This window comes from Podarcis tiliguerta, assembly GCF_965153285.1.
Source record: "Podarcis tiliguerta genome assembly, chromosome: 11".
NCBI lineage: Eukaryota > Metazoa > Chordata > Lepidosauria > Squamata > Lacertidae > Podarcis > Podarcis tiliguerta.
Window position 1 is genome coordinate 9,685,214 of NC_139544.1, and position 576,716 is coordinate 10,261,929.

Genomic DNA, 576,716 nt, shown 5'->3' on the forward strand with positions numbered 1-576,716 from the left:
ATTACTTTTCCAACAATTTAAACACTACAAAAAAAACAACAATACAATACAACACAAAAACACTACATATCACTAACACATTAAACTAACAAAACCAAACAAGAACAGTTTAAAACACCTCAAACAATTTCAATATCTTATCTTTCATTCACTTATTTCACCGACCTCCTCACACCTCCCTTTTTGTATTCCACTTCTATCAATTGTTTCAGCAATTCCTTTCCATCTTCCTCTGTTTTCTATCCTATAATTATCTTAACACATTCTAACCTTATTTTTTCCTTTAATATTCTATTAATCTATTTATATTTAAATCCTTATAACATTTCTACTAAAGCCATATAACTTCATTCCAACATTCTTCTAACATTCATTAATTTTACAGTATTTCTGTAAATAGTCTTTAAACTTTTTCCAGTCTACTTCCACCGACTCTTCTCCCTGGTCTCGGATTCTGCCAGTCATTTCCGCCAGTTCCATATAGTCCATCAACTTCATCTGTCATTCTTCCCGGGTGGGTAGATCTTGTGTCTTCCAATACTTCGCGATAAGTATTCTTGCTGCTGTTGTCGCATACATAAAAAAAGTTCTATCCTTCTTTAACACCAATTGGCCGACCCATTAGAAGCCATTGTCCAAATATCTTTGATGTGAACTGCACTCAGAACACAACTGCCAGTGCTGTATGAAGCAAAACTTTCATGGCATAATGCATTAATATCCTCCTCTTCTAAGAAAATTGAAAAAGTAAGGCACTGCAACGCTTTGAGGTACAGAAAACTGTTCATCAAGCTAGCCAATACAGTGGTACCTCTGGATGCGAACGGGATCCGTTCCGGAGCCCCGTTCGCATCGTGAGTAGAACGTAACGTGCAACTGTGCATCTGCGGGTCGCGTTTCACTGCTTCCGCGCATGCGCATGACGTCATTTTGAACGTCTGCACATGCGCGAGCGGCAAAACCCGGAAGTAATGCGTTCCGTTACTTCCGGGTCGCTGCGGAGTGTAGCCTGAAAATGCTCATGATGGACTACATGGAATTGGCGGAAATGACTGGCAGAATCCGAGACCAGGGAGAAGAGTCGGTGGAAGAAGATTGGGAAAAAATTAAAATATATTTACAGAAATATTGCAAAATTAATGAATGTTAGAAGAATGCTGGAATGAAGTTATATGGTTTTAGCAGAAATGTTATAAAGAATTAAGCAAAACCTGATTGTTAATGGGCCAAAGCGGAAAATTTAAGGTTAGATTGTGTTAAGATAAATTATAGAACAAAAAATTGAGAAAGATGGAAAGGATTTGCTGAAATAGCTAATTGAACTAGAATACAAAAAAGGGAGGTGTGAGGAGGTAGATGAAACAAGTAAATGAAAGGTAAAGATGTGCAAATATTGGACGTGTTTTTAAATGCTTTTGTTTTTGTTGATTTGTTGTATTGTTTTTTCGTTTTTCTTTTTCTTTTTGATGTATTGTAAGGTATTGTTTTGTTCTGTTAAATTTTTTCATTGTTTTTCATTGTTTTTCTTTTTTCTGCAACTATTAAACCTCTAATAAATATTATTTAAAAAAAGAAAAAGAAAATGCTCAGCCTGAAGCATATTTAACCTGATGTATGACTGTATTTCCTATCTTCTATTATCTGGGTTGACATGACACCTATGCCATGTTTTGTGCAACATATACCAACAAAGGGAGCATCTATTCTAGGCCAAGCCTTATCACATTTCATTTAATTTCACCCCACGCCAGCCCCTTATTAGTTTTGGTTGTGAACATGTTTATCCTGGCTCCTGTGCACTGCCCACCTAGCAGTTCGAAATTCTACCCCAGTCTACAGTCTACAACACCTGGGGAGGTAGTGATTTGCCACACACAGTTACTAAGTACTGCCCTTTGTAAATACAGTTGGAAATTATTCCAAAGTGCCTCTTATTTTACATGGATGTCACTTTGACAACATTTTATAATCTACATTTAGCTCGAGGAAGCCAGAGAATCTGCTCTGTTCAAAAAAATGTAATGGACGTTTTTTACACTAAGGTAAACAGAATCTACTATAAAAACATATGCTGTAATAATGCATAGCTGTATTAACAACCCTTTGCCCAACCTACCCCACAGACTTCTCGTGAAGATGAAATAAAGCGTTCCTAGAATTGCACAGCCTCCTGGCAGCAAAAAGTCATATACATATGTTAACAAATTATTAATGTTTTGTGATTGTGGAATCAAAAACTCCCCTCGGTAGCCAGCAGTAGCAGAACACCCCCAAGTCTGGTTAAGAGTATTATATAAAATCACAATAGACATTTTTTTTAGATATGTGCTTTTATTTCATCTCAGACCGAACATCTGGGGTTGCTCACAACATTATGAAAGATGGGATAGAGTTATAAAGTACCACAGGCACCACTGTATCTCAAGAATATTGTTTCATCAGGCACTGATACGTTTTCCTAATTAGCATCCATGAGTAGGAATTTGTGAAGATCTCAACTTACATCTGCTGCATAATGGATTTTATGCAGGTTGGACCCTGATCGTATTATTGGAATTATCTCTTCTTCCACCAAGCTATTCAAATGTATTTTGTGCTAATTCTGAAACAAAGTTCATAAAGTTGTTTCCAATGACTTTTTTTTTTAGCTATTTGCATGTTATTTCTTTGAGGGCTTCTGATTGTTAAGTTCCCGGAAATCAGTCAGAAAATTCAAATTTTAAAAAGGTGAGAGTAAGCCAATTTCATTCCTTTTGGATTTTACTTCTCGTTTAGGTATCTGAAGAGATGCTCAGAAATCATCTCTCAGGCTTATATTTTGCTGTATTGCTGGATTTTAGATGTTGTAAGCTGCCTTGAAATGGTATTACTGGAAGGACAGTCTGCAATTATTTAAAAGTAAGTAAGTCAGAGGTGGGGAACCTCAGGGTTTGGAGGCTAATTGTGGCCCTCCAATCCCACCTATCTGGCCCTCAAGACTAATTCCCTCTTCCCCAGTCACATTCCTACCTCCAAGCTTTTGACTGGCTAAAATGTCTCCTTGAACTGCCTCCTGCTTGCTTGGCTAGATGGAGGATAGAGATGGGTGGAAACTTGTCCTACAAAGGTAAAATTTACATTCATTCCTTCATCCTTTAGCTTCTGGCCTCACTTGACACGGCTTTGTGGTCCCTGGCAGTCTACCCAGAAAGAAATGCATATAATATGAGCTACTGGGTAGCTCTTTTCTTACATTAAAAAAACACCAAACCCTCAAATCTTTCAGATCTTTATGTTTCATCTATCCTATTCTCTAGCTCCAGTTTCTGATGGCTTCCTTCTGTTCCTTGCTTTTCATATCCAAGTCTGAACCAAATCAAATTATTTTAAAAAGGTCACTGCGCGACACTTTTTGCTGTGTGTTTTCATTAGCTGTCTAAACTGTATCAAGATATCAAGGGACCCATTACAAGTGCAAAGCAGAGTTGGGTTTCAATAAATATTTTTCGCAACTGCGGGTGTGAGGTGTGAAAGTTGCACACAACCTTGAAAATGAATTAAATTCTTGTATTCCTAGCCGACTGTCTCATGTCCTTTTTTAAATTTTATGCCATAGACTTTGTAATGTGCATTCCAAAAATGGTTCCTGAAGCGTTCTAAACAAAGGAAATCACAGTAGAGGAGATCTGTCAGAAAGATGAACAGATTGCATAAAAACTGAGCTGCAACTATATAATTACAAGAACAGTCTATGGACAAAGATGCTCCTGAACTAAGGAGATTTTATTTATTTAATAGATCTTTACCCCACCTTTCAGGGTATACACCTAGCAAGTTAGCTTATATGCGGGAAAGCAAAATACAGTAACAATGCAACAAAACCCCTAGTTATTAAAGCTGTAGAAATCTTGTTTGTGAACAGCCTTGAGACCTCCGGGTATAGGGCGGTGTATAAATTCAATTAACAACCACAACAACAACAACAATAATAGAAAACTTCAACATTAAACAAAACATTATAAATAAGAGCAGCGATAAATATTTTAAAACATTTGCTAAAACAAAGTTGCATTTTGTGTTCCATTTTCAGCTGCCCAGGGCTTATCTTCTACCTTGTAAAGTGAGAAAGAATGTACCTTCACAGCAAAATCCATCATTCTGAGCAACTTCCAGGCTGCCTTTTCCTCAAAAAAATTATCTTTGCTCATTGCAACCTTTTGAGGCTAAAAATGGCAAGCATGTTCTGAGATGTTTAAATCTTGCACTGTGTCTATGACCTTAAAGGTAAAGGGACCCCTGACCGTTAAGTTCAGTCATGAACAACTCTGGGGTTGCAGCGCTTATCTCGCTTTATTGGCCGAGGGAGCCGGCGTACAGCTTCCGGGTCATGTGGCCAGCATGACTAAGCCGCTTCTGGCGAACCAGAGAAGTGCACGGAAATGCCGTTTACCTTCCCGCCGGAGCGTTACCTATTTATCTACTTGCACCTTGACGTGCTTTCAAACTGCTAGGTGGGCAGGAGCAGGGACCGAGCAACGGGAGCTCACTCCGTCGTGGGAATTTGAACCACTGACCTTCTGATTGGCAAGCCCAAGGCTCTGTGGTTTGGACCACAGCGCCAACCCGCGTCCTGGCTTTGACCTTGCATAGGCATAAATTCAGTTGGTATGCAGCTTTATGGTGCATCTAGGTGCCATCTGGTTCTAATATATCTCGCTCCCACTGCGGTCCACCATACTGATACTAGTAGGGTGTTGGGGGGGGGGGTAGAAATCGTGGGTGGGAACGGTGTTAGCGGCAATTGTCTTCTTCCACCTTCCCTTGAAAAACATGTTAGCAAACTACTAATTTCTATATTTATTTATTTTTATTTAAAGTTTTTTATTTATACAACAAGGAAGACAAACAAACAAAAAACACAAATACCAAATTATACACAAATTACAAAAATAACCATAGACACATAATATTCTTAGCAAACAATAAAACATCTATTGGTCTTAACACTAAAGACCCAACCTCCCGTCTATTCCATACTTCAAATTCATATTACTTATTGCCAATACACATTTTTTTTTATAATTAAACTTATTCTCATTAAATCTAATTAAATCTAATTTCTTATATCTACCTTACAACTATTACTGAAGTTCCTCGAATGCTGCAACAGAATTTAAACTACTATATTTATTTTTCAGATATTCTTTTCAGATATTCTTTGAAAACCTCCCATTTAGAAACAAATTCCTGTTTTGATTTATTCTTTATTTTTTCTGATAAACCATCTAATTCAGCATATTCTGTCAGCTTTTGGATCCAATTTCTAATTGAAGATATTATTCATCAATACAACTGGAAATGAGCTACTTATTACTATATTTAAACGTGAATCTCAAGTCCAGCAAAAGCCCATAGTTCAGCGTAGAGTATCTGCTTTGCATGCAGAATGTCTCAGGTTCAATCCAAGAGCTGGCAGGGCTGCGAAAAGCTCCTTGGTTTGAAACCCTGGAGAGCTGCTGTGAATCAGTGTAGACCAGTGGATCCCAAAGCAGGCGATACTGCCCCCTGTGGGTCACTGGGGTTACCTAGGGGAGAGGTAAGAGGCAAGGTGGAGGCAGCCGGGCACTGGGAGTGTAAATGACTATCAGGCTTTGAAAAGCTGGTATCACAGGAACAACTTCATCAATTTTGTTGCATTAATTAAATAGTTTTAATTGGATTTTGAATAAGTGTGCAATTAACGGTTACTGTTTTGAGTTTTATTGTGCTATTATATTCCTTAGTGGGTCGTGCAAACCTCTATTCTGAATAATGCTGTTTATGTTGCAGCAAGGAAAATATATATTCCCTGCAAGAATATCTAGGAGAACTTTGTCAAAAGCCTTACTGACATCTAGATACAGTTGTACCTCGGGCTAAAGACGCTTCAGGTTACAGACGCCTCAGGTTACAGACTCTGCTAACCCAGAAATAGTACCTCGGGTTAAGAACTTTACCTCAGGATGAGAACAGAAATCACACGGCGGCAGTAGGAGGCCCCATTAGCTAAAGTGGTACCTCAGGTTAGGAACAGTTTCAGGTTAAGAACGGACCTCCAGAGTGAATTAAGTTCTTAACCCAAGGTACCACTGTACATTACATCCACAACATCCCCTTATCCTCTCTGAAGCATGGCATGTGACCTCCACAGGAAACGAGGATTATTAGAATTGTTTAGTGAATCAGATAAAGTGCATACAATAAAACAGCACCCCCATATGCTGTGTCCATCATGTATGAATGACTTACAAATGGCTGTGAGGGTTGTTGCAGGATTGTACCAGAGCGAAAGTCACGTGATGCACCATTTGTTTTAGCTCTGCAGTAAATCACAAGGAGGCCTAATAGTTCAGGGAGCTGTGAAGTGCTTGGTAAAATATTTCTCTTTCGGTCTCCCTTCCTCCTAAGCCTGCCTACCTAGCAAGACAGACCACGCTTAATAAATTTGTGGCTCCAGCTACTGAGCTTCCTGTGACACATCTCATTTAACTGATCGGCTATAAAAGAGGCTGGGAGGGAGCTGAAGAGCAAACTTTCATGTTTGCTCTAAACACTCCTCACTGTTTTGTTAGAAGGAGCTGGCTTGGTCCACATGGCAGTGGGACATTCTCTTTTATCTGACTCCTGAGCAGCTGGAGACAGATAAGAGTGGAGACATTCTGACCTAGCCAAAGAGTCTGCCTGAATTCCTTTGACTCTTGATGCTTTCCCTTGGGATGATGCAGAGAGACATGCATTTTTTTAAGGGTGGGTGTGGTTTTACTCACCTTGGTGTGACCTCTGTGCAGCACAAATACCTGCTCCCTGTGAAGCTGAGATCCACCATGCTGAGGAACATAGGTGGAGCACGGCTGGAGGAACATGCCTCTTGCACCCCAAAGAGCTGCTTTTTTAGATTCTCAGAGGCTTTCCTGTTCTTATCCACCATTTGTCTGTATGTCCATATATTCTTTCTTTGGCTGTGCACACAGTATGCCTTTAAAGCACATTTAAGGCATGCGCGCGCACACACACCAGAATTCTAGGCACTGTAGTTTGCTAGGAAATGTAATTCTGTGAAGGGTTCCTTCATTGCTGGAAGTGAGGTTACAAGAAACCAGGCAGAGGGTCTTCTCAGAAGTGGTGCCCGCCCTGTGGAACACCCTCCCATCAGGTGTTAAGGAAATAAACAACTATCTGACTTTTAGAAGACATCTGAAGGCAGCCCTTGTATAGGGAAGTTTGTAACGGTTTGGTGTTTTACTGTGTTTGATTGTTTGCATTTGCTGGAAGCCGCCCAGGGTGGCTGGGGCAACCCAGTCAGATGGGAGGCATACATTATAGTGTCCAGAATGCTTTGAGGGAAAGGTTGTATTTTGAATGTGCTTTAAAGGTTTAATGTGTACACAGCCTTAGTCATAAACCCAGGGAGTTGACATATACTCAGTGAGAGCATTGATTCATCTTGCTCTGTATTGTGTACATTGAGTCGCAGTGGCTCTCCAAGGTTTCAGGCAGGAATATTTCCCAATCTGAACCTGGGTGCGCTGAGGATTGAACCTGACACTTTTTGCATGCAGAACCCACCCACTGAATCACAGCCTTTCCCTTGAAAATTAAAGTTAACTACCCTCCTCTCCTTTCTGGGGCACATTAGGTAAAGGTAAAGGGACCCCTGACCATTAGGTCAGTCGAGACTGACTCTGGAGTTGCGGCGCTCATCTCGCTTTATTGGCCGAGGGAGCCGGCCTACAGCTTCTGGGTCATATGGCCAGCATGACTAAGCCGCTTCTGGCGAACCAGAGCAGCGCACGGAGACGCCGTTTACCTTCCCACTGGAGTGGTACCTATTTATCTACTTGCACTTTGACGTGCTTTCGAACTTCTAGGTGGGCAGGAGCTGGGACCGAGCAACAGAAGCTCACCCTGTCATGGGGATTCGAACTGCCGATCGTCTGATCGGTAAGTCCTAGGCTCTGTGGTTTAACCTACAGTGCCACCCGCATCCCTTCTGGGGCACATTAGAAGATGGTAAAAAAAAGAGGGGGGGAAAGGTAAAGGACCACTGGACAGTTAAGTCTAGTCAAAGGTGACTACGGAGTTGCGGCACTCATTTTCAGGCTGAGGGAACAGGTGTTTGTCCACAGACAGCTTTCCAGGTCATGTGGCCAGCAGGACTAAACCACTACTGGTGCACAGAGGACCACAGAGGACGAGTGTCAGAGCGCACGGAAACGCCGTTTACCTTCCCGCTGCAGCGGTACCTATTTATCTACTTGCACTGGCGTGCTTTTGAACTGCTAGGTTGGCAGGAGCTGGGACAGAGCAATGGGAGCTCACCCCGTTGTGGGGATTCGAACCGCCAACCTTCCGATCAGCAAGCCCAAGAGGCTCAGTGGTTTAGACCACAGCGCCAACCACCTGCATCCCATATTAGAAGAAGCAACAAGATTTATCATGCTTTCTCATTACTTCACACATAAATACCAATGGGAATGTAGAGAAATGAAGGGGATACCAGCTGAAAAGAAATGGGGTGCAAGTACATTTGAATGTTTATTATTGTGATTTAAAAATAAATGCTGAGTCGAAAATGCAAGCCTCTGGACCCTGGCATAAGCTCCCCAAAGAAAAATTCAAAACACAGACTCTGTAAAAGGGCAGGAGTGCAGACAAGTGGACAGAGCTGGCAAATACACCTGAGTGGAAGTGCAAGGGGGCGAAAGACATGGAAGTGTGGTAAACTGTGCAAACCTGCTGCAATTTGTTTAAGTGAAATAAAGAGAGGCAGCCTCTATGGAGGTTTCCATTGCTATGGAGAAGGTATGCCCGTTGCTAGAACAGCAACACACGTACTGACCACAACAGGAGCTCTGTCCCAGCTCCTGCCAACCTAGCAGTTCGAAAGCATGCCAGTACAAGTAGATAAATAGGTATCACTGCAGTGGGAAGGTAAATGGCGTTTCCATGTGCTCTGGTTTCCGTCACAGTGTTCTGTTGTGCGAGAAGAGGTTTAGTCCTGCTGGCCACATGACCTGGAAAGCTGTCTGTGGACAAACGCCGGCTCCCTTGGCCTGAAAGCGAGATGAGCGCCGCAACCCCATAGTCTCCTTGAACTGGACTTAACCGTCCAGGGGTCCTTTACCTTTTTACCTTTTTTACTAACGACACCCTTGCTTAAGCCTGATTGTTTTCAAATCAACAACACTATCTTGTGTAGAATACTAACTACATACTTTTGCCGGCAGAACGTTACCCAAGAGGTATTGAAGGAAAATGTTTTAAAATTGACCAATGATTATTATAAATAGATAAAAGAGGATTTTGATAAGAGACTATTTTGAGAACAGGTTATAATAATGTATAAAAGTCATAGCAGAAACTGCTACCTGTACAGGTGATGTGCACGGAGAAGGGATGAATGAATTTTGAAATGATAGTTGGAAAAGTTATCGTACTGGGAGCAGCAATGGAGGGAGTAAAAAAGAAGGAACATCTGGTGGGTGGGAAATCAGCTTTTAAATTTGCATTAAATTTGCATTAATTTGTATCAATCTGGAGACGATTTGTTAAAAATTATGGAAAATCAAGAAAAATAACTGGTAAGAAATATAGTAATCTCCAGTCCCTTTGATATAGACACAAGCTTCTCACATGAACTGAGCCTACAAATTAAACAATATGCTACAAGTATGGGTACCTTTGTCCCAATCCAGAGGCATACAGTGCCTGATCTTGTGAGTTTCCATTCAGGAACTGTGCACTTTTCAACTGGTAGTGATCCCCTTGTAGAGTAACTTGTAGCACTTAGCACTGGCAATTTCCAGTTTTTCTAGTGTTCAGGAATTTGTTTGGGTACACATGTGTGTTTGTGGACAAGAGATCCACTCGAGCTCCTAAAAGCCAGGTTTGAGAGGTTCCTGGGCAAGGATCCTCCGGGTATCAACCTGGTGGACCCCTTCAGCAGGTGGTGGGTGGGTGGGCAGGTCACTAGTTCAGATAGTATTAAATGAGGCTGCAATACTTTCCTGGGAAAGCAGTGACAAACCTAGACAGCATCTTAAAAAGCAGAGACATCACCTTGCCAACAAAGGTCCATATAGCAAAAGCTATGGTTTTCCCAGCAGTGATGTATGGAAGTGAGAGCTGGACCATAAAGAAGGCTGATCACCAAAGAATTGATGCTTTTGAATTATAGTGCTGGAGGAGACTCTTGAGAGTCCCATGGACTGCAAGAAGATCAAACCTATCCATTCTTAAGGAAATCAGTCCTGACTGCTCACTGGAAGGACAGATCCTGAAGCTGAGGCTCCAATACTTTGGCTCCCTGGAAAAGACCCTGATGTTGGGAAAGATGGAGGGCACAAGGAGAAGGGGACGACAGAGGACGAGATGGTTGGATGGTGTTCTCGAAGCTACCAGCATGAGTTTGACCAAACTGTGGGAGGCAGTGGAAGACAGGAGTGCCTGGCGTGCTCTGGTCCATGGGGTCACGAAGAGTCGGACACGACTAAACAACAACAATTTTCCTGGGAGTAAGTCCCACTGAAAATGGTAGGACCAATTTCCACATTAGGGATACTCTTGAGGCACAGTATCTCTTTATGAGGTAACAATGTTTTTTCTTCTTCTTCTAAATAAGTGAGCCTATTCTTTCCTCATGAGGCTGTTACAGTGAGCATCCCTTGCAGTCTCTTCCTCCCTCCCCCGGGGACGAAATATATTGTTTTGAGTGCTCATAAAAGGATATCCTCACACCAGAAATGCAGCCTTGAGGGAAGCTGTGCACAGACTGCAAGCAATAAATAAATCAACAAAAGCATGTTAATTGTGTTATAAACTGATCGTGGGGTGGGGAAGAAGAGAACTAAATCAATGTACTCTAAATATTTCATTTATTCCCTCTATTGCTGCTGCTCCTCCTGCATTCATGCCTAACCAGGCGCCTAGTAGTGACACGGGTGCCAAGATGTCTGCTTCCGTATAAACAATGGTTGCAGGGCAAACCAATAGCTTTTCCCTCAACAAAGGGCAACAGTAGTGTAACTTGGCTAATTTCTAGAGGGAAGGAAAGATTATATCAATGTGCCTGGCTGTGGTCAGAGGGAAAATGACAGCTATCTTGAGGTAAATCTCAAAACAAGAAATTCCTTGACAGATCAACTACAGATGCAAAACACGCTGTGCAGATTACAGGCTCAAGTCTGCCTTTTAGAAATACATCTACCAGGAGTTTAAAAACAAATTTCAAGTAAAGTCCAAGTGAGAGTATCTAATATAATTCAAGTGTTTCACTGTACATAGCCCAAAAATCATATAAGAGTATTTTCTCCAGATTATGGCAAGGACTGTTGGGAAAAAAACAAGAGAATTTCACAGCTTGATAACAATGTGTTCTATAGGCTACTCAAGGATAGCAAATTTCAGCAAATTAAGCCCTCTGCCACCAAAAGTCTGTGCTTGTGCCCACCCTGGCTGATGTTTAAATTGAAAGGAAAAATCAAATGGATGTTCAAGCTTCTATAGTTCCAATAATATAAGCCACCCAGAAAGTTTGTTGAAGTGTGGCATATAAAATGGGCAACATTAAAACACGACAAAACTGCTCATTTATTGGAAATTGCCTGCAAGGAATGGATGATGTGGATTTTCTCATGCATCCCATGCGAAGCATATTTATTTTTTTATTTATTACAAATAAATATGCTTAGCATGGAATTTTGAGTTTATAGTTAGCCGGTGCATTGGACTGATATACTGCCTGCTTGCGTGATCTGTGTGGAAAAGGAATGGCAGTTTGGAATGGATTGAAGGAAGCCTTCAAAAGCAGCGATGCAAATTTGTCCTAACTCAGGATGCTTGAAGAGTCTGTGGATGCTGATAGGAACTGGCCTCACTAGCCTGTAGATTTCAGCTACCCGCTGGCTTTTGCGCTTCCCAAATGTTCCGACGCAATTCGCAGCTCAAAACGATGTCTCAAAATGCAATTAGAATTCAAGTTTTCATGCAGAGTTTCAAGTTTCATTTAATGGGGAAATGGGACAGAACTGACATATGATTGAACGCATGCAAACGCGATGAGTACTGAAAATAGATTGGTTCATTAATGTTCCATAAGTTTTATTTTATTCTTTCAAGGAAAAGCAAGTCCCAGAATATACACAACATTTACTGTTTCCAGCACCTAAGCCATAGAAAATACATTTTTCTTCCACTGGAAGAGTCAACACTTCAGAATAAAAAACTGCTTAAATCAGATTTAAACAGAAGTTAAGAAAAATCGGCATTAATGCATTATAGTGTTTTTTCATTAACAAACACTAGTTTAATACTGGGGCTAATCTTTGAAGCAGTTGTTAGCCACTGTAGGGCTTCCACTTCACAAGGGATAACTTTATGACTAGCTATTCCAGCATCTCACTGGTTCTTCTGAGATGCTCAGAACAGGACTTTTGAGACCAATTTTAGACCTAGTGCAACAACCAGTCCCAATCTTTCTGAGTCAAAGCAGCATGTTAAGTTTCAGCCCCTCTTTACTTCTTGAGCAATTTTCTGTGGACATTGCAGAAGTGAGGTTTGTTGAGTTTACTGTGAAAGTTGAACCGGGAGTTTAAAACAACAGCTGGCACTATAAATTTTATATATAGCACTGTCCTTTGTTTTAGCGTTTAGTCTTCCTTCTTTTGAAGGGCAAGCATCATCATAAGGCCAATCATGGTTATGAAGACCAGTCTTAAAAGAGTTTTCACAACAGGTAGAGCAGTCCACAGAGTGCAAAGAAACAGCCTAGAAAGAAGCAGCCCATTGTTTCCTTTAATCTTTGGCCATTTGAAAGTAAATGGATCCATTCCTCTTCCTCGCTTACAGCTGAGAAACAAAACAGAAATGGTTAGTTTGTGAACAGGGGGACCTCTCCGCAAAGAATTTCAACAGATTGTGCAATTTCCTCCGCTTCTTTGCAAGTACTTAAGCTAAAGCTAACATCTGTTGGAAGCCAATCACAGATCCCATTCTCAGCTGAGAGGTGCAAATGCGGACCTCTTTGTGAGCCAACTTATCAACTCTTGCAGGCATTAATCACAGCATAATCAAATGTAAATACAAACCACAAGGAAGTTAATAGAATGCCTTTTATTTTTAACCCTTTTCTCACAAGTAAAGGAAATAAACAGATTAATACCCCAAACCTGCAAGGATCACATATATTACACTGGAACTTCTAAGTTTAAAGCCATACTCTTTCCTAAACCATTTATAGGGAGGGAAAAATACTGAACACTCTGGTTAGTGGGGCTGCCTTTCAAAATAAAGGCATTAAGAATGGAGGTACTGGACTAAAGTTCTCAAGCTAGATAATGCTGGAGACAGTCCTTCTGTACTTTTAACAGCCTCAGGACAGACAGAAATTCAACTGGGGAAGTTCTTCCCTGAAATAACCTCTTCTGTTGAGCTCCTGCTCCTTACAATGCACTTAATTGAACTGGGAGAATCATTATTTAGTGGGGGATGTATTAAGGATCACAGTTTTAGCATATATTTTACATATAACTAGCAGTCAAGCAAGTGTGGAGTTAGTTCCTGATATAGCCTAATTGCTCAATGAACTTTGTTAAGATAAGACATTTAAATAACAGATATACATAACTGACTGGCTTTCATAGATTTGTGAGGCCAGAAGGGATCATTATGATAAAATTTAATCTGAACTACTCCGACACGACCCATTCCTTAAATTGCTCTACATGTCTATATTTTGTTGGCAAGAAACCTTTTGAGCCTTATTTTCTGCTTCCATCAAATATTCAGCTAGAGGGATAGAAAAATTTAAAACTAGGAATAGGGGAAAGTTCCCCAGTGTTATGGTATGTTGTGACATTTTATTTGGAAGTCTTTCAAATAGCTTGGAGAAAGGAAGCTACATTGAAATAACCTTTGTTGCTAAGCTCTCAGAAACGAGGAACCTTCTGGAAAGGTAAATAAAATGGAAGCTCACTGGTGACAAGTCAGAATGATGAAGGACCATCAATATATAGCAAATTAGCAAAACAATAGATTGAAGTTTCATCTTACCACAGTTTCGCGGAGATAGACAGTGCAGTTCACCAAAAGCACACCGACAAAGATGGCAACTCTTTCGTATCCACTGTCCATGTTTGAACACGCCACAGTTGCTGCCAAGGACAGATCAGAAGGTTCAGAACTTAAATTAATATCAATATTTTATCATCATCAACATCATCATTATATTTTAAAAATCCTGCTCTGTCTTCCATCCTAATCATGCCAAAGAGCACCAGCCTCCAGTGAGCAGTACAAAGGTAAGGTAAAGGGACCCTTGACCGTTAGGTCCACTTGTGGCCGACTCTGGGGTTGCGGCGCTCATCTCGCTTTATTGGCCGAGGGAGCCGGTGTACAGCTTCCGGGTCATGTGGCCAGCATGACTAAGCCACTTCTGGCGAACCAGAGCAGCGCACGGAAACGTCGTTTACCTTCCCGCTGGAGCGGTACCTATTTCTCTACTTGCACTTTGACGTGCTTTCGAACTGCTAGGTTGGCAGGAGCAGGGACCGAGCAATGGGAGCTCACCCCGTTGGGGGATTCGAACCGCCAACCTTCTGATCGGCAAGTCCTAGGCTCTGTGGTTTAACCCACAGCGCCACCCGTGTCCCATAGTACAAAGGTAAATAGGCAAAAATTGCCTCCCCTCCTCTGTGTCTGCTGCATCAAAGGCTTTTCCATTGAATTCATTGGTCTTTTCCCCACCAATTGACCTCAATTATAAGCAAACTACATCTCTCCAGGAACTCATGTCTCCCAGTCAGTTTCCTTACCTCTTTCTTTGATCATATTCACAGTATCTGCCAGTGAAGTGTTGGGGGCATGCACAGAAGCTGCCCAGGATGCAAGTTCCTCCATTTTGACAGCAATCCCGCTTCAGCGTTTTACCTGGAAGTGAATAATTCCACGGTTTACTAAGAAGCAGAGCCACTTTGAACCTACTTTCTCACTTGCCCCACCAAGTCTCCCTGGCTGCCAAAGGTCTGATTTTTATTGGCCTTGAGGGGACAATAAAATTAGCTGCCTGTTAAGAGTGTTTGCTCAGTTAAGCCCAGTTTGTTTAGATAAGGATTAAAAGCACACTACTAGGGATTACTCAGTGGCCAGGCAGCAACCCCCTGGCATGTCTCTGCTGAAGAAGCTTGTGGACCTCATATAAGTCCACTTTCCCAGAAGCAGACCTCACTCATCACTTAAATAAATGGGTTTTCTTTGAAAGTAGCATGACAGACATTTGCCAATGAAAGTCAGATTTTTCTTATGGCCCTCTAACAAATGTTTGTGAAACAACGACTGGTCCTGGATTTGCAGATTTCTGATGGGTTATAGTTTAGCTAAGGGGTCAGCAAACCTTTTCAGCAGGGGGCTGGTCCACTGTCCCTCAGACCTTGTGGGGGGCCGGACTATATTTTTTTGGGGGAAATGAATGAATTCCTATGCCCCACAAATAACCCAGAGATGCATTTTAAATAAAAAGGACACATTCTACTCATGTAAAAACACACTAATTTATGGACCTTCCGCAGGCCGGATTTAGAAGGCGATTGGGCCAGATCTGGCCCCCAGGCCTTAGTTTGCCTACCCATGGTTTAGCTGAACACAATTAACTGAAATAAAATTAACAAGCCCATGGCCTTGTTTTTATGTGACATTAATAGCAGAATAACATCTCATGCTCTTCTATTATCCATGGCTAGAAAGAGTATTTCTGATATAGCTCAATGATTGACCTAAGCCATAGACATATTACATGGGAACTGCAGCACTTTCCCGTAGGAACACTGCAGTCCAGTGCTGAGGGCCTTCTGGCGGTTCCCTCACTGCGATAAGCAGATAAACAAAGTAACAGGGAACCAGGCAGAGGGCCTTCTCAGTAGTGGCACCCGCCTTGTGGAACGCTCTCCCATCAGATGTCAAGGAGATAAAGAAGTACACAACTTTTACAAGACATCCGAAGGCAGCCTTGTTTAGGGAAGTTTTAAATGCTTGATATTTTATTATATTTTTAATATTTTGTTGGAAGCCACCCAGAGTGGCTGGGGAAACCCAGCCAGATGGGCAGGGTATAAATAATAAACTATTATTATTATGAGCCTGTTCAGATATGCAGCAGCATAAAAACTGCTTGAACCACCATAAAATATTTCCACAGAATTGGCACCCATGAACATTTGAGTATTAAATTAGATGTGGCACAAGGGTTGGGGTTAATTGACAGCAGATTCCCAATGGATACATGTGCATTTATTACATTTTTATCCCACCCTTCCTGCAAGGAGCTTTAGAGTTGTCCCTCAGTTTAGTCTCACAACAACCCTGTGAGTTAGGATAGGTTAAAATTTAGGCTGCAATCCTGAAAACACTTAGGTAGAAAGAAGCCCCATTGAACACAATGGGTTTTACCTCCAGGTAAACATATCTGGGATTGCATTCCCAGGAAGTTTGGTGGCAGAGCAACGATTTGAGTTTGGGCCTCCTTTGCTCAAGACTATATACATTTCAAAACTCTATACCAGGCTTTTTGTCTCTGCTATTTCTGCAAATACAGATGGCTGGGACCAGTTGGAATCCAATGCCATCGTGAGGGCCACAGGCCATCTCTGCAGTATATAATGATTGTTTTGGCAGCATATAGAGATGGCAAATGACATTGCTACCTACTTTCAGTAAGACCAATGAAAGGCACTATTGGCTTATTGAGGTGTTTCCTGCTCTCATAACTCTGGTTCATTTCATTGAAGATATTTAATGTGGTGAGTTGGTCTTTGATGTTCTCCTTTGGGACTGTGGCACCAGAAATTTCTCCAGCATCCTGTATTTGCTCGTGTCTGGACCCTTATAGGAGACAAGGTAATAAAAAAATAAGATGATATAGGTTTGTGTGTTTTATTAAAAAAGTGCACACATTTAACAGTGTTGAGACAAAAAAAATAGACAGAAGAAGAGGGAGCTTCTCACCTTTTCCAAAGTGAATACTTTGCAAGGCCAGAGTCACTGCTAAAATAAACCTAGAAATGCAAAATCAGAAGAAATAGTTTATATAGAAAAGGGCTTGAGAGAAAGGTACATGCCAAGGCATGTCTACTCAAAAGTAAATCCCACTTACTTCAGTGGGACATGACTTCCAGGTACTTTATTTAGTAAAAAGGTTTTCATGCTATTTTTTTCATTTGCAAACAAGAAACACCAAAGTGGTTCATGTCATAAAAAACTCAACGATATCCCATAAAATGTCTCATGGTGTAAGTTAGTACATAGGAATGTCATCTTAATCCTAAGGTAAAGAATGCAATACTAAACACACTGCGTGACAATCAGCATAAGTCATACTCAAGAGTAGACCCACTAAAAACACTTAAGTGCATTGATTGCAATGGCTCTGCTCTAATAATGGCTTAGTTGGCTATCACCCACTAAGGAGTGAGGCTGCAATCCTCTTGCTGCTTACCTGGGAGTAAGCCCCATTGAACTCAGCGGGACTTACTTCTGAGTAGACATGCTTTTGTACTGTGCTGCAAGTCAAAACTAAATTCAATGAGACTTCAAGCTGAGAATCTTACTCTTAAAAACTAGAGTAAAGCAGCTGAATGGCTCAGCCACCACAGTTGCCAAATGAAGGGTGCTATCCTGCACATCCATAGAATCCTAGTTTAACAGCTGCATTCTCTTTCATAATATCACCAGGGCATCTGCTTCCTAAATACATTTGTAGTCTAATTAGTAAAGCCTTCTACAGTTCTGTCAATTACCATTTACTCTCGCTGGAGCCAAAATAGCAAGCTTTTGAGTGTCTAAAATTTGCTTAGAATTTGCCTCTGTGCATGCAAAGATTAAGAAGGTGTCAAGGCAGTTATAGGAGAGGGAAAAAAGCAGACTTACCTGGTGTTTTGTTTCCAATACATTTTCCTGCCTTTTTTTTTTTAAAGGACCTTTAGTTCCAATGCAGTTTCCAAGGGAGGGCTCTTTAGGCTGTTCTGTGTAGTTGTCTGTACTCCAAACATACAAAGAGTAACTATAGCAACAGAAAAAAGGGCATATGTATGTATCTCTAGCCTAGAGCATCACAGGACAAATCTACAGCTCCTAGTAGCTCCTCTGCTGGTAAATGCTTTGCAGAGGTACAACCCATCAGTTCTAATCTCTCTGAGCTGACTGGTTCCTACCCCTCCCCGAAGATACATAAACACTTCTGGCTGGAGGGGGAGAAGTCACTCACAAGCACAGCAGGCGGTAAGGTTGATTCTTCACTAGGAATCTGCTTTAGCATTGGTCTTCACCTAGTGGGTGCAATGCTTTGCAACATCATCAATGTGAACATGGTATCTCATCACTTGGAAATTAGATTGAGTCTAGCATATGGATTGCACAATGTCTATAAGAAGACTTTAACGTATTTTTAATCTTTGTTGGAAGCCGCCCAGAGGGGCTGGGGAAACCCAGCCAGATGGGCAGGGTACAAATAATAAATTACTATCACTACTTTATGGCTGTAACAGCCAGCTTCAATCTTTCTTCTTCTTCTTCTTCTTCTTCTTCTTCTTCTTCTTCTTCTTCTTCTTCTTCTTCTTCTTCTTCTCCTCCTCCTCCTGCTACCACTCCTTAACTTGTATAGCATCTCGCCTGATGTAGAGTTGTGGAGAACTTTAAAGTACACCACATTTCCATGCCTTTTAGCTTGGTCCTGCTGAAGGCATTGCCCAACTCTGTGTTTTTTTTCTGTTTGCTTAAATATTATTTTTAGGGGACAGGTCAAAAGGCGGGAATACGGTGACCGGACACAAAACTGGAAAAACTGGAAAGGGGGACTCCAAATCTTTAATAGTGGTATTGAAGGCAGGATTTTGGCAAGCTATAACTTGCCCCTCTTCTACACAAGTGCTAAAGGTACAGAGGTCATATTTTGTCCTTTGCATCTTACCAACATAGAGATGGAGAAAGATGGCCACATATAGGATAGCTTGGCAAGAGGACAGGTCGCTTGTAAGTTGTTACTTAAAGGTAAAGGGACCCCTGGCCATTAGGTCCAGTCGTGGACGACTCTGGGGTTGCGGTGCTCATCTTGCTTTACTGGCCTAGGGAGCCGGTGTACAGCTTCTGGGTCATGTGGCCAGCATGACTAAGCCGCTTCTGGCAAACCAGAGCAGCACACGGAAACACCGTTTACCTTCCCGCCGGAGCGGTACCTATTTATCTACTTGCACTTGATGTGCTTTTGAACTCTAGGTTGGCAGGAGCAGGGACCGAGCAATGGGAGCTCACCACGTTGCGGGGATTCGAACCGCCAACCTTCTGATCAGCCAGCCCTAGGCTCTGTGGTTTAACCCACAGTGCCACCCACATCCAAAGTTGTTACTTAGCTTTTCGCTTTTACCTGCATTTTAAAAATTGACTTATTTACTTCACATTTTCTTTAGATTCTGCTTTTCCTCCCCTCCCTTTCCCCCTCACAACAGCCACCTGACGTGGTTAGGCTGAAAAACAAACAACTGGCTCAAAGTTCCTCAGGGAGCTTCATGGCTGAGTGGAGATTTGGGAGTCCCACATCCCAGCCTGACATCCTAACCACTATACAGCACTGCCTGTCATAAAAAGGAGAGCGATTAAGAAGACTCTAGACAGGGAGCTGTTTCTGAAACCCACCCAGTCATGAATCAGCTTGTCAACTCCACGAAATGAATGGAACCATTATGCAGGGAGTGCTGGATTTATATATAAGCTAAACAAGCTATATCTCCCCAAAAAATTAAAGGGAAAAAACTGGATGCACATTTCCAAAATATAAGATAAAAAACAAACAAAATAAAACCTACCTACAGCAACAGTGTTTTCTGTTGTGTAGGCTCCTATGATGTAAGTAATGGGCCCCGCCTGCTAGCCTGCTCCCTAAAATATCACTGGTTTGCTCATTTCTTTATACAGTCATACCTCATGTTACGTTTGCTTCATGATATGTTTTTTCAGGTTGCGTCCCACAGTGACCTGGAAGTACCGGAAAGGGTTACTTCCGGGTTTCGCCACTCACACATGCACGATGCGCAAAATGACGTCACGGGCATGCGCAGAAGCTGTGAATCATGACCCATGCGTGCGCAGACACGGGTTATGTTCCTTTCAGGTTGCGAAAGGGACTCTGGAATGGATCCCGTTCACAGCCAGAGGTACCACTGTATAGGGTGCCTACATTCTGCATGGACTGGTTGCATGGCAATATGTGCAAATGGCTTTAGATACCTATTAGGTCCATAAATTATCATATAGCATATATTCAACACAAAAAACAGTGACAATTTGTTGTTGACAAAGGACAGCTGGACATATAAAGGGCCCCATTAACTTCAGTAGCTGAGGGCCTCATCAAACCTAAATCCGGCCCTGGGGTGAGGCACTGCCTTCTTGCCCCACCCTTGATGTTGGCATGGTGGCTTCTGTTGGCATGACTCCAGCGTTGGAGAAATGGCATTCAAAGCCCGCCCCCCACTGTGTTGAAATAACGTGGGTGGGTAGGATCCCTGCTTGATCCAGGAGATAAAATTAGTACAGAGTGCTGCAGTATAGTTTCTGACAGGATTAAGACCCTGTCAGCAAAATAGCACCTCTGCTCAAGAGATCTGCACTCCTTGCTGATTTGCTCCTGGGCCAAGTTCATGGTGTTGAAACAAGCCTATCCAGGCAGGCAGAATGCTGGCACGTGATTTAATCTTTTTGCTTCCTCTTGATTACCGTTATCTTTTGAATGTTTTGAAACACCTGCTTTAAACTTGCTTCTTGATAATTTTACTTTTTTTTTGGTAAACCACTTTCATAGAATCATAGAATCGTAGAGTTGGAAGAGACCACAAGGGCCATCGAGTCCAACCCCCTGCCAAGCAGGAAACACCATCAGAGCACTCCTGACATATGGTTGTCAAGCCTCTGCTTAAAGACCTCCAAAGAAGGAGACTCCACCACACTCCTTGGCAGCAAATTCCACTGTCGAACAGCTCTTACTGTCAGGAAGTTCTTCCTAATGTTTAGGTGGAATCTTCTTTCTTGTAGTTTGGATCCATTGCTCCGTGTCCGCTTCTCTGGAGCAGCAGAAAACAACCTTTCTCCCTCCTCTATGTGACATCCTTTTATATATTTGAACATGGCTATCATATCACCCCTTAACCTCCTCTTCTCCAGGCTAAACATGCCCAGCTCCCTTAGCCGTTCCTCATAAGGCATCGTTTCCAGGCCTTTGACCATTTTGGTTGCCCTCCTCTGGACACGTTCCAGTTTGTCAGTGTCCTTCTTGAACTTCAGTGTTATTGGAATAAAGTGGCATATACATTTTGAGTTTTTGACACATGACTAAACACAAGTCGTACCTCGGAAGTTGAACGCCTTGCGAGTCAAACGTTTGGCTCCCTAACGCTGCAAACCCAGAAGTGAGTGTTCCACTTTGCAGACGTGCTTTGGAACCCAAAAGTCTTACGCGGTTTCCATGGCTTCTGATTGACTGCAGGAACTTCCCTGCCCCCTTTGCATCAATTACTGCCTCTATCAGTAATTACTGCTATCAGCCTGTGGCACTGCTGAGGTGCTAGGGAAGACCAGGAAGCTTCAATAGCAGCCTTCAGCTCTTCTGCATTGCTTGGTCTCATGTCTCTCATCTTTCTCTTGGCAATGCCCCATAGATTCTCTATGGGGTTCAGGTCAGGCGGGTTTGCTGGCCAATCAAGCGCAGTAATCCCATGGGCATTGAACCTGCTGTTGAAGCATCCTGGTCTTCCATAACACCTCAGCATTGCCACAGGCTGATAGCATCCATGCCATGCCACATTGAGGCAGTAATTGATGCAAAAGGGGCCCAAACCAAGCACTGAGTACATATGCATGCTTCTACTTCTCAGAGGTCCAATATTGGTCTATTTGCAATCCTTGTTTTGCTGATTTCATTTAATATTTTAATTTTCTGAGACTGTTAATTTGGGGTTTTCCTCAGCTGTACGCCATGATCATCACAATTATAACAAATAAAGGCTTGATGTATCTCGCTTTGCATGTCATGAGTCTATCTCATATATTAGTTTCTTTTTTTAAAAAAATATCATTTTTTATTAAGTTTTACAACAAATATAAAGCGACAAAAATAAGAAAAAATAAGCCACAGCACAACAAAAATGAAAAAATACAATGACACACAAACACAAAACAGCAAAAAATATGGAAGAACAAAAACAAAAAATAAAAACAATTTTTATCCTCATTATATTCTTGGCATTAACTTATTTCTGCGACCTCCCCAGACCTCCCTTCCCTGTATTCCAGATCATATATTCTATCAGCAAATTCCTTCCCTCTGTCTTAATATGATTTTGTCATAATTTTAATATCTTAATATAACTGAATTTCCTTATATCTTAAGATATTGGGTCTTTTTTAATCTTTAAACTTTTTGCTAATAACCTTTTACATTCAATCTGGTGTCATCAAACATTCATTATCTTATAGTGTTTCTGTAGATAGTCTTTAAACTTCCTCCAATCTTCCTTCACCGTCTCTTCTCCCTGGTCTCTGATTCTGCCAGTCATCTCTGCCAATTCCATATAGTCCATGACTTTCATCTGCCATTCTTCTTAGTTTCACCTTTTAAGTTGAATTACTGAAATAAACGAACTTTTCCACGATATTCTAATTTTCCGAGTTTCACCTATATATACTACAGTATTACTGTACTAATGAATGCATTTATTCTGTTGGCTTCTGCACGCTTCCCTGTGTTTTTAAAGCACTGGCAACTTTCTATGGACAAGCATTACAGACCTATTTGGTCTGGTAAGTTTTGCTTTTGTACTCAGAGGACAGTTTGCCTATTCCTTCAAATACATCTCGGTCTTGTTTTTCAACAGATGTTTTGCCCGATTTTCTCGTAGCCCAGAAGTGGTTATCAACTTAGCTTGCTTCTTCAGTTTCACTTCCACCTCACGTTCACCTCCACTGGGATCTATATTTGTAGCCTTCCACATTTTAAAACCTCCAATACATTGTGGTTATCATTTCAGCCTGTTCAAGTCAGTGAACATGAGAAATAGCATTTACCCGTACTCCTATGCTCGTTTCATAACGGAGGGGCTCTGTCAATATTTATTTATTTATCATATTTTATGCTGTCATTTGATATACACATTGAAAGTGTTGTACAATATAAAACTGCTTGTAATGGTTCTAGGGATTGCTTGTGCGTAAGTTGCCTTTACTCATGGCTAGCTTGCATGGTTGAACCCTTTCTGAAAGGACATCCTCTGTTCCGTGGCTGCCTCAGTCGCTGGCAGAATCCGTCAGTGGGCGTTTCTTAAACCGCTTCCAACATAAAAGCTGTTTGAAACCCAGTCTCCTCCCCCGTTGCCTGCGCGAAAGCTTTCTGCGCAAGGTGGGTGTGGGCAAAGGAGCACTTGTGCCCTCTCCGCAGGTCTCCTGCGAAGAGTCCTGGAGCCACCTCTCCGATTCCTCTATCTCCTCCCCTTCTCCACTGGTGTTACGCTGATTACCTTCCCCAGCAGATGGGCTATCCCTCCTCCTACTAGGACCCTCTCCACCATCGTCCGGGAGTCCCCTCACCGCCTCCCGCTCCGATGGCAGTTCCCTGACACTGCTAAAACCAATTGCCTTTTACTGCGCAAGGGAGAAAATGCAGGTATGCAGATGTTTTCCCTTGCTGGAACAAAAACCAGCCACTTTAGTATTTTACTCTACAGCAAGGATAGGGAACTTGTGGCTCTCCAGATATTGATGAACATCACCCCAGACAATTGGCCATAAGAGCTGAAGAGTATGGCTGAAAGCCAAAACCATCTGGAAGCAGCTTTCTACAGCTCTGTAAAAGGTAAAGGTACCCCTGCCCGTACAGGCCAGTTGTGACCGACTCTAGGGTTGCGCGCTCATCTCGCTCAAGAGGCCGGGAGCCGGCGCCGTCCGAAGACACTTCTGGGTCACGTGGCCAACGTGACGAAGCTGCAACTGGCGAGCCAGCACCAGTGCCGCACACGGAAACTCCGTTTACCTTCCCATTATAAAGTGGTACCTATTTATCTACTTGCACTTAGGGGTGCTTTCGAACTGCTAGGTGGGCAGGAGCTGGGACTGAACGACGGGAGCTCAACCTGTTGCGGGGATTCGAACCGCCGACCTTACCATCAGCAAGTCCTAGGCACTGAGGCTTTACCCACAGCGCCACCCGCGTCCTGCGTCTACAGCTCTGTACAGTACTATAAATTTTTAAAAGTATGGACAAGCTATCCATGACTGAAGACCGGAATATGCAGCACCTTGCACTACAAGATGCCTCTGCGGCGGTTTTCTCCATTAGAATTATTTCCATCTAAATTTGATTTTAAAAAATAAAAATAAAAATGACTGGCTCTTCTTTTACATTTTTGTCCAATGTATATCACACAGCTGTGTGTGACTGCCACATTTTCCACCCTCCATTCCCTACAGGTGGGCGGGGTTTGCGGCACCAAGCGGGGGCTTACCTGGACGGGTGCCTCCCACCTGCTTGGGTTGGCCTTTGACCAGCCCTTGGCCAGGGAGGACAATGGATGGTCAGCTAGGGGTGGGGCTAAGGCCAAAGAAAAGAGGCTGACTCCTTCCACCAAGCCTCACTTGGTTTTCTTCGCTCCAACAGAGCGAAGAAATACTCTGTGGTTGGTATTCAGCTAAGCTTTACTCAGAGTAAAACATGAACATGACTAAGTTAGGTTCATTAATTTCAACAGATCTACTCTAACTAAAACTTAGTTGAATAAAGGTAAAGGTAAAGGGACCCCTGACCATTAGGTCCAGTCGTGGCTGACTCTGGGGTTGCAGCGCTCATCTCGCTTTATTGGCCGAGGGAGCTGGTGTACAGCTTCTGGGTCATGTGGCCAGCATGACTAAGCCGCTTCTGGCGAACCAGAGCAGCGCACAGAAACACCGTTTACCTTCCTGCCAGAGCGGGAAGACCTATTTATCTACTTGCACTTTGACGTGCTTTCGAACTGCTAGGTTGGCAGGAGCAGGGACCGAGCAACGGGAGCTCACCCCGCCGTGGGGATTCGAACCACCGACCTTCTGATCGGCAAGTCCTAGGCTCTGTTGTTTAATCCACAGTGCCACCATGCAATACCACCCAGTAAATCCATCTCTTTTGTTGGGGGAAATGTAAGAGCCAAGAGCACAGATGAAATAAATGAGTTAGGGAATGATTGATCTCAGGTTATTTTCCTCTCAGGACTGTAGTATTATTTAGCCCTAGTTAATGACTGATGGTGTGATTGTGTATTAGACATCAACATTGCACTTATAACTAATACATTTATAAGTTGTATAGTATTATATTGCATGAAATATGTTTATATTTCTATGTTACATTTGTGATGAACTTTCTTAAAAACGCACTCTTTAATAAAGGAAGAAACCCTGAAGAAAAACATATAAAAGAACCAGAACTCTCTCTCAGCATCCAAGGCTTATATTTGCCCTTACAATACTGTAATTGAAGGTAGAACAAACAGGGAAACAGCACAGTTATTAGTTTTCAGGAGAGATAATCTTTATTTAAATGCTATTTCTGGGTATATTCCTAATACAAAGACTCCTATTCCTACAGGTATATTAAAAATAGTGTTTGTGTGTGTGTGTGTGTGTGTGTGAGAGAGAGAGAGAGAGAGAGAGAGAGAGAGAGAGAGAGAGAGTAATAGATGAAATTTCACACTTGATGCCATTTGCTAAGATCAGAAGGCTGACTTAACTGAAAGGCAACAGTAAAACAACTGGGAAATGTTTCTCACCACGTTGCCCTGTTCTGTCCCTTTCCTCTCATGGCATGCACCCAAAAATGGTATAGGCATTAAACCAAGAGATGTAGAACGCTGAGCTGCTGTTTTCCCTTGACTGGCCTGCAAAAAGTTTGGCACTAAACTGCTGAATGGCTTCCAATATTTGGTGTCAAGAAAGTCCATTGGAAAGCGATTGCTCGGGCTCTCTCCTCCACCTTTATCAGAAGCAAGATAAGACTGGAGACATTAAGGAACTGGCCCTGGAAATTTTAATCAAGCTTTATTTACAGTGCTGCAAGATTAAACACTGCAAACTGGAAATGACCCTTCCTCTTTGTTTTTGCAGTGCTTTAGCATAATAGGATTGTCAAGCTGGACCTGGCATGCATGGCCGATTAACCCTGGAACCCACTGGTGTTGCAATGGTCAGCTTATCACAACTACCTGCAATTATTACTCAAAGGAAACTGACGGTACCTTAAGGAATGGCATCCATCTCCCATGTGTCCTTTCTGTAATTGCCACCCTGGCTAGATGTGAAGGGGCTGGCAACAACAAGAAGAGCGTGTTGCTCTGAATATGGACAGCCTTTCCAAGGAGGCTTGTCTGACACCCACATCTTAGACAGTAAGCAAAACATGTTTGGTTCAACTCAGATCTTTTTCTTAACTTGATGAAGTCTGTCTTCCTTAGGTAAAGGTAAAGGGACCCCTGACCTGACCATTAGGTCCAGTCGTGGCCAACTCTGGGGTTGCGGCGCTCATCTCACTTTATTGGCCGAGGGAGCCGGCGTACAGCTTCCAGGTCATGTGGCCAGCATGACTAAGCCGCTCCTGGAGAACCAGAGCAGCACAGGGAAATGCTGTTTACCTTCCCGCCAGTGCGGTACCTATTTATCTACTTGTACTTTGACGTGCTTTCGAACTGCTAGGTTGGCAGGAGCAGGGACCGAGCAATGGGAGCTCACCCCATCACGGGGATTCGAACCGCCGACCTTCTGATCGGCAAGTCCTAGGCTCTGTGATTTAACCCACAGCGCCACCCGTGTCTTCCTTGCCAGTATTTAAATGTGAGATCTCTCTTTTGGGATGGAGCGTGGTACAAACTTGTTTTAAAAACACAAAAAGGAAAGAAGGAATCATTATTCACAACCATGAGAACTGTTCAGACATGTCTGCTGCAGCCTCCCTACCTCTATGCAAGTAGACAGCCAGTGCAGTGTAGTGGTTAGAGCAGGGGTCGGCAATGTGCGGCCCTTGGGCCAGATGCGGCCCACAAAGACAATTTTACCAGCCCATGAGCCGCCCCCCCAACCAAGCCACATGCTCAGCAAGTCCCCCGCGCGCTGTGCTAAACCAGTGCAGCGCAGGGACTCATGAGCAGCGCCGGAAATTGCGTCTGCACACGCGCAGATACCAGAAATTGCGTCTACGTATGTCCAGACGCCGAAAATCGCTTCTACGCAGGCGTGATTTTCAGCAACTGGACATGCACAGAAGCAGTTTCCGGCGCCGCAGACATGTGCAGATGCGATTTCTGGCATCACGCTGTGCCAGTCTCGCCCATGGACAATTTCTGTGGGAGTGATCCAGCCCATGGCCGGTAAACCTTGCTGACCCCTGGGTTAGAGTGTTGGACTAGGACCTAGGACATGAGGGTTCACTTGGCCGTGAAGCTCACTGTGTGACCTTGGGCCTGTCACTTCCTCCAAACCTACCTCACGAGGTTGTGATGGGGATTAAATGAGGAGGGGAACAACCATGTATGCCACCTTGAACTCCTTGGAGAAAAAATGCAAACAGCAAATAAAGAAATCAAAGTCTGAAAGCGCTTCTTCTTCTTCTTCTTCTTCTTCTTCTTCATTTATTGAATTTATATATCACCCTATACCCGGAGGTCTCAGGGCGGTTCGCAGAATAAAATCAAAAGATAAAGCCCCAAAATACATAATCAAAATAAAAACAATGACCCGATACCCCACCCACAAACCCCACATTTTAAAAGAGCAGAGGATGTAAATCAGATCAACCAAAGGCCTCGTTAAAAACGAAGGTTTTTGCCTGGAGCCTAAAGGTGTATAATGAAGGGTCCAGGCGAACTTCCCACAGATGGGGAGCCACTGCAGAGAAGGCCCTGTTCTCTTGTTGCCACCCTCTGGACCTCTTGAAGAGGAGACACACCAATCCTCTGAAGATGATCTCAGGGTCCAGGTAGGTTCATATGGAAAGAGGGAGTCCTAGAAGTATTGTGGTCTTGAGCCATTTAAGGTTTCATAGGTCAAAACCAGCACAGCTGTATGCATGTAGGGACTCTCAGTTAGGAAGAGTTTCTACTGCTATCACCGCCACTACTGCTGCTACTCTGTCATCATCGATTATGCCCAGAGAATGACCTTATGTGTGCTACTTTACAGGGCTCTCTCACTTGAAGGGCTCTCTGAAAAGTTGAAGGGCTGTCTGGTCCAACAGCTGATATATAGAAAGCCATGAGAAGGAAAAGGAGGAGCAGTGAAGTTGCCCAAGAACAACTCCATAGCAGAGAGCAGATTGATCCGGCAAACAGGTCACCTGATCACAGGCTTCCCCACTATAGTAAAATGCATTTGATTTCTATTTAAGTTATAGCCATTCTTTCTAAATTTGCATCTAACAGGATGTGCAGATTTTCATGCAAAGCTGTGTCAGCTTTTGTCCTCTTTTGTGGTGAGGTATTTGCTGAAGAATTTCCTGTCTCCCTTGTTGAAGGCATCAGAAAAAAACAACAAACCTTAACCATCCAAGTCCTTAAGTGAGATTTCTAGTTATTTTGGTGCCAAAATATTTGTGATTATGCTGGCTGCTTTTGTTCACCCACAGGAATTTATTTATTGTAATATCAGAAGGAAGGCAATATTCCTGGAAGCATTTTGTTTCCATAGCTTTGGCTTGCACACTTGAAAGGTGTGAAACACTGAGGTTGCTCCACTTCAGCTATTGTCACCAATTTTATTTCATTTTAGGACAAGTGTCCTTTTTCTTCTAACTCCTTAAATTTTATGCTTTCTGAATAGCTTCACGCTGCTTTTCTTCCCTCGTATTTAACCGAAAAATAAAAGTATTGATAAAAACAGTTAAATAGGTCAATTTAAAACATTTTAAAAATAGACATGTTGATTACAACACATGCCAACTTTCTGCATAGCTGGATAGGCTTGTCTAAACCAAAATGTTTTGTACTGCTATAACTGTGTTGACTTTGTGTAGCCAATTTTTGAATGCCTTTTCCTTGCACCATTCATCATCAGAACCACACAAATACCTTGTCTTCTTCTTCCCACCCTGCTGTGACACTGTAATGTCCTTCAGCACCAAGGTCACTTATTTTGTTTAAAGAAGGTGTCGCTGAATGAATGCCCAGCAATTTTTCTCTGTTCCCATACTCTCCCGCATTTCTCTGAAGCAAATAAGGACGTCCCATTCCATAATAATAATTTTACTATTTATACCCCACCCATCTGACTGGGCTGTCCCAGCCACTCTGGGAGGTTTCCAACTATATAAAAATGTAACAAAACATTAAAAAAGGGCTTCAGATGGCTCAGGGGTCGGACAACTCCATATCCTCCAACGTTTCTCCAATGAATGGCGGAATCCGAGACCAGAGAGAAGAGTCGATGGAAGAAGATTGGGAAAAATTTAAAGTATATTTACAGAAATACTGCAAAATTAATGAATGTTAGAAGAATGCTGGAATGAAGCTATATGGTTTTAGCAGAAATGAGTAAAAACTGATTGTTAATGGGCTAAAGTGGAAAATTTAAAGTTAGATTGAGTTAAAATAAATTATAGAACAAAAATTGAGAAAGAGGGAAAGGATTTGCTGAATTAGCATTTGAACTAGAATACAAAAAAGGGAGGTGTGAGGAAGTCGAGGAAACAAGTAAATGAAAGATAATGATATGGAATTTGGATGTGTTTTTTTCTTTTTATTATGCTGTTTTGATGTACTGTTTTTTCTTCTTCTTATTTTTGATGCATTGTTTGTTAAATTTTTCATTGTTTTTTTTCCTTACACTTTTTTCTGTAACTATAAAAATCTTAATAAATATCTTTTTTTAAAAAAATGTTTCTCCAATGAAAATAGGGACATCCTAAGGAAAAGTGGGACATTCTGGTATCAAATCAGAAACTGGGACAACTTCTCTAAAACAGGGACTGTCCTTGGAAAATAGGGACATTTGGAGGGTCTGTGTTCCTCCTTGAACAATCTCAGCATCTCTTCTAACTCCTTTTTGCAACATTTATCCTGGACTGCTTTCCATGGTTCCTTGTTGCCTTTACTGACTAAGCCCCCACCTTGTATCTCCTGCACCTTCCAGGCTTGATTTTGCAACATCAGCTGCTTTTTGTGGTGTGCTTCTCCAGGCCACAGCCCAGTCCCGGATGCGGGTGGCACTGTGGTCTAAACCACTGAGCCTCTTGGGTTTGCCGATCAGAAGGCTGGCGGTTCGAATCCCCACGACGGGGTGAGCTCCCATTTCTCTGTCTCAGCTCCTGCCAACCTAGCAGTTTGAAAGCACACCAGCACAAGTAGATAAATAGGTACTGCTGCGGCGGGAAGGTAAATGGTATTTCTGTGCGCTCTGGTTTCCGTCACAGTGTTCCATTGCACCAGAAGCAGTTTAGTCCTGCTGGCCACATGACCCGGAAAGCTGCCTGTAGACAAACGCTGGCTCCCTTGGCCTGAAAGCGAGATGAGCGCTGCAACCCCATAGTTGCCTTTGACTGGACTTAACCGTCCAGGGGTCCTTACCTTTACCATAGCTACTGTTTTTAGAAGACCACAAAGGGTTCATGCTTTGGTCTCATTTGAGCACTGGATCAGATCTTTATATTAAGCAATGGGTTAGCTGCCGTCCGATCTGTTTATGTTCTCCAGTTCCTGCTACAGTGGTACCTCTGGATGTGAATGGGATCCATTCTGGAGCCCCAGTCACATCCAGAAGCGAACCCAACCTGCATCTGTGAGTGCGTGGGTTGCGATTCGCCACTTCTGTGCATGCATGTGACGTCATTTTGACTGTCTGCGCATGCACTAGCAGCGAAACCTGGAAGTAACATGCTCCATTACGTCGCCACAGTGCAGAACCCGAAAATACTTATCTCGAAGCTACTTCAACCCTAGCTTCAACCCGAGGTAATGACTGTATTTAGCATTAGGATGAGAAGCTCCTGAGCAAAGCTACAGTTACAGTTGCTCCTGTAATAGCTTCTAAAACCTCCCTAGGCATTTTCCTAAAATGTTTCAAGTTGAGATCTTCAAAATCTGCTTCCTTAGTGTTTTGGATTTGATCTTGTGCAAATGAAAGCAGCCAACTTTGTATATCAATTGAATGAAGGGTTTCACAAGTGTTTCAATTGCTGAAACTGAGCCAGAGAACGCCAAGTTTCCCCAGTTGTGTCTTGGGGGCAAGCAAGGTAACACAAAGCCAGGATGGCAGAATTTAGCTCTTGTTTATATAGCAACTGCAGTTAAATCAGGCCCAAGGCTGCAGATGAAGAGAGTTGTCTCTCTGTCAGCTTTAAGTCTCTTCAGTATGCCTGAATGTTGTAAACTTGAAAACAAGATTAGCACTGATGTACACAAGAGCAACAAAAGGACTTTACAAGGATCTATACAGATAGAATCAAGTTCTTAGGGAAAGCTATTGAATAACATGTTAAGCTTAACTTGGGAATTATCTCTTGAAATTGCTTTTCCTTTTTCAGGTTGCAGGCTCTGGGAGAAGCTAACACACATTTAAGAGAAAGTGATCAGTATTGTCTTAGGTATTTGTTTGGGGGTATTTGGCTAAAGTAGCAAGCTTTTAATTGTGTTTACACTTAAATGATGGCAGGGAATGTTTCAAACCCATCAGGGTTAAGATGATATCCCATCTAGCTTTGAAGAGTTTAGCGTGCTGGAACACAAAGGGCTTTTGTAGCTCGCAAATTAAGAAACATGTTTTCAAACATTTGATTAAGCATCCAGGTTTGCATTTTCGATTTAATGGAAATATACCGTCTTTTCTAAAATGATACCAGCACCACTACCATCAATGAGTTATTTCGCCTAAAGTCCATACGAGCAAAGCTAGCCTAAACAGACAGGTTTTGTTTAATTCCTTGGTAGGTTCTTATATATTTTAACAGAACATATGTGTGTTATTCTGTATGTGTGTTATTCTAAAAACCAAAAACTAGGTGTGGAAGAGTCCCAGAGTTTGACTTAGTGCTGCATGCAAATCAGTTCACCGTTCAGGATATGTTCTTGGTACTCAGCCCCCGAGCTGATTTGCTGCTATATTTACATCTTCTTCTTTCTCAGAGTATGTTTTAAGCCTAACAACAAACTTTTGAGATAGTGTTGGTCCCTGTAAGATCATTTAGAACATCTAGGGAAATTCTGTTCCTAGGTCTGTACCCTACAGAACGTCCGATGGCAGTGACCCCAAAAAGGGTATATTCTGCTGTTACTTCTGTGCTATGGGATTCCCTTCCTTTTAAACAAATCTCTGTTTGCCCAGTCTTTTCTTGACCAATAAGATCAGGCCCTGTCTTTATCTGTATGAATTCCCTAAAAAAAATTTTTTTTAAAATGCTTTTATATTTCTGTTTTGGTGGGTTTATGTTATATTTTGGTTTTAATGATGTTGTTTGCTGTTTTATGTTGTATACTGCCTAGTTTTTTAAAAAAATAAAGATGTATTCTTCTTATTCTTTTCTTTCGTAAAACCACACACAGACTTTCCTAAAAGAAAACTCCGCAAGAGAGAAAAACTCCAATACTTACACAGATTAAAATGGCGCAGAAGGTAAGAAAACAACAAACACTAACTTATCTAGCTAATTAACATAAACACTTGCACTCAAGCATTAAAATCAAGATGTGGAAAATATGGAAACAATGAGGAGAGGCAGGATTGAGATTTGGAGATATTATTCAAGGTCCAGATTATGGGAAGTCCGAAAAAATTAATAATTACAATTTGGATGATAATTTGGTCTTTTTTATTTTAATTGGATTATGATTTGATATGTTAATTGGATGTTTTTATTGGAAAATTAATAAAAACCGATTTAACAAACAACAACAACATAAACACTTACACTTAAATCTCAGTAGGCTGAGTAATGGAACAAAATGCTGTCAAAAGCCCAAACAGATGCTGACCTCTTATTCTTATTAATTAATTAAATTTATATACCACCCTTCATCAAAAGAGCACAAGGCCGTTCACAGAATAAAATACAAAATAAAACACAAGTAAATAATTAAACCAGAACAACAAAACAATAACCCACATGCACATTTAAAAGACTGCAATCAGCCAAAGTGTGTTCTCCTTCATGGAGAGCACGTGTTGCGGTGGGGGCCGCCAGGACACTCCAAAGTTGGGGGCGGGCTAATTGTTCGTTGGCCACTGATGCGATTGGGGCTTCCCTTGTTGTTGGGAAGAAGTTAATGTTGCCATTTGTTGATTGACAGCCAGAAATGCTAAAACTCCTTGCACGAGGCTAGGGCTTCCTCTTTTCGACTGTGCATCGGATTGCCCGTCCCCCCTCCCTAGAATTAGGGTTAATCGCTTTGACCTTGCTATGCCTGTCATGGGGTCGTCTGCTCTTGGGGCAGGGGCCGGGTAGGAATTTTGTCCATCTGGCTGATTGGCTGGGGCCATTTGGTTTTTGCCTACTGCGTAACAAATCGTCACAACCTGTAAGGTTGCGGTTAGGCATTGGTTTATGGTTTGGTTGGTTGAGGGGAAGTGGTTGAGTGCCTGCCCTTGGTAGGTTGAGTGCCTGCCCCTCTAATGCTGCTGCAAGGGATTCCGTTAAAGGAATTGGGTGCTAACTATTGCTTGTCCACTCTGTCAAGGGGGCTCGGGCCATAGCAATGAGCTCCTGGTTGCATTTGGGGTGAGGGCAGGTTCCCTGCTCCGTTGCTACCCCCAAGTGTATTCCCCCATTCTGACTTTCGCATCGTGCGGAATGTCAGTCTGTCCCCCATGGTGGGGGCAGATAGTCGCAACCAATGCCTAAGCAACCATTCACAAATTTGTATTTCAATAAAGTTGTGGCCAAAATTATGCCACAAAATTTAAACAAAAATTCTGTGTGATGTGTGAGTTATTGGGGTGGCCCTGGGGACCTCGACACGCAAAGGTCCAGCAGTTGAAGAGGAATGTTTTTGCCTGGCGCCTAAAAATATAAAATGGGGGAGAATGCTTGTGAGATGCAGCCTTGTGGAATGGGAATCAAGGGTAACTGTTGGCTTCTTGTGGTCCTCACCACTAGGATCAGATCAAATCAATGTGTTCTACATGTACACATGTTGGCTCTTTCAGCATGTACAGGTACATATGCACTCTGAACTGAGACCACATAAGTTTGATCAGTCCTTTTTTCCTTAAAAAATGTTTAGGGGTACAGTGGTACCTCGGGTTAAGTACTTAATTCGGTCCGAAGGTCTGTTCTTAACCTGAAACTTAACCTGGAATGTCTCACTTTTCCTCAGGATCTCCCTATTTTCATCGGAGAAATCTTGGAGGGTATGGAGTTAGCCGACCCCTGAGCCAAGGAGATAAGTAACTATGCAACCTTTAGAAGACATATGAAGTCAGCCCTATACAGTGGTACCTTGGGTTAAGAACTTAATTCGTTCTGGAGGTCTGTTCTTAACCTGAAACTGTTCTTAACCTGAAGCACCACTTTAGCTAATGGGGCCTCCTTTTGCCGCCGCGCCACCATCGGGCGATTTCTGTTCTCAACCTGAAGCAAAGTTCTTAACCCGAGGTACTATTTCTGGGTTAGCGGAGTCTGTAACCTGAAGCGTCTGTAACCCGAGGTGCCACTGTACTCTCATTTTCCTACTCATATTGAAATAATGCCCCTAAATGAGGCCAAACTTAGATTCACAAAATGTTTAGGCGTATGCGTACCCCTCCACCGTCCCCCCAAAAAACCCCACTGTGTTTGATCTGCCATCAGGTTGTCGATGTAGCTGTTCCAGCCGCTCGTGGCTGTGGAGGGCGATGTGGGGGATGTAGGCGCACGGATGATGATGATGAGGAGGCGAGGCCGCTCAGTCGCTGCTGCTGCTGCTGCTGGGCCCGGATGCAAAAGCCTGGAGGGGGCAGGCAGCAGCTGCTTCTGTTTGCAGGGGACCCCAGGGGAGAAGGGATGCGCGATCCAGATGTGGTGCGGGCGGCGGCGCAGTTGGATCTCGCCAGACTATATTTTGGAAAAAAAATGAACGAATTCCTATGCCCCACAAATAACCCAGAGATGCATTTTAAATAAAAGCACACCTTCTACTCATGTAAAACATAGCTGTCAACTTTCAGATTTGAAAATAAGGGATCAGCAGCCTCAAAAATAAGGGATCAGCAGCCTCACCTGTCTACGGGATATCTAACAATCCGGGATAGCAGCGGGAAGCAGCGCTGGAATAAGGGAATTTCCCGCAAAAAAAAGGGGAAGGTTGACAGCTATGATGTCAAAACACCAGGGAGGCCCCACAAATAACCCAGAGATGATTTTAAATAAAAGGACACATTCTACTCATGTAAAAACACACTGATTCCCGGACTGTCCGCGGGCCAGATTTAGAAGGTGATGGGGCCGGATCCAGCCCACAGGGCTTAGTTTGCCTACCCATGAACTCGAACATTAAACTCTACATCTGTTAAACTTAGTCTGTGTATAGATTCTTATTCTTAATGGCCCAGGTTCCTCTGAACTACTAATCCAGATTATATTTCTATATATTTACAGACCACTTAATGCCAAAATAGATGTTGGCAGTGGTGCCAAAACAAAAAGGAATTTGTGAGCTTTATCAAATGCTTGTCTTAAAGTAGACCTGTTGAAATTAATGGACATGAGTAACTTAGGTTCATTAATTCCAACAGGTCTACTCTGGGTAGGTCACGGGATACAACCCAAAATTTCAAACCTGCGGAAAGGATTCTCTTTCTCCCTCCCTTCCACAAGTCCATATGTATATACGTCCAATAAATATACTGAACGTAGGAAATTGCTTTCACCAAGAAGGTGCAACTGTTTAAATTTGGTGTCCGTAATAATTTGGCCCATGCTCTGCCGAGAAAATGATGTTGCACTAAAAAGCGTTTCGGATCTTGCACCTGTCTGCTTTTCCTGCTGAGGTCGTAACACACATGTCTTCCCCCCTTTCTCTCGGTTTTTGTAAATGCTATTAACTTTTAACAAGCCCAATACTCTACTGGTGCATATAGAGAGACTACTTAACCCTATATAGCTGCGTGTAAACCTTTTCCCTCTCCCCCTCCACGATACCAGCTTGAAACACCTGATGATGACCCCTAAGCTTTTAGAACAACACACCGTCCACACCGTCCAATTACCTCCGTAAAGCGAGGAGTTATGTTTCCAGTGTAAATGCTACGATGGAAGAGGAGCAGAAACAGAAAACAAATAATTTCGACTTGGTGAACTGTTCAGCTTCCTTGGGATCTCTTGGCTGAAATGCCATTCTGAAAAAGAAAACTGCTTTGAACATGCTTCTGAAGTTAAAAAAAAGACGCAATAAGGACAAAGAGCAGAGGTGGAAAGTTGTCATGGGAGACAAGGAAGGGGACGGTAATTTTTTTTAGACCTTAAGCTATGAAATGGGAATCTAATCTGTTTCTCAGCAGGCTTCTGGGTCTGAAATGTAATTTCTGTTGTTACAGTAAAATTGCTTTTCTTACATGGTTTTTTTTTTTTTTAAAAAAAAACTTCATTACCTATAATTAATTTTTCTAGTCACTCCCCCTCCCCCACATAAAAATGAAAATGCACTTATTTTTTTCTGTGCAGGATAGGAGACAGGACGACCAATATAAGAGAATCCACCATGAGTGGTTTCTATGAACTTATGACCATTGCTATGAACTTACGACACCCTTCTCTACAAAATCCCTCTTGATTTATATTCTCACAGGCCACTTCACAATAAATTCCCTGCCCTGGAGCTCAAGACCATGCCTCCATACATCATACATACATCACAGAAGGGGTGTAACCCAGTGGTGTAGCGTGGGTTGTCAGCACCCGGGGCAAGGCAAGTAATTTGCACCCCTAACCCGTGGATTTGCGCCCCCTAACCCGTGGATTTGCGCCCCCTAACCCTAACCCCCAGATGTTGCGCCCGGTGTGGCCGGCCCCCCCTGCACCCCCCACGCTACGCCACTGGTGTAACCCAAGACCACCCCCCACAAACATCATATCTACATCACAGAAAAGGTGGTCTCTCGAGGGGAAGGCACATAAAGGAGAGCCTCAGAAGATGATCTGAGGGTCTGGGTAGGTTCAAGTTGAGTCTAATAACATCTGGAGGGCCACAGGTTCTACATCAAAGAGGACCTGATGCTAACTGCTCTCTGCCTACCTGGGATTCTCAGCAATTGGCATTCAGAGACATTTTGCCTCTGATAATGAAGTAACAACATAGCCATAATGACTAATAGCCATTGACAGGCTTATGCCCCATGAATTTGCTTAATCCTTTTGTAGAGCCATCTCTGAAGTACAGCAGAACCTCGGTTTGCGTGTTCAGACCCAGAAACCTCCTCCCTAAATAAATTCACACATGACTCAAATTTTGCTTTTGGTTTTTGGCAGAATTTAGGCCACAACTTTATTGATTACAGAAAGTGACTGGTTGCATAGGCTCTGGTTTGACTAGCTCCCTGCACCCTTGCAGGTAGCGCTGACCCAGGGCCCCAGCATAGGTCAGCCAAGGGTGAACAACTGGATAAGCGGAAAGCCGGGAACGGGCTAACTCCACCACCCAAATATCCCCCTGGACTCAGGCATGGGCACAACCCCCTCTCAGGGTTGACCAAATCATCGAGTCCCTGGATTCCTTTAACGGAATACCCTTCACATAGGGATGGCGAGAGCGTTCTCCCATCCTATCACCTGAACCAGAGCCTATCCACAACCTTACAAGTTGTGACGATTTGCTATGCAGCAGGCAAAACCCAAATGGCAACAGCCAATCAGCCAAGTGGGGAAAATTCCTGCCGTGCCCCTGTCCCAACGACAGACGACACATGATGGCATAGCAAGGTCAAGCGCAAACCCCCTTAAAAGTAGGGAGAAGTGGGCAGGTGTTCCGAATGCACACACCGAAAGAGGAAGATCTGGGTCACATGCATGGGCATAAATAGGTTCCTCAAACTGTTTGGACTGCGTCCCATTGGCCAGATTGCACCCAGCTTCAAAGGACCTGCCAATCAGGTATTGTGGTTGACCAATTGTACCCACCCACAATATAGGGTGTCGGTTTTCCAGGTCTCACCACAATATGTGCCCTCTTTAAGGGAGGACCCAATTTTTGAATGTCTCCGTTGACGAACTCCGCTATAAACCCAGTAGTAAATGATTTGGTTTTCGAACAAGCCTTGGAAGTCAAACATGCCATGTGGCTTCTCCTGAGTGCAGGATCCTGGGGCCAAGCTGTCGGCTATTGAGTTTTCAGTTTTCGAACGTTTCAGAACTCAAACAGTCTTCCGGAACAGATTACGTTCGAAAACTGAGGTACCACTGTACTTTATTTTGTCCTGAATCTTCCAACATTCAGTTTCCTTGGATTTCCATGAGTTCCAGCATTATAAAAGGGAGAAAAGCCCTGTGCATAATTTTATACACCTCTGTCACGTCCCCTCTTATTCATCTTTTCTCTGATTTAAGAAGCCCCAAATGTCTTTTTGTTGTTGTCGTGGCTTCTTAACAAAAAGAGAATGGTTGGGGAAACTTTGCGAGTACCTGGAATTAGCAAAATTGATGGATATACTAAGGAGAAAATCCAAACCTATGGTTATGAAAAAATGGGAGTTTTTAAATGATTATTTACAAAACCAGGGCTCGAGTACAAAAATCTGGTTGTGTTTAGAATAATCTTGTGCGTAATATAAAAAATACAAAGTGAGACATTAAGGAAATCCAAAGGGAAAATAAGAAGAACAGAGGTTCTGACGATCGGATTATTAAAAACGCGTGAGGTAAATGGTGGAAGTCTTCCCCCCCAAAAAAAACCCCCAGTTTATTTAAGGTAGATAAGGACAAGATGAAATTATACAATTATACAATACAAATATAGATGGGAAACGGCTATGTACTGTGAGTATTTATCTACTTTTAAAAATTTTCACGTATGATCTTTTTCTTTTACTTTTTTATTCTTTCTTTGTTCTTTTCTTCTTTTTTCTGATATCTTATCTTTCATTTCACTGCTTTATTGTGAATAGTATTTTTTTTAAAAAAAAGCAGCCCCAAATGTCATAACCTTTCCTCACGAGAGAGCTGCCCATCCCCCCTTTTTTTGCCCTTTAAATTCTTTTTATTGAGTTTCTCTTAAGAAAGAAAAAAAAGAAAAAGATCAAAAAGAAAAAGAAAAAACAAATCAACAGATTAATAAGCAATATCCGTACATAACACAGGAATGACATTCATTACCGTTTTTGTCCTTTTCCTTAAAACATTATATTTTTTAATATTTAAACCTTTTCCCTACACCTCCCTTGACCTCCTACCCTCCCGTTTTCGGGTTTCTTAATAAGAAGTTCTTTCTTTTTTCTGCAGCTATTAATTGTTACTGGTTTGCGCATCGTAAGATCAGACCTGCTATAGTTTTTAAGTCTCTGTAGTTACCTTCAATGTTTACCATAAATTTGTTCCAATCATTAATAAACTTTGTATTTTTTTGGTTTCTAATTTTTTGTGTCATTTTTGCTGACTCAACATACTCATATATACTCATACTTGTATATGAGAGCTGCCCATCCCCTTGATCATTCTGCCCTGGGTGCCCAACAGTCTCCCTCAGCCTCAGAACATTCATGATCTGATGTACTCGTCTTGAGTTTCAGACTTGTGATTTGCCCTCTATCTGGACGGAGCCACGAGCCCCACTCCCTCATGTTCCCAGTTAGTAATAGAAATGTTTCATGCAAAAGCTCCCGTTGAGAAGATCCTGGGCCTGACAGATAATCAATGGCTTCCAAGAGTAGGTCAAATCATTTCACGCCGGCACACAAAAGGCAGTTTAAGGCAGTGAGCGTGGGAGTTCTAAGGAGACAATTTTAACATGCTATTTTCTCAAGGCAGAGCAGGGTATATAGACAGAGAGGATGATGAGGGGATGTATGTCTGCTCGGCAGTCAAATTCAAAGGATCAGATGCAGCCATCTAGAAAAGAAATTCTCTCCGTTTGCAGGCTTCGACAGCTGTCTTCCCCGACCCCAATATTGGCACTTCGTCTGTTTGGCACGGTGGACTATGTGTTGGACTAGGTGCCCAGGGTTCAAATCAGCCACAAAACTAGTGCCACTGTATTCTGCTCTGGTCAGACCTCACCTGGAGTACTGTGTCCAGTTCTGGGCACCACAGTTCAAGAAGGACACTGACAAACTGGAACGTGTCCAGAGGAGGGCAACCAAAATGGTCAAAGGCCTGGAAACGATGCCTTATGAGGAACGGCTAAGGGAGCTGGGCATGTTTAGCCTGGAGAAGAGGAGGTTAAGGGGTGATATGATAGCCATGTTCAAATATATAAAAGGATGTCACATAGAGGAGGGAGAAAGGTTGTTTTCTGATGCTCCAGAGAAGCGGACACGGAGCAATGGATCCAAACTACAAGAAAGAAGATTCCACCTCAACATTAGGAAGAACTTCCTGACAGTAAGAGCTGTTCGACAGTGGAATTTGCTGCCAAGGAGTGTGGTGGAGTCTCCTTCTTTGGAGGTCTTTAAGCAGAGGCTTGACAACCATATGTCAGGAGTGCTCTGATGGTGTTTCCTGCTTGGCAGGGGGTTGGACTCGATGGCCCTTGTGGTCTATTCCAACTCTATGATTCTATGATTCTAACTCACTAGGGTGACCTTGGGTCAGTCGCAGTCTCTCAGCCTAACCTACCTCAAAGGGTTGTTGTCAGGATAAACTTGAGCTCCTTGGAGGAGATATACATGCAATAAAAACAACTTAGAATTTTAGTTTTTTTCACCATTGGCTATACCAGCCTTCCACCACTGAACTGCCCTTAGATCTACAGGTGAATGGTGGTATATAAATTAAATCAAGCATAGGCAAACTTGGCCCTCCAGATGTTTTGGGACTACAAGTCCCATCATCCCCGACCACTGGTGTTGTTAGCTAGGGATGATGGGAGTGGTCGTCCCAATACATCTGGAGGGCCGAGTTTGCCTATGCCTGAATTAAATGTATATATAACTGGTTCTCTGTAGAAGTTTTGGACTATAACAACATCAATCCCACAAGCCAAATGCTGGCCCTCTAGGTCACTTGACACTTTTCCCAGAGCATGTCCCTGAGCAGCCTCCTTGGGTGTTTTTGCCTTGCTGGAATGTGTCACTGAACTGTGATAATGGTCTGTTCCACACAATAGATTTTAAACAGTCTCATACCACTTTAAACAGTCACAGTTTCTTCCTCAAAGAATCCTGGGAAATGTAGATCTCCTTATGCAGATCTGAAATCTATTTTTTACATCAGGCATAGGCAAATTTGGCCCTACAGATGTTTTGGGACAAGAAGTCCCATCATCCCTAGCTAACAGGACCGGTGGTCAGGGATGATGGGAATTGTAGTCCCAAAACATCTGGAGGGCCGAGTTTGCCAAGTCCTGCTTTATATCTTCACACTGAGGGGGAAAATACTCTTAAAAGAGGAGTGGGCTTCTTATATTACAGTAGATAAATCAGAGACATCTCACAATAAATATCAATAAAAGGAAATTTTATTAGTAAAATGATATTGATTTTGAATTTGTTTTAAATTTGTTTTTAATGTATTTTAAGTTGTTGCAGCCTACCCTGGGATCTTAGGATGAAGGACCAGTAATATTGAGAGAGAAAAGTTGTTAGGCATTTATCAATTAAAAATTGAGTTGCCAATTAAACCTTTGAGCCTATGGCTGAATAAGATCTCACCAGGATGTCGTTCGCTTACAACAGAAACATGGCGTCCCCCAGGGCAATGGATTTTGTAAAAACACACATACACACACCACAAAGCCTAACTTAAACAGATGGAAGAAACTTACACAGCTTGTCAAACACACTTTTCTTCTTGCAGAGCCTGTAAGTTTGGCACCGGTTCCAGCTGTGCCCAGCAGGCTCTTCCACTTAGAACTATAGCTGAGGACACAAGAGGATCAGCCCATCTTCTGAGCCATGGAGGGAAAAGTTCAATGACTATTGGAGGAGCTTTGTCAGGAGGCTCTGCTATGATCCGAAAATCACAACATGGGATTTTAGAAAGAATGAAACACAACCCCTTAGAATGGGAGCAAGTGTTTCACTTGGGGGGGTTTGACAATTTGCTGACTCACTAACAAAACAGAAGGATGGAGAAGTAAGATTAGCTAGGTAATCTCCCAAAGCTCTGGGCCAATTGTATCTTTACCTCTCTTTCAAAACCACACACTGTTCTTTTATTCCATTGGCTGCCTGTATTCCTCAACTGCACATCATAGTTTAAGGGCTTAACAATCTTTGGGGCCTCCTGCTGCTGTCCCCCATCATCCTGATGAGTGGTCCTCACTTTGATGAACCAAAGCGGATGATCTCTCTTCTTTCCGTTATCTGTAACTGCTTTCCTTTTTTCATGCCTGCAATAAAAAAAGTCACTGATGTATCTCCAACAACAGCCTGCCCCTGGTGGGAAGGAGAGCAGCATGTGGGATTTCTGATGATGAGAAATATATTTACTGTGGGCTGTGTCCAATGCTGAGAAGGAACACACAAAACTTAATGGACTTTAGGTTTGTTAATGTCAGTGAGTCTACTCTGAGTATAACTAAAACTGGCTGCAATCCTATTTATTAAAGGTAAAGGTACCCCTGCCCGTACGGGCCAGTCTTGACAGACTCTAGGGTTGTGCGCCCATCTCACTCAAGAGGCCGGGGGCCAGCGCTGTCCGGAGACACTTCCGGGTCACGTGGCCAGCGTGACATCACTGCTCTGGCGAGCCAGAGCCGCACACGGAAACGCCGTTTACCTTCCCGCTAGTAAGCGGTCCCTATTTATCTACTTGCACCCGAGAGTGCTTTCGAACTGCTAGGTTGGTAGGCGCTGGGACCGAACAACGGGAGCGCACCCCGCCGCGGGGATTCGAACCGCCGACCTTTTGATCGGCAAGCCCTAGGCGCTGAGGCTTTAACCCACAGCGCCACCCGCGTCCCCTAATCCTATTTATTAGGACTGCTTATATACACCTTATCCCTAGGCTTGCCGGAAAATTGACAATTATAAATAAAGTGGCATTTGATCTGCTGTAAACAATTACACAGACACTCAAGAATCAGATCCAGACAGACAATAGGAAGTGTTGCAGCTGCTTCTGCATTTCTTCCATCAAAACATTGCAATGAGTCCTATTCTTGATGGTGCTTCTGCCATTTCATGTCCATTGTACAATATCCTCTAGGGGACACGGGTGGTGCTGTGGTCTAAACCACTGAGCCTCTTAGGCTTGCTGATCAGAAGGTCAGCAGTTCAAATCCCTGAAACAGACTAATAAAAAATAAAATAAAATAAATATTATTTATACCCCAGCCACTCTGGGCGGCTTTCAACAAAGATTAAAATACAATAGTCTATTAAACCTTAAAAACTTCCCTAAACAGGGCTGCCTTCTAAAAGTCAGATAGTTGTTTATTTCTTTGACATCTGATGTTCCACAGGGCGGGCGCCACTACCAAGAAGGCCCTCTGCCTGGTTCCCTGTAACTTTGCTTCTCGCAATGAGGGAACCGCCAGAAGGCCCTCGGTGCTGGACTTCAGTGTCCGTGCAGAACGATGGGGGTGGAGGTGCTCCTTCAGGTATACAGGACCAAGGCCGTTTAGGACTTTAAAGGTCAGCACCAGCACTCTGAATTGTGTTCAGAAAACTTCTGGGAGCCAATGTAGGTTTTTAAGGACCGGTGTTATGTGGTCTTGGTGGCCACTCCCAGTCACCAGTCCAGCTGCCGCATTCTGGATTAGTTGTAGTTTCCAGGTCACCTTCAAAGGTAGCCCCAGTCCAAGCGGGAGATAACCAGAGCATCCCAGAGATTACCAGAGTGAGCTCCCATTGCTCTGTCCCAGCTTCTGCCAACCTAGCAGTTTGAAAGCACGCCAGTGGAAGTGGATAAATAGGTACTGCTGTGGCGGGAAGGTAAATGGCGTTTTGTGCACTCTGGTTCCTGTCACAGTGTTCCGTTACACCAGAACCGGTTTAGTCATGCTGGCCACATGACCTGGAAAGCTGTCTGCAGACAAACGCCGGCTCCCTCACCCTGAAAGTGAGATGAGCGCCGCAACCCCATAGTTGCCTTTGACCGGACTTAACTGTCCATGGGTCCTTTACCTTTTTTTTAAAACCACAGTATCCTCTAACCTTTCAGAAGGAGCATAATTGAATTTTGAACTAATTTCCCAGCAATGACAAAGATCTGAAGTCATTACTATGGCTGTCTGTGGATGGGAATCTTCCCAGTATTATTTTGTTTTGTGCTTGGATGTGAGGATTATGCAAAATTGCTTGCAAGCTAACTCGGTAGAGAGTTTAAAGGAAATGGTAAAGGGACCCCTGACCATTAGGTCCAGTCGTGACCGACTCTGGGGTTGCGGCGCTCATCTCGCTTTATTGGCCGAGGGAGCCGGCGTACAGCTTCTGGGTCATGTGGCCAGCATGACTTAGCTGCTTCTGGCAAACCAGAGCAGCGCACGGAAACTCCATTTACCTTCCCGCTGGAGCCGTACCTATTTATCTACTTGCACTTTGACGTGCTTTTGAACTGCTAGGTTGGCAGGAGCAGGGACCAAGTAATGGGCGCTCACCCCGTCGCGGGGATTCGAACCTCCGATTTTCTGATCAGCAAGTCCTAGGCTCTGTGGTTTAACCCACAGCGCCACCCGCGTCCCAGTAGAGAGTTTAGAGAGATACAAACAGTTGCTTGTGCAAACTTTGCTTTGAGCAGAAACATGGATTCTGGGGTGCCTTTTTGTTTCCTTGCCTGTTTCTTTTTGGCCTTATTTCTTTCAGAAAGCAACAAAATCCTCCCCCCCCACCCCAAGATGTAAGCTTCTGTGTGCTGGTTTCCCTTACATCTGCCTCTCTTCTTGGTGTTAACTTGAGCTGGCAGCATAACAGACCATTTGAAAGCAATGCTAAGTGTGAAGCTGTCAGTGAGAAGTCACTGAGGGAAGTGGCAATAGCTCCTTTGCAGAAATATCCTGAGTCCTGGAGCTTTGTTAACCCTTCCAAAGTCAATTACAAAGGGATGAAACTCAACTGTGGTGCAGCCTAACCTTAAGGTTCAAAGAGATTTTGCATCTGAAAAGCTTCAGTTTCCCCAGGGCCGAAACTTTAATACAAATCCTTCTGTCTTCTACATTCTTTCAAGCCCAAGATATTTGGCAGGAATAACCCAGGGATATATTTGCAGGGATACCACCATTTCCTGAGTTCCTTGCAGCCTTAGCTGTGACATGACTGGTAGGAATTCAAAAAATGTCCTTTTCACAGCACCTGCATTCTCTTGTTAATATTTTTTTTTGCCTGCCATTCAAGTGTTAAAGGCACTAGTCCTCTGGAACCAATAGCTAAAAAATTGAAAACGTAGCCCTGCTTAGTCCCGTGTTAAGTTTTCTCTTACCCCCACTTTGTATTTCTCTCTTCTACAGTCTTACTGTGCTGTGTTTGAGCTGAGTTGACCTGAAATCAGGATTTGACCTGATAAGTGAACAGTAATATTCATGGCACGCTCTGTAGAAGCCACTCCAGCAAAGTCAAATTGAAGAGACTCTCTCCATGTGATTAATTTTTTCCATTGCATATAATATAACGAACACTGCAAAAAAAATACATTTTTTAAAAGGAAAATAATGTACCAATAGTGAACTCCGTTCTCGGAGTGCCATTCTTATGTTGCCAAAATGCCACCAGCCAATGCGCGAGAGCAGGGTCTCCATAGTTCCAGGGGAACCTTGAAATTTGCAGAAATACAAAACATTTTTTTAAAAAAAGCAATTCCAAGGTTTGTGTCTGATGTGCTGCTACATGAATGTTCCATTAGTGCAAGGATTTATGTTAAAAAGCAATGGAACATTCCTCTCTTTTCTTCCCTTGCCCTGTGTAACCCCTAAGTCTGTTTTAGGGGTTCCCCCAACTGCCTGCATATTGAGAGCCTCTTTTCCTCAACTGAGCTAGAGGGGAAAATGAAATGGAGTCTTCTGTGAGAGGTTAGGACCGAGGCAAGGAAAAGATAGACAAATACATTTTAGATTATACTTTCGACGAAGGTGCACTCTTGGGTTGAGGAGAACTGTTATGATAATATGTTAACACTCTGAACGCACAAGCCCAGGTAAGAATGATCGGCTTCTGAAGTTCCCCGGGAGCGTATTAATTTTGCAGGGCACCTGTGAATGCCTTCAACTTTTTCCAGTTGTGGTTGGAAGTATTAAAACCTCATTTACAGATCACAGTGATTGATGCCGGCCCTAATGGGACAACTCACTGCAACAAATTAGGCACTTAGTGCCATGTAAACTGGCCTCTCTTTTTTTGCCATCATTACCTTCTCTCTTGTTAATTATTTTAAAGTTATTGTTTCATCTCTGTGTAAGCCACGGACAGAAGTCATTAGTTCTTTGTGGAGGGTTTCTCTGTTCTTTCCTGTAATTTGTCATCGCATATGATGGAGTGCAATGCCTCCACCTGTAATTACCTTTTGTAATTACCATGCAAATCTCCCTCCCTCCCTCCCTTTCTTTATTGTAATATTTGTGTGACAGACCAAAAAGCAATATATTTAATGGAGGGCTCTCATTTAGATCTTGTTACTGATATGGCAAGCTCTCTAGTGATATGACAACACATACAGCCTTTAGCAAATTGATTCACTTCCTTTTTATTATTATTATTATTATTATTATTATTATTATTATTATTATTCCGCCCTATACTTGGAGGTCTCAGGGCAGTTTACAGAATAAAATCAAAATATAAAACCACAAAATACAAAATAAAAATAAAAACAGCCCAATAACCCCCCCCCAAACCCACATTTTAAAACTTCTCCTCTTTCACCTCCTATTTTTTTGGTGGGGGGGGGGCTGACACCCATATACACATACATTACCAAAGAGATCAGTGCTTCATAACTTTGCTTCCCGTCTGACCCACCTCTGTTAAAAAGGCATTTTATTGGAGGTTATGCCAGGTGATACAAACACCTCCATGGTGTCTGATTTGTGGTAGCTGTTTAACACATGTGAGGAAGCATGTGATTTTGAAATGAGGTGGTGAATATGCTTGTGTGAACTCATCCATAGTTGCACTGCAGGGATTGGCTTGCTTATTGCGAAAGCAGTCTTGATTTCAGTGAGTATAAACCCGTAGCCGAAATACCTTCTTCAGATATATTACCTAAGAACAGGGATCGGCAAGGCTTACCAGGCATGGGCCGGATCACTCCCGTGGAGATCTTCTGTGGGACGGACCAGCACAGCGAGACGCCGGAAATCACATCTGCACATGTCTGTAGCGCTGAAAATGGTTTCTGTGCATGCCCAGATGCCAAAAACCACGCCTGCACAGAAGCGATTTCCAGTGTCTGGGCATGCGCAGAAGTGATTTCCGGAGCCGTGTAAGAGAGTCCCCATGTGCGCTAGTTTAGCACAGCGCGTGGAGACTCGCCGAGCGGGCAGCTTGGTTCAGGGGTGGCTCATTGGCCGGTTAAATAGCCTCCGTGGGCCACAGGTTGGGGACCCCTGCCTAAGAAGAGCCTGCCAAATCAGGCTAAGGACTCATCCAGTCCTGTTCTCACAGGGGCAACCAGATGTACCATGGGAAACTCTCAAGCAGAACCCAAGCACAAGAACACTCATGTGACTTCCAGAAAGTGGTATTCAGCAGCATTAAAGGTAAAGGGACCCCTGACCATTAGGTCCAGTCGTGGCTGACTCTGGGGTTGTGGTGCTCATTTTGCTTTATTGGCTGAGGGAGCCAGAGTACAGCTTCAGGGTCATGTGGCCAGCATGACCAAGCCGCTTCTGGCGAACCAGAACAGCGCACGGAAACACCCTTTACCTTCCCGCCAGAGCGGTACCTATTTATCTACGTGCACTTTGACGTGCTTTCAAACTGCTAGGTGGGCAGGAGCTGGGACCAAACAACGGGAGCTCACTCTGTCGCGGGGATTCGAACCTCCGACCTTCTGATCAGCAAGTCCTAGGCTCTGTGGTTTAACCCACAGCACCACCCGCGTATAATAACCTTTATTGCGGTCCAACGACCCATAAGATAGATACAGAATAAAATACAGACTCATCTAGACAACCCCCCAGGAAGGAAGATTGAAGCATTATTTGTTTAGTCATGGGTATGTTGATCTTTGATTTGTATGACTACGGAAATAAACTTTGCCACGGCCACTGTGGTATCGCTGGACTTGTTGTCCAGAAGATATTTGATATAGTAGGATTCAGATTGACCCGGCCGATTTGCCAATAGTGGTTTAATCAATAGTTCCCTCGCTTGATTATATTGTCCACAATGCAATTAAATATGCCTCATGCAGTCGACATCCTGAGAGCACACACTGATCCTATTATGATACGGGATACCTCTCAGTCTGCCATTTAACACTTCTGATGGAAATACATTTAATCTGGCTTTGGTGAAAAGATGCTGCCTGTATGTTGGTACCGACAAATTTCTGAGATATGCAGGTGTCTGAAACTTGAACCCATAGTGGATTCCTACTGCTAACGGGCCACAGATAACATGAGATTGAGATCGGAGATCACTATGCGATATGTCTCAGAGCCTTTGCCTCAGAGATTCAAGGGTGGTATCATAGCCCAGATGGTACAGGAGGGAAGGTGGCAACCAATCGAAGTGGTTTTTCTAACCATAATTTTCATCCATGAGTGGTACCTTGGTTCTCAAACTTAATCCATTCCAGAAGTCCGTTTGACTTCCAAAATGTTTGAAAACCAAGGCGCGGCTTCTGATTAGTGCAGGTGCCCCAGAAACAATAGCCAATAGCTGCATCAGATGTTCAGCTTCTGAAAGACGTTTGAAAACTGGAACACTCACTTCCGAGTTTTCGGAGTTTGAGAACCAAAGCGTCTGAGAACCAAGGCATTTGAGAACCAAGGTACCACTGTGCTCTTTGAAAGCCACCTACCATGAACTGGTAAACTCCTCGTTGTTTAGGTATGGAAGTAACCCCTTCCCTAGGCCAAAGACTGAGATCTTGAGCCAGTATCTCAGGGCAGCCCACCACGCTTTAGTTGATAAAGGACATTCACCTGTTTCTAAAAATAGTATTGCATTTGGAGCACAATTTGGAACTTGTAGGAGGGACCGGGGAGACTTTGCCTAGAAGCCATCGAACCTGGGGAATGAGCCATTGAACCAGACTTTTGAGGCATAGAGGAGTTGAGAGACAGTTTTTACATTAAATACCTTAATGGCTGATGGAACATGTTAAGTTGTGGGTGAACATATCAGACGACACAGCGATTCTTCAAACAGCTCTTTATTCACAGGCCAGAACAGAACTGAACTGAAGGGTTCATCCAGCCTGCTTATATAGAGCTCCAGTACAACACAACTGTAACCACTTTCTGTAACTATCCAATTACTGAACGTCACTTTCGATCCCTTATTTGCATATGTGGACCTGAGTGAAAACTATCTACAGTATTCGCCCTGCTGGCCCAGGGTGAGAACTTCAGTACATAACAGAACATAATGGCTTCTCCATGTATAAAAGAATCGAAGTATATCCAGTTTGCTTACCTCCGCCTTTTGATAGCTGGTCCGTCAATGATGTTTCCAGGAGTTGGAATGATGGAATAGAAGCCCTAGGTACCGGAAGAATATGGTCCAACAGCATTACTGTCTCCAGCCATGGAGATAGATCACAGCCGTCATGGTTAGTAGCCGTTGATAGACCTCTCCTCTATGAATTTATCCAGTACAGTGGTACCTTGGTTGTCAAACTTAATCTGTTCCGGACGTCAGTTCCAAAACCAAAGCGTTCCAAAACCAAGGCACGCTTCCCCATAGAAAGTAATGCAGAACGGGTTAGTCCATTCCAGACTTTTAAAAAACAACCCCTCAAACAGCAATTTAACATGAATTTTACTATCTAACGAGACCATTGATCCATAAAATGAAAGCAATAATCAATGTATTGTACTATAAAATAAACAAGACAGTATTGTAGATGATAAAAATCAAAATTATTATTTTTTCCTTACCTGCACTGATAGTCATTATTTGGATGGGGGGGGGGGCTTTTATCCATTTCCGCAGTCACACCATCAATCAATCAGTAGCTGAACTGGGTTCCACACAGTCACAAAAACAAATTAATCGAAAAAGCCTAAAAAAACAAAAATGCAAAATAAATAGCAAAAACAAAAGCGCCAGATACAGTGGTACCTTGGTTCTCAAACTTAATCCATTCCAGAAGTTCGTTTGACTTCCGAAATGTTCGAAAACCAAGGCGCGGCTTCTGATTGGTGCAGGTGCCCCAGAAACAATAGCCAATAGCTGCATCAGATGTTCAGCTTCTGAAAAACGTTTGAAAACTGGAACACTCACTTCCGAGTTTTCGGAGTTTGAGAACCAAAGCGTCTGAGAACCAAGGCATTTGAGAACCAAGGTACTCAATAGCTGCATCAGATGTTCAGCTTCTGAAAAACGTTTGAAAACTGGAACACTCACTTCCGAGTTTTCGGAGTTTGAGAACCAAAGCATCTGAGAACCAAGGCATTTGAGAAACAAGGTACCACTGTGCTCTTTGAAAGCCACCCAAATTGGTGGCCATCACTGCTTCCTTTGGAGCCAGTTCCATAGTTCCTGTGTGAAGAAGCATGTTCTTTAATCCATCATGAAGCTTCACCAGATGTTCACGAATTCCATGTTTTGGGTGAGGGAGAAAAACTTTGATACCTCCAATTTCTCCACGCCACAGATAATTTTTTTAAACTTCTCTGATATCACCTCTATCTTCAAAGGCACTTGAAAGCCTGTCAGAATGTGTGAAGGCACTCAAGCTAGCAAAATTTATTTATTTATTTATTATAAATTTATCTATTTGTTTTTTCAAATTAGTATTTTACAATCACATATCCAACATACAAAATGCAACATAAAAACAAGATTCCAGAGAATCTCTTAGACTTTTCTCCTCCCCTTTGTGGGCCCTATTATTACCAGTAATCATTTCTTTTATAATAATCCAAATCTTTTACATCTCCATTATATCCAAAATTCACCATTAGACTACAGGTGTTATTCCAATCCTACTAACGATTTTAACTGTTTTTAACAATGGTTTTTCAGGTGAATTATAAATGTTCCCCATTCCTTATTAAAGCTTTGGTCTTCCTGATTTCTGATTCTGCTGATCATTTTTGCCAAACTAGCAAAACTTAGTTCCCAGAGTGTTCCAGAGTGTTCCGTGGGAATTTAGGCTACAATCCTCTGCACACTTACCTGGGAATAAACCCCATTTTACACACTGGGAATTGTGAGTACATGTGCTGAAAATGCAAAGCCTGTGAGACGCAGAATTCCAATATACAGAGGAAACCCTTACTTATTTGGAAGACATACGTCCTGTCATTTCTGTAAGTTGTGACTATGATCTATAGCAGGTGTGGTGCTGAACTACAGCTGCCATTTTAACCTGTCCATTGGCTATAGTGTTCCAGTGTCATATTTTATGTATGTGAGCCATCAAAGCATTAACCATCTTCAGTCAGCAGATGGCACTGTGAGTTTCATTGCTAATCCATCACCTCCTTTTGCAATGCATGCTTCCCCGCCATGGATCAAAATACCCACAACATGGGTGTAATTATGAATTTTTACCTTTACATTTAATTATAACAGTCTGGTATCTGAAGAAGTGTGCATGCACACGAAAGCTCATACCAATAACAAACTCAGCTGGTCTCTAAGGTGCTACTGGAAGAATTTTTTTTATTTTGTAATAACAAAGGGATCTGTGTTGGTCCATAAGGGAAAAAAAAAAAGTCTGCAATTGGCTAATATCTATATTAAAAGGTAAAGGGACCCCTGACCGTTAGGTCCAGTCACGGATGACTCTGGGGTTGCGGTGCTCATCTCGCTTTATTGGCCGAGGGAGCCGGCGTACAGCTTCCAGGTCATTAAGATACAACAGCCTCATAGTTATACCTTCACAATTATTTGAGAGGGCAAGATTTTCTCTGGGTTATCCAAACAAGCAAAAAGGGTATGTTACGGGGGACAATAACCTCTCAACTCAGGGATCAGGGGCTACCATGTTACTCATCTTTTCCTGTTTAATAGACAAAGGTTGCATATCATTAATACCTGCAAACAGGCAGAAAACAAGAAATGAATATAGTAGTAGTAGTAATAATAAATTATTATTATTATTATTATTATTATTATTATTATACCCCGCCCATCTGGCTGAGTTTCCCCAGCCACTCTGGGCGGCTCCCAATCAAGTGTTAGAAACAATACAGCATTAAATATTAAAAACTTCCCTAAATAAGGGGTTGGACTCGATGACCCTTGTGGTCTCTTCCAACTCTATGATTCTATGATTCTAAGGCTGCCTTCAAATGTCTTTTAAAGATAGGACAGCTGCTTATTTCCTTCACATCTGAAGGGAGGGTGTTCCAAAGGGCGGGTGCCACTACCAAGAAGGCCCTCTGTCTGGTTTCCTGTAACCTCACTTCTCGCAATGAGGGAACCGCCAGAAGGCCCTCGGTGCTGGATCTCAGTGTCTGGGCTGAACGATGGGGGTGGAGATGCTCCTTCAAGCATACAGTATGGGTGTAGCCAAGGAGGGGGGCAGGGAGGGGCAGCTGTCCCCCTAAATCAATAAAAATCAATAAAAAATACATAGCAAACTGAGGTTCTGCCCCCCCCAACAAAAGGCCTGTCCCCCTAACAAAAATCCTGGCTACGCCCATGCTGAAGCCTCTCATTGTTGGAAAAAGCTTCACCTGTTGATATTCTGACTATTTTCATGGGCTTGCCAATCAGAAGGTCAATGGTTCAAATTCCCGTGACTAGGTGAGCTCCTGTTGCTCTGTCCCAGCTCCTGCCAACCTAGCAGTTTGGAAGCATGTCAGTGCAAGTAGATAAATAGGTACCGCTCTAGCGGGAAGGTAAACGGCGTTTCCATGCGCTGCTCTGGTTCGCCAGAAGCGGCTTAGTCATGCTGGCCACACGACCCGGAAGCTGTACACTGGCTTCCTCGGCCAGTGAAGCGAGATGAGCACCGCAACCCCAGAGTCGTCCATGACTGGATCTAATGGTCAGGGGTCTCTTTACCTTTACCTCAGACATTAGAGATGGAGGTCCAAAAGGTGCCAGAAGCTACTGTTAGGTCCATCATGAGAGGTCCACCAGCTTCTAATTACAGATACCAGCAGCCTTCAAGCAAGCAAACGTGCCTTATTATCACTCCCTAGCATCCCACTGCCAGAGGATTGCCTCCTTCCATTCACCAGTTTGCCTCTTCCAAGTGGGAGAAACCTGGGCAGTGCTGAATGCCACATCCATTGCCAGGTGTGTCCTGCTGGAAACAGAAAAGAGCTTTCCCCTTGGCCTGCCTTTATATCCACTCAGTTGCCAAGTGCTTTTGTGACATCACAAGAAACCCACAGCCAATGGCAACAGCTGGGGAGGCATCACCTTCATTGCTTTGAGCCTCACAATGGTGGGTGGACCTATCAGTGATTGTGTGCTTGTTTATTAGGGGTGTGGGTGGAGCTGTGGTCTAAACCACTAAGCCTCTTGGGCTTCCCAATCAAAAGATTGGCTGTTCGAATCCCCTCGACGGAGTGAGCTCCCGTTGCTTTGTCCCAGCTCCTGCCAACCTAGCAGTTCAAAAGCACACCAGTGCAACTAGATAAAGAGGTACCGCTGCGGCGGGAAGGTAAACGGCATTTCTGTGCGCTTTGGTTTCCGTCACGGTGTCCCGTTGCACCAGTAGCGGTTTAATCCTGCTGGCCACATGACTTGGAAAGCTGTCTGTGGACAAACGGTGGCTCCCTCGGCCTGAGAGCAGGATGAGCGCTGCACCCCATAATCACCTTTGACTGGACTTAACCGTCCAGGGGTCCTTTACCTTTACCTTTATTTTCGCAGCAATTAGTGAGGTAATCATAATGATCAGGGACATTCTTTGGAAGGTTAGTCTGTGGATTGCTGACTTTTCAATCAGCTGCAACAGTGATTTTCAATGTAGTTTGGCAGTCAGGTGATGATATTTCTCTTTCTGCTGAGAAAGGCTTTCCCTGAGAACTCCTACTTATAGAGCCATTGTGAAAGGCACAGCTAAAAAAGCTGACTGAAACATTGACCATCCTATTATCTGCGATCTCCCTCCCCTGCCTTTTGACTCAAATTCAAAATTCATTGCTTAAAATGCTGGACTTGGATTTATAGTTAATCATAGTGAAAGCAGAACATAAAACTAGTTTGCCGTGTTATGTTGACAAAAATCAATCTATCAATCCTGTAATCATGGAAGTTTATCAGTAGCATAATATAGTTGACAGTGCGATGCTCTCTGTGCAATTTCTGAAGTGGTGCATTATCATTAGTCTCCGTTTACATTCAGTCGCCAGAGGAAAGTGCTCACTCTCAAATATACATGAGAAAAGCTCATTTGAGGCAATATGACCTTTGTACATTTCGAGTAATTTGAAAGCTCAGCTTTGAAACCATAATCATAGTTCCTCGGCTGACCCAGACTGTCTGAATGTTCAAAATAATAAATCAACCCTTAGAAATCAAGAAATAAACAAAAATAACGAGATCTGCAAATGAGCTTCTCCCCCCCCCCTCGCCACCCCTTGCCTCCTGGGTTACTGAATCCTTCAGACGCACAACCATCAAACTTACCTCTGCAAACATAAAGGCTAGAAACTTGCATCTGAGCCTTCTAAAAAATAAAAACCAGAATGACCTTTTAGCCTTGTGTAGTAAGTGGCTCATATTGATTCATGTTGCTGTAGAAGAGGGGAATGCACAGAAGCCATGATCCAGTGGAAGACATTTCGGCTGATTTACTGAGTTGATTGGGATGAAAGGCTAGAATTTGATGTGACACCAATGGCCTCCTCGTATGTTCGGCTCCTTGTCTAATGAAAGAGGCCAAAGGTTAGCTGGTGGTTGGTGACATTCTCACTACTCTGCTCAGAGTAACTGATTCTATTGCCAATAGCAGACATGGGAGATGGGGAACACAGTGGGGATCGGAGGGTTAAAGCTCCCTGTACCCTTCAGGCTGGGTTCCCAATCCATATTGTGGGGCCTCAAGTTTCCTAATGACTATAAAAACAGCAATTCATACAAGTGCTAATTGCATGCGTGGCACTGTGCCTATTTTTGGCTCTTTTACAGCTGAATAAGGAGCTGAAAGGGACACGGGTGGCACTGTGGGTTAAACCACAGAGCCTAGGGCTTGCCAATCAGAAGGTTGGCAGTTCAAATCCCCACGACAGGGTGAGCTCCCGTTGCTCGGTCCCACCTCCTGCCAACCTAGCAGTTCGAAAGCACGCCAAAGTGCTAGTAGATAAATAGGTACCACTCTGGTGGGAAGGTAAGCGGTGTTTCTGTGCGCTGCTCTGGTTTGCCAGAAGCGGCTTAGTCATGCTGGCCACATGACCCGGAAGCTGTACGCCGGCTCCCTCGGCCAATAAAGTGAGATGAGCGCCGCAACCCCAGAGTCGTACGCGACTGGACCTAACAGTCAGGGGTCGCTTTACCTTTAAGAAGCTGAAATCAGCAGCCACAATTCCTCTGCAAAGAAATGCAGTGACAGAAGAGGCAAAACCCCTTTCTTTTTTGCCTGTTGTGCAGTGGGCAAAAGCACGGCGCTTCAGCACACAGCCAACGGTGGCAGCCTTCTGCAACAGCCTTCTGTTACAGCCCCGGCAACCTGTTTACTGAGAGTCCTTGCGTGCTTCCTGGCACAGCTACTTCACATACATTTCAAAGTGGCTGTCTCACAGATGAAGGCCTGCCAGGAAATAAAAGTTGGACCTGTTCCTGAGAGCCCTCTTTGCGACTATATCAGGAAGCACAGAACTTGCCAAGTTCAGAAGGGCAGTGGCACCTTTTCCTCTAAACAGGGAGCGTGTCTGGCCAGACTGTTTTGTGACTAGATCCCTCCCCCCAACTCCTGTTCTGCAACACCATTCAGGTCACCCTGTAGCCATGACAGCTGCAGGTGCTTTCAGCTCTCTTTCTCATTTCCGTATTTTATTAAGAGGTCTCCAGACTGAAGGAAATTAGTCTAATTCTAACAGCGTATCAAAAAACTAGAAAAAAAACCAACTTGGCTTCTTTCTTCCTGGAATAACACTCTGGCACCTCTGTGTGATTTTAAATAACGCTGGGACTACAGGTCAAAGGAATGTTGTTTTTATCACCCTCGCCGAAGTGCTGTTAAGATGCTTAGCCTATTATAAGTTCATTTCTTTTATCTGAACGGAGCTTTGCAGAGCTGATATTCTATCATGCCCATGGCTGCTTTCGAACCACAGATCATGTTAGCACATTACAAATATAGAACATTAGCAAATCTGGAAGGCCAGTCACGCTGGCAGGTTTAAACAAATAGAGATACTGGGCTGACCAAGGGCTATGTTGTCCCTGTAAACAACCTCAGAGTTTCCAGTTTTCTTGTCATACAGGTACACCGAGGAGCTCAGAACAATAGTGCTCTTAGGTGTAGGTAAGTAGCCGACTGTTTTGCTGGCTCTTGGGATTAAAGTGCTTCTGATCTGCTGGGGATCAAACATGCAAAGTCATCAGTGATGATTGATGGTGCCAGTACTGTTTTAGTGCCTGCCAAAATGTGTGTGTTTGCGTGAGACAGAAAGAGAAATTAAGAAAGAAAGAAATATATATTATATATATAAAGTTTAAGCCTGAAACATGGTTTTCGGGTACACTTGGTGTTTCATATACAATGGTAAGCTAACTAAACGCATTCATTACACTGACCTGAACTTGCAATGTATATAATGAGAGGTTTTTTGGTTTTAATTAAAGCATACCTGACTGCAGTTACTAGTACTCGCTATGTCTCCACCGTGGAAAACAAAACAACCCCTGCCTTCTAAAAACTGTACTATTCTATCTCAAGGGCATAGGTTGGAGTGAAAATGATTTACTATATTAAAAAAAAGAGTTTTGGGAGATTGGCTATTTATCTTCGTTGCGTGTCAGGATCTTGAGTGACGTTTAAAAGAGTTATAGAACGTCTGCTTCTGAAGGCCACGTGCCAGGTATCTAATGGACGTAGAGCAGATCTGGTAAGCTGAGAGACATTTGTGTGTGAGAAAGTGTTGCTGTAGATCAAAAGGTTACGTTGCAGATGAACAAGTTATCACCTGGTGCCCATCGCTGTAAGAAGAGTATGCATGTTAGTTGAAAGGCGAAATACCTCCAGGGAGTAGATATTAAGGCTGGAGGCAGATGTGGAAGATAGGGTTATCAGGGGCTCCAGGTTCGGAGGCAACATGCCTCAGTTTCTGGAGAACAGCCGGAGGAGAGGACCATTGCTTTCATGTCCTGCTTATGTGGGTTTCCCATAGGCATCTAGCTCAATATTGTCTATGCTGACTGGTCATGGCTGTCCAGGGTTTAGGCTGGGAATGTTCCCACACCTACTTGGAGATGGTGGAGATGGAAGCTGGGACCTTTTGCATGCAAAACAGATGCTCTACTACTGAGCTATGGCCATAGCTGTCAAGCGTCCCTTATTCGGCGGGACAGTCCCTTATTCCAGCGCCACGTTCCGCTGCTGTCCCTTATTGATGAGGTTTCGTTTGGCTGCTGGCTGGGCTTTCTGCCTTTGGCTCGAAGGGGCTCAGAAGTTGAACACACCTGTGCCCGGAAAATCCCTTATTTTGGCTGCTGATCCCTTATTTTCGAGGCTGCTGGTCCCTTATTTTCAAATCTGTATGTTGACAGCTATGGCTATGGCCCTTTCAGGGCTCGAATACAGTGTGGGTCGTGAGAGATGAGGCACAGGATCCAGTTTTGGATCTGAAAAAGGTTTTTTTTTTGAGTTTTCCTTTTTTTAAAATTAAATTTTTATTCAGTTTTCCTTTTCATTCATTACATACATCTCATATCCATAACATTTTCTATTCATTCCTTCTTCCCTCCTCTCCTAGGCTTCCCCCAACTTCCACTTTTGGTTTGTTTCCCCTTTCACCCACCTTGCTACTTCCTAAAAGAAAAAATAATAATAGTATACTTTATACAATAACATCTAACCTAAAAACATAAAAATGAAAATAATTACACCATATTATTTCCCTATCTTCTACACACTTTCTAATACTAATGATGTGAATGTTTATTTAAATCCTGTCATCAATACAGTTTTTTTTTGTTTCTGCAGATATAATATAAATGGTTCCCATTCTTTTTCAAAGTCACTGTTGTCTTTTTCTCGCAGTCTGACTGTCATTTTTGCCAGCTCTGCATAGTTCATCGACTTCTCTTGCCATTGTTCTTTAGTTGGTATTTCTCCAGTCTTCCAGTTTTGTGCCATCAGCATTCTCGCAGCTGTAGTGGCAAACATAAATAGAGTGCTCTTTTCTTTCGGTATATCTTGACCTAAAATGCCTAGGAGAAAGGCTTCTGGTTTTTTTGCAAAAGTTATTTTCAACATTTTCTTCAACTCATTATATATCACTTCCCAATAGACTTGTACCTTTTTTCAATCCCACCACATATGATAAAATGTACCTTCCACTTCACACCTCCAACACTCTTTCTTTTCATTTTTATTTTTCATTTATTTATTTCATTATTTCATTTTTATACATTTTTGCCAATTTAACCAGTGATATATACCATCTATACATCATTTTCATATAATTCTCTCTCAATAATATGCAACCTGTAAATTTCAAATTTACTTTCCACAGTTTCGGATCCGAAAAAGTTGAAAGATATGGACTCTGGCCTGGCTCCTCACTCCTGTTATTTGAGTGAAGGCCAGGCCTAGTGGGGAAGGACTGGAGCTCAGTGGCAGAATATATGTTGCCTGCAGACACCCTCTGGTTCTGGTATGGCTGGGTGAGAACCTTGTCTGAAACCTTGGAGAGCTATTGGATTTTATTCTAATCCTGATCTGATTGGGGTGATATGATAGCCATGTTCAAGTATATAAAAGGATGTCACATAGAGGAGGGAGAAAGGTTGTTTTCTGCTGCTCCAGAGAAGCGGACACGGAGCAATGGATCCAAACTACAAGAAAGAAGATTCCACCTAAACATTAGGAAGAACTTCCTGACAGTAAGAGCTGTTCGACAGTGGAATTTGCTGCCAAGGAGTGTGGTGGAGTCTTCTTCTTTGGAGGTCTTTAAGCAGAGGCTTGACAACCATATGTCAGGAGTGCTCTGATGGTGTTTCCTGCTTGGCAGGGGGTTGGACTCGATGGCCCTTGTGGTCTCTTCCAACTCTAAGATTCTATGATTCTATGATTTGAGGATGTATTTTAATTGATTATCTGATTTTATGTTACTGTGTTATACATTTGATGTTAGCCGCTCCGAGCCCGGCTTTGGCTGGGGAGGGCGGGATATAAATAAAATTTATTATTATTATTATTATTATTATTATTATTATTATTATTATTATTGCCAGTCGTTGGAGACTCAGTGAATGAGAGAGGCCAATGGGCTGACTCAGCATATGTCAGCCTTAGATGCTCCTAAGCTGCTATCAAACCATTCATTGTAATTATGATAATTATTCATGAAGCACTGATATCGTGGCAATAAAATAAAGATGAGTAAGATGAAGTAAAGTCAGCAAGGAAGGAAGGAGCTTCAGCCACATGACAGAAGGAGGAATCTGTCTGCGGAATGGTTTGGGCATCTCACTGAAGAGAAAGGGAAATACATCTGCAATAAGTCCCTCTCCGCGTGTAGCTACAGTAGCATCCATCAAGTTCGATGGGAAACACATTAGTGCTATGAGAGCAGGGGAAGTACAAAAAGTACTTTCAATTGACTACTAATTAATCCATAATTAAAGACGTAATTAATGAACATCCCAAGAGGAGCTTAGACTTTGTGGGAAAAGAATACAGCAATAAAAGAGAACCTTCTCGATAAGATAATTTCCTTTAATGAGTTATAGAATACAAACCCTGCTGGATTTAGGGTGCTGCAGGCGATTCCCTTAAGGGACGCAGGTGGTGCTGTGGGTAAAACCACAGAGCCTAGGACTTGCGGATCAGAAGGTCGGCGGTTCGAATCCCTGCGGCGGGGTGAGCTCCTGTCGTTCGGTCCCAGCTCCTGCCCACCTAGCAGTCCGAAAGCACTCTTAAGTGCAAGTAGATAAATAGGTACCGCTTTATAGCGGGAAGGTAAACGGCGTTTCTGTGTGCTGCGCTGTTGCCAGCTCGCCAGCTGCAGCTTCGTCACGCTGGCCACGTGACCTGGAAGTGTCTTCGGACGGCGCCGGCTCACGGCCTCTAGAGCGAGATGAGCACGCAACCCTAGAGTCGGACACGACTGGCCCGTACGGTCAGGGGTATCTTTACTTTACTAGGCGATTCCCTTCAACAGGGTGCCGAGCTGAGAGGGTGCAAAACAGAAACTGTCCGTAATTGAGAAGATTAATTTGTGGGAACCAAATTATAGTCTTGCATACGGCGCCGTATTATGAAGGTCTAGCCCGGCCTACTGTGTGTTTGAGGAAAATGACAAGCATCCACAGGTGATGTGTTGCTCACCTTTGGGGGTCAGTGGGCACATCTGGAATTTTGTGAAAGTGCCCTGGGTGCAAATGAAATATTGGCTGCTTTGGGGGCCTGGCATAACACAAAATGGCTGCTACAGCTAAAAGAGCGGGAAAAGAGACAAGCTCACACAATGGCGAGGGGCCTCCCTCCATTAGAACCCTGTCAAGTTGCAACCATGACATACAGTGGTACCTCGGGTTAAGTACTTAATTTGTTCCAGAGGTCCGTACTTAACCTGAAACTGTTCTTAACCTGAAGCACCACTTTAGCTAATGGGGCCTCCTGCTGCTGCTGCGCCGCCAGAGCACGATTTCTGTTCTCATCCTGAAGCAAAGTTCTTAACCTGAAGCACTATTTCTGGGTTAGCGGAGTCTGTAACCTGAAGCGTATGTAACTTGAAGCGTCTGTAACCCGAGGTACCACTGTATATCCCAGAGGATGTCACTACTGTCCTTTCCAGAACTGGTGGTCCCAAATGTAGGGTTGCCACCTGTCCTATATAATACAGGATTGTCCTGTATTTCAATGCAAAATGCTATGTCCTGTATTTCAGGTCTTCTCTCTCTGTCTCTCTCTCTGCCAAGTTAGGGATCCTGTCCAAATGCATGTGTTTTAAAGAGTGTGTGAAAGGTAATCCATTTAAACTCTGGGTAGCCAAGCATAGATAGATTTACAAATTCATGTGTATATGCGCGCAGTGGTGTAGCGTGGGGGGTGCAGGGGGGGCCGGCCGAACCGGGCGCAACATCTGGGGTGCGCGCGCTCGCACTCGCAGCTCTCTGCCCCTACCTGGCTCACTCACTCTCTCTCACTGCAGTGCTGGCTGTGCGAATCCGATCCGAGCCGCCGGGTCGCCGCCCACTGTGGAGGGGAGGGTGCCAGGCGTGCGGTGCGGTGCGGAGAGAGAGAGAGGGACTATCTGGGGGAGGGACAGTGTGTGTGGGGGGGCGCAAATTACTTGCCTTGCCCCAGGTGCTGACAACCCACGCTATGCCACTGTATGCGCGCGCATGTGTGTGTGTAACACATTCCCGAGGGGCCATCCTGTTAGGCCGTAATAGATTGTAATGGATTGCTTTGAAGTCACTTCAGCACCAGATGAAGAAGAAAAAAATCGCCCCCAACTGCCCCACCCTGTATTTTGCCAGAACAAATGTGGCAATCCTACCCAATGGAGATTTGGTGCAAGTTTGTACAGTGGTACCTTGGTTCTCAAACGCTTTGCTTCCCAAACACTGAAAACGTTTCAATCATTTTTCAGAAGCCGAACGTCTGATGCGATTGTCAGCTATTGTTTCTGGCACTTCTACACCACTCAGAAGCTGCGCCTTGGTTTTCAAACATTTCGGAAGTCAAACGGACTTCTGGAATGGATTAAGTTTGAGAACCAAGGTACCACTGTATCTGGCGCTTTTGTTTTTGCTATTTATTTTGCGTTTTTGTTTTTGAGACTTTTTCGGTTAATTTGTTTTTGTGACTGTGTGGAACCCAGTTCAGCTACTGATTGATTGATTGTGTGATTGTGGAAATGGATAAAAGCCCCCCATCCAAACAATGACTATCATCAGTGCACGTAAGAAAAAAAAAAAGTTAATTTTGATTTTTATCATCTACAATACTGTCTTATTTATTTTATAGTACAGTACATTGATTATTGCTTTCATTTTATGGACCAATAGTCTCGTTAGATAGTAAAATTCATGTTAAATTGCTATTTGAGGGGTTGTTTTTAAAAGTCTGGAACGGATTAATCCATTTTGCATTACTTTGTATGGGAAAGTGCGCCTTGGTTTTGGAACAGACTTCCGGAACAGATTAAGTTTGAGAACCAAGGTACCACTGTAAAGTGTATAAGTGACACAACCCATGTGCCTACTGCTTGCATACATTGCCACTATGACAGGGAGCCATGATCACATCGCAGCCGCAAGCAACAAATCAGATATATTCACATGAGTCACAGGTCTGTGACTGTTATGCACCTCATGTCAAACCATGTTGGTGGCATTTGTTGCTGTGCTTCAGGCTGGCGCTGAGAGCAGACTCAAACTTTTCTGGGAAGCCAGGTGCAGGTAGGGTTGCCATATTTCAAAAAGACTTCTATATTGTTCAGCTTTTTTAAGAAGAAGAAGAAGAAGAAGAGTTTGGATTTGATATCCCGCCTTTCACTCCCTTTAAGGAGTCTCAAAGCGGCTAACATTCTCCTTTCCCTTCCTCCCCCACAACAAACACTCTGTGAGGTGAGTGGGGCTGAGAGACTTCAGAGAAGTGTGACTGGCCCAAGGTCACCCAGCAGCTGCATGTGGAGGAGCGGAGACGCGAACCCGGTTACCCAGATTACATGACTACCGCTCTTAACCACTACACCACACTGGCTCTCAGTTAAGGAACCCCCCCCCCCCCCAATTTTACAAAAAGGCTATTTTTCAATTGACTTGCCTAAGCGCCACCTTTCAGAAATCCCCCTTTGGACGTCAATTCCGCCTTTGAAATCTGAGTAGTGTTCAGGAAAATCTGGACGTATGGCAGCTCTAGGTGGAGGAAGAAAGGAACACTTCAGATGAATGTTGTGGAAAAGGCTGAACCATGATGCTTAGAGACCTATCAAATCTATGTTTTCTAAGGCACAGAGTGAGTTTTCATGGGAAAAGTGCTGGGATAGGAGGGAAGAGCTCAGACACAGAGCTTTAAAGTGTGGACCTGTGCCTTGAAACACCACACAAAAGGAAGCCTAGATGAGCTTTTAGTTAATGAGTGCTGCGATGATGTACAGTTTGCGAAAACTACATTTCAACAGAAGATTCATCTTGAGAATGTGTTAACTGTGCACATTAGTTTCAGTTGAACCTCAGCACACCTAACATTTCTGGCAGAACTGGGCCTACAGGCTTCCTTGTAAAAGTAAAATAAATGGAGGGGAAATACGTAAATTGTATTGGTTTCCGCAAAACAAATACATAAACCAAACCAGGAAACCAGGACCGATGAGACGTGCAAATAATACAAATTCCATTTCTGAAGCCTGAAACTGTGAATAATGTTGGAAATATAAGTAACACTAATGTGGCACGCAGTGACTGTTGAATAATAAAAAAGCAGCTTCAGATCTAGCTGTTGTGCAAATGGTAGCAGCTGCTTTGAAAATGCTCTGGAAAACAGAAAGGGATTTTGCAGCAGCCCTGAGTTATGGCTGATGCATTGACTCATTCTTTCTGTAAATCTGAGGTAGCCATCGGAGAGGCACCGGCATGATTCTAGCTCAATCTGTTAAACACAAGCATATTGATTCAGGCCCAGTAAATTCTCCATGTGTAAATTGTTGTTTAGTCGTTCAGTTGTGTCCGACTCTTCGTGATCCCCTGGACCAGAGCACGCCAGGCACCTCTGTCTTCCACTGCCACCCGCAGTTTGGTCAGATTCATGTTTGTAGCTTCGAGGACACTGTCTAACCATCTCGTCCTCTGTCGTCCCCTTCTCCTTGTGCCCTCCATCTTTCCCAACATCAGGGTCTTTTCCAGTGAGTCTTCTCTTCTCATGAGGTGGCCAAAGTATTGGAGCCTCAGCTTCACGATCTGTCCTTCCAGTGAGCACTCAGGGCTGATTTCCTTCAGAATGGATGCGTTTGATCTTCTTGCAGTCCATGGGACTCTCAAGAGTCTCCTCCAGCACCATAATTCAAAAGCGTCAATCCTTCGGCGATCAGCCTTCTTTATGGTCCAGCTCTCACTTCCATACATCACTACTGGGAAAACCATAGCTTTTACTATACGGACCTTTGTTGGCAAGGTGATGTCTCTACTTTTTAAAATGCTGTCTAGGTTTGCCATTGCTTTCCTCCCAAGAAGCAGGTGTAAATAGGTATTTACCATGTGTAAATAGGTATTGCTAAAGCTAGGATTACCTGCTACTATAGACTCCAACATGCGGAGCTTGTCACAGGAGATACTATTGTAAATTACTCATCAGCTCCCCTTTCCCCAGTATTGGACTCTTCCCTGGTCGAGACACTCTGCTTTTTATAGTGTATTGCCAAAGAGACCAACTTTCATGATCTCTCTGAGTAATAGATCATAAAGCTGAGTGAAACAACAACGATGTATCATCTACGAAAGGTGGCCTGTGACCTCAAAAATAATTCAAAACAGGCGGCCTTCAGGAAAGATGGGCTTCGCCAGCAACAGATATAGTATAGAGTCGTGTAGAAACTGCAGCTAAATGCCCTTCCACCCGAATCCTGTGAGCTGTGTGTGGCAAAAGCTCATCCCAGAGAGGAGGCGTCATAAATCAGCAAGGTGCTTTCTGACAGTTTCCCCCATAGCGTGAGCAGCTAAGCAAGGAGGATTTATCCAAATGTGCCTTATTCACATATACGTAATGCGAGCGCTTCCTTTGCCAGCACGGAGCTGGGTATTTATGGGAGATGATGCAGGTGATAAATTGTACATGAGTCAGAAGGTGGAAGCACGGGTGGTAGAAAACAAAATGAAAGGCTTGTAACTGGAGGAGGTCGGTGTACACATTGGTGATTTATACCTGCCCTTTCCCATGCAGTAGGAGCGTATCATACAGAAGTGACACGAGAATTAGTCTTCATTATGGGAGTGCCCTTGAGTTTCTCATGAGGATGCCCACTAGCTTCCCCCAATCTCGTGCCCTCTATACTTTTGGACTACAACTCCCATCATCCTTGACCACTGGCCATGCTGCTTGGTGCTGATGGGAGTTGCGATTCTAAACACCTGGAGAGACCAGGTTGGGGAAAACTGCTCTATGTCCCTTGCAGGATGGAGTATGGTAGTCATAGCCCTTCCTGTGCTAGCTTGCCTTCTATTTATGTGTGGGCATGCATGTGGTTAGGGACATGGGTGGCGCTGTGGGTTAAACCACAGAGCCTAGGACTTGCCAATCAGAAGGTCGGTGGTTCGAATCCCCACGACGGGGTAAGCGCCTGTTGCTTGGTCCCTGCTCCTGCCAACCTAGCAGTTCGAAAGCACGTCAAAGTGCAAGTAAATAAATAGGTACCGCTCTGGCAGGAAGGTAAACGGCGTTTCTGTGCGCTGCTCTGGTTCGCCAGAAGCAGCTTAGTCATGCTGGCCACATGACCCGGAAGATGTGCGCCGGCTTCCTCGGCCAGTAAAGCGAGATGAGCACCGCAACCCTAGAGTCGGTCATGACTGGACCTAATGGTCAGGGGTCCCCTTTACCTTTATGCATGTGGTTTCCAGAAGGCCGCCTGCCCAGGCATTGACCATACCCATAAGAATATAGGAAGCTACCTTATATTGAGGCAGATCATTCGTCTATCCAGCTCAGGACAGTCTACATGGAGTGGCATGAGCTCTTCAGAATTTCAGGCAGTGTTCTCTCCTGGCCCTACCTGAGGATGCTGGGAATCGAACCTGGAATCATCTGGATGCAAATCAGATGCTCTACCACTGAGCTACAGCCCCTCCTATTTTCAATATACAGTGGTACCTTGGTTCTCAAACTTAATCCATTCTGGAGGTCCATTCCAAAACCAAAGCGTTCCAAAACCAAGGCACGCTTTCCCATAGAAAGTAATGCAAAACAGATGAATCCGTTCCAGACTTTTAAAAACAACCCCTGAAACAGCAGTTTAACATGAATTTTACTATCCAACGAGACCGCTGATCCATAAAATGAAAGAAATAAACAGTCACACAATCAATCAGTAGCTGAACTGGGTTCCACGCAGTCACAAAAACAAAACAAAAAAGCCGCAAAAAATTAAAATAAATAGCAAAAACAGACAGACCTCAGTGTAACACTCTAAACGAAAGTGTGGCAGTCAAATCAGAAGCGTAACACTCAAAACGGAACATGTTCAGCTTCCAAAAAAAGTTCGCAAACCGGAACACTTACTTTCGGGTTTGCAGTGATTGGGTTCCAAGTTGTTTGAGTCCCAAGGTGTTTTAAAAACAAGGTACCACTGTATACGGTATATATATATGGGGGGGGGGGGAGACTAATATTTAAAATTGTAGCCAGAAAAGTGCTTTACTGCTCTCAGTTACAAAAATTAACAGAGTTATAAAATGGTGCTCAGTGCAAAGAGTGTTAAGCTATGAAAGGTCACTCTCCATGTCCCTTCAAAGAGATGCAAAAAAAGTTCTAAAGACATAGCTGGACGTGTTTGATGGATTTTAAGAAAGTCGGCTTCAAAAACCCCAGATGAAAGCTGAGTAGAATTCCATAGGGAGAGATTCTGTGGCACAAAGGAGTTCAAAAGGGATTTCCTTTACATTGAAATGAATGTAGGTTATGTAAAAAGATTCATAAATTACGTAACCCATGTTAAATAGTGGACAGAGAGATGAATAACATATTATTTGGTGGAAACCACACTGCGGCAGGATGGAAACAGTACTGAAGGCAGTGCCGTCTTTACTTGGGGGTGCAAGGGGTGCAGTACTCATGGATTGAGGTTGAATCCTGACAAGACAGAAGTACTGTTCTTGGGGGACAGGGGGCGGGCTGGTGTGGAGGACTCCCTGGTCCTGAATGGGGTAACTGTGCCCCTGAAGGACCAGGTGCGCAGCCTGGGAGTCATTTTGGACTCACAGCTGTCCATGGAGGCGCAGGTCAAGTCTGTGGCCAGGGCAGCTGTTTACCAGCTCCATCTGGTACGCAGGCTGAGACTGTCTTGCCAGAGTGGTGCATGCTCTAGTTATCTCTCGCTTGGACTACTGCAATGCGCTCTATGTGGGGGCTACCTTTGAAGGTGACCCGGAAACTACAACTAATCCAGAATGCGGCAGCTAGACTGGTGACTGGGAGCGGCCGCCGAGACCACATAACACCGGTCTTGAATAGCCTACATTGGCTCCCAGTACATTTCCAAGCACAATTCAAAGTGTTGGTGTTGACCTTTAAAGCCCTAAACGGCCTCAGTCCAGTATACCTGAAGGAGTGTCTCCACCTCCCTCGTTCTGCCCGGACACTGAGGTCTAGCGGCGAGGGCCTTCTAGCGGTTCCCTCACTGCGAGAAGCAAAGCTACAGGGAACCAGTCAGAGGTCCTTCTCGGTAGTGGCGCCCACCCTGTGGAATGCCCTCCCATCAGATGTCAATGAGATAACTACCTGGCATTTAGAAGACATCTGAAGGCAGCCCTGTTCAGGGAAGTTTTTAATGTGTGACATTTTAATACATTTTTAATCTTTGTTGGAAGCCAACCAGAGTGGCTGGGGAAACCCATCCAGATGGGAGGGGTACAAATATTATTATTATTATTATTATTATTATTATTATTATTATTATTACTATTATTGGCAAATGTATACCTACTGTATACTTGTCCCTCTTGATCAGTGGAGGTGAAAAGCAATGGAGCAAAAGTCCCTGTCGCTCTCCTCCGTCGCTCTATTACTCCATAGTGTCAAATATTTCTGACGAGTCAGGAAATAAAAGCAGTTATTTCCACTGCGTCGTTGTTACAGGTGAGCGATTTTCCTCCCCCCAAAAAGGTCAACAACTTTGGTTCCCCCCTCCCAAAGAAGCTCAACAACCTTGAGTTCTCCCCCCCCCCCCAAATCTGGGGACGGCTAAACTAAATTTGGGGGCACTGGGCGGATCTTTGCACCCCGGCAGCGCATATGCGAAAGACGGCCCTGACTGAAGGTGATGAATACAGAGAGGAATATGGATTTTTAAAACTATTGCAAATACTAACTCTAATAATTTTCTGTTTCGGTTTGATTGTCATGTCCTCATCTGAAATGAGGACTGAAAGGATTGTATGCCTATGCCTAACTATATTATCTTCTTTTCTTTGAGTCATCGGCTTCTTTTTCCTTATAATGGCGCCATGTTAATAAAATTGTTATTGCAGGAGAATCTTAATGCCAGCAACATGGGGCATCAGGTGATCGTATTAGACTTTGCGGCCATCAGAGGAATGTGGGAGATTCGGGTTAAGAAGCACAAAGAACGGGAAAAAAAGGAGAAGCAACGAATAGCCCAAAGCGCATTAGAAAAGTAAGGAAATGTATCATTCTTTTTAATATTAATCTGATAAATTGCCTGAAAACTGAATTATAAATCAAGCTGTCGATGAATCATTGTCAACAATAGCCTGTCTGCATTATTTTATTAGATAATTTCCCTTTTCCTAGGGGGATGCACGCTAACATCCTGCATTCTTAAACACATTGCAGAAGTTAAATATCTCTTTGCGTTTATGATACCGGAGCCAAGCTATTTCAGACTCTACCCTAAAATTACTTCCTGATTTCAGCACATCGCACTACATTTATTGGGATGGCTATAGCTGCATTAGGACATGAGCAAAACCGTGCAAACTTAGTATAGCACTGAAAATAAAATAAAACAAACTCCATGCCTGCAGTTATGGAAATCTGGAAAGAGACTTGATGAAACAGGCCAAGGATTCACCTGGTTGAGCATCTTGTTTCCAACAGCGGTGAGCCAGAGAGTTCCCCAAAGACCTTGACTTTTATTTGAACTGTTAACCACCTTGGACTTTTAAATGCAAAGCAGGGTGTATCTGAAACCAACCAACCAACCAACCTCACCAGCCCTCCCCAATTGTTTTCCCTCAACAGCTGCTATTGCGAGGCATGAGTTCTGTGGGTGCATTTAGGGGAATTTTTGACTCTGGTCTTAATGGTCTTTGGGGGAAATCTGCCTCTTTATGTGAGTTATTTCATTCCCTTTAAAAAAGCTAGTGAGCAATCCGGCTGCATTTGTGGGCCCAGCTGTTCGTTTGACTGAGGTGGGGCCAGAGGTGGAGCAAGGTGGGAGTGGTGGGTGCGGTCTGCTCCAGGTACAATCCCAGAGGTTTTTTTTTGGCATCGCCCCCCCTGGGACGTGCGCGGCGGCCCAGTGGCGTAGCGTGGGGGGTGCAGGGGGGCCCGGCCGCACCGGGTGAAACATCTGGGGGGGGCGCGCTCGCACTCGCAGCTCTCTGCCCTTACCTGGCTCACTCACTCTCTCTCACTGCAGTGCTGGCTGTGCGAATCCGATCCGAGCCGCCGGGTCGCCGCCCACTGTGGACGGGGGGTGTGCCAGGCGTGCGGTGCGTTGCGGAGAGAGAGCAAGGGACTATCTGGGGGAGGGACAGTGCAGCGGGGGGGGGGCGCAAATTACTTGCCTTGCCCCGGGTGCTGACAACCCACGCTACGCCACTGCGGCGGCCCTCTGGGATGCTAGAGCACCTAGCTCCACCTCTGGGTGGGGTAGAGGTGGAGCTTTGTCCTAAAGTTGAAGCTTGACAGCATTGGCAACAGCCATTTCTAGACATTTCCTCCATGGCATCACATGGCAAGCAACTGTGGCATTACCAAGCTTGTGGCAAATATGTCGACGGTGTGAAAAAGTACTCCCTTCTGTCTGTCCTAGCTACTGCCAACAAATTTCATCCAGTGGCCTCAGGCTCTGGTATCAAGGGTGAATGGTATTACTTTCCCTAAAACGTGCACAATTCTATAAACCTTGAGCATGCCCTCCCTTAGTTGTCCTTTAAAAGAAAAATTAAAAGGTACTTACCTTTTTCTCGCTGAGGTGTTCCAGACCTCATGCAAGTTGTCCTTGTATCTCTGTGTTGTCATTCTTCTAAGATAGGAAGATAAACAGGAAAATGCCCTCTTAAAATGTGCTGGGAGGGGGGATTATTGGGTTGTTTTTCTTTTTCTTTTTATTGTGTATTTTGTGTTTTTATATTGTGATTTTACGTTGTGAACTGCCCTGAGACCTGACCTGCAGTTATAGGGCGGTATACAAATTTAATAAATAATAATATTAAATAGTAATATATCAGGTTGGACTGATTGCCCATCTACCACATCATCATCATCATCATCATCATCATCATTATACCAAATTGCCTAAGTTTTAATGTTTTACCTCAGAGTATGCTAAGAGGCCTTGGCTGTCATAACAAGCAAACATTTTCACATTTGACAGGAAATATATTTAATACCAGAAGTCTACAGAAACACTTTGTTAGCTGCCACAAATCTTCTACAGAACATAGATGTATTCTGATGGCCACTCTAGTTGCATTCACTTTCCTATTACAGCTGCAGAGCTTCATGTTTACTCAAACTAAACAGACTCAGGTTTTCATCAGCTATGTATGAGGAGGACACAGGCTTATATTAACATTTATTTCAATTTGCTGAAGAGTTTATGAGCCACCCAATGGTCTCTAGCATGCAAGAAGTCAAAGAGTTCCTCTGTACAATTCTCCTCTTTACGGGACTTGGATGACACTTGAGCAGTTCACTCCTCTAAACCAGGGGTCAGCAAACCTTTTCAGCAGGGGGCCGGTCCACTGTCCCTCAGACCTTGTGGGGGGCCGGACTATATTTTGAAAAAAATAAGAACGAATTCCTATGCCCCACCAATAACCCAGAGATGCATTTTAAATACAGTGGTACCTGGGGTTACATACACTTCAGGTTACATACGCTTCAGGTTACAGACTCTGCTAACCCAGAATTAGTGCTTCAGGTTAAGAACTTTCCTTCAGGATGAGAACAGAAATCGTGCTCCGGCAGCGTGGCAGCAGCAGGAGGCCCCATTAGCTAAAGTGGTGCTTCAGGTTAAGAACAGTTTCAGGTTAAGAACAGACCTCCAGAACGAATTAAGTACTTAACCTGAGGTACCACTGTAAAAGCACACATTCTACTCATATAAAAGCACCAGGCAGGCCCCACAAATAACCCAGAGATGCATTTTAAATAAAAGGACACATTCTACTCATGTAAAAACACGCTGATTCCCAGACCGTCCATGGGCTGGATCCGGCCCCCGGGCCTTAGTTTGCCTACCCATGGTTTAAACTTTCCCGCGCTTTCACACATTTCTCAGTCTGTTCACAATGCTCCTGGACAGTAGTTAAAGGCTCCACAAGCTCTTCTTCCTCACTTTGGCCTTCTAGAACCTTCTCATCCTGCCACCGCCATCACTGCAAATTTCCCTCAAGCCTCATGCAACTTCCCCCATCTAGCACAGTATGGTCTGCTCTGACTGGCCTGGCAGCAGCTCTCCAGGTTCTTTCTCATTATTTGAACCTTTTTAAATTGGAGATGCTGGGACCCTTATCAAAGCAAAGCACATGCTCTTCCACTGATCTGTGGCCCATCGCCTGAATTACGGTATGTCCAGAACTGTGCACAGTATTTCCCAGACATATCATAGGCTATGCGCATATTACCATTTACTCTGGCTCCAGCGTGCTCATGCCACTAGCATTTGAAGCTGTGTATACATGGTGTACATAATTTTTTTGAATTATGGTGCTGGAGGAGACTCTTGAGAGTCCCATGGACTGCAAGAAGATCAAACCTATCCATTCTGAAGGAAATCAGCCCTGAGTGCTCACTGGAAGGACAGATACTGAAGCTGAGGCTCCAATACTTTGGCCACCTCATGAGAAGAGAAGACTCCCTGGAAAAGACCCTGATGTTGGGAAAGATTGAGGGCACAAGGAGAAGGGGACGACAGAGGACGAGATGGTTGGGCAGTGTTCTCGAAGCTACCAGCATGAGTTTGACCAAACTGTGGGAGGCAGTTGAAGACAGGAGTGCCTGGCGTGCTCTGGTCCATGGGGCCACGAAGAGTCGGGCATGACTAAACGACTAAACAACAACAATAACAACAACACATGGTGTTAGTCACAATCTATATCTACTCCGTCATTTGCGAGAAACACTGCTGATGCATTTTCCCTCAAACCAGCTTCCGTCCAATTTGGAAAAAAATAAGCCACATTCACTTTGCAGCGAAGCTGAGGTGTTGCTCATGCCCAGATGGCACCTTCAGGAGTCTGCAGGCACAGGGAAACCAAACTGTTAATGTGCACTGGGGGAAGACAGCTCTGTCCCCTCTTTGATATGTACAGCAACATGCAAATACAATGTGAGACACAAGGGAGATGAAACAACCTTGCTGCCTTTTGAACCAGTAATGTGTATGTATCCATTGATTGGGAAGCCTGCACTTAAGCAGTGTAGTATGGTAAAAATCATTTGACAACGCTGCAGTGATGATATGCTTTTAGGCTTGACAAAGGCTGCAATTATGTTTAAAAATGCTCCATTTGAATTGCATGTGGCATATTTCATATCAACCCAAGAGAAAGAAAGAAAATCTTTGATAAATTGAGGGTTTGATGTGTCAGAGGTAACAGTGTATTTTGTCAAGTGAGTTAAATGATTGCTTTTCATTTGATTATATTGGCTAAAAGTGGCATGTAAAATCTTGTTATTGTGAGCTTTAAATAGAAGTTGTTGAAGTTACTTTGAGAGAGGCTAAAAGAGTCCAGCAGGTATTGTCAATGGAGCAGGGATTTGTTATGTTACAAAGGCTTTCATCAATGTGTTCTCCAATCACAAAACTGTTTTGAAGACACGCTGAAGAGGACTCTTGTGCTGGTCCCAGGGGGAGGTCACCGTGGGGCGAGCTTCAGGACCTGAGTCGAGGGTCGGCAGACAGTCCTCCACGGGCGAAGCAGGGTCCAGGGCGAGGAGCAGGGCAAGGACAGGAACTCTCGAGGAACAGGACAGGGTGCTGGCCGATACAGCTCTTCAATGATGTTGCTCCCGCAACCTGGGACCGGGCTGACTCGCCCTTATCTTCTCTGAGGCCAGGGGCTGTCCCAGCCCCCAGGAGACCCGCCTCTCCTGGCCTTAAGGCGAGCACTCCTCCTGGGAGAAACCAGTTCCCTCCGCCTCTCTGCCCTGAGCCTCTGCAGCTCAGGAGAGGCTGGAGGGTTAATGGACCCAGGGGGAGACTCACCTCCCCCTGACAGGGCTGGGAGAGGCGCACCTGTAGGCACTGTGTCTTCAATCACCTCCAGAGCCAGAGAGGATTCACCTGGTGCCTGCTCCTGAGGATCTGGCACAGGTGCAGGTGCTTCAGATCCAAGGCCCTGCCCCAGTTCAGCCGGCCCTGGAGGCGGGGACTCCTGTGCAGGCTGGAGTTCCTCCGGTTCAGCCTCTGAATCGGATTCCCAGGCCATCACACCTCTTCTGTTGACAATTGGATTTTCTCTTCCCCAAGGCAGTGCTATTTGGTGTTGAGTTCCCCTCACTCTGTAAGAAAGATCTTATGATATTTCAGCGAGATTTCATCTTGCTGGAAATCAGTGCCCTCCAATGGGGGCCTCCACCACCCCACCTCATGGCTGAGCCAGGCCTGGTGAGCATAACCATAACGCCTCCTTGCCTTACTTTGCTACCATCCATCACACCTCTGTGGCCAGACCCTCCATGCACTGGGGGATGAGTATTTGCAGGGGGAAAGCTGCTGTACTCATGGGAGCTCCCTGTGCAATTTAAAGGTAAAGGTAAAGGTACCCCTGCCCATACGGGCCAGTCTTGACAGACTCTAGGGTTGTGCGCCCATCTCACTCAAAGAGGCCAAGGGCCAGCGCTGTCCGAAGACACTTCCGGGTCACGTGGCCAGCGTGACATCGCTGCTCTGGTGAGCCAGTGCAGCACACGGAAACGCCGTTTACCTTCCCGCTAGTAAATGGTCCCTATTTATCTACTTGCACCCGGGGGTGCTTTCGAACTGCTAGGTTGGCAGGCGCTGGGACCAAACAGCGGGAGCGCACCTCGCCGCGGGGATTCGAACCGCCGATCTTTCGATCGGCAAGCCCTAGGCACTGAGGCTTTAACCCACAGCGCCACCCGCGTCCCTCCCTGTGCAATTTAGAACCCTGGTTATGCTGAGTTCAGGCCTTTGTCTTCCAATGCATGGAGGAAGCAGGGCTAGTGGCAGTAATGTGCCCCCCCCCCCCCACTGGGAGAGTCAGCCTTGAAAATTGAGCTGAGTGAGGAAGAGGCTGACTCTGGAGATGAGAGCTGTCCGTCTGATTTTAGAGAGAACAGCCCAGGGCCCCTTTTTTTCCAGGGAAGAAGCGGTTAGTTCCCAAGGGGAGAAAGAGTTGGATGTCGGCCAAGGCGTTGCCAGGCAACCAGCAGATAAGATGGTTTCGGAGGCTGAGTCTTCTGAGGAAGAGGTAGCTCAGCCCTGCAGTCCTAAAACTAGGAGATTATAGAGGCTCCGAGAGCAACGGAAGGGAAGGAGACAAAAGGCATTCTTCCTGCTGGGGGAGGAACAATGAGTCAGACTGAGCAACTAGATTAATGAGAGCAGGCAGATTGTCATCTGAATGTGTTTTTCTTTTAAATAAACTTGTATAAAACTGATGGATGGTCTTTGCTGCTTTATCAGGCTGCTCGCCTGCTAGAGATCATTATAGCCAGCCACACAATCCCACTCTTCATCATACAATGGGGGAATCGCCAGAATAAAGAGGGGAATTGGGTGTACTGTAGAACTGATGGGCTTGAAGGGAAGATACACCTGCCATTGTTGTTAGCATCCATCAGTCTTGAAAGACAATGGAGTGCGCCTCTGGGGGCTAAGTCAAACAACTGGAGAATCACAGCACCTATTGTGGCTGCAGAGATCAGTAACTCATACCTGCTGCCTCCCGCATTGTTTTTGCTGCATTAGCAGCACCAAAGTAACCTCCCTGAAGGTCCTGGGCTGCCCAGATGACAAGACCTTTTGTTGCTTTCAGACTGCAAGTGATATGTAACTGACTGCATCCCTAGCAATTCCACTGTGTTTCCTTTACACTGAAATGAATAGGGTGGAATGATATAAAGGGAACACAATTTACAAATGACATTAACTTATGTAATTTTGCCACAGTGGTCACTGAAGACCAACTGCAGTGGAATGGAAACAGTGCAGGTGGAATAGATTTTTTTTTTTTTTTTTTTTTGCCTCTAATATCCTCAACTGTGATAGCAAATTTTGCATTTTGATTTTTTCAGAGAACAGATTTGTCTGTGAAGTGGTGGCTGTTAAGCTTTATTTCTCTGTCACAGTTTATTGCTGGTTAGGGGCTATTTTCTCGTGGTGGGCAGGTAATGTTGCTTCCCTCTGAGTCCTGCCATTTCAGTCGTGATCTGGATTGAACTGTGGTAGTAAAGCATTCAATGCACAAAATGCCAAAGATTGGAGATGACATTTAAAGCTTTTATGGCCAATTACAACACACTATTAGACAACTCCTAATAATTATGAAATTATGAAAAGCAAGATTACTAAGATATCATTAGCACATGGCCATAAGGTGAAATGTACATTTAGGTTTCTAAGAGGAAAATGGCAATTGACCCAAACTTGCACTTTTCCCTAGGCCCATATGGCATCAGGAATGGGCAGGATACAAAGTGGTTGCCTTATGGATGTAGGCTGTTACAGAGATTGAGCCATAGAAGGATATGGGACTTGCCCCATACTCACCACTATCTGCAGTTGCCATGGTGCACACCCACCATCCCAAGTTCATAATAAAAAGGTAAAGGGACCCCTGACCATTAGGTCCAGTCGGGGCCGACTCTGGGGTTGCGGCGCTCATCTCGCTTTATTGGCCGAGGGAGCCGGCGTACAGCTTCCGGGTCATGTGGCCACCATGACTAAGCCACTTCTGGCGAACCAGAGCACTGCACAGAAATGCCATTTACCTTCCCGCCGGAGCGGTACCTATTGATCTACTTGCACTTTGATGTGCTTTCGAACTGCTAGGTTGGCAGGAGCAGGGACCGAGCAACGGGAGCTCACCGCATCGTGGGGATTCGAACCTCCGACCTTCTGATCAGCAAGTCCTAGGCTCTGTGGTTTAACCCACAGCGCCACCCGCGTCCCATAAGTTCATAATAGTTGGTTACATAAAGGCAGCGGAGGAATGTTTTGCACATCAACCAAAGTTAGCAGTTGTGGTTTCACATAAGGAGCCCCCTTTAAAAAGTTATAATCCTACCAATCAGCTATTGTCCATACACCCACAGAGAAGACACACTGGGTAAAAAGTTGTATTTATTAATATAATAAGGAGAGGAACTACAAGCCAATTTAACCAAATTCATAAAGTCTGAGCAGGTGATGATTTTAGTAACTGGCGCTCCTGGATGTGTGAGGAAAAACGAGACCCGTAACACATGTGTGCGTAATTGGCAAAAGAATCAACTGAACATTTGGATTCAAAAAATGGGGCTTAAGACACTCTCTAGCGGGAGACAGCCCCCAACAGAGTTTACAACAGCCACAGTTAAGCAGTAGTACAGCGTGGGAATATAGGTTGAGACATCACCTTGCCAACAAAGGTCCGTATAGTAAAAGCTATGGTTTTCCCAGTAGTGATGTATGGAAGTGAGAGCTGGACCACAAAGAAGGCTGATTGCCGAAGAATTGACGCTTTTGAATTATGGTGCTGGAGGAAACTCTTGAGAGTCCCATGGACTGCAAGAAGATCAAATGCATCCATTCTTAAGGAAATCAGCCCTGAGTGCTCACTGGAAGGACAGATCGTGAAGCTGAGGCTCCAATACTTTGGCCACCTCATGAGAAGAGAAGACTCACTGGAAAAGACCCTGATGTTGGGAAAGATGGAGGGCACAAGGAGAAGGGGACGACAGAGGACGAGATGGTTAGACAGTGTTCTTGAAGCTACAAACATGAATCTGACCAAACTGCGGGTGGCAGTGGAAGACAGGAGTGCCTGGCGTGCTCTGGTCCATGGGGTCACGAAGAGTCGGACACGACTGAACGACTAAACAACAACAACAACAAGACTCCTTTTCATATGCTGTTTAGTCCCGCTTAAAGTGCTTAAAGAAATTCCTGAGTCATCTTTGCAGAGGAGGGGTGGGGAGAAACACCCCTCTACTGTCCCAGCAGGAGGATATTGACTGGGAAGAGACAGAGAAAAAAACCCTTTTCCATCAGCCAAGTAGATGCCTCATGAGGTTTTTTGTTTTTAAAAATAGGTTATTGTTTTTAATATCCAAAGCCCTGGCTGTTGGATTAGGGAGGCGACCTGACTGCACACTCTTTCATTTCAAATAGCGAGGGTTAATATATGCAGCAGCCTGATTCCAGCATCCTCCTGGGGTTAGAACAGCCGCATGGTTTCTCTTACCTCCCCGGTAAACCCAGCACTTTCTGTGTTAGCACAGCATTCACGAAGAGACAGCAGCACTTCCATTTTACAGGCTGACTTAGAGTAGAGCAATGAACTCCGGCTTAGACATAATGAGCTTCTACAGATTCGTTTGGTCATACCTATGGCATACAAATTTCCGATCCATCTCTAGAGTTAATCAAACAACATCAAAATTCGTATCACAGTTTTTGGCTTTCCCCGCTTGTCCAAGGTTTAGAAGTACATGTTGAACGAAACGGCCGGCAATTGATTTGGTTGCTTCTTTTCCGGGCCAGGAAGGCTACATAGATTCATTGAATCAGTAATGATGCTCAAGTGATTAGAGTTATCTGATCTTGAAGTGCAAAACACATTTATTCAGAACAAATTAGCTATCTGCCTTTTGGAACAATCAGAAGCCTCCATATTTTGTCTCTCTTGGCACTGCCTACAGTTCCACTACCAGTAATGCCCAGCCTGTTCCCCATATCGTGCATAAGAAGATAGTCTTGTCGCAGAGGGACAACTACAGTGGTACCTCGGGTTACATACGCTTCAGGTTACATACACTTCAGGTTACAGACTCTGCTAACCCAGAAATAGTGCTTCAGGTTAAGAACTTTGCTTCAGGATGAGAACAGAAATTGTGCTCTGGCGGCGTGGCGGCAGCAGGAGGCCCCATTAGCTAAAGTGGTGCTTCAGGTTAAGAACAGTTTCAGGTTAAGTACGGACCTCCAGAACGAATTAAGTACTTAACCTGAGGTACCACTGTGTGCTACTGTTTGCACCCCCTTTTAAATGCAGTGGTACCTTGGGTTACAGACGCTTCAGCTTACAGACGCTTCAGGTTACAGACTCCGCTAACCCAGAAACAGTACCTTGGGTTAAGAACTTTGCTTCAGGATGAGAACAGAAATCACGCGGCGGCAGCGGGAGGCACCATTAACTAAAGTGTTACCTCAAGTTAACAACGGTTTCAGGTTAAGAACGGACCTCCAGAACGAATTAAGTTCTTAACCCGAGGTACCACTATGGAGCTAGATGAGTGCTCAAGCCTCACTGCTCTTTGAACTTAGGAGCAAAACTAGATGGGCACCTCCCCTTTTTTTGGTGGCACAGCATGTCAACGCAAAGGCACAAATACTGTTTTTGGAATCAGGGCCGTCTTAAGCATATCCGGCGCCATGGTGCAAAGATCCCTCTGGCGCCCTGTTACCGGAAAAATCCGAGGGCTCCCTTGGACAAAAAGTAAAGACACCAACCAGAGTAAATTGGAGCAAATCAGCAGCCTGTAGGCTTGGCCTTTATTGAACTGTTGCAGCAGGGTGTTCCCCTCACTCGCAGGAGAGAGGAAAAGACACAGAAAATGGTGTGCAAGGCCTTATAAAAACTTTTGAAATTGCCACCCTGCAGATCAAGCCCACCCCCAGAAACATCATGCATACATCACAGAAAGGAGGGGTTGAGGGAGGGGTGGTGGTGGTAACCTGAGTGTCCTGTCACCTGGCTGGTTCCCTTCTCCCCCTCCCCATGAGTCATTTTCAGAAGACAAAAGGTAGTTGCAGTTTCCTGCCCCCTGAGGGGGAATCCAATCACTGTTCTTTTGTTATAGTCCGTGTTGAATCCACTCGTGTATGCAGTCCGTTGTGTTGTTGATGGTCTTCTGTCTGAGACCATCAGGGTTAGTATAGCAACTGGGCAGGGCTCCTGTGGATGTGCTGCTATGCTCAAGGGATTATGGTGGCCTGTATCAAACCTTCCCCATTTTGTAGTCCTTCCTTCATGGAGTAAAATAAAAGTGGAACAGTGCAAATCCGATGTATGGTTGATTTTCTATGAATTTATAAAAGAAGTGTAGCGTATGTAGTGTGTGAGTGTGAGTGTGTGTGAAGTTTGTACAAACTGAATGATGGGGGGGGGGTTTCCTGCTACAGCCCCACGCCCCGTTTCCCAGAGTTGTTGACCTTTCCCCAAGCCTCTGTGGGGATCTCTCTCCTCCAGCGGAGGCTTGGGGAGGACGCTGCCCGTCCACCAGCCATATGGTTGACAGGACGCAGCTGGTGGGTGTGCAGGGAAAGGGGAGGCTGCCGGCACCGGAAAAGCCGCGCAGCTCCCCCACTCACTGGGGTGCCCCTGGAGGCCGGCACCCTGGCGCAACGCGCCAGTAAGCCCAATGGCAAAGACGGCTCTGTTTAGAATTCATAAAATGGTGTGTGTGTGTGTGTGAAAGAGAGAGAGAGAGTTAGTAGCTGTGTCTCTTACTGCTAGTGATGCCATCTATATTATTTAACAGATGCTCATGACAGAAATGGTCAAGAAAGGGAATACAGTGGTGCCTCGCAAGACGAAATTAATTCGTTCCGCGAGTTTTTTCGTTGTGCGAGTTTTTTCGTCTTGCGAAGCACCACTGCATTTTAACACTAGCAATGGCGGGGAGGGGCGGGGAGAAGCAGGACAGCTGCCGCAGCCGGTACCTCAGACTCACCCGCACCTTGCGGCCACCGTGCGATGCGGCTGCTGGAGGGCGGCGGGGCTCAGGAGCGCGACTCTGGCTGCAACGCTGGCTGCTGGCGGCAGCGGCTCTCTGAGGGGAGCGCGCGAGGGGGGTGGGCAGCGGCGCGAGGCAGCCGGAAGGTCGTCCATCAGCCGGAAGGTCGGAGGGTGCACCGCGTGACGCGGCTGCTGGAGGGCGGCTGAGCTCAGGAGCACGACTCTGGCTGCAACGCTAGCTGCTGGCGGCAGCGGCTCTCTGAGGGGAGCGCGCGAGGGGGGTGGGCAGCGGCGCGAGGCAGCCGGAAGGTTGTCCGTCAGCCGGAAGGTTGGAGGGAGCCAGAGGAGCGGGGAAGCAAGCGTGCGTGCGTGCAGTGACCGTCGCCATGACACGAGAGGCAGGGCCGTTTCGTCTAGCGAAGCAAGCCCTTAGGAAAATCCGTCTTGCGAAGCACCTCAGAAAACGAAAAACCCTTTCATCTAGCGAGTTTTTCTTCTTCCGAGGCATTCGTCTTGCGGGGTACCACTGTATTTCTTTCCCAGCGGCAAAATATTCTGGTCTGAATTCTGGGAAGTTGCTTGACCCGGGGCTTCTATGTAAGAAATCAATACAAGCTCTCCTTTCTTACTCATTTTCTTACATTTATTTTGATATTTCTTTTACTATAAATAAATAATCTGGAATTTTGCTTAGCTCACTTCAGTGAGTCATAGTAACTACCAGTGGTGGGCGGTGAATACAAGGTTCACCTGGTAAATGTAGCTTTTGGAAGCAGTCGTATCTGTTCCAGGTTAGCTCTGTGTCTTTCCAGTTAGATTAGTTATTCAGAGGAAGTGGTCGTGCATTTAACGTATGGAAAAACGGAGGCAATTCTTCCTACTGCATGACTGTTTTAAGTACAGACAGGGCAAACGTACAGAATCAATGGTCAGCTGCAATCAGCCCTTGGGAACTTTCTTTTCTATTAGAGCAGCTAACTTTAAAGGAAAGTGCTGTGATTTTTTTTTGTAACCTTCTATATGTGATCTTTCATATGTAATTAAAAAAGAAAGAAAGGAGGCAACAGAGCTGCTTGGGAAATTGCAGACTGCCTAATCCCTCCGAAACCCCTTTTTAACAGAACAATTCAATTTGGCAATGTGAAAGACTTCTCAATCACCATGATTATTCAGAGTAGAAGCAAAGCCGATGCTCAGCCGTACCGTTTGACGTCAGCGTAGCTATGCTTATTTAGAGACACTGAATATCAAGTTTTGACAAAAACGTTGCTAAGACTGCAAAGAAGAATAGACTGTTTCCGACTCTCTCTCTTCTTTGATCATAGAGACAGTTTTCACCTGTGTACATTCAAATAGTGGTGTGATAATGTGATCCTACATGGTGGTATAAGAGGACTGAGAACCTTGATATTCATAGAATTAATTTGAAAGGCATCCCAATGTCTATCTAGTTCAGTCACAGCTAAAGAAATCACAGCTAAAGAATCGCCTGACAGATGGCCACCCAACCTTTGTGTAGATGTTGGGGGTCACTGGGGCAGACCTAGGATCCTTCAGCAATTTGCCCCATGTGGTTATATGTTACGGCTGCATTACAGAATTGCTTGGGCCCTAAAGTGTTCTCAGGGTCTGAGCTGGCCTCACTGACCGATGCTGGCAAATGGACCTTTCTAGGTAGGACGAGCTATAAAAAAGCTTCCTCTTTGAACAGTGCTCTTCCAGGCGTGGTTTGTTCCTAATCTCTAGCCGTTTCCAAGTGCTGTAAAAACCTCTGCAAAATCAGAGCCACATTGTGTGGAGCACCTATTGCATGACAAGGCCCCGTGCCCCGTAGTTCCCTTATATAATGAACACACAAGGACACAGATAGTTTAGGTCATGGGTAGGCAAACTAAGGCCCGGGGGCCGGATCTGGCCCAATCACCTTCTAAATCCGGCCTGTGGACAGTCCAGGAATCAGCATGTTTTTACATGAGTAGAATGTGTGCTTTTATTTAAAATGCATCTCTGGGTTATTTGTGGGGCATAGGAATTCATTCATTATTTCCCCCCCAAAATATAGCCCCACAAGGTCTGAGGGACAGTGGACCGGCCCCCTGCTGAAAAAGTTTTCTGACTCCTAGTTTAGGTTAATGGGCAAAAATAGGCCACAACCTTATTGGTTACAGATGTGAGCGGTTTGGCTTAGGTACTGGGTGAAACCAGACTATACTGACTCCTGCCTGTCTGCAGAGAGTCTCTTAAGGGTGAACCACCAGTAGGGGGAGCCCTATGATATACATCAGGCTTCCTCAACCTTGGCCCTCCAGATGTTTTGGGACTCCCATCATCCCTGACCACTGGTCCTGCTAGCTGGGGGTCATGGGAGTTGTAGGCCAAAAACATCTGGAGGGCCAAAGTTGAGGAAGCCTGATATACATCAAATCAGGGCACCCCCAGGGACCCCAGTGGGGTTGTGGCATGGCCCTAGCCCATGCCCAGGCTTCGGACAGAACACACACACACACACACACACACACACACACACACACGGATCCCTTTAATGGGATACCCTTATTGAGGAGGGGCAGGCAGAGGCAACAACCTCCCCTCCCATCACAAAGGCTTAAAGGTAAAGGTAAAGGGACCCCTGACCATTAGGTCCAGTCGTGGACGACTCTGGGGTTGCGACGCTCATCTCGCTTTACTGGCCGAGGGAGCTGGCGTACAGGGTCATGTGGCCACCATGACTAAGCCCCTTCTGGCGAACCAGAGCAGCGCACGGAAATGCCGTTTACCTTCCCGCTGGAGCGGTACCTATTTATGTACTTGCACTTTGACATGCTTTCGGACTGCTATAGGTTGGCAGGAGCAGGGACTGAGCAACGGGAGTTCACCCTGTTGCGGGGATTCAAACCGCCAACCTTCTGATCGGCAAGCCCTAGGCTCTGTGGTTTAACCCACTGCGCCACCCTTGTCCCATGTCACAAAGGCTTACCCAATGCCTACCCTTACAAGTCCAGACATTATAACACTTGTGTGAGATTTGCAGTGTTCTACATTCTCAGCCAGCTGTAGACAGTAAAGGCCTGCACTGAAGACTTCAGCCAACTTTTGAACTGGACGAATGTGCCAGAAAGCACTGCAGCATAAAATTTGCTTACTTTGGTCTTTTCCTTGGATGTTGAGGATGGCAGAGTGAAAATGGTCTGCGATTAAAGACGGTGCTATTGATGAAGGCCATTTGCAACTTGCTGAATTCTTGCAATAAATGAAATACATAGCAGCACCCACCAAACAAGCTGCCAAAAACAAAAGTAAAGAGAACTGCGGAAAAACAGGCATGAGTAATAGGGAATATAGCTTAGGAAAAGCCAGCTACATTATGATAGTGTAGCAGCGTTTGCGATTGACAATTGTGCGGACAAATGCCAGCAAAAATGGCATTCAGCAATAGTTATCTGGACCTACTACCCTCCAATGTGGGCAACTTGCAATTCTACTGATCTGGTAACACGAAGTTCTTTAAAACACTGCGGTCAAATGTCTATACCTATCCACAATTCCAGTGAATAATGCTTTCTGCTGTTGTCCCGCAGCCCAAGGCTCCAGAACCAGTATGTGTGTTGCTGTTGTAAGGCTTTCTAAGACAGTTATAAAGATGCAGTGTTTTTCCCCCTCTCACTTTCCTACTCATATTGAAATACTGCCCCTCAATGAGGCCAAACTTAGATTCACAAAATGTTTAGGGGTATGCATACCCCTGTGTCCCCCCAGAAAAAAAAGCACTGTATAAATGGATAGAAAAGCTGCAGAGGAACAGGAAAATAGCCTAGCCCTGTGTTTCCATTTCTCAATATAATAACATACAACAGGCACTGGCGGAGGAAGAGGGGGGCAGGGGGAGCACATTGCTGCTCTGCCACTGACAACAGGATGTCTTCTGAGCTTTAGGGTACAGTGATACCTCAGGTTACAAACACTTCAGGTTATAGACTCCGCTAACCCAAAAATAGTACCTCAGGTTAAGAACTTTGCTTCAGGATGAGAACAGAAATCATGCGGCGGCAGCAGGAGGCCCCATTAGCTAAACCTCAGGTTTAGAACAGTTTCAGGTTAAGAACGGACCTCCGGAACGAATTAAGTTCTTAACCCAAGGTACCACTGTTTGCATACTGCATATGATTTAGTTCAGTGGTTTCCTATCTGGACAGAATTCTGAGAAGGCTAAGTGCCCTCAGGTCCTATGGAAATTAATAGGAACAGTTAAGCATGCAGATAAAAATGTATTCGTCTAGCGCAGGCTTCCATTGAGCATGTATTGTTGCCTGCCAAGTGCTTCACCCTCTCGTTTCTGCAGTCTGAGACAGAAATTCGACATCTTGGGGTTAGGGTTAGGGCTTAAATGCAGTGCACTCCACATGGTAATTGCAATTTGAGTGGGCTTGGTCTAGAAAACTGAGCCTTGAATGGCCAACATCAGAAATAAACCAGAACATCTAACTTGCCCACATTCTGTAAACCCTTGACTGAATGATTTGCATGCCTTTGGCGACCTTGGGGGATAATCTGGTAACTATTACAAGAGTTGAGTGCTGCCCTTGGATTTCATGTCCTTCAACATTTCACACATGGAAATAAGAGCATTTCTGAGTACTGGCAAGACCCTTATTCCATAACATGAGGCTCTCCCTCCCGCCATACACTTTGCTGAAAGCTTTTCTCTCCCTGCAGTACATTATATTCATTAGGGGTGAGCACTGGCCGTACAATTCACCTTATATCTGTAGCATTGCAGCCCAATTTGTCTCGAATCCACTCTGCGTATTTCTGATTTGTCTTGTTATGTGAGTCTCAGTTTGACTTGTTAAATCTGAAGTTCTGTTTTGCCTCCGCTGCTTAACTATTACAGGGAATTTGGGGCAAATGCATGTGGCCCACTGCTTTTAAAATGCCCTGCTCATGGCCAGAAACACAGGTGAGACTTAGCTATATACAGGATCCCACTGAACTCACTGACTCCAACACCCCCCCCCAAATAATCATATTGTATCTTGGGAAAATAAGGACCCCTGCCCATTAGTCCAGTCGTGGCCGACTCTGGGGTTGCGGTGCTCATCTCGCTTTATTGGCTGAGGGAGCCAGCGTACAGCTTCCGGGTCATGTGGCCAGCATGACTAAGCCCCTTCTGGTGAACCAGAGCAGCACACAGAAATGCTGTTTACCTTCCCACCGGAGTGGTACCTATTTTTCTACTTGCACTAGACATGCTTTTGAACTGCTAGGTTGGCAGGAGCAGGGACTGAGCAACGGGAGCTCACCCCGTCGTGGGGATTCAAACTGCCGACCTTCTGATCAGCAAGTCCTAGGCTCAGTGGTTTAACCCACAATGCCACTCGTGTCCCTATCTTGGGAAGATATTTCCCTGCAATTAAAACCTAGATCTTTCCAGCAAAATGCGCCACCTCTCCAGCCCTTTCCTCGCTTGTGCTCCACCACCAACAGAGACGTGATGGGCAGAAATGCAGGACAGGGCTTTATAGGGACAGCACCTTGACTGTGTAATTTCTTCCCAAGGTTAGCATGACCCATTCTTAGATATCTTTTAGGTGGGCAATCAAGACATTTTTATTCTGCCAGACTACTTGCGCTGCATTTTAACCTTGTGAGCTATAGATTTGTTTTGCTTGATTTTAATTGTACTGAAATTTTAGGCCCCTCTAAATGTCATTTTTATTGTACATTCATGATGATTTGTGCTAATGATGTTATTGGGATGCTCATATACAATCCTGCTTTCAATTCTGTTTGAAAAGGTTTTGGGTGGCTGCACTGCTTCATTTCCAGTCAGTGCATATCCTATAACTTTCAGTTCTTTGTGACTCTTTCAGGGCTGTGTTTCAGTTTCAACTTCTCTTTCAACTTTTTCTAGATTTCCTATAGAGTTCCTCCCTAATATATATATACAGTATATATATATATATATATATATATATATATATATATATATATACACTATATATATATATATATATATATATATATACTATATATATATATATATATATATATATATATATATATAGTAATGGTTCTAGGGGTTGCTCGTGCGTAAGCCGGTGCAAACACCTGGCTGGGTTGCCTGAGTGAACCTTTCCTGTCCGGACAGCCACTCACCCGTGGCTGTCTCAATTGCTGGCAGAATCCGTCAGTGGGCGTTTCTTAAACTTCTTCCAGCAAAGAAGCTCTTTGACGCCTAGTCTTCGCCTACTCTCTCTGCGCGAAAGCCTTCTGCGCAAGGAGGGCGTAGGCAGCGGAGGACCTCTACTCTCCCCGCTGTTCCCCGGCAAGGAGTCATGGGACCGCCTCGCCGCATCCCCCATCTGCCCCCCTTCTCCACTGGTGCTACGCTGATTCTCTTCCCCTGAAGATGGGCTGCCTCTCCCAATCCCGGGACGCTCTCCGGAATCCCTCTGGATTTTGCTCTCTCCCTCCAGCACTGATGGCAGTTCCCTGACATATATATGAACTTCACCTCCCACTCACCTTCTCTCCTCAGTCACATCTCAAAAACCTTTGCAGCTCATTAGCAGCACCGGCTTATTGAAGGCTTGCCAACAACATCCTTGCATGACTCTCCGGGGCCTATTTTTATTCTGTAGCTTTTTCCAGTAATGCTGCATGACCTCTTCAAATAGCCATTGTCTTGCTTGTGTGAATTCCCAGTTGCACTGGTGATCTGTACTGTTTACATTAGTAACACCGCTTTCAAAGTCACTCTTAGCAACCTATTGGATTGGTGACCTTTGGCTCTTGACTGTTTAAAACTTCTACCATTCTGTAGTATTTCTTTGGTGCCAAACACTGTGTTAGGAATGGAAAAGGTGTCCGGGTGTTGTGGCACCAACCCAGCCTGATCTTCTACTCTTAACTGCTATGGTAGAAGAAGGATTACATTTCACCTACTAAAGTGACATCTTACACAAGGCAAATAGGAAATAAAACAATAAGTGCTGGCTATAAAATGTTCCCAGTCTACTTATAGGTTGCTGGCCTCATCAAACACTGCAGACCTTCCAAGTGTCCTAGATTTACAGAAGCCATCCCAATTTGGAATGTCTCACTTTTCCTCAGGATCTCCCTATTTTCATCGGAGAAATGTTGGAGGGTATGGAGTTAGCCGACCCCTGAGCCAAGGAGATAAGTAACTATGCAACCATTAGAAGACATATGAAGTCAGCCCTATACAGTGGTACCTTGGGTTAAGAACTTAATTCGTTCTGGAGGTCTGTTCTTAACCTGAAACTGTTCTTAACCTGAAGCCCCACTTTAGCTAATGGGGCCTCCCGCTGCCACTGTGCCGCCTCTGTGCAATTTCTGTTTTCATCCTGAAGTAAAGTTCTTAACCCGAGGTAATATTTCTGGGTTAGCGGAGTCTGTAACCTGAAGCATCTGTAACCTGAAACGTCTGTAACCCGAGGTACCACTGTATAGGGAAGCTTTTAAATGTTTATTATGTTTTTATATATGTTGGAAGCCACCCAGAGTGGCTGAGGTATTATTATTATTATTATTATTATTATTATTATTATTATTATTATTATTAAATAAGGTAAAGGTAAAGGACCCCTGACAGTTAAGTCCAGTAGCAGACGACTCTTGGGTTGCGGCGCTCATCTCACTTTACAGGCCGAGGGAGCTGGCGTTTGTCTGCAGACAGTTTTTCCCGGTCATGTGGCCAGCATGACTAAGCTGCTTCTGGCGAACCAGAGCAGCGCACGGAAACGCTGTTTACCTTCCCGCAGGAGTGGTATCTATTTATCTACTTGCACTTTGACGTGCTTTTGAACTGCTAGGTTGGCAGGAGCTGGGACCGAGCAACGGGAGCTCACTCCGTTGCGGGGATTCGAACCGCTGACCTTCCGATCGGCAAGCCCTAGGCTCAGTGGTTTAGACCACAGCGCCACCTGCGTCCCTATTATTATTAAATAGGATGTCCCTATTTTCATCAGATAAATGTTGGAGGGTGTGACACTGTAGCTTCACATGATACACTGAAGCTCACTCACAGCTATTATTTATCTCTTTGTATGCTGCTCAATACACAGCAGTAGAAAAGTATTGTAGGAAGGGAAGGACCAGAATGAATAACCTGATGGTGCAGCCCAGGTTAATGGTGAGCAGAATTCCAGAGAGGGATGTGCCCCCACTGACCTCAGTGGTAAATATGCAAAGAACTGCAGCACAAAGAGTCCAGGGAAGGGCTTTAGTGCAGTAGTAGAGTATTTGTTTTGCATACAGAAGGTCACAGGATCAGTCCCTGGCATCTCCAAAGTTGGTTTGTGATATTAGAATGACATTTTGCAGCTTTTCAGCATAATGCCTGTGTGAATTCTTCAGAGAGCCATTGCCCTGCTCATGTTAATTCCCAGTTGCCCTGGTGAAAGACACCTGGTGAAACTCTGGAGCAGGGGTCAGCAGACTTTTTCAGCAGGGGGCCGGTCCACTGTCCCTCAGACCTTGTGGGGGGCTGGACTATATTTTGGAAAAAAATAATGAACGAATTCCTATGCCCACACATAACCCAGAGATGCATTTTAAATAAAAGCACACATTCTACTCATGTAAAAACACCAGGCAGGCCCCACAAATAACCCAGAGATGCATTCTAAATAAAAGCACACATTCTTCTCATGTAAAAGCACGCTGATTCCCTGACTCTCTGCGGGCTGGATTTAGAAGGCGATTGGGCTGGATCCGGCCTACCCATGCTGTGGAGAGCTGCTTTCAGTCAGGGCTATGTGGTCTGACTTGGTATATGGCAGATTACAGACTCTCCAAATGTCCCTATTTTCCTTTGCTTTCTTTAGTCATCTTAGTCATGTTCGACTGCCCGTGACCCCATGAACCAGCGCATGCCTTGGAAACTCTCACTTTCTTCCCAAAGCTTCTCCTTTTTTATGTCCATGGAGTTTTCTTGGCAAAATACTGGAGTGGTTTGCCAGTTCTTTCTCCAGGTGGGTAACATTTAGTCTAAACTCTCGGCTATGACCTGTCCGTCTTGGGTGGCCCTGCACGGCATAGCTCATAGCTTCCTGGAGTTATTCAAGCCCCTTCACCACGACAAGGCACTGATCCACGAAGGGGCCTATTTTCCTTAGGATGTCCCTATTGTCATTGGAGAAATGTTGGAGGGTATGGAGTTATCCCAAGCTGTCTGAAGGCAATCCTGTATAGGACAGGTTTTTTTTTAATGTTTAATGTTTTATTATGTTTTTATATATGTTGGAAGCTGCCCAGAGTGGCTGGGACAATCCAGTAAGATGTGTGGGGTATAAACAGTAAAATTATCATTATGGAATGGGGAGTCCCTATTTTCATCAGAGAAATGTTGGAGGGTATAAGCTTACTTTGATACAGAGCATCTCAGAAATGAATGTGAGTTCATCAAGAGTGAGTTTGGCTTCCTTGTGGTGCCTATTAATGTACAACAGAAGACCCAATGAATAGCCTTTTCCTTATGTTGGAAATGTAAAGAAAAAGAGGGAACATTTTATCACATGTGGTGGGAATGTAAAAAGGTGAAATGCTTCTGGGAGATGATATATAATGAGTTGAAAAAAATGTTGAAATATACATTTATAAAGAAACCAGAAGCATTTCTATTGGGCATTGTGAGGAGTGATATAAATAGAAAGGAATGTAAGCTCTTTTTATGTGCAATAACAGCAGCAAGAATATTATTGGCCCCAAAATGGAAGCAAGAAGAGTTACCGTCAATTGAAAAATGGAGGATGAAGTTAATGGACTATGCAGAATTAGATAAACTAACAGGAAGGATTCAAACCCGGCGGGACCAGAAATTCACGGAAGACTGGAGTAAATTTACGGACTATTTGAAAAGTAATTGTGAAGAACAGATGACGTTTGTAGAGTTACAAGAAGTTTTGTGAGAAGTATTGTTAGAAGTATTGTAAAAATGGATAAGGGGGAGGATGATTTGTTAAGAGATGTGAAGACAATATAAAGTTAAGAAATGCATAAGAAGTGGTTAAAACGGTGGATCATCAGAGCTGCTGATGGAAGTCCAAATAGATTGTATAAGTGATAAGTTTTGTGGTACATTTTTTAATTTATATGTTAAAATTAATAAAAAAATATTATTAAAAAAAGAATAATCTTTTCCTTAGCCAAAGAACATTAGTTTCACATGTAGTCACAAGGTTCGTATTTCTCCCTGTGTTGTGTGCACAATCACACCCACTTCCTGTGCTTTTAAACTGTTGATGCTGTTTTTTCACAGTGGCAGAAATTATACAATCTCATTTGGATGCTGAATGATCTTGTCTTTTTTGAAACACGATGTTATTACAGGGTTTTTTATGGGGTGGAGAGGGAATAAGAAAGAAAAGAGAAATGCTTTAATTTGTCCTGTTTCAGGATAAGGCAAGAATGGGACATTATCCTAGAGTGCAGAAGAAACGGCATTCCACAAGCTGCGTATCTGAATAATGGTGCCGTAGATACTAACAAAATTTTGGACAAGGTTGAAAACAACTCGCCACTCATTAAGAAGATTGCCTTGTTGAATGAAACACAGAAAGAAAGAAACAAATTTATTTTTCAACTTTCAGGAGAACACTGGACAGTAAGTGGATAAAATATTTGGGTGGTGCAACACTTTGCCTCAAATGATATTGATATTAGAGGATTAAATAATTCCCCCCCCCCTTTTATATAATCACATTGGTCACAATCTATCAGAATTAGGTGTGCCAACATCTGTTGACTTCATTAGACTTAAGCATGCCTAAACTTTGTTGAATTAGAGCATTTGCTTGTAGGCTTGCAACATTTTCTTCTCTAGCCTTAAAAAAAATAATGAATTGCAGTGCCTTGTGTAAAGCAAAAGTCAGCATGATATCACAACAACATTCATACTTGAAAAATAAATAAGAAAAGGGATCAAAAGAAAAGCAGAAAAAAATGAATGTGAAAATATCTTTAAAGGACACTTGAAAACTTATTATGACTGGCTTTTCAGAATTGTGCTTCCCGCCATGCATATGGCTATAGACAGGCTTATATGGCATTTTAGTGCTTGGTTTACAAACCAGCTTATGATAGGAAGTGAAATTTACACAGGCTTCCTTTTGGCTCTGCTCTTCAATTCCCTCATGTTCTTCAGTAATCTTCAGAAGCCAGCAAGAAGCTGATAAATTGTTCCACAAAGACAGCCACTAGAAAAGTCTAGTCTTCATCTTTAATAGGAAAAAATATGGAAGCCCCTTGCATTTCCAACATAATTTAAAGGCAAGGTAGGCTTGGAAAGATCTCCAGGGTAGCTTTCTACTACTTTCTACTACTGAAGATTGCCCAGGAGAGAATGTAGCTCTCAGGCTGAAAAAGTCACAGGGGGAAACCATTCGTGGACGTAAGCACTACTCAAACGTAATTCATCTCCAAAAGATGGCCCTGTCTTACAGCCAGTTCCAGGGCTGAGAATGTCCAACTCGAAGTGGCCTCTGGTGAGGTTGGGCAGGCCTACTGGCTGTGTTGACAGCACTTACAAACAAGGACAGTGTCGGGTGGCCTGGGGAGAACTGTGCAGTCTGAATTCTGAGGCCCGGTGGTCTGAATTTGGGCTGAGATCTGGAAGTTTCCCTTTCCTGTTCTAGAAGATTGTCACTTCATCCCTCTGAGCTTAATTTCTTCCTTAACGCTTGACTTGTTAAAGGCGGACATGAAACTCAGAGGGATGACAATCTTCTAAAACAGGTGAGAAACCACTGGAACATGGTTCAAATCTTTGCCAGTTTTGGTTTCTTATGGACAACCTTTTGCCCTGTGCTTTTTGCCTCATGTAAATCACACCCATCTCACCTGCCTCATCAAGGAAAACATACATGGTTTTCTGCATTGAGGGGTGAGGGTCAGCCTGAATGATGCCATGAGCACCTTCCAATTCTTGGTCTCCTATATCCAGTGAGAGTTAGAATCTAGGAGAGGAGGTTGCTGAACCAGTCAGACAAGCTTCTTTTTCGTAAGACAATGACCTTAGCTGGCCACTTAAGTGTCCTCATCAGCATCCAAAAGATTGAGGCAGAGAGAGATCCCCCGCGGCTCTGTGCTGGACCGCGGGGCTCCCCTAGCAACCGTTTGTGGGAGCAAGATGTGTTAATGCTGTGTACACCTCCATCTTATGCTCAAGTTATATAAGTATGTCAACAAAACCATCTATCCTGTAGACATCACAGTCTCTGCTGAACTTTGTTCCAAGGAAACCAAACCCTGGAAAAGTTCTGAAACCCCTGGAGACTCTCACTGCCCGGAGACTGGGATGGCTTGTATGTTTTCTTTAACGGGAGAAAAAGCTGCTGGGGAATGATTTATATTGGGGAAATGGCTGGAGGCGAATTGACTAAGACACCCTCCCTCAGTCACTGCAGTACCTGGGACTGTTTTTAACATAAATTTAAAGAGATGTGAGATCTGATCGCATAGTTCCAGCGTCTCCTCTAGTTCAGCACTGTGCATTAAAAATACATGTATTATTGGCATTATGAATGGGGTCAATGTGTGTAAGCTGCTGCTCTTCCTTTTAAAATACATGAGAGGAGACCAGGAGAGCGCCGCCCCTCCCTTTTGCATGCATCTTAAATTTAGTAGGGGGCACGTGGGATTGTGATTTGACAGAACCATTTGGAGGTGCATAGTATAATGAAACATATGCTCGTAGCACGTTTAGTAACATCAGCTTGCCTCTGAAAATACTGACAAAATTCTGTTTGTGAATATTCCTCAATAAAGACCTTATGTGCATCTCCTTTTCTTAGGAATTTCCAGATTCTCTGAAAGAACAGACACATCTAAAAGAATGGCATATAAGCAATACTATGATCACAACCATTCCATCCTACATTGCCTTATTTCAGGAGCTGCGAATACTAGAATTACCAAGCAACCTGATCACAGAGCTTCCGACTGAAATTGGTAGGTCTCCCGTTCCCCAGACATCACCTTTGTTGTTTATCATCACATTCAGTGCTGAACTGAAAGGGAGCATGCATTTCCGTTCACATTTTTCGCCTCCTGTCCAATGTGCTCTCTCACTTTTAGGTGACTTTTTCCATTTCTTGCTGGGGGGAAAAGATGCAGTTCATCACAGTTCTGTCCTCTGTTATTTGGGAAGGAGGCAGGAGGACTCTCAGACCCTGTCAGAGCCCTCATGCCTTCTTCCCAAAGCCCAGCACTTACTAGGCTTTAGGAAGGAGGCAGGAAGGTACAGTACTGCCTTGGCCCTGTGTGGAAGAACCAGTCATGATGCCTTAATCCCACCTCTGATGATTGATTGACTGCCTAAACAACACTCAAGTGAAAGCAACACTGCTGGATGGGGTGATGGCTGTATCCAGATGCACACCAGGTTTTGCAATGGCAGTACTTTTGGGTGGTTTCAAATTTGGTGATTTGGGGCTTATTTTGCAAACAAGTTGTTGAAATAGTGCAACTGGGCTGTTGGCCAGTGGCGTAGCGTGGGTTGTCAGCACCCGGGGCAAGGCAAGTAATTTGTGCCCCCTAACCCGGGGCAAGGCAAGTAATTTGTGCCCCCCCCCCCCGCTGCACTGTCCCTCCCCCAGATAGTCCCTCGCTCTCTCTCCGCACCGCATGCCTGGCACCCTCCCCTCCACAGTGGGCGGCGACCCGGCGGCTCAAATCGGATTCGCACAGCCAGCACTGCAGTGAGAGAGAGTGAGTGAGCCAGGTAGGGGCAGAGAGCTGCGAGTGCGAGCTCGCCCCCCCCCCCCGATATTGCGCCTGGTGCGGTCGGCCCCCCCTGCACCCCCCACGCTATGCCACTGCTGTTGGCAACAAGCCGCACTTCCCTTCCCATCCCAGAAATGGCAATTCTGGATTGTTATTTTCTTGAGTTTGAATCAAGCAAGTTATGTTTTGCTGTTGCCAACTTTTTAAACCCAAGAATCTTAGTTCATTACAGAAGGGGGAAACAGTTGATCCACTTAAAACTAGAGGTAATAAAATTAAAATTGTCTCTTCTTTTTTCCCACTTATTTTGGGGCTGGGGTTAAATAGCAGATCATAGCGATATTAACTAGTTAACTAAATAGTATCTAGTGCCAGGTTAGGTTTTTCCAACTGTTAAATTAACACTAATGGATATAATTTATTTATTTATGTACATTATACTTTATGACTATAATTGCCAGCTGATATCAGGATATATTTTATGGGCAATCTGAAAGCTAAGTGCATTAGAAAACCACCCACAAGGCACAAACATGAAATTTATGGGTATGAAACAAAAAGTCAAAGTCTGACTGTTTTATTAGTGTTTTGATGTTCAGGATGAAACAAACCAGCAAGCTTAATTGCTTTAAGTATTCCACAAGGTGGCAGTGGAGAATAGAATAAAAATGGAATCCTCCTCCAAATTAGATTCTATCTCAAGGTCTCTTCTTCTTCTTCTTTTAAAAAAGGATTCTTGTACTTTGAGCTGATAGACGCAACAGGCGTTCTTGGAAATATGATTTGCCATATAAAAATGAAGAGCGGGGGGTAGTTAGTTGCATAAAATGCTCTTTGCTCGTGTGTTCTTCCCTGTCCTGAAGAAAGTCCTCTTGAAAAATCGTTGGCCTACACACACTGGCTAACAGAAATTACTATGATGAAGTGCTTGTTCCAAATCAAATGAGTGCAGTTGCTGGAGATGTATGAATTGCATACTTGCAAGTCACCAGCATGGTAGCAGAGGTGTCCTTTTCAAAATTTCCTCATGTCCTGTTAGAATAGTTGATGCTCATATTCCATGCTTTGAGTTGTAGCCGATTAAGTTCAACAGGGATGTGGTTGAATCACAGAATCACAGAACTGTAGAGTTGGAAGGGACCCTGAGGATCATCTAGTCCAACCCCCTGCAATGCAGGAATATGCAGCTGGTCCATACAGGGATCGAACCAGCAACCTTGGTGTTATCAGCACCATGGTCTAACCAACTGAGCTATCGTTGGCGCTGTGGTCTAAACCACTGGGCCTCTTGGGCTTGCCGATCGGAAGGTTGGCGGTTCGAATTCCTGCAACTGGGTGAGCTCCCGTTGCTTGGTTCCAGCTCCTGCCAACCTAGCAGTTCGAAGCACGTCAAAATGCAAGTAGATAAATAGGTACCGCTCCAGCGGGGAAGGTAAACGGTGTTTCTGCACACTGCTCTGGTTTCGCCAGAAGTGACTTAGTCATTCTGGGCACATGACCCTGAAAAACTGTCTGCGGACAAACGTTGGCTCCCTCGGCCTGTAAAGTGAGATAAGTGCCGCAACCCCAGAGTCGTTCATGATTGGACTGAACTGTCAGAGATCCTTTACCTTTAAGTTCTACACAAAGTAGACCCATTGAAACAAATGGCCCGTGGTCATGCCCATTAATTTTAATGGGTCCGCTCTGAGTAGGATTTGTGTAGTATCAATAATTGCAGCATTACAGAATATGTGAAAACCTTAACAGGGACGTGCTTTGTATTCATGTTGGTGGCAGTCCTAGACTGTCATTGTGTAGGCAGAGGAGATGTTTATGGACAGCCAAGGGCTGGGAAGGAGAGCTCTAAAGTTAATGAAATTTGCAAAGGGAAGGGTTAAAGTAATAGAGTTGATTCCTTGTGAGGAAGCACAGACAATAAGGAAGGAATGAACTAGTTCAATCTTCTTCTTTGGCGATCACTCATAGCCAAGTAAGATTGTCTTCCATAAACACGGTTTTAACAGTGAGTCCTCAAGTGACTGTGGAGGCCAATTCTAGATCCACACATCCTTCCATACTGGGGACATAACGTTTCCAGGTGAGAGCTGATCATGATGAGGGTTTGCCAAACATGACTTCCTCTTAGCACATTTCTCCCTTTTGTCCTGAGTTTGAGTGCCTTCAAAGCCCATGACACCTTTGGTAAGGGCTGTTCTCCAATTGTCGGTGTTTATACTACATTTTTTAAAGATTTGCCTTGTGAGAGTTTTTGAACCTCTTTTGTTGACCACCAGCATTATGCTTTCCATTTTAAAGTTCAGAATAGAGTAGTTGCTTTGGAAGACGATAATCAGGCATCCACACAACATAACCAGTCCAACAAAACTGATGTTGAAGAATCATTGCTTCGACACCAGTGATCTTTGCTTCTTCCAGTACACTGGCATTAGTTCGCCTGTCTACACAGGTTGTAACCAGTCAAAAAAGGTTATTGAAAAGCTGAGCAACAGGTCCTCTACTCACCTCTAGAGAAATTGCTCAAATATTCTGTTGTGTGTGTGTTTTAAAAAGTAGGATATTCTTAACTTGGAAAAAAAGAAAAGGAAGGTGAAGAAGGAAAACATGGAAGGAGGATGTTTTGCTCACAAGATCATGCAAATGCTTTATAGAAAGTGATGAACAAAATGTGGCTATGTCTCACACCTGGTGTAAAAGCAGGTTAGGAGATCCACACTCTTTAGGATGTTCAATTTTGGTTTGCGATTCCAGATAATGCTACACACATTCAGTTGCAGTCCTGTAGGCTTCTTTTCTGGAGATACCATGCTTAATGTTGGGAACCAAGGACAGCAGCCATGACACTACTTTGTCCCCACAGTGTTCCTCTATCCACCGACTCTTAATGGTCCTTTGTTCATCAACTCATTTGCTGCTAGGAGCGTAATTTTTTTCCTGTCCCTAGAGTAGGTGAAAACGTCCCCCCTTTGCATATTCCAGCCAGCCTTTCTTGAAATCTCTTGACTAAACTTTATGCCCTCCCTGTTTCTCTTTCTCTCTTAGGCGTCCACACACATCTTTCATCTTTACCCCAGCTGCATGAAAGTTGAGACGTGTGTCTTTCAGCTGCGCTGCTCCATGAGTTAGCTGGTTCATACAAGAATACAGCACAACAGAACCATATGCCAGCTCATACTACTCTCTGAGCTCAGTGGTAGCACTGGAGGGGGAAAACTGGGACATTCCAGGATCAAATCAGAAGCTGGGTTGGATTCTGTAATTCAGGGAATGTCCTGGGCAAATTGGGACACTTGAAGGTCTATTGTATATTTCTTTCTGGAGCCATTTTTTAAAAAATCACTCAGGGTTTCTTAGTGCTTATTCCTCCAGTCTTCCCACCAGGCTCTCCCTGTGTCTAGGACTAAGAGGCCTGGGCCTAGCCCTAGACACTGGCCATTTTTCTTTCACAGACAATGCACCATTACCACCACCATCAACATTTATACCTTTGCATAAGATTCTTCTTATATAATGACTAGGTGGTGTTGAACCTTCCGTGACATCATAGCAGCTCAGTAAATGGATTGGCTGGGTGAGCTGCTCATGGGCAATAAGCAGCAAGAGTCAGTTATTAGCATTCATGGGGCGATCCGTTACCTTTCCAAAGGACTTTATGCACAAAAATGGCTTTATAATGGTCTCTACTTACAGTTTTCTTAACAGCCACTTAGGAACTCTAATGCAGCTTTGCATTTCCACAATAATAACACCCACTGCCTATTAAAAATTAAAAGTTGTACTTTAATTACTGGTTTTAACGTGTTTAATAATGATTTTTTAAAAAGGAAGAAATAAAAATAAGAATAAATCATGACTCAGGAGTGACTGGGATGGTGCTGCAGCTACTAATTAAAAGTAAAATATTCTCAGGCATGAAATTACCAGGGAAACTGGATTTCATTACTGCTTTAACTGCTTCCACTCAGAAGGCACAAAAATACATTGGTTGTTTAATTATTTAATTTAGATCTTCTTCTTTTGTACAACGACACAAACCAATCGTGGCCCAGCTGCACTGGCTGCCAATTAACTTCTGGGCCCAATTCAAAGTGCTGAGATTGACCTATAAAGCCTTTAACAACAACAACAACAACAACAACAACAACAACAACAACAACAACAACTTTTATTTGGTTTTTACAATGCAAAATTACAAAAAAATCAATTGCATATCCATATAAAGAGATTCCTTCGAATCTCAGGACTTCCCCCCACCACTTCCCTGGAGTCCCTTTTTAATCATTTAAAACTGCATCTTCACTAAACTCTAACTGTTATATTGTAGCCTTTTTAGACTTTACTGATTGGTTGGGTGAGCGTTGCTCCCAGACGGGAGGAAGGAAGTCAAATGACACCGAGGTTTGGTTCAGAGAAAGAGTTTATTCTGTTCTCCGGATAGCAGAAGGCACTTGCGTGGTCAGTCCACAGCAAGTCCAAAGAAATGAGAAATTTCATGCAGTATATATATCCTCCAGGCACCCTCTCCCCCCTTCCCCAGGAATCCAGCCTCGTACGTTCATACACGTAAGTTGACATCCATGAACATAAACAGATATTCCTGTACGTAAGTTGACATCCATGACCATAAATGGATGTTCCTGTTCCTGTACTCTTATCTTGGGGTTAGGAGGGACACTCAGCTGTAGGAGTTTCCCTTGACGCCATCTCTAGACCCTGTCTTGCAGAGTCTGTGCGTCAGTGTGTTAGGATATTTACAACCTTCAAGATAAGATAAGCACCAGCTCTGCCGTCCCGTCTCCACTTTGGAACTGACAAGGCCATCCATTATGCATCACGGACTGATAAAGGAGAGGGCTTTGTTTATACAGCTGAGTTCCTGTTATACATTGGCTCAAGTGCTCATATTAATGCTTTTTTAGCTAATGGACCCTTGGAGAAGGAAAAATGGGGATTTGGGGGCCCGTTTCAGACTGACTGCACAGTCAGGCTTTAGATTTGGGAAACCCATTCCTTCAATATCAATCCAAATTTTCCATGATAATTGTTACACTACAAGTGAAATCAATGCCAATGTTTCCATCTGCTTACAGTGGTATCTTAGATCAGTGTTCCCCAACCTTGGGCCTCCAGCTGTTTTTGGACTACAATTCCCATCATCCTTGACCACTGGTCTTGCTAGCGAGGGATGATGGGAGTTGTAGTCCAAAAACAGCTGGAGGCCCAAGGTTGGGGAACACTGTCTTAGATAACTTACGAATTTTCCCCATTGTTTTATAAAGTTTTTGTCCTCTTGTTTCCTGAATTTCCCTGTCAGCTTTGCCATTTCAGCATAGTCCATTCTTTGCCATTCTTCTCTGGTAGGGACTGTATCCTCTTTGGGCTAGTAGCATCTGGGCAGCTACCTGTCCAAATTCCTGGATTCTCTCCAACACTTTCGGTAAAGTATTCATATATAATTTTTTATTAGTTTTTTTTAAAACATATCATTTTCAACAATAATTAAACATACTTTTCATCTTATACAGTTTTTTTTGACTTCCAGCAATCACATCTGGAAATTTTCCAATCTATTCACTTAATATACATTTCTTACTTTCATTATTACATTTAAATCTCATAACTAATATCTCTATTCTTTCTCTACTTTTCAATGTTTCATATATTTCTCCTTACAAAACTTCTTGTAGTCTTACTAGCGTAATTTGTTGATTACAGTTGCTCTTCAAATAGTTCGTATATGTCAGGGGTTCAGGAGCAGAGGCACAGGAGAGGGAGGAAATGGAGAGCGAAGGGGAGGAGTCCGAAGGAAATGTCAGCGATGACAGCGATCCGAGGTCTCTGAGTCTGTCCAGTGAATCAGAGGATTCACAAAAAGGGGCTCCCATGGTCAGGGCAAGGGGAGTACCCAGGGGGGCACTTCAGGGAGAAGGGGCCAGAGGGGACTCAGAGAGCAGCAGCTGGAAATCTGGACCAGCGTCCACACCAGAGGGAAGTAGGGGGGAGGAGTCCCAGGCATCGGGATCAGGCGGCGCGCTACCAGCGGGAGAACATGAGGCAGGATTGACCACGCCTCCGTCAGGGAGCGAGGAAACGGTTAAGAGGAAGGTTAAACGCGCGCGCGCGCCAAGTTCAAATGTACAGGAAGGCGGCACAGTTGGCAGCCCGGGTAGGGAGCCAAGTCCTAAAGCCCGCCGAAGAGAGCGGGAGGAGTCAGGAGGGTCAACGTCTGCGTCAGAGGAGTCCAGGAGGGAGGAGACCCCGGGGGGCAGCAGGACCCAGAGGAGAAAGGAGAGAAGGGAGAGGTGGAGTAAGATTAGAGTCTTAAACTGGTGTACAGGGGGCGGAGATTCAGACGGAGCTTCGCCGGTCTAGACTCTAGACGTAGAGCTGGGGCGCTGAGGCTTGGAAATGGAAACTATTCTTCAATAAAGACTTTGATACTTTACTACCGGCTAGCGTTGGTCCTTTGTGAGCTGGGACCAGGAGCCAGCTCTGACAGTATATTTCTTCCAATCTTCTGTGAATCTCTGGTCCACAGGTTTCGAATCCTTCCTGTCATTTAATCTAATTCTGCGTAGTCCATTAATTTTGTCTGCCATTCTTCTTTCATCAGAATTTCTTCTTGCTTCCATTTCTGGGCTAACAATACTCTTGCTGCTGTTGTTGCTCCGGCCCTCCAGATGTTTGGGACTACAATTCCCATCATCCCTGATCACTGGTCCTGTTAGCTAGGGATGATGGGAATTGTAGTCCCAAACATCTGGAGGGCTGGAGTTTGCCTATGCCTGCCTTAATGGATCTCAACTCAAGAAGCATGGCTGCAGAAGTTTATTGTTCTATACTGCAAACTTCCAGGGCTTGAGGAAGACATTTTGATATCTGAGACAACTGATAACAGTTTCTGTCTCCCTTTTGTGGGATGTGATACACAAGTAGCAGTCAAGTACAACATTCCTTGTTTGCCTAGAGTGGACACGCAAAGGGGATGTTTGTTCCAGCCAGTCAAAAACTTCCTGTTTCCTCCTGGCTTGGAGCATCCTTCCTCTTGCATGTGACTAGAGGTGGGCGTGACCTTACCTGTCCAGGTGACAAAAGCACTAGGCATGCAGCCATCTCTCCCTCTTATTTGACTTCCTTTTTTTGATGGAGCAGCTTTTTTAGCCAGAGATGCTTTCAGCCAACAGAGGAAAAAGAGACTATCTCCATATGGGATAGACTCACATGTATCTGTAAGTAAGTCTGCCTTTGGGGATCCATCTGTGAACTGATGATGCTGTGAGTAAACTACTTTTACAGATCTTAAATAAGATAGTGGCGTGTTTATTCTTTTAAGAGGGAAATAAGAGATCTTGCCAGGAATCTATATTGAGAAGCTTAAACAAGCTTGCAACCAGCTACCCGCTGTGCGTTAAAAGGGGAATGTTTAAAACTCTGCTAAGTTATAGAATTTGCTAGCGCAAGTTAGGATGTTAATAAATAATATATTCTCTCCTACCTCCCTGAACATTCCCACACCTTTGCACTGCCAGCCTCCTCCTTGCTGGGTGATAAAATAAGAATAAGAATAATTCCTGCCAACCTAGCAGTTCGAAAGCACGTCAAAGTGCAAGTAGATAAATAGGTACCGCTCTGGCGGGAAGGTAAACGGCGTTTCTGTGCGCTGCTCTGGTTCGCCAGAAGCGGCTTAGTCATGCTGGCCACATGACCCGGAAGCTGTACGCCGGCTCCCTCGGCCAATAAAGCGAGATGAGCGCCGCAACCCCAGAGTCGGTCACAACTGGACCTAATGGTCAGGGGTCCCTTTACCTACCCCGCTCATCTGGCTCCAGTCCTCTGTCAGAGCCAGAGAAGTTTAGCGCTTGCACAGCCTTGTGAAATATGCTTTCTTTTATAGCTGTAGTGACGCGAATTTGCTTCTTCTTCTTCTTCTTCTTCTTCTTCTTCTTCTTCTTCTTCTTCTTCTTCTTCTTCTTCTTCTTCCTCCTCCTCCTCCTCCTCCTCCTCCTCCTCCGATACAACTTTACAATTTCCCATAGCCCCAGAGTATGGTGTGCTTCATCACATGGCAGAAAAGAGAGAACACCAGGCTTTTATATTTTCTTTCTTGTGCTAGTCTCTTCTTCTGTAGTTTTGGTAGATGGCTACAGCAGGCTGCAGATGTGAGCTTGGTGGAGCATCAAATGTTGTCTTTGTGAATTAGTATATGCCAGGTAATTAGTATATGCCAGGTAATATGGAGTATAACAGTCAAGAGATGCATGGCTTGTTGGACTATGGCTGGTGAGATCTGAGCAATCCGGATTCAAATCCCCACTCATACCTGAAACTCAGGAGGTGTCCTTGGGCCTGTCACTTTCCCTCTTCTGACCTAATTTAGCTCACCCCTGGATACCGTATTTTCTTGCTCTATAAGATGCACCAGACCACAAGACTGGTTTTTTGAGTAGGAAAACAAGAAAAAAATATTCTGAATCTCAGAAGCCAGAACAGCAAGAGGGATCACTGTGCAGTGAAAGCAGCAATCCCTCTTGCTGTTCTGGCTTCTGGGATAGCTGCACAGCCTGCATTCGCTCCATAAGACGCACACACATTTCCCCTTACTTTTTAGGAGGGAAAAAAATGAGTCTTATAGAGCAAAAAATACAGTATTTGTTTGTATCATCTTGAGCTCCTCAGTGAAAAGGCATTGTGGATGGGCAGACAGACAGACAGGCAGATTCAACCCACTAAGAAGGCGCTTCAGGTTAACTGGGCCAGCCAATTTAATTTGGTCAGTTATGGTGATGATGATTATATATATATATATATATATATATATATGTCTGATGTCAAGCACCATTTTATAATTAACATATTCATTATCTTAAAAGAGGTATTCCCTTCCATTAGAGAATGGTGAATCCTACATTTAAGATAATGTTTGTGTTGTGTTTAATCTAAAAGTGTAATATAAACACGTGTGTCACCCTTTTCTTTAGAACTATTCCCTCACATGGAAATGTGTACATTTAAACTGTTAATTAATTAATGCAACTTATCAGCAATTGCATTAGGCTGCCCTAATTCCTCCCTCTCCTCCTCCATGAAATCATATCAGGTCTGTTTTCCCTGTCTGTATTAAACTGGCTCATCCAGATTTCTAGTTGATCTGTTGCTTTTGTCTTGGAAAACTTGCTCCGTACCACTGAATCGGAAAACCGCTTGGCTCAGTGTTTTCCAGGGGCTTCTTGTTGTTACAGTAGTCTCTCTTGTTGTTTCTGTAGTCATTGGAATTACTGCACAGCTGATCTAAGCTCACTTTATTTTGACAGGTTGCTTAAAAAACCTGCAAGAGCTCAATGTGAGTTTTAATCGCTTGAAGGCTGTCCCTCCAGAACTGGGAGACTGTGAGAACCTGCAAAGACTTGATTTGTCTGGAAATCTAGAACTAGCGGAGCTCCCGTTTGAAGTAAGATTTTTGACCTCAATTTGGTAATCAATTTGGGTGGTGAGATGATGATGATGATGATGATGATTATATTTTAAAAACCCATGTGACAAAATTGACTTTCGCAAGTGTAGTTCACGGCACAAAAGTGTTTCAATGGCAGTTTTAGAATCCATAAAACTGAAAATCCTTGTTGCTGGAAAAGTAGGCCAGAGCAGATGAGTGTCTGTTTTATATATGACTATGTTACGGCTCTCATTGCGCTAGTGAAAAGGAGAGCAAAATCATGCCAGGAGGTACTTTGTACTGAGCTAATAATAGTGTACTGGGTGTCTGCCAAGAAAAACAAAATTATGCAGACAGCTGGATGCATGCAATCTACTACTACTTAGGCGTGGCCCATTAAAAGCACATGGCCAGCTTCCAAGGCTGCCATCCACAGCAAAACCAAAAATATTTGGCAGAGGTTCAGTTACATACATTTATATCTGTGGTCCAGCGAAGATCGTTCTACAAATTACGGAGACATCTCACCATGGAACATTCAGCTCTGTGACAAGATTAGGTGTGCAGGCTTAATAGAAGGCGAAGGGATTCATCCTTGTCTGGTCACATCCATGGGGGAGTGTAGAATACTCAGGAATAGAAAGGATTTGCATGTAGAGAGGCCTTCAGCACCAATCAGGAGAGGCAGGACTGAACCATATGGACCGAACAGTTTGATTTTCTGCAAGGAAGATACATGCATCAGAAAGAAGTTAAAGTCCTGAACAGAGAAGAGTGGCAGATTAAATTGATGAATTATGCCGAAATGGCAAAAATGACCGGAAGAAACAGAAATCAATAAGGAATGAGGAAAATTTATAATCTATTTTAAAAATAATTGTGAACACTTAAAAGCGTTAGCAGGATTGGAATAAAACTTGTAGTTTAATAGCGAATTTTTGGATATAATGGAGATTTAGTAATAAATAAATAATAAATTTTTATTTATACCCCACCCTTCCCGGTTCAGAAAACCGGTCTCAGGGCGGCTAACAACAAATTTAAAACACTTAATTGATGCAACAAAAAACAGCATGTAAAAGATTTGGATTATTATAAAAGATGCAGGAGGCAATGATTAAGAATAGGACCCACAAAGAGGAGGAGGGAAGTCCTGGAGATTCTTTGGAATCTTGTTTTTATGATATATGTTGGATATGTGATTGTAAAATCTTAAAATTGAAAAACCAAATAAATAAATTTGTAGATAGATGCATCCATCTATACATGTAGAGTAAAAGTAGATGCGAAATCAGAGATATCAGATTTGCCAATCTCCAACATCTCACTTGGTATATGCTTTATTTGTGTACAATATATGTAATACATTGGAAATTTGTTTAAAGACTGACACCTTAAATAGCCTTCTTAATACAGTATATTACGAAAATTTGCTGCGGAATAACTGGTATTTTAGACTTACTTTGACACATAGCTATTTGCCGGTTGGGGAATTCATTTTGTCAAAAGCTCCTTGATTTAATGCGAACAGTTTTTAGTTGCCAAGCATGTGGCTGCAAGCAAGTAAGATTTTAAGGAATGTGTTTGCAGTCACTGCAATTACCCTTGGAACAGTGCCAGGTGAGTCTAACAAACGTAGAAGGCAGCAGCAGCAGCAGCAGCAACAAAATTGCCATGCTGCTTCCTATTTCCACAGGGAACGCAACACACATTTTCCAAGGGTGCTGAAGCAATGGTCTGTCTAAAACAGAGCCAACATTGCAGAATGCCTTCTTATGAATCAAGACTGCGGGAATCAGTGCATTAATTCCTAGAAAAACAGCATTTGCCCTATAAGGGCAGTTCAAAAATTCACCCTAGCATACAATTCTAAGCACACATCAACTAGGTGTAACAAGAGGTATATCTTGGCTCCCTTGAACCCTTGGTAAGGAGTTGTATTGGTGCCTCTTGCATTGCAGAGGGTTGGACTAGTTGAACCTTGGTTTCCCTGCCAACTCCACAATTCTATGATGCTAGGAGGTATGAGAGAAAGTCAATCCTGGCATTATGTGTACTTAATTTATCTGGGTTTGCATTTCTGTATGACATTTCCTTTGGAGAGAATGTAGTTCCATCTTTGTTGAACTCGTCTTCCCATTGCTCCCACAAAGAGGGAAGGCAGGGTCACATAAACCATCTGCCAAATATTTTCACTTGGCCCTGCAATGTTTGCCAAACGTCTGTCAATCTAAGGAAAGGAGCAGCTGTGTTCTTTTTCTGGGGGAAGGGCGTGGTTTTGGGGTGGGGGAGGGGCCGATATTGGCATAGCATATAATTCCCAATATTAGCAGGAGGGTGTGGAAATGGAAAGGGCAGGTGGTGAGGTGTCAGTTGTCAGAGGAGATTTGTGGAAGCATTAGCACTGTGTGAGCTTCTATAAATGTTTGGGAGAGGCTAGGGCAGGCAACCTAAGGCCTGAGGGCCGGATGTGGCCCAATCGCCTTTTCAATCCGGCCCACGGACAGTCTGGGAATCAGCGTGTTTTGACATGAGTAGAATGTGTCCTTTTATTTGAAATGCATCTCTGGGTTATTTGTGGGGCCTGCCTACATGTATGGCTCTGCTTTCCCTTGGACCACATTAGTGAGGCTTAGAGAGGCGTCTTGGTTTCTGGGCAACCCAGGACTGCCCAGGCTTGCGCCCCAGAGAGGTCACTTCGGTGCTGCTAACACAGCAGTTTGACTTCAGCCCCATAATAATAACAAGATTGAGGTTGAATCCTGACAAGACAGAAGTACTGTTTTGGGAGGACAGGAGGCGGGCAGGTGTGGAGGATTCCCTGGTCCTGAACAGGGTAACTGTGCCCCTGAAGGACCAGGTGCGCAGCCTGGGAGTCATTTTGGACTCACAGCTGTCCATGGAGGCACAGGTCAAAATCTGTGTCAATATCAACAAAGGCAAATGGAAACGAAAAATATATTTAGAAAAAGTCTGCTCAGTGCTTGTGAAGATTTATTGGACGGATTGTCTCCCTGGCCCCATTCTTTGGGGGCTGTCAAGGAGCAGCTCTAGTTACGCATATCTGTGGGGGAAACTGTGCCACCCGCATAAAAGAATTCTATTCCAGCCAGGAATCTGCTTACTTAACAATGAGATTATTTCTTCTTCTTGCCAATAAATGTCAGACTTTGGCTAGTATCTTTCAGAGGGTTTCTTTCAGTCCCAACAACCATACAAGTTATAAAAGTTGGATTGAAAGTTCATCATCACGTGTTATATTCAAAAGACACAATGCTGCTTTATGGCAAACCGGATCTGCTATTAGCTGAAGAATAAAAAAAAGGTAGCTTTCCCAGTTGTGAATATATGATTCAGTAATGCTACATGTAAGCAATTGCCATTCTGCTACACCAGCATCCATCAAATAGGCAGATAACATCTCCAACGTATCAGTCATTGAAATGTTGCTGCTATAATAGCACATTGCCAAAGATCAGTGTCTTTTAGCTATGCCTTAGCATTTACCTCCCATCGTTTCGCTTGACATTTATTTAGCATCTGCCATTGCTATCCTATTCCAGGGTTCCATTTTACTGATATTATCTTTGAAAATGTTCTCAATATTTTCCACCCTGAAGTGAACAATCACTGATTTTTCCCCCTCTGAGGGGAGAAAGCAGCTAACTAGTGTTTTATAGTTTGCAACATAACTGTATCTTTTTGGGGTAAAGTGTGTGTGGGGGGGGGGGTTATATTTCTCAAATATGAATGTTTGCAAATAAAATTACCTCTGTAAGAACTTCTTGCTTTATGTTTCAGAAGGGTTTTCTTTTTTTTAATGGCAGTTTATGTCAAACGAACCAACAGCTTACATTGCAGTAGTTCCTACTTACATCAAAATATTGTTCTTCTTCTAGTTGTTGTTTAGCAGTCTGGTTCACTGGGAAAACAATTCTGTATTAGCTGGTTCTGCAGCCTGCAGAAAGGACACTGGGAAAAAGCAGCAAATTAAGGGCAGACAAACAAAATTATTGGCAGGCCCTGACATCTAATGCTTCATGGGTGGGCGAAAATCATTCTTGCTTACTTTGTCTGCTACATTTATTTGCATGTTTAGACCTTTAACCTTCCCCTTAAATAAATTCAGACAAGACTCAAATTTTGGTTTGGTTTTTGGCAGAATCTAGGCCACAACTTTATTGATTACAGCAAGTGAGCGGATGCATAGGCTCTGGTTTGACTAGCTCCCTGCACCCTTGCAGGTAGCGCTGACCCAGGGCACCAGCATAGGTCAGCCAAGGGTGAACACCTGGATAGGCGGAAAGCCAGGGTCAGGCTAGTCCACCACCCAGAAGTCCCCCTGGACTCAGGCACAGGCACAACCCCCTCTCGGGGTTGACCAAACCATTGAATCCCTGGATTCCTTTAATGGAATACCCTTCACATAGGGATGGCAAGAGTGTTCCCCCATTCCTATCACCTGAACCAGAGCCTATCCGCAACCTTACAAGTTTTGATGATTTGCTACGTGACAGGTGAAACCCAAATGACACCAGCCAATCAGCCAACTGGGGGAAATTCCTGCCGTGCCCCTGTCCCAACAACCGACAACACACGACGGCATAGCAAGGTCAGGTGCAAGCCCTAAATACAGGAAGAGGTGGGTGGGTTTTCCGATGCACTGGCCCAAAGAGGAAGCTCAGGGTCACATGCATGGGCATATATAGGTCCCTCAATCCGTTTGGCTAGCGCCCCATTGGCCTAATTAAACCCAGCATCAAGGGACCTACCAATAGGGTGTTGTGGCTTACCAATTGTACCCACCTACAACACAGGGTTTGGTTGTCAGGTCGCACCGCAACACATGCCCTCTTTGAGGGAGGACACAATTTATGTATTACTAGGGTATCCATGGTTGATCTGTGTCCTTTAAATTTGCAGAGCAAATATGCATACCCAGGAAGGAGCACTTAATAGTTAAGGCACAACAAATCTATGTTGAGTGGTTCTTAGTACACACTTTTACTTAAGAGCATAAGGCGTGCTTTGTTGAATTAGACCAGTGTTCCTTTAATCCAGCATTCTTTGCAAGAAACAGCCTTTGCTACATGATCCACAGCTGCCTATCGCCTGCTAATCCCTGATTTAAACCTTGTGTCGGCTGTTTATCAGTGGCTTTCCTCGCAGGCTCTGTCTAAGAGTGCTGGACGCAAGGATAATTCACTCATATAAAAATGTGTCTGTGCCCTACTTGGGGCCAGCTCGGTCATTACAGGCCCAGATGGAATTGTCCAAAAATTGTTACCCTGAGCCAGCACTCCACGTAATGGCTTTAAACAGTTCAAAGCCACTTTCCACCTTTTTCTACCTAATTGGGAAGATTCACTTTAAGCCAGCACTGCAAAGTCTTGCCAGCTTTTGGTACCGGCATGGAGAATCTCTGTGCAATCATGTCAAACAATGAGGGAAATGGCTTTCAAATATTTCAGCCTCTGTGTGGAGAGAAGCTTGTTGTTTGCTTGGATTCTAGCTATCATTTAGCCTGAATTGGCTTTTTTGGTTGTTATTTCTGTTATAATTCTAGTTTTATCAAAATATCATTGCCAACCCATTGAAAACATTATTGTCAATCTATTGCAATTTCAATATTTTCTGTGTTATCCTCCTACTTCCCCCTGCCAGCACCAGTCTTTCTAGTTTTGACTGACAAAAGGCATTTGTGGGGAACTGAGATTTTACTTAGAAGTTCCTCCATGCTATCTCTGCCCTGAAATGCTTCCTGCTCTGTGCAGCGTGGCCTAAGCAATGACTTGCCCCCTAATTAGTCAATTCCTGCTCTGCACAATCAGGGATTCTACTGCCGCTTTATTCAACTCCCCCCACATTTTTTTTTTTAAAAAAATATGAAATAGCAATATTGCACACACACAAAAAAATGAGAGAAAATTAGCAGTTAACCTTCTCTACTCAGAAAACAGGAACAGAGCTGATTCATCATTAGCACCATGCCATACCATGCTGATCAGGAAGCAATTGGAACCAGAAACTGCAAGGAAACTGCTTTTACAGTAGACCCGCAATGTACTCTGGGGCACAGGTGAATTTAGGGGAACATGACTGGTTTGGTTACAGTAGGTGCAGCGCCTCAGGGACATCACAACTATTATTTAGAATGGAACATGAGAGGCAGGGGCAAATTCTGGCATTGCACAGGGCGCTGCTGAAATTTGAGACCTTTGCACCCGCCACTGGTGGGGGTTACATTCCGGAGATCATGCCTAAAGCCAAAATCATGTCTCGTTAAAACCCGTTGGGTTTAAGGGCAGGTGGGACTGCAGAAGTCATAGAATCATAGAATCATAGAGTTGGAAGAGACCACAAGGGCCATCAAGTCCAACCCCCTGCCAAGCAGGAAACACCATCAGAGCACTCCTGACATATGGTTGTCAAGCCTCTGCTTAAAGACCTCCAAAGAAGGAGACTCCACCACACTCCTTGGCAGCAAATTCCACCGTCGAACAGCTCTTACTGTCAGGAAGTTCTTCCTAATGTTTAGGTGGAATCTTCTTTCTTGTAGTTTGGATCCATTTCTCCGTGTCCGCTTCTCTGGAGCTGCAGAAAACAACCTTTCTCCCTCCTCTATGTGACATCCTTTTATATATTTTCCCCGGAACTCCATCCCCTTTCTGCCCCTTAATTTTTTATATTTTTGCCACATACATAAATCTGAATGTGCACAAGCTAAATGCACGTAAGTTGTGGTCTTACTGTAATTTATATTGCTGGGGAACTTTTGTGGAGCTTTAGCATCAGTTGTGACAGGGTGGGCATGTCTAGGATCTGGGGAGCCATCTAATCCCACAAAATCTTGCTAAGAGGAAGGACCATACTGTTACATGGCTCCAATGAAAATCCTCCCCCGAGTTCTATGATTTAAATACAAACAATAACAGGGTCACTTATGTACTAAGCTTGGATCCTAGAGCAATAGGCATAGCTGTCAACTTTTCCCTTTTCTTGCAAGGAATCCTATTCAGAATAAGGGAATTTCCCTTAAAAAAAGGGAAAAGTTGACAGCTATGACAATAGGCAAGTAGGATCCTAGAATGCAGCAACTGATTGGCCTGCAGGAAAAGACCAATCAGGCTCCAGGAGGGAAGCAGAATCAACCAATCAGATGGGACTCATTGTGTAAATAATGCATATAAAAGCCTGAGGTTTGGGGGGAAATTCAATCATTGTTTTACAGGCTGCAATAAAGAGCATGAAATCACTACAGGACTCCGAGTATATTTCACTTATATTTCAAAATTAACAATTCCAGTTCAACATTACGTTAGCGCAACTGAACGTTTCCTGCTCAGCTTTTGTCAAGGGCAGATATTTAAACATCCCCAGAAACATTGCACATGAATGTGCCGGACACAGTAGAGCATATTCTTTTCTACTGCGCATTGTACAACCAGCTACGCAAATGTGCGCTATCCCCTTTTTTGGATAGTGCATGGCACAATGAAAATATCAGATTCTATCTGTCTGACATTAACCTGGAAGTAACCTCAAGGGTGGCTGAGTTTTTGTCAATAGTTTCTCTTAGAGTGGTGATTGGCACCATTTAGCGAGAAGAAGCTCCAGTGAAAATCCACATTATTACATATTTTAACATGGCTGTTTATTTGGATATATATATTAAAATTTTATATCTGGATGTTTTATGATGGTCTGTACTTGCAATGCCTAATAAAGGTTTGGCGAAGTAAGTATTATTACATAGTGCCTTTCTTCAGATTGACATTACATTACATACGGTATATTACATACAAAACATACATCACATATCTCACCTTCACCACCCCTTCCACATACCTACCAACAAAGACCACAACATACTGTGGTTTTTGACTTCCAACCAGTCTCATTGTGTAATTTTTGTCAATCTTTAATCTATGCACATTTCATATTGCTTATTATGTTTATCCTTTATGATCATTACTTCCTTGCTCTTGTCTAACTTTTCTCTTCCTCTCAACAACAAAGTTGTTGCTGTTTTTTTGTGTTGAACATATGCTATATGATAATTTATGGACCTAATACTGTAGATCTCTAAAGCCATTTGCACATAACAAAATATGTATTTTATCAAAGTAATTGTTGAACTAAACACAATTAAGAAGAAGTATATTAATAGTGAAATACAATTCAGAAGTATATTAATAGTGAAATAATTATTAAGTTCTAACTTAAAATGATTGGGAGCCCATTACTTACATCATAGGAGCCTATACAACACAAAACACTGTTGCTGTATGTAGGTTTTATTTCATTTGTTTTTTTATCTTATATTTTGGAAATGTACATCCAGTTTTTTCCCTTTAAATTTTTTTGGGCCCCCAAGAGAGTGGGGCCCTAAGCTATAGCTTGTTTAGCTTATACGTAAATTTGGCACTGGGCTGGAGGAGGACTGGCCTGGTGGTGGCAGCCTTGAGGATGGTGGATGGGTGGGCGGGCGATCTGCTGCCTCTCCTGATCTACTGATCTTGGATCATGGTTTGGCTAGCCCCGTGCAGGTTTCAGCTTGTTGGAATATGGCACACGAGTTGAATTTAATTGACTATATAGCTTTGTTTCGGAGAGGTAGCCAAGAACTAAAATGATCACAGACCTCTGCATTCTGACATGCCACGAAATGGGCAGTTCACACTAAAACTACAAGCAGATGACCTTATCAGCGGATCCTTTTCAATGACAAAAAATAAATAAAGCAGAACTGAAAACACACCCATTAATCAAACAACTCTTTCCGTTCAGGGACGTGGCGTCCTTTTCTCTCAGCCAAAACTTTCACTGCCAGAGAGTTGGGAAGCAAAGCAACGGGGGTCTTCTGGAATGTTGCACAGGCTATATTTTAAAGCAGAATGATTAAGATAAGCAGAAATATAGGTCGTTTGTCAAATAAAGATGACAATTTTGATTAAAAATGAGGACAGCAGTAATGGTGGCTGGGTAGTTTGACTGTCAAATGTGGTATAAAATGAAGCTTCCACAAAGCTTGCATTATAACTGATTCAGAGCTGGATAACAAAGTGCTTAAAAGGGGGGAAATATAGAGGTGGCAAAATAAACTGCTGAGGTAAAACTGATAAGCTTGGTGCACTTGTTTAAAAATAAAATGTTACCGAAGGTGCAAAAACCCATCATTCTTCTAAGGGAAATAAAATGTACATGACTTCCTTTATTAAATATACTATTCAGCTGCCATAATTTCCTCTGTGTCCCATACCTCAGGGAATTGTTGTTAGCATTTCAGGGAGGGGAAAAAAATGAAATAAAAACTTTGCTTGGCTTCCATGCCGTATAGAAGCCAGACACAGTTTGTTAAATATAGCCCTACATGAAAGAGCCCAAAGGAGCTGTTCTTTACACAGTATAATCAGAACCCCATATAAATTCTGAGGCACAACTAACCCAAGTTTCTCCTCTTCTGTGTTAGTCCATTTCTTCATATTTCTTTGTCACATTCCATTTCCAAGGGATTATGAAGTAGAAGGGAGGCACTCTTTGTGATATACAACTAAGAAAATTGGGAAAACCAAGCAGCCCACAGTAGGTGTGTATATATGCATCCCCCCCCAAGTCAGACCATTGGTTGTTGTTGTTGTTGTTTAGTCGTTTAGTCGTGTCCGACTCTTCGTGACCCCATGGACCAGAGCACACCAGGCACTCCTGTCTTTCACTGCCTCCCGCAGTTTGGTCAAACTCATGCTGGTAGCTTCAATAACACTGTCCAACCATCTCGTCCTCTGTCATCCCCTTCTCCTTGTGTCCTCCATCTTTCCCAGCATCAGGGTCTTTTCCAGGGAGTCCTCTCTTCTCATGAGGTGGCCAAAGTATTGGAGCCTCAGCTTCAGGATCTGTCCTTCCAGTGAGCACTCAGGGCTGATTACCTTCAGAATGGATAGGTTTGATCTTCTTGCAGTCCATGGGACTCTCAAGAGTCTCCTCCAGCACCATAATTATCAATTATTATCAATAGTATTATCAATAGTATTATCAATACAGAGTGTCAAATACTCCAGGATTTCAGATGGGGGGCACATTGCCTGCCTTCCCTGAAGATGCCAGGTATTGAACCATGAGCCTTCTGTACATCACTCAAGAGTTATAAAACTAAAAACTTAAGACTAAAGACTTATATTCAAGTTAGTCTTCTGTGTGTTCAGTTGGATACATTAACATATGGGAACTGGATAAAGATGGTACCAGAAAGAAGCAAATAGCTTTCTCCCCGCAGTGCAGAACTTATCATACAAACTGGATGACCTATGTTGGTCCCCAAAATCTCATTTGCAATGTTGTTTCTAGGTTTGGCAGTCCCTTGGGCAACGTGCCCTAAGTGCACCTCTCCCTTTGGGTCCAATCCACACAACTGTTGAGAATTCTGTTCCACCTTAAGGAACAGATGTGTGGATTTGTTGCATGTCACATGTCTGTTTACACTGTTTACACTCCAGGCACAGTATGCTAGGAACTTCTGTTTGTGTATGGCTTTTGCTTTTGCGGTTTTCTCCGAGACGACATGAGAGAGAGACGACATGTTTCTTTGTTCTGATTTATGTTTAATAAATCTGTAGCTGTAGCATGACTTACGCCTCAGGCCTACTTCTGTGTGTGCAGTACACTCTGCTAATTGTGTGCCCTGGCTTTTGAAGTTCGGGTCGCTGATTTACGTCGGAGCACGGGCCGATGGATGGAGACGTCCAAGCTGGGCTCGCCAGCTGGCCTGCATGTCGACAACAACCACTTGGAGATGCCAAGGAAGGATTCTAGTTTGTCACTGCTGATATGCTGGAGGGGACAGGTGATCTTGCAACAGCAAAGATGTTGAGGAGCAGGGGAGGAGGCTCTGGAGACTGGCTTGGACCCACAGAAGGCGTACCCAAGGAATCCTGGCCTTGCTCATGTGCCCTATGAGTAAAAAGTTAGGGGGTGACATCTGACTTCAAGTAAGTTAGCAAAAATGTATAAGACAGGTACAAATATCTATTGGAGATGTAAAGAGAAGGAAGTCATCTTTTATCATATGTGGTGGTCTTGTAAGGTAATAAAAGCATTCTGGGAAATGATATATCATGAGATGAAAAAAATGTTTAAATTAACATTTGCAAAAAAACAACAAAAAAACCCAGAGGCTTTTTTATTAGGAATTATAGGTGCAGATATTCCAAGGGAGCAAAAAAGACTTTTTATGTATGTGATGACAGCCGCCTGGATGTTACTAGCCCAGAGATGGAAAGAAGATAAAGTCCCTACCGAGGAGAATGGCAAATTAAATTGTTGGACTATGCTGAAATGGCGAAACTGACCAGAAAGCTCAGGGACCAAGAAGACTGAAACTTTAACAAAGAATGGGGGGAAATTTACCTTAGAGACCACTATAAGCGGGATTGCAATAGCACTTGTAATGTACCAAGTATTATGGAGATAATGGAATTATATAAAGTATGAATAACTGAAAAAAGATGCAATAGAAAACGTTAATAATAGGACCCATGGAGGGGAAGGTGAGAAGTCCAGAGATGCAGAGGAATCTTCAAATGTGGATGTATATGGTTGTTTTGTTATAATGCTATACTTGTAAAATCAAATAAAAATTATTATTATATATATATATATATATATATATATATATATATATATATATTTAAAAGGGTGTAGCAAAAGTCCAGCATCATCTAAAGCCATTGAACTGCTCAGAGGAAGCTCAGAGGGAGGGGAATATGGACCTTAAGGCCACCCGTCCTTCAGAACGACAAAGGAAAAATGCAATATAAGAATGCTACTGGTTTTGGAACAAAGTATGCCCCACTTTGGGCAAAAGATTCCTGCAATGCAAAAGGTTGAACTAGAAGATCCTTGTGGTCCATTCTAACTCTCCAATTCTATGCCATTCCAACAATCTTCCCCTTCTTCTCATACCTATTTGTATTTCATTTCCCAGCACTAACTGACAAGCTGTTGTAGTGCATTCCATGTTGCTAATCAAGAAAACCTCAGACTTGAGGTGAAGTTGCTTATAGAAATGCTGTCTTTGGCACCCAAATAACTGCATGCTCTGCAACAGAGATCACTTAAAAGGGGTAGAAGAACAGCATAGAAATACATTGGGAAGCAAGAAAAGATTTTGAATACCAGAGAGAAAGAAACAGGAACAAGCACCCATACAGTGGTTGTGAACGTGATCGGTGCGGGATACACGTTTGCAACCCACAGCATTCGCAACCCGCAGTGCCGTGTCTGCGCACACACGGGTCGCAATTTGGCACTTATGCGCAAAGCGCGATTTAGTGCTTCTGCGCATGCGCAAAGCACCGAAACTCGGAAGTAACCCATTCCGGTACTTCCGGGTACGGCGTGGTGCACAACCCGAAAATGTGCAACCTGAAGCGTCTGTAACCTGAGGTATGACTGTACTTACAGATCCCCTTTTGATGGGAGGTTTTGCTTCTGCACATGAGTCTGGAAAACCGCTCTGAGCTGAAGCATTCCTTCCTCACCCACCCTAGAATGTTCAGTTCACATTGAGTTCATGAAACATCGTACCCTGACCTGTTCTTAATGCATGGTTGACCACATCTATGAATGCGATAGTTGTGCCCGTTTAAGTTTTGCTATATCAATCACTAGTAATAGTGTAATAAGGAGGTTTTCATACCTGTCCAATTCTGTGTTCCCTTTCCCAACCTTTAATATTTTGATGATTAATGCCTATATGCAACCCTTGCATATGATTTGTGTTAACCAATCAGCAACAAGCACATATGTGGCAATGCTGTAATATTCAATAAAAGGGACTCTCTGAGGCATGCTCGAGAGATGCCTCCCATATGACACTTGTCACTCGTCTGTCGTTTATTTCAACCCAACACCCTTTATTGTGGTGGCACTGTGTTCCAGTGATTCTGCTCCCACCTCTGGGACTATTCCAGAAAACAGCTATTGTGGGAGAGGGACACTAGCATCAGACTAGCACCACCAGAATTTCAATTTCCAATCCATAAATCTCAGCCATAAAGCTTACAGGGTGACAAAGCTTATTTCTCTCTTCCAGGCTAACCTGCCTCATGGGGTTGTGATGACAAAAAAGGGGGAGGAGAACCCTGAGTAATCATTCAGACCAATCAGTCAATTATCCATTATATTTCCCATGTACACCCTGTCTATTTAGTGAGTGCCTTATTAGTCATGAAATATTATTCACATCGTTACACCTTCATATTCACATTACATAATTTTTTTGCAGTCTAGCAGTTGGCCTAGGATGCTGAAATACTTGGCAGCTTCTGAAGGACATCATGACTGACCAGGTCTTTTTGAGATAGGAAAACAGGGATCTTCTTACAGGGGAGGAGGTGACAACTTGTCCACTGACATCTGCTTGACCTTTATATACCCTTGCTGCTGATAAAGTCCTTTTTCTGTTTGGCATTCAACTTGAATTATCTCTGTGGCCATCTTGCTACCAGAAGTCTCTTACTGCTTACTTGCTTTTCCAGTTCGATATTCAGAGTTCATGACATGGCTTCAAGCACCCAGCAATTATGGGTGATTTTATTTCGTTTCTTGTTAAAATCAATGCCGTACCTATGGTTGGTAATTTGGGCCTGTTGCTCACAAAGACAATCAAAATGGCATAAGCAAGCTCTTCATTCTCAGTCTTACCCCAGTATTTTCAAGGGTTGATTTATATACCATCATCTTTGGTTTTTTTCTTTCTGTGTAAGAACTGCTCCCAGTAATCTGAATGCATGGAGCGAGTAGCATGTGATCCACTGGCACACAGCTACACTTTGAAATATTGCTGTGGTTCCAAAAATGGTTGCAAATGTTACTTGTGTGCTATTGGTCCATAGAGCACTTTCTGTATGTGTCAGGGAACTGCCATCAGTGCCGGAGGGAGAGAGCAAGATCCAGAGGGATTCCAGAGAGCGTCCTGGGATTGGGAGAGGCAGCCCATCTTCTGGGGAAGAGAATCAGCGTAGCACCAGTGGAGAAGGGGGGCAGATGGGGGAAGCGGCGAGGCGGTCCCATGACTCCTTGCCGGGGACCAGCGGGGAGAGTAGGGGTCCTCCGCTGCCTACGCCCTCCTTGTGCAGAAGGCTTTCGCGCAGAGAGAGTAGGAGAAGACTAGGCGTCAAAGAGCTTCTTTGCTGGAAGAAGTTTAAGAAACGCCCACTGACGGATTCTGCCAGCGATTGAGACAGCCATGGGTGAGTGGCTGTCCGGACAGAAAAGGTTCACTCAGGCAACCCAGCCAGGTGTTTGCACCGGCTTACGCACGAGCAAACCCTAGAACCAATACAGTATGGAACCTGTGGTCTCCATTTCCCATCACCTTCAACCAGTATGGCCAATGGCCAGAGATAATGGGAACTGCTAAACTCCAACAACACTTGAAAGAAGAGTTTGGATTTGATATCCCACTTTATCACTACCCTAAGGAGTCTCAAAGCGGCTAACAATCTCCTTTCCCTTCTTCCCCCACAACAAACACTCTGGGAGGTGAGTGGGGCTGAGAGACTTCAGAGAAGTGTGACTAGCCCAAGGTCACCCAGCACCCTGCATGTGGAGGAGCGGAGACGCGAACCCGGTTCCCCAGATTACGAATCTACCGCTCTTAACCACTACACCACACTGGCCATAGGTTCCCATCCATGTACTGTAATGGTTGGGTCTCTCCCACAGAAGCGAGACAACAATTAACTCTGGTTTATTGCTCAAAACACACAAATCACTCTGAAGCTCAGTCACTCAGCATCTGCTTCCAATTTAGCTGTTGCCGAGTCTGAGTTCCGCCTTTCCTCTTCCCACTTTTAAAGCCCCACTTACACTTCCTTTCCTGTTCACGCCTCTCATTAATTATTGCGAGCCTATGCGACTTGGGATAGGCTATTTCCAGTGGCCCTCCCTCTGAGTCCAAGCTTAAACTGTCAGTCTGTGTCTTCTCCCCGGAACTCCCCCTTCCTTCTCCTTGTTCTCGGAGCTCAGGCTTCTACTGCAACTTGGCTGCTCCTCCCTCGTTCCGCATTCCTGCCTAATTAGCTCCCCCTGTCTCTCCATCTCTCCCCCTCTGTCAGCAATGGGACGTAGCTGACATGTACCATGTGATACAAGTTTGAACACCAGCTTTGAGGACAGGGGTCACCAATTAACTTGGTTCACAAGGTGGTAAAGTCCAGAAGTTCCTGAGGCCCCGAAACCAACAGCTCTGAGGAAGTTGAACAATCTTCAAATAGCAATAGCACATATCTTAGCCTTAAATTAGGCTTGTTTTTTTTTTCTTAGTTAAGGAAACATATGTCAGGGGGGGGAAAAAGCAATAGACATCGAGAATAACACTATGTTGGCATGCAACTTGGTTTGCTTGCCTGAGGTGCCTGGGAAGAGGAAAGAGGGCCTTCTTGGTAGTGGCACCCACCCTGTGGAACGCCCTCCCACCAGATGTCTATAGAGAAAAACAACTACCAGACTTTTAGAAGACATCTGAAGGCAGCCCTGTTTAGAGAAGCTATTAATGTTTGACTGACTATTGTATTTTAATATTTTGTTGGAAGCCGCCCAGAGTGGCTGGGGAAACCCAGCCAGATGGGCAGGGTAAAAATAATAAATTATTATTATTATTATTATTATTACTCAGTTTGTACATCCCACACTTTCCATTCAGGTTGAAATAATACCTTGCTGGTCTCTCACCCACAGCCCTTCAAAATCATTTCAGTGCTCATGAGAGTTAGTGACTGAGAGAAAAAATTATACAGTCATACCTTGGTTTTCAAACGGCTTCGTTATTGAACGTTTTGGCTCCTGAACGCCACAAACCTAGAAGTGAGTGTTCCGGTTTGTGAACTATTTTTGGAAGCCAGACGTCTGACTTCTGTGGCTTCTGATTGGCTGTAGGAGCTTCCTGCAGCCAATCAGAAGCCGCACTTTGGTTTCCTAACATTTTGGAAGTCAAGTGGAGTTCCGGAATGGATTACGTTCGATCCCCCTGCCCCTCCCTGGCTATGCCCATGGTGGGAAGGATCACCCTACTGCCAATCACCTGATCTTGTGAACCACCCCAAGATCTTTTGATGAAGGACGGTATATAAATATAATAAATAAAATAATAATGACATGAAGTCACCCGTTTTCCTTTGCCCACATGGTTTGAAATCAAACTGGTGATCAACTGATAGGTGGCTTGCAAAGCCCAGTGCCCTTTCAAGAGCTGCCATGATTATCTGTGCTTACAAGGGCACAGTGCAAATCTATATGCACACATTAAAATTTAGAAACAATTACTGTAATTTAAAAAGAAATGCAGTGCTCTCAAACTCCAGCAAATCTGTTTTTAAATAGTACCCTGATTCCTGTAGGTGAGCAAGGCTGACCTGTGCAATCTAATTATTTAGCAGTATTATCTGGTGACCCGGGAGGGTAAGAAGACATCCCAGGGTGCACAACTTGGGCTGGAAGAAGCACATCACTGAATAAAGGAAGCTCTGATTTCAGCACCACCTATGCTTGGAAAGGACGCAGGTGGCGCTGTGGTCTAAAGCACAGAGCCTAGGGCTTGCCGATCAGAAGGTCGGCGGTTCGAATCCCCGCGATGGGGTGAACTCCTGTTGCTCGGTCCCTGCTCCTGCCAACCTAGCAGTTCGAAAGCACTTCAAAGTGCAAGTAGATAAATAGGTACCACTCCGGGGGGAAGGTAAACAATGTTTCCATGGGCTGCTCTGGCTCACCAGAAGTGGCTTAGTCATGCTGGCCACATGACCCGGAAGCTGTCTGTGGACAAATGCCGGCTCCCTTGGCCTATAGAGAGAGATGAGTGCGCAACCCCAGAGTCGTCCACAACTGGACCCAACGGTCAGGGGTACCTTTACCTTTATCTTTGCTTGGAAAACAGGCTAAAATTTAGCAAGAATTGCTACTGGCAACTTCTGTTTATCTCAAAGGTCTTCTCTGGATTAAATATATTGGAATCATACAGGTATTATGCAAGGCCGAATAAAGCAATGTCACACAACATTGCTATAATGTTTCTTCCACAAGGGCTCGTGGATTGTACCCCATAAGCAAAAGAAGATGTTGCTTAAATTCTTTCCCATATTTCCCCTGCTTGTTTACTTTTATTGTGCCTTTTCTAGGAAACAGGATTAATTTGATTTCTTGGCTTTCAGGTGTCTTTTGCTCTCCAGGAAAACTGTTAGATTAAAGCAAAGCATCATCCTTTGCCAGTCTCCTAAAGAACTGGGGACATTAAAATTCTGATCCTTAATCCATTTCTTGAAAGCAAGCCTAACTGATTTTAATATAATGTGTGTGATCTAGGCAAAGTTAGGCTCTTTTATGTCCCACTGATTTCCATGAAAGAGAAAGCGAAGCACATTTAATTAATATATGCAAGTGAGCAATTATCATTTTTTACCCTCTGAGGCATGTGGAGCTTAAATGTGCGTGCCTGTATCTGAGTCTTCCTAATTGTACTTTCAAATATTTGCAGTGGAAGCCCAACCCAGATCACTAGCTGTGGTGGCAGCCTTGTATGTCTCTCCTCTAGCTGCTGCCATTGATTGGAGAAAATTGGAGAATCCCAGAAAAAAGGAAGGAGGTTTCTCATCTTCTTCAATGTTCCCCGAGTGGTCAACATCTAGTGAATGTGTAAAGAACTGTAGACCGAGGCTACAATCTTTCCCCACCAACTGGGGAGTGAATTCCATTGAAAATGGGTCTTACTAATGAGTATTAATTATAGGATTGCAGCCTTAGAGCAGTAGCCTGAGCAATATTTTAAGTTTCTAGCATTGCTTGAAAGTCAGGAAGAATGCATAGGGTGGTATTAAGTTTTACCCACAGCACACCTATTGGAATTAGTGGATCTAACTTTGTCACGTTCATTCATTTCAGTGGGTCTGAGTAAAGCTTAGTTTTATAAAACCAAGACAATTTTAATTCTTAGATACCTCTCTGTGCTTATTGGGGGAGATGAAAACCCCAAGCTCTGTAATTAACTGCATTCTTTCCTCGCTGAATTCTTCATAATTGTTGGTTTGTTTTACAGCTAAGTAACTTGAAAAAAGTGACCTTTGTCGATGTGTCAGCAAACAGTTTCCACTCAATTCCAATATGTGTGCTGCGGATGTCGAGTTTGCAGTGGTTGGATATGAGCAGCAACAACCTCAAAGATCTCCCACAAGACATAGACAGGTAGTCCTTTATATTGCCTTTGTAATTAAGTTTGGTTGTAACAAACGAAGCATTGACCGACTATACTGTCTAAATTTGGAGGTGGCATGGATTGGGAAGTTGTCTAATTCAGTATTGGCTGGTACCCATTATCAAAAGGGAGGTAGACCACCAGTAAGAAGAGAAGAAGAGTTTGGACATGATATTCTGCCTTTCACTCCCCTTAAGGAGTCTCAAAGCGGCTCACAATCTCCTCTCCCTTCCTCCCCCATAACAAACACAAGTGAGGCTGAGAGACTTCAGAGAAGTGTGGCTAGCCGAAGGTCACCCAGCAGCTGCATGTGGAGGAGCGGGGAAGCGAACCCGGTTCACCAGATTATGAGTCCACCGCTCTTAACCACTACACCATGCTGGCTCTCTAAGTGGAGCCACAGCCAATGAGAGACAACAGATTCTAGTTCTTTCCCCATTCTTCCCACTGCTGAATTCTGCAAGTGGAACACTGAGACTAAGGACTTATCCACACCTTCATTTGCTCCACTGCTTTCCACTATGGAAACCTGATCTTTAGCGCTGAATTGGCTTTTCTGTGGATTGCCATTTGTTCTGATTTAGCACTAAAGAGCGAGTTTTCCAGGGGAAAGTGGCAGGGCAAAGGGAAAACTGCTCAGACCCGTGCCTGAAAAGTGTCGGACAAGAAGGAAGCCTCTCAGATCCATGTTTTCTATGCATGGGATATAGTGTGGATGAGCCCTAAGAAGGAGGAAGCTGCCAGGAAGTGCCACTCCATAAACTGGTAGCAAGTAAGAAGGCAGGTGCCTTGGGGCTGGCTGAGGGTGGATAGAGGTTGGTGTAGCAGTGCTTCATTTGCCCTTGTAGACCAGCCCCCACTGATCTAACTATCATTTGCAATGGAAGCTATGAAACCTTGGATGTGCACAAATATTCTGGTCTATGAGCTGGAAGGATGGTGGCAGCTAAGCCACATGTCTGCTGTCCTGCTTTGAAAGTAAATTATGGTTAAGACTCTATAGCCATCTTCAGGTGGTAAAAAGAATGTGTGAAGGCTCAGGTCAAGGGCACGGCTTCACCAGCCCTGCCCACAATTTCCCCTCCTCACCCAACATTTACATCTTCAGCATGAAGTTCAACAGAGAGGTTCTAAGGGCATTCAGAATCTCCCCAGTTTCAGTCCTTGTGTTCTTTTGCCTGCCTGAAGGAGGTTTATATCAGGGATGGGGAACCTGTGACCCTCCAAAGGTGGGTTGACTCCAGCTTTCATCAGGCCCAGCTAGCATACATGATGGTTCGCAATGGTTGGAGTTGAGTCTACCAACATCCTTGGTTTATAGTGTATTTAGCTTAAGGCTGTGCCTGACATTTCTACACACTCTCACACAAACACCATTCTCCATCAGTTAACGAGAAAAGAAATTGCATTCCAAAATTATCAAATGGGAAAGAAAATTTCAGTGACGTTCTCATGAGGGGCGGGAATTTTGCTACAACTGCCTTGCTCTTTGGCAGCTGTTTTCTGAGTGCCTTTCCTTTCATTCTGCAAATCATCTTCACAGTGGTCTGCTTCCTTCAGCTCTCCTGAGTGCATGTATTTCCTGAAAATCTTCTCATTTCCTCATGGCCTGGCAAATACAGATTATCGTATAAATAGGAAGTTTGCTAGTATATAAGCAAACATATCAGCTATGGTATTAATGCATTTAACTATGCAACTCTTGTTGATCTCCCAAGGCTGGAAGAATTACAAACTCTTCTGCTGCAGAAAAACGAGCTTACTTATCTTCCACAAGCTTTGGTCAACATGTCGAAGCTCACTTTACTGGCAGTGAGTGGCGATAAGTTGGTTAAGATGCCCACAGCTATATGTGAGTCAACCACAGGTTTAAAGTAAGTAATCAATAACAACTTCAACAAATGTTCTTCCTTTTCTCTTTCCTGGGTCTATTCCCCTAGATTCTACAATAAATGGAATCTAATCCTGCATTTTCTTCACATAATCTAACTCCCAAGACACACAATATTACGTCCAGGTTACAAGGTGTCACAAACAGATAGCAGAAGAAGCATCTTGACAGATATGCTTGTAAAATAAGGGGTGAGGGGATAAGGAAAACTTTTTTTAGGTACCCAAGAAACTATGTTCATGGCTTGCTGTTGGGGAATAGGAACAATGAAGGTCACACCCACACTAAGCAATTTCCCCAACAATCCTGGCAACTGTAGTTTGCTAAAGGTGCTGGGAATGGTAGCATGGTAAGGATGGGAAATATGGTGAGTACCGGCACCTATTTTTCTAGGAAAAAAGCACTGATCATAACCATATTTACAGATAAGATAAAGCTTCCTTTAGCCCAATTAATTCCGTAATAATCCTGCCATGTTGAACAAATTCAGGACAACCAACACAATCAGTGTGTGGGTGCAACCAGTATTGTGTGATCTCCACAATTAGAACATATCTAACTTCCTATGGTAAGCATAAGATTGTCAGGGTTGGTCACGTGCTATGCCATGCTGTCTGTGGCAGCCATTTTGCATTATGCCACCCCCAGCAGCTATTTTCTGATGGGTACCCTCAGTACTCTCTCAAAATTCAAAATCTGCTCACTGCTTCTAAAAGGTTGCTGACCCCTGGTTTAAGGCCTTGACTCTCAAAACCAGTAATTCTGATCAAGGTCTCATGGGGGCTAGAAGGGATCTGAATATTGAGCCATGGAAGTGTGCCAGGAGGAGCAGAGCTCACATATTGTGGGAATGTTAAGGATAGTAAAGGTAAAGGTAAAGATAAAGGTAAAGGGACCCCTGACCATTAGGTCCAGTCGTGACCGACTCTGGGGTTGCGGCGCTCATCTCGCTTTATTGACCGAGGGAGCTGGCGTACAGCTTCCGGGTCATGTGGTCAACATGACTAAGCCGCTTCTGGCAAACCAGAGCAGCGCACGGAAACGCCGTTTACCTTCCCGCCAGAGTGGTACCTATTTATCTACTTGCACTTTGATGTGCTTTCGAACTGCTAGGTTGGCAGGAGCAGGGACCGAGCAACGGGAGCTCACCCCGTCATGGGGATTCGAATCGCCGACCTTCTGATTGGCAAGTCCTAGGCTCTGTGGTTTAACCCATAGTGCCACCCGCGTCCCATTAAGGATAGTAGGAAAGGATATATTGAATAAATATCCTTCCTTCACTCACACTAGTGAGTGATGTAGCAGAGCAGATCCCCCTCAATATAGCAGGAAGCTAATTTGCAGATTCATTTGAATCTCCTTACTTAAGTGATCCAATTTGTCTTGGCCAGATGGATTATTCCTGGTGTCCCCTTTTATCCCTCTTTAAAGAATAAAGAGACAAGAGTCTTTCCTTAAAAGTAACAAGAAATTTACTCACATTCAGTTCACACTTAGATCCCCCAAAGGCAGGCTTTCCTGAGTAGTTACATAACAGTCTGTCAGTTTATCTCACATGGGGAGTGAGCTCACAGGCTGCTGGCTGAGAGCAAAGAGGCAGCAAAATTATATTAAGAGAACAAAATGGCTGCAGGAGAGCAGCATGGCAGCAAGAGAGCAGCAAGCAAGAGAGGAGAGCAAGAGAGGGAAAATGGTTGCGTGACTCGACTTTTATGGAGACGATGCCTAAGGCCTGGAAACGATGCCTTATGAGGAACGGCTAAGGGAGCTGGGCATGTTTAGCCTGGAGAAGAGGAGGTTAAGGGGTGATATGATAGGCATGTTCAAATATATAAAAGGATGTCACATAGAGGAGGGAGAAAGGTTGTTTTCTGCTGCTCCAGAGAAGCGGACACAGAGCAATGGATCCAAACTACAAGAAAGAAGATTCCACCTAAACATTAGGAAGAACTTCCTGACAGTAAGAGCTGTTCGACAGTGGAATTTGCTGCCAAGGAGTGTGGTGGAGTCTCCTTCTTTGGAGGTCTTTAAGCAGAGGCTTGACAACCATATGTCAGGAGTGCTCTGATGGTGTTTCCTGCTTGGCAGGGGGTTGGACTCGATGGCCCTTGTGGTCTCTTCCAACTCTATGATTCTATGATTCTATGATTCTGTGCGTCAGCCAGGGCCACGCCCATCTCCCAGGTCACATACAGGGGAAGGATGCTCCAGACCAATGGAACAGGAAGTTACACTGATTGGATGTCCCCCTTGCCTGTGCCCATTCTAGGGAAATAAGGAATGTTGCGTTTGACTGTTCCAATGGATTACATCCCACACATATAAATCTGGTGTTTCACCCCTTCATAACTCTAGCTAATTCCCTTGAGTTAAAATATTTTTTATGGTTTTCCCTGCTTCAGATTGCTGTACAAAATTGAACCGAGAGGGTGGAGTCAAAACTATTTTTATGCTCCTCAGGAGGTAGAAAAGATGCCTTTCAATTCAATAATTAAGCATGTGCTCTCAGTCGTGTGCATGTCTGCCTCCACAAGGCTACTTCTGAATTAACGTTTATTCTAGCTAATTAGCATGAAAAGTGTGCGGCTTCTATGCCCACGAAAAGAGTAGCAAACTTTTGCCCATAGATAAATTGACTTTGCTCAGTAACCAAGTAGGAAGAACGGAAAATTTATAGGGCAATAAATCATTTGGCATATAGCAAGTTACAGTCTGCTCATGATAAGGAACATTATATAACCCTCTTCATGCTAATATTTCATTTTTTTGCAGATTTATAAGCCTCAAGGATAACCCTCTTGAAACAACCTCATTTCAAGAGATTGACGAAATAACAGAAAGTGACCGTGATCGTGAGCTGTTTGAAAAAGAATTTATGAAAGCCTACATTACAGACCTCAGAGAAAGAGGTACAGACATATATCAGTGAGATTGCAGCCTAATTTCCTTTTCATCCCAGTGTATTGAGATGCTAATTTCAAACTGATTTCTTCATCACATTAGGGAGGAAAGTTAGTCAATTATACCCTGCGATCCATGTGAGGTGTTTCATAGAGGATCTGGAATCTGGCACAGAGTCAAAAGCTTTGAGAATAGCCATTTAAAACAGAAAGCGAGTTTCTCGATCATCTTATGGAGGTGTGCTTGAAATCTGCAAGGAGTGCATATAAAAAAGGAGAAGGCTGGGAATTAAAGATTTTCTTTTTCACCCTGTAAGGCTGCTTTCCTCTCACTTTTCCTTTGTCACTGTCATGTCATTTGGTACATAGCTGCGTACATCAGCTCAAGAGGTGTGTGGAAGAAGAGAAGTCAATGAATAAGAACAGTCCCTAAAGCAGCTCTGCCCCATTATTTAAAAACTCTTAAGGTAAAGGTAAAGGGACCCCTCACCATTGGGCCCAGTCGTGGCCGACTCTGGGGTTGCGGCGCTCATCTCGCTTTATTGGCCGAGGCAGCTGGTGTACAGCTTCTGGGTCATGTGGCCAGCATGACTAAGCCGCTTTTGGCGAACCAGAGCAGCGCACGGAAACACTGTTTACCTTCCCGCTGGACTGATACCTATTTATCTACTTGCACTTTGACATGCTTTTGAACTGCTAGGTTGGCAGGAGTAGAGACTGAGTAATGGGAGCTCACCCCGTCGCAGGGATTCGAACCGCCGACCTTCTGATCGGCAAATCCTAGGCTCTGTGGTTTAACCCACAGCACCACTCTTAGCCAACCATATAACCATTCTTATCTGAACTTAAGAAAATCCTGCTGGCCCACATCCTGTTCTTACCCAGATGTCTTCTGGGAAACCGGAAAGCAAGACCTGAGCACAGGACCTGAGTATGGTTTCCAGAAACTGGCATTTAGAAATCTGGTTACCAGATTTTTTTCAATGAACCTGGGGACACTTTTTTTTTTGGAAGCTGAGTAGCAACAGGGAGTCAGTAGTGGGGATGGTGAGGCAAAAGACCCTGGGCCCAAGCACACATGCATATTGTATAAAGGTGCTAAGCCCTTCTTTCGCACACTGTAAAACATAAATGCGCAGATTTTTTTAAAAACTGGGCAATGGTGCACTGTACGCACATGACTCCCGAGTCTTCCCCAATCTCCTGCCCCCTTCCCCCTTTGTTTTGACTGATCAGGGGAGGCTCGGGTGTCGTGGGCGGCTGGCCGTTGCCCAGTATTTAAAAAACCCTGCGCATTTATGTTTCATACGGTGCGAAAGAAGGGCTTTGCACCTTGCCTGGCAGAGAAACCGTGCGCCTTGCACCCCTCCTGGCCAATGCCCGCCTGCCCACAACTCTCGAGCCTCCCCTGATCTGTCAAAACAAAGGGGGAAGAGGGCAGGAAATCTGTACCGCTGGACATCCCTGGTTCCCCCTCGGCAGTGGCGGTGGCAGCGAGCAGCTCCTGAAGCCAGCCAGAGCCAACTGCGCTACCAGGCTGGCTCTGGGCTGCTGAGGCTGCCGCTGCCACGTTTCCTGGGGACAGATTTGCAAATCTGGGGGCATTCCAGAGATGGAATTTGTCTGGGGACAGATTTGCAAATCCAGGGACTGTCCCCGGGAACCGGGGAAGTCTTGTAACCCTAATTAGAAGCATCTCTGCCTCCAACCATAGAGGAAGAGAATAGTCATCATGGCTAGTACCCACTGATATCCTTGCCTTCCACGAATTTGTCCAATCCTCTTTTAAAGCGATCCAAGTTTAAGAATGTGCCAACAACTACAAAATTATAGATCATTAAACTCATCTGCCCCTGGCTCCACAAGGCCCCACTTATTTCCAAGAAAGCCAATTTTGTGCTAAACCATGTATAGAGCCTTGGCACATATTTGTCTTGCCAATAGAATAATTATTTCTCATATTATGTCCTGGAGCCAAAGAGTTTCTACTCAAGCAGTGGTACTTCTGAAGTTGCTTTCCCTAGGCCAGCACCAAGCCACATGAAAAATGATTTTATTGATACAGTGGTACCTTGGCTCCCGAACAACTCGGCTCCTGAATGCTCCGGTTTGCGAACATTTTTCAGAAGCCCAACGTGTCTTCCATGGCCTCCGATTGAGTGCAGGAAGCTCCTGCAGCCAATTGGAAGCCACTCCTTGGTTTTGGAATGTTTTCGGGAATCAAACGGCCTCCCAGAACGGATTAAGTTCGAGAACCAATGTACCACTGTGCTGCCATAATGGGCCAGCCCTCAGGTTTACTTATATTCAGGAATGCTGCATGTCAGAGTGACCTTGGGCCTGCTGGATCTGTCCCTCACTTTCTGAAGAGTCCTCTGGATTAGTCTCCTTAGCTACGCCATCCTGGAACCTTATGGTTTCAATGGGAAGGGGGAATTTAAAAACTACCAATGAGAAAACAAATGGTGAAAAATGATCCCATCTCCTACTTTGGCCAGTTGTCAGAGCTTTGGATGTGATGGAATGTGAACTCTCTCTCTCTCATTTAGGCTTCCTCCAACAAAGCCCACTGAATATTTGACCAAAACTAGCCCTCTTTTTTTAAGGGATGCGGGTGGTGCTGTGGGTTAAACCGCAGAACCTAGAACTTGCTGATCAGAAGGTCAGCGGTTCGAATCCTCACAATGGGGTGAGCTCCTGTTGCTCAGTCCCTGCTCCTGTCAACCTAGCAGTTTGAAAGCACGTCAAAGTGCAAGTAGATAAATACCTCCAGCAGGAAGGTAAACGGCGTTTCCGTGCACTGCTCTGGTTCACCAGAAGCAGCTTAGTCATGCTGGCCACATGACCCGGAAGCTGTCTGCGGACAAACACCAGCTCCCTCAGCCAGTAAAGCGAGATGAGTGCCACAACCCCAGAGTTGGTCACAACTGGACCTAATGGTCAGGGGTCCCTTTACCTTTACCTAGCTCTCTTTTACTTCCATTACGTATAAAAAAATTCACAAGCCACACATTTCAAACTAAGACTGTGAATAGATGGTAACTTTTCATCCCAAGTGCTGTTCTTAGTATCATTTGTGAAAACACCCTAAGCTGGATCCGATTGCAAGAATCCAGTTGGTAGACATCCCTGTAATTCACAGAAGGTTCAGTAATGATCATGTTGGAGGCATCACACTTATCAAACTTAGTGGATTTATAGACAGATAACTCTGTGCTTGCTTATCAGTTTTGGAAGCTCTGTGTGGACTCAAACTGCTGGATATTGGTTTTTATTGTCAAGTGGCCAAACCCTGCCATAATCTTTGCCATTTTTTAGGGCAAGCAGCCCATTCATGCTTCTTGAAAGTAAATAATTACTCCAACTGGGAGCCATTGAGGGATTGGGTTAACAGCTGGATTGCAGGAAGACAGTCTGAGGCAGACGCTTTAGGGGGAAAGATTAGGAAGGTTGTGTGTATAATTGTGTTAGGTCAGGAGTACATGGCGCTCTAACAGACTTTATGACTGGTCCAAGCACATAAAAACAGAGGCCTACGAGAGTCTGACTTGAGATAAGACATGAAGTTTGTAAGAGTGGCATGTACAGTTACTGCCTTAAACAGTCGGTTAATAATGAAATATTAGGAGAACAAGCAAGACCTTGACTTTTTTTTGGAATTAGACTATGTGGAAACTGAAGCCTCATATATGCAAGTTCCTGACCCACAGACAACATCAGTTGCTTTAACACAGGAAATGGGCACCTGTGGCCTTCCAGATGTTGATGGACAACAAAAAGCCACATGGGTTAGATCAGGCTTCCTCAACCTCGGCCCTCCAGATGCTTTTGGCCTACAACTCCCATGATCCCTAGCTAGCAGGACCAGTGGTCAGGGATGATGGGAATTGTAGTCTCAAAACATCTAGAGGGCCGAGGTTGAGGATGTCTGGGTTAGAGTGTTGGACTAGGACCTGGGACATGAGGGTTCAAATCCCCACTTGACCATCATGAAGCTCATGGGGTGACTTTGGGCCAGTCACTGCCTCTCAGCCTAACCCACCTCACAGGGTTGTTGTGGGTATTAAATGAGGAGGAGAGAACTATGGACGCCACCTTGATAAAAAGGTGGGATATAAATGAAGAAGAAGAAGAAGAGTTTGGATTTGATATCCCACTTTATCATTACCTGAAGGAGTCTCAAAACGGCTAACATCCTCCTTTCCCTTCCTCCCCCACAACAAACACTCTGTGAGGTGAGTGGGGCTGAGAGACTTCAGAGAAGTGTGACTAGCCCAAGGTCACCCAGCAGCTGCATGTGGAGGAGCGGAGACGTGAACCCTGTTCCCCAGATTACGAGTCTACCACACTTAACCACTACACCACACTGGCTCTCAGTGCAATGAATTAGAATAATAATATATGGTAACTGCCGTCGTCTCTGACCATTGGCCATGCTGACCGGGGCTGATGGAAGTAGAAGCCCAACAACATCTGGAGAACCACCATCTCTGTTCAGCTCCTGGATGGTGAGGCATTGTTCAAAATAGTGTTTCCCCTGATGCTATCATGGTCCAGCCTCCTCCTCTGTCAGCAGAACATAGAATCATAGAATCATAGAGTTGGAAGAGACCACAAGGGCCATTGAGTCCAACCCCCTGCCAAGCAGGAAACACCATCAGAGCACTCCTGACATATAGTTGTCAAGCCTCTGCTTAAAGACCTCCAAAGAAGGAGACTCCACCACACTCCTTGGCAGCAAATTCCACTGTCGAACAGCTCTGTCAGGAAGTTCTTCCTAATGTTTAGGTGGAATCTTCTTTCTTGTAATTTGGATCCATTGCTCCGTGTCCGCTTCTCTGGAGCAGCAGAAAACAACCTTTCTCCCTCCTCTATGTGACATCCTTTTATATATTTTAACATGGCTATCATATCACCCCTTAACCTCCTCTTCTCCAGGCTAAACATGCCCAGCTCCCTTAGCCATTCCTCATAAGGCATCGTTTCCAGGCCTTTGACCATTTTGGTTGCCCTCCTCTGGACACGTTCCAGTTTGTCAGTGTCCTTCTTGAACTGTGGTGCCCAGAACTGGACACAGTACTCCAGGTGAGGTCTGACCAGAGCAGAATACAGTGGCACTATTACTTCCCTTGATCTAGATGCTATACTCCTATTGATGCAGCCCAGAATTGCATTGGCTCTTTTAGCTGCCGCGTCACACTGTTGGCTCATGTCAAATTTGTGGTCAACCAAGACTCCTAGATCCTTCTCACATGTACTGCTCACAAGCCAGGTGTCACCCATCTTGAGACATGATTCTTGGTTGCTGTAGCTTAGGGAATGGGGGTGGGGAGGGTAAGAGAATGGCCTCTGCTTCACCATGGAAAGAGTCACTGTTCCTGAATTATGCCTTATTGCCTTGGAACTATTCAAGCAACAAGCTTTGTCTCTAGTTCAAGGACAAACAAACCAAGGAGATCACAATAATCATATGGCTGACTTAGAAGCATTGATTAGGCCACCAGAATGTTACAAGGGGCCCAATGAGTTGGGAAAGCCACTTCCTTCAGGCGAGTAGAGCTTTGGTGTAAAGCAAGGATGGGAAACCTGCAATCCAGAAGAAGCCACTGGCTCCTGGCTCTCACCAGCCCCTGTCAGCACGGCCAGCATGAGGGGTTGGCAAGATTTACCTCGCCAGTGGAGATCTCTCTGTGGGCCGCATTGCGCGTGTGGCCACGATTTCTGGCATCTGCACAGACATGATTTTACATGATTTCTGGCACCTGCATCTGTGCAGACACAATTTTCGGCATCTGAGCATGCACAGACGCGCACTGGTTTAGAGCAGCACGCAGGGACTCGCTGAGTGGGCGGCTCGGTTTGGGGGCGGCTTGTGGGGTGGTTAAACGACCCCCGTGGGCTGCTTGTGGCCCATGGGCCTTAGGTTGCCTACCCCTGGCCAACATTATGGGCTGATTGGAGTTGGAATCCAACAAACTTTGGGGAGTGTTAGGGAACTGCCATCGGAGCTGGAGGCGGAGAGAAGGCTCCAGAGGGATGCCGGAGAGGGTCCCAGTAGGGAGAGAGGCAGCCCATCCGCTGGGGAAGGAAATCAGCGTAACACCAGTGGAGAAGGGGGGCAGATGGGGGAATCGGAGAGGAGGCTCCAGGATTCCTCGCCAGAGACCAGCGGAGAGAGTACAGGTACTCCGCTGCCCACACCCTCCCTGCGCAGAAGACTTCCGCACAGGGAGAGTAGGAGAAGACTGGGCGTCAAACAGCTTTTATGCTGGAAAAGGTTCAAGCAACACCCACTGACGGATTCTGCCAGCGACTGAGGCAGCCACGAAACTTGAGGCTGTCCAGACAGAAAGGGTTCAACCTGGTAACCTAGCCAGGAGTGGCGGCAACTTACGCACGAGCAACCCCTAGAACCATTACAGGGAGCTACAGGTTCCCCACTCCTGGTTTTAAGCTTTTTTCATTATCTTTCCTCCCCTAACTTCTTGTAACTTAAGATCATTGTTTCTTTTTCTCTCTGAATAGCATGATCAGTTGTTTTCTTTCAGAATTTTTTTAAAAATATGGATACTATTCCCATATGCTTAAACATATTCTTTCCTATATGCTTAAACATATTCTTTTCTCATATGGGATGTCTTCTAGGACCATTATAACCCTCCCCAATTTTATTATTATACTTACTATATGTCTGAAATGGCAGTCCTCAGACTGAACCTAGTGATCAGATAGATTGTAGAAAACTGTGTAGAGCACCTTGATTACTTCCCTTTGTGTGTCTGACATCTTGTGTGGAGCTTATCATGTGTATTTATTCATTTCATAAAATTTATATACCATTTGATTGTAGTGATTTACAACACCTCAAAGTGGAGACAGTATATCCTTGCAACAAAAGTTATTAATTTAAAACGTTTGGAGGATTTGGGTGGAGGGTGTAATTGTTTCAATACCTGCCTAACCAAGTAAGCTACGAGCCTTCAGAGATTGACAACTAACGTAATATACTTCTATTTTTATCTTTGCAGAGACTGTTCCTTGCTACACTACAAAAGTATCACTTAGTGTCCAGATATGATGTCTAGGATTCGTACATCATCAGAGAACCCAAAGGTTTAATTTTGCCATAACAAATGGGAAAAAACATCTTTAGTGTCAAGTGCCAATATAAGCTCTTAAGAAGAAGAAGAAAAAGCTATCAGGGTTTGTGGGGATTTTGTTGCATTAGCTTCAAATGACCAGGCTATGATGTGATAGTTGTAATCACCATGTGACTCTGTCTACCATTACAAAATGTTTCTTATGTGAAAATAGTCGATTCTTTAAAATGCGTGAGACACAGTAATTTCTTTAGACCAAAAACAGGCATCTGAATTAAGATCTTCCCTTCTGTACTGACCATTTCTGTGTATGTGTCCGGTCTACTGCAGCACTGTAAGAATCAATGCCTAATGAAAGCTGTTTTCCAGGCAAAGGGTTTTCTGCAAATGCCAGGTGTCCAGGACTAGTGTATCTGACACTTACAGCTCACAAGAGGACTATACCAATCCCCCAGCTGGGTGGAATCAGCACACCATCACTATCAAATCAGTGACTGTGGTGCTCAGTTGGTACCATTTCCTAGAAGTACCTTCTCCTACTTCCTATTTAGTGGGACAGTCACCAGGGAAAGCTTCTGTCTGAGCAGAGCCTTGGCTAATGGCAATTTCCCTGTAATTGTATCCTCGGAGAAAAGGTGATTGCTTGCAGTTAACGTGTTTACTCTGCTGTTCAGAACTGTCTTTTCCCCATGCTGCTCTACAGCTGAAATTACTGTCAGAAATATAGAGACTGCAGTGCAGAATTCTGCACGGAGATGCCAGATGTGTGCACAGTTCTGGGGTGTTGTCGTTCCCCCGGGTCTTCTCACAGCAGCTTCAAACCTTTCTGAATGCAGGAGGGTTTAAGAAAGCAATTTGCAGTTGAGCATGGTTCTGGCAAAAGTAAATTAGAACAGAGTAAACAAAGAAACAGGGCCTTTTTGCTGTGATGGTTGGAGCAAGAGTTTGCCTCATCCAGTGCTGCTTCCTTAACGTCCCTGGGTGGCTTGGGATATAGACACAAATGGGAACTGCCATTTGGGAATGCGTTTGATTGTATTTTCAAAATCTTCATTAAGAGAAATAGCTAGGTATGCCAACTGAGTAGGAAAAACTCGCCTGGCCTGTTCTTGTGTGTTTCACAGCAACTTGATATGCAAAATTCAGCTGGCAATGATTTTTTTCTTGCTGCAAACAGCTTCAGCACTTGCTAGTAACAGGTGTATATGAAGCTACTGCTGAAGACATAGTTATAGCTGCCAGTTGAAAAGTTGGCAACCCAAATTATGACACAGCGGCAGTTTTTCTGACAAGTAGCTTATAACAATTTGAGAGATTTGTTAGAACTATAAGAGAAAAAAGAGCTCAGGAAACACGTTTCAGCTTTTAAAAAGCTAGAGTAATGTTTGAAAACGAGGCACTTTTCATTAGTATTGTTAATTCTGAAATGGCAGTATTTTTCTGTTATAAAAATATTGTTATTTTGTTTCAGTGTCACAGCCGTAAGTTCACTTTCTCTTATGACGGTTTAGTTGTTTTGTAGTCTGTCGTAACTTTTTTTGTATGTGTACAGTAGTCTTTCAGAATGATTTTGTTTTGCATAGTTATTTTTTTCATTCGTTCAATAAACCATACTGATAACCTGCGCAGCTGTGAAGTTGTTTCATTTGTATGACACCCAGCAGATGTAGGCAGGTAAAAGGTTGAGCAGACAGCTTATACTACCACATAAACATAGCAAATACCCATGTCATGTACAATGAAGGCTGCAATGCTATAAACACAGGCCTGGTGTTGCCTCATCATCCTCAAGCAGCAATATCCCCATATGGGATTCTGATGCCTCACCTCGGAACATCGCACTGAGCTATAGGTAAATATCATTTTAAAGGTAAAGGTAAAGGTACCCCTGCCCGTATGGGCCAGTCTTGACAGACTCTAGGGTTGTGCGCCCATCTCACTCAAGAGGCCGGGGGCCAGCGCTGTCCGGAGACACTTCCGGGTCACGTGGCCAGCGTGACAAGCTGCATCTGGCGAGCCAGAGCCGCACACGGAAACACCGTTTACCTTCCCGCTAGTAAGTGGTCCCTATTTATCTACTTGCACCCGGGAGTGCTTTCGAACTGCTAGGTTGGCAGACGCTGGGACCGAACAATGGGAGCGCACCCCGCCACGGGGATTCGAACCACCGACCTTTCGATCGGCAAGCCCTAGGCGCTGAGGCTTTTACCCACAGCGCCACCCGGGTCCCAAAATATCATTTTAAATTCCTACAATTTCCAGAGTCAAGCTATTCAGGACAACCCAGAGCACTGTGGGGAATTTTAAATGGTGGCTCATCATACCAACCATCCATGGCCAATAGGAAAGTCCAGAACATGGAGGGTTTTCTTGGCAAGGACCCCTTCAACTCTGGAGCCAGCTGGTAAAGTTGGTGTTATAGATTTGGAAGGCAGACCCCATCCCACTAAATGCTAGAACATGGGTAGGCAAACTAAGGCCTGGGGGCCGGATCCAGCCCAATTGACTTCTAAATCCAGACGGTCTGGGAATCAGCGTGTTTTTACATGAGTAGAATGTGTCCTTTTATTTAAAATGCATCTCTGGGTTATTTGTGGGGCATAGAAATTCATTCTCCCCCCCAAAAAATATAGTCTGGCCCCCCACAAGGTCTGAGGGACAGTGGACTGGCCCCCTGCTGAAAAGGTTTGCTGACCCCTGCCCTAGAACTTAATAAATGGTAGGATGTTGATCATTTGGGATGTGAAGGGAGAGAAATACAAGCTGCAGTTGAATTCCTGAGCTAGTCTATCCCAAAAAACTGACCTGGCCAAGCTAGGGCCATTAAGAAACAATAGAGGGCCATTGAGAGCCATTGGCAATGCAAGAGAACTGTCCTCCCCCCTTGCCCTGAGGTGTGAACAGGGACAGGTGATTTGGAAGGTTGCCAGGGCAACTGAGGGTGAGGTGACAGGAAAAGAGTGTCTTGAGCAAGGTGTTCTGGGAAGGAGGAGAAGGAAGGAAAACTGGGATCCATCTTGGGCAGACTGGCTGGAGACTGGCCAGGAAAGATGCCTTGGACTCCATGGTTGCACTGCTGTGGGAGACAACTGAAATTGAAATACTCTATTGTCACTTGTACAACTTGTATACAGTGAGATTACACGAGCACCCCCCACTCAGCTCTCTTAGCCTTAATTCCCCTCGTTTACTGATGCACACCCACCAAACCCGAAAGTCAGTTGCCCTGTTGTTATCTTTTCATTCAGCAGTCTAAAAGCCCACAGATAGAAGCTATTCTTTTCCCCTGTTGTTGCGACTAATCACGCTTCTATATCTTCTGCCTGAGGGCAGGAGATCAAGAAAGTGCCGGTCAGGGTGTGAATCATCCCTGAGAATTTTCCTCACTCTCCTGAGGCAACGTACTTCCGCTATTTCATCCAGCGGATTCACAGGGCAGCCCATAATGTGCTGTATTCACCACCCTCTGTAGGCACTTCCTATCAGATGATGTCAAACCAGTGTATCACACCGTGATGCAGTATGAAAGGACACTTTCTATTGTGGACCGGTAGAAGGAGATCATCAAATGTTGATTGACATTGTTCTTCCACAATACTCTGAGGAGATGGAGTCTCTGTTGGGCTTTCTTAACCACCCGGGTTGTATTTATTTTCCAGGTAAGGTCTTCACTGAGATAAACTCCTAGGAATTTAAAGGAAGAGACTCTCTCCACACAGCTCTCCCTGATGTACAGTGGGGCTACTTCTCTCTTCCTCCGAAAGTCCAACACCATCTCCTTTGTCTTGAAATTTCAAGCCCCTCTTGAAATGGTGGTGACTAAAATTAGTGGTACTTAAAAGAGCTTAATTTTGCCTGGATTGTGTGTTCAGGATTTGCAAGCAAGCAAGAATGTAGTCACCAATAAATCAGCCTTTTTGAGGGGTAAATAACAAAGTTAGCAAGTCTTGGTTAGTCACATACCACGAATGCTGAAAAAGAAAATACAATTATCTTTCCTTTCCTCTTGACCAGTGACATTTAAACGCCATCTGGAAGTTGAGAACTTTTCACTTCAGGAAAAAAGAAAAGCGTCCATTTATCATATGTGCTGACAGCATTTCATATAATGTGATTTGCTATGAACAGCCCTCTGGTACAGGTTGCATGCACAAGAGGCCACGAAAAGATGAAATCAGTTTCAGTTGCAAGAATTTAATTGTTAATACAAAGCACCCAACAGGAATTAGAGTACGGCGAGGGAATCATTTTACTTCCAGCACCTGAAACAGGAGAACTTTGACTGGCATATGTTCCATAAACTCCAGCTGTTTTTTTCTTCCGCCTTTATTTATATATTTATACTTATTGAATTTATACCCCAACTTTCAAGTTGCCTGGGGGCCACTGGGTTGTTCACACACACGAGCAATCACCCTTAATTAAAACCTTTCCACAACTTAATCATATTAAACAGAGGTAGGCGATGCAGTGCGTTCCAGATGTGGACTGCAACTTGATCAGTGCCAGTGGTGCAAGGAGAAAGATTGTATTGGAGCTGAGAGGCAGAAGTGATTCGTGCGGGACATAGAGGAAATGGGTGGATCGAAGAGGTGCAGAGAGTTGTACTGCTGGGATGAGCAAAAGATCTAAGCCCCGTTCAGGCCTTCTGCTTGCACCTAAAACCTCCACACAGTCAGGGGGTATGTTGTCCAAGTCACCATCCCATATCTGGTGAAGCAATATAGGCATGGAAATTGCTTTGGAAATTAAGGGCAGTTTTGTGTTATGGCAAAAGGGTAGTCACCAGGCATTCAACGAAGAAGAAGAAAAAAGAGTTATTGGACTGGTAGTGACCATGGTGCCTTCCATATGATTTAGGACAGGGGTGCCCAAACTTTTTTCAAAGAGGGCCAGATTTGATGAAGTGAACATGCGTGGGGGCCGACCAAAGTTGTTGAGCTTCTTTTAGGATTGAAGTTGCAAGCTTTTCAAAGGGTTTTGCCCCAGGACATATACTGCCATGGGGGCCGGATTAAATTGACTCCCCAAAATGGACTTTGGACATGCCTGATTTAGGACTGCAACTCTCATCCCTGGTCAAGGGACATTCTGCCTGGGGCTGAAGGGAATTGTGGTCCACCAGCATTTTGTACACGGATAGGCAACCTAAGGCCCGTGGGCCGGGTGCGGCCCAATCGCCTTCTTAATCCGGCCCACGGACGGTCCAGGAATCAGCATGTTTTTACATGAGGTGAATGTGTCCTTTTATTTAAAATGCATCTCTGGGTTATTTGTGAAGCCTGCCTGGTGTTTTTACATGAGTAGAATGTGTGCTTTTATTTAAAATGCACCTCTGGGTTATTTGTGGGGCATAGGAGTTCGTTCATTTTCCCCTTTCAAAATATAGTCTGGCCTACCACAAGGTCTGAGGGACGGTGGACCGGCCCACGGCTGAAAAAGGTTGCTGGCCCCTGATCTTGTGTGTACTACCTTGGCTACCCCTGTCCAAGCTGTTAACTCCATTCATTATCCCTTTAGAAAACAGAGCTCATTACCTTAGTAAGTGAAGTTCATTATCTATTGCTCTCCTCTTGCCTTGGGTTTTACATTGAGCTTGTTTTGCTGGGTAAGATTAAGTGCTCATTGAAACTTTTTTTTTTGGCTGACCTGGCCACTCAGAGGTCACATTACATCTAGACTGTGCTGCGCCTGGATGTATAAAAGCCTTCCTATTATTTAGTGCTGGCTTTATTTCTTACATTTTATGGATTATCCTGAGACATTTAAAAATGGGTACATGGGTCAGACAGATCATTTATAATTTAATTGCTGTAGTTACAGCTGACTACGCTTGGAGGAAGTAACAATCTTTATCATGCTTTGTTTAGAAAGAAAATCTGTATAATTGAGTTCTGGAACTACCTTTTGGCTTCCTTGTTTTTGGTGTCTGTAGTAATTAATTTCTCTCTTGAAGCACTAATTGCCTTGGGGCAATTATCATACATCTATGTTCCTTACACTCCTTGGCGTACTGTTATTGTCGAAGAATGTTAATACATTTCTGCTCCTATTCTGACAGGACCTTGTTGTGCGAGTTACAGATGATGCAGACCCATTATTCTTGCATTCTCTTGCAGTTTCCAGTCAGATGAAAGTCATGTCAGCCTCTTTCCTTTGTGTTCCGATAAATAAATAAATAAGCCACTTGGCAATTCTAACCTGGGTCCCCCCTAGATGACCTATTTCTCAAGCATTCCTTCTGATTTGCTGGCACAAACCTTATGTGGCAGTAAGATGGAATCCGGCCTTTATTTAGCATTCATTCTGATTTGCGGGTGGCGCTGTGGTCTAAACCACTGAGCCTCTTGGGCTTGCCGATCAGTAGGTTGGCGGTTCGTATCCCCACAACAGGGTGAGCTCCCATTGCTCAGTCCCTGCTCCTGCCAAGCTAGCAGTTTGAAAGCACGTCAAAGTGCAAGTAGATAAATGGGTACCGCTCCGGTGGGAAGGTAAACTGTGTTTCCATGCTCTGCTCTGGTTCGCCAGAAGCGGCTTAGTCATGCTGGCCACATGACTCGGAAGCCGGCTCCTCGGCCTATAAAGCAAGATGAGCGCCGCAACCCCATAGTAGTCTGCAACTGGACCTAATGGTCAGGGGTACCTTTACTTTTACCTGATTTGCTTATGGGGTGGTTACATTGACAATGAGCATTCTCCCTGCATCAGTTCTGCTTTGCTTGTGGGGTGCTTGCCTGTCTTCCCATTAATAACTTGTGCCTCCCACACTTTCGAGAGCGTTTTCCCAACACTTTCTGAACTGCAAAAAGTCTGTTTGTTGTGCTAGGGCAACAGAGCCCTTTATAGGTAAACAGAGCCCTTTAATCCACTTTAAATGCTCGAGCCTCAAGTTCTGGTATGTACAGTCTAACAATCTAGAGGTGCCCCTAGAAGCATTCTTTCAAAGTAGATTAACGCTGTAATCCAGGCACATCTACCCAAAGGTAAGTCCCAGTGAATTTCCACTAAGCAGGCAAAGATAACCAACATGGTACTCTCAAGATGTTGTGGACTATGAACCCCATTCATATTCGCAGTTGCCTGACCCCCAGAGGAGTTGCTTGCTTGCAAGTGTGAACCAGGAACTGTGGCAGATCCTGCAACATTAAACAGTTCAGAACCCCCAAAGATATTGGAAGTTCCTTGCCAAGGAAGGATAGAACCTTTTTTATGTATGCCACAACAGCAGCAAGAATACTCATCGGAAAGTATTGGAAGACACAAGATCTACCCACCCGGGAAGAATGGCAGATGAAGCTGATGGACTACATGGAAATGGCGGAAATGACTGGCAGAATCCGAGACCAGGGAGAAGAGCTGGTGGAGGAAGATTGGAAAAAATTTACAGAAATATTGCAAAATTAATGAATGTTAGAAGAATACTGGAATGAAATTATATAGTTTTAGCAGAAATGTTATAAAGAATTAAGCAAAAACTGATTGTTAATGGGCTAAAGTGGAAAATTTAAAGTTGGACTGTGTTAAGATAAATTATAGAACAAAAAATTGAGAAAGAGGGAAAGGATTTGCTGAATTAGCTTATTTGAACTAGAATACAAAAAAGGGAGGTGTGAGGAAGTCGAGGAAACAAGTTAACGAAAGATAAAGATATGGAAATTGGATGTGTTTTTAAATGTTTTTTGTTTTTTCTTGTTGTTTTGATGTATTGTTTCTTTGATGTATTGTTTGTTAATTTTTTATTGTTTTTTTTCTCTCATACTTTTTTTCTGTAACTATAAAACTTCTAATAAATATTATCATAAAAAAAAAGATATTGGAAGTTCCTGTAGCTGAGACCATTAACTTCCTTGCTTACAATCTTGGCTGCTCCCATGCTGGAATGACTTCCAGAAGTGAAAACAACACCATTGATATTCTGCATGAATCCACTCCGGGGATGCAATCCATCAAGCATTTCTATTGTACAGCTTCCTTTCATCTTTGGGCTATTCACAAGGGTCACATTCAAAAAGTTATGTCCTGCCACAGCAATGTTCCTGCACGATACTTTTCTTTTGATGTCTGAAGAGTCAGCAAGGATCACTTGCAGAATTTTTAGCTTGAAAATGTAGATTAATAATTTTTAAAAAATAATTTTTAGCTTCCCCCCTTGAAATCTGTTCACTTTTGTTTTAACCTTTTCATCTGAAATCCACTGACTATTTAGAGAAGCATTTCTTAGGGAAAAAAAGAAAACAAGTCACTGTCTTTTTAAATCATTTCGGCAGAGATAAGATCGGGAAGTGCCGATAAAATTTTAAACAAGTCATTTATTGAGTTTCAAGCTCATTTATTTAATAATAAATAAAAAAAATGTATTCATACCCCGCCCTTCCTGGTTTAAAAACAGGGCGGCTAACAGCAAATATAAAACAGATTAAAATGCAACTTTAAAACAGCATAAAATACAACATTAAATGCAGCATCAATATCAATAAAATTCAAAAATTCAGGGGTCATTTTTTTGGGGGGGGGGGCGAGGGGAACCCCAGTTGGTAGACATCAAATGATCACCAGGACTAATTGGCCAAGTTGGTCCTACTAGGGCCAGCAAGGAAACCAGAGAAGAATTTAAATGTGGGGTCCCAGAAAGGGTTTCTTCATATAAGAGGAAAGGGAAAAGGGAATAGAGGATCAGGCTAATTCAAATTGAAGGCCAGGCAGAGTAGCTCTGTGTTACAGGCCTTGTGGAAGGAGATCAAGTCCTGCAGGGCCCTAGTCTCAGGGGACAGAGCATTCCATCAGGTCGGAGCTGTCACTGAAATAGCCCTGGCCCTAGTGGAGGATAGTCTGGCTTCCTTAGGGTCCGGAACCTTTAAACTATTATTATTCATGGACCTTGGGACGCGGGTGGCGCTGTGGGTAAAAGCCTCAGCGCCTAGGACTTGCCGATCGAAAGGTCGGCGGTTCGAATCCCCGCGGCGGGGTGCGCGCCCGTCGCTCGGTCCCAGCGCCTGCCAACCTAGCAGTTCGAAAGCACTCCCGGGTGCAAGTAGATAAATAGGGACCGCTTACTAGCGGGAAGGTAAACGGCGTTCCGTGTGCTGCGCTGGCTCGCCAGATGCAGCTTGTCACGCTGGCCACGTGACCCGGAAGTGTCTGCGGACAGCGCTGGCTCCCGGCCTATAGAGTGAGATGAGCGCACAACCCTAGAGTCTGGAAAGACTGGCCCGTCCGGGCAGGGGTACATTTACCTTTACCTTTATTCATGGACCTTAGGGTCATCTGCGGGACATACCAGGAGAGGCGGTCCAGTATGTACGAGGGTCCTAGGCTGCATAGGGCTTTAAAGGTCAAAACCAGCACCTTAAACCTGACCCTATACTCCACCGGGAGCCAGTGCAGCTTGAAAAGCACTGGGTGAATATGTTCCCATGGCAGAGACCCCGTGAGGAGCCTCGCTGCAGCATTCTGCACCTGCTGGAGTTTCTGGGACGGTTTCAAGGGTAGCCCTGAGTAGAGCAAATTACAGTAGTCAAGCCTGGAGATGACCGTCTCATGGATCACTGTGGCCAGGTCGGGGCGGGAAAGGTAAGGGACCAACTGCTTGATACGGTGAAGATGGAAAAATGTCGCCATACTCATAAATGGCCAGCCAGATGTTCCAGTTTTGGACCAGCCTGATGCAATTTTGACACCTATGGCTTGATTTGGATATAAAGGAAGGCTGTACAGTGGTACCTCGGGTTACATACGCTTCAGGTTACATACGCTTCAGGTTACAGACTCTGCTAACCCAGAAATAGTGCTTCAGGTTAAGAACGTTGCTTCAGGATGAGAACAGAAATCGTGCTCCGGCAGTGCAGCAGCAGCAGGAGGCCCCATTAGCTAAAGTGGTGCTGCAGGTTAAGAACAGTTTCAGGTTCAGAACAGACCCCCAGAACAAATTAAGTTCTTAACCTGAGGTACCACTGTACGTTTCAAAGATAAAGACACTTGATTGGAAAGACCTTGCCCCTCTACAGTAGCTGCAGTTTCAAGCAAAGTGCCGAATGCCATAGAAGAAGAAGAAGAAGAGTTTGGATTTGATATCCCGTCTTTCACTCCCTTTAAGGAGTCTCAAAGTGGCTAACATTCTCCTTTCCCTTCCTCCCCCACAACAAACACTCTGTGAGGTGAGTGGGGCTGAGAGACTTCAAAGAAGTGTGACTAGCCCAAGGTCACCCAGCAGCTGCATGTGGAGGAGCGGAGACGCGAACCCGGTTCCCCAGATTACGAGACTACCGCTCTTAACCACTATAACACACTTGTCATGTGTTGTGCAATCGCCTGCCATTCATGCAGTCTGATGATGTGGACAGGTGCTTTCTATTATGTGAGCTTAAGACTGTAACCATAGTAATTGGGGGGATGGGACCCAGTCTTTTGTTATTACTTTGTGAAAGGAACAGGAATATGTCTTTGCAAATATAAATTGGAAGCTGAAAAGGCTTTGGTCTCCTGTGAAATCAGCTTCTTTCTCCCTAAAAGTATTGTTTGCCTTTCTCTACAAAAAAATCTCTCTGTAACCTGAGACTTAGAAAATTATGATTTTTTAAAAAAGCCATTTACAGAGGGCGGGGAAAAGGATAAGGGAGAGCAAGGTGAGAAGATATGCCCGAAAGAGAGAAAGGAAGAAATCAATTGGGGTCAATCTGGCAGAAGAAATGTATTCTCAGTAATTTCAAGATGGAATACAAATTCTTCCTGTTTTGGGGATTAGAGGTGTCAAAGAAAGCTTTCTAAGCTTCCTTTGGCATTTGTAAATCTGAAAATTTACCATAATTGAAACCTGTTTGATTGCTGACTTCGTTTTTATTGTAGCCGGACAGGAGTCTGTTGAAGGTGAAGCTGCGTGGATCAGAGAAGATGCTTTCAAAGAGGCTAATTGTATCAAAGGGAGGTAAGAATCGGAGTTATCTTTGATATGGAACCTCAAAGATTGCTTAGACATGCTTTGCTTTGACCAAGAGATGGAGGACAGATATATTATGGATGGATTGTAGTTTGTGAAATGCTCTCCCCAGAGAGGCCTACCAAGTTTCTGTGGCAAACAAAGACAGCTTTGTTCTCCTATGCAGTTTGGCAGCACCAAAGGTTTTAATCTGCTTTTGTATTTTTGTATTTTTCTATTTTTGACTTGATGTTAAATCACTTTGGGACCTTTTGCTGGGAAGTGGTGAACACATTTAATAAGCCTACTTCCTGGTTTCAGCTGCTGTCCCTGGACTCAGCTATACAGCTGCAAATAAAAGGTGTGTTGCAAAATGCAATATACAAATGCCACACTAGATGGCGATGGTAAGCTATGGAAAATTCAATATATTTTTCAAAACGTTTAAGGTTTAAGCGCTCCTCCCCGGGTTGCCTCACTGCATTTCCTGCAGGGCGCATGGCTGAGTCTGGCCTGCAGCAGGTACTACACCTTCTCTGCCGAGGCACACTTTGAAGCATGATGTGGCGCTCTCAGTGGCCCCACAGGGAGGTTCAGTGGGTCACTATGGCTGCCTGCTGGGGCAAGGCTGCCCTGGGCTAGTGAAGCAGTGGGCAAGAACGGCCCATCCACCCCAGCTCAGTGGGCTGTTATAAGTAAAAAAAAAACTGCTCCTTTTCCCTTATGGGGTACCCAAGAGCCCATATAGAGTCCTTTTGTAGGTTCTCTATCAGTAGGAGAAAATAACAGAGACCAATCAGAGAATACTGAGAAGCAAAGCAGCAAGTAAGCCTGATCTTTATTAAAGCTGTTGCAACATGGTGCTCCCCTCACACGCAGGAGGATGGAGGAGGACGCAGAACAAAGGTGTGCCCGCCCTTACATAGACATTTTTAATTTCCTGCCCTGAAGTCCAAGACCACCCCCAGTAACATCATACATACATTATAGAAGGGGTTTAGCCCAAGACCACCCCCTAGATACATCATACTTACATCACAGAAAAGGCGGTCTACAACAGAAATCTGAGTGCGTTGTTTATCTCCCGTCTGGCAAGTTATCTGATTGCATTATCTGGGTTTTGGCCACTCTTTTGTTATTATAACTACTTAATTCCTGAATCTAGGTCACAGGTCATAGGCTCACACCCTGTTCATATCTTGAATGTGCCCTTAAGACAGGATTTGTGAGGGAAAGAGACAATGGGGTGGTTTCCCACTTTGACCTTGCAGAGAAATATTTGAGGTTAATTTGTTCAGGACCTAATCTGTGAGGTTTCAGACATGTGGTTTATATATATAACCTTAAAATTCTTATAACAGGGCAAAGTGGAGCATGGCGCTGCAGCCCTATCCACCTCCAGTGCTCGGCAATGGCGAGAGAAGGGCTGGGTAGGAGCTGTGGGTCCTCTCAATGAGTTGCTCCACCTGCCCCGATGGAAGTGGAGGGTGCCTGCCCAGCCAAGCTCTAGTTATATAATAATAATAATAATAATATTTCCTTGACATCCCCACATCCTGTTTCAATCCACATTTTGAAAATTTGAAGGTGTGTTAAGTTTCCATTTGAACATTGGAGGTGGAACCATTCACAAAACTGGAGGCAGTTCTGCGGTTCTAATGAGGAGAAATATTGATGTGTAAAATATACCCATAAAAGCATACGGTTTAAACATTAAAGTGAGCCTATTAGAAGAAGGAAGGTGAGTAATCAAGGCAGGTGGGAGTGAGGGAAAAGACCAAACTTTATTCTTCCACTGTCAGAATGATTCATTTTTATCACTCTATGTTATCCGAGCCAATAAAGGCATCTGATTTCTTTTATCTGGTTTTTCATCTCCTTCCTAAAATGCCATTAAGGAGTCCCTATAGTGGACTGCAATATGGCCTGCATAGTAATGAGATAAAATCTTCTTCAGCTCTTCCAATTAGTTTAATTTTTAATTGACCTAAGAGAGTGTCTTGTTTGCAATTAGTAAGAGGAGTTTATTCGTGGTAACATAAGCCGTTTCTTCTTCCAAGAGGTATTTCAACCCAAAGCACATAAGAAAAGTAAATGTGAGAAATCTACTGTTGTTGTTTGTTCTTGCTTGTGCTTTTTAAATGTTTGTGTAGCAGAATGTACTTTGAAATGAACTCATTAACACCATAGGTGGCCCTTTTAGAAAAAGAAAAATGGCATATTTTCTAATATTGTAAAGACAAGAACAATAGAAGACTTGCTGGGATAGAGTAAATCATGCTTGGTGCAATTTTGTGGTGTTAGTTTTCCCCTACTGCTTTACAAACTGCTGTGGGTAATTTTCTCTAACCTCCAGCCTGCTCTTCATGTCTCCATTAACATTGGGGCTCTAACGGCATGTTTCCAGGGCTGTGCGTTGTCCCTCAGTTTCAACTTCTCTTCTAACAACTTGCACAAAAGACACAGTAGGAATTATTACTACCGAGGCGAGTCCAAGTGGCTTTGAAATGGCAATTTGCCTCTTGCGTTCTGCTCTTCTATTAACAGAGAGATCAGCATAAAATGGTCATTAGCTACAACTGACTTGTGAATTCGTTTGCTCCGTGTGGCCTTCTGGATGTTACTGGACCACAGTTCCCATCATCTCATGTGGTCCAGAAACAGGTTCCTCATCCCTGCTCTTAGTGACAGCCTAGCTTCTTTGCTTAGTGAGATGACTAACCAATTTTGCCTGGCCATATTAATTTCTAAAATTTGGAAGCAGTTATCATGATAAGCAGTTATCATGGGGGAATACCTTACCTGTGTATGGATGGGCAAATCTATTAATTTCAGTTTCTCTCATTTTTCCAATTTGAAATTCCATTCTCCACATTTCCATACCAGTCTTTTAAAAAGTCGTTCTGAAAATTCATCAGCAAATTTATCCCAATGTGCACGTTGGCATGGAATTTTGCCAAATATGCACATTTATGCAATGCAATTCCCATTTTGTATTCTTGCTTGCTACGTTCAATAATAAATTTATTTGCACGCACACTTTACCCTAGTGTGCAAATTTGTGTGCACATTACCTGTCTGGAGAATTGCTTTGCAAAATTTGGAGAAATATGAAGGATGGCTGTGTTTTGTGGAAACTGGGAAGGTTTGCCTTTCAAAGCAGATCAAATTCTCTCTTATCCCTGTTCCTACCTTCATTTCCCTCCTTCTGTTGTCCCTTTGTTATTTTTCTTTTATATTGCAACCCCTTTACAATCATTTTCTGTACGCTCTCATTCATTGTAAAGCACCACGTGCATAAATGCTACTATGCAAGTAATAATTTGGTTCTTTTTTTTCTTGCAGAGGCCCAAGATTCACATTTAGTTATTTGTTTTCAGAACGTCATTACTGTTCCTCGACTTTCCAGTTGCAAAAGCAGCTGGACTCCCCCTTGCAGAAGTTGGAAGAAGGCTAGCAACCGCTGAAAACTAATGAGATTGGTGAGCAGAAGAGAGAAGACACCTTTCTCCGACTTGTGATGTGTGTGGCCTAATGAGGCAAGGTTTTCAACTGGAAAACACTTTGTGTTCCACAGGGGATTTTTTTTAGTTTTGCTGCTAGTTCACTGCATTAAGAAATTTAAATGAGTGTCATGGATCATAAAATGGGTATTGAATTTCAGCGTGTGCAAGACTAGGAGACTCAAATCTACATTAGGTGACTGTAAAGATGGAGCACTGAATGCAGTGGTCGATTAATAGGTATGTCCAGTATACACAGAATTCGGCCAACCCTCCCGTTAACTGAGGGGGATACCTTTGAAAAAAATGACAACAAACAATGCATTGTCAAATTCTAGTATTTTAGTGTGTTGCATTGTTTTCAATAGTCATTTGGTCCTGGCAAGTATTAATTTTAACCTGAGGATTGTTGTTTGTTCAGTTTTAACTTCAATTTTAATTTATTTGAATTAATTTTGGGATGCATTTTAATCGATTGATTGCTTGGTTTTATGCATATTGTATTATTTATATGATGTTAGCTGCTCTGAGTCCGGCTCCGGCCAAGGAGGGCAGGGTACAAATTATTATTATTATTATTATTATTATTATTATTATTATTATTATTATTATTATTTTCTCCTACTCCCCAATTAAAGTCAGTGGAGGATGGTTCAATTTGCCTGTGAAGGCCTTCATTGATACCCATTAACAGGGCCAGTCTCTGAACTTGCATTTTACAAGTGAGTCTCTAGACCTTCGAGAAAGAAAGCTATGAAACATCATGTGAAAGTGCCATCCTCAAGCAATTTCTGTTAAATGAGTCAGTCTGGCTACTCCCACTTGTAAGTGCTTATAGTCAATGAGTGAAGTACAGCTGTGATTGATAAATTTGGATGCCAGGCTATAGGAACCCCCAAGGATTCTAGCAGGGAGGGATTTATGATGGTGCAATTGGCTGAAGAAGTTTCCACAATCGTGGACAGGAGAATCTGATGCTAAACCTTTCTCTCTCCACCCTAGGAGAGGGTGATCCAATGCCTGGAGATGCCCTCTGAGATACCATAGGATTTCAGGGTAAGCCTATAATCCCATCCTCACTTCTAAGTAGACATAGATAGCTCAGCTGGAAAAGCGTGAGAATCTCAGGGTTGTTCATTCGAGCCCCACGGTGGACAAAAAGTTCCTGCACTGAATCCAAAAATCACATTGGTTTTGCTCAATCAGGTCAAGTTTTTGAGCTATGGCCACATGTCTTTTTTTACGTTTTTGTTCACATGTACGCTTGTGTGGAGCATTTTAGAAGAAGTTGGTGGGGGTAAAATGCCATGTCAAATAATTGTTTTGATTGGAAATGATTATTTTAATGACAAGAAGTATTCAGGTCCGATAGTTCTGGGTGATTATGTTGAAAAGGGATCAGTTTGAAGTCATAAAACCTCGAAATCTTCCATAAATTGGTGCGGCAAAGCATAAAGTTGGGGAATCAAAACTAAGTTAATGGGGCAGCCACCCCATGAAGTATCCTGATCTTCAATCAGCACGTCGTCCTGTAGCTCATTGTGATGAAATTCCAGTGCCTATCTTCGGAGAACTTCCTGACATTAGTGACGAAGATGCCTCCAGTGTTGAAGGACATGAAGAAGAAGAAGTGGTTCTTGAAGATGATGCTCCACATCCATTTTTCCAAAAGGAGTTGAATGATCTAGTTCACGACCTCAGCTTGTCAAAGGACTCTGCCGAACTGCTGGCATCCAGATTGAAGGAAAAAACCTCCTCTCTGACAGTGCTCGCATCAGCTTCTTCCGCAACAGGCATCAAGAGTACCTCCGTTTTTTCTCGGAAGAGAAGGACTTGGTGTACTGTGCAGATATTGCGCAGGTTCTGCTCAAGCTTGGAGTGCCACAGTACGAACCCAAAGATTGGAGACTGTTCATTGACAGCAGCAAGCGATCACTGAAATGTGTTCTGCTACACAACGGCAACCAGTTTGCCTCTATACCCCTGGCTCACTCGAGTACACTGAAGGAGAACTATGAAGCGGTGAAGTATGTGCTGGAGAAAATTGGTTATGATCAGCATAAGTGGTTTATTTATGTTGACCTGAAGATGGTGAACTTTTTGTTGGGAAAACAGTCTGGCTTCACCAAGTACCCATGTTTTCTGTGCATGTGGGATAGTAGGGACTGTGCTCAGCATTACACGAAGAAGGACTGGCCTGTGTGGGAGGAATTGGTGCCTTGCAAAGAAAGGAACATCATCAACGACCCTCTGGTGGACAGAGACAGAATACTCTTCCCATCGCTGCACATCAAGCTCGGCTTAATCAAGCAGTTCACCAAGGCTCTGGACAAGGATGTTGACTGCTTCACTTACTTGTGCCAGGCTTTTCCAGGATTGACTATGGAGAAGTTGAAAGCTGGCATCTTTGACGGTCCTCAGATCCGTCAGCTCATCAGAGATCCAGAGTTTGGAAACTCAATGAACGAAGTGGAACTGGAAGCGTGGAAGGCATTTGTTCTGGTAGTGAAGAACTTTCTTGGCAACAATAAGGCCAGAAACTACGCAGAACTTGTCAACAACATGCTGACTGCTTTCAGAAACCTGGGGTGCAACATGAGCGTCAAGATGCACTACCTATTTTCACATATGGACCGGTTTCCTGAGAACCTGGGTTCAATGAGTGACGAGCAGGGGGAGAGATTCCATCAGGACATGAAAGAGATGGAGACCAGGCATCAGGGCCGCTGGGACGCAGTCATGATGGCTGACTACTGTGGGACTCTGAAGAGAGACCTCCCTGCCGCTGAGCATTCCTGGAGTTCCAAGAAACGGAAGTTCAAGCCCTGAAGTTTGAAAAATGGTGAAGCAACATGCAATTTACCTGTACTTACCTTTCTCAATGCCCACCATTCAGTTTACAGTAAACCTGACCTGATGGAGAGAAACGGATGCCATTTCCTGATTCAGCAGTGCAAAAATACCCTAAATCAGTTGTAGAAATCTAGACAACATTCAAAAAGTAAAAAATTGTTGCCCAGTGTAATTCATTGATTCTATGATTATAGAATTGCACTGTAAATCCCATAGTACAGAAAATAATGAATTAAATGTCATCTCCCTGTGCCTCTGCCCCTGGTGATACTTTGGGTTCGTTGCTGTTAATTGAAAGTTTTGAAAATGAATGATGCCCATAAGAGGACAACTTCCTCCTCTCATAAGATACCAAATGTAGACATGCTAGCAGAATGCAGCACATCCACTTAATTACATTGTCTCATCTCATTGTTTTATGGTGCGAGCATCACAAGTCAGCAGGAAAAGATGTGTTGTCTTTATCCAGTTGGCTCTGTCTTTACAACGCAAACAAGATAGGATTAAGAAATGTAAGTAAAACAGCAGAGGAAACCTTTTAATGAGCTTTCTGATTGTGTTGTGCTTTCCAAATTATGCACACGCAGTAGGGGATTTATATATATCTAAATTATCTTGCTGCAGATAATGGAGGTGGTGTTCAGGAGTCCTGAGGTTTGTAACAGATGGCACTAAACTGAAACTGTGGATGGCACTCAAAACAAGGGGGGGAAACCCTTAAGATGGTATTGACAGGTGGTGCAGAGGTGAAAATGCATCCCTGTGGCTCAGTAAGAAAGACAGCGGAGCAGTAATAGGCAGCTGCAGTATGGAAAAAGAGACCGAGAGGACAAGTTTAAAAGGAGCTATAACTAGCTTCTGAAGTGGGTGTCTGCTAGCTGATGTAAAAAAGGGCAAATCAATATGCTTGTTATCTCCTAGACTTCAGTATTCCTTTCCAGTTTTCTGCATTCTCCTGTGAAATCATTAACGAACAGCGTATTCTTGAAATTTTGTAGGGGCTGTATGTTTTGTTAACCTAACTGATCTTTCCTATGTAGCTTGAAATCGCTTAAGAACTAAGGTTTACACTGAGAACCTGGTTGTCACGGGAGCTCAACTTAAACCGGAGCAGAGGCATTTGAAATTCTGTTTTAAGTAAATATTAGCCCGTGTACATAAAGTAGGTTGCAGAAAGAACCACAGGACCACTAACAGTTTCTCATCACCTTTCGATGCCATTCTGTAAACAGTGCCTTCACCTCTGAGCTAACAACTAGTTAGTTTTCGTTTTTTTGCACTCACAGCTCAGTGTGAAATCTGGAACGTGACACACATTTGAGGTTCATGAGCTTATGTCTTTGAGAGTGAAAGAGGGTCATTGTGGTGTAACGCAAAGAGTTGTGTTTGGTTGGTGACATCCAGGGGCAGATCTACGCTCATGGTTTATAACGTTAAGGTAGCGTTAAGGAATGGTTTTCATAATGTAGATGGACACATTACGTTTCGCTTGTGATGTTAAAAATGCAGAGCCACCAGGAACCGGCAGCAGGGAAACTGCATCATTACAGACAAAACAAGGTAAGGAATGTTTTAAATTTACCCGTATGCCCTGCGACATTTTAGAATGATATCCAATATCATAATGTTTAGAAGGTCAGTGTAGATCCAGCCTAGGTTCAAATCCCTACTTAGCCGAGAAGCTCACTGAGACAATCACAATGAAGTTATGCACAACATACATTTAAAGCACTCATATACCACTTTAACAGTCATGGCTTCCCCAAAGAATCATGGGGGGTGTAGTTTGTTAAGGGTAGTAGGAGCTATAGCTCTGCGAGGGGGTCTCCTAACAACTCTCAGCACCCTTAGAAAACTAGTTCCAAGGATTCTTTGAGGAAAGCTGTGCTATTAAGTGGTATAACAGCACTTTAAATGTTTGGTAAAGAGAGCCAGTGTGGTGTAGTGGTTAAGAGCGGTAGATTCGTAATCTGGTGAACCGGGTTCGCATCTCCACTCCTCCACATGCAGCTGCTGGGTGACCTTGGGCCAGTCACACTTCTTTGAAGTCTCTCAGCCCCACTCACATCACAGAGTGTTTGTTGTGGGGGAGGAAGGGAAAGGAGAATGTTAGCTGCTTTGAGACTCCTTAAAGGGAGTGAAAGGTGGGATATCAAATCCAAACTCCTCCTCCTCCTCCTCCTCCTCCTCCTCTTCTTCTTCTTCTTCTTCTTCTTCTTCTTCTTGGTGCGGATGTCAACTATCACACAGCCTGACCAACCTGCCCGTGCTGCTGTGGAATAATATGGATGTGGGGTACCATGTACATCTCTTATAATCATCTATTAAAAGGATCAAGATTATATTTACAGTGCATAAGTGCTTCTGCAAAATTGGTGTGCGGTCATAGAATATGTACAAAAGGAAATGTTTCAGTACCAGGAGAACAAAAACAAAAAGCAAGTTAACAGTACAAGTGGTGAGCCAGGAAGTAGCTACATGCTTGAATTGAGTATTCTGGATATCTAACTATAAGGTCTAATTCAGGGGTCAGCAAACATTTTCAGCAGGGGGCCAGTCCACTGTCCCTCAGACCTTGGGGGGGGGGCGGACTATATATTTTGGGAGGGGGGGTGAACGAATTCCTATGCCCCACAAATAACCCAGAGATGCATTTTAAATAAAAGCACACATTCTACTCATGTAAAAACACGCTGATTCCCGGACCATCCATGGGCCGGATTTAGAAGGTGATTGGGCTGGATCCAGCCCCGGGCCTTAGTTTGCCTACCCATGGTCTAGTTGCTTCCCCAAGTTTCAGTGGTTTCCAACTTTCAGCTTCATTTATTTCTGTGTATTATCAAAATATCTGGAAAGAATAACAGTAAAATTGCCTACTTATGGCAAGAAATAAGAAGGGGACTCAAGCAATGGAAGCCTACACTATTTCCCTCATGCAGTTGGACCCTACGTTATTTCCCTCATGCATTGCCTCTTTCCTCTGTGCTCATGTCACTGTAGGACAGCCTGGGCATTGAGCTCAAGGCAACTGCTTGGAGATAAAAGAAAGGAACAGCACCCTTGAGGTCTTCCCCTCAACGACAAAGCCTCTGAGCCTCACCCCATCACTGCCCATTGGGTTATGAGGTGCTGAACAGGGTTTCTTCTTTGAAAAGAAGAAGAAGAAGAGTTTGGATTTGATATCCCGCCTTTCACTCCCTTTAAGGAGTCTCAAAGCGGCTAACATTCTCCTTTCCCTTCCTCCCCCACAACAAAGACTCTGTGAGGTGAGTGGGGCTGAGAGACTTCAAAGAAGTGTGACCAGCCCAAGGTCACCCAGCAGCTCATGTGGAGGAGCAGAGATGCGAACCCGGTTACCCAGATTACATGACTACCGCTCTTAACCACTACACCACACTGGCTGAAGAAGAGCTGAAGAAGGAAGTTGGAAAAATGGCTTCCCACTTCCCCTTTCAGCTCTGTGATATTTTCAAAGCTCGGATGAATTCTACTGGATATGACTTTTACCCAGATCCCTTAGTAAAGCCTTTGCATATGCAGTTTTTTTTCTCTTTCTGGCAACTCCTGGCCTCCACTATAATAATAGTTTTGCTTTCTCTTCTGTGGCCTCTACTTGCTGATTGCTCTGTTTCTCTGAGGACAAATATGCCATCTGTACCTTCTAGCATTGCTGAAGGCAGCTCCTTTTCCACTCCTCTTTGCCTGAATGCAGAAGTAGAAAAAGGAGAATGCATCACCAAATTTTAAGCAAACAGTATATAGTGCCGCCCCTTAAAAAAACATGGCTATTGGTATCTCCCAGGCTGACTGCGCTGTCCTGATTGTTGCTGCTGGTATTGCTGAATTTGAAGCAAGTACGTTGAAGAATGGACAGACCAGCGAGCCTGCCTTCCTGATAAACACAGAGCCTTTCTCCCTTCTCCAGGTAGCACCATCTGGTTCTCATGATGTGTGGTAGAGAAGCACAGCCTCAGAATAATTGCACGAAATTGGCAGTAGTAAAATACCAAATGTGAAAATGAGTAAACAAGTGGTTTATACAATTTATATAATTTCTCTGCTGCTGCTCATCCGAGGATCACAGGGCAGTTTAAAAACACAAAAATACATAAAATAGTAACAAACAAAAACAATGTCCCCCTCCCCACAGTTTAAAAGGCCGTAGATTGTTTAATTAGCCAAAGGCCTGAGAGAAGAGTAATGTTTTTTCCTGGCACTTAAAGATCTCAAACCCTCCAACATTTCTCCAATGAAAATAGGGACATAATGGTAATTTTACTGTTTATACGCCACACATCTTACTGGGTTGTCCCAGCCACTCTGAGCAGCTTCCAACATATATAAAAACATAATAAAACATTAAAACCCTTCCCTATACAGGATTGCCTTCAGATGGTTCAGGGGTGGGATAACTTCATACCCTCCAACATTTTCCCAATGAAAATAGGGACATCCTAAGGAAAAGTGGGACATTCCGGGATCAAATCAGAAACTGGGATGGCTTCTCTAAATCAGGGATGTCCCTGGAAAATAGGGAGACTTGGAGGGTCTGAGATATGTAATGAATGTGCTAGGCAAGTCTCCCTGGGGAGAGCATTGCACAAGTGGGGGGCTACCACAGGAAAGGTCCTTTCTCGTGTTGCCACCCTCCAGACCACTCACGGAAGAGGCATATGAGGAATGGCCACAGATGGTGAGCATCTGGGTTGGTTCATGTGATCAGAGGTGGTCCTAAATGTGGAGTGTGGAAGAGCGAACACAGACCTAACAACTGAGCAAGAGCCATTGCTGAAAAGTGGCAATATCCCATCTAGCACCCACAGCAAATTTAACAACCTCTTTTTATTATTTATACCCCGCCCATCTGGCTGGGTTTCCCCAGCCACTCTGGGCGGCTTCCAACAAAGATTAAAAATACATTAAAACAGTCATTAAAAACTTCCCTAAACAGGGCTGCCTTCAGATGTCTTCTAAACATCAGATAGTTGTTTATTTCTTTGACATCTGAGGAGAGGGCGTTCTACAGGGCAGGTGCCACTACCGAGAAGGCCTGCTGCCTGGTTCCCTGGTTTTAGCTACTGGAGTTAAGAACAAAGTAATAGCCTTTGGGAAAGCAGTGCATTCAGTTATTGAGAGGCGCTGCTGTCTGACTGCGATTTGTCAAATGTTTTATTTATGGCAGGACTGTGCTTTTTGTTAAATGATTTATGTTTTTGTTAAATGTGTCTGTTTTCTGGAACACCCTAGCTGTGAGGTAAACTTACATCCACTTTCAGGCACACACAGCGCTGCTTTTTTTATTTCATAAAATCCACTAGACACAATAAATGTCATTTTTCACCCAACCTTCTCTGAACTCTGCCCTGCTAATCTATCTCTGCTGGGATTACTTTTTACAACCCAGTTTCTAAAGGAAGACTGATGCTGAGCTGCACTTTTGGCCTTCACCTCCTCCTGTCCTCCAGGAATATTCTTGCTACTAGAATTTATATCTTTCCAACAGTAACACTGTAAAAAAACAAACCCAAAGAACAAACAATTTATTTATTTTTGGTAACAGTTGTGGGTCCCATGCAACAAAAGCCACAACTTGCCACTTTGAAACATTGGATAAAAACTTGCCAGCTTCCTAGAAACAGTGACCTGGAATCTTGGGAATGTTCATGTTTCAGAAATAATCAGTATTGGCAAAAGAAGCACCCGGGTGATATTGCTCTTCTAGGGACTTGCACTCCCCGCTTTTGCCGAAATCTCTACAACTTACTTCATGATGAAGGTTATAAGAAAGGAATATACCAGTTTTGGTTCTCTGTGTTTCTCATTTATCCAATCAGTTATCCAGGTTTCTGTGGAAATTTGTAGGTTTTTTTTTTAAGTCTTTTAAAATCCTCATGAAAACTCTTCAGCAGAATCTCCGCACGGAGATTGTATTAGCAGCTGCTACAGATTGATTCTGATGCAAAACCAACCTACATATTTGGGGGGATGGGAAGGAAATTTTCGTACATAAGATCTCACCAGTTTGCCCAAGTAAAATGTATATTATAAGTATTTAACCCACTAGACTGATCATACTTAGGCATGTCTCCTATGACCAACTTCCAGTGATCAATTTTTTTTTGCCAGTATGGGCTAAGCTTACAATGGAGGGAGTCTATTAAAAAGCCCCACTTTTACCCCTCTGTGATAACTGTAAATATGAAATAGAAGCTCAAGCAGTCATTAGAAAGATTCTCTAAAGAATCACAAAGAACTATCTATTTCTCATAGACTGCTTTCACAATTGGGCTATACAGTGGTACCTCAGGTTACATATGCTTCAGGTTACATACGCTTCAGGTTACAGACTCCGCTAACCCAGAAATAATGCTTCAGGTTAAGAACTTTGCTTCAGGATGAGAACAGAAATCGTGCTCTGGCGGTGCAGTGGCAGCAGGAGGCCCCATTGGCTAAAGTGGTGCTTCAGGTCAAGAACAGCTTCAGGTACCACTGTATTTTCTTATGTCACTGCAAGATCAAGCTGTGTTTTTGCCTCAGCCTTAAGGAGAGGCTGGGAGGGAGTTTGCTGCAACTTAGAGCAGGGGTCAGCAAATTTTTTCAGCAGGGGCCCGGTCCACTGTCCCTCAGACTTTGTGGGGACTATATTTTGAAGAAGAAAAAAAGAATGAATTCCTATGCCCCACAAATAACCCAGAGATGCATTTTTTTAAAAAGCACACATTCTACTCATGTAAAAACACGCTGATTCCCAGACCGCCTGTGGGCCGGATTTAGAAGGCGATTGGGCCAGATCTGGCCCTCAGGCTTTAGTTTGCATACCCATGACTTAGAGGAATGTTTTTAAATTGTCTGTCACAAGCATCAGGAATAAAAAAGTGTTTATTTTTCATATTCATTATGAATGGGAGTTGATATTGCTAAATGAGTGTTGTTTTTCAGGTGTCGGTTTGCTTCCTTACTGTTGTGACAGGAGCCGACTAGGTTCAGATGTGAAATTTCTGATGATAAATGACAATAAAACCCTTAAAGGACTGAAATACTCACCTGAACAAAACCCAGGGCAAAATGTTTGGTTTGAGTTCCATGCTTGAAAGATGACATTGATGTATTTTCGCCAACTATTCATGTGCAGCTGGAAGGTTAACATAATATAAATGCTGAATATATATATATATATATATATATATATAGGGGGGGGTTGTACAGGTTTTAAAAATTAATGTATTGAAACCACTTCTTAAATGTCACAAGATGTTTGTCATCGGTCAGTAGGCCTGGAAAAACCACACATGCTAAAAAAATAATAAAAAGTACTCCTCCAATATTGCTGGAGTTTGATAAATTATTTGTTGATCTCATGTTTGTTCTCAAATAATTGAAATTACTGTTTCAGGTGTTTTTTGTTTTTTACAGTGATAAAGGAAGAGAATTGAACTGTTGTGTTCGGGTGACTTGTCTATAGTTCTTGGACATATTTACCTTCGTATGATTCATTTACTAAGAAGGGTTTTTCTTATCTAACTATAGGATAATTGGAGCATTTCCTGTTTGCTCTGAGAAAATGCTGTGGCAAGCGATGATTCACCACACCACCACAGATAACTAGCTTTTCTGTTGTGGTATATTCACATTATCTAGCGATAATTAGGCTGCTCAAGTGAGTAACCCAACTTGTGAATTCATCCTAAATGTGATGGCCAGCAGTTTCTATTGTCTGTAAATCTATGCAGCTAGAGAGATTAGCCACCTACTTAAAAGCATCTGCACATCAGATGAAAAAGGATGGTGAATTTGACACTAAGCTTATCTTCTGATTCCCATTTTGGCATTTATTTGAGCCAGGCTGCAATCCTGTGCATTCTTACCTGGGAGTAAGCACCACTGAATGCAATGGGATTTACTTCTCAGTAAACATGAATAGGAGGGCACTTGGTGATTTGCTTTTTGTATGTATTGGTATCTTAAAAAATGTATCTTAAAAAGCAGAGACATCACTTTGCCAACAAAGGTCTGTATAGTTAAAGCTATGGTTTTCCCAGTAGTGATGTATGGAAGTGAGAGCTGGACCCTAAAGAAGGCTGATCACCGAAGAATTGATGCTTTTGAATTATGGTGCTGGAGGAGACTCTTGAGAGTCCCATGGACTGCAAGAAGATCAAACCTCTCCATTCTGAAGGAAATCAGCCCTGAGTGCTCACTGGAAGGACAGATCCTGAAGCTGAGGCTCCCATACTTTGGCCACCTCATGAGAAGAGAAGACTCCCTGGAAAAGACCCTGATGTTGGGAAAGATGGAGGGCACAAGAGAAGGGGACGACAGAGGACGAGATGGTTGGACAGTGTTCTCGAAGCTACCAGCATGAGTTTGAGCAAACTGCGGGATGCAGTGGAAGATAGGAGTGCTCTGGTCCATGGGGTGACGCAGAGTCAGACATGACTAAACGACTAAACAACAACAACAACAAACATGAATAGGATGGCACTTGGTGATTTTCATTTTGTATGTATTGGTAGGGAAAAGGGAGATCATCACCCTGAGGATCAACAATAATATTTCATATGTTGTCTTGAATAAGGTATGAAAGGGAGTATGTCTATCTTTTAATTCCTTCTGCGTTTTCAAAGCCTGTGACACTCAGTCAAGGGAATCCTACTGTGATATTTCTCAGAGTAGCAGCAGCCTAGATGCCTTGCATCAGACCTCCAGATTTTGCAATTCCTCATCCCGTTTTTCAGGCAGCTTTATGGAAAGGCAGCAATTATTCATGAGACTTAACAGAGATGCTGTTCTTGCACAAAGTATTCACACCTTTTGATGTTACGGTTTCCAAATTTCCCGAATACAATCTAAGGGAAGAAGACACCACTGAAAATGAATTCTAAGTCAACCTGTAGTTTTGTAACCTCTTGATCAAGCAAGACTTTTGAATTGCAGCACAGGTTCAGGGCCTCACAGCCCCATGGGATCTCTAAATGACGACACCACAGTGGAAATCCCTGTTTAAAGGTTTTTGTTTTATATAAATAAAAGTTCTTACAGAGTGTGTGTACTGCTGTAGTTGGAGGAAAGTTCCTGTGATTTCCCAGAGAGGCTTTGGGTCCCGTGTGTGCCCAAAGGCACTCTGGGAAATGAAGATTGCCATCAGGATTGTTCCAACTTCAGCAGCATACTGTAGAAACACTTTGTAAAAGCTTTTTGAAAAAAGAAAGGTTGTGGTGACTTGTATTTTACTGTATTGTATTGTATTTTAATGTTTTGTTGGAAGCCGCCCAGAGTGGCTGGGGAAACCCCGCCAGATGGGCGGGGTATAATAAAATAAAATAAAATAATAACAGCAACAATAATAATAATGACTGCTGCCAGCTGATTATGGTGTGTGCATTACTGATCTACCAGACAGGCAGTGGAAAAGGCAACAAACAGTTCCTTCCTTCCTTCCTTCCTTCCTTCCTTCCTTCCTTCCTTCCTTCCTTCCTTCCCAACCCCCAAACCCACTTTGATAACCAACAGCTAATCCATTTTGTATTATTCTGGGTTAAGTTCAGTGTGCTTAGGAAGAGTGCTGGCGATACTATGAGTTGCTATGACTTGACTGAATTGTATTAATTGTTTTGATGAATTTGTTGTTTGTTCTATATGCCATAGTGTTTGATATTATAGTGATTGCAGTGTTTGTTGCTGTTTTTAATGCTGTCGTGGTTATTGTGAGCTGCTCTGAGCTGAACAATTGTTCTTGGAAAAGTGGAACACCGATATTAAATCAACGCAATGCAACCTCCTGTTTGTTCTCTTCCTGTTGCCTGTTAAGGGCAACATTTAGAGCATGGGTAGGAAACTAAGGCTCAGGGGCCCAATCGCCTTCTAAATTCGGCCCATAGACGGTCCGGGAATAAGAGTGTTTTTACATGAGTGGAATGTGTGCTTTTATTTAAAATCCATCTCTGGGTTATTTGTGGGGCCTGCCTGGTGTTTTACATGAGTAGAATGTGTCCTTTTATTTAAAATGCATCTCTGGGTTATTTGTGGGGCATAGAAATTCATTCTTTTATTCTCCCCCCCCCCCAAAAAAAAATATAGTCCGCCCCCCCCAGGTCTTAGGGACGGTGGACCGGCCCCCTGTTGAAAAAGTTTGCTGACTCCTGATTTAGAGGAACAGAAAGGGGTACAGCAGCCATCCCATTCCCAAGGGCATCTGATTCAGGGCACCTCAAGCTTGCCAGCCCAATGCTGAATCAATTGCTTCTTGTCCTACATGGATATTTTTCATTTGCAAATTGTTGTCGAAAGCTCTGTGTTTGGGGAATGATTCAACAATGTTCTAGGCGTACACATGGAACTCAGATTATGCTAGACGTTATTATGCTACAAGGGACGCGGGTGGCGCTGTGTTCTAAACCAGTGAGCCTAGGACTTGCTGATCAGAAGGTCGGCGGCTCGAATCCCTGCGATGGGGTGAGCTCCCATTGCTCGGTCCCTGCTCCTGCCAACCTAGCAGTTCAAAAACACGTCAAAGTGCAAGTAGATAAATCGGTACTGCTCCGGTGGGAAGGTAAATGGTGTTTTTGTGCGCTGCTCTGGTTCGCCAGAAGCGGCTTAGTCATGCTGGCCACATGACCCGGAAGCTGTATGCCGGCTCCCTTCGGCCTATAGAGTGAGATGAGTGCCGCAACCCCAGAGTCGGCCACGACTGGACCTAATGGTCAGGGGTCCCTTTACCTTTATCTATTATGCTACAAATAATTTTGCTGGGTGTAGTCTTAACAGCAGCGCAAATATTTCAGGGTGGCTTGGTTCTGATTGATGCTAAGTCATTGTATAGCATGATGTGCCTGAACTGCAATGAGCTTTGGGCTTGCATGTTCCCAATTTAGGATGGTTTAATGTTGCATCTGAACTGTTCCCTTGTGCATGAGTATCACTGTATTTAGGCATCTTTTTTACACAGCATATTAAAGTATCTTTTATTGTTCTATCTTCAAGCCAAACTATGCATCCAACTCAGACAAGTGCTTGCATTTCCATCTCTTTAATTTTACTTTGCAAATAGCATCTGTGCAGGAAGCCAGTAAAGACCAAGGAACAGGATTTATTTTTAACCCTTTCTTTTGTATCATTTCCCCAATTATAAAAATTGTTCTCTACATGGAAGCTGCCATTTACCCAAGTAGGAAAACCATACATGTCTACATTTATTAGTTTTAGAGTTTTCATCGTGAATTAAACATGTACCGACTCTCATTTTGCATTCTCCTTTCTACTTAAAAGGAAGTACAGCAAAACTATTTAACCAATGGTGGTTGCAGTCTGGTAGCACACATTTTTTTATGTGGTGTCTGTCTCTGGAGAGCAGAACTGGAAAGCCATGAGATGAACAGTAAATTAGGAGAGGATTTGACCTCCACAGTGTTTTATAATTGGTGACAATTTGGAAGAATCACAGCAATGCAAGCATGGGGTGAGAGTTCCATAGACTCATTAAATGTGAAAGCCTTGTTGAACTTAAAGTTACACTCCAGTGATGTACTGTGTGCATAAATAATCAGTTTTCGCCACAGAGAGATGTGTGGTGTCTGAGAACTTTCCTAGGGACCCATCATTTTTCATTAATGACTTTGACAAGGATGTGAAGGGGGAAAACATGCAGTTAACATCACATTTTATTCATTCAATTAAGGTTGCTGTCCTATGTGCTCTAACTTGCGTGCAAAAGCTCCATTCAACTCAGCTTTCAGATTCTCAAGAACAATTATATGGACATGAAATTACAGAATACGTCTGTTAATGAATTGTTATGGATGACAATGAAAAAGGAGAGTCAGTGCATCCTATAGGTGTAAAATAATTTGTCACCAATAAATGAAAGCTGTTGATATAGTTTTATAGATTTATAGCTACTGTTTGATGTTGGAAAAAGAGAAAGCAGGGGAAGGGTTGTAGCACAGTGGTGGAATTTTGTGTGCAGGTTCCCAGGTTCTTGTCCTCAATTCTGTATGTCCAGAATCTAAAAGTAGCAGACACCGCTGCTATTGTGTTACCTTTTGTAGATGTTATAAGTACAGTTCCTTTTAAAGTTACACAGTATACGTGGGCAAGATAATCTGTCACAGTTGTTAAGCAAGGTAATTGTGAGTAATTGTGAGTGGAAAAAGGATGCTCCAGTTTGGAGTCATGGTGGAGATATGAAGGAGGGAGAAAGAGAGACTTGAGTACTTGAAAAATAGAAGAGTATCTGTGATTGTCAACTAACAGCACAATCCTAAGCATGTCTTCTTAAAAATAAGTCCTATTGAGTTCAGTGGAGCTTATTCCCAAGTGAGTGAGGTTGGGATTGTAGCCTTACTCAGAGTAAGTCATTTTAGTACATTGATTTGAATAGCTCTACTCTAAGTTAAGGTTACCAGACGTCCCCGTTTCCCGGGGACAGTCCCCAGATTTACAAATCAGTCCCCATACAAAATCCATTGAAGTTGAAAAGTGTCCCCAGATTCATTGAAGACAATCTGGTAACTTCCTCTAAGTATGACTACCAATGAATACTGCCTTACACAATAAACCTGTATAAAACAGGCTTATTAAATGGTGTCTTATATCGCATCATAGAAACCTTTCAAGGTTACTGCAATTAGGCTATTCATAATATGGCATTTAACAAGTACGTCATTTTCCTTGTTTGGATGTTTAATAGATAACATTGCCCTTTAAAGTGTTTAAACTGTTGGCATTATAGTGTAACACTTTCAATTTTCTGTGCTCAAACTTGGATAGTGAAATCTAAGTTTAGTTAAAATAGATTGTCCTGGCTGATGCAAAGTTCATTGCCTGTGAATATCAGGGCACAAGTTTGTACGTTAATTTATTTTTAAAATAGAAATTCTTGACGAAAGCCAAGCTTGGCACCACACAATATTGGAAGATGAATGCCTCCTTATTTTTATTTATTGTCAGAGACTGGCAGGGCTCTGATGAGTGTGTGCAGAGAACGGTGCAGGAGAGGGGACGCGTGATTTATGGGGTTTGGTGCCACCTGTGAGGCAGGACTCCGGGGGAGAGGAAGGGTCGGAGCAATCAGAAATGTGCAGTGGTGGTGCAGGAGGTGTTGGTAGCAGAGAAAGAGGACAAGCAGGTCAAATCCCAGCCATTTCCTGCCCCACAGTCTCCTGGAACCAGGAGCGGCTTGAAGATGGAAGAGAAGCGATTACCGTACTTCCATTCAGGAGATGTCTCAGGTAGTGAGTGCACACTCCGTCAGTTGATGGCACATAAGCCCGGGAGAGAGGTGTGGTCCCACTGTTGCTTCAAATGCTCCACAAGGCACAAACCTGGAAAAGTTCAGGCCAGCTAAATGGTGATGCTTTAAGTGTGTGGGTTTGCCAATTGAGAATTAACCATCAGCTAGTTGGCTTCCTGGGCTGGGTAGCCACAGGACATTTATTTTATGGACTTGTTTATTGTGCTGGGCCCGGGGGTAACCAGAGAACCATGGTCCAGGTCCGGTCCAGAATCCGTAGGTTCTACTAGGAGTCAGTCTGACAGGGTCAAGGCAGGACACAAGGCAGGAAACCAGGCAAGGACAGGTACAGGATCTCAGGCAGGGTCTGGCATACAGCAATGTTGCTCCTGCAACCTGGGGCGGGGTCCGACAGCCGTTTATCTTTGTTGGGGTAACTGCGGGTCCTGATCCCCCAGCGACTCACCTCCCAGTTTCACCCGAAGGTGAGCACTTCTCCTGCGAGTACTCGGGTCTCTCCCTCTCTCAGACCTTAGTCTCTGCAGCTCGGGAGACGTCGGTGAGTTACTAGACCCAGGGGCCACCTCAGCCTCCCCTGACCCAACCGGTAGTGGAGCAGCTGTAAGTGATGGCCCAGCTGAAGGCAATGAGGTCATCCCCGCATCTGGGGCCAGGGCAGGCTCAGGCCCCTGACTCGGCCCAGCTGGTGCTTGTTGCAGGGGAACCTGTGCAGACTGGGGCTCTTCAGGATCAGGCTCCAGACTTGGTTCAGATGATGCCTGAGGCAAAGGATCCAGTGCAGACTGAGACTCCTCTGGTTCTGAGTCTGAGTCTGAGTCCCAGGCCATCACATTTATCATGCTTCAACAGATATTTCCAGGGCACTTTTCAAGGAGACGATAAAAATCATTAATGAACATCGAAAACCATCTCAGAAAATGTGTGGAAAGGTCTTCATCTGGGGCTTCATCTAGGTGTCAGGTGAAGTTTTGATGGGAAGCAGAGGCACCACAGCCTCACGAAGTATCAGATGCTTATATGATGCTATGGGGAAAGGCAGCTGGAAGAAAGCAATTGTAGAAGCTAGCCTTAAAAAAAAAAGTCCAGCCAATGATCTGGTAATCTATAGACCTATTAGCTTACTGTCCATTATGGGGAAGTTATATGCTAGGTTTGTAAGGAGTAAACTGAACCCCCTTTTTTAGAGTTGGAGGATTTACTTACTCTCAGGAAGCATTTAGAGAGAATCATTCCACTCTAGATCATGGTTTGGTGCTTTCCCATCTTGTTGGGAAATATACAGGGCCTCCGAAAGGGAAACCTTTTATGGCCTTCATGAATTTAAAGGCAGCCTTTGACTCTGCCCCAGGATTAAATTACGGCAGAAATTGAACAACATTCTTGTTGACAAAAGACTTCTAAGTGAAATCTTATTAAGGCTCTTTGGGCGTAATAGATGTGGTAATCAGGGAAAGCTCACTAAGGATATCCCTAAATCAAAGGGAGTCAGGCAAGGTTGTATACTTGCACCTGCTTTGTTCTTAAATTATCTTGAAAATGTCTTAAATGGGCCTGTTGGGCATTTGTATTTTACTTCACATTGATGATACAGCCATTTCCTCCTGTCCTAGACCAGGAATTAGGTGCTCGCTTGCTAAATTCTCTTCTTACTGTAAGCTTAACTGTGTCAAGATTAACTATAGGAAATCAAAGATCGTAGTACTTGAGAAGAAGTTAATTCAGTGTGTTTTCTAGATGCTCAAATTAGGAACAAGTTATACGTTTTCAATATATGGGAGTGATAATCCATTCTATCTGCCCAAACATAGATATTTTGTTTCTCAGAAGGCTTCAGCTAGCCACTCTACTATGCTTCTACTGGAGGAAGTATATTCCTATAGTTTTCAGTGCTAAAATAACTTCTCAGCTCTTTTATGGAGCTGCTGTTTGGATCAAGGGAATGCCTTGGGGTCTAAATGGTGTTCAAGCTAGTTTCTCACAGTCCCTTTCACATATGCTAAGACGTGTTTCTAATGCAGCTATGCTGCTGGAGACAGTGTTCCTTTGAGGTAGGAGCCAGTTGCAACCCTGAAGCTTTGATTCAAGATTTATATTTTTAGGATGGTTATTATTGTATCTTCCTGGTGATCCTTGCAGTATCCTCCTCATTATAGTTATTGCAGCTTTTGAACAAAATCTGTTTGTTGCATTGAACTGTCACCCTTCTTCAGTTGAGATTAATTCTGTGTTTGTTTTGGTAAAGCAAAGACATTTTGGTTTATTCATGCACAACTTGCTCAGTTGTTCTTTACAGTTAGGTGCTTATTTTAGAAATGTGGACATATTTAAACACTGTATCACTTTTACTCTGGCCAGATTAAATGTATTGTCTTCCCAATTGCTTCAAGGTTAGATATGTTGGGTGGTTCTCTTACCTTAAGGAGCTGTTCATGTAATTTTTTATTCTGCAGTTCACCATCAAATGATTGTCTGCTTACTGAACAAAATTCAGGGAAGGTCAACCCAATTTCCTGTTAAATGAGATAAAATCCCATGGGTGTAATTGACCACGCCTTTTTTTAAATCATTAGCAGTGAAAATAAGTTTATCCATCCAAGGAATCATTTTTGGGGACAACTTAGGTAATTTGGTATCATGTATACAAATATACATGAGCCAATGACAGTTACATTATTATTTATATTTCACTCTGTACTTAAGGTGTTGCAAGATTAATTTTTGCTCTTATTTTTATCTGTTGGCCATAATAAATTGATGATGAGAAACGAAGGTGGGGGAGTTGAGAGTTTTATGTCTGAGAAAACAGAGGGCACAGAGCAAATTGGAAACTTAAGGGCCCCCAGAATTGGCTGGAGACACCTTGTTAATGGTGGAATCCTTTCCAGGAACATGAGACCATGATCCAAACCACCCCAGTTGACCTTATTATTCAGGGTTAGCACAGAGCCAATGTGCACTCCATCTTATGATATGAAAAAAGTGTTGGGCTGTGGATGAATTTAAGTGTGAAAGTCTTTAAAACAATAACAGCAAACACTGCCAGATGTGTACACATTTATTGTGGTGGTATAACTCAACTGCTAAATGAGTAGGGTGAAAAAGTTTAAAAAGCAACCTCATGGTAGATACAAAAGTTATCCATAAACTAGTAGTGGAAACAATAATCTTGGATTTTTGCAAGCGTCTGATGTATTATTCTGTGTTTGATGTTTCCATAGCAACCACCTGTAGGAAAAAAAGAGAGGGAGAAGCGTTGACTGAAATGAGCATCCTTAGTAACTGTGCCTGGGAGAAGAAGGCAGTGGCTGTTTTATAAATCATGTAAACTGGTATGATAGAATGAGCCAGCTTGTTCACAGTAGTGCTGTGCTGAAGATTTCTTCTCTGTTTTCCCCACAACCATTCCCCACAAGTTAATGAGGGGAAAATTGCAGCTGAAAATTAACAAAGGGAAGAAAAATCTTGATGAAATTCTCTTGTGTTTTTGTTGTTGCTGTGTAGACTTTACTTCCAATGTGGTTTAGGGTTTTTGAGAGACATTTCTTCCATTCTACTGACTATCTGCATTATGCAGCCTTCCTCTGATCACGCTACCAGAAAACCCCATTGCACCGTCATCTAAGCTTTCATGTAAATACAGGAAGCCAAAGAGGCTGCGTATGATGTTCCTGGGCAGATGATCCTTGTTTCTTTAAAGTGAAATCTTTTAACTTTCAAAGAAATCACTGCATACCAATTTTTTTGTTAAGATAAAAGGCATCGTTTCCAGGCCTTTGACCATTTTGGTTGCCCTCCTCTGGACGCGTTCCAGTTTGTCAGTGTCCTTCTTGAACTGTGGTGCCCAGAACTGGACACAGTACTCCAGGTGAGGCCTGACCAGAGCAGAATACAGTGGCACTATTACTTCCCTTGATCTAGATGCTATACTCCTATTGATGCAGCCCAGAATTGCATTGGCTTTTTTAGCTGCCACGTCACACTGTTGGCTCATGTCAAGTTTGTGGTGAGTTTGTGACGGAGGCAAGCTTTGAATGAGGGATATTCTAGCCTCTTCATCCTATTTGACGCATCTCTCAGATTTGAATTGATTCGATGTACATGCCGCCAGCATCTTAAAAAGCAGAGACATCACCTTGCCAACAAAGGTCCCTCTAGTTAAAGCTATGGTTTTCCCAGTAGTGTTGTATGGAAGCGAGAGCTGGACCATAAAGAAGGCTGATCGCCAAAGAATTGATGCTTTCGAATTCTGCATAAAAATACAACAACAGTAACAACAACAATAATATATCCCGCACTCCCCAGCCGAAGCCGGGCTCAGGGCGGCTAACAACAATAAAATAATACAACATTCTAAAATCATTTCATTATAAAATTAATTCAAATCAAATTGATGGCAACCATTGGGCTAGAGGTCTGTGAAGATTGCCAAAGGAGGGAGTCAGGCTGTGCCCTGGCCAAAGGCTTGGTAGAACAGCTCTGTCTTGCAGGCCCTGCAGAAAGATGTCAAGTCCTGCAGGCCCCTAGTCTCTTGTGGCAGAGCATTCCACCAGATCGGAGCCACAGCCGAAAAAGCCCTGGCTCTGGTTGAGGCCAGCCTAACCGCCCTGTGGCCTGGGACCTCCAAGATGTTTTTGTTTGAAGATCGTAAGTTCCTCTGTGGGACATACCAGGAGAAGCGGTCCCGTAGGTACGAGGGTCCTAGGTTGTATAGGGCTTTAAAGATTAAAACCAGCACCTTAAACCTGATCCTGTATGCCACCGGGAGCCAGTGCAGCTGGTATGGCACTGGGTGAATGTGATCTCGCAGCGAGAACCCCGTAAGGAGTCTCGCTGCAGCATTCTGCACCCGCTGGAGTTTCTGGGTCAGTCTCAAGGGCAGCACCACATAGAGCGAGTTACAATAATCCAGTCTGGAGGTGACCGTTGTGTGGATCACAGTGCTAGGTCAGGGCGAGAGAGGTAAGGAGCCAACTGCTTAGCTTGGCAGAGATGAAAAAATGCCGCCTTTGTTATAGCTGCAATCTGCGCCTCCATGGAAAGGGAGCTGTCGAAGATTCCTGATGTTGGGAAAGATTGCAAGCACAAGGAGAAGGGGACGACAGAGGACAGTGTTCTTGAAGCTACCAGCATGAGTTTGACCAAACTGTGGGAGGCAGTGGAAGACAGGAGTGCCTGGCGTGCTCTGGTCCAGGGGGTCACGAAGTTTCGGACACGACTAAATGACTAAACAACAACAACAACAACAATCTCGGGCCCTTCATGGCCAGCCTTCCTTGTTTCATGAGGTGACTCCTCCCATAAGGATTTTTTTCCAGGTCAGGAAGTGTGAGCAGCCAGGGAGGCTGCAGAGCAATGGTGAAATATTTAGGAGAAATGAGGAGCACAGCAGACCCCACCCTCAGCTGCCTCACAGTTGCAAAGTAAACTCAATTCGGAACTCACTGAATTTATGAAGAAACATAGCACCCTCTGGATGAGGGAGGAAAATAGAAGCTTCTTTCCAGGGGAAATAAATACTTTAAGAAAATTGAGGAATGTTTTCGGCACAACACTGGTTTATAGAGCTAAGATGTGGAAGGAAGATTGTTTTAAAGGAGACACAGGCCTGAGATTTTCTTTTCTAATGTTTAAAGAATCAGGGCTTGCACTGTCCTAACTGGAGTGAGGGTTGGAGCATGGGTTTTAAAATGAGTTTGTTTTTGTTAATGTCTCCTTACCCACTGAGCATCTGAGTTCACTGCTGTGAACAATTATGCATTTTAAAAACAGGGGGAAATGGACTATTGTGATTTGCATCAGCACATTTCACCTTTTGTACCCACTGCTTATGCAGAATATATAGCCTTTTCTGCTTGGAAAAATAATTGCTAAGACCTACAGTTATGAACAATTATGAATTCTGTGCCATAAGATGGAGAAATGGCAGGGGATGATTTTACCATTACCTGAAGTAAAAGAAGAACTTGAGAGCTGCTTTTGAAGGTGACTTGGAAACTGCAATTAATCCAGAATGCAGCAGCTAGACTGGTGATTGGGAGTGGCTGCTACGACCATATAACACCAGTCCTGAGAGACCTGCCTTGGCTCCCAGTACGTTTCTGAGCACAATTCAAGGTTTTGGTGCTGACCTTTAAAGCCCTAAACGGCCTCGGTCCTGCAAACCTGAAAGAGCATCTCCACCCCCATCGTTCAGCCTGGACACTGAGATCCAGCGCCGAGGGCCTTCTGGTGGTTCCCTCACTGCGAGAAGTGAGGTTACAGGAAACCAGGCAGAGGGCCTTCTTGGTAGTGGTGCCTGCCCTGTGGAACGCCCTCCTATCAGATGTCAAGAAAATAAGCAACTATCCTACTTTTAAAAGACATCTGAAGGCAGCCCTGTTTAGGGAAGTTTTTAATGTTTAATGCTGTATTGTTTTTTAATATTCAGTTGGAAGAGTGGCTGGGGAAGATGGGTGGGGTATAAATAATAAATTATTCTTCTTCCTCTTCTCTTCTTCTTCTTCTTCTTCTTCTTCTTCTTCTTCTTCTTCTTCTTCTTCCTCTTCTTCTTCTTCTATAGTAGGGTTTTAATTCAAGTCAGAATCAGGGGCATAATTTGGGATGCTGATTGAGAAGATTGGCTATAAGTTTTCAGTGGAGACAGGTATTATCAGGGGTGGGGAAGTGTTTTCCAATCATGTTGCTTTCTGGGTAACCTTATCTGGGAGGCATATGCCAGTGTTGGGTGAGACTAAAGGCAATAGTGCACAGAGCAACAAATTTACAAACTCACAAACCCCTCTATAGCCTCCATTCAGGTGTCAGAGCTCAAGGATGCATTTCAGTCAGATAAAAACAGAAGGTGCAATGTAAGACTAGTGAGATTTGTGGCCTGAGGAGGAGCACCTGGGACTTAGCTGTCAACATTCCCCCTTTTTAAAGGGAAATTCCCTTATTCTGAATAGGATTCCTCGCAAGAAAAGGGAAAAGTTGACAGCTATGACCTGGGAAGAGTCCTGAAAGTCAGAAAGAGAGACCAGAAGGGGCAAATTTTGCTGTGAGGCATGACGTTCTCCACCACTGCAGTCTAAGGATATAAGGTGATGACTGGGCATCTTTGTATAAACACAGAACCAAGCCGAAAGGTAGCTGCTGAGATGTGATGAAGTTTGTTGCATTAATGGAGTTGCATGACACCTGAGAAAGAAATGCAAGTACAATGTAATCCCAACTATATTGCAGGAAACCTTTGGGGATATTCAGACCTTCTTTGTATCTGGAAAATACTAGTCTGCTAGTTTTTTTTAACGACTGAAGTGAATACCACTAGATGGCACAAGAGTTGTTTTAAAAAATATTACTGAGCCAGAGCCATTTAAAGTCATGCGTTACAGAGCTTTGAGAAGGCAAAACAATACACAAGTCATTCAAAGCATTGGCATGTTTTGTTATTAAGAGTTCATGTCTTAAACTGCAGAAGCATAATACATTTATGTTTAATATATTTCTTCGTTTAGTTTTTTTTTTTTTAAAGTGATGTTCGAAAACAGTGGAGTGGAAGGGATTGTGGGACAATGGTAAAAAATGGTCTAAAATTTCTTGCAGATGTGGTTTCATATCTAAAATAATTGGGACAACCTCATTAATAGTAAGAAGCAGAATGGGCTTGCTAGGATGTTTTTCATTTGTATTTTAATTCAATGTTTTATCAATTGCATGGAAATGAAGATTGGCCTTGAAACCTGAGACATACCTTGAGGATATAGAAACATTGCAGCATCAGTTGTAATAGGATTTGTTATTGTCTTGTTAACCCACTCAAAGGAGCAAACTCTTGAAGGTGTGTTTCTGCCAGTGCTCAGCAGAGACCAAGGTTTACGATATTTTTGCAAGGTGGAAGAGAGATTAATTTTGTCACTGTCTGCATGTCTGGGAAGTCTGCGTAGCCTCCGGCTGACATATTTCAGTAAAACTAGTTCATATATATATATATATATATATATATATATATGTGTGTGTATATGATTCTAATTTAAATATCGATAGATCCAACAATAAATAGAATAAATAATCAATCAATAAAAGGTCAGCATAGCACCTAGACACTTACTGCCTGTTGATAATACTTAATTTCTTAATAACATTTAAAATAAGTAAAAAGGTAAATTGAAGAGGATGTCAATGTCTTTTATATTTCAGTTATTGAAATAATTGCAAAAACAAATATAGAAGTCCTTACAACTGAGACCTGCCACATAATGCCTGCCACTGCTTAAGGAGTGCTCTTTTTAAAGGATCCAGACAGCTTGGAACAACAGCCTTGAAATGCTTTTTTGTGAGTGACCTGCTGCTGCTCTGTCAAGCAAGTTCCTACAACTAAACTTATGTACTGAAGTTCTCACCCTGGGCCAGCAGGGGGATACTGTAGATAGTTATGCAAATGAAGGATCGAAAGTGATTTTCAGTGATTGGATAGTTTGTATGCAAATGAAGGATCGAAAGTGACATTCAGTGATTGGATAGTTTTAGAAAGTTGCTACAGTTACGTTGTTCTGGAGCTCTATATAAGCAGGCTGACTGAGCTCTTCAGTTCTGTTCTGTTCTGGCCTGTGAATAAAGAAGAGCTGTTTGAAGAATCGCTGTGTCATCTGATATGTTCACCTACAACTTAACATAAACAGCTCAACTAGATCTGATACTCCGGCTTTGTCCAGGACACCCTGGTCAGATTGTGATTATTTCATAGAGTGTTAAGATATTGGAGAGGATGAGAGATCTCAGGCACTGCAATGGGTCTGGCTCTTAACCAGAAGGCTGGTGGTTCAAGCCCACAAAGGGAAAGCTGTGTGCCGGATTCCTGCATTGTAGGATCACATGAACTCTACAATTCTATGAGTTGGTGCAGACAGAGATGCTTTATATTCAAAGCACTGATTTGATTTTTTTTAGTACAGCCCATTTGTTATTTCTACACTGTTCCTTATTATTCTTGCACTTCGCTCTGATTGCCATTTGCACAGTTGGCCTTCTCATTAGGCAGTGACGCAACTGCCTCAGGCAGTCATTTTGGGTGCCAGGAAAGGGCAGCTAATTGTTATATGGTTTGGTATTGTTGTATTACTACTCCCAGGGAGAGATGCTTATGGGATATTCTGCCTCAGGGGTCAAAAGAACTTGGATAGCCTTGGGTATTATTCAGATTGAACTTTACTTAACGCTGTGTCCCAGTTTGGGGAACACTATTTGCTGCTCTGCCTTAGGCAGCAAAATGTACCGTATTTTTCGCTCTATAAGACGCCAGACCACAGGACGCACCTAGTTTTTGGAAGAGGAAAACAAGAAAAAAAATATTCTGAATCTCGGAAGCCAGAACAACAAGAGGGATCACTGCGCAGTGAAAACAGCAATCCCTCTTGCTGTTCTGGCTTCTGGGATAGCTGCGCAGCCTGCATTCGCTCCATAAGATGCACACACATTTTCCCTTACTTTTTAGGAGGGAAAAAGTGAATCTTATAGAGCAAAAAATACGGTATTTGGCCAACCCTATTATTGTGCATTCCTTTCATTCAGGATTTTCTGCATCCTTGCCTACTGCTCTTGGTTGAGGAAAGAGGAGAACTATTGACTACTTTTTCCAGAACTAAACAATGGCAGCTTGTTGATAAAGGCAAGAGAACAGAGGATATCTTTTGCATCAAAAAGAAGATGAATCTATGAATGATTTCATGACGTAGTAGTGAACGCATCTATTATTTTGATTTGCTTGCTTGAACATTTAGATATTGCCTTTCCATAATTATAAATACTAGCGTATTAATGGAGGCTCTATGTGAAGACACAGACTTTTGCTCTTCTTACAATATAGTTAATATTTAAATCCTTGAGGTTGAAAATCTAGCTGATTATTTTTTAAAAAAACTAGTTGATGCCTTTCTGCTTTGTACAGATAAAATTTGTACTTCTTTTCCATCTTTCTTGAAAGGTTTTTACCCCCCCCCCCTACACAGCTAAGTGGAAGAAGGCACACTTTAATTTTTTTGTCAGCTAGCCGCAAAGACAGGCTGTTTAACTATCATCAACAAAATGGGGCAGCAGGAGAGACAGACAGAGGAGAACACAGCTAGTAGCAGTTCATACTCTTTGTGCTGCTCAATCGATATGTCTCAACCCTGACCTGGGAAAACTCTCCCTAGGGACAAAAATTAGTGTCGGTGATCATCTTTAAACCTTGGTCTTTCTGTTCATCATGCCAGCAAGGGCGCCAATTAGTGTCAGTGGTGGTGATGATATTTTTTTATGATGCGAGCCATTAGAAAGATTCAGTACTGTCTCTCTGAGCAATGAGCATATGGGACCTTGCATCCAGCCAACTCTTCTCTTTCAATAATATTGTTAGGCGGTTTCAATAGTGTCCGAGGCAGCCAGAGTGCAAGCTTAGTTGCAAGTTCAGTCAGACGTCCAAACAGGGTGTGTGTTCCTGCGTCTGAATATTGGTGCCCGCAATACTAAGCCGTGCCTTATCAGAGCAAAAACTGAGCGCTGGAGGCCAAACTCTAGTTAGCCTTTCCAAACTTGTGAAATGGGCCTAGATCTTGAAAATAATAATTAAGCCAGGCAACTTTTTTAATTGCTTTGAGTCTTTATCACATATTACCCTCAGAATTCTGAGCTTATCTTTTAAATGGTTGCTAGCAGTTTCATTTTAGAAAATGAATACTGGCAATCTGATCGTTCTCATAGGAACCTGCAGGTCTTTATAGGTCAGGACGTTGGTGGTCTTGGCAATTGGAGGGAAATTTGAGAGAGATCAGATCTGGGAGACGTACCCACACTGCTGCACCATGGATGAGGAGGGCCGGATTAGCCATACTCTGGAGTCTAGTGAATACAAAAAAAAATTATATTTATTAAAAGCAAGTTGTTAAGTTGTGGGTGGACATATCAGACGACACAGCGATTCTTCAAACAGCTCTTGTTTATTCACAGGCCAGGACAGAACTGAACTGAAGGGTTCAGCCAGCCTGCTTATATATAGCTCCACTACAACGTAATTGTAACAACTTTCTGTAACTATCCAATCACTGAACGTCACTTTCGATCCCTTATTTGCATATGGGGACCTGAACTATCTACAGTATCACCCTGCTGGCCCAGGGTGATAACTTCAGTACATAACACAAGTAACACTTCCAATTAATTACAACAACAACAAAACACAAACTACCCAACCACAAACTACTGCTAGTTATTTGGCACGGTGTGTTAACTGTTGGTACTCGGATATAGCAGCTTGTCACAGTTTTGAGTCTGTCAGTTCCTGTTGCTTAATTTCCCCTTCTACTCACAGGCATTTGCTTGCTTCCATGAATGGAAGGCGGGTACCATGATATCTGCCATAGTCAAATGATGGATCTCACTCCTGCAAGTTGGTAGTGATGACTACCAACTTGAATAGATTTAAAAGAGGATTAGACAATTTCATGGAGTATTAGACAGAACGTCATGGAAATTTGTCAGACTTGTGTGATTTTCTCCTAAGAATATTTTTTAATGCAGTTTTGACTAGGGCACACATTTTTGCAAGCAATTTCTCCTAATATAATGCATTCATGATCTATTCGTTTTTATGCACAATGACCACATTTTTGAAAGCCTTGTTTGCTGAGAGAAGCACAAATTTTGAAAGATGGCTCATTTCAGTTTTCTTTTATTTTGGAAAATGAGAATTTGATAGATTTGCCTTTGGACGTGAACTGAATCAGATTTCTCCCCATCCCTATGAAAAGTTTGTTTAGGCTGAAAATGCTTGGATGCTATTCTGTATACCACGAATGGGGAATGAAATCAGAGGTGTCTGGAAAGCGTTTGTAACTCTAGAATAATGTTTATACCCAAGAGCAGAGGTTATAGAGGGGTCTCTATTTCACTTCACAACAAGAAAGGAGTGATGAACTTGGCCCTGGAAGTTAAGTTTAGACTCCTGAATAACTGCACCAGGTAGAATAAGACATTGCAATGGAAGGAAGTGATAAATGGATAGGAAACCTCTTGGGGGAAAAAAGCTGTTTCAAGCTGAATTACTCTGGGAACAACTAGTAAACCACAGGGCCCAAGTTGCTAATAGTTCCATTATTTCTCTTCCTGAGGTTTCCACTAAAGGATAAATATACCCTCTGCAAAATACTACTTTGAAATCCCATATTTTGGCTTCTGCCAGATGCTGTGAAAGAAGACTAATATCTTCCTCTTTACACCACTGTTGTTTTATTGTTGTGTACCATGGTAAGACATGGGCACTGTAGAATCGCCAAATTCTCATAGCACCATTTTGTCTTATGGAAAGGGAGTGTGTGTTTTGTTTGCTTGCTTTAGAAATACATATATATTCCTTACGTATAATTGAATTATGACTTAAAAGTTTGCTGTAACATAGGTAATACCTAGAAAACCCTGTTATGGCTTCAGAAGAGGCCCGAAGCCTCAGTAATTTTGGGCTTTCCTCATCATTACCCTCCATGCCATGTCTACTGTCCCATGTCCTCAGTGCCGGATTTACATATAAGCTAAACAACCTATAGCTTAGGGCCCCACTCTCTTGCTCCCCCCCCCCATTTCACTATTAATATACTTCTTAATTGTATTTCAGTTCAACATTTACTTTGATAAAATACATATTTTGTTATGTGCCAAAGGTTTTAGATAACTGTTAGGTCCATTAATTACCATATAGCATATATTCAACACAAAAAACAGCAACAATTTGTTGTTGACAAAGGACAGCTGGACATATAAAGGGCCCCATTACCTTCAGTAGCTTAGGACCTCATCAAACCTAAATCCAGCCCTGCATGTCTTGCCATCATGTATCATGCTTCAACGATTCTCCAATGAAAATAGGGAAGTCTTATTCCATAATAATACTAATTTCATTATTTATACCCCACCTATCTGACTGGATTGTCCCAGCCACTCTGGGTGGCTCCCAGTATAAATAAAAACACAATAAAACTATACAAGGCTGCCTTCAGGTGTCTTCTAAAGGTGGTATGGTTATTTCTTTGGCTAGCAGGGTCGCATAACTCCATACCCTCCACCATTTATCAGATGAAAATAGGGATGTCCTAAGGAAAAGCAGAACATTCTGGGATGGCTTCTGTAAATCCAGGGCTATCCTGGAAAATAGGGACATTTGGAGGGTCTTGCTGGCATTCCCCCCTGTGGTCCAAGCAATGGGAAAGCCTAGATAATATGGGAACTCCTCCACAATTGAGGTTCTAAAACATGGGGAGGGCCTATGTGCAGATTGTAGGGTTCATCCTTTTAGAAAATCCCCAAAAGGCCAGAGCAGTAGGCTCTACTCTTTTCTTCCAGCTAGACTGGTGACTGGGAGTGGCCACTGAAACCATATAAACACAGGTAGTGAAAGACCTGCATTGGCTCCCAGTACATTTCTGAGCACAATTGAAAGTGTTGGTGCTGACCTTTAAAGCCCTAAACCAGGGGTTGGCAACCTAAGGCCCATGGGCCATAAGTGGCCCACGGGGGTCATTTAACTGGCCCATGAGCTGCCCCCAAACCAAGCTGACCACCCGGCAAGTCCCCATGCGTTTCGCTAAACCGACACACCATGGCGCGGGGAATCGCTTTCGTGGCGCTGAAAATTGTGTCTGCATGGATGCAGATGCCGGAAATTACGTCTGCACAGATGCAGATGCCAGAAATTGTGTGCGTGTGTGTGATCTGGCCCCCGGTGGGATCTCCACTGGAGTGAACCGGCCCCTGCCCTAAACGACCTCAGCCCTGTATACCTGAAGGAGCGTCTCCACCCCCATCATTCAGCCTGGACACTGAGGTCCAGTGCCGAGGGCCTTCTGGTGGTTCCCTCCTTGCAAGAAGTGAGGTTACAGGCAGAGGACCTTCTCGGTAGTGGTGCCCGCCCTGTGGAACGCCCTCCCATCAGATGTCAAAGAAATAAACAACTATCTGACTTTTAGAAGACATCTGAAGGCAACCCTATTTAGGGAAGTTTTTAATGTTTGATGTTTTATTGTGTTTTAATATTCTGTTGGGAGCCGCCCAGAGTGGCTGGGGAAACCCAGGCAGATGGGGCAGGTGTAAATAACAATCTCACAGAAGTAATGAATGAAGAGGATCCTTGCCCTAAATAAAATTTTGATGCTCTGCCGACCTGGATTCATTTCTGCCCTGATATGTATATGCCTCTCCAGTTTCCATTTCAGAAACTACAGGTTATATAGGCATGCTTGGCCCCAGACTGAATCCCAATAAACACCACTTGCTTTTGTTTCTTCAACCCACCCTTGCTTTTACACTGGGTTAACTTGTCGGTTGTGATACTTAACTGCTGATTATTTCCATTTAGCTGCTTGACTGTCTAACTCAGGCCTTGATTGGCTCATGATCTGCTAGATTCTACATGTTTTGACAAACTCACTCTAAAATGCTCTGACTTTCCAGCCTCTGGTGTCAATCAAGACTTTTATTGTCCCTGCTCCTGGGTCTGGACCAATTCCTGGCTAAATTGCTACTTTTGTATTTGCCACACTGCTTCAAGTAGCAATTGGACTCCTCTAGTGCTGTTATGGATTAATCAACTCAAGAAATTATAGCGAAAAGAAATGTGATTTTAAGAATTTTTTTTTTAATGGAACCTTGGAAAAGCAGAGTGCAGCACTTTAACTAGTCATCCTTGCCAACATTTCCAAATTATTAGGAGAGGCGATATTTCTAGCCGGCAGGGACGTTCTGATTTAAAACCAGCTATCTACTGATAAAAACACTGAAAGAGAGTCTGCAAGAATTTTAATAAATAATTATGGTAATCCATCTCAGAGTCCCACTGCAATTTTAGCATGGAGCTCCAGCTGTAATGTAATATCAGTTTTCAAAATACAAGTTTTAATCAACAGCAAAAGGGGTAGCATCTTACAGAGTAGATTGATTCAATTTCAAATATTGTGAATTACAAATCTCATTGTGGCATGTCAGAGTCCACGTAAAGAGGAAAGAACTACAAGAAAGAATCGTGAAGCATAATCAATGTTTGCAATTCTAATGCATCTGGGGGGAAAAAAATACAAATTCTCAAATCCTGTTGCTACTCCAACCCCAGGATTGGACTAGGACCATTCATGGTTCCATTCAGCCATGAAGCTCACTGGGTGACTGGAATGAAAATCTCAATGTAAAATGCTTGTTGAAAGAGGAAGGTGTTCAGTTGTCATCACAAAGACAATAGAAACAGTGTCCATGTAATACCTGATGTGAGGGAATGCCAGAGGGTAGGTGCCAACACATTAAAGAATCAATTCCTATCTTATATTGAATCGGTCTCTTGATAAGAAGAGATCTACAGACCGCCCTCTCCTGCAGAGTGCAGCGATGAATTGGGTATATACAGTGGAACCTCGATTCTTGAACATAATCTGTTTTGGAAGACCGTTCAACTTCTGAAATGTCCGAAAACCGAGGCACAAAGGACTGGCTGCAAGTTCAATTGGAAAAATTGAAAAACACACAACAAAAGCTGCTGGACTTCTGAGGCGCGTTTGAAGACGGAAGCAATGACTTCCGGGTTTTCGGCATTCGACAACCAAAACATTCGGCTTCTGAGATGCTCAAAAACTGAGGTACCCCTGTAATTGGGTATTTATATCTCACCTTTTTCTCCAAGGAGCTCAAGCTAGCATACATGGTTCTTTCCCTCCTCAATTAATCCCTACAACAATCCTGACTGTGTGTGTGTGTGTGTGTGTGAGAGAGAGAGAGAGAGAGAGAGGAATTTGGAACTTTATTGCAGAAAACAGAATCTTACAAATAAAAGAACAAGAGCAGATTTACCAGATTTCAATATACTTGCATTACCCAGGGTGTTTTTGAGCAAGTGCTTTGTCCCCTGACACTATATGAATGGTTAGCAAGAACCGCAAGGAAAAGCTCTTAGTAGTAATGCAAGTTTTTACACACCTGGATTTGGCAGATGAAAAAGCAAAACAAGACCCTGCCTGTTCCCGATTACCAACAGCAGCAACAACAAAGGTCTCATTGCATTCTCAAAGAGCAGCTCCAATTACAGCCTGATTTTAAAACCATACATTTTTAATCTGCCATCATTATTCCATGTGATTGATCAATTCTTCCACACACTTAAGCAAGAGAGTTTGTCCCTTGTTAGCTGGTTTCTGTAGCCACATCTCACGGTACTTTCAGACATAACATTAAGGAGCTCATATGAGCCTCTCTTGTGCTTTTTTCTATCAAGGAATTAATTCCGGAAAGAAACAGGAAGAAAAATGGAATATACAGCACAGTCAGTGCAGGTTTTACATTTTGTGTTAGGAACCAATTTAAAAAGCAGCCTATTGAAGTCTCTTGTGTGAAAATGACCTCATTCTTTCCCCTCTTTCTTCCCTTTTTTCCTTTATTAAAATTTTTCCTTGGTTTCAATATCAAAAAGTTAGTAGCTCCCTTACAGTCTCTTGTTACCACTGAGGTACAGGGGCTGCCGGAGCCACGTTTAATTACAAAAACGTGTTACTGTCTTTTCAAGTTAATAATGATGAAGACAGGAGATCAAACTAAGAGCAGCCTATTGTTGTGTCTGACAAAACTGGCTTTCTGTCTCACATGGTTTTTGTCAGCACAAAAGTCTGACATCCCAGAAAGCCTGTTTTGACAAGTGCCAAAACTAATTTAGGGAAAGCAGCCTATTAGCTAGACAGTTAAAATCCTAGCATTGGAAGAAAGACTTCCTTGGTACATAAGGTCAATATGGTGTCAGCCCATTCAGTTCCATGCTGTTGTCAGCATTTAAGGCCCCTTGCCCTACTATTAGCATTTTATTAATTTCATCAATTTTTACATACATCTCAAAGTGACTTGCAAAATATGGAAATACAGAATAATGTATCAAACATTTAAAATGCAGCAGAAAGCATAAGGGTCCAGCAATGAGAATTAAAATGGCAAATCTTACCCTACCTCTTTAAAAGATGAACACCGAAACCAGGCCAGATGAGCAAATGAAGACCCAAAAGTCTAAGTAAACAGGAAAACTGTTGCCTGGTGCCTAAAGGCTCTAATGTTATAGGAGGGCAGGGTGTTAGTCTGGATATTGCCTGTGGAACCCAACCAAGCCTATGGCTTTCTATTGCTAAGATGGGATTCTATCAGAGGCAGATTTAGGGCAGCATGGCCAGTTCTGCTGCACTGGGTGCCGACCAATAATGTTGCAACTAGCATGTAGTTAATGGAGTAGAATGGAAGGCAAGAGGCAGGGCTGGGCATCACATTTTGGCCTCGCTGCTGAAATTTGAAAGTCTGCCCCTGATTCTACAGTGGAAAGAACTGATGGGTTGTGCCAAACTGGTGTCTTTGTTAAGTTAATGGTCCTACAAGACTAAAGAGTTGGCCAAGTATAGGTGTGTAGCCATAGAAACAACTAGCTGGTACTATTTCCAAAAGAAGGAGGTAGGCTTTCACCCCTCACATGGCAGGAGGCCACAACAGCTCATGGGCTAGTTCAGGCATAGGCAAACTCGGCCCTCCAGATGTTTTGGGACTACAAATCCCATCATTCCTAGTTAACAGGACCAGTGGTCAGGGATGATGGGAATTGTAGTCCCAAAACACCTGGAGGGCCGAGTTTGCCTGTGCTTGGGCTAGTTTTGCCTCGTTTGGAGCTAGGAAGGCACAAAGACTTGACTTGATCTCTGTGCTGAAACCAAGGTTATTTTGTGTGCACCCCCTCCATCAGAAACCCAAGAGGCGAGTGTTAAAGCTGTGAGCCCTCCCATCTTAATCTGAACCTCTCTCTCTATGCACCAATTAAACCATATATAACAAAGTCTCCATGGTGTCTGAAAACCTTCATTCCAAGGAAATCAAGACTAGGGTAGATGTTGGGGAGTGGCACCCCAGAAATCTGTCACCACTTTGAGATTGGGGTGCACGCTATTAACGCTATATTAACGCTATTATGTGGAGGTGTGGCGGCAGCAGAGTTGGGGCGCTACCCTGGTAGTAAGCTATGTAGCTAGGAACATTAGGGAGATACGAGCTGCCATGCTAAAGCTATTCTGCACAGAGTGGTTCCCAGATACTATAGAGGCAGAAAGAGAAGGCTGTGCTTTGCTGATTGCTCCATTCTCCAGGCACTATGCAACTACAGGCTGGAGACCAGTGCTCCCATGTCGCCTTGATTAATCATTCACGAGTGCAAATTCACACTCAGAATGCCACAAAGATTTCCCCAGGTTATGGTAATTTATCATTCAACAATAGATGAGGGAAAGTGCAGGTGATGAACCAGTTAGAGAACTGCAGAGTTAGCTTAAAAACAACAGCAGCAATGTTCTCTGGCGTCTTTTGGAACTGTGTAGTGTTTTGCACATCTTTTGCATTTAATTGCCGTTGGACTCCTGTTTCGCCGTCACCTCTGCTACATGCCACTATTATTGACTCCTTAAAAACACCGTTGCTAATGTATCATTCACTCCGTAAGCAAGCTGTGAAACGGGCCTTTCTGAGCAAACTGAAACACAAAGAATATGACCCCGCGGAGTAGGGAGTGTACGTTTGCCCTCATGGATATGAGAATAATTGCAGTTTTCAATGAATATTTGAGTTGGGTAGAACTTTGAAACAGCACGACAGAGGTTGGGTTGTGGAGGATGAAACAAATGCCCTCGTTTCATGTCCTGCATTGCTAGAAGTGAATTATTATTTTTTGTTCTCAGTTCCTACTTAAGCATACTTCAGGAATTTTAATTCAATGCTTGGCTGCTGTAATTCATTCTATGTGCAGCTGCGTTCAGAATGAAGCTACTGCTATTGCAGAAAGTAGCGTCAAACCCAGAAGCAGCTCCAGTGGAACTGCAATGCTTGCTTCCCAGCAGGGATGTGCAGAACATCATGTTCCTGCCATGTACTGGGATGGGGAGGCATGAGGCAGCAGGGAGGTTGACGCAGTGTGTGCGCACCAGTGCAGTCAATCTATGGTTTAGCCATTGGGTAAACCTTAGTTTTATATTTTTTTGTATTTTGTATGTTAGTTTTCTTCTCATCAAGAAGAGGTGGCCAGAATACACAGAGGAATTATACCAGAAAGATATGGATGCCTCGTACACCCCAGGTAGTGTGGTTGCTGACCTTGAGCCAGACATCCTGGAGAGTGAAGTCAAATGGGCCTTAGAAAGCTCTGCTAATAACAAGGCCAGTGGAAGTGATGAAATTCCAGGTGAACTATTAAAAATTTTAAAAGATGATGCTGTTAAGGTTCTACACTCAATATGCCAGCAAATTTGGAAAACTCAGCAGTGACCGGAGGATTGGAGAAGATCAGTCTACATCCCAATTCCAAAGAAGGGCAGTGCCAAAGAATGCTCCAACTACTGCACAATTGCACTCATTTCACACGCTAGCAAGGTTATGCTTAAAATTCTACAAGGCAGGCTTAAGCAATATGTAGACCGAGAACTCCCAGAAGTGCAAGCTGGATTATGAAGGGGCAGAGGAACCAGAGACCAAATTGCAAACATGCGCTGGATTATGGAGAAAGCTAGAGAGTTCCAGAAAGACATCTACTTCTGCTTCATTGACTATGCAAAAGCCTTTGACAGTGTCAACCACAGCAAACTATGGCAAGTTCTTAAAGAAATGGGAGTGCCTGATCACCTCATCTGTCTCCTGAGAAATCTCTATGTGGGACAAGAAGCTACAGTTAGAACTGGATATGGAACAACTGATTGGTTCAAAATTGGGAAAGGAGTACGACAAGGCTGTATATTGTCTCCCTGCTTATTTAACTTATATGCAGAATTCATCATGCGAAAGGCTGGACTGGATGAATCCCAAGCTGGAATTAAGATTGCCGGAAGAAATATCAACAACCTCAGATATGCAGATGACACAACCTTGGTGGCAGAAAGTGAGGAGGAATTAAAGAACCTTTTAATGAGGGTGAAAGAGGAGAGTGCAAAATATGGTCTGAAGCTCAACATCAAAAAAACGAAGATCATGGCCACTGGGCCCATCACCTCCTGGCAAATAGAAGGGGAAGAAATGAAGGCAGTGAGAGATTTTACTTTCTTGGGCTCCATGATCACTGCAGATGATGACAGCAGCCATGAAATTAAAAGACGCCTGCTTCTTGGGAGAAAAGCTATGACAAACCTAGACAGCATCTTAAAAAGCAGAGACATTACCTTGCCAACAAAGGTCCACATAGTAAAAGTTTTCCCAGTAGTGATGTATGGAAGTGAGAGCTGGACCATAAAGAAGGCTGATCGCTGAAGAATTGATGCTTTTGAATTATGGTGCTGGAGGAGACTCATGGACTGCAAGAAGATCAAACCCATCCATTCTTAAGGAAATCAGCCCTGAGTGCTCACTGGAAGGACAGATCGTGAATCTGAGGCTCCAATACTTTGGCCACCTCATGAGAAGAGAAGACTCCCTGGGAAAGACCCTGATGTTGGGAAAGATTGAGGGCACAAGGAGAAGGGGACGACAGAGGACGAGATGGTTGGATAGTGTTCTTGAAGCTACCAATATGAGTTTGACCAAATTGCGGGAGGCAGTGGAAGACAGGAGTGCCTGGCGTGCTCTGATCCATGGGGTCACGAAGAGTCGGACACGACTAAACAACAACAGTTTTGTATGTGGGGGGAGGTTGTAATTTCTGCCTGCCCTTCCCATATGTAGGGTATTCAGTTAAAGGGAGTTGCCCATGTCTGTATAGCCAGGTGAGGGCTTGGGCCATAGCACTCTTCAACGTGGTGATCCCTGCAGGGGATATTTGATGTAAGTCTTAGGAATCCCCCACTTCCGGTAGGCAGGCCCAAAGTAAATGGTTGCCAATGCCTTTGCCAAATTCCTTACATCTGTTGTCAATAAAGTTGTGGCCTGATACAAGATTGGATCCAAAAGCTGGCAGAATATGCCGAATTAGATGGTCTATCAGAAAAAATAAGGAATAAATCAAAACAGGAATTTGTTTCAAAATGGGAGGTTTTCAAAGAATATTTGAAATATAAATATAGTAGTTTAAACTCTGTTGCAGCATTCGAGGAACTTCAGTAATAGTTGCAAGGCAGATATAAGAATTAAGATATATTAAGAAAAAGTTTAATTATGATAAAAGTGTGTACTGGCAATAAGTAATATGAAATCGAAATATGGATTAGACAGGAGGTTGGGTCTTTAGTGTTTAGACCAATTTATGTTTTATTGTTTGTTAAGAAAATTCTGTGTCTATGGTTATTCCTGTGTGTAATTTGGTATTTGTGTTTTCTCTTTTTTCTTTTCTTTTGCTGTATAAAAAAGAAAAGAAAAGTTGTGGCCTGATTTGATCCCATTCAAGCTGTGTTGCGTCCTTCATTACTACTCCGCTGGAGAGGTGGGGGAGTACAGAGGGCGGGCATGAAACTAACAGTGACACTACTCCCAGGAAGCTAGCATTATGGATTCAAACCACTGGACCAGCTGCTTTTACTTTTCACTTTTAACAACCCCTTTGCCACCATCATAATAAACTTTATTGCACTAGCCAAAGGGCATGGCATCATTCACAAGGGGAACAAAAAGAAAAACAACAATAACCATAAAAACCATAAAAACATCAGGCACTGCAAATACAATAAACCACGGTCGCGTCTCCTAGAAATTATTTGTTGCATACGATAGAATAGCAGGGGGTTCTCAGGTAGAATTTTGCCAGCTTAAATGTCTGAATCTCCTTTGCAATTGACCGCTATTTTATCTAGTTCTTTTCTCCTGATCGTCTTAGCTGCCAACGCATACAGTGCTACTTTACAAGTTACAAAGTCATCTGTATCACTCAGCAGCCATTTCACCCTTTCCACCTTGTTTGAGTGTATTCCATTCATAAGCAGGGGTTTTATAAATCGACCTAACCCCTTTGCCAATACATTTAACTGGGATGACTTGTGCAAGGAAGAGAAAGATCCCAAATGAATGAATAAATACATTTATGCAATATTTTTCAGCCATGGTGTGGAAAGAATCTAACAATATTATGATAAATCGCTTAATGCTTCTTGCTGCCAGTTCAGATTGGTGTCGATCCCCGTAATGGTGCCCCCTCCAGCAGGCCGTGGCCACAGGAGAGAGGGCATCCCACTCTCCAACTATGGAGGTCTACGGAGGTTTTCCTGGTGCACAAAACATGATCTACTAGTTCAGCAGTAGATAAAGACTCCCATTCATGGATCACTGCCTTGCCGTGACGAAGGGGCTTGAATAATTCAGAGAAGCTATGAGCTATGCCGAGCAGGGCACCCAAGATGGATAGGTCATAGTGGAGAGTTTTGACCAAATGTGATACACCTGGAGCAGGAACCGGTAAGCCACTCCAGTATCCCTGCCAAGAAAACTCCATGGACAAAAGAGGACGAGATGGTTGGACAGTGTTCTCGAAGCTACCAGCATGAGTTTGACCAAACTGCGGGAGGCAGTGGAAGACAGGAGTGCCTGGCGTGCTCTGGTCCATGGGGTTACGGAGAATCAGACACGACTAAACAACTAAACAACAACAAAGACAAAGACTTGCCTTTTTTCCTAAGCTTTTGATTGGATGTAGGCACTTCAGTTTGCTTATTGTTTCAGAAAGTTTGAATTTGGAAGGTTTTCCTTTCCATGAAAACTGAATCAAAATTCTTCCCCGTCACTAAGTGTAGCTAATTCTTTTTGCTGCTGGGTGTTCTTTACTGTTTGGTCATTTTACAATAAGGTAAAAAGGGAAAGGACCCCTGGATGGTTAAGTCCAGTCAACGGTGACTATGGGGTGCGGTGCTCATCTTGCTTTCAGGCCGAGGAAGCCGGCGTTTGTCCACAGACAGCTTTCCGGGTCATGTGGGCAACAGGACTAAACCACTTCTGGCGCAACGGAACACCAGAAACCAGAGCACACAGAAACACCATTTACTTTCCTGCCGCAGCGGTACCTATTTATCTACTTGCACTGGTATGCCTTCGAACTGCTAGGTTGGCAGAAACTGGGATAGAGCAATGGGACCTCATCCCACCATGTGGATTCAAACTGCCAACCTTACAATCTGCAAGCCCAAGAAGCTCAGTGGGTTTAGACCCCAGCGCCACCCACGTCCCCCAGTCATTTTATGATTATCTTACCAGTGTTGTGGGATTCCAGAACAAATTTTATTGGGGAGCTAGTATGGTGTTGCGTCTAGCATTTTTAAAAAAAGTGTTTTAAAATGTAAATTTTTGTTTGCATTTTTGCTGCACTTTGCTGTAAGTCACCACGAGACCATTACAGGTATAAAGTGATGACTGGAGGTGTTATCACCATCACCATCCTATTATTGCAATGCTGCGCTGCTAAGAGAAACATTCACTGAGATAGCAATTGAATAAAGAGAGAAATTCTCCCAGGACGATTATCTTAAAGCTAAGAAAAGTGTTGTGTAGAAGCTATTGTGGGCTCTCTCTCCTTGCCAGTGCTTTGCTTTGCCTAGATAGCTGGAGACAGATCTCTGAGTCCCAGCAACAATTCCCATAATTAACTAACTAAGGCTTCCTGAGGTTCAATAACATGGTATGTGGTGTAGATTACAGACTTCCAAAGGACATAAGTATAGGGAACTAGACGGATCACTAGGGAAAGGGAAATATTTTGATGAACTGAGCCAACAAGTGACAATCTTCTCCTGAGCTCAGGGGTTAGTGAAATCTTTCCTTCATGGATTTTCTCTTTCTTTTAGGTGAACCTTCTCTTGCTCACTTGTTTTTTAAGGGTATGAACAGAGACAGATAAGCTGTCAGGAGACAAGGAGCGCAGCCTCTTCCAATCTCTTTTGCACAACAGTCAAAAGAAAATGTTTATCGGAGTTTCCAAACATGCAGAAAAGGGAACATAAAAAAATCAAACAGTCTCAGGCTTTGATGAATTATTTAGCCTATTTCCCCTCCCTCCAGTAAACGCTGTAGGATTTTCTTTGTGTGTGAGATCGCTTATCTAGTAGTTTTTTAAATGCATATGCAGCAGGCAGGGCTTTATTATCTGGTATGAATGATTATGTTCCATATATTTTTCTTTGTTATTTTGTGCTTGTATTCGCTGTTAGGATGCTAAATATGTGTTTGATTGAAATTCCTCATTAGAATCTGCTGGCAGCTCTTGCCTTCCTTGACACCCATTATTAGCCTGGCATCGGAAGATTTGGCACAATGGAGTTGTTTTCATCGGGTGTCAAATCAGTGGAAGACCAAATTGCTCCATGCCTGTGGCCTAGCTAGTGGAATTTCCCCTGTGACCCTCCTCATCAGGCAGACCATTATTATCTGCATAAAAATAGGCCGAATTTATTCATGTGATTGTTAGCAAAGAATCCATTCTCAGCATTGTATAATAGTTCCCCATCCCCTCATCCCTCCTTGAGCAAGTAAATGAATGACTAGCCATGCCAATTGTGGACGGCAGGAAAATAAACAAATTTCCAATTGCGATTGTCAGAGCACTTTATGTGGAACATGCTCTTACCTCTAGGAAAACGACTGGAAATATAACCCCACATGGTATCCAGTTGTTGCAAGGAAAGCAAAGACTTTGTCAAAGGAAAACTTTCATTCTCTTGGCTTTCTTTTGCAGGAGCTGTGCCACTGCTGCAATCAGATCAAGTAAGAACAAGTAAGAACAAGTGATGCCTTGAGTTCTGTGTGTTGCATTCAGCTCTTTTTAAGAACTGAGAAGTCGGGCAGACATTTCTCTCCATACCAGAAGAAGATATTTTGAACTCATGCTCAGCTGTTCTTGAGCAGTTGGCCAATAGGGAGAGTGGATCTGAAGGGTGGATGAACTACTATCAGGAGTTGGGCATTCGCCTCAGATTGCAAATGCTGGGAGTAGCGGTGTCGCTAACCGCTTCGGTGCCAGGTGCGGCGCGCATGTCCTGCAGCCGGGGGTGGGGCAAACCTCCCATGGGGTGGGGCAAGCTGTTGGAATTCCTGCTCCATGATTGTAGTCATGGGATTGTTGTCTATCACATGACGGTATATGTTTTGACTCCACAGAGTGGGAAGTGACAGAAACAGGATGTTTGTGTCACAGTGTCCGTGAAGTGGGACTATTGTCCTTTGTTCTTTTTCTCTTTGCTGTCTGATGCTAGAGAGAGAGTGGGAGCCATGTTGCAGTGCTCCGTGTGTGTTTATATGTAAATAAAGTAGATTAGCCAAAATGCTGAGTTGCTGAGGTCTGTTATGCGAACTGCGCAGACTCTGCGGATCCCTAAGTGTGCCGGTGTCAGTTGGCATCGGTCGCTGTGATGTTCAGGCAGAAGAAAGCTTTTGAAGCTCCCGAACGATCGACCAGGAGGGAGAGAACACTCTGGGTGGCTTCCAAAGCATAATAAAACATTAAACATTAAAATCTCCCCTTACAGGGCTGCCTGCAGATGTAGTGGTTAAGAGCGGTGGACTCGTAATCTGGTGAACCGGGTTCGCTTCCCCGCTCCTTCACATGCAGCTGCTGGGTGACCTTGGGCCAGTCACACTTCTCTGAAGTCTCTCAGCTTCACTCACCTCACAGAGTGTTTGCTCTGCTTTGAGACTACTTAAGGGGAATAAAATGCGGGATATCAAGTCCAAACTCCTCCTCCTCCTCCTCCTCCTCCTCCTCCTCCCAAAGGTTGCATAGTTACTTATCTCCTTGGCTTGGGGGGTGGGGCTTAACTCCATACTCTCCAACATTTCTCCAATGAAAATAGGGACATCCTAAGGAAAAGTGGGACATTCCAGGATCAAATCAGAGACTGGGACGGCTTCTGTAAATCTGAACGTGGAGTCAGATCATGCAGTACAATTTCTTGATCTAGCATCCTGATTTCAATAGTGACCAACCAGATGCCTCAGAGAAGCCCACAAGAAGAGCACAAAGCTCTCTTCCCCATTGTTTGTCCCCAGGTAAAAGCTTGTGTCCATCACCACATCATCGTGAGACAGGTCAATAAGTGTTAGACTTATTGTCACAAATCGACACCATACATCTGAAGTGCAGAGCTCAATTTTCAAACTACACTCCTCCCAGAAGCAGTTAACATGGAAATGAGGACTAAAATTCCTCTAGAATTTCAGAAGTGGATTTTACATCATGCAAGTTCACAAGAAACACAAATGGTATCAAATAAGGAAATATCAGGAGAACAGCCTGATTGTGACACACATGTAGACACGCACAGAAATGCTTTTTCAACGAAGTATTTATATTGCAGTTCAACTTGTTGAAAGTGCTTCGATTACATTATCACAGCAGGGTTTTATTTTTTGCTTTTTAACAACAACATTGTTAGAGGAGTTACTACTATCGCCCTGATATTACTCAGAGCACTGAAAGAATAAATACATTCAATTAGTGTTTCTGTCTAGTGCTTTGTTCGTGGTATTCTCTTTGTTCTTGGTAGGATTCAGATTAGTTTGTACACTTTAAAAAATATCAGGAAATAGTGTGCTTCGGTACCTGTCCCTAAAAAAGTTGGTTGATTAATAATAATAAAAATTCATATATCCAGGCAAAGGAGGCACTTACTGTTAGATAGCTTTCAAATGAAATTACTGAAAATCTTTTTTGTTTGTTATGCTGTAACTAATTGAATGCCTCATGGTTTAGTGGGATTACACATAGCTGCACAAGCTATTTAATTAACCAGCACAACTTTTTAAAAATACATGATGCTTGTCTATAGCATGGTGCAATTTGCTCTGAACCTTTCTCCTGTATGAGTGAAGATCTGTGCTGAATACAAAATGGAAGAGAACCATTAAAAAAAAAAAATCAAATGTGCACTCTGGCCAATGTCAATTAGCTAGAATGTGGATCCCATAGCTATATTTGAACAGTAGACGCAGGAAATTCAAAAATCAATTTGAGCCTCACTTGCAGAAAAACTGCTTTAGACACCAAGTTGACTACACTCCTAAGACTAAAATGCTGCTACGCTTTTCCATGTCTCTGTCGACAGTGACTAGAATAAAAAGGGACATTTTGGTGGATATGCTATGCATTGCTTATAAGTAATTCACTTGTAACTATACATTCTGCTTCAGCCATGTTCTGTAAAACCACTGAAAAATGAAGACCTGTCATGTCAGCCCTTAGCTGTTTATTATTCAAGTCACTATAACCTCTTACAGCACAGTCTAATGCATGTTTACACGTACGTAAGTCCCACTGTCTTCAGTGGTGCCTACTATCAGGCAAGGGTAAATAGGATTGCAGCCTTGCTGGTATTAAATTCAAAATGAGAAGAAATGCTTTGGGTGGGGAGAAAAAATTGTGCACATGTTTCAAAATGTTGGCATTCGTGTGCTGTTTAGACTATTGCTTGGATCAGGGTTCCCCACACATTAATTAAGGGATTCTGTGGTTTAGATGCGGGTGGCGCTGTGGGTTAAACCACAGAGCCTAGGGCTTGCTGATCAGAAGGTCGGCCGTTCGAATCCTTGCAACGGGGTGAGCTTGGTCCCTGCTCCTGCCAACCTAGCAGTTTGAAAGCACACCAAAAAAGTGCAAGTAGATAAATAGGTACCGCTCCGGTGGGAAGGTAAACGGTGTTTCTGTGCGCTGCTCTGGTTCGCCAGAAGTGGCTTTGTCATGCTGGCCACATGACCCGGAAAGCTGTCTGCAGACAAACGCGCCAGTAAAGCGAGATAAGCGCTGCAACCCCAAAGTCATCCGCGGCTGGACCTAACGGTCAGGAGTCCCTTTATCTTTTTAGGCTTGGTGAATGTGAACTGTGGAATAGCCCTCTATTTTAATATTCCTTGGAAGAAATTGAGAAAGCCAATAGATGGAAATGAAGTAAAATCTAACACAGGCAGTTTTCAGATGAAGATTATGAAGCACATACACAGGGCTGGCTTTAGGTTTGATGAGTCCCTAAGCTACTGAAGGTAATGGGGCCCTTTATATGTCCAGCTGTCCTTTGTCAACAACAAATTGTCACTGTTTTTGTGTTGAATATATGCTGTATGGTAATTTATGGACCTAATAGGTATCTAAAGCCATTTGCACATAACAAAATATGTATTTTATCAGAGTAATTGTTGAACTGAAATACAATTAAGAAGAAGTATATTAATAGTGAAATTTTTTGGGGGGCCCCAAGAGAGTGTGGCCCTAAGCTATAGCAGTGTGGTGTAGTGTTAAGAACAGTGGACTCGTAATCTGGTGAACCGGGTTCGCTTCTCCGCTCCTCCACATGCAGCTGCTGGGTGACCTTGGGCTAGTCACACTTCTCTGAAGTCTCTCAGCCTCACTCACCTCACAGAGTGTTTGTTGTGGGGGAGGAAGGGAAAGAGATTGTTAGCCGCTTTGAGACTCCTTAGGGTAGTGATAAAGTGGGATATCAAATCCAAACTCTTCTTCTTCCTCTTCCTCTTCCTCTTCTTCTACGTAAATCTGGCACTGCACATACACTGGAAGGTCCATAATGCATGCCGGGAAAGTCCTGTTTCTTCATTTTATTGAACAGGATTTAAATAAATATATACATAAATTCCTTTCTAACTTGAGGTAGCTGTTCTAGTGCCAAACCAGTGCTGCCTAGGGAATGCTGTTTTAGTTTTCCTTATATTGGCTGCATTCACATGGCAGGTCATTCCTTTCCACCCATGATTTCCCCCTGCTGTTATATTTGTGCTTTCACATGTAATAAAAGCTGCTTATGGAATTATAGTGGAATGTAGTGCAAGTTAAGTGCTCATTTCCAATCCCTGTCTTCCGTTATCTGGTGTTCCCCCTCCCCGTTTTGTGGTTGCCACCTGAAGCAGAATCTTCTCACCCTCCTTCATGGCAAGGTTGACAGTATTTTCCCCATTGACTACAACCTTGAGCAGATTGCGGGCTTTAGCTTAAAATAGTGCTATGCCTCTAAGGATGGCTCTATCTATCACTTTATCCACTTTTTGTCATAGTTACTTATAGCCTGACATTGCAAAGATCACCACATCGGCAAGTTCACTATAGCTTTATTGATGTTCAGTTTGTTATATGTCGGACCGAGAATACTGTTTTTAAAAAACAAACACCCTGTACACTTTCTGAATGCCTTGCTAAAATCTTGCAATTCCTGCTAGGCTGTGAGGTCTGACAGCACCTGCCACAGTTGGCCTTACGGAGCTGACATATTTTGTAGCAAAAGAAGTGCTTCTCTGCTGTCCACAACGTGGGCGCTTAATCAACATGTATGGTAGAGGTCACCTTGAGTTTTAGCATACTAAACCTTGGTGCATCAACCCCTGCTTGTATGTCAAACTGCTGAGCTGACCGAACCTTTGACAAATGCCAGTGTTGTGATAAGTTAAAATAAAGGTTTGTGAGCAAACATGTCCCAGAACACTTTTGCTTAGTTCATGGCTTTGTGAAAATAAAAATTAAAAAAAGGGAATCTCCGGAAGTGTATTTCACAAATATCTTTCCCTTCTGAAGTTGTCTCTGTCCACTCTAGGAAGCAAAGCATGTTGTAATTGACTGTACTGATGTAACACATCCGACAGAAGTTGCCTGGCTGCAGGGATTGTGAAAAAAAATCTAGGGTTGCCATATTTCAAAAAGCAAAAACCAGGACCCTCCCAAATTCACGGAGCTTTTTCTTACAAAAATGCCAAAAACAAAAAACCCTGTGATTTTTTGATTGACTTGCCTAAGATCCAGGACAAAGCACCACCTTTTGAAAATTCCCCCAGATGTCAATTCTGCCTTTGAAATCCTGGTAATGTCCAGGAAAATCTGGACGTATGGCAGCCCTATGAATACAGGGCCCCAATCCTGCTTATTTCATAATAACAACTAATCCAGAATGCGGCAGCTAGACTGGTGACTGGGAGCAACCACCAGGACCATGTAACACATGTCATGAAAGACCTGCATTAGCTTCCAGTACATTTTTGTTGGTGACTTTTTTTTAGTTTTGCCCAAAGTTGTTGGACTTTTGCAAAGTTGTTGCAAAGAAATTGGAAGTTTTTGAGCTATTTCTGTGGAAAACCGGCAGAAACGACACTGCCGACAGGGGCTGCCATACTTTCGGATTGTGCCAGACATTTCAATGATTTCTGCCCTGTATGCCTCAAGGAGCATCTCCACCCCCGTCGTTCAGCCCAGACAATGCGATCCAGCCCCAAGGGCCTTCTGGTGGTTCCCTCGCCGTGAGAAGTGAAGTTACAGGGAACCAGGCAGAGGGCCTTCTCGGTAGTGGCACCCACCCTGTGGAACACCATCGCAACAGATGTCAAGGAGATGAGTAACTATGTAACCTTTAGAAGACATCTGAATGCAGCCCTGTATAGGGAACCTTTATAATGTTTAATGTTTTGTTATGTTTCTCTATATGTTGGAAGCTGCCCAGAGTGGCTGGGGCAACCCAGTCAGATGGACCGGGTACTACTACTAGTAGTAGTAATTCCCCTTCTGAGCCAAATCAGTCAGTCAGTCAGTTTTATTCCACATAGCCAAAGGCTGCCGCAATGTACACAGAATTATTTGACAATTAAAAGAAAATATACTGAATTGGTAAAAAAAGACTTAAAACATTTATATTATTAAAACATTACGTACTCTAAACAAAGCTATAAAAGTACCCCAATGTACAAATAAAAACATTAAACAATAAAATTCATAAGCTAAAATCTTCACATGGTCACTAATGTTAAAAACAATATCAATTAATACAGTGTGCAATTTATACTCAGAGTTTGGTGACAAAGATAGAGCATAGCCTGAGGTAGATAGACAGGATCAAATAAATTCATCTCCTTTACAGTTAATGGCTACCTTGGCTATATAATTTGCTCTAATTTTCCTAGCCGCAGTTGCAAAAAGTGCTACCCGCCAGGTCACATACTGATCTGTGTCTGCAAGGAGATATAACATCATATCAAGGGGGTTCTGGCCAGGGGACCCTGTCATTATAGGTACCAAAAATCTTTTTCTTGCATCACTATATAACGGACAGTGCAAGATATAATGCATAAGGTCCTCTACTTCAGAAGATCCCCTAATGCAAACACGTTCGTTTTTTGGTATGCCTCCCATCGCTTCTCGGCCTTTTGGCTAAGATCAAGTGTAGTATAGGGATGCGGGTGGCGCTGTGGGTTAAAGCCTCAGTGCCTAGGGCTTGCCGATCAAGAGGTCGGCGGTTCGAATCCCCGCGGCGGGGTGCGCTCCCGTTGTTCGGTCCCAGCGCCTGCCAACCTAGCAGTTCGAAAGCACTCTCGGGTGCAAGTAGATAAATAGGGACCGCTTACTAGCGGGAAGGTAAACGGCGTTTCCGTGTGCGGCTCTGGCTCGCCAGAGCAGCGATGTCACGCTGGCCACGTGACCCGGAAGTGTCTTCGGACAGCGCTGGCCCCTGGCCTCTTGAGTGAGATGGGCGCACAACCCTAGAGTCTGTCAAGACTGGCCCGTACGGGCAGGGGTACCTTTACCTTTACCTTTTATGTCTCCCATCTCTATAAGCAGAGCTTATTGTATTTAGTCGTAGCTCTGTAAAAGCTTTTCGAAGCTGTGCAAAAGTCTGAGCCAAATAGCAACTTGTTGCTGGGGTAATTTTTACCAGGGCTGTGACTTGGGAGGAAAGTGGTCAAGCCACCCACCCCTCCCCTCCATAGCTGTCAATTTTCAGATTTGAAAACAAGGGATCAGCAGCCTCACCTGTCCCGGGGACAATCTATGGGATATCTAACAATCTGGGATAGCAGCAGGAAGCAGCAGGAAAAGGCACTGGAATAAGGGAATTTCCTGCAAAAAAAGGGAAGGTTAACAGCTATGCTCCCCTCCTCTGCTTCCATTTGTGCAGTGCCTGTGTAGGGTAGATGCAGCTTTCAGCGATACATTTAGTCTCTTGAAAAATTGGCCGTAAGAATAGTTTCAATTAGGCTTTCAGTGAAGCAAAAAGCTGCTGGATCCATGTGGTCTGGTCAGTCAAGGAGTTCATGCAATCAACAGTTTCCTTCCCACAGGCTTCAGTTGGCCAATTTGAGAACATTATGCAGAGCCAGATGAGCCTTTGGTGTTTTCAACAGGGTTCTTCTCATATTTGTTTTGCCACAACCTTGTGATTATTGGCTCTCCCTGTTGAAATGCAAGAGGCCTCATCCATAGACATTTTGCCAGCTCTTCATGCTACAGTGGTACCTCAGGTTACAGACGCTTCAGGTTACAGACGCTTCCGGTTACAAACTCTGCTAACTCAGAAATATTACCTCAGGTTAAGAACTTTGCTTCAGGATGAGAACAGAAATCACACGGCGGCAGCGGGAGGCCCCTTTAGCTAAAGTGGTACCTCAGGTTAAGAACGGACCTCCAGAATGAATTAAGTTCTTAACCCGAGGTACCACTGCACACCTGTTGAGAGAGGAAACCTCCTGACCTGACTTGAACCTCCTGTTTTAATTGCTGTTTTAAAACAGTTTTATATTGTTTTGATGGGGTTCTTTATTATAAAGTTTAATATTTTGATGGATTTTTTTCATTTCGCATATTAATTATGTGGGAAGCAAGTGGTTAACAACAAAAACAGCAACATCAGTAACAGCAGCAGCAACAACATCACCAACAACAGTATTCTTCTGCTCCAGAAATAAATAATCTTGTGAACCACCCTGAGATCTTCGGATGAGGAGCAGTATATACCTCTAATTAATTAATTAATTAATTAACAATGCCAGCTTGTAGTGAGAATCCAAAAGCAGCTCTTTTGCAACCACCTTGAGGAGTTGTGGAGCCAGCAGTGAGTAGCAGTGGCGTAGCGTGGGTTGTCAGCACCCGGGGCAAGGCAAGTAATTTGCGCCCCCTAACCCGTGGATTTGCGCCCCCTAACCCTAACCCCCAGATGTTGCGCCCAGTGCGGCCGGCCCCCCCTGCACCCCCCACGCTACGCCACTGGTGAGTAGGGAGGGGAAATTAATACTAAAAATAAAACGATTTGCCTGCAAAACATTTTGGTATTGTTGTACACCCCCTGTTTGTGTGTGCATTTGTCAAAAACAACAGACCCCTGATGTTTCTGTATTTTCCTAACTTTCAGCCTGTGGGCTATGTAGGTTCTAGTATCTTTTGAAGTCAGGATAGAATCATTTCTATTCCCTGCTCCCCATCCTCTTGCAGGGTGAAGATTTGCAGCAGATCGCCAGGGAGATCTTTGATGTTGCTAAACTAACAAAAGGTAAGCAGATTTTAATTGATTTGTGAACATTCAAAGAATCATTGCAGAGCATGCTAATTAAATAGTTAATCCAGACTCCTTAAAAACTGGAAGCCGTTAATAATTAAGCCACATCTTTCCACAAACAAGTATCTATTACCAGCTGTGAGCCTTCTTTGGTCCAGTGGCTCAGAAAACAAATAATGCAGAGACGCGAAACCTCCATCCCTACCTACATATCCGCAGGGGGGCAAAAATAAATGATAATCGAAAAGGATCCAACAAATTAATGCAATTTTTTAAGGTTAATTTAATGAGACAATTCTGCTTCTCGTGATGAGTGGCTAATTACAGAAGAACAGATTTGCGCAGATAAAACATGCGAGGGCTGCAAGGACAATCGATAGAAAGGAAACAATTGCAGCGATGGCCCTGGATTCCAAGATATGCTTAAATAATAACAGCCATGGTGGGAGGACATAAATCATAGCCACTAAATTCAAATTTATATTCACTTAAGGCCATACACTGCTCTGCAAGCAAAACCCAATTTGATGTAGGCATCTCCAGATATGTGGGCTTACTGGTCAGCTTTTGACTTGCAATGTTTCTTCTGGATGTAATCAATATTTCAGCAATGACAGATCACTCTTCAGAAGGGCAAAAGCGGCACCGTTCTGCCGAGAGAGGAAGCCTGACTTCTGCGCATCAGGAAGGTGCGAGAGATAGGAGATAGCGTGCTACTGGTTTTACAAGGCTGATACATATTGATAGCCCCTCTGGTATCGGAAGTGGGCAAACAAACACAAAATAAAGATACAATTTGATATGATGAATAGCATCTGCCGGGGGAACAGTGTTACAATGGCATAGCGGGCAGGGTTGCAGTGCTTCTTTCTGCTCTCTGTGTATGGAGACATATTGTGCCTGCTAGGGGTCATTATTAGTGGACAAACACATGGCCATTCGTTTTCAGGAGTCAAGCAAACCCAGAGCATTGGTTTGCTTCACATTTGCATTTTTCAAAAGCAGGTTGTGAAATTGGTGACCTGGCAGCTTCCATTAAAAAACCAACCAACCAACCCAAGACTTTTCTTTTTGGAGTAGGAAAAACGCTGACTGTGGTTTTCTCCCGATTGAAGTGCAGAGTGTTTGAGGACCGGGACATTCACAGGGAAACCAAAATGCTTGTGACAAAGCTATTGTACTACCAACCTTACTATATGCTTGTGAAACATGGACCACTTATAAACGCCATCTCCAACTCCTCAAAAGATTCCATCAACGGTGTCTCCGAAAATTTTTACACATCACTTGGGAAGACAGGCGAACTAATATCAGTGTATTGGAAGAAGCAAAGTTCACCAGTGTTGAAGCAATGATTCTTCAACATCAACTTCGTTGGACTGGTCATGCTGTGCGGATGCCTGATTATCGTCTTCCAAAGCAATAACTCTATTCCGAACTTAAAAATGGAAAGCGTAATGCTGGTGGTCAACAAAAGAGGTTTAAAGACTGTCTCAAGGTAAATCTTAAGAAATGTAGTATAAACACTGACAACTGGGAAACACTGGCCTGCGGGTGCTCCAGTTGGAGAACACCCTTTACCAAAGATGTCATGGGCTTTGAAGACACTCGAACTCAGGACGCAAGGGAGAAAAGTGCTAAGAGGAAGGCACTCTTGGCAAATCCACACCGTGATCAACTCCCACCCGGAAACTAATGTCCCCACTGTGGAAGGACGTGTGGATCCAGAATTGGCCTTCACAGTCAGTGGCGTTGCGTGGGTTGTCAGCACCCGGGGCAAGGCAAGTAATTTGCGCCCCCTAACCCGGGGCAAGGCAAGTAATTTGAGCCCCCCGCTGCACTGTCCCTCCCCCAGATAGTCCCTCGCTCTCTCTCCGCACCGCATGCCTGGCACCCTCCCCTCCACAGTGGGCGGCGACCCAGCGGCTCGGATTGGATTTGCACAGCCAGCACTGCAGTGAGAGAGAGTGAGTGAGCCTCTCTCACTCTCACTCACTCTCTCACTAGGGACAGAGAGCTGCGAGTGCGAGCGCGCCCCCCCAGATGTTGCGCCCGGTGCGGCCGGCCCCCCCTGCACCCCCCACGCTACGCCACTGTTCACAGTCACTTACGGACTCATTGTTAAAACCATGTTTATGGAAGGCAATCTTACTTGGCTACAAGTGATCAACAAAGAAGAAGAAGAAGAAGAAGAAGAAGAAGAAGAAGAAGAAGAAGAAGAATCTCCCAATGGTGTCTACTTAAGAGACTCATCATCACTTTTATCACACTTAGTAAAATAATGATGATGGTGATGATTCTCCTTCTTTAACATTACAGACAGTGAGCGCAGCAGGAGGTTGAAAGGAATTAAAGGGTAATGTCAAGCTGGTGTGGTCAATGTCTTAGCCTGGGGACCAAATTCTGCCCAGCCAAGATGCTAAAGAGTTTGTTTGAGGGAGACACCTTTTCAAGGCTGTTTCCCACCCCAAAGTTTCAGTAGCACATGCAAGTCGAAAGAGTTTGCAGTCAGAGCTGTAGTTAAAAACACTGCAGCCTGGAAAGAGAAAGTTCAGAGAGGTAAAAATCAGCCCATTTAATTGCACAGTAACCCTCTGCTACTAATTTGCATTTATCAGTAAGGAATTTGGGGGAGCTATTAGGTCTCCATGTAAGCTTTAAAAACGACCAAGAAACTAGAAGATGGGGGGTGAGTGGGATTTGACAGCACATAAAAAGCTTCTGTATGGCTTCTATGCTTTTTGAGTTGAGTTGGCCATCTTCCTGACACTTGTTTAGACAAACTGTGATTTGCCGAAGGAGAGAGCTTTGCATCCCTGATGCTGTCCTGCTGTCCTCGGGTGCAGGAGATATTGTGGTCCTCTCGTTAGTATTGAAGTAAGATTCAAGTGCCAGTTTAAAAATCTTCTTCTTTTTTTAAACAAAAAATATTTATTTATTTTAAAATATGTATTTAAATCTAGATTTTCAACATAGCTTACATAGAGTCATCCCTCACTTCACACCAGCAAAATCTCTTTGGCCAACCCCCTTTCTTGGAGTGTTAACATCTTTTTGATTACACCTGCGATTAAGTGTCTAGTTCTTTGACAAAAAACAGGATATGAACATTTTGTTCGTAGCCAGATTCTTATTTTACACTTTGAGCTGGAGAATAACTTCCCAGGACAACAATACTTGATTCATAATACATTTGGAATATTATGAGATGCACACATTCATATTCAGACCAGGCATTTGTGAGTTTTTTCGATGACACTCCTACTGGAAATTAATCTGTTCTCAGGACAATGAATGCATTTCCAAATCACTTCTACCTACACTTAAGTATTATGTCTCCCCCCCCCCCAATAATTTCCCTTGTTGCTTCTTCGCCAAACCTTTATTAGGCATTACAAATAAAGGCCATCATAAAACATCCATATAGAAAATGTTATTTTTTTACAAATAAACAGCCATGTAAAAATGAGGGTTTTCACTGGAGTTTATTCCCCCTAAATAGTGCCAATCACCACTCTAAGAGATACTATTGACAAAAACTCAGCCACCCTTGAGGTTACTTCCGGGTTAATGTCAGACAGATAGCATCTGATATTTTCATTGTGCCGCGATGTTGGGCTACCCAAAAAAGGGGATAGCGCACATTTGCCTAGCTGGTTGTACAGTGCACAGTAGAAAAGAATATGTTCTACTGTGTCCGGCACATTCATGTGCAATGTTTCTGGGGATGTTTAAATATCTGCCCTTGACAAACGCTGAGGGGAAAACGTTCAGTCAGGCTAACATAAAGGCCCTGCATTGGACTGGAATTGTTAATTTTGAAATATAAGTGAGCCTGTTATCTGTTTAAACCAGGGGTCAGCAAACTTTTTCTTCAGGGGCCCAGTCCACTGTCCCTCAGACCTTGTGGGGGGCCGGACTATATTTTGAAAAAAGAAGAACAAATTCCTATGCCCCAGAAATAACCCAGAGATGCATTTTAAATAAAAGGACACATTCTACTCATGTAAAAACATGCTGATTCCTAGACCGTCCATGGGCTGGATTTAGAAGGCAATTGGGCCGGATCTGGCCCCCAAGGCCTTAGTTTGTCTACCCATGGTTTAAACCATAGTACTTGGAGCAATTTTCTAGAAGAAGAAGAAGAAGAAGAAGAAGAAGAGGAGGAAGAAGAAGAAGAGTTTGGATTTGATATCCCGCCTTTCACTCCCTCCAAGGAGTCTCAAAGCAGCTAACATTCTCCTTTCCCTTCCTCCCCCACAACAAACACTCTGTGAGGTGAGTGGGGCTGAGAGACTTCAAAGAAGTGTGACTGGCCCAAGGTCACCCAGCAGCTGCATGTGGAGGAGTGGAGACGCGAACTCGGATCCCCAGATTACGAGACTACCACTCTTAACCACTACACCACACTGGCTCCCTTGTTGCACATCTCTTGCCATGCCAAGTTAGCTTGGGGATGACCAACCTTTTTCAGCCCTTTGCAAAGAGGGCCAACTGTCACGGGCAACCTCTCACCCAACACATCACAACCAAGCACATATTGCAATCTATAATGTTGCTTGTGCCACCAGGGAAGATACATTGTACAATGCATAATTTCAGGCATAAGCTAGCAACCTGAAATTTCAATGAATGCATTGGCACCAAAATGTCATGTCTGCTCTTATCAAAACTTAGCCTACATCAGGATGGCCAACTCCCAAGAGACTGCAATCTACACAGGGCATAGCTGTCAACTTTTCCCTTTTCTTGCGAGGAATCCTATTTGGAATAAGGGAATTTCCCTTTAAAAAAGGGAAATGTTGACAGCTATGATGGAGGGTGGGGTGAGGGGGCAGGGCCCAATTCTATTTTTAGCTGAGGAAAGGGAACCATCGATCGACAACGGTCTACCAGAACCTCCGGGGATCTACCAGTAGATCGCGATCAATCTGTTGGACACCCCTGGCCTACATCATTTCCCATTTAGGAATGTAGAGGGCTACCTTATACAGAGTCAGACTGTTGGACAATCCAGTCTGTCTACACAGACTGGCAACATCTCTTTAGGGTTTCAGATGGGACATTTCTAAGCCCTACCTGGAGACTGAACCCAGGACCTTCTGCATGTTAAAGCATGTTAAACACATTCTACCCTTTCCCATTTTTGGGGGGACCAGTCATGCAGTTAACTGGTGACTTACAGGTTCTATGACAATGTTGTTGTTGTTTAGTCATTTAGTCGTGTCCGACTCTTCGTGACCCCATGGACCAGAGCACGCCAGGCACTCCTGTCTTCCACTGCCTCCCTCAGTTTGGTCAAACTCATGTTTGTAGCTTTGAGAACACTGTCCAACCATCTCATCCTCTGCCGTCCCCTTCTCCTTGTGCCCTCCATCTTTCCCAGCATCAGGGTCTTTTCCAGGGAGTCTTCTCTTCTCATGAGGTGGCCAAAGTATTGGAGCCTCAGCTTCAGGATCTGTCCTTCCAGTGAGCACTCAGGGCTGATTTCCTTCAGAATGGATAGGTTTGATCTTCTTGCAGTTCATGGGACTCTCAAGAGTCTCCCCCAGCACCACAATTCAAAATTATTGTCTATGACAATAATTGTTGTTAAAGAAATTATATAAACCAATGGGTTCATCATCATTATTTTTCCAGTTCAAAGGGAGGAAAAACATGCAAACAGGAAAGAGAAAAATGCTGCAAAAGTATTTGATTCGCGTGACAAAAGTGCTTGGATTAAATACTCTTGCAGAAATGAAGTGAATTTAAGTTACTATAATGCGTTGTATGATCACCTGTGCCTATCAAATGTTTATAACCCTGATGCTTGGCTCCAGAAGTGCTAATTAAGAGGCAGCGCACTAATTGGAGTTTAAATAAGGGCCATAACTTTATTGATCAGGATCAACAGCCAATTAACCAGTCATTCAAATCAATCAAATCAGGCATCCCTGCCAACAGTTCCGCTAGCCTGCTGGCTCACAGGGGGGCCAGGCAAGGTATCCAATTTAACTTGGAATCAAACAGAGGCTGTTAGTCAACTCCATATGTGACAAAGCCCAACTGCATTACAGCAAATAATGGTGTATTCCTAGTGTTATGTGTTTGTGGGTGCCAGATCTCACTGATCCTTGGGTCTGGCAAGTATTAAAATACAGATCAGGCTAGCTTCCTGATGAGGTGATTGCCTGGGTGACGAGGCATTAAGGGGGTTGGTGCAAGAAGGCAAATGTGTGAGGTGTGGCCCTCCTTCAACTTGCAGATAGTGAGGACGACAAATGCCAGAGTTGAGAGCAGCCATTGTGTGATCTAGAAGCTGGAGGAAAAAGCTGCAGGCTGGAGAGAGAGAGAGAGCTAATTTCTGCTGGAATCCAAGGCTGCAGCTATAGGAGAAACAAGACCCTCTTGGGGTGTTGATGCTGTGAACCCCTCCATTACAGGCTCAGGTTGCATATATGTGTAAATAAACCATATATTGTAGAGACAACACAGTCTTCAGTGTGAAACCCCTGGAATCTTGCACTGCCTGGAGATTGGGGTGGCGTGCAACTCTATGAATGATTCAATAGACCAAAGTGTGTACAGGAATAATAATAATAATAATAATAATAATAATAATAATAATAATAATAATTTATTTATACCCTGCCCATCTGGTTGGGTTTCCCCAGCCACTCTGGGTGGCTTCCAACTGAATATTAAAAACAATACAGCATCAGACATTAAAAACTTCCCCAAACAGGGCCACCGTCTTTTAAAAGTAAAATAGTTGTTTATTGCCTTGTCATCTGCTGGGAGGGCGTTCCACAGGGCAGGCGCCACTACCGAGAAGGCCCTCTGCCTGCTTCCCCGTAACCTCACTTCTTGCAGTGAGGGAACGACCAGAAGGTGCTCAGCACTGGACCTCAGCACTGGATGATGGGGGTGAAGATGCTCCTTCAGGTATACAGGACTGAGGCTGTTTAGGGCTTTAAAGGTCAGCACCAACACTTTGATTTGTGTTCAGAAACGTACTGGGAGCCAATGTAGGTCTTTCAGGACCGGTGTTATATGGTCTCGGCGGCCACTCCTAGTCACTAGTCTAGCTGCCAAAAGTCAAAAGAACCTAAAAATGACCTTGCTGAGTCAGGCCAAAGTCTATTCAGACTTTCATTCTGTCTCCAACAGCAAACAGTCAGATACCTCTGAGCATTTTCCAAGCAAGATAGTTTATAGAGTTCTTGGCTAGGAAGGTCATGTGTACTAGTCTTCAAGTTAGCATATTACCAGGTTGTATTAAACATCTCTGTCCCTAGCCCGGCGTGGTACACAAATCAAATGGAAAACCAAAGTACCTACATTGGTTCTTTGCCCATCAAAGTAGCTATTCAAGGACACATGTGACTAGTTCTTTTGGAATTTAAATCAGCTGCCTTATTGATTGGTTCTAGCTACTAATGGAAAAGAACATAATCACCTCTTACTGTAAAGACCCTTTCTAATCAGATGTATGTGGAGGTCTATTTTTAGTGCGCCGCTCATTGTGTCTGATTTTAATGCATCCTATTCTTTGTAGGGCTTGCATTTCACATGAATTCTTTCTTTGCCAAACATGGAATGTTTTCATGTATGGATCCTCATGAACAGTGTTGCAGAAATGCCCTTGATGCCCTACGACAAAAGAATGTGGGCTCAAGGCAGCCAACACCAATAAAATTACAATAAAACATAATAGGGGAAACAAACAAACAAACAAAACCAGTTTATTAAAATACAGGTTAAAATACAGTTTAAAATGCAGCCTTATTTTAATAGTAGCCCATAAATCAAAACCATAAGGGGAGGGAAACATAAGGGTCAGACTGAGTCGAAACCAAAGGCCAGGCGGAACAGCTCTGTCTTACAGGCCCTGTGGAAAGATGTCAAGTCCCACAGGGCCCTAGTCTCTTGTGACAGAGCGTTCCACCAGATCAGGGCCACGGCCGAAAAAGCCCTGGCCCTAGTTGAGACCAATCTAACCACCTTGTGGCTTGGGACCTCCAAAGTGTTGTTATTTGTGGACCTTTGCAGCAAGTGTTTTCCCTTCCCTTTATTATCTATGTGCCCACATGTGTGGGATGTCTTTATCATCTCTATCTCTAGATGTAAATGTATTTTTGCCTGTGGAATGCTGTAATTGGCAGCAGATTTCATCACTGAGTCTCAAGTTTTTCCTCCAGCCTATCTGTCATGGCAGCAGTAGTGTATCTTGCATTCTGCTGATGGAGCATGGATTCTGCCATAACCTATGGTCCCTCAGCCAGCATGTCTTGAGGACAGGATTGTTTGGTGAGAAGTCTTAAATGATAAATATAATTTGGTTATATAGACCCTCTTAGCCTAATTACTTTGTTAGTTTGCTCCCTGCAATGGCTAATTAAAATGTTTGGTTTATTAAGCAATTTTTTTAAAAAAATACAAAATGCTCCTTCACTTCATCAATTCAAGGATAATTCATGCAAGGAAATTACAAAGACTTAAAAAGCTTTAAATTCCATAATAATCACAACATATTTCCATCACGCACTGGTAGTAATATATTTTATACTAAAAAAAAAAAGTTTTCTGATCTTTTAGAATGTAGAGAACATAGACAATCTACAGTGTGTCTCGATGTATTGTTTGTTAATTTTTTAATGCTTTTTCCTTATTCTTTTTTCCTGTAACTATAAAACTTCTAATAAATATTATTTTTTTTAAAAAAATAATAAAGCGGTCTCTACACTAGTCTGTATCAGTCATGAGGATGCAGCCTAAGATTTACTAAAAGGAACATAGGTATAATCAGATGCCATAGAAGGAAAATCGTACAGGACTGTCTTATGTATGTGTGTGTGTGCAGGGCCGTCTTTACCCGGGGTGCAAGGGATGGGGGGCGTCAGGCTGCCGCTGACTGCGCCCTGGTGGCTGTGCGGCTGGACTCTGGTGTTGCTTCGAATTTGCATTGGCCTGATCTGATGGAGAAGGCGGTACAGGGCCACCCTGGGCTGCTCAGCTGCGGGGCCCAGTGGTGATTCGCCTCACTCCACCTTTGCAATGCCCCACCCATCTGGCACAGCCAATCAGGTACTGGAGCGTCGACGTCACTGTCCATGTGCACTGGGTGCACCGGAGGAGAAGGCCCCATGCTGCCAGAGAGGAAGGAGAAATGTAAGGAGTCCCACCACATGGCCCTGGGCTGGGCTGGGCTGGGCTACAGAGCCCGGCGCACAGAGCTGCGCTCCATGTGGATTTTCTGTGGCTCCATCCCGCGTGCAACGTGGTTTTCACCTGGTGCTTGCTTTTCTCTGGGCAGGAAGGCGGGAAGTAGTTAGTCACGAAATCAGTCATGTCAAAATTTGGGGGGGGGGGGTGGGCGGATCTTTGTTTGATGCATTACTGTATTTTAATATTTTGTTGGAAGCCTTCCAGAGTGGCTGGGGAATCCCAGCCAGATGGGTGGGGTATAATTAAACAAACAAACAAACAAACAAACAAACAAACACATAAATAAATGTACTGTATTTTTCGCTCTATAACACGCACCCGACCATAACACACACGTAGTTTTTAGAGGAGGAAAATCCGTAGGCATGCCACCCGTAGGCATTCCCTCCATAACACACACAGACATTTCCCCTTACTTTTTAGGAGGAAAAAAGTGAGTGTTATGGTGCAAAAAATACGGTAATTTGCACCCCAGCGGTGCATATGCTAAAGATGGTCCTGTGTTTGTGTGTGTTAACAAACCAATTGCTTTCTCCACATGCTTGCAAAGCTTGTCTTTATTTCAATACAGGAGAATTTCCTTTATGATATACAAACTGATATACAAAACGTGACTTGAACTTTCTGCGCAACAGCAACTGAAAACTGTTATGTGTCCATCTCTCCTGCATGTGTTTCCCTCCCTCTTTATCCCCTTGAATTGCAAATCACTGATGCGTGGTCTTCAGCCTTGAAGTTCAAATCAGATTATCTTCAAATATTTCAGCCCACAGAGGCAATGTGGCCTTTACATGCCTTGAGATCAAAGAAATGCTGTGCAACCTTTCAGATAATATAATGGTGTCTGTCGCAAAACAGGGACAATAAAACATACAGAGAAAGCAGGTCACAAAGAAACAAAGAGGTCACAGAGTCACATGGAACCCTTTTCAGTATTCTGAGATAGGAGCAGGCAGGTGAAACTAAACTAACATTCTTTAGAGGGCAAAATAAAAATGTGTATGAATGCATACCCTCCGACATTCTCCGATGAAAATAGGGACGCCCTATTCACTAATAACAATTTTACTATTTCGACCACGCCCATCTGACTGGGTTGCCCCAGCCACTCTGGGTGGCTTAAACATTAAAAAAGCCTTCCCTATACAGGGCTGCCTTCAGATGTCTCAGGGGTCAGGTTGTAGCACCCTGCTTGTGGTTAACGCTTAGCTGGAATGAAATATTCAACGCAGCAATAGAGAAATTAAAATAATAATTTATTTGTCAGACAAATAAATGATAGGCACAGTGGTATATGGTTACCAAAGCTCTGCCCACTCCAGCCCTGATGGCCAGCACTTATATTTCCTCAGCCCAGCCCCCTTGCTCCTCCTTTGGCTGCCTCTGTCCAATCAGCCTGGTTGAAATTCCTATTGGCTGTTTGCTAGAACCAATCATAAAAGATACACCATTTCCTATTACCTTTTATGGGAGACAAAGAGCTATATTTCCTTCTATTCATAAATGGCAGACAAGTAGCCATATATCTTACATTTGCCTCGACAAGGCACCTTAATTACCAGATCACCTTTTGCCCTATTGCCCTATTGCCATTTTGGCAACAGGGGCAAATGGCTAAAACAGATGGCTCATGGTTTTAAATTCTATCTTAAACAGAGATCATGAGTTCACCTTCTCACACACCATCAATGAAATAAGAATCTAACATAAGAAGGTAACTCCATACCTTCCAACATTTCTCCAGTGAAAATAGGGACATCCTAAGGAAAAGCGGGACATTCCAGGATGAAATCAGAAACTGGAACGGCTTCTGTAAATCCAGGACTGTCCCTGGAAAACAGGGATACTTGGATGATCTGTAAATACTGCCCTGTTAGTGTGCTTGTGCCCATATCCTACTTTGGGATACAAAGGATTGAATCTGAGACTCATGGGATTTTAGTTTTTATTTATTTATATATCACTTGATTGTAGTCAAACCTCTAAGCAGTTTCCAAGAATGATTTTAAGTAAGCAACACATGCATTTTGTAGGAATCCATTTTAAACATATTTATGCATGGAATAAGGGACGTGGGTGGCGCTGTGGGTTAAACCACAAAGCCTAGGACTTGCCGATCAGAAGGTCAGCAGCTTGAATCCCCACGACGGGGTGAGCTCCCGTTGCTCGGACCCTGCTCCTGCCAACCTAGCAGTTCGAAAGCACGAAATGCAAGTAGATAAATAGGTACCACTCTGGCGGGAAGGTAAACGCTGTTTCCGTGCACTGCTCTGGTTCGCCAGAAGCGGCTTAGTCATGCGGGCCACATGACCTAGAAGCTGTACGCCGGCTCCCTCGGCCAATAAAGCGAGATGAGCACCACAACCCCAGAGTCGGTCATGACTGGACCCAATGGTCAGGGGTCCCTTTAACCTTACCTTTATGCATGGAATGCATGGAATCCAGACTGAGCTTTGCCCACACTGAAGCACTTATTGTCCATTTATTGTTTTACATAGTGTACATGCAATGTTTTTGTGACTTCTGTCCCCTCGCCCTTTCTTTCTCCTCTCCTCTCTTCTCCCCTAACTTTATACTGTTTACAACATCAGGTCTTACATCAAATATAACTGATCTGTTAAAAAGACTTTATGATCTGAAAATAGAGATGATGTATGTGCTTTTGTAACCCAAACAAATCTTTAATAATTTTAAAGTCAAATTATGCCCAAGCTACATCACTGTAACAAAATATATATACCAGCAACTGATTATATACATAGACTACACACACACAAACACACACACACACGTATATGTATATGAGGTACAATATTTTTGAAGGATAATTATATAAGTATTAGCCAGGAGTGCCCAGCCCTGTCTGGAAATTAATAGAAACCAAAAAGTATTGTGTCTTTTAAGTGGATAGTGTAATTTGTGAGTTTGGACCCATCATGCAAACAACCAACCAACAAATTGCCCAGTCAGTCTGACATCAATACCAGGGAAGATTCTGGAGCAGATCATTAAGCGAACAGTCTGTGAGCACCTAGAAAGGAATGCTGTGATCACCAATAGTCAGCATGGATTTCTGAAAAATAAGTCATGTCAGACGAACCTGATCTCATTTTTTGACAGAATTACAAGCCTGGTAGATGAAGGGAACGCAGTGGATGTAGTCTACCTTGATTTCAGCAAGGCATTTGACAAGGTGCCCCATGATATTCTTGTAAAGAAGCTGGTAAAATGCGGTCTTGACTCTGCTACCACTCAATGGATTTGTAACTGGCTGACTGACCGGACCCAAAGGGTGCTCATCAATGGTTCCTCTTCATCCTGGAGAAGAGTGACTAGTGGGGTGCCACAGGGTTCTGTCTTGGGCCCAGTCTTATTCAACATCTTTATCAACGACTTGGATGATGGACTCAAGGGCATCCTGATCAAATTTGCAGATGACACCAAACTGGGAGGGGTGGCTAACACCCCAGAGGACAGGATCACACTTCAAAACGACCTTGACAGATTAGAGAACTGGGCCAAAACAAACAAGATGAATTTTAACAGGGAGAAATGTAAAGTATTGCACTTGGGCAAAAAAAATGAGAGGCACAAATACAAGATGGGTGACACCTGGCTTGAGAGCAGTACATGTGAAAAGGATCTAGGAGTCTTGGTTGACCACAAACTTGACATGAGCCAACAGTGTGACGCGGCAGCTAAAAAAGCCAATGCAATTCTGGGCTGCATCAATAGGAGTATAGCATCTAGATCAAGGGAAGTTATAGTGCCACTGTATTCTGCTCTGGTCAGACCTCACCTGGAGTACTGTGTCCAGTTCTGGGCACCACAGTTCAAGAAGGACACTGACAAACTGGAACGTGTCCAGAGGAGGGCAACCAAAATGGTCAAAGGCCTGGAAACGATGCCTTATGAGGAACGGCTAAGGGAGCTGGGCATGTTTAGCCTGGAGAAGAGGAGGTTAAGGGATGATATGATAGCCATGTTCAAATATATAAAAGGATGTCACATAGAGGAGGGAGAAAGGTTGTTTTCTGCTGCTCCAGAGAAGCGGACACGGAGCAATGGATCCAAACTACAAGAAAGAAGATTCCACCTAAACATTAGGAAGAACTTCCTGACAGTAAGAGCTGTTCGACAGTGGAATTTGCTGCCAAGGAGTGTGGTGGAGTCTCCTTCTTTGGAGGTCTTTAAGCAGAGGCTTGACAACCATATGTCAGGAGTGCTCTGATGGTGTTTCCTGCTTGGCAGGGGGTTGGACTCGATGGCCCTTGTGGTCTCTTCCAACTCTATGATTCTATGATTCTATTCTATGATTCTAAATTAATTCGGCATTATAGTCTGCTATCTCCAGTTCAATAGGGACGCGGGTGGCACTGTGGGTAAAACCTCAGCACCTAGGACTTGTTGCTCGCATGGTTGGCGGTTCGAATCCCCGCGGCGGGGTGCGCTCCCGCTGCTCGGTCCCAGCGCCTGCCAACCTAGCAGTTCGAAAGCACCCCCGGGTGCAAGTAGATAAATAGGGACCGCTTACTAGCGGGAAGGTAAACGGCGTTTCCGTGTGCTGCGCTGGCTCACCAGATGTAGCTTGTCACGATGGCCACGTGACCCGGAAGTGTCTTCGGACAGCGCTGGCCCTCGGCCTCTTAAGTGAGATGGGCGCACAACCCCAGAGTCGGACACGACTGGCCCGTACAGGCAGGGGTACCTTTACCTTTACCTTTATCTCCAGTTCAAAGTGGCACTTTTAAATGAGAAGACTTGCTTATTTTACAGGGGTGGGCAATGTGGTCCTGAGTTGTGGACTACAAACACCATCAGCCCTAGCCAGCATTAACAGCAGCAAAGGATGATGGGAATTGTAGTGCACAGCATCTGGAGCAGGGGTCAGCAAGGTCCCTCAGACCTTGTGGGGGGCCAGACTATATTTTTTTAAAAAAATATGAACAAATTCCTATGCCCCACAAATAACCCAGAGATGCATTTTAAATAAAAGGACATGTTCTATTCATGTAAAAACACTCTGATTACCAGGCCGGATTTAGAAGGCGATTGGGCCGGATCCGGCCCCCGGGTCTTAGTTTCCCTACCCATGATCTGGATGGTTCTCCATTGCATTCACTTGCTCTAGAACAGTGATGGCCAAACTTGGCCCTCCAGCTGTTTTGGGACTACAACTCCCATCATCCCTAGCTAACAGGACCAGTGGTCAGGGATGATGGGAATTGTAGTCCTGAAACAGGTGGAGGGTCAAGTTTGGCCATCACTGCTCTAGAACAATCCCTTAATTTGAAGATGACTTCTCATGCTAAAATGGATGGTAGATCCATGTCCTACTGTCCCACGTCTGATACATTTGTTCACTGAGTTCTGTGGGATTCCTTTCTTCCTAAAAATATTTAGGACTGCACCCATAAGCATCATGTTTTAAAGATTCTGCTGAATTCATTTCAAGAGTTAGCAGCTCTCTGATTGAGATCCCTATAACAACTTTTTAATTAGAAGATATTTCCAAATATATTTCTGGTAATAATCATTATCAGAGAGACTTATTAGCCTCATTATCCTCTTCCATTGGTCTCTACATCTTCTCACAATAGTTTTGGGAATGTAAAATTAAAAATTCACTTGCTATGCTGATGCCTGTATAGCCCCTTCTAGATGAACCTTCCTTCCCATTGTACGAAGCTGCAGTAAAACAAATGGTAGCCTCTTCAAAGTTCAATGATCATTCCTCATCCTGAACTTCAGATTAAACCTTTATATATGTGGCATTCTATGGAATAATTTATATTGTTGATTCTGCACTTTGGTTAATCAGATGAACATATAAATCTTCTTTGCCACTGAATCAAGCAAAAGAGAGAGAAGAATCAGCAGCATGTTCTGCACTGCAGGAGGAAGTTGGAGTGTTATTTTTAATAAAAATATTTGCTGGAGTGCAGGCATGAGCTTGACTAATTGGAGTTTACATTCCCTAGTTCCGAATGTCGAGTTACATGGAAATGAAGTTGAGACCCGGTTCAGTTTCCTCTTTGTTTTGCTGGAAAACCTGCACAGATTATTTCAGGTTTGTATGATCCTTTTGGAATGGGACCCACTGATATTTGTCTGGGTTCTTGATTGTGATTGCTTGTGTTCAGTCCAAGGCTCCCATCTAGCTCAGACTAATGTACTGCTCCAAACTGCAGATCTAAAGTTTTCACCAGATCAAGATAGGTCTGCCCTTTCTCTGATGGAAGATTCTGCAAGACTACCAGTGTTGGCCCACTAAGGTTTGCTGCTAAGCACCCACCTCTTTGTCTTTCAGCCCAGGAGCTGTAGGAGTGGATAAGAAGAGGTCCTTCACTGAGAATCTGAGGCGCCTATACTGGGATATAAGTGAGGAAATTCACGAAACGCTGGCAAGGAACCGGTTCCCTGATGGCCAGAGTGATGTAGACTTCCACAATGGGGTGGTGCCCAAAGAACTTGTGAGAAGAAGTGGAAGTCACCACAGAGGTAGAAGTCAGCACCCAGCAGAAGTGGAAGTGGGCACCTCATGAGGAACACCACTGTGGGTAAGCACACATTTTTTTCTACTATGAATGGGGATATGGGACAACCTGACCTGCTGGCTGATGTTTTAAGCCAGCGGGAGGAGTTCCTAAATCTGGTAAAAAAATCCCAGGGCAATTGGCAAACTTCCAAGGTAAAGTGCCACTCAGATGCTGGTTCTATGACAAAATCAGCCACAAAATTAGGGTTGCTGTTATGTACTGAGTTGAATAGGATCCAAAATGCAGCAGTCTGATGGTCCTTGAACAATAGGATTCAGAATGCAGCAGTCTGGTCCTAGAACAATAGGATCCAGAATGGAGCAGTCTGATTGGTTCACAGGAGCCAACCAATCCAACTCCAGGTGGAAGTGAATCCGCAACCTGATTGGCCTACAGCAGAATCCCGGAATTAGACAATCACGTGCAGCCCATTGTGTAAATAATGTATATAAAGCAGACATTCTGGGGGAACTTCCATTCCTCCTCACCACTATGAGCTGAATAAAAAGCATGAAATCCACTCTCGACTCCGAGTATATTTCCGTTGCCATATTTTGAAAAGCAAAAAAGAGGACACATTTGCCAGGGGAGTGCGGTGTGGGAGTGGGCGCATTATAAAATGTCCCTTCAAAACAGTATGTATACGTTTTGCACTTGGCTGTCTAGTACTGCATATGCAACATCAAAAGTAGCCCCCTTCTGCACCCCCAGACATTTTGGCAAATTCAAAAAAATCAAGCTGGGCAGAAATTGTTACTCCTGAAAAGGAGGACATGTCCTAGAAAAAGGGCATATGGCAACCCAACCCAAAATCAAAGAGAATATGGCTGCCTTGCTCAGGGAAGCCAGAACATTACAGGAAGGAATTCCTTGCAGTTGTAAAAGTCTGTAGGACATTGTCACCGTTATCTGTATGGCAGGAGGACTGATTGTTCTTCCTTACAATGGCCATTTCAGTTCAGAAACCCTGAGGGCCAAATAGCAAGGTGGCTACAAAAACTCCAGGAATATAATTTCACTACCACCTACCAGCCGGAGTGAAAGCATTCTAATGCTGATGGATTATCCAGGAAGACTTGTTGCAGCTACTGAATGAGGCAAGAGAGCAGGCAGATGGCTGCAGAGGAGGGAGAACGAAGACAGCCAGAAAGCCCAGGCCCGTTGCTCTGCAGAAGTGAAACTAGCCCTGGCTCAAGACTGTGACCTTGCAGAACCAGACCCAACGACAACTGAGGACTTTGTGAAGGAATGATTCAGATATCAATGTTGCGGGTGGGTGGAACATTAACTCATAAGCTCGTTCTCCCTGGAGAGTCATGTCTTCACTCAATGTGGAGGCCTTTTGGTCCCAGTGGAATAGTCTAGAGTTCAGGGATGATGTAATGTACAGGAAATGGGTAGAACCCACTGGAGCTGGGCACTGCTGACAGCTGGTTGTGCCAACAAAGCTAAAGAAGGAAGAGCTGATGCCATGCCATGATGCCAAGAGAGCAGGACTCTTTGGTGTAGCCAAGACCCTGGGTAGAGTAAGAGAGAATTTCTACAGGGTAAAGTGCAGACAGGATGTGGGCAATCAATTAAGTGTTTTAAATTTGTTGTTAGCCACCCTGAACCCGGTTTTCTGAACCAGGAAGGGCGGGGTATAAATAAAAATTATTATTATTATTATTATTATTATTATTATTATTATTATTATTATTATTAATGTTGGAAGCCACCCAGAACAGCTGCTGTAACCTTGTTAGATGGGTGGGGTATAAATAATAAAATTATTGTTGTTATTGAATAAGACATCCTTATTTTGATTGAAGAAAGGTTGGAGGGTATGGACCAATGGTGCCAAAGGTGTCATGGCTAAATAGCAAGGAAGGGCCCACTAAAATAGGAAGGGCTCCAGGGCAGTAATACTTGTTGGGTTACCCCAATGGAGCATGTTGAAATGGATGTGCTGGGGCCCCTGCCAGAAATGAGAGCTGGCAACGGCTACTTCTTGTTTGCCATGAATTACAGTGGTACCTCGGATTCCATATGCTTCAGGTTACATATGCTTCAGGTTACAGGCTCCGCTAACCCAGAAATATTGCTTCAGGTTAAGAACTTTGCTTCAGGATGAGAACAGAAATTGTGCTCCGGGGGCACGATGGCAGCAGGAGGCCCCATTAGCTAAAGTGGTGCTTCAGGTTAAGAACGGACCTCCGGAATGAATTAAGTACTTAACCCGAGGTACCACTGTATTTCACACGGTGGTCAAGAGGCTTGCACTATAAGAAACCAGGAAGCCACGACAGTGGTACATGCCTTAGTTGACAACATTTCCCCCAAATTTGGGATATGGGGAGAAATAAACCCAGGAACTTTGAGTCAAGGGTGTTCCAGAAAGTGTGTGAAATTCTGGGCATAGCGTGTTCTCCAATAAATGAGAGCACGTGTTGCGGTGTGGGCCACCGGGCCAGGCCTCTTGTTGCCAGGCTGGTTAATAGTTATTGCCTGGCATTTGTGATTGGATAACCGGGTTGCTGGGGCAAATTATATGTTGCAAATTGGGTGGGTGGGACGATAGTCTTTAAATATTGGTGCACTCTGGTTTCTCTTTCTCTTTGCAGAGTGCATCGGATCACCCGCCCGCCCTCTTTAACGGTTGACCTTGCTTTGCCTGTCATGGGGTCGTCTGCCTTGGCGCAGGGGCCTAGTAGGAATTTTGCCATTTGGTGATTGGCTGTGCCATATGGTTTTTGCCTACTACTCAGCAATTCGTCACAACTTGTAAGGTTGCGGTTAGGCATTGGTTATAATATGCTGGTGGTGGAGGGGTCTGAACAGGCGGTGCCTGCCCCTCCTATTGCGCTGAAGGGAATTCCGTTAAAGGAATCCTGGGGCTTGCCATGATTTCGTCCAATCCCTGTTATGGGACCAGGGCCGCCCAATCCCTGTTATGGGAATCCTTGTTATAGGACTGGGCAGGCAAGCTTTCGGGGAGCTGCTGGGGAGAGCGGCATGGGTCCGACGCTTAGCTCAGGTGACCCCCCAGTTTGACTTTCTCTTCTACTGGCTACCGATCGGACCTCGGGATGCCAGTTCTGTCCCAGGCGGGGGGACAGATAGTCATAACCAATGTCTAAACAACCACTCAATGATTTTGTATTTTAATAAAGTTGTGGCCAAAATAGTGCCCAAAAACCAAAACTAAATTACGTGTTTTGTGTGAAGTTATTTGAGGGGTGGCCTGGGGACCTACACGCGCAACCACAAAACACGAGCTTTAAAATAAAAACATGGTAACTCATTTTCAGTTCTTTCGATGAATCATGCACAGCAGACAAACTCTGGTGAAGCTTAATGTGTCAATATTCGAGAGAGAAATATTGAGAGAGAGAAAAAGTGTTACTTTCAGAATCTGAAATGCACTGGCTCTATTATAGAAGAGTCAATTGACAATCCACCACTCAGTGATTTTAGTTCTTGCTGCCTATTTATTTCTATTTTATTTAGCAACACACAGCATTAGAGTGTAATGTGTCAAACTCCCCACCTTTTGCTCGCTCGACTTCTGACAGCAGCAGCAAAAATAACCTTGATCTTATGCTCATGTCACTTTCGAACTTTCTGCAAAATGTTAAAGGAGCAATTTGGGCGGTTTGTGAAACACATGTAAATGTTAACCAAGGAAGGCAATGACATATTTCTAGGCAGTAAATTACCTATAATGGATGAGGGCCCCAAATAATCACTTTCCCTGCTTTTATCAAGCACAAAAGAAACCTTGGTGTGCAATATATATGTCATGAAACATTCCCTGAAAACGTACCAACCCAAGAGATAAAAGTCTGTTCACTGGGCCTTTACTACACTGATTCCCAGTAATGAAAATTTTATTATTATACTTATGTCTCTATAAACTATGCACTGAAGGGAGAAGTGAAACGTCACAAGCTATTTCATGCCTTCTGATTAAGGGCCTGGTGAATTCTACTGAATTAGTACAAGAACATATCCAAAAAGTCAAACTTTTTTTGCAGATCAGAAAATCATTTTTTAAAAAATAAATAAATAGAAAAAGCAGCTTTGTTGGTCATATATTCTGGTTTAGAGATCTGTTCATACCAGTAGTTTGATTCAGGTTCTCTGCCCCCACCTCCCACAGGATTAACATTCAGGGCCTGACAATCCATGAATATAAAATCATAATAAAACAATAAACATTTTAAAAAACCTTCCCTATACAGGATTGCCTTCAGACAGCTCGGTGGTCGGATAATTCCATAACCTCCAACATTTCTCCAATGAAAATAGGAACGTCCTAAGGAAAAGCAGGACATTCTGGGATCAAATCAGAAACCGGGACAGCTGATTAAATGGGCACAAGATGTAGGTCACAATATTATGATGGAAGATTGGGAAAAATTTACAGATTGTTCCCTATTGAAGGATAATTACATGAAGATGATGTACAGATGGTACACAACACCAGTGCAGTTAGGGAAAATGTACAAAACTAGTTCAAATATATGTTGGAAGTGTAAGGAAAAGGAGGGGACATTTTATCATATGTGGTGGGATTGTAAGGTACAGTGGTGCCTCGCAAGACGAAAAGAATCCGTTCCGCGAGTCTCTTCGTCTTGCGGTTTTTTTCGTCTTCCCAAGCCCATTAGCGGATTAGCGCTATTAGCGGTTTAGCGGCTATTAGCGGCTATTAAAGACTTAAGGGATTAGCGGATTAGCTGCTAAAAGGCTATTAGCGGCTATTAAAGGCTTAAGGGATTAGCGGATTAGCTGCTAAAAGGCTATTAGCGGCTTAGATCAGCTGATAAGCGGCTTAGATCAGCTGTTAAGCGGCTTAGCGAACAGCTGTTAAGCGGCTTAGGGGCTTGGGAGGGGGAAAAAACCCCAGGAATCGCAAGACATTTTCGTCTTGCGAAGCAAGCCCATAGCAAATTCGTTTTGCGAAGCACCTCCAAAACAGAAAACCCTTTCGTCTAGCGGGTTTTCCGTCTTGCGAGGCATTCGTCTTGCGGGGCACCACTGTAATTAAAAAAAATTGGGAAATGATATACAACGAATTGAAGAAAATGTTCCATTTAACATTTGTTTAAAAACCTGAAGCATTTTTATTAAGGATGATATATTTCTGGATAATATGTTTTGTTTTAATTTTGAATAAAAAGTTTTTTTTTTTAAAAAAAAGAAACTGGGACAGCTTCTCTAAATTGGGGACATCCCTGGAAAATAGGGACACTTGGAGGGTTTGTTAGTGCCATGGAAAGCAGGTACGGGAGGCTTCGGTGGCAGCAGGGGAGCAGGGCAGGGTGGGGCGGGGGTGGGGCAGCATATTCCCATTTCACCTCAAGTGGCGGAACAGGATGCATCACGCCTGCCGCCATTGCATGAGAGGGTTGAATCCATTGCCCCACCCCAACCTGCACACCTCCACTTTTTAATCTTCCATGACCTTTGGGGACTGAGGTTCTGCAGTGGAACGGTTTAGTGCTCTGGTAAAAGTACAGTGGTACCTCGGGTTACAAACACCTTGGGTTACAGACACTTTCGGTTACAGACTCTGCTAACCTGGAAGTAGTACCTCGGGTTAAGAACTTTGCTTCAGGATGAGAACAGAAATCATGCTCCGGCGGCACAACAGCAGGAGGCCCCATTAGCTAAAGTGGTGCTTCAGGTTAAGAACAGTTTCAGGTTAAGAACGGACCTCCGGAACGAATTAAGTTCTTAACCCGAGGCACCACTGTCTAGAGTAAACGAACATCGGATTTAATCCTCAGCTTTCAGGTTGATGAATATTGCAGTGCAAAATCAATAGAACTCGTTTACAGGCAAATGAAGCGATTGCTTACACACGACGTTTAAACGCATCACTGCCAAGCACATCAGTTTTTGTTTCTTTTTTAGTAAAGAATGGGACTTTTTTTTATCTGGACCACAGTGTGTGCGAAGGTGAGGTTTTTTGCTCTTCTTTCCCCAGCTGATGTCTTTAAGAAAACTGTTGGTCTTCATGTGATGCTCTTCAATTGTTATTGAGATTTCTTGTGCATCTCTTGGTACCTGCTTGCATTTCTCTTGCCAAGGTTTTCCTTTTTTTGCTCTTTGTTGGACAAGACCTCCGTTTTCTGAAATAAGCTCCCTTTTCTCTACTACCTTTCTTGACTCTGCCTTTAAACCACACTGACACCCCATTGGCCTTAGCTGTACCTATCCTGATTACCTTACACATTCTAGCTTAGCTTCTGTTATTGGGGGTTTGAATAAAACCCGATAATTCTGGAGAGATTTGACTTTCAAATTCCTTTTTTTTTGGTTAATTCCCTAATTTGTGAGAAATTTCATCTTTTGAAGTCAAATGTTACTGTGCTGGGTTTCCATGGCAAATGTCCACTTACCTATATGCTCAGTTTGATAACTCTATAGTCACTGTTTCCAATTATTTCAACCACATTTATAGCTCAAACAACTTGATCTTAAGTCCTCTGGTTGGTTCTATGGTCACCTGTACTAGGGCACAATCATTTAGAGTATCTAGAAAATTTGCCCTGAATTACAACTTATTACTGAACTGAAAACTATGGAGAGACCTGGTCTGAATAGAGATACTGGATTCTTCTCTCATTACATATGCTAAAGCTATTTTTGGTTATCTGCATACAATCCCTTGCTTTTCCTGTAGGACTAATTTCAGTCGTTAACAGTCATCAACAGGTTTACCATACCCATTAAGTCAATCATCCACTCCTACTACCCTTCTGAGAAAAACCCCACCCCACCCTCCCACTATATATAAGGGTCTGGTGACTTCTGTTTCAGTGTATCTGAAGAAGTGTGCATGCACACAAAAGCTTATACCCAGAACAAACTTAGTTGGTCTCTAAGGTGCTACTGGACAATTTTTCTATTTATTTCAATATATTAGAGAATTCCCTGCTTTGGCATGGAGTTGTACTGTATGATTTTGTAGCTCTCGTACAGCTTTGTGGTTCAGTGGTTCTATACGGTCTGATTCAGTTTCCTTTGGACGAGAGAACACGAGACATACAGTGTCTTTGTAATATTTGCTTTATTTGCAAATATGCAAGCAGATACAGAAAGTAAATATTCACACCTACAGCGACCAGCAAATCCATTGACTTCTTCCACTGTTACCGTGCCTCTAAGGTTTTAGTCCAGTTTAGGCAACTATAGCTAAGCTCTCATCTTTGTCTTCTTTCTCTCTCTAAATTCTAACTACAAATTGACTTCTTTTGCAATGACCGTGGCTATGCATCAGATAACACTCTAGGCAAATCATGAGACTAAGCCATTCATGGCAATCAAGACTGTCAACTGAACAGAGAACAGCCAATCCCAACTTCAGTCAATAGGACTTGAGAAACCTTATCAACACTTGTAATGGGGCAGTGCACTGAAGCACCCAATTTTCAGCTCCGCCACTGAAAGTGAGACTGGTCAGGGACTTTCTCACTGTCTGTGGCTCTTGCAAGAGGTGAGAACACCAGCCAGAGGCACTGAATTATAGCAACACTCTTGATTGCCTTCTGATGTCGCCTTGCTAATTCACCACTAGCTTTTGCGCAGAAGAAAACCCGTGAAGCAGTTTTCAGACCAAAGAGTGACAAGGAGTATAATGGGGGCAGATAAACTATTCCTTCTTCCCAACAACACTCAGAAGGAATAACTGCAGTTATATTGTATTTGGATAACTGGCAGGAAAGAAAGTAATTGCAGTGTTATGGGCTGTGTGTGTGAGAGAGAGGTAAATGACTTCCTCAGGTATCTTCTAGTTGTAAGTTTGTGGTCTGAAGAAGAGAAGTGCAAAAATGGTCAAACCAGCGTCTTCTGTTGAGCAGGTAGCCCAAACCAGCCTGATAAGTATCTCCTTTGTTATGTAAGCCAGAGCCAATATGCTGCCATTGAAACTGAAGAGCTGGAGATACTTCTGGAAGGTAAAAGCTAGTATGGCAAAAGAGATTGTGTCATCCAGGTGTCTTTGGGTGAGGAACAGAAGAATGGACATGGAAGTTTGGAGTCACATGGAGAGTCTCAGTTTTAGGGCCCATGCAAATTTACCTTTTGCCCCACTCTTTCTAGGCAAAGGTCTGCACTTTCCTGGTCCTGGTCCAAGCCCTTTTTTTCTTTCTTGCTCCACTGCTTTGCCCAGGAAAACCCAATCTTTACCACTGAATTGGAGGAAATAGCAATTCAGGTTTTCTGGGGGGTTGTTTCTTGTGGTAGCCAAAAAGAAAAAAAAAGGGAGGGGACAGTAGGACACAGACCTTGAAAACCCAGACCTGTGCCTAGAAATGTGGAACAAAGTAAGTGTAGGTGAGCCCTGTGACAGCATTTTGGGAGTGTGGGAATGTTGTGGATAGTAGGAATGTTGTGGATATGTTGTTTATATCTTATCCTTCCTCACTCACACTAGTGAGCTAGTAGCAGAGCAGATTCCCTTGCACATTGCTGACAGCAAGTTGTTGGATTCATTAGAGTCATATAAGTTGAGCAATCCAGTCTGGCTTGTCCATAATGGATTGTTCCTGATAAATTCCCCTTTATTCACCTCTTAAAAATAATAACAACAACACGACTGTCTTCTTTTAAAAGTAATGGTAAAGTTTACTAACATTCAGTTCACGGTATTGTCCGGAAGGCAGGCTTTATCTGGTAGTTACAGTTACATTTGTAGAGAAAATAAGTTCTAACTAGGCCTCAGACTTTCTACCTTATGGCTTTCATACTTTGCATGTTGAGACCCAGAAACCTCCCCCCTAAATAAATTCACTCTTGACTCAAATTTTGGTTTGGTTTTTGGCAGAATTTAGGCCACAACTTTATTGATTACAGCAAGTGACTGGTTGCATAGGCTCTGGTTCAACTAGCTCCCTGCCATGCAGGGAGCGCTGACCCAGGGTTCCAGCATAGGTCAGCCAAGGGTGAACACCTGGATAAGCGGAAAGCCGGGAACAGGCTAACTCTGCCACCCAGATGTCCCCCTGGACTCAGGCACGGGCACAACCCCCTCACAGGGGTTGACCAAACCATCGAGTCCCTGGATTCCTTTAATGGAATACCCTTCACTTATGGATGGCAAGAGTGTTCCCCCATCCCTATCACCTGAACCAGAGCCTATCCGCAACCTTACAAGTTGTGACGATTTGCTAAGCGGCAGGTGAAACCCAAATGGCAACAGTCAATCAGGCAAGTGGGGAAAATTCCTGCCATGCCCCTGTCCCAATGAAAGACGAAACATGACAGCATAGAAAGGTCAAGCGCAACAAGCCCTAAAAGTTGGGAGAAGTGGGCAGGTATTCTAAATGCACGCACTGAAAGAGGAAGCTCTGGGTCACGTGCTTGGCCATAAATAGGTCCCTCAAACCATTTAGACTGCGTTTCATTGACCAGATTGTACCCAGCTTAGAGGGACCTACCAATCAGGTGTTGTGGCTAACCAACTGTACCCACCCACAGCAAAGGGTGTCGGTTGTCCAGGTCTCACCACAATACGTGCCCTCTTTAAGGGAGGACCCAATCTGTAAGGATGAGCCATGTGCTGCTGGCTAAGAACCAGCAGAGCAATCCAAAAGGAAAAATGGGAAAAGGTGAAAAGAGGAAGATGGCTGCGTGACTAGCCTTTTTATAGGGTTTGCTAGGGTCATCCCCAGGACGCGGGTGGCGCTGTGGGTTAAAGCCTCAGTGCCTAGGGCTTGCCGATCAAAAGGTCGGCGGTTCGATGCGCTCCCGTTGTTCGGTCCCAGCGCCTGCCAACCTAGCAGTTCGAAAGCACCCCTGGGTGCAAGTAGATAAATAGGGACCGCTTACTAGCGGGAAGGTAAACGGCGTTTCGGTGTGTGGCTCTGGCTCGCCAGAGCAGCGATGTCACGCTGGCCACGTGACCCGGAAGTGTCTTCGGACAGCGCTGGCCCTTGGCCTCTTTGAGTGAGATGGGCGCACAACCCTAGAGTCTGGCAAGACTGGCCCATACGGGCAGGGGTACATTTACATGTACATTTTTTAGGGTCATCCCCATCTACCTGATCACACACAGGGGGAGGATGCTCCAGGGCAGGTATGACAGGAAGTCCTCTCTGTCTGGAGCAACATTCCCCTGTGTGTCCACTCTGGGGAACAGGAAATGCTGTATTTGACTGCTTCAATGATGATACATCCCACAGGGAGCTGGACATATTCCCATAGAAATATGATCGGGAGGAAGTGAAGTTTGGGACACCAGCTGGAGTTAAGGCTATGTCTTCACCTATTCCTAGCCAGTGTGTGTATATATATATGTTTCCAGTGACCTCGTTCCAAAGGAAGCATGACCTAGGCATAGTCTGCATGCCTTTTCTCATTGCTCCAAGAATTTGGGTGCACATATCAATTTATAGAGTTCCTTTGTAGATACCATAAAAACGCTCCAACTCACATTCCTCTTTTCCCCAAGAAGGTCAAATCTTAAAGCGTGGGTAGGCAAACTAAGGCCTGGGGGCCAGATCTGGCCCAATCCCCTTCTAAACCCGGCCCATGGACTGTCCAGAAAACAGCGTGTTTTTACATGAGTAGAATGTATCCTTTTATTTAAATTCCATCTCTGGGTTATTTGTGGGGCATTGAAATTCGTTCTTCTTCTCCCCCCCCCAAATATAGTCCAGCCCCCCACAAGATCTGAGGGACAGTAGACCGGCCCCCTGCTGAAAAAGTTTGCTGACCCCTGGCTTAAAGCAACTGTAAGCCTCTATAACCTTGCAAGCAGTGCTTGTCTTGAGGTTGTTCCTGTTCTGACATCCGTGCCAGAGAAACGTACAATTATAAACGTCAGGCAATGTTTCCGTTTGCCCTTCAGGTGACCTGCTTCTGTAGGACGCATGGGGTTGTTAATTTTCACACACAAGCAGTTAAAACAATCCAGCATGTTAAACTGGCACCACAACAAATGCATGAATGCTGGACGTTTTGTTCTGCCGCTACAGCAGGCTAATTAAGATGTGTCACACAAAATGTACTTTGACAGTCAGAATCGCACCAGTAACAGAGCAGGGATCTACTTTCCTGCTGCCTTGCATGACTTATTGCTTAGAGTGAAGTTCTCTGTTGAAAACCCAGTGCAGGCAGCAGAGATAAAATTAGACCTTCATGATTTGGACTTAATATATTTAGTGATTTCCACTTATCGGCTATTGTATCTTGATGGCTACAGGCAGGAAGCCTGTGCCTTCTTAAATTAGAAGTATAGCACGACAGAAATATACTGCGCTGCTATGAGCCACCAAACAGCAACTCTAACAAAAATGTCTCCCTTTCTTTCCAACAAATGCTTGATCACAGGCATTCCATAACTGTGGAACAGTCACTGAGAGCAACCCTTCTTCGGTTGCCATATTTTGAAGAGCAAAAAAGAGGACACATTTGCCAACTTCTACTTTTAACTATGGATCGCTATGATGACTCTACCCATGAAAAAGTAGACATGTCCTGAAAGAAGAGGACATATGGCAACGCTACTTCTGGAACTGATATTGGGTTGGATCTAAAGGCTTCCTTCTACTGATGGAAGGAGCTTTCCTCTGGTGGATGAGATCTCGTAAGCCAAGCATGTCCAACAAGTAGATCATGATCTACTGGTAGATCACGAGGTGTTCCTGGTAGATCTCTGGTCCCTCAGGGATCTCCTTCCCCCAAAAATAAAACAAATAAAAGAAGAATAAAAAAGGGTCAATCACTCTGGTTTCCGAAGAAAAGCTGAACAACTTTGCCTTTCCCAAAAAAGCTCAGCAACTTTTGCTTCCTAGCAAAAAAGTGGACCATCAGATTAAGGTCCACTATTTGACTGCGGATTCAGAACCCTAAACTGTGTGTTTTATATAATCAACTTTTTATTATGTTCTGTGTATATTGCAATGCTGATTCAGTTCCATTCATTCATTTGCTTCCTAACGAAACAAAAGTACTCAACAACTTTGATCCATCAAACAACATTGGGTAGATCAGTGCCAGTTTTTTATACTATGAGTAGATCGCAATCTATTGGGAGTTGGACGTCCCTGTAAGCAGACTGGTTTGATATTTGCCATTGAAAGCAAAGGCAATAATCACATATATGTTACATACTCGGGGCCCAAATCTGAACGTAAAATGATTTCTCACAATTGTTCAAGGCATGGCTGGTCCATTAGGCAGAGTGAAGCAGCTGCCTCAAGGAGCTAATTTTGGGTGAAATGAAAGGGCAGCAAATAGAATAATTGTAGAATTGGAAGGGGTCCCAAGGGTCATCTAGTCCAACCCCCTAAAGTATCCATGACAGATGGCCATCCAACCTCTGCTTAAAAATCTCCAAGGAAGGAGAGTCCACAACCTCCCAAGGGAGACCATCCCACTGTTGAATAGTGCTTACTGTTAGTTCTTCCATTTATTTTTCCTGGTTTTTTCACCTCCAGGGAAAGTCATTTGTGTAATATCTTTTGCCTCTGGTGCCTTGATTTGGGGTAAAGTTTGTTCCTTTACCTCAGGCAGCAAAATACATTGATTCAAAAGAGACTTCTACTCTAAAAGAGTGTTAAGATGAGCAGCATTAAACTTGTTCACCTGTTACGCTGAACACAGCTACAATCTGTCTCCATGCATGTAAAAGTGTATGTGTGGAGGACTCTACACTTGTCAGGCTCAGCTGCTGTGTAAACTGGTACACAAACTGTACACTTGCTGAACATTTCATGTGAATAACTGTGCAGGGGTAAAGCTCTGCTGTCTGTGTACACAGGTACATATATTATTCCTTCTATTGAATAGAACAAGATTGATCTGAATGAGCACAAGTTGATCCTGCAAAAGCCAACATAAGGCACAAACGAAGAAAAAATTAAGCTTTCTCTTTAGGAATTCCGCAGCATGCAAAGTGGCCCTCTTGGACTAATACTTTATCTTTTTAAGAAGCAATTCCTAAGTAAGCCATTAAGCAAAATAAATAAATAAATCCTGACAATAACAACAGCCTGGCGGTGGCATAAATTAACTCGGGAGAGTATTGAATCTGTTGGAAGCTTTCAATAAAAGGTTTGGGAGACATATTGAGGATGCTCTCTGTCTGGGACATTCTTTTCAAGTGAAAGAGTTGGACTGAATCATCTATTGTTTGTGCTCACCTCTATGCTTTCATGGTGTCTCTCCTAAGCCAAAAATTGCTTCACATAATTAGAATAATAGTCAGATTTCCATTGGTGAGAATAGGTTCTTTGTGTGCTGGAAGACTCCCCAAGAGAGAATGGGTGAATGTTCATGGGCTCCCATTTCTTCTGATCCTTGTACTGTTCTAAAAAGGAAATCGTGTCCTCCCTAAAAGACGACACGTGTTGCGGTGAGATCTGGAGACTGACTTCTTGGTTGTGGGTGGGTCCGTTGGATAGCCACAACACCCGATTGGTAGGTCCCTCAATGCTGGGTTTCAATCTGGCCAATGGGGTTGCAGTCTAAACGGATGGAGGGACCTATATAAACCCATGCACGTGTCCCAGAGCTTCCTCTTTCAGCTTGCACATCGGAACACCTGTCCACCTCTCCCTAATTTTAGGGCCTTTTGCGATTGACCTTGCTATGCCATCGTGTGCCGTCTGTCTTTGGGACAGGGGCACGGCAGGAATTTTCCCCACTTGGCTGATTGGCTGTTGCCATTTGGGTTTCACCTGCCGCATAGCAAATCATCACAACTTGTAAGGTTGCAGATAGGCACTGGTTCAGGTGATAGGGATGGGAGAATGGTCTCGCCATCCCTATGTGAGGGGAATTCCGTTAAAGGAATCCAGGGACTCAACTTGGTTTGGCCAACCCCAAAAAAGGTCCCGTGCCTGAGCCCAGGGGAGCAGCTGGGGAGTGAACAGAGTCTGCTCCCAGGCTTTCCACCAGCTCAGGTGTAGACCCTTGGCTGACCAAGGAGCTCTGGGTCAGTGCTACCTGCAAGGATGCAGGGAGCTAGTCAAACCAGAGCCTATGGTTACTCACTTTTCTGTAATCAATAAAGTTGCGGCCTAAATTCTGCCAAAAACCAAAACTAAAAATTGTGTCAAATGTGTCTTCATTTAGGAGGGAGGTCTCTGGGTCTGAACACACAACTACTGCCTTTCTGCAGACAGAGACGTGTGAGATCTACCCTTATACAGTACATTGCAAGAGGCATCAGTCAGCAATGAACCTGAAACAGTAGGCAATGAAACAGGAACTTTGTGGCATGAATCCATGTCCTGGTCTAGTGAGGTAATGGAGGCTGTGTGTGGTTGGGTTTCAAAGCCCCTTAAGGGTATGGTGAAGAATGAAGGAACACAACACCAGCCCCTGAAACTGGCTGGCGATATGAAGCATCTGAATTGGCCAGGCCTGTTAAATATAGTAGGAATCGAGCCTTTTGCCCTGGCTTGGCTGACAAAGCAGTAGCTTCTGCCAGTTCCTAGGGCCAGCAATTTGCTTTGGGGGATTCTGGATTGCAGCATGCAAGCTGTGGATTCAAATACAGCTCCCCACGGCCCTGACCTGGATCTAATAGGTGACCAGCTGAAAAACAAGTCAATTTGAACATCCTTTTTTATACAACTACTAGATGATGCACTAGGGTAACCATGCCTGCATTGCCAAAAAGTAGGGAACCCCAGAAAGAGAGAGAGAGAGAAACAAAATAAAAAAATTCCTTCCAGTAGCTCCTTAGAGACCAACTAAGTTTGTTATTGGTATGAGCTTTCATGTGCATGCACACTTCTTCAGATAAGAGAGAGAGAGAGAGAATAAGAGGATACTGATTTACTGCATTTCGCATACTGTAATTTTTTTCTATAAATGAGAATTCAGAAACAATGACTATAATTTAAATAGCAGTGCAATGAAGACTAACCAGGTAACCTATAGGGCTGCTCAGTCTCTGTCCAGGCTACAGCTGCTAATGGGCAATGTGAAGTCTCCTGCATGGTGTAGTGGTTAAGAACGGTGGATTTTTAATCTGGTGAACCGGGTTCGCGTCTCCGCTCCTCCACATGCAGCTGCTGGGTGACCTTGGGCCAGCCACACTTCTCTTAGGTCTCCCAGCCTCACTCACCTCACAGAGTGTTTGTAGTGGGGGAGGAAGGGAGAGGAGATTGTGAGCCACTTTGAGACTCCTTAACGGGAGTGAAAGGCAGGATATCAAATCCAAACTCCTCCTCCTCCTCCTCCTCCTCCTCTTCTTCTTCTTCTTCTTCTTCTTCTTCTTCTTCTTCTTCTTCGCTTCTTATGGCTTTTTCTCTTGGACCAGACAGCCCTTCAAACTGAGGACTATCTTCTGCAATTTAGATGGAAACACAATATATCTCCCACTAGCATGCATGACTATGACCAAGCCTCATATGGGGCTGGTCAGTCTGCTACCCAGGTACCAAGTGGCTGAGGGGCAATTTCAAGGCACCTGCTCCCCCTTCTTAAGGTGAATCTACACCATACATGGCTTTCCCCAAACAAAGCTGTCCTGGGGGCAGCACTGTTTACTTTTCACAGAGCTACAGTTCCCAACACCCTTAACAAAAGGATTCCTTTAGGGGAAGCCATGCAGTGTGTGGATGTGACCATTCTTTATCTTTTTACCACACTTGGATTGGAAAGCTCTCCAAATAAAGGTCTCCTTGAAACAGAGATGGTGCATTCTCCTCTTCCCTCCCCTACCAAACGACTGTGCAAGATCTCCAGATCACTTTAGGATCCCTATCTGGTTGGCGCTAGATTCATAGAATAGAATCATAGAATCATAGAGTTGGAAGAGACCACAAGGGCCATCAATTGTCCCAGGTCAAATCTGAAGCACTGGATCCGGCTCAGAATTAGATTGTTGGACCCATACACATCTCTGGTCATAATATCCTCAGATATGTAGAGTGGTGCCCCGCAAGACGAATGCCTCGCAAGACGGAAAACCCGCTAGACGAAAGGGTTTTCCGTTTTGGAGGTGCTTCGCAAAACGAATTTGCTATGGGCTTGCTTCGCAAGACGAAAATGTCTCGCGATTCCTGGGTTTCCCCCCCCTCCCCCCCTTTTCCCCAAGCCCCTAAGCCGCTTAACAGCTGATCTAAGCTGCTTATCAGCTGATCTAAGCCGCTAATAGTCTTTTAGCAGCTAATCCGCTAATCCCTTAAGCCTTTAATAGCCGCTAATAGCCGCTAAACCGCTAATCCGCTAACGGGCTTGCTTCGCAAGACGAAAAAAACCGCAAGACGAAGAGACTCGCGGAACGGATTCTTTTCGTCTTGCGAGGCACCACTGTATAACTCAGAGGGTGGTAGAGTTCATGAGGGGGCAATATTTACTCTTTCAGCAACAGAAGGAAAAATCTCTCCCTCTTAGGAAGTGATGGATATGCTTAAGCAGTTCAAAGACATTAGCCAAAACAGTTAATGCCAATCCATTCAACTTTATTTGTTTCCCTCCTCCCTTTATTTTTTCCTTAGACAAGACCACCCATACTTGACTACAGGCCCACATTACTTCAGAATCATTTATGGAAACATGACTGTTTATGTTGGCAAATGCAATTGTTTGTAGCCGTGTCCAAATTTTCATAAATCAGAGGTGATGAAATTAAAACTGAAGGACACCCAAATTACTCTGTGTTCAGCGAATGTTCAGCTTTACTTGGTTTGCATTGCAGGTGACATTTATGCTAATGGAAATGTTTGCTCAGCTATATTATAGCCACACAATTCAACCTGCTATAATCAAGGTTGTGTCAGTGGTTTGAGTCTGGACCATGTGTATGGAGTTATAATTTAGCAACGCCGGGGTGCGGGTGGGGAAGAGAGATTGCTCCATTTAAATATATTTAAATATATTGGCAGACTGCCGAGGCATTTTTTTAAAAAAAAACTAATTTCATTACAATATCATGACTGCTAAAGTTGTTGGAATAAAATTGTACTGGTGTCTGACTTGGTGTCTGGGCATATTTCCAAGTCTTGTGGTGCTGGGTTCAGGTGCTGGTATGGTGTCATTACTTGGGATACACAGAGAACTAATGCAAATATTTAGGTATATAAATGAATCTGTGGGGTGGTGCATTGGAGCACCAAAGCATACAGCTGTGCACATATAAGCACATCTTTCATACATTGCAGGGAGCATGTAGATGTCAAGGGGTGGGGCCAATAAGCATGATCCTGCTTACTCTTTCACACATCTAACATAAATGATGGTGAGGAACATATGCAAGTTAATAGAGCTTGTGTTGGAAAGTGGGACACAACACTCATTTCTAAAACAGGATATGCAACAATTGGCTGTGTCAGTGGGAGAGGGAGATATGGTACTTTGGGTTGGAGATACTGTATACCGTATTTATCCGTCTATAAGACGTCCCTATGTATAAGACGCCCCCTATTTTGGGGGACTCAGATTTAAGAAAATGGGGGAGAGATGTATCCGTGTATAAGACGCCCCCTAATTTTTGACATTATTTTAAAATAAATAAACCTAGTCTTATACAAGGAAAAATACGGTAAGTTAAGCTATTGGAGCTACTCTGTGTTGCTAGGAAGCTTCTAAAATCTCCTGTTCAGGAACCTGTGGAATCATCAGGAACACCATGTGACTTTTTGTGTGCGAAGCTTCATGCTTCTATATGTTTTTAGATTCTCTGCTGGAAGCTCCATTAACTCCTGTTGGTTTCATTTGTCTGGATAAGCTTCCATTTATTTTGCTTAAGCATGAAGACAGGGGTTGTCAGGAGATGCCCATTTCCATTCTGACCCTTGTTTGGAATATTCATTGCTGTTTCCATTCCACCACGGTTCAGCTTCTGACAAAAAGATGCAGTATTCATCTTGTTATCTGTCTTCCACATTTAGCCATCAATGTGAGCTATGTAATGGGGTGGAAAATATAGTAGACCATATGTCAATCATAAAAAGGGATAGTAGTGTTTTCAAGACTGGTGAGTTGTCATATGGTCTTCTGTAAGGATCTTTGTTTTATGCTACAGCAAATTGAGCGCCTGCATGAGTAGTTAAAAGGACATGTGAGGGACAACTGCAGGCATATGAACTGAGTCCTTTGTGTCCTAGTTTCTCATGTTGGCCTCTGCACTTACGAGTAGAGCCACTATGGAAAATTTGTCAGCTCTCCCCAGGTAACTGAACAAGCAGTTATTAGAGTTCTCAGGCTACCAAATGATCTGGCCTTTGGCTACCTGTCAGCTGTATGAATCAGTGAGCGAAAAGGAAGAGAGAAAAATCTGAGGAAGAGAGAGAAAATTAGTTTGGCTAGTAATTTTTTTTAGCTTTCTGTCCTTCTTTAAAAACAATAGCCTGTGATTTGGGCGTGGGAGAGGGCAGGGGAAAAAAATGAAAGCCTCACCACATTGAAGACATTTTAGGAAAAAGTTAGAATAATTTTTATACAGAGATTTAGCATCCCCGATGAGAAAGAAGTTGCACATGTCACGCTGACATAAAGTTAAAATATGCCTATAATCCAATTATGCTCACCAGATGAAAATGACTGTCTTTTTCTATTCCTGCTTATTATTTTTTATTATAAGAGAAAGGCAGCAGAGTGCTGAATTAAATGTGTCATGATGCATTGACCTGTACGAAAGTAATGTGCTTAGTTAGCAGATGTTGTTGTGCCTTCCCACTCCATCCCTTACCTGTTTAGAACATCACCCACTTGTCAGGTGGGAGCAAAATGGCCAGCCAATCAAAGTGCGGAGAATAGAAAAGGTCGGAATCATACAGTGTTCTATTATGCTTGACATGATATTCTTATGCATTTAATGCCTCCTGTACTGGACAAAGACACTGAAGAGAACAGGAAATGACACTTGATTAATCTATTGTCCAGGCAGAATGTGTTAGAAGGATGGGATACAGTACAGCCAACCTTCTTACAATTTCAAGACTAATCTCCTGATCGTCTTTGCTTGTCACATCTGATTTATTCAGCGTATGTGTAACGTAAAACCACATTTCTATTCCATAGTGGAATCCTGGAGTTGATAAGGTTCATAGCTAAATTCCCTCCTCTAATGAGTCTCTGGATTGCAGAGGTCAGATACTCTATGATTACCTTAGCAGAGGGAAGGGAATTAATTAATTGATTGAGTTAGATAATTGATAGAAAGTCAGGCAGTCTCTTTGGTTACATTTTCAATTTCTAGTTTTTAGAAGGGCAATCGAACTATTGAATTAAAGATGGGTGTGAGTAAGAAGATGAGTCATGCAATGCCAATTAAAGTTTCTTCCATGTAACACCACCCCTGTGATGCCCCAACAGTAGCAAAAATAGAAAACTCAAGTTTCAAATATATAGCCTTTATTTAAAAAGGCCATGTATATGAAATGGTAATATTGCTTTTTTCAGAGGATTCCTGTGAAGTGGGTTATAAATTGCAACTCCTTGCTTCCTTGATAGTTCTTAAGGAATAAGAAAAGGGCGTGATGCAAGAATATCTTAAGCCTGCCTTGGGTAAGTTTTTTAGGCTGCAATCCTAGCCCCACTTACGGGGAGTAAGCCTCATTGAATTCAGTAGGACTTAGACTAGGTATCCTCAACCTTCGGCCCTCCAGATGGTTTGGACTAGAATTCCCATCATCCCTGACCACTGGTCCTGTTAGCTAGGGATCATGGGAGTTGTAGACCAAAACATCTGGAGGGCCACAGGTTGGGGGTACCTGATTTAGACACATAGTTAAGATTGTATTGACTGGAAAAGACCCTGATGTTAGGAAAGATGGAGGGCACAAGGAGAAGGAGACGAAAGAGGACGAGATGCTTGGGCAGTGTTCTCGAAGCTACCAGCATGAGTTTGACCAAACTGCTGGAGGCAGTGGAAGACAGGAGAGTGCCTGGCGTGCTCTGGTCCAGGGGGTCACGAAGAGTCGGACACGACTAAACAACAACAAAGATTGTATTCTCATTTATCATCTATGCTAATGACACTCAGCTCAAAGGACTGCTACGATCCACAAGGACATTCATTTTGAAATGCAAGCCTATACAGTGGTACCTCAGGTTAAGTACTTAATTCGTTCCGGAGGTCCGTACTTAACCTGAAACTGTACTTAACCTGAAGCACCACTTTAGCTAATGGGGCCTCCCGCTGCTGGCGCACCGCTGGAGCCTGATTTCTGTTCTCATCCTGAAGCAAAGTACTTAACCTGAAGCATTATTTCTGGGTTAGCAGAGTCTGTAACCTGAAGCGTATGTAACCTGAAGCATATGTAACCTGAGGTACCGTTGTATGTGGAAATGATAGTTTTGCCACATAGAACACATTTGGAAGCTGAAATCTGTTTCTGCTTTCATGTACATGTACAGTATTGAGTTGCCCCCCCCCCCCCACATATGCACTTATCCACGTACTGATGTCTGGATTCCTTGGTTTCCACTGAACATCTTACACAGAGTAGCTAGATTCAGAAGATACTTTGCTCAGGTTGATTGGGACAACAATACAATTCCTGCACTCCAGCAGGAGAGAATTTGCTACACCTATGGAGAAGATCTGTGTTGGGGCACAGTCGGCCAATTGGTGCCAAAGAAGGATAGAACTTTCTTTATGTATGCCACAACAGCAGCAAGAATACTCATTGCAAAGTATTGGAAGACACAAGAACTACCCACTCTGGAAGAATGGCAGATGAAGGTGATGGACTATATGGAACTGGCGGAAATGACCAGCAGAATCCGAGACCAGGGAGAAGAGTTGGTGGAAGAAGATTGGAAGAAATTTAAAGACTATCTACAGAAATATTATAAAATCAATGAATGCTAAAAGAATGTTGGATTGCGGTTAAGGGTTTTTTTTTAGTAATAATGGTATGAAGGAATATGTAAAAATGGAATGTTAACAGGTGAAAATTCAAAGGTATAATATATTAAGATCAAGATAAGGACAAAGTAAAGAGGGAAAGGATTTGCTGAACGAATAAATTGAATTGGAATACAAAGAGGGGAGGTGTGGGGAGGTCCTGGAAACAAGCAAATGCAAGATATGTTATGAAAAATTGAATTGTTTTTAATTGTTTTTCTTTTATTATTATTGTTTTGTGATGTTATGGAAAACCTTAATAAAATATTATTAAAAAAAGAAGAAGAGAAGATCTGTGTTGGTCTTTCCCAAGGGGTTAGTGTCTGGGGATCACAAGGGCTTTGCACAAGATGGAAAGAGCATCTGTCTGGCTATTTCAACACTTTGTGTTTCCAACACCTCATTCGTGGCATCACCCTCCTCCTCCCCTGCGCAGGATGGGCTTTGCCAATTGCCTTGTTGGGAGCCGAGTATGATTTTTGAGGAGATTTCCTGATCAGCCCTTCAAACTCATCTTTCCACCTTTTCCACACTGTTGGGTTATTCTCTTTGGTCTTTTGATGTGTATCAGCTATTCTGTATGTTTGGCATGTATTGTGGGGAGGGTAAAGGAATTTAAACTTTGTGGACAGGCACCCTGAGCCATTACTGGGGCAAGGACATTTTGAGTTGCCTTCCATAGTTGTTGGCTTTGGTAGTGGAGTTATTGAGGGTTGCATTTAGAAATGAGGTGCACAGTTTGGTGAATGCCTGACAGCAGGGCCTGGGTGTATATGTTGGGTTCATATACAAAAGGTTCCTTCTGCACAGAGGGAGAACGCTCTCCCAATGCTTGGCTGAGGAGCAATGAACTGTGGTTGTTCCATAGCTGTCAACTTATAGATTTGAAAATAAGGGACCAGCAGCCTCGAAAATAAGGGATCAGCAGCCAAAATAAGGGATTTTCCAAGCACAGGTATGTTCAACTTCTGAGCCCCTCCAAGTCAGAGGCAGAAAGCCCAGCCAGCAGCCAAACAAAGCCTCAAGCGGTGGTTCCCACAGCGCAGCAACCCGGCAAAGGGGATGCAGCAAGGAAAACCACTGTCACCTCTCCTCTGGGAAGCGCTGAGCAAAAGTGAGTCCCCAGGCAATGCGGCCGATTTGATCGGCACAAGGCATGCAAGCACAACCCCCCCAGTCATTCTTAGACTCCTTATTGGATGAGCAACGCAGCCAAGCAACACAGTTGGAGCCTCCCTCCTCCCTGGCTGGCAGGAGAGGAGCTGCTTCCTTTGAAACCCGGGAAATTTAAGGGACATCATCAATAAGGGACAGCAGCGGGACATGGCGCTGGAATAAGGGACTTTCCTTCCAAATAAGGGACAGTTGACAGCTATGGGCTATTAGCATGCCCAGCGGACTAGAGTTTGCTTCCCTTCTAGACATTAACTGAAGCCCACCTGCCCGTACTATCATAATTTGGTTAACTGATTTCCCAAACCTTCTATACTTAACCATTTTACCATCCTTTTGCCTTTTGAATCTTCTTCATGGGTCCATTGGCAATCTGTTCGAGACATGCACGGAAACACGCTTTGTCCAAAATGTGCAAAGCAATAGATTTAATAATTGCTATTGTGCTTTGGGACAGAGCATCCCTAATCTTCCTCCCCCACCTCACTCCCCACCCCATGTCACCCGGGTAATTTACATCTCACTTCATCTCTCCTCTGCTCTGATTTCTAGTGCAGTGATCTGTTTGCATTAGAACTGAGCACACAGCTGCATAAGGCAGATACCTGATGTGCAGCAGAGGTGCGCATGATTAGCATTTCATACAAAGAACTGCTTCTGATGCTGGTCCTAAGCCTGCTTTTAACACATTTTGCACACACTGCCTCAGTTGGAGACACTTCTACACTCCAACCCGAACAAATCTCCTTTTCTTTGCATAAGGCCCTAAATGATAAATCTATAATTGAAGTATGAATCTGCAAACCTGTGATCCCCCTTTCCAGAGCAAAATGACAAAGGAAGCACTTTATCTGCAGCGCTAATGGAAGCGGAGGCATTTGTCATGCATAGGGTTCAATTTGGGCAGAAATCTTTGTCCTTTGTATAGTCAAAGTTTTGAGCCATTGTTCCATCGGAATGATTTTTGGAGTACATTCATAATGGAGAAAGTCAGCACTGGATGCTAACTATGGATTCGGGTAACCATTCTTGCCCAATTGAGTTACAGTATATTTGCTGCCAGTAAAGTATGAGAATCCAGTTAAACCCAATACAATTAACTGATGTTTTGTACACCCCCCCTCCCCAGTCTATAATGTTCAAATGTTAGTCTCAAGGGGACAGAGATGGAATCAGCCTTCTGTGTGTTTGTGTGTATATCATAATGTTAAGTGGTCACCGGGACAATATAACAGCGGTCCTAAAATATCTACATTGGCTCCCAGTGCATCTCCACTCCACATCATTCAGCCTGGACACTAAGGTCCAGCTCCAAGGGCCTTCTGTTGGTTCTGGAGGTTACAGGGAACCAGCCAGAGAGTCTTCTCAGTAGCGGTGCCCGCCCTGTGGAACACCTTCTCATCAGATGCCCAACAGATAAACAACTACACAACTTTCAGAAGACATCTAAAGTTGTTTGTCATTTGCTGTGTTTTTGTTATGCTGGAAGCCTCTCACACGCACAGCAAGTTCAAAAATGCTGAAAATTGATCCTTTCCCCCCTCAGTTAAAGCAAAGCATATACTTATTTCCAACTCTGGTGAAAGCTACTAATGCAGGGGTAGGCAACCTAAGGCCCCTGGGCTGGATGCAGCCCAATCGCCTTCTCAATCCGGACTGTGGACAGTCCAGGAATCAGCGTGTTTTTACATGAGTAGAATGTGCGCTTTTATTTAAAATGCATCTCTGGGTTATTTGTGGGGCATAGGAATTCGTTCATCCCCCCCCCCCCAAAAATAATATATAGTCCAGCCCACCACATGGTCTGATGGACAGTAGACCGGCCCACAGCTGAAAAAGGTTGCTGACCCCTGTACTAATGCATTGTATCCAGGCTTATTATAGAGCACACACTTTCCTTGGTTTTGGGAAGATCTGGTCAAGTGGTTCAAAAGTCATAAAGATTTTCCTGCCCCATTAAAGTCTATGAAAAACAAGTTCGAGCAAAGTAGTATTGAGCACGACTGAAAACCAAAATGAAGCTAAAATTCTACCAGGACTGCAGGGTTTGGAGAGGGAACCACAATGCAGTGCCTAGTCCTTTGTTTGTGAAATATCCATGTGGTGCAATGGTTAGAGGAGGATACATAATTGCTGGTCTTGGGATGTTCTCAATTACCATATTTTTCGTCCCATAGGACGCTCCGTCCCATAGGACGCACCTAGTTTTTTGGGGGGGAAATAAAGGAAAAAACATTTCCCTCTATTTCCCCCCCAAAACCAGGTCAGGGAAACCGAACCAGGTCGAGGAACAGTGGGATGGCGGCACTGCGTGTCCTTGCTGTCCCCCGAGCTTGTGGGGCTGGCTGATGTCTGTCCGGCGTGCAGGGCGCTCTGCTTCAGGGCCAGAGCTGGGTTCAGGGCGGCTAATACCAATAATATTACAATAAAACATAATGGGGGAAACAATTAAACCATTATACTTAACATGTCTGTGTATATTTTGTTCCACAGAGAGGCCTTAGACATACTAGTGACCCAGATGCAGCAAGAAATGCTGGTGTCTCACAGTTCCTGTTGTCTGGAATAGATAGAGCTAAATAATAATAATAATAATAATAATAATAATAATAATAATAATAATAATTTTATTTAAACCCCGCCCTCCCCGGCCACAGCTGGGTTCAGGGCGGCTAACACCAATAAAATTACAATAAAACATAATGGGGGAAACAAACAAACAAACAAAAACCAAAAAAACCCAAACCAGTTTATTAAAATACGGGTTAAAATACAATTTAAAATGCAGCCTCATTTTAACAGTAGCTCATGAATCAAAACCATAAGGGGAGGGAAACATAAGGGTCAGACTGAGTCTAAACCAAAGGCCAGGCGGAACAGCTCTGTCTTGCAAGCTCTGCGGAAAGATGTCAAGTCCTGCAGGGCCCTAGTCTCTTGAGACAGAGCGTGCCACCAAGTCGGGGCCAGTACTGAAAAGGCCCTGGCCCTAGTTGAGACCAATCTAACCACCTTGTGGTTTGGGACCTCCAAAGTGTTGTTATCTGTGGACCTTAAGGTCCTCTGCAGGGCAAACCAGGAGAGGTGGTCCTGTAGATACGAGGGTCCTAGGCCTGACTTGGCTGGCATGCAGTAATTCTTGTTCATGAAACAGAGCTGTGGGTGAACAGGAAGCATGAGGCACCTTCCCTTCCACATCAGTGTTGCCCCAGAAACTGCAAGAAACCAGCTAGGTCTGCATGAGAACATCAGGATGTCAGGATCAGATGGTGCCTGGACTTGGACCAGTTGAACTAATCTGCAGCTTTGAATGGCCCACAGTATTGTACTCTCAGCATCCAGTATGACTCCCTCAACACTCCCAGAGCCCCAATGGATTTGTTTATTTATTGTTGCGTGTCGAGGTCCCCAATCCACCCCCCAAATAGCTCACCACAAACACGTAATTTTTGTTTAAGATTTTTGGCATGATTTTGGCCACAACTTTATTCAAATACAAACCGTGAGTGGTTGTTTAGGCATTGGTTAAGACTATCTGTCCCCCCGCCTGGGGACAGAACTGACTTCCGGGCACCACCGAAAGACAGTGCGGGGGAAAGCAAGTCGGGGAGGCATTGGAGCTGAGTCACAGACCCTCAATTCTCACCCGCCTGCTCCCCGAAGGCTTGCCGGCCCTAGTCCCATTCCAGGGATTGGACGAAAAGATGGCAAGCCCCAGGATTCCTTTAACGGAATTCCCTTTCCGCAGCAACCATGGAGGGGCAGGCCCAGCCTATCCTAACCCCTCCTCCACCAATTTATAACCAATGCCTAACTGCAACCTTACAAGTTGTGACGATTTGCTACGCAGTAGGCAAAAACCAAATGGCCCAGCCAATCAGCCAGATGGACAAAATTCCTACCAGGCCCCTGCTCAAAGGCAGACGACCCCATGACAGGCATAGCAAGGTCAACGCAACAACCCCTTACTCAAGGGCGGGTGGGCGGGTGATCCGTTGCACGCAGCAAAAGAGAAAGTACAAGGCTGCGTGCAGAGTATTTAAACCTTTTACCCCTCCCACCAAAATTGCAACATAACTTTTACCCCAGCAACCCAGTGAACCAATCACTGCCCCAGGCCATCTTTAGAGACCCTGCCTGGTAACAGAGGGGTGGCTCAGTAGACCCCACCGCAACACGTGCTCTCCCTGAAGGAGAACACGCTTTGTTGCAAAAATGGCTGCTTCCCCCGCCCCCCACTTATATAAGCAGATATGCCCTGCTATATGGTTATGGACAATATTTTTCTCGTTTAAATGGATTGCATTGCCTTTCCTCCCCTAAAGCAAACAGAAGCATTGCAACAGCAAGTCAAAGCAGACAAATGGGATATGTATCGGCAGGTGGAAAAAAAAGGAGCTAAACCGTAACATTGCAAACAAGCAAAGGGGAAAAGGGTCAGTTGCAGAGAAGTAGGAAATGAGAAAAGATTAGTTTTGAGGAGAAACTTTAATAGCAAAGGTTATTATATGCAAGGCATTTAAATGGCTCTATAAAACCATTAATAGCTTTAATGCTTAAGTGTGCAGGAACTTTTAAAATAAATTAGAGAGATAACAATTGCCTATTTTGTGAAACACAGGTCTGCATTAAATGCCTAGCTGATTTCTTGCTTCCTTTTAGTTTTCTGTGGCTAATACAGTGGTACATCTGGTTAAGAACTTAATTTGTTCTGGAGGTCCGTTCTTAACCTGAAACTGTTCTTAACCTGAAGCACCACTTTAGCTAATGGGGCCTCCTGCTGCCACCGCACCACCGCCGTGCGATGTCTGTTCTCATCCCGAAGCAAAGTTCTTAACCTGAAGCACTATTTCTGGGTTAGTGGAGTCTGTAACCTGAAGTGTATGTAACCTGAAGCATATCTAACCCGAGGTACCACTGTACATATTTAAAGAAGATGAGTAAATGAACAAATTAAGTTAATTAGGATATGCAGAAGATATTAAAAATTTAAGGAACCACAAAAATAGGGGGAAGGAGGTCAAGTTTTGAAATGTCAAAATGATTGTAAAATCAATGAAATATATAAATCTGAAAAGTGTGTTTGTGTGTGTGCATAGATAGATAGACAGACAGATAGAGAGATAGATAGATAGATAGTTGGGGCTTCCTACTGAAAAACAAAAAACCAAAAAAACCAAAATTGCAAAGTACAAAATGGTAAGGAGAAGATCTCAGGAGTAGTCTGGAAAGCATGAAAAGAAAGCGGGAGGGTTTGATCTTTAGGAGGTTTTTTGTCAGTGAGTTGCTGGAGGATTACCGTATTTACTCAAAATTAATGCCTACCTTTTTTGGCCAAATTACGTTGTGAAAATTAAGGTGCGCATTAGATTCGATGGCATATTTACATTTGCCAGCAAAGACTTTTTTTGTTTTCAAGGTTCTGAAAACTGAGGTGCGCGTTAGATTCGATGGTGCATTAGTCTCGAGTAAATACGGTATTTCATCCAATGACAGATCCTTTCATATCAGAACACCTCCCAAGCATGGCTCGATATTTACCCTTCACTCTGAAGTGATTGTGGTTTGCATGTAAGGACTCTGTGACTAAAACAAAGCCTTGTCAGAAAGAGAAAAATACACCACCTCTCTGTTTTGGCGACATTCACACTATACATTTAAAGCACCATGATACCACTTTAATCAGTCAAGGCTTCTTCCCCCAAAGAATTCTGGGAGTTGTAGTTTGTCAAGGGTGCTGAGAACAGTTAAGAAACATCTATTTCCTTCTGAGAGGCACAGTCCCTAAAATGGTTTAAAAATCAACCCCTCTTTGCTGGGGACTCTGGGAATTGTAGCTCAAGAATAGGGGGTCTTCTAACAACTCTCAGCTCCCAGAATTCTTTGGGGGAAGGCATGACTCTTTAAAGTGGTATCATATTGCTTTAAATGTATCGTGTGAATGTGGCCCTTTGAAGAACTCTATGTAGAATTAAATGGATACAGTTTTCCATTTTTCAGCTGCTTCATTCTTCCAGGGGCAACGATGGTTGTTTGACACTGTTTTGTATCCACAGCAAGCTGGAAAAAGACAGGAGATGGAAAGCAAAACAATTGATTAGATTCTGTAGCCCAGTAACTGTCTTGGTTGTGTGTGTGTGTGTGTGTGTGTGTGTGTGTACACGTTTTAAGGCTACACACATAACATGAATATGAATGAAGTGCTGGCTTCTTTTCCGAGTTCATCCAGGTGGCTGTTGAAAATAAAATAAGGGAAATGTACATGCCTACACCAGTCACTTCTTAATAAAGACTGATTGAAATTGCTGTCATAAGAGGAAGCCACATTAACAGTTATTACTGTGTTGTCTCATTTCTCTTTTCACCGCTCAAAAGGAAGATTTCTTACTTGAATGGGCCCTGCTGCTTTGATAAGGCATCAAAATCTGTCAGATGGTGAGATGAGAATCCTAACAAGTTGCAGATGACATTCAGCCATAGCAAGCCCTCCTCTTTGTTGACAGCTTTTCTGGTAATTGTCTACAAGGCTGACATTTAGACAAAAAAGACACCCGCAAAACGTGCACACTTAAGAGAATGTAGCCGAAGCTAATCCTTCATTTATCTGAGGTTTTGTGTTTAAAGTTGAAGATCATCTGCAAACTTTTGAGGAAGGAAGACATATTCAACCCTCAATGCAAATATCCTGGATCAAGGCAGATTGAATTTTTGTTTGTTTGTTTTCTGGATAGTAAAGTGCCATGAACAATCAATAACAAACTACAATGCCATTTCTTTTCCTGCTTGGGGACCATGGAAAAAGGCAATTATAGTTTGCCATGTTTTCATTATACAGTGGTTGTTGTTGCTGGCTTCTTTCTTTCTTTCTTTCTTTCTTTCTTTTGACAATAACTGCAGATATTGTGAATAATGCAGTGACATGGGATGGAGCAAAGCTCTGTTCATTATTATTTTTTAAATTATACACAGTCGCACCTCGGCTCCCGAACGCCTTGGGAGTCAAATGTTCTAGCTCCCGAACGATCAAAAACCAAAAGTGAGTGTTCTGGTTTCTGAACTTCTTTTGGAAGCCGAACATCCGGCGCGGCTTCCGCTATTGTTTCTGGGATGCCTGCAGAATCTGGAAGCAGTCGGAAGCCGCACCTTGGTTTCTGAACTTTCTGGAAGTTGAACGGACTTCTGGGATGGATTCCATTCGACTTCCGAGGTGTAATGATCTCTGGCAGGCAAGCACGCCCCTATAAGAAGTAATGACTCTCCAGCAGTTTTATTAACTTTTATTTACAAAAAGACACATCTAGAGCACGATTTCTCACCTGCTCACATTTATGATAGTTGGTCAGTCCGAATCTTCACCCCTCCCACAGCAGGAAGGATGCCAAACTCCGGCCTTTCCCCTCTTGTCCCTCCGTTGCCCTCTGATCATATCCAGTCACCTAGAACGGGGACTGAGAGGCTGGCCTGCCCCCTCTCCACTTCCACTCAACACAGACTCAGAGCTCTGCTAATCTGCTGATTGCCTAGCAACACTCTGGCAGCCTTCCAACTCTTCCTCTTCTTAAGAGCTAACAGAGTCTTCCCCAGAAAGGGGTGTGTGTGTGTGTGTCAAACTGCCCTTTTTCGACTCATCTGCAGAGTCGGTCCCTCGTTCACTTAGTTCAATTTCCGAGTCTAACTTTTCTTCTGCGCTCTGGGGGTCCACGTTCCCGACACGAGGTACATCTGTACCACCTTATACCTGCAGGTCTCAGGACGGTCACAGTGTATCATTGATGCTTCTGGAGTGTTGTTTTTTTCAGATGGGATTCAATCCCATATCACCAAATTCAGGTTGTACAATTGGAGTTGATTGAGGAGTCTTGCTCAACAAATCCACTCCCCCGAAAGATCCGGCCTCCTCACAAACAAATCAGGATGAATGCTCAGCAAACAGGACACCTGGAAGCACCCCAAGATCTTATGTTTCTGTATCTTTGAACGGCTGATACACTTGTGCTTCCAGCATTCAACCTGAGCACACAAAGGCAAAAAGGGTAGAGGGACAGGGACCTGAATGCCAAAGTGTGTTCTCCTTCATGGAGAGCACGTGTTGCGGTGGGGGCCGCCAGGACACTCCAAAGTTATGGGGCGGGCTAATTGACGGTTGGCCACTGATGCGATTGGGGCTTCCCTTGTTGTTGGGAAGAAGTTAATGTTGCCATTTGTCGATTGACAACCAGAAATGCTAAAACTCCTTGCACGAGGCTAGGGCTTCCTCTTTTCACCCGTGCATCGGACTGCCCATCACCCCCTCCCTAGAATAGGGTTGTTTGCTTTGACCTTGCTATGCCTGTCATGGGGTCATCTGCTCTTGGGGCAGGGGCCCAGTAGGAATTTTGTCCATCTGGCTGATTGGCTGGGGCCATTTGGTTTTTGCCTACTGCGTAGCAAATCGTCACAACTTGTAAGGTTCACGGTTAGGCATTGGTTTATGGTTTGGTTGGTTGAGGGGCATGGATTGGCTGTGCCTGCCCCTCTAATGCTGCAGCTGCAAGGGATTCCGTTAAAGGAATCGGGGGCTAACTATTGCTTGTCCACTCTGTCAAGGGGGCTCGGGCCATAGCAATGAGCTCCTGGTTGCATTTGGGGAGGGCTGAGGGCCGGTTCCCTGCTCCGACGCTACCCCCAAGTGTATTCCCCTTTTCTGACTATCGCATCGTGCGGAATGTCAGTCTGTCCCCCATGGTGGGGGCAGATAGTCACAACCAATGCCTAAGCAACCACTCACAAATTTGTATTTTAATAAAGTTGTGGCCAAAATTATGCCAAAACTCTTAAACAAAAATTCTGTGTGATGTGTGAGTTATTGGGGTGGCCCTGGGGACCTCGACACACAACACTGTCCCCAATATGTGTCCTGTCCCAGCTCCCCCACTCCCAAATTTTAGGCAAAGATCAGGAGTGGAGGGATCAGGGCAGTACACTTGGGGGAAAATGGGGTGAGGTAGGTTTGTACCTCCCAGTCTGCTACACATTTCCCACCCCATATGTCGTCGGGCTAAATGGCTGAAGAGGGATTTAAGTGTCTGAGGGCGTACCATGCCCCTGCAATGATTCAAGGTCAAGGTTAGTGTCCATGTCGACATCAACCATCTAGTCCCATGGTATAGCTATGAATAGAAAGAATAGGGACCCACTGACTTGTAGGGTTAGAAACCTCCCTTTTAAGGGTGAACAGTATACAAGTGAGCTTTCCTAAGTCAAGAAAATTAGGTTCGATTTGCCGAATAGAAAACAGAAGCAGCTTGGCTATTAGTTGGTGCTCACACTTGTTTTGAGCCTTCTCTCTCCCCCTCTATCTGTGTATGCAACTGGACAAAATGTCACAAAATGGGAAGAAGGACCAAGTGAGCCCCTTAGAGAGACCAAAGAGTTGCAGGGGACCCCCCCCCAATTATCCCTTGTTACCCCCCCCCCAAAGCACTGACAATAAATGAAGGGTTGCGGAAGAATTAGTAACTTGGAGTGAAATTAGCAAATAGTTCAGTTGGTAGAGGATGAGACTCTTAATCTTAGAATTGTGAGTTCAAGCCCCACTTGGGGGACAAAGATTCCTGCATTGGACTAGATGATCCCTGTGGTCCCTTCTGTGACTTCTGTTATTAGGCTTGCACACTGTTTCCTAGCTAATGTTCGATTTCCAATGGGCTTAGTTCAAAGAGAAGTGTGGACTTCTCCTGGTAACTTTCAGGTCAGGACTTGTTTCTCTTGCGCTGATACACATTTGCACTGAAATTCAAAATTGAATGGAATGTACAAAAGGAGAAATGTTATGCTATTGATCTTATTAAATAGCTCATGGCCAATTTAACCAATCTCTCCTTCTGTCTCTCTTGGTTGGGATGTGTGTGTATGTGTGTACTTAAAGGCTTGAAACCCAGTAGTTGAATCAAAATACAGTGGTACCTCAGGTTACAAACGCTTCAGGTTACATACACTTCAGGTTACAGACTCCGCTAACCCTGAAATAGTGCTTCAGTTTAAGAACTTTGCTTCAGGTTGAGAACAGGAATCGGGCTCCGGCGGCGCGGCAGCAGCAGGAAGCACCATTAGCTAAAGTGGTGCTGCAGGTTAAGAACAGTTTCAGGTTAAGTACGGACCTCCGGAACGAATTAAGTACTTAACCTGAGGTACCACTGTAGTAGTTGTATGGTTCATTTAGAATGGTTCAGGTCACAGGTCATTCCTGTCTCTCTCTCTCTCTCTCTCTCTCATTCTGTGTATGTGTGTTTGTAGAGAAAAAGAAAGAGAAAGAGAAAGAGAAAGAGAAAGAGAAAGAGAAAGAGAAAGAGCTGTATGTATTGAAGAGGCATAGATGGTCATTAAAGGTTCCCTTTGTGCTCAATCCTGTTCAATCTTCCTGAATGGCTTGTGCAGAGATTAAATACGAATTCTCAGGGCGCTACTACTGCTTTCTAATCTACTTCTCTTTTTAATCTGACCTTTCACTAGTTGCCTCTGTGTTTAGACAGCGTGTGTCTTTTGTGGGGACTGATTTGGCATTTATCTCAGAAAAGAACGAGGTACTGAAGCTTGGCAGGTTGTCTGACCAAGATGGAGTCGTGGTGACATCTTTTGTCAGTGGGGTCATGGATATCCTGGTCTGCAGTTTTGAGTTACTCTTTGATCCAACACTGAGGCCGGCCTTCATGTCAGAAGTACTGGCTTAAAAGACCTTTTATTAAACCTGACTGGTGAGAAAGCTTTAGCAGGGAGCCGTCATTAGGAGTTTTAGGAAATAGGTGTCACCAGTATGCTGAAGATGCACAGCTCTACTTCTCCATAACATCTGAATCCCGAAAGGCTGCGAAAACTCTAGATCGGTGTCTGAATGCAGTGGTGGACTAGATGAGGACCAAGAAACAGTGCCGGAATCCTGATAATGACTTGTTAAGTGGGATGATTCACATAGTGCAGATGGATCTCCAGGGCCACAGGAGGTCCCAAAGAAAGACACAGCCTTGTGGATCCACATTCCACACTCAGGCTCTAGCCCTGAAGATTTGGAACTTTCAGCTCACCACTCTGCAAGAATGAGACAATTAAATCTCAGGTTTTGCCTTTGCTGTATAAAAATGCAAGTTTGCTTTGGCAAGAATATTGTCCTGTAGACAGGTAAGTCCTGGCTGAGCAGAACTGCTGAAAACCATATTTTGGAAACTTTGGAAACATTCGAGTAAGACTTTATTGTTGAAGTCCCGGTGTGACAAGAAGAAATTACATTCAGAAGATTAATTGGACTACAAGCAAGTGAAAAATATAATGAGTATTTGGCAAGGCATTTCTGAAAGCAGAAGGTCATTGTTTCATGCTACAGGAGCATATTAGCACAGCTCTACTCCCCCCCCCCCAACAAGGTACCATTTAGATCAATATGGAATTGGGCCTAAAGTATTTAAATGGATTACAACATTAACAAAGATTAGCACATCTGTAGCCCTTGATGTTCTCATTGCATAGAAACAGGAAAGGGCCTTGAAAAAAACTTCTTTCTTGGACTAAAGTAATTTATAAAGTGGGAAGCTATCTATTAAGCTACTGAGAACTACAATGTACAGGAACCTGGGACTCATGATATTTGGTCAAAAGGGTTCAAATGACTTTCACCAGAAATGTCATAATTTGACGTCCTGTTGTGACAATAAGGAGAAGTGCTTCTTTATTTGCTTAGTTTTAAATTGCAAGTCTGTCTGTGCAGGGAAGTCCTAAAATCAATTTTCAATTTATAGTACACAAATTGCAAGATACTTCACATTTGCTTTGACACCATCTGTTCTTTTCAAGGATAATTTTAAGTGATCTCAGTTGCATCTGCTTTTGTTTTATAAAAGGACTATAAACACTATTCCCACTAGGTATGTGTTGGAATAAAAGAGAGTAAATAGACATTTACAATGTAATTGCACCATGTTCATTGTGAAATATTTCATTTATTGACTTACCAATCTAATGCCTGTGCTACATACTGTGTTGCAAGGCAGGACATATATAGTCTGAGTCCCAGATAATTAGAATAGAAACGATCTTCATGGGATAATGAACATCTTTCTAGAGTCCTGATTTTGAATTATCTGCTTTATAATTGACATACAGATCATGTTTACTGTTCCATCATATGTTGAACCCCCCAAAAGAAATGGGTTTGGGTTTATTAATTTATTATTGGCTCTATTAATATCCAACTTTAATCTTGGAGTCCTAGATTTCAGATCCGCTATGTTATAAGGTACTTACACTACAAAGGAGCTCTACTGCCTGCAAGAGCCTGCAAGAGGAAAGGGAATTGTCCTGGAGATATGGGAGGCAAACTGTAAAAATGATGGATATTCTGTAAGGCTGAAATTTGACCTTTATTTACCCTGGCACAGCAACATCCCAACCACCCTTCCTTTCAATGTAATGTTGGCTGAACTTTCTTTCACCCTTCCTCAATATCCTGAAGCAGCTCGTGCCATTGCATCTACCTTGGTTTACGAACTTAATCTGTTCCAGAAGTTTGTTCTTAAACTGAAACCATTCTTAAACTGAGGCATGCTTTCCCTAATGAGACCTCCCGCCGCTGGTGCCCTTCCACCATTCGGATTCCATTCTTAGACCGAGGTAAAGTTCGCAAACTGGGACACTATTTCTAGTTTTGTGGAGTTCGTAAACTGAATCGTTCTTAAACAGGACTGTTCTTAAACCGAGGTACCACTCAATTTCATTGGCAGAGTCCTTTAAAAACACAAATGAAGCCCATTCAGACATTCAGGCTCCTTCCATGTCATCACCCACAAGGGACAATGGGGACGTTCGTCTGGTGTAACTTGAGCTATGTACACATCATACATTTAGAGCACATTTGAAGCACATTTTTCTCTTCCAAAGATTCCTTGTAAAAGTTGTAAAGGTGTTGTAAAAGTGTTCCAAAAGTGTTTCAAAAGTTGTTGTGTGTGCACACTCAGAGGATGACGTCCAAACCATCTTAAATATCTTTGCAGAAGCTTACAAAAAGTTTGGCCTATCGCTCTACATCCAAAAAACCAAAGTGCTGCACCAACAAGCACAAAACAACCCCTCTGCAGCACCACAAATCCAACTCAATGGTGTAATGTTGGAAAGTGTTGATCACTTTTCCTACGTGGGCAGTTATCTTTCCACAAGGGTCGAAACTGATGCCAAAATCCAGCATCGCCTGAGCTCTGTGAACACAGCTTTCTCCTTATTGAAGTGTAGAGTGTTTGAGGACATTTGCAGGGAAACCAAAATGCTAGTTTACAATGCTATTGTACTACCAACCTTACTGTACGTTTGCGAAACATGGATCACTTATAAATGCCATCTCCAACTCCTCGAAAGATTCCATCAACGGTGTCTCCGAAAATTTTCACATATCACTTGGTAAGACAGGCAAACTAATGTTAGTGTACTGGAAGAAGCAAAGATCACCAGAGTCGAAGCAATGATTCTTCAACATCAACTTTGTTGGACTGGTCATGTTGTTCAGATGCCCGATTATCGTCTTCCAAAGCAGCTACTCTATTTCCAGCTTAAAAATGGAAAGCGTAATGCTGGTGGTCAGCAAAACAGGTTTAAAGACTCTCTCAAGGCAAATCTAAAAAAAGTAGCATAAACACCGACAGTTGGGAAACACTGGCCTGCGAGCGCTCCCATTTGAGAACAGCCTTCACCAAAAGTGTCATGGACTTTGAAAATGCTCAAACTCAGGACGAAAAGGAGAAACGAGCTAAGAGGAAGATCTTTGATTCCTGCCTCAACTATTGCCTTTCATTTTGTGACATGTAAGATATGACCACTTTCATATTTTACCAGTTAGGATAACATCATGTGCTAGATCCATCATTTTTGTTTGTTTGTTGAACTGAGTGCATTTCTACATTCTGGGTGAGTTTCTAATAAATCAAATGGTTCCGTTCAGGACAGCTAGTGTGTTTTTATCTCACTTCATGTTATTGCTTTGGGCCTTTAGCCAAGGTACTATCGAAACGTGTGCAGATTCTGTCAGGGAACTGCCATCGGCAGGACAGGAGGTGCCAAGGCTCTCTGAGGTAGAGAGAGACTTGACACCTGAAGAGGGAACCAGTAGGGGGCGAACAGGAACGTCAAGGGAAGGAGAGTCGGAGGAATGGCTCAGAGATGCTTCCAGTGAAAACAGTGGGGAGGTCTCAGGACCTCCTATAGGAACACCCGTTCCTCGGCGGAAACTGTCACGCAGAGAGTCCAGAAGACGTGTTTCCGTTAAGGAGCTTTTATGTTGGAAACGTTTCCGAAAGCAGCCACTTTCGGATTCTGCTAGCGACTGACGCAGCCATGCTGGAGGGGCTCCGTCACAGGCAGAGGTTTGAGAAGCTGTTCAAACTCTGAGGGATTGCAATTTACACACAAGCAGCTCTTCATCCCATCACAGCAATCCGAAAGTCACCGACAGCTAGCTTGTGCCAGGGAGAGGCATCATGAGCGAACCAGCAGGAACCGGAGGGGCAGCTGGAGGAGGTCCAAGCCTGGAGGAAAGGTATAGGACGTTGGAAATCCAGCTTGCCTTGCAGACGGCGAGGCTGGAAGAAAGGAGGGCTCAGGATGCAGAGAGGGGGAGGGAGAAAGCCACCCCACTCAACAGAAAGATGCCAGGATTGGTGCAGAAATTTGGGGGGGACCCCAGGAACTACCATGCCTTTAGGACAGAGATGCAATATGCTCTCAATCTGCAATTCGATGACTTCCCTGATGAGGAATCGCGAGTGGCTTTTGTAATTAGCCATCTCGAATCAGGGGCGAAGGACTGGGTTAGACCCTTGATGGCAGCAAATAATGAGATCCTAAAGGACGCGATGAAGTTTTTTCGTGCCATGGACCTGATGTTTTCCAGTGACATTGAGCAGGGAGGGGTGCGAAGGCAGTTAATGGCTTGCAAGCAGGGAAACAGGACTGTCCGTGAGTACTGGACTGAGTTCACTATGTTGATTCATCGATTGGGGTGGGACTTGTCTTCTGAGCCCATTCAAATGCTTTTCGAAGAAGGTCTGTCTTCGTCCTTGAAAGATGAACTTTCCCGGAACCCCAGAGCAGAGTCTATGGACCAGCTGACTAAAGCCGCGCTAGCCATAGGAGCGCGCCAGGAAGCGAGGGCTTTGGAGAAGCGGGAGGGGAAAGGAGAACGTTGGAGGGAGCTCCGCATTCCAGACATTCCAGAGCAGCCTTTCCTGCCGGCAGAGCCGATGGAAGTGGGAACAGCGCGTGCGCGCACAGTTTCAAACATCGGTGAAGGGCGGAAGAAAGAGGGAAAGGGCGGGAAGAAATGCTATCTCTGCCAACAGCCAGGACACTTTGCCAGAGTCTGTCCACGGAGAAAGGAATGGCAAGGCATGGCAGGAGCTGTTGGGGGAGAGGAGGAGGAAAGCACAGAGCAAGTAAAAGCCAACGCCTGGCTGCCGTCGGGGCACAGCAGCCAGGCTCAAAAGCAGTGAGAGTGCCCGCACCAGAACCTCCCAGACCTGCTCTAGTGATAGAGGTGTTGCTAGAGCTGCCAAACGGACACCCCCTACAGATCAAGGCCCTGCTGGATTCAGGGAGCTCCTGTAATTTCATGAGTAAGGAGTTCGCAGCTGAGCACCAGATACAAACCCTCCCCTTAAGTAAACCCCTGCAGGTAACCACGATTGACGGCAGAGAGCTGTTGGGAGGAGAAGTGAACCAACAGACAGTTCCCATGATAATGAGGGTGGCAAGACACACCGAGAGGATAGCGTTTAATGTGGCCACATTGGGAGGAGCTCCCATCATTTTGGGGATGAGCTGGCTGGCACTACATGATCCTCTAGTGGGCTGGCACCAGAGGGTGGTCTCCTTTGGGTCGGCGCATTGCCTGGAACACTGCAAGCAGGGGAAGGATCCAGGGGGAGCCAAGCTCACCTTAGCTGGGATGGAGGTAATGAAGCAAGGGGAGGTGCCTCCGCAATATGCAGATCTGAGCAACGTATTTAGCGAAAGAGAAGCGGACAAACTGCCGCCGCATAGACCCTTTGACTGTCAAATTAACCTACTCCCGGGGGCTCAACTCCCAGTGGGCAAGCTGTACGCCATGTCAGACAGGGAGATGCAGGAGCTGAGGGAGTTCATTGACAAAAACCTGAAGAGGGGTTTCATCAGAGAGTCCCGAGCGGTGGGGGGCAGCCCAGTGTTTTTTGTGGACAAAAAAAACACAGATAAGCCGAGACTTGTAGTGGATTTCAGGGCCCTAAACGCCGTGTCGGAACCCCTGGCCTTTCCTATGCCCCGAATTGATGACATTCTGACCAGGGTGAGGAAGGGGAAGATTTTTACAAAACTGGACCTGCGGGGGGCGTATAATCTGATACGAATAAGGAAGGGGGATGAATGGAAGACCACCATGTTCACCCCTTTGGGAGCATTTGAATACCTCGTAATGCCCTTCGGTCTCCAAGCCGGCTCCGCATGTTTTCAAAGTTTTATCAACCACGTCCTGGGGCCGTTGCTCTACAAGAATTGTGTGGCCTTTTTGGATGACGTGTTGGTGTATTCGGAAAATGAAGAGCAGCATGTGAGGGACGTGAGAGAAGTGTTGGGCCGGCTGCAAGCCAATCAGCTGTGGGTGAAACTGGAGAAGTGCCAGTTTCATGCCAAGGAGGTGGAATTCCTGGGGTACCGCCTGTCAGACCAAGGATTGGCCATGGATCCAGGCAAGGTCCAGGCGGTGCTGGAATGGAAGACACCGAAAACCAAGAAGGATGTGCAAAGATTCCTGGGGTTTGGGAACTTTTATCGGAAGTTCATCAAGAATTTTGCACACTTGACGGCGCCCATCACCGACTGCCTCAGTAGCAAGAAGAAATTTGTTTGGACGGCGGAGGCGGAGAGAGCTTTTGAAGAACTGAAAAGGGCTTTCGCTTCGGAAGAACAACTTCTGCATGTGGACCTACAGAAGCCCATGAGGGTGGAGACAGACGCGTCAGACAGAGCGGTGGGGGCTGTGCTTCTTCAGCCGGGAAGAAATACGTCGGAGTGGAGACCGTGTGCCTTTTTCTCGAGGAAGCTGAATAAGTCCGAGCGGAACTACACGGTGTATGACAGGGAACTACTTGCCATTCACGAAGCGTTCCGGAGGTGGAGACATTTATTGATTGGGGCACAACACAAGGTGCAAGTGTGCACCGACCACAAGAATTTGGAGTATTGGAGAACAGCTCGAGTACTCAACCAACGACAAGTGAGATGGGCACAGGAATTTTCCAAATTCCACTTCGAGATTTGTTATGTACCAGGCCCAGAGAACGTCAGGGCGGACGCTCTCTCACGCAAACCAGAGTACTTGGAAGGGGAGGGGGCAAGCGAAGAAAGACATGTCATTCCTGAGGACCGCTGGGTGTGTGGGGCGGCGCTGGTGGGGAGACGAGAGCTGGTAGAAGAAACGGAAACTGACGAATATGCCCAAAATAAGCTCAGAGGCCTCAGGGGAGAGGGTGAGAGCCCAGAGGGTTTTGAAGAAAGAAATGGGGCATTGTATTACAAAGGGGCACTGTATATACCAGAAGGTGAATTGAGAGGGAGGGTACTCAAGCAGTTGCATGATAGTCCCACGGCGGGACATTTTGGACAACACAAGACCATGTGGATGGTCACCAGGGAGTTTTGGTGGCCCAAGGTGAGGGAAGATGTAAAGGAGTACGTAAGAGGGTGTGACCAATGCCAGAGGGCCAAGGGGGAAAGAAGGGCGCCGGCAGGGTTATTGGAACCACTACCCACGCCAGAACGGCCTTGGGAGGCGGTATCAATAGATTTTATGACGGATCTGCCCAAATCCAAAGGGAAGACGGCCATCATGGTAGTAGTGGACCTGTTAACTAAGATGTGCCACTTTGTAGCATGTTCACATGCAGTCACAGCGGAAGAAACAGCGAAGTTGTTTGTAGAACACATCTTCCGGCTGCATGGCGCCCCCTTGAGGGTTGTCTCGGACCGCGGGAAACAATTTACTTCCAGGTTCTGGAGGAAGCTCATGAGCTTGCTGCACGTGGAAGTCAATTTTTCGACGGCCCGGCATCCTGAAACCAACGGGCAGGCGGAAAGAGCAAATGGCATCCTCCAACAATATCTGAGGTGTTATGTCAATGACAGAGGGAATGATTGGGTCGAAAAGCTGGCGCTGGCAGAATTTGCCTACAACAATGCGGAGCATGTGTCCACAGGGATGAGCCCCTTTTTGGCCAATTACGGGTGTCACCCCAGGGCATTCCCGGGGGAGGGAGGCGAGAGATGGAGCGTCTCAGCGGCCGAACATTTTGTGGAAGAGATGGAAGCGATCCATCGTCAGCTTCAGCTCAACTTAGAAAGGGCCAAGGCTCAATATAAGAAGCAGGCAGACAAGAACAGGAGGGAAGGTGAAACCATAAGGGTGGGGGATCAGGTGTGGTTGTCCACCCAAGGGTTGCCGTTCAAAGGGGGTTGTAAGAAATTAAGACCCAAGAGATTGGGACCCTTTGAGGTCATTCAGCAGGTCAACCCAGTGGCTTTCAAACTCCGGTTACCCAACCACATGAAATTGCATCCAGTGTTCCACAGGTCATTACTGTCACCGTACAAGGGGGGAGGTGAAGGGGAGCACATCAGGGGACCGGTCTTGGAAGAGAGGGAAAGCAGTAACCATATAGCGGAAATCCTCGATTCCAGGTGGAAGGGCAATCAGGTGGAGTATTTAGTGGCGTGGGAAGGGGAACCGGAGTCAGAAAACACCTGGGTGACTGCAGAGGAGGTCAATGATGAGGTTTTAACAGAAACGTTCCACCAAAGATTCCCGCGGAAACCACAGCCGGTAGCAAGGTTTAGAAGGGAGTATTTCGGCACCACAGACGAGGAAGAGGAACTGGAAGGATTCGCGGAGTCGGAGTTGGAAGAAGGAACGGACTCAGATGACGAGGAGTACCGAGAGACTAGGAACCACAACAAGTGGAGAAAGGTGTTCGAAACTTCAGACGATGAGGAAGGTTCTTTCCGGGGTTTTACCTCCTCCCAACCCGTAGGGGAGGAGACGGGAGGGGGTGAAGGGGGCCCTGGAGGGGAGGTGGATGTCAGGGAACTGCCATCGGCAGGACAGGAGGTGCCAAGGCTCTCTGAGGTAGAGAGAGACTTGACACCTGAAGAGGGAACCAGTAGGGGGCGAACAGGAACGTCAAGGGAAGGAGAGTCGGAGGAATGGCTCAGAGATGCTTCCAGTGAAAACAGTGGGGAGGTCTCAGGACCTCCTATAGGAACACCCGTTCCTCGGCGGAAACTGTCACGCAGAGAGTCCAGAAGACGTGTTTCCGTTAAGGAGCTTTTATGTTGGAAACGTTTCCGAAAGCAGCCACTTTCGGATTCTGCTAGCGACTGAAGCAGCCATGCTGGAGGGGCTCCGTCACAGGCAGAGGTTTGAGAAGCTGTTCAAACTCTGAGGGATTGCAATTTACACACAAGCAGCTCTTCATCCCATCACAGATTCTTTTGGTGAATTGGATGGGCAAAGACAGAGCGGCGATTGAGTAGCACAGTTAGGTTTCAAATGCTTTGTTCATTGCATTTCATTTTTAAAATTTCTGCACCATCCACTATTTGAAAATATTGTCACAGTGGATAAAAAAAGAAATAAAAGCAAAGCACAGAGTTGAAACAATAAGAATTAAATCCAGTGCTTTTTTCTGGGGGGGATTGCAGGTATACGCATACCCCTAAACATTTTGTGAATCTTTGTACTTTTGTCCATTTATTGTATTTATTTTTCCCAATGTGAACTATAAAATGGTGATTTTCCTTAGTCAAAATGAGAGTACCCCTAAACTCTCTCTCTCTCTCTGTCTCTCTCTCTCTCTCTCTCTCTCTCTCTCGCACTGATTAAATCCATCTGTAAAAACAACAACACAACAATGCTACCTTGATAAAGGCTGGGGAATTAAAAAATAAATCAATCTTAAGGTGGGATCTAAAAGGACAAATGGTTGGCTTCATCCTAATCTCCAGGTTGGGGGTGGTAATCCCTTGGAGTGTGGGTGCTAACACCCCAAAAACTCTCCCTTTGGGGCACCTACTTGAACACACACCTGCTTCCAATGTAACCAGAGAAGTATGCAAATCAGGTTTTTATCTTTCTTTAACTTATTATTTTAGTTGTGGCTCCACAAATACAGAGGCAGCAGCAAAAATCTTGAGTATGAAATTCACCTGGCCTAGGCAATGCTTACATAGCAGGGAAATGTAGAACATTGCCTATGAATATCATTCTTAAAAGACGCGGGTGGCGCTGTGGGTAAAACCTCAGTGCCTAGGACTTGCTGATCGCATGGTCGGCGGTTCGAATCCCCGCGGCGGGGTGAGCTCCCGTCGTTCGGTCCCAGCTCCTGCCCACCTAGCAGTTCGAAAGCACTCTTAAGTGCAAGTAGATAAATAGGGACCGCTTTCTAGCGGGAAGGTAAACGGTGTTTCCGTGTGCTACGCTGGTGCTGGCTCGCCAGCTGCAGCTTCGTCACGCTGGCCACGTGACCCGGAAGTGTCTTCGGATGGCGCCGGCTCACGGCCTCTAGAGCGAGATGAGCACGCAACCCTAGAGTCGGACACGACTGGCCCGTACGGGCAGGGGTACCTTTACCTTTACCTTTTTATCATTCTTAAAACCTATCCTTGTGAACTTCAACTTCCACACATTTCACATTGCATGATACACACAGACACACGCACACACACACTTTTCAGACATTCTAAATGCCTGAAATTTAAGTAAACCTGTGAGGAGTATCAGTGCAGGTATAAGCATGCTAGCTGTACTATCGCTGATTGTCCTCCATGATCTGGAAACTGAAAGTATGAATCTTATGTTGGTGGAAGAATCCTGTGCATCTTAGAACCCTGGAAACTCAGGTTTCTAAAATGTGTGGGGTCTGTCCCCAGTACAGGAGGCTCCCTGAGTCATATGTTCACCCTCCAACTCATGGAGGTCAACTGGAACAGAGACTTGATTCATGTGCACCTCCATATTTTTTCTTAAATCACATTGAGAATGTCTGAAGAGGGTGCAATATTCTGGAGAGAGCATGTTAGCTTAGAAGCCTTGGGCTCTGCAACCTAAATTTATCAATTACCAGCATGTGTATTTGGAAACAAATCTAAGTTCTCCCCCCTTCTACTTGTGAAATCTATCCATCATTTGCAGCAAAACCACAATTTACTATCCCCATCTTAGGCAAATATGGTCAATTCCTTTACTATATATCTCATAAGCCTTCCAGGCAGTAGAGAAGGATATATTTGAGCCGGCATGTCCAAGATGTAAAATGGCACTCAAGAGCCCCATTAGTAATGATCTGAAGACACATTCAGCTTAGGAGCACTTGTCCAAAATGTACCTTTTATACCTATTGCTTTACCCATATAGAGGGGGGGGGTCCTTTCTTAGGAGGGCATTATTATTTCTACATCCGAAGCAATCTGCATGCCTTTTAAAAGTAGCCACTGTTCTTCAGCTGAAACCTCTAGATTTCTTAAAGATCAATTCTCACATAGTTCCTTCACATTGGATGCTGATTTTAGTTATTCATTGTTAAGAAAATGAGGTGCCATATAATAGCCGAACAATCAGATAGAACTCCTTGAAGCAGACAGCGCTGCATAATAATGCAGGATAAATCTCTAATAATGGATCTAAATGCTTCAATCAGTCCCTGTTCCTGACCTGTGATATATTCAATGCTCGACCTGGAAACTGTATTTTTAAAAGAACTTGGTGGTTATCGTCTTTGTAAAATAAAATAAAAAAGCTCTTCCCCGCTGTTGCCATAAAATACACACACACACACACACACACACACACACACAATCAGTGGCAGGGATGTACCAATACAGATGTTTTTACAGTCTATTGTACTTACCCAAATTCATGAACCCATTATCACAGAAATATGCAGGCTGGTTTTGCAAGGCCTCCTTAATCAGCACTCAAACACTATTGTTATGACACTAGATTTTAAATGTGTCACCATTCCAGTTTCAGATGTGCTTGTAATGCTGATAGAAAGGGACTATTCTCATCTTCTCTGATCCATTTACATGAGGAAAGCAGATTGCAAAAATACTCCTCTCATTTCTTTCAACAACAGCCGTTATGTAACATATACAGTCCAATCCACAATCCTCCACCAAGAATCAGGTAAATGCTGCCTAACAGGCATTAATGAGGAAGAGTAAAGATGGTGTATCTTTTGAGGCTTCTATACCATACATAGTATACAAGAACCAGGGCCATCTTTACCATATGAGCCGCTGGGGTGCAAAGATCGGCCCAGCACCCCCAAATTTATTTTAGCCCCCAAATTAACTTTTATTATGCTTAGGTCAGACACCACGCTTACGCCTTATCTCTTGTTTACAAAAGAAGGGAGGGGAAAGAAACATACTTTTTAATTTGCTCATTTATTTACAATACACTTATACAGTGGTGCCTAGCAAGACTAAAAGAATCCGTTCCGTGAGTCTCTTCGTCTAGCGGTTTTTTCGTCTTGCGAAGCAAGCCCATTAGCGGATTAACGGATTAGCGCTATTAGCGGTTTAGCGGCTATTAGCGGCTATTAAAGGCTTAAGGGATTAGCGGATTAGCTGCTAAAAGGCTATTAGCAGCTTAGTGCCTTAGAAAAAGGGGGTGGGGAGTGAAAAAACAACAACCCCAGGAATCGCAAGACATTTTCGTCTTGCGAAGCAAGCCCATAGAGAAATTCGTCCTGCGAAGCACCTCCAAAATGGAAAACCCTTTCGTCTAGCGGGTTTTCCGTCTTGCGAGGCATTCGTCTTGCGGGGCACCACTGTACTTAAGTATACAACACCACCACACTTAAACTTATAAGTAGTGTTTAGGCATCTACTTAGGAGAAACATCAGTCAGTGCCGCTGACCCCGCAGCCGCATAGCAGCTCAATACAATATGTAACATAATATTTTGATGTAAGAGTTAATTTCTTGTGCACTGTGCTGTTGTGAATGACACGCACCGTCGTTGAGTCTGACACGTGCCGCCATTGTGAATGACATCACAAGCACCAGCGCCAGCACGGCACGTCTTTGGTAAATGAGCGAGCAGTGTCGAAAGTCCTTTAGTGAAACAGTAGGTATACATTTCGGTAATACCTAGGTATATATGTATTTTGTTTTTCTAGTGTGATCAAAATTATTTATTATTTCATAACAGGTAGATAGTAGTTAAGAGCCTAGGCAGCTTCAGCGGTGGGCACCTAGTGCCCCCCAGAATTCAGCGCCCGGGTGCGCCACTCTGGGCGACTTCCAATATAGTGTTAAAAACAATACAGCATTAAATATTAAAAACATCCCTAAACAGGGCTGCCTTCAGATGTCTTTTAAAGATAAGATAGCTACTTATTTCCTTCACATCTGAAGGGTGGGTACCACTACTGAGAAGGCCCACTGTCTGGTTCCCTATAACCTCACTTCTCGCAATGAGGGAACTGCCGGAAAGCCCTCGGCGCTGTATGTATTCAACACACTCCATCACATCCTGATTATCAGAACTCCAAACATTCTCCCACCAGCTGCAGTAAACACTGGGCAGTGGCAGTGAAGAAACACTCTGTGGCAGGGATGGGGAAACATATCCATCCGAGGGCCACATTTCCTTGTGGAGAGCCTTCCAAGGGCCACATCCCAGTGGTGGGCATGGCCAGAGAGGAAAGTGAGTGGAGCAATGGATGTGGCTCTTACCTTTCAATATTAAGGGAAATCAGTTCTGCCTTCTACACACAAACCTCTTCATCTTTCACCCAAACAAGGATTATTATAATCCAGTGGGTTGCAGTCAACTAATTTTTAGTCAGGGCATGTTTCCACTTGTCCCATGCCTAGAAGGTATGGGTCTGAGCAGCTTAGCCCTGGAAAACTCACTCTTTACTGCTCAATTGGAACAAATGGCAATCTGCGGCAAACCTAGTTGCCGATTCAGTGGTAAACCACGGGTTTTTCCGGGGGAAAGTGGCAGGGCAAACAGAGGCGTGGCTGCCCACAGAGTCAACTCATTGAAATTGATGGGCCTAGGATAGTCACAGCAGTTTATTTCAATGGGTAAAATTAGTTGAATGCAACCCCAGGACACATTCCGCCCTGGCAAAAGCACACACAAAAATATAGTTTCTTTTGTGATATAAAGACATGTGCAGACTGTGAATTAAAAATAGCTATAGTGTGAGCTTGTTCTTCTTGAATAGTATAGCCCAAGAAGACTCAGCATCATATTCTTACAGCCACATGACCCGGAAGCTGTATGCTGGCTCCCTCGGCCAATAAAGCGAGAAGAGCGCCGCAACCCCAGAGTCGGCCACGACTGGACCTAATGGTCAGGGGTCCCTTTACCTTTACACTTCTCTTTGCTTTAGAAACCACAGGTAGTGAAGCAGAGCGGAATGGGGCATGCAGAGCAATGCTGTTCATCCTTTTTCTGAAGTAGGTCCCATGTGTTACACAGTGGACTTACTCCTTAGTAAGTAGCTTTGAAATTGCAGCCATAAAAGCCAGTTCATCTGTTGCCTGAATGTTGCCTGAATGGGATGGGAGCTGATAGGATGGCCATTAAATGCATCTCCCAAAAAGTGGGCACAGTTTTGCACAAAGTTAGCAAATAGATACACATGTAGAAATAATTGCTATAATTAACGCTCCGCTATGCCTGGATATAGCACTAGGCAGTGCTTTTTTTCCTTAAAAAATGTTTAGGGGTACTCTCATTTTCCGACTCATATTGAAATACTGTCCCTCAATGAGGCCAAAGTTAGATTCACAAAATGTTTAGGGCTCAGAGCTGTATACAATGTTTGGCAGTGGTTTTTGAGATTTCCAGGCAGGCAGATTTTTCAGTCCTATCTGTAGTTGCCAAGGATCAAAGACGAAATCTTCTGCATGCAAATCGGGTGCTCTAACCCTGAGAATTATGGCTCTTCCTCTGCACCTGAGGATGGTACTGTTCCAAAGTATTATTTTGCCATTGCACTGCAAGTGTATTATTATAATTATTCCCATTCTAAAACAAAACCAAAAACATTCAGAGGCTGCCTGCCAACTAAACAAGCACCACTCCATGCTCTGCGGATTTATACCCGATGAACAGCTACCTGTATAAGCTTTTCATTCTGGAAGCTGCAATGTGCTTAGTAAAGCCTGACTGAACTCTTTGAGAATTTAAAAGCCTCAGCCCTTTTGGTATTCATAGAAGTCAGATCAGATGCCAAGACAAACTCTCTGCCGCTGTTAATGGGGAGGCAGGAAGGCAAGGAATGGCGTTTGATGACATGCAGTGGTATGTACAGAATCCGGATGCGGTTTTATGAGGATTTGGAGTTTGAAAGGGAAAGATTTGATGCGAGGAAATGACTCCTATTGTACTCAACACTTAAAAGAGGCAGGTCTTTTTTTAAATACGTCTGAATGCCAACTGCTGGGAAGACAAAGTGGAAGACGGCTATTGCCCTCTATTCCTGCTTGTGGCATATCATTGGGGAAGCAGACCTTTGTTGTTTTTCTTTAAAAAATATAGAACATTTTATTAATTTTCCAAATAACCCAAAAAGCAAAACCAAAATAAAACAATATCAAATCAAATCATCAAATCAAATCAAAACATAACAAATTGACTTCCCCCTAGTCCATGGGTAGGCAAACTAAGGCCCAGGGGCCGGATCTGGCCCAATCGCCTTCTAAATCCGGCCCGTAGATGGTCTGGGAATCAGCGTGTTTTTACATGAGTAGAATGTGTGTCCTTTAATTTAAAATGCATCTCTGGGTTATTTGTGGGGCCTGCCTGGTGTTTTTACATGAGTGGAATGTGTGCTTTTATTTAAAATACTGAGGAGCTTGCCAGAGATCAGGTATTGATTTAAGTTCTGTCTGTTGCTGCAACACTTCATAACAAATTTCCAATTGCTCTGAATGGCTCAGCCAGCATTGGCTGTGCATGGCCAGGTTTGTTAGTTTCTCATATGCTCGCTGAGCAATCTTCAGTCAAAGATTAACTCTGCTTATGAAAAACACTGCACACTCTCTGTCTCTTTCTCTTTTGCTAGTGATATAGATTTCCAGTCAAATGCTTTTAGTCCATGTCGCATGCCCAGATGACATTCTGGTCCAGTTTTGTCAATTTTTATGCTCTCAGACAACATTTACAATGCCAAAACCATTCAGCGGCAAAAGCCAAGCAGTGATAGACTGACATCCTGTGACTGCATTTGCATGCTTATAGCTATTTTCCAGCTTCATGAATAAGAGCAGCCTTTTGTTCTGAGCTCACTTTGGAACATAAAGAGAGGTTCATCTGTGGTGTTCAAATGAGATCTAAGAGATGAATTTGAAGTAACAGCATTTGTTTAGCATTAGGAATAATAATTGGGACACATGCCGTGATGGCAGTCATTACCCCGGAGAACACTTACTCATCTTCACAAGTTGTACAAATTCTGGATTCAGTCTCTGCATTTCACGGCATTTTCACGATAGTGAAACAGACACTCTGATACTTTTTCACCTTGAAGCCTGCAGGAGAAACAGCTGAAGCCCATTCAACAATATAGAATCATAGAATCATAGAATCATAGAGTTGGAAGAGACCACAAGGGCCATCGAGTCCAACTCCCTGCTAAGCAGGAAACACCATCAGAGCACTCCTGACATATGGTTGTCAAGCCTCTGCTTAAAGACCTCCAGAGAAGGAGGCTCCACCACACTCCTTGGCAGCAAATTCCACTGTCGAACAGCTCTTACTGTCAGGAAGTTCTTCCTAATGTTTAGGTGGAATCTTCTTTCTTGTAGTTTGGATCCATTGCTCCATGTCCACTTCTCTGGAGCAGCAGAAAACAACCTTTCTCCCTCCTCTATGTGACATCCTTTTATATATTTGAACATGGCTATCATATCATATGCTTTTATTGACAACCATCAAATCACCAGCTGAACACGCAACTTCACGACGGCTGAACAGCTAGTCTTCCATGCAGTCACACAGCAAAAGTCAAGTTCCAACATGGCTTCCGCTGATGACAGAATGTCTCTTGGGTTCAGCAACCCTCAGTCCAAACTGCTGAAAAACCTGTCACAGGAAACTTTGGGGAGCAATGAAGTTGTCTTGTTTATTATTTGAGTATGGTTAATGTTGTTTGTTATTATTTATATGGTGGGTGTGTTGTCTATGTGCTTTGCACATATATTGTTATGTTAGATTATATATTAATCTATTATATGATCCCCCTTCCCTTAAGGTATTTTCTATACATACAGTGGTACCTCAGGTTAAGTACTTAATTCGTTCCGGAGGTCCGTTCTTAACCTGAAACTGTTCTTAACCTGAAGCACCACTTTAGCTGATGGGGCCTCCCGCTGTCGCTGTGCCGCCAAAGCACGATTTCTGTTCTCATCCTGAAGCAAAGTTCTTAACCCGAGGTACTATTTCTGGGTTAGCAGAGTCTTTAACCTGAAGCTTATGTAACCTGACGCATGTGTAACCCGAGGTACCAATGTATATACATATACTTAAAGTCACTTGGAGACCTGCCAGTCAGACTGTATTGGGGGGCAGTAATCTGTAGCAGGGTGGATGGTCTTTTAGGTCCTCTTTACTACAACTATTTTGCACCATGCAGGAGCCAACATAATTAAATTGTTGTCGTTGTTGTAGTTGTTGTTACTATATTATTATTATTATTAATAATAATGATAATAATATTACAGTTGTACCTTGGAAGTCAAACGGAATCTGTTCTGGAAGTCCGTTCAACTGCCAAAACGTTCAAAAACCAAAGTGTGGCTCCTGCAGCCAATCGGAAGCTGCAGAAGCCCCGTTGGACATTCAGCTTCCAAAAATAGTTTGCAAACCGGAATTCACTTCTGGGTTTGCGGCATTCGGGAGCCAAAACATTCGAGAACTAAGCTGTTCGAAAACCAAGGTACAACTGTATTATTACTATTATTATTACAGTGGTGCCCCGCAAGACGAATGCCTCGCAAGACGAAAAACTCGCTAGACGAAAGGGTTTTCTGTTTTTTGAGTTGTTCCGCAAGACGAATTTCCCTATGGGCTTGCTTCGCAAGACGAAACGTCTTGCGAGTTCTTGTGAGTTTGTTTCCTTTTTCTTAAAGCCGCTAAGCCGTTAATAGCCGCTAAGCCGCTAATAGTCGCTAAGCCGCTAATAGCCGCTAAGCCGCTAATAGCCGTGCTTCGCAAGACGAAAAAACCGCTAGACGAAGAGATTCGCAGAACGAATTAATTTCGTCTTGCGAGGCACCACTGTACTGCTAATCATGAAAATATCTCAGGGTAGTTCACAAAAAAAAAAAAAAAATAAATACAAATAAGTAGTTGAAACAAAAACAGCAAAACCATAGCCCCCTCCGACATTTAAAAGGCTGTAGGATATTAATCAGCCAAAGGCTTGAAGAGAGGAATGTTTTCACCTGGCACCTGGCAATTCCACAAACAGGGGGCCACTGCAGAAAAGGCTTGTTCTCATGTTTCCACCCTCTAGACCTCTCATGGAGGGGTCTCTGATGATGAAGTTACATAAAGTTACAAATGTCAGATTTGGGGGTGTTCCCATCATGCTCCGAAATAGCTTTTCGCCTCCCTCCCTCCTCTTGTAGCTGTGCTAAACATATAGCATGAAGAAGAAAAATTCTGAAGCACTGAAAAGCTTGCTCACTGCTTTGTGATGTCTTAGCTTAGGGGTCAGCAAACTTTTTCAGCAAGGGGCCGGTCCACTGTATCTCTGACCTTGTTGGGGGCCAGACTGTATTTTGGGAAAAAAATAAAATGACAAATTCCTATGCCCCACAAATAACCCAGAGATGCATTTTAAATAAAAGCACACATTCTGCTCATGTAAAAACACCAGGCAGGCCCCACAAATAACCCAGAGATGCGTTTTAAATAAAGGCACACATTCTACTCATGTAAAAACACCAGGCGGGCCCCACAAATAACCCAGAGATGCATTTTAAATAAAAGCACACATTCTGCTCATGTAAAAACACCAGGCGGGCCCCACAAATAACCCAGAGATACATTTTAAATAAAAGTGTGTAAAAACACACTGATTCCCGGACCGGCCGCGGGCCAGATTTATAAGGCGATTGGGCCGGATCCAGTCCCTGGGCCTTAAGTTTGCCTACCCATGTCTTAGCTGATCCTCCTGAAAGCTGTTGTGCTGCTGTTGCTTTCTGATCTGGCCCCTTTGGACTAAACGGTTCTGCAACCATGATAACCTGCAGGTTTCCCATCTAAAGGCAGCATTCGTCAATCTGTTTTCTGCTCTGCCGACAGCTGTCATTGTTTTCGCAGTCTTTGAGGACGGCTGGGTGACCCATCAGCCGGTGTCCTTTTAGCTGCCAGCTCATCAAAGCCAATTTGAATGTTTGGACTCCTTTCTAAATATTAGTATTGCAAGAGGCAAGGAAGTATGGGGGCGGTCGGGTGGGAAACAGTTTGCAAGCCATCCTAATTCTTAAACTAAAATTAAAGGGGGATAAAAGGAAATAATCGACTGAATTCCCAGGGAAGGCAGCGAGCAAATTAGAGGGAGCAATAAAAGAACCATTTTCTTTTTCTCTGCCACCTGTTCCCAGACCCATCTCCCCCTTTCCTCTCTCTGTTTTAGTTAACTTAAAGGCATTGCAGTCATTTCCCAACTGCTGTGCATTTTGTTTAAAATGAGATATTTGAATACCCACCATGCTGCTGCCTCTGAATGAGCTGCTGAATCTGTACTGCTTCCACAGCTACCTCTTAACAGAGTAAATGTTTGGTGTTGCAGTCAAGGTCTTTCGACTTGGGAGGAAGAAACTTGAACAACATAAACCACTCATTCTACTTAGTCCCCAAAGCTGCTTTCCTAAGCATTTGGCCTATGGAAGAGAAGGGCTCACAGCCACCTGGTATATACTGCACTGTCAGAAGTATTTTCTACCTCAATGAGAGAGAGAGATAAGACTATCAGGAGGATATGAGGATCTCAGGCAGACATTTTTCACAGTTCTGTACATACACAGTCCTGCATATGCAAAGTATCTCCTCTAGGACTGAAATATACTCAGAGTTGAGAGTGGATTTCATGCTCTTTTTTCAGCTCATAGTGGTGAGGAGAAATGGAAGTTCCCCCAGAATGTCTGCTTTAAATACATTGTTTACACAATGGGCCCCACATGATTGGCTAATTCCGGGATTCACCTGTATGCCAATCAGGTTGCGGAATCACTTCCACTTGGAGCTGGATTGGGTGGCTCCTGTGGACCAATCAGACTGCTGCATTCTGGATCCTATTGTTCTAGGACCATTCAGAATTCTGCATTCTGAATCCTATTGTTCTAGGGCCAATCAGACTGCTGCATTCTGAATCCTATTGTTCTAGGACCAATCAGACTGTTGCATTTTGGATCCTATTCAACTCAGTACATAACAAGGACCAAACTAGATGGAATGCTGGCAAGCCGATCTCTTTTTAAAGAGGGACTATAGGTCCATCTTTAAAAGCAGAAAAGAGGCTTTATAGGCAGGGGATACTTAACAAGTCATGGCATTCCAGGAGTTGTAGTCAACTCTGTGAGCAGAAGGCAGTATGTACAACTGATATTTCCAGTGCTTTTTTTCTGAGGGGACTCAGGGGTACACACACCCCTAAACAATTTGTGAATCTAACGGGAGAAGAGTTTTTTTTTTGTTGTTTCTTCTCTAGCACAGTGAATCACCAGTTTCTTTGCTACCCCCTCAATGGCGGCCTCATTTCCTGTCACAGTGTTTCCTGAGTCTCAGACGGAAGTGAGCGTTTAATGTGTGAAGTAGGAAATGGACTCTAGCATGGTGATTGGTCTAGTGGGACGCGGGTGGCGCTGTGGGTAAAACCTCAGTGCCTAGGACTTGCCGATCGTATGGTCGGCGGTTCTAATCCCCGCGGTGGGGTGAGCTCCCGTCGTTCGGTCCCAGCTCCTGCCCACCTAGCAGTTTGAAAGCACTCTTAAGTGCAAGTAGATAAATAGGTGCCGCTTTATAGCGGGAAGGTAAACGGCGTTTCCGTGTGCTGCGCTGGTGCTGGCTCACCAGCTGCAGCTTCGTCACGCTGGCCACATGACCCGGAAGTGTCTTCGGACAGCGCCGGCTCATGGCCTCTAGAGCGAGATGAGCAGGCAACCCTAGAGTCGGACACGACTGGCCCGTACAGGCAGGGGTACCTTTTTATGGTGATTGGTCAGTTTCATTGTTACCACCTCTGATGGCGGCTTCCTTTCCTTTCCTGGTGTTTCCTGAGTCTCAGACGGAAGTGAGCATTTAATATGTGAAGCAGGGTGGAATGTGGATGTGTGGTGTTTTATGAGGTAACACATGTTCTTTGTACTTTTGTCCATTTACTGTATTTATTTCCCCCGATATGAACTATAAAATGGCGATTTTCTTGAGTCAAAATGAGAGTACCCCTAAACATTTTTTTTAAAGAAAAAAAACACACTGGCTCTTTCCCTTACCTTGCTTTCTCTTTCTCCCCCTTCCTTCCTTTCATGCATATTGCCATTGTACAGATTCTGAAAAAGTCTGCTTTGACGTCTTCCAGGAAACTGACAACTGCAGTAAAAGTGCTGTGTTCTGTCCACCTGCCATTAAGTTACCAATTCATAATTTTATTGCCCTATTAGCATTGTTATGACAATAATTGTAGGAGACACGGATCCTAATAGGAGGTCAAATTAGACACTGGCCTGAAATCATTTTCATTACTTCCACTGCAAGGAAGAATTCCAAGCATTATGAAGCACCATTTATTTCTGGACTGAGCTGAAGTGCCATTTGTGTTCCTAATGCAAAGTCTGAAGTACAACTGTGCATAAATTACTCTGCTGTAACTTGGACTATTAAATCAGCATGAAATAATGTCTTCCTGTTCTGTTCCTTCCCAGAACTGGTTCACCTGCTGCAGAGAAGCAGGGAAGCAGGCTACAAGCACCCTTCGCTTGGACTTCTTATTTCCCTGCTTCGAGGTAAAATATATCTCAGGTCCAAGAGCATCCTTCTTGACAAAGGGTAAAGCTTTATCTGCAGGTTGCTGGGCGATCATTTTTACTGCACTTCTTACAATTTTCCTGTGACTGAAAAACTTAATCTTCTCATACATATTTATCATTTGAAAGAGCAACTGATGAAAATTGCCTCTCACCTTGATTAAACAGACCTTTCTGGATCTAAATTTGTGTTAATAAATATTAATTTGCATTTCAACAGGAAATCAAATTTCACCTCGTGTTTAATTATGCATCTTTACTCTGTTTAATTGTTATTTTGTAGACATTATCTTCTTCTGTTTTTTTGCTTTGTTTTTATTACTGCACAGACAACGTAGCTTTCAAGCAGATAACAGGAGTTCTATTCTGGCACCTTGCTGCTTCTTCATTTAGTAAACAACTCCGTCTCAGTAGTAACTGTTTAATTGGTATCATTTGTGGACTGTAAATGTCTGCAAGCAAGTTCAAGTAGAAATTGAATTTTTGATTTGCAGCTTTGGACTTCAGAACCTTTTGAGTCCTTTGGCACTATTTCATTTATTTCTTCACATCTAAGCTCCCATCCTATACACACTTACCTATATGTCTTGTACTTTAGTTTGAGTGAAGACATCCCTTTGCTTAACTTTCTCATCTCCGGCCAAGCATGTGGGTGGGAGGCCTGCTGGTGATATCGCCACCGATGGAGCTCAGTGGAAATGGAAAATTCCGAGGGTGGGGACAGGATGAAACTTAGCTGGATCTCATTCCAGTCTCACAGACATCTCACAGACGTCACTTGCTAACACTGGGCCAGGTCCAGGCCTGATCCCCAGGCCTCAGTCCTGCCGCCCCTTTCGCTGTGGCCAATGTGGGGCACTACAACCTCATTGAACTCAAAAAGGCTTGCTTATGATTAAACACACGCAGGATTGCAGCAAACGATCTTGCATCAGTACTAATGTTCCTGTCCTAACCGCTCAACAAATGGCTGAGGGGGTTGGCACAGACGTAGCAGAAGTAACACAGGTACAGGGTTTCCGCTGTGGCATGTTCACTCGAGCAAAAGAAGGGTGAGTTCTTTCCTGCTGTGGTTCCACTGCTGGCAATAGAAACTTGAGGAATCTTGAATGTTAGATGTGAAGCATCTAGGTGTTGCTCAGTTGGAGGAACTGGAGACTTTGGTTGGAGACTTTGTGATGGAACTGTTTCCCTTTCAGAGGACATTTCCCCTGTTATCAGATGAGATTTTTGCTCTCTCCATCTAGTTGGCCACTGCAATTAGTTTTCTGTGGAGGCAGCTCCAAGATAATGTCCATGACTAGATGCAAACTGCCTTGTTGTGGCCTTCCTTGCCTGCGTGTTGGAGAATCACAAGTGGCAGAGGGTGCTGTTGTACTCAGTTCCTGCTTGTAGGCATCAGGCAGGCCACTGTGAGAGCAGAACACTAGACTAGATGGGCCTTTGGTCAGATCCAGCAGGGCTCTTTTATGTTCTTATGGGCATGGAACAATAGTACCTACTTTTTCTGATTTCATAGAAGCTGCATAACTTTGTCCTGAGTAGTAGTAGTAGTAGTAGTAGTAGTAGTTGTTATTTGTTGTTGTTGTTGCTGTTGTTGTTGTTTAGTCATGTTCGACTGTTCGTGACCCCATGGACCAGAGCACACCAGGCACTCCTGTCTTCCACTGCCTCCCACAGTTTGGTCAAACTCATGTTAGAAGCTTCGAGAACACTGTCCAACTATCTCATCCTCTGTTGACCCCTTCTTCTTGTGCCCTCAATCTTTCCCAACATCAGGGTATTATTATTATTATTATTATTTGCAGTATGGTTGTCTGCATTTGCAACTATGATTTACTTATTTCTTTTGTTTGTTTGTTTCCATTCTCCACACAGAAAGGTTAGAGAATCCTGTTTTATTAGAGAATCCTATTTTGTGTCTTGCTACATTGCTTTCGTACAGTTGAGCATTGCTGCAGCTGTGCCTTAATTCTGCATTTGTTGCTGATGAAATGGGTTTGCAACATGTTTATGCTTTTGTTTTGATGACCTTCTAACATAAATCTTTTAAACGCATTGTCTGCTACATCACAACATCTGACATATTCACATCTTTGTATGATGCTCATGCAATCAAGTAAACACCCTGAACCTTCTGGAATAATTTTAGCAGATTGCACTAGTTTCTCAAGCTCAACGACTAAGGTAGATTTCATTGTTTCTCGGAGTGAACCGACACACATTGTTAATGGCCAAGAAATTGGTCCAAGTGGATGATTCAGACATCTGTCATTGACAAATTATGACTCTGTGCAGTCAAAACCATCTGTCCCAAAAGAACTCTGTCAGCTTTCACATAAGTTCCCTTCCCTTAGCTACAACTTGTACAGTTCTATTGAGGGTTGATAATGCTTTTAGTTGTAACTCTGTTTATGTACCAGTTTCTTTCTACCTGAAAGTTGCTGTAAGCTTCTTCTTTACTATTGTTGTCATTTAAAAGGTCACTCACAACATCTGGTGGAGCAAGCTAACCAGCAGACAAACTACTCAGTTCTTGCTTCTTGGAATGGAATGGATTTTGCCAAATGATTTGGAACATGTCTATCATACACATCATGCTCAGTTCTGGACCTTATGAGGCCTGGATGGACAAACCAGTTATCTATAACATCCATCATATTCTGAAAGTGATGAATGTACGCACTTCTGCAGCCTGCTCTAATGTAATACCTGGCAACTGCTCCTTTACAAGCACTGAAGTGTTTTATACCACCTGTGTCTGTTTGTAATTAACTTTTTCTTCAATAGCGTGGTCCATTGCTATGCTTCCAAAGCTATTCTGTTGTTCAGTCTTGGCAGAGAAACTACCATTTCAGTTTACTGGCAGTACTAATATATTTTTAGGTGATTTGGTGATAATAATAAGTTCAGTATGTTTTTCAACTGGCGTGGAAGGTTGTGAGAGTAATTGGTTCTGTCATGTGCAAAACAATTGTAATGTCTTCTGTCTTCAAGGCGAGGTTTTGAGTTTGCTCACAGAGCCAGTGTGGTGTAGTGGTTAAGAGCAGTGGACTTGTAATCTGGTGAACCGGGTTCGTGTCCCCGCTCCTCCACATGCAGCTGCTGGGTGACCTTGGGCTAGTCACACTTCTCTGAAGCCCCTCAGCCCCACTCACCTCACAGAGTGTTTGTTGTGGGGGAGGAAGGGAAAGGAGAATGTTAGCCGCTTTGAGACTCCTTAAGGGGAGTGAAAGGTAGGATATCAAATCCAAACTCCTCTTCCTCTTCTTCTTCTTCTTCTTCTTCTTCTTCTTCTTCTTCTTCTTCACAGGACTTCCAAAGTTGCAGGGCTCTGACCCTCTCCTGTAAACTCTGCTCATTTCAAGATGTTTCTCAGTTCATACACAGATGCCATATGTATAACTTCACAGATACATAAAGAAAGAAGTATTCTATTGTAGACCATCATCACTTCCTTTGTGTGGAAGTGGCAAACATTTGGGTGACGGACCCATTTAAGTTTCGCATTGCCTCATGCACCACTGCTAGGTTGCATCTGCCAAGTTATTTTGTCACCATGAACTCACATTTGAGTTTTCAAACAATTGAGGTGGTTCCCCCCTTTTTTTTAAAATGAAAGATGCTCATTCCGGATGGCTGTCACGGCCAATAATTTCATTGGGTTCATAAGCTACCACAACAAAGTATCTTATGGTTTTTTAGATGATTCTTTCCTGCTTTGGTTATTTATTATTCACCTTTTCCATTCTACTATGGTTAACTCTTCTTTACTACTTTCCTATTTCTGTTGCTGTGCCTTCTTCTTTCACTAGTTTGCCTTGGCCCAGTATACCTGAAGGAGTGTCTCCACCCCCATCGTTCTGCCCGGATACTGAGGTCCAGCGCCGAGGGCCTTCGAGCAGTTACCTCGCTGCGAGAAGCCAAGTTACAAGGAACCAGGCAGAAGGCCTTCTCAGTAGTGGCACCCGCCCTGTGGAACGCACTCCCACCAGATGTCAAAGAGATAAACAACTACCTGACATTTAGAAGACATCTGAAGGCAGCCCTGTTCAGGGAAGTTTTTAATGTGTGACATTTTAATGTATTTTTAATCTTTGTTGGAAGCCGCTCAGAGTGGCTGGGAAAACCCAGCCAGATGGGCAGGGTACAAATAATAAATTATTATTATTATTATTATTATTATTATTATTATTATTATTATTTTCTTCAATGCATTTGGTGTGACCTACTTTGAATTATATAAAATAAATAAGGATATCTCTCTTCAAAATAAATATTGAGGAGTGAGAGTACACACACACACAGACACACACGTACTGAAGACATAAGCAAGGTTCATACATTTCTTATTTCTTTAATGGTTTGGATGGTTTGGATTTGATATCCCGCTTTATCACTACCCGAAGGAGTCTCAAAGCGGCTAACATTCTCCTTTCCCTTCCTCCCCCACAACAAACACTCTGTGAGGTGAGTGGGGCTGAGAGACTTCAAAGAAGTGTGACTAGCCCAAGGTCACCCAGCAGCTGCATGTGGAGGAGCGGGGAATCAAACCTGGTTCACCAGATTACAAGTCCACCGCTCTTAACCACTACACCACACTGGCTCTTAATGTAATGAAAAGTTTAGTTCAGGGGAAGTAGAGCTTCCCATAGACCTTATATTCCTCAGATAAATTCTATAAGTAGGTGATGCAATAACTGAATCACATTTCAAGATAATAGATAGATACTCTGTGTTGTACCTAATGATTTCATTTGTTAAGTAAGAATTTCATTGAGTAAAAGGAGAGAAAAGGTCTGTAGTTTATTCTAAATGCGAGAAATCAATGTACCCCCTTTAGCCAATCAATTCTAATTTGTATCATTGAACACTCAGCATGCTTTGCTTGTTTACAAGCTGCTCATTATGTGAAGCTTTCTTGTCAAATGGGTGGAGCTGGAGCAACAAATTCATGGTGTATTGAAAGTCTGAGATAGACTTCTCAACTTTAAAAAACCAAGTCACTTTAAATTCTGGCACTTGTCCTATAAATGAATGAACTACCAAAATTCAGTTTCTTTAGTGAAGTATCTCTCTGTTTCAACTGGTAACATTTTGCATTTCCTTTCCTGCATAGAAATTCCATGTATTAGCATATATCTGCATTTATACCAATCAACCATGATTGGCTGAGTTGGTTCAATGACTCAGAGCAGTCAGTTGCTCAGGGAATAATGCAGCTGTCATTTACTCACTCACTCAGGTTCTGTGAGGGAAGGGAAAGTTGTTAGTTTGGCTGGGATTAAAACCTTTCAAAAAAGCATACCAAAAGCTGGGAGGAACTTCAATGGTTGTAAATTTACTACCGGGCCTATCAGCATATAAAGCCCTTAATAACTTGGGACCAGGTTACCTATGAGATGCTAGGGAACAGGAAGTGGTGGTGAGGTGCTAATCTCAGGTAGGGTGGAGAACACTATCTTTTCACCAAGGTATGAAGTTGCACTCAGATCCTGCTTGCAGGTTTCCCCACAGGTTGGCCACTGTTGAGAACAGGATCCTGAGCTAGATAGGCCATTATGTTCTTATGAGGATTTTCATCACAGAAATGGGGTACAGCGTCCATTCCTGTGAGTACTTTAGGTTTTCAAGCGAAGCAAGCCATGCCCAGTCACAAATCTTAGTTAGGTGGGAGGGGTGGCTAACACCCCAGAGGACAGGATCACACTTCAAAACGACCTTGACAGATTAGAGAACTGGGCCAAGCTAACAAGATGAACTTTAACAGGGAGAAATGTAAAGTATTGCACTTGGACAAAAATAAATAAATAAAAAATGAGAGGCACAAATACAAGATGGGTGACACCTGGCTTGAGAGCAGTACATGTGAAAAGGATCTAGGAGTCTTGGTTGACCACAAATTTGACATGAGCCAACAGTGTGACGCGGCAGCTAAAAAAGCCAATGCAATTCTGGGCTGCATCAATAGGAGTATAGCATCTAGATCAAGGGAAGTAATAGTGCCACTGTATTCTGCTCTGGTCAGACCTCACCTAGGGTACTGTGTCCAGTTCTGGGCACCACAGTTAAAGAAGGACACTGACAAACTGGAACGTGTCCAGAGGAGGGCAACCAAAATGGTCAAAGGCCTGGAAACGATGCCTTATGAGGAACGGCTAAGGGAGCTGGGCATGTTTAGCCTGGAGAAGAGGAGGTTAAGGGGGGATATGATAGCCATGTTCAAATATATAAAAGGATGTCACATAGAGGAGGGAGAAAGGTTGTTTTCTGCTGCTCCAGAGAAGCGGACACGGAGCAATGGATCCAAACTACAAGAAAGAAGATTCCACCTAAACATTAGGAAGAACTTCCTGACAGTAAGAGCTGTTCGACAGTGGAATTTGCTGCCAAGGAGTGTGGTGGAGTCTCCTTCTTTGGAGGTCTTTAAGCAGAGGCTTGACAACCATATGTCATGAGTGCTCTGATGGTGTTTCCTGCTTGGCAGGGGGTTGGACTCGATGGCCCTTGTGGTCTCTTCCAACTCTATGCTTCTATGATTCTAAGTAGAGTATACAGGACCTTGGACAGCTCCAAAAGGCACAGGGTGGTATTCGAAATTTAAAGGTAGGTCCAGTTGCGGACGACTCTGGGGTTGCAGCACTCATCTTCCTCTATAGGCTGAGGGAGCCGGCGTTTGTCCGCAGACAGCTTCCGGGTCATGCGGCCAGCATGACTAAGCTGCTTCTGGTGAACCAGAGCATCACACGGAACTTACTCAGAGAAATTAATGGGCCTAACTTAAAATTTCAGTGGAACTACTCTGGGTAAAATTTTAGTTGAACAGCCCCCATTATGTCTGCAAGTAAAACCTTATGTTGTTTGACCAGGCCTAAAGTGTGTTAGGCTCCATCTCCCTGGAGAAGCTGGCTAGCTTGTTAAGGAGCTCTTGGCCTTTGCAACCTTTGGATTCTTCATAAGTTGGAAAATAGAGGACTTATTCTCTGAGTCAGATGATGCTAGCTGGGCTCTGCTATCTAGCTTGGATGGCTCTCAATAAATGAAATAGTCCTCCTGCGGAAGTAGCCAGAATCCTGTCCTCATCTGAGTACTCTGCCATACACTGCAAGGTTCCTGGAAATGTTAAAGGCTACTTTCACTAACCTTAGCTCTGAGCTGGATCCCTATTCCCCCCACGACTGCTATTTGCAAAAGTTCTAACTGGCCAGACAACTACAGTATTTGTAGATCTCCATTGTCTGTCTTGACCTTTAGATTTTGGAATACAACCACCTTCCATCTGTCAGTATGTTTAATTTCAAACTCATTTAGAGAGAGAGACAGAGAAAGACAGATACACACACAGAACCAAGCCTTCCACAGTGCTTTTTGTCCTTTCAATTATCCATCATGCTCAGGATTTTGCCTCTTATTGTTGGCACTTGACTCAGCTTTCATTATAGATGCCATTCTAGAAATGGCCTTGAGAATAAAATCTTAAGAGAAGAGCAATGTAATTTGATGCTGCCCAGGGAGAAGAGAAAACATCCATAAATTTGATATAAAAATCATTCTCTCAAAAAACAAATTTCTACTTAAAGCTTGCCACACAGCTGCTAGCTTCTTACTTACAATTATGTGTGTATATTATGCATAATATGTTTGAGTTGTTGACAGGGCTTTTTAAACAGTTTGCTTTTTCCTTTTGCTTTTTTCTTTTCGAAAACAGCAGCTAACCCCAGACGAAGAAAACAATATGTTAAAAGCATATATTTTGTTCATTCGACTTTGGTGAGATTTGCAAGCTGGCTTAATGGATTTTTGTGCTTATACAATAATTGTAAATCATAATCAGGATATTATGCAAGACTGTGCAAATAATGGTTCCATTTGAAGAATTATAGAATTATCCCATCTTGTCAGCATTAAGTGAAAATTAAATTCAGAATGCTACAGTGAATGGTCTCCCAGATGTGCAGGATTAATGTTGTCAATCAAATATCATCTGGGACTATTTATCATAGCAAAACTGTATCATTGAATGTAATTCTGATCTGTTCTTAATTCTTTCCATTCTTTTGATTTTCTGCCTTAGTTAATTACCAGCCATGAAAAGGAAGTCAGGAAAAAAACCTGATGACCAGACGTACAATGCCAGACAGAAAGAAAGAGTGCATTTATTCAGATGTAGCAATTTTTCCAAATGGCAAAATATACACATAGCATATTTACCAGCTACTTTTGAAGAAGTCTTTGCATACAATTTAATAACAAGCATTTTGAATTATTATATTTTAAATGGAGAAGTACGAGGCTGAGTTCATAATGCCGTCTGGATTAAAATATTTCTAGAGTGTCTCCTGTCTCATCTTGCATTTGAAAGCGCCCTTAAGAAGCTTGATATTGTGCTGTGATGTATCAGAAGGTGTATTCCACAGTCATGAGATACTTTTCTATTTATTCTATTTATTTACTTTTCTATTTATGTCCCTTGTTGCAACAGAATATCCCTCTGGAAATTATAAAAGGTATTTGCTGCTTTCCCTGCTATAAAAGTGCGGTGAGCAACATATAATAGAGGAATAAACCGCCACAACTTAATACGAAGCTTTAAAAAAACACAGTTCAGTCGCCTGATCCACAGCTGCATAAAACAACCAATAAAATAAAATATAGGAAGGTCAGCAGTCTTTAGCAATTATCTTAAAGTTTTCAGCAAAAACTGCACACAGAAGAAACCCATTTCTTCTACCAAGGGAGGAGCTACCAGGGGGCGCTACTATGGGTGCCAAAGAGTCTCATTTTTAAGAATGGCATTTTGGAACCCTTTCCCCACTTATGCGAACACTCAAAGCAATGCACAAATAAAGGGTATACGATAAAGCTAGCAGTTTTCAGTTTCAGCTCCAGTTTGTCATTTTGAGGCATGCTACTTTCATAAGACTGGGACGCGGGTGGCGCTGTGGTCTAAACCACTGAGCCTCTTGGGCTTGCTGATCAGAAGGTTGGTGGTTCGAATCCCTGCAACGGGGTGAGCTCCCGTTGCTCGGTTCCTGCTCCTGCCAACCAAGCAGTTCGAAAGCACGTCAAAGTGCAAGTATATAAATAGATACTGCTCTGGTGGGAAGGTAAACGGTGTTTCTGTGTGCTGCTCTGGTTCGCCAGAAGTGACTTTGTCATGCTGGCCACATGACCCAGAAGCTGTACGCTGGCTCCCTCAGCCAGTAAAGTGAGATGAGTGCCACAACCCCAGAGTCCTTTTACTTTCATAAGAACATAAGAGAAGTCCGTCTGTATCAGGGCAAAGGCCCATCTAGTCCAACATCCTATTGTCACAGTGGGCAACCAGATATGCCTCTAGGAAGCCCACAAGCCTGGACAGAACTCTCCTTGCTGCCTCTGACTATGGAAGTGGTACATAGACATCATGTATAGTAGTCATTGAAAACCTTATCCATGGGTAGGCAAACAAAGGCCCGGGGGCCGTATGCGGCCCAATTGCCTTCTCAATCTGGCCCACGGATGGTCTGGGAAACAGCATGTTTTTACATGAGTAGAATGTGTCCTTTTATTGAAAATGCATCTCTGGGTTATTTGTGGAGCCTGCCTGGTGTTTTTACATGAGTAGACTGTGTGCTTTTATTTAAAATGCATCTCTGGGTTATTTGTGGGGCATGGGAATTTGTTCTTCTTCTTTTTCTTCAAAATATAGTCCGGACCCCCACAAGGTCTGAGGGACAGTGGACAGGCCCCCTGCTGGAAAAGTTTGCTGACCCCTGGCCTTATCCTTTCCATCGACCTTCATCTCTAACTCAACCTTCCTGCGAAATCGTGGCAAAATGCACATGACAGATGCGTCTGACACCTGCCAATCTAGACCGGCTTGGAAAACTTCCTTCTCAGCTCCAGTAAAGTGACCAGATATGCTCGGAGCAAAAAGATACAACAAACAAAGGCAGGGTGGGTGTGCTAATTGAAAAGAAAAACCCAACCGACAGTCTCCCAAGGTGCCGCCACTTTGAATTGCCTGGCTTCCAGCCAATTTCCTGCCAATCGAATGAGGGCATGTTGGTCTAGCAGCATGGCTGCTGCCCAGGCGATGCCTGCAGCTCTACTGCTGCAAATTGCCTTCTCTCAGCAGGGCTGCACAGCTCCTGTGTGGGCCCTTGGTGCCCAAGCAGACCAATTAATGGCAACTTGCGGCTAACAGTTTATTATTTGCAGCTTCCTTTCTACCTGCACCGCAAGAAATTCAGTACCTTTTGTGGAAAGTTGAAATATAATTTTGAACACGAAGGTAAAGACATCAGCCACTTGCGGACAGATTTGTTAATCTTTTGCTGTTGTTGTTTTAGAAAGTTCAAATGAGAAAATTAAGATCCTCTGCCACACAGCCCTCTTCAAGTTTAGTAAATCATTGCAGACTCACGTAGCAGTCTAATCATTTTCTCATTGGAAAAGCACTGTTCATCAGCTGAACATATACCGCAGTAATGATCCAATAAGACAACAATGTAGGCTTTTACCAAGAGGGTCTTGTCTTTTCTTCTTTTCTGTCTTCTGTTTTTCTTTTTTTGTTCATTATAATGAGGCATTGGAAAGCTCCTTCGCACTTCTTGTAATGATTTCCCTCGCAATCATAAGCCAAGTAATTAAAAAAATAACAAAGGCGGACATTTCCAGAAAGTTTCTGCATACCAAACGTAAATCTCCGACACCAGCCTTCAAATCAAAACACAAGCCTTTGGAAATTGTGCACCAAAAATAGAAGCTCAATGTTCATCTAAAAAATTGATTTGGATAACTCACAAGCTTGGGAAGGTGTCATCTGACTGAGGCACACAGTCCCCTTTAGCTTATTGAGTTTGGCATTGTTACTATTTACTACTCCTTATTAAGTTTTTTTTCCTTTGCAAACCATGCAAAAAATGGTGCAAAGCGTCAGCAAAAAATGCAGCCGACTATGCTTTAAAAGGTAGATTCACAAATGAACCAGAGGGAAGCTTCTATAAGCAACCTTTACTTTGCCCTTGTTCCACTGGCCATGCTGCCTTCCCAATTGTCCCTCTCTGTGCTACAGCAAACATGAAACCAGTAGAGGCTGATGTGTCGTGGGGGACAGACGTCCCTCACAACACTGGTACCGGTGCCAGATTTATGCATTAGCGAAACAAGCTATAGCTTAGGGCCCCACTCTCTTGGGGGGCCCCCAGAAAATTAAAGGGAAAAAACCCTGGATGTACATTTCCAAAATATAAGGTAAAAAACAAATAGAATAAAAGTGTTTTGTGTTGTGTAGGCGTCTATGATGTAAGTAATGGGCCCCGCCTGCTAGCCTGCTCCCTAAAATATCACTGGTTTGCTCATTTCTATATATAGGGTGCCTACATTCTGCATGTGGACATGGGTGACGTTGTGGGTTAAACCACAGAGCCTAGGGCTTGCCAATCAGAAGGTAGGCGGTTCGAATCCCCGCAACGGGGTGAGCGCCCGTTGCTCGGTCCCTCTCTTTCCAACCTAGCAGTTCGAAAGCAGGTCAAAGTGCAAGTAGATAAATAAGTACTGCTCTGGCAGGAAGGTAAACGGCATTTCTGTGCGCTGCTCTGGTTCACCAGAAGTGGCTTAGTCATGCTGGCCACATGACGTGGAAGCTGTACGCCGGCTCCCTCGGCCAGTAAAGCGAGATGAGTGCCGCAACCCCAGTGTCAGCCACGACTGGACCTAATGCTCAGGGGTCCCTTTACCTTTATATATAGGGTGCCTACATTCTGCATGGACTGGTTGCATGGAAACATGTGCAAATAAATGGCTTTCGATACCTATTAGGTCCATAAATTACCATATATTCAACACAAAAACAGTGATAATTTGTTGTTGACAAAGGACAGCTGGACAGATAAAGGGCCCCATTACCTTCAGTAGCTTGGGGCCTCATCAAATGTAAATCCGGCCCTGACTGGCGCCATTGCAGCTTGCATGGATGGAGATGAAGCAGAGTGGTGACAAGGTTAGGATTGAGCTGATGCTCTGGGTAACCCAGCGCCACATTCTCACTGGTGCATTCATGAGGCCCCAGCTTCATTGCTGCCCCGCCGCAACAATGCCAGTGTTGTCTGGAGGGTAGCTTCAGCTGCCGCAATGGCTGCTACGACACAAAACAGATGATTTTAACTCAGCTGTGTTTCACATATCTGGCCCCATGGCAATGCATAAATCCCAGAAAGCGATGTGCCCCCATCATTCAAATTATGTTGCTTTATGAGCTCAGCATTCGTGCTAGGGGCCCTTTTGGAAAGTGGAAGAATTGTGAGTGTGCCTTGTACCTCCTTCGCTTTGGCTCAGCCGCAGGGATAGTTAACCTTCAGCCCTTCAGGTGTTGCTAGACTCCAAATCCCATCAGCCTCTGCCAGTGTGACCAAGGGTTGAGGGTAATGGGATTTGTAGTCCAACAAAATCTGGAAGTTAGTCACCCTACAGTGTTCGTTTCATAATTGAGAAGAGCCAGTGTGGTGTAGCATTTATAGGACTGAACTAGGAATAAAGCTCAGGGGGTGATTTTGAGAAGAGGGACACGAAACATTACCTATGTTTCCAAGCACAATTCAAAGTGTTGGTGCTGACCTTTAAAGCCCTAAACGGCCTTGGCCCAGTATACCTGAAGGAGCGTCTCCACCCTCATCGTTCAGCACGGACACTGAGGTCCGGCTTCGAGGGCTTTCTGGCGGTTTCCTCCCTGTGAGGAGTGAGGTTACAGGGAACCAGGCAGAGGGCCTTCTTGGTAGTGGCACCTGTCCTGTGGAACACCCTCCCATCAGATGTCAAGGAAATAAACTACTATCTGACTTTTAGAAGACATCTGAAAGCAGCCCTGTATAGGGAAGTTTTTAACGTTCAATATTTTATTGTGCTTTTAATTCTGTTGGGAGCCGAATGGGTGGGGTATTATTATTATTATTATTATTATTATTATTATTATTATTATTATTAACATGGGTGGAAAGCAAGAGTCGGTTTGCGAAACTTAACACACTCCTTTTCAAAATGTACATGAAACTTATTGTTTCCCCCAAAAGTGTTTCCTGAATAAACATCCTCTCATCTCGGATGTCTACAAGTAACTTTTTTATATAAAATAAAGTTCAACATCTGCTTTAATAGCTTCTAATGAAATTAAAGCCTTGTTCCAATACCCCAAGGCTACACTTTGTTTCCAATTAATGTTTGAACTCTTGGAATTCTGTATAGTTTTTATGTTGTTCATGCAATGCAAATGTGCCCTAATGATTTTTAGCCATGTTCGAGTCTAGATAAATAGCGCTTAATTGTTATAACATCATTAACTTTACAAGGCGTCTATCATTTGTGACTCGCTGCAATATTTTTCTTAAGTCTGGCTTTTATACAAAGGGGAGAGGGAGAGTTAAGTACTTCAGCTGTAGCCCATACTTTAACGTATGCTTTACTTTCAACCTGTTGATTAGATTTTTAAAATAGTTCATCTTGAGGCCTGTTTGGACCACAATGAAGCAATCAGCTACCTTGCCATGTAAGCTTGAACTGCCATTTATTTTCACTACAACTACTACTACACCATATTGAAAATCCAATTTTGATTATTGGAAGCTGGAGCATTGCTCTTTGTCTCAACATAATGACTTACTAGCAGTTCCTCTTCTTTCCTAAGCACCCTCTATGTTCACTTTTTCAGTCACCTCATGAGAAAAGAGGGTTTGAATGGCTTGACCAGCTTTTAGCATTGCTGTGACCTCTGAATTATCCATGGAAAGACTGCTGATAAAGTCAGAAATGTAAAAAGAGAACCAACTTTCTTCTTCACTTGTTTAGTATTACACTAGCAAACACCGTTGGTATACTTGCACATTTCTGAAAACAGCGTTTCCCACCCTTACCCCAGTACTTTGGAATTATTTTTCCTCTGCTATACATGAAAAATGATCATTTCTTCACTCTCTGTGTCTTGTAAATATATCTCATTTTGCACAGGCTCTCCCTAATAATCCATAAGAATGGACCCTGTAACCATTGGTGTTTTGACATGGTATTCTTATCGCTGGTTTTGGTATATTGTTCTACAGTTTTTATGTTTTGTGCTTGTTGCATACTGCTTAGAATGGGAAAGCCCTCTCCGGCAGGGGGTGGTGCAAAATAGGAGGTCAGGCAAATATTTTTCCAGGTTTTCTAGCATGTCTCTGAAGCTGGGTTTAAACTGATGTTTTTATTGCTTTCTCATACTTTTGGTGATACAGTGGTACCTCGGGTTAAGAACTTAATTCGTCCTGGAGGTCTGTTCTTAACCTGAAACTGTTCTTAACCTGAAGCACCACTTTAGCTAACGGGGCCTCCTGCTGCCGCTGCGCCGCTGCTGCACAATTTCTGTTCTCATCCTGAAGCAAAGTTCTTAACCTGAGGTAATATTTCTGGGTTAGTGGAGTCTGTAACCTGAAGCGTATGTAACCTGAAGCGTATGTAACCCGAGGTACCACTGTATTAAGATTGCATTTCATTGAACTTTTTTTTTAAATGATCTTACGAGCTGCCCCAGGAGTTGTGTGTAACAGAAACCAGCAGACAAGCATTTTAAATAACTAACTAAACTACTTCTATTTGGAGGAAGATGAATAGTGCTGAATATTTCTGCATCTGCACAACCTACTAGAAATGTGCCTTGCAGTACTCAGCCTTTATAAAAGGTGGTCATTGCATATGAACTGGAGAATGTAGCCATTTTTCATGCATTATATATGTGTAGGACACTCGCCTATTGAAGAAGAAGGTTCACCCCCAGCTTTGTATACTTAGGCTAGCCTTAGCCCCAATCTCAATGACTTGAGCCAAAGCCTCTACAAAGGAACTGCTATTCATGAGCAGTGGCTGATTCATAAGGGTTCTGTTGCAGGCGCTCATGGAAATTGTGGCAGGGCTTGGCCAGATGTACAATGTCAGGGTTGCAACTGTGCTCCTCCATCAGATCAGTGTGTGAGTGCCCAACATGCCTGTAACACGTGAATAGAGCTTGCACTTATTGCCATGAGTGTTAGTGCAAGGCACTGATTCCATGCCTGCTGGTTAGAAGCCATACCCTTATGTGTCTGTGAGAATGTGTCCATGCATATGTAGGCTAAATCCCCAGTCAATCTAGGCTCTGCCCCATAGCACTTTCCAAGCGGCAGAATGTTTGAAATGAAATAATAGCGACATTATGGAAAGATATATGATGTCGACTAGTATCAGGTACTGGTCTTGGGGGGAAGAAGGATATCAACAGCAACAGCAACAGCTGATGTGTGTCATAGGGTGATCTTTAACCCAGAATTGACCCTGAAGGAATAATAGCCCAGTACCTGGGCTTGCGGGTGGTGCTGTGGTCTAAACCACTGATCCTCTTGGGCTTGCCGATCGGAAGGTCAGTGGTTCGAATCCCTGCAATGGGGTGAGCTTCCATCACTCGGTCCCTGCTCCTGCTAACCTAGCATTTCAAAAGCACGTCCAAGTGCAAGTAGATAAATAGGTACTGCTCTGGCGGGAAGGTAAACGGTGTTTCCGTGCGCTGCTCTAGTTCGCCAGAAGCAGCTTAGCCATGCTGGCCACATGACCCGGAAGCTCTATGCCGGCTCCCTTGGCTAATAAAGCGAGATGAGCGCTGCAACCCCAGAGTCATTTGCGACTGGACTTAACTGTCAGGGGTCCTTTACCTTTACCTTTTTACCTGGGCTCACTGATTCAGGATACATACCCAGTGTCCATGCCAAAGCCTACTTGCACCTGTAATAAATAAAATTATAACCAACTCATATTCTGCACAAGTGTTCTTTATGTATTGTATTAAACTGCTGTGTGTGGGTTATGTCTCCATTATATGACAACTATCACCATTATCACAGGAGAAAAGGAGCATCTGAGTTAGCTGTCAACTTCATGTTGAGCAGTCAAATAGAAAATATACTGTGACACCTGCATGATTGTTGGTTCATCCTGGTGCATGCCAAACTTCTGTTCTTATTTCCTACTTTAAGAATTAAGTAGGTCATAGATATACTCATTGTGGATTTCAAAGAAAGAAACCCAAACAGATGCTAGAGTTTTAAGGATATGCGAAGACCAGGGAGGAAACTCTTATGTAAAAGACTTAAAGTGGATCAGTATAAAGAGTACAGATGAGGCCTGCAAAATTCTTAAAGTAGGAACAGAAGTTTGGCATGCACAACAATCAAGCAGAAATTACAGTATATTTTCTATTCGACTGCTCAGCTTGAGTGTGCCACGAGTTCTTGGAGTCAACTTCATGTTGGGCAAAGAATGATGGCAACTCTTTGCATTTAGGCTGAGAATATGTGGTTGATGTGTGAAACCTACAGATAAGGCTGAATATGTTTAATTTGCCTTGCTAGCTGGTGGTACGTGCTCTTCCTTTTCTAAATATTGTAACAGGCAGCCTACAAGATGTCTGGGAACTTGCTTAAGAAAGCGCAGTTCTTCATACATATTTACTTGTGTAAGCATTCTCATTGATTTTGATGTGTGGTCTTTACTCTCCTAAGGGTAGAAATAACAATGCAAGAAGCACAATAAAATACCTCTAGTAAAATTAACTGAGAAGTCTTCCACACATGCCAACCTGGTCATTAAAATCCAGCCCAAACAATATGTATATTGTATGGGTAAGGGGAGAATTTCAGCACTGATGTAAGCAGATTTAAGAGATTAGTTTGAAGCTCATGGAACTTAATTTCCATGCAGCTGTCAGCATGCAAAATTTAGTCTTCCCCAAAGAGGAACTGATTTATGCAAAGTTGTGTTTGGGAGATTTATGAATGCCTAGTTCTTCTTGTTGGCTTGGTTCTTCTTTCAGAGTTAACATTAGCTTTTTGATGGACAGTTTTGAATTTATTTTTTGAAATGAAACGTTGTCAAGACAGATCTGCTTGTTTCATTTTTCAGTTCAATGTGCATTTTTACTGCAGAGGCATAAAGCTCTGAATATAGGATGTTAATGGGAAGTCTCGCTGCCCCTTGACGGCAATAATATGAATGGCAGAGCCATAACTTAATACATAAGACTTTCATGCATTTTGCAATAGTTTGTTTAAAAGTGTTCTAAAGTATTTAAAATTCATTTCCTTTCAAACTGGATTTAAACAGGGCAATATCTGATTTCTCCCAGGTGAGTGCCACAAAATATTTATTTTATGTATTGTGCCGATAATCATAAACCAGAGATATGCATGCAAGTACAGTATTCGATTTGATTTGTATTCAACCTTTGCAGGCTTGCTCTACCCTCTAGGCTAATGCCATATCATGATTTCAGAAGTTAGTCATGAAGAAAATAGAGGAAAAGGAAGGGGGGACGTGGAGAGAGAGGACAAAGTCATTCTGCAGAAGATTGTGCAAGCACCAGAGCCAAAGAGTTACATTATTTTAGGGTACAAATCCCTGAGATCTTGCATGAAACATCTTGGCACTACCATTATTATTATTTACCATTCCATTATTCAGCATGTGCCCCGAATCATGATGCATCATTCAGAATTAAGTGTCAGAGGAAAAGACAATTTGCTTTTGATAGGCCTGACTTAGTACAGGGTGGATAAATGTAGCAATTCTGCCTGGGTGGGAAAAGACTTTCCAGCACAAAAACTCCCCCCCCCCCTGAAAAGCAAGGTCATTCATAAATGTTGGCCATCCAAATTTTTGCACATTTTGGTAAGTCTTTAATAGTTTTTATTTTAGATAAAGCTGACGGTGACAAGATATAATATGCTCCGCTTTTATCACACCGAGGCTGACGGCAGGCCCACTGGGCCCTTTATGTGTGTTTGTAAATTGTCCTCTGTGCACATCATGAAAGTCTCGTGCTCAACCAACTTGGGCAAACTAGGGCCAAGCTGCAATTGCACTCCATTTCGTCAACTGTTCATGAGCTGCAAAATGGGAGGATTGAAGCAAAGCGTGTTCTCCTTCATGGAGAGCACGTGTTGCGGTGGGGGCCGCCAGGACACTCCAAAGTTGGGGGCGGGCTAATTGATCGTTGGCCACTGATGCGATTGGGGCTTCCCTTGTTGTTGGGAAGAAGTTAATGTTGCCATTTGTTGACTGACAGCCAGAAATGCTAAAACTCCTTGCACGAGGCTAGGGCTTCCTCTTTTTGACCATGCATCGGATTGCCCGCCCCCCCTCCCTATATTTAGGGTTGTTCGCTTTGAGCTTGCTATGCCTTCACGGGGTCATCTGCTCTTGGGGCAGGGGCCTGGTAGGAATTTTGTCCATCTGGCTGATTGGTTGGGGCCATTTGGTTTTTGCCTACTGCGTAGCAAATCGTCACAACTTGTAAGGTTGTGGTTAGGCATTGGTTTATGGTTTGGTTGGTTGAGGGGCAGTGGTTGAGTGCCTGCCCTTGGTAGGTTGAGTGCCTGCCCCTCTAATGCTGCTGCTGCTGCAAGGGATTCCGTTAAAGGAATTGGGGGCTAACTATTGCTTGTCCACTCTGTCAAGGGGGCTCAGGCCATAGCAATGAGCTCCTGGTTGCATTTGGGGTGAGGGCAGGTTCCCTGCTCCGACGCTACCCCCAAGTGTATTCCCCTATTCTGACTTTCGCATCGTGCGGAATGTCAGTCTGTCCCCCATGGTGGGGGCAGATAGTCGCAACCAATGCCTAAGCAACCACTCACAAATTTGTATTTTAATAAAGTTGTGGCCAAAATTATGCCAAAAATCTTAAACAAAAATTCTGTGTGATGTGTGAGTTATTGGGGTGGCCCTGGGGACCTCGACACACAAATGAAGGGATTCCACTGCACTTTCTCCCAGTGGCTGCCAATCTCCCTTGTGGTATATGGCATGCAGAGGGTTAAAAGGAACTGCAACCATTGCTCCTGCTATTCAGGGGGATTTATGTTGGGTGCGTTCCAGCCCTCTGCCAGTTCAGTAAGCTGGTCTCAGAGCTAGGACTTCTCATCCCCTGTTAATAAGGCAACTGTTGTGCTCTTCTCATAGGAGTCTGCAGCAATGTATGACTAACAGGAAGGTTTTGCAACTATGTGGGTAGATGCCCACTTAATAATATTTACATCTCTCACTCAAAGCCCCTGGGATTGATGCCATGTGGCAATATTGTGTCACTCTATTTGGGGTTTGTGGGAAAATAAAATGGAATCTTCCAAAGACGTGGCGATGTAATGTCGTCACATAATGTTGCTCCCAGGAACATTTAAAAGAAGGAAAAAATTGTGGCAGTTTTGTCGGTAAGCTGCTCTTAATAAATGCCCCTGCACCAAAATTTGCTGCCAGTCTTTTGCTCCTCCAATACTAAGCTGCAAGCTATCTAAGGAATTTCAGTTAAACAGCACCTCACATTTGTCAGATAGGAAGATACAACTCCCTCCCTTGCCAATGAATTCTCCTTCCCTCCCAACTACTTAAAAAAAAATTCCAGGCCTAGAGTTTCACTAGTGCATATACATTCTATGAAACCAGCAGTGTTCAGCATAGCCTTTAGATCCTATGGCTCTCAGATGTCCCAGGATCTGCTCGGATCTGCAGATAGGTGTACCATGTGGTGAGTCACTGAGATACAGGTGACAGCTCTTCAATTAAGTACCCTCACCTTGGATTGGTCCTACCCAAACAAGCTTCCTGTGTTGAGCCTTTTTTTGAGAAGCCAGATTCTGAGCTCTGCCTCTTCACGGATCCGAAATGGGTCCTGATTTCCGGCTTGCTCAATGGTTTTGTCCTCTAGCTCCTACTTTGTCCTTTGGCTGTGACTTACACCTACTGATTTGCCTCATGCCTTCTGGTTCCTGCTTGCCCTCAGACAATAGGTCCATACTAACAAATTGCCAGTGCAAACTCCTTCCCCATCACTTTTCTTGAAAGTCAAATAAAAGACACATACATGACTAATGCAGAACTAGTGTGATAGTAAAAGCTATGGTTTTCCCAGTAGTTATGTATGGAAGTGAGAGCTGGACCATAAAGAAGGCTGATCACCAAATAATTGATGCTTTTGAATTCTGGTGCTGGAGGAGACTCTTGAGAGTCCCATGGACTGCAAGAAGATCAAACCTATCCATTCTTAAGGAAATCAGCCCTGAGTGCTCACTGGAAGGACAGATCCTGAAGCTGAGGCTCCAAGACTTTGGCCACCTCATGAGAAGAGAAGACTCCCTGGAAAAGACCCTGATGTTGGGAAAGATGGAGGGCACAAGGAGAAGGGGGTGACAGAGGACGAGATGGTTGGATGGTGTTCTCGAAGCTACCAGAATGAGTTTGACCAAACTGCGGGAGGCAGTGGAAGACAGAAGTGCCTGGCGTGCTCTGGTCCATGGGGTCACAAAGAGTCGGACACGACTAAACGACTAAACAACAACAACAGTGTGATAGAGCCGGACGGAAGCTCTAACAGATTCTTAAAACGAGCTTTTGCTGTTATAAAATTGGATACCAAGGAACCATCAATAAAAAGGCCATGAGAAGATCAACATGCAGTCCTTTATATCCCTATTTTAAAGATTTTGTTGGCTGCCAGAAGCTTCTACAGTAAGATTTTCTGTATAAGTTTCATAACTGCACTGTTTTCCTTGATGCAACAGTTTAGCTTGTTGTACATTTCCCACTACGAAGAACATTTTAAAAAAATATTTTCAATGTAGATAAGCAATATAGCAGATTAGTGAGATAGCTCTTTTACTTTATCAAAGATAAGGCAAGTAATTAGAGTTTAAAGGCCTATGCGTTATCTAATTAATAAAGACATTTAATAACTGAAGGCAATCTGATTGTAACTCTACTTTTTCTCTTCCCAAAGTTGTGCTCTTAATTTATTAGTGGAAAGATGCTCTTGCAGCGGACCTTGCAGTTTGCTCAAGTTCAACAGTAATTAATTTAGTGCAGTCACAATAGGTGATGCCTGGCTTTCATCTCCGGTGTGCTTCACAGAAATATGTACTTCTTCAGTTAACTAAATCCACCTGACGAACTGGTAATACTTGAGCTGCTTGAACCAAGGGAGGAACTGATAGTGCCACCTGGAAACAGAAGACTGGGCAGGACTTCTGAACACCTTCAAGTATTCATAAGGCTTTCTGAGAGACTCTGATGAACCTTAGAAAGTGCGGTGCGAACTTCAGAAGAAATCAGGCCTCTCTAGATTCTGAAACTATGGTGACTTATTAAACACTAATTATGCATCTGCTCGCCTACTGCTTTGAAATCTGTGGCAACCTTGATTCATTCACAGACAAAAAGGGGGAGTGGAAGGATCTGCACAAAGCTTTGATCCACAGAAACATTTCATGACTAGTTATCAAAAACAGTGGAAATGGGACATTCTGCAACCTGTGGCTCTCAGCTTCAGTCATGATGGCTTTAGCACCATAAGGGAATTGCCTGTGTATATAATAATAATAATAATAATAATAATAATAATAATATATTATTATTATTATTATTTGTACCCCGCCCATCTGGCTGGGTTTCTCCAGCCACTCTGGGCAGCTTCCAACAAAGACCAAAAATACACTAAGATGTCACACATTAAAAACTTCCCTGAACAGGGCTGCCTTTAGATGTCTTCTGTATGTCAGGTAGTTGTTTATCTCTTTGACATCTGATGGGAGGGCATTCCACAGGGCCAGCACCAATACCGAGAAGGCCCTCTGCCTGGTTCCCTGTAACCTGGCCTCTCGCAATGAGGGAACCGCCAGAAGGCCCTCGGTACTGGACCTCAGTGTCTGGGCAGAACGATGGGGGTGGTATACCTTCAGGTATCCTGGGCTGAGGCCGTTTAGGGGTTTAAACGTCAACACCAACACTGAATTGTGCTCGGAAACGTACTGGGAGCCAATGTAGGTCTTTCAAGACTGGTGTTATGTGGTCTCAGCGGCCGCCCCCAGTCACCAGTCTAGCTGCCACATTTTGGATTAGTTGTAGTTTCCAGGTATATGGGTCATTAAGGATCTAACCATTACAGATAAAGCTTTCATATATCTCCAAACGGTGCTTCTCAGTGAAGCTTTTGGGACTAGTTCAAATACCTGTTCAATCAGTTGCCTTCTTTTAACTTGGGGCTTTTCCAGATGGCTTGTTTATTCAGCATTCATCTTGATTTGTTTTCACTAAGTCTGTGCAGAGCACAGGCACTGACTCTAACTCAGTTGGGATAGGACTAAGCCTCTACAATCTTGAGAGGCTAGGTCTCACTGGGCCTCCCCGCAGCAGTGGCGGGCCTCCCTAGACTTCCCCACGATGGTGGCGAGCCTTGTAGAACCTTGCTGCAGTGGCTTTTATTCATTTCTCATATTGTTTTGGCTGTGATTCAGTTCCCACATTGTTTTGGAAACAATATGGTGGGTTCGCCTTTAATGGTGAACTGAATCATGTATATTTTTTTTGCCATTCTACAGCCCATGACATCTTTCCGTCTCACACACCCACACCCCAGGCTGAGATCAGCTAGACCAGGCTACATTCTTCTATAGGCAACTAGCATTTGCAAGAAATGCATGCCAGTGCATTTTCTAGCAAGAAATGCAAAGCTGAAACAGAAGAGCTATGAGGACATTTTGTCTTGTGGCTACGTTAAAATTATTGCTGTATTTTAATTATTCAGAAAACATGTTTATAGTTGCACTGCATTTTCCTGCATGAATGAGAGAGGCATGAATAGATGGTGACAAATGGATAGATGAGCTGTGAGAGCTGTTAGGCTTCTGAATGGCCTTTAAACTTCATGAAATCTATTATTCATGTAAGTAAGCAAATATGCCAAGGTTCAAAGTTCTTTTCATCTTCCTTGGCAGTGAATGTGAGTGCTAAGACTTCATTACTCATTTTGGGTCTGTGTTAGACCAAGGATTTTAAGGTTCCGTTGTTTACTTTTGAGATAGATCAGGATTTCCCACAATAAACTTTGAAATGTGCTAGATGAAAAGCTGCTGTAATTGTTAGAAATGAACCAGTAAGTTATTTCAAAAATCTATTTAAACTGAGCAATGCCCATCTGCTTGATGTGACTTCTGAATCAGATGTTCTCATGACAAAGGTAATTACAAGTAAAGAAGATAATTCCTTTGATAGAAATGGCTACCAACCTGTTAGCCTCCAGATGTTCTGGACTACAATTCCCTTCACCTCAGCCACAATGGTCAGTACACCTTACTGGCTACCCCTGGAGTACAGGATAGGTCACTTCCCTCAGCCATTTCAAATAAAGCATGGCAGCATAAGGTAATGACATGGTTCTTTTGACTGAAACTCAGTTGCTACTGCACTTCACCTTTTGCTTCTGGGTCCTCAAATCTGGAACCGAGGAAGAGGCAGGGGAAACAAGATTTTGCTTTAAATGAATCTCAGCCAATGAAGAACTATCTAGAATTCCTTCCCTTTAATTGACTCTCAGGCCATTCTGTGTCCATGGCCAAACACTGCTGCAATTTATCTATCACTAATTCTGTTAATTATAGGACATGGGTGGCACTGTGGATTAAACCACAGAGCCTAGGGCTTGCCAATCAGAAGGTTGGCGGTTCGAATCCCTGGAATGAGGTGAGCTCCCGTTGCTCGGTCCCTGCTCCTGCCCACCTAGCAGTTCAAAAGCACGTCAAAGTGCAAATAGATAAATAGGTACCGCTCCGGTGGGAAGGTAAACAGCATTTCCATGTGCTGCTCTGGTTCACCAGAAGGGGCTTAGTCATGCTGGCCACATGACCCGGAAGCTGTACGCTGGCTCCCTCGGCCAGTAAAGCGAGATGAGTGCCGCAACCCCAGAGTCGTCTGCGACTGGACCTAATGGTCAGGGGTCCCTTTACTTTACTTCTGTTAATATGATGGAAAACCACTTTCCCAACCCCTGTTGTTGTTTTCTGTGGGAAATAGGTTCCTTGTACATGAATAACACGACAGGGTTTTGGTCCGAGACACTCAAGCACCTGGCTGTTGTACTCAAGTCCTACTTGCAGGGTTCCCATGGGCAAGTAGTTGACCACTGAGTAAAAAGGATGCTGGACTAGACAGGCCAGATCTAGTAGAGATATTCTTATGTTTTCCAGTTCCAAAATTCAATTACCCAATATGATTTCATTCTCAGCAGTTAGTTTCATTGTTGCTTGAAATAATTCCCCCCATTAATTTGAGTGGTGTGACCCATGCTCAAAAACCAATTTGCATTTGCATCTTGTTATTTCACGTTTGAGGATGCTCAGTTGTTTGTCTGCTTTCAAACTTGGAGTTGAAGATTACTCGTGAAATTCATAGCATGTTGTAGTGAGAAGGACCCGAATTGCTGATTTTTGGAGGGTTTCATCTGGTCTAAACTATTGGCAGCACTTTACTGGTATTTATTTTCAAACTAACAGCTCTGCACTAAAACACTTTCATAATCTAAAACTTGTCAATCCCTTTGTGAAGAAAAAAGGGGAAGAGTTAGACTCTGAACATTTACGGGGCTTGAACAGCAACCAATTGGGAGTATTCATTGCCTAGTGAGGGAAAAGATATACTACTCAAAGTCAGAACTGTTTGATGCAGAATAGTAATTTTGTAAGTAAACAGAGAACAGAAGTATACTTCAGAGTAAGGCATCTCAGGCTGATTTGCCCTAAAGCAATAGATTTTTTAACAATGTAAGAACATTATCACTTTATGATAGAGCTTTGTATTTTCCCAGCTTCTTTGTTCCATAAATCTTTTGAATGATGATTCTTTTGAACTGGGACAAAATCTGCTTCAAACATATATGATTCTGTACATCAGTAGATGCATAATTTATTTTAAGTAGTTCAGAAAAAAAAAGATTTTTTTAACATTTTGATTGACTTGAATCTGCACAGAAAGAATTAACTCCAGTCATCATGTCTGATTCAACTTTGGTTCATCAAGGTTTTCACACAAACAGAAAAGTAAAAAGTTTATGTAAGAACCTTAAAAACACACACACAAAAACCCAATGTGGTAATTCTGCTTCTCATGTAAGTGGAAAACATATTTTGATTCTTGCCTCTCTTAAAAAAAGAAAAAAAATTCAAATCCTGAGTTGCCTTTGCACTGATGGCTGATTAATCCTTGTTGCAGACATGTGTAATGCTGGTAAAATAGAGTTGGCTGTCCTTGGCTATTCACTTGATTTTGTTTTTTTTTTAATATAATTTTTATTCAGTTTACAAATAAAACAAATTAGTACAATTCATACAATTTTTAAAACCATTCTCACTTTTTGACTTCCCTCAACTTGGCTGGTACTCCTTCCCTTCTTACTTTCCCACACATTTCTGAAATCTTATCTAATTTATAAATTAAATCTTGTTTCACCCCAATTTTAATTTTTCTTTTTTACAAAGCTTCATTAAAGGTTACAAGCGTTATTTGTTTTTCACTTAAATTATGCATATATTCTGAAAATTTTTCCCATTCTTCAGTATATCTCTGATTTTGTCGATTTCAAATTCTTCCTGTCATTCTATCAAGTTCTGCAAAGTCCATCATCTTCATTCTCCATTCTTCCAGTGTTGGTAACTCTTCTTGCTACCGGCTATTCACTTGATTTTGAATGGTAGTTGTCTCAAGTGACCATAAGTACCAGAAAGGAAAGCAACATCATTGTCCATTGTGTGAGATGTTTCTTCATTTGAAACTCACATGGTGCGCTGCTGAATCAGGGGTGGGGACTTATTTCAGTCCATGAGTCACCTTCTGCAAAAGTGGGCAGAGCTTTTGTCTTTGTACAGAGAGTTACATTCCAGCCATGCAAAAGTCAGAGGTTTCTCCCCACACTTCATATCTCTCTCGCCATCTTCCTTCCAGGCATGCAAGTGGCCTTATCAAGGACACATCCCAGCCATACAAAAGTATGGGTGTGACTTTCTGGCATGGAGAGAGTCCCAAAGGCTGAACAGAACATAGGAGCAGTGCTGGATTTAGGTATAAGCTAAACAAACTATAGCTTAGGGCCCCACTCTCTTTGGGCCCCTCAAAAAAATTAAAGGGGAAAAATCTGGATGTACATTTCCAAAATAAAACCAATGTGATAAAATACATATTATGTTATGTGCAAATGGCTTTAGATACATATTAGGTCCATAAATTACCATATATTAAAGACAAAAAACAGTGGCAATTTGTTGTTGACAAAGCCACTTCCGGCTTGCCCCAGGAGGTGGGGTTGCGGGCGTCACGCCCACCCCACACGAGCGGGGGCTGGTTTAGCCCCCGCGAGAATAGGAATGGGAATCCCAGGGGCTTCCCTCCCCAGCCAGCCAACTGGCTGGCTAAGGGGGCGGGGCTTGCCCCTATTTAGTGCCGGCGAGAGGAGGCTCGCCCTCCTTTCGCCGGCTGGGACCCCACGTTTGCCCGCCCTCCCTCCCTTTAGGTAGGTGTTAGGTAGGTCTCTGACTTTGCTATGGACCTCGGTCTGTCGCCGCAAGGGGCATGGTAGGAATTTTTCCCAATTGGCGATTTCCAGCCTTTTGGTTTTTCGCCTACCTCATAGCAACTCGTCACAACTTCTCGGCATTGGCGGTAGGCATTGGTAAGAAGGGGTTCAGAGGATGCGTGTGGGGGGGGGAGGAACGCCATCACCTCCCCCCAGTGAACGAAGGGTGGTCCGTTAAAGGATTCCGGGGGGCGTGGCCCTGTCCGAAGCCTATGGAGGTGTGGGCCGAAGGCACGCCCCAGAGCGGTGACCGGGGGAGCTCCTAGCTGACGTGCCTTGGCGGGTGACTCCCCCACTAAGGTGTTAACCCTTCACCGTGTCTCCAGCAAATGGGCTGGAGCCGGATAGTCGGTAGGACCAATGCCTAAGCCAATGCCTCTCATTCCTGAATTCAATAAAGTTGTGGCCTAATTCGCCCATTTAACCTTATATCATGGCGTCTCGTGTCTTTATTTATCCTGGTGGGGGGTGGGAACTCGCCACGCAAAGGACAGCTGGACCTATAAAGGGCCCCATTACCTTCAGTAGCTTAGGGCCTCATCAGACCTAAATCCGGCCCTGCATAGGAGCATAGAAAGGTGCCTTAATCCAGCATGCTTTGATTTCCCTGAGATTTTCCCCGTTTCTGCCCCTTAAAAAAACAACCACACAGTCTTGTAAAAGGTAAAATAACAGATACAGCAGCTTTGTTCAGGCAGGCTTAAAATAGTAATTCAGTTACAAAGATATGCTTAATTCTACCCTTAGATGGAATTGTTCTCGCATTTCTGGCTTGGTGATGAGATGAAGATCCACACATATGGTGCAGCTCTTTGTGAGAGTGTTGCAATTGCATGGAGCCACTATTTGTGGAGGCACTTGTGGACGCGGGTGGCACTGTGGTCGAAATCACTGAGCCTCTTGGGTTTGCTGATCGGAAGGTTGGCAGTTCGAATCCCCGCGACATGGTGAGCTCCCGTTGCTTTGTCCCAGCTCCTGCCAACCTAGCAGTTCAAAAGCACGGCAGTGTGAGTAGATAAATAGGTACTGCTGTGGCGGGAAGGTAAACGGCATTTCTGTGCTCTCTGGTTTCCGTCATGGTGTCCCATTGTGCCAGAAGTGGTTCAGTCATGCTGGCCACATGACCTGGAAAGCTGTCTGTGGACAAACACTGGCTCCCTCGGCCTGAAAGCGAGATGAGCGCTGCAACCCCATAGTCACCTTTGACTGGACCTAACTGTACAAGGTCCTTTACCTTTTACCTTTACCTGTTCATTAGCCTTCCTATATGATGTTCAGTGTGTAGTTGTTGCTTTTCAAAATGGACCAATGTTGGGACAATGATAAAAGCAAGGCCTCAGTCTGCTCTATATTTGAGTATCCCCTGCATGTGTGTAATACATGCATAGAGCCAGTGTTGTTGCTCTGCCCCACCCCCCGGTGCCTCTCTCTCTCTATATATATATAATTAAAGATTTTCTTGGTGTACAAAAGTACAGTCATACCTCATGTTACGTTTGCTTCAGGTTGCGTAGATTGTGTCCTGTGGTGACCTGGAAGTACTGGAGAGGATTACAGTGGTACCTCAGGTTACATACGCTTCAGGTTACATATGCTGCAGGTTACAGACTCCGCTAACCCAGAAATAGTGCTTCAGGTTAAGAACTTTGCTTCAGGATGAGAACAGAAATCGTGCTCCGGCGGTGCAGCGGCAGCAGGAGGCCCCATTAGCTGAAGTGGTCTTCAGGTTAAGAACACTTTCAGGTTAAGTGCGGACCTCCGGAACTAATTAAGTACTTAACCTGAGGTACCACTGTACTTCCGGGTTTCGCTGCTTGGGCATGCGCAAAATGACGTCATGCACATGTGCAGAAGCGGCGAATCATGACCCGCACGTGTGCAGACGTGTGTGTTCTTTTCAGGTTGCGAACAGGCCTCCGGAATGGATCGTGTTCGCAACCAGAGGTACCACTGTACATGCCTTATCTCTTTTTTCAGGTTGTACAGTCTTTCTTACAAATCAGTTACATTTTTTGTGATACAGTCTCTCTTTTTGTTGTGAAAAAGTGTGACACTTAACTGTAACAACTTCATGGTGAGTACTGGCACCTATTTTTTTCTAGAAAAATAGCACTTCTCTCTTTTTGTTGTGAAAAAGTGTGACACTTAACTGTAACAACTTCATGGTGAGTACTGGCACCTATTTTCTTCTAGAAAAAGAGCACTGCATAGAGCTTTTGTGTTGGTTTTCTGAAACTACTTCCCAAATGAGGCAATGACTAAATACCAGGCAGGGGCCCTGTTAAATGGACTGATGATAAATTGCAAAGCCTAGGTATTTTGGTAAATCTGAGGCTAAACTAAAATCTTACAGCGTTTATTGCTTACAAGAAGAAAAGCGAACACTGAGAATACTCAAAATTCAGTGGCTCTGATCTACCTTGGTGTAACCCACCAGCTTTCTCTACCATGCAAAGTCAAGTGCAATTGAAGTAATGTCATTCTAAGTTGCTTTTCATGTTTAAGTTTCTCTTTGAGAGATGGCGATGGTCGTGGCTGAAAACCCACTTGACTCCTTTATGACTGCTTTGGTGACAGTTTGATTGCGAGATAATGGCTTTGATGATTCGGGTGGATTCTGCTGGGCTTTCTTGACATGCTTTTTATCATGGGAAGAAGCTGACAAATTTTTGGAACTTATCACAAGTCTTGACAATCTGAAGCAGAAAAGTAATTGATGAAACACATTTGGGCCAAGCTCTTTTCTGACTGTTGTACAACTGGCAAGGAACAAAAAAGCCTGCATGGGGGCCAAACTTCAAGGTCCCTTTAATATTTATATACTTTTCCTAAAAAAGGGACATTTTTCCTATTTATGGTAGTTATTCTCAAATCTTTATGCACTTGGTGTGAGAAGAAACTTGCAACAAATGGCGCTTGGACAGTGGCCAAAATGGAGCTCCTAGTTTGCATGTCAGCCGGCTTACATTTTTAATGAAAGACTCCTTGATGATGCAAAGCTTGTACACAAATGTTCAGTGGGAGATGGGTTTCTCAGTTAGTAAATATGTGGTAGAACAGAAATTATTGCCATGAGAACAGAAATGAAGAGGAGCCCATTAGTACCAGTGTATTTACATATAGGAGTCTTTCCAGTGGTGCTGTTGGCATTGTAGATATAGATCTGCGTAGAAACTTCACAAAGATACCCGTAGATATTCCATTGTAATGGATAATGATTGTGGATGGGCAAATGTGTTCATTTCAAAAAATAATAATTCTGTGTTTCTAATTTTTCTAATCTTAAAGTCAGTTGAACACCTTTATTTATATACTGCCTAATCATTTCTAAGCAGTTTTCAAAACCTCCAAAATGGTTTTTAGACCTTCAAAATTTTGTCAGTGTTTTAGTGCACACTACTCCTAATAACAGGACGTGAGTGGCGCTGTGGGTTAAACCACAGAGCCTAGGACTTGCCGATCAGAAGGTCGGTGGTTCGAATCCCTGCGACGGGGTGAGCTCCCATTGCTTGATCCCTGCTCCTGCCAACCTAGCAGTTCGAAAGCACCTCAAAGTGCAAGTAGATAAATAGGTACCGCTCCGGCGGGAAGGTAAACGGCGTTTCCGTGTGCTGCTCTGGTTCGCCAGAAGCGGCTTAGTCATGCTGGCCACATGACCTGGAAGCTGTACGCCGGCTTCCTCGGCCAATAAAGCGAGATGAGCGCTGCAACCCCAGAGTCGGTCACGACTGGACTTAATGGTCAGGGGTCCCTTTACCTTTACTTTACTCCTAATAAACACACTTTGCACATAGTTTTCATTAATATAACACACTTCCCTATGTCATTTTGATGAATATATACATTTTATGCACACTTTCCCCTATTATGTGATTTTTAATTTTTGACATTACGTCACAACATTATAACATCGTGCACACATAAAACAGCTTATCCTACCCTAAGGCTGAAGATGAACTTTAAACAACACACCCAAAATACTATTCAAATAACATAATGAGTTCCTATTCCCGACAACCCTTTTTATAGAAGGCAATATATAGTTTATGTTAACCAATAAGTTTTATATTGTGGAGTCCCCCGTTTTCATTTTTAGCCATGTACCAATAAAGCTATACCAATCAGTTTGCATAAGAGTCTTTATGCTTCAATTCTGGGACCAATTTTATTTGTTAGTCAGTTTTTCTACAAGTGCCAGTTGCTATACTTGATTGTACCAATTTGTCAAAGAAGCACCCTCCAGATTCTGCCAGTATCTCATTATTACAAGCTTGGCCACTAATAAAAGATAACGGTTTGAACTGTAAGTTAGTGTTTTCTCTCTTGAAAAGATTGAACAGTGCCAACTCTGGGCATTTAAAAGTGTTTTCCCCTCCAGTAATTGCTTTTATTTCAACAAATGCTAGCTCCTAATATATGACTTAGGGATGCGGGTGGCGTTGTGGGTAAAAGCCTCAGCGCCTAGGGCTTGCCGATCGAAAGGTTGGCGATTCGAATCCCCGCGGCGGGGTGCGCTCCTGTTGTTTGGTCCCAGTGCCTGCCAACCTAGCAGTTCGAAAGCACTCCCGGGTGCAAGTAGATAAATAGGGACCGCTTACTAGCGGGAAGGTAAACGGCGTTTCCGTGTGCGGCTCTGGCTCGCCAGAGCAGCGATGTCATGCTGGCCACGTGACCCGGAAGTGTCTCTGGACAGCGCTGGCCCCCGGCCTCTTGAGTGAGATGGGCGCACAACCCTAGAGTCTGTCAAGACTGGCCCGTACGGGCAGGGGTACCTTTACCTTTAATATATGACTTGGTGCACACATTTTTTGGTTGGAGAACTAAAATTCAGAGAGGTGCAACTTTTAAAGGTAGCTGTTTTCAGGAAGTGTGATTTGGGTATGCTCACATAAAATGCAAACCAAGCTAATTTTTTTCCTCATCCCTAAACAGGACACTTTAAAAAAATCAAGAACTGGTGTAAAATGTACAAGTATTGTGATCTGGAACTAATAAAATACAGTATGTTCCATTATCTGGCCATTTTAATTTCTGATCTCATACAACCATGGCTCATATCTTTCTACAGATATTTGTTTCCTTGCTTCTTACATATCCTGAGCTGCTAACCATAAAACCATGTAGACTTTATTCATTGGCTACTGAAGCAAAGCTCATTCTTGGAAAGGCATGTTCATTTGACTTTCCAGTACGCACCAGTGTGTTGGAATGGCTGATATCAGAGATAATTAAAGTACTATACTTTGATTTTCATCGGTGAGCACATACTTGCAATCTGACTGTTTAATTCAATTTGTCACCCTCATTTAGTATATAAATATTGGATGTGTGTGTTTGGGAGGAAAGGTAGCAGCTTCTGATCATGCTGCTTTTTTTTTTTAAAAAAAACCAAGTTTTCTTGTTTCATTAGTTAGTAAATGCTTATTTTGTTTTAAGCCTTTAGTATAATTTTAAGACGCAGGTGGGATGCAGGTGGCGCTGTGGGTTAAACCACAGAGCCTAGGACTTGCCGATCAGAAGGTCGGCAGTTTGAATCCCCTGCAACAGGGTGAGCAGGTCCCGTTGCTCGGTCCCTGCTCCTGCCAACCTAGCAGTTCGAAAGCATGTCAAAGTGCAAGTAGATAAATAGGTACCGCTCCAGTGGGAAGGTAAACAGCATTTCCGTGTGCTGCTCTGGTTTGCCAGAAGTAGCTTAGTCATGCTGGCCACATGACCCGGAAGCATGACACCAAAAAGGTCGACAACTCTGGGAAAGGGGGGAGCGCCAGAGGGATCATTGCACCACGGCGCCAGATATGCTTAAGATGGCCTGTGCTAGGTGTGGCGTTTGCCCTCCTAGGTGGGTCATAAGGAAAGGGTTAAATGAGTGTGAAGTGATTGGCCAGTGGGAACCCAAGGCAAGGAGTCAGAGTTAGAGTTGGAGTTGTTGGGAAGTCAGTTGGGAGTTGAAGGAAGAGGGAGGATAAGTCTGTGGGTTGGTCTAGTTTTGATGTGAGAGAATGAGAGAAACTGTTAGGAGGAGTCAGATAGACAGTTGGGATAATCAGATAATCAGATATATTAGGAAGGTATAGGCCAGTAAAGAAATTAAGATTAAGAAACTGACAAGAAAAATTATCTGAAACCATAAACTTGTTAATGCTTATAAAATAAAGTTGCTTATTTGATTTAATGTTAACAACTGTCTGGACTCTGTGTGTACCCGAGAGAAACGGGTTGGTGGCAGTGGGGAAGCAATCACAGTGGTGGCACAGGGATCAATAGACCGTCAAATGTCCGGGAACCCTGTGTGATCGCCACACTAGGCTATACAGGCCCTTAGGATCCACATCTACATGGGGTTGGATCCAAGTGCCCTTTTGCTCACAGAATGAAGTCTTCCACTCACCTTATGGTACAGGGCCATGCAAGCGAAACTTAATTCAAAAATGTTGTTTTGTTCCTGCTTGAGAGCTTGCGTGTCGAGGTCCCCAAGCCACCCCCCAAATAACTCACAACGCACACTTAATTTTTGTTTAAGGTTTTTGGCATAATTTTGGCCACAACTTTATTTAAATACAAAACCGTGAGTGGTTGTTTAGGCATCCCCTGCCTGGGGACAGAACTGACTTCCGGGCACCACCGAAAGACGGTGCGGGGGAAAGCAAGTCGGGGAGAAATGGAGCTGAGTCACAGACCCTCAACTCTCACCCGCCTGCTCCCCGAAGGCTTGCCGGCCCTAGTCCCATTCCAGGGATTGGACGAAAAGATGGCAAGCCCCAGGATTCCTTTAACGGAATTCCCTTTCCGCAGCAACCATGGAGGGGCAGGCACAGCCTATCCTAACCCCTCCTCCACCAATTTATAACCAGTGCCTAACCGCAACCTTACAAGTTGTGACGATTTGCTACGCAGTAGGCAAAAACCAAATGGCCCAGCCAATCAGCCAGATGGACAAAATTCCTACCAGGCCCCCGCCCCAACGGCAGACGACCCCATGACAGGCATAGCTAGGTCAATGCAACAACCCCTTACTCAAGGGCGGGTGGGCGGGTGATCCGTTGCACGCAGCAAAGAGAAAGCTCCAGGCTGCGTGCAGAGTATTTAAACATTTTACCCCTCCCACCAAAATGGCAACATAACTTTTACCCCAGCAACCCAGTGAACCAATCGCTGCCCCAGGCCATCTTTAGAGACCCTGCCTGGTAACAGAGGGGTGGCTCAGCAGACCCCACCGCAACACGTGCTCTCCCTGAAGGAGAATACACTTTATGTAACCTCTTGCATTAATGCAAATATAAGAATTGTTCAACAGTTGTAACATTTCATGGACAGTTGCTTTTCTTCTGTTCGTAGGTTTCTTTTCTACGCAATCCATCTCTCTGCCCATTCTTTCCTCATCCTTTCTTAAATAAGAACCTGACATAGTAGCGTCAGTTGTAACTTCTTGGAATTGGAGACAGACAGACTCTAATACCAGTGCAAAGGGTTGGTTCATCCTTCTATTTTGCTAGCATTAGACTCTATGACATGGGTAGGCAAACTAAGGCCTGGGGGCCGGCTCCAGCCCAATTGCCTTCTAAATCCAGCCCACAGACGGTCCAGGAATCAGCGTGTTTTAACATGAGTAGAATGTGTCCTTTTATTTAAAATGCATCTCTGGATTATTTGTGGGCCATAGGAATTCATTCATTTATTTATTTTTCCAAATATAGTCCGGCCCCCCACAAGGTCTGAGGGACAGTGTACCGGCCTCCTGCTGAAAAAATTGCTGACCCCTGCTCTATGCCACTATTTACATTTTAACTGCATGGTAGCTTATAGCGGCTAAATAAAGCAGACCAGACTTCAATATTTCTTGCAGCATTTCACCCAAACCTGCCCTCAAATGTTATGCCCACATTTTTCTAATTGAGAAATATGTAAACAATTGATCATTTTCAGTAAATGCCACAATAACTGCAAAATAAATCTGAGACAACCTTGTATTGCAAAACGGTTGTGTATTGGTAAGCTAAGCATGTTCTTGATTGATTCAAAATATGTAATGTCTAATTAGTTATTCAGGGAAAGCGCAAAGCATGTAGAAATCACATCAATTCCAAGTGCTAATGAAATGCACAGAGGAGTAGCTGACATAACAAGCCTTCTTGGTCTGGGAAAGAAGTGCAAAATAATTTGAATAATTTATTAGAAAATATATTTTTTTAAAAAAATCTGGAATAAATTATCGTTTGGTCATTTTTCAGTCGGGTTCCAGTACTGAAACGAGGTCATCATAATCTGACTGAGAAAATGACTGTCTCAGTGAAAATACATCTTTATTTAAATGTCAGCTTGGAAGAGCTTTTTGCTTTGTAAGGAAGTCACAAGTCAGGATAATCCATGGGAAAAAAGACAGAGCTCAAAGACCAGCTGGTAGCAAAAAATTGCCTGGGCACAGCCTGCTCAATATGGCTGAAACAGCATGGTAAGGAATGAAATAACAATCATCATTGCTACTATTAATTGTGTACTAAATGGAAATATATAAAGAAGCTGCGACCCATTTATTTCTAATATGGTGTCCTCGCTTTCTTGGTGTCCCCAAATTGCAGCTTGAACCTATGCATGCTTACTCTGAAGCAAGCCTCACTGTTATTAAATGGAGCTTTCTCCATTTAATAGGATTGCAACCTTAAAGTATAGGGAGAGAGAGAGTAGCTATCCGGGCATGATTTATGTAATCTGATTAATTTGTTTTCTACGTGTGATTTGTGTCACTTTAAAATATATTGGTTAAGGTTTCTCTTCTGTTGTGTAATCTCTGGCTTCTAGAGAGATTTCCAACAAAGTGAAACCTTAATGCTAAATCTCTTAGTTCTGTGTGATTCTAGATTGAAGTGACACATTAATCTCACAAGCGTCATCCGAAAGTAACTCACATTTCATTACTGCATTATTGTAGATAGATCTCAGAGACATCAGAGAGTCTTCCTTTGAATCAACAGACATATCGAGACAAGGGAGCCTCAGTTTTAATATTCGGAATGTGTTTGCTAGCTGATGTGGTGACTATGAAGGAATTAACATCTGAAAACCTGTCAGGAAAGTACATTTTCTTTATATGGAGAGAATGTTGACTGTGATTCATTCTTTGAAACATTGGAGACAATGGAGAATATTAAACTTAAGATGGGGAGGAAGTGACAAAACAAGAATTGTGCCCAGTTCTGCTGAATTTGTAGCTGGTGTTAGTTAATGCGATGGGAGTAAGAAAAGTAGGGAATGAATGTACACAAAGGTCCAGCTTGAAGCTCCCATTCTTGATCCACTAAGTCCTATAACTATTCCAGTACACATGATTAGATGACTGAAGAATTACAGAGCTGTAGCTGGGATAGAGAATTTGGTAGAGCCCTAAAGCTTTGAGTTTTGAAGACCCTTCGCTTTATCACCATAATTTAAGGACCTAGCTCCTCAAATCATTGAAGAAACCCATCAGCAGACTCCGAAGATTTCAAACCTAGTTCAAGATTCTGGGATCACGTGATGAAACATGGTACAACCTGATGAGTAGCATGTTTGTTTCCCCCTATAATTACCAGAAAGTCATGCTTTTGAGTTTATAAAGTGCTTCAATGGATTGGCGATTACATCATTAAATGGAACAGATTGCTCCTTGTTAGAAACATTTAACATACAGGCAGCTCCCCAATTGTGCACCATCAGTATGTGCACGACCGCTGACGCACGCCATTTTGGGTGCTGAAAGGGGGCGGGGACAGAATGGGGCAGGGACAGAACAGGATAGAACAGACTGTGTGCTGTTTGCTGATTTTAGGGTGTATTTTAATTGATTGGCTGGTTTTATATTAATGTGTTATACATTTGATTTTAGCCACACTGAGCCCGGTTTTGGCCAGGGAGGACAGGGTATAAATAAATGTTGTTGCTGCTGCTGTTGTTGTTGTCAAAGTGGCAGAGAACAGAACCCCTACATAAGCAGGAATTCCCCTGTATTTTGCTCAACAGCATTGTCAACAGCATCCTTCTTTTCCATATAAGTGTAGCAAGTGTCTGAATAGTGTCTGAATGGGGAGGGGGGAATAGCATGGAATGTAGGGATACTGTACCTTAAGCATTGCTTTGAAACAACAACACTGTACATGACCATCAATATTCCAAATGAATATGCAACTGCAATCTGGTCCTTGTTATTGACCAATTTATCATCTATTCCCAATTAATAATGCAATTAGAGCAACAATCCCTGAAAATGATGAGATGGTTAAACAATGTAGAGTTTGTCTTTTCTGCTATCTAAAATTAGCATGTAAGCAATTATGCTTGGGGAGCAATTACCGAAGTTGAAGTGTGAAGTACCGAGGCAGACAGCAGAAGTTTGCTTTTGAATTAACTTAACTGTGGCCAACAACTCGACGTATCAGGAAAATATATTCCTTTATGAGGTATAAAATAGAGTTAGCCTGGGTTTATAGATCTTGAGATAAAATTAATTAAAGCTTGTTATTATAGGTGGGAAACCCAAAGAAATTTTCAGAGTATGTCAGGGCATCCTTTAAAGTAAGATTTCAACATGCACATGTGTAGTTGTTATGACATTGAGCAAAAAGCATAGAGTTCCTCTGTCCAAAATGTCTAAAGTGTTTTCTTTTTCAAAATGGCCCAATGGAAAATCTGTATGGGGATTTCATTGTTGATACCCGTGATCCTAGTAAGCCACACATCTGTTGTAATAATCCTTGCTCGTGAAACACAATCTGATGTTTCCATTGGGGATACCATTAGTCACGTTTCTAGTTTAGCATTTAAATTTGAGCAGGGATGGGAGAGAAATTCTATTCAGTTTGCATTTAAAGGCAAATCGATCATGTTACACTTTCACTTTCTGATTCGCATTGTGAATCGAAACACAGCCACCCTTTACACTTGTGTGTTCAGACCCAAAAACCTCCCCTCTAAATAAATTCACATGACTCAAAATTTGGTTTTGGAAGAATTTAGGCCACAACTTTATGGCTTACAGAAAGTGACTGGTTGCATAGGCTCTGGTTCGACTAGCTCACTGCCATGCAGGTAGCGCTGACTCAGGGTTCCAACATAGGTCAGCCAAGGGTGAACACCTGGATAAGCAGAAAGCTGGGAACGGGCTAACTCCGCCACCCAAATATCCCCCTGGACTCAGGCATGGCCACAACCACCTCTCAGGGGTTGACCAAACTAAGTTGAGTCCCTGGATTCCTTTAACGGAATACCCGTCACATAGGGATGGCGAGAGCATTCTCCCATCCCTATCACCTGAACCAGAGCCTATCTGCAACCTTACAAGTTGTGACGATTTGCTACACGGCAGGCGAAACCCAAATGGCAAAGCCAATCAGCTAAGTGGAGGAAATTCCTGCCATGCCCCCTGTCCCAACGACAGACGACACACGTCGGCATATCAAGGTCAAGCGCACAGCCCTAAAAATAGGGAGAGGTGGGCAGGTGTCCCAAATGCATGCGCCGAAAGAGAAAGCTCTGGGTCATGTGCATAAATAGGTCCCTTGAACCGTTTGGACTGTGTCCCATTGGCCAGATTGCACCCAGCTTCAGGGAACCTACCAATCGGGTGTTGTGGCTGATCAATCGTACCCACCCACAACATAGGGTGCCGGCTTTCCAGGTCTCATCACAATACATGCCTTCTTTAAGGGAGGACCCAATTTATCCAAATTTTGTGATGCAGTTCTTCAACCAACCAATGCTTACAACAGCCAAAAACATAAATAAAGGGAAATTGGGCATAAAGATGAAGTTCTTTGTGAAATAACATACAAAATGCATTATATTGATGCACCAATGATCTGACTTGGTACAAGGCAACTTCCTATGTTCCTAAAACCTTCTCCAAAGGTATTTGGCACTTGTAAAGTTAACATCATTTTATTTGTCTAAGGTTTTAATGAAGAGTGAAGTTATTGTTTTAAAGATTTCGTAGTAATTTTTTTTACTCAGCTGTTACTGAATAAATATTTAATTCCTTTATTGCATTTTAATAATGCTTTTGTGTCTGCTTTGATTTTTTAAAAAACATTAAATGGTGGAATACACACACACATAAAATATGAATCTGGGTATATGAGAAGAATATAATCAGAAAATGATGCTCAGTGCAGGTGATTTAAATTGAACTTTTTTCCAAATAAATGTGAAGTGTCTCAGTCTCTCTCATGCACAAATCTATGATGAATTTGAAAAAAAAACGTATATTAGAAATGGAAGTATTGACTTCCCCCACTTTAAAAGGAAACTAAACCGACAAGCTATCTTTGCAGGTTCAGAAAAATGTTTTTCTCTTTCATCCTTTCTCTATCATGTTTTGGCCTTTAATGTTATCTTTAATACCTTCAGGCCAAGTGGTATCGTTTCATGTGTGTCTAGATTGCTGAATGTCACTGAGGAAGCAGTGCCTGAGGATGTTGACCTGGGAATACTTGTGACAGTGGGAAAGAAGCAAGATAATAAAGACATGAGCAGAACACATAAGGGGGAACAACAAGGTATGGAAATGCCTTCACTGCTGAACCTTCTAAACTTTCCTATTTTGATCACAAAGAAAAGGTAGCTTATATGTCTCGGTATATTTTGAGGGAGGGAAACAGAGAGAAGGCGAGTGCACATCAAAAGGTGGTGGAGCTGGCCATTACGTTTATTGAAAAGGATTTCAGAACAGTGGGGTCAACCAATTCAATGTGCCATAATAATGGGTCATGTAAATGGATGCACAATATGAGCAGGAATATAAGGCATCTATAGCTGAGGGTAAAATTTAGCTGCTCCCCAAATTGAAAGCCTGTGGAATTTTGCCCAATTTAAAATTTAAACACAGTTCGATATACAGTACAACGAGGAAAATGTGTGCCATAAAAACTGCCTGAGCATTTGCGTGTCGAGGTCCCCAGGGCCACCCCAATAACTCACACATCACACAGAATTTTTTGTTTAAGGTTTTTGGCATAATTTTGGCCACAACTTTATTAAAATGCAAAAATGTGAGTGGTTGCTTAGGCATTGGTTGTGACTATCTGCCCCCACCATGGGGGACAGACTCACATTCCGCACGATGCAGAAGTCAGAATGGGGGAATACACTTGGGGGTTACGCGGAGCAGGGAACCTGCCCTCACCCCAAATGCAACCAGGAGCTCATTGCTATGGCCCGAGCCCCCTTGACAGAGTGGACAAGCAAGAGTTAGCTCCCAATTCCTTTAACGGAATCCCTTGCAGCAGCAGCATTAGAGGGGCAGGCACAGCCAATCCATGCCCCTCAACCAACCAAACCATAAACCAATGCCTAACCACAACCTTACAAGTTGGGACGATTTGCTACACAGTAGGCAAAAACCAAATGGCCCCAGCCAATCAGCCAGATGTACAAAATTCCTACCAGGCCCCTGCCCCAAGAGCAGACGACCCCATGACAAGCATAGCAAGGTCAAAGCGAACAACCCTATTCTAGGGAGGGGGGAACGGGCAATCCGATGCACAGGTGAAAAGAGGAAGCCCTAGCCTCGTGCAAGGAGTTTTAGCATTTCTGGCTGTCAATCAACAAATGGCAACATTAACTTCTTCCCAACAACAAGGGAAGCCCCAATCGCATCAGTGGCCAACGATCAATTAGCCTGCCCCCAACTTTGGAGTGTCCTGGCGGCCCCCACCGCAACACGTGCTCTCCACGAAGGAGAACACACATTGTCACTTTTTTCCCCAGGATAATGAAGAACTGCTAGTGAGCACTCTTTGGGTTGGGTCAGTCAACCAGCTACAAATCAAGTGAATATTTATCTTGTCCAGCTCACATTTCTCTGCAAGACTATCATGGGGGACTTTGTCACAAGCCTTAATGAAATCAAGATAAGCTACATCCACATAAGCTGATCCACCAAGCTTGCAACTTTATGAAAAAGAAAAGAAATGAGATTCGTCTGGCATAACTTGTCTTCTGAGAAACCTATGCTGGGTCTTAGTAATCACAGCTTCCTTTTCTAAGTGCTCATCTTGGTATCATTGTCAAGCTCACTGATCAGTAGTTACCTGGGTCTTCCCTTTTGACCTTTTTGAAGATGGATACAGCGTACTTGCAAATATACTCATGCTCTATCCATACTCCCAGAATATGGAAATTGTAAGGTAAAGGTAAAGGGACCCCTGACCATTAGGTCCAGTCGTGACTGACTCTGGGGTTGCGGCGCTCATCTCGCTTTATTGGCCAAGGGAGCCGGCATACAGCTTACGGGTCATGTGGCCAGCATGATTAAGCCGCTTCTGGCAAACCAGAGCAGTGCATGGAAACGCCGTTTACCTTCCCGCCGTAGCGGTACCTATTTATCTGCTTGCACTTTGACGTGCTTTCGAACTGCTAGGTTGGCAAGAGCTGGGACTGAGCAACAGGAGCTCACCCCGTTGCAGGGATTCGAACCGCTCACCTTCTGATCGGCAAGTCCTAGGCTCTGTGGTTTAACCCTCTGCACCACCCGCGTCCCACCATGGAAATTGTAGTCACCTGATATTAGCTTCTGTGTCACATAAGCAGTAAGCATTGTGGAACTTGCTTACATCCTAGCCAATTTCCCTTGGCCTTTTAGCCCTAATCTTCAGTTGAGGACCTCCAGGGGTATCACTGATGGAAATGCTATTCATCAGGTTCCTTCAGATTTCCTCTTCCCACTGGAGCTACCCACTGCCATGTCTAAGCCTTTTCCAAGGGTCCATTGACCTCCAAGAGAGGCGTTATGGGAGGGGGGGGGGACAGGGGCTGCCGTGGGGAAGAGGCAGTGGGAAGAGGCAGTCCCATTGTGCAAGCAATCTTCTGCTTGTGCGACTGTTGTATACCATCTAATGAACTGGCTATTCTCATTTCCACATTGATCTTTAGTTTTGCTGCCTATCTGGTCTGGATAAGTGAGTCCTAAGGGAAGAATAACACAGGGATCATATCTTATTTGGAGCTAGGGGAGAGTGAGACCTTGAGAAATTCTTGTTAGTATCTGAAAAACAAATCTCTGGTTTTCAGGCTGCATTTGTTTTTGCATACCTCTGTGCTACTATCATTTATGATCATGCTTTGAGCCATATTAAGTAATTATTCCCTCTTCTTGTTTACACATTTTAAATGCATGTAGCCTGTTATAGTTATGCACCCTCTAGCTATTGCTTAGCAAAGCTCTGCATGCTCTGTTATTTTTAAAATCCTCCCTAGAAATGAATAATTTTAGTTTTTTAAGCCCTTTTGTTTCTTCTGCTTTATGTTCTTCCATGATTTCCAGATGCTTCAGGAAATGTCCAACAGTCAAGGGCACCCCTGCAAAATCCATCCATCCATTCATTTTCTTTCCATGCTACTTTCCCATAAAATAATAATCCCCAAAGCAGCTTACAATAAAGAAAGAGGGATGCATTTTGAACGCTACAAAAACAATTTCATAATAACGTAGCAAAACAAAAATATAGTAATGCAACCCCCCCCCCCCACATTTCAATGCTATAAATATAACAAGATTACTTAAATGTCATTCAGCACCCAATAGCAAAAATAACAAGGAGCTTCATAGTTTCACCTTAATCCTAGAAACACACCTCCCATGATGTTCCTCACAGCCCCTCCGCTGCAACAGCTTCCTATAAGGCAGGCATGGCCAAACCTGGCCCTCCAGCTGTTTTGGGACTACAACTCTCATCATCCCTAGCTAACAGGACCGGTGGACAGGGATGATGTAGTCCCAAAACAGCTGGAGGGTCAAGTTTGGCCATGCCTGCTTTAAGGCTTCCAAGGGCAAAGGGTTACTCAATGCATTGCCATCTATTTCCAGTCTCTCTCATATGAACCTATAACAAAGGATGAAAATGTCCTGAACATCCTTCCCAAAAGCATTGAACAGGCCTCTTTTCCTTCCCTTGAGCCCAGAAACATCTGGCACAAGGGAGCTGCCTTCCCAAAGCTATTATTACTGCTTTCTGGGCTGGTGCTATTGAACTGGGGCTGTGTGGGCATACTGGAACACAGTCTTGGCTCTGCAAATACACAAACAGAGCCCTGAATTCGCTGCCATCTTGCCGTCCTCTAGCTGTAGTGATGCTAATGTCAGCAGGGCAGCTGTTGATATTTAAACAGTATCACAACAGGTGGCACTGTGGTCTAAACCACTGAGCCTCTTGGGCTTGCCGATCAGAAGGTCAATGGTTCAAATCCCCACGACAGAGTGAGCTCCCGTTGCTCTGTCCCAGCTCCTGCCAACCTAGCAGTTTGAAAGCACGCCAGTGCAAGTAGATAAATAGGTACCACTTCAGTGGGAAAGTAAATGGCGTTTCAGTGCGCTCTGGCTTCTGTCACAGTGTCCTGTTGTGCCAGAAGCGGTTTAGTCCTGCTGGCCACCTGACCCGGAAAGCTGTCTGTGGACAAACGCCGGCTCCCTTGACCCAAAAGTGAGATGAGTGCCGCAACCCCATAGTTGCCTTTGACTGGACTTAAGCATCCAGGGTTCCTTTACCTTTTTACCTTTACTTAAACAGTTGATCGTATAAGTAATTCTTTTGCAGGTCAACTGAGCATTATGTGAAACAAAATGGTTCTTTTTGAATAGGTTTTTAGCGGGTTCGTTTTAAGAAATGATTTCCCATTGGCGTCTTCTTCACTCTCATTTTTTAGACTTTCTGCACTACTCACAAGTGCTGTAGATGTACCATCATAAGAGCTATATCAGAGCCGCTGAGGAATTTATTATGATTTCTACACCTTTTTCGGTTCTGCAGAACAGGACCAAGTGGAACAGAGTGAGGGTGATGTCTTGCCAAAATATGTAATGAACATTTAATTAATTAATGTACCATTGTGCCCACATGTCCCGGTCTAATTACCAAAGCATCTGCCCTCTATTTGCCATGCAGAATGTGGAACATTGGGCTCCTACACATGCCTAGTAAGTATCATAGAGTTCCATAGGTCTTGCTTCCAAATCTTAGATTGCGGCCTAAACCACATAGTGGTGGGGCTGCAAACCTATGGACACTTAACTGGGAATTGGGCCCATTGACCTACTTGTCAGTAAACATCCATAGGCTTGTGGTGTGGATCTTATGCAAAATGAAATCAAGTTAAGGTGCAAAGTAGTGAACTTTGTGTATAGAAAAAGAGCTTTGAAAGGGGGTGATTTTGAGCAAAGAAGCTTCAGAGGAGGAGAAAGGGTGCGTAACTTTTGACTCTGCTGGCCATTTTCCTGCCCCAAATTGCCCCTTCCTGACTGCTTTTCCCTTGAAGGGCTCCAGGCATATTTGTTGAAATATGTTTGGAGTTGAGTGTTGATTTCATGCTCTTTATTTCAGCTCATGATAAACAGTGAGTGAGTGCTTTCCTCAAAAACCTCTGGCTATATATACATTATTTACACAATGGGTCCCGTGTTATTGGCTGATTCAGCTCCCCTCCTGGAGCCAGACTGGACTGCTCCTGCAGGCCAATCAGGTTGCTGAGTCACTTCCTCCTGGAGCCTGATTGGGCTGCTCCTGCAGGCCAATCAGGTTGCTGAGTCACTTCCTCCTGGAGCCTGATTGGGCTGCTCCTGCAGGCCAATCAGATCGCTGATTCACTCCCTCCTGGAGCCGGATTGGGCGGCTACTGCAGACCATTCAGGTAGGTTGCTGCCTTCTAGGACCCTACATGTCTATTGTTAGAGGATCCAAGCTCAGTACATAACATTCGTGAGAGTAAGTATGAACCTGGAAACCCATGGGGGGGGGGGGAGGTGGACAGCCGGGGCAATTTGGATCAGAAATGTATGTTTAATGGAAAGGGTGCATATGTTTTAGTCCTGTTCCTCCTTTGCTCAAAGTTGGCCTTTCCACTCAAAGGGAAAACCCACCCATTGGTGGGCTTGGCTAGCATGCATTTATGTGTAACATGTAGTTAGGTCCTGTGTAAAAACCATTGCTCACTGCTTTGCATGCATTAAAATATTTTCTTTAGGAGAAGAGATGCCAACAAAGGTCCGTATAGTAAAAGCTCTGGTTTTCCCAGTAGTGATGTATGGAAGTGAGAGCTGGACCATAAAGAAGGCTGATCGCCAAAGAATTGATGCTTTTGAATTATGGTGCTGGAGGAGACTCTTGAGAGCCCCATGGACTGCAAGAAGATCAAACCTATCCATTCTTAAGGAAATCAGCCCTGAGTGCTCACTGGAAGGACAGATCCTGAAGCTGAGGCTCCAAGACTTTGGCCACCTCATGAGAAGAGAAGACTCCCTGGAAATGACCCTGAGAAGGAGAAGGGGACGACAGAGGATGAGATGGTTGGATGGTGTTCTTGAAGCTACCAGCATGAGTTTGATCAAACTGCGGGAGGCAGTGGAGGACAGAAGTGCCTGGCGTGCTCTGGTCCATGGAGTCACGAAGAGTCGGCCACAACTAAACGACTAAACAACAACAAAATAGGGGAAGAGAAAATGATTTCCAGTAGAAGCCTATAATTACTTAGTATAAGTAAATAAGAAGCAAGTCCCATTCAATTATATTTATTCCCAGGTAAGTGGGTATAGGATTTCAGTTTAGAGTTGTAAAATTCTTAGTTCTGGACAGTTGTTACTAAGTTTATCATGGAAAAATGAGGGAGTGTATAGATGGCTTCTTATTCCTCTCCTTAATTGTTTTTTTAATGCTATGGTTTCATAATGTGCAAATTGAATTCATCATTAGTGTGTTAAGAAATGTCCATTATACCTGTACTTTCCCCAGAAAGCACATTCATGACTGGTTTCCCCAGTCTTACAATGTTTTTAAAAACCCACATCTTCAAGAAGGAAATCCGAAGTAGTGGGTGTCAAGAGGAAAAGTCTCGGCAGCTGAAATTTGCATGTGTGCAAATTGTTGAAATCTCCCAAGTGAGAGAAAATGATTAGTCTCTTGCTTGCTTGATGTGCTCCACATGGCTGGAGCAATATGGGAACAAACTGTGTGTTTCTCTTTTCCTTCTGTGATCCATGCACTCATCCACATCCAGTTTGACCATTTCCAATTTCAAAGCAGCATTGCTTTCAGAACCTTTATTCTGCCTATTAACCCACTTTTGGGATGCAGTCTTCACCATTCTCAAAGGCTGGTCTGATCAATTGTCCAACAAATGGCAGATTGACATTGATTTGGTCTCCTTTGTAAGTACGTTTAAATGCTAAATTATAGCATGTGAATACAGACCTTAATGTATGCCTGCTTCCTCTTTCTTCTCTCTCTCTCTCTCTCTCTCTCTCTCTCTCTCTGTGTGTGTGTGTGTGTTTTGAAATCTCTCCTCCTATGTTCATTATTCCGTAGAAAGGTCATTGTATCTACAGCTGGAAAAAAAGCAAACAAGTCGTAAAATCCTAGGAAGGGGTTCAAAAACTGATTACTATTTCATTTGCACAATTCTTCTCTGCAGGGGAAAAAAAGGGTCACTCCTACTGTATTAATTTGTACTGAACAAATGTTTCAAATACAGGAAGTAGGAGATGAGGAAAGCATAAACCAGAAAGGGGGGGGGGAGTTGTATATTTTCGATAAAGAAGCCAGTGAATCAATCAAGTCTGCCTTATTTTATATCAGATCCATTTATCAGTGGGATGCTTTGGAAATAATGTGGACATTTCTCTATCCTGTTTCCTCCTCCTTAATTCACTTTTAATGTTACAGTATTACCTAGGAGTAATGGACTCACTCCTCATCCATGACTGGGTCTCCATCAGTACTGACCTTTCTTGTGGTAGCTTAGCTGAGATATCGGATATTAGTGTGAGCAAGTGATGGCACATTTTCCTTGAATTCATTCTAATCAAGCTAGAAATAATTTACATTGATAGTGTAGGCTATCTCTGTTCGCAAATGACAAACACATTAGTCAAGCTATTGATCCTTCTCTGCTCTTTTTATGTTGCTTATACAGTCTGGCTCTTCCCTGCCTCTGGGCAGCAGGATAAATTTGCAGGATTTTAGGATTTCCTCCGGTTCAGGCAACAGGCTGCAAATCAATAACATAACTTTGATATGACTTTTCTTACTTCTCATCCTAGAAGACAGAATGCAGCTATGAAAGGCCTTTCACATATCTGGCCTGGAGCAGAATTTGGTGAAAATCCATATGGATAAGACTGTTAGGACGTGTGTAATAATAAAGGCAGTAATAAAAGACAAACCCCTCCCCTCCTTATTGTCAGCTTCTCCAAAGATTCCATCAACGGTGTCTCCGAAAAATCTTACACATCACTTGGGAAGACAGGCGAACTAATATCAGTGTACTGGAAGAAGCAAAGATCACCAGTGTTGAAGCAATGATTCTCCAACATCAACTTCGTTGGACTGGTCATGTTGTGCGGATGCCTGATGATCGTCTTCCAAAGCAACTACCGTACTCTATTCCTAACTTGAAAATGGAAAGCTTAATGCTGGTGGTCAACAAAAGAGGTTTAAAGACTGTCTCAAGGCAAATCTAAAAAAATGTAGTATAAACACCGACAACTGGGAAACACTGGCCCGCGAGCGCTCCAGTTGGAGAGCAGCCTTTACTAAAGGTGTCATGGACTTTGAAGACGCTCGAACTCAGGACACAAGGGAGAAATGTGCTAAGAGGAAGGCACGCTTGGCAAATCCACACCGTGATTGACTCCCATCCGGGAACCAATGTCTTCACTGTGGAAGGATGTGTGGGTCCAGAATTGGCCTCCACAATCACTTACAGACTCATTGTTAAAACCGTGTTTATGGAAGACAATCTTACTTGGCTACGAGTGATCACCGAAGAAGAAGAGGTTTTTCTTTACAACAATCAAGCACTGTATACATTGTATGAAATAAATAAATAAAAATTATTGGTAAAAAAAAGGCATTAGAAACATTTTAAAGGTGATTGAAATCAACAGTGACTGAAAAGAGTTAAAGCGCATGTAACTTCTATATCTCTGAATAGCCTTGGCTAAACAAACATGTTTGAAGCAGGTGCCAAAATGAATACAGTGACATCAATAGGCTGTGGTGGAACAGATGGTTGATGGACCCAGAGGAAAGATGGTGTGAATTTAAAGGAGCATGCTGAAAAGTTTTAAGAAACACTGACCTGAATGCATCTTAGAAAGAAATAAATTTTTGTTTCCTTTATATATCTTGTTTGTGTTCTGGGTTATTTTTAAAGTGGCCTGGCTTGAAGTTTATATTTCTATATCTATGCAGATATTCATGTTCATATAATAAAATGGTCCACCTCTGGATGATATTTTAGAGGCAATGCGAGTTCAGCTAAGATTCAAGAGTGTACCATGTGATAAAAACTTAGTGGGCACTCTTTGAAATATAAGCTTTTTAGAAGTATTTTATTAGCTTGCAAACTATTTTGTGCTATTGTAGTTACCCCATTGAACACTGTGCCCCTGTTGTTATCCAAAAATCAAGCTGTATTGTGTTATTATGAAGGAATGTGTTATCATTTACAATTTTCACACCCCTGTTAAATCAAAGTTATAGCTTTTCAGGGTTCACAGTAGCAGAACAAAGGAGAAATTGTTCTCTTTATCTTCATCATGGCTTTTAACTATAAATTGAAACATCTTCATTTCTTGCTAGACTTCCTCAGGAGAATTTGTCAACTGTGTTGTGCACTGCGGGAAAAATGTTTTGGGGGTTGATGGTAGAGGACAATTGTACTAGGTGATGGGAAAGGGAAGTTAATTCTGTTCAAGCGTCTGGGAGAAAGTGAACATACACAATTAGAATGTATTAGCATATAACAAAATATGTTCATTACATAAAGGGTGCCAGCATTGCTCATGGTGGGGTGTTTTGAAATACATTATCGACTTTTAAAATATATCAACAGCGAGGGCTAAACTGGTGTTCAATCAATTTCCTCCCTCTTTATATAATTAAGCAGAGGTGGTTTTAGAAAGAATCCAAATGGCCTATGAAATATTGATTTAAGTCCCACATGCCATAATTAAACTTTAGTCAGACATTGTGTGGTTTGTATCTGAATGAAGCATGGGGGGTGGGGGGCATGGAAGGATAAGCAGCCATTAACATCAAGCACATCTCCTTCCAGTTAACTCACAGGCAAGGATAACATGAAATAATTGTCCTAGAAAATTGGGAAATGTTGCAATGGCAATGCTTTTAGGCTGCCCTCATTTGTTATGGTTATCGATTATTACAAGCAATGCTACATGAAGCAGAACTGCATTAACTGGGCCAAGTCTCAGGTAAGCGAAATTGACTAGTCTTGTACCCAGTCAAGGACCAGGCACATTTTTTTGTTTATTTGCATAATTTGTTTTTCCGTTTAATTCATACTACTTTGACTGAACACTTCACTTACTTAGCATCATGTTGAAGCTGAAATTATTTCTCTGCTTCGTGTTGCACAATATAAATGGGAAGCTCTCCTACATGCAAAATCAAATATATTATTAAAATACAAAAAAATGGCAGCATACATTACAAAAAGAAATATCCCATGCATTGCAACTTTTCTACAGTGGTGCAGCGATCTGAAGGATCACTTACTCAGATGTGAGTCTGCCTGTTGGGTTGAAATAACCGGCAGACGAGTTGTGGGTGTTCATGTGGGAGGCATCTCCTCGACCAAGTGTCGGAGAGTCCCTTTTATTGTATTTTACCCCAATTGCCTCAGATATGCTTAGTGCTGATTGGTTACACGTGGGTTGCGTATAAGCGTTACATTATTACATACACATACGAGGGGTTTACATGCAGGCATTACACATCACTAGGTAGAAAGAGTACAGGAACATCGTAATCTATGATTGATAGGGTGGTACGCAGAGATTATATAGAGTGCACTTAACATTCCTCTAGTCTGTGGTAATAAACAGGGGGTGTGTATAGTTAGATAGCAAGGTCATGACATCACTTAGAGACTTGGAGCAATCCATGCCAGGGTTTGGAAGGCAATGTGCAAGAACACCCCCTACGCAGGACTCCAAGAATTCAACAGGAAAGCAACACAGGAAGAGGATACAGGAAGGCCACATTCTAGTCACACAGGACAGGGAATACTCTACATCTGCCAGTACATTCAGACTATCTTGAGGGGTCCTTGGCTGGGTCCTGCTGCTTTTTGAGGTGAGGCAGGTAGTGTGATACTCCATATTTGAAATATTCTCACTGGGGAGAATCATATGGCATTGGACAGTACCCAACTAAACAAATATATTTGGGTAAGGTAAGGTAAAGGACCCTAGGATGGTTAAGTCCAGTCAAAGGCGACTCTGGGTTGCGGCGCTCATCTCGCTTTCAGGCCGAGGGAGCCGGCATTTATCCACAGACAGCTTTCCGGGTCATGTGACGTAAACCAGAGCGCAGGGAAACACCGTTTACCTTCCTGCCACAGTGGTACCTATTTGTCTACTTGCACCGGTGTGCTTTCAAACTGCTAGGTTGGCAGGAGCTGGGACAGAGCAACGGGAGCTCACCCTGTCGCAGGGGATTTGAGCCATCGCCCTTCTGATTGGCAAGCCCAAGAGGCTCAGTGGTTTACAGCTCCACCCACATCCCTTGTGTAACATCTTTTAGCTGTACAATGGAACATTCCCACTCTCCCCTCTGCCTGTGTCCTCCTGTACACCCCCTAAATCTGCTCTGGGTTCTGCCACAACCCTCTGTATCAGAACTTTTTTTTGATGGGGGGGAGCACACAGAGTCCACAGGGAGGAGGGAGTTGCACTAGTTTAGTTGATCCCACCCACTGATTCTAATGTCCTTTTCATGCCAGGTAAAGAAAAGCTTTTCCATTTTCAATGGCAATTGCTATTAACATTTTAACCTATTTTCAAAAGCACGGGAGACCTGCTTGAACAGTCTAGCAGTGCAATCTTCTAGATGTCAGCTCATAAGTACCGTATTTTTCACTCTATAAGATGCACCAGACCACAAGACGCACCTAGTTTTTGGAGGAGGAAAACAAGGAAAAAAAATATTCTGAATCTCAGAAGCCAGAACAGCAAGAGGGATTGCTGCACAGCGAAAGCAGCAGTCCCTCTTGCTGTTCTGGCTTCTGGTATAGCTGTGCAGGCTGCATTCGCTCCATAAGATGCACACACATTTCCCCTTACTTTTTAGGAGGGAAAAAGTGAGTCTTATAGAGCAAAAAATACGGTAACTATGTCCTATTGAGTTCAGTGGGACACAATTCCAGTGGGATTGTGTATTGGATTGCACACTGGGTCTCCATCTGAATGTTTTTCAGAGGACAAAAGCAAGAAATTAAAGAACATGTCTATATATATATATATATATATATATATATATATATATATATATACACACATATTCCAAAAATATGTTTCCAGCCACACGTATACCTATAAGAGTCAGTTAAGTGAGAGAGAGTATATTAGGTCAGTTTTGTGTAACATTAGATCTATCAATCCTATTTCCCTCCCAGAGGCAATTTTTCTTTTATTGATTACATTTCTGTGTTTAAATCTTTTTATTTGATTTTCAAAAAGGAAAAAGAAAAAGAGACAAAAAAATCATACAAAAAACCAAACCACAAACCAGTGTACAGAATCCAAATAGCGAGAATACTCTGAATCTCTTGACTTCGCCCCATTCCATCCATAGGTTCTTTTGATTCTATTTTCAACTGTATATTAATACTTCTCCAAATTTTCATCTTCCTAAGCTATCCATAAATTCTGTTACATTACAAGTGTATTTAAAGGTAAAGGGACCCCTGGCCATTAGGTCCAGTTGTGACCGACTCTGGGGTTGTGGCGCTCATCTCGCCTTATTGGCCGAGGGAGCCGGTGTACAGCTTCTGGGTCATGTGGCCACCATGACTAAGCCACTTCTGGTGAACCAGAGCAATGCATGGAAACGCCGTTTACCTTCCTGCCGGAGCGGTACCTATTTATCTACTTGCACTTTGACGTGCTTTCGAATTTCTAGGTTGGCAGGAGCAGGGACCGAGCAACGGGAGCTCACCCCATCGCGGGGATTCGAACCGCCGACCTTCTGATTGGCAAGTCCTAGGCTCTGTGGTTTAACCCACAGCGCCACCCGCATCCCTCCAAGTGTATTTAAAATCCTGCTAATGTTTTAACTTGTTTACAATGATTTTGTATATACATTATAAATATTTCCCATTCTTTTTTAAAAAAATATTGTCCTCTAGATTCCTGAGCTTTCCAGTTAATTTCGCCATTTGGGCGTAGTCCATCAGCTTGGTTTGCCATTCTTCTCTGGTCGGGGCTGTCTCTTCCTTCCATCTCTGGGCTAATAACATCCAAACGGCCATTGTAGCATACATAATCAGTTTCCTCTGGTCTTTTGGAATCTTGGTACTTATATTTCTATATCTATCAATCCTAATGCAGTTCAGCACTGTTTGTAATGCCAGTTTCCTTGAGCACCTTGTAGGAAGGTATCAGAAGCATTGCCCCCTGTGCTGGTATTTGTTGATGCATATATTAAAAAAAATAATAAATTCCAGTACAGTTGTAGCTTAACTAATCCAGTTAATTCTGACTCTTCCTTCCTTCTATGGTAAACAGATTTCCTGACTCCCTTTCTAGCCACTGTATATAGCTTGGGGACTGTTACCTGACTGATAGAGGTTGTGCAGGTCTGCTATAGTTTCTTGGAATCCCAAACTATGGAGATTTATTAAGACATAGCACTTTCCATGAATAAATAACAAAATAAATGGAAGTAGCGGTGTAGAAGAGACCATTCACCAAAACACCACACATGTGATCAACTGCTTCTTCACTCAAATACTCTAATGAGTTTTCATGTCAGCACTATTTGCAATTGTATAAGAGGTTATTACTAGTTACTGGATTTTCTGAAGTAAAGGGAAATCTGGATTAAATGTAAGGAAAGGAAAGGCTGGCAATCTGATGACAACGACATCGTGTCGACACTGCAAAAAACTACATGCATGAGCAGTGCTGATTCCACAATAAACTCCCATCTGGAAGCGCCCTCAAGCTATGCAATTTGTCTGTGATGGAGTTGGGAATTGAAGCCAGATCTCCCAGGTCCAATATGTTGTCCATTGAATAATGCAAGATTTTAATGAGACTGACAGATGAATGACATAGTGTTAATATGAAGGGGTTGCAAACAAGAAGGACAATGCTAGGGTTTTGAAAACTGAGCAGACCAGGAAATGGGAGGGCAGAATTATGAATGCACATTAGAGGGGGAAATGCACATATGACAAAACTCCAGAAATGGCTGTGGGGTTCACAAGTTTCCTCTGCCAAAGAGATGCATACATTATACTTTGACAGCGCACACAACCACTAACACCAACAAGCGCCTATACCAGATGGAATTTGTTAAGCCATTGTGACTACCATCTGGTAGGCCATATTATTAAACTCGCAGGTATGCAGATGGAGATGGAAAAGAAAACATAGCAGATCAACAAAACACAGGGTGGGGAAAATAGACCATGTGTCCTGGGAGGTACAAGAAAGCTGTCCATAAAGTTGCATAAATGTTGCTGGCTCAGAGTTCTAGAAGGATTAGAGAGCATGATCAGGTCATTACTAGAAGGCTATCCCTGAGCAATGTCCTTATAGTCTTCTCCTTCTGCGCTCTATCAATTCAGGAGCAAGGCACATGCCTGATCATCTGTAGTAGCTTATCCTCTAGAAGGTTGGCCATATGTTTTGAACAGGATGCATGGCTTCACTTCGAGCCCCTGTGTGATTTGGAAATAAATATTTGTGTGAAAAAGGATAAATTAACTTACAACATAGAAGGCCAAAATTAGCACAAATCTCAAGAGTGTGCACAGAAAGCTTTGTACTCAAATTAAACACATGGTGAGGGCAGGGGGTGGGGGCAGGTGGGGAGAGATACACACTGCTGTAAAGTCTTGCTTTAAATATATTCTAGTTTTTAAATGCTTTTAATTATCTTATGTAGAAGTCACCTTGCACCAGAGGTTTAGAGGGTGATCCATAAATTAATTGTAGTAATAACCACTGCAATAAATGCGCACCACTGGAAATATACAAACATAATGGGAAAATGGCAGAAATTCCCACACTGTATTCAGAGAAACATGACCTGCCCCACGATCAGGGAAGAGCCAGCCGCAATGCTCACATACCATGCAGACACAGAGGGAACCAATCAGTGTAGGCCAAGCCAGAGGCGTGTTCATGACATCACCATGCCCCCAAACAAAAGGAACATATACAATCAGGCACTGGCCAAAAGCTCAGCCAAGGAAGCCCTGTGACAAGGGACTCAGCTACACTTGTCAATTATATCATTATAACTGTGTTATAAACGTGTGACACCAGATAGCATTGTAGAGCAGCGAACCATCACCAATTGGATTTTTTCATTGAGGGCTTTGATAGCATTTTTTTTCTATAGCATTTTTTAAAAAATCAGTGTAGATCCAGCCAAAGTCTGCTCCAGTGCCTACACACTCATCAGGATACTGATTCAAATTCATGCAGGAAAAAGTTTTCACGGCCAACAGATATTGTTCACAGAAATGCCTATGTAAGGTTTCTATAGTTTTGTTTTCATTTTGTTTTTATCTTAAACAGGAGACTTGTGGTTGTCTCCCTGTCTTTGGCCACATTCACACCATACTTTAAAATCACTATACCACTTTTAAAAATAATGGCTTTCCCCCAAAGAATTCTGGGAGCTGTAGAATGGTAAGGATGCTGAAAGTTATAAGACACCCCTATTCCTCCCCATGGAGCTACAGTTCACAGAGCTCCCTGGATTGATTGTTAAAACCACTCTTAGAATGTTGGTTCAACAGGAAAACCCCCTGTCTGATCACAACTGTATGGTAGTTCCATAAAACTGGGACCACAGCACTGAACGCATGGCTCCAGGTGGATACAAGTCATGCTTCTGAGCTCTGGAGGCAACTAACAGTGACTCCCCCAAAGTCGTCAGTGACTGAGCAGGAATATAAGGGAATCACATGGTCCCTGAGTCATCCTGGACCCTGAGTTGCTAAAGACCTTATCCCCTGCAAGCTTTTGAGCACTGGAGCTATGTGCTGGCAATAGTCTGTACTCATCAATAGTCTAGCAACAGTGTTTTGCAAGTCTCTGGACCAGAACCAGAGGTAGCCCACATACAGCATGTTGCAATAATTGAGTCTTGAGGTCACTAATGCATGAATCACCATGGCCAGACTATTCCTGCCCAAGAATGGCAGAAGCCTGCATAACAGCCATAGCTTCTATCTTTTTACTATAACTCTTACCATCCAATGGCTGTTGGGAGTTGTGTCGGAAGGGCACCGTGTTGTCAAAGGCTAATCTAAAGGATCTCTGAGTCGATCTCCCTTGGAAGACAGAAGAAGAAGAAGAAGAATATTACAATCTCATGATCGTTTTGGCCCTGCCACCTTTAGTGGACTTTTCTGGTCATCAGTGAGTCTTCCTGCTAGTTGTGGTTCTTGCCATTTCAATAGCTGACACCAGACCTGAATTCTAACATGTTGAGAAGTTTTCTTTCTATAGCTTAGAACTATTAACGTTTTGAAAGAAGTTTCAATATAATTTTGGTAAATGATGCCATCTGGAGTGCTCGTAATTAGCTTGCCAATGAAATTCATTACATATACTTTTTAAAAAGCCTATTGCCCTGGTGATATAAATAAGAGACCTTTGAATAAGAAGGGATGTGATGTGCAGAAATATGCACTTTTCCCATCTGAAGTTCATATAATTAGGAGGTGAAATTTTATTTTTTATGTCAATCACAGAGCCACAGTCTTTTTAAATCTGTTAAGATTGTGCCAGTCTTCACAGCTGCAGGCCAGGAAACTAATTTTGGAGATATGCCTAGGCAACCATGTCCAATGTGTATTGCTGGACATATTTTAATACTATTTATGACAGAAGGTAATTTATATGTTACAAAATGATGCAGTGTATTTGCACTAAACTTTTCTGTGTCATTATGGTCCAATGCCTAGGAAAAGCAAATGATCAGAGTATTTTTTTTAAATAAAACTTGAAGCTCATAGCCCACAGATGCTTTCTCATCAATTTTATCAGTACAAACCTGAGAAAATGTAATGACAGAGCACCTAGTACCTGCCTTTTCACAAAACCCAGTTTTAATCCGTTTAAGGTTGCATTCTTTGTGTGGCAGTACACTAGGTATCAAAAATTGGCTGAAGCAGCAGTTTGCAGAGTCTGGCCCTGAAATGATATGGGCTTTAAAAGTCCTATGTCTTGGGCCAGGCTACTTGAAATAAGTCATTCTTTCTATTCTTGTTCGGGCTTTTATATCTTCATTGGAGGCTGTTCTCCAGACTCCCTAGCGTGGTACAAAATTTTGGTTGTGATGCCTTTTAGGTGCACGTTGTATACCTTTTAATAGCCATTTAACAGTATTTGGGGATCTTGTACTAAAGTTGCTCCTGTGGGGTTGTGTTTCTGCATAATTTTTTGGCTTGTATTCCATATTACTGGACTGCCTGAGTCGAACACAAGCCAAAAAAATATGCAGCAACACAAACACGACAGGAGCAACTTAAGTACAAAATGCCAAAATACCGTTAAATCTTGAGTTGTATCTGGAACTCCCTAAACTCACTTAGTGGACTTGGGTGTCTCCTACCCACAAGTAAATATTAAATGTCCCTCACATGAGGAGTAGGAGTAGGAGTTTGGATTTGATATCCCGCTTTATCACTACCCTAAGGAGTCTCAAAGCGGCTAACAATCTCCTTTTCCCTTCCTCCCCCACAACAAATACTCTGTGAGGTGAGTGAGGCTGAGAGACTTCAGAGAAGTGTGACTAGCCCAAGGTCACCCAGCGGCTGCATGTGGAGGAGCGGGTAATCGAACCTGGTTCATCAGATTACGAGTCTACTGCTCTTAACCACTACACCACACTGGCTAACACTACACCACATGATAATTCCTAGATGTACTTGCCACTTGACAGTCTTAATTCACTGTGTAGGGACTTCTTTGCCTGCAAATTTCATCAACTTCTGTGAAAAGGGAAAAAGAGTTACAACTATTTTTCATTTCCCCATTATAACCAATTGAGTGGGTGAGGGACAGAGCTCTGCATTCAACTCATCTGATTCAGATCTAAATAACAAGTTGAAACAGAATGATACAGAACAGAACCAAAACAGATTGGGTTGCTTCCTAATACTGCAAATAAAGATATAGCTTCAAGACAAATCTTGCCACTGATGAACACCCCTATTAAATGCCATGAATTATCTTGCAAAACTGTATTCAGCTGGTGGTTGAAACTGCATGCCTAAGAGCTTGGATGGTTCGCTACAAGATCTCAGTGGAGGGTAGCATAATGCATAAGTGAATAATCAAAACAGAGTGCAACGTTTTCAAAGTGAGCTCAGACCACACAGATGAATGAGAACGGTTCATATACATCAGTACTAAAATCTGGACCATGATGTTAATGTTTCAAATGGAACTCTTTAAACGTAATACAGTAGATCTTCTTGCTAATATTTTAGCAGCAGATTTAAGAGGAACATGCTTGAGCACCTGCTCCTTAGATCAATCTGATATCCAACAAGAAAATTAACAATGTGGTAGAAGGCCAGTTATACTATCTATGTGGCATATGGGTCATTTCCTGGGTGATATATATTGGAAAGATCAGATTGGTGCAGGTGATGCTTGTTAATGAGTGGGATACTTCTTTTAAAAAATATTTTTATTAACCAATTAACCAATTTCAACATAACAATTTGTCAATCCTCGTAATCAATTTCATTATCCCCCCCCTTATTTCCCCCAACCCTCCCTCTCCCACCCACCCACCAAGGACTTCCCACAGCTCCCCTCCCTGGTTTTTTTTACATATCTTGTTTTCTGAATGTTATAAAATTGTACATATCCTTGCTTCGTCTATCATACGTTCAACTAATAAACTTGTGAATGTTTATTCAAAACCTGCCAAAGAGTCCACTTCATTTTGTTGTCTTTTTAGATAGTTTGTAAAAAGTTCCCATTCTTCCTTGAAGTCACAGTTGTCCTTTTCATGCAGTTTATATTTCAATTTGGCCAGTTCTGCATAACTCATCAATTTTTCTTGCCACTGTTCTTTCGTTGGGATTTCCTCATTCTTCCATCCTTGTGCTAACAAGACTCTTGCCGCAGTTGTAGCATACACAAATAAGTTCTTTATTTTTCTTAGCAGATCTTGTCCTATAATCCCTAACAAAAATGCTTCTGTTTTTTTAAATGAGTGGGATACTTCTAAATACATAAAAAAAATTTAAAATACCCATTGTAAACTGCATTTTTCTTTTTATCAAGTGGAAACTTCAGTCAGTTGAGCACGAGACTCTTAATCTCAGGGCTGTGGGTTCAAGCCCCACATTGGGCAAAAAATCCCTGTGTTGCAGCAGGAGGTTAGGCTAGATGATCCTTGTGGCCCCTTGCAACTTTGCAACTCTATGTGACATGTTATTATGGTGTTACAAGAATGAGGTATGACATTCCTTTTCACCCTGATGACTGGATGAAAGTTTCTTTTCTCCTTCCCCTCCCTTTTTAAATGTTACAGTTAAAACAAAAAATAAAAAGAAACTTATGCACTTAGGGCTTATATTACCATCTGTTTGTAGAATTATTGCTATTTTTAAAACAGAGCCATCTTTGGTGTGAAACCATCTATTGCAGGATATATCTTTGTAAGAACTAGATATTTAGCATTTGCTCGTGCTTAAGGGCACATTTAACATCTCAAGAGTTTCTGACAAACAAAAAAGTAGGTCATTAATATCAACGCGTAAGTGGAATACTTAAGAACATCAGAATTAGGCTAATGGCCCATCTAAGTCCAGCAACTTGTTCTTACAGTGGGCAACCATATGCCTTTGGGAAATTCACAAGCACAAGATCAACGCTCCCCTCCTACAGCTTCCAACAATTGGTATTTATTGTTGCAGAATATAAGGCTCAGTGAAACGGTTCTGGACATAGATATATACAGCTTGTAGGCTTGGGCAGATACAGATACAGACAAGAACAAAGTATCACCTTTGTTCTAAATAAGTTCACCAACAGATTGACGACTCACAGACTAACTAACTGAACTGATGTAGATTAATCACAGATATAGTCAGGGCAGTGGGCCGCTACTATAGCAACGGGCTTGCCTAACCTTGCACCTGCAAGTAGCTTATCCATGGGGTGATTTATGCTCAAAAAGGAAATTAACCCATTCTCATGTCCAGATAAAAAAGGTAAAGGACCCCTGACAGTTAAGTCCAATCACAGACGACTCTGGGGTTGCGGCACTCATCTTGCTTTACAGGCCAAGGGAGCCGGTGTTTGTTTGCAGACAGTTTTCCAAGTCATGTGGCCAGCATGACTAAGCCGCTTCTGGTGCAATGGAACACCGAAACCAGAGCAGCTCACAGAAACGCTGTTTACCTTCCCGCTGTAGTGGTTCCTATTTATCTACTTGCACTTTTTGGTGTGCTTTTGAACTGCTAGGTTGGCAGGAGCTGGGACCGAGCAATGGGAGCTCACCCCGTCACGGGGATTCGAACCGCCGACCTTCTGATCGGCAAGCCCAAGAGGCTCAGTGGTTTAGACCACAGCGCCACCCGCATCCCACCATATTAATACATGGTCTGCCACATACCTCATTTACTGATCAGCCAAATAGCAAGAAGAAGGGAGAAGGGCTAAGCAGCACAAGGGATTGTAGAGAGATGGAAGTTTAGAAATTTCCCTCCCACTCCCATGTTTCTGATTGAACCACCCACCCAGTTATTAAGGAAAAAGCTCGACAGCAGCATGGGGAAAGAAGGCTGGGAGAGAAAAACTGTGAAGCACTCAGTACAATTTTTTTAGAACAAGAGGTATGGGAACTCACCATGAGCGCCTCTCTTGTTCTCTCTATAATGGCAATGGCATCCAGGTGAAAGGTGCCAGAACCATATCTGTCAACTTACAGATTTGAAAATAAGGGACCAGCAGCCTCGAAAATAAGGGATCAGCAGCCAAAATAAGGGATCAACAATTACTTTGATAAAATACATATTTTGTTGCATGCAAATGGCTTTAGATACCTAGTAGGTCCATAAATTACCATATAGCATATATTCAGCACAAAAAAACCAGCAACAATTTCTTGTTGACAAAAGACAGCTGGACATAGAAAGGGCCCCATTACCTTCAGTATCTTATTTAAGGGACATCATCAATAAGGGACAGCAGCGGGACATGGCGCTGGGATAAGGGACTGTCCCGCCAAATAAGGGACGCTTGACAGCTATGGCCAGAACTGAGTTCCTGTGAGTTCCAGATGAAAAAAGCCCTAGAAGTACCTCTGATACAGGTCAGAAACACAGCATATATGCATAGTTCAAAGCATGGTTGAAGAACATGGATTAACAGAACAGCAGGGCTACAACGTCATCTGCAGCCAATGGTCTGACTTGGTATAAATTAGCTTCTTGTGTATCTTAATATAACTCCTCTTTATTTTCTAAAATAATAAGCAGCAATCCGGTTCAAACTATTAATTCTTCTGGAGTTTAATCAGAATATATAGGAATGAAATAACCCTTGATCTTTTCCCCGCGAGGATAATTTACATACACTTTCGTTTCAGAACAATACATGATTAGACAATTCTGCTTCATAGCATTAAATTGACTGTCTTCCTGTCTTTTCTCATGTGTGAAAGGTCTTTTGGCTCTTTCCATAGCTAAATCCTGGGTTTACTCAGGAAGTAATCTAAGATCTTGATGTTTGGGAAGGCATGGTAGCCTGGATTTAGAAAGTAGCATGTGAATGTGGTGTTTGTGTGTGCATGTATTACATTATTTCATAATTTCTTATGCACTATGAACCTCTAGTAGTGTTGAGGATGAAAACTCTAACAGATGCTTCCTAAAAAGCAAATGTATAAATAGGGATGATATACCGTACTTTATAAGGAAAAAAAATCCAAGTCCTCATCTGTTTCAGACATGTCCAATGCGGAGGGTGGGGATGTATTCAAGGTAAAACGTTTTCTGATGTGGTTTTGCAGTTACCCCACAGTCAAAAATTGAAAGTAGGGTTGTAATGTAACAAAACAAATTAGGCCTTTAATACTGAAAACTAATTGAGTATTAACAATTTAGTTGTTGGATTTTTACCTTCTCTGTTCCTTTTCTTTCCCTTTTACTTGTATCTGCAGCAATAGCAGCAGCTGATCTGATTTTGACAACTATCTTCAGACAGTAACAATAATCATAATTAATAATAAATTTATACCATGACCATCTGGCTGGGTTTCCACAGCTGCTCTGTGGAATATTAAAAACACGATAAAACGTCAAACATTAAAAACTTCACTAAACAGAGTTGCCTTCAGTTGTCTTCTAAAAGTCAGATCGTTGTTTATTTCCTTGACATCTGATGGTAGGGCATACCACAGGGTAGGCGCCACCACTGAGAAGGCCCTCTGCCTGGTTCCATGTAACCTCACTTCTTGCAGTGAGAAAACTACCAGAAGGCCCTTGGAGCTGGACCTCAGTGTCCTGGCTGGATGATGGGGATGAAGATGCACCTTCAGGTATACTGGGCTGAAGCCATTTAGTGTGAGAAACTACTGACTACTTTGCCATGTGGTGAGTTCCATAACCGCAGCCTTTCAGAGAAGAACTTTCCAAATCTAGCTTGGCTCCATGCACCCAGACTGGCCATTGGTTCCTCCAGGGCAAGAAGGAGTATAAAAGATTTCTTTTTTCCAGCTGAGACTTGCTTGAAGAACAGAATCTATCTGAATTCCAGTGTGCCTTGCATTTCTTAACAAAATTACCAGAACAATACAACTTCCTATACTAATGAGTACCACTTGCACATTTGTAATCTTACAATTATGACTTCTGTGACTGGCTAGCTCACCACATTATTTGAACATACCAACACAGTGGATGAATTCTCTGTTGTTAACAATGTACTCCAAAACTCTGGATGACCCTACTCAGCTGTTTCATGGAGCTGTTAAACAGCATTGGGTATAAAACTGAATCCTGAGGAACCCATATCCAAATAGGACTGGAGCCACCTCGGAGCCTTACCTCCCACTCCCAACTCATACAGCTGCTCCAGAAGAATATCATGGGTAATGGTATCAAAAGCCACTGAAAGGTCAAGAAGAATCAAGAGGGACACAATTCCCCTGTCTGTCTTCTGACAGAGGCCATCATACAAGGTGACCAAGGCAGTTTCTCTGCCAAAAACAGGCCTAAATCCTGATTGAAATGGATCTAGAAAATCTGTTTCCTCCAAGTGAACCTGACTCTGGTCCATGACCACCTGCTCAACATTGCCCAAGAAGAGAAGATTGGCAACTGGCCAGTAATTACTTAGATTTTCCAAATCCAGGGTGGGTTTCTTGAGAAGGGATTTTGCCACTGGCTTATTAAAGCAGGCTGGGATCACCCACTCTCACAAGGAAGCATTAATCACATCCCTGATCCAGTCAGCTGTTCTAACTCTACTTTTTATCAGCCAAGAGGGGCAAGGCTCCAGAGTGCAAGTGGTTGCCCTGACCAATCCAAGAACCTGGTCCACATCTTCAAGCCTTCTAACGGAAACTCATCCAACACAACAAGACTAGACAGTGCTCCAGGCACCCCCTGAGATTCATACTTCCTGAACATAGGATACTACTTGAGTTGTCACAGCAGCTAAAGTGGACTTATTTCTGTCCTCATCACTCCAAATGTATCAACTGGCACCCGGGAAGAATGGCAGATGAAGCTGATGGACTACATGGAAATGGCAGAAATGACTGGCAGAATCCGAGACCAGGGAGAAGAGTCGATGGAAGAAGATTGGAAAAAATTTAAAGTATATTTACAGAAATACTGTAAAATTAAGGAATGTGAGAAGAATATTGGAATGAAATTATATGGTTTTAGCAGAAATGTTATAAAGAATTAAGCAAAAAGCTTGGACTCGATGGCCCTTGTGGTCTCTTCCAACTCTATGGTTCTATGAAAAACTGATTGTTAATGGGCTAAAGTGGAAAATTTAAAGTTAGACTGTGTTAAGATAAATTATAGAACAAAAATTGAGAAAGAGGGAAAGGATTTGCTGAATTAGCTAATTTGAACTAGAATACAAAAAAGGGAGGTGTGAGGAAGTCGAGGAAATAAGTAAATGGAAGATAAAGATACGGAAATTGGATGTGTTTTTAAATGTTTTTGTTTTTTCTTGTTGATTTGATGTATTGTTTTTTTCTTTCTATTCTCGATGTATTGTTTGTTAATTTTTTATTGTTTTTTTTCTTATACTCCCCCCCCCCTGTAACTATAAAACTTTTAATAAATATTATTTAAAACAAAACAAGACAAATGTATCAACTGGTCTGCCGGTGATCTCTTAACTGGCCAGATATTTGCATTTGCGAACCAATGCTCTCATTGGGAAAGCACCAAGACAAAGAAAGATATCAACATCAGAGAAAGGTCAAATAACAACATTGTAACTTCATGGGTATTTGCCTGTTAATCAGCCCATTTTTCCCCGGCGGGTGGGTGGGAATCAAGTGACCGAGGTTCTCTGCGCTCCTCTACTATGGGCTTAGAATTGAACACCATCACAGTCAAATGTGGTTGTATCAATAAGCTCTTGACTTTTTAAAAAAAATATAGAGCAATCAACTTTGCCTTTTTCATCTGAAAGCTCTTCTTTTCTGATTAGCGTATTCATTTCTAGCTTTTCCATTAAAATTAATTAATTTTGCACTAATTAGTTTGAATTTTAAGAAGGTGCATATTTGTTTTTCTGTGGTTTCCCTTCTACATTCTTTTTAGAAAAGCCTTTATCACACCTGTTAGTCTTGATAAGTAATCCTTAAAGCTCCATGAACTATTATGCAGGCTACCACCATTCTAGTACTTAAATATCTAGATGGCAGCTTCAAGTAATTCATCATGTTTTCTTAGCAATCACATTGATCTCACACGTCATTTAGGGCTTAATGATGATTAAGAATATTTAATGAAGTCTAACTCACTTTGATAAATTGACCTTACATTTGCTGTAACTAGCATTTTAAACTACCAAAAGTTCAACAAAGACATTACAGGGTTCTTGAAGTATTTGGCATATTTGTTTTATTTTTTTTAACTAAAGGAAATCTGAGCAAACATTGTAGTAGAAACAAGTCACATGTCACAGGGCATAGTCTTATAAAGGTTGGTTTCGGGGATGGGATAAAATTAGGTCCCTTGCATTTTGAAGCAAAACTACCAATTCCACACTTCCTGAACCAATATGCCAGGCTGGGAAACCTCCTCAGGTGCCAAATCTTGCCCACTAGGTCTCCTTGTTTGGCCCATGAAGCCTTTTCCCCAAAACCATGTCCACTCACCCTACACTTGCTATCATATGTAGTGTCAATTTGGGGCAGGTAGAGGCAAGGTAGAAAGTATTACAGTAGTCTACTCGGGATGTGGGATGCGGGTGGCGCTGTCGTCTAAACCACTAAGCCTTGGGCGTGCCAATTGGAAGGTCGGCAGTTCGAATCCCCATGATGGGATGCGCTCCCATTGCTCGGTCCCTGCTCCTGCCAACCTAGCAGTTCGACAGCACGTCAGAGTGCAAGTAGATAAATAGGTACCGCTCTGGCAGGAATGTAAACGGCATTTCCGTGCGCTGCTCTGGTTCGCCAGAAGTGGCTTAGTCATGCTGGTCACATGACCCAGAAAGCTGTCTGTGGACAAATGCCAGCTCCCTCGGCCAGTAAAGCAAGATGAGTGCCGCAACCCCAAAGTCATTCACGGCTGGACCTTACAGTCAGGGGTCCCTTTACATATTACCAGAAATGATAGAGTGAGCCAAGATGAGCTGTGATAAACTAGGGCACCTTTGTTTTTTACAATACAGATCTCTCGAATGAAAAACGGTGTTGGAATCTTTTCCATGTGTTAACAGGCTACTAATGTTACAGATTCTTGGGTGAGTCTACCTTGCCTGTTGGATAAATGATGGAGACGCCACATATTCCTACATTCTTCAGGTAAGAAGGAAGGCCTCAATTCCACTGGTGCCATGCAACTTCATTCCCTTTCCTGCACATCTCTGCCAAACTCACCAAAGTCAATGACTAGCAATTCCTCTAATTCTACCCCCCCCAACCAACTACTTGGACCTGTCAACAAGCCCTAAGTCAAATAAGAAAAACCACTTTCTTGATATCATAAAGCTGAACATTCTTATGGGGTGGAAGAGTTAGCATGTGTGTCATGCTTTGTTTTTTTCTTTCCCCAATGCAGGTTGTAACCGTAGTAACCAAGTATCCATAGTAACACTGATATTCTTGAACAATATTTTAATCAAAATCATTTGATTGCATTCTGATTTCAGAGTCAAAGGGGAGTTTCATATTGTAATATTTCTGCACACTGTTATTCACACCTCCACATTTCTTTGTATTGTAACCTCTGGCTTGGAAGGCTTTTTAATCTTGTTTTGAATAAATATTAATGTCTCTCTTTTTAATATATGGCTTTAGGAAAAAAATTTCTGAACATTCAAATTGATGGAATGATTGCTAAAACTGCTGTAACCGTACTGCATGTACTTTTGGTGTGTGTTTAATATGTGAATTTCATCTAAAGCCTATAGTTCTCAATCCAGCAGAACAGCTAGAAGAAAAATACTTGGGGGTATTTTGTAAAACAGAAAATAGATTTTCTTGATCCTTCTCCAAAATCTCCCCCCGCCATGTGCTCTGAAGGGTTGGGGGGCTTCATCAGAATAATGTGGGAAGTGGAACAAAGGGTTTCATGGAGAAGGAGCAACGGTCAAGAACAATACCTTTTTCACCTATTTGTAGAAGCCTCTGTTGCCTGGAGATGCCCTCTGTGAACCTATTCTATTTATGGAAGAACACCTATGGATCTAATCCAGTGTAAACTTACCGTATTTTTTGCTCTATAAGACTCACTTTTTCCCTCCTAAAAAGTAAGGGGAAATGTGTGTGCGTCTTATGGAGCGAATGCAGGCTGCGCAGCTATCACAGAAGCCAGAATAGCAAGAGGGATTGCTGCTTTCACTGCGCAGTGATCCCTCTTAATGTTCTGGCTTCTGAGATTCAGAATATTTTTTTTCTTGTTTTCCTCCTCCAAAAACTAGGTGCATCTTGTGGTCTGGTGCGTCTTATAGAGCGAAAAATACGGTAATCTGATTGTAATGCACAGCAATTAAATGTAAGGAAAGTAATGAAATATGTTTCTTAACCTCCCACATGAATGTTTAATTTTAAGTTTGCATGCAAAAATAAGTTTTGCAATCTGCTTTTAGTCAAGCATTAGCAACAAGTGCAATTAACGTTAAAAAAAGAAGCAGCAAAACACATGACACAATATTAGGATGAGGAATACAGCCAGTTCTGTATTATTCCAAACTTCCAAGCTCAGAAGCTTCTCCCATTGGGCAAGCCGTTTGGAAGCTTCCGACCGCAAGGAGGTTGAGAAAGGGCGAAATTGTTTGCAACTGCTTTTGTCATTGAAAATAAAACTCCACCAACTTCAAATTCACGCAGCAAATGCAAATCGAAGTGGATATTTATGACAAACCAAGATGTGATGGGGTGGGGTGGTATGGTGATTTTGGCAATGCATGTGCTTGTGTTGAAATATGATCAATATTGGCAAGTGAGACATGCATGTTTTATGAATAACTTTAATAAACATGTATCTAATGCAATACAAAAATGTGATAATAAAACAGCTTTAAAATAAGCAATCTACATCAAATAAAGTAATTCAACAATCATTAGAATAGTATAGAATAATAATGCCACCATACAAATATTAATCAGAAACCCACTCTTAACAATTACAATAAATAATTTCAAAACGACAAACAATAAAACAAAGCCACTTCCAACCTCGGGAGGAGTGGTGTTGTGGGCTTCATACCCCCAACACGCACGCGGAGGCTGGCTTCCAGCCCCTGCGCGATCTGGGGAATCCTCGGGCCACGTCATTTCCTGGCCAGCCAATCGGCTGGCTCAGGGGGTGTGGCTTGCCTCATTTAAGGCAAGCGCGGCCAGGGATGTCCCTCTTTGGCTGCTCAGCTGCTATGGTTTCCCACCCGCCCACCCTTCAAGGTTCCCCTTTTGACCTTGCTATGGACCTCAGTTGGTCGCCGTTAAGGGGCCTGGTAGGAATTTTTTCCACTTGGCAAATTGGCACCGGCCATTGGGTTTTTCGCCTACCTCGTAGCAAAACGTCACAACTTGGTTTTGGCGGTTAGGCATTGGTATGGGTATTGTTATGTAGATGTGTGTGGGGGAGGAACGCCATCACCTCCCCCGGATATTGAAGGGTAGTCCGGTAAAGGATTCCGGGGGGGCGTGGCCTTGTCCAAAGCCTATGGGGGTCAGGGCCTAAAGCACGCCCCTGAGTGGTGACCCCGGGGGAGTTCCTAGTTGACGTGCATCAGCAGGGCTCCCCCTGCTGGTGTTAACCCTTCCCAGTCTTCAAGCAAACAGGCTGAAGCCGGATAGTCGGAAAGGATCAATGCCTAAGCCAATACCGCTCTTACCTGTAAAGACTCTCCTCCTGCAAGAGAGGGGAGTGGTTGTGGCCGGACTCCGCCTCAAGCAGGGGGCGTTAGCCCCCTGCCTCCCACTCACCTGGCTGGCGCCCACGCCCACGGGCAGGCACCCAACCAGGTGCCTGCGAGGGGGCGTGTTTAGCAGCCTAAATTGCTGCGGCACCAGCCTTCCGGCCTCACTTTTTGTCGTCTCGTCGCGAGTCACACACCCTCCACTCCCTTAGAGCTCAGGGTCTCAGTTTTCTTTTGGCCTTGCTATGGACCTTAGGTTGGTCGCCCTGGTTGTCCGGGGGGCCTGGTAGAAATTTTTCCATTTGGCATTAGGCTTTTTGGTTTTTTCGCCTACCTCGTAGCAATCGTCATAACTTTCATGGTATTGGTGGGTAGGTTAGGCATTGGAATAATGTGTTGTGGTGTGTCGAAGGGCTAGGTGTGGCCATCGCCTGCGCCTTCAATTTTGGGTATTCCGTTAAAGGAATCTGGCGGTCGTGTATTCTGTCCGATGCCTGCGTGGCGGGAGGCCATGGCACGACCCTCGGGGGAGAGCCTATAGTTGGAGTAGCATCAACAGGCTCCACCTACTGGTGAATAAACCCCCCTTGTTTTAGACTCACCCCTCTCTGAGGGGGTGGAGTCAGCTGACGTGATCCAATGCCTTTTCACTTGCTGTAATCAATAAAGTTGTGGCCTTTTCTTGCCCATTAACCTTATATCACGTGTCCTTGTGTTTTCATTCCACTACGCGGGGATTGGGTCCTCGAACCACAACCAATAAAGTTGTGGCCAATTTTAGCCCATTAAGCTAAAATAACGGTGTCATGTGTCTTTATTCCTACTGGTGGGAGGCGGGAACTCGCCACGCAATGGCAAGCCACAGTGCATAAAATAATACAATACAAATTAAGAAGCAGAGACTGGAGGGTGGGGCAAGTCAGGTGGAAGAAGGCCTTGCCTGATGGAATCTTTCCCCTCACAGTTCTTCCTCCAGGACCAGCTTCCTTATGAGGACTCCGAGGGTCAGGGCTCAACCCTCCCTTTGTTTAATCATGTCCTCCAAATCATGGACAGCCACGTGTTGCGGTGAGATCAACAAACTGCCTTCTTGTTGCTTGGGCAGGCCTGTTTGGATGACCTCCTCACCTCATTGGTTGCCCCTTTGTTGCTCAGGGAAATTTTCTGTCGGTTGGGGTTTGATTGGCACCTAAGGGGCTATTTAAGGGGCTTCACGCGGCAAAGTACTTTCTCTTTCGCATCATGCAGCGGATCTCCCTCCCTCCCTCCCTATAATTTAAGGTTGTGTTTTTGACCTTGCTATGCCTGTCTAGGGGTCGTCTGTTTTTGGAGCAGGGGCCAGGAATTTTCTCACTTGGCTGATTAGCTGGTGCCATTTTGTTTTCGCCTACCGTGTAGCAAATCATCACAACTTTGTAAGGTTGGCGGTTAGGCATTGGTTCCTTCTTTGGTGGAGGGGATTATGGATTGGCTGTGCCTACCCCTCATTTTTGCTGCTAGGGAATTCTGTTAAAGTAATCCAGGGGCTCGATTTGCTCTGTCCGATCCCCTCTCAGGGGTAGGGCCATGTCAGAGTTCCTGGGAGCATCTGGGGGTGAACTAAGAGGCGGAAATCCGCCTCTGTGGTCCCCCAGGATGTTTTCCCTTACTGACCTCTGGAGGTTCCAGTTGTCAGTCCTGTTCCTGCCATTGCAGGTTCAGGTAGCCCGAACCAATGCCTAAGCAACCACTCACATGCTGTAATTAATAAAGTTGTGGCCAAAATTAATGCCAAAAATCTTAAACAGATATTCTGTGTCCTGTGTGATTTATTTTGGAGGGGGTTTGGGGGTCTTCACACACAAAAGTTAATTGTTTGCAGGTTAACCTTTCTTCTTCCTGTTTAGCAGGCGCTGCTACGGTCTTTTGACTGTTTGCTGTTGAAGAACCGGGAAGAAATTTTCTTGCATTCGCAGGTTTTGTCTTCCCTGTAGCAATTCATCACAACTTTGGCGGTTTAAGGCCTTGGGCGGAATCCTTTAGTCTTTTCTTCCCTATAATGGGGGGGGGGGCATGAAGGGATGTGTCTGTGTGTGTGTGTGTGTGTGTGTGTGGTGTGGTGTGTGTGTGTGTGTGAAAGTTGCCCCTACAGGGAGAAGCACTGCTGGTCACACCACACACACAATACAAGTTACACTTCTTTACTAGGGTGAAGGCAGTTGGCTTACAAACTTGTTTTTATAGTGACACAGTTTACAGCTTTCAAAACTTCCAACATTCATTTCAATTTCACTCAGTGAGAACATAAAATGTTTGCTATAATAATGCAGAACACCGTCTGCCAGCTCTGTCTTCTGCCTACCGCCACCAAAACACACATCAATTGTTGAAAGAATCTGGAGCCAAGATTGACATCAAAATAATTTTCTGGGAAGCACTGCTGGTGTCCTTTCATAGGAGATTTTTCTGAACAGAATAAGAAATGTGAATTAAAGAAAGATAATGTCAGGATCGAAACCAAGAAAGACTTGTTCATAGTCTCTAATTCACCCGGGCGTGCGCGCGCGCGCACACACACACAAAATAGAGGTAGCATACACCACTGAATACTGCAAATGGTATTATATATTTACATGATATCACTGTGGAAGAAAGGTCCCTTCAGACAGAAAATAAACTTGTTGCTTCGGGCAGGGGATTTGTTTGTTTGCTTGCCTGCAGGAGCACGGAACCATGTGACTACTGGAAATGGTATCCTTGAGACAGAGGTCTACAATGACAACCTCATCTGGCATTTAGGAAAATTGGGCTCTACCTTTGAAGAGTTCTGCCTAACTCAGGGATGTAGAACTTACTGGATTCCAACTCCTATCAGCCCTGAGCAGCTAAGTGAGGATGAAGTTGCAGTTCAGCAACATCTGAAGGGTCACAGATTGCCCATCCCTTGTCTAACCTATAGATGGAACCTACAACACAAGCTCAAAAGTAGTCTCTGTTAGGAATGTTTATTCCACATCCCTCTTAGAGAGAGGCAAATTTCTTTGCGTGACCAGGTGGTGACAGTCCCAGACCCCAGGGATCATAAGGAAGGAATAAAGACCCTGACAACATATTATGGAATTAAAATTAGGCCACAACTTTATTAAACTTCCGAATGTTGGAAGACCTTGGCTTAGGCCTTGGGCGTATATCCATCCCAGCCCCCCAGCCAGGGGGAACTGGGGCTCATCAGGGTAAATGGGATATGGGGGTGGTCTGTGAGACGTAAGTGTAGCAGGCAGCCCACCCCATATCCCCGCACACGGGGTAGTTCACTGAAGACCTTTCAGTGTATGGCCAGTGACACCCATATATATAACCCCTTTAAGAGGGGGACCCTGGAATCGCCGCCACAGTGGGGTGAGTCACCACGTCACGCCCCCCCCCCCAATTATAGGGAAGAAAGGACTAAAGGATTCCATCAAAGGCCATAACCACCAAAGTTATGATGAATTGCTAGGGGGAAGACAAAACCTGCCAATGTAGGAAATTTCTTCCCAGTCCTTCAACAGCAACCAGTCAAAAACCGTAGCAGCGCCCACTAAACTGAAGAAAAAGTTAACCTGAAAACTAGAAACATTAAACAAAGGGAGGTTAGGGAGGGTGAATCTCCAGAGCTGACTGCCTGGCTATTGTTGGTTCCACCCCCTATTTATAAATGGGGCTGGCCCCACCTCCCAGCAAGAAACTTAAGTACTGAGGCTGGGCGTGAACCTCCAAAAATTAACACTGAGAGGCAAGCCAGCCTCTGTTTGCCACTAAACTCCCTGGGAACTGTAGCACCATGCGCAATTCCGCAAAGGGCACCCACCATGTAAAGACTGAGTGCTCATTAACTCTCTTGAATTCTATTTCTCACAAAGGTTAAATTTGTTAGTTCAAAACTAAGACCCATATTAATGTTTCAGTATTCCTTATCAACGATGCTGTAATGCAAAGATTAGAAAACTGTGGACCTTCAGATGTTGCCAGCCCGACTTCCAGCAACTCCAGCCAGCAGGACCAATGGTCAGAAACAATATCTGGAAGGCCATAGGCTGCCCATCTCTATTACAGTTTATCAGTGCATTCCACTGCCCAAAATATCCCTTTCTAATACCACAGGTACTTATGCAAAACTTCAGTGAAGTTGGTTTAGTACTCACCATTCATTCTCAGTGTAATGCTTCATTCTAGTTATATTCATAACATTGCCTTCATTCTCTGCAGCATCCAATGGATGTGGTTCACAGAAGGTACAAAAAGTTGTGTGTGTTTTTTAAGCACAAGTAATAGCAGGAAAGGATAAACATTAAAGATAGAATTTCTGCAATGATCGGAGCCTCTGATGTATTTTGGTGACATTTCATATGGCCTTTACCTGCTGTATATTTTCTACCCCAAATATAATATTCTTGGACTGGTTTTATCTGGCAGGTAATACAGAATATATGAAAGCATGGCCCCTCTATCGGCTAATCTTCCACTTGTAATTTAACTGCTATTACTTTCTTACAGCTAATACTTTGCATTGCCAATTTGCCATGGGTAACCTCTAACCTCCTCATGATTGCAAAGCTTCGTCGCTCCACACATTATGTCACCATATCTGAACTGCCTGAAGCTACTCTTCATGGGCCGATTATAGGCAATAATATTAGGTGCGGAGGAGTGCTTGAAGTCCTAACTATATGAAAAAGGTCCAGATGCATAAATTGACTGGGCTTGGGTGCAGTCTAATGGTGCATCTACAACATTATTTAAAAATAGAATGTATAGCATTATGCAGTTCACCTTACAGGCATGGCACAAATGGTCAAAAATATAGAAGCCTTAAAGCTGCCCACAGAATACAGTGGAACAGAACAGAGCAAAACAGAATGCAGGCACTAAAATGCATTAATTGGAAAAGAAACCAGAAAAAGAATCCTGGCTTAATTTCGACCTCCAAAAACCACCACAAGTAGACAGGACTTTGAACTTGGGCTTCCCATTGGCAGAGGTTTGCATGTGTGGGGCTCTAGAAATCTTTCTCAAAAAAAGAGCTTTGACCAGATTTTGAGGTTTGGCCTTTGGGGAAGCAGGAGACATGGTTTTGAAAGGTGCCCTGCCCAATTGCCTGGAACTGGGCAGGATTAATCACTCCAGAGGGGCAAATATGTCGGCAGATTTCATCCACTACTGACAAAAGGGAGGAAAAAACCGATGGCTGTTTTTTATTTCCCAGTTGTACAGGGGGAGAACTAAAATGAAGGTTCATCCCCCAGCCTGAAAGGTAGACTCAGCCTTGGATCCTGAGCCGAACCGGACACTTTGGATCAAAATGGGCAGTGTTCTGAAGCAACAAAGCAATGCCCAAACTGAATCTTCAGGTTGCCATATTCACACCTACGTGGAGTCTCCTTCTTTGGAGGTCTTTAAGCAGAGGCTTGAAAACCATATGTCAGGAGTGCTCTGATGGTGTTTCCTGCCTGGCAGGGGGTTGGACTCGATGGCCCTTGTGGTCTCTTCCAACTCTATGATTCTATGATTCTATGACAGCTGTGCTCTCTGGCTCCTTTTCCCCTTCCAGTTTAGCATTACTTGATTATACCAGCAGCACTGATATCACTGGGGAACAATTTTTTTTTCCATTTTCTGTTGCATGAGATTTTTCAACTGTTCTTATACAGTGGTACCCCGCAAGACGAATGCCTCGGAAGACGAAAAACTCGCAAGACGAAATAGTTTTTCATTTTCTGAGGTGCTTCGCAAGACGGATTTCCCTATGGGCTTGCTTCGCTAGACGAAACGGCCCTGCCTCTCGTGTCATGGTGACGCGCACTGCACGCACACACGCTCGCTTCCCCACTCCTCCGGCTCCCTCCCACCTTCCCTCCCACCTCGGCTCCCTCCCACCTTCCCTCCCACCTCGCGCCGCTGTCAACCCCCCCTCGCGCACTCCCCTCAGAGAGCCGTTGCCACCAGCAGCCAGCGTTGCAGCCGGAGTCGCGCTCCTGAGCCCCGCCGCCCTCCAGCAGCCGCGTCACGCAGTGGCCACAACACGCGGGTGAGTCTGAGGTACCGGCTGCGGCAGCTGCCCTGCTTCTCTCCCCCCCCCACTGTTGTCAGTGTTTAAATGCAGTGGTGCTTCGCAAGACGAAAAAACTCGTACAACGAAAAAACTCGCGGAACGAATTAACTTCGTCTTGCGAGGCACCACTGTATGTTCTTTCAATGCTGATTTCAAATCTGAAATCGATTTTCGTGTACATGCTATAGTTATCTTGCAATTTCCTTTTTTTATTAGTTTAACATAATTATTACAAAATAGAAGCAAAATATTGCAAATACATTCATACATACATATATATACATACACACACACACACACATATATATATGTATATATATATATATCTCAGATAAGCACACACTTATACAGTAAAGTTATCTTGCAATTTCCGACTTTTGCCAATATGTCATATTTACACTGGGAATAAGTGGACACTGACACATTGATCTACCCTAATCACATAGTAATGATTGTTTTGCAAACTTACTTTTTCTTTATTTTTATAGTTTTGTAACCTAAATATTTGTATTTTTCAGATTGGACCATGGTCATCAGGTTCCTCCCCCTTTCTGTTTCTCATATAAAAGTGTTTTCTTCTTCTTCTTCTTCTTCTTCTTCAATTGCATGAATGAAAAGGTAGCATGGGGGCAGGGGGAGACGGTTATCTTTTTCCTCCTCTATAAAGTGTTGTGTTTGGTTTGGATTCTTTTTTTTTGTTCTAGCACTCCAGATAGCCTCCTTAGTGAAAGTAAAGAACAAGCCAGCAGGGAGACGGAGGGCCTGCTGTTGCTCACAGCTGTTGTAAGGCTGCCTCATGAAATTTTCATCTGCCTCCTTCCACACAGAAACTTTGCAACTACACTTCAGTTCCCAGTCCCTGATCTTAATGGCTATATAAAATAATCACCCCAAAAGGATGCCCAGAAATTAAAGCATTGATCATCCCAACTTCTCAGCCTTACCAGACAATTTGACTTCATCACTAGGAAATGGCAGTTTGTGTGATAAGCAAGGGCATTTAATAGGTAAGCAATTTCAAATGCTTATTACGTATCAGTTACAATGGGGACCCGAAATGCAGCAAATGTCTGAAAACGTAAGAGAGAAACTCGTGAATCTGATTGTCAGCATCTGCTGGCATAGGCCTGATGATTTACAAAATTCAGCTGGGATCAGTTGTCCACATATGTATGGTGACATATGCTTCGGACATATTTCAGTAGCACCCTACAGTATACTGAATGCTTAAAATTCTCATCTGTCCTCACAACAATTCTGTGTGACAGATAAGGGGGCGTGAGGCAAAGAGTTATTCACCCAAGAAGACATCTAACTGAGAAGGGCTCTTCCTTCCAGCATTCTGCCTACAGCACCAAACTGACCTCGGGTGAGTTTCATTACAATAGGCGCCATTAATTTGCACGTCAAAATAAGGTTAGCCATTTCAACACCAAAGATTAGAAACGAAGCTATTTCTTTTTTACTTCCTTCATGAGTCTGCCCATTTGCTAAGATCTCCCTCAGAGGCAATTCCATTCCTGCCTTCCAAGGGCCTCCTCAGAGGCAGCACCCTCAACCCACATTGTGAGACTTGATCCTGAAACAGGTTTTACTTGGTGTCTTCCTTGAAAACTTTCATGCTTTTGTTTTGCTGCTCTTCTGGTTGTATTTAATTGCTTTGAGGCTTTGTGTTGTCTTCATTTAAAACAGGAAGTGGTGTGGGGTTTTTTTTGAGGGTTCAGAGGAGATAGTGATGCTGTTGTTTTTTCCTGGGCATAAAAGTGCACGTAGCAACATACAGGGATGTTCTGCAGCTCAGTGGTAGAACATGTGCCTTGCATGCAGAAGTACCAGGTTCAACCCCTGGTGTCTAAAGGTAGGGCTAGATAAAGAATCCTCCTGAAACTCTGGAGACTGACTGTCAGTCAGAGTAGGCAATACCAATGCTTTAGAGCAGGCATGTCCTGTTAGAATTCCTGCTCCGTGATGGCAGTCATGGGATTATTGTCTTTCACATGACGGTATATGTTTTGACTCCACAAAGTGGGAAGTGACGGAGGCAGGATGTTTGTGTTACTGTGTTCCGTGAAGTGGGACTATTGTCCTTTGTTCTTTTTCTCTTTGCTGTCTGATGCTCGAGAAAGAGGGAGCCATGTTGCAGTGCTAGTGTGTGTTTATATGTAAATAAAAGTAGATTAGCCAAAATGCTGAGTTGTTGAGGTCTGTTACACAACTGCGCAAACTCTGCGGATCCTTAAGTGTGCCGGTGTCGGTTGGCATTGGTCGCTGTGATGTTCGGGCAGAAGAAATCTTTTGAAGCTCCCGATCGACCAGGGGGGAGGGAACATGCCAGTCGGGCATGTATCTCTGACAGGGTCCTACTCTTCTGTAGGCTAAACTCCTGACATGTCCAACAGGTCGATCGCGATCTACAGGTTCATCACCAGGGTTCTCCAGATCGATTGCAGGAGTTAAAAAAGAGATCACCTGGCTGCTCCTGAGTGATCTTGACATGCCCTGCCCCTGGCGCTATGTCTCATCATTGTCGTTGGTGCTGTTAAAGGTTTTATTCCCTTCGTCTGCAGCAGAGTGGGGGAAGAAGAAATGGGTGACTGATGGATGAGCGATCTAATGCAGCTCTTTTCCCAAAAACTCAACAACTGAGTTATTTCCCCCCCCCCAAAGCTCAACGACTCTGGTCTCTCCCCCTAAAAAAGCTCATCAACTATTGGCAATGACAATGAGTAGACCACTGCCAGTTTTATTATACTGGGAGTAGATCACAGTCTCTGATCTAGATGGGCCAATGATGTGATTCAGTATAAGGCAACTTCCTATATTCTTATACAAGCTACAGGTTTCACACTCACATTGGGGAAGGCACAGTGTACTCTTTCTGAATATTTGAATTAGTTCTTATTGCCTTCAGACATTCACACACTGCGCTCTGTCCTCCATCCAGGAAAACATGAGGAATTATCAGGGTTCAAGGACATATTCCAGACAAGAAAACGTTTTCATAGTGGCAAGCAGGGTCATGGGGGGATGAGGCCTAGGAAGACAGGGTGTGGTCTGGGGATAGTTCTGAGGAACGGACGTAGAATTCTGGAAAGCCATATTTGACACCTGGACCTGGAGTTTCCCACATAGCGTGTTCTCCATAACAGAGAGCACGTGTTGCGTTTGGGGGAACAAGCCACCCTGTCGTGACTCTGCAGATTTGGTGAGGAACCCAAGCCTTTAAATGGTTAAAATTGGGTTGCTGGGGAGTTTTGATTGTTGCCAATTTGGAGGAGGGGTCAGAGTCTTTAAATACAGGGGCCAGACGTCGGACGTCCTCTTGGCCATTTTGCACCGGATCACCCGCCCTCCCTCCCTTTAATAGGGTGGTTTTTCTGATCGCTTGACCTTGCTATGCCTGTCATGGGGTCGTCCGCCTTGGTGCGGGGGCCTGGTAGGAATTTTGCCATCTGGCTGATTGGCTGGTGCCATTTGGTTTTTGCCTACTGCGTAGCAAATCATCACAACTTGTAAGGTTGGCAGTTAGGCATTGGTTAAATTGGTGCTTGGAGGGGTAAGTGCCTACCCCTCCAAATGATGCGGAAAGGGAATTCCGTTAAAGGAATCCAGGAGCTTGCCATTCTTTTCATCCTTGTCCCTGGCATCGGACTTGGGCCGTGCAAGCCCCAAAGGAACATGAGGGTGAGAACTGATGCCCAGCTTCATTTTCTCACCCAATACTTGTTTCCTACGCTGGCTTCCGTTGGTGTTCGGAAGGCCAGCTCTGTCCCTGAGGGCAAGGACAGATAGTCATAACCAATGCCTAAGCAACCACTCAGGTTTTTTGTATTTTGAATAAAGTTGTGGCCAAAATTATGCCAAAAACCTTAAACAAAAATTGATGTGTGAAGTGTGAATTTTTGGGGGGTGGCGTTGTGGGACTCAACACGCAACTGATACAGTTATGCTATGTGTGACTGTAATAGTGATCACGAATCACAGGAAATGGGTGTCCGTTTTGCTTGATAGGGTTGCAGAAAGCAATAGGGTTCCACAGCAAACTCCCAACTTGCTGATTATCTCAAAATTGTGAATAGTAATACACAAGTTAATATTACCTTTGGGACTAGGTTTTTGGATTCCGTTTAAGTTCATGACTGGTGCATAAAACTATAGATGTAGTGCAATGTGTACATTATTCTTTTAGAATATGAGTACCTACAGTGGTTCATGTCTCTTAATTGCTTTGAGTTTTTGTCTGTGAATTCAAATAAAGCTAATGAGTGAATGGCTTCAGAATTTCAGAATAAAGCTTTGGCAAATTAATTTTTTATTACAAATCAGAGTGAAATTATTGCTGAAATTGCTTTTGATCTCTTGCAAGGAAGAATGTGCTAATTAATTTGTTTTCATTGCAAATAGGAATGAAACCAGTTAATGTGTTGCTTTTAAGGGTTTTTTAAAAATAAAAAACCCGATAGCATCAACATTGATTGATTTGTTTTTAGATCCTTAAACATTGCTGAGAGGAATTAAATAGTTGAATAAATTGCTTTTGCTTTCTAATTGCACCTAAATAATGAAATACACTTTGTAGTTTTTAGAGATTAAGGAGAGAGATTAAAGTATTGTAAGTAAAATTAATGTTGATGGTTGTTGAGTGGAGGAATATAGTTCTCTAGTGCATTTTGTATCAGAGCAAAATTCTTTTATGCAAAAGGAGTGAAATACAATTCTATTTAGATTACAGACACAATTACTTTATAGACTGAAAATGGCAGGGTAATAAAATAGCTATACATTGGATAACAGTACTGTTTGCTATTGTGTTCCATGGTGTGTTAAACAATTTACTCCTAAAGCTCTTTATACATTTGGGCTGTGTTGAATGTTCAGCTCGAAAAAGTACACCAAACCTCCTACAACATTCTGAAATCTGGAGTGTCTTTTTCACCTGCACTTTACTTTAGCAGCTGTTCCAGTGTTTTGGGGGGTTTTTTTTGGTCTTCCAATAGTGCTTTGTTTCCCTTCCAACGTGATTCCTAGGAAATTTGCGATCAAGTTGTAATGTCTCAGTGCTAAATAACCAATCTAGCACTGAGACAATTCACCCAAGTTCGTTGTACGCAATAATAATAATATAATAATTTATTATTTGTACCCTGCCCATCTGGCTGGGCTTCCCCCGCCACTCTGGGCGGCTTCCAACAAAGATTAAAAACACATTAAAATGTCACACATTAAAAACTTCCCTAAACAGGGCTGCCTTCAGATGTCTTCTAAATGTCAGGTAGTTGTTTATCTCTTTGACATCTGATGGGAAGGCGTTCCACAGGGCGGGCGCCACTACCGAAAAGGCCCTCTGCCTGGTTCCCTGTAATAAGGAATGTAAGGAATGGCCATGCTTTTTGTATTGCATTCCCATTACATGGGATGGGGAGGAGGGAGAATCCATGTTGAGTCAATAAGGAAGTAGCCTCTACTGTGACCACTACTTTTATCTTAATAATAATAATATAATAATAATTTATTATTTGTACCCCGCCCATCTGGCTGGGTTTCCCCAGCCACTCTGGGCGGCTTCCAACAAAGATGAAAAATACACTAAAATGTCACATATTAAAAACTTCCCTGAACAGGGCTGCCTTCAGATGTCTTCTGAATGTCAGGTAGTTGTTTATCACTTTGACATCTGATGGGAGGGCGTTCCACAGGGTGGGTGCCACTACTGAGAAGGCCCTCTGCCCAGTTCCCTGTAACTTGGCCTCTTGCAGTGAGGGAACCGCCAGAAGGCTCTCGGAGCTGGACCTCAGTGTCCGGGCAGAACGATGGGGGTGGAGATGCTCCTTCAGATATACTGGACCGAGGCCGCTAAGAGATCCAGCAGAACTAGGAAACAGCTCTCACCTTTGTCCCTAGCCCGCTGGAGATCATCAACCAGCGCGACCAAGGCAGTTTCAGTCCCATGATGAGGCCTGAATCCCGACTGGAAGGGATCCAAATGGTCTGCTTCTTCCAGGCGTGCCTGGAGTTGTTCAGCAACCACTCGCTCAATCACCTTGCCCAAGAATGGAAGATTTGAGACTGGGCGATAATTGGCCATTGTGGCCACATCTAAAGATGGTTTTTTAAGAAGTGGTTTAATAACCGCCTCTTTCAGCGGGTCTAGGAAGGCTCCCTCATGGAGGGAAACATTCACCACCCCACGAAGCCCATCGCCCAGTCCTTCCCGGCTAGCTTTTATAGTTTTGAAGGGTGACTTGTTCCCTATGCAAGTCAAAGAAGACGTTTTCAACCTTGAAAGAAACATCAGCAACGTTTCAGCTTTGCAAAAGATGTGAGATCCACAGCTCTCCACCTCAAGCTTCACATTTCAGTGGAATTTGGAAATTGGACCTGCAAAACAGAAGCCTGCATTTGACGAACATCTATGAAGTCTTCACACCTATAATTGCTCTAACAGAATGGCCCCCTCAGCGCCATTTTTCAACTCCACTTTTTGTCATTTCAGTAGTGGAACAATGTCAGATTCCTAATAAGTAGAAAGAGGTAGTCAGCAAAGGAGGAACAAAATCTCATCAGGAGTTCAGTGTCAAGAGGCACTTCATTGTGTCAGTGCATAATAAGGAGTGAATATAAGTGGAAATTTAAACCTCACCACAATTTTTACATAATAATATAAGTAGCTGAAGACTTAATTTGGGAAATTAAGAGTTTAGCAGATCTGAATCCATTTACCAGGATGTTTCCATACCAAATTAAATGTACTCACATTTGCATGTGATTGCCCAGTTTTATCTCTTACTGACATTTTGTTTTATTCTAAGCCATGTAGCACCTTGATCATGGAAACAAGCATGTGGGGAACATAGAAGCTGGTTTTTGGAAACCTAGAATGGTCAACCACTCTAACAGTCAAGGGCACTGAGGTCCCAGGGACAGCGGAAGCTGGTGCTGTAGATAGGATTTCCATGCCCCTGAACCAGTGGCGGGCTTTGGTATCTCAAATTTCAGTGGTGCCCTGTGCCATGCCAAAATCTGGTGCCATCTGCCTCTTGCCTTCCATTGGACTTCTTACAGTGGTACCTCGGGTTACAGACGCTTCAGGTTACAGACACTTCAGGTTACACACTCCGCTAATCCAGACATAGTACCACGGGTTAAGAACTTTGATTCAGGATGAGAACAGAAATCGTGCAACGGCAGCACGGTGGCAGTGGGAGGCCCCATTAGCTAAAGTGGTACCTGAGGTTAATAAAAGTTTCTGGTTAAGAACGGACCTCCGGAACGAATTAAGTTATTAACTAGAGGTAGCACTGTATGTATGTATGTATGTATGTATGTACAGTGGTGCCCTGCAAGACGAATGCCTCGCAAGACGGAAAACCCGCTAGACGAAAGGGTTTTCCGTTTTGGAGGTGCTTCGCAGGACGAATTTCTCTATGGGCTTGCTTCGCAAGACGAAAATGTCTTGCGATTCCTGGGGGTTTTTTTTTCGCTCCCCACCCCCTTTTTCTAAGGCACTAAGCTGCTAATAGCCTTTTAGCAGCTAATCCGCTAATCCCTTAAGCCTTTAATAGCCGCTAATAGCCGCTAAACCGCTAATAGCGCTAATCCGCTAATCCGCTAATGGGCTTGCTTCGCAAGACGAAAAAACCGATAGACGAAGAGACTCACGGAACGGATTCTTTTCGTCTTGCGAGGCACCACTGTATGTATGTATTGAGTTTTATAAACAAGAATCATGTTATACAAACAAGTAGACCAAGTTTTCTCATGTCATTTGTATATCACAAAAAAATAGCATAATAAATGTGGGAAAATGTCTACAACATGTTTCACAATTGGTGGTCAGTGTATAAGTTCTTGGTTTATGAATTGGTTTAAACAATTAGGAAGAATAAGGAAATAAAAAAGAACAAAAGGGGGGGAGATGGGGAGTGGGATGGGGTCGGGTGGTTATGCTCAGTGCTTTTTTAATTAAAAAATGTTTAGGGGTACTCTCATTTTCCTGGTCATATTGAAATACTGCCCCTCAATGAGGCCAAACTTAGATTCACAAAATGTTTAGGGGTATGTGTCCCCCTGTGTCCCCACAGAAAAAAAAAAGCAGTGGTTATGCTTCTATTATTCTCCTTAGTGTGTGTTAGGGGTTGTGTCAGTGTTATGTTGTGTCAGTGTTATGTTGTATGGGTTCTCTTACTATTCACTTGTTGCATTTCCTTGGTGGTGAGAGAGTATGGGTGTGGCTTAGGTTGTGCGTTGGACTTCATAGTTGTGGTTCCTAGTGCAGCACCACAGAAGTCTCCAGTGTGACCACACCAGCCATGTTCCCCTAGATTAGACTTTGCCTGTAGCAGCTGGTTAAGGAACAACATTGGGCAGACACCATGATTTGATTTTATCTGGACTGTGTGTCGATATGGCAGCTACCTGCAGTGGAAGGCTCCTGGACTGATTTGGCAGAAACACCAGTTTGTGAAGAGAGGATGTGAATTTACAGAGGGGAAGCTTGGGACTACAGATTTGGACTATAAAGAAGAAGAGGAAAGACATAATATCCACACAGAAACATTTTATTTGGACTTAAACTCACTTGCAGAATGAACACAGAGGCTGTTGAAAATAACGAAGGATTAACATCAGAATGTATTAAGGGAATGATTGTAATATCTTGAAATGCTATGAACTATGAGATGATTAGGATTCCCTCCGATCTCGAAGCATGGGAAGTCAGCTAAAAAATAATAATAATTTGTATTTAGGCATAACATTGGGATTTGTTTGATTATTGGATAATTTGTATAATTTGGAATATACAGTTTGATTGGAAAACTTCAATAAATATTATTTATTTTTTAAAAAAGATTTGCCTTCGCCTGAACACATGATGGTTAAATGAGTTTAATGCTTGCTTAATCCAGGGATCAGAGGCTTGTGACACCCTCAAACTCATAACAATATTCTTATTTAATCCATGATTCCAATGCTCTGTTTCCAAGCACAGTGGAACACACATTATAGAATGTGCTGTTCTTATTTAGAACTTGCTTTTCACCATTCTTGGGTGCACTTTTGAAATACCTTTGCATAACTTTGTTGATATCCTTCTGGGGACGTTAATGAGATCCAAGGTTAATGGCCTTCTACTTTCATCTCAGACCATTAGCTAACTTTTTCCTCAGGCGGATGTTCAGCAATTGAACTTCACCTTTACATTCATGCACAATTACAAAAACTGGGGCAATAACCTTTCACATGATATACGGAAAACAACATTGACATTGGCAAAGTGATGGGACTACAGTGAGTTACACAGCACTAAGACCTTTCTTGCGGTTTCTTAGCTTTCAGCCATTTTCTGCAGGTAACTGTCATGAAACAATTTCGGGAATATAGTTACGAATGTCTGGCCTAAATCTGACATAGACTTAGGCATGCTTAAGCCAACTGACATCAATGGTGTCAAACATGCCTAGGTCTGTGCTGGATTTAGACATCTGAATTTATTCTCCCGCTCTAATTGCATTCTAATTGCATTCTTTGTTTGGGTAGGAAATGGGGTTTGAGCTTTTATCGTGTTTGAGTTCCTCTCCCTTCTTGATGGATAAGATTATTGTTTGAATTTCAGCAGTCCGGGCTTGGCTTTCTCTGACTTTGTCAATATTTAAATGTAAACATTTGATTACTAATTTAGAATTCATGATGTTAATCTGCATTCCAATGTGGAATCAATCAATATGTCCCCTCATTCCTTTCATCTTCATATTATATGCTTGGATTGAGTTATCAGTGGTAATATATACCTTCTCCACAATTACAACAATTGTTAAATTCCGTTTTAAATTCAAAGCTTCCCCCCTTTTCATTGCAGTTTGATGTGTACAGAATAGAATGAGGCCCAGCTTGTTTGTGTGTCTGAAAGCTAAACAGCCCCCAGCCTTCCAAACATTCTGCTTTACTTTACTTTACTTTACTTCAAAGCTGGAGCTACCTTTGAAGGTGACCCGGAAACTACAACTAATCCAGAACACGGCAGCTAGACTGGTGACTGGGAGTGGCCGCCAAGACCATATAACACTGGTCTTGAAAGACCTACATTGGCTCCCAGTTTCTGAGCACAATTCAAAGTGTTGGTGCTGACCTTTAAAGCCCTAAACGGCCTCGGCCAATTATACCTGAAGGAGGGTCTCCACCCCCATCGTTCTATCCGGACACCGAGGTCCAGCGCCGAGGGCCTTCTGGCAGTTCCCTCGCTGCGAGAAGCCAAGTTACAGGCAACCAGGCAGAGGGCCTTCTCAGTAGTGGCGCCCGCCCTGTGGAACGCCCTCCCACCAGATGTCAAAGAGAACAACAACTACCAGACTTTTAGAAGACATCTGAAGGCAGCCCTGCTTAGGGAAGCTTTTAATGCTTGATGTATTACATTATTTTAATATTTTTGGAAGCCACCCAGAGTGGCTGGGGAAGCCCAGCCAGATGGGCGGGGTATAATAATAATAATAATAATAATAATAATAATAATTACACAGCTAAATGCATTCTCTTTCTCTCTTCCTTTTTCAAAACATTTCCAAAGTAGATGAATTGATCCCTTGATTTTGATTTGCAACTGAAATCAAACCTCTGTAGTCTCAGTAAACTGGTAGAAGAGGAAAGCAAGAGGAGAAAATGAAAGAATTGTGTGGGGAAGGAGGGAGGATAAAGATCAATGCATACAATGGTTTTATCTGATAAATATTCCTGTGAGAGAATTTGGCATACAGTGGTACCTCAGGTTAAGTACTTAATTGGTTCCGGAGGTCCGTTCTTAACCTGAAACTGTTCTTAATCTGAAGCACCACTTTAGCTAATGGGGCCTCCTGCTGCCACCGCTCCGCCGGAGCACAATTTCTGTTTTCATCCTGAAGCAAAGTTCTTAACCTGAAGCACTATTTCTGGGTTAGCAGAGTCTGTAACCTGAAACGTATGTAACCTGAAGCTTATGTAACCCGAGGTACCACTATACTGTATTGATCATATGAATCTTCACATGATTAAGGCAGATGTAGTTCTTAAGGAAAATATGCAGCAACCTTTCTTGTAGTAAAATTTAGCTAATTTAGCTAAGTGATGGGCAAGAATGGTGCACATTTGCCAAATAAACCGTGGATGCATATACCCTATACATTTTAACCCCTCTCCCAAATTCTGGGAACCATAATTTACCTCTCACAGACCTACAATTCACAGCATCCTAAACAAAGTACAGTCCCCAGGATTTGCGGCGGTGGGTAGAATGTGTTTTAAAAGTATGGTAGCCTTGAGTTGCCTAGCTGAGTTGCCTGCTTCCAAAAACCATTCCCATCTTTAGGGTTGGGGAATAGAAAATAATTTAGGTATGAAGAGAGAAACACTGGTGTGTGGCTGGGCTGGATGAATCACTAGCCGGAATTAAGATTGCTGGAAGAAATATCAACAACCTCAGATATGCAGATGACACAACCTTGATGGCAGAAAGTAAGGAGGAATTAAATATCCTTTTAATGAGGGTGAAAAGAGGAGAGCGCAAAATATGGTCTGAAGCTCAACATCAAAAAAACGAAGATCATGGCCGCTGGTCCCATCACCTCGTGGCAAATAGAAAGGGAAGAAATGGAGGCAGTGAGAGATTTTACTTTCTTGGGCTCCGTGATCACTGTAGATGGTGACAGCAGTCACGAAATTAAAAGACGCCTGCTCCTTGGGAGAAAGGTGATGACAAACCTAGACAGCATCTTAAAAAGCAGAGACATCACCTTGCCAACAAAGGTCCGTATAGTTAAAGCCATGGTTTTCCCAGTAGTGATGTATGGAAGTGAGAGCTGGACCATAAAGAAGGCTGCTCGCCGAAGAATTGATGCTTTTCAGACTCTTGAGAGTCCCGTGGACTGCAAGAAGATCAAACCTATCCATTCTTAAGGAAATCAGCCCTGAGTGCTCACTGGAAAGACAGATCCTGAAGCTGAGGCTTCATTACTTTGGCCACCTCATGAGAAGAGAAGACTCCCTGGAAAATACCCTGATGTTGGGAAAGATGGAGGGAGCAAGGAGAAGGGGACGACAGAGGACGAGATGGTTGGACAGTGTTCTCGAAGCTACCAGCATGAGTTTGACCAAACTGCGGGAGGCAGTGGAAGACAGAAGTGCCTGGCATGCTCTGGTCCATGGGGTCAAGAAGAGTCGGACACGACTAAAGGCTAAACAACAACAGCCTTGAGTTGCCTAGCTGAGTTGCCTGCTTCCAAAAACCATTCCCATCTTTAGGGTTGGGGAATAGAAAATAATTTAGTTATGAAGAGAGAAACACTGGTGTGTGGCTGCTTATATTGTGTTATCCACGTTGCCAGATGGTACGATGAAATTTGTAGAGCATAATACCTATAAAAATATATTATTAAGATTCCCCGCTTTCTATTTGGGTAAGCCCCAAAGGTGGCTTACAATAATAAAAACATGATGAATTCTGAACACCTGATTTCCATTGATAATGTATGCAAATAAAGAGCACTCTGATCTTAGAACTATAATATCACAAAGGTCCTTTTTGAATTCACTGATGCCCATATGACCCACGGCATAATTTTGGAAGTTATAGACTTAGGTGTTTTTCTTTCTGTACAGTATAAAATTAATAAAGCTTATCTGGCCAACTCTGATGCTGCTGGTACTCATTTTAACGATGTCTAAAGTAATTCATTTGTGGTCTCTGTTATAAATGTTCACTGCCCCAGGATCCTGCAGGATGAAAAGCAGTTTATAAATGTGAATAACAAGTAAATATATGTAATCTGTGGAAGAGCATTTCTCTTATTTTATTTCTTCCTTCATGGTGTCTTATGAAATCAAGTACACTTGATTTCCTCCCATAGGCAGATTTAATTGTATGCTACTTGCATGTTGTTGTTGTTGTTTAGTCGTTTAGTTGTGTCCGACTCTCTGTGACTCCATGGACCAGAGCACACCAGGCACCACTGTCTTCCACTGCCTCCCGCAGTTTGGTCAAACTCATGTTAGTAGCTTCAAGAACACTGTCCAATCATCTCGTCCTCTGTCGTCCCCTTCTCCTTGTGCCCTCCATCTTTCCCAACATCAGGGTCTTTTCCAGGGAGTCTTCTCTTCTCATGAGGTGGCCAAAGTATTGGAGCCTCAGCTTCAGGATCTGTCCTTCCAGTGAGCACTCAGGGCTGATTTCCTTAAGAATGGATAGGTTTGATCTTCTTGCAGTCCATGAGACTCTCAAAAGTCTCCTCCAGCACCATAATTCAAAAGCATCAATTCTTCGGCGATCAGCCTTCTTTATGGTCCAGCTCTCACTTCCAATACATCACTACTGGGAAAACCATAGCTTTTACTATACGGACCTTTGTAGGCAAGGTGATGTCTCTACTTTTTAAGATGCTGTCTAGGTTGGTCATTGCTTTCCTCCCCCCAAAAAAAACTCATATTGTGGAATGTTTTCAGATAGCACAATAGGCCATTGTGTTTGTTTGTTTGTGTGTGTGTGCATGTCTGCTTGTTCTCTCTCTCTCTCTCTCTCCCTCTCTCTCTCCCTCTCTTTCTGTGTAGTAATTGTAAATAACTGTCAGCCACTGACAATCCTTGTATCTCATATAGCTTGGCACAATTTATCATGACTGGCAGCTGGTGTTCAAGAGGAGCTCATTTCAAAAATGAGGTTTGGCGGCAGGAAAAGAGAAATGTGATAGGTTGAAATGGAAATGCTTGTCATATGTCGTTAAGTGGTTCTTGCTTCTCGAAGTGAAAATTTATTTATTTATTTAGACTGATTGATTTTAGCAACAATGCCACTAGAACATTTGGGTTTTGGTCCCTTTGCGACACTTTATTTACAAGTATACAAATGGCACGAACTGGAAGAAAATAGGTAATCTTTTGGCAGACAGCAAACCTGTGGGAAATTGCAGTCAAATATAACTATCAAGCTTAGGGCTGGTTAATGTGTTAAGGGGTTAAGAACACAGAACTGTATTCCAAGACTCAGGTCATGGCCCTTACCTCCGGTGAAGAAGCAAGTGAACTTTCCTTTGTTCACTCTCTTCTACCACCTGACGAGGCAACACATCTGGCTTTGATCGCTTCAAGCCCAGACTGTGTGTTCAGAAATATGTTTCTGTATTTTGTAAAATCAATACTTTCTACCTGTTTCCTTCTTGCTGCTGCATGGAATAACGTATGAATCTGACCTTTGGAGTTTGTAAGTAAAGCCATTTAAACTTACTAAATGGTGTGGAATGTGTTGGGATACTGCCAGGGAGACAAAGTCCATCATGACTCCACGTCATCTCCGGACGACCATCAATCTCCCGTAGACACGCAGTATCAGCAATTAGCAACACGAGCTCCAGAAATAGCTTGCCACATTCCAGAACTGTGCACGCTCTATCAGCAGATAAAGCACACAGCGAAAGATGCACTCAGGAGAGCATTATTTACAAGTTTATTCAGTGTTGGTCAGAACAAAGAAAAACATGACTGCCTGCTTCAGTGTCTCCGGCAGAGAGAGAGAGAGAAACGAAAGCAAAGACAGAACATAAACATCCTGTGAAAACAGGAAATACGCAGACTCTGTGACTCAAAGCCTGCTCCCTTTTAAGGTGGAACGGAAATATCCTAACATTGCAGAAGCGGGCAGAGAGGGGAAGTGCTGTAAGTGGCTAGAACAGGATATTTAAAAGGTCTGACAGCCTATTATTCCCATGCTCCACTGTGCTGCATGATCCTGTGTTTTTAAACTCTGCTGGGGGCTTTCTCTTGCTGGAGAGAGTGCTTAGCCCAGAACTTTGGATCTAGAGATCCAGCCAATTCTTTTATTAATTACCCCACATGGGTGATTTATGTATTTATATTTTCCCTCACCTCCAACCCCCCCCCCCAAATCTGTGATCCCAAAGATCCCAGTTTTAGCCAACTGAAGCTAGAAACTCTTTTCATAAAAACTTTTTCTCTCTCATTCTCTCTACATTTCCAAATTTAACTGTTTTGATTTATTACACCCCCCCCAACTTTCTCTTCACTAAACTCCTGATGTGCATTATATGGGAAAGCGTGTTCTCCTTCATGGAGAGCACGTGTTGAGGTGGGGGCCGCCAGGACACTCCAAAGTTGGAAGGCGGGCTAATTGACCGTTGGCCACTGATGCGATTGGGGCTTCCCTTGTTGTTGGGAAGAAGTTAATGTTGCCATTTGTTGATTGACAGCCAGAAATGCTAAAACTCCTTGCACGAGGCTAAGGCTTCCTCTTTTCGACCGTGCATCGGATTGCCCGTCCCCCCCCCCCCCTATATTTAGGGTTATTCATTTTGACCTTGCAATGCCTGTCATGGGGTCGTCTGCCTTTGGGGCAGGGGCCCAGTAGGAATTTTGTCCATCTGTCTGATTGGCTGGGCCAGTTGGTTTTTTGCCTACTGCGTAGCAAATCGTCACAACTTGTAAGGCTGTGGTTAGGCATTGGTTTATGGTTTGGTTGGTTGAGGGGCATGGATTGGCTGTGCCTGCCCCTCTAATGCTGCTGCTGCAAGGGGTTCCGTTAAAGGAATCAGGGGCTAACTATTGCTTGCCCACCCTGTCAAGGGGGCTTGGGCGATTGTAAGAGCTCCTGGCTGCATTTGGGGTGGGCTGAGGGCAGTTTCCCTGCTCCGTCGCTAGCCCCAAGTGAATTCCCCCTTTCTAACTTTCGCAGGCGTGCGGAATGTCAGTCTGTCCCCCATGGGGGGCGGGGTAGATAGTCGCAACCAATGCCTAAGCAACCACTCACATTTTTGTATTTTAATAAAGTTGTGGCCAAAATTATGCCAAAAACCTTAAACAAAATTTCTGTGTGATGTGTGAGTTATTGGGGTGGCCCTGGGGACCTCGACACGCAAAGGAGTTCCTAGCTACCAGGAGAACAATTACTATCCTTATCTTCAACTGGTGACACCTCAGCTCATTACCTTGCACTATTAGCAATCCATCAGTCTAAAAGAGTCTCCCGGCATCCACAACAATATAGGCATAAAGAAATGTTTCAGCTGCATGATGTGGCTATTCCATTTTCATAGAGACAATAGACATAAAATGTAAAAAGTAAACAAAATCTGTTTGTCTCATTATTCAACCCAAACAGGAATAGCGCCAGTAGCTAAAAAACATGTAATCTTGTAATAATCACCTCTGCTTCTGCCTGTTGAAGTAACAGCTGTGTACAGATGCTCACTGTAAATGAACGGGCTAAATCAATATATTACAAACTGAAAAAAATTATAACACATCGACTAAAAGGATAGTTGGCAAAGATGATGATAGAATAATGCATAGGGCCCATCTGAAACAAATACACTGAAATGTATGTAATGTGCACAATACAGAGAAAGTGAGTGCAAAGTGTGGAATTTAAACAGTTTTGTCTTTTGCTGTTAAAGTACATGTTCAGTGCTGGATTTACGTATAAGCTAAACAAGCTATAGTTTAGGGCCCTGCTCTCTTGGGGGGAGGATTTAAAGAAGAAGAAAAAACTGGATGTACATTTCCAAAATTTAAGATATATATTTTTTAAAATTCTTTTTATTGAGTTTCTCTTAAGAAAGAAAAAAAAGAAAAAAATCAAAAAGAAAAGGAAAAAACAAAACAAATCAACAGATTAATAAACAATATCCGTACATAACGCAGGAATGACATTCATTACCATTTTTGTCCTTTTCCTTAAAACATTATATTTTTAAATATTTAAACCTTTTCCCTACACCTCCCTTGACCTCCTACCCTCCCGTTTTTGGGTTTCTTAATAAGAAGTTCTTTCTTTTTTCTGCAGCTATTAATTGTTACTGGTTTGCGCGTCGTAAGACTTATATCAAACCTGCTATAGTTTTTAAGTCTCTGTAGTTACCTTCAATATATACCATAATTTTTTTCCAATCATTAACAAACTTTGTATTTTTTTGGTTTCTAATTTTTTGTGTCATTTTTGCTGACTCAACATACTCATATAATTTTGCTTGCCAATCTGATCGTTGGGATATTTGGGCTCTTCCAATTTTGTGCAATTAATATTCTAGCAGCAGCTGTAGCATATTGGAAAAACGTCTTATCTTCTTTTTTGATTTCGTCCCCAATTATTCCTAGTAAGAAGGCCTCTGGCTTTTTAGGGAAGGTGTATCTAAGTATTTTTTTTAACTCATTATATATAAGTTCCCAAAATTTCTTCATTGTTTCACAGGTCCACCACATATGGTAGAAATTACCTTCTTTAATTTTACACTTCCAGCAAGCCTTGTTTCCTGTTTTGTATATTTTCCCTAGTTTTGCCGGTGTGATGTACCACCTATACATCATCTTTTCCAAATTTTCTCTAAGTAAAACACATGCCGTGAATTTCATTCCACTAATCCATAAATTTGACCACTTTTCATATTCTATATTATGTCCGAGGTCCATTGCCCATTTTGTCATGACCTCCTTAATTTCTTCATCTTTAGTATCCCAATCTAATAATATGTTATACATTTTAGATAATAACTTGGATTTGCCTTCAATTATTTCTATCTGGAATTTAGATTTTTTCTCATTTATCCCTACTTTTTTATCTTCCTTCCAAACTGCATTTATTTGATGGAATTGCAGCCAGCCTGTTAACTTGTCTTTCAACTCCTCATATGTCCTCAATTTCCATCCACTCTCTGATCCTATCAGTAGGTCTTCATATGTCAGTCTTTCTCCTTCCATGTTTACTTTTTTGATTGTTAGAATATCAATTGGGGATAACCACCAGGGTGTTTTCCATTCCAAAAGTTTTTTATTTCTCTCCCAAACTTCATATAGTGGCCCTCTAATAATGTGGTTTGAAAAACCTTTATGTGCCTTTTCTTTATCTAGCCACAGATAGGCATGCCAACCGAACCTGTTGTTGAAGCCTTCCAAGTCTAGCAGGTCCGTATCTTCCAATCTTATCCAATCTCTGATCCAACAGAGACAGGAGGCCTCAAAATATAACTTCAGGTTAGGAACCGAGAAGCCCCCTCTTTCTTTCCGATCTGTTAGTAATTTGAATCTAATTCTCAGTCTCTTCCCATTCCATATAAATTTCGAAAGAGTTCTTTGCCAATCTTTAAACATTGAGGAGCCTCTAATCACAGGGATGTTTTGGAACAAAAATATCATTCATTTTTATGGCCGCCATCCTTCCCATCCATGAAAGTTTTACTCTGTTCCACGTATCTAGATCTAGATCCAAAATATAAGATAAAAAAAAAATAAACTAAAACTTACATACAGTAGGTGTGTCTTGTGTTGTGTAGGTCCATAAATTACCATATAGCATATAATCAATACCAAAAAAGTGACAATTTGTTGTTGACAAAGGACAGCTGGACATATAAAGGGCCCCGTTACCTTCAGTAGCTTAGGGCCTCGTCAAACCTAAATCCGACCCTGTACGTGTTGTATTATTTTCATAAAACAAAACACATAAAAAGTAAGAATGTTAACGAAACCCCCACAAACTATTGGCATCAAATTAGCTAGGAGCCAGTAGTTTTTTTTAAAAAAATTACAACCCAGTGCTCATTCACCTTTTGAGGTTTAAATCCATCATACAGTGGTACCTCGGGTTACATACGCTTCAGGTTACAGACTCCGCTAACCCAGAAATAGTACCTCGGGTTAAGAACTTTGCTTCAGGATGAGAACAGAAATGGTGCACTGGTGGCGCGGCAGCAGCGGGAGGCCCCATTAGCTAAAGTGGTGCCTCAGGTTAAGAACAGTTTCAGGTTAAGAATGGATCTCCGGAACGAATTAAGTACTTAACCCGAGGTACCACTGTTCTCTCATTTTAGGGATTCAGGAATGTAAGATGATAAGACTGAAAAATGTCCCATCACCTAACAGTGACCTAATAAAGTAAACAGTAACCTAATAAAGTGATACAGTTGGATTACATGGTTTTCTGGTACCCTGTTCCTGACCACGTTTAGCCACGCACCTGACAGCAGTGTGAAACAGCCCAATGCATCCCATTTGCGTACACCTGTATGTGTGCACAGCCCCCGTCACACGGATGGTGGGCGAGTATGGCTGGCATGCGTGTCAATGTGCCAAAGGCGCTCAGCACACAATAGTGTTTCCCCTTCATACCACTGTGTGAGAGGGTATTTATTAGTACTGGTATATTTATTTATATCCTGCCTTTCCTGCAGACTGGGAGGTTGTAAGGAACCCCCTTCCCCCCTTCTGCCTTCATCTTAAAATTACTTTTCTCAGTGAAGGACATCTCTCTTTTTTTACAAGATAAATAAATCAGCCTCTCCAATTGCCCGAGATAGCTCACACTGCTTTGAATGAAGATGACATATCTGAAACAGCTACTGTACTAAATAATTGAACAAGTAAAATAAATGGATAACAGCTTATTCTGTAAGAAAGAAGAAGAGCGAGAACAGATGGGGCTATGGCGCCACATCTGCTGGGGCTTCCTCTCGCTTACAGGACTGGCCTCTCTTGCAAGCTACCTGTACATAAATATCCTTAGCTAGCTCTCCCTCTCCTCCCCTTCTGCTGCAGCCTACGAGATCCAGGCTGTGTATACCTGTGACGTTAACATATGAGAGTGCTGGAGGTGAAACAGTTAAACAGGTTACCCAATCAGGACCCAGGGGGTGGAGTCAGAGGGACTATAAAACCAGCTCTGGGAGGGGCAAAGGGAGGAGTTCGTTGGGAGTTTGGTGGCTGGTTGGAGTGGGAGTGGATTGGGATAGAGTCTGTGGGGAGGTTGAGTTAGTGTAGCGAAATAAGCTGAGTCAGGAACAGTTAGGGGCTAGGAAGACAAGTAAATATCTGAGAGGTGGTTTAGTGAGTGAGAGGAGGTAGCAGAAGTTGTGATTCGAGGACCCGATCCCCGCTTGGAGGAATAAAGACATGTGGACACAGTATGTAAGGTTAATGGGCAAGAAGAGGCCACAACTTTATTGATTACAGCATGTGAGAAGGTATTGGCTTAGGCATTGGACCACAGACAATTTGACTCCACCCACTCGGAGAGGGGTGAGTCTGATGAGGGGTTACCACCAGTAGGGGGAGCCTGTTGATGCAAATACAACTATAAGCTCTCCCCTGATGTCACTGGGGGTCGTGCCATGGCCCCCTACTACACAGGTATTGGACAGGATCCACGACCGCCGGGTTCCTTTAATGGAATATCCATAAGTGAAGGGGTAGGCGATGGCCACACCTTGCCCTTCCATACACCAACAACACATTCCAATGCCTAACCGCCAAATACCGCGAAAGTTGTGACGATTGCTATGAGGTAGGCGGAAAAAACCAAGAGGCCAGTGCCAATTTGCCAATAGGAAAAAAACTCCTACCAGGTCCCCTGGGCAACCTGGGCGACCAACCATGGGTCCATAGCAAGGCCAAGAGAAGCTACATCCTAAAGGGAGTGGTGGGTGGGTAACTCGAGGCGAAAATGGGAGCGCAATGGTGAGAATAACTGGTGCGGCCACATTTGAGCAGCTAAACCACCCCCCCTCGATGATTCCTGATTGGGCACCCAACAGGGGGTGTGGCACGCCAGCAAGGATGATGGGGCAGGGGGCCCCCTACGTGATGTGGGAATCATCTCTCACTCACAACCCCTCCCCTCTGGAAGGAGGAGAGGCTTTATAGGTCTGGATAGGCATCCCATGATTGTAATTGACCACTACCATTTATGAAACCACACACTTGTTAAACTGCATTAAATAAACAGAAGTTTATGTTCCAATTTAACCCTGACTGGACTCAGTATTTTACCAGGTAGGGCCTGGGTGGTGGCAGCGAGAAATAAAGTGGTGGCACAGGGATCAATAGACAGTGAAATGTCCGGGGACCCTGTGTGATCGCCACAATACCTTTCTACCTTTAAAACACATTTTTCCTTTTAATGAATTCTGGGGACTCTGTAGAGAGGGTGGGAAAGCAGTGATGTTGTCCAGTGTCAAACCACTCCCACTGGTACGAATTAAATTTAGGGTGATGTGTTGATATGTCGGCCATGTTATGTATTGGGTTTAACACAATTTATGTTACAAGGCACATTCTAACCAATCGTAGAATCGTTGGTAGATGAACGTTCTAATAGCAAGTAAGCGCATGCTCTGTCAACTGTCAACCGTCAACGGTCAGTTCATGCTCGGCATTATTATTGTGTTGACCAGTCAGTTCAGTTCTTGTTTTCCTATGGGTGAGCTGTTGTCACTGACAAATGTTAAATAAATGTAGTTGAGGAACTTATACTGCCTTGGGCTTCTGACTTTTTCCCGAACTTCCAAAAGCCATAGTTCCATACAGGGCTTTTTTTCGTCTGGAACTTGCCGGAACTCAGTTCTGGCACTTCTCAGGTGGGCGCCACTGCCACTGTAAGAGAACAAGAGAATTCTGTTCATGGTGAGTTCCGGCATCTGTTTTTCTAGAAAAATAGCACTGGTTCCATAACATAACATAAAACATAACATAACATAACATAACATAACATAACATAACATAACATAAACACAACAGTATGAAAGGATCATTAGAACATGGAATAGAAGCACTAGCACTATAATTAGGAAAACTAATGCAATATTCCCCATGTCCAAATGCATCATTATTCTCTTCTGCTCTACCTCTCCTTCTGCCTCCTCTTCTATTTCCCTTTATTCTACAATATTCTTCTTCTTGTAACCCCCTCTCTGTGTCTGTCCTGACCTTATGAATTATTTTCTTTTGTACAGCTAGCTGCTACACACACTCACACAGGCAACAAGCCATTTACAGAGTTCAGGGGCACGTTCCAGTCAGGCAAAAACACCCAAGGAAGGTATGAAAGCAGGAGCAGAAATGAATGCTACTTGAGGAGACAGGTGTGTGTCTTGGGAGGGTGTGTGGAATGGGGAGAGTCATGGGAGACAGAGAGAGAGAGGCTTGGAATGTCCTATTTGGTCACTTGGCCTAAGATTCTCCAACCCTCTTTTAGTTTAGCCCCTTCTAATGATCACAGCAGATGGTGACAGCAGTCACGAAATTAAAAGACGCCTGCTTCTTGGGAGAAAAGTGATGACAAACCTAGACAGCATCTTAAAAAGCAGAGACATCCCCTTCTTGACAAAAGTCTGTATAGCTAAAACTATGGTTTTCCCAGTAGTGATGTATGGAAGTGAGTGCTGGACCATAAAGAAGGCTGATCGCCGAAGAATTGATGCTTTTGAATTATGGTGCTGGAGGAGACTCTTGAGAGTCCCATGGACTGCAAGAAGATCAAACCTCTCCATTCTGAAGGAAATCAGCCCTGAGTGCTCACTGGAAGGACAGATCCTGAAGCTGAGGCTCCAATACTTTGGCCACCTCATGAGAAGAGAAGACTCCCTGGAAAAGACCCTGATGTTGGGAAAGATGGAGGGCACAAGGAGAAGGGGACGACAGAGGATGAGATGGTGGGACAGTGTTCTCGAAGCTACCAGCATGAGTTTGACCAAACGGCAAGTGGCAGTGGAAGACAAGAGTGCATGGAGTGCTCTGGTCCATGGGGTCACGAAGAGTCGGGCACGACTAAACGACTAAACAGCAACAACAAAATGAACCAGATCCGTTTAAGTCCAGTGACGTTCAGTACTGCTAACTGCCAAAGTTTCTGCCCTTCTTAGTAACTGTAACCAAGACTTCTGTTAGCAGTCAAACCGCCATACTTTGGAATTTTCACAGAAATCTCATCCGACACAGTTTCAACTTATGTTTAGTTTTGAGGCAACACAGTACAAAACATATAATCATCCATTGCTTTTGCATTAAAATTATATTAAATAATAAATGAACCTTCTATTACCATTTCAGTTTATGGATTTCACGTAATAACCTCTGTGGTAATTATAATTATCGTCACCGCCATCATGCACTGTTTTCAGCCAGCTCTTTCCACTCCCTTTGTGTTAAGGACTGGATTCTGTAAAACTTGGAAGGCAATTTGGGACAGATGATGTACAACTTTCAGCCAAGAATCCATTTGAGAGAATAGTGTTAACTAATGGAATTATTGTTATCTCATTTATTGTGTCTCATATAGTTATGTTCCTATTAACAGCTTAACATTATTCCAAACATAATGTAGGACATCTAAACATTTTCCTGTTGCTTATTATTTGAATACTGACAGCCATACAATGATATGTAATAGGAAACAAATATTTGCTTAATCTCCTTATTAGTCTCAACCAGAATGCCATTATGTCTTTTTACAGCAAGAATTATGACTTTTTGTTATTGTTTTTATTACTCTAGGCTAGCATCACAGCCACTGTGATTATTTTTTTCCAGAGCAAAGCTGTCTAATACATCTCTTTTTAATTGCCCTATTTATTTATAGTGCATTGATTTCATGGTATTCTTTCATGCTCTCTTTTTGCAATAGTTTCCTTTGATCCCATTTTAGGAGATTTTCTTCCCCCATCCAAATTGGAGAGCATTTAATGCTTTATGCAGTGAGATTAGAGAAGAAGGATTCTGTACCTAAATATATTACCAGTTAAAAATATTGGCTTGTTATGATCATGAATAAGATTATATCAAGGATAAGTATCCCAAATGGCTATATTTCTTAAATATTGGCAGTCAAAATTCCAGCATGAAAATGTTAGATGGCAAAAACTGGAAATGCTATACTGCTGGATAATTAATGTATTGTTGCGGACATCGATATCCTGGGGGTCTCAGTGTGTGCCTTGGGTTTGGTTTTCTTGGAATGAGGGTCACTAAAACCTTGTTGTGTCTTTATGATATATGATTTTACTTATGCAAGACTAAGCAGAAGCTAGAAAGTTTACAGCATTAAAACTCCAACAGATCTGGCTTCCCCCATTTAGGTTTCAAGAGGCTATCAAAGGCATAGCTTTGGGATTGTGTGGCAAGACCCTCAAGCCAACCCCCCATTAGAATAAAGAAATTCACACAGACACTGATATTCTGTTTAAGGTTTTTGGGTAAAAATTTGGCCACAACTTTATTGATTACAGGAATGAGAGTGGTATTGGCTTAGGCATTGGCAAGACTATATCTGACTCCTGCCTGCTTTGCAGGAAGTCTGTAAGGGTAAACTACCCAAAGGGAAACTGCTTTGGGGGGAACCCTCCTGCATCTTCCCTGGTGCTCCCAGAGGCCTGGCATGGCCCTAGCCCCCAAGTGGACTTAGGACAGGATCCAGGCCCCGGATTCCTTTAATGGAATACCCTTGAAACTGGAGGGGCAGGCGATGGCTGGCTTCCCCTCCCCACCCAACAATAAGCCAATGCCTAACCGTCAAACCTGACAAAGTTGTGATGATTGCTAAGAGATAGGCAAAAGCCAAGTGGCCCGTGCCAATTTGCCAGATGGAAAAAATTCCTACCCGGTCGCAAGTCGGGTAACCAACCGAAGTCCAAAGCAAGGCCAAAGGACACTTAAATTAAAGGGAGGGTGGGCGGGTGTTCGGCAGTGTGAAGCATGAGCTTGGCACACATCATGCTGACGCTTTTATACTTTCCCCCACAATCACTCTTCAAAATGATTGGGCGATAGCCCTGGGTGATTGTGGTGCCACCCTGGCGTAAGGGTGATAGCTGCACCCACACCAGGGTGGGGAACCAGTTTGAGGGCCTGCCCGCAACCAGGACCATCTATCAAAATGATCCCATTTCTCACAAAAGAAGGCCCCTGTGTTTTTCCATCTCCCAGTTACAACTTACAACCAGCTCATACTCATACTCACCTCCAGCCAGGGGCGTTCTGAGGGTGGGGCGGGGACGGGGGTAGCCTGCTCCGGGTGCCATTCCAAAGGGGGGGGACACAAAATGCCCATCCCCGATTGGCAGCACCCCTGGAGCGCCGCTCCGGGTACCAGAGCAGGTTGCTTCAGCTCTTCTTGCCTTGCTTCTATCTCATCTATTAGAAGCATCTCTGGGTACTAATCCAGAATGCGGCAGCTAGACTGGTGACTGGGGGCGGCAGCCGAGACCATATAACACCGGTCTCGAAAGACCTACACTGGCTCCCAGTACGTTTCCGAGCACAATTCAAAGTGTTGGTGTTGACCTTGAAAGCCCTAAATGGCATCAGCCCAGTATACCTGAAGGAGTGTCTCCACCCCCATTGTTCTGCCTAGACATTGAGGTCCAGCTCCGAGGGCCTTCTGGTGGTTCCCTCGCTGCGAGAAGGGAACCAGGCAGAGGGCCTTCTCTACAGAGAACCAGGCAGAGGGCCTTCTCGGTAGTGGCACCTGCTCTGTGGAGCGCCCTCCCACCAGATGTCAAAAAGATAAACAACTACCTGACATTTAGAAGACATCTGAAGGCAGCCCAGTTCAGGGAAGTTGTGACATTTTAATGTATTTTTAATCTTCGTTGGAAGCCACCCAGAGTGGCTGAGGAAACCCAGCCAGATGGGCAGGGTACAAATAATAAATTACTATTACTATTGATATCTATGGAACACTTTGCTCCAGTCTGAACATAACAAAGCTGGCATGTAATAGACTTAGTTGGGGTCATTAACTTAATAAACCACCACTTGAGCAGCCCCCTTTTCTGTGGAAAAAGGGACTGCTAGGTGCAGAAAACACACCATAGCAGCCCACAAGGGTCCATTTGCGGGTACCTCTGAACCCACTACTGTACTGGAAACACAAGTGACCTCAGTGACATGGAGTGCCTTCTAACAGCTTCTATTGGTGACCTGGTTGGTGACAGAGATAGCCTAGTTTCTGTTGTCTCTGTTTGGTAACGTCTTGATTAGATTACTGCAAACTTTCCTCTCCCTCTTATGTGGAGCTAGATTAATTCCAGTAGCAAATGTGATGTCTTAAAAGAGTTCAAGTTCTGCTTTCCTCTTTTCCTGCTGTAATCAAAGCAACACAGTTATCCCCTGTCAATCAGCTCTAGAGAGCCCTGAGATTTTAGGCGTATTTTAAACTCCATGTAAAGCCTAGATCCCCCTCTTTTCTTAATTATCTTCCTTTTGTCCACTTTCCAGGATAACCCTACTTTTTGTGAATCGTTGGACTCAGAGGCTCCAATTGCCATAGAACCCAGGGGCTCAATTTGTCTTAGTTTGTCTTTCCTGATTTATTTCCCAGATTTATTTCCAAACCCAATCAGCTTTTAAAAGCTCCTAGCTGGGTGACCATCCTAGCATTTCTGAATCCCCAAACTCCATGTAATTCCACTCAGCCTAATTGACTTTCAGCTTTTTTATGCACTCATACTTCCGTGGCGAGTTCTGGCCTCCCCCTCGGAAATAAAGACATAGGACACCGGTATTTTAGGTTAATGGGTGAAAATAGGCCACAACTTTATTGATTACAGGAATTTGAGCGGTATTGGCTTAGGCATTGGTCCTATCGACTAGCCGGCTTCAGCCCAATTGCTTGAAGACCGGCATGGGTTAACTACCGTAGGGGGAGTCCTGCTGAGGCACATCAACTAGGAGCTCCCCCAGGGTCCCCGCTCAGGGGCATGCCTTAGGCCCACACCTCCATAGGCTTTGGACAGGGCAACGCCCCCCAGAATCCTTTACCGGACTACCTTTCTATATGGGGGAAGGTGATGGCGCTTCCTCCCCCCCCCCATTCATCTGCATAACAATACCCTTACCAATGCCTAACTGCCAATGTCGAGGAAGTTGTGACGATTTGCTGGCGGAAATGACTGGCAGAATCCGAGACCAGGGAGAAGAGTCGGTGGAAGAAGATTGGAAAAAAAAATTAAGTATATTTACAGAAATACTGCAAAATTAATGAATGTTACAAGAATGCTGGAATGAAGTTATATGGTTTTAGCAGAAATGTTATAAAGAACTAAGTAAAAACTGATTGTTAATGGGCAAAAGTGGAAAATTTAAAGTTAGATTTTGTTAAGATAAATTATAGAACAAAAAAAAAAAAGATTGAGAAAGATGGAAAGGATTTGCTGAAATAGCTAAATTGAACTAGAATACAAAAAAGGGAGGTGTGAGGAGGTCGATGAAACAAGTAAATGAAAGGTAAAGATATGGACATTGGATGTGTTTTTAAATGTTTTTGTTTTTCTTGTTGTTTTGATGTATTGTTTTTTGTTTTTGTTTTTATCTTTGATGTATTGTTCGTTAAATTCTTTATTGTTTTTTCTCTTTTTTTTTCTTTCTGTAACTATTAAACTTCTAATAAATATTATTTTTTTAAAAAAGGAAGTTGTGACGATTTGCTACGAGGTAGGCAAAAAACCAAGTGGCTGGTGCCAATTTGCCAAGTGGAAAAAATTCCTACCAGCCCCCTTAACAACGACCAACCAAGGTCCATAGCAATGTCAGAGAGCCAAACCTAAAGGATGGGAAACCGGAGCAGCTGGGGTGCTGGAGCAGAGAAAGAGGGAAATCCTCGGCCGCGCCAGCCCTAAATAGCGTGGGCTACGGCTCCTGGGCCAGCCGATTGGCTGGCAAGGGAGATGACGCGTCCGAGGTTTTCCCGATCTCGCGGGGGCTGCAAGCCAGCCCCCACGCACATGGGAGGAGGGCATGAAGCCCACAACCCCACCTCCTCTCCATCTCGGAAGTGGCTTTCCAGTGATTCTGCTTGGTAAAGGCTTGTTGTGACCAAGAAAACCCACCCATTTTTGCCTCCTTTTTAGATTAACCCTGATGCCTGCTTCTCTCTTTCTCTCTCCTCTGGTTTCCAGCTTCTCTAACTCTCCCCCCACCATTCCACCCCAAAGACAAATCCCACACACTCTCTATGGTTGGCAGGTGCCCTAATACAGCTCTACTCCTCTCATATGGGACAGTCTTCACAGTTAATTCTTAATGCCGTTCTATTACTTTCTCAATAAAACTATACCTGAGAGTCTTCTTTCTGTTGCTCTCTCAAATACCTTGTGAGAGCACTCCATTATCCAAGGATTGACTCAAAGTTACTCATTCTACCGAACAGAAAACAATCTATCCTCTGGTGAAGTACAGTCATAGTCACATTGGAAAATAGATTCCTTAAGACACTTGAGCTAAATTCCTCCCCGTTTTTCATGTTCCAAGAAGTTTTTTTCTCCTGGACACAGAAACGTTATTTTCAGATTGGTATAAAAATAATGTCCTGAATAATAATAATAATAATAATAATAATAATAATAATAATGAATTTGTATCCCGTCCATCTGGCTGGGTTTCCCTAGCCATTCTGAGCAGCTACCAACAGAATATTAAAAGCACAATAAAACATCAAACATTAAAAACTTCCCTAAACAGGGCTGCCTTCAGATGTCTTCTAAAAGTCAGGTAGTTGTTTTTTCTCTTTGACATCTTGTGGGAGGGCGTTCCACAGGGCGGGTGCCACTACCGAGAAGGCCCTCTGCCTGGTTCCCTGTAACTTGGCTTCTCGCAGAGACGGAACCGCCGGAAGGCCCTTGGCGCTGGACCTCAGTGTCCGGGCAGAATGATGGGGGTGGAGACACTCCTTCAGGTATACTGGACCAAGGCCGTTTAGGGCTTTAAAGGTCAGCACCTTTTGTGCTCAGAAACGTACTGGGAGCCAATGTAGGTCTTTCAGGACTGGTGTCAGTAATTGTGGTAACACTTGTGTGTGATTGCTAGCTAGAATTGGTGGGCACATTTCGATGAGCGAGGTGGGCATGCGGTTCTGTCATCACGTTGAGTCTATATTCATGCTGTGCATGAACTAGCAAGCTGGTCTCGCAGACAAAGAATGGTATGAGTTTTTCAGGTGCATTTTTGTACACAAGTACAGTGGTACCTCAGGTTAAGAACTTAATTCATTCTGGAGGTCCGCTCTTAACCTGAAACTGTTCTTAACCGGAGGTACCACTTTAGCTAATGGGGCCTCCTGCTTCCGCCACACAATTTCTGTTCTTATCCTGAAGCAAAGTTCTTAACCTGAGGTACTATTTCTGGGTTAGCAGAGTCTGTAACCTGAAGCGTCTGTAATCTATAACCCGAGGTACCACTGTATGACATGAACTGGGGCCTTTCCTGCTTCTCTGTGGCAACCTGGCATTCAGGCCAGCAGCTACATCCCCTTTGCATGACACTCTCAACCTGTGGGTCCCCAGATGTTGTTGGACTACAACTCCCATCATCCCTGAGCTCTGGCCTTGCTAGCTAGGGGTGATGGGAGTTGTAGTTCAACAACATCTGGGGACCCACAGGTTGAGAAAGGCTCCCCAAAACTGGTAGTCTACCCTATATCTTCTTAAACAAACAAGGCATTTACTCTGACTAAGATACTCAGAGCTATCTAGATATATATAAATCCTATAGCACAAGCTGTTCTTTTATTAATTGGTGGTGGTCATTGCATTTTCTTTCATTATGTTGCTGGACTGATGCATGTTTTTTAGCTGGGTTATGTTCAGATTCTGAGGAGACTAGCATGGCAAAACTTATATTTGGATGCTAATAGAGCACTGAGGAAAATAAATTGGCAATGACTTTGAGAAATACTACCAAAGTAACAGCTTCTCTGAGAATACAGCACTCCCATGTGATGAACTACAAATTTTCCAGCATTCCAACATCTGCTCTGAAAAGGAAACGTTCTCTAATCTGGGGAGAAATTCTCTCTCTCTCCATTACGCCGACTCCTATCATCTAATTGCAAAGCAAAATCAAAGTTTCTCGATGCTGCCAACAGGTAATAGAACATGGTCTCCATTGGGAGGTGCATCTGTGCTTGAAACTAGAATGAGAAGAGTCCTCCACCTCACATATCTCTGAGATTTCTCTCACTAGGCATCTTCATTGGCATCCTGGACCTCCATGGAGGGACCAATGTGTCATTTTTGCATAAAAGCTTATGTATTTAGACACTAAGTACTGCCAAGTATTGTTTTGACAGTGAGAGTGGGAGTATTAGAGACTCTAACAAATAAACTAAGCGAATTATGTGGGGATTAAATACACACATATACTGATGATAGCTATGCTTGTGCCAAATGCTTACGGTCCACAAACAGAAATGGCAGGTAGGCTCATTTCTTCGCTTGGATAGGCCTTTTCTAATTAAACTGCCATAATTTTTCTTATATATATTCCACTTATTGATTTTGTTTGTTTAAGCAAGCTTACCCAGGCATGCAACTTTCCCCATGTATTTAAAAATGTAATTTCATTTCATGATGTTTTAAAACTGCTGATTTCATTCTGGGGGAAAAAGTTTGGGTTAGCTTGTTTTTCGCATTTCATTTTGTTGGTAATTTTAATGTATATTTCATGGAAACCACTTAAGTGTTCTGATGGTCAAGTGGTATGTGCATTTTGTTATATAAAAGAAATAAATGAAATTAATTTCCCATAGTCTGTTTCCTAAGACTGGTTGTCCAGGCCCAGGCCTAAAGTATTTAGGATTGTTGTTGGCATGTCACATAATATGGCAGTGCTTCCTTAACTTTGCGTGTTCAGACCCAGAAACCTCCCCCCTAAATAAATTCACACATGACTCGAATTTTGGTTTGGTTTTTGGAAGAATTTAGGCCACAACTTTATTGATTACAGAAAGTGACTGGTTGCATAGGCTCTGGTTTGACTAGCTCCCTGCCATGCAGGTAGCGCTGACCCAGAGACCAGCATAGGTCAGCCAAGGGTGAACACCTGGATAAGCGGAAAGCTGGACACGGGCTAACTCCACCTCCCAAATGTCCCCCTGGACTCAAGCACAGGCACAACAACCCTTTCTCAGGGCTTGACCAAACCATTGAGTCCCTGGATTCCTTTAATGGAATACCCGTCACATAGGGAATCATAGAATCATAGAGTTGGAAGAGACCACAAGGGCCATCGAGTCCAACCCCCTGCCAAGCAGGAAATACCATCAGAGCACTCCTGACATATGGTTGTCAAGCCTCTGCTTAAAGACCTCCAAAGAAGGAGACTCCACCACACTCCTTGGCAGCAAATTCCACTGTCAAACAGCTCTTACTGTCAGGAAGTTCTTCCTAATGTTTAGGTGGAATCTTCTTTCTTGTAGTTTGGATCCATTGCTCCGTGTCTGCTTCTCTGGAGCAGCAGAAAACAACCTTTCTCCCTCCTCTATGTGACATCCTTTTATATATTTGAACATGGCTATCATATCACCCCTTAACCTCCTCTTCTCCAGGCTAAACATGCCCAGCTCCCTTAGCCGTTCCTCATAAGGCATCGTTTCCAGGCCTTTGACCATTTTGGTTGCCCTCCTCTGGACACGTTCCAGTTTGTCAGTGTCCTTCTTGAGCGTTTCCCCATCCCTATCACCTGAACCAGAGCCTATCTGCAACCTTACAAGTTGTGACGATTTGCTACATGGCAGGTGAAACCCAAATGGAAACAGCCAATCAGCCAAGTGGGGAAAATTCCTGCCATGCCCCTGTCCCAATGACAGACGACACACGACGGCATAGCAAGGTCAAGCGCAAAATACCCTAAAAGTAGGGAGAGGTGGGTGGGTATTCCCAATGCACACACCGAAAGAGGAAGCTCTGGGTCACGTGCATGGGCATAAATAGGCCCCTCAAACTGTTTGGACTGCGTCCCATTGGCCAGATTGCACCCAGCTTTGAGGGACCTACCAATCAGGTATTGTGGCTGACCAACAGTACCCACCCACAACACAGGGTGTTGGTTTTCCTGGTCTCACCGCAATACGTGCCCTCTTTAAGGGAGGACCCGATTCAAAAATATTGATGTCTGACCATGATTAAGGAGTAGATGAAAATATCCCAACTTTAAATCTAAGCAAAACTGGAGTAATAATTGCTGGGAGACCTTGAGAATGGTAACCATCTTATCTTTTCATTGCTCTTCCATGGAGATGTGAGACAATTTCTCTCTCTCAGATTTAGATATGGGATCTCTAATGCATGCCTAGATTATTAATTGCTCTCTATATAGGGTTGCACTTAATTAGAGTTTGGAAACGTCATATGATGTCAAGCATGGTGGCTCTCGTCATGCTATAGGAAGGCTATAGGAGCTCAACAGCACTGTGGCAATTGAACTGGCTGTTTGACAACATGGCCCAGTTTTCACACTTCAAGCTTGTGTCCTCAAACCCTCCCTGATATTTTTATTCTGAAAAGCAGAATCTAGAAAATGTTACTTACAGGGGGAAATGGCTATCAGCTGATGTAGACCTCCAAGGAGGAGACAGGGGACTCCCCTGAGAAGGAGGCTAGTTCACCAACACAGGAGCCCGATATGTGGAGAAACGTGACTCAAAGAAGTAGGAGGCCCAGGGTTCGCTCTGATTGTCTAGAAATACACAATCGCTTTGAGGTCCTCTCCCCTAGCATGGAAGAAGAAGAGCAGACTCCATTTGAGGATCTCTCCCTCATTACAGTCGATCACGTATATGAAGATGAGCAGCAAAGTCAGTCCTCAGGGAATGTGCAGGCGACCTTGGAACGGACCGCTCACGGAAGAACCCTGACCAAACCTAAGAGAAGGCGTGTAGTGGTGATAGGGGATTCCCTACTGAGGGGAACAGAAGCAGTGATCTGTGGGCCTGACAAGATGTCTCGGGAAGTGTGCTGTCTCCCCGGGGCTAAGATCCAAGATGTAACTGAACGACTGCAAGGAATCATAAAACCCACTGACAAATACCCCTTCCTCTTGGTTCATGTGGGAACCAATGACACTGCAAGCAATAGCCTCCAGAAGATCAAAAGAGACTACGAGGCTCTGGGCAGGAAATTGAAGCAATTAAATGCACAAATCGTCATCTCATCTGTCCTCCCAGTTGAACGACGTGGCCCAGGGAGAGAGAGGAAAATAGTGGAAGTAAACAGCTGGCTTCGCAAATGGTGTAAACAGGAACGGTTTGGATTCTTAGATCACGGACTGCAGTTTCTTGAGGATGGACTTCTGGCAAGCGATGGGCTGCACCTCACAACGGTTGGGAGGAATGTTTTTGCCAAAAAACTAAGAAACCTCATCAGGAGGGCTTTAAACTGACTAATGTGGGGGAGGGAGACAGTGCTCCTGAAGGAAGGAGTCTATTAATTGATGAAGATGACCATCCAAATGTCATAGACCAAATGGAGCAAACAGCAAGCAGACCTAGTGGTGGGAGGAAAAAATCCTTAAATAAGAGACACGGGGGAATGACTAATGGACTTCAATGTCTGTACACTAATGCACAAAGCATGGGAAATAAACAAGATGAGCTTGAGCTCTTGGTACAGCAAACTAAATATGACATAATAGGCATCACTGAAACCTGGTGGGATAAGTCCCACGATTGGAATGTAAAAATGGAGGGATACAATCTATTTCAGAGAAACAGACCAGACAAGAAAGGAGGAGGAGTGGCGTTATATGTCAGGGATGTGTATACCTGTGAAGAGATCCAAGATTTAGAACCTCAAAGCCAAAGTGAGAGCATTTGGGTCAAAATTAAGGGAGAGAAGAATAACAGTGACCTCATTGTGGGAGTTTACTATAGATCCCCAAGCCAAACGGAGGACATAGATGATGCCTTCCTGGAACAGATGGCCAAGCATGCAAAAGGAAGGGAGATAGTAGTAATGGGGGACTTCAATTACCCAGATATTTGTTGGATGTCAAACTCAGCCAAGAGCATAAGGTCAAACAGATTCCTCACTGGCCTTGCAGACAACTTCATTGTCCAGAAAGTGGGAGAAGCAACAAGAGGAACAGCCATTTTAGATCTGGTCCTAACCAATGTCGATGACCTGGTTAATGGGGTAGAAGTGGAAGGATCATTAGGCGCAAGTGATCATGCTCTTCTGAAGTTTACTATACAACGGAAAGGAGCAGCCAAGCATACTAGGACTCAATTTCTTGACTTTAAGAAAGCCGACTTCATAAAACTTAGGGAAGTGCTGGGTGAGATCCCATGGACAGTAATACTAAAAGGAAAGGGAGTTCATGATGGCTGGGAGTTTGTTAAGAGGGAGATAGTAAAAGCACAACTTCAGGCAATACCAATGAGACGGAAACATGGAAGGTGCCTAAAGAAGCCAGGGTGGCTATCTAAAGAACTTTTAACTGAGTTAAGATTAAAAAAGGATGTGTACAAAAAATGGAAAAGGGGGGAAACCACCAAAGAGGAATTCAAACAAATAGCCAGCACGTGTAGACACAAAGTCAGAAAAGCTAAAGCACAGAATGAACTCAGGCTTGCTAGAGAGGTTAAAAGCAACAAAAAAGGCTTCTATGGGTATGTTCGTAGCAAAAGGAAGAACAAAGAAACAGTGGGGTCACTCAGAGGAGAAGATGGTGAAATGCAAACAGGGGACACAGAAAGGGCTGAACTCCTCAATGCCTTCTTTGCCTCAGTCTTCTCCGATAAAGAAAACAATGCCCGACCTGAAGAATTTGGAGGAAATGATTCAGCAGAGGAAACACAGCCCAGAATAACTAAGGAGATAGTACAAGAATACTTGGCTAGTTTAGATGTATTCAAGTCTCCAGGGCCAGATGAACTGCATCCAAGAGTATTAAAAGAACTGGCAGATGTGATCTCAGAACCACTGGCAGTCATCTTTGAGAATTCCTGGAGAACAGGCGAAGTCCCGGCAGACTGGAGGAGGGCAAATGTTGTCCCTATTTTCAAAAAGGGGAAAAGAGAGGACCCAAATAATTACCGCCCAGTCAGTCTAACATCAATACCAGGGAAGATTCTGGAGCAGATCATTAAGCAAACAATCTGTGAGCACCTAGAAAGGAATGCAGTGATCACCAATAGTCAGCATGGATTTCTGAAAAATAAGTCATGTCAGACTAACCTGATCTCATTTTTTGACAGAATTACAAGCCTGGTAGATGAAGGGAACGCAGTGGATGTAGTCTACCTTGATTTCAGCAAGGCATTTGACAAGGTGCCCCATGATATTCTTGTAAAGAAGCTGGTAAAATGCGGTCTTGACTATGCTACCACTCAGTGGATTTGTAACTGGCTGACTGACCGGACCCAAAGGGTGCTCATCAATGGTTCCTCTTCATCCTGGAGAAGAGTGACTAGTGGGGTGCCACAGGGTTCTGTCTTGGGCCCGGTCTTATTCAACATCTTTATCAACGACTTGGATGATGGACTCAAGGGCATCCTGATCAAATTTGCAGATGACACCAAACTGGGAGGGGTGGCTAACACCCCAGAAGACAGGATCACACTTCAAAACGATCTTGACAGATTAGAGAACTGGGCCAAAACAAACAAGATGAATTTTAACAGGGAGAAATGTAAAGTATTGCACTTGGGCAAAAAAAATGAGAGGCACAAATACAAGATGGGTGACACCTGGCTTGAGAGCAGTACATGTGAAAAGGATCTAGGAGTCTTGGTTGACCACAAACTTAACATGAGCCAACAGTGTGACGCGGCAGCTAAAAAAGCCAATGCAATTCTGGGCTGCATCAATAGGAGTATAGCATCTAGATCAAGGGAAGTTATAGTGCCACTGTATTCTGCTCTGGTCAGACCTCACCTGGAGTACTGTGTCCAGTTCTGGGCACCACAGTTCAAGAAGGACACTGACAAACTAGAACGTGTCCAGAGGAGGGCAACCAAAATGGTCAAAGGCCTGGAAACGATGCCTTATGAGGATCGGCTAAGGGAGCTGGGCATGTTTAGCCTGGAGAAGAGGAGGTTAAGGGGTGATATGATAGCCATGTTCAAATATATAAAAGGATGTCACATAGAGGAGGGAGAAAGGTTGTTTTCTGCTGCTCCAGAGAAGCGGACACGGAGCAATGGATACAAACTACAAGAAAGAAGATTCCACCTAAACATGAGGAAGAACTTCCTGACAGTAAGAGCTGTTCGACAGTGGAATTTGCTGCCAAGGAGTGTGGTGGAGTCTCCTTCTTTGGAGGTCTTTAAGCAGAGGCTTGACAACCATATGTCAGGAGTGCTCTGATGGTGTTTCCTGCTTGGCAGGGGGTTGGACTCGATGACCCTTGTGGTCTCTTCCAACTCTATGATTCTATGATTCTATGATTCTATGATCCAAAAATGTTATGTTGCAGTGGCTGAGCTCCTATGCACCCTTACCTGGGAGTAAACTCCATTAAACACAGTAGGAAATACTTCTAAAGGAACATGCATAGGATTCAATTATGGTAATAATAATAATAATAATAATAATAATAATAATAATAATAATGATGATGATGTATTATTTATACCCTACTCATCTGGCTAGATTCCCCCAGCCACTCTGGGCTGCTCCCCACAGAATATTAAAAACACAATAAAACATCAGACATTAAAAACTTTCCTAAACAGGGCTGCCTTCAGATGTCCTCTAAAAGTCAGATACAGTGGTAACTCTAGATATGCACACCTCTGGTTGCGTACCTTTCAGGATGCGAACGTAGCAAACCCGGAAGTATTTTTCCAGGTTTCATCATGTGCACATGCGCAGAAGCGCTAATCTGCGCTGTGCACATGCGCAGAAGCTGCACCTCCAGTTGCGAATTCCTCAGGATGCGGCCGGACCTCTGGAAAGAATCCTGTTTGCAACCGGAGGTACCACCATTGTTTATTTCCTTGACATCTGATGGGAGGGCGTTCCCCAGGGTGGGTGCCACTACCAAAAAGGCCCTCTGCTAGGTCAAGGATGGGGAACTTCTGGCTCACAGGTCATATTAGGCTCCTCACTATTAGTGAATACCACGCCAAATTGCCTTACTGCATATGTGGGGCAGAGTGGGGGGGGCAGTAGATTGCCTTTTCCAGCTGTCAGAAAATATGGTTGCTACCACCACCATCTCACCCGATCCTAACAAGTGCAATGCCACCAGCACTAAGAGTGCCACCAACACTACCACTCTGCCTCCACCCACCCAGAAGCCACCCCTGAGCACATGGTATAAATAAGCATGCTCTAGCCACCAGCACTAAGGTGATATCCAACCAAGTCATATTTGAGTTCATTGTTTTGAATGGGCCTACCCTGAGGATGATGGGACGCGGATGGCGCTGTGGTCTAAACCACAGAGCCTAGGGCTTGGTGATCAAAAGGTCAGCAGTTTGAATCCCTGTGACAGGGTGAGATCCTGTTGCTCGATCCCAGCTCCTGCCAACCTAGAAGTTTGAAAACACATCAAAGTGCAAGTAGATAAATAGGTACCGCTCTGGCGGGAAGGTAAACGGCATTTCTGTGCGCTGCTCTGGTTCGCCAGAAGCGGCTTAGTCATGCTGGCCACATGACCTGGACACCGGCTCCCTCGGTCTATAGAGAGAGAAGAGGCGGGCAATCCCAAAGTAGTCCAAGACTGGACCTAACGGTCAGGGGGTACCTTTGCCCTGAGAATGACTGAAGTTGGACATCACCCTGTAATATTGGTAATCTTCCCACTTTATGAGGAAAAAAAGTTTTCAGTGTTCCTTAAGAAGAACAAGAAGAACATACGTTTAAACAAGATAGGAAAACGTTCATTGAATACATGGAAAATAATTGTGTACAGCTGAAAACGCTGGCAGCATTGAGATAAATTCAACAGTGTAAAAAAGTTTTGATGGATGCAGTAACAGAAAACCTATTGGTATAGCTTTTGTAAAATATGCAGGGATATAAGATATGTAAAATGAGCCATGGAAAGAGAAGAAGGGAAGTCATTGATATCTTAAGTATGTAAAATGTTTATTTGAAATGGTAAAAGAGAAAATTTAAGAAAAATCATATTAAAAAGAAAGAAAAACTGTGTTATATCTAATAAATGTGTGTGTGGGGGGGGGGAATTGGAGACTAACACATTCCTAGACATATCTACTCAGTCCCACTGATTTCAAGGGAGCTGTAAGTGGATATAAAATTGTCATATAGCTATTTCTTTACTAGAAGCATATCTGCTCTCTTCTGATATAAAACAGCTATTAGTAATAATTTATTTGGTTTTGGTTTTGCTTGTTTGTTTACAGGTAGGTTTGACTTGGTTTTTTTAAAAAAATAATATTTATTAAAAGTTTAATAGTTACAGAAAAAGAAAAAGTAAGGAAAGAAAGGAAAAAAAGACAATAAAAACAAAACAATAAAAAATTAACAAGCAATACATCAAAAATAAGGAAAAAAAACAGAAATAACAAGATTTTTTTTAAAAAAAAACACATCCAATATTCCAAATCTTTACCTTTCATTTACTAGTTTCATCGACCTCCTCACACATCCCTTTTTTGTATTCTAGTTCAATTAGCTATTTCAGCAAATCCTTTCCATCTTTCTCAATTTTTTGTTCTAAAATTTATCTTAACACATTCTAACTTTAAATTTTCCACTTTAACCCTTTAACAATCAGTTTTTACTTAATTCTTTATAACATTTCTGCTAAAACCATATAACTTCATTCCAGCATTCTTCTAACATTCATTAATTTTGCAATATTTCTGTAAATATGCTTTGATTTTTCCCCAATCTTCTTCCACCGACACTTCTCCCTGGTCTCGGATTCTACCAGTCATTTCCGCCAATTCCATGTAGCCCATCAGCTTCATCTGCCATTCTTTCCCGGGTGGGTAGATCTTTTGTCTTCCAATACTTTGCGACGCGGGGTGGCGCTGTGGGTTAAAGCCTCAGCGCCTAGGGCTTGCCGATCAAGAGGTCGGCGGTTCGAATCCCCGTGGCGGGGTGCGCTCCCGTTGTTCGGTCCCAGCGCCTGCCAACCTAGCAGTTCGAAAGCACTCCCGGGTGCAAGTAGATAAATAGGGACCGCTTACTAGCAGGAAGGTAAACGGTGTTTCCGTGTGCGGCTCTGGCTCGCCAGAGCAGCGATGTCACGCTGGCCACGTGACCCGGAAGTGTCTTCGGACAGCGCTGGCCCTTGGCCTCTTGAGTGAGATGGGCGCACAACCCTAGAGTCTGTCAAGACTGGCCCGTACGGGCAGGGGTACCTTTACCTTTACCTTTTACTTTGCGATAAGTATTCTTGCTGCTGTTGTGGCATACATAAAGAAAGTTCTATCCTTCTTTAGCACCAATTGGCTGACCATGTCCAGGAGAAAGGCCTCTGGTTTCTTCAGGAAGGTATATTTGAATACCTTTAGGTTTGACTTGTTTTAAAAAGAACTGACAACATAGTCCTATATGTCTATGAGTTCAATGGGCCTTAAAGGTGGCTATAGGATTGCAGTTTGAGTGGGGTTACTACTCATAGACAAACTCAGATATGGAAAGCTTTATCATTCTTGCTTGTTGGTTTGGGAGATGACTAGCATTAACGATGTTATACTTTTCTTCTCCCTGTAAGAATAATTTTTTTTCATGATAAGTTTTTAAAAGTTCTGTAAAATTAAACTGGACAAAACCTGTACTGCTAAATGTTCCACTGTTTTGTACGTGGGACTGAAAATATCAGCATTGCTCCTGAAAGCTCTCTTCTTTTTGTTGCATTAATATATCTAGACATATGTTATTGCCTTACATGCTTCAAAATATGACACATCATTAAAATGTAATGAACACTGGGAAAAGTTTGACCAACTTATAAGGTGGGAAAAGAAGCTTGATTCAGGTTGCATTTGTTCACCATCTGTAAAGGAATTGAAATGTAATGATTTGAACTCGTTGAATCTTTTTTCCTTTCTTTTCCTGTTTGTTTTTTGAACAAGAAGGTAAGCGGCATATCTGTGGTGTTTTTTCCGACAGACTGGACTGTTCTAAAATTATTTGGACAGCCTGCCAATATGCAGATAGGGGAAATCATTTAACATTCACAAAGTATCTATTCAGAAGCAGTAATTTCACATGAAATCGTTTGAATCTAGTTAACATATCCCTGCTGATAGGGACAAAGAGATAGAAGTCAACAACGTGCCAGCTTCACATCTGCCATACTCAAAGTTCTTCAAACTTGTAGAGGAAGTAAGAAGTAGATTGAAATCAGTCTGCGAAGGTTCACGTGGCATTTTAATATGGCAATCTATGGGTTAATAGTCACCACATGATCATACTGTCACTCAAGCCTAGTGCTGGATGATCTTCAGTGACACAATGAGCTGTGATACAAGCTGATTCCCTCTCCTTCTTTGATTCATCGTGCTCATTGCCATGCCATACTAAGATGAAAATGTTCAAATGCCAAATGATTATCAGGGAATAAGTGGCGCAGAAGTGCCATAGCTATTAGCCTGGCACTGGTGAGTGTGCCCTGTAGTGAAGGCAGAAGGACCCTTAAGCCCGTGATTGCCCTGGAGACAGAGCGATGAATTGTAGCCACGGACTGCAAAGGTATTTTTGGCATTTTGAGCAAGTTCTAAATTCATCCACAGAATCTGAATCATCTAGGAACTGCCCCAGCATCCTGGAGTAAAAACAGCAGATAAGTTACATATCTTTAGCACCAGGTAGAAACATTCCTCTTTTCCCAGGACTTCGGCTACTTCAACAATCTAGGGTCATTTAAACTGTGGGCAGGGGGGTTATTGTTTTTGTTTGTTGTTATGGCATGTATTTTTGTGTTTTTATATTGCAAACCACCTTGTGATCTTCAGATGGGCAGTATATGTATGAGGATGAGGTTCTGCGATGAGCAGAAACTTTCTACCATTTATTAACCCAAGTAGATGCCTTATAAGGGACGCAGGTGGTGCTGTGGGTAAAACCTCAGCACCTAGGGCTTGCCGATCGCATGGTCGGCGGTTCGAATCCCCGCAGCGGGGTGAGCTCCCGTCTTTTGGTCCCAGCTCCTGCCCACCTAGCAGTTCGAAAGCACCCCTAAGTGCAAGTAGATAAATAGGTACCGCTTTATAGTCGGAAGGTAAAGGGCGTTTCCGTGTGCGGCGCTGGTGCTGGCTCGCCAGAGCAGCTTCGTCACACTGGCCACGTGACCCGGAAGTGTCACCTTTAGATGCCCTATAAAGGAGAATGCTGAGAGGACCACCTTCTGTCCAGCTTAGGCAGGAAACTTCATCCTTGCTCCAGGCACCAGATCAGTCAATGACTTGATCTGTGTGTTTCTTCACCTGGTCAACTTAAGATAAGCCTTCCTTTTTAAATCTTGTCCTAGTTTAACACTTAGATGGGATGAAGCTACCAGAGTTCAGGGACTGTTGTTTTCCCATATCGCCTTGAGCCATTCAGCATGGAGAGATAGGTTGCGTAGACAACCTTTCAGCATCAAGATGCTTCAGAGTACTCTCTAGGGCATCTATCTTAATATCCCTCCTTGTTACTTCTGACCAAGATGGGAAATCTCAAATCTTACTGCTTAACCAAGAGCTGTCACCGAATCATATGACAATAATACATAAAATGGTACATCAGTAAAACAAACGAATGACACAAGAAAAGCATCAACAGCAACAAGTAGAACTATAATAATAAATACAAAAAAATGTAAAAATTTACAATTCAGCTAAGAACTTTAACAGCAGAGTCAACAGTCTCCTACTGACATTCTTAGTCTAACTTCATTATTGTAAATCATGCTAGCAATCAATCATTTGGGATTTCGTACATTTATTTTTAATAGAAAAAAGTGCAACTAGAAAGCTAGCTAAGTGAAGTATGATCCTATGGGTCAGGGTCAGCAAAAAGACTAGTATGTCCTGTGGTACCTAATCTAGGGCTGCCATACATCTGGGATTTCCCAGACGTATCCAGGATTCGTCTGTCAGAAATAGCGGCCAGGCAGAATTTCCGGAAACCCAGACATATGGCAACTCATGTTGGATTTTCCTTAAAAATACCCCTCAAAGCTCAAAAGCTCAACAACTTTGTCCCCCCCCACAAAAAAACTCAAGAACTTTTGTGTCTGGATTTTCACTTTTAGAACTATGGCAACGCTGACCTAATGCTTTTTGTCCCTCAACCACCTTACTCAGGATGCAAAATCACCAATCAATTACACAAAGTTGTTACTGTATATCAGGGGTGGTGAACCTATGGCACGCGTGCCAGAGTGGGCACTCAGAGCCCTCTCTGTTGGCACACACACACCATTGGTCAAACGCTCCTTAGAGTGGGCGATGCTGCTGTGAGTGGAAATCACTCCCTAGACTCTCCAACACAGCTTTGAGCTGGTAACGCTTTCTTGATTGTGCTCCGGCCACAGTGGCGTTTGGTTGAGATGTGGGCCCGCCAACCAGCTGTTTAATTGGTGCATTGGCATTGCCCCCCCCCCCCGCATGGCACAGTGCTCAACAAAAAAAGCTCAACAACTTTGGTATGTATAGTGGTACCTTGGGTTACAGACGCTTCAGGTTACAGACTCCCCTAACCCAGAAATAGTACCTTGGGTTAAGAACTTTGCTTCAGGATGAGAACACGCGGTGGCGTGGTGGCAGTGGGAGGCCCCATTAGCTAAAGTGCTACCTCAGGTTAAGAACAGTTTCAGGTTAAGAACGGACCTCCAGAACGAATTAAGTTCTTAACTCGAGGTACCACCGTAATCCCCCCTCCCCACAAAGTCAACAACTTTGGTCAATCCTCCCCAAAAACGCTCAACAACTCTGTGATAAATAAGTAGGTTTTGGGTTGCAGTTTGGGCACTTGATCTCAGAAAGGTTCACCACCACTGCCCTATATCTATTTTTGAAATGTTCAGTAAGGGAAAAAAGAGGAGTTCCCAGATGCCAATGGTGGAAATCACCCTCCCAAACCCTCTGCCAAAGTGACTGTGGTATCCCACTGTTATGTATTGAGTTTAACACATCTTAGGTTACAAGGCACGTTCTAACCAATTGTATAAGTGTTGGTAGACGAACGTTCTAATGGCAAGTAAGTGCATGCACTTTCAACAGTCAACTGTCAATGGTCAGTTCATGCTTGGGTTTATTATTGTGTTGTCCAGTCAGTTCGGCTCTTGTTTTCCTATGAGTGAGCTGTTGTCACTGACAAACGTTGAATAAACTTAGTTGAGGAACTTATAGTGCCTTGGGCTTCTGACTTTTTCTGAACATTTAACACCCACACTGATGTGTTTTTTGGATGAGTAGGTACCCTCTCAGAACAACAGAGGACAAGGGAAAGGGGATGCCTCCTTGTACAGGCAAGCTACCCCTCACTCCTGATTTGCCACCCATGCTATGACTCAACACTGACCACCCCCCCCCCCAGTGCTCCAAATTTTCCCCCAGTACTAGCCAAATAAGCATCATTTCTAGAGGACTTGTGAGTATACAAAATATCTTCACCCCCCCTCCCAAGGTTAAAGGGATCCACTGGTTCAATTTAAAGGTGTTGAAGCTAAGACAAAGCCAGTTCACAAAGAAGTATTCTATTTATACTCTAGGGATTCTCAGGAAGAAAATATTTATGGAGTACAGCCTTAATAGGCAAGGTATAAACCTAGTGGCAGTGGATGATTAAGGAGTTTCATTTATAATGTTTCTGAAACTATTAAACAGCGCAGCACATTTTCCTTCTAGGGATATGTGGCCCTGTGTGTTATTCATAAAAGTTTAAGCCAGACATACTAGGGCTGTGCAGCAGCCGCAAGATTCTGCTTCTATCTGTAGCTTTGAGAAACAGCTCAATCTGTTTTCAGGACTTCTCTGTGTGTCTTTCCGTTTTGGCTCATTATCAGAGATTGAATTATATCCAATGACAAGAAGTGATACCCCACATTCACTATCATGTGAAATGATAAAAAAGTTATAGTTTTTTTAAAAAAATTCTCCTTTTCATAGAAGTAGATGAAATTTTCAGGCACCGGAATCCCTCAAGCGTCCATTAAGCCTGTCAAATTTCAAGCAGATATATGAAAGCAGGGCTTTCATGCAGGGCATGGTTTTGATTTTTTTAAAGGGGGGGAGTCCATTTTATTTGTTGCCAGACTTAGATGCAATTTGCAGGAAGGGGCACCCGTTCTAAGGCGAAAAAGCCCCACAAAATTCAGAATGACTGTAGTAGTTCTCCTGCAAGAAGGAACTGGTGGTGTAAGAAAGGCACCCTAGGAAACATTGGTGTGGAGACAATGTCATCCACCTGAATCACCTGCCTGAATCACCTGGAAACCTCACCTGAATCACCATATTCACCTCATAATACAGAAAGTAAGCAGGGCCAAGACACACTCCCAGTACACACTTCAGATCTACTATCTCTACCATTTGCATTTGTGCTTTTAAAAAAATATATTTATCATGCCCCATTGTACAGTATATAAATATATATGTAGCCAGGTTCTTGATCAGTTTTTCCATGTCTGGAGGTCTTCCTATAGAAGCTCACCAAAGTCTGAACAGTTTTGAAAAGTAATGCAAAAATTTCATTATTTAGAGAGGCAATGGATCATAATATACATGCAGGAGGTATTTTCGCTTTAAACAATATTGTTCAAAGCTTTGGTGTATCAGTTGTTTGGCAAGCATCAATGCATTTCTGGGTGCTGTTAGTAGGGATTAATGGAACTGTCAATTGCAGTTTCTTATTTTTCCAATCTCGATTTGAGATCCCCCCCCTTAAAATATTATCATGAAGATTCACAGGCATTTAGTGCAAATTTCTCCTAATATTGCTAAGCAATATTCCCCATTGTAATCCATTTGTGTAGGCTGTTGTCATTAACATGTGCATTTTATGCTCTCTTTCCTTTAAATATGCATTTTTAAACACACTACTTCACTGGAGAACCGCATTGCAAAATTCAGAGAAGCACAAACTTTGGAAGAGAGCTGTGCTTAAGTCTGCATGCTGTTTAGGAAAGCATTAGTTACTTGGGCCACTTCTAATAGTCCTTGAATTTTTTCCCCAGTTGTTTGTAATCATGTGCATTTTGTTTTATTCAATAAAAATTATTCCATTTTTTTAGGGAACGTGTGTGTACATAAAGTACTGTAGGTTCATGTCTGAATGTGAATTGAATTGAGTTTCTTCCGCTCCCTAGCTGTTAGTAATCTTACTCCTCCCCAGTTTCAGAAATCTTAAAGTTTGAAGGAAGCACTCCATAATCCTCCATTCGGTCACATACCATATTTTTTGCTCTATAAGACTCACTTTTTCCCTCCTAAAAAGTAAGTGGAAATGTGTGTGCGTCTTATGGAGCGAATGCAGGCTGCGCAGCTATCACAGAAGCCAGAACAACAAGAGGGATTGCTGCTTTCACTGCACAGCGATCCCTCTTGCTGTTCTGGCTTCTGAGATTCAGAATATTTTTTTTCTTGTTTTCCTCCTCCAAAAACTATGGTCTTATGGTATGGTGCGTCTTATAGAACGAAAAATACGGTATATGGCTTGTCTTCCCTCCTCCAATCTGTGGTAGACACAATCACACAGATGGTGAAGTTTCAAAACTCAGCAGTGCCCTGATGGTACACTATAGTGCTTAGTGCCATTATGTTTTCTGTTGCTGTATTGGATGAGAAACTATTGTTATTTCACTTTCCTGGAACTCAAAATGTTGACATTTCAGCTTTCTCTGTTGTGCAGCATTATGTGGTGCTTATGTCTGTATAGCAGGCCCATACAGATAACTGAGGCCTGCGGGTGGGAGTCCTCGGTTGGGTGGGAGGCACAGGGTGGTTTTGGTATCATAGCCAAAGTCTGGCAGGGCCCTAGCGGGACCTCCTGGCTTGCTTAACCCTCCAATGCAAGTGTATTCGGCTATCCTCTGCATGGGCTTGCTGTATAGGATTGTGCTGTTGTGTATGTATAGATAATGTATAAATCTATATAGTATAGACTGATAGATGGATAGATAGATGATAGATAGATGGATAGATAGATAGATAGGTAGGTAGGTAGGTAGATAGATAGATGATACAGTCATACCTTGGGTTACAGACGCTTCAGGTTGTGTGCCAAACCTGGAAGTACCAGAACGAGTTACTTCTGGGTTTTGGCGCTCGCGCATGCACAGAAGCACTAAATCGTGCTTTGAGAATGCGCAGAAGCGTGACCCATGCATGCGCAGACACGGCGCTGTGGGTTGCGAACACTGCAGGTTGTGAACGTGCCTCCCGTATGGATCACGTTTGCAACCCGAGCGTCCACTGTAGATGATAGATAGATATAGATGCTATAGAGACAGAGATATGTGAATTGCATGTTTATATCATAAAAATGTTTACCAGCCTTGGCATTTGGGTGAGAAAACTTAGGTTGTAAATTTTCTGCAGCTTCTTCTTGGCAAAGTATGAACAAGAGAGAGAAAAGCAAAAATATTTGCTGCTCAACTAATTGTGAAAGTTCTTCACAGTTTATTCTTTCAACTGGGTTTTCTAATTGAGTTCATTGTCTGGATTTAATAAAATTATTGCTACTATGACATTCTAATTTCATTTCTTAGCTGAAAGATGTTTATGATTTCATTTTTATAGAACCGCAGAGACCCTTCTGCCAGTCCACAACGCATCTGTGCTTGTAAATCTTCTCAATACTGAGCAAAGAATTGCCCCTTTTATTGTTCAGTTATCTAATTTGGAGAGCTCCTGGAATCAGTCAGAAGTGGAGCTGAGGGTGAAATTGGTTTGATTGGCATCTGTTCACTTCCTCTAAAATAACTATTCTAGAAGTTTGGATTTGAGATTGAAGATACTCAGCAAATGTTTGGGTGCAACGTTGTGGAAATTGTTGTCAATGGCCTGTTTTTAAGAAGAAGCTCTTGGCCTTGCAGTACTAACAACTGAATATATGTTTAAGATGCACTCTCCACATTAAAATCAACCAATTTGAAAAGGATATCAATCAATAAAGGTTCAGGTAGGTAGCCGTGTTGGTCTGACATAGTTGAAATAAAAATAAAATTTAAAAAATTGTCCAGTAGCACCTTGTAGACCAACTAAGTTTGTTCCGGTATAAGCTTTCGTGCATACACGAAAAAGCATCTGAGGAAGTGTACATGCACACGAAAGCTCATACCACAACAAACTTAGTTGGTCTACAAGGTGCTACTGAACAATCAATAAAGGGTTAAAGAAAACCAAGGGAAGATTTACAGATGCTGTTATAGAAAATATTGTTTCTGCCTGTGACATTTCCCTCTATAATCTCTATTGGGAAGGGGGAAGCAAGGGTTTCCCCTCTTAAAATAACTGAGAGGTATAGAAAGACAAAGACCTATATGCTCAGAATATTACAGAGATGATAGAGCAACAGAAAACTTTGCAGGGGTCCTGAACCAACTCATGGGACTATATTATTTACGTACTTATTGCATTTATACCCCCACATTTTTCTCCAAGGAGCTCAAGGTAATTTACATGGTTCTCCCCCTCTTCAGCTAATCCGCATAACAATCCTGTGAGTTAGAGGTTAGGCGGAGAGTGAGCGATTGACTGAAGGTCACCTGGTGAACCTCACTCACCTCACACTTCGAAGTATCCCAATCTGTCTTAGAATTCATTCCCCTACATACTGCCAATGCATGCAACTGATTTATTGTGGCTCTAAGATGTGTAAGAGCATTTCAATCAATTTACTTTGCTTTTAACATGTTATAAAATATTAACTGAAACATAAAATTAGAAGGTAGAATCATGTTGACCTTTTCACTCCTTTTCTCCATGTACCTGACATATTAGTGCTAAGGAGGTTAGGCAAAGGAATTAACCGGAAGAAAGTCAATATTATGTTTAAGAGAGTTTCAAAGGTTAAATGAATTTTTAAATCGATTTAAATGTTCCAGTTTCTTCCTTGAAATGACATCATTAGTAGCTACTCTTTCCTTCTAGTCACCTGAAATAGCAAGAGTTAGTGGGGTACAATGGATAAAAGGATGGGGTGTAATTGAGAAGATCTGGGTTGAAATCCCCACTCAGATTTCCACACTAGCCTTTATTCCCTAGAATTGCTGTGCATTCACCCACGTCTTATGGAAAATACAGATGATATTATCATGAAGGTAGTGGCGGATGGACTCTGCAACAGTGAATCTAGTACACTGAAGAAATATAGCGAACAAGCAAATTCAAAACGCTTGAGGGGAAGTGAAGCTTTAGAGAAGAAACATAAATAGAGACAGGAGTTTGGGTAGCAGGGCTTTCTTATACACACAGCCAAAATCCTTCTGCCTTTGGGCCAGCCATCATGGTCAACATTTAAATTGCCATTCACTACGCTCTCTCGATAAAACTCAGTGGGTGAGTATTATTTTCCCCACCTGATTAGAAATTGGTCTGTTGTAAAGGGGAAATACAGATTTAGTCTGCACCTGTCATGATGCTGTCAGTGGCTCCCAGCTGGTTGCCCAGGAAAGCATAAAGGCAAGGCAAGGTTTCTTACAGTCCTTTTTTATTTCAAACTTTATAGAGAGAGGCTATAGAACCCAGCCCCTTGGATAATGGCGTTGTTCTTCATTCGTTGTCATCATCACCTCCTCTATGTGTGTCCTCTGTCTTCGAGCTCTTTACTCTCCTACTTTTAAGGCTCACCAGGTTCTGGGAGATGGTGGGTCAGGAAGCAGAGGCGGTCTCCACCATTTCTCCTCTTGTGCCCAGCCCCTCAGGGAAAAATAGACAGTGTGGTTATCAACTACACCTGGATATTAAAATAACAACTGCTATGTTCAACCCTCCAATAATTTTTGTCAGGATCACAGTGAATGTGGAGCAGAGTCAAAATTCTGAAGACCCCCCTATCCCGAGGCAACAATTAGCCTTAGGACAGGAGAAAACTCCAATTTGCTCTAATTGGGAGATTTTATTCTAAAGCTAATTGCTGGGGCACATGGAATTCAATCAGCTCTTGGTTGGGGAGAGAAGGGTTAAATCTCCCTTCCCCACATTCAGTGGACTCAATGAAAAGCATGCATTCCATAAAACAGACATGGTGGATCTCCACTGGCAGCAAATTCCTGGTGAATCCACAGAGTTTAGCTTGCCTGAACAATAAAGTTAGCAATAAACTTCCTTCTATTAAAATCTTAAGTTCATTCTTCATTAGTAGAATCTCTGTTACCAATATGTAATATGTTGTCCCAATGGTACCTGATGGCTCTGTTTTCATATGCAAATTGCAGGCTGCCGAATGTTTGTGATGTCTCCCATTTGAATAAATGAATTTGTAGTAACACTAGATAAAAATGAACTTTGAGCTGAGCACCCATCAATCCCTATTAATTAGGCCATGAAGAATAATCAGCATAATGACCTTACTGGCCTATTTTAAGATCTGACTTGAGATGTAAATTATATGCAGCAAAGGTTGTGAATAGGTGCTTGCCAATCTGAACTTTTTCTGTGGTTTATTACTGTAGATCACAGTATGCGTAAAAAGGTTGGCATAATTTAATATGACAGTAGAGCCCCATTAAGAACTTTCTTGACCCTGGTACCAGTCTTATATCAAATGAGTCCTGCAAGGCATTGTGGAGACAATACCTTGTATAAAAATCAGCACCTGTAATCTAGTTACAGTGGGTTAAACCACAGAGCCTAGGGCTTGTCAATCAGAAGATCGGTGGTTTGAATCCCCGTGACGGGGTGAACTCCCATTGCTCGGTCCCTGCTCCTGCCAACCTAGCAGTTCGAAAGCACAAAGTACAAGTAGATAAATAGGTACCACTCCAGCAGGAAGGTAAACGGTGTTTCCATGCGCTGCTCTGGTTCGCCAGAAGCAGCTTAGTCATGCTGGCCACATGACTCAGAAGCTGTATGCCAGCTCCCTTGACCAGTAAAGCAAGATGAGTGCTGCAACCCCAGAGTCGTCCACGACTGGACCTAACGGCCAGGGGTCACTTTACCTAATCTAGTTACCAGTAAAATCTATACCGCCTGCTAAAGAATGGTTGCTACAGAGACAAAATGATAAGATAACTTTAAGACAGGAAGCAAACAAGGATAACCAGTTAAGCCATTGCTCACCAGGATGATATTCTTTCAACTTTTAATTAAGCAGAATAGACAAAATGGGAAATTCTCTCTCTCTTCTCTCTCTTCTTCATTGCCTTTCTGCATTCCCAAGTTTGTACTTTTTTTGGAGAATCTTTGATCTGCCTTTCTCCCGAGAGGTTTTCCCTCTTGGTATTATTTTCACAAGTGTCCTTTATGGACCTTTCATTCAGAATCATGTTTGCTGCACAGAGAGAGAGAGAGAGAGAGAGAGAGAGAGAGAAAGAGAGAGAGAGCATACAAGTGCCCTTTCATTTTTCTGTGCCATTTCTACAACTTTTAAATGGCATGTTAAGGGGAATCATGCAACACACTTCTGAGTGTCTGCAAAATACAATTAAAATTCAAAAGCATCTAGCCCAGTACTTTACAACAGGCAGAAAGAAAATATTTATATAATCCATCAAGACCCCCAGCAGTTTTCAAATAGTCCACGGGGGGGAAACGTTTGGGAACCACAGTCTTAGAATCAGCTGAGTGTATGCTCATAGCAGAGGTGCCAGGTTGCACCCAAGGTTGAGGGGCCCCGTCATACGTCGTGTGTGTGAAAGACATTGTGTGCGCATTGCACATCACGTGTGCTTGACATTGTGCACTGCATGTTGTGTGTTGCGCTTGTCATGTATGTCGTGAGCACAAGGCACATGAAACATCATGTCCTCTGGAGGAGGCCAGGTGCTCTGGCGGAGCTGGGCACTGAAGCTGTGAGGTGCGTTGTGCACCGCACATGACATCACACACACACACAACATGCAATGGGCCCCCTCAAAATAGAGGAAGCTGAGCCCCTTTCAAACAGATATCCAGGGGACTGAATAATTTTTCTCCCCCTAGAATTGGTGTGTCTATCTCATACAGGGCCAGATTTAGGTTTGATGAGGCCCTAAGCAACTGAAGGTAATGGTACCCTTTGTACGTCCAGCTGCCCTTTGTCAACAACAAATTGTCACTGTTTTTGTGTGTTGAATATTTGCTATATGGTAATTTATGGACCTAATACAGTGGTACCTCGGGTTACAGACGCTTCAGTTTACAGACGCTTCAGGTTACAGACTCCGCTAACCCAGAAATAGTACCTTGGGTTAAGAACTTTGCTTCAGGATGAGAACGCAAATCATGCGGCGATGGCAGCGGGAGGCCCTATTAGCTAAAGTGGTACCTCAGGTTAAGAACAGTTTCAGGTTAAGAACGGACCTCCGGAATGAGTTAAGTTCTTAACCAGAGGTATCACTGTAGGTATCTAAAGCCATTTTATTTGTTTTTTATCCTACATTTTGGAAATGGACATCCAGGTTTTTTTCCTTTAAATTTTTTGGGGAGCCCCAAGAGAGTGGGATCCTAAGCTATAGCTTGTTTAGCTTATACGTAAATCTGGCACTGTTCTTATAGCCAATGTGTATGTCACCAAATCTGAAATTAGTAAACTTCTCAGGGTTTCTTTCCTTTTTCAAAACAATTTACAGGTGCTTGGTTAAAACCACAATGAGAATTGTTCCCTCTGCTGTTAAAGGTAAAGGTAAAGGGACCCCTGATCATTAGGTCCAGTCTTGGCCGACTCTGGGGTTGCGATGCTCATCTCGCTTTATTGGCCGAGGGAGCCGGCGTTTGTCTGCAGACAGCTTCCGGGTCATGTGGCCAGCATGACTAAGCCGCTTCTGGTGAACCAGAGCAGCGCACGGAAACGCCGTTTACCTTCCCGCCAGAGCAGTACCTATTTATCTACTTGCACTTTGACGTGCTTTCGAACTGCTAGGTTGGCAGGAGCAGGGACCGAGCAATGGGAGCTCACCTCATTGCGGGGATTCAAACTGCCGACCTTCTGATCAGCAAGTCCTAGGCTCTGTGGTTTAACCCACAGCGCCACCCGCGTCCCCCCTCTGCTGTTAGTCCCAAGGAAAATCTCTCATATTTGCAACACTTTCCTGTCAATGCATGTGAACTGATATTTCTAAGGGTGGGTTCAGATCACCAGTATTTTCTGTCCAGGCTCATGTGAGTCTGTAGCTTCTTTTATTTTGCATTGGCACCATGAGGGAATCCAAACATGGAACTATATACTGTGCATTGCTGAAGCAAGTCCAGCAGGCAATCAACCTGGACGATATGATAATCTTTATTGTCATTGTCCCATACAGAATAACAAAATTGAAAAAATCTACATCAGACATTGAAAAACCAACAAGCCTGCTATCCCAGCTCTCCCAGCCTGGTTAACCCCCTAAGAACTCTGATACCCCATAATTAAATACAATATACTCCCACAGAGACTACCTTACACTGCGTTTAAAACCAAAATCACATTTGGATAAAAACTGTTTCTCAGGAGGCTAGTCCTAGTCTTTATAACCCTGTACCTTCTTCCAGAAGGCAGAAGCTGAAAGAGATCATTTCTGGGGTGTGCACTATCCTGCACTATCTCTGCAGCTTTCTTATGGAAGCATAGATTTGATCCAAGCTGGGAAGAGTGCACCCAATTATTCTCTCCGCAGTCTTTACAACCCTGGACCACATTGTTTTTTCCCTGACCTTGCAGCTCCCAAACCACACATACAAGACATAAGTTAACACACTCTCAACAGTACAATGGTAAAATACCATCAACAGGTCCTTTGAGAGATTATTTTTGCGGAGGATTCTCAGAAAATATAACCTCTGCTGTGCTCTCTTCATCAGGTCTTTACTGTCTTTTCCCCAGGTTAGGTCATCTCTCAACTCCATTCCCAGAAATCGAAACACCGAGACCTGTTCCACACACCTGGCCAGCTGGAAGTAGCTAAGCTACCATTTTTGTGAACGAAGAGCCTACATTTTAAGGGCAGCTTTGCATGTAGCATGTATATACTGGGAGCAGAGGGAAACCGCAAACCTCAGCAATCCCATTAAGGCACCTACAGTCCGTGCGATGCTGCATAATAATAGCTCTGCAGTTCCCTGGACTCTTTGCCATCCGTATAACTGCTTTATGAATAAGCATCTTGCACATTCTTTATTCCAGCACAACCTTTCTGTTTCTGTAAATACCGGTGCCCTTGATGGAATTATATAAATCCAGCTCACTTTCTTTAGAAAAGAAGAGCTCATAGGATCTCGCAATTGGCTCAGCGTTTTATTCTCCTCTATTTAAAATCTAATCCATCGACAGATTCACAGCAATCTGCCAGTGTGTTTTGATTGCATTTATTATTGTGTACCATGGAGGGAAAGGGGGATGATTCCGATGCTGTGCTTATTAATGCTAATTGCAAAATTAATTCTAAAGTAAGAAGCTCATTAGATTCCACTGTATAATTCCTGTAGCATAATGATTCCCAGAGAATGAGCTGGATCCTCTTGCCCGCCTATATTTCTCTGTCCTCTGCACACCCCTGAGCAGTGCTTTTCTTGTAGAACAGGCACGTCCAACCTAAAGTTGGCTGCGATCTGCCAACAAGAATCAAAAACTGGCAGTGATCTACCAGCCTCCAAAGCCATTTAAGATGATAGATAGATAGATGATAGATTAGATAGATAGATAGATAGATAGATAGATAGATAGAGATAGATAGATGATAGATAGATAGATAAATAAATGGATCTTTATTTCACAGATACAGTAGTTATGTTTGGATATCATTATGACAGATCCGCTAGATACCTGATTAATGTTTTATTTCAAAAGAGGAGAAATGGATCACTGTATGACTCTGACAGCTTAGCTAAACTTAAGAACCATCAATAAGTGCCAGAACTAAGACGCATACCCCCAAAATCTGATGGATTTGAATTGCGGTTTACATAGAGGGAGCTTATTGTGTACAGTGTTTACTTAACTGAAGTAAAATTGGTTTTATATGGGTGTTTTAACTTGGAACTGTTTAAATTGTATTGTTTATGGATAAATTTTGATGTATTGTTTTCGATATGGGCCAACGGCCGCAAATTAAAGAATTTCAATTTCAAATTTCATTATGACAGATCCAAATAGTTACTAGATGGACAAGTAACTAAATAAGTGAGAAAAGTCAAACTATATTTTTATATTAGTTTGCACAGATCTGAGGAGCCAGTTTCCCTGCCCCCTCTCTCTTAACTCTTTTCCCAAGTTGCTTCCTTCCTTGCTCCGTGATTCACCTTCCCTGCTTCTCTCTCTCTCCCTCTCTCTCTCCCTCTCCCCCTCCCCCTCCCCCCATCTCCCCTATCAAAGGGAGCCTTCCCACACAGCTCCTCCTTGTGCCTTCCTCCGTCTCCAGCAGCCGCCCTCTTCCCCATCAGGGAAAGCCATGCTAAGGCAGCCTCCCCTCTTCCAGCACCATCGCACAGACCTCTCCCCAGCTCCCTCGCTCGCTGCTCAGAGAAAGGCCCTGCGATCAACCAGAAACAACCCCGAGGTCCACCAGGGGCTTGTGAACGATGTGTTGTACATGACTGCCCCTTAAATTCTTGAGATGCATCAGTCATGTTGATTGAAAATATAGTATTATTTTCAGTCTGTATTCTTGAAGTAAATGAATTCAAAGTAAAAAAAGGGGGGTATAGACATGAGACTGATAGGTAAAGAAGCCGAAATGTTTCCTTATGAAGTTTCCTTGGCCCTAATGGGCACCTGGTGGCTTTGTGTGGCTGCATCTGTTCAAAGGAGGCAGTGGCGTAGCGTGGGTTGTCAGCACCCGGGGCAAGGCAAGTAATTTGCGCCCCCTAACCTGGGGCAAGGCAAGTAATTTGCGCCCCCCCCTGCACTGTCCCTCCCCCAGATAGTCCCTCGCTCTCTCTCCACACCGCACCGCACGCCTGGCACCCTCCCCCTCCACAGTGGGTGGCGACCCGGCAGCTCGGATCGGATTCGCACAGCCAGCACTGCAGTGAGAGAGAGAGTGAGTGAGCCAGGTAGGGGCAGAGAGCTGCGAGTGCGAGCGCGCAGTGGCATGGCGTGGGTTTTCTGAGCTTGCACAGAGTGCTTTTCCTCCCTATGGGCAGAGCCAGATTGCTCCTAAATACCTGAGCTCTATAGTTAGAGACTCACCATTTCCCCTGTTGGCTTGGCCCCCAATTTCTCTTACTATAGAATTTGGGGCTGCTGGTGGAGGAAATCATTATTCTTCCCCCTTGCTACCCCCCCCCCCAAAGCATAAGAGAGGGACTCCCAAGAAGGTGAAGCAGGATTTCACTCCAGGGTATCTCGGAAGCCCAGACCCCCGATCTCTCCCATCGCCGCTGGAGGGGTCATGGAGGCACTGAGCCTGGGAGGCGGGCAGCCAGCCAGGGCGCACGCACCTACCCAACCTCGCTGCGCCCAGGCGCGCTGCTCTCTCCAACTTTCCTCCCTGCCGGGCCAGTGGCTCCGCCTCCACCTCTTCCTTTGCCTCTTTGAGCAAGCGATTAGCAGGCTCGGATTGGATCCACCTCCTCCTCCTCCACCTCCTCCTCCCTGCTGCTGCAGCTGCTGCGCCGCTCTTTTCCCTCCCGCTTCCTCGAGGGGGGCCGGCCAAACGGAGACGACGATCCCTCCCCCCAACCAAGCCTCCATTGCTTGTCCCTTCCCTCTGGACTTGCGCCCCCCCAAATATTGCGCCCGGTGCGGCTCGCACCCCTGGCACCCCCCACGCTACGCCACTGAAAGGAGGCAACTCTTATCAATGTCCAATCCCTTGCATCCTTGGATATCAGGTTACAGTGAAACAAAAGAGCACAACTAGCAAGGCTTGACACTAGTTGTCTCTGCAGGGGTCTGTGTACGTTTAAGTCTTATACAGAAGGCAGGATTTCAAGAAATGTGGCGTGTCCCATGACAGTAATGGGAGACGTCATATTGGGTGTGACTCTACCTTCTTCGTTTCATAGGGAAGGGTTGTAGCTCAGTGGTAATAATAATAATAATAATAATAATAATAATAATAATTTTATTTATATCCTGCCCTCCCCAACCAAAGCCGGGCTCAGAGTAGCTAACAACAAGTAAAAATAGCACAGTGTACATAAAATCACACAGTCAATTAATTAAAATACATTCTAAAATCAATTCAGAATCAAATTAATGGCAACCATTGGTCTAGAGTTCTATGAGCATTACAGAAGGAGAGAGTGGGTCAGACTGTGCCTTGGCCAAAGGCCTGGTGGAACAGGCCTCTAGTCTCTTGTGACAGAGCATTCCACCAGATTGGGGCCATGGCCGAAAAAGCCCTGGCTCTGGTCAAGGCCAGCCTAACCTCTCTGTGGCCTGGGATCTCCAAGATGTTTTTGTTTGAAGACTGTAAGGTCCTCTGTGGGACATACCAGGAGAGGCGGTCCTGTAGGTACAAGGATCCTAGGCCGTATAGGGCTTTAAAGGTTTAAACCAGCACCTTAAACCTGATCCTGTACTCCACTGGGAGCCAGTGCAGCTGGTATAGCACTGGGTGAATGTGATCCCGTGGCGATGACCCCGTAAGAAGTCTCACCGCGGCATTCTGCACCCGCTGGAGTTTCTGGGTCAGTCTCAAGGGCAGCCCCACGTAGAGTGAGTTACAATAATCAAGCCTGGAAGTGACCGTCGCATGGATCACAGTGGCTAGGTCAGGGCGGGAGAGGTAAGGAGCCAACTGCTTAGCTTGGCGGAGATGAATAAATGCCGCCTTTGTTATAGCTGCAATCTGTGCCTCCATGGAAAGAGAGATGTCAAAGATTACACCCAGACCCTAAACGGACGGCGCTGGCACTAATTGCGCCCCCGCAAGAGATGGGAGTTGCCCCCCCCATCCCATAGCGTCCCAACCCAGCCAAAGGACCTCTGTCTGGTATAGCATCTTCTTTGCCTGCAGAACGTCCCAGGGTCAACCTGCAACCTTTACAGGCAGGGCTGGTAATGCCCACTGTTTTAAACCCTGGGAAGCAGCTGTGAGTCAGTAAAAATAATACAGATCTAAATTGCTTCCATATTGCTCCTCCTCAAGCTCTTCATTTCAGTGCAGAGCAGCAACCCAATCTTAGCATGTTGTCTGAACCTGAGGTCGTGAGTGAGTGAGAACCTTCTTAAGCATGATCTGGAGCCAAGGTTTCCCCTATGGTTACCTTTGTGCATTCATGCTGAGCCATGGTTTGTGAATGAGGCTGATATAAAGTAGCTTTCTGTGTTGCTAAAGCATCCCTCTAAAAGTCTGGAGCTAGCAAGGGTGATGGTGATGCTGTTATCAAACACTACTTTCCATATTGAAAAGTTATATCCATCCAACTAAGAAGGTTGGGGACGCGGGTGGCGCTGTGGGTAAAAGCCTCAGCGCCTAGGACTTGCTGATCGAAAGGTCGGCGGTTCGAATCCCCACGGCGGGGTGCGCTCCTGTCGCTCGGTCCCAGCGCCTGCCAACCTAGCAGTTCGAAAGCACCACGGGTGCAAGTAGATAAATAGGGACCGCTTACTAGCGGGAAGGTAAACGGCGTTCCGTGTGCTGCGCTGGCTCGCCAGATGCAGCTTGTCACGCTGGCCACGTGACTTGGAAGTGTCTGCGGACAGCGCTGGCTCCCGGCCTCTAGAGTGAGATGAGCGCACAACCCTAGAGTCTGTCAAGACTGGCCCAAACGGGCAGGGGTACCTTTACCTTTACCTTTAAGAAGGTTGAGGAGACGATAGAGGCATGATGTCAAGGCTTGCTGCATAAGTCATCAGAAAGATGCTTTTATAGGAATAAACTTCCAGCATATAATATGCTTTGTTTACTCTCTACAATTGGAGCACTTGAAAAATTAAATCCAAGCACAATATTATTTGACTCCCGTCAGCAGCATTCCATGCAGTAAGCTTGATTGTCTCTGTGGATATTTCATTATAATTATGCACACGCTGTTTTCTAATGTTTACAGGTGGTCAAGCTCAGACCGAGCCTATATTAAAAATATTCTCTGTCTCAGTTTGAGGTCAGCAGGACCCCCCCTTCTTTGTTTACACTCCCCCGCCCTTAGACTCCTCTCCTAAATCAATCTCCCATTCATGCTAATATAATTTGCAGGAATTCTTTTACGTTCCACTGCAAGCCTTTATTTCCTCCATGCTGTTTATATGCATCCACAGTTTTAAAATCTGCAGGGATTTATTCTGCCCTCAGTACATGCACAGAACTTCAATTAATGCTAATAGAGGTTTCATGCGCTCATTAAATTGTTGAATCAGCTGGAACAGAAACCAATTCTAATTGGGACATCATTCTATAGCATGGCAAGATTTATCTTACTATTTCTAAACCAGATTTATTTTCCCTTTTTTGGGAGGAGGGGCAACACTCCTCAAATATTTATTTTGCAAGGGGAAAGTTGTCAGTGGAAAAATAACCTTTATTTTGTAGGTGATCGATGATACACTCCATTTTCAGCTAATCAAAAATGGTCAAGCTCCACTCAGTCTTCCCCAGGACTGAACAAAAATGAACCAATTTGTCTATGCTCTCCTGAATCCCATGGCAAATATTGAAAGGACTTTTCCCATTCTCCCTTTTGCTACCTTTAATTATGAAGGTGTGGTTTAAGCATGCACAAAGAAGAAAGTGGAAAGGAAAGTTTTTTCTCTTCACTCACATTCTCCACTACCCTGATGAGCTGAGGACCAAGTTAGGCATTCCAAAATGGCTGTCCTATAAAGTTGCATTTATTTCTAGGGAAACTGCCATTGCCCTGCTGGTGGAATCAAGACATCAAAAATTCACTTTATGTGAATACCTTTGTGCTGGTGCTACATTGGTTGTAACCCAAAATGAATATTTATCATTTTAATAAAATGTTTTTCAAACTAACTTGTAGTTCATCCGTGAAACCAAAATGAGAATATTCCAGAATTGTGAATTTGTAATGTGTTCTTTGTTCAAAAATTGAATTGTGTGTGTGCATGCATGTGTGTAGAAGTTTATTCAGTTTACAGAAATGTCAATTTACAATTTGTTCTAATTCAGGAGAAATCCTGAAGGTTAGGCCTCAGCTTTTTGGCTCAATTTGGTTGCAATGAGCTTCTCGCTCTGTGGCAGGACTTCAGTCACGATAGATGTAGGCAGCCAGCAGATTGGAGTGATGGAGTTGTGGTTTTTTGCCTAGAGTTTTAGCTGTTGTGGCTGCATGCAGGTGACTGACTGTAGGCCTCTGGTGATTCCTCTCACACTCCTCTCTCCTCTTCTCATAGCTCCTAACTTGACTAGATTCCCTACACTCCAACCCATACTTCTTCCTCATATCCACATTATATTTGAGCTTTCACATGTCGTAACAGCCACTTCTGGCAAGCTGATGGAATACAATTCCTGCAAATGTCCTGGGAAAAAACCCCATGATATTCCATTTTTGTCCTCTGCCAGCATGGCGGCCATTTTGGGCAACATGATATCGCATGATTTTGCATCAATCTTGCCCTGAAAAAGACACATCTTTTAGGCTCGGTGATCTTGTGTGGGTCACGTGACTGACATGGGAGCATGGACAGGGAGACACATGTCCCTGTTTTGGGACTCAGCATGTTGGAGGGTATGGAAATATATGGCATGTTTAGCATTCATTTCCATGTTATTTGATGCAATGTTGTCCAATGACATAGGATGTTGTATGCCACCATGCCCACTGCTGTGAGTGAAATCTATTGTGTCAAAAATCAGTCAAAAATCCACCATTCTACAATGTAGCAGGTACTGAAAAGGAACATTAGAAAATGGGACAGAAGCACTAGCATTATATGAAGCAAAACTAACACAATATTCCCCACATCTGAGTGCACTCTCAGCTGCTGCCTGCTATGATTTCCTTTCATGATACGTCCTGTCGATTTCACAGTTAATGCTTAATGTGCTAACCTCAAATATTCACTCAGATTCCGAGTCGTACTATAATTAACATATGATTAAATGAACACTGTGCTATAAATTAGTGAGAAATGCTCCATGTTTAGCTCAAAACATAACGAAAAGTTAATTATACAACACTTTGTAATCTACTCATGTACAAGAGCTCTAAGTGTGTGTGCATTTTGTTAATAAAAAGACCTGCCACTTCTGCAATGGGACCTGTGAAAGGGCCTGCTAAAATCTGGATATTATTGCAGATGAAGTTTTTATGTCTCCTCACAAAATATTAAATAAGTTAAACATTTGTTCCTTTATTTCCATGTAGTTTGGTTGGTGCTTCTTTTCATCTGGTGTTTATCTGGAAGCTAGTCAGAATTTGTATGTACTTAGGCACAAGGTGGATTGCATAAAAGGGAAGGGCCATATAGCTCAGTGGTAGAACATCCTTTTTTAAAAAAATAATATTTATTAAGTTTTCCATTTTAATAATCCAATAAAATCCATATTAAAACATTCCAAATTACAATACAATCAAAAATAAAAAGGTACAGGACCCCTGACAGTTAAGTCCAGTTGCAGACGACTCTGGGGTTGTGGCGCTCATCTTGCTTTACAGGCTGAGGGAGCCGGCGTTCGTCCGCAGTTTTTCCGGGTCATGTGGCCAGCAGGACTAAGCTGCTTCTGGTGCAATGGTACACCAAAACTAGAGCAGTGCATAGAAACACTGTTTACCTTCCCGCCGGAGCGGTACCTATTTATCTACTTGCACTTTTTGGAGAGCATGCTTTCGAACTGCTAGGTTGGCAGGAGCTGGGACTGAGTAACGGGAGCTCACCCCGTTGCGGAGATTTGAAAAATCAAAAATAGCCAAATATAACTGCCAAATTATATATCTTTGGGTGACTTCCCATGCTCTGAATTTTGCGGAGTGCTGATCATATAATATCACATTGCATTTGTCATTCGTCAATAAACCATTCCAATGTTGACCCTTCACTTAATTTTCCTTTATGTTTGCAACCACTGGTCTGTTCAATGTTCACCTTTATAATTCTGTGTGAAATATTTTTCCCTGTTGTTATCCACATTCCAGCAATTCCATTTTCGATTTCTGCTCACAGGAGCCATAATGCTCCACATCCCAAACAAAAAGACGCCATTAGCTCTGGGCAGCCATCCAGAATTCCCCTCACTCCATCTCCCAACATCCTGGTACCTCTGCAAGAACAAAATAATTCCAGTCCAGAATTCTTTCCAACCTTCCCCTGAGGGTAGCTGCCAGAATCCTCACCCAGTCAGTATAGAACATCTTGCTTTGTATGCAGAAGGTAGAACATTCTTGGTTTGTATGTAGAATGTCCTGAGTTCATTCACCAGCATCTCCAGGTAGGCTTGGGGGAAAACACACTCTGAAATCCTGCCAGTCATTGTAGACAATCCTGAGCTAGATGGACCAAGGATGGACCAGTTTCTTATGTTCCAATATGCCAAGATACAGAGGCCCAATAAAATCTTTAAGGTGGTTCCTGTTTGGCTGTTAGTTTTTAAGGGAGAACCAACTGAACAGGGGGGGAAATGGAGGATCCAGTATCCACCCCACATCTGGATAGCTCCGTTGGTTAGAACATGGTTCTGATAATGCCAGGGTTGAAGGTTTGATCCTCGTATGGGACAGCTGCATATTCCTGCATTACAGGTGGTTGGACTAAATGGTCCTCAGGGTGTCATTATTCTATGATGAAGATGCTGGACTAGGTGGGCCTGATCCATAAGCTTTGGGACCTTATGGTGAAGGGGAAGTAAGAAATAATACAATAATAATAATAATCTCATTGATCATTAAAGAAGGCAATTTTGGATTACGTCTTACTTCTAATCTATTTGAAAGGAAGACATTCATTCACTGTAGAAGGTAGCATATTAGCATAAATGGAAATCAATGTAACGGACACTTTGAGGAATTGTGTTGCTACCATTTCAATACCCAGTTTTACTGATAAATTCATTAAGTGACTTGAGGTGCTTAGTTCTAGTTAATGCACACAAGTCATTGTTTTGATTATCATTTTTTTAAAGAAGCATTCAGATAATTCCAATCTATGCTAGTTACTGTTAACCATTTAGATAAACTTTCTGTGTCAAGGAAAATGCATGCATGCTGAAACTCCACAACATGGAGGAATAAATAAGAATATATCATAGTATTTTAATGTTACCCCAGTGCAATTATATATACGCTTTTGTAATGCAACATGAAAATTCACTGTTTATACAATTCTGTATTCTCTGTTTACTTTCACATAAACAACTTACACTGCTATCATTGTATTTACTTAGCAATCATCCCTGGGTTGCTTTCCATTAGTTTTTCCCCAACTTTTTGCCTATTCTGTCCTTTTATACAATGTGTTTTATGCAATTTTGTTTTTAGAATTCTCTTGCTGTTCATCGTAACAGCTAGCATTTTGAAATCTCTTTATGCACTATTGATGGTACTTTCCTAATGTTTTCTTTATTTATGCTGACTTCTACGATACTTAGCTTGTTTTCATTCACCAATGATTCTGCAAGAGATCCAAGCGGTAAATGACCTTTATCTAACCATACTTCTTCAGGCCAGGCCAGTCTATGTTCTCTGCTCATCAAGTTTAACATCTGTATCCAGACTCTTAGGTATTATGGTACTGGAAGAATGTTGCATTTACTTTACCAGACTCACAACTATAATTGTGGTTCGAGGACCCGATCCCCGTGTAGTGGAATGAAAACACAAGGACACATGATATAAGGTTAATGGGCAAGAAAAGGCCACAACTTTATTGATTACAGCAAGTGAAAAGGTATTGGCTTAGGCATTGGATTACGTCAGCTGACTCCACCCCCTCAGAGAGGGGTGAGTCTAAAACAAGGGGGGTTTATTCACCAGTAGGTGGAGCCTGTTGATGCTAATCCAACTATGGGTGACTCGCGACGGGACAACAAAAAGTGAGGCCGGAAGGCTGGTGCCGCAGCAATTTAGGCTGCTAAACACGCCCCCTCGCAGGCACCTGGTTGGGTGCCTGCCCGTGGGCGTGGGTGCCAGCCAGGTGAGTGGGAGGCTGGGGGCTAACGCCCCCTGCTTGAGGCGGAGTTTGGCTCCCGACCGCAACCACTCCCCTCTCTTGCAGGAGGAGAGTCTTTGCATAAAGATTGTGCATCATCTAATTATAGTGCAAATCTGCTCCACGTCTGAGTGGGGAGGAGTTGCAGATGGATTACGTGACCACCTGCTCGGCGCAGGGGCAGGACAACGTCCTGCGTCATCATGAGGGTCCCAGCCATGTTGGTGGTTAGGCATTGGTTGAACTTACGTTGGGGAGGGGAGGTGTGGTCATCACCTGCCCCTCCAATATTAAGGGTATTCCATTAAAGGAATCCGGGGGTGTGGATCTTGTCCAAAGCCCGGGGAGGGGTTAGGGCCATGCCACGACCCCTTTGGGAACCCTGGGGGAGCTCGAGTTGATTTACATCGACGGGGCTCCCCCTATTGGTGGTTGCATGGCAGGCCAGAGTCAGATATAGTCCATTCAGTTCCAGTGCCTAAGCCAATACCACTCATATTCTGTAACCAATAAAGTTATGGCCTAAATTTTGCCCATTAACCTTTTAACCTAATATGCTGTGTCCATGTGTCTTTTATTCATCACGAGGGGTGGCCTCAGGGTCTTGACACGCAATCCTATGTGTGTCTCCTCAGATGTAAAGCGGGATATAGCAGAGTCAAATGGGCCTCAAGATGAGCTCAGCAGCCTGCGAAGCACCTCATGACCTGAGGTAAGCTGCTTTTCCAAAACACCAAATTGGGGTCGAAACCATATATTGTGATCCCCCTAGTACCTACTTATTAGAGCTCTAAAACAGGATTGCTAATGGGAGTTTGCACAACCCTCATCGTATAGTGGGGGTTGAATTCACAGGGGGTTGAAGATCCATTACTATTTCTGCAGCAAAGTTCCTCTCTCCAGCATCCCAGAACCACCCAAACAGCACGAAAGACACTGTATGCTTCAAGCTGCTTCAGTTTCAAGAGAAGGGTTTGTAAGTTCTGTTACATATAATGGAACTTCATGGAAAACACCATCGAAGTCACCCCCAAAATCATTTCCCTAGTATGTGCACAGAAAATAGTAGGGCTAGCTCCCATAGTGGGATAGCTCAGTTGGTTAGAGCGTGGTGCTGACAGAGTCAAGGTTGAAGGTAAACCTTGCTGATCACTGTGTTAGCTGAATCCCACCCAAAGCAAGGCAATTCTGTGCTGAATGCCTAGTGTTGGAGGAGCTTTATGTTATTTTGAGAATTAAACTTTAAAGCCTTTTCTAGCTTTTCTATTAGAAAGTCAGAACACTGAGTGTAGTTGCTGGCTGGAGTCCAAACAACTACTTTGGTGCGGTCAATGGAATTACTTATTTACTTAGGAATGCTCATTAGCACAACACGGTTTATAAATAGAGTGGATGGTTTTCTGAGCGGATGATTACTGAGTGCAATGGCTGTACTTTTGAGCAGACATTTTAAAGATTTCACTATATATATATGCATAAATTGTCAAATCATATAAATTTCAAATGTTAACGTTAACATTTTTTATTACTTTATATCAAATAAAGGTTTGATGTCACGGTGAAAAGTTACAAAAGCACATCCTGTCTTGGGAAAGTATAATTAAACAAGAACCTCTTCTGCAGGCTGTAAGATGATCAGCTTTGCAATCATGAAAATGAAAAGAGATAGCTTGGAGCACAAAATCTCTCTGAGTGTTGCAGAAATATTCACATTTTAAATCCAACCAGAACAGCTGCCCATTTCTGCTAGTTACCACTACAGCCAATTAATGCTTGTCAAGATTTATAATTAAATGAAACTAATGAAAATCAGTTGGCTGATAATGGAATTTTTCTCCCACATCTGCATACTATTATCCCATGCAAATATTAAAGTTGGGGGAATAATGTTTGCTTTAATTGGTTATTTGATCCATCGTATGACTCTTGATAGGTTGATCATTCTTTATAAACACACACACAGTCATCAGTAATGAACAGATTCACTGGGTCGTAAACATTCAATATATTTAAGATAATTCTATTTCCCTGCTTTGCACTTGACTGTGATCCAGGACAGAACCGGATCACAATGAAATGATTATTCTTGTCACTGTAAGTGCCAGCAAACCAATTTCACATATTAAAATGTGCTACTAATTAATGAACAGATATGACTGCATGAAGATATGGAAAAAACCACTTCAGAGAAAACGAAATGAGCATTCCACTGTCATTAGTATATGTCTTATTCAAGAATTCTTTATCTGAGTCATTCTTAGTAATTCAATGACTAATAAGGTGATAGGACTTCTTTTCTTTTACTGGGTCATGAGTTGCCTCGGAACAGAACTTATTGAAAACTTTGTAGGAAATCTGGGTTATTTTGTCAAAGAAAATGAGGTAACTGTCTCATTAATGCTGTTGAATTGATAGCAATGTCTTCTTTTCCCAAAAGTGCCCCAAAATGGAACAAAATATACTTTAACCAAGGACTTGGCACTTTAGTGTCTAAAACAGATCTGAATGTTTTTAGCTGTGGATATCCTTCGCTGAGATTATACAGTTGAATGTTGCCATGATTTATAAAACATACATGGGTAGTTAGTCCCATTGGCTTCAGTAGGGCTATATGTCTACATCCAGTAAACGCCTGTGAATGTTTGTTCATTTGACTTCAGCGGATCTGTATTTGATGCGAGTGGAGCTGTGGTCTAAACCACTGAGCCTCTTGGGCTTGCCAATCAGAAGGTCAGCGGTTTGAATCCCTGCAACGGAGTGAGCTCCCGTTGCTCTGTCCCAGCTTCTGCCAACCTACCAGTTTGAAAGCATGCCAGTGTGAGTAGATAAATAGGTACCTCTGTGGTGGGAAGGTAAATGGTGTTTCTGTGTGCTCTGGTTTCCGCCATGGTGTTCGGTTGCACTAGAAGCAGTTTAGTCCTGCTGGCCACCTGACACAGAAAGCTGTCTGTGGACAAACGCCGGCTTCCTCGGCCTGAAAGCGAGATGAGTCCCACAATCCCATAGTCGCCTTTGACTGGATTTAACCGTCATGGGGTCCTTTACCTTTACCTTTTATGTCCCTGAGATCTGTTCAGGAAATGTGGCGCTGACATGCCACTGTCACAACTTATACAAAGTGGAACTTAGACAGATGTGGTGGTGAGACAGTTTAGTAGATGAAACCATTGGCAGAAGGTGTGTGGCAGCAAAAAAGGGAGGCGGATTTTCTGTTGCCTTTAAGGTGCTGGGAGCTGGAGGTAAGGGGTTCCACAGACAGCACCATATAGGTGTGCAGTTGCTGAGTGAACAGTCCTCTTCTGCCCCAAGCCTGCTTCTGAATCACACTGCTTCTGATTCATGCCCTCCCTTCAGATGTGAAGGAAATAAGCAGCTATCTTCTCTTTAAAAGACATCTGAAGGCAGCCCTGTTTAGGGAAGTTTTTAATATTTAATGCTGCATTGTTTTTTCACTTGATTGGAAGCTGCCCAGAGTGAAACTCAACCAGATGGGCAGGGTATAAATAATAAATTATTATTATTATTATTATTATTGTTGTTGTTGTTGTTGTTAAAGCACTGCTAGTGAAGTGACTTCTAGTCCCACCCTCTCTGGAAATGATTGCTTGGAATTGCAGTTTCTTGGAATTACTCTACATCTTAATGCTTTGCTTTCAAACAAAGGTCAATGCATGCATACCCTCCAACATTTCATAGAATCATAGAATCATAGAGTTGGAAGAGACCACAAGGGCCATCGAGTCCAACCCCCTGCCAAGCAGGAAACACCATCAGAGCACTCTTGACATATGGTTGTCAAGCCTCTGCTTAAAGACCTCCAAAGAAGGAGACTCCACCACACTCCTTGGCAGCAAATACCACTGTCGAACAGCTCTTACTGTCAGGAAGTTCTTCCTAATGTTTAGGTGGAATCTTCTTTCTTGTAGTTTGGATCCATTGCTCTGTGTCCGCTTCTCTGGAGCTGCAGAAAACAACCTTTCTCCCTCCTCTATGTGACATCCTTTTATATATTTGAACATGGCTATCATATCACCCCTTAACCTCCTCTTCTCCAGGCTAAACATGCCCAGCTCCCTTAGCCGTTCCTCATAAGGCATTGTTTCCAGGCCTTTGACCATTTTGGTTGCCCTCCTCTGGACACGTTCCAGTTTGTCAGTGTCCTTCTTGAACTGTGGTGCCCAGAACTGGACACAGTACTCCAGGTGAGGTCTGACCAGAGCAGAATACAGTGGCACTATAACTTCCCTTGATCTAGATGCTATACTCCTATTGATGCAGCCCAGAATTGCATTGGCTTTTTTAGCTGCCGCGTCACACTGCTGGCTCATGTCACGTTTGTGGTCAACCAAGACTCCTAGATCCTTTTCACATGTACTGCTCTCAAGCCAGGTGTCACCAGGTGTCATCTTGTATTTGTGCCTCTCATTTTTTTTGCCCAAGTGCAATACTTTACATTTCTCCCTGTTAAAATTCATCTTGTTTGTTTTGGCCCAGTTCTCTAATCTGTCAAGGTTGTTTTGAAGTGTGATCCTGTCCTCTGGGGTGTTAGCCACCCCTCCCAGTTTGGTGTCAAAATAGGGACATCCCATTCCATAATGATAATTTTACTATTTATACCCCACACATCTTACTGGCTTGCCTCAGTCACTCCGGGCAGCTTCCGACATACATAAAAACATTACAAAACATTAAATATTAAAAAACCACTTCCCTATACAGGATTGCCTTCAGACGGCTCATGGGTTGGATAACTCCATACCTCTCAACATTTCTCCAATGAAAATAGGGATGTCCTAAGGAAAAGCGGGACATTCCGGGATCAAATCAGAAACTGGGATGGCATCTCTAAATTAGGGACGTCCCTGGGAAACAGGGACACTTGGATGGTCTGGTGCATGGAATTTTAGAACATTTGCCACACATAAATCAAATGCATCATAACAAGCATCATTTGGTTCAAACACCTCAGGTTTTGTAGTTGGGGCCATGCCAGCTGTAGGCAGTACTGTAGAGGCCTGCTAAGTCACTGCCATCTCTAAAATGGCAGATAGCTCAGACCAACACAGCGAAGGGAACAAACAGTGGCTAAAGTGTATAGCTATAAGGCTATATTATAAGGCAGTTTCCTATGTGACCTGACCTGAAGGACAAAATACTGCCTCCCTCTGTTTTGAGCAGACTAGCAGTTGAATCATACATTGAATCTGACAACAGGACAGAGCTGTGGTCTAAACCACTGAGCCTCTTGGGCTTGCCAATCAGAAGGTCGGCAGTTCGAATCCCTGCGACAGGGTGAGCTCCCATTGCTCGGCCCCAGCTCCTGCCAACCTAGCAGTTCGAAAGAAGACCAAAAAGTGCAAGTAGATAAATAGGTACCGCTCCGGTGGGAAGGTAAACGGCGTTTCCGTGTGCTGCTCTAGTTTCGGTGTTCTTTGCTCCAGAAGTGGCTTAGTCAAGCTGGCCACATGTCCCAGGAAAACTGTCTGTGGACAAACGCTGGCTCCCTTGGCCTGTAGAGCGAGATGAGTGCAGCAACCCCCGAGTCGTCTGTGACTGGACTTAACTGTCAGGGGTCCTTTACCTTTACCGTTTTATGCTTAGGGGGTACAATACACCTCTGTCTGGGGCCAAGTCTGCCTAGGGGTAAACACCACTGAACACAGAAAACACTTTGAGTAAGCATTCATAGAATAGGGTTGTAAGATCACCGGTTCTGTATTGAACCTGGTGTTTATAATTGATGGATTGTTTTGTACATATTTCTTGGCCATAGTACTTTGAACCTAAGTGCAATACAGAACTACTGAAAAGAAAACTTCACTAAACTTTGAAACTTTGTACTGCACATATGAATTCAAAATAAATTGGATGGCCCTTTATATTTTACTTCTTTGCTGCAGTATTGTAAAGAAATGGAACACAATTTCTGTTGCAGCTTAACTTCAGATGTAAGTGCTATTAGTTGATAAAATGTGATTTATATCTTATTTCTAAACCAGAAAGTGGCATTAATAATAATAAAAAAAGGATCAGAATATGAATGCCGTGAAAGTCTTACTCCCAAGTGCATGGAGGATAAGGAAGATTGAAAATAATGTCTTTAATTTCTAAAGCGAGATGAAAAGTTTCAGCAATGAATAGGAAGTGACAAATTTTGACATTTCCCCCAATTTTGCAAAGGAGGCAAAAGGAAATATGAATGCCAGGGCTGCTCTGTAAGAGATTGCCATAAGCATAAAATTGATTTTATTTCCCTTGTATATTAGCAGAGTTTTCTCAGGACTTAAAGTTTGGAAATGGAAGCTATAAATTATGGGCTACCAGTATTGTAAAAAGTGGTTCAAAATGCAAAACCAACACAGAATCTAAAAGAACGGAGACAGAGGCAAAATAAGATAGAGTTTCAGTCCTGACCCACCTTCCCTCAAACGTTGGAAAGTTCTGGAGCGGGCTGTGTCTTTTTTACAAGATCAGTCTCTTTTGAGGGAGTAAACCGGAGACATTTTTCATGGTTTTGTGATGATCCTTACTATTACAGGTACACAATTCAGCACGCCCTCTGTGAAGAGCTGCCTTTGAAGACGACTCAAAACTTCAACTGGTGCAAAATTCAGCCGCCAGATTACCACCTGGAGTTGCCTTTAGATCTCATATAACCCTGTTCTAAAACAGCTGCATTGATTGTCAGCTTGTTTCTAGGCCCAATTCAATGTGCTGAGGCTAAATGACTCAGGTCCCAAACATCTGAACAACTGCTTGCTTCCCTAAAGACCCTCCTGGGTGCAAGATCAGCAGAGGAGACCTTATTGGTAGTTCCACCTCCCTCAGAAGTTCGGTGGTGGTGGCTCAGGAGAGGGCATTCTCTGTGACAGCCCCATAGTTGTTGTTGTATTATCTTCCCACTGAGTGCATCCGACATCTTCATGCAAATGCTGATCTCTTTACCCTGGTCTTCGACACTTCAGATTTATATCTTCAGGGCCCATCCTATTTCTTAAGGAGTTGTTAAGAGACCTCTATTCCCTCCACAGAGCTACAATTCCCAGAGTTCTCTGGGAAGAGAGATTGCTTTTGAAACCACTCTGCGAATTGTAGCTCTGTGAAGGGAACTGGGGTCTTCTAACACTTCTCAGCAGGCTTAACAAGATACCCAGGATTCTTTGAGGGAAGCCATGACTGTTTGGTATGGTAATGCTTTAAATCAGGCATCCCCAAACTCAGCCTTCCAGATGTTTTGGGACTACAACTCAGATCATCACTAGCTTGCAGGACCAGTGGTCAGGGTGATGGGAATTGTAGTCCCAAAACATCTGGAGGCCTGAGTTTGGGGATGCCTGCTTTAAATGTACAGTGCAGTTGAGGTCTCTAACACATCATTCTAGTCTAAAGGTAAAGGTAAAGGTACTCCTGACCGTTAGGTCCAGTCGTGGATGACTTGGGGGTTTCGGTGCTCCTCTTGCTCTATACCCTGAGGGAGCCGGCGTTTGTCCGCAGACAACGTCTGGGTCATGTGGCCAGCATGACTAAGCCACTTCTGGAGAACCAGAGCAGCACACGGAAACGCCATTTACCTTCCCACCAGAGTGGTACCTATTTATCTACTTGCACTTTGACGTGCTTTCGAACTGCTAGGTTGGCAGGAGCAGGAACCAGGCAACGGGAGCTCACCCTGTTGTGGGGATTCGAACCGCCAACCTTCTGATCGGCAAGCCCTAGGCTCTGTGGTTTAGACCACAGCGACACCCGCGTCCCCCTCATTCTAGCCTAGCTCTTCGTTAATATAGACAACTGGTTAAAATAGTCTTCGGCATTTACCATTACATTGAATGTATGCTTTTTCTCATCTCCTACGTAGATACCGGTATATGTTTATTTTTCAAAAATCGGTGGCATCCTTATATTTACTGGGTGCATTACCATTTTAATTATTGTACTTCTCAAGCTCCTATGAGGTCGATGCTGACAATACCCTTGAGATAAGAATAATTTCCTGCCTGGTACTCAGGCAAAGATGGATATTATAATGTAACTTTATGGTTGCGCACTATTTTAACAAAGCAATTTAATTAAAAGAATGAATAATTTGACAGCAAGGGAAGAATGTAAAATTATGTGAAGAGGACAAAAAGCTGTCTTAATTACTAGCTTGAGCTGGCAAGATGCAATGCTTTCCACTAAATAGTAAGTATTTATTGGAATAATATGCTTGTGGAGATAACAACTCAGTTGCAGTCAGTACTAAGGGCAGAGAAGCTTCTGCCACCAGTCCTTAGATTCTTACTCTCTGCAACCTGCAAAAACAGAACTCCATGCATGTATTCTCCTAAAATAATGATCCTGTTTTCTGCTATATTTAGAAGCATATTGTCTTGCTTTTTCCTCCACCACTCTTTTGTAGGGCTGTTGAATGAGTACCCACTACCAGCGCTGGATTTATGCATAAGCTAAACATGCTATAGCTTAGGGCCCCACTCTCTTGCCCCCCCCCAAAAAAATAAATAAAGGAAAAATAACCTGGATGTACATTTCCAAAATATAAGAGAAAAAACAAATAAAATAAAACCTACATACAGCAACAGTGTTTTGTGTTCTGTAGGTTCCTATGATGTAAGTAATGGGCCCCACCTCCTAGCCTGCTCCCTAAAATATCACCGGTTTATTCATTTCTATACATAGGGTGCCTACATTCTGCTATTAGTAGTTTGCATCATATATTTACACCTATTATTATTTCTTGTCATAGTAAGTTTCTAGAGACTAGATTATGAGTCTTTGTAAATTGCGTTTCTAAAGGAACTTTTTTTATTGCCAAATGGCAATGTTTTTTCATTATTAAGTTTGTTATGAATAAAAAAAATCATTTTAAGTTAGAACTTAATAATTATTTCACTATTAATATACTTCTTCTTAATTGTATTTCAGTTCAATAATTACTTTGACAAAATATATATTTTGTTATGTGCAAATGGCTTTAGATACCTGTTAGGCTCATAAATTACCATCTAGCATATATTCAACACAAAAAACGCGACAATTTGTTGTTGGCAAAGGACAGCTGGACATAGAAAGGGCCCCATTACCTTCAGTAGCTTAGGGCCTCCTCCTAAATCCGGCCCTGCCCACTACCAAGTCAGCATGAACCTGGATGAAAAGATTAGCAGGGGAGACTCTGTTGATAGTGACACTCAACCCCCCCTGTGGTTTGACGGTGAAGGTGTTGGCTATAAGCAGCTGGCAACCATTTGTCTTGGGAGACAATGAAGGAGTGTGCTTTGGGGATGAAGTCAATGTCAGGTGCTTGTCCTACACTCGATTAGGACCCTGGCAGAGACACATGCCCGACTGGCATGTTCTCTCCCTCCTGGTCAATCATTCGGGAGCTTCAAAAGCTTTCTTCTGCCCGAACATCACAGCGACCTATGCCAACAGACATTGGCACACTTAGGGATCCGCAGAGTCTTCGCAGCTTGCGTGGCAGCCCTCAGCAACTCAGCACTTTGGCTAATCTACTTTATTTACATATAAACAGACACAGAGCACTGCAACATGGCTCCCTCTCTCTCTAGCATCAGACAGCAAAGAGAAAGAACAAAGGACAATAGTCTCACTTCACGGAACACAGTAACACAAAGCGTGTTCTCCTTCAGGGAGAGCACGTGTTGCGGTGGGGTCTGCTGAGCCACCCCTCTGTTACCAGGCAGGGTCTCTAAAGATGGCCTGGGGCAGTGATTGGTTCACTGGGTTGCTGGGGTAAAAGTTATGTTACAATTTTGGTGGGAGGGGTAAAAGGTTTAAATATTCTGCACGCAGCCTTGTACTTTCTCTTTTGCTGATTGCAACGGATCACCCGCCCACCCGCCCTAGAGTAAGGGGTTGTTGCGTTGACCTTGCTATGCCTGTCATGGGGTCGTCTGCCTTTCAGCAGGGGCCTGGTAGGAATTTTTCCACCTGGCAAATTGGCTGGCTGGGTGGTTTTTGCCTACTGCGTAGCAAATCGTCACAACTTGTAAGGTTGTGGTTAGGCATTGGTTATAAATCTGGTGGAGGAGGGGTTAGGATAGGCTGGGCCTGCCCCTCCATGGTTGCTGCGGAAAGGGAATTCCGTTAAAGGAATCCTGGGGCTTGCCATCTTTTCGTCCAATCCCTGGAATGGGACTAGGGCCGACAAACCTTCGGGGAGCAGGCGGATGAGAATTGAGGGTCTGTGACTCAGCTCCAATGCCTCCCCGACTTGCTTTCCCCCGCACTGTCTTTCGGTGGTGCCCGGAAGTCAGTTCTGTCCCCAGGCGGGGGGACAGATAGTCTTAACCAATGCCTAAACAACCACTCACGGTTTGTATTTGAATAAAGTTGTGACCAAATTCATGCCAAAAATCTTAAACAAAAATTACGTGTCTGTTGTGCGTTATTTGGGGGGTGGATTGGGGACCTCGACACACAAACATCCTGTCCCCGTCACTTCCCACACTTTGTGGAGTCAAAACATACACTGTCATGCGATAGAGAAAAATCCCACGGCTGCAATCATGGAGTAGGAATTCTAACAGTCAAATTGCTGGGAGATTGCAGCGCCTGCTGTGGTTGTAGAGATTGATATGGGAGAGACATATTTTGCTGCAACTGGGGCAGATGAAGGACTTTTGGTTGGGTTGCTGCAGATGCACCATGGCATTTCTTCTCCCAACTGTCATTCCTCCTCTGGGCAGTGCTATGGATGCACCACCTGACCCCCTGTTTCCCAGCACTGCGGTCGTCTGCAAAGGATTCCCACCCGGTGGGGCTGATGTTGCCAACCTTCATGTCAACATATGCAGACATTTTTGCACCTGCCCATTAGGGGAAATATTTTTTTGATGTCCTTTTTATGATGAGGCACATAGACATACCATTCACCCCCATCTGGTGAGGCTTGCTGACCTTCCGGACAAGCCTAAACTCAATTTTCTCCTCTTAGGCAAAAATCACAAGATGACCCAGATGGTTGCCAGATTCTGCGTTCAGATTTGTAGGCGTAGAACACTCCCTGGAACAAATAGATCGCTAGGAAAACTGCCACAGCCGGCCTCCTGGGTGTCCCAGGGACAATCCATATGTTAGTTTAACCTTAGGTCTTTTTGTGTTCATGCGACTATTTTAATTTTAATCTATAAGCTGTTATTGTATATTGTTTTAAATGTCTATTTCACTCTTGTGAAAGCAGTCTCAGTTGTGCTTCTCGAACTGGTCTTCAACCGTAATAATAAATTATTACTCTTACTATGTGCAGACATCTTTGTAACACAGAGCTGGGACTCAAATTCATTAGTAAAGAAAAATCATTTTATATGCATTACAACGCTGGGACACCAGGTGGCACTGTGGAGTCCCGTCTTTTGCCCACGTGATTTCCCATAATAAAGTTTACAACGTGTTTTCCTGAAACACCTTTTTGATGTGTCTAGATCCAGCCTAGGTTTTCCAATGAGCCCGGTTCCTGAAGCCAGCTCTCTGTAGAGCACATCCTTGGGGATGTAAATTCTGTCTCCATCTTTGTTTTCCCATTTGAAAGCCAGGTGGGGGGCAGGGACTTCACTAGGGGAGCCAGTGTGGTGTAGTGGTTAAGAGCGGTAGTCTCGTAATCTGGGGAACTGGGTTCGCTTCCCCGCTCCTCCACCTGCAGCTGCTGGGTGACCTTGGGCTAGTCACACTTCTCTGAAGTCTCTCAGCCCCACTCACCTCACAGAGTGTTTGTTGTGGGGGAGGAAGAGAAAGGAGAATGTTAGCCGCTTTGAGACTCCTTAAAGGGAGTGAAAGGCATGATATCAAATCCAATCTCTTCTTCTTCTTCTTCTTCTTCTTCTTCTTCTTCTTCTTCTTCTTCTTCTTCTGGAAGGACCTGTCAATTTCAATTCTTTCAGTTTATCATTTTTTCCAGTCTTAAATGCAGTTCTCCACATTTTCCAGCAAGCTGCATGTTTTAAAAGATCCACATGGAAATTGACTAGACTTTTAGTGTGAATTTCTCCTTAAATACACATGGTTGTATGAAATTATGACTAATGTGCACATTTTTGCAAGCAATTTTCATCAATGGAATGCATTTCTGCATATTATTTCACCAATATTTTTACACACACTTTCCCTTAATATATGCATTTTTGTAAGCATTGCTTGGAGAAATGCATTGCAATATTTAGATAAGTGTGATTTTTTAAAGGCTAGCTGTGTTTCAGTTCACATAAATCCAGAGAGGATATTGGCAGAAGAGAATTCCATTTTTTTTTAAATCCTCATTTTAACTACAATGAAAGATAAGATTGCTTCTACCGGACAGAGATTCTTAAGTTAGTAAGCTGGATACAAATTTTATATATGTATTAAGTTACACGCTTCTTCATTCCAATTAGATGGGTATCTGGAAAATTTGATATAGCAGAATAAGAAAATATCAAGCTGGGCTTAGTTTGGACTCAGATTCAGTATTATTTACCTAATCTGGCACGTTAGTCAGAAGCTGGTTCTCCAATTCGAATTATGCATAGATTGCTGACTGAAGAGGCAAACACTTCTGACATTATACATCTAATGTCAGTTGTATTTGCCTGTGTTGTCACCACAGTAATGATATTTAACTCTTAGAAAATGATATTGACTTTATGGGAAATAAGCCCCTTGCCTTCTGCGTGTTCCACTTACCCCATTCTCAGTGACTCATAAAGCCAATTGCCTGTGAGTTCCTCACACTGGCATTTTAGAAAATAAAATAAAATAAAATAAACAAAATTTTGGAAGACTTCTTGTGAATATCACAAAAGGTTTGTCTGGCTGTTTCAACATACAAGATCTAAAAACGTCCAACCTCAGGGTTGCCAAGCCTGGCAGTCTCCCAAGCCTCGATTCAAAGGTGGTGCTTTCTCTCTCTGGATATTCGGAACTGCCAAAGATGAAATGAAAAGCCCTCAAGAGGATTGGGGGGTTGGTGGCTTCTACCGCAGATGCTGTTACTACTTCAAGACAGCATAGGGTAAATGCAGATGAATCTATATGAAGTTTAACAATTATGAATCTCCCCCAAATACGATGATAATTTTGATAGTGCTGAAAAAATGTATACACCACAGGTGATGACAGTTTTTAAAGATCCCCAAAGGTTCGAACTGAAGTCAATATTAAATTTAAAAGGGGAGAGGAGCAAAGAGGAACATTTCATAAAGTCCTTTCTAGCACTCAGCTGCATCAAGCTGTGATGAACCGTGCTCCCTGCTTTCTTTGTACAGTATTCTCTCTCTCTCTCTCTCTCTCTCTCTCTCTCTCTCTCTCTCTCTTTCTCTCTCTTTCTCTCTTTCTCTCTCCCCTAGACAAATGATTGATAGCAGAGTCTCAGGCTATTATTTAAAATAGCATGGCTTAGTTCTTTTAAACCACTAGTTCTTCCATTTCCATCACACATAGTAACAGGGTCCTGACTCACAAATTTAAATGGACTTGTAATCACCCCCCACTTTCCTATGCTCTAGAGGTGTTAGTAGTGTGCAAAATTATGAGACAAGACTGTACATGGGGGCTTCCCAGACGATTGTATTCCTCACTGTTGGTGGAAAGATTCTTAGCAAAATACAGTGGTGCCTCGCAAGATGAAATTAATTCGTTCTGCGAGTTTTTTCGTCTTGTGAATTTTTCGTCTTGTGAAGCACGGTTTCCCATAGGAAATGCATTGACAGTTTCCCATAGGAATGCATTGACGGTTTTAAGAAAAAGGCGCAAGACGTTTTCGTCTTGCAAAGCAACTCAAAAAACAAAAAACTATTTCGTCTTGCGAGTTTTTCGTCTTGCGAGACATTCGTCTTGTGAGGTACCACTGTAGATGTTTGTTTGCAGATTAAAGCACACAGCACCAGAGTGCCTTCTTCCTCTCTTCTAACATTACAGTGGTACCTCGCAAGACGAATGCCTCGCAAGATGAAAAACTCGCAAGACGAAAGAGTTATTTGTTTTTTGAGTTGCTTCGCAAGACGAATTTCCCTATGGGCTTGCTTCGCAAGACGAAAACGTCTTGCGCCTTTTTCTTAAAATCGTCAATGCATTCCTATGGGAAACTGTGCTTCGCAAGATGAAAAAATCACAAGTCGAAAAAACTCGCAGAACGAATTAATTTCGTCTTGCGAGGCACCACTGTACTTTGTGAGGTCTAAGCCTACCAAATTTTGTAAGACTAGAGAGGGAAGTATTCTGGCCAGTAGTTTACCTAGGGGAAAGTACAGGTATATATGGTGCACATATCACTCTGTAGGTACTCTTAGTGAACAAATTCTAGAAGATTTTAGTCCTCAAGATGCCATAGGAATGTGTCGATTTTGCTTCGTGAAAGAGAGCCTTTCCTTTCTTTTTTAAGATGCATAACATTCTGAAACAAAATGTACCTTTTCATTTTACAATTGCATATACTTTAGAAGCAATGTTTGGCAATGGAGAGTTATTTTTCTATAATGAGGCTTACATGTTTTGCGGCTTCTCCATACGCAAAAGACGAATCTGACATTTGCTCCTGTTGCTACACATTTGCAGGTTTCTCAAACAACCACAAAAAGATTTGTGACCCGCATGAGGGGGAAATGATCGTTTAATGCTCATTTGGTGTATTGAACATTTAGAAAGAGTGCAGTGATCACTCTGTTTTCTACAACATTGTAACTAAGTAGACCCTGAGTGACCCATTAGTGGGGAAACATTATTAGGTGCACCAGCAGTGGATGAAATGGAATTCACAGGAACAATGATTTTTTGGGAGTGGGGGGTGGGGAACCCACTAACAATGAAAGCAGAAGTTGAAATAAGGAAGAACTGCCTCTGGCGCTGTCAGTAATGCAGCCGAGCCAAGCCTAAGAGAAGAGAAGTCAACCACCTGTTTCTTATTAAAATCAAGCAGAGCAAATGTCAAGAACAGATTGCATTGTCTACGAAGAAAAAAGAAACTAGTCTTAATATCAGGGTAAGAGGCCACAAAATGTCACCTTACAAAGTATTGCACAAGCAATGTATCTGAATCACATGCAATGGAAGCTGCTCCATTAGAGTGAATGGGGCACTGCCCCACCATCTTCAGTCTGCCCTCAGCCAGTCCCCATTTGCTCATCTTCTTATTTACATCCAAGCCAGGGGGTGACACCCTGGCTTCCTTCTCAGCCTTGTCCTTGTTGTTGTTGTTGTTGTTTAGTCGTTTAGTCGTGTCCGACTGTTCGTGACCCCATGGACCAGAGCACGCCCGGCACTCCTGTCTTCCACTGCCTCCCGCAGTTTGGTCAAACTCATGCTGGTAGCTTCGAGAACACTATCCAACCATCTCATCCTCTGTCGTCCCCTTCTCCTTGCGCCCTCCATCTTTCCCAGCATCAGGGTCTTTTCCAGGGAGTCTTCTCTTCTCATGAGGTGGCCAAAGTATTGGAGTCTCAGCTTCACGATCTGTCCTTCCAGTGAGCACTCAGGGCTGATTGCCTTCAGAATGGATAGGTTTGATCTTCTTGCAGCCCATGGGACTCTTGAGAGTTTCCTCCAGCACCATAATTCAAAAGCATCAATTCTTCGGCGATCAGCCTTCTTTATGGTCCAGCTCTCACTTCCATACATCACTACTGGGGAAACTACTTGTCCTTGTAGAACTCAGCAAAAAAGAGGATCAGGAGAAATCAAGAATCACATGGCTCGACCTTGTGGGATGTAATTCATTGGTACAGTCAAATGCAACATTCTTTATTTCCCTGGAGACACAGGCAGGGGGACAACCAGTCAGTGTAAATTCCTGTTCCACTGGTCTGGAGCATACTTCCCCTGCGTGCGACCTGGGAGATGGGTGCGGCCCTGGCTCACTACACAAAAAAGCCGAGTCACGCAGCCATTTTCTCAGTCTTGATTTCTCAGTCGTCGTCTTGATTTCTGTCTTGATCTCTCGCCTGCTGTTCTCCTGCAACCATTTTGTTCTCTTAATGTAATTTTGCTGTCTGCTGGACTCACATGGTTTGTTTGTGTAACTACTAAGTAAAGCCTGCCTTTCAAGGATCAAACCATGAACTGAAATGTGAGCAAACTTTTTGTTACATTACTCAGAAAGACTCTTGTGTCTTTATTCTTTTAAGAGGGATCAAAAGGGGACACCAGGAACAAACTTTTTTTAAAATTATTTTTTATCGAATTAATCTACAAAATAACAGAAAGAAAGAAAGGTTTACACATATGTACATGTTAGTAACACAAAGCATCCCTCCACCTCACCCCCACCACAACCATTGGTTCGACATTACACCAGGAATAAACTTAACTAAGAGATTCAAACGAATCTGCAAACTAGCTTCCAGCTATATTAAGGGGAAGTTGCGCTGCCAAATCACACATTAGCCTGAGTGAAGGAAGGATAATATTTATTCAACATATCCTTTCTAACTATCATTAACATTACCACATACCTGCCTTTGGCTCTAGCCCCAACTACAGCTGGTCTCACTTGCTACCTTCTGAGAGCCAGTGTAGTGTAGTGGTTAAGAGCGGTAGTCTCATAATCTGGGTTCACTTCCCCGCTTCTCCACCTGCAGCTGCTGGGTGACCTTGGGCCAGTGACACTTCTCTGAAGTCTCTCAGCTTCACTCACCTCAAAGAGTGTTTCTTGTGGGGGAGGAAGGGAAAGGAGATTGTTAGCCGCTTTGAGACTCCTTCTGGTAGTGATAAAGTGGGATATCAAATCCAAACTCTTCTTCTTCTTCTGCCCTGCCAGTTCCAGTGAGCACCAACCCCACTGACCACATGTGGCATTCTCTTCTCTTGAATATTTCCAGCCAAGCACAGAGGGAATGTACTTATATTTCAAATTGTTTATTAAAACTTTAGGCAGAAAACTATTCTGTAAACACAGAACCGGGCTCCCTGGTGCAGGAGTTGCAATATGCTCCCCACGGATTTGTAAGAGTGTGTTTGGCTGTCACATGCTGAAAAGGTTAAACTACTCAAGCCGCAAAAGAACTTAGTGCACTAGTGTTGTATTATTTATTTACCCTTCCTAATGTGACAGCATAGGTTGATGCCTGAAATCCAGGCCTTTAAAAATAATACAAAGGTAAAAATGAAAAATGTTGTTGAAGGCTGGAGAAAGTGATACATGCCTAATTGCTTGAGGATGTGCACTGTTTATTGCATTGCAATCAACCTATAAAATATATGTCAGAGAACACAGATACCACAAGTGTTTGTATAGCCAATCGTGAGTCACACCAGTGGCCAAAATTGTGGAAACCTTTTGGGGAAAGTGCATTTCTGAGGTTTGATGGCTCATAACACCTGATTGGCTCTCTAAACACACATGCTCATTGGCTACATTCAAATGAAGGACAGCTACTGCAGATCAGCCTAAGCAAGTTGTGCTTCCTTTTTCTGGTTATTTGGCTATAACTTTTGATAAAATACAGATAATTAAACAAATTTTGTTGCATTACATTCTTCATTAAATTATCTTTCCAATATAATTTTATGGTATTTCTCCAAATAAAGTGGTGTTATGAGCCATCAAACCTCAGAAATATACTTAATCCTAAAGGTTTCTGCAATTTTGGCCACTAGAGTATTTTATGCATACGGCAAAAAGTTGTGAGCGCATTCTTTGTCACCTAGATTTACCAAGGCCAGGTGTGACCTGCACACCAAGAGGCACATGGTTGAGGTGGCTTCACCTCTAAAGAGCATACTATGATACCTGGCCCCTGGACACCACAGTCATTCAGATGGCTGAGCATGACTTGGGGGAAAATAGAAAGACTTCAGCATCATAGGTATGCAGAATGGACCCTATGGGAGTTTCCATGTCTGGTGATCACATGGAAGGATTTAGTGTGAAATGGTGGTGGTAGACCACTGATCTCACGAAGGGTTATGGAACCCAGAAGGACTATGAATTCCATGTCTCATTTTGTAGTTTCTCAAGTGAGTTATGTGATGTGGTACACAAGAATCTCCTTTAAACAGGGGCACAGAAAGGGGCGTGCAGTCCGTCCCAGGTGTCATCCCTGAGGGGGTGACAAAATGGCACACCGCGTGGAGTGGCACTTACCGTGGGGCCTGGCTTACAGCACACCCGAGCCACGCATCTCTCCTGGGAGTGACACAGTGGCTCGGGGCCCTGCGCTGCCCAAAACGGCCCTGGCTTGCTTCTACCAGGCAGACTCCATATGCAGATTGCCATGGCGCCCCCCTGGGCAGAACGCTGTGGCGCACCCAAACACACATCACCCTGCCCACTAGCTATGGCCCTGCCTTTAAATATACATATTTCTTCAGGACAAGCAGTTTCCACCTTTCTGAGACTGGTAATAGTATTTGCATTGTCCTGCAGAACTGACTACATTAAGGTTGGCAGTAAGTCAGACATGCTCCACTGTTTAGCTCAGGCTTCCTCAACCTCGGCCCTCCAGATGTTTTGAGACTACAATTCCCATCATCCCTGACCACTGGTCCTGCTAGCTAGGGATCATGGGAGTTGTAGGCCAAAAATATCTGGAGGGCCGAGGTTGAGGAAGCCTGGTCTAGCTCTTATGACACTAATGACTGGAATATATCCATAGCAGAGGAAGGGGTGTCACTGTACCCCACTGAGGGATTCCCCTAAGGGACTTCAAGGCCCCAGTCCATTTGGGGGCTGGTGCACCTGCCATACCCCTAGGCCTCAGTATGGCCCCATAGTATTGAATTTCACAATGGGGGGTTCCTGTCACTCCCATCCGCAGTTGGGCTGCTCACTGAGTGAAGCCTTGCGCTACTCCAAGCTAAACTCTAAGCTGTAATCCATAAAGTTGTGACCATTATTGACACACAGCAACCTGTACATATTTATTGCTACCCACTGCCATGGTCCACTCCCCACTACCAGAAAAAGCTGGCTATTTCAGGAGCTGACGGTTGGAAAAAAATAATAATTATGGAAGACGCCTGAAAGGATATGTTATTGACTGCTAGCATGGTAAGAACTCCATTGGTAATATTCATCTTTTAATATAAGCATGGCCATGACTTTTATTTCCAGGAACTTGATTGCTATGAGCAGTGAGTGGTAGTTTGACAACATCGTTTAGTTATATTGGCTTTGAGGCCTGATTCATGTGACAAATTGTGTGATACTTTTTTGAACTGCTGTGGAATAGCTATATGGTTCACAGAATCATCGCGTTTGGGACTCCAGGGGTCATATATTCCAACCCCCTGCAATTCAGGAATGTTGGAACACATTGATGTTTGGAGTATACACACACACACACACAAGTTTGTCGACCAATTATTTATATGGACAGAATATTTTGATCCTTTTCTACATTAAAATGTTTGGAAAGTAATCTTAAGAGGAATTACAGTGGTACCTCGGGTTACATACACTTCAGGTTATATTCGCTTCAGGTTACAGACTCCGCTAACCCAGAATAATGCTTCAGGTTAAGAACTTTGCTTCAGGATAAGAACAGAAATCGTGCTTGGCGGTGCGGCAGCAGCAGGAGGCCCCATTAGTTAAAGTGGTGCTTCAGGTTAAGAACAGTTTCAGGTTAAGAACGGACCTCCAGAACGAATTAAGTACTTAACCCGAGGTACCACTATATTTCCTTTTAAGATTACTTGCCTAACTTTTTTGTGGGGGGTTCTTTCTTGCTTTCAAAGCCTTCAGCAAGGGATTTGAAGAAATAAGAATAAGAGGAGAATGTGGGTTTGGGGTAAAAACCAGCACTTCAGGTCAAGGGAGTTAGTGATACACACAAGTGAGGATGCTTTGAGGTTAAAGGGGCAGCAAGTCTCAGAGATTACACTTGCAAGCTCCTTTAGTACCCTTGGGTGGAGCTCATCTGCTCCTGGAGATTTGAATTCATTTCAGTAGCCACCTATTTTCCTATCTTGGGCTTCAGCTCCCTCCTGGCACTGTTTATTCTGATATCACTGCTGTCCTTTTGGGTGAGGACGGAGGCAAAATTGGAGTTCTGGGCTACTTCTTCTTTTGTCGTGAAATGAGCAAAAGGAGAGAAATGAGGCAAAAAGAGACTCTGAGGCAAAAAATATTGACTCTGCAACCAAACTGGAGGCAAAAGGGAAAAGGATGCTGTTTTGGAATAACAATGGCAGGATGAAGAGAACATAATCAATAAAACAACAATAACAACAGAAACAGAAACATGATAAAAGAAAGACATGATCTTTTGTAGTAGCCCTGGATATAGCTTGAGAGATTTATAGCAGTAGTGGAGATGGTAATCCTTACGTAAAATGCATTGACAAAATTTTTCCTGTAGAGAAAGTCTCCACCTCATTACATCAATGGGTGACTTATGCGTCAATTACATGTGAGCCCCAGAATCCATATTCTCTTCTCTATCAATACCTAAGATAATAATGCACTGATGGTGGTATTGACTGGGGAAATTGTAAATGTTCTTATTCGATAGCATGTAAAATGTGATCAATGAAGCTCAGCTGATTGTAAAGCTTTTTCGCCACGTTGATCAGCTGTTTCCCTTCCACGCATGGTGTGCTTTTGATTACTGGTCTGTTTCTTCATGTACCTGGTTGAAAGAAATCCTAAAAGTTTCTTTGCAACAATGCCAATTCTACATTATTTCTGAAGAGTAGGATGCAATTGCATCATAGTTTCATTCAAAGGTGCATTTAAGTCAATTCCTTAAAACCATGAGGCAAAAGTTAGCCAAAGTCAAGCACTTTTCAGCTGCATTTTGTTAGACAAAAGCTAATTATTTTTGATTATGTTGGGGGTGGGTGCCTCTTCATACTTGGAGGAAAAGCTGACAATATATGAATGCAATAAATAATATATAAATAATACAATGCATCCTAATGTTTATTTTAAAATTAATTCCAGGAGGGCGAGAGGTTTGATTATTAACTCTTTTAAAAAGCTGATTAAACATAAATTGCTTTGAGGTTTGTTTGTTTCTTACAGTCAAACACTATATAATGTTTTTATGAAATAAATAAATGAGCCAAATGTATTATACATATTCCTGCTGATTCCAAATAGCTCATTCTTCTTTCTTTTAGCTCTGTGATTTTACTTTGATCACACCATCCTTAGATATTTTTACATGTAACTACGGAGAGGCTTTCGTCTGTTCAGCAGTAAGTAAATCTTGTCAAATAAATGAAACCCTCGTTCTTACATATTTTACATGGCTGTTTTTGTATATATTTCAAAATTTTATATATGGAGTTTTATGCTGGCCTGTATTTGTAATGCCTAAGAAAGGTTTTCAGGGACGTGGGTGGCGCTGTGGGTAAAACCTCAGCGCCTAGGACTTGCCGATCGCATGGTCGGCGGTTTGAATCCCCACGACGGGGTGCGCTCCCGTCGTTCGGTCCCAGCGCCTGCCAACCTAGCAGTTCGAAAGCACCCCTGGGTGCAAGTAGATAAATAGGAACCGCTTACCAGCGGGAAGGTAAACGACGTTCCGTGTGCTGCGCTGGCTCGCCAGATGCAGCTTGTCACGCTGGCCACGTGACCCGGAAGTGTCTCCGGACAGCGCTGGCTCCTGGCCTATAGAGTGAGATGAGCGCACAACCCTAGAGTCTGGCAAGACTGGCCCGAACGGGCAGGGGTACTTTTACCTTTACCTTTAAGAAAGGTTTGGCGAAGTAGAAGTAAATGACCCCTGTGCACACAGACAAGATTCCGTACTGATGATAGCTGTGGAAGGGGAAGGATTTCATATGCTCAAAAGAACTGCATACTTCAACCAGAGGCGACATGGCTCTGCATATACAAGAACGTCATGGGTCAGGAGTCAGCTTCGCCTGCTGAACAGCAGCCTGAAGGGGGAGATGGCAGATGCTTCAGCCTTCAAGGACACAGAAGATAACCAGTTGGCTTCAGCCTGCTTAATCAGGGTTTCCCACCTTGGTCACATGCTGGAAACAACATTAGTTGTTCTTGGCTTGACTGTTCTGCTTCTATATATATAATTTTTATTAAATTTTCTGTTTTACAATTTAAAATAATCATTTTACATCCTTAAGATATCAATGACTTCCCTTCTTCTCTTTCCATGGTTCATATTACATAGCATAAATCCCTGCATATTTTACAAAAACTGTACCATTCAGTATTCCATTATTGCATCCATCCAAACTTGTTGACACTCTTGAATTTAGCTTAATGCTGCAAGCATTTTCAGCTGTACACAAAAATTTCCCATATATTCAATAAACATTTTCCAATCTTCTTTAAATGTATGGTCTTCTTGCTCTCTCATTCTACATGTTAAGTCCATAGCTGTCAACTTTTCCCTTTTCTTACGAGGAATCCTATTCGGAATAAGGGAATTTCCCTTTAAAAAAGGGAAACGTTGACAGCTATGGTTAAGTCTGCAAGTTGTGCATATTCTGCCAACTTAAGCTGCCATTCTTCTTTAGTTGGGACCTCACTTGTTTTCCATTTTGGGGTTAACAAAACACGGGCTGCAGAAGAGTCGTGTCCGACTCTTCATGACCCCATGGATCAGAGCACGCCAGGCACTCCTGTCTTCCACTGCCTCCCGCAGTTTGGTCAGACTCATGTTTGTAGCTTTGAGAACACTGTCCAACCATCTCATCCTCTGTCGTCCCCTTCTTCTTTCTGCCCTCCATCTTTCCCAGCATCAGGGTCTTTTCCAGGGAGTCTTCTCTTCTCATGAGGTGGCCAAAGTATTGGAGCCTCAGCTTTAGGATCTGTCATTTCAGTGAGCACTCAGGGCTGATTTCCTTAAGAATGGACATGTTTGATCTTCTTGCAGTCCATGGGACTCTCAAGAGTCTCCTCCAGCACCATAATTCAAAAGCATCAATTCTTCAGCGATGAGCCTTCTTTATGGTCCACCTCTCACTTCCATACATCACTGGGAAAACCACAGCTTTAACTATACAGACCTTTGTCAGCAAGGTGGTGTCTCTGCTTTTTAAGATGCTGTCTAGGTTTGTCATCACTTTTCTCCCAAGAAGCAGACATCTTTTAATTTCGTGACTGCTGTCACCATCTGCAGTGATCATGGAGCCCAAGAAAGTAAAATCTATCGTTGCTTCAAGTCACTTTTCCAGAGTTTTCCCCATTGACTGTTCTACTTCTTGCTCCTCTTGACTTTTGATCATTGGATTCCCTGACCCCTGGACCGTCTGACCATGTGAATCACTGTTGCCTGACCCTAGAACCAGACTGGACTTATATGGACTCCAGGCAAGTGCACCCCTGAGACTCTGTTGGTTGGCTGGCCTCCCACTCTCCTGGGCTCGCTTGTTGTTGCTCAGCATGAGACTGCGACAAAGAACAAGATGCGGACAACTTCTGGCAGAATCTCATCTTTTTCTTGCATATGCAAAATCCTGTTGCCCTTGGTTGAAGCAGGCAGTTTTTTTTGGCAAGTTAAACACTTGTATCTCCTAAGGCAGGATAGTAGTATTTTAACAATCAATGTGGATATAAAGCTGCAGTCCTCACAGTGGTACTGAGTTAATATTAAGTGGGACAACAGGAGGTTAAAGGAAACATGGCAGTTTTAAAGCCTTTTTTATTGTTTAGTCAGTGAAATAATATTGAAAAACATATCATTGGGACTTCCATTCACAGCTGGGATAAATAGAAATCTACAAAGAATGTGTATAAATTATAGAGCGTGGTGAGGGGCCTGGAGAGTGTTGTTTCTCGTTTAAAACAAATAGTCCCCCCTACTAACCTCTTCCTAATCGTATGAACAGCTGAGGAACTAAGTAGGCTATTTCCATACATATGACTCTTTGCTTTTATGAAATGAAGCTCTCTAGAAATACAAAGCTAATTGATCTAGTAAGGGGGAAAAAAAATCTCATCTGTGCATTTTTCCATATTGTCAAAAGACAGAGGGGCTTTATTCTTCCTCATTCTAAATCTCTTATTGTCGCCTTTAAAAATGACAAGACAGAATGCTCCGTTAGTGTGTTCTGCTTTCATTAAAAAACAGCAGGAGTCTGCTATAAAAGGAGGCAAAGTTTTTTGTAAACTCCCGGGATAGTCACACATGCGACTTCAACAGAAAGGTTAATTCTAAATTTCGGATGAAGGGGGAAACACCTATTTTTTTCAATTACTTGGGGTTCTCTTAAAAAGCAACAACCCCAAATCCCAACAAATCTTTGGATGAATAGCTTTCAAGAGCTGGGGGTATTTTAGAAACATTCTCTGTGTTGTGTAAGTAGAAGAAGAGCATGGAAGAAAATTGGCTATATATTAGTTTTCCAAGTGAGAAATCCTTGATACGCCAACAGTATTCTGTACCCTGAAGTGACTCTGCCCATTTTCCCTCATGGCCTCTTATACCTGTAATGGCTTCCCAGAATGCCTCTATGTGACCACCTGCCTTATTTCCTGCCATGGGTACTTTTCTTTAGGAAGTTGGCAGAGGATTGTAGCAGCTTACTTCAGGTTCCCCCAGAGCCCAATGTCTGATGATACCAGTGCAAGTTTCCAGGGGTTCCAGTGTCAGGAATGAGACAGCTACAAGTGAAGGTTTGCAGTCAAATGCAGAAAACAGCAAGACTTTGATGTTAGTCAGTGTGATGGCCTGGGAATCTGATTCAGAGCCTGAACCGGAGGAATCCCAGCCTGCACAGAAGTCCCTGCCTCCAGGGCCGGCTGAGTCGGGGCAGGGGCTTGAATCTGAAGGGCCACCACCTGTGCTGGATCCTCAGGAGCAGACACCAGCTGAATCCCTTCCAGCTCCGGAGGTGATCGAGGACCCATTGCCTGCAGGTGTGCCTCTCCCAGCCGTGTCAGGGGAAGGTGAGGTTGCCTCTGGGTCCAGTAACCCTCCATCCTCTCCTGAGCTGCAGAGGCTCAGGGCAGAGAGGCAGAGGGAACTAAGTTCTCTCAGGAGGAGTGCTCGCCTTAAGGCCAGGGGAGGCAAGTCACCTGTGGGCCAGGACCGCCCCAGGCCTCAGAGGAGATAAAGGCCAGTCAGCCCAGTCCCGGGTTGCGGGAGCAACATCGTTGGAAACCTGTTCCTGCCAGCACTCTGACCTGCTCTTCTGGAGTTCCTGATCACGCCCGGCTCCTTGCCTTGGACCCAGCTCCGCCCTTGATGGACAGCCTCCAGACCCTTGACCCTTGACCTGACTCAGACCACGCTGCACGGTAACCCCCCCAGGACCAGCACAGTCAGACAGGGGAGAGCCGAAAGCTACAGACTTAGGCTCTGCCTGACGATGATGGGCCAGCTGAGGAGGCAGGGGCTGAGAGCAGGCTGGAACAAAGCCAAAGCTCTCCGGAGGAGCAAATAGGCGCGAACAGGCACAGAGGGAGTTGATCGGAAATGGAAGGGGTTGGAGATGATCCAGTCAGTCCAAGGAGCCAGAGAATGGGAGGGCTTCTAGACAGGAAGCAAAACAAAAGACGTAAGGTGTGAAAGTTCAATATATTCTGTAGGAATATATTGCAGCCTTCAGAAGGGTCATCTTGAGTAATGGTGCTGGAGGCTCGTTAGAGCTGTCCGGAGCTATCTGTTTGTTGTTGCAATAAATCCTTCCTTTTAATTAGCTACACTTACTGTGTTATCAACCTGGGAACCTGACATCCAGATGTGCTTATTCAGGGTCTGTGTTTCCTTTGGAAAACGAGGCAGAGTGGAAACTGTGTTGTTTTTATTATATATGCTTTATTTCTACAACCTGAGCCTCAGGTGAAGAGGTCCACAGCATTCATACCCCAAGAGGTTCGCTCTTCCTTCATAAGCACAGCAGTGGGCGCAAACAGACACTAGCCATATTCTCTGCCTCCTGCTCTCTGCTTTTCACATCGCTTCCAACTCTGACTCCGAATCCATCTTGCTCCTGTCTTTATCTGTGAAGTGAAAGGGCCCCCACCTATTGTCGCCTCCCAGAGTTGGGTGTGTTGTTGTGCTAACAGGTCATTACCCCAGGCTAACACCTCACTCAGGAGACCACTCCTTACTTAATTGGCTTTTAACACTTAGCTTAATTAAAAGATAAGCTAGGTCTAACATGGCTCAAATACACACTGGGGTTTATCCTAGATGTGCACAAGTCTGGCTATTTCCTGGTTTAATTATCCAAAACTTAATTAAATTCTAACACTAGCCTAATCCAGAATTTAGAGTGTCTTGCACACTCAGATTCATAACAATATGCTGTCTAGAACACTTCCCCACATGGTGCTTTCATCACATTTCTATCTGGCTGGGTCCAGTGTGAGGTTCAGAGATGCAAATATCCCATTGTCAATGCCCAGCATTCCTCAAAACATATTTTCCAGATTTTTGATTTTTTTTTTATCTTCTCTTTAGTCCCTGTTGAAACGAATCCAAAGTATGTAGCTCAAATAATCACATATTCTTGCCTTGCCTTTGTTCCCATCCTTCCTCTGTTGTGGAATAATAATAACAACAGCAACAACATAGTCACTACTACTACTACTAGTAGTAGTAATAATAATAATAATAATAATAATAATGAAAAACTTTAAGATAAAATAAGCAGCTCAATCTCAGTACCAGAACATTAGTAACCTTGGCCCTTCGGAAAGCCATCTTGAAAAGTATTTTATATAGTTAAAAAAAGAGCCCCCCCCCCTTTTAAGAGTTGCAGATTTGTACCCCTTCATTTTAGAGGACTAACAATTCACTTTTGTATGTGTGTGCATTAGGCTATTCTCCCTGCCCCCCCCCCAATTATTCAGTACATCAACTGTAATGATAATAATATTTATACCCTGCCCCTCTGGCTTGATTTCCCCAGCCACTCTGGGCGGCTTACAACATATCTAAAAACATGATAGTCACTAAATGACACAGGAACAGTGCACCCATCTAAATTCTATTGAAAACCTGGCTAGTTATTTTTTGCATTGAAGCTCTGTGGAAAATCCAGCATGCAGATGATTACACGCTGCTTCTGAGGCCATTTTCGTAGAGGGTTGTTATTCAGATTGTTGTTGTTCTTTACATCCATCTGTCTTCTTGCTTATCAATGTCATATAACGTACAGAACTTTTTTTTTTTTAAAAAAAAAAGAACAAAAAAATATGACTTCGAGAGCAAACATTCATTCTGGGTTCAGGTGGGTAGCCATGTTGGTCTGACGCAGTTGAAATCAATTTTAAAAAAATAAAATTGTCCAGTAGCACCTTAGAGACCAACTAGGTTTGTTCTGGGTATACGTTTTTGTGTGCATGCAAAAAATACGGCTTGGAGAGCAAACATTCATTCTGGGTGTTCTCTGTACTGTTCTACTGTTTCAGCTTCCCCCAACTTGATGTTCTCTAGAAGTTGCAGTATTCAGCCTCCAGCATGATCATGTTAGAATTCGTGATCTATGATTGCAGTCATGGGATTTTTGTCTATCACATGACAGTATATGTATTGACTCCACGGAGTGGGAAGTGACGAAAACAGGATGTTTGTGTTACTGTGTTCCCGTGAAGTGGGACTATTGTCCTTTGTTCTTTTTCTCTTTGCTGTCTGATGCTAGAGAGAGAGGGAGCCATGTTGCAGTGCTCCGTGTGTGTTTATATGTAAATAAAGTAGATTAGCCAAAATGCTGAGATCTGTTACGCATGTTGTGAACACTCTGCGGATCCCCAAGTGTGTCGGTGTCGGTTGGCATCGGTTGCTGTGTTATTTGGGCTGAAGAAAGCTTATGAAGCTCCCAAACGATCGACCAGGAGGGAGGGAACATGCCAGTCGGGCATGTGTCTCTGCCAGGGTCCTACTCAAGTGTAGGCTGAACTCCTAACAGATCAATGGTGAGAAATGGTGGAAATTGTTGTCCAGCAACATCTAGATGACATTAGGTTGGAAAAGGCTTCTCAGTAAGTTAAATGGATGCAATCCTCAAAGCTAGTCCAGAATATTAAAAATCAAACTCATGGACCACTGAAAGTAAGCCTACTGTATATCTCTCTTTCAGTACTACTTCTGTGTTGCCTAGGATATTGACATGTTTTGAAGTCTGACAAAATATGCATGAGACAGTATCATATCCCATTTGTCTAATGTTGTGTACTGATGGCAGGTTGTTTCAGAGTGATATCTAGTCACACCAAGCTGTGCTGTCCAGCACTGTTATGAGCTACAAAACGCACCATGCAATGCTATATTTCATCAGAATGCACTTTACTAGGGAAAAAGAAAAAGCAATGCTATAATTATCTGCTATTAGGAGACATCAGCTCAGCTCAAGTGGTTATTTCTAATAATCAGTGTGCCAAATGCTACACAACATAACTGTGTAATTTAGGTCAAGAAAGAATTAATATTTCCAAAACATTTACAATGTTTGCTGAAGACAGTACTAGTCAAAATACAGGCTGCGTTGAATTTCTTTCATTTTATCTGAATGAGTGCCAAATTTTAAAGAGCCAGTCTTGAAAATCCTTACCTAATTTAAATGCCTCTCTTTGCTTTGCTAGGGATTATAGATGAGTGAAATGAACAATTGTGTTATAAAGAACTGTTAATGTTTATCGTGGTGGCAGCATAGAAATTGCAAAACATGGGCACTCCACTACGGGATTATTACAGGACTTGGTAGACTCTGCTCTGGTCTGTTGCCCTGGCTGAAAAGTTAACTTGTCAGCTAAAAATAGCCAGAGATATATCAAACCCATTATCTTTCTAGACGGCATGACAACCATTTCCTATGTGAGATCTTTTTTCGTGGTTTCCTCTGTTGGTCTGTTCTTGGTACAAAAACTCTTACCGATCCATTACACCCTGGAGTTCTCTTAAGCCAGGATGACCTCCAGCTGCTTTGGACTATAAGTCCCACCAACCCTAGCCAGCATGGGAGCTGTCGCTCAAAACCATCACCTTTCCCATTCTTGCACACTTTAGTTAGTTAGTTGGTGGGAGAGAGGCAGAGATATGTGTGAATCTGTGGGATGACCCCTGAAATCAAACGGAAATGAATGGAATAAAATGGATGCAATTTTAATAAACAAATCACAGTGAAACGAATGTGATAGTAACGAATGAATGCACAGTGTCATTTAATAACAAAAAAGGAATCACAAAATGAAGGGAAATATTAATTCCCCAGTTCTCCTTACTTTCCCACTTGTAATAGGGATGGCTCGACAAGAACTTCAATCCTATGCATGTCTGCTTAGAAGTAGCACTGAATTGAGTGAGAATTACTGTCAGGTGAACATATACAAGATTTCAGCCTTACAAATCACAATGGCATAACAACCACACTATGATGTTACAACTTAACTGTGCAGCTGTAGCTCAATGCTACCCAGGGATAGCAATTTTAGTTGCAATCTTATCCTTCCTCAAGTTGCACTATCAGTATAGAAAGTTTATAAATGTCACCCAAAATAGCTGTTCTCTTGATCCATAATTTTCTTTCTTTCTTTCTTTCTTTCTTTCTTTCTTTCTTTCTTTCTTTCTTTCTTTTAAAAAAATCCAAAGTATATGCACTCCTCTTTATTATTTGCTGGGATAAGGATTTTATTTTATTTTTTGCTGTACAATAAACAGCACAGCCATTTATTTATAAAATGTCACTGAAAAGGTGAGGCTTGTTTAGCTAGTTTTTAAAATAAGCTTCTACCTCTTTACTTTGCCTTCTATAAATCTGCCCATTCCTGAGTCTCCACTTGTGCAATCAATTTTGCAAAATCCGATTTGCAGCATGCTGTCCTAGAAAAATAAAAGCCATTTGTTGTTTATATAATACCATGGCACTTAAGATGGCATATTCTCTGGTGATACGTATAAAATAATCATCAATAATCTCTTGAGCTTCTTAATGATTCTCTTTTTTCCTGGTCTGACATTTCAAGATGACTTCTGCTTCGAAGTCTTTGCAAAGTCTTCATATATGAGCTTTTGTAAAAAGTTGGTGATCATTTATATTCACACACAGCAAATATTTACCCTGTGCACATTGTGCTTATCTCCAGAGAGGAATTTTCTTGTCAATGATATTGAAGGAGAGGTTTGCAGAGTAAGGCTGAGTGGCATTCTGCAGCTCTTTGGTGGTTAATATGAATTCCAGCTCCCAGCCAGCATGGGCAATGCTCAGAGATGATGGGAGCAACATCTGGAGAGGTCCACCTCCCCACACTGGTCTACAGATATACCTATACATAGTGTCGACATGATGAGTAACTCTGCTTTGGCAGGTTTCTGAAAGTATGGAGATTGCCTGTTCTGCATGCAGTTGTATGCTTGGGGCTATCTACAAATATTATGATGTATGCGTTTAAGGTGTGAGTTGGACCTTCAACCTAAATCTACTTCTGCCTGTGCTCATTATATGGGTGAAATCTTTCAGTGGCTATTGGGGAGATGGTTTGGATGTGTGTGTGGAATTTGGGTTGTGTTGGATTGAATCTGGGTTGAGGCAGCCCCAGATCACTGTGGGTCAGGTGTGGAGGTCCAGAATGATACCAAGCAGGAAGGAGAGGGAAGCATCAGGTGGGAAGCAGAAGGGGGAAATGAAGACCTACCCAACTGGCTGCATCTGGGAGGGAAGAGTTCCTTTCCAGTCTCCTTCCCACCTGGCCTCTCCTACCTGCCCAACAGTCCATGCCCTGAAGCAGCACTGCACAGGATGGAATCCACTGCTAACCAACCACTAGGTGAGGCTGCAATGGCTCCTGGATTGTGGCCCTAGACTGAATCGGGAGGGGGGGTCTGCGCACAACCCTAGTATCCATACTTAGTTTCCAATATAAGAATTGGTAGACTCAGGCCTGTCTTGATTTCATGCTCTTTCTGCTCTGCAAGACCTTAGCCCCAGCCCAAGATTTATGCAGTTTCATTATGCCTGTTAGGATAGGTAAGGAAAGCCATTTTACTCTGCAAGCTCCTGTACTGCCTCATATACTTAACCCCCCTGGTTTATTTCCCAGAATCCTGGCACAAATGAATACCTGCTTTTGTAAAAGGGAGAAAGAGAATCTCCCATGGTTTCTGATCTGGATCCTGATCTGGAAGAGAATAACAACTTAAATGCATATAAAGACTGGGAGCTGTATTAATTACCATATTTTTTGCTCTATAAGACTCACTTTTCCCCTCCTAAAAAGTAAGGGGAAATGTGTGTGCGTCTTATGGAGCGAATGCAGGATGCGCAGCTACCCCAGAAGCCAGAACAGCAAGAGGGGTTGCTGCTTTCACTGCACAGCGATCTCTCTTGCTGTTCTGGCTTCTGAGATTCAGAATCCCCCCCCCCTCTTGTTTTCCTCCTCCAAAAACTAGGTGCGTCTTATGGTCTGGTGTTTCTTATAGAGCGAAAAATACGGTAGTATGTTTTTGTTCTTTCTCCTGCCCTCTTGCTGTAGTCATTTGACATTGTGTTCTGAGGTCCTTTAGTCCAATGTCCTGCAAAGCCAGAATCTCAACTAAAGCATACGTGACTAAAGCATTGCTCTTATTGACATGTATGATAATAAAATCAAATGGAATAGCTTTTTCATTGCTGTTGCAACTGGATCTGGATATATTTATAGGAACTCAAACACTGAGATCCTGCTCTGTTCCAGTAACAAGAAGCCGAAAGCACCAGCCTGAAGATGACGAGTGAGACCTCGTCGAAACGTCGCCTAGACACCCCAACTTTTACACGGGAAGACACCCGAGGACACCAAAACCTGCATTCCTGTACCCGTGAAAATCTACGAAAGCAAATATATATATATATATATATATATGACGAGCAAAGGGAATTCTCTTTCATATTTGAGCTGCCTTTGTCCAACACGTTGTAAGTAGTTACTTGAGATACCCCATTGAGTTTTGCAGTTAATTGGCAAAAAATGAAGTTCCGAAGCTGCCAGTGCTGTGTGTGTCTAGACTGCAATATTTTAGAAATATTCCGCTGGGGGATGTGTTAATATTCATTAGATATTTTTCTGTGTAGCCTTACATGGTCTGTTGTGGGCTATAATGTAGCCAGGAACGGTCTATTTTCACTTGCAGGTTGTAATACAATTTGTAACGCTTTAAAGCAATGGTACTTCAATGTGCTGCTTAGGATAGTGGTTCCAATATAATAACCACAGCACAGCATCAAGGGAAGTGTTTGCAGAGCGTTCTATTGGCATTAAATTAACCATGAATAGTGAGGGCTATTTGGTTCAGTCTTATTATTCATTCATATTTCTTTGCTACATTGTCTTTTTAGCACTTTGAAGTCATGCATATTAGTATTAATTTAATCAGCATGACAAAAATCCTGCAGTGTTACAGAAGAAGCTTTACTCTCCCTCTTTTTTCATGCTAGAAGAACATTCCTCTCCAGTCATATCTTCATTGCCTTTTCATCCCTAACTTCAAAGCAACAATGTTTTAGAGCCCACTCACGTATTAGATTTCCCATTACCGAAATTGTCAGTAATACGTTGTTTCCTTTCCTTTGTGATGATGTGTCCCTTTCCTGGAAGAGGGCTCAAAATGGAAAATCGTACAATCTAAATATTTTAGATCCCGGTTGTAAGATAATATTGGTGGAAGGAACTTCCATGGTCTTCCAGTGCATGCTCTTAGCAGCCTCTAAAATAAAATCACAGATCATTGATCAATGGCAAAGGAGAATACCACTACAGTGGTACCTCAGTTTAAGAACAGTCCGGTTTAAGAACGATTTGGTTTATGAACTCCGCAAAACCAGAAGTAGTGTCCCGGTTTGCAAACTTTACCTCGGTCTAAGAACGGAAGCTGGAAGGGCACCGGTGGAGGGAAGTCTCCTTAGGGAAAGTGCACCTCAGTTTAAGAATGGTTTCAGTTTAAGAACGGACTTCTGGAATATTTTAAGTTCATAAACCGAGGTACCACTGTATCGATATTTGTTGCAGGATATGATCTGAAGGCACTCAATAGGAAATCATGTGCTATTATAGCCATTCAAGCTTGTGAACTACCCTGAGACCTGTGGGTATACTACTACTACTATTACTACAGTGGTACCTTGGGTTACAGACGCTTCAGGTTACAGATGCTTCAGGTTACAGACTCCGCTAACCCAGAAATAGTACCTCAGGTTAAGAACTTTGCTTCAGGATGAGAACAGAAATTGCACAGCAGCGGCGCAGCGACAGTGGGAGGCCCCATTAGCTAAAGTGTTGCTTCAGGTTAAGAACAGTTTCAGGTTAAGAACGGACCTCCAGAACGAATTAAGTTCTTAACCCGAGGTACCACTGTACTAATATGCATGAAGAAGGGGTCTATTCAGGCTTTGGGTCTTGTGATGGGAACCACTTATGTACTGCCTTGTGTTATGTGAAAGAAGAAAATGGCCTGTGCATAGAATTCAAACAAATGAAATGTTTGCCCCAAGCAGTGCCCTCTTTCTGAGTTTCCTGGTTCAAACTCTATCCCATCCTTAGAATTACTTGAAGCTAAAAACTCTGAGGTCTTTAAAACCTCCCCAGATCAGGGTCCTAGGTGCTGTGGAAAAGATGTTATATCCTCTGTCTGTATCCACCTTCAGTCTGTCTGGTAGTCACATGAGAGTGAATTCTTTCTTTGTTTTCATAGAATCATAGAGTTGGAAGAGACCACAAGGGCCATCGAGTCCAACCCCCTGCCAAGCAGGAAACACCATCAGAGCACTCCTGACATATGGTTGTCAAGCCTCTGCTTAAAGACCTCCAAAGAAGGAGACTCCACCACACTCCTTGGCAGCAAATTCCACTGTCGAACGGCTCTTACTGTCAGGAAGTTCTTCCTAATGTTTAGGTGGAATCTTCTTTCTTGTAGTTTGGATCCATTGCTCTGTGTCCGCTTCTCTGGAGCAGCAGAAAACAACCTTTCTCCCTCCTCTATGTGACATCCTTTTATATATTTGAACATGGCTATCCAGAGGTTTTGAACATGGTTTTATTCCAGGGGTTGGGAACCTCCAATCCATGGACCCACCTTGGCCCACCAGAAGGTCCAATTTGGCTGGCAAGGCCATTTCCTCCAAACCACACCCACCTCCCCATCAGCAGATATCGCCCTTATTTCATTTCATAAGCATCCCAGCGCTTCTGAAATCCGCACGATGTAGTGGTTTGTCTGATGGGAACGTCCTAAACCCTGTAGAACTGCACTGTAAGAATAAAAATCAGTCAATCAATTGTTCTGCATGCATGGTCTTGCTTGTCGCATTTTGCAGCAAAAAAATTACTCACTGGCTATTATGATGCTGCTCACTGGCATCCCAGGTTGCCTTTCCAGTAGTCACAGATTTTTCTGGCATTCTCTTGAAAGAACTTTTTGCTTGGCAGCTTGCCAGTGACCTTTGTTCTTGAAACGGCAGCAGAGGGCTGAGAGGAATCGGCAGCAATCTTTCTCCTCTCCGCTCTTCCCTGTGAGCTCTTTGGCTGATGTTCCAGAACATGCAGCGAGAGAGGATTAAGACCCATAATAGTGGATAGAACCAAATCACACTTTGATGATTTCCCCTTTCTTCGCTGTGTTTCATAGAGAGCTTTGTTCCACTCTAGTAGCTGATGGCAATGAGCTGGAGAGTGTGACTGCTGAAGCTTTTCGGAGCAAAAAGGATGTGCGAAAAATTGTAATGGCAAACCCCTCCCGTAGTTAATATGAATTCTCTAATAGAATGCTAATGGGAGACCAGGCTGCAGCGAAGTAACACAGCCTCTAAATGCACAAGAAGTGTTTCTTGAATTAGGGAGAAGTCTTAAGAACAATGACCTTCTGATTTATAAATGTAGTCAGCTCGTATAAACCTGAGGGAATTAATGTTTTACAAGGTACCGAGAAGCAGACACAAGCTTTACCTGTAGTGAGGATATGTCTGTCATTAAATATAACTGGTACTCCAGAAAACAGGTTAGTAAACAAAACAACTAGTTAAGAAAATGTATGCAGATAGAGATAAAGGCCTTGACTCATGCTCCTAGGACTAATTCTAGAGTGGAGATGGGCAAATATGCCCATTTTCCTTTCTCTTAGTGACTTATTTTTCCATTCTTAAAGTTCAGCTTGCCCAACATCTGCATCAGTTTGAACTTTTTTTGAAAAAAGTTATCACTTTGTACACATTAGCGCACTTAGGAAAACCCTGAGGTTGCAAAAGTACAAAGCATTAACAGGTTTGCACCCTGCCCCTTAAAAAAACCCAATGCAGACTAGCGATAGGCAAAACTGTTTCAGTTTATCGTTTTTCCAGTGTTAGGTTCAGTTCTTTACATCAGTTTGTGATTTTTTTTAAAGAAAAAAACCTCATGAAAATTCACCAGCTTTTCAGTGCAAATTTCTCCCAATATGCATGTTTTCTGTATGCTATTTCCCCCAATGCACATTATTTTGTAAAGCATTTCTCTTTAATATGTTGGATTTTAGTGTGTTTTCTTCACTAATATATGAACAATTTTATGAACACTCTATGCTAGTGTGTGCATGTTTGAATACATAACTTGGCTGAAGAACTTCGTTGCAAAATTCAGAGAAGTGAAAATTTTGAAGAAAGGCTGTGTTTCAGTTTGTGTATTGTGTCGGAATGCAAATTAGGAAGGTGTTGAGCATCGAGGCAGTTGTGTGGTACAGCTCCATACTTTTCCATCTGCATAGCCAGGTGCATTAATTAGGTCTAAATATGACCAGGAACTTCGCTATTGCAGGCAATAGCATGGCAAGGCAACAATTTGTTTGCAAAGGCAAAAATCTCAGTGGACTTCTGCTAGGATTACCAGCAAAGTTTTTGTGGATAGTGTAAGTAATTAAGCCTTGCTTTGCCTTCCTTCTTGGGACAATCCTAGATCCATCTGTGTTATAGAAGTATCCCCATTGCATATCTATAATGATTTGCTGCTAGGTGTGTAAAAAAAAAATGACAACATTGACGGTGACAAAAACACACCTTTGACAGACATCGCATTCATACAAGAATCAAGAATACACCCAAGTTCAGTCTTTGTCCTATGAACAAAATTGCAATGTATAAACCAGCCCTGGCATTTCTAACCTTTTAAATGATGCTATGCAACCGGTTGGCTTTTCCTGGCAAAAAATAATATGTGGAAATTTTAATGGAAAGTTCTGCATGCACACATTTTAGCTTTCAGCCACCAATTGGGTTTTATTTTAATTGCTTCATTAAAATATTTCAAAGTCCATCTGAAAACCTCATCTGTTCATCCTTAAAACTTATTTAATCAAAAACAGCTTCATTTCCCTTCTGATGCCCTGCCTTGAGAGTGAGTTATGTAAATTAAAAGAGGGGGGAGAGATAATTGGTTGCCATACCCAAAACTGGTGGAGATCTGCAGAGAATGCTGTATGTGAATAATAACTGAAGGGCATTAAATAATAGTGACTGGGAGGCTAAATAGTGCTCTGTAACAAGGGGATATAGTGTCCCCTTTCCATTAATGGGTTACAGCTCAATCATATCTATGTGTACTCAGATGTACATTCGACTATGTTGAATGGGTCAGTGGGTAAAGGATTGTAACCTGAATCTTCATTAATGAATTTTTTGCATCTGTCTTCACAGCAGAACACCATAGAATTGTAGAACTGGAAGGGATCTAGTCCAGCCTTTCTCAACCTGTGGGTCCCCAGATGTTGTTGGACTACAACTCCCATCACCCCTAGCTAGCAAGGCCAGAGCTCAGGGATGATGGGAGTTGTAGTCCAACAACATCTGGGGACCCACAGGTTGAGAACCGCTGATCTAGTCCAAACTCTTGCAATGCAAGAATATCAACTAAAGCAGGCATGTCCAACAAGTAGATTGTGATCTACTGGTAGATCACTGGACGTCTGCGGTAGATCACTGGTAGATCATTGGCTCCCCCCAAAGAAGCTGAACAACTGTGGCTCCCCTAAAAAAGCTCAACATTTTACCTCCTCCCTGAAAAAACTCAATAATTTTGACCTGAACCCCCCAAAAGAGGGTAGATCACTGCTAGTTTTTAACTCTGTGAGAAGATCGCAGTCTCTTGGGAGTTGGCCACCCCTGAACTAAAGCATCCATGACAGATTCCCTTCCAAACTCTGCTTAGAAACCTCTACTGCATAAAAAAAAACAACCCCTAAAAACCACCACTGGGGATGAGCAGTGAGTGAGTCAAGTTTGCTGATGATAACATGTTGTTCAGGATTGTTAAAACAAACAAAAACATAAGTGTGAAGAGCTCTAAAAGGACCACTCCTTTTGGACAGCTGAATGAAAATGTCAGCCCAGTATGTGGCAGCTGTGAAAAAGGTGAATTGCTTGCTAGGGATCATTAGAAAATGAACTGAAAATAAAACTACTGGTATCACAATGTTGTTATACAGATATAAAATGCAACCACATTTGGAATACTGTGTACGTCTGTCATGGCCATTTGTCATGGATGCTTTAGTTGAGATTTCTGCATTGCAGGGGGTTGGACCAGATGACCCTTCCAATTCTACAATTCTATGATTCTACAGTTCTGGACACCTTGCCTCAAAAAGGATATTGTGGATTTGCAAAAGATTCCGAATAGGGCAATCAAAACAATCAAGCGGGTGGAGCAATTTTCCTAAGAGGAAAGGAAAGAGGAAAGCCTGTAGGACATTTTAGTTTAGAGAAAAAGGAAGTAAGAGATGACAAAATAGAAGATTATACAGTGGTACCTCGGTTTTCGAACACCTCCGTAGTCAAATGTTTCGGAACTTGAACACTGCAAACCCGGAAGTAAAGGCCTCGGTTTTTGAAAGCACCTCGGAAGTCGAACAGGAAATGTGGCTTCCATTTTGAGTTTTCTGTTTTGAGGTCTTTCGGTTTTCGGTTTCCTTAAGATTTTTTTTATTTATTAAATTTTCCATCCCCCCCCCCCCCCAAATTACATTATAACATATATCATAATTCACCAATTCCAAATTGTCCCTTCCCTCCCTGCCCCCCGGACTTCCCTCAACCTCCTTTTCTACTTCATTTTAACACAATATCAATTCCTGCTTATTTCCTTTCCATTCATTTTTAAAAATATTTAATCTTATAATTTATATAAATTTTGTTATTTGTAAATGTTTACTCAAAACCTGCTAATGAGTCCAATTCTTTGCATTGTTTCTGCAGATAAACCGAAAATGGTTCCCAATCTTCTTTAAAGGATTTTTTTGGTCCTTATTTTGTAGTCTATAAATTAGTTTTGCCATTTCGGCATATTCTGTAAGTTTTTCTTGCCATTCTTCTTTAGTTGGTATTTTATCGCTTTTCCATCTTTGTGCCAATAACATCCTTGCCGCAGTTGTAGCATACCAGTTTTTGGTTTTCGAACGTTTCAGAACTCGAACGGACTTCCGGATTACGTTCGAGAACCAAGTTACTACTGTAATATTATGTGTGGTGTGGTGAAAGTGTGCAGAGAAATGTTTTTCTCCCCCTCTCCTACTATTAGTAATAATAATAATAATAATAATAATAATAATAATAAATAATTTATTTATACCCCGCCCATCTGGCTGAGTTTCCCCAGCCACTCTGGGCGGCTCCCAATCAAGTGTTAAAAACAATACAGCATTAAATATTAAAAACTTCCTTAAACAGGGCTGCCTTCAGATGTCTTTTAAAGATAAGATAGCTGCTTATTTCCTTCAAATCTGAAGGGAGGGTGTTCCACAGGGCGGGTGCCACTACCGAAAAGGCCCTCTGCCTGGTTCCCTGTAACTTGGCTTCTCGCAGTGAGGGAACTGCCAGAAGGCCCTCGGTGCTGGACCTCAGTGTCCGGGTAGAACGATGGGGGTGGGGAAGCTCCTTCAGATATACTGGACCGAGGCTGTTTAGGGCTTTAAAGGTCAGCACCAACACTTTAAATTGTGCTCAGAAACGTACTGGGAGCCATTGTAGGTCTTTCAAGACCGGTGTTATGTGATCTCGGCGGCCGCTCCCAGTCACCAGTCTAGCTGCCACCTATGGATTAGTTGTAGTTTCCGGGTCACCTTCATGGATTAGTTGTAGTTTCCGGGTCACCTTCAAAGGTAGCCCCACATAGAGCGCATTGCAGTAGTCCAAGCGAGAGATAACCAGAGCATGCACCACTCTGGAGAGACAGTCTATGGGCAAATAGGGTCTCAGCCTGCGTACCAGATGGAGCTGGTAAACAGCTGCCCTGGACACAGAATTGACCTGCGCCTCCATGGACAGCTGGGAGTCCAAAATGACTCCCAGGCTGCACACCTGGTCCTTCAGGGGCACAGTTACCCCATTCAGGACCAGGGAATCCTCCACACCCACCCATACCCTGTCCCCCCAAAACAGTACTTCTGTCTTGTCAGGATTCAACCTCAATCTATTAGAACTTGGGGACATCCAGCGGAGGTGAATGTTGGAAGAATCAGGACAAACAAAAGAAAGGACACATAGTTACAAATGAAATTGGCTCCCACAAGAGACAGTGACTTCCACCAACCTGGAAGGCTTTAAAAGACGATGAGCCAAATTTATGGAGAATAAGGCTACCGATTGCCACTAGCCATTAGGGTTATGCTCTACTGTTGGAAGCAGTGTGCTTCTGAGTACACGTTGTTGGAAACTGCAGGAATGGATAGTACTGTTGTGCCTGTTTGTGGGCTTCCCATGGATATCTACAGTAGCTGATCACCGTAAGAGCAGTGTGGTAGATGGGAATGGCTTTTGGCTTGGTTGAGCAGGGCTCTTATGTTCTCCAGCTTTGAGGCACTGATTAAGTGTGTACAGAGAAATCATTTGGTCTTTAATTTTAAAAACTTCTAAATGTAACATGCAATGATGCTAATTGATTTTTCACACCAAGGGAAAAAGTAATCATTGAAAGCAAATAGTCTACTTAAATTACAATAAAGCAAATGCATGGTATTCAAAAGCATGTTGGCAAATAATCTTCTGAAAAGTTGTCTAATTGTATAATGCTTAAGCATTAAAAGTTGGCTATTGTCAGACTGGGAAGTTCCTATCTAATTTACAAGAATCGTTGTTAGCTTGCATTAGAGGAAAACTGGGAAATTCTAATGTATCAGCTAAAACTTCATTTTGATTGGAAAATCAATTTACACAATGGAAGCCTGAGACCTTAACAATGTTACCAAAGAGTTATTATTTAAAAACAGCATATTTTTTCTGCTGTAGTTGCAAAGAGTAATTCTGCTATGCAAACACAATTCTGTGCATCACAGTGTTTGGCTTTTCGTGGTCAGGTATTCCTCAAGAAAATGTTTGGAAGGCATCAAATGTCAGGCTAAATTTGATTCTGCAAACATGCACACTTTTGAAACAATCCCCAGATTCTACTGAGGGAGACTCCTTAGTCCCCTGAGTGCTGCTGCATTGCGGAGGGATAAAAAAAAGAGAAGTGGACAGCAGTGTGGAATTACAACTTTATGAAAGCAGAATAATGTAAGCTGGGGAGATTCTAAAATTTAGGGAACTTCCAGACAGGCTGCTGCAGTCACTTGGTCTGTGGGATCATCATCATCATCATCATCATCATCATTTATTATTTATACCCTGCCCATCTGGCTGGGCTTCCCCAGCCTCTCTGGGCGGCTTCCAAAAAAATATTAAAATACTATAATACATCAAACATTAAAAGCTTCCCTAAACAGGGCTGCCCTCAGATATCTTCTAAAAGTCTGGTAGTTGTTGTTCTCTTTGACATCTGGTGGGAGGGCCTTCCACAGGGAGGGCGCCACTACTGAGAAGGCCCTCTGCCTGGTTCCCTGTAACTTAGCTTCTCGCAGTGAGGGAACCGCCAGAAGGCCCTCGGTGCTGGACCTCAGTGTCCGGGTAGAACGATGGGGGTGGAGATGCTCCTTCAGGTATACTGGGCCAAGGCCAAGAATGCCATCAGGGAAGACATGTGGGCAGGAATCCCCAGATTTTTGGCCTCTGCTCTGGTTGGGCACTGTGAGAACAGGATGCTAGACTAGTTCATGGAACTTAGTTCATGGAACTGACGTACCTCACTTCATTTTTTTTATTGTTTTTGTCTTGTTTGGATTTCACCTAGTAGAAATAAAAACTCTATGTCACAAGGATGTAAGAGTGAGGAAATCCCAACGAAAGAACAGTGGCAAGAAAAATTGATGAGCTATGCAGAGTTGGCTAAATTGACATACAAATTGCGGGACAAGGACAACGGTGACATTAAGGAAAAATGGGAACTTTTTACAAATTATCTAAAAGGACAACAAAATGAACTGGACTCCTTCGCAGGTTTTGAATAAAAATACACATATTTATTGGTTGATAACATGATAGATGCATAAGGCAAGGATGTGTATAATTTTATAACATGCAGAAAATAATATGTGCAGAGAAATCAGAGAGAGGAGGTGAGGGAAGTCCCTGGTGGGGGGGATGGAAGGGGGGAAGGGGGGAAATAACATACGGTTTGATAATTTGTTATGTTGAAATTGCTTAATAAAAATATTTTTTTAAAGAAAAGAAATGAAAAACCCTATGTTAATCAGAGTAGACCCACTGAAATCAATGGGCTTACTCCTCCCCCCACCGCCCAATTATTGGACATTTTATGGTTCTTGGAAAAGCCATCTTGGACTAAAAGCAAGCAAGCAAGCAGCACATTGGAAAGTTATTTTAACTGGGTTATATTACGGCAGGCATGTTTTGATACAGACCTTTCTCACCTTCTACCTATGGAGCTAGTCAAATAATTACACTTGAAACAGGTACTTAAGGGATGCTTCCTGCTTACAATAGAAAAGCTGTAACTGGGGCTGTTGAAATCTGAGCATCAGTATTAGAAAGGCAAAAGCAATTTGTGTCCTACGCTTTGTTCTGAGTGGCATGTGTAATAACAATGTAAAACAGAGTACAAGCTATATTTATGTATATCCTTCCATTGTGGTTGAAGTCTTGCTATTTTCCTCACTCAGAGAAAAGCAGGACCAAACAGTTCAAAATGGCAGCCTGGGATTGACAGACATCTTAAGCAGGGAGTAGTAATTGAATTTATCACACTGAGAGTCAACGGTGCATGTTGAATACATACAGTCACATAGATATTGATGCGAGTAATGTAAGAATCATATGAAAAGCCCAGGGATGAGACTTCGAGAAGTGCTTCACAGGAGATCATCATTATCGACTGTTGGTGAAAAGAATACCATTATATGTGCAGTCATGTTGGAGAAGAGTAAATGAGGAGAATCCTACCAGTATACAGTGGTACCTCTGGTTACGAACTTAATTCGTTCCAGAGGTCCGTTCTTAACCCGAAACCGTTCTTAACCTGAGGTACCACTTTAGCTAATGGGGCCTCCCGCTGCTGCCGTGCCGCCAGAGCACGATTTCTGTTCTCATCCTGAAGTAAAGTTCTTAACCCAAGGTACTACTTCCAGGTTAGCGGAGTCTGTAACCCGAAGTGTTTGTAACCCGAGGTACCACTGTACGACCATGTTTTCTTAAAAACTCACAGGACTAAAACCCATTGGGACAAGTCCACTCACCTTTTCCGGTGAGTGGCATTGTGGCCGGGCAGCCAGGAGCTGACAGATTGGCACCAGCCACTTGGTTTTTGCCTACCTCGTAGCAAATCATCAGAACTTTGTAAGGTTTGGCGGTTAGGTATTGGAAAAGCTTGGTTGATGGGAGGGGAGGATGTGGCCATCACTTGCCCCTCCCCTTTGAGGGTATTCCGCTAAAGGAATCCGGGGGTTGTGGTTCCTGTCCGAAGCCCAGGTAGAGGCTAGGGCCATGGCACGACCTCTCCGGTGACCCTGAGGGGAGCTCCGAGTTGATGTACATCAACAGGGATCCCCCTACAGGTGGTTAACCTTAACCCTTGTGAGACTACCTGCATGGCAGGCAGGAGTCAGATATAGTCGGTTCGGTCCAATGCCTAAGCCAATATTACTCACATTCTGTAACCCATAAGGTTGTGGCCTTGATTAGCCCACACTGGTGTCCACATGTTTTATTCATCAAATGGGGGGATGCAGGGCCTTGACACGCAACTAAAAATATATATCATATTTTGCTTCCAAAGGTCAGGATTGATAGGTGTTTCTTAAATAGCAGACAAAAGAGACAAAGTGTTGATGTGAGGGGAGGAGTTCCACAGTTTTGGAGCCAATAGAGAAAAATCTCTCTCATGAGCCACTGCCCTGGGACTTCTGAGGGAAAGCAGCACTGCCAATAAGGCTATTTTTTTGCTGATCTCGGAAACCATATAAGAGAATCTGCTTCCTCCCATATTTGGGGCCCAAGTCATTTATTTACAGCTTCATCCATTAACATAAGCACCTTGAATTGGGATCAGAAAGATCTAATCTTATTAAAATCTATATGGGAAATGGATTTGCACTGTGAAATTGATAATGCAAACTGGGGGGGGGGGATGTTTGGAGGAAAAACCATTTTAAGTCAGCGTCAGCATAAAAGTGAAGAAATAGTTTTAAAACAATTCACAGATGGTATTATATATTTACAGAATGTCGTAGGGTTAAGCTTTCATTCACATCTGTTCTATTGAAGAGGTTGTCAACAGAAATTGCCGTAGCTGGTTCAAATGCAATTTTGTACAATTATATAGGAAAATGGTCCTTGAAGAAGTTTCATCTATAATGGGGCATGTGATACAACCTGATCTGGGGCTAACTTTACTAAATCTATAGATTACCATTAGAACTTTCTAATCAAGGACTTACTATTTTTTCATGTCTGAAGCTAGATATTTATTAACACAATATTGTAAAACAACTGCTAACTTTAAAGACATGGTAGGGTAGGCTTTGCAACATAGCCTTTACAACGAAAATACAATAGTACCTTGGTTCTCAAACTTACTCGGTTCCGGAAGTCTCTTCCAAAACCAAAGCATTCCAAAACCTAGTCACTCTTTCCTATAGAAAGTAATGCAAAACAGATTAATCCATTCCAGACTTTTAAAAACAACCCCAAAACAGCCATTTAACATGAATTTTACTATCTAACAAAACCATTGATCCATAAAATGAAAGCAATAATCAATGTTCTGTACTATAAAATAAATAAGACAGTATTGTAGATGATAAAATTTAAAATTATTTTCCCCCCTTACCTGATGATAGTCATTTTTGGATGGGGGGCTTTTATCCATTTCTGCAGTCACCCAATCAATCAATCAATCAATCAATCCAATCATAAAACGAAAAACAAGCCCCAGTCACAAAAATGAAAAAGCTCTATAAACAAAAATGCAAAAAATAGCAAAAACAAAAGCACCAAATATCACCTCAGAACGCTGCAATCAGAAACAGAAGGCTTTAATTCCGATGGGGTGGGGGGGACTTAAATTTGCCACGCACGGGTAAAACGGGATGAAAAAAACCTTTATTACGATGGGGGGGGGCACAACAGTGAAAATGGAAGCTCAAGAGCACGTTCGACTTCCGAGGCAAAGTTTGAAAACTGGAACACCTACTTTGGCTTTGCAGCATTCAGGTTCCGAGTTGTTCGGGAACTAAACAGTTCGAAAACCGAGGTACCACTGTAATGAAACATCTTAGAGCACTAAGAAACACAAAGACCAAAGATGAATAAATATCCAGTTTAAGAATTGATACACTTGCTAGGACATCCTCACCACCTCTTCATTCATGGATCATTCTGGGACAATTTGTTAAAATGGAGAATAGAAGATGCTTGACTGGTACCTTCAACTCCAGACTATTACACAAGCCTGCTTACTACTTGACTATATAATCTACCTTGCATATGCATGGAATAGGTTGTTTCGTGGGGCAGGTATATGGTGATTATTTGTTATGAGTATTTGGAAATTGGAAAAATAAAGATGAAAAGAAATGAACAGGCCACCAATCCAGGTGTTTCAGGTGTGATATGAATCCTTGCAGCAATACTGGGCAGGATCCTGCCTCCTGTATTCGGCACCAGTTGCAGCATCTGAACCATCTTCAAGGGCAGCCCCATGTACAGTGTCTTGCGATAGTCCAGTCTGGAGGTTACCTGAGGATGGAACAGATTGACCAAGCCATCTCCATCCAAAAGTGGTTGTAGTTAGTAAACCAGTTGGATTAGCTAATCCTATCTACCAAGGCCACATGGACATACATAGGCAATGTTGGATCCAGGAATACCCACTGACTACACACCTGCAACCTCATTCACAACAGGCTACCTCACAACAATATGATACACATACACAAACATGAATAGCTTTTCTGTTTTCAAGGTGTCTCCTGCTTCCCTTCCCACACCCATTTTATGCTGATTCTGATTTAGCAGAGTGATTTTATTGTAAAGGCTAGATATTTTTTTGGGAATGCTTTGTAGACACTGAAACACTCCCAGTTAATAGTTATATTGATTTCAGTAGCTACGCCATTGTCAGCTTCACTTGGCACTATGGCGAATCATGTTTTTACCTCTCACGTAGTCTTTCAAAACAGAAAAAGAAATAGGCATATATGAATAATTGCAGAGACAGGCATAGAATTCTACATATCCTAGCTGGATCTTTTAACAATATTTGTATGTGTTTGGTTATTTGTAACTGACACAAGCCTTTAGAGTTAAGGTCCTTATTAGAAGCAACTAAAACATGTGAATATAAGAAATCAAGCTTGATATTTTCAGCTCATCACAAACTTTATATTTTCAAATAAAACCATGCACACCTTGTTTCTGGGGTTTGGCAGATTTGGAATGTAAATAGTTTGTTGAAGAAGACTGTTTCTTTTCTGAAGTGTAGAGACTCTTATTGGTTTTATTGGACCAGCTCATTCATGCAGTTGAGCAGGCTTTAGACTAAAATAATTCATTGTCTCTTATACTTATTGGCAAAGAACAGAGTGAAATCCAACATCATTTGAGAACTTCCAATCACTGGACAATATTTGGGGGGCAGGGCAGTGATAGGAGCTGAAGGGAAAAGTAGAGGAAGAAGTCCCATTGCAGAACAAAGTCCATTCCACTGGCTGATAGACTCAGTCAGATGTCCCTTTCAGTGTTCCAGGGGTAACAATTTTGATTGATTGACTGAATTTATATACCGTCCTATACCCAGAGGTCTCAGGGTGGTTCACAGAATAAAATCAAAATATAAAACCACAAAATACACAATCAAAATTAAAACAACCCAATTGTTGTTGTTTAGTTGTTTAGTCGTGTCCGACTCTTTGTGACCCCATGGACCAGAGCACGCCAGGCACTCCTGTCTTCCACTGCCTCCCGCAGTTTGGTCAAACTCATGCTGGTACCTTCAAGAACACTGTCCAACCATCTCATCCTCTGTCGTCCCCTTCTCCTTGCGCCCTCCATCTTTCCCAACATCAGGGTCTTTTCCAGGGAGTCTTCTCTTCTCATGATGTGGCCAAAGTATTGGACCCTCAGCTTCAGGATCTATCCTTCCAGTGAGCACTCAGGCCTGATTTCCTTCAGAATGGATAGGTTTGATCTTCTTGCAGTCCATGGGACTCTCAAGAGTCTCCTCCAGCACCATAATTCAAAAGCAATAACACCCCCCTAAAAAACAACAACACCATGTTGTAAAAGGGCATAGGATGCCAATGCATGCATGTGACACCTTTCTTTAATCCCTCGAATACAGCCAAGTGGTTGGGGCAATTTTTCAAGCCTGAAATATGGGATTATGTCCTGAGGCACACCACAGGATTATGCTTTCTTAATAGGCGAGTGAGAGATTACATTTAAAGAGGTACACAGGGATAGGTGGGTGGTGCCTGCTGCCATCTAAATGCTGTTTTTATTGTTAAGTATGTTTAATAAAAAGGTAAAGGGACCCCTGACCATTAGGTCCAGTCGTGGCCGAATCTGGGGTTGTGGCACTCATCTCGCTTTATTGGCTGAGGAAGCCGGCATACAGCTTCCGGGTCATGTGGCCAGCATGACTAAGCCACTTCTGGTGAACCAGAGCAGCGCACGGAAACGCTGTTTACCTTCCCACCGGAGTGGTACGTATTTATCTACTTGCACTCTGATGTGCTTTCGAACTGCTAGGTTGGTAGGAGCAGGGACTGAGCAACGGGAGCTCACCCCGTCACGGGAATTCGAACCGCTGATCTTCTGATCGGTAAGTCCTAGGCTCTGTGGTTTAACCCACAGCGCCACCTGCAGTATAATAGTGATCTTGTAAATGAACCTCCCAAAGTTGCTAATCATCTTGCTGGGAGGCTAGCAGAAGAGAGATAGAGAACTCTGTCCTTGCAGCAACACTCCACCTCATTTCTATGCTGGGGGCAATAGAGAGACAAAGCATTCTGCGTTGACTTCTGTGCCATGTTCTTTTCTTGCACCAATGGTGTGGTGTGTTTTTTTTAAAAAATATTATTTGTTAATTTGTCTTGAATGCCAGCTTTAAGTTGGAAATACATTTTTTTAAAAAATGGGCAAATGAATGAATAAATCAACTTTTAACGGGTGCTGGCAAAAGGTTGTTTCTAATTAAAGTGGGAGCAGCCTCTTAAATAGGAATTTATAAGGAGCAAATCCAAGGAAGAAATACTGCTCAGAAAACCTTGACTGCTTTGAAAACAAGCAAGGAAAACTACCTAGCATAATGTGGCTGTATTACTGACTTTTTACATAGCCTTGGGATTAGGAAGGAAAGAATTGATCACTTTCCAAGGCATGGTAGTTTCACACCTGTTCATTCACAAACTTCTTCCATCCCACTGCACAGAGCTGTGCATTTTTAAAATAAATAAATAAATGGATACGTACATAAATCTACACGCAGATTCACATTTAAATCCATATTTAAAGTGCAGAAAAAAGTGTGTTACAATAATTAGAGATGTGTGGAATCCCGTATAGTTCAGTTTTGATCTGCACATTAGCCCGAAAAATCAGTTCATGTGAGATTCTCAAATATGTAATTCGTCAAGGATCTCTACCTGGGATATTTAATGAAATGTTCAGTGTGTGATCAGGGTTTTCTTTCCTGAATACCCTGACCTATCCACATATTCCTTTAGTGCAGTTTTGATTATTTTTTTTATTTCAGGTCCTGCTTCCTTAGAAATTTATTTGTATGGTTTCAAAAGCAATCTTTAGGTATTTTTTAAAATGTTTTGAAGCTTCTTTATAATGCGTGTTTATTAAATGATTGGAGGTTGCCTTGATACTTAAATGAAAGGTGATTCTTAAGTGAATGTGATAGCTGCAATCTGAATAATGCATATAAATAAGTACAAGCCTCTGGAAATATCTGCATTTGGCATAATCATCTGCGTATGCCAGAAACAGACAAAGTCAGAATTTGGGCTGAGAATCAGAATAAAGCTTTTTATTGGGAGGACTGAAAAGCAATGGGGCAGGCTTTGGGAGAAAAACTTATCCATCATCTGTGTCATTTCAAATGCAACAAGGCAATACTATCAAGGATTCGGTATGAGGAATGATTCTGTGCACTCAGGGCAATGGGGAAGTTGACCCTGTCCAGCTCTGGCTTCCATGAAGAAAGACAGTCTCAACACCTTTGCATTAGAAGAAAATGAAATGTAAGAAAAGGTGAGAAACTGCATTATCTATGTAGAAGAATGCACTTGATTTCACAGGAAAAGGGGCTGCATTTCTTATTCATGATCTTTCTTCAAAGCTTTTAACTGGGAAGTGGTAGAGATTGTTTTGCAGACCCCACATGAAAAAGAAATGAAAAGGATGCAGGGATGCCGTCTTTCTGCTTCTGTATTTTTTATTGATTATTATGTTTTTGTTGTGTGTTGTTCCCCCAGGGAGGTTACCACAAAGCGTGTTCTCCTTCATGGAGAGCACGTGTTGCGGTGGGGGCCGCCAGGACACTCCAAAGTTGGGGGCGGGCTAATTGATCGTTGGCCACTGATGCGATTGGGGATTCCCTTGTTGGGAAGAAGTTAATGTTGCCATTTGTTGATTGACAGCCAGAAATGCTAAAACTCCTTGCACGAGGCTAGGGCTTCCTCTTTTCGACTGTGCATCGGATTGCCCGTCCTCCTCCCTAGAATTAGGGTTGTTCACTTTGACCTTGCTATGCCTGTCATGGGGTCGTCTGCTCTTGGGGCAGGCGCCTGGTAGGAATTTTGTCCATCTGGCTGATTGGCTGGGGCCATTTGGTTTTTGCCTACTGCGTAGCAAATCGTCACAACTTGTAAGGTTGTGGTTAGGCATTGGTTTATGGTTTGGTTGGTTGAGGGGCATGGATTGGCTGTGCCTGCCCCTCTAATGCTGCTGCTGCAAGGGATTCCGTTAAAGGAATTGGGGGCTAACTATTGCTTGTCCACTCTATCAAGGGGGCTCGGGCCATAGCAATGAGCTCCTGGTTGCATTTGGGGTAAGGGCAGGTTCCCTGCTCCGCGTAACCCCCAAGTGTATTCCCCTATTTCTGACTTTCGCATCGTGCGGAATGTCAGTCTGTCCCCCATGGTGGGGGCAGATAGTCACAACCAATGCCTAAGCAACCACTCACAAATATGTATTTCAATAAAGTTGTGGCCAAAATTATGCCAAAAACCTTAAACAAAAATTTCTGTGTGATGTGTGAGTTATTTGGGGTGGACCTGGGGACCTCGACACGCAACCTATCATTCCCACAACAACCCTGTGAGGTAAGTTAGTCAGAGAGAGGGACGGAGGGAGGGCAAGGCCTAAGTGACCTTCGTGGATGAGTGGGAATGTGAACCTGGGTTTCCCTTGGCTAAGTATAATTGGTATACCACACATTCTCATATAATAAATAGATTTATTCCAGGAACATAGCTAAAATTAAGGATGTGACCAATTGCAAGATGTGGTTCAAACTCCAAATTGCTGCTTCAGAGAGCAGCCCACTTTGTTCCAAAATGCTTCAGAAGCTGCCCAATTTGGCTGCAAGGCTGAGTCTCAAGGCTTCTTTGGGGAAAATGAGGCTTTGTTCCCTCCCCACATTTACTATTGGCAAATCTAAAACAATGTAGTATGAACACTGGCAACTGGGAAACACTGGCCTGCAAGTGCTCCAGTTGGAGAACAGCCTTTACCAAAGGTGTCATGGGTTTGAAGACACTTGAACTCAGGACGCAAGGGAGAAACGTGCTAAGAGGAAGGCACGCTTGGCAAATCCACAACTCCCGCCCGGAAACCAATGTCCCCACTGTGGAAGGACGTGTGGGTCCAGAATTGGCCTCCACAGTCACCTACGGACTCAGTGTTAAAACCATGTTTATGGAAGACAATCTTTCTTGGCTACGAGTGATCGCCAAAGAAGAAGTGGATTGGCAAACATTTTTTTTTTTTAAAGTGGCTGCCCCCTTTCCCTTCTTTGATTCCAAAAAAACAACATTTTTGCATTTTTGACAGAGCCTGGTATGGCAAGAAAACCCATAGGTACAAGGCATCATCTAGCATCACTATATATACACACCATTAATTATAATTTCAAATGGGTTGATAGAGGCTGCAGTGTGTCTGCTGAAGAGGAAATGGGCATTGGCCAGTAAACCACTACGGAATACCACGACTCTGTTTATGTGTCTCTCCATTTCCAAAATCGATTTAAAAGCAGGCTGATGGGGCAGAAATGACAAATGTTAAGTAGAATCAAACAAAGCATCAGCCTTCTGTATCACCAGAAGGTTACAGTGGTTTACAGAGGTTACAGTGTTTTCTTCAAAATATTTAAAATATAAAGGCAACTGAGGTAAAAGAGCAAAGGTTTCATTTTCCTTTAATTTAATTTTCCTTTAATTTTGCACTGTTTCCTGTCACCTTCCAAATTCTCTCACCACCAAGGACTTTTGTAACCAGCAGTGCTTCTTTTTCTAGAAAAATAGGTGTTGGTACTCACCACGAAGTTGTTATACTAAGTGCCACACTTTTTAACAACAACCAAAAGAGGTTCTGGTACTGCATACTCTTCAGTACCCCCTGAAAACAAACCACTGGCTGGTGCAAACAAAACAAATAAGTGTTTTGTATGTAACATTAGGGGAAGATAATTTGTTGTTGTTGTTGTTTAGTCGTTCAGTCGTGTCCGACTCTTCGTGACCCCATGGACCAGAGCACGCCAGGCACTCCTGTCTTCCACTGCCACCCGCAGTTTGGTCAGATTCATGTTTGTAGCTTCGAGAACACTGTCTAACCATCTCGTCCTCTGTCGTCCCCTTCTCCTTGTGCCCTCCATCTTTCCCAACATCAGGGTCTTTTCCAGTGAGTCTTCTCTTCTCATGAGGTGGCCAAAGTATTGGAGCCTCAGCTTCAGGATCTGTCCTTCCAGTGAGCACTCAGGGCTGATTTCCTTAAGAATGGATAGGTTTGATCTTCTTGCAGTCCATGGGACTCTCAAGAGTCTCCTCCAGCACCATAATTCAAAAGCGTCAATTCTTCGGCGATCAGCCTTCTTTATGGTCCAGCTTTCACTTCCATACATCACTACCATAGCTTTTACTATACGGACCTTTGTTGGCAAGGTGATGTCTCTACTTTTTTGGAAGATAATTAGGAAATGTATTCAAAGCCTTTAAAATACTCCCCCTTTCCCATTCCCATAGGGCAGTTCCGTTCTTAAAAGCAGCCTCTTCTAGGAAACATGCTACACAGCCATTGCCTAGATTTATTACGTCTCTTGCAAAACTCTAGGATGTTCTTTCGTCTGCTACCAGAACTGTTATTCTTCTAGTTCATATGGCTTTCTTTTCTTTTCTTTTCTTTTTTTAAAGTCTTGCAGGCCATAAAGAAATTTCCCTTCACATTTCCAATACATAACTTAATGAAAAGGCGCCACCAAGAACCAAAAATAATAGTGTGTGGGGAAAAAGAATGTTCTCGCCCAAGAAGGAAGAATTTTAAAGACAAATATGTAGTCTGAAATTCACCACTAATAGTCCACTAAATGTTCCCAATAGGATAAATGCATTGGGAGGATGGATAGTGCCTTTAGGATTGGGCTACGCTTGTGTATGGATTAAAGGAACAAAGAAGAATCTATCAGGATGACACTTCCCCCAACCTGACTCATGTTTGAGTTATTTTATCTCCACTGCTTGGAAGGAGAGAAAGTAAGAACTGCTTGATGTTGCTCAGCCAATCAAGAGCTAGTGTCTGTGCTGGCGCTCTCTCTCTCTCTCTCTCTCTCCCTCTCTCTCTCCTGCAGCCCTGGACCACAGCCTGCTAGGGATGGGTGGGTCAGCAGGTCAATTTTGGTTTCTCTGTTTCCCATTTCCCCAATAATAAATTCAATTCTCATTTCCACATCAGTGGGGCTATGGTGTGTGCCTCTCGCTTCTGCTGTCCTGGCAGGTTTATTTTTGGCTTGGTGGGAGAGAGCAGCCTCCAACGGCTAAGGGAACTGGGCATGTTTAGCCTGGAGAAGAGGAGGTTAAGGGGTGATATGATAGCCATGTTCAAATATATAAAAGGATGTCACATAGAGGAGGGAGAAAGGTTGTTTTCTGCTGCTCCAGAGAAGTGGACACGGAGCAATGGAGCCAAACTACAAGAAAGAAGATTCCACCTAAACATTAGGAAGAACTTCCTGACTGTAAGAGCTGTTTGACAGTGGAATTTGCTGCCGAGGAGTGTGGTGGAGTCTCCTTCTTTGGAGGTCTTTAAGCAGAGGCTTGACAACCATATGTCAGGAGTGCTCTGATGGTGTTTCCTGCTTGGCAGGGGGTTGGACTTGATGGCCCTTGTGGTCTCTTCCAACTCTATGATTCTATGATTCTATGAACTTCTGTAGCTGATGGAGGGAGTCAGGCTGGTCTTCCCCTTGACATTCCTGTCATGGATACTTTACCTGAGATTCCTGCATTGCAGGGGGGTGGATTAGATGACCCTTGGGATCCCTTCCAACTCTACAATTCTATGTTATTCTTCCTTGGAATAGATGTGGAGAAACATGTCAATTTCAGTTTCATTTAGGTATGCAGTTTTACCTAACGTGCGCAGCAAGCAAGCAACTCCCATGTAATATAGCCATTTACATTGGACAAGGGTGGATTTCAAGGGAAAGCTGACTTGTAGTTCACTTACTGGTTCAGGAAATGCGAATTACGTAGGTTCACCTAATGAAATTATCCCTCGTCCCTACGTTGGAGGCAGGGGACGCAGTTTCTCAGTGGACCTTAGTCCATTGGCTAATGGATGGAGTTGGATGTGCTTCCTTTCAGTTCTGAATACAGCGGTACCTTGGTTCCCAAACTTAATCCGTTTAGGAAGTCCGTTCCAAAACCAAAGTGTTCCAAAACCAAGGTGCACTTTCCCATAGAAAGTAATGAAAAATGGATTAATCCGTTCCAGACTTTTAAAAACAACCCCTAAAACAGCAATTTACCACGAATTTTATGATTCAATTAGACCACTGATCCATAAAATGAAAGCAATAAACAATGTACTGCAGGCACACAATCAATCAATCAGTTGCTGAATTGGTTTCCTCACAGTCACGAAAACAAAACAAAAAGAGCCGTAAAAACAAAAACACAAAATAAATAGCAAAAACAGAAGGACCTCAGCATAATACTCAAATCGGAAGTGTAGCACTCAAAATGGAGCACGTTCGGTTTCCGAAAAAAGTTCGCAAACTGGAATACTTCCTTCTGGGTTTGCAGTGTTTGGGTTCCAAGTTGTTTGAGAACCAAGGTACCACTGTAGTTAATACTGTCTGCCACAATTTTGCACAGGAACAGCACAAATTTGGCTTTGTCGTGATACATTCATTAGATCTATACGCTGGGTTAGATGTCTGCAGCTTCTGAATCTGCATTCATGTAGTTATTGGTATTTAGGGCAAACTTTACGACAGGGGGATACTAAACCACAATTTGTTGCCATGGTTTTGTTCTGGAATGTCTCCTGAGGAGTGATTACCAGTCAGGCAAATTAAATACAATTATGTTGAAAGTGTCTGCTCTCTCTCTCTCTCTCTCTCTCTCTCTAACTTTTCATTACATGAACCATGATAATCACGTCAGCTTTAGTAAACATTTAGCTGATCTCATCATCTTAGAGATAAATTTAATTTGGATCCATAGCTAGTACCAAGGGCTGCCTTTGTGTCTGTATATTGTGTGTAAAGAAGCCTTTTTATTAGTACACTGGTATACTATACTACCAACGGATTCTTCTTATATTCTTATGTTATATTCCCATGTTCTCTTATGCAGGTAAGGAGCCATGTAAGGAAACCAAAACACTTTCAGAGTAGCATTATATAATCCCCTCATGAATTGAAACATGTTTTTAAACCTTCCCAAGCATTGCGTTGGTGGTGGATGAATGCATCTGGTTATGCTAAGCGCTTTTATTTTCACAAAGGGGATGACTGGGCAGGCATAGCGAAGAAATTGCAAATTCATTCATATCTTACATTCTCCAGGCATGAGATGTTGCTGTAGTGTTCATCTGTCCTCCTGCCAAACATGCGGAGGTGAATTGAAATCCCATTCCCTGCTCTGCATCCTTCATGTGTTAAGCCTAAATACAAATATGAATACAGTATTCACAGTATTCATTTACTACTCCTGCCTGTCATTAGGAAGGATGTAGTTCGTGTCAAGCGTCATGCAAGCCCAGCTGAGTTTCCTGTTGGGTCATCTGTTGAACCTGAACTGTTGGTTCAGGCTCCATACAGGTATTTCTGATGCAGCAGGTTAGTTTAATCATATTCTATATGGTTTCTTCGTATGTCTCTGAAAACACAGGTCTGTTGCAGGGTTTCTTCCCCCAATCCAGATGTGGGGGGACTCTGGTCCTCCAGATGTTCATACAGTCACAGAATTGCAGAGTTGGAAGGGACCCCAGCGGTCATCCAGTGGAATCCTCTGCAATGCAGAAACATAGCTAAAGAATCCCTGACAGATGACTATCCAACTTCTGTTTAAAAACTTCCAATGAGGGAGAGTCCATCACCTTCTGGGGAAGTCTGTTCCATTGTCAAACAGCTCTTACCATCAGAATGTTTCTCCTAATGTTTACTTGAAATCTCCTTTCTTGTACAGTGGTACCTCGGGTTAAGAACTTAATTTGTTCTGGAGATCCATTCTTAACCTGAAACTGTTCTTAACTTGAGATACCACTTTAGCTAATGAAGCCTCCTGCTGCCGCTGCCTCACGATTTCTGTTCTCATCCTGAGGTAAAGTTCTTAACCCGAGGTACTATTTCTGGGTTAGCGGAGTCTGTAACCTGAAGCGCCTGTAACCCGAGGTACCACTGTAATTTGAATCCATTGAACAATGCCATGTGGATGTTGCACACAACTTGCAGGCAAGAACAGGACCGAGCCCACAATAAATTGCTGTGTGGAAGCATCCAGCAGTTAAAGCCAGAGGAAGAAGGGTCAGAACACCAAACAAAAGGCAGGATGCTTCTGAAATTCAGCAAGCTGGATGGATAGGCTTTTGACCAAACTTAACATCATGTCAAGAAGTATGTGGGAAATGAAACTTTTGGAATTTACACGTCTTTTTCAAAACGAAAGTTGGGGAAGGAAGATTTTTGAGGTGCACAGCAATGGAAGTACAGCTTCCATGGGTGTAAAGTGGCTTGCCACCTAGGTCAGAATTCCTTCTAGTCATTGTGAGGAAGACTAACAAGCTCAGCCAGTGTGGAGATGGAGGGTTCTAGACAATGGAGGCAACAGTGGGTTTCTGGATCCAGAGTAGCTTTGTTGTTGTTGTTGTTTAGTCGTTCAGTCGTGTCCGACTCTTCGTGACCCCATGGACCAGAGCACGCCAGGCACTCCTGTCTTCCACTGCCACCCGCAGTTTGGTCAGATTCATGTTTGTAGCTTCAAGAACACTGTCTAACCATCTCATCCTCTGTCATCCCCTTCTCCTTGTGTCCTCCATCTTTCCCAGCATCAGGGTCTTTTCCAGGGAGTCTTCTCTTCTCATGAAGTGGCCAAAGTATTGGAGCCTCAGCTTCACGATCTGTCCTTCCAGTGAGCACTCAGGGCTGATTTCCTTAAGAATGGATGTGTTTGATCTTCTTGCAGTCCATGGGACTCTCAAGAGTCTCCTCCAGCACCATAATTCAAAAGCGTCAATTCTTCGGTGATCAGCCTTCTTTATGGTCCAGCTCTCACTTCCATACATCACAACTGGGAAAACCATAGCTTTTACTATACGGACCTTTGTTGGCAAGGTGATGTGTCTACTTTTTAAAATGCTGTCTAGGTTTGTCATTGCTTTATGTTATTTAACTTCTATTGAAATAAGCCGTTGAAGGCAATGGGTTCTCTGTTCAACTAACTAATGGTGGAATCTAACTAAAAGGTGCAAGTTTTTATGCTTGTGCAGTAGAACTTTCTCTCATCTCCTTCAATCATACATTCTCTGCATCCTCCTCAAATCTGCTTCAAGGAGGTTGGGAGAACCTGCAAAACACTGGGAGGAGGGAGAAGAAATGGGTGTTTTGTTGTGCAAGTGGAAATCTTTGAATGGATGGGAAATGTTAATTGGATGCCATCCTAAGATTGTAGTCCTATACAAACTTACCTAGGGGCAAGTAAGCCAGCTTGAACTCAGCATGGCCTACTTGTGACAAGACATGCAGTTAATCTGAATCCAACCAAACACAATGTATCCAGGCTTTGTTCCCAATCATTGCCCCAAGTGAAGATCCACTTAGGGCCTGCTCCAACTGATCAAGGTAGGAGAAGCAACTTTTGCCAATTCACCCTACCCTTCGGTCCACAGCACCAATGTCCACACTGTTCTGCAAGGCTGGGGTGCTCTCAAGGACAGCACAGGAGGTAGCTTGGGGGTTGCAGGAGAAAGGGAACTTAGCAAAGCCTCTCTTTTTCTACTCTTCCATTTAGATTCATTCACAAAGCCAAAGGTCTTCCATGGATAAGAAGGAGCATTTCCACTGATGGAAGGCAAAATCTGGATCCAACCTTGTGTGTTGTTGCAGGGAACCTGAATGTCTTCACTCAACTGTTGTGGAGGAATTGCATTTTCTTAACACTCAGAGAACAACGTTTGCTGCTGGGAAAATATGGAGTAAGGAATAAAAAGGTGAAACAGGTGTGGCACATATTCCCACTGTTTGATGAGTGTTCACCAATAAACACATAATGTTACGTTCTGTTATATATCATTGAGCTACACAGCAACCTGTGGATCTTGGAAAACGAAGAAAAGTTATTATAATATAGCTGCAGGGAGAGTGAAAGATAAATTCCAAGAGTAAGGAGGCCAAATGAGGAGAAAATAAGTAATTCTTCTAAGACAAATGATATATGAGACTGGTGTGCCATAAATTATCGAGCTTCAGATGACAGATGTTAGTAACCTTGATTTTTTAAAAAAAGTATTTTGGGGAATAGAGAAGTTTTATATCTTCAGATAAGGTGGTGCTATATATAATTCACTATAGTTACACAAGGAAAAGCTGTCAGGCATGTGTCCCGATGATATGTCAAAAACACAAGAAACAAAGCAGTTAAAAAGAGTAAACACCAGGAGCATTGGCAGCCATGAGGGATTCATCACCAGCCTGCCTAACAGCTATTGGTTAGATGCAAGAAACTCTGCTCTCATAACAAGGGAGATGAAAAATATTTTGTGCAATCTGAAAGAGAAAATTATTTCAGTTAGGGATCTGTTAGAAACACAAACACAGCCATCCAGCAAACCATTTCCTGATTTATCTGAAGTGGCTTCCCAAAAAGGCACACCAAGGTTTTCCTCAAAGATCAAACATTTATTACAAGGGGCAAATAACCAACCAGTTTCCTGTGAGAATCTGACACTCTCCATCAACTCTGACAGATAACAACAAGGCCTTAGTAGAGGGATGTTTTCACAGTGTTTCGTAGTCATATTTTGAAACATAGCTGTGCTTGGTCTATTCTTCTCCTGGTAGTTCCTCAAACAAAAAATTGAAAGATGCTCACAAATTAGGTACCTATGGTTTTTCTTGCCATACCGCTCTGTGCTAAAAATGCAAAACTGTTGTTTTTGGAATCAAAGAAGGAAAAATGGGCAGCACAACAACAAAGGAAGCAATAGAGGTGCCAAAGTCTCCAGGATCCTCCATACTGTGGGTATTTTGTGTGAGGGATTCCGGCATATATAATACAATTTAGGTTTGCTCGATTAAAGTTGCTCTATCACCCTAGCTCAAAAAAATCCACTTTAGAAAAGAAAATAGACATTTTGTGGTTAGAAAATTGTGGAATGCAGGAAAGGTTAAAGGGAAGATGCATAGACACCCAAAAAGCAAGTCAGAATGAATGCCCATCTTTGTATAACCTCTCCAACATCAGAACAAATGCTCAGTGAAGACCGGATATAATCTAACCTAAGTTTGGTGCAAGCAAATCAGGATAACCAGTAAACACATTGTCTGGAAGAACCCTCAAAACGGTGCTGCAGAATGAAACAGTTTCAAATAAAGATGGTCCTTTTAAAACAGAAAATGCTCAGTGTATTTTGATTGATGAGAGCTTGCTTGTCATCTGACTCTCCTGTCAATCTTCTGTCCCTGAAGATGGTTGCAAATGAGGTGCTTTGATTTTGCAGTACCTTTTTGAGGCTTTGCCTCTTCTTTTGCTTTCACTGCAACAAAGTAAAGGTAAAGGTAAAGGGACCCCTGACCATTAGGTCCAGTCATGGCTGTCTCTGGGGTTGCAGCACTCATCTTGCTTTATTGGCAGAGGGAGCCGGCTTACAATTTCCGGGTCATGTGGCCAGCATGACTAAGCCGCTTCTGGCGAACCAGAGCAGTACACGGAAACGCCGTTTACCTTCCCGCCAGAGTGGTTCCTATTTATCTACTTGCACTTTGACATGCTTTTGACAACTGGACCTAATGGTCAGGGGTCCCTTTAAACATGCCTCCTTCCTTTGAGGTACTGATACACACTAGTCAAAACCTTGAAAGATGCTTCACCCACTAACAGGAGTCTTCTGTTCAGTATTCCCCTACTCAGTGCTCCCCCCCCCCCCCGGGGGGGGGGTAAGCAGGGTTACGCATACACTAAACATTTTGTGAATCTTTGTACTTTTGTTCATTTACTGTATTTATTTCCCCCGATTTGAACTATAAAATGGTGATTGTCTTGAGTCAAAATGAGAATACCCCTAAACATTTGTTAAGAAAAACTCAATTATAGATGAGGAGAATATGTGTTTTTTATAACTGCAATTATCATTTGTCTTTATATTCAGACAAAAGTTGCCAAGGACTTTTTAAAGGAATGATAAGTGCAATGCTGGTGTCAATCTCCAAGTGCACAGATACCTTGACAATACTGAAAGTGTGGAGAAATTCATGTATACAAAGCTAAGGTATAAAATGTACATGCATTTCATAAACCGTAAACTCATACCTGGAAATTGGTTGTTGTTGTTGGTTGCTCTTGTTGTTAAAAAGAGGTGTTTAGAGCATCTTCCTATTTTACACCTGTTAGAAGTTTAGATGTTCAGAGCAACTATCACAATATAAGCAGCTGCCGAGCCATGATGCCTTTTTTGTTTGCATTACAAGCAATCAATAGCTGTCATTTGATGATGACAACAGCAACAACATCCAAGTGGCTGATGCCATGTTTAAGCCAGCTGCCCAAATTTTGCATGACAGGTGAATCTTAAGGAAAAACCTTATGAAGAAAAGAAAATCAAAGGTGAACGATGACAAAGACACAGAAGGGGTGAAATACCACCTTTTTTTTGTAGCTGGCTCATCTTTCCACAATCATGTTCATCGTTAAGGGTGGAACGCCAAAGGGAGATCTGCCCATGTAAGAATAACAGAGGGTTTGCGTCAAGACCCATCAGATGGATATGAGAGCAAAATTTAGCTGGGAGTGATTGAAATAATTGATTGCAGCTGGGTATGTGCCCAGAGATCACAATCAAAAGATTTCACAGGGTTTCTAAAGTAGAGATGTGGGAAGTGATTGGAATAAATGAATGACATCTGATAGAGAGAAGCGACACTACTGTGGCTTCAAAATAGATTTGAAAATAGGTTGCGCAGAAGGGGTTTTTTTCTGGTAAAAATTCATAAAATCTGGACAATGCTATCATATTCAGAGGCGATCAGGCATTTTTCACACACATACTTGGAAGTTCATGCTTATTTAATGTGTCTCAAAAGAATTCAGACTGAACTTTCCTTTAGGTTGAATGTGTTCCGGTATTCATTTCCAACCGCTTTTGGGATTCTTGCCTGATTCAAAATGCTGAACTACAAGAATAGTGCAGTTTCAGAGCGACTTAACCATCACAACTCCCCCCAAAGTATCCTGGGATTTTGCCATTTTCTTTGTGAGGATTCTCAGAATTCTTAAGTCAAGCTTTTTGGCACCCCTCGGAGAATTACAGTTTCCAGTAATGCTCAAGAAAATAGTAATAGTCCATTTCAGATATTACGTAACGTAGAAATGCTCACACCTAGGTGGACAGAGGTAATGCTATGGTGGCTAGCTCTGTCCTTGAGCTTTGCGTGTTGGTTTCCATTTGAAACAAATCTTTGCATATACAAATGATAATGGAACCCAATAATGGTCCTACTGGCCAATAGCTGATTTATGATCCATGGCAGGGCTTTTTTTCCAGCTGGAACTTGCCAGAACTCGGTATCTGTGGATTGCCAACACCTGTAACCTAATCAGTATTGTGCTTGTCCATATAACCCTATTTTGAAACTGTTGCTGCTTACCGCAGCTACTACTATGCCATAAGATCCACTGTCCTGTAATATCACATATGGTATGTAATATCACATATGCTATGTACAGTTATTTATGGTTTTATATTATTTTTGCTGTAAAATGTGTGAGATCACAATATTGTATTTATTTGTATTACTTAGTGATGTATGGAAGTGAAAGTTGGACCATGAAGAAGGCTGATCGCCAAAGAATTGATGCTTTTGAATTATGGTGCTGGAGGAGACTCTTGAGAGTCCCATGGACTGTAAGAAGATCAAACCTATCCATTCTTAAGGAAATCAAACCTGAGTGCTCACTGGAAGGACAGATCGTGAAGCTGAGGCTCCAATACTTTGGCCACCTCATGAGAAGAGAAGACTCCCTGGAAAAGACCCTGATGCTGGGAAAGATGGAGGGCACAAGGAGAAGGGGACGACAGAGGACGAGATTGTTAGATAGTGTTCTCGAAGCTACCAGCATGAGTTTGACCAAACTGTGGGAGGCAGTGGAAGACAGAAGTGCCTGGCGTGCTCTGGTCCAGGGGGTCATGAAGAGGCGGACACCACTAAACGACTAAACAACAAGAACAACGAAGCCCAGGACAGCGAAACAAGGCCAATATTCCAGAAATCCTTGTCTTAGACTCTGTGAAAGGATTCTGTAGAACTGTAAGAACCTTTCGTGTAGATTGTTGGACTCTATGAACAGACAGGTGGAATAGACACTATTACACAGATGCACCTTATGCATGAACTGATTTGAGAATGATCTGATCCACTGGGTCTTCTGCTTTGTTCGTTTGTTGAACTTTATGAGTTACTTCCTTTGAAATTTCTGATTTGATACATGAATAGTATGCCTTATTTATCTAAGAACACAGCTGGTTATGTCTCGTGTGTTTATTGAGTATTACGTGACCATAGCTTTGTTTGTTGTTGATTTATGATCCATGGCAGGGCTTTTTTCTAGCTGGAACTTGCCAGAACTCAGTTCTGGCATCTCTCTGCTATTGCCATTAAAAGACAACAAGAGAGGCATTCATGTTCCTGTACCTCTTTTTCTAGAAAAATAGTTATTGCCCACACGGTCCTGTGCACACCCCCTTTTTTGGGGGGGGAGAGGCTAGTTGTTCACATAAATAAACATGACTATGTCCAAAATTATGATGAAGCTAAATGCATAAGAATGGGTTAGTTAATACATGGATCATCTTTTTTACGATTATATTATTAAACCGTACATTTTGTTTCTAATTAATGATGTCTATAGAGAGGTAAAAGGAAATGGCTTCTTTTCATCCAAAGCACCCAATTATTATTATTTATTAAAATTGTATACCTCCCTGTAACCACAGGTCTCATGGGGTGGGAAGGAGCTTGGGTCAGTGGGGTAGAATGTACAAGGGGGCCCAGATCAATTAAGCTTTTGCAACTTTGTGTCTTGCTTAAAGTTTATTATAGTTGGCTTCTCTTCAGGTAGTTTTGTGATAGCTGTTGTAGATGATCACGTGCCTTATTTTGCACTTCCTAGTTCTTGGCTGTAGTCACAAAAGTCCAAAATTGTGTTTGCAGAATCTTTCCTTCTTTTCTCATTTTTCCAATCTTAAGATCAGGTCCGCACATTTCTACATCGTTGCATGAAAATTCACCAGCATTTTAGTGTGAATTTCTCCTTGAATATACATTTTTATGTGTAATTTTGCCTAACATACATATTTTTACAAAACAGTTTTTCCAAAGAGCATTCATTTTTATATGGTATTTTCATCCATAAATGCATTTTCACGCATCCTTTGAACACATTGCTTGGCTGGAGAACTGCATTGCAAAATCCGGAGAATTTTAAAGAATGGCTGTGGTTGAGTTCATATATCGTTTCCGAAAAGGTGAATTAGTTAAGTTCACCTTTAAATGCCATCTGAATCGAATTTCTTATACATCCTGAGCTACATATGGCTAAAAACAATGACCTATTACACTGGGTATGATGCTCTAGCAAAGACTTTATTTGCCACAAAAACATATTATGGATTAGGCTTTTCTTTTTGGGAGAGACAAAGGCTGTAAATATTATTTTCAAGGTTCAGACAAAAGGCAATTATTTTTTATTGAACTAGAGTAGGTCACATCCCCTAGGAATATTTATATACTTTAATACAAAACCATCACCTGCCTTTGTTTAAATATAACCGCAATACAATGTGGAAAGCTGTATCTTAAGGCACAGCAGGACTATATTCTTTGAGCAAATATTATTTCCTTGATAATGTCAGGGGAGCAGATTCCTTTCTCTGTGTACCTTTGTGTGTAGTCTAGAAAAAGCCATTTCCTTTCTTGGTGGCACTTTAACTGTATCGTTGTGTTTATATTATTATTATTATTAGTAGTAGTAGTAGAAGTAGTAAATTTGTATACCATCCTTCATCCACAGATCTCAGGGTGGTTCACAGTATAAAATACAGGATAAAAACACAAAATACATAATGAAAACAAGAACAAACCAAACCCATAACCCAAACACATTGAAAAGGATATAGGGGCTGATGGGAGTTGCTGTCAAACAACATATGAGTTGTCACAATTCCCCACCCTTAGTTGTGTATTTATTTATTTATTTAGTTGTTGTTTTTGTTGTTGTTGTCATTGTTACTATTATTATTATTATTATTATTTTCATCCAAATATCACATAGAAATGCAGAATGAAAACACCTTTATTTTCCCCAAAAAAGAGGTGTTGGAACTCACCATGAAAACCTCCCCGACTGAGAGGTGCCAGAACTGAGTTCCAGTGAGTTATGGCACGGGGGGGGGGGGGGGAGAGACCTGGAAATAGGCCAAAAAATAAAACAAAAATCCACCCCACTTCCCTTCCATCCACCTGCAGGAGTATGCAGTTCACAGACTTTTCCTCCACACAGTTTATCCATCAGTGGTTCTTGTTGTGAGGAGATACGCCCGGTTTCCAATTTCAATCTGTGCTCTGATTGCATGTAAAAGTCAAAGACAGCTTGGGGCTAATGGGAGTTGCAGTTGAAAACACCTGGAGGACATCAGCCTGGGGAAGGCTAGTCTTGAATATAGCAGAAGCTGCTGCATAATAAAATATCTGGTTTTCTGGGCTTCCTCTGTGTTCTATTAATTTGATAATTTCTTCAGTCACTATCAATCAACTACCAACATGCTGGTTTGATGGCCTCCATTCTGGCCATCTGTTCCTGCCTTTACTTTAGCCAGTAGGTGATTTCGTCATCTAAACCTAGAAAACAGACCTGCATCTTATAGATACTTTGCGGGTTGATGCTCTGGGACTATAAGCAGATGGCTGCATGCTTATGTGTACATCAAACAGATTATTTTCATGAATCCTTAACTGAGCACAATGGGGGGCATTATTTTTGTTCCAAGTCATATGTCACATTTCAAGAATCAAAAAGTGGCGCATGAACCGGTTGACAAAAGGAAAATTAATAGCAGCAAATTCCTTTCCTCTTGCTGTTTTAATAGGATTTAATAGCAATTAAGATGCCATCAACTTTACATAAGAGGCTGAGGTGAAATAAATAAAAAATAGAAACAAACAGGGCTTTTTAAAGAGCTTAGCAGTATTCATTTTTGTGTGTGAAGGCTGATTCACTTTAATATTTTTTATTTTATTTTTTTATAATATTTTTATTAATTTTAGCATATAAATTATAAAATGTACCACAAAACTTATCACTTATACAATCTTTTTAGACTTCCATCAGCACCTCTGATGATCCACCGTTTTAACCACTTCTTATGCATTTCTTAACTTTATATTGCCTTTACATCTCTTAATAAATCATCCTCCCCCTTGTCCATTTTTACAATACTTCTAATAATACTCCTCACAAAACTTCTTGCAACCCTACAAATGTCGTCTGTTCTTCACAATTACTTTTCAAATAGTCCGTAAATTTACTCCAGTCTTTTGTGAATTTCTGGTCTTGCCGGTTTCGAATCCTTCCCGTTAGTTTATCTAATTCTGCATAGTCCATTAACTTCATCCTCCATTCTTCAATCGTCGGTAACACTTCTTGTTTCCATTTTGGGGCCAATAATACTCTTGCTGCTGTTATTGCATATAAAAAGAGCTTACATTCCTTTCTATTTATGTCACTCCCCACAACGCCCAATAAAAATGCTTCTGGTTTCTTTATAAATGTATATTTCAACATTTTTTCCAACTCATTATATATCATCTCCCAGAAGCATTTCACGATTCACTTTAATCTTTTTAATAGTGTTGAGCATAGGCAGGGGCGTCTTGCGCATAGAGGCAAGTGGCGCGGAGTGCCAGGGCGCCAAGTTTTGGAGGGCGCCAGGGAAGAGGCGGAGGCTGGACGCGGTGCCTCCCGACATCAGCTCGCTGCCCTCACCCGCCTCGCTGAAGCAGCACCGCGCCCGGAGCCTCCACCTCTTTCCCGCCAGAGGAGCCGCCCTCCAGCTGCTGCCCGCCTCCTCCAGCCCCGCAAAGCTGCCGGCAGTGCCATAAAAAAGGCTTTCAACTCTGGGAAACTGGGGGTGGGGGGTGGGTGGGGGCACCGGAGGGATCTTTGCACCACGGCGCCGGATATACTTAAGACGGCCCTGAGCACAGAGTTCACTTTCTGAAAGCTTTCTTCTGGCCTGATGTCAACCGGCTTCATGCTTTGCCCTTTGGTTAGAAAATATAAATAAAAGATACAAATTTGAAAACCGATCCTGAGATTCAGAGTCTCACGCTCTACCAACTGAGCTATACCACTGAGAAATGGGCCACCTCCACAAATAACAACACTTTGGAGGTCCCGAGCCTCAAGGTGGTTAGATTGGTCTCAACTAGGGCCAGTGCCTTTTCAGCACTGGCCCCAATGTGGTGGAACCCTCTGTCACAAGAGACTAGGGCCCTGTGGGACTTGACATCTTTTCGCAGGGCCTGCAAGACAGAGCTGTTCCGCCTGGCCTTTGGTTTGGACTCAGTCTGACCCTTATGCTTCCCTCCCCTTATGGTTTTGATCTATGGTCTACTTTAAAATGAGGCTGCATCTTAAATTGCATTTTAACCTGTATTTTAAATTGGTCCCCCCCCCCCTCTTTCCCCTATTACGTTTTTACTGTGATTTTATTGGTGTTAGCTGCCCTGAGCCCAGCTCTGGCCAGGGAGGGCGAGGTATTTATTTATTTATTTATTTATTTATTTATTTATTTTATTATTATTATTATTATTATTATTATTATTATTATTATTATTATATCAATCATACTTAGTTGCTTTACTCCATGAAGGGGTGGCACAGAGGGGGCAGGCAGGTAATGGGAGAATGGTTTGAAAATCCTTCCCCAAGCACCGTGGTCCTTTTGAAGAGATGGTGGATTCAGTGACAGATTTCATTAATCTCAACTAGTTGGGCCCTTTCAGTATGGAAGGAAAAAAAATCAGATTATTGGTGCTATTCATCAGGATGAAATGTCTCACTATGGAACATAGTTGTTGCTAAAAGAGCAATTAGGTTGGCAGTGCAATGAAGGCACTATTTGCTGTACACCATGTCCTCCATCAAACAAGGAGATATATTATCTTAATTCCTTTGAAATCAATGGGCTCCTAATGCTGCACTGAGCTGTGGCCATAATGTGGATTGGTTCTGCATCTAATGGCAATGACTGCAAAGCTTTGTCTTACTGCTGATACATCTGAAATTTCTGTAGAATCTTAGGACTGTCACAGTAGTGGACAGCATGGTGAGCCTCTGCTATCGCTTTTGCACCGCACCTATCCACAGCCTTTCTCCTCCCAGTGGCATCGCAAGGGGGGGGCGGGGTGGTGGTGCACCCCAGGTGCCATGTCTGGGGGGGGTGTGACAAGAAGGCATCACGAGCAGTCATTGTTAGGATATTTCCATTCCACCTTAAAAGGGAGCAGGCTTTGAGTCACAGAGTCTGCGTATTTCCTGTTTTCACAGGATGTTTCTGTTGTGTCTTTTGCTTTCGTTTCTCTCTCACTGCCGGAAACTCTGAAGCAGGCAGTCATGGTTTTTCTTTGTTCTGATCAACGTTGAATAAACTTGTAAATCATGCTCTCCTGGGTGCATCTTTTGCTGTGCATATCTGCTGATAGAGTGTGCAAGAGCTCTAGATCTTTTTCAAGCTATTTCTGGAGCTCCTGTCGCTAATTGCTGATACTGCGTGTCTACGGGAGATTGATGGACGTCCAGAGATGACGTGGAGTCAAGATGGACTTTATCTCCCTGGCAGTATCCCAACAGTCATTGCGTGGGCGTGGCAGCACGGATGCAGCCGTGAGCAGAGGATCCCGCCAGCGTCTGTACGGCGCTTGAGCAGTTCCGGTGGCAAACTGCTACGTACAATGCATCCGCGGTGTCACACGCATGCACTGTACATAGCCACGCCGCACATGCGCTGCACGTAGAGGTTTGCTGCTGGCGTCGCTTGAGAGACGTACGGATGGCAGTGGGTTCCCTCCACCACCGCTACAGCTGCAAGCAGAGGATCCTGTCACCATCCGTACAGCACTCGAGCTGCATTGGTGGCAAAACACTATGTATGGCAGATGTGTGCCATATGTGCGACACCACTGCATACGGTGCATGCATTGTACATAGTGGCACCGGACATGCACCCTATGTAGCGACGCCACACATACGTAGCGGCACCATGCATCATACGTAGCGGCACCATGCATGTGCAGCCGGCAGTTTGCCCCACCCCTGGTGTCGGTCAGCCTTCGTTCACCCCTGCGTCCTCCTGCTGAGCATCAGAGACTCAGAGGTTGGGGGGCTCCAGGAAGCAGTGCCATGCCCCTTCATGGCTGGCTTCTCTTGTGGAACCAAGCTGGCTGAAGCTATGGGAGAAGCAATAAGAAGCACCCTTGGAATGTTCTGCACTCCCTCTATCAATGCTCATGTGTATATATGCGTAAATAAAACCACAGTTGCGCGTGTAGGTCCCCAGGCCACCCCTCAAATAACTTCACACATAACACGTAATTTAGTTTTGGTTTTTTGGGCACTATTTTGGCCACAACTTTATTAAAATACAAAATCAGTGAGTGGTTGTTTAGACATTGGTTATGACTATCTGTCCCCCCGCCTGGGACAGAACTGGCATCCCGAGGTCCGATCGGTAGCCAGTAGAAGAGAAAGTCAAACTGGGGGGTCACCTGAGCTAAGCGTCGGACCCACGCCGCTCTCCCCAGCAGCTCCCCGAAAGCTTGCCATAATCCTATGACAAGGATTGCCCGGTCCTATGACAAGGATTCCCATGACAGGGATTGGGCGGCCCTGGTCCCATGACAGGGATTGGACGAAAACATGGCAAGCCCCAGGATTCCTTTAACAGAATTCCCTTCAGCGCAGTAGGAGGGGCAGGCACCGCCTGTTCAGACCCCTCCACCACCAGCATATTATAACCAATGCCTAACCGCAACCTTACAAGTTGTGACGAATTGCAGAGTAGTAGGCAAAAACCAAATGGCACAGCCAATCACCAAATGGCAAAATTCCTACTAGGCCCCTGCGCCAAGGCAGACGACCCCCATGACAGGCAAAGCAAGGTCAACCGGAAAAGAGGGCGGGTGGGCGGGTGATCCGATGCACTCTGCAAAGAGAAAGAGAAACCAGAGTGCACCAATATTTAAAGACTATGGTCCCACCCACCCAATTTGCAACATATAATTTGCCCCAGCAACCCGGGTTTCCAATCACAAATGCCAGGCAATAACTATTAACCAGCCTGGCAACAAGAGGCCTGGCCCGGTGGCCCACACCGCAACACGTGCTCTCATTTATTGGAGAACACGCTTTGCGCGTGTAGGTCCCCAGGCCACCCCTCAAATAACTTCACACATAACACGTAATTTAGTTTTGGTTTTTTGGGCACTATTTTGGCCACAACTTTATTAAAATACAAAATCAGTGAGTGGTTGTTTAGACATTGGTTATGACTATCTGTCCCCCCGCCTGGGACAGAACTGGCATCCCGAGGTCCGATCGGTAGCCAGTAGAAGAGAAAGTCAAACTGGGGGGTCACCTGAGCTAAGCGTCGGACCCACGCCGCTCTCCCCAGCAGCTCCCCGAAAGCTTGCCATAATCCTATGACAAGGATTGCCCGGTCCTATGACAAGGATTCCCATGACAGGGATTGGGCGGCCCTGGTCCCATGACAGGGATTGGACGAAAACATGGCAAGCCCCAGGATTCCTTTAACAGAATTCCCTTCAGCGCAGTAGGAGGGGCAGGCACCGCCTGTTCAGACCCCTCCACCACCAGCATATTATAACCAATGCCTAACCGCCACACGAGCTCTAACGCTCGCCGCCAACCACTCACAAACCCAACCATGAACCCAATTTACTAGCCACCACATCCAGCCAAACATCATTCCCCAAATTGGAGAGGTGCACTCCATCTGCCCGGTAAAGGGCCTCAGCCTTAAAATTAATGTCTGGGTGCGAAATCACCAAACCACCCAGCTCCAATACCTTCACTCAAACAGCAGAGTTAATGCGCTTCCTGGCCCTTACAGCGGCCTCCGGGCGGGAACACCGCGCCAGGTTTGCCTCTGCAACCGGTGAGACCAAATTATTCTCACTGAAGGTAATAAGGCTGCCAATGCCTCCAAATCCCTTGGATTGAGGTGCGCAAAGCAAGGCAATCAATAGTTGCCACATCATTTTTTCCCAGCTGCACCACTATGGCCTTCCTATGACAAGGATTGCCCGGTCCTATGACAAGGATTCCCATGACAGGGATTGGGCGGCCCTGGTCCCATGACAGGGATTGGACGAAAGCAGCCGGTGACCAATCAGCGGCATAAACTCTCCCCATGACATTCCGCGTCTGGAAAACCATGACACTTGCACGTGCTGTGGGAGGCTGAGACACGCTCCCCTTGCAGACTGCCTCGCTCTGCTGCCAGCCCAATGAACGATGCTGTGTCCCACTATCCAGACGCGGACCAGCGTGGGATCTACAAGGGTTGAAACAACAAGCATTAGTACCAAACTCAGCATTTTGTTTCGCACATAACCCTTGAAAGCATACGATTTCCATCTCCCCAAATCCTTGATCCTGGCGGCTGAGAAGCCCCAATGGGCTGCCATAGTCGCTGCACCTATGCGAAAGGAATGAGGAGCGAAACCAGAGGCCGAGATCCCCAAGCAGAGATGGCCTTACGTATGACTTATGTGAACTGGTGTCGTGCCAAAGGGTGACCATTTTATTGCATGAGTAGGGGGCTGTCCCCAGGAGGTCTCAAGGTCAAGTACTTCCTTACATCCTTGACCGGGAACGGGCCCACCTCCCCAGTCACTGGGAGGCGGACAACCTCCCCCTGACCCAGCTGGTCAGTTTTTGGAGTTGTGCACTACAAGTCTCAACTCCAAAAGGGAAACACATATATCCCGAAGCAGCAACTCACGAGAACCAGCAACTTCTAGAATCGGGCCAGCCCCCAGGGGAACGAAAAGCCAAATATTTCTAGAATACAATAACAGGGCAAGGGCCCACCTTACCTGTGACTGGAAGCCCGATGATGGCAACCCTGCCCACTAGGTCTGACTTAGAGCTCCAGACACTTATGACAAGCTCCAAAGCAGATAAGGAAACATCCAGAGGCAATAAGCCTCCAAACTCTCAGCCCCGTGCTGGCTCCAACACAATTTCCCCAACCCTCAGTACACCAAAATTACAATGGAATACTGAAAGAAGTCTCGTCTAGAACTAGAACTAGGAGACAAGTATTAACTTGTTGCGGATACTGCATAGGTCAAGATTGACCGGCTTCCTGCCTGCAGTCCTGTGAAGGCTGGAGCCTTTACCAACTTTCCGCGACCCTGCGCACGACACACTTTTAGAAGGGTCTCTGAAAAATTAAAGCTTTACTCCAGCAGACATTGCAGCGGACTGAATTCTGATAGTTTTAACAGTGCATCCGATCTGCAGCAGGTGGGCGAATTACTGCAGGTCCTGCTCAGAGAATGGAGGCAAGTTCCTCTGAATGGCCGAGGACTGCCAGCTAAACGCTAAGAAATCAGTCCAGGCCTTCTCATAAGACCTGAAAGCAGAAGGGGAAATGTAAGCTACTCCTCCTCTTAATTATCAATTGTTGCCAAAGCGCCACAGGAGCTCCAGAAAATCCGGCTATAGCTGGGCGTCCAGAGCCCAGGATCTGAAGCTCTCCAACTGAAAACGGGATATAGTGACAGCGAAAACAATAGATGATCCCGTAATAAAGCGAGCAGAAACGCAATATTAAACCTTAAGCAGTGCAGCTGGAAAGCACATAAAAGGGGGGCGGAGACTGCCGAAGCATGAGGACCATTTTGCCAGGACCCTCACACTGACTGGTTATCAGACCAAGACAGACCCGACGGTCCCTGCACTCCTCAGTCCAGATGTGCGCTGACACTACAATGGGGAAAACTCAAGAAAAGTTAGGTCACATGTGATTGCCTTGCCCTGCCAGGCTCAAGGCCACTGTACAGGATGATGAAGGGACCCAGGGCCATGAGACCACCTGGCCAAGCAGGAATGGAAGGGGCAGCCTGGAACAACCACCCTGCATGCCATTTTTATTTTATTTTATTTTTTAAAACTGACCTAGCAATGATAGAATCTGACAAAGCAACATTTGCTATCAGAGGAAGTATTACAAGAATAACGTCCTTCACGGCAAACAGTTTTTCCACAGGCAAGCAGAGGTATGAGCAACGGTATCCAGCTAGCCCCCAAATACGTTAAAGGGGCAGTGGAGCCACTGTCCTAACCACTGGGAACACCCAGCTCCTCAGGGAATAAAAGGGGCGTACAGTAAGCCTTAGCAGAGGCTGATGTCACATGAACCAGCCAGTAAGATAATCCAAATAATGGTACCCCCAGTTAAACGAGTCTTGACTCGCAATGTTCAATCCAGAAAGACGCTAAAGGACTTGAGTGCTGCACAGCCTATAGTGCAACCCATTGGCATCGCCTTATAAATGCAAGGACCATCCAATTAAAGCCCAACTGCATATAATCTAGAGGGTGAACCGGCAGCAGCCTAACAGCCAATTCAATATCGCATAATGTCAACCAGGCCCTCATCTGATTTGTTGGTAAGCTCAACTGCCTGATCCAAAGATGCATATTTCACGGAACAATTCGAGAGAGTCATTCACTGAGGTGCCTATGGGATGCGATAAATTATAAGGGGGGTTATATGGGGCTTTCTTAGGAACGATCCCCAAAGGGGATAAATGAAAATAGGAATAGCAGGAGAATCAAGGGGATACCTCCATACGTCCCAATGAAAGCTGCTTCCTAACCTTCTTACTTGCTACCATAGGTAGCTCTCTGACTGGCTTTGAGTTGCTGTGTTCTGAGCCACTGGCTGAAAAGCCAGAGGAATCCCAAACCTTGGGGAAAACCCTTCTCACAAGCACAAAACCACTGACCCATCTAGATAACCTTTTAGCCAGGCTTTAAAGGAAGATATTTTTATGGAAATATGGGTGAGAGGTATCGAGTTATTGCTTGCTAGTCCCCAGCCCCCACTTGGGCAGAATGCCCTGCCTTGAGTTGCCACCATGATGTGTAAATTTACAGGGCCTACGCCGGCCAGAAACCCTAAAAAGTCCCAACAAAGCTGCTGCCGGGCCAGCTTCCTGCATACAGCTTAAGATTCTATTGCTCAGGGAATTTCCATTTGAAATGTGGAGCTGCGCAAGTGGTCCACATGTCCCCGTCCCTGTGATCCTAGCAAGCTGAGGGGATAATGGCAGCCCTGCATCTAACGTTCCCATAGTGAACTGCAACTTAAAGAATAGTGGGGTGGAAGGGACCCTGAGGATGATCTAGTCCACTCTCCCACAATATAATAATAATAATAATAATAATAATAATAATAATAATAATAATTAATAATGATGATGATGATGATGTATTTGTACCCCGCCCATCTGGCTGGGCTTGCTCAGCCACTCTGGGCAGCTTCCAACAACAGATTAAAATACAGTAATGCAGCAAACATTAAAGGCTTCCCTAAACAGGGCTGCCTTAGATGTCTTCTAAAAGTCTGGTAGTAGACATCTGATGTTGGCGTACCTGCAAGGAGGTGTAAGCATCATCCCTGCTCCCCTTTTCCCTGCTCCTGGATCGCCGTCTCTGAAGATGCTTCCTTCTGGAATAAGGCACCTAGGCCATCAGCAAGTCAACCTCTGCAGGAGAAGCAATCTCTGGAGGCATCTGCAAAGGCTCTGTCATAGTCTGCAAAAAACTAAATGAGAGGAACTGGTGAAACCAATGCTTTGTGCACCACATGGGGAAGCTATTCAGGCCGGAAACGCTGCCAGAGGCCATCAAATTCTAGGGCCAAGCGGGCCAAGCCTTAAGATCACCTGCTAGGCCAGACATAAATGTTTCCAATGACTTAACAAACTCGAGGCAGCCCACCGCCTGTCCAGGTACACCTGTTTGCCCTTTAGAGGGAAGCACGCCCTCAAGAAACCCAAAGTTCTTTTTAGGAGCAATATCACAAGTGGGCCGAACTACCAAGCAACAGAATAGTCCAAAAGGAACAGCTTGTTTTGTTATGTGATAACAATGGCTAAGTGGGGGATATGAACCCTGTCTCCCAGGTCCTAGTCCTGCGCTCTAGCCACTAAGCCACAATGGCTCGTCTCTAAAATGGCAGTTGCCACTATCAGGGCAAACAAACTTGAAGAAAATAAACTTGTTCAGAAACAGCATAGTTAAAGAGCATACACAGAGTGCTCACTGGAGGCACAGAGAGCCTCTGGTTCCACTCTGTCTGCCTAAGATATACATTAGCAAAAAGTGAGCCTGCAAACAGATAAATTCTTATAGAGAAAGTGAGTCACATGCCACAGAGACTTAACAATTGCTGTACTGCTAACTGTAGCAGGCTTAGGCTTAAATGATATGTGCAGGCCGAGAAGGCCGTGAAGGCCTCCCAGCTTCTGCTCTCTGCCTTTTTTGTCTCATTGCAATATTAAAGGAACTCAATATAGTGCTCCTGCCCAAGGCTAAATTAAAAGTTTGGCCAACAGCACTGCATGCAACCAAAATAAAGCCAACCTCTGGGGATACTATAAACGAAGTGATTCTAGCTAGGCTGGGAACAGCCCTGACTAGCCCCACAATTAAACAGGCAAAAATGGGGGAAACCTCTTTGCAAAAGAAAGCCCCTAATGGGGGCTCTCTCCCTATTGGGAAAGGCAAGCCCAGGAGGATTATGCACAGGCAGCACTCACAGGTACAGGGAGAATCTTCCCAAAGGGCAGGGAAAGGGGTGGGGTGAGAAATCAAACAGGAAAAAAGGAGAATTAAATTAATTAAGGGACTAGAGAGGGGAATTAAATTAATTAAGGGACTAGAGAGGATTAAAAAGAAGGGGGAGAATAAAGAAATGTAACCAGACAATGAGAAGATTGCTCCTGATCCGATGCACTCTGCAAAGAGAAAGAGAAACCAGAGTGCACCAATATTTAAAGACTATGGTCCCACCCACCCAATTTGCAACATATAATTTGCCCCAGCAACCCGGGTTTCCAATCACAAATGCCAGGCAATAACTATTAACCAGCCTGGCAACAAGAGGCCTGGCCCGGTGGCCCACACCGCAACACGTGCTCTCATTTATTGGAGAACACGCTTTGTTAAAGACACTACAGTCTCCACTCTGCTTATTTGTTATTTATTTTATTTTGCAAAGAAAACACAAATCCCGGTTAAGTGCCAAAACCCTTGGAATCTTGCACCATTCAACAGAGCTTGGAGTGGCCCTTAACACTCAATATATATAATAAAATGAATGTAATTTTGAGAAGTAACTGTAATCTTGCTCAGAACATGAACTCAGAGGAAGCATTTTGCGGTATGAGTTGTGATTCTGGGCTGCTGTGTAGCTTTTCTGCAGTAAAAGTTGCGTTCGAGTTCTGAAACGCTTGAAAACCAAAAACTCAGTAGCCGGCAGCTGGGCCTCAGGATCTTGCACTCAGCGGAAGCTGCATGGCACGTTTGACTTCCAAGGCGTGTTCGAAAACTGAAGCATTTACTTCCGGGTTTACGGCGTTCAAAAACCGAAATGTTCGTCAATGGAGACGTTCGAAAACCGAGGTACCAATGTACCAATGTTATTGCAGAAACACCCTGGCCTCTGCTTGCTTAAAAGTATTTGGACTACAAATTGGATTTCGACTTCATTCGTTTTTGTTTTATAATACAATAAAAATATATGCAGAAAACACAGAAGAGTAAGATGCTTTGTGACTGTTTGCTCATCTTCCCCATATCTTCTGTTTTTCTCCTCTCCAGGTTGCTGGATTGGTAAGACAAAGAAAAACTGTGTGTGAGAGAGGGAGGGAGGGAGTGCAAGCACAAAATTCTTCAGTAACTTTTTGCCTATTATTTTCTCCAAGATACCAAACCACCTATGGGCATTTGGTAGCATCATCTCATTAATTCAACTTAATCTTTTCAGCTCAGCTATTTCGGTTTCTGAATAAATGTAATGATTGCATAATTAAGGGGGTTTTCCTCAAAGTACAGATGCTCTTGTGATAATAAGAAATCAAGTTAACAACTATGCAAAATGTGAATTTCCTTGAATGTAGAATAAGAGGGAAAATCTCAAGGATCTGTTCTGGGTTATTTGTATATGAATTCCCCATGGCTAAAAACTAATATTTTGATCGTGTCTTTTTGCCTAGAATAGTTTTAGGTACTGTCATGATTCGAAATAGCAATATGCAGTATTTTATAACACAAAAGGGGTGATATGTTATGAAGTTGTTAAGACATGTAAGTTGTCTTAAATAAAAAGGGTGAGTGTATGTGTTTATTTCAAATACTTCAAAGCAATGGTCTCCATCAAACAGATGCATGAACCAACTGCCCAGAAACCTCATCAACTTCTATTTCATGCATGAAAAGGAAATTATGGGAAAGCGTGTTCTCCTTCATGGAGAGCACGTGTTGCGGTGGGGGCCGCCAGGACACTCCAAAGTTGGGGGCGGGCTAATTGTTCGTTGGCCACTGATGCGATTGGGGCTTCCCTTGTTGTTGGGAAGAAGTTAATGTTGCCATTTGTTGATTGACAGCCAGAAATGCTAAAACTCCTTGCACGAGGCCAGGGCTTCCTCTTTTCGACCGTGCATCGGATTGCCCGTCCCCCCCTCCCTAGAATTAGGGTTGTTTGCTTTGACCTTGCTATGCCTGTCATGGGGTCATCTGCTCTTGGGGCAGGAGCCTGGTAGGAATTTTGTCCATCTGGCTGATTGGCTGGGCCAGTTGGTTTTTTGCCTACTGCGTAGCAAATCGTCACAACTTGTAAGGTTGCGGTTAGGCATTGGTTTATGGTTTGGTTGGTTGAGGGGAAGTGGTTGAGTGCCTGCCCTTGGTAGGTTGAGTGCCTGCCCCTCTAATGCTGCTGCTGCAAGGGATTCCGTTAAAGGAATTGGGGCCTAACTATTGCTTGTCCACTCTGTCAAGGGGGCTCGGGCCATAGCAATGAGCTCATGGTTGCATTTGGGGTGAGGGCAGGTTCCCTGCTCCGTCGCTACCCCCAAGTGTATTCCCCTATTTTGACTTTCGCATCGTGCGGAATGTCAGTCTGTCCCCCACGGTGAGGGCAGATAGTCGCAACCAATGCCTAAGCAACCACTCACAAATTTGTATTTCAATAAAGTTGTGGCCAAAATTATGCCAAAAATCTTAAACAAAAAATTCTGTGTGATGTGTGAGTTATTGGGGTGGCCCTGGGGACCTTGACACGCAACTATTACTAATGATAACTATAATAGGCTTAGATCTAATGATGTCACACTTTTCCTATGATCTAAATGCATCCCTACAGCATATATTGCTTCTTGTAGAAATAATATTTAGCAAATAGACCCTGAGAGGATGAGGTTATTAAATATAGATAAATGAAGAGGTAAGAAATGAACAAGCTTGATGCGGGAACTGAGTCAAGCCCCTAAAACATATCTGATCTGAAAATGCAAAACCAGGTGTACAGCACTGGCAGGTGAACAGTCCTGTCCCCTCCTTTGGAAAATGAAGGCATCAATAGTTTTTTAAAAATATTTTTATTTTTTACCAACAACTAAAACACAAACAGTGAAACCTCCCAGGTGGCTGATACATTGGGTCTACATAATCAATAATAACATATTCAAATCACCCATATGTACAATTTTATATACGTTAACACTCCTCCATCCACAAGGTTTATTTAAGTGTTAACATTTTAATTGCCCCAAATTGTTCATACCTACCCAGATAATTCAATATCTTCTCAAACCAATCCTCCTCTTTCTCACTGACCTTAAACCCTTTCATTCTGTGTATCTTCACAGTTACATATTCTAAAATTATAATATTATTCAGTTTTTTCCTCCATTGGTTCACCCCTAACTCTTCTGCATTTTTCCAGTTACTCGCTATAATCTGTCTGGCTGCAGTTACCATCAATTTTACCCATTTACATTCCTCTTTTGTTTTTAACTCGGTGCTACTCAGACAAATAAGAACCATAAATTTAGATATTCCCACCTTCCTACCCACAATTTCTGATATTTCTATACCAATCTGTTTCCAATATTCATTAACTAACGGACAATCCCACCACATATGACTGTACGTTCCCATAGTTGATTTCAAAGTGGTGAGAAATTATAACAGGCACCAGTCAAGCAATAAGTTGTGTATGAGTTAACAAGGTTTGCTTATGTGACGGTTGTTGCAGAGTGAGGATCAAAGCTTGAAAGACCTGTTTCTCAGGTGCCATGAGATTCACAGCTCAGCCTCCCAGTCAGGTGTGTTCAAGAGGGAGTTGTGTGCAATCAGAGTGCTGCCATGTCAGCACAACATCTGGAAAAATTCACAAGGTCTCCCTAATTTGGGATGGTTTCCCTCACTGAGACTCTTATTGGGTTAAAATATGGGATAGACCAGGCAAAGGCAAACTCGGCCCTCCAGATGTTTTGAGACTACAACTCCCATCATCCCTAGCTAACAGGACCATTGGTCAGGGATGATGGGAGTTGTAGTCCCAAAACATCTGGAGGCCCGAGTTTGCCTACGCCTGGGATAGACCCTTCCGTCAGATTTTTCAGATACTTTTCTGCCTTCGTGGCTGCTCTGCAACTTGCCTTATTCACTGTTTTTTTTTTTGTCATCTCATTTCTTCTCGCTCGAGTGCTCCTGCAATGACATCTTGCCCACCTCTTTCCTTTTCTTTCCACTGACCCAAGTGACTTCAGACCTGTTGTTATTTTAGCTGCTCTGACAAAGCACTTTGGTGCTGGATATTTCCCTGACCCCTTACTTTGAACTTCACTCCACTTGACGTACGTGTGACAGGTGCATTGCGAAGCAGACACCTGCAACCCCCTGGAAAAACCTTTTAAGGGAGCAAAGGTCCTGCGTATCACAGAATGGCCTCAGAGGTCCAGAGGTTTTACAAACTGTTCTGCTAGTCAGTCTCTGCCTCTTATTCCCACTTCTGCCTCTCACAACCTCCTTTTAGGGAACAGGAAGCTGGTCCTTTTAAGTGTGCAAAGCCTTTGCACAATCCTTAATCAGTACAAAAAAAGTAAAAAGGTAAAGGTAAAGGTACCCCTGCCCGTACGGGCCAGTCGTGACCGACTCTGGGGTTGCGTGCTCATCTCGCTTAAGAGGCCGGGGGCCAGCGCTGTCTGAAGACACTCCTGGGTCACGTGGCCAGCGTGACGAAGCTGCAGCTAGCGAGCCAGCACCAGCGCAGCACACGGAAACGCCGTTTACCTTCCCGCTATAAAGCGGTACCTATTTATCTTCTTGCACTTAGAGGTGCTTTCAAACTGCTAGGTGGGCAAGAGCTGGAACTGAATGACGGGAGCTCACCCCGCCGCGGGGATTCAAACTGCCGACCATACGATCGGCAAGTCCTAGGCACTGAGGTTTTACCCACAGCGCCACCCGCGTCCCCCCAAAAAAGTTAAAAAAAGTATAATGAGTAAATCTCCTCAGCGGTTAAAGTTTTAGAAACCCAGTGAAAATCTGCACCTTTCACCAGTTCCCGGAAGTGGAGAACATACAGCCAGGGAAAATAAAACTATCAGACCAGTTTTGCTGTTAGGCAGAAGGCTAGAGACGTCATAGCATTCAAAATCCAGGTGTGTCCTGGAAATACTATTTGCAGCGAATGCAAATACATGGATGCAGGATCCTATGAGCCTGTGTAGGATCCCATGTAGGATCCCATGAGCCGATTTTCACCTTAAATGTGAGATCGTGAAACGTCATCTGTTTCTGCATGCTTTGGTCAGCAGTGGAATAGTTAACAACGTTTCATTTTAAAACAATCAGGAAGTAGGTCCTGTAAATCAATGGAAGGGACCGTTAGAACGCATCTCTCAAATGCTGCTGTTTCAGGTTCTCGGCAGAATCAATGATAGATTGCTGCATGGGCTTACAGTTGGTTCTTGGTTGGTATATTATCTCTGTAACCACAGAAGCCACATGCTTTAACCCCTACCCCTTTAAAAGGAAGCTCATATTGCAGAGCATAAAATGAAAAACCTGAGTTCCCCAAGCTATTTGACCAATGGCAGTGCTTATTTCCCTCTACTATTGATTTCAACTAAAGCTCAGAGTCTTCTCTGATAATCTTCAGAGCTATTCATATTCTGGGTCTCATACCCTTAGGCAAAGGATGTTTTCCTCATCCAGTTGTGCAGGGAAGTAGCTAATGCATCGCAAAGTGAGAGGCAGTTACTGGAAAGCAGAAAACCCGTAATTTCACCTTCTCTTTCACCTTCTTTACTGCAAGATATCGTAAACCAATGTCTCCGGCCTTTTTTCATGTGTAATGTTTCAATCGTCGAGACTGGAAGGCAAAAGCTCCACTGAAAGCTTGGGTGAAGCGTTTGTTGTGGCTTGCCTGAATTTCCCACGCATGGTACTAGCTTGGCATTTGAATTACGTAATGTCTGCATTCCTACGACACAGTGAGTCAGTACATCTGGCTGCTAACCAGAAGGTTGGTGGTTCAAGCCCACCTAGGGATGACTGCGGGCAGGAGGTTGGACTAAATGACCCTCAGGATTCTATACAGGAGTCTACGATTTCGCTAGATTCAATGCACTGCCGTACGCCTTGTTGCAGGGCAGATATGTGGGTAAACCGTACGTGGAACGAGTTTGCCCCTGCAGCGCATTAGAGGTAGAAACCGTCTCTCATGTCCGGCTACTATGCCGTTTTTACGGGGATACACATTCTGTTTTTATCAAGCCTGTCATAAAGAAAATTCCAAGTGGGCCCAAACCTCAATGTTTAAAATCTCTGATAGAGGGCAAGGATCCAGAGATCACGTTAAAGGTGACCAAATTTTGCGCAGTTGCCATAAAACTAAGGGAACAAGACTAAGACCTTAGAAGCAAATTATAGATAATATTGTGGAGATTAAGATTTAAACCAGGCTTCCTCAACCTCAGCCCTCCATATGTTTTTGGCCTACAACTCCCATGTTCCCTAGCTAGCAGGACCAGTGGTCAGGGATGATGGGAATTGTAGTCTCAATTGACCATGGGCTGGTCAACCCCTCCCCTTACCTGGCCAACTCTCTCCTGGCAACGCCTCCCCAGCTGGGATTGGGTAACTGGCAGAGGTAGGCAGCTACCACCGGGGTGTGTGTGTGAATCCAGGCTGTACTGTCGGGAGCCGTTTGGGATTGGGGGGGGGGGCTGCATGCAAAAGGTGCCCCCATTTGAAGTGGGGAGTGGACATTCCTGTATTTTTAGATATTGCAACCCTTTGTGTTAGTTCATACCCCATGGCAGTCATTTTATGTTAAAGCACACCCTCACAGCACCCAGTTTATGAATAGTGCCAATGACACTTTTCAAAATCTCAGTCTGTCCCTTGGCCTAAAGAAGGTTAGCAAGCGCAGATCTAGAAATTCTTCTGCCTGTTGTTTTCAAACATTCAGTGTATAAAACTTTCCACAAACACAGGTATCCACGAAGTTCCATCAACTCTTGGATTTTCTTTCCTTTCTTTATAAATTTGGGATTGTGCCCATCATTTAACGCACCTGAATGTTATTGAAATAAAATAGCTTTTTTCCTTAAGCACACATTTAATTTAGCAACCATGTTATATTTCTGGCATTTACACTGATTGCTGACTGAAACAAAAATTAACATTAGCTTTGTGCTCAATTCCGTGAGGTTTGTGTTCAGCTAAATTAAATGTTAGACAGGATTGACAGCTAATTTAAAGCTAACATTTCCTGGCTGACATACGTATTGGAGGCTAAGTTTGGAGACAACCTAATTAGTTTAAAAATATATGCAAAGCTAATAACTTCTTTGCCCCCAAAGAACTTCATACTTGGGACTTGTATAACATAGATTTAACAAGGACTTGTTGGGGGATTTACAAATGAAGCAACTGGCTGTAAAATGGATTGTATAACGTTAATGTCCTGCCACAGCTTCTGAGATTTCATGAATCAAAAAGGATGTGTGGTAATTTTCCCCAGAAATGCTGGAGTCATGCTTAAAACTCCACTCCAGCAGAGGGAATGGGAGAAGGAAGCAGGTAACTTCACCAGCTCAGCTGAAAGACAAGCAGCTGTTTGGTTTCTCCCCTCCTCCTTGAACTGTTTCCATTCCAACTGGTCATTGCGTGTCGAGGTCCCCAAGCCACCCCCCAAATAACTCACAACAGACACGTAATTTTTGTTTAAGATTTTTGGCATGATTTTGGCCACAACTTTATTCAAATACAAACCGTGAGTGGTTGTTTAGGCATTGGTTAAGACTATCTGTCCCCCCGCCTGGGGACAGAACTGACTTCCGGGCACCACCGAAAGACAGTGCAGGGGAAAGCAAGTCGGGGAGGAATTGGAGCTGAGACACAGACCCTCAACTCTCACCCGGCTGCTCCCCGAAGGCTTGCCGGCCCTAGTCCCATTCCAGGGATTGGACGAAAAGATGGCAAGCCCCAGGATTCCTTTAACAGCAACCATGGAGGGGCAGGCACAGCCTATCCTAACCCCTCCTCCACCAGATTTATAACCAATGCCTAACCACAACCTTACAAGTTGTGACGATTTGCTACGCAGTAGGCAAAAACCACCCAGCCAGCCAATTTGCCAGGTGGAAAAATTCCTACCAGGCCTCTGCTCAAAGGCAGACGACCCCATGACAGGCATAGCAAGGTCAACGCAACAACCCCTTACTCTAGGGCGGGTGGGCGGGTGATCCGTTGCACGCAGCAAAAGAGAAAGTACAAGGCTGCATGCAGAGTATTTAAACCTTTTACCCCTCCCACCAAAATTGCAACATAACTTTTACCCTACTAGCAACCCAGTGAACCAATCACTGCCCCAGGCCATCTTTAGAAACCCTGCCTGGTAACAGAGGGGTGGCTCAGTAGACCCCACCGCAACACGTGCTCTCCCTGAAGGAGAACACGCTTTATAATAACTTTGTAACTAAAAACTCTTAGAATTTCTTTTTTTCCCCTCTCTCTTACCTCCCAAACCATTTTTCTGTGTACACTGGTACCTCGGTTTTCAAACAGCTTAGTTGTGTGTCGAGACCCCATCACGACCCCCTCATTGACGAGTAAAACACCAGGACACAGATATTGTTGTTGTTGTTCAGTCGTTTAGTTGTGTCCGACTCTTCATGACCCCATGGACCAGAGCACGCCAGGCACTTCTGTCCTCCACTGCCTCCCGCAGTTTGGTCAAACTCATGTTCGTAGCTTCGAGAACACTATCCAACCATCTCATCCCCTGACGTCACCTTCTCCTTCTGCCCTCCATCTTTCCCAACATCAGGGTCTTTTCCAGGGAGTCTTCTCTTCTCATGAGGTGGCCAAAGTCTTGGAGCCTCAGCTTCACGATCTGTCCTTCCAGTGAGCACTCAGGGCTGATTTCCTTCAGAATGGAGAGGTTTGATCTTCTTGCAGTCCATGGGACACTCAAGAGTCTCCTCCAGCACCATAATTCAAAAGCATCAATTATTCGGCAATCAGCCTTCTTTATGGTCCAGCTTTCACTTCCATACATCACTACTGGGAAAACCATACCTTTTCCTATACGGACCTTTGTTGGCAAGGTGATGTCTCCTACTTTTTAAGATGCTGTCTAGGTTTGTCATTGCTTTTCTCCCAACACAGATATTAGGTTAATGTTATTGGGCAAATTTTGGCCACAACTTAATTGGTTACAGAACGTGAGTGGTTACTGGCTTAGGCATTGGGATTGACCCGACTATATCTGACTCCTGCCCATCACGCAGGGAGTCTGGTAAGGGTAAACCACTGGAAGGGGGAGCCACGTTGATGCAAACCAACTCGAGTTCCCCCAGGGCTCCCAACGGGGTCGTGGCATGGCCCTAGCCCCGCCCTGGGCTTCGGACAAGATCCACACCACCGACTCACTCCTCCATTTAAATGGGTCCTGGCCATGCCTCCCCAGCCAGCGGATTGGCTGGCTGGTTTATGATGTGGCCGTAATCCTCTGGGCACCACAGAAACAGCCCGCCACCCCTGGAGGGGAATGGATAGCCAGGTGGGCCACCGCGACTCCTCCCCACATTTCAGTGGAGCGGATTTCCCGAACAACTCGGAACCCGAATGCTGCAGACCCGGAAGTAGTTGTTCCGGTTTTCAAACTTTGCCCCAGAAGCTGAACATGCTCCTGAGCTTCCATTTTTGCTGTTGCGCAGCTAATTTGAGTCCCTCACATAGTAATGAAGCTTTTTGTCCTCCCGCTTTCTGAGGTGATATTTGGTGCTTTTGTTTTTGCTATTTTTTGCATTTTTGTTTGTGTGGCTTTCTCATTTTTGTGACTGCGGCTTGTTTTACGTTTTATGACTGATTGATTGTGTGACTGCGGAGAAGGATAAAAGCCCCCCATCCAAACAATGACTATCATCAGTGCAGGTAAGAAAACAATTTAATTTTAATTTTTATCATCTACAATACTGTCTTATTTATTTTATAGTACAGAACATTGATTGTTGCTTTCATTTTATGGATCAGTGGTTTTGCTAGATAGTAAAATCCATGTTAAATTGCTGTTTTAGGGGTTGTTTTTAAAAGTCTGGAATGGGTAAATCCGTTTTGCAGTACTTTCTATGGGAAAGTGTGCCTTGGTTTTGGAGTGCTTTGGTTTTGGAACGGACTTCCAGAACGGATTAAATTTGAGAACCAAGGTACCACTGCAGTGTCTTTTGGAAGACAAGTCTGAAAGTAGAGACTTCCTTCTTATTGATCTTTGCAAGCCACTCTGGGAGCCATTCCATCAGAAGGTGGCAGGGGAGGGGGGTGGAGATTAAAGTAAATAAACAAATAAAATCTACAGTTGTACCTCAGGTTACAGATGCTTCAGGTTACAGACTTTTCAGGTTACAGACTCCGCTAACCCGGAAGTAGTACCTTGGGTTAAGAACTTTGCCCCAGGATGAGAACAGAAATCGTGTGCTGGCTGCGCGGAGGCAGTGGGAGGCCCCATTAGCTAAAGTGGTACCTCAGGTTAAGAACGATTTCAGGTTAAGAACGGACCTCCAGAACAAATTAAGTTCTTAACCCGAGGTACCACTATACTAGGAGTTTCAAGCTGTGAGAGAATATTTGTACTTTTTCTTCAAGTCTTAGTCATCTCAGGAGATTGGAATACTGGAAAATGATGATTATATGTCCGGATTATAACAGTAAAATACAATACACATAGTTACTCTGCACAATTTGTTGCCATTGGAAGCCTGAACACCAAATTTGAGATAGCAAAGGAAATTTCCAACCATTGTATTTTATACATGTTAATCTTGAATCTCCCTGTGCTTAAGGCATTATTTTATGCAAAATGAAAATAATATTTTGTTTCAAAAAATTATAAATAATACAGGTTATTAGCTCCACAAAGTACTAATACGTGTAACTACAGTCATGATGAGATAGTATATTCATTCACACTGCTCAGCCATTAACTTGAAGGCTTTACTTTTCCCTAAGAGCGAGAAAAGAATGGCTCTGGCATACATTTTTTGGAAAATATTTATATAATTTCAAAGCTATTGGTCACATTCAAATAAGTTTTGCTCACTGACAGAAATTAATGGGTCTAACTTAGTCATGGTCACTAATTTAATAGGGCTACTCTGCGTGAAGCATAGCTGAATTCCACCCTATGAATTTAAAATTCTAGAATTTAAAGGCTAGAAGAAAGATCCGGCTACTGTCATGTAATCTCAGTTCATGGTGGAAGATTTGTATGTAGAGAGATGCTCTTTGAAGATATTAGACCAAGAATACAAATTGTACCAACTTATGATGCGGGTAGCACTGTGGTCTAAACCACAGAACATAGGGCTTGCCAATCAGGTTGGCAGTTTGAGTCCCCATGACAGGGTGAGCTCCCATTGCTCGGTCCTTGCTCCTGACAACCTAGCAGTTTGAAAGCACATCAGAGTGCAAGTAGATAAATAGGTACTGCTCCGGCGGGAAGGTAAACGGCGTTTCCGTGCACTGTTCTGGTTTGACAGAAGTGGCTTAGTCATGCTGGCCACATGACCTAGAAGCTGTACGTTCCCTTGGCCAGTAAAGCGAGATGAGCACTGCAACCCCAGAGTCGTCCGCGACTGAACCTAATGGTCAGGGGTCCCTTTACCTTTTATGACTTGTAGGGGGATACTATCTTCTCCTTCAAAATGTTTCTTGGCTCACTTGCCTAAGTTACCGTATTTTTTTGCTCTATAAAATGCACCAGACCACAAGACGCACCTAGTTTTTGGAGGAGGAAAACAAGAAAAAAAAATTCTGAATCTCAGAAGCCAGAACAGCAAGAGGGATCGCTGCGCAGTGAAAGCAGCAATCCCTCTTGCTGTTCTGGCTTCTGGGATAGCTGTGCAGCCTGCATTTGCTCCATAAGACGCACACACATTTCTCCTTACATTTTAGGAGGGAAAGGGTGAGTCATATAGAGCAAAAAATACGGTATTTGTTCTGAAGACAAGCACACCTGTCACCTGTTCATTGCAACCATAGTCTGGATTACACAGATGGATCAGCAAAGTCTGCAGAGGAACAGATGCTTCTGCTGGGAATTGGAGAGCTTTTGGGTCTCCTCTAAAGTTATCATTGCATGATACTATTCTTTAAGAGTGATCTTATAAAGCGTGTTCTGCTTCATGGAGAGCATGTGTTGCGGTGGGGGCCTTCAGGACACTCCAAAGTTGGAGGGCGGGCTAATTGATCGTTGGCCACTGATGCGATTGGGGCTTCCCTTGTTGTTGGGAAGAAGTTAATGTTGCCATTTGTTGATTGACAGCCAGAAATGCTAAAACTCCTTGCACAAGGCTAGGGCTTCCTCTTTTTGACCATGCATCGGATTGCCCGTCCCCCCCTCCCTAGAATTAGGATTGTTCGCTTTGATCTTTCTATGCCTGTCATGAGGTCATCTGCTTTGGAGCGGGGGCCTGGTAGGAATTTTGTCTATCTGGCTGATTGGCTGGGGCCATTTCGTTTTTGCCTACTGCGTAGCAAATTGTCACAACTTGTAAGGTTCACGGTTAGGCATTGGTTTATGGTTTGGTTGGTTGAGGGGCATGGATTGGCTGTGCCTGCCCCTCTAATGCTGCTGCTGCAAGGGATTCCGTTAAAGGAATTGGGAGCTAACTATTGCTTGTCCACTCTGTCAAGTGGGCTCGGGCCATAGCAATGAGCTCCTGGTTGCATTTGGGGTGAGGGCAGGTTCCCTGCTCTGCGTACCCCCCCCCCCATTCTGACTTTTGCATCGTGCGGAATGTCAGTCTGTCCCCCATGGTGGGGGCAGATAGTCACAACCAATGCCTACGCAACCACTCACAAATTTGTATTTTAATAAAGTTGTGGCCAAAATTATGCCAAAAATCTTAAACAAAAATTTCTGTGTGATGTGTGAGTTATTTGGGGTGGACCTGGGGACCTCGACACGCAACTGATGTGATGCAAGACATGCAAATGCCTGCAAAGCAGAATTTGCCTGATTATTTTGTGTGTGTGTGTGTGTGTGTGTGTGTGAACACACCTGCACACACTCACAATATCAAGCAAATTCTATTTTGCAGGCACAGTTTATATGGAGGAAGTGGATGCCCCTATGAGGACGTCATTGAACAGTGTCCTCTGACTAAATGTTCCCCTCATTTTGCTTGATAATTAAGTGCATTGCAAGAATCAGCAATGCTGTCTGAACAATGTAATTAAATGTTGGGTAATGCTGGTAACAAATAACACATCTATAGACTGATTAACTGTTTATTGATTTGGCAATGCATTAGCTGCCATAAAGCTGTTCATTTGTCATGCATTATCTATTATTATTTTTAAAAAGCAATCTTTCAGCAGAGTTTCAATGTAAATTTAAACTTCCAGATTTCCTAACAAGTAATGATTAACAAAATTAATATTGCACCAAATTTTAGTGGGAAAATTTTCAGCATGAGAAGTGTCTTTTGTTTTTTTAATGGGGTCCAAAATATTATTCCAAAGAGTTTCAAAATCCCAATTTTTTTGTTGCTTCTGCTTTGGGGCGTTATTTTAACTTCAAAGGGTATCATCCCAACAAGGGTGTCATCCGGTGGTCAGTCATATCTATATAACTGTACTTAGCTGAGGCCTGAACTGAACTGGGCAGATATGGAGCATCGCTGCAAGTCAAATGTATCCCATCCCTCAAATAAGAAAAGACTCAAAGCCTGATATTTCCTCAGAAGTTAGTCCCACTGAATTCAACAATTCATGTTCCCCGTTAAGTTTTTGCAAGATCACTGGTGTATATGTGTGTAGCTTTAAGCACATCAGTACAGTGGTGCCCCGCAAGACGAATGCCTCGCAAGACGGAAAACCCGCAAGACGAAAGGGTTTTCCGTCTGCAGAGGCGCTTCGCAAGACGAATTTCCCTATGGGCTTGCTTCGCAAGACGAAAAATGATGAAAAATTTTGAATTTTTTTTCCTCTCCAAAACCCCTTTTCCTGAAGCGCTAAGCTGCTAAAAGCCTTTTAGCAGCTAATCCGCTAATCCCTTAAGCCTTAAAAAGCCGTTTTTAGCCCTTAAAATGTCAATAGCGCTAATCCGTCAATGGGCTTGCTTCGCAAGACGAAAAAACCGCAAGACGAAAAGACCCGCGGAACGGATTCTTTTCATCTTGCGAGGCACCACTGTACTTTTATAATTCATTTTTCCATAAGCAACACAATAAAGGAATGGATATGTTACATGTCTTGAAGTATGAGCCAACATTTTAATTTAACTTTATGTTGGGGCTTAACCAGGGCCGGATTTAGGTTTGATGAGGCCCTAAGCTACTGAAGGTAATGGAGCCCTTTATATGTCCAGCTGTCCTTTGACAACAACAAACTGTTGCTTTTTTGTGTGTTGAATATATGCTATATGGTAATTTATGGACCTAATAGGTATCTAAAGCCATTTGCACATAACAAAATTGTGATGGCCTGGGATTCCGATTCGGAGGATGAAACAGAGGAATCCCGGCCTGCACAGGAGTCCCCGCCTCCAGGGCCGGCTGAACTGGGGCCAGGCCTAGATGCTGAAGAGCCTGCACCTGTGGCAGTGCATCAGGAGCTGGCCCCAGGTGAAGCCCTTCTGGCCCCAGAGAGGCTTGACGACTCAGTGGCCACAGGTGAGCCTCCTCCAGGGCCCAGTAACCCTTCGGCCTCTCCTGATCTGCAGAGGTTTAGAGCAGAGAGGCGAAGGGAACTGGTTGCCCCCAGGAGGAGTGCTCGCCTTAAGGCCAGAGGAGGCGGGGCTCCTGGGGGCCGGGACCGCCCCTGGCCTTAGAAGAGGATAAAAGCCCAGTCAGCCCGGCCCCAGGTTGCGGGAGCAACGTCGTTGTTGGCTTCGGACCTTCCTGCGTTCGTGATCCCTGCTCGTGACTATCCGGTACTCCTGTTCCCTGCTCGGCCTCCTGTTCCCGACCATCCGGTGTTCCTGTTCCCTGCACAGCCTCCTGTTCCAGCGTTCCTGTTCACCGCCCGGCACTCTGCCTCGGACCTTGCCCCTCTTCGTGTGGACTTTGCTACACCCAAGGTACCTTACCCCCGGGACCAGCACAGTTTGCTCCCGCCACCTCCCGCACTCCCCCTTCGTCGGGGTGCGTTCGGGAAGAGCCAGAGGCCATGGCTGAACAGGCGGCTGCACTGGTGGCTTTGGCCCAGGAGAACCAGGCCTTGTCTCACACCGTGCAGCAGCTCAGTGACGCGGTTGAGGCACTTCAGCAACGCTTGGAAGCCCTACCGGCTTCTGGGGCCGACGCCCCGGCTCCGGGCAAGTACCCAGTGGCTTTGCCTGAGAAATTTGATGGAGCCCCGGCCAGCTTTCCCATGTTCCTGGCCCAGGCCAAACTGTATATTCAGGGGCGAGCCCGGAACTTCCCTGACGACCGTACCAAGGTGCACTTTTTGATTAGCTTGTTAAAGGACCAGGCGGCCAAGTGGGCGTTGCCGCTACTCAGGCAAGACTCCCCCTTGCTGGCAGACTATACGGGGTTTTGCAATCGTTTGGAGGCCGCGTTCGGCAACCCCCAGAAAGAGAGTCAAGCCAACCGGGCGATTCGGCATTTGAAACAGGGCAAGTCCACGGTGGCCACATATACCACGGAGTTCCGGCTGTTGGCACAGGACTTGACCTGGAATGACTCGGCACTGCGGGACCAGTATCTCGAAGGGCTTTCGGACGAGGTACTGGACCAGTTGGCCACAATGGAACGCCCCACCACGCTGGACACTCTCATTCAACGGAGTCTACAAATAGGCGACCGGTTGGAGGATCGTCGTCAGGCCCGGGGTCGCCGACACTTCCAGTTCACGGCACCAGCTTTTTCCGGCAGCCCCACGGTCACAACTGATTTAACGGAGGAGCCTATGCAGCTCGGGGCAGTGCGGCCACGCCTTTCCCCCGCAGAGAAGGCGCGGCGTCGGGATGGAAATCTCTGTCTTTACTGTGGCGGAAGTGGACACTTCGCTCGGTCCTGCCCTGAGAAACGCCAGCCGCAGGGAAACCGCCAACCCCAGTAGCTGATGGCCCTAGCTACCGGGGGTCCCAAACCGTACAGAATGGGCCCGCACCAATGGACTTGCAACATCTTATGGTTTCGGTACGTTTATACCCTCCAGGTGGGCCCTGGATCCTCACCCATGCTTTGGTAGATTCAGGGGCAACCCGCTCCTATATGGACGCTGCTTTTGCCGCCCATTATCAGGTGCCACTTCGGAACAAGCCAGTACCGGTCCAGGTGGAAGCGATTGACGGACGACTTCTGCGTTCAGGTGCCGTTACTCAGGAGACCCAGCCTCTGGTCCTGTGTCTCCAGCAGCACCGGGAGTTGCGAACTTTGGACATTGCCTCTATGCCCCGCTTCCCCCTGGTGCTCGGGATGGACTGGCTGGAGGCCCACAACGTTCAGATTGACTGGGTCAAACGGACCGTGCACTTCCCAGACCCATGTTCCCATGCTCAATCCGGAACGCTGGCGGCCGCGCCCTCAGAGGAGGCAGCACCCACGCTCCCAGCCGTGTACCAGGACTACCAGGACGTGTTCGAGGAACGGGGGGCAGACCAGCTGCCGCCGCATCGGCCTTTTGACTGCGGCATAGACCTCCAACCCGGAGCGCCTTTACCAGTGAGTCGCTTATATTCCCTAACAGAGCCAGAGCGCGAGGCTTTGCAGGACTTCTTGCGCAAGAACCTGGAGCGTGGGTTCATTAGGCCTTCCACCTCGCCCACCGCGGCGCCGGTGCTTTTTGTTAAGAAGAAATGTGGGGAACTCCGCCCTTGCCATGATTACCGAGCCCTGAACAAAATTACCGTCCCAGACCGGTACCCCTTGCCCCTTATCTCGGAGCTGCTGGAGCGGGTGCAAGGGGCACAGGTGTTCACCAAGCTGGACCTCCGGGGGGCCTACAACTTGATTCGGATCCGAGCCGGGGATGAGTGGAAGACAGCGTTCGGGACCCGGTACGGGCAGTTCGAATATTTGGTTATGCCTTTCGGTTTGTGCAACGCGCCTGCTGTGTTTCAACGCTACATCAACCACGTGTTTCAGGACCTGTTAGACAAGTACGTGGTGGTGTATTTGGATGACATACTGATTTACTCCCGTGACCCGGCTCGCCATGAGGGACATGTCCGGACCGTGCTGCAGCGCTTGCGTGAGCACCGTTTGTACGCAAAGCTCAGCAAGTGCGAGTTCCATCAGCGGACTGTGGACTTCCTTGGTCACCGGCTCTCTCCAGATGGGGTGCAAATGGACCCGGGGAAGGTGACAGCGGTTCAAGAATGGGCGGCACCCCGGAACCGCAAGGACCTACAGCGTTTCCTGGGGTTCGCCAATTACTACCGGACCTTCATCGCTGATTATGCTCATCGCACCACCCCGTTGACCCGGCTACTGCGCCCAAAGACGCCGTTTTCCTGGGACAAGGAGGCAGAGGAGGCGTTTCAGGGGTTGAAGGCCTGTTTCCAGAGGGCACCAATCTTACAACATCCTGACCCCTCTCGACCCTTTGTGGTGGAGACCGACGCTTCCAGTACGGCTCTCGGTGCCGTCTTGTCTCAACAGATTGGTCCTGAAGCGCCACTCTTACCCTGTGCCTTCTATTCCCGCCAGCTCCTACCAGCGGAGCGTAACTATACTGTGTGGGAGCGGGAACTACTGGCCATCAAGGTAGCCTTTGAGGTCTGGCGCCACCATCTTGAGGGGGCACGACATCCGGTGGAGGTGAGAACCGACCACCGGAACCTGGAGTACCTCCAGACCACCCGCAAGCTGAACCAAAGACAGATCCGGTGGGCGTTGTTCTTTTCCCGGTTCCAGTTCCGGATCCGCTACATCCCTAGCTCTCAGAATCAGAAGGCGGATGCCCTGTCCCGGAAACCTGACGACAACGCAGACACGGTACAGCAAGCAGAACCCACCACGATCCTACCTCCGGCTGCATTCCTGGCCACCCAGGAGGCGCAGCCACTGCAGGTTCGGGTGCGGGAACAGCAGCGGGTCGACGCTTGGGCCCAGGAACGACTCCGGGAGCTGGCTGAAGGGTCCAGCCCACAGTATCCGGGGCTGGTCCTGCATCAGGGCCTTCTGCTGCACCACGGTCGTTTGTACATCCCGCCAGGGCCACTACGGCTGGAGGTTCTCCGGATGGCCCATGATGCCCCAGCAGCGGGGCACTTTGGACGGTATCGGACCACCCATCTGGTCAGTCGAGAGTTTTGGTGGCCCCGCCTGAAGGCTGACGTGGCTCGCTACGTTGCTGGTTGTGATGTCTGCCGGCGCGCCAAGGGACCTACCGGGCGACCCCCCGGCCTACTTCAGCCATTGCCAGTTCCACCGCACCCTTGGCACACGGTTTCGTTGGACTTTGTAGTGGACTTACCCTCGTCTCGTGGCTGTACCTGCCTTCTGGTTTTCTCCGACCATTTCACCAAGATGGTGCACTGCGCTCCCTGTCCATCTGTACCCACAGCCAAGGAAACTGCTCAGCTGTACCTTCAGCATGTCTTCCGCCTGCATGGCCTACCTGAGCGCGTGGTGTCCGACCGGGGCGTTCAGTTCACATCCCGGTTCTGGCAAGCACTACACCGGACCCTCGGGACGGAGGTCTGCCTCTCGTCAGCCTACCACCCACAGACCGATGGCCAGACGGAACGGGCGAACGCGGTGCTGGAGCAGTACCTCCGGTGTTACTGCAGCTACCAGCAGGATGACTGGGTCGACCACCTGGCATTGGCGGAGTTCGCCTACAATAACGCGGTGAATGCGTCCACCCAGCAGACCCCGTTCCAGGCCAGTTATGGTTATCATCCACGGCTGTTTCCAGAGGTGCTGCCGACATCCGCAGTCCCGGCGGTGACGGAGTGGCTTCAAGAGCTCCAGTCCCAGCAACAGCTTTTGGTGGAGCAACTGCACCAGGCCAAGGAAGCGTACAAGGCCCAGGCCGACCGCCACCGCCAGGTGGGGCCGGAACTTCGCGTCGGTGACCTGGTTTGGCTCTCCACTCGCCACCTCCACCCCTCTCGACCTTCGCGGAAGTTGGACGCCCGCTTCACCGGCCCGTTCCCTATCGTAGACCAAGTCTCTCCTGTGGCATTTCGTCTCCGGTTACCCGCAACCCTGAAGGTTCACCCGGTCTTCCACAGGTCCCTTTTGAGTCCGGTGGCCCCACCCGACGAGTTCCACCCGAACCGTCCCCGACCGCAGCCAGTGTTGGTTCGGGGAGAGCCTGAGTACGAGGTGGAACGCATCCTGGACTCCCGATACCGCAGGGGGAAGCTGCAGTATCTCATTGACTGGAAGGGGTACGGACCGGAGGACCGTTCCTGGGAACCAGCGGCCAACGTCCACGCACCTGCCTGCCTCCGAGAGTTCCATGCGACGTACCCCGGCAAGCCGGGTCCGGACCCTCGGTTGAGGGGGGGGCCTGGGAGGGGGGATGGTGTGATGGCCTGGGATTCCGATTCGGAGGATGAAACAGAGGAATCCCGGCCTGCACAGGAGTCCCCGCCTCCAGGGCCGGCTGAACTGGGGCCAGGCCTAGATGCTGAAGAGCCTGCACCTGTGGCAGTGCATCAGGAGCTGGCCCCAGGTGAAGCCCTTCTGGCCCCAGAGAGGCTTGACGACTCAGTGGCCACAGGTGAGCCTCCTCCAGGGCCCAGTAACCCTTCGGCCTCTCCTGATCTGCAGAGGTTTAGAGCAGAGAGGCGAAGGGAACTGGTTGCCCCCAGGAGGAGTGCTCGCCTTAAGGCCAGAGGAGGCGGGGCTCCTGGGGGCCGGGACCGCCCCTGGCCTTAGAAGAGGATAAAAGCCCAGTCAGCCCGGCCCCAGGTTGCGGGAGCAACGTCGTTGTTGGCTTCGGACCTTCCTGCGTTCGTGATCCCTGCTCGTGACTATCCGGTACTCCTGTTCCCTGCTCGGCCTCCTGTTCCCGACCATCCGGTGTTCCTGTTCCCTGCACAGCCTCCTGTTCCAGCGTTCCTGTTCACCGCCCGGCACTCTGCCTCGGACCTTGCCCCTCTTCGTGTGGACTTTGCTACACCCAAGGTACCTTACCCCCGGGACCAGCACAAAAATATATATTTTATCAAAGTAATTGTTGAACTGAAATACAATTAAGAAGAAGTGTATTAATAGTGAAATACAATTAAGAAGAAGTATATTTTGGGGGGCCCCAAGAAAGCGGGGCCCTAAGCTATAGCTTGTTTAGCTTACACGTAAATCCGGCACTGGACTTAACCATAATGTGATCAAATCCTAGCCAAGAGAAAAAATACCCAAGAGATTTTAAATCCCCCTAACTGCTTTTCCTGGACGTGGGTGGCGCTGTGGGTAAAAGCCTCAGCGCCTAGGGCTTGCCGATCGAAAGGTCGGCGGTTCGAATCCCCGCGGCGGGGTGCGCTCCCGTTGTTCGGTCCCAGCGCCTGCCAACCTAGCAGTTCGAAAGCACTCCCGGGTGCAAGTAGATAAATAGGGACCGCTTACTAGCGGGAAGGTAAACGGTGTTTCCGTCAGAGCAGTGATGTCACGCTGGCCACGTGACCCGGAAGTGTCTCCGGACAGCGCTGGCCCCTGGCCTCTTGAGTGAGATGGGCGCACAACCCTAGAGTCTGTCAAGACTGGCCCGTACAGGCAGGGGTACCTTTACCTTTACCTTTAACTGCTTTTCCTAGGAATTTTGCCCACTATGGGCAAGGAACTAAGGCAAGACACTTGATGAGTTAGTACTCAGCAATCACATTTCCTTTGTCATCTTTGCTACTGAAAAAAGGACCTGTCATTTGACCAGGTTTGTGTTCTGTTTGGTTCTTGCTATCAAGGGACAATAGCTACCTCTTCTCAAAGAAATGCAAGTAGAGAAGTTCTACAACTTGGATACTCATAGCAGAGATGCACACCTCATTTGGCCCAAGAGGAATGAGAGAATAAATATGCTATCATGGTTCATCGTACTGTTGCAGGAATGGGAATATCCAGTGCGGGCTAACTGATCGTTGGCCACTGATGCGATTGGGGATTCCCTTGTTGTTGGGAAGAAGTTAATGTTGCCATTTGTTGATTGACAGCCAGAAATACTAAAACTCCTTGTACGAGGCTAGGGCTTCCTCTTTTCGTCCGTGCATCGGATTGCCCGCCCCCCCCCCACCACCTTGCTATGCTTGTCATGGGGTCGTCTGCTCTTGGGGCAGGGGCCCGGTAGGAATTTTGTCCACCTGGATGATTGGCTGGGGCCATTTGGTTTTTGTCTACTGCGTAGCAAATTGTCACAACTTGTAAGGTTGCGGTTAGGCATTGGTTTATGGTTTGGTTGGTTGAGAGGCATGGATTGGCTGTGCCTGCCCCTCTAATGCTGCTGCTGCAAGGGATTCCGTTAAAGGAATTGGGGCCTAACAATTGCTTGTCCACTCTCTCAAGGGGGCTCGGGCCATAGCAATGAGCTCCTGGTTGCATTTGGGGTGAGGGCAGGTTCCCTGCTCTGCGTAACCCCCAAGTGTATTACCCTATTCTGACTTTCGCATTGTGCGGAATGTCAGTCTGTCCCCCATGGTGGGGGCAGATAGTCGCAACCAATGCCTAAGCAACCACTTACAAATTTGTATTTTAATAAAGTTGTGGCCAAAATTATGCCAAAAATCTTAAACAAAAAAATCTGTGTGATGTGTGAGTTATTGGGGTGGCCCTGGGGACCTCGACACGCAAACCCCACTCAAGCTTGTGTGCTCAATTTCAAATGGACTGATGCACTATACAGAGAAACTGAAATGTAACTAAAATATCTGTGTTGGTTTTCATAGGTTGTGCATTTACAAGCAGCAGACCTGCCTTCCATGAGCACTTTAACCTTTTCTGTGTTACAGTTATTCCCATTTCAGCATTACCTACTGGTTTATCCCTGACATACCTGAAGAAACACAAAGTGACTGCACAGTGGTTTTTTTAGGTTCATTGTGTACATGATCCATGGCCCTATAAAACAATGGGCATTTATGCCCTGCTTGTAGAGCTACAGTGTTATGATCATTTTAAAAGAATATTCAGTGGGAATATAAGGAAAATCTTATTTTAATGTAAATGGACTGAAAAAACCACCAGGGCATTGAATATGCAATTGCTTTCTTGTTAATATGTTCTAATGTGAGGAATGTTTCAGTATTCAAATACCATTTAACATAGCACCAGTTTAATTAGCTATCATTTAACATTAATAAGGTCAGAATTTTTAACAGCAAATGTCTAATTAACTATTGAGGCTTTCATATTAATATGTTTTCAACTCATGCTGCTCCTGCTTAACATTCCACACAAGAGGGATGTAAACCAATTCCCTATTTTGATCCATGTGGACCACAACATTAAAATAGAATGTCATGGTGACTGTGCAAGCCATTTGGTACTGCGCAAACAAATGTGTAGAATGCATGTCGTGGAGGAACACTGTCAGATGTGAAAGATTTCTGCCCCAAGTGTTGGCTCCATTTCAACACAGGAGCCATGAAATGAAGCTATATGTGCTGGTGTTGGAGCGGACCATGCAACAGACACATCAGTCAAACCATGTCACAAGCCACACTGCAGATTCTGTCTCCTGGTGTACTTCAACATCGCCATGACTTGGTTTTAACGTTCAATCACATCAGCCACTTTAACAAGGGGTCATTTGCCATCATATCCATTAATGGCATCTATGTTATCACCAGGCAGCTATGTCTGTTTGCAGTCTCTATCATCCAAAAGAGCCAAAAATTTATACAGATTCATATCCATCAAAGAAAAATTTATGCATAAAACTTCCAATCATTCTCATTATACTGTTTATATAATCATGATTTTTATCGCACAGTTTTACATTATATCCTTTTTCATGTATTCCACTAAAGTATTCATTTCATTCATTTTTGTTTACATGTATCATTCCAGTTCTGCTAAGATGCTATTATTTTTACAATATAATCATATATATTCCTTAAATATTTTCCATTCTCCATATAGTCAATCCTATAGTATTGTGTAGCTTAGAATCACATCAGGATTCCCAAGAATATCACAAGGTAGCTCCAGAGCAAGGGCAATGGCTTCTGGGGCCCGAGACACTATGCCCCCTATCCTTTTTAGGGGCTGAGCCCCCCGGATATTCAGAGAGCCCTGTGTGTGACATCATTGGGCCCCCTCAATTGCCTAGAGAAGATGGCTCCTCTGTTCCAGAGCTATCTTAGATAACCCCTTCTAGTTGGCCTGTGTAAGTATATATGCCATTTTATAACTGCAAACAATAATGTATGTTCACGAAAACACCCCAATTCATGCAGTGAGAGAGGAGATGTAACTGACAAGCATTCCTGATTTGTATTTGTGTTTTTATGTCTGAATATCACAACATTAATGCAGACAGCACAGAATGAAGACAAATGCAAATATCAGCCCTAGGCACAGTCTGAAAACACGATATGTCTTTATGCCTTTCTTGCATGAAAACCACATAAAAAAAATAAAATTAAATAGAGCCACAAGAAGGGCAAAGAAAAAATAAAATGGAAAACAGCATTTAAAATGTTTTGCAAAACAAAACAAAAAAGTGATTTTCAAAATAGTAATCATAGTTGCATTTCCATCTCTCGGCTAACTTTAAATTGATTATTTTTAAACTGGGGCAGGATGATTACTTATTGTCATTTTCAGCAAAAGTAAAGATACACATGTGTGTATCTGCACTCTACGGAGTATTTCTTCTGCATGACAAACAAATGCTTATCTCAACAGTATTATAATGCAGAGACTTACCAATAAAGAGAGAGAGAGCAACTTATGATGCTCATATTTATTTAGGGTGGTATCATTCTCTCTCTAGTTGAAACTGTTTAGCTAGCAAGGTGGACAGGAAAGGTTGGCTGAAAGAGAAGCCAAGGGGGATAAGGGACAAAGAGGATGGTGACCAGTTATAGCAAATAGGCAGGTGAGCAGCCACATCCATTATATCACTTCCTCTGTTTAATAAGGAATCACAGAAGTTAAAGAACAGAGTGAACCATCTAATATTGTGGATATGTGTTTCCTGCTTCACAGAGAAGCTGTTTTTAAATATCCCAGGAGAAGAAGTGAGGCAGCCATAAAACTCTAGGGAGAAATCTAAGATGTGCGTGTAGCCAGCCTTAGCCACAGATGGGTCATCCAAGTATGATTTTTCCCCTCCCTCATGGATGTTTATTGCTACCCTATCATTTACCACAATAGGGACGCGGGTGGCGCTGTGGGTAAAAGCCTCAGTGCCTAGGGCTTGCCGATCGAAAGGTCGGCGGTTTGAATCCCCGCGGCGGGGTGCGCTTCCGTTGTTCGGTCCCAGCGCCTGCCAACCTAGCAGTTCGAAAGCACTCCCGGGTGCAAGTAGATAAATAGGGACCGCTTACTAGCGGGAAGGTAAACAGCGTTTCCGTGTGCGGCTCTGGCTTGCCAGAGCAGCGATGTCATGCTGGCCACGTGAGCCGGAAGTGTCTCCGGACAGCGCTGGCCCCGGGCCTCTTGAGTGAGATGGGCGCACAACCCTAGAGTCTGTCAAGACTGGCCCATATGGGCAGGGGTACCTTTACCTTTACCTTTTATCATTTACCATGTACATCAGTGGGTGGATCTTGACGGAATGTATCTGTACTGAGTCGGTTTGTCCCTCTCCTCAATCACTCTTCCCCAGTTCTTTATTTCCTCTTTCCATTTTGGGCATGCACATAGAAAATACTTAAGCTTGCACACCTTATTTTTTTAAAAAATAAAAAAGTTGTCACAAAAAGTCATGAATTTTAGTGGGCACATCTTCTAATGCAGAAATTTTCACGTGTAATTTTGCCTAACTTATTTATGTATTCATTCATTTGATTGATTGATTGATATTCTGCCCTTCATCATAAAATCTCAGGGTGGTTCACAGAACTGCATAGGGACACAACCTCTGGTAATACAATTGTCCTTGACATTCATTCACATGCAACTTACTAAAACTATTTTCAAAATTCAAAGGGTGGTAGTTATAAAGAATGTGATCTTTTATATTCTACAGGCAAGATGCTTTCTAGCAGAGGGCGGTTGTTTGCTTCCCCAAGGTATTTATGGACTATTGCTCCCCCCACCCAAATCCCTGCTGGGTGTGAAACATCCACAAACCTAAACACAAAATATGCCAAAACACAGCCAAGAAAGAATCAGAATAGGAAATGGGTTGATGTGGATTACTTATGAGGTCACATTGCGTTCAAAACTTCAGGCACATTTGTCCTCCATATGACTTCATGCCACACCATTTAAATTACTTGTGAGGTCACATTGCATTCAAAACTTCAGGCACTTTTGTCCTCCATATGACTTCATGCCACACCATTTAAAATTCATGTACGGTACAACCTTCCTATCCACCCCCGGGAAAGATATAACACTCTGTTTTCATTTATACAGAACGCCCCACTAGTTCACATCCCAAATCCACACATTCACTGTCACTTACTACTAATTTGGTAAGAGAATCTTTTTGTATTTCCCATAAGTATCTAGTCTAGTGCTATAGCGAACTCTTTTTGCTCTCTGAATCCATTTCGATGGTATAAAAGATGAAGCGCCGGTGGCGGATGACCCATTCTGAAGCTGACCGGACACAGGTTAGAGCGCAATGTCGAGCCTACCAAGTGGCGGTAGCGACTTTCTTCACCACCTCTATTGCATCTGCAGAAAACAGCAGCAGGAGACTTTTTCAGGTGGTCCGCAATTTAGCGGAACCACCTGCTACATCGGGGCCCAGTATGGACCACATGATCTCCTGCAATGATTTTGCAAAGTTTTTTGCAGATAAAGTCGCTCAGATTCGGGAAGAGGTAGACGCCACCGTGGGAGCAGGGCCGGGGCGGGAGAGTGCTAGAGTCCTGTCTAGTCAAATTGTGTGGGATCAATTCCAATCTGTTACCTCCGAGGATGTGGACAGGCTGCTTGGATGAGTGAAACCAACCACCTGTCTCCTTGATCCTTGCCCAGCTAGCTAGCTGGGCGATGGGCTTCGTGGGGTGGTGAATGCTTCCCTCTGTGAGGGAGCCTTCCCAGACCCGCTGAAAGAGGCGGTTATTAAACCGCTTCTTAAAAAACCATCTTTAGATGCGGCCACGATGGCCAACTATCGCCCAGTCTCAAATCTTCTATTCTTGGGCAAGGTGATTGAGCGAGTGGTTGCTGAACAACTCCAGGCACACGTGGAAGAAGCGGACCATTTGGATCCCTTCCAGTCGGGATTCAGGCCTCATCACAGGACTGAAACTGCCTTGGTCGCACTGGTTGATGACCTCCGGCGGGCTAGGGACAAAGGTGAGAGCTGTTTCCTAGTACTGAAAGATCTTCATTGGCTCAAAGTGTTGGTGCTGACCTTTAAAGCCCTAAACGGCCTTGGTCCTGTATACCTTAAGGAGTGTTTCCACCCCCATCATCTAGCCCGGACACTGAGATCCAGCTCTGAGGGCCTTCTGGTGGTTCCCTCGCTGCCAGAAGTGGGGTTACAGGGAACCAGGGAGAGGGTCTTCTTGGTAGTGGTGCCTGCCCTGTGGAACGCCCTCCCAGCAGATGTCAAGGCAATAAACAACTATTTTACTTTTAAAAGACACCTGAAGGCGGCCCTGTTCAGGGATGTTTTTATTGTCTGACGCTGTATTGTTTCTGATTTTTGGTTGAAAGCTGCACAGAGTGGCTGGGGAGACCCAGTCAGATGGGTGGGGTATAAATAATAAATTATTATTATTATTATTATTATTGACACGAGCCCTTTTCAGTCATTCCTCCATGTATAACAGATGGAGGGCAGAGTGGGACAGCACACACCATGCTGGCCTCGCCTCCAACTACCACACATTGGATAGGGACATCTGCCTACAAAGCCTGTAATTAGCTGTTAACATATAGGGGCTTATCCATGCGTTTCTTTGCCCCACCTCTTTTCCATGGGGAAACCTGTGGTTTAGCACTGACCTGGAACAGACAGCAGTTGGGTTTTCTGTGGGTTGCCATTTGTTTCTTTTTTAAAAAAATAATATTTATTAGAAGTTTAGAAGTTACACAAAAAAGAAAAAAGAAGAGAAAAAAGAAAAAGAGAGAAGAATAAAAATTACATAAAAAGAAAGCAAAAAAAGGCACAATACATCAAAACACAAAAAACACACAAAAACAATTAAAAACACCTCCAATATTTATCCTTATCTTTCAGTAACTTATTTCCTCGACCTCCTCACACCTCCCATTTTTGTATTCCAGTTATTAATTATATCAGCAAATCTTTTCCGTCTTTCACTGCTTTCTATCATTTAGTTATCTTAATTTATTTTAACCTTATCTTACCATCAAAACCTTGCAATTTATTTATACTTAACTCCTTATAATATTTCTACTAAAGCCATGTAATTTCATTCCAACATTTCCTAACATTCATTAATTATACAATATTTCTCTAAATAAATTTTTATATTTTTTTTTCCAATCTTCTTCCACCGTCTCTTCTCCCTGGTCTTGGATTCTGTCAGTCCTTTCTATCTTGCTTCAATTTACTGCTAAAGAGTGGGTATTCCAGGAGAAAGTCAGTTTGCATTTCTTAGTGCAGAAAGTATTGATTTGATGTGTAGAGATCTTTCCTCTTCTACTTGATTCAAGAGGGTTCTGGAAGCTTCTCTGTGTGGAAAAAACAAGCAGAAGGTTCATGATGTTTGGGTTATTCCTTCAGAGAAGCTGAGCACAGCTGGTTTCTCTTATCTCTTCTGTCAAGGTCATGCTGACTATAAAAGTAAGGCCAGAAGGAGCCTGAGTTTCACTTTCTCTTTCTATCTCTCTTCCTTCAGGTGTGATGTCCTGCACATAGTATGCTTAGTGTTAAGGTTTAGTCTTATTATAATTATAAGTTATTGTAAGTTTAAGTTAAGTCTGTTACAACAGTTCTTATGGACTCTGCCAGTCCTGAATGTTTGGGATTTGTGACCATTGTGCTCATTTGCCTTCAGTAGCAGTAAAGCTCTTGAGACTCTTGATAGTCCCATGGACTAAAAGGAGAACAAACCTATCCATTCTTAAGGAAATCAGCCCTGAGTGCTCACTGGAAGGAGAGATTGTGAAGCTGAGGCTCCAATACTTTGGTCACCTCATGAGAAGAGAAGACTCCCTGGAAAAGACCCTGATGTTGGGAAAGATGGAGGGCACAAGGAGAAGGGGACGACAGAGGATGAGATGGTTGGATAGCGTTCTCAAAGCTACCAGCATGAGTTTGACCAAAATACGGGAGTGCCTGGCGTGCTCTGGTCCATGGGGTCACGAAGAGTTGGACACGACTAAACAACTAAACAGCAGCAGCAGCAGTAAAGCTCTGCTGGATGAAATACAATTTTGTATGCTGTTAACTATACATTGGAATCTGCTCTGGATCAATATTGAGTAAAATTCCATGACAGAATGTGGCAGGGCAAAGGGCAAATCCCTTGGAGCCATGCCTAGAAAGCATGAAACAAGTGGAAAACCACTCAGACCCATGCTTTCTAGGTACAGGACAAGTGGAAATCTGAACGGGCCCCTCCCTCTGCAGACTTCTACTCTCAGTGGATGGATGTCAGAATGGTGCAGCATTCAAATATGAGGATAGTGCCAGGAGATACTTTTTCCATATGCCAGTTCAACATATGGAAGGGTATATGGAAAGGCGGCCTATAGAATGAGGGGAAGAGAGGAAGTATGACTGGAAATGAGTTGCCAAAGTGCTGGGCAAGCCCAGTTGTACCTCGTTGGCCATGCTGGATAGCCCAGTTCTAGATTTGGCCTTGCAGAGGCTGGAGGACATGAAGGTTTGATAGAAATGGAAGGAGAAGAAATGACAGTGGGGAGTAGAAGTTAAAGAAACCGGACTATGCTTCTGGTTGGATTGCTGTTTAAAATCATCCACCATGTGTATATTTTACTTGCAAAGAGGTAGAGGCTTTTTGGGAAATGATATACAACGAATTAAAGAAAATGTTTAAAAGCACTTTTGTTAAAAAACCAGAAGACTTTTTACTGGATGTAGTAGGTGGAGAGATACCAAAAAAAGATAAAAGACTGTTCATGTATGCAACAACAATAGCAAGAACTCCAACATTAGTAGGGTTATCTGAAGACTTGTAATGAGAATTGTTTTTACCTTTCTATATTTATTTAAACTGTGAGGTATTTTGTAATGAGTTATATTAGAACTGGAAAATATATAAAATGCTGTGATATAAAGGTTAGTTTTGAAAGCCAAGAGGTGGGAGGGAAGGAAGTTGGCAGGCTCTAAGGAGCTGAAGAAGTAAAGTGGATAATAATGATGTGATTATATATGCTTAAATGGAAAATTAATAAAAAATATTTATTAAAAAAAATCATTCACCATGTGAAGGAAGATACTGCACACAGTAATATGCAAAATAACACAGCAATCTTATGCAGGTCTGTTCAGAAGTAAGGTCCATTCAGTTAAATATGGCTTACTGTGCTGGCATTCTATACCAACTTACCTAGGAATTAGTCCAATTAAACTGATTGGGCTTGCATCTAAGATGTATAGGACTGCACTGTTTAATCAAACTGGATTAAAATCCCATTTCTCTCCAATGTGAGGGGAATTAAAGGAATTTTTGTAAGGTTGACTACTCAACATGAAATTTTTATGGAGAAACAGGATTGGCTTGGTGAATATTTTATAAGCAACACATCTGGGCAATTCTGAGAATTCAAATCAATTGCCTCTTAGGAGGAAATATATGTAACGATGTTCTTAGCACCATGGCCTACTGAGAAAGGAAGAAACTCTGTTAATCATAGATGAGCAAATAAAAGAAAACAAAAAAAAAAAATTATACCTCTCAAGTTGTGTATATTACCTGCCTGGAGTTTTTATACAGATACATAATTGGATTTCCATTCCAAACAAACAAGGTATGCTAAAATAAGTCATGGGGTTATAATGGTAATGATATTCTTGTGAAGAAAATGTGTAGGATGGTGGTGTCATTTAATGTACTGAAATTTAACAGGAGCAATAGATTATATGGAGGTAAAATATACTGGACATTCATCTCAGACATTCACCGTATAAATATGTTTGAGTTCTGTTCCCATGAATTTCTTAGCATGCAGGTTTAATGATTTATTTATTTTTTCTGTACAACACCCCTGGATAGTATATATCTCGAATCAAAATTAGGGACGGCAGAAACAAAACCACTAAAAGAAATTTCCTGATGATTTAAATGATGGTTGAGTTTTTACATTTTCCTTTAAATTCCTTTATAAATATAAATAACACATGGGAATAGGGAGGTGCAAACCTGTCATCTTTTCCGGTCTTAAATTCAGTTCTCCACATCAGTTTGCATTTTCTTCTGAAGTCTCATGACAATTACTCAGTATTCTTATGCAAATCCCTCCTAACATACAGAAGTTTGTATGAAGGTTTGAAGGTGACTCGTAAACTACTACTAATGCGGCAGCTACACTGGTGACTGGGAGTGGCCACCGGAACCATATAACACCGGTTCTAAAGTGTTATGTACTGAAGTTCTCACCCTGGGCCAGCAGGGGGATACTGTAGATAGTTTTCACTCAGGTCCACATATGCAAATAAGGGATTGAAAGTGACGTTCGGTGACTGGATAGTTACAGAAAGTGTTGCAGTTGCGTTGTAGTGGAACTCTATATAAGCAGGCTGGCTGAACCCTTCAGTTCAGTTCTGTTCTGGCCTGTGAATAAAAAACAGCTGTTTGAAGACTCGCTGTGTCGTCTGATATGTTCATCCACAACTTAACACAAAGGATCTTCAGTGACTCCCCGTACATTTGTTGGTGCTGACCTTTAAAGCCCTTAAACCAGGCTTCCTCAACCTCGGACCTTCATATGTTTTGAGACTACAATTCCCATCATCCCTGACCACTGGTCCTGCTAGCTAGGGATCATGGGAGTTGTAGGCCAAAAACATCTGGAGGGCTGAGGTTGAGGAAGCCTGCCCTAAACAGCCTCGGCCCAGTATACCTGAAAGAGCATCTCCACTGAGTTCCTCCCCTGAGGGCCTTCTGGCGGTTCCCTCACTGCGAGAAGTGAAGTTACAGGGAACCAGGCAGAGGGCCTTCTTGGTAGTGGCACCCTCCCTGAGGAACGCCCTCCTTTCTGATGTGAAGGTGATAAAGAACTACGTATCTTTTAGAAGACATCTGAAGTCAGCCCTGTATTGGAACGTTTTTAACGTTTGTTGTTTTACTATGCTGTATGCACACGTTTCGCTTCACTTAAACAACCACGTCTGATAGAATATGGAAGATCCAGACTCCCAGCAGTGAAGGTTGGATGGCTGCCACCATAGGTTCCTCCATGTTTTATCAGAAGCAGTTAGAGAACAGCTGGAGGGGGGGTGAGTTCAGTACCAAAAATTCCCATGCAAAAACAGAAGCTTTTGGATCACATCTGGTGATGTTGCATTGCATCTGAGGGGTCAGTGTTGGCTATTTGCAGATCAGCTGCGCTGCAGAAAGCGTGCTGGGGAGACCACACATTACAAGGAACGCAAATAAATTTTTGCTAGGTTTTAATAACAAAAACAAAAACTCCTTTTACATTAATTATAATATATCAATAAGCATGACCCATCCCCCAGGGTACTGAGAGAGCTAGGTGCTGCTCTTTATATACACTATGCCCAACAGCTTAATTAACATAACTTAACAGCACCAGCTATACTGCTTCACAGCTGTAAAACTAGGTCACATTATTTGCTCTGGCCCTTAAAGAAATACACATCTTGTGGAACAATAATGGACCTTCAAATTTAAAGAGACCACTCAACAGCGAAGTGGTTACAGCCACTCAGGATGGGGAGAAGTATTTGAAAGGAGACAAACCAGGAGAGATTATTTGAATTGTTTCAACTGTGCAGTGGCTTGCCTAGAAGCCTTCTGACCCACTAAAACACAGAAATCTTCAAGGGATGTCAGGTCCCCCCCGTCCCCCCCGAGACAGAAACTCTGTGCTTTTAACACCTTCAGAATGAACAGAAATAGGATTTCCAGTTGAGGCTGGGAACTAAAGAAAACTAGTTTACCTTGCCGCTTCTTTGCCTTTAACAGAAACCAGCAGGAGAAAATATTCTCAGCATGGAGATAAACATTATTATTTTATCTGCACAACTGGATGCTCTTAAAGGTGCAACTACAGGAGCTGGCTGAAATGTTGGCATCATGGCAGGTGCAGCTTTGCCCAACTGCCCCTCCAAAAGGTCAGTGTGTCGGGATTCACAGAATGCTGCTTCTCACAGTGAGGAAACCGCCAGAAGGCCCTTGGCGCTGGACCTCAGTGTCCGGACAGAACGATAGAGGTGGAGACGCTCCTTCAGGTATACTGGACCGAGACCGTTTAGGGCTTTAAAGGTCAGCACCAACACTTTGAATTGTGCTTGGAAACATACTGGGAGCCAGTGTAGGTCTTTCAAGACCAGTGTTATGTGATCTCGGTGGCCGCTCCCAGTCACCAGTCTAGCTGCCGCATTCTGGATTAGTTGTAGTTTCTGGGACACCTTCAAAGGTAGCCTCACATAGAGCGCATTGCAGTAACACAAAGTTACAGTGAAACGCAGTGTCCTTGTGCGTAAAACTGGAATTAACCAAAGCAAACAACTTTCTTTGTGTACCATGTAGCCTGATGCAGAGCTTAGGAGAGCTTGAAAGTACCGTATTTTTCGCTCGATAACACGCACCCGACCATAACACGCATGTAGTTTTTAGAGGAGGAAAACAAGAAAAAAAATATTCTAAATGAAACAGTGGATGTATGATTTTTGTGGTTCCTGCTGTGGCCACAGACATGTGATCTGACGGTGAGTTTGGAGTAGCCCAGTGCAAAAATCCTGACGATCCATGTGGATCCATGCTTTGTAACCACATTTTTGCACCACTGCGGCCCCAGGCAACAGTGGGTGTGTGCTTTTTTTGGTGCAAGCTGTAGCCATGGACATGCTATGTGATCTGATGGTGAATTTGGGGTGACCCAGTGCAAAAATCCTGAGGATCCATGTGGATCTGTGCTTTGTAACCACGTTTTAAGTGGGGAGGGAAGGAAAAGCACTCAAGGGACAAGGAGCACGCATGGGGTGGGTGGAGAAGGATGCTGCTAATAATGCAGAAGAGGGGTATAAGGGGAGAAGGCTCCTCTACTCTCCCGCTTTGCTCCTTTAAAGCAAGCAGGCTCTGCTTCTCTCCCTCCTCCCTGGCTCATCCCCCGGCTTAGCGAGCTGAAAAACTTTGCTGCTATGCTATTTAGCGAACTGAGTGGGGAGGAGGGACAGAGAGCCTGCTTGCTTTAAAGGAGCCAACTGGACAGGAGTTGCTTACACTCGTGTAAGTGGCTCCTCTCCTCTCCCGCTTTGCTCCTTTAAAGCAAGCAGGCTCTGCTTCTCTCCCTCCTCCCCCCCCCTTAGCGAGCTGAAAATCTTTCCTGCTATTTCCAGCAAAGCGGGAGGAGAGAGATACAGAGAGCCTGCTTGCTTTAAAGGAGCCAACCGGACAGGAGCTGCTTACACTCGTGTAAGCAGCTCCTCTCCTCTCCCGGTTTGCTCCTTTAAAGAAGCAGGCACTCTGTCCCTCTCTCCTCCCCATTCAGCGGCTCTTCTCCCACTGGAAACCATGGAGGAGCGAAGCATTCGCTCCATAACACGCACAGACATTTCCCCTTACTTTCTAGGAGGAAGAAAATGTGTGTTATGGGGCAAAAACTACGGTATTGGCTGGTGTGGATTTTTGAATCTGTCGCTTACACAGCTCACAGAGTCACAGAGACTCTGTGGATAGAAAAGATGACACCAGGCCTCCTGTGAGGGCAGAAGATGGAAGGGATTAGGTGGGGCTTCTTCCCAGTCCTTCCGAGACTGCAGAGGATGTCCCACCCCACCTCAGAGTTAATTAAGCAGACTCAGCTTGAAGTAGTGAGCTGGAAGCCATTACTCCCTTGTTCATATGAGCAGCTGTGCTGTGCCTCATAAAGTGCCTGTGGATATGCTCAGCTTAGCTATTCAAACACAATTATGTAGGGTTGGAGCCATTTGAAGAACGAAGGGCAGAAAGGCACCTAATAAGAGAGGCCTTCCCAGAGTTCACAAACCAAGCTGGAAATTGCTGCCTGCCGTCGAGAAAATTAAGCCCTATATTATTCTACACCAGCTGGTGGCAGTGTCAAGTCATGTTTGGCTCCCCCTATAATTTCCCTATTTTGCTTAGTGGATTAAAAAAGAGAAGAATAGAACTCCGAAGTCTTTTAACAGTTGGTGGGATGGGCAGAGCTTTGTTTGAGGTAAAGCTGCCCAGCTCAGCTTGAAACCTCTCCTCAGTATTGGAGCTCAGCACTGGAATTTGGGGGAATTGGCAGAGAGAGCCCTTCAGCGTGTGAATGTTGGTGTGTTTTCAGGGAATGCAAAATACTTGGCTCTCTGTGGGAGGAAAAGCCACTTGGTCTGTAGTCCTATGCCCACTTTTCTAGAAGCAAGATCCATTGAGCTAATTGGAACTTGCTTCTGAACAGACACACATGAGACTGTGTTGCTAGGCAGTGATCTAAAGCAGGAAAATGCCAAGCAGGAAAAGATTACCCAAGAATATAATAGGAGCCAAGAGCCAATTGAGTCCAGCACCCGGCTCTCACCAAGCAGATGCCCATGGGAAACCCACAATATTCAACATTCTCTTCTCTGATCTCAACTGCCTTCTTCCTGAAATTAGGGCTGCCGTACGTCTGGAATTTCCTGGACATAAATGCGATCTGTTTGCAAAAAATGGCATCAGGGTGGAATTTTAGAAAAGCAGCTATAATGTCCAAGAAAACCTGTCCACATGGCAGCCCATATCGGAAGTGTTGATTTTTGGGGGGGCAATTTTACAGAAAGATAGTTTAAAAACTGCAATTTTTAAAGGAGATTTTTCAAGATTTTTTTCCCACTTTTTGAAATATGGCAACCCTACTGAAATGGCTTTTCTAGTTACAAAAGAGCAGTTGGACTGCTGCTATATTAATTTACTTGCAAAGCGTAGCCATTCTTATTCCTTCCAAATAAGTAACATGGTTCATGTAGTTCTTCTGCTTTTGAAATAGGGCCTGAAAAACATAATCACTCTCTTGGACATTGCTAGTTTGCTGATATTTTGAAACAGGTCACATACACACCATACATTTAAAGTACTCTTCCACAAAGAATCCTGGGAACTGTAGTTTGTTTAGATTGCTAACCTAACAGACGTACAATTCCTTTGACCTTTAACAAACACAATTGCCGGTGGCTGTAAAGGTGGTAAAGTAAAGGTAAAGGGACCCCTGACAGTTAGGTCCACTTGTGGCCGACTCTGGGGTTGCGGTGCTCATCTCGCTTTATTGGCCGAGGGAGCCGGTGTACAGCTTCCGGGTCATGTGGCCAGCATGACTAAGCCGCTTCTGGCGAACCAGAGCAGCGCACGGAAGCACCATTTACCTTCCTGCTGGAGCGGTACCTATCTATCTACTTGCACTTTGACATGCTTTCAAACTGCTAGGTGGGCAGGAGCAGGGACTGAGCAACGGGAGCTCACCCTGTCACGGGGATTCGAACTGCAGACCTTCTGATTGGCAAGTCCTAGGCTCTGCAGTTTAACCCACAGCGCCACCCGCGTCCCTGTAAAGGTGGTATAAGAGTCCTTTAAATGTATGTTGTGCTTGTGACCTTAGTGACCCTCTCTCTTTCCCCTTTGTTTCCTTATTTACATTTCCTCATGAAACTCTGTATTTAAATTCTAGGCCTGTGAGCAGAGTGTTTTGCCTTCCCCCACCCAATGTATCATACAGCACACTGGGCTTTTTAAAAAATACACTTCATAAATAAAAATCTATTTTTGTTATTGTTATGCATTGAGGGGAGGGGAACCTTCAAGCTTTCGATGCAAACATGACAAAGCTGTTTGTTTCCACACCAGCGTGTTTTAATGTGAACCTGGCAACTATAAATTGAAAATGCAAGTGTAACAGACATGTAGTTTTACAGGGCAAAATGGGGATACGGCTGCATCTGTTGATGTGAGTTGCGGTGGGAGCGATGCAAGTGTCCACGTCAACATTATTGCCATCAAAAGTAATTGGCTTCATTTTTGGCAGTACAAATATGTGAAGCAGAACTTGATCAGGGACCCGGGTGGAATGCCATCCCTTAGTCCCTCGAAAGTTAGCACTTGTAAATGGTGATCAGCACGGGTAAACTTCTGTTGCTTTTGTCTGGATGTGTTCTCTACTGTGAATAAAAGGGAGAGCTTTACGTTTTCAGTCTTCTGTTATCTCAAAATCCTTGGCGGGCCCTGAATTCCCTCAAAGTAATTATAAAGCAGAACAAGGACAGAACAGATGTCAGACATTTGAAGGAATAACTCTATTGAATAGTCACAGAGGCGTCGGTGTCTGCTCTTGGTGGAGGGATGGTGGCAAGGGTATATGAAAATACTTGATTTTCCAGGGTTGTTGTAGAACATGAATTTTTGTTTTGAAGTATAATTAAAAATACAAAGTCACGCAACAGTATAAGATCAACTTCTTTTCTTTGTGCTATTGTTGTTGAAGTTGATTCACATGTTTGTGCACATACGTCACACCACATTTGGCTCAAATCCATCAGCTTCCCCATATCTGAGAATGAGGGAGGCTCTTCCATTTTCTTGTAGCTTCTAAAATCTCTAGAACATGGGTAGGCAAACTAAGGCCTGGGGGCCGGATCCTGCCCAATCGCCTTCTCAATCTGACCCACGGACTATCCGGGAATCAGCATGTTTTTACATGAGTAGAATGTGTCCTTTTATTTAAAATGCAACTCTAGGTTATTTGTGGGGCATAGGAATTATTTCATATCCCCCCCCCAAAAAATATAATCTAGCCCCCCATAAGGTCTGAGGAACAGTGGACCAGCCCCCTGCTGAAAAAGTTTGCTGACCCCTGCTCTAGAACATCAAATACTGCGTTGAAGGCAAGGCTAGTTTTAGATACCAACAGTTCCTTTTCTGAACCATCATTCTGAATCATGGATAAGGCAAGCAAAGGAACATGGGAAGTTGCCTTATAGTGAGCAAGACCATTGATCCACTTGGCTGAGTATTGTCTATTCAGACTCTCCAGGGTTTCAGGCCAGAGTCCTTCCCAATTTTACTTAGCATTGCTGGGGATTAAACCTGAGACAATCTTTCCCCCAAAGAAGGGTGAGGTTTCAGGGTACATGTTCCTGAAGCTGGCTCCAAATGTGCAAATGATGGTTTTCAGGGAGACAGTTTTATATCTGCAGCAGACTTTGGAGAACACAAAAGAATGCAGTGGACCTTCTTTATAAGAGCTATACTGTAACTCCCTTCGTTCTGATTTGTTTGACATTTGCCCATCGGTTTGTGCCTCTTCTGCGCCTTGTTCTTGTTACTTGACTTAGCCAGTTTCCATTCCATGTTCCTGCCTGATTTCAGATAATTGGCCAGTTCCACCTCCATTTGATCTGACCTTCTAGCTATCTAGGCACACCCTCTGATTCTAAGCATGCTAAGATCCTAAGAAGATCCCTGCTGAATCAGACCAAAGACCTCTCTAGTCCAATATATGATGTTCTTACAGCAGCTAACCAGATGCTTTCCGAAGGCTTGCAACAGCACTCTCCACACAAGTAATTCACAGTAACTGGTATTCAGAGGCACACTGCCTCCGGCAGAGGAGATACAATATAAGCACCGTGACTAGTTGAGCAATTCTGAGCTTCATCCTCAGTAAATTTGTCTAATCCTGTTTTAAACCTATCCAAGTTGGTACATTTTCTGGGGGCGAATTCCGTATCTTTACCATGTGTTATGTAACAAAGTGCCTCCTTTTGTCTGTCCTGAATATTCCCATTTTCAGCTTCCTCAGGTGATCCTGAATTCCAGTATTTGTGTGTGTGTGTGTGTTTGTGTGTGTGTGTGTGAAAGAGAGAGAGAGAGAGAGAGACCATGTCCCTGTTACTCACCTTATTTTCTAAGTTTAAAAGCCCCATAAATGTTCATGAAAGTCATATAAGATCAACGCAATATTCTTCCAAGCTCATATAGCAGAATTAATCCCTGATCCTTGGCCATATCTATTAGACCCAGGCTCTGCCCATGCAGAGCTTGTCTGAGGCCCAGGGCAGGAGTCTTCTTAGAATAAAGTTAGAAACTCAAAGGGCTTAGCTCTCTGAGGCTCCGGAAAAGGGTACATGACTGCTCCCCGCTCCGCATGTGCCTCCTTACACCTCAGACTCTGAAGTAATTCCTGACTGTTAAAGTGGCAGTTCCAATGCAACTGGCTTGAGGATGAGTTAAAATAGAAGAGCTGATTCATCTCCAGTTGGTGACTGAAATCCCATCTTTTTGAAGACAGTGGCTATCAATCTTTTCAGTTTGCTGACCCCCCTGCCTTGTTGGCCCTGTGCCTCTGAGCTCTGTACTGTCTCATGAATGCCAGAAGCCAGACCCTCACTGACCCATTCATGCTGGTGTGTCTCCTTGTTTACTCAAGTCCTGTCAATACCAAGATTCCTCTATACTAATGATATTGTGGAGTAAACTGTAGCCTCCGGCTGCATTACAGCAGAACCCTCTATTTTGGCCTGGCAAGAAACAAGAAAGAAACAGGGATATATAAAGATTGCATTAAAAGCATTACATAATAAAAAGGGGGGAAATGTAATTGATTATTTTGATTGATAATTTGTTTTGTTAAAATTGTTAAATAAAAATATATTTTTAAAAAGCATCACATAATTTGCTTCCCTTTTTCACATTTATTTTTTTTAAAAAAGAAACTTGATGTTAAGATAAGAGCAGCAAAATAACTGTTTGTACAGAATGACAGGGGGGCGGGTTGACTGATGATATTTGTTTGTTTTTAGTTTCACATTTCTGATGTAAAAGGAACGTATCCACAGCCTTAGGAAATGCTTACTACATGTGATTTTTTTAAACCTTTCTTTTAAGAATTTTTAATGCAACTTTCTGGGCACCTAGACAAATAAGAATGCATAATAATTAGACAAATTATAAAATTATCACATCCCTTAATAAAAGTTCAGAAAAAATAGCACATAAGCTCACTACATACTGAAAAACAATGCTTTTCAGAATTTTTTTTGTGAGCTAGTAATGATAAAAACCAGTAATAGGTATTTCCCAAGCAGTTGAGATCCAAAGTTGTGGGGCCACCATTGAAAAGTCCCTGTCCCTGTTTCTTACCAATCTGATAGCTCTTATCAGCAGGTAAGAGTTCAATTCTATACATGATTACTCAGAAGTAAGTTCATTGAATTCAATGAGTCGTTCCCCAAAATAAGTGGATATAGGATTGCATCCTAATATGTGGATTTATAACAGGGGTAAGAAACCTGCTGCTCTTCAGATGTTGCTGGACTGCAATTCACATCATCCCTGTTCTGTTTTCTGTTTTTTATCCTGCCGAAAAGGATTTTGTTAGAAAAAGGTAGGTAACCATGTTGGTCTGACGCAGTTGAAATAAATAAATAAAATAAAAATTGTCCAGTAGTGCCTTAGAGACCAACTAACTGTGTTCTGGGTATAAGCTTTTGTGTGCATGCATGAAATCTTATACCCAGAACAAACTTAGTTGTTCTCTAAGGTGCTACTGGACAATTTTTTTAATTTGTTAGAAAAAGTGTTTGCTTGTCATCTGTAGCACAACTTATGCAAACTTAGGTTGTGATTCGAGGACCCGATCCCCACTTGGGGAATGAAGACACGTGGACACAGTATATATATATATATATATATATATATATATATATATATATATATGAATATTTATTGGAAATTTTGAAATTACAGAAAAAAGAAAAAAGAAGAAGAAGAAACAATAAAAAGTTTAACAAAACATACATTGCAATTACATTAAAAAAGCAATACAACAATACAAAAAAACCCAAACACATTAGACACACACATCCAATATTCCATATCTTTACCTTTCATTAACTTGTTTCATCGACCTCCTCACACCTCCCTTTTTTGTATTCTATTTCAATTAACTATTTCAGCAAATTCTTTCCATCTTACTCAATTTTTGTTCTATAATTTATCTTAACGGCCTAACCTTAAATTTTTCATTTTATCCCATTATCAATCCACTTTTACTTAATTCTTTATTACATTTCTGCTAAAACCATATCACTTCATTCCAGCATCCTTCTAACATTTGTTAATTTTACAATGTTTTTGTAGATAGGCTTTAAACTTTTTCCAATCTTCCACAGACTCTTCTCCCTGGTCTCGGATCACGTGGACACAGTATATTAGGTTAAGGGGCAAGAAAAGGCCACAACTTTATTGATTACAGCATGTGAGAAGGTATTGGCTTAGGCATTGGACCACAGACAATTTGACTCCACCCACTCGGAGAGGGGTGAGTCTGAAGAGGGGTTACCACCAGTAGGGGGAGCCTGTTGATGCAAATACAACTATAAGCTCTCCCCCTATGTCACCGAGGGTTGTGCCATGGCCCCCCGCCACACAGGCATCGGACAGGATCCATGACCGCCAGATTCCTTTAACGGAATACCCATAAGTGAAGGGGTAGGCAATGGTCACACCTTGCCCTTCCATACACCAATAACACTTCCAATGCCTAACCGCCAAATACCAAGAAAGTTGTGACGATTGCTACGAGGTAGGCGGACAAAAAACCAAGAGGTCGGTGCCAATTTGACAATTGGAAAAAACTCCTACCAGGCCCCCTGGGCAACCAGGGCAACCAACCAAGGGTCCATAGCAAGTCCAAGCGAGAAGCTACGCCCTACAGGGAGTGGTGGGTGGGTGACCCGTGAACGATCAGGAGTGCAATGGTGGAGAAAGCTGGCGCGGCTGCATTTGAGCAGTTAACCACGCCCCCACAGTGTCACCCTATTGGGTGCCCAACTGGGAGGCGTGGTGCGCCAGCAATGATGAGGGGCAGGGGGCCGAACGCCCCCTGCGTGACGCAGGAATTGTCTCTAAGGTGCTATTGGACAATTTTTTAATTTGTTAGAAAAAGTGTTTGCTTGTCATCTGTAGCACAACTTATGCAAACTTAGGCTATGTGACAGCAGTGAATGGAATAACACCATTGGCACAGTGTAAAAGCACAGTTATCGTATGAGCGATCACAGTCAGTTGAACAATACTGTCTGATAAGACCATTTTCTCTTTACCATAAAGTGAAGGAAGAAATATATATATATATCATGCCTGCCAATAAACTAAGGTTAGCAGATTGATATGCCAGCTCATACTTCATAACGCTTCACACTTTGCCTCTTGCAACCCAGAACCAATTACCTTGTTATCAAAAGTGGTAGTGGTTGGGGGGACTGCATATGCATGCAGCTATAATCAGAGAGGAAATTAGTTTTGCAGTGGGTTGACAGTATTGGAAAGACACATGTGACAATCATGAGGCTTTTTGTCAGCTGAGTTTAATGCCTTGTCATTAAAAGTGAAAGTCACTTTTGATTTTTTGAAAATCGTTCACTTGCGTCAACAGAGAGTAATCTAGGATGCTAATAAAGGGAAGGGGAAAGCTCGCCAAGACTACTGTCTGCTTCATAGGACAGCTATTAAGTCTGATGGTGAGTTAATTAGTTTGGGTAGAATGTATTAAACAAAACACACACAAAAGGCTGAGTTTTCTGAAGTCTCCCGACAAACCAGAAAAGAAGTAGTGCGTAAAGCCGGTTAAAGGCAAGTGGGAGCTGTGAAACTTTGTTGTTGTTGAATTGTCCTCCTCTGCCTATTATTTTTGCCGTCTTGTTAGAAGTTCAGACTTCTTTTTTACCCTGCAGTGCACCTGCTGCATTCCTTAATTTGTTTGTTTGGTACATTCATTTCTCATCTTTCCCCCCTCGTGAGTCTGCAGGTACGGGGTCTCAATATGATCTGCTTTCCAGGCACTGACCCAACCCAGCAAGGTACTATAGCTTCGGGAAGGTAGTAGCATCATATACGCTGAACATGCATACATTTGCTTGTTAGGAATTCCAACCAGTTTTGGTGCATCTCTAGATGCCCAAATCAGGCACTGACCTCCATGTGTTGTGAGACAACAGAAAAGGAGGGGAAGGACAGGGCATGATAGTCCCTCATCAACATCCATGTTCCCACCAGTTGCAGCTTCAGACCATCTTGAGTTAAGCATAAGAACTGAGTGTTGGATCTTTTCAAGTTTGGCTGAATGCCCTCAGAATCTGTCATGCAAACCTTGTGTGATCTGGGTTGTTGATTGTGAAGAGCATATTCAGTTGAATACATGAATATTTCCCCTTCAGATGTTCCCACTCAAGGCACAAAGACTGGGGTGGAATGAGCAAGGATAAGGATGTTGGGATGGGGCTAGCACTCACAGCCCTGCTCCTTCCCACAATGGAGATAAACACCTGAACAGGGCTTAGGGAATGGAAAATCACAGAGAAAGGTTTGGGGAGATCCCATTTATCTATATGCATCCCATTTAGTGATTCTGTACAACATCAATGGGGGACACCACCTGGTTTAAAAATTACTGATGCTGAGACTGAATCAGAAACAAGTCAAGAGCTATTAATCATGCCAACTTTATTATTTATGTGTCATTAATTATTGTAGTCTAAGGGTGGCCTGCTGCTAGATTTTGTGCTTTCATGAACCTAAGTGACACCATCTCTAGCTGATGATCATAGTTTCCTATCATTGGAACTTCAAAAGACAAAGCTAATTAGCTTTCCTTCCTACTAATTCTGTTGTCCTCTGAGACAACTCCAAATGTGTTTCTGCTTGCTGGAACAAGACTAGGCATGTCGCTCCATATTAAGACCAGGAGCCAGATTCATTTATCTTTGTGTCCAAGCCTGAAAGATTTGACGACTATTTCTTATGTTTAGCAAAGAACTCATATTTATAACTCTTTTTTCTGCAAAATTGTACATTTTGATGATAAACACACTTTTAGGGGATAAATGATGCATATATCTAGATATTTATTTTGAAACATGCAGCAAAATAGTTGAAGAGTTGGGAAACTCACTGAAATTAATGAACATCACTAAGTTTGGTACATTAATTTCAATAGGTCAGTAGGTCTTATCTGACTAAAACTTAGTTCAATACCACCTATTGTAATGCATATCAAAGGTCTGTATTGACTGCTAATATGGCACAAGGCATATTTTGTTTGTTTATGAGTATATTTTATCATTATTACTAATTACCATGATCTGATATATTAAGGATGACATGAGTTTCCATAGTAGTCATTAGTGTCATCATCTTCCTCTGGATTGTTGTTTAATGTTCCATTAGCTGTACACTAAACAAGGGTTTCACATGTGCTACTCACACGTAGGATATATCTGTGTTGACAGTAAGGATCGGACAAATTAGTTTCTCAATTTTCTAATCTTAAGTTTACAATATAACTCAGGTGGTTAGAAAGGCCCAACAGAGACTCCATTTTCTCAGGGTCTCGTGAAAGAACAATGTTAAACAACAATTGATGACCTCCTTCTACCGGTCCGCAATCGAAAGTGTCCTCTCATATTGTATCACAGTGTGGTACATTGGCTTGACAGCCACGGACAGAAAGTCTTTACAGAGGGTGGTGAAGCAGCACATGATATCATGGGCTGTTGCCTGAGCCCGCAAGATCGCAAGGGATCGTTGCCTTAGGAGAGCGAGAAAAATTATCAGGGACGATTCACACCCCGGCCAAAACCTCTTTAATCTTCTACCCTCGGGCAGGAAATATAGAAGTATAATCCGTCGTACCAACAGGCTAAAAAACAGATTCTATACGTGGGCTGTTAGGCTGCTGAACGAAAAATACCGTATTTTTTGCTCTATAATACTCACTTTTTCCCTCCTAAAAAGTAAGGGGAAATGTGTGCACGTCTTATGGAGCGAATGCAGGCTGCACAGCTATCCCAGAAGCCAGAACATCAAGAGGGATTGCTGCTTTCACTGCACAGCGATCCCTCTTGCTGTTCTGGCTTCTGAGGTTCAGATTTATTTTTTTCTTGTTTTCCTCCTCCAAAAACTAGGTGCATCTTGTGGTCTGGTGCATCTTATAGAGCGAAAAATACAGTAATATAGTGCAACTGACTTTTGGGGTTGGTGTGTTGTGCAACAAGCACACAGAGTGCAATGAGATTGAGTGTTTTGGGGAGGGAGGCTTGGTTAATTTCATTGTACACAGGTTGTACATATACAATAAAGGTATTATTATTATCATTATCATTATTATTATTATTACTTTTCCACATTCCACCTTTTTAAAAGACCTCACAAAAATTCAGCACGACACAAACTCCCCCCTCTTTCATGCGAATAGACAGGGCTGGTAGATTCATTCTCCATGCTCTCTTCACAGTGTCTAAGCCAACATCTCCTACCTCACTCATTTGTGATGAGGACAGTAATGAGAAAAAACAAAACCTCCTTGACATAAAGAACAGAGGTCAGTTCCTCATCTTTAAGGTCAGGAGGCAGATGGTCCAGCCTCTTCACTGGTTTATGCCAAATGCAATTTATATTCAAATGGCCTTTCATATTTGTGTCTTTTCAAATGTTCCTTTTACTTTATTCTAACCCTCTCATTTTATCATGTTCTCAGGCATATGTCCACAACTGCCCAGGAACAGTGTGCTTTCCTTTTCCAGTGTGCTATCAGTGTCCTTTCCTTTTCCAGTGTGCTATCAGGAACTTTCTCTTAAATGGCATCTGGGATTCTAACAAGTGGCTGTGGAGCTCATAAAATCGCCCCAGTGGATTCACGTAGGCTGTCTTTGAACTAGATGTTCACTTAATATACTCTCCAGTATATAATAATTTTTACCTTAGAACCAACTTAGGTGTTATGCATGCAAACATGCGTCTGCAAAACCACAAGGCTGCACCAGATGTTGCGTCTTTCAGAAACAATGCATAAAAACATGAACATCATATGCAAATATGCATTATGTTAGGGATTTTTTTTTTTTAGAAAAATGTGCATTGTTGGCAAAATTGCATACATGACTGTGCATTTTAGGAGTGGGGAAAACCCTCCCAAAAACCCACAAACTGATACAGAAGTGTTGAGAACTGTAAAAATAAGAAACTGAGAAAAAGTGAATTTGACAGATTCATCCATCCCTATAGATGAGAAGAAAATGTCACAGGAAGTATTTTCTCTCTGTCCCTAGGCAGAATAGTTGTGTTGAGAATCAGAGCACTCTTTGGGGAAGTTTTTTTTTAAAGTATACAGCCGGAACAGGCATTTTCCAACCAGAGAGCAGACGAAATGCCAAAGAACCAGTAAAATATAGGTGCCTGCTTGGAAGGAACCTGTGGAAAGCAAACTCAGTGTGTTTCAGTTTTGTTATTTTCCGTCTCCAGAGAACCTGCACCTCGAAGTCATCACAGTGTTGATAACTAGGCTACGGTTCTAATGCTAGGTTTTAATTAGACCTGTTGCAAGGAACCCAGTTGCTGTGCACAGCCCAATATTTAACTAGGGTGAATACCACCTCCCCACCACGTGAGTCTATTACCTTTCTTTTCTCTTCAGTGTGTTTATGAGGAACAGATTACAGTGTTCAGATACAGCATGTTGTTGTGCGCACAGCAGGTTCACACAGCTTGTGCTGGGCGGCTTTTTAATTCAGCTAGTAAGATTAAAAAATGCAAGGATGCAGAGAGAAATACCCCGGTAAACGAGAGCAGGGATAGCAAATTCTCCAGTTCTACCATGAGTACGATGCAGTAGGGATGGGGGATAACTTTGATTTGGTTCACATTGAAAGTTAAGCCTACATCATTCGCCCTTTCCTAAACAATATGCAAGGTGGACCACAGCTATCCTTTGGATAGCTCAGTTGGTAGTGTTAGGATATTTCCGTTCCACCTTAAAAGGGAGCAGGATGTTTGTGTCACATCCTGCGTATTTCCTGTTCACGGGATGTTTCTGTTGTGTCTATTGCTTTCGTTTTCTCTCTGTGCCTGAGACATCAACGCAGGCAGTCATGTTTTCTTTGTTCTGACCAACGCTGAATAAACTTGTAAATAATGCTCTCCTGCGTGCATCTTTCGCTGTGTGAATTCTGCTGATAGAGCGTGCATGAGCTCTGGAATGTGGCAAGCTATTTCTGGAGCTCATGTCACTAATTGAATGATACTGCGTGTCTACGGGAGATTGATGGACGTCCAGAGGCGGCTTGGGAGCCATGATGGACTTTGTCTCCCTGGCAGTATCCCAACAGGTAGAGCAGGAGACTCTTAATCTCAGGGTTGTGGGTTTGAGTCCCACATTGGGCAAAAAGATTCCAGAATTGTAGGAGGTTGGACTAGGTGATCTTCATAGTCCCTTTCTCCAGCAAAATCACATGTACAAAAAGACATTTACAGTGTACAGTGGTACCTCAGGTTACAGACACTTCAGGTTACAGACTCCGCTAACCTAGAAATAGTACCTCAGGTTAAGAACTTTGCTTCAGGATGAAGAAATCATGTGGCAGCAGCACGGCAGCAGTGGGAGCCCCCATTAGCTAAAGTGGTACCTCAGGTCAAGAACAGTTTCAGGTTAAGGACGGACCTCCAGAATGAATTAAGAATTTAACCCGAGGTACCACTGTACATTTAAAGCATATGTTGGTAATTTGTTGTTGTTGTTGTTTAGTCGTGTCTGACTCTTCATGACCCCAAGGACCAGAGCACGCCAGGCACTCCTGTCTCCCACTGCCTCCCGCAGTTTGGTCAAACTCATGCTGGTCGCTTCGAGAACACTGTCCAACCATCTCATCCTCTGCTGTCCCCTTCTCCTTGTGCCCTCCATCTTTCCCAACATCAGGGTCTTTTCCAGGGAGTCTTCTCTTCTCATGAGGTGGCCAAAGTATTGGAGACTCAGCTTCAGGATCTGTCCTTCCAGTGAGCACTCAGGGCTGATTTCCTTCAGAATGGTTAGGTTTGATCTTCTTGCAGTCCATGGAGCTCTCAAGAGTCTTCTCCAGCACCATAATTCAAAAGCATCAATTCTTCGACAATCAGCCTTCTTTATGGTCCAGCTCTCACTTCCATACATCACTAATAACATACAAAAACACATAATGTTAGGGGAAATTGCTCTGTAAAAATGTGTATATTTCATGGCAATGGAATTTTTTTTACTAAATAAACAAACAAACTACACACAAACTGACATGAATATGTGAAGGACTGAATTTAAGATTGGAGAAATAAGAACAAATTTGTCCACTCCTACTTTGCGCCAAAGGAGTGGTAGGTACCATGCACAGCACAGAGATTAATGTGTGTTTACTACATTTATATACTGCCTTTCTGTCAAAGCACTTTTATGGCATATGCCTGGATGGTTCGTAATCTACTTTAAAAAGTCTGAGAAGCAAAAGAGATAAATCCCTGGAAAGGTCTCAGATGCTAGGATTCACATAGTTATAAATGATATCATTCAGTGGTGGGGCCCTGGCACCAAATTTCCTGCTTCTATCTCATTTTCTAGTTCTTGGAATTTCCATAGAATGTTTTTCTGTTTTTCCTAGCAACTAGCATACATCTTTCCTGTTGTGGGTTCGTCTAAGATCAGCTGCTCTCTTGGAAATATAGGGCAGGGTGAAACCTGTCCTTTGAGCTTCAAGAGTGACGTGTTTTTCTCTCCAGTCTTATTGCTCATTTTTTAAATAGGGAACTGCAGCAAGGTACAGTGGTGCCTCGCAAGACGAAATAAATTCGTTCTGCGAGTTTTTTCGTCTTGTGAATTTTTCGTCTTGTGAATTTTTCGTCTTGTGAATTTTTCGTCTTGTGAATTTTTCGTCTTGTGAATTTTTCATCTTGTGAATTTTTCGTCTTGGAAGCACGGTTTCCCATAGGAAATGTTTTCGTCTTGCAAAGCAAGCCCATAGGGAAATTCGTCTTGCGAAGCAACTCAAAAAACAAAAAACTCTTTCGTCTTGCGAGTTTTTCATCTTGCGAGGCATTCGTCTTGCGAGGTACCACTGTATGTGCTATCAGGTCCCACAAGAAAGAAACTGGATGGACTAGTTTCTACATTACATTTTTTCAGAACTTTCCTTAGAGCTTATTTTCCAGCGTTTACCAGGATGGGAGCAGGTGGTGGGGATGGGCAGCTGAGTGACTGTATCTTGTCAGGAAGAAGAGATGGAGGGGCAAGATGTAGGGAAGTCAGCATAGAGGCATAGAAGATGGGCTCTGCTGAGGTGCCTGCACCACACAGACCCCGAACTTCCTTGCCCCACCCCAGCTCCCTTCCAGTTAGTGGCCAGAAATTTGTTGCTGGGAGGCCAGTCGTACTGTGCTGCCCCTCCCAGGGGCAAAGGAAGGAGATCCAGCACCCAGTGCAGGGTGTTGAAGGGCAAGGCAAATTGCCCAGACATGGGTGGCGCTGTGGGTTAAACCACAGAGCCTAAGGCTTGCCGATTGGAAGGTCGGCGGTTCGAATCCCCGCGATGGGGTGAGCTCCCGTTGCTCGGTCCCTGCTTCTGCCAACCTAGCAGTTCGAAAGCACATCAAAGTGCAAGTAGATAAATAGGTACCGCTCCAGCGGGAAGGTAAACGGCATTTCTGTGTGCTGCTCTGTTTCGCCAGAAGCGGCTTAGTCATGCTGGCCACATGACCCGGAAGCTGTATGCCGGCTCCCTCGGCCAATAAAGTGAGATGAGCACCGCAACCCCAGAGTTGGCCACGACTGGACCTAACGGTCAGGGGTCCCTTTACCTTTATCTTTACATGCCCGTGCACCGTACGTATGGCACATGCATGGCACCACTACGTAGGGCACATGCACGCTCGCCGCTACATACGCTGCATGCGTGTGCACCTTATATAGGGCTCATGCGTGGCGCCATACGTAGTGCCGTCATGCATGTGCCGCTGGGCAGTTTGCCAATGGCGCCACTCAAGTGCCGTACGGACAGCAGTGGAGGGTGCAGCCATGAGTGAAGGATCCCTCGCACGCAGCTGAGGTGTGGCAATGCCGTGGTGAGCCCTGCGTGGGGGTCTACTTGTCACCCCCCTCAGAGGTGGCACCCGGGGCGGACCGCCCCCACCCCCTTCCTCCGCCACTGGCCCCTCCTCCCTGATCACTCCTGAACCAGAGTCAATACATGAAGAGAAAAAAACAAGGCGAATAGAGCCATAGTTACTTTATTGTGGGTGAACATGGTGAAGCGTAAATACTATTAAGGCTTTCCCCAGTCATGCTTATGTGCCACCTATTTTCCTCTGTTGGAAAGGATTCTTGGGAGATTTTAACTGTATGAGCATCTGCTCACTGTGGTGCAGAATTTTCAGTGCCTTGACGGTTTCCAGGAGAGTGATCTTTGGTTCCTTCCTGCTGATAGCAACATGGATTCATGTGCGGCTTGCGTAGTTCATGGGAGCAGTGGCTGGACATGGTCTTGTGGTGCAACTGATCCTCACAACTCACAAGACTCAGGGCAACCCAGTGTCTTTTGAAGTTAAGGCAAATTTCTCTGCCCTTCCTAACTGGGAAGAGATGTTGGCAAACTGTTTGCCCAAGACATAGTTTTCTCTGCCTTTCACTCACTTCAGAATGAACTCTCTTTTGAATGTCCTTTGAAGATGCACATTGCTGGATATAAGAAACCCTTTCACTCTATATAAGTTTTCTAGACCTGAAGCAGCTGTTCAAGAAAATGGTGAATGACCTTTCAGTAGCTTAGGCAGGAGACTGAACTAAAAAATATTCTTTGCCCAGGTAAGAAAGTCATGGGAAACAATACTGCACATCAGCAACTTCTTAGATGGAGAAATAAAGGGATATGGCGGCAATGCCAAGTAAAGCATGACCATAATTGAAGGGGGAAACAGGTTTGTGTATAGGAAGCTGGGAATTGTAGTTTGAGAAATCTGTGGTTATCTATTAACTAACTGTCTGGGCTCTGTACATCTTAGACGTAGAAAGTATATCCTTTGTTCTTTCTCAGATGAGTGGCACCTCATCTCCTATTTTAATTGGGTGTTTATTGTGCTCTTTTTAAAGACTGTGCCTCTTATCCTAAGGCCTAAGGACAGGGAAGGTTAAACTCAATTAGAGAATGTTTCCTTGGGAAGTTACATCTCTCTTTTTTTAAATATCACAAGTCCCCTTTCTCAGCAGCCATAATGATCTATCACAGCAAAGAAAAGGAAGGTAGATTAAAATTGGAAACCGAAGAGGGCAGATTGCCTGCCTGATTACGGCAAGATTGACTTGAGTCTCCAAGTGAACCTTCGCTGCGAGACTCGCTTCTCCTTTCTGAAAACAGAGTTGCAGGGGTCTGTTTTGCCAGTGGAACCTCGGGGAGATTTTCAGCAGCTATTACATTCACAAATATTAGTTCAGAGCCAAATCCTAGGTAAAATAATGTCTGCAATTAGCATGCAGAGGCTTTCCTCTGGGCAGGGAAAGACAAGCTTGCTTTCTTGCTTTTTGTAAAAAAATACTAGGCACTGTTCTCCATTTAAAGAGTAATAACACATGCGGTGCAATTGTCAGAGCTTGAATTGTTTGTTTTGCGAAAGGCTGTCATGTAGACTTGTCCTTGCAGAAGCTGCAGAAGTTCTAGATGAGCAGCAGCTGCACATTTCTGAATGACCTTTTGGTAGCTTAGGCAGGAGACTAAGCTGATCAAAGAAAGCCAGAGCCCATATTCACCAGAGAAAAATAAAGACTTGCACTGTGTGGTTTTGTTAAATATGCTGGCCATTACTGTTGAGTATGGAAAGTGCTTGCATTTCCCCCTTTGTTGTATTATTTAACTCCATTCTGCCCAGCCTGATTTGTCAATCCCAGTGTGTTTTCAGCAGGAGTTAGAAGATGAGTTTGCACTGCACATAAATCAATAATAGTAGCTTTCACTACCTTGCACCTAATGTGCTGAGTAAATGGTTCATATATGTATATTACTGAAACAGCTGCTATAACCACTTACAAGAGTAGAGATTTCAAAGAGAAAGTATGAAAAACAGCAATAAACATAGATGCACATCTTTCAGAAAAGCCTGGAATAGAAAAAAAATATCAATCTAAATCAGCAACTTTCTTAAGACTTTTTGGGGGAGAAAACAGCATGGAATTTTTTAGGACAGTGATTTCCAAACCATAGTGTCACAGGAGTGTCAGAAGCCCTGTGAGTTGGTTTTCAGAAATAGATGCTTAACAGACAGCTGTAAGAGGGTAATTTCTAAGACATGAGATGGGGTTAGTAGAAAAGATCAAAGATGAAGACTGGATCCTATTTGTAAAAGTGTTGATAACCACTATTACAGGCTTGCAATTTTCACCTGCGGTGAAGAAGAGTCCCTTGTAGCTTAGATTCTGACAAAGGGAGAAGGATTGGCTATCTAGCATATCATATCTTCATATACCGTATTTCTTCTAACCTTTTGGACACACATTGGCATGATACTTAAGCCTAGTGGTAAGGATACTTTGTAGAGAGAAAAAATGTAAGTAGGAAAGTGAAAAGCTATGTTATTTTGGATATTGCAGTATGTTACCCACTCCCTTTCTGATATTCTGAATAGTAAAAGGGTAAAGGTAAAGGTACCCCTGACTGTTAGGTCCAGTCACGGACGACTCTGGGGTTGTGGCACTCATCTCACTCTATAGGCCGAGGGAGCCGGCATTTGTCCGCAGACAGCTTTCCGGGTCATGTGGCCAACATGACTAAGCTGCTTCTGGTGAGCCAGAGCAGTGCACATAAATGCCATTTACCTTCCTGCAGGAGTGGTACCTATTTATCTACTTTCACTTTGACATGCTTTCAGACTGCTAGGTGGGCAGGAACTGGGACTGAACAATGGGAGCTCACCCCTTCGTGGGGATTCGAACTGCCAGCCTTCCAATTGGCAAGCCCTAGGCTCTGTGGTTTAGACCACAGCACCACCCACGTCCCTCCTGAATAGTAAGGTTCAGCAAATGGCCTTTCAAGCACAGGTGGGGAGGCTTGGTGGCCAGGTAGAGTCATATCTCATGTTGCATCCGCTTCAAGTTATGTCTTTTCAAGTTGCATCCCGCAGCAACCCGGAAGTACCGGAACGGTTACTTCCAGGTTTCACTGCTCGTCCATGTGCAGAAGCACTAAATCGTGCCACGTGCATCCGTAGATGCAGCACTTCTGGATGTGAATGCTTCGAGTTGCGGACGGGCCTCCAGGATGGATTATGTCCACAACTCGAGGTTCCATTATATAAATAAGATGACCAGGACATAATGGTTCACAGGAGGCACATATACACAGACATACACATGATACATACACATGATTATAGATATTCCAGACCAGGAGTGGCTAATCTGTGGACCATATCCAAGCCCCCAGGTTGCTTGTGCAAGACTCCCACATTTATCATTTTTTATTAAAAATTCACAATTTTTATTTTTGACTGCTCCTATAGGTCTGACACTATGATGTCAAGATGTCAAAAGTTTTTGTATCATCTACCCCCACAGCCACGTCAAAGAAAAAAGAATCTCACTGCTCAAATATGCACCTCACTGTGACTCCAAAATGTTTTGTTTGACCTTCCAAGACCGCTCCAAATTTCTCCATTTTTTTCCAAAAATTGACCTCTCCTGCAGGTCCCCTGCTGAGATTCTGTGATTCAAAAAGGTTTTTTTGATTCCCACTAACAGCCCTCAAAGGTTTGTCCCTTTAAAAATAAATTAATGGTCACATCCTCTTTTATACTTTGGCTATGCCTACTTTACTTATGGTCCCCATGGTCCAGTGTGGCTCTCAGTCTGCAAATTTTAGCCACTCCTGTTATAAATGGCCCCAGGGTACGGTACAGTCTGAAGGCGCATGAAGCTAAGCATGTCTGGGTCAGTGTCTGAATGGGTGACCACCTGAGAACCACCTAGAGTTATGGAACTCTAGGAAAAATAAAGGTTGCATATAAATAGAAGAAAGCTATTTGCAAAAGTTTTAACACATTTGCTTTTGGTGCTGCAGGTGTAACCTTTGAAGGGGGAAGCCACTGGAGGATGAATCAAATTCCCATACAGGTATGGTCCACACACCTGCAAGGGAGCTATTGAGGGTCACCTTTTGAAAGTTACAGGGAAAGTGATCTGAAACCACAGGACCTTTATGCTCTACAAAGTCATCTGATAGTAGTCTGTAGGCTATGCATATTTCTAATATTTATCCTGTTGTGTTTTTTTACCCAGTGAACACAATATGATTGTGTTATGGAGATTAAAAAAAAAACTGTCAAAAAAGATACCTGGAAAATGCATCACAGGTAATACTACATTAGGGGCTCAGGGTTTCGGGCAACATGTTCCATTTAATGACACTCAGTGAAATATGTGATGCTCCTCTCAAGGGGAAAAAATGTCATTTACATTTTCTATGTCATTAGCATTTACTCGGTAACAGATACTTCTGGTCAGCAGATCACAGTACATGTCATTGACATTATATTGTAAATGGATTGTTGAAATTTTCTAACCCTGTAGCTAGTTTGGATTTCGTAGCTGAAGACAGATTTATCTCTCTGTGTGTGCGCTTGGTAATACATTTATAGCATATCTCGTGCAATGTGCCCAAATGAGACATGTTCCAAAATGGAAGGAAACAGCTGGGGTGCCACCTTTTAAACCCAGTCCGCTCAGAATCAAAGTTTCTGGTTCCTGTTTCCAGGACTGAAAAGGTTTTTACCTGTACTAATGATTTAGAATCTTTTCAGAATTGCAGTGTGTCCAAAACCAGCTTAAACGTTTTCTTAAAAAAGAACGAAAGAAATTCAAAAGAGGAACAAAGAAGGAAGTTTGGTCTGTCTTGCAAACAGTTTACAACTTTAATAGTTGTAATCAGTGCATCTCAAATAGATGGATGTGTGGCACTGTGGGTTAAACCACAGAGCCTAGGGCTTGCCAATTGGAAGGTTGGCAGTTCGAATCCCCGTGACGGGGTGAGCTCCCATTGCTCGGTCCCAGCTCCTGCCAACCTAGCAGTTCAGCACACTGAAAAGTGCAAGTAGATAAATAGGTACCGCTCCGACGGGAAGGTAAATGGCATTTCCGTGTGCTGCTCTGGTTTCACCAGAAGTGGCTTAGTCATGCTGGCCACATGACCTGAAAAAACTGTCTGCGGACAAATGTTGGCTCCCTAGGCCAGTAAAGCAAGATGAGCGCTGCAACCCCCGAGTTGTCCACGACTGGACTTAACTGTCAGGGGTCTTTTACCTTTACCTTTAATTGTATTATAAATTGGAATTGTTATAATGAGGCTATTATTGGATTGTAACTGAAAACTAATAACAATTATTATCATCAAAAGTAAAGAAAAGAAAGAAAGAAAGAAAGAGAAAGTGCATAGCATAACAGCATAAAACAGGGGCAGAATGGACTTATAAATAACTAGGCAATCTTCCTGCTGTTGACTACTTACTAGAGTTTGAAGAAAATAAGTCTCACAGCAGTTCCAGTTCAAATTAAGCTTTGGAAAAAGACCATAGGGAGAGAGAATGTTTCTGTAATCACTTTTTAAATTCCTTATTGAGTGGCTGTGAATTTTTACAAAGAGACACAGGCAGGTGGAGAGAAGTGGAATTATAATGGTTACAAACATGGAGGATTGTATTTTCCTTCCTGCCTGGGCTCTGTGGCTATCAAAGTCTGCCCTTGCCACTTTGCAAAATAATAATAATAATAATAATGCCTTAAACCCCACTTTTAACTTAAAGAAAGATGGGCTGCTGCACAGTTTTTACTACAGTTCATTCCAACATTGCTCAGGTTAACATATGAAACTCAATTCCCCATAGATTCCTCCCCACCCTGTCCACACACAGATATACCGTAAGTTGCATCTTCAATTCTAAGGCAACTAAACATTATACATGGCAGCAGAGGTGCCAACAGAAATTTCTGGCCCCAATACAATGTATGCGGTTTGGGCCTTCTACTCAAATCAAGTAAGTGGATACAGATTTGCATACTGTTTGGATATACTTTCTGTTATTTACAATTTTGTGTCCTCTTTTGCAGGTGGAATGGCAGACCCAAAAATAAATCAGTGGTCAAGCACAAGTGATAAAATGTCTGACTGACAGACAGGTAAGATTTCTCCATAATTGTATTTGCATAGTGGAAGAGGCCTAAGTGGTTGAATTTTCTGCCTGCCACACGGCTGTTAAAGCCACAAGAACCCTACTTTCACTCAAATGCCAACCCTAAACTACACAAAGAACTCAAATTTAATGAATTGTAAAGCAATTATGTTAGTGCAAGTGTCCAGCAATTAAGATTTTGCAAAACTAGGCATAGTATTTCAGATGGAGGTAAGATTCACTGTTAAGACCGTGTTCATGGAAGACAATCTTACTTGGCTACGAGTGATCATAAAAGAAGAAGAAGATTTAAGTCTTACAGCGATCCTGTTCATGTGTGGACAGATTCAAGATTTAAATTGTTAAAAAGCAAGCAAGGAGTTTTGTGATTAATATCTCATAATAAGCATAAGTCAAATAACCACCTCCCCTCCTTATATATATATATATTTGAGCAAAAAGGATTTGAGATTGACACACTCCCAGGAATCCCATATTTTGTTCCAGGGATGAGAAAATAATTACTCCCTCCCCATATGTTGCTGCCGCAATAAACTTAACACATACTGTACAGGTATCACCCGCCAAAAAAATGCTACAATTGTCTAGAAAAAAACCGAACACATCAAGAGAATAGATGACAACATTTCAGTTGGAAAGTTCACTGAATGCATTTTACTCTGCCCCACACTTCTAAGAAAGTCCCAGATCTCAGATGAACCTACCACAGAAAACGCCACCTGCAAACTGCTTTTCATTAGAAATTGCATCTCTTTGGCACTCACGGCGCTGTGGGTTAAACCACAGAGCCTAGGACTTGTTGTTCAGAAGGTCGGCAGTTCAAATCCCTTCAACGGGGTGAGCTCCCATTGCTCGGTCCCTGCTCCTGCCAACCTAGCAGTTCGAAAGCACGTCAAGGTGCAAGTAGATAAATAGCTACTGCTCTGGCGGGAAGGTAAACGGCGTCTCCGTGCGCTGCTCTGGTTTGCCAGAAGCGGCTTAGTCATGCTGGCCATATGACCCGGAAGCTGTACGCCGGCTCCCTTGGCCAATAAAGCGAGATGAGCGCCGCAACCCCAGAGTCGGTCACGACTGGACCTAATGGTCAGGGGTCTCTTTACCCTTTACCTTACCTAAAAGGTAGTAAATAGGCCCTAGGATATCAATTCAGCTCACCTGGAAATTACAGGTGTAATTCAGAATGTTTTGAATTAATTCAGTGGATTAACCTGAATTACTTTATTCCCAAAACTGCTTTTCCACAACTGCGAAACACCTTGCACAATTACCAACCTTATATCAATGCACTGGCTTCCCAAATCGTGTGTACTGCAGCTATATGGTTATTGCTGGAGGTAGAGAGAAAATCCAGTATGCATGTTCACAAACCTGCTTATGTTAAGTAGTCAGAAGAGTTTTATGGAAAGCTTGCTTTATTTGCAAGTCATAGGCAACTTCCTGATGTTGAATCATTGTGGTACAGGTGCTTTAATAAGATCAGTTGCAGGTCAGTATAAGGTATCTAATACTTTTGCTTATCCTAACTAACGGTAAACAACGTTGCAAAAGTCAGATAAAATTAGCACATTGACTACCTGCTATGTATAATTCAACAGGCACAGACCTTTAGTTTGTTGCCGTTCATTTAACTCAGGGGGAATGCCCACAAATATGAGAATATTCCCATTTGCATGGAACACTTCCAGTTCTTGTCTTACTTATTCTGCTCCCCCCCCTCACTGTATATTTTCACTGAGCTTAGACTGTCATATTGATTTTCGAAAAGTGATATATACTGAAATAGGGATCTAAATTAGAAAGAGTGAGAACGTATGGATTAAACATAGCCATAAACTGACGTTCCTCAGAATACTAAATTCCGTATTAATTAGGGATTTGCCTAAAGCTGACCTGAAGGCACAGCTCTGGCCTTGATCTAAGCCTCCTATAATTATCTCCACTTTTTTTTCTTCATGGCCAAGAAGTCATGGATCTGAACAAATAGGAATAAGTCACTCTACTTCCTTAGTTTTCTACAGCACAGTGGTTAGTCACCTCATCCTTGGGGACAATCATCTGTCTGGACATGTGGGATGTAATCCATTGGTGCAGTCAAATGCAACATTCCTTATATCCCTAGAGTGGGCACAGGCAAGGGGCACACCCAGACAGTGTAACTTCCTGTTCCACTAATCTGGAGCATCCTCCCCTTGCATGTGACCTGGGAGATGGGTGCGGCCCCGTCTTACTACACAAAAGAGCCGAGTCACGCAGCCATCTTCTCACTTGTTGTTTTTCTCTTGTCTTGCTTGCTGATCTTTTGCAGCCATGCTGCTGTCCTGCAGCCATTTTGGATTAATGTAATTTTTCTGTAGGGACATGGGTGGCGCAGAGCCTAGGACTTGCTGTTCAGAAGGTCAGCAGTTCGAATCCCCGCTATGGGGTGTGCTCCCATTGCTCGGTCTCTGCTCCTGCCCACCTAGCGGTTCGAAAGCACGTCAAAGTGCAAGTAGATAAATAGGTACCGCTCCAGCGGGAAGGTAAACAGCATTTCCGCGTGCTGTTCTGGTTTGCCAGAAGCGGCTTAGTCATGCTGGCCACATGACTGGGAAGCTGTACGCCGGCTCCCTCAGCCAATAAAGCGAGATGAGCACCGCAACCCCAGAGTTGTCTGCGACTGGACCTAATGGTCAGGGGTCCCTTTACCTTTTAATTTTTCTGTCTGCTGGGTCTCAGCTAGCAGCACATGAGTTCAGTCTCCATACAGCGGTGGAGCAAGCTGATCGGGTGCCTGGGGCGACACGCTTGCCTTACGCCCAGGGGCAGGGCCAGCCACTCGCGGGGGTGGGGCCACCTTACTGCGGGGCGAGTCAGGGCAGGACGCTCCGCAGGGCCGTTTTTAGCCCTTTTTTAGCCAATAGCGCTAATAGCGCTACTCCATCAATGGGCTTGCTTCGCAAGACGAAAAAACCGCAAGACGAAAATACCCGCGGAACGGATTCTTTTCGTCTTGCGAGGCACCACTGTAATAATGATGATGATGATGATGATGATGATAATAATAATAATAATAATAATTTTATTTATATCCCACCCTCCCCAGTCAAACCGTGCTCAGGGTGGCTAACTTCAAAATATATAATACATTAAAACATAAAATCCAGCTTAAAATCAGATTAAAGCCCTGGAAGATAGAATGTGAGGGCATGTGGCTTTCAGGGTGGACAAGATTTCCTGATCCTGCTGTTCAGGTTTATAAACCCAATGGAGTGGATTTAAAATGAGACATCCAGATGTGAAGACTTTCTGCTTGTAGAGAAAAATAACAAGAATTGCTAGAAGCGATGTTGTTTCTCCATATCTCAGCACTAAATTCTCCAACAGCACAGCATAGACTCTGCTTTTTAAAATAAAGACATCATCCTGACAATGTATGGGCTTTAAGAGCTGTCATTGACTCTGGCTCCCTGTCTTCTGCCTCTCCAGTTCCAATGAGCAGCAACCACTACTGATGGGTAAGTGTGACCAGCTGCTTCTGGTTTTTGATCTTTGATCATGTTAAGAAAGGCAGACATGCACAGAACCTCAGAACATGATTCAGCACAGGGACATCATATTCATTAAGTTCTGTCCTTCCTCTGGCTGGCTGATCATGATGAAGTGTCATTTAGGCCCCAGTAGACACTACAGGATTAGGAGGAGGTGGACTTTACTAGTCTTTGGTCTTCCCAGGCCTCTTGGTCAGTAAATACTATTGAGACTGAAAAAAAACATCTCAATCTGTTTCAATTTAGCTCCATGTATCACATTTCTAGGACACGGGTGGCACTGTGGGTTAAACCACAGAGCCCAGGGCTTGCCGATCAGAAGGTTGGCAGTTGGAATCCCCGCGACGGGGTGAGCTCCCGTTGCTCAGTCCCAGCTCCTGCCAACCTAGCAGTTTGAAAGCATGTCAAAGCGCAAGTAGATAAATAGGTACCGCTCTGGTGGGAAGGTAAATGGCATTTCCGTGTGCTGCTCTGGTTCGCCAGAAGCAGCTTAGTCATGCTGGCCACATGACCCAGAAGCTGTACACTGGCTCCCTCGGCCAGTAAAGCGAGATGAGCACCACAACCCCAGAGTCAGCCAAGACTGGACCTAATGGTCAGGGGTCCCTTTATCTTTAAAGGTAAAGGTAAAGGACCCCTGGACAGTTAAGCCCGGTGAAAGGTGACTATGGGGTTGAGGTGCTCATCTTGCTTTCAGGCTGAGGAAGCCGGCGTTTGGCCACAGACAGCTTTCCACATCATGTGGCCAGCATGAATAAACTGCTTCTGGCACAACGGGACACCGTGATGGAAACCAGAGGGCATGGAAACTCCGTTTACCTTCCTGCTGCAGTGGTACCTATTTATCTACTCGCTTTGGTGTGCTTTTGAAATGCTAGGTTGGCAGGAGCTGGGAGAGAGCATGGGAGCTCACCCCATTGCATGGGTTCGAACTGCAGACCTTCTGATCAGCAAGCCCAGGAGGCTCAGTGGTTTAGACCACATCGCCACCCACGTCATACCATTTCCTTGGTATATATGGTACAGTGGTACCTCCACTGTACGCTTCAGGTTACATATGTTTCAGGTTACAGACTCCACTAACCCAGAAATAGTGCTTCAGGTTAAGAACTTTCCTTCAGGATGAGAACAGAAATCGTGCTCCAGCGGCGTGGCAGCAGCAGGAGGCCCCATTAGCTAAAGTGGTACCTCAGGTTAAGAACAGTTTCAGGTTAAGAATGGACCTCCAGAACAAATTAAGTTCTTAACCCGAGGTAGCACAGTATATATTTCCTTAAGTCCACACTGGACTGCTGTTGCTTGAGAGCTTAACATTTTGACCCTAAATATTAGCGATGGAGAAGAAATTTATTTGGACTGCATTTATGAAGTGAATCAACCTAACTTGCCGCTCCCAGATTGTTATGGGATTGGAATGCAGCTATTAATCAGATACAGGTCTCTCAATGTTCTGGTGTTATTCCAAAGCAGAATCAGAATCAGATACTTTATTCGGCTATAAGCCCACAAGGTAAAACCAATCAATAAATAAAATAGCATAAAAAAGCAAATAAATGTGTGTAACATACATTGGGGTTTTTTGGGGGGGTGCATAAAATGAATAATTTAAGAAAAATTCAAAGTTCACCATAAAAAATACATATTTTAGTGGAAGAATGTGTGGAAAAAATGTGTACAAAAGATGTATAAAAATGTGAAAAAACTAAACAGGATGGGAAAAAATCTAAGACACGTACATTTGAAACTGGCAGGGAAGGGGAAAGGGCTGATCCTTCCATGCCTACTATATATTTGAATTGACATGTGTATAAGATAGTATGAGATGATGTTTTAAGGCATTGTCACAGTCGTTAATACATCCCTCATCCTATCAGCCCATATTTTCTAAGATAGCAAGTCTTAGCATGTAGCTGTATTCCGTTTCTATTTTCCAACATAAAGATAAACATTGTAACTCAATGCACACAATATTTAGCAACCAACAACTCCAGAGTATCGCATAATAAGTCAAAGATAAATATTTGCAACATGCTCATTGAAAACAATGGAGAGTAGAATTCGATATAAATTGTTCTGTAATTTACTTCTTTATAGATATTGGTTTACAAAATTAAATTAAAGCATCCTTGATTACTGTAGCGCTTAGTGTCTCAGAAGAGGTGATCTTATTTCAATAAACTATGGAAGCCAACATTAATGTAATTGGAATACTGCAACCATCCTTTCCAGGCTTGTTTAAATGTAGTTATTTTACTCATTAACGTAACGTGATAAACCTTTTAAATTCACTCTTCTTTCTAAGGCTTTTCCTTTTTATTCAAATAGTTCTAGCCACAATAAACAAATTGTCATCTATCTAAGGTTTCAATCCTAAGGTAGGGCAGACAAAATGAAATAAAGGCACAAGCCTTCATTTTCTTCCAAGTCTTTCCCACTCAATGGGAACAATGGGAAATAAATGTTCTGGTTCTCCTCTAGTACATCCCTGAAATATCTCAGTATGCCCCCTTTAAGCCTTGCCAATATGGGTTGAGCCAAGGCATCATATGCTTTTGTGGTAGCAGAGATGGAGCAGCCAACATCACATTTCCCTTTTGGACCTCCATCTCTAATGTTTGAGGTAAAGGTAAAGGGACCCCTGAGCATTAGGTCCAGTCGCAGATGACTCTGGGGTTGCGGTGCTCATCTCGCTTTACTGGCTGAGGGAACCAGCGTACAGCTTCCGGGTCATGTGGCTAGCATGACTAAGCTGCTTCTGGCGAACCAGAACAGCGCACGGAAATGCCAGAGCAGTACCTATTTATCTACTTGCACTTTGACATGCTTTTGAACTGCTAGTTTGGCAGGAGCTGGGACCAAGCAATGGGAGCTCACCCCGTCGTGGGGATTCGAACCGCCGACCTTCTGATCGGCAAGCCCTAGGCTCTGTGCCCCAGTGCCCCAGTGTTTGAGAGGGAGATAATAATGATGATGATGATGATGATGATGATAATGATAATGATAATGATAATGATAATTTATTTATACCCCGCCCATCTGGCTGGGCTTCCCCAGCCACTCTGGGTGCCTTCCAACCAAATATTAAAATACAGCAATACATCAAACATCTAATGAAATCTAATATGTGGCCTCTAGGACATACTCCCAGGGACCATATGATTTCAACCCAGGTTTCCATAGTCCCCCCCCCCCCTTGTGATCTTTTACATTACATAACAGTCAAGGCAGTATGAAAACTACTCCTAACATCACATTACCATTTAATGATCTGCTTTCCCCCAATTTCATAATCACTTTATGCCTTTTTAAATCTCTATATGCATGAAATCTGCAATTTCCAGTACATGGCACGTCTAACAGATTCCTATTAGGTTTGAATCGGAATTTTGATATTGAAATAGATTTTTGGAAAAAATCACCAATGAAGATGTCAGGCAAATCTGACGAAAACAAGAGTGGAAATTTCTGGTGTTCACTTATTCATCCCATGTCCAGAACATAACTGAACACTGCAAATTCTGGGTTGGATACTGCTGCAGATTGGAAACAGTGCTTCATGTGACAAATATAGGACAAAAGAGAAAGAGGTGTCTTCTCACATCATGCACAACACCCTCCAACATGTCCCAGAGGAAAACTGAGACATTCATCTTTCAGGGCCCCACGTGAATCACAAAGCCCCAAAACATGGATTTTCAGGGCTGCAATCTTGTGAGAGAGCATGGCACCCCAAAACAGGATGTCCAAATTAAATCAGGATAGCTGAGGGGTACATGCACATGCAGACTAATGTGTATATATGCATCAAAATAACACATGTCTAAATAGCAATTAGGCAGCAACCCAGCGCCTAAATAAAAATAGCATACTCATCGGTCACTACAAACTATAATGGATTAGCAAATATGAGGAATGTTTGTAAACAGGTATGAGGACTATTCACATGGAGAATCACTTGAACCAACATCATATTTGATTGGTTATACACAGAGAGGAAGACAGAGAGTGATGGATGGATGTGTAGGAATTATTGCTGTCAAATAAGGAGAAGGAGGGTAAGGATCTGGCAGGCCATGTGGGAGGCCTAGCTGCAAGGAAGAAAATTCAAGGTAGAATTGATATAGAGCTTGGGGAATGTGGAAGCCAGAACAGAAAATAAGAAGAAGCCTGGGCAAATCAAGAGAGAGAAAGGCTGAAATACGATGTCTTTTTCAGAGAGTATGGAAAAGGAGCATAGCAAGCTTCTTTATATTGAGACAGAAAATTAATTACCCAAAATTAAATTCATTCATTTACCAATTCTGCTAACTAGCCTTAATCAGAGTTTACAATCAGCTCAGTTTGTCTATAAAGTCATTTCAGTAAAGATCAATCATAACATTAATTCAAGATGTGAAGCTTCCTGTAAACCGCTAATTAAAAGCAACACTGGGAAGGAATGGATGTAGTGTGTTGCCCAAATTAATTGACCACCAGAATAGCTTGCATAAGGATAAAGCTTTTGAAAACATAAATTGGTTTATTAATATCCCCATAAAGATTATTTAGTACCTAAAAAGGTGTCAAGTATTTCCCTCCAGGGTAACCAACATTGCTGTTGGACTACAACTCCCAGGAGTTCCAGCCAGCATGCCCAGTGGTCACAAATTGTGGGAGTTATAACTTTACAACCTCTGGAAGGTACCACATTGACCAACTCTGATTTATCTAAAGAAGCCTTATTTGACTCCCCAGCACAATCCACACTTTGCAGAGTCAATTCTCTCAATGCACAGCTTCTCAAGAGATGATTGGAGACTTAGCCCATAATCTGGCCACCCAAAAGCAATAGCGCCCTTAAACCTTGTGTTTGTGTGACGCTAGTGGTTGGTTTATATGGATTAGCTTCCACCAATAGTAGCCTGGTTGGAAACCAAAAGGAATTGGAGTTGACTGAGCCTCCTCCCTTCTCATCTTAGAGGAATGGTGGAGTTGCTGTGGTTGTTCTTGGTGGTGGGTTGAAGTGGCAAGGCAGGTGAGTGGGGAAAATACAGCACCCCCAATTTATTTATTAAAAAAATGTTTTTTTGTGAGTGCACTCCAAAGGGCAAGCGATAGCATCCAAAAATTCCAGGTCTCAGGGGAAGTAAGATGAACTGTTTCCCACACAGTTCCTCAGTGGCTCCAGTTACCTTATGCCAGCCAATACTAAATTGATTTGCATCCAAGGGTAACCTGGATTGTTGTTGTTGTTTAGTCGTTTAGTCGTGTCCGACTCTTCGTGACCCCATGGACCATAGCACGCCAGGCACTCCTGTCTTCCACTGCCTCCCACAGTTTGGTCAGACTCATGTTTGTAGCTTCGAGAACACTGTCCAACCATCTCATCCTCTGTCGTCCCCTCCTCCTTGTGCCCTCCATCTTTCCCAGCATCAGGGTCTTTTCCAGGGAGTCTTCTCTTCTCATGAGGTGGCCAAAGTATTGGAGCCTCAGCTTCAGGATCTGTCCTTCCAGTGAGCACTCAGGGCTGATTTCCTTAAGAATGGATACATTTGATCTTCTTGCAGTCCATGGGACGCTCAAGAGTCTCCTCCAGCACCATAATTCAAAATGTCTTTGTCCATGGAGTTTTCTTGGCAGGGATACTGGAGTGGCTTGCCGGTTCCTGCTCCAGGTGGATCACGTTTGGTCAAAACTCTCCACTATGACCTGTCCATCTTGGGTGGCCCTGCATGGCATAGCTCATAGCTTCTCTGAGTTGTTCAAGCCCCTTCGCCACGGCAAGGCAGTGATCCATGAAGGGGTAGTGATCCATGAAGGGGCAGTGATCCATGAAGGGGTAATCATTGGTAATCCAGATGCAAATCCAGTAGTGATTGTGGGCTTCTCACGTCTTTTCCTCCAGTGAAGGAAATGGTGTGGTTTTTGCAGTAGCTGCACTTAATAAGTGGATGTGATAACATTGGCCTGTCAAGTGGGGAGACAGCAATGCACAATTTTCTTCCCCTGGACAGTCCCTTGGCAGCTACAATGTGACTTTTGTCTCCAAAAGGATCTTGCATAATGTGACATTTGGAGTTTACAAACCAAACTTTGCGCATCCTGTCCTAGCCACTACATCACCTTTACGATCGGCCGGGGAGTAGAGGTTTATTAACACGAGCCAGTGCAGCCATAGAAAATCATTGTACTGCGATAGAAGAGATAGAATAAATAAAGAGGTTTATCACTAAACCGTATAATCATTCAGTCGACCTCCATTAGAAAGTCATTTTACAAGGTTTTAAGCCCAAGTTAGAATAATAATAAGTAACTAGCGAGCAGTTGTCTTTTTCAGCAATTTGGAATGGCGTAGCAAGTGCAGACCAGCTGGGGTGTTTTCCACAATTTTGTTGCCCGCTGTGATGGGATGAAGAGCTGCTTGTGCGTAAACTGCAAGTCCCTCAGAGTTTGATCAAGTTTTCAAACCTCTGCCTGTGACGGAGCCCCTCCAGCATGGCTGCGTCAATCGCTAGCAGGATCCGAAAGTGGTTGCTTTCGGAATCGTTTCCAACATAAAAGCTCCTTAACGGAAACATGTCTTCTGGACTCTCGGCGTGACAGTTTCCGGCGAGGAATGGGTGTCCCTATAGGAGGTCCTGAGACCTCCCCGCTGTTTTCGCTGGAAGCGTCTCTGAGCCATTCCTCCGACTCCTCTCCCCTTGAAGTGCCTGCTCTCCCCCTACTGGTTCCCTCGTCCGCTGCTGCGTCTCTCTCAACCTCAGAGAGCCCTGGCACCTCCTGTCCTTCCGATGGCAGTTCCCTGACATCCACCTCCCCTCCAGGGCCCCCTTCACCCCCTCCCGTCTCCTTCCCTACTGGTTGTGAGGAGGTAAAACCCCTGAAAGAACCTTCCTCATCGTCCGAGGTTTCGAACACCTTCCTCCACTTGTTGCTGTTCCTGGTCTCTCGATACTCCTCGTCATCGGAGTCCATTCCCTCTTCCAACTCCGACTCCGCGAACCCCTCCAGTTCCTCCTCCTCGTCGGTGGTGCCGAAATACTCCCTCCTAAACCTTGCTACCGGCTGTGGTTTCCTCGGGAATCTTTGGTGGAACGTTTCTGTTAAAACCTCGTCATCGACCTCCCCTGCAGTCACCCAGGTGTTTTCTGACTCCGGTTCCCCTTCCCACGCCACCAAATACTCCACCTGATTTCCCTTCCACCTGGAATCGAGGATTTCCGCTACATGGTTGCTTCTTTCCCTTTCTTCCAAGGGTGGTCCCCTAGTATGCTCCCCTTCACGTCCCCCCCTGTACGGTGACAGCAACGACCTGTGAAACACTGGGTGCAATTTCATGTGGTTGGGTAACCGGAGTTTGAAAGCCACTGGGTTGATCTGCTGAATGACCTCAAAGGGTCCCAATCTCTTGGGTCTTAATTTTTTACAACCCCCTTTGAACGGCAACCCTTGGGTTGACAGCCACACCTGATCCCCCACCCTTATGGTTTCACCCTCCCTTCTGTTCTTGTCTGCCTGCTTCTTATATTGAGCCTTGGCCCTTTCTAAGTTGAGCTGGAGCTGACGATGGATCGCTTCCATCTCCTCTACAAAATGTTCGGCCGCTGGGACGCTCCATCTCTCGCCTCCCTCCCCTGGAAAAGCCCTGGGGTGACACCCGTAATTAGCCAAAAAGGGGCTCATCCCTGTGGACACATTCTCCGCATTGTTGTATGCAAATTCTGCCAGTGCCAACTTTTCGACCCAATCGTTCTCTCTGTCATTGACATAACACCTCAGATATTGTTGGAGGATGCCATTTGCTCTTTCCGCCTGCCCGTTGGTTTCAGGGTGCCGGGCAGTCGAAAAATTGACTTCCACGTGCAGCAAGCTCATGAGCTTCCTCCAGAACCTGGAAGTAAATTGTTTGCCGCAGTCTGAGATCACCCTCAAGGGGGCGCCGTGCAGCCTAAAGATGTGTTCTACAAACAACTTAGCTGTTTCTTCCGCTGTGACTGCATGTGAGCATGCTACAAAGTGGCACATCTTGGTTAACAGGTCTACTACTACCATGATGGCTGTTTTCCCCTTGGATTTTGGCAGATCCGTCATAAAATCTATTGATACCGCTTCCCAAGGCCGTTCTGGTGTAGGTAATGGTTCTAATAACCCTGCCGGCGCCCTTCTTTCCCCCTTGGCTCTCTGACATTGGTCACACCGTCTAACATACTCCTTTACATCTTCCCTCACCTTGGGCCACCAAAATTCCCTGGTAACCATCCACATGGTCTTGTGTTGTCCAAAATGTCCCGCTGTGGGGCTATCGTGCAACTGCTTGAGTACTCTTCCCCTCAATTCCCCTCCTGGTATATACAGTGCCCCCTTGTAATACAATGCCCCATTTCTTTCCTCAAAACCTTCTGGACTCTCACCCTCTCCCCTGAGACCTCTGAGCTTATCCTGGGCATACTCATCATTTTCCGTTTCCTCTACCAGTTCTCGTCGCCCCACCAGCGCCGCCCCACACACCCAGCGGTCCTCAGGGATGACATGCCTTTCTTCGATTGCCCCCTCCCCCTCCAAATACTCTGGTTTGCGTGAGAGAGCGTCCGCCCTGACGTTTTCTGGGCCTGGCACATAACAAATTTCAAAGTGGAATTTGGAGAATTCCTGTGCCCATCTCACTTGTCGTTGGTTGAGTACTCGAGCCGTTCTCCAATACTCCAAATTCTTGTGGTCGGTGCACACTTGCACCTTGTGTTGTGCCCCAATTAACAAATGTCTCCACCTCCGGAACGCTTCGTGAATGGCGAGTAGCTCCCTGTCATACACCGTGTAGTTCCGCTCGGACTTATTCAGCTTCCTCGAGAAGAAGGCGCACGGTCTCCACTCCGACGTATTCCTTCCCGGTTGAAGAAGAACGGCCCCTACCGCCCGGTCAGACGCGTCTGTCTCCACTCTCATGGGTTTCCGTAAGTCCACATGCAGAAGTTGTTCTTCCGAGGCGAAAGCCCTTTTCAGTTCTTCAAATGCTCGCTCCGCCTCCGCCGTCCAAACAAATTTCTTCTTGCTACTGAGGCAGTCGGTGATGGGCGCCGTCAAGTGTGCAAAGTTCTTGATGAACTTCCGATAAAAGTTCCCAAACCCCAGGAATCTTTGCACATCCTTCTTGGTCTTCGGTGTTTTCCATTCCAGCACCGCTTGGACCTTGCCTGGATCCATGGCCAATCCCTTGTCTGACAAGCGGTACCCCAGGAATTCCACCTCCTTGGTATGAAACTGGCACTTCTCCAGTTTCACCCACAGCTGATTGGCTTGTAGCCGGCCCAACACTTCTCGCACGTCCCTCACATGCTGCTCTTCATCTTCCGAATACACCAACACGTCATCTAAAAAGGCCACACAATTCTTGTAGAGCAAAGGTCCCAAGACGTGGTTCATAAAACTTTGAAAACATGCTGAGCCTGCTTGGAGACCGAAGGGCATGACTAGGTATTCAAATGCTCCCAAAGGGGTGAACATGGTGGTCTTCCATTCATCCCCCTTCCTTATGCGTATCAGATTGTACGCCCCCCGCAGGTCCAGTTTTGTAAAAATCTTCCCCTTCCTCACCCTGGTCAGAATGTCATCGATCCGGGGCATAGGAAAAGCCAGGGGTTCCGACACGGCATTTAGGGCCCTGAAATCCACTACAAGCCTCGGCTTATCTGTGTTCTTTTTGTCCACAAAAAACACTGGACTGCCCCCCACCGCTCGTGACTCTCTGATGAAACCTCGCTTCAGGTTTTTGTCAATGAACTCCCTCAACTCCTGCATCTCCCTGTCTGACATGGCGTACAGCTTGCCCACTGGGAGTTGAGCCCCAGGGAGTAGGTTGATTGGACAGTCAAAGGGTCTATGCGGCGGCAGTTTGTCTGCTTCCCTTTCGCTAAATACGTTGCTCAAATCTGCGTATTGCGGAGGCACCTTCCCTTTGTTCATTACCTCCATCCCGGCTAGGGTGAGTCTGGCTCCTCCTGGAACCTTCCCCTGCTTGCAGTGTTCTAGGCAATGCGCTGACCCAAAGGAGACCACCCTCTGATGCCAGCCCACTAGAGGATCGTGTAGTGCCAGCCAGCTCATCCCCAAAATGATGGGAGCTCCTCCCAAGGTGGCCACATTAAACGCTATCCTTTCGGTGTGCCTTGCCACCCTCATTATCATAGGGACTGTCTGTTGGTTCACTTCTCCTCCCAACAGCTCTCTGCCGTCAATCGTGGTCACCTGCAGGGGGTTACTTAAGGGGATGGTCTGTATCTGGTGCTCAGCTGCAAACTCCTTACTCATGAAATTACAGGAGCTGCCTGAATCCAAAAGCGCCTTGATCTGTAGTGGGTGTCCGTTTGGCAGCTCTAGCAACACCTCTATCACTAAAGCAGGTCTGGGAGGTTCTGGTGTGGGCACTTTCACTGCTTTTGGGCCTGGCTGCTGTGCCCCGACGGTGGCAGCCAGGCGTTGGCTTTTATTTGCTCCTTGCTTTCCTCCTCTTCCCCCCCAACAGCTCCTGCCATCCCTTGCCATTCCTTTCTCTGTGGACAGACTCTGGCAAAGTGTCCTGGCTGTTGGCAGAGATAACATTTCTTGGCGCCCTTTCCCTCCTTCTTCCGCCCTTCACTGAGGTTTGAAACTGCGCGCGCCCGCGCTATTCCAACTTCCATCGGCTCTGCCGGCGGGAAAGGCGGCTCTGGAATGTCTGGAATGCGGAGCTCCCTCCAACGTTCTCCTTTCCCTTCCCGCCTTTCCAAAGCCCTCGCTTCCTGGCGCGCTCCTATGGCTAGCGCGGATTTAGTCAGCTGGTCCATAGACTCCGCCCTGGGGGCCCGGGAAAGTTCATCTTTAAGGGACGAAGAGAGCCCCTCTTCAAAAAGCATCTGAATGGGTTCCGCCGATAGGTCCCACCCCAATCTATGAATCAACATAGTAAACTCAGTCCAGTACTCACGGACAGACCGGCTTCCCTGTTTGCAAGCCATTAACTGTCTTCGCACCACCCCCTGCTCAATGTCGCTGGAAAACATCAGGTCCATGGCACGAAAAAACTTCATTGTGTCCTTTAGGATCTCGTTATTCGCTGCCATCAGGGGTCTAACCCAGTCCTTCGCCCCTGCTTCGAGATGGCTAATTACAAAAGCCACTCGCGATTCCTCGTCAGGGAAGTCATCAAACTGCAGGTTGAGAGCGTATTGCATCTCTGTTCTAAAGGCATGATAGTTTCTGGGGTCCCCCCCGAATTTCTGCACCAATCCTGGCATCTTTCTGGTGAGCGGGGTGGCTTTCTCCTTCCCCTTTTCTGCATCCTGAGCCCTCCTCTCCTCCAGCCTCGCCGTTTGCAAAGCCAGCTGTATCTCCAACGCACTGTACCTTTCCTCCAGGCTTGGACCTCTTCCAGCTGCTCCTGCTCCTCCGGTTCCGGCTGGTTCGCTCATGATGCCTCTCCCTGCACAAGCTAGCTTTCGGTGACTTTCGGATTGCTGTGATGGGATGATGAGCTGCTTGTGCGTAAACTGCAAGTCCCTCAGAGTTTGATCAAGTTTTCAAACCTCTGCCTGTGACGGAGCCCCTCCAGCATGGCTGCGTCAATCGCTAGCAGGATCCGAAAGTGGTTGCTTTCGGAATCGTTTCCAACATAAAAGCTCCTTAACGGAAACACGTCTTCTGGACTCTCGGCGTGACAGTTTCCGGCGAGGAATGGGTGTCCCTATAGGAGGTCCTGAGACCTCCCCACTGTTTTCGCTGGAAGCGTCTCTGAGCCATTCCTCCGACTCCTCTCCCCTTGAAGTGCCTGCTCTCCCCCTACTGGTTCCCTCGTCCGCTGCTGTGTCTCTCTCAACCTCAGAGAGCCCTGGCACCTCCTGTCCTTCCGATGGCAGTTCCCTGACACCCTGCCTTTGCATTTTCATTGAGATAGATCACCAAACTACTGCGTGTTTGTGTGTATATATCTATCATCTATCTATCATCTATCAATATCACTCTATCAATATCACTCTATCTATCTATATCATCTATCATCTATCATCATCTATCATCTATCATCTATCATCTATCATCTATCTGTCATCTATCTATCATCTATCTATCTATATCATCTATCTATCATCTATCTATCTACAGTGGACGCTCGGGTTGCGAACGTGATCTGTGTGGAAGGCACATTCGCAACCCGCAGCGCCATGTCTGCGCACGCACGGGTTGCGATTCAGCTCTTCTGCACATGCGCAAAGCACGATTTAGCGCTTCTGCGCATGTGCGACCGTCAAAACCCAGAAGTAACCTGTTCCTGTACTTCTGGGTTTCGGCGTGTCCATAACTCGAAAAAATGCAACCTGAAGCATCTGTGACCCAAGGTATGCCTCTATCTATGTATCTATCTATCATCTATGAAATCCAAAGACTATTTTAACACAGATGTTTTATCACTTGATCCTGGATAAATCGATACCAATGGGAGGAAAGTGGACTTGCCTTTATATGAAGTTTAAGGAAGAAGCTGTAGCTTCCTGGGGAACCATATACTTTCCATGTGAAGGATTCAAGGTCAATCATTGATGGCACCAGAGGGGACAGGGAGCAAGTGCCCTAACAAGCAGCTCCCCCCACCCCATGCTGGATGCCTGCCATATAGTGTTGTTGTTTTTTTAAAAAGCATGAGATCTTAAAATGTGGGACTTTGCCCCTTCTGTGGCACCCCATAATAACATTTTGGTGTCACACTGGTATTAGAGTCACTGTCAGTTCAGATAGGCTACACTGCGCTCAGTGATTCAATGGTCTAGCTCAGCATAGAGCTGCTTCTTATATTGATATGGCGGCATTGTGAATTCATGACTTGCATGTGTGAGGCAGCCCCTGCAGATCAAATGAGTGTAGAGTTGATCTCCAGCAAAAGGAATCCCAAGGTTAAGAAGTAGTCACAGTAGCACCTGAAATAATAATATGATGCACAGATGGAATTTTAAGGATGATGTTTCAACATCCGAATGGGAGCTAAAGAAGGAGAGTTCCTTAGACATGCCAGACCCCAGTCATAAAGATTTTATAGGTTCAGGCAAGCAAGCAAACAGAACACACCTTGTTTTTGAAAGACAAAAGGAAATCAGTGTGAGATGCCTACAGCATACAGACAGGCATTTATTATAAGGTGAAGCATCAAAAGATGACTAAGAATCTACATCTTTCAAAAATGTTCTATGTGAACACGAAGGAGCCTTTGTCGACAATTCACAGTTAATGGAGACAACCACCAACATTGAATATGTGGACGTGAATTCAAAGTTTGAACTGTCCTGTCTCAAAATGGCACTCACTCTGTCAGATGTGAATGGCTAGCATTGACTCATGGGCTGATTACTTCTGCTTTATCGTTTGGGAAGATGCTTACATTAGCCTACAAGGCTAATTGTATGGAAACCGAGGAGTGGAAAAGGCATTTGGCACAATGTAGGCAGAACCTGATCCAGGGTAGCAAATTTGAAAAACGTAAGGAGTCTCTGCTAGATGGCCCATCTAGTCCAACATCCTGTTTTCACAGTAGCTGATCAGATTCACCTGGTCACCTAATTGCAAAGAGAACAATCCTCCAGCACTGGAAATCTCACAGTACACTGGACATTCTGGGAGGGATACAAGGCCTTCTACAGCAAGCAGCTCATGTACAGATCCTGTTCAGTAAAAGCAAAATGAAGAAGAAAAAGAAGAGTTTGGATTTGATATCCCGCTTTATCACTACCCGAAGGAGTCTCAAAGCGGCTAACATTCTCCTTTCCCTTCCTCCCCCACAACAAACACTCTGTGAGGTGAGTGGGGCTAAGAGACTTCAAAGAAGTGTGACTAGCCCAAGGTCACCCAGCAGCTGCATGTGGAGGAGCAGGGAAGCGAACCTGGTTCCCCAGATTACGAGACTACCGCTCTTAACCGCTATGCCACACTGTCATAACATTTGAAATGGGTTTTTAGAGCTTTTTACAGAATATTATTTTTTTGTGTGGGGAGCAACGGAATGAGAGATGCATCATGCAGAAGTGGACCCTGACATTTCCTTGTTCTCCCACTGCTTTCTTTATCTTAATCTATTTATTTTATCTCCTTCTTCAATGTAGATCAGGGTTGGGGAAACTTTCCTCCTCCAGATGTGGCCAAATTTTTGGCCAAGCAAGCATGATGGGAGTTGCAGTTCAGTAGCACCTGAAAGGACAAATATTTCCCACACCTGGTGTAGATTATTTTATCTTGATTTAGTCTTATCTTAGTAGACGTTGCCTTCAAACACAGGGAGGTGTGGGAAGGAAGGAAGAACAAGGAAGAGGGGAAATGTATGCTGTTGTATGCATTTGTGTTTTTGAAATTTCGAATGGACAATTGATTTAAAAGTGCTGTAGCTTATGCATTCCTTCTGTACTGATAAGTGTGTGATTACTAATAAAGGTAAAGGTAAAGGTACCTCTGCCCATACAGGCCAGTCTTGACAGACTCTAGGGTTGTGCGCCCATCTCACTCAAGAGGCCAAGGGCCAGCACTGTCCAGAGACACTTCCGGGTCACGTGGCCAGCGTGACATCGCTGCATCTGGCGAGCCAGAGCCGCACACGGAAACGCCGTTTACCTTCCCGCCAGTAAGCGGTCCCTATTTATCTACTTGCACCCAGGAGTGCTTTTGAACTGCTAGGTTGGCAGTGATTACTAACAGGGTTTCACATAAAGAATGATTCAAGCAGAAATGAACTTAGCCTTTTAAATATGTGATTGAGAAGAATACTTTATCTCTAAGTACAATGTGCAAAAGAATATTGAGCATAGGAGATGTGCAAACTTATGTGTGCACAGCTGAATGCATGTCCATGAATGTAAACCATCCACTCTGATAATTAAACTTTCCAGAACAGTTTCAGAATGCAGTAAAAGTTAAACAATACAGCCATGAGTTTGAGTGTTCCCGTGGCACCTCAGCTAATAGGGTAGGTTGCACAGAGAATTGGAAGTGTATGTAGCGAGAGTCAGAAATTTCAGAGGCATTTCTGTAAGTCTTCATTCCAAGCAGTTCATCCTTTCATTCTTTCAAGTTAAGATCATCAGGATTTACCCCGACTTTTAATGCTTGACTCGAGAGTTGGAAAGCAGAAAGCATTTGTAGTTGCTAGTGTGCTCTTTTCAGTGCAAGGAATATCGGTAGTGCAGTTGAGGATCCTGCTCAGGAGAAATTATCCATTCCAATGTGGCATGGGAGGCGTTGAAGGTCAAACTTATACCATTTGCTCTTTCCTGATCTATAGCATTTATCAGAGATCAGGATTTTTTTTGTTTCATTTAAAAGGAAGACTACTCCACTTTCCGGGACGCGGGTGGCGCTGTGGGTTAAAGCCTCAGTGCCTAGCGCTTGCCGATCGAAAGGTCGGCGGTTCGAATCCCCGCGGCGGGGTGCGCTCCCGTTGTTCGGTCCCAGCGCCTGCCAACCTAGCAGTTCAAAAGCACTCCCGGGTGCAAGTAGATAAATAGGGACCGCTTACTAGCGGGAAGGTAAACGGCGTTTCCATGTGCGGCTCTGGCTCACCAGATGCAGCTTTGTCGCGCTGGCCACGTGACCCGGAAGTGTCTTCGGACAGCGCTGGCCCTTGGCCTCTTTGAGTGAGATGGGCGCACAACCCTAGAGTCTGTCAAGACTGGCCCGTACGGGCAGGGGTACCCTTACCTTTACCTTTACTCCACTTTCCACGAGCACTAAGTTACACTCTATTTAGTTCTTTCTCAGTTTGGTTTAAGGCAACTTCATTATCTGAGAATATGCACTATATTAGTCTGTTGTAGCAAAATCAGTGTGGCATTTTAACAACCACGGTTAAGTGCTTTTTTGCGGAATTAGCTTTGTAGGAAAGAGCCTAGCTATTCAACAGGTAATTCTAGTAGATAAGACGCATGATTACAAGGGTTCATGCTGCAATTTTTTAAATATTCCCTTGTTTATTGCCAGAAACAAGGAAGGTAACCCAGTCCTCCTCCTTTTCCATCATTATCATCATCACCATTTAATTAACTGAAGCTTTGCCACCCACCCACATTTTGCTTTTTCATGGGGTTTGGGTAAAATTCAGAGCTAACAGAATTAAAATGGATCCTCTGAATCAACATTATTTTGCTAGCTCCTCCCTGCACCAAAAAGCACCATCAAGTTAAAGCTTACATTTGCTAGATTGCATAGTAAAAGTCACAGATCAAGAACTTGTTGGGACCACTGAAGCACTGATCCAATACACAGATCCTCATGAATCTTCCTGATTTTTGAATAGGGTGGTAACAAAACCAGCAGCAAATTGCAAAACTTATCTACGGACAAAGAGGTGGTCTATGATTTGTTGGTGTTTTGGATGCATCTCTTTATAAGCCTCATTCCATGCTCAATAACTGCAGGATGCCTTTGCCTGGTGGCACTGGGGCCCATAATTTGCAGAAAAATACTGGGCAAGCTTTTGCCCAGTATAGAATCATAAAATCATAGAATCATAGAGTTGGAAGAGACCACAAGGGCCATCGAGTCCAATCCCCTGACAAGCAGCAAACACCATCAGAGCACTCCTGACATATGGTTGTCAAGCCTCTGCTTAAAGACCACACTCCTTGGCAGCAAATTCCACTGTCGAACAGCTCTTACTGTCAGGAAGTTCTTCCTAATGTTTAGGTGGAATCTTCTTTCTTGTAGTTTGGATCCATTGCTCCGTGTCCGCTTCTCTGGAGCAGCAGAAAACAACCTTTCTCCCTCCTCTATGTGACATCCTTTTATATATTTGAACATGGCTATCATATCACACCTTAACCTCCGCTTCTCCAGGCTAAACATGCCCAGCTCCCTTAGCCGTTCCTCATAAGGCATCGTTTCCAGGCCTTTGACCATTTTGGTTGCCCTCCTCTGGACACGTTCCAGTTTGTCAATGTCCTTCTTGAACTGTGGTGCCCAGAACTGGACACAGTACTCCAGGTGAGGTCTGACCAGAGCAGAATACAGTGGCACTATTACTTCCCTTGATCTAGATGCTATACTCCTATTGATGCAGCCCAGAACTGCATTGGCTTTTTTAGCTGCCGCGTCACACTGTTGGCTCATGTCAAGTTTGAGGTCAACCAAGACTCCTAGATCCTTTTCACATGTACTGCTCTCAAGCCAGGTGTCACCCATCTTGTATTTGTGCCTCTCATTTTTTTTGCCCAAGCGCAATACTTTACATTTCTCCCTGTTAAAATTCATCTTGTTTGTTTTGGCCCAGTTCTCTATCTTGTCCGTGCTATGGGTTCATGGGGAAAAGCTGTCCCATGAGTCTTTTCAGAGGGGAAGGGAAGGCCTCTATAAGGCTGCTTCCCCAGGGCCATTTTGCATTGAGAGCTTCCCGCCCATCCACCCTCAGATTAGAGCCTTCGCTGATCAATTTTGGATCACAGGCTGGAATTTTTGCTCTTAACTTGGTTGGGATTTTTTCGCCTTTTACTCATTGCAGTTATGGGATTCCTTTGTTGGGCAGAAAAATGTTTGTTGTGGGTGAAAAGGGCATTGGGCAGGGTCAACATAGTATGGTGGTGCCTCTATGGCACCCCGTTAGGCTGAATTGCATTCAAAATGTGTTTATTATGAGAAATTCACACAGAAGTCCTTTTCATGAGGACTTTTAAAATGATAACAATTGCACACTGATGTGGAAATGTGAAGAACTGAATTTGAGATGTGGGAGAATAAGTTGGCAGATTCACCCATCCCTACATGGTTGTTTATTTATATCTCATGTACACTAATGCAGATTATTTTACAGTCTGAATAGTTTGACAAGTCAGATGGAAAATTTGGAATGTTCACCGTGGAGCAAATATTCACCCGGAGAAGACAACAACCAAGGAAATGTGATGAAATTTCTGGAACTGATGTTTTTGAAAGCTCAGTTTGAACTTTTAAAGTTCTATCTGGTCTAATTACATTGCTAATTCATCCTTTTCCTGCCTTCATAATGATGATTTTTTTCTTCAAATAAAGACAAAAGGCTGCAATGCAGCACAATCAGACACATCAGTTATGTTACATCACAAGTCTTCTTTGCTTTAACCTGCTTCTCGTTGTGCCATTCTTCTTCCTCACATATAATAGCTACGTACATAAGTTTGAAACGAACCATCAAGGCTGAAAATGGTTGCCTTTGGGTTCAAGTGCTATTTTGGCAAGCACTGTTATCTGCACAACTGCAGGGTATTTTAGCTATGGGGAAGAAGTCATCTTTCCAGTGTGATTGATGTGTAGTTCATTATGGGAGAGAGAGAGAGAGTTATTTGTGCAGCCCTGTCATTAACTCCTACTAGCCGTATTTCTACATTGTCAAATACTCTCCAACCACGTGTACAGTGAAAGCTGCTCACGTTTTAAATACATGATTGATGCTTCACGAACATGTTTGCATGGGTGAATCAACAGCTGTTAGGCAACAAAATGAGGCAACCATTTATTGTATACACCAAGCAGTTGTCAAGCAATATTAATATCCCTTAGTCAATAAAAGAGAGCAAAACAACTTTAACACAGTCCGTGATAAACAGATGGTAAGAGTAATGGAGTCAATCTTGTATTGACTTAACCACTTTCATCCTATTCCTCATGTTCTGCCCCTTGGGATGGACTTTTATTGGAAAGCATGTTGAAAACTGAGCCTCCTCCTTAATAGCTACAGCAGTCTAACTGCTGACACTATAAATGCCCGTGTGGTTTTCATCTGGCTCGCCCTGTGTGAAAATGTCTGAATACGATGAGAGCAGAATATTACAAGAAATTGAGACATTTCCAGTAATTGTTATGGTGCCTCTAAGTGGCTAAAGAAGTAATCAAGGAATATATTCTTGGCATGGGGGTTGGGGTGGGGGAGTGAATGTGCAAAACAATCCTGAGATACATGTGCAGTTTCTAGAACTGTCAGATGCATCATTTTATATTCACGCTTATTTTGTGCAACACGCGCACCCCAAAATTCATGTATCAATGCATTTCTCCAAGAAAAGTGTGCCTGATTCTGTAGTAATATTAACCCATATTTGTATTATATCTCTAAAATGAATCCATATTACACCTGTTTATGCTTTTAGTTTAAGGGAAGCACTGAAGACAATGTTAAGTGCAGTATCCTATTATCGCAGTTTGTAGCTCTTAAGAGGATGCTTTCATCTCAAGGTCACCTGCGATGCCAAACGTGGCATAAACAGACCAAAGAAATCTTTCTGAAATCTCATTGGCTGCAGGAAGCTCCGTCGGACATTTGGCGTCCAAAAATAACTCGCAAACTGGAACAGTCCATTCTGGGTTGTGGCATCCGGGAGCCAAAACGTTTGAGAACTAAGCTGTTCGAAAACTTAGTTCCTTAAGTTTTCTTTTTTAAAAAATCTGTGTTCTTAAAGTCCAGGGTGCATGTCTGACTATACAGTGGTACCTCAGGTTAAGTACTTAATTCGTTCCGGAGGTCCGTTCTTAACCTGAAACTGTTCTTAACCTGAAGCACCACTTTAGCTAATGGGGCCTCCTGCTGCTGCTGTGCCGCCGGAGCCCGATTTCTGTTCTTATCCTGAAGCAAAGTTCTTAACCTGAAGCACTATTTCTGGGTTAGCGGAGTCTGTAACCTGAAGCGTATGTAACCTGAAGCGTATGTAACTCGAGGTACCACTGTAATTAGCTTTCCCTTGCCTCTGTTTCATGAAATGCAAGAGGACACGATCAGTTCCTCCCTATAACAAATTATACAGAGGGATTGATCATGGAATAAATATGTTTCCTTAGATATGTGTTCCACCTAGTTGATGTATGCTTAGAATTGTATCAATCACTGTGACAATTCTGACCTGAAACTGGGTGGCATTTTGATTTCTCATTTCTTGTTATTTCCTATTGAAATCCACCGTTGACTTGCAAGTCACTAGTGTTAATGTGGGATTTATGAAAGTACTCTGTCTTGTCATAATTCCACAAAATTCATGCTCCTTTTATCTGCTTTCTGGATCTCCGAAGTCTCTAGAAAATGTTTATCTTCTGTAAATATCTGTGATAGACTGATGAAAACATCAGCCCTGACTTATAGCAGCCTCCAAAACAACAAAAAAAGACACAGGGTTGCTAGTTGGCAGCTGTACTATATTTTTTGGAAATTGCTAAAGTGATTCCTCTGCACAACAGTGGTTCTACTGACAGCCCATCATAATTATAGGTTATTTACAATTCATCCTATAGACTCAAAGATTTTTTAAAGGATTTGTATAGTAATAACCTGTTCCGCGAAGCCCACTGCATCATACCCATAAATGTAATTAGTAGTGATCAGTCTTTTTCATTCCCATTCGGAGACATTGCACTGTGTGGAAATGGCAGTAAATTTTACTTTCTGCGTTACCAATGACTTTAAGAGGTGAAAAACTTTAGCTGGGAAAAGGCTGTTCTCCTGCTGCAGTGCCGGCTGGAGAAATCATTCATTCCCACCCCAACCTCTGAATTGTTATCAATCAATCAATGAATTTCTACCTTTTTATCCCACCAGGGAACAGCATCAGCCATGTACTTAGTCACATTCTTTTAATGACTCCTGTTCATCGCTCAAGTGAAATTATAGGACTTTCGCTTTGCAAATTAAATATTTCTCTTCTCAGATAAGAGACTCAAATATAAGACCTTGACACACCACTCAAGAATATTTTGCATGTACGTGAGCTCATCACAACCCATTTTCTGGATTAGGTATTCTAACCTTAAAATTCCAATGATTGCTATCTTGTCGGGAGAGGAAAGGCAAGGATTTTTAAATCTGGATGGGCTTGTTTTTGTAGATACTATCATTAGTACCCAAAGCTAAGAGATTTCTCTCTTTCTCTGCCTCTATGCATATACACACATATATTTGTGTGATAAATCTTTTATTTACATGTATGCTGATGATATTGTCCTGCAGCTATCTGATAAGAGTGCTAAAAAGATTAACACTATTCTTCATGCTCTGCTTGTGAAAGCAACAAACTGACTTCATGAAAATCAGCTCACACTCAATTTAGATAAGACTGCTGGGTTATTGTTCACTGGCAGCCTCTGCCAAGGATGAAGGTTTCTAAATTAATGAAGACAGAACAAACAATCACACGGCTGATCCTACAGAGAATGTTTAAAGATTGTAGATGATGATTTTTCATGTAAACATGACACTTGTATATTGCAAAAGCTAAACATGGCAGAAGAACGTTGACCACATTTTCAAACTCCCCATATGGAAGAATCCCCACTTTTTCACTCAAAGGCAACCCTGTATTAGGAAATTTTTAATGTCTAATGTTTTACATTTTTGAATGTGTTGTCAGCAGCCCAGAGTTGCTGGGTAAACCCAGCCAGATGGGCGGGGAATAATAATAATAATAATAATAATAATAATAATAATAATAATAATAATATTTTTTTGTTTTATGTGCTTAATGTTTTAATTTGTTAGAAGCCGCCAGAGTGGCTGGGGCAACCCAATCAGATGGGTGTCATATGAATAATAAATTGTTGTTGTTGTTGTTGCACGTTGGTCACCAGTAAATCATAGGAAATGACTCTCATTTATTTGATACTTTGATTGATCAATTCATTCTCAGTATCTCCCAGAACACAAAATTCTTTTCAGCTGAAGATTTTAAGATGTTGGTAGAAAATTGACAAATGATCAAAAAGGTTTCCTGAGCATACATAGGTGGAAAAAAAAGAGCGTACATATCCACTGCAGAGGGACAGGGTGGAATTGCTGCGAGGACTGAGCTTGTGGTAACCTTTGGGGCTATCATGGTGGTGGTGTTGATTTTGTGTATGCCTGTAAGCAGTGTTGATTGGTTACGTGCCATGGGTTGAGGTTGTTCTGTGCCATGTGTGGTACAATTCTGTTGAGGTTTATTGAAGACAAGCAGAAGCACAGAAGCAGTTTCAAATACAGAGGTACCTCGGGTTAAGAATTTAATTCATTCTGGAGATTCGTTCTTAACCTGAAACTGTTCTTAACCTGAGGTACCACTTTAGCTAATGGGACCTTCCATTGTCGCTGCGCCGCCACTACATGATTTCTGTTCTCATCCTGAAGCAAAGTTCTTAACCCGAGGTAATGTTTCTGGGTTAGCAGAGTCTGTAACCTGAAGCGTCTGTAACCCGAGGTACCACTGTAGTGTCTGAGAATAGTGCCTTCATCACCACTATGGGAAGCAGAATGCTGGAATAGAATGGCTGGACTAAATCCCACAGAGCTCTTCTTATGTTTTAACAAGCATAATCTTGATGATGCTACAGTCACATTAGGTAAAGGTAAAGGGACCCCTGATCATTAGGTCCAGTCGTGGCCGACTCTGGGGTTGCGGTGCTCATCTCGCTTTATTGGCCGAGGGAGCTGGTGTACAGCTTCTGGGTCATGTGGCCAGCATGACTAAGCCACTTCTGGCAAACCAGAGCAGCGCATGGAAATACCATTTACCTTCCCGACAGAGCGGTACCTATTTATCTACTTGCACTTTGACATGCTTTCGAACTGCTAGGTGGGCAGGAGCAGGGACCAAGCAACGGGAGCTCACCTCGTCACGGGGATTCGAACCTCCGACGTTCTGATCGGCAAGTCCTAGGCTCTGTGGTTTAACCCACAGTGCCACCCGAGTCACATTACTTGTGCCCTATACAAAATAATAAGAAGAAAAGGATTCATCCCTGCATACTAAGGAATTCCACAATGGGACCTCTTATTTGAAAGTAGGGCAATGGTAAATAAAAAGTTTCAGGATTGCAATTCAGGTCTAAGGTAAGAAGCTCAAGTTGCTACATGCAGTGCAATAAATAACCGCTACTAAACAATGAGATTATTAGGAATAGTTGAACATGTAACAGTTGCAGTACAGATACTCCCAAGCAAGTGTTAACCAGGGCACTGATTGGTTATTTTCATTATTAAAAAGACAACGTGGTTACATTTGTCAGAACTTCTTCAAAAACCAATATACAAGCATGTACACATGTACACATGCAAAAATTTGTCTGCTAAGTACTTTTGGAAGCTAACAGAATGTTCAATTTTTTCCTTCAGCTCAATGTATATAATTTAATATCCATGCTTCTCAGGTTAATGATGTATGTGGGTCTCTCTGGAACCTTTTGAAAGATGGAAAGCAGTGGAAACAGAACAGCTCCAGCAATTCATCAGTGAAATAAATCATCCCCAAACAGTTGAGGCATCCACATCCATAAAGCAGAGGCGGCAGCAAACAAAATAAATCTGGCTGGATCTAAGAGTTGAGCCAAAATTTCTCAGAACAAAATTTCTTAGATTTTCCTTTTTCTCGCCCTCCTAGATACAGATACCGCTTTGCAGAATTTTCTCCAATTATTATCCCACCCCCTTTTGTGGTGGGCACCGTCCTGGGGGATACAAAATGGTGTAATGCCACCAAAACGCTTGCTGCAGTTGCGGAAGCATTGCAGCAACAAGAATGAAAACAATAGTTAGGAAGTAAAAAGAGAGTTGCGTTACTGCAAATGGGGAGCCTCGCTACTCAGAAATCATTGAAGAATTCCTCCTCCCCCTGGATAAATCTGGAGAAATGGTTTCCCTGATTTCTCTGTCCGCAAATAGAGGGAAAGTACTCAGGGTTGTTTGTGTGCAGTTCTAGTTGAATCTGAATTGACCGTTCTGCAAGCAAATGGACCCTTCCATTCACAGAAGGCAACAAGATCCAATCCAGGCTCCCTGTTGGAGGTAGGAGACAATGTTTAAGATATTCTCCTCCCTGCAGCTCCTCTCATGCTGGTCTAGAGGACTACCCAACCCTCTAGAGCACCTTCTCCAGAGGCACTGAGGGCTGCAAGGCAAAACCTGCTTTCTCAATCTCTCCAGTAAAAGTGGAATTCCATTGAGTGGGTTCCACCTAATGTTGTATCTGGTAACAGAGCCTAGGAAGTGAGTGATGGGTACCTGTTTTCCCAATCAGTGTATCTGTTGAACTAGATCAATTCATTATCTCAGTTATCCAAATCAGCGGAATTATTACATTTGTGGAAATTGTATATCTGTCCTATTTAATTCTTACCTACACATATTCTGCCAAGGGTGGACTTAGAATAGAATCATAGAATCATAGAATCATAGAGTTGGAAGAGACCACAAGGGCCATCGAGTCCAACCCCCTGCCAAGCAGGAAACACCATCAGAGCACTCCTGACATATGGTTGTCAAGCCTCTGCTTAAAGACCTCCAAAGAAGGAGACTCCACCACACTCCTTGGCAGCAAATTCCACTGTCGAACAGCTCTTACTGTCAGGAAGTTCTTCCTAATGTTTAGGTGGAATCTTCTTTCTTGTAGTTTGGATCCATTGCTCCGTGTCCGCTTCTCTGGAGCAGCAGAAAACAACCTTTCTCCCTCCTCTATGTGACATCCTTTTATATATTTGAACATGGCTATCATTTCACCCCTTAACCTCCTCTTCTCCAGGCTAAACATGCCCAGCTCCCTTAGCCGTTCCTCATAAGGCATTGTTTCCAGGCCTTTGACCATTTTGGTTGCCCTCCTCTGGACTTGGGTCTTTCAATTTCAGTGGTGCCCTGTGCAAGGCCAAAATTGGGTGCCGCCTGCCTCTTGCCCCTTGTCAGACTTGAGGGATTCTCTCCTCCCCTGGTAGCCTCCAGGATCAAAGAAGAAACAAGGAAGTTTGTTTTTATGGTTTTATTCAGCAATTGTAGAGCAGAACAACGAATCTAGACTTGGACGCCATTATGACATTGCTTACTCCGAGCCCCTACTTTTCCTTCCCTGACAACATCTGGTGTCCTTACAAAAAGTCTCAGAACTCACACATCTCTGCATTCTTTGCTCATGAATCCTGATTGACCGGCGTGTCCTTGGAGAAATGGGAGCAGGTTCCCAGGTTCTCTAGAGCCCGTGTGGTGTAGTGGTTAAGAGCGGTAGACTCGTAATCTGGTGAATCGGGTTCGCGTCTCCGCTCCTCCACATGCAGCTGCTGGGTGACCTTGGGCCAGTCACACTTCTTTGAAGTCTCTCAGCCCCACTCACCTCACAGAGTGTTTGTTGTGGGGGAGGAAGGGAAAGGAGAATGTTAGCCGCTTTGAGACTCCTTAAGGGGAGTGATAAAGCAGGATATCAAATCCAAACTCCTCCTCCTCCTCCTCTTCTTCTTCGGATGTGTCTGCTATCTGTTCTCCAACTCCCCCTCCTTCTCTCAATACCTCAAAACTTGGCAATTCTCTGTCCTGTCGTAAATCAGTCCTGTCTCCATCGCTTCTTGCAGCTACTGGAGAATGGGGGGGGGGGGACTCTTCCCATTCCCCTGCCTCCTCTGAAAGAGGCAGAGGGGAAGGAGAGGGCATTTTGCAGCCCCCCTCTTCAGACCAGTCCCTGACACCCCTTAGGCTAAGCATCCAGTACAGCACAACAAGTCACACTGCCCTAAATCCGCCTCTGATTCTGCAGGAAGGATGGAGCAAGAAGAAACACTTATTACGAACCTCTTTCTATCCAGTCATATTCCACAGGTGACCTTGTGGAACTTCTGAAAAGGGTGGTGTATGTCAAACTCGAAATTTCCCTCTGCCAAGCTCAGGTTGGCTCAGGCAGTAGTAGCCCCACAGGGGTGACTTACACAGGCTTAAGTTAAGTCAACCTAAGTGGATTGCGCTGTGGGTAAAACCTCAGCGCCTAGGACTTGCCGATCGTATGGTCGGCGGTTCGAATCCCCGCGGCGGCGTGAGCTCCCGTCGTTCGGTCCCAGCTCCTGCCCACCTAGCAGTTCGAAAGCACTCTTAAGTGCAAGTAGATAAATAGGTAACGCTTTATAGCGGGAAGGTAAACGGCGTTTCTGTGTGCAGCTCTGGCTCGCCAGAGCAGCTTCATCACGCTGGCCACGTGACCCGGAAGTGTCTCCGGACAGCGCTGGCCCCCGGCCTCTTAAGTGAGATGGGCGCGCAATCCTAGAGTCGGACACGACTGGCCAGTACGGGCAGGGGTACCTTTATCTAAGTTCCTCTAACTTACTATACTTAGGAAGCATGTGTACATACTAAGGACCAGTGCCGGATTTACGTGTAAGCTAAACAAGCTATAACTTAGGGCCCCACTCTCTTGGGGGCCCCAAAAAAATTTAAAGGAAAAAAAACCCCTGGATGTACATTTCCAAAATATAAGATAAAAAACAAATAAAATAAAACCTACATACTGTACAGCAACAGTGTTTTGTGTTGTGTAGGTTCCTATGATGTAAGTAATGGGCCCCGCCTGCTAGCCTGCTCCCTAAAATATCACTGGTTTGCTCATTTCTGTATACAGCGGTACACAAAAAACAGCGACAATTTGTTGCTGACAAAGGACAGCTGGACATATAAAGGGCCCCATTACCTTCAGTAGCTTAGGGCCTCATCAAACCTAAATCTGGCCCTGCTAAGGACTACAATACAGCATTCAATGTCATTCTGGAGTGTTTTGACTTTCAAAATATTGCCTCAAACCAACAAATTACGCTCTGATAATCTGTCTTGCTCAACTGACACACACAAAAGCCATACCTCCCCATCCCATTTTTCTCATCTCTTGCTTCTTTTTATCCTTGTCTTTCTTAACTATTACCAGGTAACATTTCACTGAAAACAAAAACAGGATTTCCATAATTCTACAGAAACTGCAGTCTGTAAGTGCAGATACATAATGTAGATATTAGAGGTATCTTTTGTTCCAGACAGATTTTACCCACATGCTGCACCTGCTTTTCAATAGTTTTCGTTCTAATTTTAGTTTTGTTTTGTGGCTATCATTATAAAAACCTGGGGGGGGGGGGGGATACCAATAGAAAAGTAGAATCCACACAATAATACAAAAGATCAACAAGCTTTTTACTGTGGTTCTTTCTTAAATGCAAAACAAGGTATACGGAATAGAAACGAGGAAACAGTATTAAATGGGACAGATATAAAGTTTCCATAAATGTAATAATCTCGCATGTCATTGATATGGATAGCTACTTCATTTAATTACCTTATAAAAGTTCTTCACTTCTTCCTGATGAAGGACTAAGAAATAGCAGACATTGTAATAGAAGCATATGCCATAATAACATTTGTTGGTCTTTACAGCCCCCAAAGACTCTTAGTTGTAATAGTATCAGCTGCTGTGTGCAAACTATTCTATATATTGACTTAATTACAGGCTCAAGCTGCTGCCTTGTGCCCTTATCTCTACAAGTTTTGCTAGCAACAAAAAAGTTAATAGCATTGGAGAATCAATGCAAGTTACCTTTTGTCTGCCTTGACGAACCCCTACAAGATCAGAGGACCGCAATACAGAGGCCTAACTGGCCTCAAAAAGTGCTTCCTTGCTTTTCACATTTTCTTGCCTGTTGAAGTCTTGTTTGTGATGATAGGCATGAAAAGGTTGTCATTTTAAAGTAAAGATTGTTCTGTCTTGTTTTTATGTTTTTATATTGCTGTACTCTATCCTGATATTTTATGACAGGGCAGTATATAAATACTGAGATAGATTCAAGACGGGTGTTATTTAGAAATCTTCAGACTGAATTGTTGGTTAATGCCACATTTTGAATCTACGTTATTGTTGTCATTGTTTAGCCGTTTAGTTGTGTCTGACTCTTCGTGACCCAATGGACCAGAGCACGCCAGGCACTCCTGTCTTCCACTGCCTCCCGAAGTTTGGTCAAACTCATGTTGGTAGCTTCGAGAACACTGTCCAACCATCTTGTCCTCTGTCGTCCCCTTCTCCTTGTGCCCTCAATCTTTCCCAACATCAGGGTCTTTTCCAGCGAGTCTTCTCTTCTCATGAGGTGGCCAAAGTATTGGAGCCTCAGCTTCAGGATCTGTCCTTCCAGTGAGCACTCAGGGCTGATTTCCTTCAGAATGGATAGGTTTGACCTTCTTGCAGTCCATGGGACTCTCAATAGTCTCCTTCAGCAGTCCAGTTCAAAAGCATCAATTCTTCGGCAATCAGCCTTCTTTGTGGTGCAGCTCTGACTTCCATACATCACTACTGGGAAAACCATAGCTTTAACTATACAGATTTTTGTCCTTTACTTCATTTCATTAATCAGACAGGTATACTTTCCCCTCTCTAATGCTCTTCAGAGAGAAAACTCAGGTGATGCTTGCTCATTTTATTGTTGGATGCCACCTTGAACATTCTTTGCATTAAAAGATGAGGTCAAAAAACACACCCATAAAAATAATGCTGCCGTATATCCCGGGTAACTCACTGTCTTTATTGCTCATTTCTCATATTAGATGTGCATCCTGTGAGCACAATTCTCCATACTAGTCTTATCATTTGGTCAACCTAAAAATTTGAGGGAGAAATATTCAAAGAGCTCTTTAAATACAGAAAGGGACTGTGCAGAGCAGAGTCAAAGTGGCTGGAGGCTCCTTGTACTGGCACAAAATGGGATTCTGCAGATCACTTCCTTCTAAACTATCAGTGTCCACATACAGACTTACTGAAACAGTTGCACACAGACAAAATCTCTCGCGTGTAGCAGTAGGGCTGCCATACGTCTGGATTTCCCTGGACACTACCAGGATTTCAAAGGCGGAATTGATGTCCGGGGGGTAATTTCCAAAAGATGGCGCTTTGTCCTGGATCGTAGGCAAGTCAATTGAAAAATCACTCAACAAGTTTCAGGGTGCCTTGGTTTTTAGTTTTTGAAATATGGCAACCCAGGAGCAGGTGCCCATTTCTTCATTGGCATTATGATTATACAATGGAATGCGATTTATAGTTATCTAAGTGTATTGATTTGTGAAAGGATAACACATCTGAAAAGGAATAAACTGCAAATGTCCTATGGTAAAAACTGATTTGTAGAATATTGGTATTCACAGCTGTATTGAAGTCCATTGTGGAAAGAAAGTAGGGCTCCATGAATAAATAGGTACAGGGGGCTGCATTTAAAATAAACCTCAGTGGTCTGTTTAGCATCTCCATTCTTTAGCACATAGTGCCAAGGTTGCAGTAAGAATGTTTATTTAGCAATCTATATAAATATGTACTTTTCCAATATGCTGCACAGTTTATACTGTTATGACAGGCCATGAAGGAAGACATAAATGCATTTTGTGGGTGGTTTTTGTCCCCCTCGTTTACATTAGAAGCATTTTCGTAATGATGAGAAATTATATAATAAACCTAAGAGCACCAAGTTGTTCCATTCCAATCAATGCTTTATGGTGGGAAGGATAATTTCAGAGAAACAGAGCTACTAGACGAAATAGCAATGAAATAAGATTAATATAGGATTTGAAAAAGCAAAAGGAATGGGAGGGGACTACTTACATTATCTTAATGGCATGTGTGCATGGTCTTGTCTACAGAGTATACAGATGGACTGAAGGTGTTTATCTGACGTTATTTTTATGGTTCTGCATTATGGCAAATGCTTTTGCTCCTGAGTTTCTTTCTGATTTCATCTCAACTTGTTGAAATTACTTGTAATAAGACTTGAGTTTTCAGAAAAAAGGCTGAGGAGGGAGAAGGGTGGTTGCATTGCCTATAATCTAGGTGAGAAATCTGTGCCTCTCCAGCATACCCTCAACATTTCTCCAATGAAAATAGGGACCTATTATTATTATTATTATTATTATTATTATTATTATTATTCCCTGCCCATCTCACTGGGTTGCCACAGCTATTCTGGGCAGCTTCCAACATATATAAAAACAGAGCAAAACATTAAACATTACAAAACTTCCCTATACAGGGCTGCCTTCAGATGTCTTCTCAAGGTTGTAAAGTTACTCATCTCATTGGCTTGGGGATCACTTAACTCCATACCCTCCAACATTTCTCCGATGAAAATAGGGATGTCCTAAGGAAAAGCAGGACATTCTGGGATCAAATCAGAAACTAGGACGCCTTCTGCTTTCTCTTAAGATCCTATAAATCTTTCACCTTAACATAGAGGTTAGGTTATTTGTTGTACATTGATCAGAGCAGCTGATCAATGTTGCCTGAATCTGGACCATTGTACTCAAAGCTGGCAAAGATATGGAAAATGCCAAATCAATTATACTGATTGAATCTGTTGAATCATTTGGATCTGCAGACTTCTTTTTTTTCCTTTTCCTGCAAGTTTTTACTGAACTCTCTTACAACTTATCCATTCACTCATACTTTGCCTCCATTGCTTCTACTGAAAGCTCTGAATGCCTATTCCCCAGATTCCTAAATTTCCTTCTAAATCGTCTAAATAGTTCTTTGCTTTTTTCTCGGCTGTAAAAAAACAAACAAAACCATCTTACAGTAGAGAGAGACTAATGAAGTGCGTAAATAAACTCAACATCCAATCTTCATCTAAAAAACTGCAGAGCAAGGAAGAAATAGAGGTGGCCAGAAGTGAATTATTTGCTTTATGCGGCTGTTGCTCAGTAACTGGGGGAAAAAAACCCTTCATTGAATAGGAGGGAGGACCCTACATTAGCAGGAGACTGTTTATGGCTTTTGAAATCGTAGTTTTAATTATTGATCAGACACTTCAGCCCAACATTCCTAAATTTGGCACATTAACTGCGGAAAGATCCTTAGCCAAAAAGTCTAAAGACATCAACACATTTTCAGTTTCCCTTCAAGTATTTGCCGGCAGCTTTGCTAGCTATACAATGTTAACATTCACAACAGTCGTTTTCCTTATGTTCCGCTTGTAATGAAATCTCTAAAGGTGTCAAACAGTGGCCTCTAGATGGTGTCTTACATATATCTAATTGGAATGGTATTCAATGTTTATTATTATTAACATTTCTATACGGCCTTTCCATTGAAAGACTCAAGGTGGTTTATGTTCTCGTTATGACAAAACACACAGCCTTCCAATCAACCGTCAACAATATGGAAAAGTAAAATTGTGTGCATATTTAAAAATGAATGAAGCCAAGATTTGTGTGTGTATATTTCAAAGCTAAGCTCTTTTAAAGAAGAAAAAGACCAAAGAGCTAAAAGGTCTGAAAGCACTGAGTAAGTAGAAATGCTTTAACCTTGCTAGTGAAGGTAATTCAGCACCTCTGCCACTGCAGTCACTCAACGGTGACTGCCTCACTGCCTCGCCTCTTCCAGTAGGCCGCAGTGACATTTAGCAGACCCAAGTCAGAGGAGCTGTCCACTCTCAAAAGGGGATAAATCAATACTGTGATTGGTGCTGATCTTTGTGAAGTGGTGCTGATCTTTAAAGCCCTAAACAGCCTCGGTCCTGTATACCTGAAGAAGCGTCTCCACCCCCATCGTTCAGCCCGGACACTGATGTCCAGCTTTGTAGACCTTCTGGCAGTTCCCTCACTGCGAGAAGTGAGGTTGCAGGGAACCAGGCACAAGGCCTGCTTGGTAGTGGCGCCCACCCCGTGGAATGCCCTCCCGTCAAATGTCAAGGAAATAAACAACTATCTGACTTTTAGAAGACATCTGAAGGCAACCCTGCTTAGGGAATTTTTAAATGTTTGATGTCCAATCGTGTTTTTAATATTCTGTTGGGAATATTCTGGGGAAACCCAGCCAGATAGGCGGGGTATAAATAATAAATTATTATTATTATATTATCATTATTTTCATTATTTTTATGTGAGTATTTACCTGCTTGCATATGTCATGGTTCCTGCTGGATCCTGCCTACATACTGGGGTGAAGTATGCAACAGATCTTAGGGCGGCATTCACTGATAACTCTTGAACATGTCAATGCATGAAAATCCAGTTGAGAAAAACTAGCAAACATTTCTTAGTTGGAAAATAGGGACTGCTTTCTAAGTTTTGCCAGCTTAAATGTGCTCTGATTTTATTTATGCTGGCTTGCTTCAGCCCTAGAAATCAGAATACTTTATTCTGATTTTGTGCTCTTTAATAATGCATATCATATTATAGCACACAGTTTATTCTCTTTTCAGCTTAACTTTTGTTTATGAATATTAAAACACCCATTCATTTTTCTGCTGTGACCTGAGAGACCCCTTCAATTTACTCTTTGCAGCGTATGCCAGAAAGCTGTCCTTTGAGATAAAGTGCTCAAATGCTTTGGGATTTGTGTAGTAATTCGGAAACCAGGCAGATAACTAGACCTTGTGACACCCCCTCTTTTTACAGCAGCAGGAGTTTGAATAAGGCTTAGCTCTTTCTGAGTGTGAAGAGGCCAATACGATTGGCCTCTGCGACAACAGACTTCAGTCAACTTTTTCTGTTTATTCTCATGAGGACTGCTTGTGATCAGTGTCACCCCCGTCATGAGAAGCTGATTCACTGCCGCAGAGGCAGCCTGCTGAGCGAAAACCAATGGGGCGGCTTCAGTAATCTCATTATTCTGTAGCTCCCAAAAAGAAGAAGGTAAGTTCAAGATATTAGAGAATGTAACTAGCACTGCGGAAATCTCAAGGCAACCTCTGAGAGCTAACAGAATGAGGAATGCTGTTGTTCCTTTTAATCAAATCAGACACAGTATCTTTGCACAGCTAATTTGCTTACTTTTTTTAAAGGTAGCATTGGGATGTTAAAATTACCACCCTATGGAATCGGTGTGGCAAATGTAACCATAAGGTTTCAAAATGTGTTTTCACTTTAGCACTGATAGGGCTTAGTGTGGTTTGGTGGTACATTTTGAAAGGCACACTATATAGTGACAGCCACTATAGCCACTGCCCCATGCAGCGCACTGTGTTGGTCCATTTAGGCTTAGAAACCTATATCTCTGCACATACCAAGCAGCTGCAGAACATTGTGGGATGCTCAGTTTATTAGGATCAGCAGACAGTTGCGATAAAGAAATCTACCAATTTCGGTTCTCGGCATTCCTCATTTCCCCACTCTTAAATTCAATTCTGTAGCTATTTATGAAATCCTTGTGGAAATTCATCAACGTGTTGTTCAGATTTCTCCATACAGTGGTACCTCAGGCTACATATGCTTCAGGTTACATATGCTTCAGGTTACATACGCTTCAGGTTACAGACTCTGCTAACCCAGAATTAGTGCTTCAGGTTAAGAACTTTGCTTCAGGATGAGCACAGAAATCGTGCTCCGGCGGCATGGCAGCAGCGGCAAGCCCCATTAGCTAAAGTGGTGCTTCAGGTTAAGAACAGTTTCAGGTTAAGTACGGACCTCCGGAACAAATTAAGTACTTAACCCGAGGTACCACTGTGTGTATATATATATCGAGAGAGAGAGAGATTATTTGGTTGGACTAAAAGGCATATACAGCCGTTGGCAAATGCTGAAGATGCACTTCTTTATCCTGGCTGAGGTGGCTGCTCCACTTCCTTGTGGGACTGTGTTGCAGGCAGGCCATGTCCCTGTACACAGCAGGGGTGTGGCAGTGCCCCCACATCAGAGGGGAGTCCCAGCCAGGTCACGCCTCTGGCCAGCCAATCCGGTTGGCAGGGTGTGTGTGGCTTACAGCATTTAAGCAGCCGCACGTCCGGGGGATCGCCCTCTTGTTCCTTCATCTGCAGATCTCCCACCCTCCCATCCTCTTTTCATGTGTTCAACATCTTGGCCTTGCTATGGACCTCGGTTGGTCGCCTGTTGAGGGGGCCTGGTAGGAATGCGATTTGATTTTCGCCTACCTTGTAGCAATCCTCACAACTTTGTAAGGTTTGGCGGTTAATCATTAGTAAAAGCTGGTTCATGGGAGGGGAGATTGTGGCCATCACCCGTCCCTCCTCTTTAAGGGTATTCCATTAAAGGGATCCGGGGGTGTGGATCTCGTCCAAAGCCCGGCTAGGGGCTAGGGCCATCAGGTACCCTGGGGGAGCTCTCAGTTGATGTACATCAACAGGGCTCCCCCTACTGGTAGTTGGCTCTTATTGAACTACCTGCATGGTGGGCAGGAGTCCCGATATAGTCGGTTCAGTTCCAATGCCTAAGCCAATACCACTCACATTCTGTAACCCATAAAGTTGTGGCCTTAATTAGCCCATTAACCTAAAATACTGGTGTCCATGTGTCTTATTATCCATCAAATGGGGAAGGCTCAGGGCCTTGACACGCAAGTATATATTGAGGAAGCACTTTTAAAAGCCAGTAAAAATAAGGAGGAAACAAACAGGAAGCTGGGAACTCTGGGTGGAATGGCTTCAGCTGCCATTGGCTCTGGCTCCACCTGCTGTTGAGCTCCCTGCCTCCATCTCTAACTGTCCCATTGGGACCAGGCACAGCTGCAGTTAAATGAACGAGTGAATGCAACATACAACTGGCCACGGACAAGAAAAGGCGTGGTGTTGGAGATGTGACAAGCTGGGTCTCTTATCTGGCAGTCCCATTAACCATAACCACTCCTAAACATTGATAGACTTTTTCTCCATGGTAGCTATAATAAGAAAGGAAGGACATTTATCCCCCAGTGGTGTGAGGTCATTAGACGAAGGGGACTAGGCTAGTCTCCTAAATGTTCCCCTGGTGATGCCTCCCCAAAGCGTGGAAAGCTTCTGTCTGGCTTAGGGAGGGAGGTATGAGGTTCTGATGGGTCCAAGATCTGTCCTGCCATCTTCCCAAAGCCCATCCAGCTTTTGGAAGAAGGCAAGAGGGCTCCAGCATCTTGTCAGAGCCTGGGAAGCTCCTGACCGGCTTAGGGAGGGAAGCGTGATGCTCACGTGCAAAACATCAGGACGTCACAATGTCACATGCATGACATCACCCCCCTCGCAAGCTGTCGCCTCTGGCCCTAACTGTTCCCCTATGAAAAACTTCACCGCATCCCACGGCCACCGCCGTAGCTGACACATTCTGGAAAGACTGGATTCCTGTATTTCTTCTGTGTTTCCCACATTTGATTCATGTAGGATTTTCCTTTTTTTTATTGGCACTGATTAAAGTGCAATTTTTTTTCATGCATTTTAACCCGTGAATTAAATACATACAGGACACTAAATAATTGGCAAAGGCGCAGATGCGTGAATGTCAGGTGGACTTGATGGCATTTGGGTGATCAGCTTATACTATGTTTAGCTGAAATAAATGAGAAACATTGAAGTTCTCAGTTCTGGGAAGAATTCCAGTCAAGCCTATTAATTCTACATAATTCTTTTTAAAAACTAGATAAGTGGACGGATACTACAAAGACCGTTTACCAAAAGGAACTTTTGACATGGATGCTGGAAGCTGCCAGTATCTCTATAGCACAACAAGGGAAATAGTTTAAAGATCTGACTACATCCTTATGTTCTAAAAACCCCTGGAATTTAGTTACTGCAGGGGGGTGGAAAACACTTAAGTTACAGGTTTCCAAGAGACAGGAAGCTTCTGATCATTTCTACACAGTAGAGTGAGTTTTCATTTCATATACAGTGGAACCTCGGGTTGCGAACGTGATCTGTGCGGGAGGCACGTTCGCAACCCGCAGCGCTGCGTCTGCGCATGCGCGTGACGCAATTCGGTACTTCCGGGTTCGGCGCATCCATAACCTGAAAACGCACAACCCACAGCGATCACAACCCGAGGTACGATTGTAGTTTAGATTCAGTTTTAGTTTTAGATTTGCCATGATCTTAGAACTGGGTGATATTATTTAATATGCTTAGGTTATTATTTATATGTCTTCATGGTTCTATAATAATTTGAAAACTACTAAAAATAATCTTTAAAAATACCCTCGGTTGTAATGTTTAATATATCATTACGGAAGGCAGCATAAATTTCTGGGGTTTCCCCCTTCATAAAGAGCTAAGCCATTTGAAGGATGTATATAAAACCAATATTTCAGGCAGCATGCATAGTCAACTGCCAATATTTTGTTCCTCTAGCAAAGTTCTTCATAACGTTTCCCCACCCTTAGGCAGAACGAGATATTTGTCTTAATTAAACCCACATTACCATTCGATAGATACAAACATGACTGGTTTCCAGTTGATTAACCCTGCTTTGGGGATTATCCTGCTGTTCAAAATGGTTCTTGCCTTGGGGTAACACAAATGACTTCAGTCAGCCGCTGACTGAAGTACCAACGTGTACATTCATTGATTAACAAACAAACAAACAAACAAACAAATAACTATATCTTTTAATACTACTTGCACTTTTTTGTTCTTCATGCGACAAGAAGTTATGGAAAAATAAAAATCAAGGGATATATACAGATGTTGCATTCTTTTTTAAAGGTTGAGATGGTACTTCCTAAAGTTCTTTGTATTTAAGCATGTAAAGATTTAGGGATTAGGAAGTTGTGGACCTTCAGATGCTCTTTGACTATACATCTCATCGTCGCTGACCATTTGTCACGTTGGCTAGCACTGGTAGAAGTTGGAGTTGAACAACATCTAGGGGGCCACAGGTTCCCCATCCCTGATTTTTGTCTCCCATACAAATGTGACTGAAACTTTCAAAGCATGTCCTAAAGGATCCATTATATAGTCCTGACACACAGAGGACTTTCCCATTTGGCTTAAAAAATCTGTTAGCCAGCATTTGATATAATTGCTCAAAATATTATTTCTCCATCAAGCTGACAAAAACACCCACTTCTGAGGGGGGAAAGTAAGGAACAGCATTTTCTGAATTCTGTTGTTTGTTTGGATGCATTTAACATAAAGGTAAAGGGACCCCTGACCATTAGGTCCAGTCGTGACCGACTCTGGGGTTGCGGTGTTCATCTTGCTTTATTGGCCGAGAGAGCTGGCGTACAGCTTCTGGGTCATGTGGCCAGCATGACTAAACTGCTTCTGGCGAACCAGAGCAGGGCACGGAAACGCTGTTTACCTTCCCACCGGAGCGGTACCTATTTATCTACTTGTGCTTTGATGTGCTTTTGAACTGCTAGGTTGGCAGGAGCAGGGACCGAGCAACGGGAGCTCACCTGGTTGCAGGGATTTGAACCGCCGACCTTCTGATCGGCAAGTCCTAGGCTCTGTGGTTTAACCCACAGCGCCACCTGTGTTCCGTTTGTATTTAACATACAGTGCCATAAATTATATTTTCAAAATTACTCAGGTATTACATATTAGCTTTGAAGCCCATTAAAGAATGGCAAATTCACCATTATCTGAGGATTCCAGAAATGTTCCCTACCAAAATGTTCCCGGCGATTAAACTAAGACTGTCTATGTATGCACACACACACACACACACACACACATGGCCCATGGAATTCATTTTTATTTATTTCCAATATTTATAGACCAGTTTTCACTACAAGTGGTCACAAAATGACTTACATGACAAACCCTTGTTGAGATAGAGACTTCTCCTGCATGCGAAGGCAGGCTTCAGGAGATGAGACCAATAGTGTTTCCAAACAGCAAGAAGGCGGTTTCTGCATGTGCTGTAGATGGAAGTGATGGGCAGATTGGACTCATCAACCTGGGAAGGTAGTCCATCTAAAAGAAGGAAAACTCTGATTCTAAACTTCCACTGCCTTGTGGGATACCTTCGGGAGAAGAAAAGGCTAAGTAAACCCTACACAAATCCAGGGTGGAGTCCTTAACATGGTTAGGTAAAGGTAAAAGGTAAAGGACCCCTGGATGGTTAGGTCCAGTAAAGGTACCCCTTTTTCTAGAAACATACCACAGGATAGGGTAATAATAATCTCAAATGTTTACTGTGGGCGGATCTACACTCATGGTTTTTAAAGTTAAGAAAGGGTTAAGAAATGGTTTGATAACATAGGGGGGGGGGAGGAAAGGACCCCTGGACGGTTACATCCAGTCAAAGGCGACTATGGGGTTGCGGCACTCATCTCGCTTTCAGGCTGAGGGAGCCGGCGTTTGTTTACAAACAGCTTTCCAGGTCATGTGGCCAGCAGGACTAAACCGCTTCTGGCACAATGGGACACCGTGATGGAAACCAGAGGGCACAGAAACACCGTTTACCTTCCTGCCATAGTGGTACCTATTTATCTACTTGCACTGGTGTGCTTTTGAACTGCCAGGTTGGCAGGAGCTGGGACAGAACAACGGGAGCTCACCCTGTCGCGGGGATTCGAACTGCCGATCTTCCAATCAGCAAGCCCAAGAGGCTCAGTGGTTTAAACCACAGCCCCACCCACATCCCTAAGATGCTTAGATCATGGGTAGGCAAACTAAGGCCCAGGGGCCAGATCCAGCCCAATTGCCTTCTCAATCCGGCCCATGGACGGTCCGGGAATCAGCGTGTTTTTACATGAGTAGAATGTGTCCTTTTATTTAAAATGCATCTCTGGGTTATTAGTGTGGCATAGGAATTCATTCATCCCCTCCCCCCAAAAAAAATAGTCTGCCCCCCCCCAGGGCTGAGGGACAGTGGACCAGCCCCCTGCTGAAAAGGTTTGCTGACCCCTGGGTTAGATGGTGCCTTGCACACCTCCTTCCAGGTAGTAAAAGGTAAAGGTAAAGGTACCCCTGCCCGTACGGGCCAGTCTTGACAGACTCTAGGGTTGTGCGCACATCTCACTCAAGAGGCCGGGGGCCAGCGCTGTCCGGAGACACTTCCGGGTCACGTGGCCAGCGTGACAAAGCTGCATCTGGCGAGCCAGCGCAGCACACGGAAACGCCGTTTACCTTCCCGCCAGTAAGCAGTCCCTATTTATCTACTTGCACCCGGGGGTGCTTTCGAACTGCTAGGTTGGCAGGCGCTGGGACTGAGCAACGGGAGCGCACCCCGCTGCGGGGATTCGAACTGCCAACCTTTCGATCGGCAAGCCCTAGGCGCTGAGGCTTTTACCCACAGCGCCACCCGCGTCCCCCTTCCAGGTAAGCAGGTGCCAAATGTATTGCTCTGCTTACCTTTGGACCACAGTAGCAAGGTTGAGATGGGGGTCTTGTCATCTGGGCAGCCCAGGACCCCCATATACACTGCCAAGGTCACTTAGGTGCTACTAAGACATGGTTACATGGTTACACTTCACCCCTTGAGGCATACTCAGTTATCTCTTGAGACATATGGATGACAACAACAAAGAGGGTCCATAGCTTGCATGCAGCATTCTGGCACACATTTTCAAAGGGAGCAGCAGCCAGGCTCCTCTGCACATCCAAGTGGTCCCTTGGAGAAATAGCTTAGCTTCCCTCCCAAGTTGTTTAATGTAGTCCTTTATCCGAGGTGACATCAAAGAGTCAAATTTGAACAGAAAGAGTTCAGCTAGTAATACAGTGGTGCCTCGCAAGATGAAATTAATTCGTTCCGCGAGTTTTTTCGTCTTGCGAAGCACCACGGCGGGGAGGGGTGGGGAGAAGCAGGGCAGCTGCCGCAGCCGGTCCTTGGACTCACCCACACCTTGTGGACACCGCGCGACGCAGCTGCTGTGGGGCGGCGGGGCTCAGGAGCGCGACTCCGGCTGCAACGCTGGCTGCTGGCGGCAACGGCTCTCTGAGGGGAGCGCGTGAGGGCGGTGGGCAGCGGCCCGAGGCAGCCGGAAGGTCGGAAGGTTGGCCGGAAGGTCGGAGGGAGCCGGAGGAGCCATCAGCAGGAAGGTGGGAGGTAGCCGGAGGAGTGGGGAAGTGAGCGTGCGTGCGTGCAGTGACTGTCGCCATGACAGGAGAGGCAGGGCTGTTTCGTCTAGCGAAGCAAGCCCTTAGAAAAATCCGTCTTGCGAAGCACCTCAGAAAACGAAAAACCCTTTCGTCTAGCGAGTTTTCGTCTTCCAAGGCATTCGTCTTGCAGGGTACCACTATACCTAGACATTCTGTATCCAACATGCATTTGGTCACTTCCCTATCCAAATAGCACATTATTCAAAAGCATCATGTTGAGCATAATTGAAAAGCAATCCCAACATACTCATTTTTAAAAAGTGTAGTGGGAAAATACAAGTTAGGCTCTTGATAAATATTGAACGAGATAGACAGCAGACGCTAGAAACATTTGGGTCCCCCCCCCCCCTTGCAGTGAAACCAGAAACCTTACATTTTTAAAAGAAAGTTGCCAGAAGTTAATCAGCATTGTGAGTAATAAGGGCTGACAGCTCCATCATTTTATAATTCTTCCTCTTGGAAATGTTCCTGCAGGAAGCAGATTTCAACACACATGCACAATGGATAGGAAACAACCTTGGAAACTTGTGAAGTATCTAAGCTTACAGCTATTGGAATCATTTTGTGGTGAGAGGGCAGCCATGCGGCAGCAGGGTAGTTATTTGTTTTTAATTTTCAGTTTTCCATGCGTGTTTGTCTATCCATATCCATTCTCATCACTGCTAGATTTTAGCATACTGTGTCTGTCTGAGACAACATCCAATGACCTGCAGTCATAACAATACTGGAAGCAAATGAGTTAGCTGCAGAAGCCTGGAACGGGTGCCTCTCATTATTTTGCTGTGCTCCTGATTAACTTCAAGCAACATTGTTTTGTACTTGAACTCAGATGTGTTGCCTTGTGATGCCAGGCATTGTAAAAGCCTGTTTGCTTTCTGGTTGTAACCCGGAGGCTGAAGAAGCAAACGAGCCAAAGAAGTGCTGCTGGTCTTATTTGGTGTGATTAGTTTTAGAAAGAGATGTTAATCATACAATGCACTCTATAATGCATACTGAGTTGCTCTGATATTGCATTCTTGTATTTGAAACACTAGTCCTATTCAATTGTCTGCCATGCACATGTAGAAAGCAGGGGGTGGGGGTGGGGGACAGTGAGACCATGCTCCTAATTGTGCTGCTGACATCTTGTAGGGCACATGTATCTAGTTGGAGATCTCCATTGTTGGCAAAGGAGTATACAGTGGTACCTTGGTTCTCAAACTCAATCTATTCCGGCAGTCTGTTCCAAAACCAAAGCATTCCAAAACCAAGGCACACTTTCCCATAGAAAGTAATGCAAAACAGATTAATCCGTTCCAGACTTTTAAAAACAACCCCTAAAACAGTAATTTAACATGAATTTTACTATCTAGCAAGACCACTGATCTATAAAATGAAAGCAATAATCAACGTACTTTACTATAAAATAAATAAAACAGTATTGTAGATGATAAAAATTTAAATAAAAAAAAATTCTCACCTGTACTGATGATAGTCATTGTTTGGATGGGGGGGGGGGGCTTTTATCCATTTCTGCAGTCACACAATCAATCAATCAACCAATCAGTAGCTGAACTGGGATCCACACAGTCAAAAAAACAAATTAACTGAAAAAGTCTCAAAACAAAAAAACGCAAAATAAATAGCAAAAACAAAAGCACCAAATATAACTCCAAATATCGCCTCAGAACACTGCAGTCGGAAGCGGAAGGCTTGAATTACAACCGGGGGGTGATGGTGGGACGCAAATTAGCAGCACAACAGAAAACACAGAAACAGAAGGCCTGAATTACAATGGAGGGACACAAATTCGCAGTGCAACAGGGAACACAGGGGGATGCAAAACAGAGCACGTTTGGCTTCCAAAATAAAGTTCAAAAACCGGAACACCTACTTCTGGTTTTGCAGCGTTCGGGTTCCAAGTTGTTTGTGAACTAAGCTGTTTGAAAACTGAGGTACCACTGTATTGGGGAGAGGAACAGCAGGCCCAGAGGCTGAAGTGCCTCCCAAGCCACTGTCCCTGGGCCACACACTGTTGGATCACACATCCTATGCAACCATAACCTCTCTGCTGCCGGTCAATGAAGTCTTGCCATATCTTCCTCCTTATTTGTCTGTGACTCCTGGATTCATAATATATATATATATATTTATTAAATAATATTTATTAGATATTTTATAATTATAAAAAGAAAAGCAATGAAGAAAAGCAATACATGGATTCAACAAACAATACATCAACAATAAATAAAAAAAATACAATACAACGTAAAAAAAACCAAAAACACACATCCAAATTTT

The 576,716-nt window shown here is 43.6% G+C and overlaps 3 protein-coding genes across 11 annotated transcripts; 1 reads left to right on the forward strand and 2 right to left on the reverse strand.

Moving 5' to 3' along the window:
• Nucleotides 1-12,515: 12,515 nt before the first annotated feature.
• On the reverse strand, nucleotides 12,516-278,598 carry LOC310660034 (cryptic protein-like). Of its 9 annotated transcripts, none has more exons than XM_083404412.1 (9): nucleotides 191,558-191,580; nucleotides 54,817-55,055; nucleotides 49,693-50,281; nucleotides 17,935-18,067; nucleotides 17,014-17,063; nucleotides 16,717-16,890; nucleotides 14,829-14,943; nucleotides 14,068-14,168; nucleotides 12,516-12,864 (listed from the first exon to the last, which is right to left on the reverse strand). In XM_083404412.1, the coding sequence occupies exons 4-9, from the start codon at nucleotides 17,955-17,957 to the stop codon at nucleotides 12,743-12,745; spliced, it is 585 nt and encodes a 194-aa protein (XP_083260538.1). In that variant the 5' UTR covers nucleotides 17,958-18,067; nucleotides 49,693-50,281; nucleotides 54,817-55,055; nucleotides 191,558-191,580; the 3' UTR covers nucleotides 12,516-12,742. The 9 variants fall into 9 exon arrangements, 6 of the variants coding, with proteins under 6 accessions (XP_083260538.1, XP_083260539.1, XP_083260537.1 ...); XM_083404413.1 differs by lacking the exon at nucleotides 191,558-191,580 and adding an exon at nucleotides 55,502-55,843 and having other exon boundaries at nucleotides 54,881-55,055; XM_083404411.1 differs by lacking the exon at nucleotides 191,558-191,580 and adding an exon at nucleotides 55,502-55,843.
• On the forward strand, nucleotides 56,509-135,104 carry LRRC2 (leucine rich repeat containing 2). The gene is made up of 9 exons (XM_083404262.1): nucleotides 56,509-56,653; nucleotides 68,542-68,687; nucleotides 90,589-90,796; nucleotides 92,985-93,141; nucleotides 103,227-103,363; nucleotides 121,434-121,579; nucleotides 123,308-123,463; nucleotides 126,253-126,389; nucleotides 133,409-135,104. The coding sequence occupies exons 2-9, from the start codon at nucleotides 68,563-68,565 to the stop codon at nucleotides 133,456-133,458; spliced, it is 1,116 nt and encodes a 371-aa protein (XP_083260388.1). The 5' UTR covers nucleotides 56,509-56,653; nucleotides 68,542-68,562; the 3' UTR covers nucleotides 133,459-135,104.
• Nucleotides 70,753-77,742, reverse strand: LOC310660279 (cytochrome b-c1 complex subunit 6, mitochondrial-like; the record flags this gene model as incomplete). Its single annotated transcript, XM_083404604.1, has 3 exons — nucleotides 70,753-70,953; nucleotides 71,504-71,625; nucleotides 77,677-77,742. The coding sequence occupies 3 exons, from the start codon at nucleotides 77,740-77,742 to the stop codon at nucleotides 70,836-70,838; spliced, it is 306 nt and encodes a 101-aa protein (XP_083260730.1). The 3' UTR covers nucleotides 70,753-70,835.
• Nucleotides 278,599-576,716: the final 298,118 nt, after the last annotated feature.

Excerpts from the sequence above, each read along its gene's own strand:
- LOC310660034 (XM_083404415.1), bottom strand. The coding sequence starts at position 17,957 with ATGTATTGGAAACAAAACACCAG. Across the intron at positions 16,891-17,013 it reads AAGTATTCACTTTGGAAAAG|GGTCCAGACACGAGCAAATA; the intron begins GTGAGAAGCTCC and ends GTCTCCTATAAG. Across the intron at positions 14,944-16,716 it reads TTTCATTGGTCTTACTGAAA|GTAAAACGCTGAAGCGGGAT; the intron begins GTAGGTAGCAAT and ends ATTCACTTCCAG.
- LRRC2 (XM_083404262.1), top strand. The coding sequence starts at position 68,563 with ATGGGGCATCAGGTGATCGTATTAGACTTTGCGGCCATCAGAGGAATG. Across the intron at positions 90,797-92,984 it reads TTTCAGGAGAACACTGGACA|GAATTTCCAGATTCTCTGAA; the intron begins GTAAGTGGATAA and ends TCCTTTTCTTAG. Across the intron at positions 103,364-121,433 it reads TAGCGGAGCTCCCGTTTGAA|CTAAGTAACTTGAAAAAAGT; the intron begins GTAAGATTTTTG and ends TTTGTTTTACAG.